Below are 487,587 nucleotides of genomic sequence, written 5' to 3'. Positions count from 1 at the left end.
AAGCATCCCACAGGGAGGTGACAAGTGGAACCCTCCCCTACGAGCTCCAAAGCCCTGACCCCCGCCACAGCCTGGGGAAAGTGCTTCATAAAAGCTTCACAACTGCAGGGGCCCGTAAAGAAAACCCATCTTAACTCGTTCAGTCCCTTGGGACACCGCTGAATCATGCAGCTTCATGGCTTAAAGGATTTGTGCACACAACCAAGAAGAAACCAGACCCGGCCAGGGTGCGGCGTGACTCATGATAGGCCAAAGCAAAGAACAGAAGCAAGGCTGGGAGGTGGAAGGAGCAGGAAAAGCAGAGCCCTTTACAAGGACAAGGAAGCAGCTTTAAGAAGCAAATGGACTAAAGAGACAGGAGGGAGATTTAGACCAAGGAGCCGCACGCACGCACGGCACTCCCAGAGAACTCAGAGCCCTGCTAACAGGAGGGGTTTGGCGCCAGCTCCCAGCACACACATGTCCCCTGGGCCACTGCCAGCACCAGTGTTACAGGCAGAGGCTTCAGTCCAGGCTGCTGGTGAGAACTGTCCTCGGCAGGAATGTCAGGGAGCCCGGGAGGCATTCAGACCAACACTTTCCTCTCCTTCCAGCCCACAGGAAACCCCCCAAGTGGTCCCTTCCTATCCTGCAGCAGCTGGGAGCACCATCGCTCTGGAGGCAGCTGGGTCCCCTGGAAATGACAGGGAGGCACATCCAGAGAAAGCAGAGAGTGTGCTGGGCTTCAAGAGGGATGTGCTCCCAGCCCACAGACAAACGCTGTCCTGTGTTAAAGACAGCCTTCGACGGATTCCCAAAAGGCCCCCCTGGAAGCATCTGGTCCTTCTGTCTGAGCCCATACCCACCCACCCTCCTGCTCCCACCCCGCTCCTGAATCCTAGGAGGCCACACTCACGGGGTTCCTCCCAAGTCAGTAAGTGCGGTGCTCCGGACCCCACGCCCTGTCACCAAGGCCAGGGCTGGACTCCTGTGCTTTGCCCTCCTCTCTCCGGCTCCATCCCTTTCTTCCCCATCAGCACACAAACCTGCGCTTGAAATAAATGTGCTGTGTCTCGCATCTCGGACCTCACTCCAAACACGCCTCACGGCACCAATAGGGTTGCTCACGTCCAGGTCACACATGAGCTCCACGTTGTCACTCATGTGGTCCCTCCTCCCTCCTTATCCCAGCTCTCAGTGAGCCTCACAGTGGACCTCTCCTTCCTGCTGACATGCCGCCTTCCCCTGCCTGCGAGGACCCCACCCTTTCTGAGGTTCCCTCTGGATTTTTGGGGTGCTTGTTCCCAGCTCCCTTTGCTGGCTCTTCCTCTAGGTTTTACCCTAATGACGACATATCCGGGGTCTGCTCTGGGCCCCCTTCCTTTTCTCTCTGCAATTCTTCCCGGGTAATCTCATCCTGTCTCTAGGTCCCAAATGCTATGATTTGACCTCTACAGTCCGTATCTCCTGCTCCCATCTCCTCCCCAAATTCCAGAACCCTAGAGCCAAGTAAGTGTTGATATAGCTTCTTGGACACTGAGATTACCTAAGCCTTCACAGGGCAAACAGAACTTTTTATCTCCCTCCCTTACCCACAGCCTGTACACATCTTCCTGAGTCCCTTCCATCTCTCTAACCCTCACTACCAGCCACCCAGGTTTTTAAGGCAAAGATCTAGGAGTCCTCACAGAGTCCCCTTTCCTCACTCCCCACTTGCAGCCCATTACTGAGTCTGGCATGTCCCTGCTGCCACCTGCACAAGGACACCTTGATCTCCAGAGAGCTTCGGTACCTCCTAGGGGTTCTTCCTGCCTCGACGCCTGGAACCTCTTTGGTCTCCTCTCAGCAGTGCAATTGGCAAAATTATTTAAAACACTAGAAATGTTACTACTCTCAACCTAACACCTGAGGCTTGCCACCACGTTTAGAAGAAGACCCAACCCTTTATCATGGCTGTTCCACTCTCCTTGTTCACGTGTGCCAGCCACGGGGCTGTGTCTATGCCTGAAACACACTGATCATTCTTCATGCTGGGTCTCGGGTCTCCCCAGCCGCTCTCCTTGGGATGCATGGCCCCCTCACCTTGGCACCATTGAGTCTCATCTTAAATGTTCTCTCCCGACGTCTGCCCTCGGTCACCTCCCCCCATTTTAGTTCTCTGCAGAGCCCTTTCGGCCATCTCATTTTCTTGTGTATATGCCTGTTTGTTTATCGTCTGTCTTCCCAGCCTCACTCACCATTGGAGCAGTGGCCAAACACCGTGATCACTGAGAAGCACTGGAGGGAAGTAAGAACGAACAAATGTTTGAACGGACCCATCAGTGGGGGACCGGACTATGAAGTCTTTCAAGAATGGGCATCCCCAAGTCTTCTGAGAACTAAGCTGCCTACGGGACCAATGAGATGACCGTTCTCCTAGCCCCAAAGACCAACGAACAAATGACAGTTAGGCCCAGAAGCCCAACAAAGGACACTTCCTTTCATTCCTCCTCTAAATCAATCTCATCATTGCACTGAGCACATTTTACATTAGAGTCAACCTGAGCTTGAGGATAAATCAGCGACACCACGAATGGCAGCGAATAAATGGGCCCATTTTATAATCCTTAGGCTCAAACGTCAAAGAAATGTTTATTTCCACATTAACCCTTAACTCCTGTGGCTGGCCACTCAGTGCCATGCAATGACTAACAGCTTTACAATCGTGCCATTCATCAACGGCCTACGTTTTCTTTCATTGGGATTTGGATTTTCATCTGTCATTTTTCTATAACTGTATGTCAGGATTATATTTCAGTAAGAAAAACTATTTGAAGCTAAAAGTATAGGTCTTACATTTAGACATTAAAAATGCACCAACACCGGAACGTCTTGTGATCTCTGTCAGAAATCAGGGCGGACCACAGCTATGCAAAGTCAAAACCCTCGTGCTATATTGTTCAAATGGGCAAATTCCATACGTGTAAAGAACGCACGCATGCGGTATAACAAGGAACAAAGGACAGGGACTGTTAAGTGGAAACATGCAGGACTTTTCCCCAAGAGATAGGTTTTGCCCTTTGGTATCGGTTGGTCACACTCTCAGGCCCGGTGTGACCTTTAACTATAAACCTTCTCCATAAAATTTTAGTTTTGAAATCTTAAAGCATTTTATTCTATTTGTTGGCTTTCAAGCCTGACGAAAATAGCATCATTCACGTTATACTAAGTGCTAAGAATCAACTTCTCAATATCACTGTGTCCTAGATACGGGCTCCGTGACTTAAGGATGTGGGTTTAGCGGAGCCACTGCCCCACACGCCCATGCCACATCTTGCTTGAGGACCCGCCACTCCTGAATAATTGGTATGAGATAACTCATTGTGCCAACAACCAGAGATCCACTTAGAAGGATCTCAGCTCTTGTCTTATCTCTTATCCTCTCTCTCATCTGTTCCATCAGCTCCTAGCCTTCTTGCCTGGTCAGGCCTTCAGTTCTTCTCTCCAGGTGAGAATGAGCTTCACTACCCAGACCGCTCACCCTCCAGAGAAAGGCATCTCTCCTCCTGGATCCAGCCTTCCCGCTGCAGCCTCTGCGTCTGCTCTCCAGTACAAATACAATCACGTTGATACTCAGTCCACATGGAAGCGTGCCCACAGGAGAAGGCTCAAATATGACCTACTGAAGCAGCCATGACCTTGACCCTTCCCCCCTCACCTTCACCTTCACCCTTAGCACCTTTCCAGTCTCACTTCATTGCTCCTCACCCTTCCGTCTCACCCCACACTCCAGCTATACTAGACATTTCGTGTCTTCTTAGCTTTACTCACACCCAGTTTTCTCTTATGAAGGGGTTTCCTCTTCTTCCCCAGCTCGCTATACTCACCCCGCCCCCCAAACGTCATGTTACCTCCGCTGACAAGTCTCCCAAGTCCTCAGAATTCGCCCAGGCTTCAGTGTCATATCTGTGCACACTCTGTGCTCTTCCCAGTGAACTGTTTACTGGTCTACCTGCCCCACCTGACCGTCACCTCCTTGAGGTTTGGGACAGGATGCTTCCTGATACATACCAGTCATTCAACAAATGTTCATTGAATGGATGAATGAAGGAGACAGAGCCTGTTACTACAGCCACTGCCAAAAACTTTTTTTAAAATGCCAGTTTCTGTCATCTGGGCCAAGGGGACCTAGTTAAGAGGCCGGTGTCCGAGCCTGGGGCAGAGCAGCAGAGGAGGAGGATGAGCGGGTAGGGACCATCGTGGAGGTGGCACAGGGCTCAAAGGGAGAGACTGTCCTCACAGTGGCAAAGGTGGGAGGCTCTGACTTGGGGTTAGTGGGAAAGACAACTTACTGACGTGTAAACGTTTGCTCCAAAGTGCCATAAATGGAAACGAAAGAAAGAATTGGAAAAGGAAGTTGAGAGCAGAGATGTAAAGAACTCAGGTATTTAAAAATAGTGACTGAATTCAAGGAGAGGCCCTCACGTGTAAGAACCACGCATTCACACCACACAAGACTGATGGGGGGATGTCCACAACGGCCGCTGAGAGGCGGGAGGCACGGGTTTCCCTCTGGAAGAGGGACAACCATCCGTGTCGTCTGCGTGAGTGCTGTACTGGGACCAACAAATAACTGACACCTCAGAGTTCCTGCTGCAGCAGGAAGGATAGGCTAGAAGTGACTGTGCCCGCTGGGCCTCACAGGGCACAAGCTAGCTATGTCCTGGCTGAGCCCCGTGTGCCAGGCACGGACGTCGGCACTGCAGATCTGACACTGAATCTCGAGGTGACCAAACATAGGGACAAATTCACGGGAACGAAGTGTCCAAGAGACGGACATGAGATCAGAGCAGCCATGTGTTCACTGACATCAGGAAAGAAAATGCTCCGCAGTGTGTAAAGCTCACGTCCCCTGGAGGGAGACGTACAAGGGAAGGCACATTGCCACGTGCCACGTCAGACTCGGGAGTGTGACACCCAGCAAAGGCTGTGGGTCGGCGACCCTAAGGTGAAGGCCAGGGGACTCTGCCAGCCAGTCGCCCTGCCGTTACCGTAGGGCGGGCTCTAATTGCTCGCCAGAAACTGGGATTTGAATGGACCAAAGCTTGCCTTCTGCCTGCACCTTTCTAGCACCTGTCCCTTCCTCAGACTGCACATACGTAGGGGATAAGGTTTAAGACTTTTGGAAATAATACTCCAGTTAGTTGGTGCCGTAGTTTGGATGCTCCCCAAAGCAGGTGATATGACAGGTTTGAGTGAAGACAGTCTTTTGGAAGGTGGTCCCAAGCGGCACCAGGGGGGGAGTGAGGAAAGTGAGCCCAGGAAGAGAGAAAAGTCGGTGGAGTCTCATTAATGACCAGGGTGCTCCCTGGTCCCCACGGGGGCCTCTGAGATACCAGGTGGAGCACTTGCCCACGATCCCCTCCCCACTGGTTGGACTTTATCCCTGGAGGCATCTGCTCTCCACTCCTCGTCCAAACTGCACCTACCCACACTTCAAGGCCACAGAAAGCCTTCAAGCTGAGAGGATGCGAGAGAAGCCAGCATTCGGTGGGGGGGGGGGGGACATGGGGGGTGGCCCGGGAATTGTCTGCAGGTGATTCGTGGGGACTCTGGGATTTTACTCCAGCTAGGAATTCTCAGATCCCTGGGGCCACACATTTATAATCAGCTAAATTGCTCCATAGAAGGCTAATTGTTTGACCCTTGATTCTTTTTTATTCCCCTTGAGAAGTAATCTCCCAGTGACCTCTGCTCAAGCCTCAACCTAAATTCTTGGTCCCACAGAATTCAGCCCAAGAATTCAACTCAAGTACAAAAATGATATTCCACGAAAAGATTGTTCTTTTTCCCATAATATTTTCATTCACCATGGACTATAAATGATTCATAACTCGATTTTCCCCATCTGTCACAAAATATGAATTTTCAGTTCATTTTAAAGATTAATTTTTAAACTTAAACCAGCGCCTAAAAAACCAGACTGATATTTAAAATAATCTTTCAGTTCATTTCTATTTTAATACAGAGATTAACAGACCTACTCAAGATTTAAGACTTTGTCCTTGAACTCAATATCTCAGAATTACATATTTATTATTGATATTAATGAAAACTTTAAACATTATTCATTGCCCCTGACAATCACGTCAAAATTTTCCAAATTAAGATGTGATACTAAAACAAACATGTATCATTCCTTTCGGCTCATGATATAATTACGAAGGCAGTCAACCTATTATTTATCTCCAGTATTCATTCATCCACATTATAAAGCATTCATTTTTAGGGCAGGTTCAGTTGCCAATCACTCCTGGCTTATGCTCACATATCTAGAGTGTATTCTTTGTTCCTCCCTTGACTGTAATAGCAAACAGCGACAACATTTGTGGTATCTGCTACCTCCAGCTGGAGAGCAATTATGGAGGGAGTAGACCATACTTAAAAGGCCTCAAAAAGCAAAGGTGTACAGGAATTCTGAGAAGGGCACTTAAAGTCAGGAGGGGTCTACAAGGGGCACCCAGGAAGGTCTCAAGGAGCTGGAGCAGCTCTCAAACCACCCTGCCAGGGATCCTCCCCGAGCAGGGCGCACACAAAGGAGAAGCTTCAGGGAATGGAATTAAAATTCACCTGGACGAGGACAATAAAGACTAAGGTGAGAGAAGACCCAGACCACAGTGGGGTAGGGGAGTCGGTCCAGGAAACTTTGCTCTGAATGCAAGTTGCCATATTTACAAACAATTCAGAAAAACAACAGAGGGAGCTCTGTGGGGGGAGAAAACTTTCCTGAACACTGTCTTCATGGGGACGTCCTGCAGAACTAACTCCACTTAAAAATAAGTGACATTCGAGTATCAAGGTCAAATCCCATACAAAAGGATTGTAAGAAAAAAAGAGTAAGCAGCAGAAAAACTTCCCTACAGACAGACAAAGCATGTCAGAAAGACGTGATCACAGAACAAATTGGAATTAACCTATTATTTCAAAATAAGCCAAAATGATACAACATATGAGTAAGCATTTAGGGAAACTCAGAAATGAGGTAACAGAACTCACAGAATTAGAAGTCAAATAAAAGTTTCTATCACAAATAAAGACCAGATTATTAGGTTGGTGCAAAAGTAATTGCATTTTTTGGCAATTATTTTTAACCTTTTAAACCCCAATTACATTTGCACCAACCTAATAGAAGGAACATATAGTGAATAAACAAAGATAATGGCTAAAAAGAAATACGAGATTTAAAAATTTTTTCACATCAAGAAGAAATGAAAAAAAAAAAAAAGATTTGAGAAAAAGTAACTAATACAGAAGATAGGCAAAGAAGATTAAGCACACAGGTAATAGGAGTCCATTAAGAAGATATTCACAGCAAGGAAAGAAAAGTATTAAAAACATAATTAAAGAAAAAGGTCCTGAAATTAACAAAAACCATGAAACTACATACTGAAAAAGCCACCACGCCCCGGAGACTACTGACACAGAAGAATAACACCAACACAGTCTAGTAACATTACTGAGTCAAAGAAAAAGTAAGAACATAGGACTTGTGAGGGAAACAAAATTAGGTAATCCTCAGCCTTTTTAACTGCAATGTTTTCTGCTAGAAGAAAATGGAGCACATATTTCAGAAAGTCAAGGAAAAGAACTATAAGCCAAAGATTTTATAGCCAGCAAAACCAGCTTTCAAATACAGACAAAAGTGATGAACATGCAAGGAATCACAGAGTAGTGTTTTCCAGGAGCGCGTCCTGAGACATCTAACAGAGAAGAGGCTTCAGATCCCCCAAGGGCAAGTCGTCAGCGTAAGGGCTGGTGGTGAACACTAAATACAACATCAGCTGTGGAACTGAGACTAAAAGAGGGTGACGGCGGGGAGGTCAGAGGAAGCCACGGGATGTGCTGGGACAATGAGGATAGAGACAACTACTCTGTTTCGATGGGGAAGGAGAGGGTGTGGAGAACATTTGTTTAGAACGTATTTAAAATATGTTCATGGTCGTATTGGTATTTTTATTCTGAGGCTGTTGTGTGCTCAATATGAGATAAAAGAAATGCGTGATTCTGGGCTATATTAATGCCATCATCCTCTGTGTCCCTGAGAACGAGGATTCTCGGTATCGAAATAGAAGGTACCTATTTCAGATAAAATAGAAAAGAACTAGAGGAGAGGTTATGTCCAAGCTCTGGAGTCTTAAACTTGACTTGGAAGGTCAATATGAACTCAAGAAAAAAATTTTGTATGTATGATTTTTCATATATATATAGATATTCTCATATATATAGGTGGTCAAAAGGTACAAACTACCAGTTATAAGACAAATAAGAACTAGGAATGGAATATACAGCATGATGCTATATGGTATGTAGGAAAGTTATTAAGAAAGCAAATCTTAAGAATTCTCATTACAAGGAAATTTTTTTTCATTTCTTTTTACTGTACTTACATGAGATGATGGATATTAACTAAACTTATTATGGTAATCAAACATTTATGCTGTATACCATGCAGTGATGTGTGCCAATTATATCTCAATAAAACTGGAAAAATAATTTTAATGAAAAGAAAAAATTAAAATTGTTGCTATGTATATCGGGGGTGCCAAAAAAATATACAGTTTTTAAGCGATGTTATCTATGCTCAAGCAGTAGTTCGCCGTAATCAGAAGTGTCTGGATGCCGATAGTAACCAGTCTGAGCACTTCTTGTCATTGCAGAAGTCAAACGTGACTTGTATTCATCTTTTGTTGTTGGTATATGTTTAATATTACAATGCAGTGTTTTCTTCTTTCTTAAAATTTGTATACATTTTTTTTGGCACCGTGTGTGTGTGTGTGTGTGTGTGTGTGTATAAAGTTACGGAAAAGGCTGAGAAAAAATAATCCAATAGTAGTGAGCATTTCTAGAACTCAGACTGTCATCTAAAATACAGTTTCTTACTGAAAGAAACTAGTGCTTCTTGGGGAAATGACTGATTCCAAGTCAGGGGCAGAAAACATAGCTAAAATATCTTCTAATACCTAATAGCACAGAAGTGATCAAAGACTCCTAGGGACAAGTCAAAAGTCCCCAGGAACCAAGGTAAAATGACTCTTTCAGACGAAAGATGAAACAGTGAGCTTCAATAATGGTAATAATTGCGACGGACTGAAATCTACCCAATATGTTTAAATCCATAACGTCATAAAACTACTACCAAAAAAAAAGGATTCAATTTGAAGATGACAGAGAAAGAATTCATTACCTTGAAAACTAGTCATTGTCGGAGAAGAATCAAGCATTATCCTATCTTTCCTATATAAATTGTCCCACTGAGGAACCAATAGTAGATGAGGGGTAGTGTCTCTTTAAAATTGTATTCCAACTAATAAATGAGAAAAGAAATGATGGAATTCAAATATTACCACTTAACTATCCCTGATAATTTAACAGAATCAGGCATTAAGCATTGAAGTCAACTAGCGTTAGAAAGACAAGACACCTAGTTATTAAGTCTAGCCAAAGGGACCTAACTTAAGTCTGATCTGGTCTCTGGATCCAGCTGCAAATTTTCAGGAAATACAGGGACAAATTAAACCATAGCACAAGTATGCAATCAGTAAAGTTCAGACTGGAAAATTTTACAGGTCAAAGGTCCCTCAACAAATACACACTGCGAGGAAACGAGAGATGGAGGAGGAACCTAGAGATTAAAAGAGACTCGAAAGATAAATTTAAAAAAATAAATGTAAGGCTATAGTTGTGACATGGTAAGAAATAGCTACTAGGGCTCTGCCCCTGGTTCCTAGCACAGAGCTTAGGCCTTTGGAAGCTCCTGAGTGCAGGAGAGTCTGTGGTACAGTGACAGCTGCTGGATGAGGGGTCTCCGGACAGCTTCAGGCTGGGGGCTGGCTGCCAGGGGAACCAGCCATTTGATTAGAGGGCTGAAACCATCAGCCCCCAACCCTCCACTTCCAGGGAGGGCAGGGGGCTAGAGATTGAGTTCATCACCAGTGACCAAAGATTTAATCAATCCTGCCTACATGATAGAACTTCCACAAAACCCCTAAATGATGGGGTTTGTGGGACTCCTGGCTTGGTGAACACATCCACGTGCCAGGAGGATGGTGCACCCCAGACTTCAAGGGGACACAAACTCCTGTGTTTGGGACCCTCCCAGACCTCATCATCTGTGGTTCTTCATCTGGCTGATCATTTGTATCCTTTGTCATATCCTTTATAATAAACAGGTAATAGGAAAAAAAGTATGTCCCTGAGTTCTGCGAGTCCATAAAGCACATTCATCTGAGGAGGCGGTCATGGGAACCCCTGCATTACAGCCGAGTTGGACAGAAGTGTGAGTAACCTGGAAACCCACTACCTGTGATTGGTGTCTGAGGTCAGGAGGCAATCTTGTGGGACTGAGCCCTTAACTTGGGGGGTCTGCGCTAACTCTGGGTAGTTAGTGTCAGAACTGAATTAAATTATAGGACACCCAGGTGGCGTGGGAGAATTGCTTCTTGTGGAAAATTCACACATTTGCTGTCAGACATGTTGTGAGTAGAAAAACACTTTGCCTGTAATAGTGGACAGCGATGCACGTGTGAGTGATAAAAATCCATTTTAAAGGCACAGAAAAGTTATTACTGTAAAAATCAGGGCAATGGTTGCTTATGGGGCCAGAGGAGGGGTCGTGGCTGGAACAGGCACTTGTAATCTGGGAGGGGCTTCCGGGTGGCTGGCCAGGTCCTGTTTCTTATCCTGACAGTGATTGCCCTGAAATAATTCACTAAGCCATGCATTTGATTTGTGGAGTTTTCTGTATTTGTGATTTTACAATAAAAAGATTTTTAAAAGCAAAAGCAAAGGTCTACCCCCGACCCCCAGGACAATTTCCTTTCGGAAAGCTGAAACCTGCTTTGTCTCATGGTCTTGTCTACGCATTATGAAAACTATTTTCATACAACAAAGATGTGTTTAAAACCTCTCTAGGAACTTTTATCTAGTGTCAAAACGAACACAAAATTGTCCCCTTGCTTAGTTTCCCGAGGCTCTGAGTTGCAGAAGAGAAATTCACCCACGACTCCTGTTTTGAGTCACGTTTCTTCACCAGAACCAAACCTACTTTTCCATCATCTGCTTGAGAGGAACAGAGAGAGAGAGTCTGAGATTCTGTCACTTCCTTAGAAAAGGAAAGCCCGGCGTGGTCACTTCAGGTCATCCATGCCAGTTTGACCTTGAGCTGGGCAAGGGCTCCCTGCCTCTACCTAGCGAGTGGCTGTGAGCTCGGGCTGTGCTCCGGAGACGCCCTCCTCAGCCCGGCTTCCTCCCATTCCCCTAGGCTGGCTCCTGGGGAAAGAGTGAAGAAACAAAATGGAGTCAGTATGGTCAAGCGACTAAAACTGAAATCAGAGCGAGCTGAAACGAGCAACTTATTTCTATCTTACGTTAGCCTGAGAACTTAATCCTCTGAACTTCTCAGCTGTGCATCATCAGGCCTGGGTGTACATAAATCCTAGATAACCCTCTGAAGAATCAAGGCAAAACTGTTCCATTGCCCAGACCACCAGACATCTGGGAGATTACCATCTCGGACCAACCCAGAGGCTAAGAATGCAGGGCTGCGAATCTCAGGAATGTGTTTGTTGCTGTAAAGCTCTCTCCGTGTCCTTTCCTTCCCAACACTCTGGGTGTTGCCGGGTGGTGTGTAAAGTACTGCAAGTCGCTGAAGACCCTCGAATAAAACCTTGTCGTTTAATTCTAGTGAAGCCTCCTCAGTCGATAATACTTCCATTAGCACTTTGATTTTGAGCTTCCAGAGGCAAGGCGATCCCAAACACAGCCACCAGGGCCCTGTAGGCATTTGGGGCTTGAACTTTGAACCCCACTACTGAAGTGAAAAGCATCCCCGTTCAGTGCTCCAAGAAAAGGAAGCCAGCCCAACATGAAAGCTTGCCCTTTTGAAGTCCACACCCCTTTCTGCATTTGTACTGAACTACACTCATCGAGGTGGACACTGGTGGTGGCTGCCCAGGTAACCCGACCGGCCAGTGCGGCCTTTCCCCAGCTGCTGTGAGTGTGGGCATGAACTGAAAAAATAACAAGAATATCTAACGTTCTTTCCAGAAAATGGACCTATACCTTTAGGATGTACCTCAAAAAGCCTGGGGTGCTGGGTGCCAGGAGCCCCTGACAGTGGGAACAACCTGCGTTTCCAGCACCCGCAACCCCCAGGCCCCAGAAGAGCCCTCATGAGTGATAACACGTAATAATAAATATACTATATACTATTAGTGTATGTAAGTATGCACTAATACACTCATTTACATAAATGATAAGAATAAATAACTTTAAGGCCTGGCTTCTGCCCTGGGTGTGTGTGTGGGGGGTGCCTGTCGGGTTGCTGTGTCGGTGCTGGGGGTCCCCTTCCCAGTCTGGTGGCCGGCCCTTCTCTACCTGATCTACAAACGCCTTCCCTTCCCCTCCAATCCAGCACAACGGCTTTCTAGCCCAAGTCTTACCACTATGCCATCCCCTGAGAGAACTCTCCACGGCTCTGCCTGCCCATGATGCGAACCCCATGGCTCAGTGTGGCCCCCAAGCTCCTTCTGGGAGCACGCTCCCACCCTGCCCCCACCCCAAATGTTCTTGCTGGGACCTGAATGTCTGTGCTCCCCCAAATCCACAGGTTAAATCCTAATGCCTAATGGGATGCTATTAGGAGGTGGGCCCTCTGGGGCTTAGGGCAGAGTCCTCATGAATGGGAATAGTGCCCTATAAGGGAGACCCCAGAGAGCTCCCTCGACCTCTCTGCCAAGTGAAGACAGATGGTGCTATGAACCAAGAAGTGGGCCCTCACCCTACAAGTCTGCAGGTGCCCAGATCTCGGACCTGCAGCCTCCAGAATGAGGAGAAATGTCTGTTAGAGCGGCAGGCACAGATAGACGAGGCCAGCTCCCCTCTGGGGAATGCCACATTGTGGGTTTTGTAGTGAACACACACACGCACTCATGTGTGTGTGCACACTGGCCCCAGGCTTCCCGCTGCCCACATGCCCTGCTGTGCCCTCTGCTGCTATAGCCCTTTCTAACCCCACCATTCTCACCTCCCTCCCTCACTTGTTACCTCCCTGCCCATTGCTGCTGCAGCCCCGCCACCCGCCAAACGGCAGAACAACGTCCCTGACACCTGCCCTGAGGATTTGCTGTCGAGACCAAACTCCCAGTTGGATACAAGTCTGCGCTCTGACGTTTGCATGACTGGGATCAAACTTGTGCCTTTTACTTTTTAGCTGTGAACTCTGGGCAAGCTACAGAGAATCTTTGGGAGACTGAGTGTCCTCACATGTAAAGTGGAGTGACCACAGCACCTACCTCATGGGTTATCGTGAGGATTAAAGCTGTTAGTGCATTGTGGGCTCATTCTCAGTAAAAATCTGTAAAGCACTTCCCAGAGTCTTCCTCCCTTCCCTCTCCGCTCATTTTCTAGATCCATCTTCCTTTCTTCCAGGTCGGGCTTCCTAGAGCACAGGTGGGACCCTGGGGCCTCAGGGCGTGGCGGTCACAGCCCTCCCCCTCTGGCCCCGCGTCCTGCCCCCACTCTGCACCTTACTCCATAGTCCAGTCTCAGGCACTGAGCACTTTCTGGGTGTGGGGGCACTTCTCACGCTGTTCCTTCTGCCTGGAATGACACGGCACCGTCATGTTTCACGGTCTCCCCCAGACTGTCACGTCTTTGTCTGCTTTCTCTGAATCTTCTTTCTTCCGGAAGGTGTGTGTGTGTGTGTGTGTGTGTGTGTGTGTCTGACGTCCCCAGAGCCTGCCCACAGTGGGCCTTTCGCAGGTCTGCACTCACTCAGACTCCTCCTGGGGCTGAGAAGGAACCTCAGGCGAAGGGATCAGATGTGAACCTCAGAAGAGGAAGTGCTGCCTTTGCAGCTGAAGCTTCAGAGGGCAGCAGCCAGACCCTGGAGCAGGGCCAGCCTCCAGTGCCTAACCCACTTCCTGTCCTTTGCTGGGGTGGCTCTGGGTGAGGCCGCATGCCAGCAGGGAATCTCAACAGCCACTGTGCAGGAGGCTGCATGCGGCCAGGGAGGGGCAATTCATCGCAGTTCTGGAGGCTGGAAGTCTGGGACCAGGGTTCCTCCCTGAGGCCTCCTCTGCGCACCTTCTGGCTGTGTCCTCACACGGCTGTGTCCTTGACGCATCTCTGATGTCTCTGTGTGTCCAAATTTCCTCCTCTTATAAGAGCACCAGTCAGATCAGATCAGGGACGCCCTCACGGCCTCATTTCAACTTAATTACCTCTTTAAAGATCCTATTTCCAAATACAGCCACATTCTGAGGTACTGGGGGTTAGGGCTTCACTGTGAATTTTGGGCGGTCACCATTCAGCATATTAGAGGGGGTCCTCAGAGAAGTGGGGACAGACAAATCCAGCAGATACCCACTATAATTCCCGACCACCTGTTCACACGGCCAAGAAGCCCTAGACCCCACGGCCAAAGCAGTGAGAGCTTCCAGAACTACAGACAAGAAGGGTCTCATCTGAGTAAGTTTAAGAGGAAGAGGCTGTGAGAATTCCAAGAATTGCCCGAATGGAATGAGGTACCTCGGAGATATGACCAAGCCCACACGTGTGTAAGCACGGACTCTGCCTTTATGGTCTGTTACTTTCCTCATATTCTCCGTGTTTTCCTCTACCTTTTTGGGTACCTGGGGCATACTGACAACACAGTTTTTAAGGGCTAATCCCATCATCCCTGTCACTTCTGCAACTGTTTCTACTAATGGCTTTGCCCCCGGGCTATGGGTCATGTTTGCCTGCATCTCTGCATACCTGGTCATTTTTGGCTGGATGACAGACATGCTGAACTTAATATATGATTGGGTGCTTGGGTTTACTGTATTTTTATAAATGGCATCACACTTCATTCCAGCATGCTGTTCAGTTACTTGGGCATGGTTTCATTTTCTTAAGCTTGCTTTACAGCTTTGTCATTTACCAGAGCAGCCTTTTTTGGGGGAGAATACAGCCCCACTTCTGGGGTGTGGTCCGTTGGAGGGCTCTACCTGTGCCACTCTTCTTTATGGCATCTACCACCCTGGCTGGAGGGAACACTAACTACTGTGTCAGCTCTGGGAATTACCGGGGGCCTGCGACTTCCTGGTGTTCTTTTGGTAGCTGGCCCACCGCTGACCCTTCACAGGTTAGCACTCACCTAGTTTCACTCCACACATGCCCAGGCCAGTATTCAGAGACTCAGGGCAGCCCTTCTGCAGATCTCTGATGATCTCTCTCTGTGGGCAGCCCCTCCTCCTGAGTCTTCTCACCTGCAAGTCCTAGCTTGCAGCTGTGGCTTCTCTGACTTCCAATATCTGTCTCCACTCAGTGAGATACCAGGCTCAGCTGAATTCCCCTTCCTGGGTAGCGGCCCAGACACTGCCTCCAGGAAGCCAGCTGGGCAACCCACAGTAGGGCTCATCTCATTCATTTCCCTTCTTTCAAGGATCACAGTCCTGCAGTGCCTGACGTCTGATATCTGGTAACCATTGTTTCATCTGGAGCCCATACCAGTATTAAGCTCCGCTACCATTCTTTCATCAGATCCTCACGACCCCCGTAGAAGTCAGGCTATTTTAACAGTGAGGAAACGTAGGGCTGCCAGGTAACTTTCCCAGAGTCAGACAGCTGCCAACATCTTGGCCATGCATCTGGCTGACTCCATGAACACTACCCTGCACTGTCTGAGGCCCCCGAGGCCCAGGGGGGACCCCGAGTGCATCCAGCCTCCAGGTCAAGGTCTTGACCACCTCAGGACTTGCAACCCAGATCCTGGGCTCCTTCACTTTCAGGAGGCCTGCCTACTCCAGAGCTCATTTCCTTGTGTATTCCCCGTGGGAAGGACTGCTTGGTCTGCACTTACGTTCAGTCACACTTGCCCACAAGGCACACAGGCGCAGCACGCAGCCTCCTCTACTGAACAACACATTTGCTCTATGGAGCTGGTTGAGGTTTAACAAGCAGGGTCTGCCTTAATAATCTCCACGCAGAACGCTGAGCAGTGCCCCTGGGAGGTGAGGCAGAAGCTGAGCTAGGAGAGTGAAGTCAGTCCTGGCTACAGCTTCTCTAGCTGGTTTTTAAATCTCAAGCCCTGCCTTTCCCTCACTTTGACTTTTCAAACATATATAAAGTAGAGCGATGAAGCCCCCATTGCCCATCACCTAGTCTGAACAATTTTGCTTCACCTTTATTTTTTCTATAGTATTTGTAACTAAGTGACAAACACAGTGACAGGTCACTTCTAAACACTTCAGCATGCATCTCTAAGATACAAGGACTTTTTTTTTGACACAACCACTGTAGTACTAACCTAACAACATGAAGCATAATTTAAAAAAATACTTAAAATGCCCTCTTGTCCTTAATATCTTTTAGAGATGGTTTGTTAAAAGGGGTGTCCAATCAAGGACTATGCATTCCATCTGAATGTTCTATTTCTTAAGTCTTTTAAAATCTAGAACAGCTGTTTCCCATCTTCCCATTCTTTTTCAATAATACTGACTTGTTGACGGCCAGTGTCCTGGGGAAGGTCCCACCTTCTAGGTTTATCCGGCTATAGTTCTTGCGGTGTCATTTAACTTATTCCTCAATCCCCTCTATTTCCTGCCAACTAAAAGTTAGGTTGGAAGTCTCGGTTATATACTTTGGTGCTGTGTGACAGTGATACTGTGACCACGTGCCTGGTCATCTAATATGAAGCCAGGATCTGCCACTGGGTCAAAGGGCGGCAACTAGATGGCTCACTGCCAGACAGTGTTCCTCCCCTTTCAGGTGGCAAGCAATCTGGCCACACCCCTTTTCAAAGCGTGCGAAATCCCCATATCCCTGTCCCATTCTCATGTCACCCACTGTAGGAACGTGCCTCCACCACCCACTGCACCTTCTGGTAGCTACACCATCAAGATTTTGCTGAATTTACCTCTTGAGTTTGCATTGTGATTACGGAACATTTTTTTCCAAATTAAAAAATTAAAAATTTTCAAAATTTAAACCTGTAATGTCGATTATACTTTTTTATGTCCCCATCTCAAGATTCTGCCATGTTTTGGGAGGGGTCCCTCGTCTGAACTTTTACTGACGCTTAGGACCGGGCCCCTGGGCGCCCCAGTGTTCTCGGGCAGGTCACACCAGCACGTGTGGCATAGACCCAAGTCCTACACGGAGCCGGGAGGCATGGCTGAGATCTGTGGCCCAGCCACATCAACTCAGGAGTTAAAAAGGCCAACCACCTGCAGAGCTCCTGGAACCGGAGGTGGAGCCAGTCCCCAGCTCATGCCACCATGGGGCAAGGAGCCAGGGCCACAAACTCAATTTAGAGTCGCAAGATGAGACCAGTGCGGGAGTCAGCCAGGAAAGGCTGACGAACCTTCTCAGAGCTGCGGGGACTGTGGCCACATGTAGAGCTTCTCAGCCAAGCTGGGGCCCACATTGTGACAATGGGCCAAAACCTCATTGTGCGAAACACACTCCACGATCTACCTGAAATTTTTTAAGTTCACTTTTAGACATGTATATGACAGTCTTACAAAAGCATACAAATCCCGCACCACACTTATTTATATGTCCATTGGGTAACCTTTATCAGTGGGAAAGTGGCAACTATTCTAGAAAAGGGGAATCATGAGGTTATCAAAGAACCTGGAGGTCGTGTCAGATGAGGACGCCAACCATAGTTACAGTGTCTTACCTGTGCAGCCACATCTTCTGCGGTCCTCAGAAGAGCCTGTGAGGTTGGTATGATGACTCCTCATTTATATACAGGACTCTCAGAACCCCAAGGCCTGGAAACAGCAGAATGGCCAGAAGCCCAAGGAGAATGGCCACGCAGCTGGCAATGGCGATGCCAGGCCTCCCAGTTTTGCGTGACTCTCAAGCCCTTGGTCTTTCACTGCAACATGCCATCTCCCCCACTGCGGAGGTGTAAGCGCAGAACCGGCTCCAGATGGCCCCGTCCTGTTTCTAAGAAGATATTGCGGTGCTTTCCAGGGACAGCAGGCCCAAACCCACAGGTCCGGCAGCTGAAGCATGCGCAAAAGAGAGAACGCTGACCTCCAGCGGTACCCGGAACCAAAGGCTCATTCGCTCCCCTCCCGCCCCACGGAACCACAGAACCGGAACATAACCGGGACTTGGACACCGTAACCCTTTCAAAAGCGAATCATCTGTTGTCAGGGAAGATCCAATCCTGAAGCCTTTTCCGATAAATGGCCACGTTCTGGGTCCTCCAGTGAAAACTTGCCCAGCCTGAGCTTCTGCATGTTTCCCCGAACCCCTGAAACACCTGCCCCAAACCCTGGATCCAAGAGACAGACTTGAGTGGTGCCTCCTGTGAGCTGACTCATCATTAAAAACATCGCACTTTCCCCAAAAGCCCACGTCGTAGTATCAGCTACCACACACCTTGGGCAGGAAACCCTTTTTGGGTAACAGAGCCACACCTGCCGAATTGAAATTGGGCAGAAAAGATGGTAAGTACAATCCAAATTCATTTTCCAGGTTTTCTTTGGAGAGTCTGAGTTCCTAGCAAGGCCTCGAAGGCCCTTCTGCTGCAGACTCGTTTTGTGCCCCTTTCCCGTTGTTTCCTATGCTTCAGCCATATGATTCCTTGAAGGTGTGTGTTTCTCCCACCCCAGGGCCTTTGCATATGCTGTTCCCTCAGCAGTTCAACGCGCTGGTTCCTGCTTCTCCTTAAAGCCGGGGTTGACCTTGTTTCCTCAGGGATGCCCCCTGGCCTAGAGTAGGTCAGGCCACCATGTCCTTTGTCTCGGGGCACTGTACTTCTCCTGCACAGCATATTCACAGTAGCTTCTCCTTCACCGGGTCAGAATCACCAGGCCATGGTTCAGGCCTGAGCCCCTGAGGTTTCTAATTTCCACAGAGGGTTTTAAGTGTGTGTGATCAGAGCCCAGGCCCTTCCCTCCGTGGCACTTAAGTTCCTTATCAGTAAAACAAGGCCTGTAACTTTCTATGAATCTGCGCTTGATTTATCACCGACTGTCAAGTCCCAGGTTATCCAAGCGACGGCATTCCCTTCAGCACAGTGGTGGCCCACTTGGCCTTTCCCAGGCCACACCGACCCCTCCCCAGCTCTGCCACCTAGCAGCAGCCCTATCCCATGGAGCCTTCCATCCTGTTACCTTCCTTCCTCCAATCCTTGAAGGATCCCAGGCCTACTGCCGTTTTCACTGGTTCTCGGGGGCATGAGAGGAAAAAGGACAGTCAGTTAATATTCTATGAAACCAAATTTAATGGGCTGCCTTCATTCTGAGGCTATTTCCTTTAACCTCTCAATTCTTTTCTGAAATTAGGGTAAAAATAAATAGGTATGTATGTTGTTTTAAGTTTTTCCTTAGAGAAATCTGAAGCCCCAATTTTTCCTGGTGTGAAAAACATGAAAGTCTGAGAACTTACCTACACGGGTGAAGACCAAATTCCCAGGAGGCCATGCATGCCCGCCCGAGGCCTGGCCTGAGGCTTCCTTTCCCAGCCAGCATCTCTCCCACTTCCTCTCTTCCCCCACCTCACAGATCTTGAGTCCTACTGAACTAGCAGAAGGTTAACCCAAGGAGGCTGAGGTCTCCTGCTGTAGCTGGGCTTTGCCTGCCTCTCCTTCGGCCTCTTTGGGTAACCACTTATTAAACACTCCAGCCAGGGGCCATGTCCCTGTACAGCACTTCCTGACAAGCACGGAAGCATCTCCTCTCACCCACCTGGGTGTCCTGCCCAAGTACCAAGAGCCAGCCTATCCATCTGTTGTTACCTGACCATCACCTCCCCACCTGCTAACCTGGCTAACTTCGTGATCGTGGCATAGTCTGGCACTAGGTAGGTGCTCAGTTAATGTTTATCAAATGAATGAATGAACCATGTGCTCTGGAAGGCTCCTCCCGGGTTTGCTCCGCTCCAGGACTCTCCACCAATGCGGATCTAGTCGGGGACCTTACATCACCAGGCGCCTGTCTGAGCAAACACCCCAGAGCTGAGCAAACCACACGCTTCCTAAATCCCATAGAATCCCCCCTCCCACCTCCGCCAGGGCGCACCGCTCTCGTGTACGACATCCAGTCTTCAGGAGGACTCACTAAGTCACGGAAACTCCACTGATAATGAAAAGGGGCGGCCCTGCTGGGATGCTCCTCTGGGGGTGTCCGTGAGCCATGAGTGTGGGGGACAGCGTGGGGGTGCGCGATGACAGAGCTGAGTCCCCTGGGAGGGGGAGTGGTACCGAGGTCCCCGGTCAGCAGCGGTCACGGGGACCCCGGCTGGGTCTGAGCGCGGGGGCGGGAGCGCAGCCCGGCCGTCCCGCCTCTCGCCCGTTCCCGGCCTTTCCCATCCGGCCCGCGACGCTCCGCCCGCCCCGTCCCACATGACACCGCCTCCGCCGCAAACTTTTTCCTCCCCATCCTGTCGCGGCTCGAAAGGAATGGAAAATGGCGGACTAGGCGCGGAGTTTCCTGCCCGACCAGCAGCGGCGGCCGTCCCGGCGGCCTGGGGCGCGGGGCCCGTGCGGCGCCATGACGCGCTGGGTGCCCACCAAGCGGGAGGAGAAATACGGCGTGGGTGAGCAGCGCGCCGACCTCGTGCCGGGCCTGCCCGGCCACTCGCTCCAACTTCCCCGGGCGCGGCGCTACCGCGCGGCGGGACTCGGCGGGGCGCGGGCGGCGGGCAGGGGCGCCGGGAGCCTGTGGCTGCGACGCGGGCGGCGCGGGCGGGATGCAGAGTGGCCGCCGCGGCCGGGAACAGGCTCTCCGCCCGGTCCACCCTCTCGCGCCTCCCGGGCCGGAGCGCACCCCCTCGCCAGGCACTCCCCACTGGGATCCCGGGCGCACGCTGTCCCCCTGTCCCCGCGAGAGCACGCGCGAGCCGGGCTGGGGACACGCGGGGACGGGGTCAGGTTGTGTCACTTCCCGGGTGGCCCCTCCAACGTCCAGTTCTCGGGCGGGCACCCAGGTGATGAAGCCTTCCAGCCGCCCGGGTTGCCCCTAAATCGTAGGTCCCGTTCTGCCCCTGACCAAGCCTGCAGTTGTGCTGGGCCCGGCCGGGAAGCCCGGGTCATTGTTTCGCCCGCCTTTCTGCTTTTAGATGAAGTTGTGTTCAGGGTCTCGGGCTCCGGGAGGACAGTTTCAAGTTGCAGTGATCAAAGAGAAGAATTGTGCTCTCCGCCAGTGGGAAGTGGCATGTGCGACCTGGCGGCCTATGGGCTGCCCGCCACTTGGGGGCCCTCCCCTGGACTGTGCGGACCCTGGCAGAGGCACGGCAGAGCGCTCTGGTGTCCCGGGCCCAGGGAGAGCTTGTTGGGGAGGGCGGGACCTGTTTTGGCGGCTCCACTGCTCTTTGTCGTTTCCTGAGGGGAGTAGGGGGTGTCCGGTTGCAAGTTTACATTTCAGACCCCAGTACACATTCCAGAGGCAGACTGTCCTTAGTGGTAGGAGGGACCCCCAGCCCTGCCTGGCCTGCTCTCCTCCTCAGGGCATTTCCGGCATGCCAAGGCCCCTGGGTTCCTGCTTTCTCTATCTTGCCCACCCCATCTCCAGTCTGGCGGTGCCTGCCTTCCCCACCCTGGGTCTTCCCAGTTGGTTTTCAGCCTCGCTTTTCTCGGATTGGGCAACCCCAAGAACTCTGACCACCAGCCTCAGCCCGGCAGACTCTGCTTGACTTGTAAAGCCTTTTGTGACCTTGGCCTCCCCTCCCTGCCAGGCTGTCCTCCTAGGGGTCTTGACCTCCTGACTCTGCAGTGCCCTCCCTGCTCCAGGGGTGTCTTGCCCATGCCCACCGCTGGTCTGCTTCCGTCTTGGCCCTCTGACTTTTAAGAAGTCTTGGGGGTGGCTCCAGCCCCCAGGACTCTCTATGACCTGCAGAGTGTGGTGAGCCTGCAGAGATGTCTATGAGGACAGCTGGGTACAGACACGCCTCCTCCAGAGAGACTGAGGAGGAGATGGACGGGGAGGGGTGCGTGGGGAGGGACTTCTCTTTGTGGTGCCGCGCTATCAGACACCTTGATACCCTTCCTTAGCTCTCAGGGTGGCCTGCGGGATGTCACTGAGGATGCTGCACGTGTGGACAGCTGTAGAATGGCTTGACTGTCATGTCCAGAGAAGACCAAGGGGAAGGTTTGCAGATGGAGAAAGCAGGGTGTCCTCCTGGGGGAGGTGGCTGTGGGCTAGAACACAACTGTGCTCCTCCGTGTTAAGTCACATGCCTTCCAGAAGCTCTGCTAGCACTCATTGCGGTGACTTTAACATCACAGCTTTGGTCTTAAGAAAACTCCATGTTGGCAAGTTTCCAAAGAAAAGTGTCCAGGAAGGTTTTTCCAGGCAATTCTAGGAAGGGTGTGAATGGCTGCCAGGTAGACGAGAGAGCAGGCTGTTGTGCTTAGTTTTTGCAGGTGGGGATGAGACCGCTGAACTGCGTGGAAGTGACGAGACAGCACAACTCCCTCAGCATCCCAAGCAGCTTTAAATACCTAGAACCCCCTGCTAGGAGGGGCCACAGGCCTGGAACTCCGGTTTGGGGCAGAGGATGGCAGGATGCGGGCTTGTTGTGGACTTTGCACTGCGAGGCTTCTGCTGGGTCTCAAGGGTGCTGAATGGGAGGTGTAAGTGTGGGATGCAGGGGTTCAGTCCCATTAGCTGACTGGCCGTTTCAGCCTGAGGGAAAATTACTGGAGATCCCCCTTCCCAACCACTGTTTTTTAAGCGCCTAAGAGCAGAGCTGCATCCACTCTGGCCACTGGCTTGGCCGATGAATGAATCACGAGGGGAAAGAAAATGATAAAACTCCATCTCATTTGGAAACATGAATCACAGCTCATTGTTTGCGAGCACTTGGACGCTGTTAGAAGCATTGTCTGTAAATGACACACTTCAGTTATTTATTTATTTTGTAAAATCGGGAAAGGCGTAAACAGCAAGGGCAGGAAATGCTGGTTCCCCCTACCCCCATTCATTCCCGTGGGGGTTTCCCATTAAATTTGGCAGCCTTTTAATTTACCCCCTTGGACTTGAGTTTGCAGGGTCAGTGTTTACAGATCTGGCTTACTCACGTAAGCATGAACTTGGACCTAGCCATCACACCAAGAGGTTGGGGCGGATGAACTTTTTCCATCAGCACCCCCCCCCGCCCCCCCCCGCCTCCCCAGCTAGGCAGAGTCGCCTGTCCCAACACCAATGACGTTGGTGTTCATATAGATCCTGGCCCTAAGATTAGGTAGAAAGCTGCGTGCAGCGTGTTCTCCAGTCACACCTGAGGCTGGTGTTCCAGGCAGCGTAATGCCCCCCACCCCCACACTCGTCCGTACCCTAGTCCCCAGAACCGTTGAAAATGACATATGACATGGCAGAGGGCCTTTGAGATGTGATTAAGGTCACGAACCTGGGATGGAGAGATGATCCTGCATTATCCACACGGGCCCAGAAAGCAGAGGACTGTCTGGCTGGTCACCGAAGAGGGACTCAGGAGCAGAGTCACAGCGCTGGTGGCCCTGAGGTTTAGGGCCCACTTGCAAGGACCACGGAGAGGCCCCAGGGGCTAAGACAGCCTCCAGTGACCGCCAGCTAGCAATCAGGCGCCTCAGTGGTACAGTCACAGCTGGATTCTGCCAACACCCCGGATGAGCCTGGGAGCCGTTCATCCCAGAGCTTCGGTAGCAGCCCAGCCTGCTGACACCTTGACTTTGAGACCCAGAGCCACTGGCTGTCTGACCCGGAGCACTGTGAGATCGTAAATGTGGGCGGTTTGGAGCTGCTCAGGGTGTGCTAGTCTGTTAGGGCAGCGATGGAGAACTGACCGGCTGTGTGGAGAGCAGCTCGGGGGACAGGAAGTTTCTTTTTCTAGCGCTGAGTGTTGTTAGGACGCTGTCTGAGCCCTAGGGGACCCAAGTGTCGCTGCACTCTGGCCACATCCACGCAGAGCTCTGGAACAGGAGATGGAGTTGGCACCGTAGACCCCTTTCCGTCTCATTCATTAACTGACCCTTGAGCAAATGACTCACGCTTTCTTGGCCTCAGTTTCCTCCTCTGGAACGCGGAGCTAAGCCTGCCCACTGCAGAGGCCAGTGAGGGTTCATTGAGACAGTGCAGGGCAGAGCGCGGGGCGCTGCTGAGAAGCCACGCTCTCGGGGTGTTGCTTTAGCAACTCTATTTACTAAAGCCCAGTTTGCCAAGGTCGCAGCAAGTCATTTCTGCTTGGACTTAACAGTCATGGTTGTGGAAGGAAAGCTTTTCTTCAAAAGCTGATCTTAATGGTGTCTTCTGCCCCTGGACTGGGGGGAAGTGACATTTGCTGGGTGTGGGGAGCATGACTTCTGTGTGCTCAGATTAGCTCTGAGTGATACGTGCTAGGAATAGTGTCATATCCAAATAAATTTGGGAGTGTGGGAGTTGCAGAGAGATCTCTTTTGTTACCCAGAGTAGCAAGCAAGTTGCAACGTCAGGGAAGAAAATTAGATTGGATCGTAAGTAAATAGAAATGCAGACATTTTCCTTCACTGGAGTTGCAGGAAAACCAAATTAGGGCATATTATATTTCTATAAACCTGGTTTTACTTTGGAAATATTATATACATTTTAAATTTATTGTTGTGCCAGTGTTTGCCTAGAATATCAGACATCTTAGCAGGATTGTCTTAGGGTGTGAGAGTAGTTCTTTCTCTTGTTTTCTGTGACCACTGACGATTCAGGGAGTAAAAACCAGGAGAGAGAAAAAGGCCGTCCTTAGTCTTTCGCAGGGTCCATCAGAGAGTCACAGTACCCACGGGCGTGTGCACACTCCTTCCTTCCTTCCTTCCTTCCTTCCTTCCTTCCTTCCTTCCTTCCTTCCTTCCTTCCTCCTTCCCTTCGTCCCTTCCTCCCTCCTTTCCTTCCCTCTTTCCTCCTTCCTTCCCTCTCCTTTCTCTTTTTCATTAAACTTTGTATTTTCAGATAAGTATAGATGCGTGGACTTGTAAGAAATACTAGAGAGAGATTCCATGTGCCCATTACCCGTTTCCCCAAGGTTATGTCTTGCGCAACACAGTATTCTCTCAGAACCGGGGTGTGATATCCATAGTCAGCTGCTGTGAACATCCGTGTACAGGTGTTTGTGTGACTGTGAAGCCTTCATTTGCTGGGATCAGTGCCCATGAGTGGAACTGCTGAGTTGTATGGTCGTTGCCTACAACTTGAGCTTTTTAAGAAACTGCCAAACTTTTCCAGAGTGGCTGTGCCGGTTCACGTTCCCAGCAGCCGTGTATGTGTGATGGGCTTCTCTGCGACCTCGCCAGCATTCGTTGGCATTGCCCTGCTGTCTGTTTCAGCAGCAGTGTGTCATTGTGGGTTGGATGTTCATTTTCCTGATTACAGCCCGTCCTTGAGTTGGGCTGACCCGAGGGAGCGAAGCAGCCTTTGGGTAGCGTTGCCTCCCCTCTCCCTTCTCTTCTCTCTCCTTCTCCCCCTGCGGTGCCTAGTCCTGCCTTCTCCGGTATTGAGCAGGGCTTTTCTTTGATGTAGGGGCGTAATCACATCCCCTAGGGGGATGTGTAAACCTGGAATCCCGCAGGGCCGTTGCCAGGCGCCTTCTAACTGGGACTAAGTTCCTCTTTCTGCTCATTTCTATCTATCTACCTACCTACCTACCTACCTATCACTCACACTGGATGAGGGGAGCCCACCCTCATGACCTCAGTTTACCCTAATCACTTCACTGAGGACCCTTTCTCCAAATACCGTCACATTCTGAGGTACTGGGTTAGAACTTCAGTGTTTGAATTGGGGGAGAGGGGCCCCCAAGTTAGCCCACAACATTATGATTCTCCAGACGTGAGACTTTTCCTCTGAATTTTCACTTTCTTCCATGGCCCCAGCTGGGTGATATTTTTTTTGTGAGGTTGCTCGTCCCCAGTGCTTGGGGACACCTGGGCAGTGAGAGGTGGCCGCTGACAGTGTAAGCCTCCCTCCCTTCACAAGGCTCATGGAATCTGACTTAAGGACTCTCATTGGTTTGTGTGTTGAAACCTGGGCAATCATCGTAATCAGACAGTGACAGGACAACACCAGCAGGTAGCTGGAGACAGGGAAGCTGTGCTGTTTTTTAAGTGTGGTCACTCACCTTGCGCGCTCTCCGGGGGAAGGCCCCTCCCCAGGGGCGGTCTTTTCAGCTGCCCCCCCCCCCCCCCCCCAGTTGGCTCCTGGGAGACTAAGACATCCTGCAAGGGTTGGTTTCCAGTTTCTCTGCGTTTGTGTTTTTGAGTGTGAGTGGAGTGGCCAGGCTCACTCTGGTCCTGGAACCCCAGCCCCCCGGTGATGGCAGGAGGCCTTTGGTGCTGACATTGCACACTCGCTGTCGGCCCAGCACACAACTCCAGGAGTCGCCCTGCACTCTGTAAACCGTGAGGTTGGCACCTCCAACCCGGTGACACCACGCACAGCTCGCAGTGGCCCTGGGCAGTCATGGGAGCGCCATAATTTCAGTAGCTAATGGGGCAGGGGAGGGTGTTGGCTTGTGACAAATGGATGATGGGTCCTTCCTGATCACCGAGAAGCACCCAGTTGGCAGCAGGGTATTCTGCAGTCATCTACTGACGTGCATGCAGGTGGGATGCTGAAGGTCAAAAGGCAGATGGTTTCATCCTGGACAGGTGTCTGTGAGCTTGTTAAATTTTCATCGTGGTGCCTTGGGGAGAAAAGGGTGTTTTCTCTCAGCATGTGCTTTGTGCCAGAAGGTCACAGGTTTGGGCGCCTTTAGGTCCCTCTTCGAATTTCAGCTCCATCTCCTACTAGCCAGGTGACCCTGGGTGACTTGTTTCCCTTAGGCTTCTCCTTTGTAAGACTGGTGGTAACTCACAGTGTTGGGCAGTTCTGGGGAAAAAGGGAGGTCACCCAGCACCCAGCTGGCCCCCGTCTGTGCTTCATAAACGTTGTTCATTTTATTCTTTACTAATTGTAAGAAGACTCGTGCTGCCCCAGACTGACTCTCTAACCCGCAAGCTCTCCCAGCCCCCATCTGACTCCTGGGTTGCAGCAGCCCCCCAGCCCCATTGCTTGGCAGCCCTGCTGCTGTGAGGCTAGGGTTGACGGTGGCAGAGATGTTTAGTGGCTTCCCTGAACTTAATGTCCGTCCCTCTGAGGTCAGCGTCCTGGCAGGGCCAGGTGAAGGCAGATCTCTGAAGCTTCCGTGGACAATCAAGCCTCTCATCAGAAATGTCACTCGGGTCTTTCTTTCTCCTGGTGCCGTTGGTTGGTACAGTTGCCATTTGCTGCTGCTTTTCCTCAGGAGCGTAATCTCAAATGTACATGTGTCCTGAGTGATTTTGTTTAACGTCCTTGGATGCGTTAGGCCCACTTGCATATGCACACCTACGTGTGGTGATTTCCTGTCTGCATCAGGCTTGGCTGGGAGGTGGTGCCCGTCTGCTCACATTCCTTTGCCCGGAGCTCGTTGCCTGGCCGGACCTAATGGCACATGGGGCTCGGAGGGGGTGCCTGGTGTGCGCAGCACAGACCGGAAGGAGGCTGTGCGTCTCCTCCACGTGCTCAGTCATCTCACTTCCCACTGATCAGGAGAGTAACGAGGGACCCTTAGCGCCATAGGCTCTGAGCGCAGGGAGGGACTGCAAGTTCTCACACTTGGTTGTCCCTGAGACTCACTTGGCAGAGCAGGTGTCCAGAGTCCTGCGAAGCCGCGACACGATGTGGCTGAGGACAGACGCGGCTCTTTTTCCTCTCTCCTGCCTTAGCTTGTGCGTATTCTGCTACTTAGGTCCTATGGCTTCACATGTTCTTCTCCGTGTACCTAACCCACAGGGGTGCTCCTGGGGGCAGCGGTGAGTGTAAGGAAACTGCTTTCTAAATGAGTCATCTTTGTGTTCGTCTGGCACTTCTGATTCTGTCATCCTAAAATGTTCATGGCACCTCCAGACCCCTTCCCTGTAACTGTTGAATGCTTTGGGTTGCAGAAGGTTGTGTACTACAGGCTGGCCTGGTGTCCAGGCCCGAGTGTGACACTTACTGCCACCTCTTATGCCCTCCGGGCCTCAGGCCCTTCACCTGGGAGAGGGGACACTGTGCCTGGAGTAGCTGGCGGGATCGTATGCGTGGACCAGCTTGCGGAAGGAGACAGCACTGCCCAACGTGACATCATTAATGTTGACTTAGGTTGTCGATGTTAACTTGTTAGGGAAAAACCATGTCACTTATGGTGATGCTTTGAATCACTTTTGAATTGGAAAGGGACAGCGTGCACTCATGAGCATTACTTTTCCTAAGGTTTTGCAATTTTTATTTTATTTGTCACTAGGCAAGTTGTCTAGTAATTGATTAATGCTGTGAGCGGATGAGAATTCTGCATAAGCAACTGACCTGGGCAGCTGAACCACCAGTAGAGATGAATGGTGACGAAGGTGTGTCCCAGCCTGAGGGACACACGCAACTGTCATAAGCAGCAGAGAAATGAGAGACAACAGAAAACTGCCTTCAGAGAACCCTGCCCTTTCCCCTCCCCCTCCCTTTCTTCCAGTTTGCTCCCAGTTTTTCCTTTAGACACTGGGGATCCAGAGCCACTCTCATGGGGCTTATATTCTGGTACAAGGTCAGCAATCTATTATCTGCAGTTCTTGGGGCTCGTGGTCTTTCAGAATTCAGGTTTGTCACAGTGTGGAGAGAAAGTTGGTAGCTGTGCAGGTGGGTCACGCGCCCAGCGGTGGGCAGCACCCGGCAGTCAGATCGTGGCGCGTCCACAGCGTGAGGGCCATGACTTATAATTAGCCTTATCTCCACGGAGGCTCGTGTTTGCTCTCAGAGTCTGCAGTTTGCAGGGGGTGTGGATCTGTTTGATTGTCTATTTGGTTTTTTTTCATGGCTAAACTGTTAGGTTTTGATCTGAATTCTCAGACGGTGGCTGACGGGATTGGCAACCCTTTACATTGGTCTTCCTGGTCTCAATTCCTGCTCTGCTCCTGTTCGCCTGGCTGGTCCCAGGTCCCGCTCTTTGATTTCCTCCCTCCTGCCTTTGCTTGTTAGGGTTTGTGCCTCCTTCCACCTCCCCTGCATAGCAGGCGTGGGCCTCCTGACCCCTTCTGGAAGAGACTGCCCCTGTTTTGTGAGGCTGGGCTGCGGGGACAAGTGTGTGTAAGGGCTGAGGGCTCAGAAAGAATGGCCCTGAGTCCCCAGGGCCTGGAAGAGGCAGAAGAGGGGACAGGGAGGGGAGAGGAGTAGAGAGAGCAGGGGAGGGGCCAAGCATGGCCCAGGGACAGGAGGGAGTCAGGGTTGAGGAGACCAGGGGCTCCCCAGAACTCAGTGCTGTGGGTCCCCTGCTTCATTTCTTTAACCAGAATGCCCTCAGGCGGACTGGGCTGATGGAGCTGTGTGGCCCAGGGATGCGCTGTTCAGTGGGCATAGAAGGGCCGTGGAGCAGCTGGCCCTGAATGTGGATGAGGGGCCCAGCTCTGCCCAGTGGTAGCTGGCACTGCCCGGGAAGTGACCTGTCTGAGGCCCAGGGCATTGTCCCTGCGAATATTCAGGGACTTCGCTACCAAGAAGTTACTTCTAGTGGAGGCTGCCCGGTCATAGCCAGGACTGTGGTGGCCAGGTTGGCATGGGCGGCAGGGTCTGATCTGCTTCCTATTGACATTCTGGATTGGGTACCTTTCTGTGGTGCAGGGCTGTCCAGTGAATTGTGGGGTGCATAGCAGCAGCCCTGGCCCCTGTGCACTGGATCCCAACAGCAACCCCCTCCCCTCAGTTGCAAACACCCCAAATAGCTCCAGACCGTGCCGCATGTCCCTGGGGGCAAGAGGGCTCCCGTGGGGAACCACTGACCTGAAGTGCTGGGAGAGGCACCAAGGTCGCCCTCGACACCCCCAGCCTTGTACTGGCAGAGCTGCGGCCTTATTACTCGAAGCAGAGTCTTCCTACTAGAAACCTGCAGGACTTGATTTTTGACGGGTGTGTTTGAGCAAGAGGCTTGGGAGGAGGCAGCAAGGAAGCCTGGGGGCGGGGTGGGGTGGGGGGGTTCTGGGTCAGTGTCTTGGCTGCCTGGGGAGGGTCAGGAGCCAGCTGTGTTTCTGGCTGTGCTTCTTCTCCTTTCTGAGACAGATGGCACTTTTGAGGTTAGGTCCTAGGGAGGATGCAGAGGGGACCAGGGGAATTATGGGCCATCCCCACCCGATGTGTTGTCTGAGGAATCCCATTCAGGCTGCTGTGACACCGGCAGAAATCCAGGAAGCCAAGCATTCACTCTCAGAGTTTTATTTGCTGGCACAAAGGCACTTATCAAGCCTGCTTTTTTTTTCCTTTCTAAAATAATAACTTATTTTCTTTAACATAATAGACTTTACCAGGGGCAAATAATGATTTAGCGGGAGGGAAATGTGATGATTTTTCTTCCAAATTGCTGTGCTTCTATTAACTTCACAAGATTTATTTTCAAGTCCTTCTAACATCATGTGTGTTCTGTGCCCATTTTTCAAAGGCAGGAATGCGTCGTGGTCCTCCAGGCACGATGGCCAGGCTGCCAAGTTTCCTCAGATTGGTTTTTTTGGGGGGGTTGGAGAAGCCAAGGGGAGGGCGAGGTGGGGATGGGGCCTCCCACGTGCACGAGGGAAGGGACTCAGTGCAGCTGAGCTCAGTGATGTTGGGTGGCATTTTCATAGCCGGGCTCTGAGGCACTCACCCCCGTGGGTTCTGGAAGGCCTTGGCATATGCTTTTCTGTCTGCCTGGAAATAGCCTTTATTTACCTCCCCCCCATCTAACTTTGCCGGGCTCAGCTCAACTTGTAAACCTTTCTTGACTCACCTAGGCCGAATGAGGGGACCTCCTGCATGCTGCTCTGTGCAAATCCATGACACGCCTGCACGCCAGTCTCGGGGTGCGGGGGCGGGGGGGGGGGTGCACTCCTTACGCACGTCCCCACTGGGCAGAGGGCCCTGAGGACAGGGCTGGGTTGTGTTCTCTTCTCTACTCCCTGGCCTGCCTTGTTGGATGAAGGAGATGGGACGGAGAGATTCCGTCTCAGCAAAGTGTCAGGAGTTCCATTGCTGGGGAGTCACCTCCCTGGATGGGTGACCCTCCCAGGACGTGTGGTGGAGTCAGCTCAGGAATCCAGTGGGTGATTGGGTTCAGCGGCCTTAAAGCTCCCCACCCCTGACTGTAGGAGGCTCCCTAAAAAGGGGCTCTGTCCTGACCTAGCGGCTGCCTGGTCGGTCCCATGCTGCACACGCATTTGGTGACACTGGTGGGCCAGGTGGTTCAGCCACACACCGTCGTTCACGCGGGCCCCAGATCACCTGGCGTCACCAGCATTTCTTTTACTTTACTGTCCCTAGGACCCCTCCCCCCAATTCCCCCTCCTTTTAATACTGATACAAGACTACTTCTCAAGTCCCCTTTTAATGTCATGTTCCAACAACGTGTTTCCTTAGTGCAGTCGTTTGCGTAGTTGACTGCAGAGGCTGGACCAGCAGGAGAGAGAGGAGAACGGGGTTTGAGAAGGGAGTGGGGTGAGTCCTGGCTCCAGCTGTTGGCCGTTGAGGGACCCCAGTGTGGCTCTGAACAGCTGGCAGGGCCGCTGGTCATCTAAAAGGATGGTCTTGCTGCAGTTCATTCCTGCCCCCGAACGTGCTGATGGAAAGTCAGTGAAATCAAAGTCGATCATACTCATATGTGTGGAAGTACTTTGTAAAGCGTTGAACATCTAAAAGGAATAGTAGCACATTTCTGCTTAGTAGAAAGGTCTTGTTTCTGTTGAGGTCCAGTAACAAATACTTTAGGCTTTACAGACCAGGAGGCAAAATTGAGGGTCCTATGTAGGTATGTATATAACCATTAAAAAAATGGAACCATTAAAAAATGTAACAGCTGGAAAACTGGCATTTCCTCAAAAAGTTGATCAGAGAAATACCATGTTACCCAGCAATTCCACTCCTAGGTCTATACCCCAAAGAGCCTGCAAACAGACATTGGTACTTGGATGCTTATTGCGGTACTATTCACAGTACCCAAAAGAGGGACACAGTTTAATAGTGGATGACGGCATGAACACAATGAGACGTGTCCATACAGTGGAATATTATTCCGCCCTGAAAATGAACGAGGCACCGACACACAACAACATGGATGAACCATGAGAACGTTCTGTCAGTGACAGAAGCCAGACCCAGGAGGACATGGACCTTAGGGTTCTTTGTGTGAAGTACCCAGAAGAGGCAAATCCACAGACGCAGAAAACTGCTTAGCGGTTGCCATGGGCTGGGGGAAGGGGTGGGGAGTGACTTCTTAGGGGGTACGGGCTTTCCTTTCGGGGTGACGAAAATAGAACTAGATAGAGTTTATGGTTGTGAATATATGAAATGCAACGGAATCATACACTTTAAAATAATTTTTTGTTCTGTGAGTTTTATCTCAATTTTAAAAAATGAGTGGAAACCTTCCTTAGCTCATGAGCAGTACAAAAACAAGCTGTGTCTGCACTTGCCTGTGGGTCATAGTTTGTGGGCCCCTGGCTTAGAGTCTTAGGACCTTTGAACTTTAGGACCTTTGTTACTTTTGTAATAACGTTATGTGCTAATTATGAAAAGATACAAACAGTATGGAAAGTAGAAAGATGTAAATACTCTCCCAGGCTTTCTCCAAATAAGGGACCATTCAGAAATAACCTGTGCATAGAGCGTAGACAATTGGGGGATTCGTAGGCCCTGAAAGTTTCAGCTCCGGAATCGGGCTCAGGGTGCAGCTGAGCTGGGACCAAGAGGCACTTGAAATGTGGGGGGTGGGGTGGGGCAATGAAAGTTTGGAAAAAAAAGTGATTTAACACAAATCCACTTCTGTGGGATTCCTGCCCCTTCAACCATGTCACCTCCAGTTGAACAGAACCTAAAATCTCCATTTCGCACTTTTCATCTAACCAGCGGGGACCAGGTGCCGTCAAGGGCTCTAAAACATTTGTCTGCACATTTCTCTCTTTGATCTCCTGATTTATGGGAAAGCGCTTAAAGGTGGGATTAACGTGAAGTGGGCCTTCAGAGTGAAGAATCTAAGTCCCTGGAAATGAAGGATTGGATGGAAGTGCTTCGCAAGGACAAAGTGTTGATAATTGTGGCATAAGCAGCATTGCATTAGTACTTCCAGGTTGAAAGGCTGTAGTTTGTGTAACCTGCCAAGGTCTGCTGCTTACGTGCCAATGGGCACAGCAGTTCTGCAGACTCTAAATGTGTCATCCTCCGACAGTGTTTGTACCAGGTGATAAAATTTTCACTGGGCTTCCGCCTTTATCACTGACCTAGTACAGATTCATCTCACGGCTGGGGTGCATCTCTAGCCTGAAGAAACGAAAGTGTGCCGTTGGGTCTTGTTTTCAGTTTTTGTTAACATTTCTTGTTTTATACAGCCTGCCTTACTGGGCAGTAGGCCTGATTTGCCCTCTGCTTGTGTTCGAAAAGACTTTGAATGACGTGTACACACACACACACACACACACACACACACACTGAGAGCTGGGTGGAATCCTGGCACCACCTACTCCAGCGTCTTCTCTTGACCCATCAGATGTCTGATGCCTTTTCTGACCACTCGGGATTCATGGATACGTTTCGAAACACACATTGCTGAGTGTGTGTTGTGAGCCCCCACATAGGCAGTCACTCATTGTGGTGGCCCTAAGACAGGGAACTAGGGTGGGACTGCATTTGAGATACAGGTGAAAAGGTGTTTTGGGGAGCAGACCGTCTGGAAGGAGATGCGTGACCTTTTCGTGCCTCCTTCTGGACCGTTGTTTCTGCACCTGTCCTCTGCCTCCGTTCAGCGAGGAAACGGATGCTTAGAGAGGTCGCGTTCCTCTATATGTTGTGTCATCTTTCTAGAAAAATGTCTGGAGACTGAGGTGGTAACAAATGTGCCAGGTATGTGATAATGTTAGTAGATTTTGGTCTCTTTGGACAACTTTTTTGTTTCAGTTTGGATTTCACGTGGTTTGTTGACCAGAACTTGAGGTGAATAGGAAAATGCTTAATTAACTGCCATCCCTCCAAAGGGGTCAGCTACTGACATGTACGTTGGCGATTCTCCTGGCTCAGTTAATTTGCTAGTTTCCGAGGAGATGATCTCTCTCTTTCCCTCCAGAGATTGTCTCTGAGTTATTTCCTTCCTTCCTTCCTGCATTTGTCAGTTGCCGTTGAGTCAGAGGTGCCTACACGGCAGGCACCCTTCTAGGAGCTGCGGTTCAGTGGAGAAGAACAGGGCTGAGCTAACGTGTGCCCTCAGGTTGCCAACTGTGCAGTGGGAGAGACGGACTTGGGACCAGGCGGCTCTGATGCCCAGAGCGAGTACTCTCTCAGGGAGGGCACCTACTATGGAGGTGCGGGGCGCCTATGCGGCGTTGCCAGTCTGGGAGTGCTGCCCGGAGCAAGTATTGTTTATATAGAGATCCTGGGGCCTCAGGACACCCCCATGTGGGGGAGAGGGGACGAGGGTTCTCGGCAGAGGGAACTGCGCATCAAGGTTTGGAGGGGAGATGAGTGGCTTGTTGGGGAACATGAAAGAATGCACATGAATGCAGCGAAGACAATCCTGGGCTCTGAATCTAAAACCTGAGTGAGGTGGAGGACTCCCCGGTGGAATGCAGGGGCCTGAGAGGGGTGGGAGATCCACGCCATCTCCCTGCCGGCGGCTCTGTGGCCGCCTCCGCCTGGCTTTCCGTGATGAGTTGTGCAGGGCTGTGTCCTGGCTGATGGCTAGGCTCTGCCCCCGGGGCCTCAGCACAGCGCTCAGCCTGACTTGTAAACTTGCTCGGCATGATTAAGTCTCCAACTCCCAATTTACCAGAAAATAAGGAGAAACGGGCTTCCTTTGTTCCATTTGTAAGCATTACTTTGCACAGTTGCCACACAGCCGGGATTGCCCTGAGCCAGAAGGGTTGATCTATTGAGTCTAGACCGGTATTACGGTTAAGTATTTAATCAGGTCACTTTCAGAAGCGTGGCTGTGGGCCTTTCATCTCTTGAGGCATTTTCATATGTCTTGTTCGAGGATGGTGTCTCTGTCGGAAAGATTGCAGGGAAGAAAATGTGCTAAACGTGAAGAAAGCCAAAGTGTTAATTTCCCCCGTTGTCTGGGAGGCGGAGGGACCTGGAGTTTCCAGCGACTATAGATCTCTGACGCAGATGAAAGCCCACGCACGTTTATTTGCATCGGAATTGATTCTTCAACTCCGCTGTCAGGTCCTCTTATGGGCCTGGATCCCAGAGGGTTAAAAGATGGTTGCACTGAGTTGGGGGGAACCCTGGCCATACCCCTTGCAGGTTGCGTGCTGTTGAGAACTAATTTCACCCTCTGTGCTGTGGTTTACTCGTCCGTAACCCAGGGACAATACCAGTTGCCACCCCTTTGTGCTTTTAACGTATTAAAAGTTAACCCCAGGTCATGCAGTTCCGTATTAGACTTGTTCTCAGGAGTCTGGTGGGGAAAAGGACCATCCAGGGTGACCGTGCTCAGGGGTGGGGTGCCACGTGTTTGTTCCTGGTCCGACAAGCTGTCTTGGCTCAGTCGTGGGTAGTGGGCTGTTTGGGAGGCTTCACTGAAGGGCTTCTGAGGGGCCTGGGGGGCGCCGAGGACAGGAGGGAAAGCAGACAGGCCCCTGATGCTGAGGAGTTGTGGTGGCTCTGCCCGGGCTGCAGTGTGGGAGGCCGGGAGGGGACTTTGGCCGGCCTAGGGCTTGCCGGCCAGGGCAGGGACCATCCAGGGTGACAGAGCTTGCCGGCCAGGGCAGGGACCATCCAGGGTGACAGAGCTTGCCGGCCAGGGCAGGGACCATCCAGGGTGACAGAGCTTGCCGGCCAGGGCAGGGACCATCCAGGGTGACAGAGCTTGCCGGCCAGGGCAGGGACCATCCAGGGTGACAGAGCTTGCCGGCCAGGGCAGGGACCAGAAGCCAGGCAGTGGGTGGGGGAGGCGACAGGAGCACTTTCGAGTACATTTGTAAGTATGTGAATCAGTTGCACGATTTACAGAAAAAGTAATGAGATTCACATACATACAGTGAAGCATTATCCAGTGAATGGTTCAGTGGCCTTTCTGCATTCAGTGTTGGGCAACCACCACCTCTGTCTGTTTCCAAAGCATTTCCATCACTCCAAAGTAAGAGTCCCTCAAGCATGGTCTCCCCAGGCCGGCCCTCCTCCCCTGAGGCCCTGGCAACCGCCACTCTGCTGTCTCCAGGGATTTATCTTCTCTGGCTAGTTCATGGAAACGAATCAGACAATATGTGGCCTTTGTTGCCTGGCTTCTCTCCCTGAGCACCGTTTTCTGAGGTTCACCCGCGTGGTAGCATGTGTCAGTGCTTCATCTCTTGTTACGGCCAAATGATGTTTCGTTATGTGCGTGAGGATATCACAGTGGGTTCATCCGTTCATCTACTGATAGGCATTTGGGCCTCCACCTCTGGGTATCGTGAATCTTGCTGCTATGGACGTTCATGGACGAGTATTTGTTTGAACACTTGTTTTCCATTCTTTTGGGTCTAGACACCCACTAGGAGTGGAATTGCGGGGCCATATGGTAGATCTATGTTTGATTTAGTTGTGTGATTCTTGGACATAACAGTGAATGCTTGGTGAGCACTCAAGATGGATCTCCCCTGCGGGGGTGTGATGCCCGCATCACAGAGTCGCGGACAGGGTCCCGAGCTCAGTTTTGGAGTTCGGAGTTCTCCCCACACTCCCCACCCAGTGAGGGCTCTGTGGCTCACTGGAGCCCCAAAGTGTGTGGGGTGGGCCAGGAGCCCTGTTCTCTGCTGTTCTGGGAGCCAGCGGCTCTGACAAGCAGGGGAGGGTGGGGCTGGTGGTGGGTCCTGGTACTTCACGGTGGGGAAATTACTTGGGAGAAGGATGAGGGCAGTACTGGGTCTCAGCTTTCACCCTAATACTTAGAGTGGATGTGTCAATTGATGTTTGTTTGTGCACCTGGTAATAAGAGGTAGGTATCCCCCAGGTGTAACAGGGCCTGGGATGATAGGACTAGCATTGGCAGAGTTTGGAAAAGGGGCTGCTGCCCCGAAGGAAAGGCAGACCTGGGACCATGCCCTGTCTTTACCACGTACTAGCCCCATAACTGTGGGCAACCGACGTGTCACAATTTCTGCACTCCAAGCAGTGTGATTAGCAGCCGACCTCGTCGAGTAATGCTAAGAATGGTGTAGGCTCATGGGAGCCAATGGTGGACAGTGCTGTACAGTAAGAGTGATTGACGAATGAATGACAGCCATCGTCTTAGTTCCCTGTCATAATAAAATGCTGGGAACACCTGGAATGTATTCTCTCACAGTTCTGGAGGCTGTGAGTCTGAAATCAAGGTGTTGGCAGGGTCGGTTCCTTCTGGGGGCGCAGGGGGAGAGTCTGTTCTTTGCCTCTCTCCCAGCTTCCTCTGGCTCTGGCCGTCCTGGGCGTTCTCTGGCTGGTGCAGCATCTCTCCGATCTCTCCCTCCGTCTTTGCATGGTGTTCTCTCTGTGTTGCTTTGCCCTGTGCCCAGATTTCCCTCTTATAAGGACTAGTCATTAGATTAGGGGCTATCCAGATCTTAACTTGATCACATCTACAAAGACCCCTTTTTCAAATAAGGCCACGTGCACAGCTGCCCGGGGTTAGGTAGTTGAATGTAACTTTTGGGAGGGTAATATTTAACCCACAACAGCTACCAATTAGGAGTATTTCACAATAAACAGATCTTATCCAGGGCTGTAGAATGCAGGGAAGACTACAAACACTGGTAAATGCCGATGGCCTGGAGGAACCCTGTTCTGAGTGACAGTGCTTTCCTCATGCACGTTCCGGGAGAGGCCTGGGTGGCACGGTCCTCAAGCTGAGCTTCTCTAACTCCTCACTTGCTGGGCTGACAGTTACAGCTCCTAGAAGTTCGGGGAACCAGCGAGGGGGAAACAACTGTTTGGATCTCACCAGAGCTGCAGTGGGTGTGGCTGGGACCTGGGGCGGTCATCACGGAGGTCGTACCAGCTAAGGAACCAGCAGGGATTTAAGGAAAGGGGTTGCAACAGCTTCAGAGATCACATACAGGCCCTGAAAGGACCAGGGACCCAAGAAGGCAGGAGCCCCTCAGAGACAAGGTCTGAGCCGTCCGTTCCCAGATGACCTTGGGGGTGAGGACGGCAGTGTGTTTTCATTGGAAGCCTCTCCTGGGCTGTGACTTGCAGAGACGTGGATGAAAGTCGAAGGAAGAAGCCCCTGGCCCGGGTGGGTCGCTCTGCCTCCAGGTCCTCATCTGTTGAGTGGGCCGGTCAGGGCTCTCCCCAGGGTTCTCGCCAGCTCTCGGGCCACAAGGCTCCTCTGACCCCAGGAACCACATGTCTTCATCTGTCAGCTCCTGGCAGACGTGGACCCTGCGGACCCTAGTCCATTTTCCAGGGTTGGCTTGGATAGATCCTGAGGGACGGACCCCGCAGGATTTCTGTGGTTGGTAGAGGCTCCTGAGGACCTTGCCTCTGGACAGCTGGAGCAGTGGAAGGTCCAGGGGCCAGTGGCTTTGAAACACGGCACTGATGAGTGGGCTGACCAGCGTGGCGGGCGCTTGTCCACCGATGTCCACTTCCCACAGTGGGGGTGGATTCTGGGGTGGGAAGCGTTGAGATCTGTAGCTCTTACAGGTCTGCTGAGATGGAAGTATGACTTTATTTTGAGGGAGACAGTTGCAGCCGATCAAAATGGTTCGTGTTGGTGCTGCAATGCACTAGATACCCGCACCTGCGGCCTCTCGGGGCTGCAGCCTTACCTGGGGGGTGAGGCTCTTTCTGTAGGGAGCACCACGCCACACTGGGATTTGTCTCCTGCTCGTCAGTGGGGCAGGGAAGAGGGAGGGCCCCAGGTCTACACCAGCTGGGCTCATTGGTGTCGGGGGAATATGGTGCTTCCTGCCCATTTTAAGCTAAAGGTTTCACCTATTGAAGATTAACAGTGATTCGGTGAAGACCTTCCTTCCTGGATTTTGCATGTGGCACTTGCCAAGGGCGGTGTGTCTGGCACTGGCCTGGGGTTGGCATCAAAGTTGTGGAGGAGGCACATGTCACTGCTGGATGCTCAGTGTCGGCGTGGGGGGGCAGGGGACAGAAATGCAGGGAACTGGGGGAGATTTTATTCACCTCGTGGTGGTGACGTCCGTGTTTGTCACGTTTCCCTCTGAGACCTTCCGTGTTTTACACAAGGCAGCAGATGCATGCTTTGGAGCAGTTCAAACCTCTAGGACACAGGTTCTCGTGGAGGGCTCAGATCTGTGAGTTGGAAGTTACTGTATTTACTCTTAACATGACGGCATTCATTACATATGAGCCCAGATGTATATGTAGCATTTCCATGATCTTTTCATCTTAGTAGAATTGAGTTTCTCATTGCCCCAAACCCCAAAACAAAACAGCCCGGCACTTGCCGTTGTCATTGTCGCTATGGGAAAGGAGCACTGTCCAAGGTGGGAGTCAGAGCGATGGCCTTGGACAGTCAGGGCGGACTCTTCACGGGCACCTTGAGCAGGACGGCGCGCTGTAACTCGCTGGCCGCCTCACAGGGGCCTTTGCAGAGCCCCACCTTCTAAGAGGAGCCACGCGCCACTTGGTTTACTTTATCCCAATCATAACACTTGGCGTTTAGGATCAAAGCCTGATAAATTCTGCGAATACCTTATGATGAGTTTTAACTTTATCTTAAAAAGAAATCATTCTTCCCTGACGTGGAGCAATAAATCGGAGCAAGACTGGGCAGCGACTTGAAATCGACACTGCAGGTTTCCGGGGTTTCGTTCCTGCTTACAAGCCGGGCGTCAGCTTTATCTGTTTTCCCACCTGCTAGGAGCGGACTTTGTATGTGGCTCAGTATCGCGGTAGCTGTAGCCTGTTTGGAATTTACAGGCTTTTAGTTTTGATTTCTGCCTTGTCTGCTCGGTGGAGCCCTTATAGGCAAAGGGTGATGGTAAGGATTATGGAAAGTAGGAAATGCTGCCTTTCAGGTGTGGGCTATTGTATCGTAGCCGTGTAAAAAGCCTCCATGGGGATGTTGCTGATTTTCATCTAGGACTTTCTGTGAAGAACTCCATGAAGTTGGAGAGTAGTCGTACTTTTAGTACATTTTGTTGGTTTCTGAATAGCAGCCGTGTAGTTTAGGCTACACATTGCTCACGTGTGCTGGGCTTGTACCGCCCACGGGAGTAGGGCAGGAAACTGGACCCCAGGGGAGTCCTGGCTGCCATTGCAGATGAAGCACCTGCCTAGAAGATGTGGGGTGGAGGCAGCTCTTTAAGGGCCAGCACAGCTCTTCTGGGCCTGGCCTGGTCTCTGTTGCTGCCCCAGGCACACCTCACTGTTGCTCTTTGAAGACCAGCCAGGCTGAACCATATCCTCGCAGCTTTGGGATAGCGAAGGTGTCCTGTTCTGTCAACCTGGAGGGGTGGCACTGCCCGTACCTAACACCTCCTTCCTTCTGCCCTCTCTGCTGTTCTCTTTGTGTAGCTTCTCTCTGACGTTGTTTCCGATTGGAAGCCCCCTTGGACACTTGCCTTCAGCCTGGCTAAGGTGCCCTACTGTGTGCTGCCCACAGCATCCTGTGTATTAGGGTCCAAGGTTTCAGGCTGTGCTCTGGCCACTTGGATACTGGGCCGTCCCCGCTGTCACACTGGAAACTCGGAGCGGGTAGGGATGGCACCTGCCTAGCCCGTCTTTATATCCTGGGTGTCTAGAGCTGTCCTTGGCGCAGGGCTGGTTGTTAAATATTTGTTGAATGAACGAGGCTGAAATGTTAAAATTCCAAAACCTTTTGATGATTTGTGGATGTGTTGTAGAACATTCAAAATTGGGGCTATTCTAGAAGAGTTGGCAAATCTTTTCTGCTGATGGCCAGAAAGTAAATATTTTAGGCTTAGCGTGTGCTGCCACTCCTCATTTCTGCTGTTGTAGCCCCAAAGCAGCCACAGATGGGGCGTCAAGGCGTGAATGTGGCAGTGTTCCAATAAAGCTTTATTTATGGACACCAGAATTGGAATTCTGTATAATTTTTGCAGGTCATGAAAAAATTGACCTTCAACTATTTAAATTTGATTTCCCCCAATTATTTAAAAATGTCGAAAGCATCGTTGAGCTCACAGCCAACTCAGGCAGACCAGGTGTGTCCTAGGGCTATAGTTTGCAGATCTCTGGTCTGTGTGGTTACTACAGATGAAGATTGTGCTTGAATTCTTTCCCAACACAGGCAGAGTTCCCGCTTGAAAAGAATAAATAAAAAGACATGAGTGTAAAAGCGAAGAAAAGTAATACCGTGTTTCCCCGAGAATAAGACCTAGCCGGACAATCAGCTCTAGTGCGTCTTTGGAGCAAAAATTAATGCAAGACCTGGTATGTTATATTATATTATATTATATTATGTTATATTACATTATATAAGACCCGGTCTTACAGTAAAATAAGACCGGGTCTTATATTAATTTTTGCTCCAAAAGACGCATTAGAGCTGATGGTCCGGCTAGGTCTTACTTTTGGGGAGACGCGGTAAGTAATCGCCTTGCTTGGATCTGTTGTCCTCTGAGGGTCGTGTCCGAGGCTGGCCTGAGCAGCAGCCTGGGCGAGCTTTTTTTGCTGTTCCCGGCCCTGAATCGCGGTTGGAATAGATGAGTCCAGGGGAAGATGGATGTGAGGAAAGGCAGGAAAGAGGAGAACGTGGGCACAGTTTGTGCTCCCTCCCAAATGCCTTTCTACTGGAAGTTCTACGTGGATGATATTTTTGCCTCTGATTTGGACATTTCCGTAGAGTCTTAGTAACCTACAAGGAATTGACCCAGTGAGTTACGCGTTTGTAGGAACGGTGGCAGGCCACAGGGCATTTGGGCACTCAGTGACTTGCCTTGCTTCCTAACTTTGGTTCATTTGACGGGAGTTGACTGAGAATGATTTGCAATAAGCCAGTCCTAGGAGGAGGCGATCCGTGCAAACATTCTGCTTATTCTTACAAACCAGGGTGATTTTCCAAATTAGTTAACAGAGGAAATCTGGGGCATTTCCTACTCAACATAATTTTTCAAAGTATCTATTTCAATAAACACGCTCTTCACTCCAAATAATTCAGAGTGTCAACTTTTGTAGTTGGCTAGGGTTTATGTAATGAGTATATCAAGTAACATTTGAATCTTATTGACAGGAACTGGAGTTGCAATAACAAACAGTAATTGCTGGCTCTTTATCTATCAGGGAAATCAAAAGTGTCTATTGAATTATAGTGACTCTATTATGAGGCTCTGTGAACTCACCAAGATAATTCTTTGGAGGGTGATTAAATGTGATCATGAAACCATATATATGAGAAAGCAAACAGATGGATAAACAACCAAAGCAATTATCAGCTGTACATTTACATTTTTCCATCACAATATTTCTGGGGCCTGCTGGTCCAGAGTAATCTGCTGGGCCGTTGTCTGGAAGGGTATTCTGCGTAATATTGCTTGATTGGTTTATCTGCCCTGTGATGGCACCAGAGGGCATGTCAGCAGTTTAACTTTCCAGAAACTCTTTGGAGTGTCAAGATTTTATTGGTGTCTGGTGGACAGAGAGGAAGAGAAAGTTTGAAGGTATGCATTCGGCGATGATGGGAGGAGATGCTATGTCGTATAAAGAAACCCTGCAAAGCAACAGATAGAAGAGTACATGTTGTGGATGGATGGCTTAGCTCTGAATCCTGATGACAGTGTCCACTTCATGGTCCTTGTTTTGATGCTAGTCATTCTTTAAAACACACACACACACACACACACACACACACACACACACAAAACCCACAATAGGAACAGAAAACTGGCAAATTCACAGTGAAACAGAATTTGTGGATTTTACCTGTCTGAAGAATGTGCGATCGCCTTCCCTCGAAAACTTTCTTCCTCAGCCAGCCTTTGCAGGTGGGGTGCTGAGAGCTCAAAATCCCAGCTGAAGATGTAGCCCGTGGTTCTGTGCATGTCTGTTAATGCCCTTTGTTTTGAGTGTTGTGGCTGTGGGTGCGAAAGTCATGTGGGTGGAGCCAAGGGTCAGGAGGCGTGGCGTGTGCTGTCCCTCTGTGATGTTGGCTCATTGTCCCTGTGCTCCCTGAGTCCCCAGTAATGCCCACCAGGAGAGGTGGGCTGAGCCCCTCTCTTAACTTGTTGTCAGTGGCCTGAAGCTCACTTTGCATTTCCGGTTGAAATGGCGTGATAGATTCATCTGGGAGCAGGTTGCCTGCTGTTACAGTGGAAATACATCTTGAAAGACCTACAAGCATTAGAATCAAAGAGTCATGGACGAATCTGCTTCTTACTTCTGATTTGCAGGAAGTTGCCTTAATGGAATGAGTTGGCCTCCAGGGATGAGCCATCTCTGGGAACCTGGGACCTCTGATGAAGAGAGGAATCTCATCCTGCGTGTTTTTCCTGTAAATACACTCAGCATTACAAAGATTCATCGAAAGATAAGCAGATCTGTCCTTTTGGGAAGCTTGTAATGGAAAGTAGGAGGTAGCTGATTATTCTGATTGCAGGGTCTTTATTTACAAGGCATTTCTTCCCAGAAAATACTCAAATAGATTATGTGTTTCACAGCCTCACTGTCGATTTTTGAGTTTTCATGAACGCTTGAGATTTTAATTACTATCCTAAAAATATTGATTTCCTTTCCTTTTTCATCTAGAAATGGCCACTAAAAACAAACAAAGAAAAGGTTGAAGGCTTTCTTTGAACCTGACTGCTTTTTTTGAAGGGCTGATTTTCCTGTGGTCAGGAAACCACAAGACTCTGGAAACAGACTGCCTGGGATCAAATCCCAGCTCTCTCACGTACTACCCGGGTGAGCGTAGGCAAGCCAGCCTCTGCATGCTTCTGTTTCTTTGTCTGTCAAGAGGAGATAGTAACAGTTGTCATGGCTATAGGGCTGAGGTGATGGTTAACTGAGTTAGCATGTGTAAGCACCTACTAAGTTTATTTAAGTTTGTGATCACGAATGGATTTGGACTAAATTTGGCTAAATGCATTCAGCAAATATTCACTAAGTGCCTACAAAAATGCTAGTCATCGGGCTAAACTCTGGGATACAATGTGGTGAATGCTAGGAGGGAGAAAGGACAATCAAGGAAGGCTTCCTGGAAGAGGTGACATTTAGTGGCTGACCTAAAAGAATAGGTATGAATTAATGAGATGAATAAGGGTCGTCAGGAGTAGCATGAATACACCTGAAGGCTCAGAGACACGAGAGAGATTGTGCGGTTGAAATGCAGTCTGGATTATTCTGAGGGTGGAGGATGGAGCAAAGTGCACGATGAGGCAGGCTTGTTCAGCCGGGTCTTCTAAGCCTTTCTGAGGAATCTGACTCTCCTCAGAACAGTGCGTAGTTATTGAAGGATTTAAAGCCAGGGAGCACCAGCATCGGGTTTTGTGGTAGACGACCCCGTGGTTTGTGGAACAGGAAGGAGGAGGGAGAAGAGGGGCAGATTAGGCGGCTGTGACAGCAACCCAGGGGAACATCCGCGCCCTGGATGAGGGGCATGGCCCTCTGAGATGGGAGAGCAGGTGGCTTTGGGAAATATTAGGGGGATGAAGGACGTCGTGCTGTGGGTGGTGGAGAGGGAGGAGGGAGGCATCCAGTCGGGACGGATGTGCTGCTGATGCTGGGAGGGGTACTCGTGGGCAAGGATGGACCCGGGACAGACAGGAGGCCTCTCTGGGCTGCGCGCTGAGCAGTCAGCTCTGTTGGGAAGGGCCAATGGACAGACGCATGGACTGCTGCTGGATGGACGGGAGCACAGTTTGTAGAGTCGGGAGACAGCGCATACGGTAGGTGGTGATGGAAGCCGGTGTGGATGACTTGAGCAGGAGTCTGAAGACTGAGAGGTAGCTAAGGTCACAGAACCCTGAGGACCACCAGCGTGAAGGCGCTGAGAGGGAGGAAACCTGGTCAGAGAGGCTCAGGGGAGACACCACCCCCTGAGGAGGAAGTGGCCCCGACAGGAAAAAGCAGAGGAGTGACCTTCGCCAGGGATGTCTTTGACCCTGTGGGGCAAGTTTGAGTGGCAGGTGGGTTGGCCTGTGGGAGGGCTCGGTGGGGTCAGAGCTTGGGCTGTGAGAGGGAGTGAGAGCTGGAGAGAGGTGTGTGTGTGCAGGGGGAGCTCTGGGAGTGGAGTGAGGTTGGGCTGAACCCCAGCTCTGCATTGGGGATCAAGTGTCGCGGAATACATGGCAGCAAGATGCAGTGGTTGGTTTGAAACATCATGTAGTTTTGTGGGTCAGGAATGTGGGTGTGACTCCGCTGGGCCCTCGAGCTCAGGCTCTCATGGGGCTGCGTTTAGGCTGGAATCATCTCAGGGTTCGCCTGGGTGGGACAGGATCTGCTTCCAGGCTCACACAGTGGTTGTTGCCATGTGGCCTCACCATAGGGTATCTCACAACATGGCAGGTGGCTTTATCAACATGAGCAAACAGAGAGAGAGAGAAAGAGAGAGAGAGAGAGAATTATCAAAGCCAGACCCTCTTATAACCAAATCACGGAGGCAACATCCTGTCACCTGCTGTATTTTATTGGCAAGAAGTGAGTCACCAGGTCCAGTCCACTCCAAAGGAAGGGACCACAGGGGCATGAACACCAGGTTGTGGGGCCGTGGGGCCGTCTTGGAAGTCTGTCCTTCGCAGTCTCTGAGTTTTGTGTCCCCACCTTGGGATGTCCTGGTGACCTCATGCCTCCGCAGGCTGTGGTGGGCGCCCAGCACACACCATGGAGACGGCAGGAAGCAGTAGCTCCCTCTTGGGGACCCTCAGACGAGACAGAGGCAAACGCCGACCTGAATTTCCCAGACACTGTGATTGAAAGGGAGATGCCCCTTTGGAAAAAGGGAAGATTGCTCGTGGAAGTCAGGCTCGTCTGTGAAACAGCATGCTTCGAGTGGGGCTAGCATCCAGGGAGGGGACGGTAAGCCTTGGGGAGACACAGGGCCGGCCATCCTCACTGCAAGGTGGATCGGGTGCCTTTGTCAGGAGCACGTCGCACGTCGCCTGTCCTGTCCATCCCCTGGGGAGGAACGTGTAGGTGTGGTGGGGATGGACGGAGATGCTGCCTGAACTGGATCCGCAGGCTCCTTGTCACCCGAGGTTGCTCCAGGGGCCCCGCAGCTGTGCCGCCTAGGAGTCCTGCAGATTCTCAGAGCCATGGTTTGCGTTGTTTGGGGCAACTCCTCAACTCTCCCGTCATCCTGTGTGTAAATAAAGGCTTATTTGCACCAGCTGGCAGCAGGCTAGGTTGGACTGTGGGCTGTGGTTATGACCCCAGATCTGTGGCAGGAGAAAGTAAAACGCCTCGGGTGCTTTCTCTATGGGTCGCCGGCGCACATTGACCGGTTTATGTTGTGTTTTATTGTCCACGTTACACTTTGCACACTGGGCTGGTGGAGATCAAATGGGACACTTTTGAGAGGTGCTGGGGCGTGGCTGTTAAGGCTCTCCTTTCCTGACAGGGCCTGCGGCTTCTAGGCTGTGGGACCTCAGACAGGTTACTTAACCTCTCTGGGTTTATTTTAAAAATGCAGCTTCCCCTCTCCCTCCCCTTCCCCCTCTCCCTCTCTTCCGTCACTCACTTCTTGGTATGGAGCTGGACTTTTTTTTGCCTTGGGAATCTGTAGAAGTTATATTTTCTTTGGTGAGGTTTATTGAACTTTCCTCTTTGTCAAGACTGTTCCTACTTCTAAGTTGGTACCTAAGTTGGGACTCTGGTCCCATTGATGGGCTGGGGGTGGGGGGCTCCGAGAAACCTGGAGGGAGGTGAGGGAAGCAGCCCGGAAGGGAGGAGACCCTGAGCTTGAGCCACGGGGAGCTCTGCAGTGTGAAGAGCACCTGGGATGTGCCCCCCCTGAGGCCCCGGGCCTGGCCTTCTACCTGCGTTCTTGCATCAGCCTGTCCCAGGCCGGGGGTCATCCTAGGTGGATCCCTCCTGGCAGTGCCTGGCAAGGTGGCTCCCAGTGCAGAAGGCAGCATGGGGGAAGGATGCCTGGCACTGCGGGTACTAGCAGCCCACACGACAGCAGCGGGGACACTTCTCTGTAACCCCTCCCCACAACCCTCCTCTGCCCCCTACATATCCTGCCAAGCCCTCGGACGGAGGCCGTCTGGCCATGTGAGGGTTCTTTGCCCATCACAGGTAGATGAGGCAGAAGCTCAAGGGCCGTAGAAGTCCCTCCTCCCTCGTGCAGAGAGCTCGGCCAACCCCAGGGACTTTCCTTCCAGAATTGGTCAAATAGATGACCAAGAATGAAAAAAAGTCTTTAATCTTGAAGGCGGATTTTTTTTCCCAGTCATATTCTCCGCTAGTGAAATGTAGATCACATTTTAGTGTGATGCCTTGTATGGGTTTTCTAGGAACATGGATGTAGTAAGGGAAACACTCTATCCTTGAAACCTGGGCCTGCTAAGGTGTGTGTTGAGTGTTCTGTGCTTGGTCCCCGCTTCCGGTCCCCAGAGTCACGTGGTCCCCAAATCCTCTTGGATGCCGATCAGTGCTCTGTTGCTGATAGTTTGTTTCCTGTTGGCCGTGGGAGGCAGTTTCTGGGAAGCTTCTGGTGTTTTGCTGAGGTGGGCAGCCCAGTGTCGGTGGCAGTGCACAGAGGTCACCGACCCGTCACTGCCGTGGGCCTCTGATTGCCCAAGTGGTCTTTAAATATAAGGACCTTTGCGGCGACCGCTTGTTGGGAAAGTTTTACGTGAGGGGCTGGGACACCGCTGGGCAGGGCCACCACCTACATACTCTATTTTATTAAAGTAGCTTCAGTGAGGTTTTTATTTTTATTTTTTAATTAACGTTTATTGGGGTGACAATGGTTAGTAAAGTTACATCGCTTTCAGGAGTACAATTCTAAAGCTCCGAGCTTTAGATGCAGAAATGGCGAGGCTCTTAGTACCTCCTCATACAGCTATAGGGAGTGAGACGAGGAAATGCAGGGAGTCTTCAGTGGAGCGTCTGGTCTTAGCTACGTGCAGACTGAAGATGAGCTGTGCTCACCAGCCTTCGGTTCTCCGTCCGTCACCAGCTATTTGATCCCTCTTACCCTCGTCTCCCACTGAGATCATTCATATGCCGTGCAGGTCGCCCGTTTGAAGTATGCAGTTCACTGTAATATTAATGCTACATCATTTATCTTTAAAACCTGGATCTATATTTTTATCTACAAGTTTTGAAAAATATGCATTTTTCACATGGGTTACTTGTAAAGTGGCAACAGCACCTTAGACAAAACATTGACAAGCCTGTGCCACTCTGCTACTGACAGGCACTGCTGGAAAGTACAAACATCCAAAGAAAGATCGCAGACGTTGACGCTGGGTTTCTTACGTTGACGCTGGGTTTCTTACTCTGCCGACAGGGAAGAAGAAACTGCAGCCTGCAACGCTCACGCGGGGTTGGAGTGGAACGTAGTCTGACACAGATGGGCTCCCTTCCTTGGAGTAATTAAAACGCTAATAAAAGATGCGGGATCATAAGCTTGTTTATGGAGGGAAGTGCTGCTCCTTTAACATGATAAGAGGATTTCCAACCTTCCTTAGCTTGACAACTAAAATGTGTTTAGTACATGTTTAGTATATTAGGTACGAAAAACTAAAATATAAATGACATGTAAAATGCTATACATACATACATACACACATGCATATGCAAACACACAAACGTACATACCTATACATACAGCACATGTAGGCACAACCTTTCCTAGCTGCAGTGGGGTGAGGTGTGCCCCACTGAAGGAGGGCCCTCCAGGGTCAGGTGGAGGGGACAGATTTCGGTTCCGGGTCTGAGGGCCAGCACCCTGGACCAGAGGCCCTGTTTTCCTGGAGTCTCAGCGTCCTGAGAAACCCACGCTTTGTGAGTCCAGGCTTTCAGCTACGATGAACCCCAAATTTCCCATCTCTGGTAGCGTGTCTAAATTCCTCTGGTTCGTTGGGCTTGATTTCCCATCCTCTCCTTCAGAAGGGGCCCTTGCCCCCGTCCGCCCTCCTGAGGTGGGCGTGTGTGCCAGCAGGGTTTGCGTCACCTCACCTGGTCTGCAGAGCCAGCCGGGGCAGTGCTGAGGCCGTGTGTTTGCCAGCAAGCTGGGCATCCAGCTTCCCAGACTCTCCCAGGCCTCCCTCCCTGCACATGCCCCCCACCCTCACATCCTTTCCCCGGGGACGCTGGGCCCCTAAGGATCCCGCCCACCCTTGCTGGGTGATGGTGCAGGTCCTGGCAGGATGGAGGTCGTTCCTTGTACAGGGGCCCCACCCTCTGCTCCCTGCCTGGTACCCTGGATTCCCCTCTGCATTTGTTTGCTGACCCATCCCAGCTGATTCCTGAGATGTTTGTTGCGTGTGCACTGTGTGCTGGGCCCTGGGGACATGAGGTTAACAGCCCCCCACTCCTATTCTCATGTAGCTCTGTCAGTGGGCGTGGAGGTGGGAGCTTCAGGATGCCCCTAGGCCAGGCAGTACCTCTGAGAATTACAGAAAGGTGCCCGCTTGGGGCAGACATTCTACTTGGTAAACAGAAGGTGGGCTGGATTTCAGCTCCTACGTACCCTTTGAGCCTGAACCTTTGTGCAGTCAACAACCTACCCAACTGCACATGGTGGTCTTGAATGGGTAGGTGGATGAGGGTTATTCCTATGATGGGATTTGTCCTTGCAAACCCCTTGTTTCCCCAGGGTGTTGGTAGCTCCCTGGTTTTATTTCAGAGGAGCAGGGCAGAGCTGGGACACAGATGGATCTCTCTTTGTGACAAGATCATGGGGTACTGAATGCCTTCTTCATGCGGTTACTATATGTTCATGTAAGACAGGAAAATGTAGGCGTTTGACTGATGCAGGAAGGATCTGGAGGGAAAAGTCTCACTAGAAAATATTTCACCTAAAAAGGACTGGGTGACAAGGTTTGCTTGTGGCAGTCTTGTGTGGTAGTAGATGCTATTTTGTGTGACTTTTGTTTTCACATCGTCCTGCCTGGTTTTGTAAGACTCTTCAGGAAGGGCCAGAGGGAGAGTAGCCGGGCAGAAGATCCGGGTGCAGCTGCCCCGGGTTTGTAGCAACACACACACCAGTCAGACGCTTGGCCAAAACCTGCTGTCCCCTGGCTTCCAGACCCGAGGCTCTGAACAGGCAACTTAACATCTCCAAGCCTCAGTTGTTTTCTTTTTTTTATCTGAGAAATGGGAATGCTAATAGTAATACCTGCCTTACAGGGTTTTGCGATGGTTGTAGTAGATAACCCTTGAGAAGCATGCCACATGCTGCACGGCTATTCCATGGCCAGGGGGTTAGTAGCTCTTTACGGGTGCGTCATTTGGAGACCTGGCTGCCAAGTCGAGTTCTTTTCATCATATCTGTATCAGTTCCAGCTCCAGTGTTGGCCCGAGGGAGGTTGTTTGCGGTTGTGAGCTCTCTTGGCATAGAAATCTTGACTTGTTAGTCTCCACCTGCCCCTCCGTGCTCACCTGGGATCTTGGGGGTACGTGCTCCTCCTTTACTGGACTGGATGGCTGATGGGCTTAGAGGCTCTGGTGAGTATTTCTTGTGGGGTACGCTTAGCCAGATAGGACGTGGAAAGGCAGTTTCTCCTCTAGCCTGGGGTCCGGTTCACGGGATTAATGGAATTGTTATTACATTATGTCTCAAGGGCTTTCTGGAGTGAGGGATATGGGGCCTTTGACACTGTCCACAATTGGCACAGCCCCTTTGAAGCAGAGGGTGCCTGGTTATAGAGGAGGCACTTGGAAGCCCTTGTTTGTGAAGCCACAGCATAGTTGCTCTTTGTTTGTGAGGCACAGAACAGCCAGGGAGGGCTATTCTCCCAGCCAGAGGTCACATGATACCCAGGGCCTTTAGGCAGCACGGACTCCTTTCCCTGTTCATTGCTCAGAGCTTTGGATGCAGATCTGGGAAGGCTCTTAGCACCTACATCATAGGGCTATAGGGGGTGAAATGAGGAAATGCATGAAGGCTTAAGTGGAGTGCCTGGTCTTAGAGAGTGCAGGATGAAAATTAACCGTGGTAATGGTGGTGATGGTGGAGATGGTGGTGGTGATGGTAGTGGTGGTGGTGGTGGAGATGGTGGTGGTGATGGTGGTGGTGGTGGTGATGGTGGTGTTGGTTGTTGTGGTGATGGAGGTGTTGATGATTATGGTGGTGGTAGTGAGGGTGGTGGTGGTGGTGAGCACCCCATCTTTCTCACTGAATGCCTTTGGGGCATAGGCCACATGGGAACAGTGCGAATAGGCTATCCCTCGTTTATAGTTGGGGTTTTTCCTAGGAGATTGTTTTGGTGGAGGAAATCCTTTTCTACATGTGTTGGGGTTGGGGGTGTTGTGGCTTCTCAGTGGTCAGCCATGGTATTATCTAGAGCACCCTGTGGGTACGTCAGCTGAACAACACAGGATTGCAGGGAAACGAGTGTTTTCTGATGTCAAATCTGTTGGAGCTTTAAAAGTTAAAAATGAAACAAACAACTAGTGCAGCCACGGTCAGTGGTCAGTTTTTTGCTCAGTGCATTAAAAAGAAATACCGAGTGGATCCTGTCCGTTGACTATCGTGGTGGACACTTGGGTGTGTGCATTTTCTGGGATGGATTCTCTCCTGCCTTCCTTTCATCCTCTTGTGCTTTGATCCTGGTCAGCAGCAACTCTATAAGCAAGCAAATAGGTGTTTATAGCCTCTTGCTAAGTATTTCTACCGTGGTGCGAAAGCAATTTTATTATGTGATGCTGTATTTTTATAGTCAATTGAAATGACTGTTAAAATCTAGCGTAGCTCGTCAGGCTCACTGTAGCTCTGCTGGAGAAGCACTGCCCTTGCGAGATGCGCACTGTATCCTGGAAAGAGACCTTCTTGAGACCAGAGCCTGAGGCCTGTGCAGTCACTCAGGACCGTGCACTGACTTCTTTTTCTTTCTTTCTTTTTTCAGTTCTGGTTTTACCATTAAAATCGACCACTTTAGCCATTTATTAGGTGGCTAAAGTTCAGTGTCATAAGTACACGGACATTATTGTACAGCTGTCACACCATCCATCTCCAGAACTTTGTCGTCGTGCAAAACTGAAACTGTCTCCGTGAAACACTAAGTCCCCGTCCCCGACTCTCCCGGCCCCTGGTAGCCACCATCCCACTTTCTGTCCCTATGAATTTGCCTGCTCTCGGGACCTCATGTAAGTGGGGTCCTACGAGGTCGGACAATTAAGTGCACGAATTCATCCTAGAAAACGTGCTCCATACCTCATTGCTGAATGTCACTGCAGTTGCCCTCGAAGTCCTCCCCTTGGGACTCTATGAGGACGGTATTTGTCCTTTTGTGACTGGTTATTTGACTTTAGTGCAATGTTCTCAGGGTTCGTCCATGTTGTAGCGTGTGTCAGTATTCATTTTGAAGACCGAACAGTGTTCCATTCCATGTATAGACCCCGTTTGGTTTATCTCTGCATCCGTTGATGGAAACTTCCTTGCTTCCACCTCTTGGCTTTTGTCAGTCGTGCTGCCCTGAGCATGGGTGTGCAATCATCTGTTCAAGTTCCTGCTTTCAGTTCTTTGGGCTATAGACCCAGAAGTGGAATTGCTGGGTCGTATATTAATTACATATTAAGTTATTGAGGAACCACCAAACTGTTTTCCACGCAGCCATACCATTTCACCCTCTACCAGCAGTGCAGAAGGTTTCCGATGTTTCTACATCTGTACCAACACTTGTTATTGTATGCTTTTGGGGGAGGTGGGGAGGATAGGAGCCATCCCAACCATCTTGAAAATGTAAATACATTTTGAATGAGGGACTTTGTTCTTTTATTTCCATTGGGCCTTGAAAAATTGGGCCTTGAAAATGACTCAGCCAGCCCTGCTGGGAACCGATGCTGTCTGGGGCGTGCTGGGTGTTCTGAGGACGTCCGGCCACATTCGAGAGCAGGAAGGTCTGTGCAGGTGTAGGTTTAGTGGTTTAGCGACCTGATGGGGAAGGCAGGCTGGTGCTGTCTGGGCCTCAAGGCAGTTCCTGGGAGGCCCTGGTCTGCCAAGTAGGCCCGGGGGCTGTGAACAGGCAGCAGGGCGAGTATTGCAGCGTCCTCTGGTTTGTTTAGTGCCTCGTCTTGGATCTGTATTCATGCCTGGGTGTCCAGTTTGCATGATGCTTGCGAGCGGATCCCGTGGCCTGCTCTGTGAAGGGCGGTCCACCTGCAAACACCTTTTCAATTAACATACTGCTTCTCCTGTCTGCACAGTGTCCACTGAAGGCAAATTTATCAAACGATTAACTCAGGAAAGGTTTGTCTTGCATCCTCCAGGAACTCCTAGCACACACTCGATGGCTCCGACAGGCGTCCTGGCGGGAGGCCTTGAATCAGCCCCTTCCAGGTGCCTGGTAAACCAGACGGAGTGGCAGGTGGCCCAGGCCTGGCCCAGTCGTGACCTTGGCTCCTCCTTCCAGGCTGTGCTGGGATGGGCCTCTCCTCTTGTTTCCCGGGTTTCCCTTGCAAGCGTGGAAATGTCCCTTCTCCCCACATGGTGTGTCTGGGCCAGGCCCACGCTGCGACTGCCCAGGGTTGCTTCTCCCCTCTGGGAACCTGCGGGCTGTGTCTGGGTGGCCTGATTAGCAGTTAGCTTCCAGAGTGCGCGACACATCTGAGCAGGCTTCCCTTCCAGAGCACGGCCCTCTGTGGGGATTTCTGGAAGGCAGGGACTGCGTGGGGAGAGGGAGCAAGGAATGGTCCTTTCCTTTGGGCTCCGAGAGCGGCTTCCAGACCTGTGCGAGGCCGCGCAGGCGAGGAGCCTGTCCCCTCTGTTTGCTCTTGTGGAACTGACTGTACTTGTATGTACCCTCCTGCTCAGCGAGTGAGAGAGCAGAGGGGCTCCGGAGGGGAGGGCGGGCATGGGGGAGCATGGCCCAGATGCTGGCAGGGAAGATGCCAGGATACTAGTGGTTTAGCTCTGCACATGCGCCGGAGGAAAGCAGATCCTCACTTTGCACTTGAACCCTTTTAAATTTAAGGTGACATTTATTGTGCACAATCTAGGGGCTAGCGCCCGCTGGGTAAACCTTCACATGCATTGCCCCATACATACCTATGGGGTGCTATCTTTGCTGCATCACCCCATTTCACAGAGGGAGAAACGGGGTCTCCCTGAGCTTGTGTTACTTGCCCAGGGGTACAGCCTGGGGTTTGCGGTTGAGTCTGTGTTTCGACTCCAGTCTGAGTGCCCTGCTCAGGGGGAATGGCTGGGCTGGTCTGCAGAGACCGAGAGTGTGACCTGCTGCACTGACAGGCCAGCAGCCTTGCAGTGGGACCGTGCCACGAGTCTGTGGGGACGAGGTGCCCTGGGCTCCTGTGTCAGGTGTTGCTGGGCTCTTGCCCTTCTCGGGCGCATCACACGGGTACGTCTGTCTGGCTACTCCCTCATCTGCGAAATGGGGCAAACGAACGGCCGGCCGTGCTGTCCAGTGTGTGGGAGCTCAGGGCAGGCAGAGTGAAGCGGCCAAGTGCTCTGTGGCCTGACGCCCCTACAAGAGAGGGGAGATGGCTCTTCCGGGAGCACGCATCTGGAAACCCTGGGCTGCAGGGAGGGCCCCCCTTCCTGCACACCCCATGCCCCACGTGTGCTCAGCTTTGCTGGTTTTGTCAGAGGGTTCATTTGTTTCTTAATCTTCAACTTCATTGTTTCTTTCAAAGCTAAATAACACAACGCTCAAGAGGAGGAATTTCAACAAAGTACAAAGACACCAGATGTTTGTGGTGCTGAGTCAGTCTTCCCCGGAACTCCAGGGCTGAGGGGTGCCCGCCGCCCTGCCCGCCACCCCCTGCTTACGCTCTCTGCCCGCCGTCCCCTGCCAACCCCCCTGCCCACCATCCCAGCCTGCCACCACTACCTGCCGCTCCCAGCCCCCTACCTGCCCTCCTGCCCGCTGTCCCTGCCCAATGTCACCTGCTGGCCTCTTGGTAGCTCAGAGGTGCTGGATGCCTTTGCCACCTGCAGCTTCTCAGACAGTGCGGGCACCTGTAATCAAGGCTGAAATTCCCATTGGTTGAAAACATGTTCACAGAAAGATTCGTGAGAGAAGGTTCATTGCAGCCTTATGTATAATACCTCCAAACGGGAAATAAATAACCCAAATGTCCATCAGCAGGAGAACGAATAGGCACATTGTGATACGTTGCTACAGTGGAATACCCTTCTACAGTAAAAGGATAAACTGATAACAGCTGTGGGTGAACCTCAAAATGCTGAGGAAAAGAAGGCAGACATAAAAGTGTACATGGACTTGCATTTGTATCCAAGAATTGACCGAATTCATGTATAATTTTTGGATTTAATAGAATCCAAGAATTCATCTTGGTGATAATATAAATTAGAAGATGGTGTTGTGGGAGGAAATTTGTCTAGAGAAGGGCATGACAGTACTTTCTGGAAATCTTATTTTGCGTTTGCCTCAGGTGGAGAATTATTCCAAACTCGAACTGATCGCCTCGCTTATGTATTCTGTTGTATCCATTAGAATATACACATGCATGTGTCGTGCGGGAGACCCTGCTCCCTGCGCCATGTGTCGTGCGGGGCGGCGTGCGGGATCTCAGCTCCCGCTCCCCACATAGGAACACAGGACATGGTGAGGCCAAACAGGAACACCCACGGAGCCATAGGTAGGGGAGTCATACCACTATATTCTCGCTGGCGGCCTGCCGAGACACACGAAAACTGCAGTGTTTTCCAGTGGATTTAGGATTCAAGTAATAGTTTTGCCGCCTCGAGTTTCTCTATTGATTTGTTAAATGATTGGCTCAAACAACATTTGTGTCCCTGTGGGTGCCAGGCTCCGTTCAGCGAAGATGCAGAGACGGGAAAGGTGCCGGGCAGGTGTGAACGGCCTCAGGGAGCAGAGGTAAAGGGATGCAGCTCCCCCACCAGGTGTGTAGAAGAGCTGTTCGTGGAGTGGGAAGCTGCAGGAGGGACGCCCTTGTTTGCGGCTCCATCTGACAAACACTTATTGGACACCTGTTAAGTGGTGGTGTTGGGTGGTGCGTCCAGCAGTGGGTAGCACACAGGGCAGTGTGTGTCAGGGTGGGCAGAGGGCGGTACTGAGTATGTGAGCACACACTGACCCGCTCCACCCCCCACCGTAGGAAGTGACAGGAAGGCTTTCATCCAGGTGAGGGACGACCTGGGGGACCAAGCCAGGGGAAGAGGGGGAGGAAAGGGCATCAGACAGAAGGAAGCTTTTGGACAAACTGGGGTGGCCACAGACAGGGCTGACTGTGGTTCCCTCCTCTGCTTACATTTACATAATGACAGAAGGTTCCCCCCAGCCTGATGGCTAGCTTTATTGTGAATTTAATTTTTTCTTTGCCATTAAGAAAAATAAATTCACATACTGGAATGTTCCCTTTGTTCTTTCTTAGTCACCATTAACATGAGCGTGAATGATTTGAAAAGAGGAGAGGAGGAGTGACCTCATATTCTACATAACAAATCATGAGAGACTTTTTACCGAAGCCCATAAGGGGCTGGGGGGCCTGACAAAGTCACCTTATTATTTACTATCACAGATAAATGGGTCGGAGTCGGTTTTTCTCCTCTTCTCCTTTTGCCCTTCTGGTGTGTCCCCAGCAATGCAGACCTGGCTCACCTCTTCTCAGGGGTGTGTTTTCACTGTGCCCTTTAGGCAGAACCTGTTTGGCTGGTGGGGGGAAGTGCAAGTTCTGGCCAGGTTTACAGCTGAGAACAGAAAGTAAGGCTTGCGTCACCTCAGACACTGGCTGCTCCTGGCTGCCCACGGTTCTCATCAGGAATGTCACTGGGACCGGCCCCTGCTTGTGGCGTCCACTGGACTCGCATTCCATGGGGCTGACTGGCTTGCATTGCTGATTTGCAGGGAGTCTCCTCCAACTGGCCCTGGTGGTGGGGTTTGTGGGCCCCAGAGGTCACGCAAAGTCCCCATAGCCTGCTGGGGGAGGGGAAATGTCTGGCCAGTTCACTAGCATATATTTTCCTAAATTGCAATAACCTTTCTGCCTTGAAGAAGGACGATTAAAGAGATTAAATCTCCCCTCATCTCTTCTCTACAACTCTTTGCTGCTAAGCAAAATTAAATGCAAAAATAGATAATTTTCAGGTCAGTTAAGTCTTTTCTTATTTGTGGGTGGATTTGCAAAGACTCGGTAATGAGGTCGATGGTTTTCCATCCTGGCACTGACTTTGTGGAAGACGAAAGTCTTGAAAAGTGGAATCTTGTTTTTCCTGTCATGGAAAAGCTATAAGGCCGGAATCCATCCACCACCCGGTGTATTTCCTAAGAAACATGCATGTTTTGGGCACGGTGGCCTTTTGGACTAGATAGAAATATGATAGCTGCTGGCTAGTTGTGGGTAAGGCAGACAGTGATATTCTGAAGAAAGATATGAAAATATCTGTGAATTGTGTGTATCACTTCAATTAGAATTTGTACAAGACTCTTTCATATATTTCTTTTCATACTCTTATCTTCACCATCTCTCCCACCTGTTTCCATGCAAAAGGCAAAAGGAAATACTGAGTAACAAATGATGGCTACTTTATCTTCCGATGCCTTGCTCCAGTTTTTAAATTATTAGATGAGTTCCTTGATTCTAATGTCCAAATGTCACATGGAGTCCTGCCGCAGGGGTTTTGTTGGCAGAGAAACACTCCGCTCCTAAGAAAGAAAGATGGGAACCCAGAAGAAGTAACTTTGTGACTTTGAAAGTAGTATCCTTTTTGGAAATGTGGTTATTCAGTTTCTCTGTCCCCCCTCTCGCCTCCCCCCATTTCTCTCTCTCTCTCTGTCTCTCTCTCTCTCTCTCTCACTCACACACACACACACACACACACACACACACACACACACTCACTTACGGTCCTAGATGTGTCCTTTGGTCCTTTGACCTGAACCCATCACCCCTACTTTCCCCTTGCTTCTCCCTCTGGGGTGAACCAGGTAAGCGAACTGCTACCCACCGTGGCAGTTTGTATGTTGCGCCATTGACTGTTTCACGGCTCACAGTGATTGGAGATACTAGATCCACTAGCAACATTCCTCATGTACGTACGTTACCAGCCTTTCCTTTTATTCACTGTATCTTTTTTATTATTATGGTAAAATAGACATGACGTAAATTTACTGTTTGAACGATTCTTAGGTGTTCAGTTCTGTGCCATTAAGCACATTCACCTTGTGCAGCGATCACCACAGTCGGTCTCCCCAACGCCACCATCTCCCCTCCCCGCCCCCTCACTCCCCTCCCCCCTCACTCCCCTCCCCCCTCACTCCCCTCCCCCCTCACTCCCCCTCCCCTCTCACTTCCCCTTCCCCCCTCACTCCCCCCCCCCATTCTACCTTGTCTCTATGACTTTGACTCCTCTGGTGCCTCGTACACCAGTGGGATCATACAATGTCTGGCCTTTTCACTTAGCCTAATGTCTTCAAGGTAGCATGTGTCAGAATTCCTTCCTTTTTAAGGCTGAATAATACTCCGTTGTATGGGGTAGACCACATTTTGCTTGTACGTTCATCCTTCGCTGGCCACTGGGTTACTTCCACACCACAGCTGCGCTGAGTCATGGCGCTGTGAACACGGGTGGACTGATAGCTGGTTAAGTCTGTGCTTTCTGTTCTTTTGGCTGCGTGCCCAGAAGGGATGTGTATATAACCTGATTCTTTCTACGCCGTATTTCCCGAGTGGGTCCAGCGCGTGAAAAGGCTGTTCCTTAGGGACCAGGCTGTGGGCCACTACTCCCCGGGGTTGTGCTGTGCTCGGCCCATCGCTGCCACCCCAGCACCAGCCCAGCACTGGACCCGAGCAGGAGCCCGACAGAGGCTCGGGAACGGCTGAGTGTGGGGTTCGCATGGACTAGAGAAATGTGTAGAGTTTGTGAAACTCGAGGACAGCGGATGGGCAGCCCTTTAGAATGAAGCCCTGTAGGGGCACAGACAGGGAGGGCTCTTGCCTGGTCCTCATAAACTAACGGTCGGCATTTTCCCCAGCCCCTGAGAAGACATACGCTTCTAAGCAGTTTTTTCCAACTGAAGGCAAGATGGAGTGAGATCAAAAGCAGAGCAATTCATTCTCACAAATTGACTTTTTAAAAGAATTAATTAACTTTTAAATTGCTACTTGAAACCCTGAAGTCGTGTTTCAAGAGAACAATGTGTGGGATAGAGAAACTGAGTTGAGCAGATTTCGAGAAGTGATGTGTGGTCAATCCGTGTTTTGGCCATTTTACAAGGGCTTTGAACCTGAGTGCTGGTGGTAGATTATCTCATTACAGGCAAGAGACCAAGCAGAGCCTGGAAAGCTAATATTGTGTCTCCTTATTGATTGAATAAATCTTGGGCTCCTGGATCTTTCTGTCGAGGGCAAGATCATTTTGAACAGGAAGAAATGATTCAGTTTTTGCTTTCATTCTATTGCTAGCCTCACAAGAAGGAACACTTTATGAGCTGGTTAAATTCAGTGAATTTTTATGGAGTCCCTGCAAGGCATGGTATTAGCTACTGTGTGAAATTCAATGATTAATAAACATTTACTTCCCCCAAGGAGTTTGGTCTGGAGGGAGAGACAGACATAGAGATAAGCAACTCTGCAGGGCTGTGGGGAGTCACAGAGTTGATAGGAAAGGTCAGGAGCAAGCAATTAATTCAGGCTGTTCTTGGTCGGGGCAGAAAGTCAGAATTCAGTGAGGACCTGGAGAAGGATGTGAAGGTAAAGGCAGGCCTTGCGGACAAGTGGGGTCTTCAGAGGTGGTGAGAGGAAGGAGAAGCTTTGACAGGCTCAGGGCGTCCGGGGAGGGGGGTGGGAGGAGGGGCCTGGGGGTGGGTTGAAGTCAGATATCACAGGGCTTAATGATGTGCTGGAGAATTTAGGCACTGTTCAGAAAGTCAACGGAAATGATAAGATTTTAGAGTGAGATTTAAAGAAGATAATTCCGGTGATAGAGGAAAAGAGAGTTTATGCAATTAATGTGAATTTAGCTGGGAGATCAGTCAAAGTATCATTTTTTTCAGCTCGGTGAAAACTTGGGCCGGGCAGAGTGGGGTGGTGGAGACACCACAGGGTCCCCAGGGCTGCAGTCAGTTCAACACACCACCTTGAGCAAGGCACAACTCCTCTATAGGGCTCTGTGTTGTCATCTGTTAAATGGGTTGATGGACTGCCATGGTTTTTTCCCCCTAATGTCAGAGTAGTCAAGTAGGTTTTTTTGTTTTTCCTTGAATACGAGTTACATTTCACCCGGTCCTTTTTCTGTACCAGTGGGATGGTCATATAGTCATGATTATGCTTTACTCTGCTAATGTGGTGACTCACATTGGTTGGTTTTGGATGTTAAACCAACCCTGTGTTTCTGAAATCACCCCAACTTGGCTGCTTCTGTGTAAGGAGACGGAAATCCACTAGCATGATGCTTTAGACGTGGTGGGCTTGAGGAACGCATAGGCCTGTTGGCCCGTCAGGGAACTCCAAGCTGGATGTTGCAATTTGCTGGGGAGCCATCAGGAGTGCAATCTGAGGCTCAGAGATGACTGACTCTGGCCGAGGGTTGAGGATGGGACCGCACAGGGCTTTGTCACTATGTCCCTTGATCCATGCTGGCCTCTGGCTTTGTACAGCCCCTCCACTGGCTGCTCAAACATGGGCACACTCTGAGCTGCTATAAACTCTGACAAGGAAAATGGGAAAATTACGTATCCACCTCAAGGGACTATTGTGAAGGTTAAATTAGTCTGAACATGTGAAACACTTAGCTGACTGACTAGCCCAGAAAATAGGCTCAGTAAATGTCAGTCAGTATCATAGCAACAGCGTTATTGCCGTCACCACCATCATCATCCTTGTCACCGTCACCATCATCATCCTCATCACCGTCCCCACCGCCGTCACCACCGCGGTCCCCACCGCTGTTCCCACCGCCATCACCACTGCCGTCACCACCATCCCCACCACCATCACCACCGCCGTCACCACCACTGTCCCCGTCGTCACCACCGCCATCCCTGCCGCCACCACCATCACCACCATCCCCGCCACCGCCGTCACCACCGCTGTCCCCACCACCACCACCGCGGTCACCACCGTCCCCGCCGCCGTCGTCACCACCGCAGTTCCCACCGCCGTCCCCGTCGTCACCACTGCCGTCATGATATGCCAGTTATACCAGCAGCAGCAGCGGCAGCAGCTTCAGCCGTAGTATCATCACCCTCAGTGTTACTAATATGGGTGCAGTGGAAACCCTCCCTGTGATTTATGAGCCACGGGTCTTTCCTGACACCCCTGGGCAGCTGTTTTTAGGGTGATCAGGAGATTGAGCAGAGCTAATGACTGTCCCTGTTCACATCTCGGAGGCATATGTGCTGTGCGGGCACAGACTGGAGTGTTGACTTGGAGACAGAAAGGTCCAGGTGCCCATGAACCCTAGGCTGATGCCTGCTTTTTCAGAAACAGAAAAAACACCACCCTGGGAAAGAAGCGTCACGCTGCGTTCATCTCTGCATCTGTTCCCATGTCACTTTTCACACGAGCAACAAGTCATGCTTCTGCACTGCACTCTGCAGCTAGGACTGAGAGGGTCACAGGACTGTGCAGGCGGACCCAGTGCCACCCATCGCAGCCAGGCTGGTAAGAAGGTCAGTGGATCTGAGGAAGAGGCATATAGCCCAGCAGCTGGGGGAAGTGACTGCCATACCCTCCGAGATGTGAATGGATACTTGGTGACCATATTCTCTTGTGGAGCTGTTCCCGGATCTTAACTCTGGGAAAATAAAGAAGACAAATTGTCTGACTTGCAGAAAGGCTGCCATCTTTGTGCTTCTGTCAGGCAAAGACCTTTTTAAACCCAGATGCCATCTGTCATCATCCTTCATAAAGGAGAAGACACTTTTGCTCTTTCTGGTCCCTGCTCTCACCCCCCAAAAGGGGGCATCTTTGAAAGGTCAAATAATCAGAATGAAGAATAATCTTTTCAATTGAATTCTTTTGGATTTACTTAACAAAAATGTACTGCATTGTTCTCATTTTTCTGTCACCCAAGAACTGGGGAACCTCAGCCACAGACTTGTCAGATTCAGATGCCAGCAGTTGGGACCCCTGCAGTTGGGTCCCCTGCTCCAGCTGCCTTAAGCATTGAATAAATAAATAAGCCACAAAATACCATGTTCCCATTGTTTTTTCTATACCTCCCTGTATGTGTTTCCTACTGCTGCTGTAACAAATTATCACAGACTTCGAGGCTTAAAACAACACAAAGTGATAATCTTACAGTTTCAGAGATCACAAGTCCTACAGTCAAGGTGTGTTCCCTCTGGGGCTCTGGGTGAGAATCCATGTCCCTCTCGCCTTTTCCAGTTTCGAGAGGTGCCCATAGTCCTTGGCTTGCAGCCCCTTCCTTGCTCACTTGGACCTCTGCTTCCATCATCACATCTCCTCTCTGACTCGGACCCTCTCTTCTCCATCTTATGTGGACCCTTGTGCTTACACTGGGCCCCCACGGATAATCCAGGACCAGCATCCACACCTCACATCCTTACCCTAATTACATCTGCCATGTCAGGTAGCATTTTTACAGCTTCTGGGACTCGGATGTGGGTGACGCTGGGGGCCATTATTCTGTCTACTTCACTTAACCCCTCCCTCCCACTCCCCTGTGCAGTAATCTTATCTAGTTGATTTGCTTTTAATATGGGACTGTTTAGGCAGTAATACTAAATACTAAGAAGAACAAACGGCAGGGGGCTGGGCCGCCACCTGCTGTGTCATCTGGGGCCATATGCCTTAACCCTCTGGAGGCCCTTTTTTCCTTCATCTGCAAAATCAGGGATCTTTAGGGCTCATTGCAGAGTTAAATTGGGAGTTTCTGTATTCGTGTGTGAGATTTTCACAACTGCCTTTGTCTGCCTCCTTCAGAGATGGAGGGGGCAGTTCTTTAAAGGTTTCCGTGTGTGCCTGACCGAGTCACACGGACCTGAATGTCTTTAGAGTGGACGTGCTCGTTTTATTTCATTTTTGTGATTTCTGGTGCGTTTAAGTTTTCCTTGTCCATAATAGAATAGACACGCTGTGCAGTGCTGTTCAGAGCTGTGATAAACGCCAGTGTGTTTCCTCTTGGCTGGGGCACATGGTTACACAGAACTGGAAGGCGAGGGCATGCTCTGAGCTTCCGGGACCTAATGCAGTTCTTTCTCGCTAAAGAGTCACCATGAAATGCTGCATAAACTTCAGTAACTACTAATAAGCATTGATGTTAGTTGAGGACATTACATTTTTATGAATTTTGGTGTTGTCTGCCTATGTGTGGCTTTGGATGTTTTCGGATTTTTGCGAGCAGGTGATAGTAAGCTTGCGCTGGCTTTTCCAAAGGATTCTGGTACCGGCCGGAGTCTTTGGTGCAGGACACAGCAGTCCTCTCAGCCACAATAAGAGCCTTTGCCATGTACTGAGTCTTCACTGTGGTTCCCCATTGCGCTCGATCGCCACATCTGTCAGCGGCGATCTTTTCTGTAAGACACAAAATGCATACGATCCTATGAGGCGTAAGTTTCAATATCTTTATCTGACAGACAGGGAAGCTGAAGATGGCGAGGGTGGGTCATTTGCTGGAGGTCACCCAGGGCCTCAGGGTAGAGGTCTTGCCCTGCATTTTGTCTGGCTCTGGAAACCATGGACATCAAACCAGGGAGGCTGCCGGGGGCCTGAAAGTCTGAGTGCTGTCACAGCCAGAGGTGGCTCAATTCTGGAGCTGACAACAGGGACTCAGAGTGCTGTGGCACCAGATGTTTGGAGAAGGGGGTTGAAAAAGCAAACACACACTTCGACCTGGCTTTCTGGAAGAGATGGCGCCCTATGGGAAGACCCATTTGGCGACGGGAGGATAAGTCTGTACACACAGGTGTGGGACAGGCCAGCTTCTTTCCTTCAGGGCAAAGGAGGGACACCCGTCGTGTGTGGTTGGGAGATGAGTTGTGTACCACGAGGGACCCACCATGCCTGCTGGGGGGGTTTGCGCGTGATATGACCAAGGATAATTTTAGAGAGGGTCACAGTAAGGGTCTCATGTAAGGGCAGACTAGTCTTTGGGGTGTTTAGGATGTACAAGAAATTGATCAGGGGTTTGGAGATGAGTTTTCCACCGAGTATGACATCTTTTTAGGAGAACTCTTGAGAAGGAGGGACATGACTGGATCACTGTATTTTTAATTGGGAGTAGAATAATTGAGTCATTTTTTGGTCTAAACGGTTTCTAACATCCTTTTTTCACTGTAACAGTTGCCGTTATCCCATAATACTTGAGTACACGTGTAGTCAGAATTTTATGGTATAACTTTTAGGGCTTATCTAGAATAGGAACTGCTTTATGTCACGATAAAGATTGGGGATTTCAGAGATTCGTGGAGTATTGCCGGTTTTAAGGATTTCTTCTTAATATTGGGAATATTTTTGCCTATTTGATTATAGCATAGTTTTTTGGCTTAATAGCAACATACCGTGTTTCCCAGAGAATAAGACCTAGCCGGACAATCAGCTCTAATGAGTATTTTGGAGCAAAAATTAATATAAGACCCAGTCTTACAGTAAAGTATTATTGCTCCAAATATTAATTTTTGCTCCAAAATACGCATTAGAGTTGATTGTCCGGCTAGGTCTTATTTTCGGGGAAACGTGTGTGTGTGTGTGTGATTTTTTTTTTTTTCTTCCTTTTCCCAGTATGGTTTCCAAAGAGTATTCAGTCCACATGTAATGGATTCATAGGAAAAAGTCAGCTAATAAAAAAATTAATGGAAACACAAGTAGTATGTGAAGTGATAATTAAAATGTTGTTAACAATACCCTCAGTTTTCTTCATATTGCAAACATTATTCAGCCACTAAAAGAATAAAGTTCTGATACATGGTACAATGTACATGAACCTTGAAACCATGCTGAGTGGAAGAAGCCAGACACAAAAGGACAATACTGTGCGACCACCTCGCTGAGGAAGGTAGAGTAGCTGAAGTCATAGCGACAGAAAGTAGGTTTGGGTTTTCAGGAGCGGGGCGAGGGAGGCATGGCAGGTATTGCTTAATGGGTATGAGTTTTCTGTTTGGGGGGATGAAAAAGTTTTGGAAATTCCTGGTGGTGATGGTAGCACAGCATTGGGAATGGAAGTAATGCCACTGAATTGTACACTTAAAAATGGTTAGAAAGGCAAACTCTGTATCATATAGTATATTTTACCACAATTAAAAAAAAATCACTTATGGTTGTCTGGTATCATGAGTAGTTATGAATTTCTTCTACTTAAATGATGACCCTTTATTTTTGTTTCTTGAAAGCAAAGGCTACTTTTATGGGCATCAGAGGATGATCCAGGGAAAGTCTGAATATGTTTTAATATTAAAAACAAGCAGAAACAACCCAGCATCGTGACTTCTACCTCTACTAATATCTTCTTACCCTTTTTGCTTTCTTCACAGCTTTTTATAACTATGATGCTAGGGGAGTGGATGAACTTTCTTTACAAATAGGAGACACCGTGCACATTTTGGAAACATACGAAGGTGCGTATACATTTTGGTATCTGTTCTCTTGTGTTTTGGGGCAGTTAGCATGCTTTTTCAATGCTCAGCGGGCAAAGCATTGCCCTGGTAAGAAAGCATGTGTACCTCTTCTTTCTCATATGACCCGTATTCTTGCATGATGTGCCATTTCAGGTAAGAGCAGTAACGCGGCTCTCTGCTATTTAAATCATGCTTTCTTAAGATGAGATTAAAACTGAAAATTCCTGGTTTTCACCACTAAAGCTTTCTGTTGAAAAAGTTGTTTTCATTGAAAAAAAACTCATGGATTCTTTTTTTTTTTTGCAAATGTATGTTAATCCTGACTGTTAACAACTGGCCACTTGAAAAAAAAATTTTGAAATACATGTACGATATTTTAGTGTCGAATATTTAGTGTTGAAACAATTCCCATTGTTTTGAGATGTTTGATGGGAATGGTGAGACATTTTATGCTCACAGATTTGTCAACAGCATCCTCAGAGGAACCCAAATTGTCATTTCTTATTTTTCCCCTTTTTTTTTTTTTTTAAATCTGTGACCCCATTTTCCTAGGAGTGAACAGAGATTGTCACAGCTATGTGGGATGTGGTCCAGGGAAACAATTGCTATAAGTATCCAATAAATAACACTGTTGGTGACAGTGGATTTCCGATGTCCTTGGTTTTTCAGGCAATTGTTTTTCATATTTAGCGTTTGCAGACTATTTGAACGGGCCACCTTTCGTTTTGCACTGCGGTTATTATTGCAGAGAAGAGCAGCAAGGACAGGCTTGATTTTTAGAGTCCTTGGATTCTGGAGTTTTCTAAGATTGAGTTTCAGCGTCGGTGGCTTTATGTCCTGATCGAAGGGGTAACCCCCTTATAGCACAGGAATAAAAACAAGCGATTAAAGTCAATAATTTCAACAGAAAAATTGCTTTTAGATCGGGTGTAGCCAAACCCTTCCAAGTAGGAGGTGGGGGTGGGAGAGGAATTGCAGACATCCCATAGGAATCAACAAATTGAACTTCAGACTCAGTCTTTGAAATCCACTTTGCACAAGAACGAAGCAGCAATGAGCTTGTATGCGCTTGGCAAGCTGCAACTTGCTCCAGTAATCTTCGTAGCTTCCTGTGACAGGCACAGCCTCTTAAAATGTCCACGTCCATGTCCCTTATTCCGCCATGTGATGCATGCTGAGTTAGAGTTCTATTTCTTTTGCATCCTTTACCCTGCACAAGTCCTGTTGTGGGAAAAAAAAATGGCTCTGGTGGCGTATGCCTGGAAGCAGATGTAACACTGCACAGACAGAGCTGGTCCTTAAGTGAATGAGGAGTTGTGATGGGCGCCTCCTGCTTGCTTTCAATTTTCACAGCTGACAGTTGTCTGCTCTCAGTATATATTGCCAGTGGCTGAGAGGAAACAGAGAGAAATTAACTGGAGGTTAAGGATCAAGCCTCTCATCTCAGACCCTTTTCTGATCTGAAGGGAAAAATGCTCTTACATCTTTTTTGTTTTTGCCCCCCCGGGTCATTTGAAGCTGAAATCCTGGTTAATAAACACTGGGCAATGACATCATTCCTGAATAGACAAGGGCTTCCTGTGCAGCCTGCGTACGTAGGGACTGCAACTGCTTGTCCTTTGCTTCGTAAGAAGAATGTCCGCGTTAAAGCAGTGGCGTTCTTAGGCCGGTCAGTGGTCCTTGTTATACATTTAACTCCAAAACAAAACACAACAAAACACCAACAGCTGGATAGCAGGCGTTTGACTTCTTTGGCCCGCGTGGGAAAGGACTCTGCAGTGAGCGTTTATTTGCTGGGCTAGTCCATCTTGTAAATTTTGATTAAAATAGTCTAGTCTTTGTAAAGACCCTTTGATATAAAATGGATTTCCTTATTTGGAAACTGCCTTTTGGTTTGAATCAGAACCTGGTCAGAGAAATGCATCCGGGGAAGTAGTTTGGACTTTGGGAAACTTGGTGATTTTATTACCATCGAGTATAAAGGGAATAATTGTTTTTCTACTGTTTCCTCTTGTTCTATTTGAATTTCACGGATTGTATTATTAGAGTTTGGCATTTTCTGCTTCTATTTTCCTCCTCCCCCCTCCCACTTTTCCTGTAAGAAAATTTATTTCTGTTTGTCAAATTTGATTATCTTTTTCTATATGATCCTTTTCAGGATATTACTGCGATTGCTCCAGAGAATGTAATTTCTAAAGGATCACTCTTTATATTAAGGTTCAAAGGACAAATTTACCTTCAAGTTATGGTTAATTTCTCTCAGGTTCCTGAAGGCTTGGAGTGTAGAACAAGCAACAGGAAGTTTACAGGCCACTCTGAAGGTGGAAAGGGCTTTGAGGGGTCATTGAGGGTATGCCCCTGCCTGTATGCCATGTCCAGGGTCAAGCAGATGGGAGGGGTGAATGGAGATCACAGATGTTTATTCAGTGACTGTCGCCAGACTAACCCTGTGCCAAGCCTGCCCAGCTTGCTGCTTGCTCATTTCCATAAGCGCTAGAGGCTGTACCTGAGGGACATTGCAGGCTTTGCACAAAGATTAGGAAATCATTCTTTTGATCAAACCGCAATCTCTGTCCTGCAACTCGGTTTGTGGTTTGCCCCGTGCTTGTATTAGGGAGTCTTGCAGTTTGTGAGCTCTTGGAGGGCAGAAAATTGGGTCCAGTCTGTTTCTAGATTTGCTCTGGCTAGGGCGGTGTCTGGCACATAGTGTGTGGGCTCAGTTCGTTGAAAGAATCATGCATACGGAAAGTCCTGGCGAGGAAACCCATAGGTGTTCCTCTGGGTATGGAAAGCCACTGCCATCTGCTATCATAACGTAAAAGAAAAGATTTCCCCAGAGCTCACCCCTTTCCCCTCCCCCTTCTCACAGAAAACCCTTCTGCTGTGTTTGAAGTGGGTTTTTTGTTTGCTTGTGTTCTTTTACTGGTTGGCGTGCATGTATTTTTCATGTATGTCAATGTGCTTGGTTGTAGGTCTGATTCTGTTTCTGACTTGTGACTCGGTGCTGTGTTCTCAGATGCGTTCTTGTCGTCTGTGTAGATGTAGTCTGAGGCCCTCACGGCTTGCTCCCCACGGTTTACTACCTGCCCTCCCAGCTCCAGGCACTCACATCGGCTCCACTGCCTGCCGCCTAGATCATGCTGCCGTGGCGTGCTGTGTCTGTCCCACCTGGCACGGATGGGCGTGCAGATGTCGTTAGGGTGCTTTCCCAGGAGCGTGGTTGCTGGGCCGGGTGTGGGGATAGACACTGTGGATAGGTAGGGCCGGCTCCTCCCACACTAATTGCCACAGTTTGCACTCCCACCCACAGTCCCCAGGGCGACTGTCCTGCAGTATCACAATCTCTACCACGCTAATAATTGTGCAGTAATACTGTTTTCTAAGTTTTCATTTCTCTGGCTTAAGTTGAGCATCTCTTCATATATGTGTAAGTCTTTTGTGCGCTGTTTGTAGACTTTCTTTACATTTTACTTGGGTTCTGTCTTTTTCTTGTCACTTTGCAGTATTTTCTTGAATGTTCTAGGACATTAATCCCTTGTCAGTTTCAGAAAAGAAAGGGCATGTTAATCTTGAAAATGTAGGGACGACACAATGACAGGAGCGAGGACAGTCCTTTCCATTGAGGACGTGTAGCTTTGGACAACCGGCTGTGTTGTCCTGTCCACTTTCCCCTTGTCACCGTGTGCGAACGCCGTCCTGCACGGGCTCCGATGCTGCGCTGGCACGTGGGAACCGCTGACGTGGATGGTGTGACTCCCAGGAGACAATCCTCCCACTGCAGCTGCAGTCTAGACATTTGTGTCTGCGGGGCCCCCGGCCATCTGTGTGTCCCCCTTCGGGAAAGCGCAGTGGGTACAGTTGGTCCTCTAGGTCTTAGCACACCCCCTGCAAGGTGCCCGGGACTGTGCAGCTCCTGTCCTGATTGCTCACGAAGCATCTGTTTAATAATTGCCTGAGGACTTTGCTCATTTTCTCCCCGTCGCTTTCTGGTTTTCCCCACCTCTGGTTGTGGAAACGACTACTGTTTAAGAGGGGGAGCTGCCATTGCCATGGGATTTGCCCATGCTCAGTTTCTGAGCTGATTCCGCACCCCTGGTTTCTAAGGCCTGACTTGCTGATATTGTATGAAACCTCGTATTTGGTTACTCTTTGGGAATTTTCCCACTTGTACCTTCTACGTGCTCGCGTGGTTCTCTGGCCCGTCCGCTTCCTCCTGTGTGGCAGAGTTAGGATTTCTCTGAGCTTCTGATGTGCTTTCCCCCAGCGAGGTGACCTAAAGCAACTTCAGCGTGTTCGGGACATGGAAACTGACGTCATGCTGGGGTGGACTTGTTGGGCGGCTGGTGCCTAGTCACGTCCTACGGGGTTTTGTGGGGACAGTGTCTGAGTTGGGGTGCCAAGGATGTGGTCAGGTCTGGTCTGTCCGGAAGGGACTCTTCCATTGAGCGTGTCATTCTTGCCAGCAGTCCAACGTGTGTGTCTTCTGCTTTCCCTGTTGTCTTTCTCTCCCTCAGGAGGGATGGGAACTGGAGCCCAGGCCAGAGCCCAGGGGGTAGGAGGGCCCAGTTCTGGGCCACTGCTTCCTGTGGAGGGCTGCGCCTTTGTCACAGAAGGACTTTGTGGGACTGTGGCCGCTCCAGGGCAGAGCCCTCTGTGCGGAAGAGGGAGGGGTCCCAGTTCTCAATAGGATTTCTGTTGTGGAGCAGCTCTCGATGATCTGAGGATGCTGGTATTTGCACTTGGCAATGACCCTGATCCAAGTTGGAGAGAGAGGAAAATGCGTGCTTAGGGAGTCTACTCAGGGGCGAACTGTCAGGAGGATGTTTGTCCTCCCAGAATTGTGCTTCTTAACTCCCACTTGACGCCTTCAAGGCCACGTGCGGCCCCTGGAGCCGAAGGAGCCGTGTCTGTCCACTCAGGCTGTAGCCAGGTCTCCAGGACAGCTCTGAGACGCCCTCTACAAAACCCCATAGTTTATCTCCAAGGCGTTGGCATTATCGAATTCTGGTGACGAACTGACGTCCCATGTCCTGCAATGCAGTTCCACACCGCGTGAGGTGTGGCAAGGATCCTGGGACACTCTGTGTACTAACTGTGTCAACTTTGTGTTTCTTTAGGGTGGTACCGAGGTTACACCTTAAGAAAAAAGTCGAAGAAGGTAAGTCCTTTTTATTAAACCCAGTGCATGCCCCTTCATAAATCACTGTGAGAAGAAATCAATTCTGTCTCATTGGTATCTAAGAGTTTTCCGTCTATATCTCTTTCTCTGAATTTAAACAATATATGGGCTGAACTGTGTACTGCCCTGAATTGTTTTTTTCTGAACAGTATGTGTATGTAGAAATTGCAGCTGCATTTCCGTGACTGAATGGCTGGGCTGTGAGACGGTGTTGACCTGCTGTCATGGAACGTGGAAACTTCTTCTTTCCCCGGTGGAGTTTTTATCTTGTTTAAGCGCAGGATGCATAAGAGAATGACCTGGGGACAGTGACTTTAGAAAACAACAGCACCAAAACACTAGGCGTGATTTTCAGTTTTAGTTATCATTGCTGATAAAGGAACAGGTTTGCCGAGCTCGTGCGTGCTCCTTTCCCTCTCGCTCGTAACTATTTTGATAGCACTTAACGTCAGCTGGCAGAAGAAGAACGTTCTGCTTTCGCAGGGCAGCTGGCATGTGTGGTTGTGTGAATGTCTGAAGCTTAGATGTGCAGTGACACCCCGATCATTGTGTGGGACACTCCTGTACACAGTTCGGCTGTGGCTTTCCGTTCTTAGCTCCACAAAACCAAATTACAGCTCTGCTCTTTCATTTGATGATTTTGAAGTCATGTCCATTCTAAGCTGTGGTTAGGCTGTCCACGTTAAGTTATATGTTTTAATATCTAATTATGCTTGACAGACGGTTCATTTCACTTCTGCTTCTTACCCTCTGCCTCTCATTATCTCCTCATTGGGCTGGGCCGCTCTCCTGGCCCTCAGCCTGTAACTAAGGCTTCAGAAGTCCAGTGGTCAAGCAGCGCCCTCCCACTTCCACCCCTCCCCCACCCTGCCAGGCTCAGGCTCCACCCACCGTGACTGGGGGCTTGAGACCTGAACAACGTAGGCTCCAGCCAGGAGGACGGGATAGATTTCTCCACGGCAAGTTCTGTTCCGCGTGGATTGCCCTTCTGTACTTAAGGGTGCCTTTCCTGTAGGTGCAGCCCTGAGTTTTGTCTGAGAAAGCCACAGCTCAGGACTTATTAATAAAGAGAGGGTGGGATCATGGCCGACCAGGGGCCTTCCTGTCTGTTGCTCAGCTTCTGTCTTTCTGCCTCTCTCTTTCCCTCACTGTGAGAATTCTTTAAATGAAATTCGGCCACTTTCCTAGTAGGCAGGGGAGCATGAATCATTGGTGCCCTGCCTGCCCCAGGCGTGATAAGTAGTGGTTTCTGGGTGGCCTGTGTAAATCCTGTGGGGCCAGATGTCAGGGAGCCCCAATCAGGAGCTCCTGTCCCCACAACAGGCGCCTAGAAGCCCCCGGTCCACTGATTGGATTTCTGCTCACGAAGGACGCCACGACACCTTGGGTGGTGCCGCCCCCGAGCTCAGCCCTGGCGTCCCCGTGATTGCCTGTCAGGTGCTCGTCTGTGCTTCACAGGGAGGTGGTTTGCTTGCACAGGAAGCAGGACCAACACTCTTGCGAAAGCTCCTGGCCCTTGATGGCCTGTGCCCGACACTGCCCTCTTGAGCTGTGTCCCGGGCACTGTTCTGTCAGGCCGTGTGTGCTCTGCCCTGTGCAGAGGCAGAGACTGAACGTAAACTGGCACGCTTCCCCAGTAGTCACGCATATGGAGCAAAACTCGCCCACTTGCTGTATTTGATCAGATAGCCCCTCTGTTTGGAGACTGATGAGAAATTCTCCGTGGGTCAGGTGAGTATTCAGTACATACGTGATGGTCAATGGTAGACATTAACTTTCAATAACAATTTTAGCATTTTGAATGGAGGAACTGTCAGAGACCATCACCAAAAATTGTCTTTAAGCATCAGTTGGCTGTTGATCTGCCTGTTTTCAGGTCGCCAGTGAAAACAAGGTGGGACCTATGGAAAGACACAGAAAGATGCTGTGGAACTTTTTTCCTTGCAAACATTTCGCTTCCGTTTTCTTATAAGACAGCAGCGGCCTCTGAAACACAAGCCGATTGAGCTCCCATCTTTTATGCTTCTTTGTTTTCTGTGATATGTTATATGTGAGGCACAGCATAAAACTTGCATAGTTAATAATAGTGATCCAGTCACCCCAAAACCCCCTCCCTTTTTGGGGACAGTTGTTTGATTGGCAGTCAGTATTCATCTTGATACTAAAAACTGCTGTCTCTTTTTTTCCCCTGAAGGGTATATTTCCTGCTTCGTATATTCATCTTAAAGAAGCCATAGTTGAAGGAAAAGGGTAAGTCTGGTCTTCATGTTTAAATGAAGGGTGCAGTGGTTATATTTAGCCGTCTTGCTCTTTCATATGGCAGGGTAATATTAGGGGGCTGGAAAATGGGGGTGGTTGGCCATGCCAGGAGTTGGGAGAGAAAGGGGATTTCTGGTTTAGAGGTGTGAGCAACGTGGCTCTGAGCCTTTGAAGAGTCTACAAGCCGCGGTGTTTGTCCTTGAGGCTGATGTTGATTTTGGAAAGCCTCCTAGGGCTCTGTGCTTCGTCTGTGCTGCCCTCCCAGCTCTGAACCCATTTTTCTAGAAGACTTTGCAGGCTTCGATACAAGTGGAGTTTAGGACGAAGCAACAGTTGTTAAATTGCGACATGTAAAATTTACCTTTTGTCTAATTGTGGTGTATGTTTCTTAGAGGTGATAAAAGTGATGTATCAGATCATTAACAGGACATTTGCAGAACAGGAACCCATTAGGCAGGAATGGCGGTCGAACAGCCAGGTGTGAACTGGGAAGAAGGAACATTAAAATGTTTTCCTCGTTTGTCTCTGCTACATCTTCACACTCAGTTAAATATGTAAATTATAAAATTACTAATCATATGATTACTGCATAATGACATCTCTTTGGCTGATTACAAAATTGCCTTTCCAAGCACTGTGCTTTTAATGTATGGGAAGGACCTGCTTGGGCTCCGTGGTGCCATGACACATCATTAAAGCGAAGAAAGCAGTTTAGGGGCATAAGCATACGTAAATGCTGATAACCTGGAGCACGGTATTTTTATACAGATAAAATGTTTTGCATGCAATGTTTTAAAGGGAAGAGAAAAAAAAAAACGGGAAAGTTTTGAAACTTTCACCCAATTGTGGAAATGATGGAATAAAATGCATTCAGTGTATTTTCGCCTCTGTCAGAATCAGTGTAGGAGTCAGACTGTATGTGATTGAGTTTTTAAAAAAGCACTTTGATGAATACAAACAAATATATATAAAATATAGTTATGAAGCATAATGGTAAAGTGAACAGGAGATCATTTGATTCTCAGTAAACAGACAGATACCCTGCCAGACAGACAGACAGACACAGACAGAGACGTGGCTATTCCCGTTACTGGCTCTAGTGTAAGAGCCCAGTGTGAGCAAGTGAGTGGAGCCCTGGTGACAGAAGCAGTTTGAAAACCACTTCCCTGCTGATGCTTTGGGGTCCCGGTCATTGTTCTCCAGCTGTTTACTGGCCCTGACTGTCTGCTCGCCGCTGCTCCCGCCCAAGCCCACCTGCCTTATTCCCGCCTCCTTCTGGAGAACCTCCTGCCTTCAGACGTGACAGGTGATCTCACCCCGCCTCCTTTGCTCCGTCCACCTTCCCTGGCTTCTCCTGGTCCTTTCTCCTTTCTAGCGCAGGCCACACTTCCGTCCCACCCTTGTGCCTCCATGTCTCTGGTTGGTCTCTCTTGCAGGACCTCTCTCATCTCTCTGTACACTGGCTTTCCTTCACTCTCAGACATCCCAAATCATTACCAAGGGACTGCTGCCGCCGACTCTGTACCTTGTCCTGCATCACCAAGGCAGTTTCCATTTGTCCCCTCTCCCATATTGACATGGTCACACAATTTTCAGACTTCAAGTGTCTTTTCAGTCCTGCTCTTCTGGAGTGTTCCTGCCGTGTCAGACACGGGGGCCACCCAGCACTTACAGCTCCCTGTTTCCTGTGATGCCTTCTTTCCCTGTTTCTTTTGCCATCTGACCCTGCTGTGCCCCGTGCCCGCGCCCCTTGGGGTGCTCTCCTTGGCGTCTCCTAGTTCCCTCTTGGCCCTGCCTTTCAGATGGCCTCTTGTTCTCGCACCCTCAGCTCTTCCCTATGGGTGATGCTTGGATCCGGACCTCCAGCCCTGACTTGTCCCTGACGTCTAGTTCCGTCACGCAGAGCCAAGTAACTGATGTGAATCACGACCGTTGGCCGAGTGCCAGGCCCACTGCGCCTCCCACACGCCCTCCATGTCGGTCTTCCCCTCGGTCTTACCACCGACCCTGTGCGGCAGGCACTGTCGGGTGTCTGTAGCGCTGACGCCCCGCAGGTAACGGGTTACAAAGATAATGCAACACAGCCATGTTAAATACGTAGACCCATCGGTCCAAGGACAGATCAGACCCGTGCAAAGGCATGTAGTACTACTGAGTCCGGCGCGCACGCTGAGGCCCTTTCCACGTGAGAGTGGACTCTAACTGAGCTCCAGGCTCCTAAGCCAGTGGGAAGAGGCCCCTAAACTCAGCATGAAACTCGGGATCTGTAAGATGAAAACCAGCCCGTCGCTGAGGGATGTGCTCACACTGAGAGGAGAGAGAGTCTCCCTGGAGGCCTTGTGAGGGTGACACTGCAGAGTGTAATGAACCGCATTTTATCAGCATCCTTACTGGGGAACTTGGTGACAGACTTGGCAGGGCTGTGTTAACAATGGCATCTCATAGTAACTGGTGATGTCTCATCAGAGGTTAATTCCTAAAAGCAATTTTAGGAATTGTCTGAGGGAGAGGTGGTCTCGTATGCATCCCTCCCTCCGACATCCGGTCGCTGCTGCTCCAGCAGGAGCGTGTGGCTGACCTCCCACAGAGGCCGACTTTCTCTCAGGGACTCCACTGTTTCTTCCTTTGGGAGCCCCCCTCCCATCAGTAAGTCATTGAAGGCCTGAACCCCAACTGTGAGCTGAAGTCTAGGTCCTGCCCACAGGTCTGGGCCCCGTGCCAATCAAGTTGTGTGGCTGGGACCTGTCTGAGCCTCCCTGTACCTCTCACACTGGTTGGAGTCTCGTCTGTGCAGGATGCCTGTCTGCTCAGGACCTTTGGGTCAGGTGGCCACAAACTCAATCTCGCCACTGTCCCAGATATTAAATCCTGTGTAGCACAATGCCTGACCCAGAGTGTGTGACCGGAAAGCAATGGTTGATTTGATAAAAACAATGCACAAATAGATACAGAGTTCAGAATAAGTGAAGGGTTAACCTGTTGGGGTAGAGAGAAAAGAGAAAGGGTAACTAGGGTTTTGATATCAGACGGAATACCTACGGACGGTGAAAGCTGTAACCTTGTAGGTACTGTAGTTCATCACGGATAACTGCTTCATATATTATTATATAATGAGTTTTATACATGATGGAAATGGAAAAATCAACTTAGACCTGCATTTTGGGGCGGCCAGATGGCTCGGTTGGTTAGAGCGCAAGCTCTGAACAGCAGGGTTGCCGGTTTGATTCCCACATGGGCCAGTGAGCTGGGCCCTCTACTGGATTGAAGACAATGAGCTGCCGCTGAGCTGGTGGTGGGGTGGCCAGATGGCTCAGTTGGTTAGAGCATGAGCTCTCAACAAGGTTGCCGGTTCAATTCCCGCATGGGATGGTGGGCAGCACCCCCTGCAACTAAAGATTGAAAATGGCAACTGGACTTGGAGCTGAGCTGCGCCCTCTACAACTAGATTGAAGGACAAGTCCTTGGAGTTGATGGGCCCTGGAGAAACACACTGTCCCCCAATACTCCCCAGTAATAAAAAAAATTAAATTAATAAAAATAAACCAAAAAACCTGCATTTTAATGCCACACAGATTGGTTGTAATTTATGGCCTGTATAAGAGAGATGGGTACACATATTATAAATGTATTTCCACTTCCCAGACCTTGATGTTCGGAAGACTTTTGACGGGTATTATTTACCTCTTTTATCTTAGTGGGACATCACAGGATAATGGACAAACATTCTCAGGCTTTGTCCAAACGTTACTTGTGACACTTAGAGATGCATGTATTCTTATGTGTGGATACAGTCTGATTTATGTGTTTTTTCTCCCGTTTGCTTAAATACTGGGGTGCCAAAAAAATGTATACAAGTGGACACTATGGTCAGCATTGCTCAAGCAGTAGTTCGCTGTAATCAGAGGTGTCTGGACGCTGATGGAACCACTTTGAGCACCTCTTGTCATTGCAGAAGTCAAATGTGACTTGTATTCATCTTTTGTTATCGGTATATATTGAGTATCACAATTTTAATAGTTTTTTCCTTTCTTAAAATGCATATACATTGTTTTTTGCACCCTTTGTGTTTAACTCTATGGCCTAGGTTTGGAATTTACGAGGAGCAACTCACAGACTTTACCGAAGTCATGAACTGAGCTCTGCTTTCCTTCTTTCCTCGCAGGCAACATGAAACAGTCATTCCGGGGGACCTCCCGCTCATTCAGGAAGTCACCACAACCCTGCGAGAGTGGTCCACCATCTGGAGGCAGCTCTACGTGGTGAGAGAACGGGGCGGTGAAGCGAAGCTTGAAAATAGACAGTGGTCTTTCCTGCCCTTTTCTGTGCCAACGGGATGCTTTTCTTTCCCTGGGAACCTCAACAGCAGACCTTCTGGGACAGGGTGGTACTCAGAAGGCCAAAGAAAGCAACATGGTTCCATATTCTGTTCACCCTGGGGGGCGGTGTGCCCTTTGACCTGCTCTGTGGCAGGGTGCAGCCATGGTCACTGCGGTGAAGGCTGAAGGACCATCACGGCTTCCACCTTCCTTGTGCTGGGGAGGGAATGGGGCTGCTTTAGGGCTTTCAGAGACAAGGTTAGCTGATCTGCATTGATGTACCTACCATCCGAGTTTATATACTGGCCATGAAAATGAACACTTTCTCTTAAACTGTAATAGGGGCTTATTTGTGGATGCAGTAGGAGGTGACTACTTGCTTGTTTTTGCCATCGTCTGCCTGTAGGTATGCCTCTTCTCATTTGTGAAAAACTACATAGCCTGTTAGACTTAAGCATGTGTGTTGCAGAGGTGGTGAAACAGTTTACAGTCTGGTGTTGTACGCAGGTGTCCACTTCCCCCGATCTCACCTGATCACGGGCGAAGTCTTATGCATTTGGAGATGTTGGGGTTGTGACATCTTCCATTTCATATTCCCTCAGGGCATTTCTTTGCACATAAACTCCTAGTTGCAGAAGATTCCCTTTTGTTAGCCTGGACTTCTTTTCAAAGTGTTGATGCTTCATATGCTAATGTTGTCAGTGCAGAAGCTGGGCGACGCAGGAGAGTTAGTACATTGATTTCTCGGGAATGTAGACAACTTCCGAACGTCCCAGCTGCTCTCTGGGCAGGCTTGTTGTTTTTGATTATACAGCGGTTTCCTGTAAATGCACAGTAATAACGAGTTGCAGTAATTGTTCATCAAATGTTCTCAAAAACCTAAGAGCGTAAAGTTAGCTATGAATGTTTTGTGTAAATCTGAGCAATTTTGTAGTCGGTTTTTCATGTTCAACTTAGCAATTTTTAAACAAAAATATGGCAGCAAAACAAACAGTTGATGCTGACTAATACATTAGTGGACCCGGCTGTAGCCATGCAGCTCTGAAGGAGGCATTCCTAACAACCACTGTGGTTTCCTTTGTAAGATTTGCCTTTTACGGACTGACTGTTGGATTTGTGCAGAGCCAAAGAGAAACGCATGCAATATTTTTATGTGGTTGGTTTTTCTCTGTTGTGTGGTTGTAGACGAGTTAGCAAACTATTAAGGATTTTAGAGATTTCATAAAGCCTTAGAAAAATGGACAAGGAGAATTCCTACGAGGGAAACAAGCATAATTTTCCAATAAGCCATTAATTTTGGCCATTTAGTTTTCATTTAAGAAATTAAAATTAGGATAATTTTAGAGTTTGGTAGCATGTAGAATAGTCTGCTAGGGTGTTACGTGACGGGTAGGTGGTGGGGACCTTAGAAATTCTTAGAAAGAAGGTGAAATACTAGAAATGGTAGGGTGCGAGGTTCAGATATGTAGAGGAGATGTTATTTTAAAAAGTAGCCATGACCACATTTAATTTTTTATAGGGATCATGATTTTTAGAAATTCTCAAGTTTAGGTCTCACCCAGATTTCTTTTCACAGAAAGAACCACTGGGTTATTTTTCCTTTGGATGAATTGCACTCTTGCAGTTGCTGCTTTGCATTGTACCATCAATCCGCTTGAAATATGTAGAAGGTGAAGTGTGAAGTTTGCGTCTTATTTGCGGTTTCCTTTTGGCATAAATGCCCCGAAAGCTTGTAGGCTCTGAGGTGGCTTCTTGCAGAAGCTTCTTTGTGTGCCAAGTGTAGCACAGTGCTCCGGAGGGCTGGCGCCCTGTCCTGGGTAGTCAGCGGACAGCCAGGCCGAGGGGCTCAGAACTCTGTGCGCAGGGCATTGTGAAGATTCAGTCGTCAGACGTGTAGGCTCAGACTGGTCCTGAGGGAGTGTCAGTGTTTGCCCATCCGTGGGCCGCCTACTCGTGGGCAGGCTTTGCGGCTCTGGTCAGCCTCCTGATTCAGGGGTACATCGCCTGGAATGTTGGGTGGAATACTGAGGCGTGTGCGTTGCTTTTTGTCCTGTTAACCTTCTCGTGTCTGATGGGAACCAAATTCTATATAAGCGTCTTTCAATTTGACGTACATCATTACATCCTATACCATAAAGCACGTACTGCATGTGTGTTTGAAAATAAAAATACGCTGTTTTACACTAAGCGCTTTACAACTGACTGTTTTATCCCCCTTCATGTAGCAAGATAACAGGGAGATGTTTCGAAGCGTGCGACACATGATCTACGACCTCATCGAATGGCGATCGCAGATTCTTTCTGGAACTCTGCCGCAGGATGAGCTCAAAGAGCTGAAGAAGAAGGTCACTGCCAAGATTGATTATGGAAACAGGTTTGTTTATCTGAATGATGACTTCATGCTTAAATTATCCAATATCATAACATCCACGTAGCCTGGAGGAGGCTAAAATCCTGTTTTATAAAACAATTTCTAGCATCAAAACAGGGCATGGCTTTCACTTTTAAAAGGAAGAGGTATGTTCTATTGCATCTTGAAAATCAGGAGTTTTCTGAGTCATTGTTGAAACGTATTCTTTTCAAGAAGCTGAGGCTGGGGCAGCCTGTCACTTTCATTCTTGTGGAGGGGATCCCACAGTGATCCCCCCAGCCAGGAACTTTTATTTTGCTCACGGTGTTTGACTTTGAGTCGGGACATGGGACTCATGTTACCTGTGCAGTAACAAGCACTTGGTTTCTTTCTGTGGAACCTAAGTTGTGAGAGTTGGAAAGGGCAGCAAAGGTCACCTTAAAAGTTGTCACCAGTGTGGGGCAGACAGATTTGGCAAACAGCAATAGAATGAGCTAAACTTGAGTCTCAGAGAAACAACAAATAATTGTTTTGTGTGAGTATGTCTCAGGCACAGTTCCATCCCCACAAGCCTCCGCCCAGCCCGCTTGAATGTCTTGGGCAGTGCTGTGCTCCCTCCCCCACGGAGCTGCATGACCCAGCCTTAGAAAGTGCGTCTGATCCTGGACGGAAATGGGCTGCTTCATCCCAATTCTGCCAGGGCTGGGACCAGAATGAGGCTCTGCCCTTTCCCACCGGATAACTGCATGCTTGTTCATTTAATGTCAGGGCGGCAAGCAGCCTTGCAAATGATCTGGTCACATGGTTCCCAAATGCTGGCCTCTGTCACAGTCACTGGGAGGGCTCTTAAAACACACACTCCTGGGACCCACTTCTGAAGAGTCTGGTTTCAGTGGTATGGAATGCTGGCTAGAAATCTCAGCTCTTGACTGGAGTTGGACCGTGATGGACCGCAGGTTGCGAAACTTCGGGTTTCGTCTGAGTCCCTCATTTTACACAGTAGGACGGAAGCTCAAGAGACTCGGAGAGGTTTGTCCCCAGCCCTTCAGCTGAAGAGAAGGCTGCGTAAATTAAAGACGCTTTCTGTAAAAAATCAGAATTGTAACATCATTTTGTTTTCTAGTAATTCATACTTTCAAGTGTGAGAAGCTTCCAAAAGCAGCGTTCTTAGTTAGCTGTAGTGTTTGGATTAGAATCGCTACAGGAGGAAGTTTTTGGGTTTTTTCCCCCAGAAAGCCATGGACTTCTGGGTATAGGAGGATATTTGAGATTGTCGCAGTGAAACCCATTTCGAGACTACCTGCCTAAAAAAAGCAAACTTTTGGAGCTTTGATTTTATTTTTAGTAGAAGATTATATTTAGAACTTTTGTTCAGAAACCACCTGCTTAATTTGGCTGCTGGAAGCTACCAAAGCATGTTACGTCATGGGACAGTCCAGTTAAGAAAGGAAGAGTTTCCAAACGTCATTACTACTTTGACAGGAAATGTAATCCTTAGTAAGACAGTTGTTTGCCCGAGGAACTCAAGTATACGCCATCATTTCTCTAAAGCCCAGTGCTCTCTGCACATACCTTTGTAGTTCCTTCTTCAGAAAAAATAATACAACGTAAAATCACAGTGTTCAAAGTTCAGCTTTCAAGTGGTTTCTGGGAGACATTGGAGAATGGGATTAAAATCATGGACCATCTTCCTGAAAAATGCACATGTATAGTTCACACACACAGTTTTGCATGTAATTTCAGGGGTGTTTCCACTCCTTTCCTCAAAGAGCTTTAGGCGCCCGTGGAATTGGTCGCTAATGGCGTTCGATTTTCTTGGTCTGCTAAGATGCACCTTCATAATGGAAAGGCACTCTGGATCCAGGCCCCCTGAGTACGGATTGCTGAGAACAGCACAAAGAATGGTTGGCATGAAGACATTCCGTGACAGGCCACTTCCTCTGATGGTTTGCACGTGGCCTTCTGGAAAGGCATGGGCTCAGAATCTAGGATCTGGCTCTTCTAGATGTGTCTCTGACTTTAGGGTTCCTCCTCTTTAAAATGGGCCTGACCATCTCTCTTGGCAGCACTGAGGTGAGGGGTACCTGGCAGGATGTATGCAGCAGGTTGGCCTGGGACCCCCTTCCTCAGGGACTGTGATTCTGTGAGGCCTGCAAGACCTTCTGGCCAGCCCTCCTCAAGCCAGCCCCACCCACACCCGCATGGGCTCTGCCCACACAGAGCAATCCCCTCCCCTTTCCACCCTCGTTAGCATTGACTCCACCCACACCCACACCAGCTCCTCCCGGGGGCAGGTTCAGGGCTGGGATAAGCAATGATATTTGGGAAACATGTTACAAAGATACCGAATGAGAGCTTAAAAGGGTTTAAAAACAGGTCTTTCTGATCGCCTTGAGGCAGCCCACAATCCATGCAGCTGCCGAGGCTGTTTTCATGCCAGGCGAAAAGCCTCTTTATGCTCACGCTGCTCACAGGCCCAGATGGTCCTGCTTCACCATCAGTGAACTTGGGAAATAGATCTGAAAAGGACGAAAATAAGGTTTTTGTGATTGCCTCCCAAATGGTGCAGTGGTCCAGCGTAACTCACAATGAGACCCGTCTGCCACGTCATCAGGCTAATACCCGCCTTTAAGGTGTGTGACTCTCAGAGACCTCGGAGATTGGTTTCTGGGGATGGAATCTTTGTTGCCAAGTCAACTTTCCTCTTAAACTTGTAACTGTTAAAGACGTTCTCCAATTGAAGTTTATCTTTCTTTAAACAGACTTTCCTTTGTCAGATGCTTAAAAAAATTAAAAATTTCTGCTCGGTAGACTTATGAATAGCAGACAGAAAATCCCAAAGGCATCTGTGGTTAGGGTCCTCATGGCTTATCAAAAACAACACCACAACACACCACCAAAGCACGACTCTTGTTTTCTTTCTGTATTTAATTGCCTTTTTTTTGTTCTTTAAATACAAATTGTGGTAAAAATCACCATATGATTTTGTTGGCTTTGGGGAAACGGAGAGAATGTTGCACAAAAGCATTTCCAAAGATAGATGGACAGCTTGATTGGCCAGAGGCTGCGTGTGTGGGAAGCTGGCTACACATTGCACCACCTGCCAGAAAGGTGCTTAACGTTATTGTGGATGACTTCCGTATGTCTGGTGATGAAACGCAATGGAACATCTTTATTGAAAATCTTCTGATGGGCTAATTTAGGGATTAGAACTGACGCTAGGTAGAAAGAAAGCTGTGTTGGAATCTCCCAGGGCCAGTGGTGAGGAAACAGTGGTGGGTGTGCCTGGGCTCCAGCGTTTCCTCCCTCCCTCCTCTCCCCACCCCAACGATGATGTCACAGCCACCAACTTTATGTATTTGGACATAAGGGTTTGTATGTATGTATATGTATATACATGTGTACGTACACACATTCTATATATATGTATTTAATATATACACAGAAACTGTGTGTGTGTTTCTACACACACGCATATACACACATACTGGGGGTGTGAAAAAAATGTATACAAATGGACACTTCGGTCAACGTTGCTCAAGCAGTCATTTGCCGTAATCAGAAGTGTCTGGACGCTGATGGTAACCACTTTGAGCACCTCTTGTCATTGCAGAAGTCAAACGTGACTTGTATTCATCTTTTGTTATTGGTATATATGGAGTATTACAATCTTAATAGTTCTCTTCCTTTCTTAAAATGTGTGTACATTTTTTGGCACCCTCTGTATATATCGTGCCTCCCACAACATGTATAGCGTGTGTGTGCTTTAAACTACCCGTCTTAGTCACATGGTGATTAATAACGTACACTTATTTTGGGCTTTGTTGATGAGCTGTAAAATTTCTCATTGTAAGACAAAGTCACTATTGCAATGGAAGTAAAAATTGAGTACTTTTTTTTTTTCTGATATCCAGGTGGATTCGTTTTAAGTTAAAGAAAGTGACCTTACAGAATTATGTTCCCTGAATGTTTGTGGTGACCCCGACTTTCTGTGATGTTTTCATCTGCTCAGGTGCTAGGACTGAAATTGTGTTAGAGAATTTAAGGCCCTTAGTTTGTGTCCATGAAGCTCTGAATTCCTGTCATTCTAGAATTCTCGATTTGGACTTGGTGGTGAGAGACGAAGATGGGAACATCTTGGACCCAGAGCTAACCAGCACGATTAGTCTCTTCAGAGCTCATGAAATCGCTTCTAAACAAGTGGAGGAACGGTTACAGGAAGAAAAAGTAAGTTCAGCGCTCTGTAACACGCGTTTACGTCTGGAGTACACTTTCTCAGGAATGATTTTCCACACCAGTAAATCACCAGCGAAGCCCAGAATTTGCACTAAAAAGGACCTGAACAGGCACAGCGACCCAGCACGTTTCATACAGTGATGAATGGAACGGAGCCTCATGTCAAATCATGTTGCTGACGGACCTGAAAGGATTTCACCCCTTGGGGGGTGGGGGGTGTACAGCATCGTCCTCCATCTCAGGGGACAGGATCTTAATGACATTGAATTTCCGTTCTCATTTCATGGGAAACGATACCCGATTCTGTACATCGTCTTTCATTGGGGTGGTGGTGTGGGGGGGTGGGGTTACATTTCGTAAGCTCGATGGGGGCAGGGAACTCATGTCTTACTGATCTTTTTCACCTTCCATGGCCTTTAATGGCATCTTTTATACAGTAGATATTCAGAAATCAGTCACTGATTGAGTCACCCATTCCTTCAGCAAGTATTTACTGAGCATTTGTTGTGTGCCAGGGACTGAGGACATAACGATGAATAAGACAGAGGTGTCCTCGGAGGGTTTAGCCTCATGGGGGAACCCAAACTTAAGCAAGCGACTACACGTGCCATCACCATTCCGATTCATTGCTTGGACATTCCAACATTTCGTATCTCTGAAGAACAGACTCCATACGCACGTGTGACCATTGCACAGGCCGTTATTTTCAGCTGGGTGCCTGCATGTCTTGAGAACTTGAAGTGGGTCAAGGAAGTGCCTGCATGAATGGCTTTGCTGGGTTAGGCCAGCGGGTTCTGTACGGTGTCCTAGTCTGTGGGGAATACAAAAGCAAGGGGTAGCGATGACTGCTGCTAACGCCACCTTTCTCTTTTCCTGCCACTTCAGTCTCAGAAGCAGAACATAGATATTAACAGACAAGCCAAGTTTGCTGCCACCCCTTCCCTGGCCTTGTTTGTCAACCTCAAAAACGTGGTTTGTAAAATAGGAGAAGATGCCGAGGTGCTCATGTCTCTTTACGACCCCGTGGAGTCCAAGTTCATCAGGTCAGTAACACGCCCGGGCTGCTGTCTTCGTCTGGTCAGTGTAAGGAACATGGCCTCACCCGGCACAGGGTCTCACGCCTGTGGAGAGCTCTGGGGGGCATCAGCCGGCCAGGCTTCTCCCACACAGCTGAGCCGGTGCCCTGTGCGGCAGTGTGATGGCCGCTGGCTTGGGCTCGGGGCCAGGGGGTATTTGTAGTATTTTACTCTTATAAAGTTTTAAGGACCTAGCAACTAAGGATTGGAGTGAGTAACGCTCTGTCTCCTTTGTTCATGGGATTTTATATATCCAGAGTCCCCAAATGTCACTGTTCATCTTACCTTTTCCATCTTTTGTTCTCTGTGAATGTCACTCCTGGACCTTTAACCTGTTGTTGTTTCTCCAGTATGATTGGCTGGAATACAGTGTCCAGAACGGTGCCTGCCACCTAAAGGCTATCAGTTAATATTTGTTGAATAAAATACTGTAAATCCCATCTGCCATTCCTGTCATTTCTGGTGTGGTGGTCTCTTTCTTAGTTCTTGCTTTTGTCCCTCAATATAACTTTCTCTTTGTCCAAATGGAAAAATGATGGTTTAAATTATGTGTAAAGTGTGTGCATGCATGTAAAAGTCCAGTATCTTCACTTATATTACTCAAAATTTAAAAGCCTAGTATATGACAGAAAACAGAACAAATGGGTAAATTTTGTTCTCATTTCTGATAAGGACTTTATTTCTTGTGTTTTTAGGTTGTATGTGGTTTGTCATAGACTCTGAAAGAAATGTGCAGTGTTTATACTGTAAATGAATGGATGGTGAATTTTAGGCTGTAGTCTTTCTAAAAGAACAAGAATACTTTAGAAATCGGTAACTGTTGAGATGGCACTTCCACGTACTTCCACGGTAATCACAACCCTAGACATCCGAAACCAAAACCTCCCCAGGACTTGCTGCAGCCAGGCCTGGCATCCTACCTGTGTGGGCCATTGCTTACCTCCTGTAGTGAGGGAAGGGCAGCTCGGTCTGACACTGTTGACATTTCTGACCTCGCACGGCCGTCCGCGTCGTGGACCTCTGTGACAGTAACCATGAGTCAGTGTGGATGTACATTTGGTGTCCTCTTATATTTGGAAAATTAATTCGCGTTTCTTTTTCTTTTCTTTTTCAAGTGAAAACTACCTGGTTCGCTGGTCAAGTTCAGGATTGCCTAAAGACATAGACAGATTACATAATTTGCGAGCGGTTTTTACTGTAAGTGCCTCCAATGACCTTTGGTTGAATCGCTCCCCTTTCAAATGACGATTTTCAGCTACCCCTGCTGACCTCTCACGGGGCACTAGAGCGTGGGTTTTGGGGCCCCCTGTAATACGTGCTAAGGTAGTTACAGCAGCACCCTTCCCAGAAGCCTTCTGGGTTCTAGCTTCCCTTAGAATCCCCAGAACAGAGATTTATTTCAGTACCCTGAATGTTGCTCTTAACCTTGTATCTTAAGTCCACTTAGGGTTAATTGACTATTGTTGTTCAGTTCCTTTTTTGCCATATGAACAGCTTATTAAAATGCTAAAAACTGGTCAGAGAGATGAGTCTCCATCCATTTCTTTACTGCCTGTATCAATTGAACCTGCATTGAGTCTTGGTGCTCCAGAGTAATTTATGGAAATTAATATTTCCAGGACCTCGGAAGCAAAGACCTGAAAAGGGAGAAAATCAGCTTCGTTTGTCAGATCGTCCGCGTGGGCCGCATGGAGCTGCGGGAGAACAACACCAGGAAGCTGACCTCGGGCCTGCGGCGGCCTTTCGGCGTGGCCGGTAACCATCTCACTCCTTCTCATTACGTGTTGGTGCTGTTGCTGCAGGATGCTGGATGCTGGTTTTGTTGGCTTTTCTGTGGGAGGGAAAGAAAATCCATCCGTTCTCATCTGGGTGGTTTGAGGCCCACGTGCCTGCCGCTCAGGATGCAGCCGAATTTCAGACGTAAATCAAGGATTTAGTTTTAAAGTGGGTCACCTCTCCTGGGGAGCCCCTGACCCCCATGTGCAACCTGGAGGGAAGCTGGTCACAGGGGGCTGTCCGGGGTTCTGGACTTAGTGATTGATTGATTGATTGAGGAGTGATTTGCCCGAGTGGCCAGTGAGGAAGACGAAGAAGGCGAGCACAGCAGCTGGATGCAGACACCAGGCTGTCGTCTCCATAGTTGTGTTCTCTTTCAGTTTCGTTGGGTTTGGTGACAGCACCGGAGAAGCGGGCGATTTGTTATCTCTGTTGAGGAACGATGGAAGTGTCCCCAGGAAGCTCTCATTAGTGGGCCTCTTGCAGTGTCACTCATTTTTCACCATTTTGGGAAGGGATTTTCCCCTCACAATTTGATGGCTGTAGTGGCGTTTCACTACACAGCCATCTAGTCTCATCCTGTTTGTGAATCTTGCGATTTATAAGAATATGTATGTGGCGAAAGTTCTTTATTTCTGATATGCAGCTGGGTTTCTTTACTGTGGCTACCAGGAAACTCAGGGCTTAGTTTGCTTTGTTTTTAACTCCTTTTAAATAGACTTTACTTTTAGAACAGTCATAGGTTCATAGCAAAATTGAGCAGAGTGTATCGAGATTTCAGAGCATTTCCACCTGTCCACCCCTCCCCGCCCCCACTCCCACACAGGCACCAAGATGCTTTTTGTTACAACAGATGAACCCCCACTGACGCGTCACCCACAGTCTGTAGTTCACATGAGGGCTCACTCTGGGTATTGGCCATCCTGTGGGTTTTGACGAAATGTTTAATGGCTTGTATCCCCCATCTTAGTATCACACACAGTTTTCACTACCGTAAAAATCCTCTGTCCTCTACCTGGATTTTATTGATAAAACATCAAATCACTTAAATATGTGATTTACTACTATATAAGGATTAAGTAATAAGTGGTATAGGCCTTATGAGAACGAAGCACATTAATGCAATTCACTTCCATTTACCAACAGGGCTACACAATGGGGCATACGCTTGAATTTTCCATTTGTGAGTAAAATTTTGAGGGTGTGGTTGCCTTTATGAGGTCCCCATGAATGTGGGCTCAGGACATACTTTCATGTTTTCTTCCCTGATTACTTGAATACGTACTTTAAAAGTGCACCTGTTTTCCAGAACTTGTAGTATCTTTTACGTGTAATCTGATATTATAGTTGAAATACGTGTAATTTTTCAGGGTTCTTTTTTCTCTTTCCCACCTCGGTGGTAGTTTTAAGGAAATATTGTCATTTCACCTCAGGTGTATTGGGCTTCCCTTACGTGACCAGAGAAATCTTTGACAGTGTATGTAAGTTCGGCCTCTACCCATACTGACGCTGTAAATTCTTTGGTTATTAGGTTACCAGTAAAGTGATAAGTTCCTATGAGTGTACAGATTTCTTAAAACGGTGATGACATCTAGACCTAACAGTTTTGCCCTCCTTTTGAGGGCAAAGTGGGAATCTTCTCAGCTTTCATAGGTTGACTTTTTTGCATGTGTGCTGAAAATGATTTATATCTTGTTGGTGTGGTATTTACATGAATGTATGCACTTTTCAAAATTCATTGAGCTATATTACGTGTGCATTTAAATTTTTTTATAATGGTAGCGACAAAAGTCCATTCAAAGCATCGTTTCCTATAAAAACTTGTCCTGAGCCCCACTTCCAACCCAGGCTGGTTGATACCCCTCCTCTGTACCCCCATAACACCTGGTGAATTCTTCTGTCGTAGGATGTAACTTATCCCACTGTGTGTACGCAACTATTAAATTGATTTGCCCACCTTGCTAGACTAAGCTTTGCAAGGCAGAGACCACGACTAAGCAGCATCCCTTCCCTAGGCCCTGCTGCACCTTTGTGGCATCTTCACTACCCCAGGGCATTCAGGAAAGCACATCTGTTCAGATGATCAGAATGAAGTATGATGGGCAGAAGATGGTGGCGGTGGCTAGAGGGAGACAGGAAAAGATTTCTGAGGTTGTAACATAAATAACATTACGTCACAGGAAAATGTAATCACCCACTACAATTACTATTTTTTTTCTTAGTCAAACTATCCCTGGCATTGCTTTTTAATTTTTTTTTAACATCTTGACCTCCTCTATCCATTTCTATCCAGGGCCCCACTAAACCAACCAGGAGGTTGGATGCTTGTGTTCTGGTCCCACAGACCCCTTCCCGGTTTTTGGAGGGGGGGGTGATAGAAATGGAAATTACACACATTTGCAATATAAGATTATATTCATTAGGGAAGGGATTGTGGAAAAGAAAGTAAATGAGGCATGTTGCTCACTTATCTTTAGTCAAATGTGGAGGCTGAGCAGACACACACAGTGAGCAGTGTCCCCGAGGGCTGCTCTTGGGTTTTCCTGCTGTACAGTTGGTCTGAGCTTGGGCGTGGAGGCCGTCTGGTCCTCTGACTTTGGGAAATGTCATTCATTCGTGTCTTTGAGCCTCAGTCCTCAGCTGCATAGTAGGTGATTGTGAAGGATAGCTGTCAAGTGTGCCAGCATGGGGTGTGTACGTTGTAGCTACTTTATTATTACTTGGTTGTTTGGGGGAGTGAAATAGCCAAAGCAGTACTGTCCGGTATGGTAGCCCCTTGCCACCTCTGGCTGCTTACATGAATGAAATCAAAGTAAAAATTCAGTTCCTCCATCACATTTGCCACATTGTAGGTGCTCGTCGTTAGAGAACATTTCATCATCACCAAAGTTCTCTCAGAAAGTGCAACTCTAGGGTGCCCACTGGATACCAGGCAAAGGAATTTAATAAATGGAACTCTGCCATTTGAGCCCTAACCCCGTTTTAGCCAATGTTTTCAGAGAACTTCCTTTGTCTTTCAAACGGAGATAATTTACTTGAATATAAGAAAATTCTATCATGCAGTTCATGCTGTTGTTTGTCTGAAGGCATTCTGATGTTCCTTTGTTTGTTTGTTTTCTCTGATTATACCACTTGAGCAAAAACAGTCTCTGTTTTTTTCTTGTCCCCAGTGATGGATGTAACAGATATAATAAATGGAAAAGTAGATGATGAAGATAAACAGCATTTCATCCCCTTTCAGCCGTAAGTATGGAGCCATCGAAATACTTAACTGGATAGAATATGGAAAATGTATGTTTGTAATAGTTATCTTCATAATTAGGGATTGATTATTTTAGAATAATGACAAATCTGTTTAGTCACTTCTGTAATATATGGAATTTTTGTAGCCGTAAGAATCCAGGGTTAAAGTTTGTTTATCATCTTGCAAGTAGAAGATTTTACATCTGATCCCGGAATTGCCTTATTGCATGGGGCACGCAGATTTACAATTCTGCTCTGAGCATGGATGTTTCTTTACATAATTGATTTATTCTAGCAGTGATTCACGTTTTCAAAATACAGGGCTTTCAAATTCATCACAGGAGGTTGCTGTTTTTTAAAATAGAAAAACCAAACAAAATAATAATGAATTTTTTTATAAAGCGAGAAATACTACTTTCAAGCGAATACACTGCTGGTCATTCTGTCTTGGTTGTTGCTGAGAGTGGACTGTGTCTGTGCTCGCCATTTTAAGGATTTGCCCAGGATTTGTCTAGTTCTGACATGAAATCTGCAGAGGAATGGGGAGCTTGAAAAACGTTTGGAGGAGATTCTCTAAATTGATTCTCTGATTTGAAGGTGGATCCTGTGGAAAAGGCTGGAAGAATTATTGTTATTTCCCTAGAGATTAAAGCAAGAGGGAACCCAGTGAATGGTCTGAGGCGACTTCCAGGGCACTGTCACACCTCAGCCAGGGGTGGAGAGAGAGAGAGAAAGGAATTAGAATGGTTCAGGTCAGTTGTAAGAGACAGTTTCCTCCTGGGATGTGAAATCGCAGGAGAACAGTAAATGACGAGGCGAATTATCATGCCCTGTCATGGTGCCCTGTGTGCTGCCTTTTCTCCTCATTCCTGTTTTGACTTTAGTGGTGGCAGGCTTGAAATAAGTTTTATTTTAGAAATTTTACATCATGTTCAGGTGTTGGCCAAGGGGTTTGGAGACGGGTGATACACAGTGGGTGGCTGAGGAAGTCCTATCTGCAGGTTGGGGTGCGCAGGAGATAGAGGTCCGCTTCCCTTTGCTTCCCACCTCCTTGCATGAACAGACCACCACACTCAGCCCTGGGATTGGCCATTTATTCAGGATGAGAACAGTGTGATTTGTCAGAGAGCATCCTGAAGCTTGGCTCAGAAGAAAATCCTGCCACCTTTTTGACACGAGAATACCAGAAAAGCCTGCATTATCAGGCTTGCAATTGGGGTTCAGTTATATGTGCGTCCCCACAGCCAACTGGAGGCAAAAGTCATTTGTGGCTTCAGTGCTTCAGATTTACTCTTCTGCCCAAAATGGTAACTGCTAGCCACATGGGGCTATTTCAGTGAATGAAAATTAAATAAAATCAACCATCTAGCTCCTCAGTGGTTCAGTTCCACGTGTGGCTAAGTGGCTATCGTATCGGTCTGCGCAGGTTAGAACATTTCCACCATCTCCTGGATAGAGCCGCTTCAGAGCTGTACCCAGTAAAGTTAGTTGCAAAGGAAGCCAATTCTGCAGAATCTAGAAGCTTCCTCAGTAAAGTGGGGGACCATCATCTTTGAACATGGGCAGATATTGAGGTAATACATAAAATACACCTTTGTCAAATGAAAATACCAAGTTGCTTCTTTTGCCCATGAGAAATAATGCAGCCCAGGGCTGGTTTGAATGCTCTCGTATTAGACCTCCGAGTTTCTTGATGCCCCATGGACCACTGAGCTGAAATTACCCGTTGCCTGCTAGTGTCTTCTGGGAAAAGTCAAGGGAAAAAAAAACAAAAACAAAAACAAAAAAACAGAAAAAAACTTGGGTGATTGTTTGAAAAGTTAGGGGGATTCTTAGTGGTAGATTGACTAATCTAAGTTTCATCAGGACATGTTATGAGCTACTTGAGATGGCGTATTGCCACCATCTTTTTCCATCTTTTAGTGAAATGTCCACTTCAAATAAAATTATTACACGTTCAACTCCTGCTGTAATTTGTAACTCCTTGCTACATTAAAGGAAGACTAATATCCAGATTAATATTTGCAGGGTTGGAAACAAAAGAGCAGCATGCCTTTAATAGCAAAATAAGCAATGAAACCAGTTCTTTGGGAAATGCCATGCTAATGAAACCATTTTTTGCTCCATTAAAACTGATTTATTGTATTACAGGATAAGTTTTAGGGAAGGAAGCAAAGTCTGCATTTGTCTCTCTCTCCCTGTGTCTTTTTTAACTTGGTGAAGTAAATTAAAATAGTCCCCAGCTCTCCTGAGTAACGTGGGCTTAAGTGATGAATAATACTTGTTCTTGGTTCTAGAAATGATTTTAAACATTATGTACATGACGTATATTTCCTTGCTCATTGCATATCGTTCTTTGCTGTGCTACACGGTATTTCTCTTTGCACATGTTGCCTGTTTGTATTTATTCTCTTGGTTTTAGTACAGCTTCTATTAAAACCTCCTGGTCCCTGGGCCCCCCAAATATTGGTGGTTTACATTCATGATTATATCAGGATTTCACTTTTCAGGCATGGTAGTTGTCGTCTCCAAAGACCATGCCATTTTTTTTCACATTTAAGTATTTAAGTATTTTATACTGAGTACACAGTTGGCCGGAGGGGGGTCATCACCCACCCTGGGTGGTCATCACCCCAGCTTCCCGAGACATTAGGTTAGAGGGATCTCGTTTTGGGGTATTGATTTTGCCTTTTTGTTCAAACCACCTGCCTCTTGACCTACCCTATGGTCAGGAGCTATTGAAATTGAAGAAATGGTCATAAACATTCCTTGCGATTAAATGATGTCCAACCACATTCCTTTCAGATAAGTTTCCTTTTGTCTTTATTGCCCAGTAGGAAGTGTGCAGGCCTGGTGCCCATTTGTTTCCTGGGGATAGGGTCACCCTCATTTGCTTTACTTTTCTGATGTGGTTCAGCATTTTCCTGACCGATGCTCTTCCCTGTCTCTCTTGTCACCTATCCTGTCCTTTGTCGTGCGTTGACTCATGATGACTCTCTCCCACTCGGTGACGCTGATCTCTTGTGTTCCCTTGTTACCGTGACCTCTGGGTCTCTGTGCCCCTTTGTCTCCTGTGGTCTTGGTCGTCCCGTGCCCTCCAGGCTCGCGTTGGATGACGCCATTCGACACAAGCCGCTGAACATGTCATCCCGTTTTTCACCCAGGGTGGCAGGGGAGAATGACTTCCTTCAGACTGTTATAAACAAAGTCATTGCTGCCAAAGAAGTCAACCACAAGGGCCAGGGTACGTATTCTAGCGTTTCGTTTCTATACATGTCCACGTATATGAACTTGGGACTGTGCTGTGTGCTTTGCATTTTAGTTTGATGATGATCATGATGGGGGTGATGATAATGATAAAGATGATGAGGAAGGTGATGGTGACGATGATGGTGATAATGATAGTGATGATGATGGTGTTGGTGGTGATGATGGTGATGGTGGTGATGGTGTTGATGAAGATGATGGTGACAGTGATATGAAGATGATGATAATGACTGGTGGTGGTGATGGTGATGGTGATGGTGGTGATGATGATGGTGATCATGGTGATGGTGATGATGATGATGGTGATGGTGATGATGATGGTAGTGATGGTGGTGGTGATGATGGTGATGGTGGTGGTGATGATGGTGATGGTGATGATGGTGATGGTGATGATGGTGGTGATGATGATGGTGATAGTGGTGGTGATGATGGTGATGGTGGTGGTGATGATGGTGATGGTGGTGGTGATGATGGTGATGATGGTGATGGTGGTGGTGATGATGGTGATGGTGATGATGGTGATGATGGTGATGGTGGTGATGGTGGTGATGGTGATGATGATGGTAGTGGTGGTGATGATGATGGTGATGGTGGTGGTGATGATGGTGATGGTGGTGGTGATGATGGTGATGGTGGTGGTGATGATGGTGATGATGGTGATGGTGGTGATGATGATGATGATGATGGTGATGGTGATGGTGGTGGTGATGATGGTGATGATGATGATGGTGGTGATGGTGGTGATGATGATGATGGTGATGGTGGTGATGGTGATGGTGATCATGGTGATGGTGGTGATGATGGTGATGATGATGATGGTGATGGTGATGGTGGTGGTGATGATGGTGGTGATGATGATGGTGCTGGTGGTGCTGGTGATGATGATGGTAGTGGTGGTGGGGTGATGATGGTGATGATTGTGATGATAATACTGCTGCTGCTGCTGATAATGGCGTGTACTTGTCCCTGATGTATATAGCATGTGAGGGTTCTCTTACTGATCACCTTTGTAAGCGTTGCCGAGAGCCAACCTAGATGAGAGGGGAGACTGAGTGGGATACAATTAAATGTTTGGAAACTAGAGTTGATGAGACTGGAAGCAACTCATTTGTTGGCCTTCCTCAGTCTTCTCTAAACATCTCCTCTCAGCCTAATCATTTTTAGAAACACTTGAATGAGTTCACAAGAGAATACAATAGCTGTCTACTGGCTGTTAGGTCACTTTGCTGTTTATATAGAGTTATGGAGACAGTTGAGCCACCTCCCCACACACTCTTCTCTCTGATTCTCCTGGCCCATGTCGCCCTAATCATGGCCACCTTGTTTTCTGGGACTCCCTCTCCTGTCCCCCTGAGAACTTGTTGCACACGCATTCCATGTCATTTTTGTAATTGAAGCCGTTTCTCCCCCCTCACTCCCCATCTTGCACTCATCATTGTTAATATCAGGCTGACAAGTTTCTAAGCAGCTGACCTTCTGTTGGCAGAGGCAATGAATCAGTCACCTCAGGCTGGTGACAGTTGGCACGTGGGCAGGCCAGGAGGGCTGCCAGAAAACAACTGTTTGCTGAGGCCCGACTCCAGCCTGAGGGGAAGTCACCTTCGGAACCCTCCTACCTCGGTTGCTTTTAGCACTGGTGGGAAAATCTACTTCTCTGTCCCTGATTAGATGCAGACTTACCATAAACTTGTCAAGCTTAGGGGAGCAGATCTTGACTCATTTCCCAGTGTTCTAAAGGAGAGTGTGAATTGAGTCTGAAGAGTGTTCTGGGGTCAAATCGCTCTGCAGTTGGAGGGACCTTTGGCTTTCTTTTGGTGTGAACTACCCCCCTACCTGGCAAACAACAGCAAAACAACACCCCTAACCCCAATGTTAATGAAATGTGACCTGTATACACAGAGCCATTTTAAGCTGACCCAGGACTCATCTTCTCATAAAGGAACCCCTCTCCCAATTTGCACTGTAACTGAGAACCACAAGGAGGTCCAATTTAAGCTGTTTCCAGTGGAGCCACTGTCAGGTTGGGGCCCAAGGCCCCTGGCTCCCCTTAGGTCCCTTTGTTCTCGCAGAGTCATCGGAGTTTTGAGAGACTTGCAGAGTCACATTGGAAAAGTGGAGACTGGGGTCAGGCCAGCAGGAAATTTCTTGGAAAGAGGACCCAAAGCCTGCCTGTCAGCCTCGCTGGCTGTGGCCAGAATGGGACACCAGCAGCCAAGGAGCTGATGCCAGGGCCCAGTTCCTTGAACTCCAAGGGCAGGAGGGGTGTCTTCAGGTCACAGTGGGAACAGAGACGAGAACAGCGACTGCTTTTCCGTGGAGACCACAAAGCCTCTGATCCCAAGTGCCCACAGCCACGTCACTCACTCATTTGTGGGGGGGAGGGGGAAGGGCAGGGAGCATTTCAGGGCGCCCTGTGGGGCCGCCCGCTTCAGTGCATTCCAGGCGGGGCCCAGTGAACACCGCACAGAATTGGCTGCTGGCCTGCGGGGTGTGCCCTGAGCTGCTCCGTGTTCCATCAGTAGGAGCCAGGCCTACCCTGTCGTGTGCCCATTGAGGCCCAGTCCAGCGCAGGGCAGGGGGCTGGCGGGAGGAGCCCTCCTGCCCCAGGAGCCAGTGAGGTTCCCACGCTCCTCTGAGCTCCTCTCCAGACTTTGGTCTCTTTGGGGTTTATTTACATCAACATGTTTACATGTCGGAAATGACAACGTCTTTTATATTTAGCCCAAGCTGTTCTGAACCCAGAGCTGCTGGTGTTTCATGTGGACAGTGAATCTTCAAACACCCCGACATCTGCTCCCATTGTTTGAAATATAATGCATGCTAATTCCTTTTGTTTTTACGTACTCTGGTTAAGCAAAAGTCAACTCAAAAATGCACTTTTTCTTAGAAAACTGGTCTTATTTTCTCCCACGAGGAAAGTGTTTTAAGCCCATCTTGATCAGGAAGATTTAATCTCTGTGTTTATATTGTATTGAAACAAATGGAACTGTGTCATTAAGTTACTAGTTTATGAACTGAGATAGTTGAGCAAGCTGGTATTTGTGAGAAAGAAAAGGTGTTTGGAGGACAGGATTTAGATTTTAGGTCATTAAATGTCTTGTCCGCATTTCTTTACCTTAGACCCCTGTAAAACAATTTCCTCATTACATCCGGAAAGGCTTTGGCAAGTGTCTTTAAGTTAGATTTATTCTGCAGACACTCATTCTGTCGGGAGGTTTTGGGACTCGCACTCCTAAGATTTGAGGACCTTTAGCTGCATCCTGGTGTCCCCAATAGGGACCAGCTCCATGTCAATGACAGGCAGTGATAATTCCCCTTGCACATCTGTGAGTGTCCCCTTCACTTGGTTTGCTCTGCTGGAGGACAGATGTCTGGCCACTCAAGGGTCTGTCTGCTCATGTGTCCCCCTGGCCCAGAGCTGCTGCCAGCTTGTGGTGCTTTTGTGTAGATTAGACAAAGGGGACCCATCCTCTGGGTGAGTGGGGAGATGCACTCATGGCCAGAGCACATGGCTTGGTGATCACAGTGTGGGCTGGGTTTAGCTCCCACTTGCCTGTCTTTGCCACGGGCCTTGTGCAGTGTACATCCTCAGCAACGATACAGGTGCCCCTGTTGGGTGCCATCCCCTGACATCTCATTAGGGACCTCCTTTGTTGGTTATGCTTCTCTTCCATTTTCAAACTCTCCCCATCACGATCAGGATTGCTAGGTCTTAAAACTAAAGAAAATGAAAAAAATCTAAAAGGAAAGAAAAGAAAAGGAAAGCACCATAAAAAGAATCCTACCTGGAATCATACATCTGTCTCATTAACTTTCTCCCTCTTTCGCTGCTGTTCGTCTTCTCTGCCTCCTTTGTCCTTCTCTGCCAGCCTTTGCCTGTCCTCTTCCACCAGCAGTGACATCTCCTGCGGAGGTCTCCGTGACACCTGGCTGTGTGTTCCGCAGACTCTCCCCTCTCCGTGGGCTGCATGTTGTGCTGTCGCCGCACTGACACCGCCCCTCCTGATTGTCCCTGTTTTCCCCTGACTCCCGTGTCCCCTGCTGGCTTCTCTTTCCCCGTGTGAGCTCCAAACAATGGCGTTCTCCATGCCGGGGCCCTCCTTGTTTCCCCGCTCTGTGTTCTTGCCCCTCACGACGTCCCCTCTGGGATGCAGGGTTTCCCGGCTCAGGGGAAGGTGCCCTGGGCCTGCTATTGGTCCTGCCCACAACCCTGTCTGTCTCTGACAGCCGCCCCTCCTTCCACCCCCTTCCTCCCTTTCTGGTTTGACCTCCAAGCTCCCCCGACCACAATTGTCATCCTGCCAGTGTCCCACTGGGCTCCAGCAGTGGCCCCTCTCACTTTGCTCTAAACTCCCACCTATCTAGCCCCACACAGCCACCAGACTGCTGTCAAGTCAAACTTGGGGACTCACTCCTCTTCTGGGTCCCCACTGTCCTTCAGATGGACCACACACAGTTCCCGCCTCTCCTGACAGGGCTCCACAGGGTAGGTCCTTGCCAGCTTCCCACCCACATCTCACAGGTCTCCGCCCTGTGTGTCAGAGCTCCAGCCACGCAGGCCAGGCCAGGCCTGCAACTCATCTTCAGATCTCGGCGTGATGCCCCTGTCTCGGGGGAACCTCTGTGATCCCCAGGATGGCAGTCTTGGGGATACAGTCTTCATATGTGCTTGACTTTTCCTTTAAAAACCTCTTTGTATCCAAATTCCATATTTCACTGAGAGCCCATGGTTAGTGTTGGGCTCATGGAATGGAAGCCAAGTCCCTGGTGGGGATAGAATGAGTGTTTGCTATGTGTCTGCGGTGCCCACTGTGTGTTGGACACACAGTAGGTGCTCTTAGATACTGTGGCGTAAATCAGAGGGATTCAGTCGATGGCAAGAGGAAAGGGGTTTGAGCAGTTGGCAAAGCGTAAAGTGCCATCAGTCACAGGCAGTGCAGATGCTTGCAGAGGACAAAGACGGTTCCAGCCCAGCTGCTAGAAGTTGAGGAAGCTAGAGGGTCAGGGTGTGAGGGGCAGGGTTCAATCACGTAGAGCCATACTCGGCAGAAGCAGCCTCAGATGGCATCTTGCATGGACCCTTTAGATGTCTACCTGTTCCACTTAGAATGCAGGTAGTTTGTGGGCAAGGACTGTGGTTTTCCCATCGTCCTCTCCTGAGTGCTGGGTGCTGAGCTAAGCACTGGTGAATGGTCCCTGCTCCCTGCAGGCTTGTATCTAGAGGAGGGCTAGCTGGACAGACAGACAGACACGTCTATTGCAGAGGGAGTGAGGACAGGTGCCTTTATATTCTGATGGGCTCATGGGATCCTGCAGAGCTGAGTGACCAGGGAGCAAGTAGGCCTGGCCCCCGGGCTCGCGGAGCGCACAGTGTGCCCGCTGACAGTGACAACTCCCTTCTGATTTGGGAGAAAGGCAGCATCCTTGAAAATGGCAGAGAGAACCAAGCAACTGCTTTGTCTCCTGCCTTTGATTTTGTTAAACGTGTGTCATCTTGATTCCCTCTCCTCACCCCCTTTGGATTCCTGCCTGAGAGTGTTTTACATTCATACCAAACATGAGTCTCCTCAGCTTTTCTAGGAGGGAGAGCAGGGCACACACTCAGCTCGCAGGCGTTAGTGAGTTCACCCTTTCTCTCCTGGGCATCCTCTGCGTCTTGCTTAGAGGGTGTGAAAGACTTCATTCTCCTCTTGGAGGAAAGAGCCAAGCAGCGGCCAGAGCATTTGTTCTCCTGTACGTGACCTGAGGCTGCCCCGGCTGCAGCTGGCTCCTGGCCTGCTCTGCTGCCCACCTGGAGAGCAGCGGTGCTGCGTAGCAGTTGGCAGCTTCCGAGGGTCCAGCTGTGAGCGTAACCTCCAAGCCCTCCTCCACTGTCATCCTTCTTGGGAGAATGAGAAGTGATGGCCTCTCAGTCCACTCCCAGAAAATGCTACCTTCTGGTTTATCTTCAATGCGTATCACCTCCAAAGCGTCGCCGGTCCTGGGCAGACGTGGTGCACAGCTGCTGTTTTGTGCACACCTATTGTGCACAGCTGCTGTTATGTGCACACCTCCGGTGCCTGATCTGTCTCCCAGCTAATCAGACGCAGGGAGTTCCCCGGGGCCAGTCTTTCTCTTACCCATCTCCCCACGTTTTCTCTGAAGACACTGCATTGGGAATTAAACATTGCTCATTCATTAAAGGTGGCTTTGTGGTATCTTCTTTTAAAAATGTACAAGATAAAATGTGACTCATGCATCTGTTGTTTTTCTAGGTTTGTGGGTAACCCTGAAATTACTCCCTGGCGATATCCATCAGATTAGAAAAGAGTTTCCTCATTTAGTGGACAGGACCACGGCGGTGGCTCGGAAAACGGGGTTTCCGGAGATAATCATGCCCGGTAAGAACCTGTTCCTTCAGTGTTCCTGAGTGTGGTGTGGATGTAGCCGGTGTTTGGGGACTTCCCGTACCTGGTCACAGCAAGCGCCATGTGGACAGTGACCTGTAGCAGCGCTGACAGGCAGAGGGCTGTGAGTGCGGCAGGCGGTTTTAGCTCATTTCTCCAGGCAGGCGCTGCGGCCTCAGTGAGCGCTGACCTCCCAGGTTCAGGCCGAGCGGAAGTGTCTTCTCTCAGTTACAACAGCCTGGGAGGGCTCGTGGGGAGTGAGTCCTGACCATACAGTAAGAGGAACACGAGGGTGACGTGAGCGTCTGCCAGAAGCCCAGCCCCGAGGACGTGAGATGGATTCCTGTCACCAGCTGGGTGACCATCCTCATTATCTAAGGAAACGCTTTGTTCTTGCCCATGCCTGGCCAGAGCAGTGCGTGCATTGGTTGGGTCATGCTTAGTCACGAAACGAAGGCTGTCCAGGAGGGGACCGTTGGGAGAGTTGCACGGAATTCCCTTTCGGCTCCGGCAAATGGATTGGTTATGATGGTTGGTTCACTGCAGGACTAAGGTGACTTCTTTACAATGATGATGTAGGTTCCCGGTGCTGTCCCTGGGCCCCTCGTGTGGTCCTGTAAGAGCATGTGAATCATCCAGAATGTGTTCAGAGTGAGGGGAGCACAGCGTAGGTGAGCATACCCTATTGTCTCCCAGGCTGCGAAAAATGGCCCCCTGCACAGCTTGTGGGTTGTCTCTTCACCAGAGCGAACCACAGCCTCACACCCTACCCTTTGGCCCCAGAAGTGAGCATGCAGGGCCTGGAGTTTGGTGCGTTGCTTAGAGTCTCACGTCTGCTCCTGTTTGGCGCCGTGGGCTGGACACGTTACCTGACCTTTCTTAGCTGTGGTTGCCTCCTCTGAAGAAGGAGAATAATAATAATTCCCCCCTATAGGGCTGGTTGGAGTTAGGACGCGTTAGGGTTATAAGTAACAGAAAACACAAGGCCACACGGCCGGACCCTGAGGAGTCTCATGGGTCAGCTCATTGGACTGAGGAAGATTGCAGAGCAAGCCACCGTGTCAGCCCGGGCCCTGCCTCAGTTTCCCCCCAGCTCGCTCTGCTGAGCTGTGTGCTTCGCATATTGACTTCCTCTTCGGGGGACAGACCCTGTTGCGTCCCATGTTCTCCCCAAATCCCAGTGTCCTGAAAGACATGGCATGCTTCTGACCCCGTGTTTCCAGCCGAGGAGGCTGAGTGTCATCGCCTCAGACCCTGGGTAGCGTCGGCCGGGTGGTGGAGTGTGCTTTGGCCCCTGGACATCTGGGTGGGGTCAGCTCCTCCCAACTGCGAGAGTGCTGTGAAGGAGGCGTGGACACCCTGCAAATCGGGATGAACATCTGAGCAGAAGAGGGAAGGAGCAGAGTGGGGGTGTTTGCACCGGGTGTCTGCTCAGTGTGTATTTGTTACCACACCTGGATTGCTCAGGCCCAGTCACGGATTTTCAGCTTCTGCAACCAATAACGCGAGTCCATGTTAAGATTAATCTCTTCTGTTTATTGTGATACTTTTTTCGTTTGCAAATAACATTCATACTAATAATCAGATTCGATCCTCACGAGATCTTGGAAGCATGTTAATATTTACCCTTTATGTCTATGGTTTGCAGCCGACATTCACCCTGATAGTCGAGCTTGATTTACCTGAGGGTCCCGGAAGGGTATAAATGGTTGTTGGATGAATTCCCATCCAAATTAAGCCACCGCCGAAATTCACACGGCTGATGAGCAGTGGAAACGGGGCCCAACCACCCCACGGTCGACAGCTCCCCGCGGCCCCCTCTTATTGGGCTCTGCTGTGCGCTTGCAGGGAGACGGGAGTGGTGGCCACTCAGCGTGCTGTCACAGTTACTGCTTTATTTTAGGGCAATTGGGGACACGCTCTTCCTACTCCCTCTGCTTTCAGGATTATTGTGGGTCATGGTACACGCTATCTGGTAAATCAATATGAAAGACATCTAAAATTGGTTAAACTGTGCAGGAAGGGAGTGTGACGTTCATTGTGCTACGAAGCTGGAACCTCTGCTGCTTGTGTGGGTCAAGTCTGTACGTGGCAGATTCATTTGGATTTCTTAGTGGCTGTGTTGTTTGCATTTGAATTCGAGATGCAAATCTATCCATTGTGTCTCTCTCGGGTGGCCTTAGGATGCCCTCATGTTCAAAGGGAGACCTGGGAAACCTCTAGTTCACACTGTCGTGTTTAACTTATAACTGATAGATTTAAAAGGAAGTCGCGACCTCTAAAGTCATCTCATGATAGATTCATGGGGAGCCATCCAGCTGACCGTCGTACCGCTGGGTGCCACGTGCCAAGTTGGGAGTGGGGCTTCTTCTAGTGCGGGATTCTAGCCTGCAGGAGTCACCGCCATCTCTGCAGCCCAGCAGTCACTGCCAGGCTGTGGGTGCCACCCTTGGAGGAGAGAAGGCCTGAGGGTGTTCACTCACAATCCCCGCCTGTCGCCTGGGAGAACTTGTGTGTCACCCCGTCCTGTCCCGTGCACCTCTCTGCTCAGTGGGAGAGCCTGTGGTCGCCCTTGCCTCTGCCTGCTTTTCTCCTGTCTCCTGACCACTGGAAGTCTTGGCGTCCTGCGGGGTCCTGGGGCGGGGGGGGGGGGGGGGGGAGCCAGGAAGGTGGCTGGAGGCTTCGATGGGGCAAAGGGAAGGAGGACCGCCCTGAATCCACCCAAGTCTCCTTCCAGTTCTGTCCTCCCCTCGGCGAGAGCCCTGGAGCCAGGAGGCATTTGCCGAGGGCCTCTTGTGAGCACCTGTCTGCGGGGTTTACCCCCTAAACATGGGGTCTTACTTCTGGGAAGGCCCACAGTGTGTATCTGTAGGCCAGCGGGAGAGGGAGACCCCAGGGCTTACCCGCCTCTCCGCCCTAGCGCGTTAGTTCTCTGGCGCATGTGGTCTCTGTGAAGCTGTCGGCACCTTTTGGGTTGTGGCTTTTGTGCTTTGGTGGAATTTTCAGGCTGAGAGATCATCCAGACTCCCCCGACCCATGAAACTGTTTGGCAGCGGATGGTTGAGTGGGTAGGCGGTTAGGTGACTGGTCCAAGGTCCCACAGCTCGTTCCTGGCAGGTCCTGGACGCAGCCTTGCCTCGTGGTGCCGGCCCCCTGCTCCGTCATTCCTAACATCTCACGGTCGGGGTAGCGTGCAGCCCTGCTTCCTTTCCCTGCAGCTACTAGCGTGCAGCGGCCCACGGGGATTATTATTATCATAATGACTTTTAAATGAAAGTTTAATAGTTGGATACATTAAAAGCCAAAATAGAGCAGTAAAAAACTGGAAAAACAAGAAAACAAGGGGATTTCTTTTCTTAAGGGTTCCTTGTTCTGTGCCCAGCGTGGCCCTGTGCTGCTCTGGACAAAAACTGTCCTTGTGTCCCCGGGGCTCAGCAGGTGGGTCAGCCGTGGGAGGTGGCCAAGGGGCAGTGGGGAAGCGTCCTCTAAGTCATGTTGCTAACCAAGCTTGCTAAGTTTTCCCAAACGGACCGTTGCCAGGGGCTTTGGATGTTTCTCAGTGGGAAGCATCTCAGCTCGTTAGTTGCAGGTCTCTTTCTTTTTCCCCCCAATTTAAGGCCCATCCCAATTTCAAATGCACGGGTCTGTACTGCATGTCAACTGAACTGTAATAAAACATAAAATTCACAGCTCTATTTTGGTCTCCTTCTGCTCCGTGGCCCGTTCTGGATCCTGCCAGCTGCCCACCTGGAGGAGAGGCGATCCATGCAGAAACCCCCTCTCTGCACGTATCCCTCATCCCTGATCCCGGGCAACTCAGGACCTGGGCGTTTGGTTCGCATCTTACTCAGCTTTTTGTTCAACTCCTTAGTAAGATGAAGATGCCAACATTGCCAGTTATTCTCACTGTGCCAGCTGATGTGGTGGTGTTTTTTGGCTACTGAGATCCAGATGACCACAGCCAGTGGGCTAAGAAGGGATGGTCACGTGGGTTGCAGTGGGCCATGGGCACTAGAGACGGGGTGGGTCCTGGCAAACTCATCGTCAGCATCTGAGCAGCTCTGGGCTTGGACTGCCCAGCGGTCTCGAGGCTTCTTGACCCAGCGGAAGAACCAAGCAGATAATGAGGGGCCTTGAACATTTTCCTCTTCCTCTCAAGTCTCACAATGATGATGAAAATTGCTTTTGTCATGCCTTTAAACGCTGAGACAATTTTGTAGAAAATATTTCATAATCTAATACAGTATTTATAATAGTCTGCTAGGAGAGGTAGCGAGTTGCACCATTTTGCAAAATTCACGGTTACACGATGAATAATGGATTGGTTTTAAAGGTATAATTTCTTTCCCCCAGGTGATGTTCGAAATGATATCTACGTAACATTAGTTCAAGGAGATTTTGATAAAGGAAGCAAGACGACTGCAAAGAATGTGGAAGTTACAGTTTCTGTTTACGATGAGGACGGAAAACGACTGGAGGTATTTATTGTTGCAAAGTTTAATCTGTGGTGTTACAGTGTTACTTTCCAAGGGTTCACCTCGGCTCGGCTCCAGGATATGAAAGGACCTACTCGTGTTTCTAGGGCACAGCCTTTCCTCTGTCTTCCTTTTCTCCCACTTGTCTAAGGGGCTGCCTGTCCCAGCAGGGCCTGAGAGCCTAGAAGTTCGGCTACCAGTATTAGCGCCATCTGAGATGTGAGGGGACTCAGGCCCAGAGAAATGAATCAGCTGGCTCAGGCTCAGAGAGCTCGTGAGAGGTGGAGCGTGGCAGTGAACCTGGGCATCTGAGCTTGTGCTCTATTGGGCAGAGCTGGTTACCAAGACCTCCTCTGGAGTGGTCACAGCAGCGTTCAGGACTCAGTGTCCTGGGCAGGGCTCGGTGGCTGTGGCCTCCTCCGATGTCCCAAGGCCAAGCCAAAGCAGGTGTCCCTGCTGGCTACCTCTCTGGACCACGGCTGGAGGGTTGGGCTCCCTCTGCCCACGTGGCTGAGCTCAACACCCTGTGCGTGACCTGAGGCTCAGCTGTGCCAGCCAGGAGGTAGGGGCATCCTTTCTCTCAGGGTGGCCCATGTCCACTGGACACTGCTGTCCTTGCCAGTTGGGCTTAACCAGTACTGTTCCCACTAGAGACGCATGGTCAGTGTTTATGGCTGCAGGAATGGAGGGAGTGTTGTTACCTCCTAACTTTTGCCCATAGCCCTTTATTTTAGAGGTACTGAGTGAGTCAGGCAACTTCCTGAAGACCCTAATGTTGAAGTTAGTGCGGGGGAGGGTAAGGAGAGTGGAGGACAGCGCACCCCCATTATCACAAATCCCTCAAGACCTCATATGTCTGAACGCGAGGGTTTTACACGGGCTGTTGGAGTCAGATGGATCTGTTCTTCCATTGCTGGGAGCACTTTGTGCTTGTAGGTTCTTTTGGCCGCTCCTGCTAGCTCGTCTAATGGGGGCGGGAGGTGGGACATGGTGCCGTGTCAAGCTCTGTGAGATCTGATGTGAACTCCGTGTGCTTTCTTTTAAAGCATGTGATTTTCCCCGGAGCTGGTGATGAAGCGATTTCAGAGTACAAGTCCGTAATTTACTACCAAGTGAAACAGCCGCGCTGGTTTGAGACTGTGAAGGTATCATTTACATGGTCATTTTGTCGCGTGGGGTTGGTTATGAAATGCTCACTAGTGTCCTGAGGCAGCCCCCACCGCCCACCCCGCCCAGGGGCCGCTCACTGACAGGCACCCTGAGCAACAGGACCTTTCCACATAGTCACTCAAGGTTGCTAAGGAACCACGCGGGCATTTCTTGGAATACATTTGCTCTCACCTCCTTTGGGACATGAAAATAGGACTTTCATGGAGACAAATGACAGAGTCCTTTAAAGGCAGCTATTGTCTTTCTCTTCCCGGGTCTGTTTTATGTGTGAAATGCTGTCTTTACACCAAATGGAAAAAAATAGAGATGACATTATACGGAGGGTATTGCAGGGCAGACAGGTCCCGTTCCCCTGGTGCTGCCACTGCATTTCATAATGCACGTGCTGACATCCAATGGTGGCCCACCGTAGAGGACACCAGCCGACACACACCAAGGGCCTGAGTATTTGAAAACCAGGCCAGCAGACGGCTGGATGCAGCTGTTAGCTATGCGAATCAGGCACAATCTTTGCTTAAAGGCAGCATGCATTAGGTCTTTCTTCTTTCACCATAAGTCATGGCAGGAAGGCTTTCATTCTGCCGCCGAGGGCAGGTCCCCGAAGCTGTGGAGGGAACACAGACACTCCCGGAAGGGCTCACAACAAAAACGGTGACTTTTACAAATAGAATCTTAGCAGTGAGGATGGAACGTTTGAAGAAACTTGAGCTGCCTCCCAGAGTTGGCTTTGCATCCTTTACAACGTTATCTTGTTTAAATTTTCAGAAGGCAAGTTGCCTTCAGGAAAACCACACAGGGGATTAGGTAGCCAGTGTTTCCAGCACTGCAGTGTAGAAACACGTGCAGCTGTACAGGGTCTCTCCAGCGGAATAGAGCTGGTAAAGCGAGATGATGCTGGTCGAGGTGCATAAACTTCCCTTTTCAATTCTGCAAGGTGGCCATTCCCATCGAGGACGTCAACCGCAGTCACCTTCGGTTCACCTTCCGCCATCGATCCTCGCAGGACTGTGAGTAATCAAACACCTAATCCCACGCTTGTCGAGGGAAAACCCAATAGGCTGCACTTCTATTCTAGATTGTTCTAGAAGTTTCTAGAACTTGGTTGCCATAACACAATGAGGTCTTGACACTTCGGCTCGTGTCCCATGTTACCCTGTTCCTGGGAAATGTTATTGATTCTTTCATCGAGCCAAGATCTCACAGGATATCTTAATGTTCTTGTTGAGTTTTTCCGATGAGGTGCTGCTACTGGCTCTTCTTTTGATTTCCTCTCTTCCATTTTGCTTGTAACACTGTTCCACCATCAGAAAAGTCACTGAGATACAAGTAGATTCCAAACATGGGCTCTTCCTACTCTGCATTGGAATTGAAAACCATTGAAGCCTTTCAGAGGCCCTGGTGTCTAGAACTTGGGCAGAGCTTTTCTCATCAGAGACGCTGATGCGGCTTTGATCATGATGCCAAGACTTTGGGAAGAAAGAACTGGTTTTGAAGCATTCACCTTCCAAAAGAATTGGTTATCGATGACTGAAGTCTGTGTCCTCACATTTGTTGAATTAATTGTCTACTAAGGACATAGCCCTGTGTCAGACACTAAATAATATCACAGAAGGAAGATTTGCCCCCCATCCTCAAGGTCTGTATCCATAGATTTGGGGAAACAAGTGACAGTGAGGTGGCTACAGTTGGGTATGCTGTGCCATCGAGGGAAAGGGTGGTCTGTGTGGCTGTGATGGTCACCAATGACCCCGTGGGGCCAGGGCCACGTGGGGGGATCCTCAGCCCTGGCTATGTGTACCTCTGCAGATGTGTCAGCTTGAGGGTAAGAAGGACGGGATCTCGGTGAGGCGACATGGAGTCTCCCGACCCGTGGCACGATGCTTCGCACGGAACAGAGGCTTGGTGGACACCACAGCTGCTGTGACAGTGGTCCATCCTCTTGACTGTTTCTGGGGGCCTGCCCGTCCTGGGCCCTCCCCGAGTGTGGGGCCTGCACAGGAGGGCTCTCCTCTTACAGAACTGAGGTTGGGTCGAGGATTGTGGTCACTTGTGAGAACCAAGCAGAGCAGGGCAGCGTGGAGGGTCGGGTGCAGTGCAGAGGTGTGAGTGTACATGGGGGACATTTAGGGCAGGTATGTCTGCAGCCGAGGCCGGAGGGAGTGGAATAGCAGTGGGTGGCAGCTGGTCAGACCAGGGCCGAGTGGGCTGCAGGGGAGCAGGAGGCGAGTGGCGCTGGAGGACAGGAACAACATTCTAGAATCCACAGAGGCCTTGATCTCAAAATTTGAGCACGCTCCCCCTTATAACAAGCTCGTTCTTTCTAATTAATAAATCTCACTAGGGCAGAGGGGTATCTTCTGTTGCATTTTAATTTTCAAAATCCTTGTTTTTCGAGTCAGTTTTAAGTACTCATTATAGACAAGATGCTATCACCCGATGTACCATGACACATTTGCATAATTAATGAAGTCTCCGCGGCCACAGCTTGTGGGACTTTGGAGCCGTGTTGAGCTTGGAACGTGTGATGCTGACAAAATCCCAAGCTGTCAGCTGCTGGGATGATGGTGGCCACCAGGGCCTCTCCCATGGCCCCGTCTGCAGACCCTTGGGTCAGAAATGGAGAGAACTGAGACCACATTGTACACCCCCCTCCCGGCAGAATATGAGCTGCTTTTCCCCAAAGGGAGCAAGTGCTGGGGTTTCTCAGGCTGGGATCTATCCTCAGGGTTGGGAAGTTTGGGCGGATGTAACTGTGTAACACTCTCCAGCTACTCGTTAGCAATTCCAGATGCGTCAGCTCATGTTTTACACGAGCGAGAGCAGATGTGTGGCTTCTGGGCCCAGACTGCCAGGGGCTGGTGGGTTCCCTTGTTTGTAGGGGGCCTGGCTGGGTGGGGCAGCCCGGCCTGCTCCTGGCGCACGTGGCCTCCTCCCGTGGCGCCTGACGTTTTGTAAATTTGTCTATCTCATAATGACTGCTAATGATCATTTGACATGGGGTCGGACTCCGTCCCATTGGTGTAAAGATGTATGATAGTAATAAAAGAGGAGCATTTTTATTCTGTGCTACTTGATACTGTGATGGGAGAAGCCCGGGGCTGGCAGGTGTGGTCACGTGTCCTTCTGAATCGTGGCAGCTTTCATAGAGACATTCTTTATTTTTTGTGTCAGCCCAAACTTAGAAGGATCTGTTCTTTTTCACCTGAACATGAAGATATTTTACATTTTCTAGTGCCTTTTTACAAAGGTTTCTCTTTGATTCCTAAGGTACATACTTGTTTTACTTTTAATCCCCCCTTTATTTTTGGTTAGTGGATCGTTTATTCATTCATCTAATTGACTAGCATTTGTCGCGTACCTACCGTGTGCCAGATACTGAAGGACACCAGGATGCAAAGATTAATGAGCTGTGTTATCTCATGCAGTGGCGTCTTCTGGTAAATACTTTATCCCCTGACTCAACGTGGGCAGACATGTGCTCCACCCTCCTTGGACCTCTGTCCTGTGGTCTCTAAAAAGACAACATAGGGTACATAACTTTAAAGCTATTTCCTGCTCTGAGACTCAGTGTTTCCATGCTGTACTCAGATTGCATCTCGAGGGATTCCTGGTGAGTCCATCTCCCTCTCCATCCCTGCCTGATGTGGCCCCTGCCAGCCTTGGATCCCTCACTGCCCATGACTCACTGGCTTTCTGTCTCCCCACCAGCCAGATCCGCTCCCACTTTGGGCCCTTTGCATTTGGCCACCTCTTTTCCTGGAAGGTTAACATCTCGGCTCAGATAGACCTTTTCCGCCACCCCCAACCAGATTGCCCCCATTCCCACCATAACCCTTCAACAAATCACCAAGTTTTTTGACTTTGTTAGCGGAAAGAGTATGCTTTTGGTGTCTCCCCAACTAGAACAAATATTTACTGAGTGCCTGATATACGGTGGGCACTGTTTCATGCACTGGGGAGACAGCAGTGAAAGAATACACACTATCTCCTGAATCCCAAGTCCAGTTGGGTGAAATTAACCATAAACAACGAATACACGCACATGTGCGCACACACACCCACACACATGCTGTCACACCTGGTAATCTGGTAGCGGTAAGGACTGTTGTCTTCGTTCTCTCCGGCAGTCACAACAAAAACTATAGACGAGGGAGCTTAAACAACAAGAATTTATTTTCCTACATTTCTGGAGGCTGGAAGTCTGAGATCTGGGCACCAACATGGTTGCGTTTGGATGAGAGCCCTCTTCCAGGTGCAGACAGCTGTCATCTTGCTGTGTACTCACATGGAGGAGGCGAACCCCAGGTCTCTCCCTTTCCTCTAAAGGCCCCAATTAAGGCCCCAATTGTATAGCATCAGAGCTCCACGCACATGACCTTGTTTAACCTTCAGTACCTCCCTGCCACAGGCTTATCTCCAACAGAGTCACCTGGGGGCTAGAGCTTCAACATAAGAGTTTGCGGGGACACGATTCAGCCCATAGTAACTATGAAGGAAACTAAGTCAGGCGAGGACAAGGGGTTGACCAGGCTACGAACTTGTTGTCTTAATCGGCTGGTGACTTCGGAGTGGGTGACACTCCCACCGAAACTTGAAGGAAATGAGGGCAGGAGCCTCACCTGCAGACACCTCGGGAGGAACTTCTTTGCCAGATAGGGAACGGAAGGTCACATCGAGGTTTTTCGGTCGCTGTGATTTATATTAGTGGATGGTGTGCGGTCGGACTCCATCCGCTTTGTTTCCCCGAGACACTGGTTTTCGCAGTGAACGTGCTGCCCCTTGGCTGTCGTTGGCCATGGCCCTGTGTTTCCAGACCATGACCGATCCCATTGGTCTGCGGATCCTCAGCCTGAACACACTGTCTTCATTAGTATCACTGTACAGTTACTCTTGGCTTCTAGTATTGCAGGCTTTCCTGCAAAGTCATCCTGGTACTTGGCCCTTTACTCTCCAATCAGTTTTCAAATTCATGAGCAAGCGCTTCCGTGAGACTTGAGTTGGAATTGCTTCGAATTTGCGATTCCCTTTATGATTAGTTTTCCTACTGCTGAGCCTTGCTCTTCCCCCACTTACTTGTGTTTCCTCTGACATGCGTCAGTACGGTTTTATAATTGTTTCATAAGGGCCCCCTGCACCACCGTAGGGTGTTCTTTTGTTACGACAGCAGTTGAAGACGTATTGATTTCTATTGCAGCTAAAGACAAATCTGAGAAAATATTTGCACTAGCGTTTGTGAAGCTGATGAGGTACGATGGGACCACTCTGAGAGATGGCGAGCACGATCTGATCGTCTATAAGGTAGGCCTTTTCATGGGTGCCGTCTCGCTGATGTGGCTGCTTCCTGCCTTTCTGGGCTTCCTGGCCCGAGCTGGCCGTGCTCCCCTTTGTGAGACAGCGGCTGGCCAGCAGCACGTAGTCACGCAAATGCACATGTCTGATGACCAGCTTTTGAGCTGCTTCTAATGAGAGGAGATGCTACGTATAGACAGTAACATACCAGGCACTGTAGGATGAAATGCTCTGCTGACATGAATTAATTGACAGGAATTAGGGAAATCATTAGAATAAACTGTTCAGCAAATGATCAAGTGCAAATATTACGATGGTTAAAAGGATCAAGGATAACATGGAGGTCACTGAGGGTGAATTGGGGTCCACGTATTGCATAATTAAACCCACAGGCCGAAGCGAAGAAGCTGGAAGACGCTGGCACGTACTTGAGTCTGCCCGCCACGAAAGCAGAGTTGGAGGAGAAGGGCCACTCAGCGACGGGCAAGAGCATGCAAAGTCTCGGCAGCTGCACCATCAGCAAAGACTCCTTCCAGGTGTCAACTCTCGTGTGCTCCACGAAGCTAACCCAGAATGGTGAGTTCTGGGCACACACACGTCACCCCGGAGTTTTCCTCCCGCAGCCCCATCCGTCTCATGCTTTAGCTGAGGGGAGGAGGCTTCTACAGGTGCCGGAACAAAGTCATTCCTGGCTTTTCTCGGTAATGGCCTGTGTGGATGTCTACGGATTAGGAAAGGGGGTGACAGTCATCGGACTTGAAAATTCACGCTCTGATTTTGATCCAAGAATTAACCTTAAAGAGAGAGAGAAAGCAGTGGGTTTACTTTTTTAAAAGCATTTTGGCCAAAGGCGGGTGACATGGCCTAAGGGGAAATCCACAAGATTTAAAGTTACACCAGAGACCTGGGCCTGAGCCCTTGCCCTGTGCTAACCCTGGGAATGACCTTGAACTAGGTCCTCTGAACCCCATTTTCCTCGTCTGTACACTTGGTGACAGTGCCTGCCCAAAAGGGCCTTGTGGGGGCAGTATAGGGTGGGAGGTCCCCCCCTCCGTGCCTTCCCCTCTCCCGGCTGTTCATGGAGGTCATCACTGGTGTCCTCTAGTTGGAAGACGTTTCTAGTCCCCCACTGGGTAAGGCGCCCTGTGCTGAATGCCGCGCACGGAAGCACAGCCTGAACGCAGCAGCTCCACGCTGCCCGTGTCCCTGTGCTGGCCTGGCTGCCACGTATTGTCACCGCTGCTTCCCACCTCCCCGGTGACATGGCTGTCTGGCCAGGGACACTTCTTATTCAGAGCACGCTGTCTGGGCGAGGCAGAGGCGCCTGTGCACAAATCCTCCATTTAAGAATCGTGTCCCCCAAAAGTGACAGTATCACAGCTGTGCAGTGACTCTGTGCTCTCTTGAAACTCAGCTCCAAAATCCATTTTTCCCTCTTCACTACCTGATGTGGGTTTTGATTATTAATGTCTGTGGCTATCATGAATTGTGTCCCTGGGGGTTGTCCATAAATCTTGCAGTTGTCTCGGATTTGCCCGAGGGACAGTCATTGTTTGGACTTGAATGGGATAAACATAGGACAAAAGTAACCCCATCATCTGAAAGCCACTGCATTGTGGTGGAAAGTGCGTTGGCTGTTAGGGTGGGCAGGTCCTTTCAAACTTTCCAGGCCTCTGGCTCTGTGCTGCTCTCTTGGGCAATAGGAGCTGTGCTTTCTCACCGCTTGTCTGCTGAGTGAACTGTGTGGGGGAGTGTGGGGGATTGTCACTCAAACATGTGGAGGCCATTTGGATTTTGGATACATACTCGTACCACTAATATTACTTTAGGAACATTAGTTCACCCTAAGCTATGAGTTATCCTAGCTTGTGGTCATGTAGTCACCTCCATAAGCAAATGAAAACCCTTAACTGGGACACTGGGTCCCGTGCAGGCATGGGGAGGGGTAGAGAGTGCCCTGGGAGCATGTGGCCCCCAAGGCTGGGGCTTGTGGGACTGGGTTATGGAAGGGATGCCCTATAGATTAAACATTATTCCCTGGATTTGGTCGTCCTCTAAATGTTACGTATATGTTCCCCTCTGATGGTCCTCTAGCCTGATGGCTGCACCCAGGGGTCATTAACTCAGGGCAAAGGCAGCCTGTCCAGTGAGTCTCCACCCCATGTGTGTGGCTGGCACTATAGCTTGTTAGTAGGTGCCGGACAGTGGATTGCTGCTGTGCGTTGCCATTGTCACTGTGTAGGAAACCACCATGTTGTATGTGGGTCATATTCCAAAAGCATGTTTGGAAGTTGGTATTTTGAACTTGAACATATTTCCGTCATCAAAACAATACCCTGAATAGCAGCTAGGTTGTGAGACCCGCCCACAGAATCCTTCCTTCTTAATCCCCAGAGGAAAAGACCGTGAACTAGGAATTCCCCAAGGTATTAAGTCACAGAAATCTCTCGGGGATGCTGTCCACCCTTCCTTTCACCTCTGAGCTCCTTGCATCTCACTGGCCTCAGGGTAATTCCCTCCCTGGAACTGAGGGAGTCAGCACCCTGGGCTCGCAGCAGCCGTTGCTGGGCAACTGGGAAATGCCAGTGTGATTGCTGCTCACTGAGAGGAAAGGGGGTCATTTTTGGCTCCATTTCACCCCAGCCAACGATTCCTCTTTTGGGGATGGTGGCGTGTCAGGTGTGGGAAAGATGGAGCTCCCCCAGCTGGCCCTAAGCATGGATGCCAGATTCTCATTGGAGAGTCATTTTTCTGAAACCGTGATTTGTTACTGCGAAGTTCCATTACTTAGGGAAAAGCAGTAGCTGAATTATTCATCGAGGTTTGTGTTACACATCTCTGTCCTCAGAATTATGCTGGATGCTGTGGGGGATATAAAAAGAATATAAGATGTGATTCCTCTCCTCAATTAGCTTACTATATAATTAGAGAGGGAGAAGTCATGAAACAAAGAATTATTAAGGGTCTGACTGCAGTGGCTCCCCGCGCACGGAGAGGGAATGCCTGGTCTGACCCGGGTAGCGGGGGGCGGGGCAAGCTCTGTTTCCTGCATTCATGCTCCCTCTCCTCCAAGGTGTCCGTTCACTACTAATTTGCCTCGCTGTATCTTTTCTCAGATGTACAGAGCAGAGATAGCCTCAGCCTACCTCCTATCCAATGTCCCACTGACTTTGTATGGCTGGAACCCAGATTACTAGCCATCTCCATTAAGGAAACACTGGTGGCTCTTGTGGAATGAAAACCTCTCTAAACCCCAGGACCAGAGCATGTCTGGGCAGGGTGTCGCCTTCATCATCACTTCAGTTTTGATTAGAAATGAAAACACGTTCACTTTCATGTTGAATGGCTACAGTTTTCAATTTCTGATCATCTCTTTGGTGGACTGCTGCCTTAGTCTCAATGCTGGGTGTCACGCTAAATGTTTTCTTCATGTCATGTCACTTAATTCTTGTACCAACCCTGTGAATCAGATCACATTGTACCCATTGTTCAGATGGTGAAACTGAGGTGAAGTTACTTGCCCAAGGTCATATAGTGGTGGTGTGGCCCAGCTGGTTGTTCAGCTAAGGCTTTACACCTTTCACAGTATTTTAAGATGCTGTCCCTTTCTCATTTTCCCATTTTTAACTCTTCCCTTTGTCAGTTCTACTTGGGGGTAAAATCACATAAATGATGATGTATGTTTCGCTCCTCACATGTGTGCCTTTTGTGTGGCTTTATCCTTAGATTCTAGTTGGTGTCTTATGTTCCCTGAAATGCTGCTTATTGCTGAAATGAATTTGTCTTTTTAGTATTTACTAGTGTTTTTCTTAGGGAGACAACTTCTGTAGCTGTAGTTCGTTCCTGATGAGCATGCATAGTAAATTAGATGGCCTTTGCTAATTGTGTTTTTCACATAATAGGGTATTAAAATAACTCCCAGTGAAAATTGTGGACGCACTCCTTTCTAGAGATGTCTGTATTCTGTCTTCAAGCCTTGACAGACATCTTGCTGCCTAAAAAATCATTTCTGGACATCGTCTCCCATTTAGTCTGTGAAAACCCAGTGCATCCAGCTTGTGATTTTTCTATTAGGAAACAAATAAACACAAACTCAACTGGAAGAGGCAGCCATGGCAGGCCAGGCCCGGGTGAGGCCAGGCCCGCATGCAGCAGGGGCTCCGTGGGCCAGGGCTCCTGGCTCCTTGTCACCTTGCAGTTTCACGACCTGGATTTGCACTCATTATTTTATATGATTTTATCTTAAAAAGGGGGGAAGAAATCGAGCTTCCTGGTCACACTTGGGAAGAGATGCCAGGAAAGCACTTGGTGGGTGACAGCCCCTTCCAGGCCGTCGCTGCTTGGTTGGACCCCGCCTTCCTGCGGGTTGGAAAGGCCCGTCCTTTCTTAGGCTCCCAGATGCATTTTTAAAGCTCTCACATGGAAGTCACTTCATGGTAAGTGCAGTTGGAAACAATGATCAGCCACCCTGCACATCAGGCATGTTTGCTAGAAAGCAGTGAAACACAGAGCTGCTGACGTTTTACAAGCAGGGCTGATTTTTCTGTTCCAAGCAAACTGCACACACAGCCCCACACGGTGCCTACGTAAGGGGCCGCGTTCCTGCTGGAGGAACTGACTTTCGTTTCTGTTCCCAGTGGATCTCCTGGGGCTCCTCAAGTGGCGTTCCAACACCAATCTGCTGCAGCAGAACCTGAGGCAGCTGATGAAGGTGGATGGAGGCGAAGTGGTGAAGGTAACGTGAGCCTGGGGCCCCAGGGCTTTGGCTTGCTTCTGTCGTCCTCGGGCACATCGTCAGATGCTGCCTCCCAAGGTGGTGGCGGCTCGCCTTAGAATCCTTTGACAGCAGTGACCTAGGGCCTGCCGTGACCTCTGCGTGGACGGGATGCTGGGGTGGCATCACGGTGAAGGCAGCGGGACCTGGAGTTAAGCCAGCCTTGGGTGCTGGTTGCTCTTCCCGTGGGTCCTCGCTGCCGGACAGAGAGGTTAACTCGCCTCTTTCAGCCTCGCAATAAGCCGGTCGCCCACTTGCACGGTCTGTACGGCCAGGCCCGGCCCTGCCCCAGTTCTTCACCCCCCAGGAGGTGCTTGCACAGGGACACTGTCTTATCTCTGTAAAAATTAATTATGTAAAGTGGCCTTAGTTAAATAGCAATATGGTTAACGTCGGTGTGAATTAATTTGGTCGCACCACTTTTCTAACTTCATTGTAGAACTGTTCAAACGTATCCTCGCTCATCTTCCAGTTTTCATTATCTTTTCAGGTCCTTGTCAGCCACCACTGGCTGGACAATGTTAATTGCATTTGAAACTTCCCTGGGTTCTGTAAATTCCGCGATTCTGATGGAAGCTGGGAGAATAAGTTAATGTAACTTTAGAAGACACACAGTTAATGAGATTTTGTCCCTTGTCATTTTTAAGTCCCTGTAGCACACCAGGAATTAGTTGTATTTCTGTTGACCTGTTGTCACACTTACCAGGGGAAATCAAGGACCATCTTGTTCTTCGTTCTCCTTGTCTAATCTATTAGCAAATCCCGTTGCTCATCCCTGGACGTTGTCACGTCTCTCCCTCTGCTTCCTGTGCAGCACAGGGAACCACCTGGGGCAGGATGACGTGTGTGACCCTCCCCTCGGTTGACCTCTGCGTGGCCAGTGTGCTTTGTAGGTCTGTAGAGGTGAATGGACTTGTCCAAGGCCACGCAGCTGCTAATGGCAGCCAGGACTGGGGGCCCCCAGCCTCCTCGGGGCTCCTTTCACTCTATTTCAGGGCCTCATAGACTGGGTTTTTTTTCCATTTGTCCAGGGCCTCCCTTCTGTATATTTATAAGTGGTAGTAGAGAAGGGGCGTTGCTAGACAGTTTGAAAAAAGTACTGGCTCTTGTGGTAAGAGGTACAGCCTCCTGTTTCAGTGGAAATGAAAATGGTGATTTGGGTCCTCCAGTGGATGTTCTTAGAGAGGGTGGGTGTCAAACAAGGCTTTTCCTGCCCCGTGTGAGCACCTCCTGCAGGAGACTCGTGTCCCTGCACCTCTGTGGCTCTGCAGCAGGATGACCAAGGCCACAGCCCTCTGCTGTCATGTCCTGGGCTACCGCTCGTGTCACCTGTCTGGGTGGGACGGGTAGGCCTGCTGCAGAAACCCTGGGTGAACTGTGACGAGCCAGGGCTTGGCACCTGGAGAGTGTGTTGACAGTAACATTGGGCGATTGGCAGATGGCATAAAGTTTGGACCTTTGCAAAGATTTTGCAATCTGAAAATGGTGGGAAACGATACAAAAGTACTTGCTATGGGGCTCTGTCACTGGACTGATGGAACCCAGGAAAAGGGTTGGAGAGTTCCCGTGGGAGGGGGCAGTGGGGCCTCCCCTGCTTGACTCAGGTACCCGTGTCTCTGTTCTGAATTCACTTAGCTCATATTTTCGACTTCTGCTTCTAATGACTGGGAGAAATCCCTAGCGTTAATAGCTGCCTAGGTGCCCTTTGAGAAAGGTGGGTATTTGGAGTGGCAGCGACACTAGCTGTTCCAGGGGGGCAGCTGGGTGGCCTCACCCCATCTGCTGGCCTTTGTGTCTCTGCAGTTTCTCCAGGACACCTTGGATGCCCTGTTCAACATCATGATGGAGAACTCTGAGAGCGAGACTTTCGATACCTTGGTGTTCGATGCTCTGGTGAGAGGCCTCCACTGTTTCTCCACTCACGTATTAACATGCGCTTTTATGCTGCAGCCTTTGGAGCTGGGGGAGGGGGTCCGCCGCGGCAGCCTTGAAAGCATGGTCAGGTGGACATCCAGTCAAAGCCGACAAACTGAAAGCTAGAAAGCTTCTGCCCATAACACATAGTTAGGCAAGTGTGGTTTGTAGAGTAAATAGAGGCAAGCTGGCCGACCCACTTCCCCTACTGTTTGGTGGCTCACACTGTACAGATGACTCAGATGAAGATTCCAGAAGAGTTTGCATTATTTGTTAATGAAAATGTTAATTTAACAGGTATTTATCATTGGCCTCATCGCTGACAGAAAATTTCAGCATTTCAATCCTGTTTTGGAAACCTACATTAAGAAACACTTCAGTGCAACGCTAGCTTACACGTAAGTTCTCTCTGGTTGTTTCAAAACCAGTACTTTCTTTTTTCTTCTGTTTGTTAGTAAGAGTCTTTTTTCATATACTTTTGTTTGTGATTGTACTTTCTCCCCCTCAAAACTCTGAATTTCCTGGGATAATATTTTATTATTGTTTCCATCTTAACAGTCCTAAAAATCTTGTCGAAAGAGACATGTGGTAAATTATCATAACATTTTGGAGTAAATTCTTGCTCTCCACACCTTCCATTTGTCTTTGAAATTGTTAGTTTATGTTCAATGAAACGGATAGATGGGTGCGGGGGGTGGGGGTGGGGGGCCTGCCACTCTGTGGCTTCCCAAAGAGCATTTGATGAATGGACAAATGGATGTGTTCTTATTTTGAGATTATTGCTCGTTTAGTGTGAATAAAATTCAGTTCGGTGTCTGCATTATATCTTTTTGCTCTTTAAAGAATGCCTTTCCTTTTGTTCTAGAAGCTTTGGTGGTAAATAACGTGGGTTCTTAGTGCCCACCCAGCTACTCCCAGCCCATCCCACGTCCCCGTGTGTCCCTCTGTGTCCCACTGGGTGTGTGACGCCAGGGCCGCAGAGGCTGCTCACCTCTGTTGAGGGCGCAATGCTGCGGCCCCGCTCCCTGGGCTTACACAGCAGCTCTGTCACTTCCACCTTTAGGTCGCTTAAGCTCTGGATTTCAGTCTGTCATCTGTAAACTGGGCGTGATTGTAGGTGTGGACGATTTTAATGAGTTGTCTGTCGACCGCTTGGCATAATCCCTGGCACTTGGGAAGCACGAGGCAATTGTTAGGGGCTCATTATTCTTGGAATCATTATAGTGAGTTACTCTCTGTCTCTCACAGTGGGGTTTATTGACATTTATACACACTTTCAATTGTGCAAGTTGCAATGAAAAGATTTAAATAATTTTTTTAAAAATTAAAGTATAGTTGACAAGCCATCTTATATTAGTTTCAGGTATATGCCATAGTGATCTGATATAATTTCTTGAAGGCCATCCACATGGAATCATTAGAACCCATTCTCTTCGGGGCCATTAAATTGGATCACAGCTCCCATCTGCGCCTTGTCTCTGCCTTTGTGTAGCCACAAGCTCAAGGTCAGAGGTCTGGCGCCGGCAGCCCTGCTCCCGGATGTTTTCATGTCTGCCCTGGGTACCTGTTCTGTGCTGGGCAGTGGAGCCCCAAGGGGGCAGGGAGCTGCGATGTCCTCAGGCACACAGCGCAAGCTTTGATGAGTCTTATCTTACTTGTGAACAAATGTTTGTTTAAAGCAGTTTGTTACCTCAGTGGAGATGCCCAGTTTGTCCAGACTTCAGACAGTTCCTTGCAGACTGTGGGGGGAGGTCAGATCAAGTGGCACCATCTTGCGATGGCAACCAAAACACAACCCCAGCCGGCGATGGAAATGGCTTGTAGACGGCTCTTAATGCGGCAGGATCCCAGTGTGTGTCACTTTCTCAGTTCTGCTGCTTTATTGAAAGGTGGCCAAACAACTCTTCTCAGACTAGATTTCGTACATTAATTTCAGAAAATCAGAACGATGAATCAGCTTGCCGCACTGCATTCCAGATCCTTCTGTTGGCATTGCCCCTTACGTGCCTTTGGGGAAAGAATAATGTGCTTATTCTCAGAGGTGGCAAAATGAAAATCAGAGCGTTTTTGCAAGTTACTCAATGGGAGAAGCAGAAAGTACCATTTTACCTTTCAGCTGCGATGGGATTGAGCTGAGAATCTGTGTTCTGTCATTCAGTCTCTGTAATCTGCTGAAAAGGAAATTGTCATTCTAGAAAAAACGTATTCTTACCGTGTTTTGATAAATTAACACCGCCAAGTGTTTCCTCAGAAATTTGCATCTGAGTATTTACATCTGGAAAAAAACAAAAGAGATAACAGATTCACACAGTTTTAACCAAATCATGGGAGGTTGTCTGCACTGACAAAGTGCTCATAGTGTTTATTCCCTGAGCCTGGGAGGTTCCGGTGCTAAGTGTAATAGTATCTCAGAGAGCCACCCTCCCCCCGAAGCCTTAGCAGCATGGGCTTGCATTAGACCCTTGTCCTGCTAGTTTCTTTGTCTCTTTCCTTTGATAAATACTGAGCTCTTTAGCCTTTCTTCACCAAGAACTCCAAGAGAAGAAATTAAAGGTGACTCCAGGCAATGAGCATTACTTCTTAGGGCCCCAGCATTCCCAGGTAGCTCCCCTGTGCAGGTAGGACTCCATGGGAGCTGGAGTCCTATCACAGTGACCACAGCTGGCCCGGTGACAAGGGAGGGAGGCATCACCTCTGGGGACCATTCTCTTAGAAAACCAGCAGACTTTCTGTCCCCTGAGCTGTCTTTCCCGGAGCTGGTTCAGGTTCCCTCCCTTTCACTGATGCTCCATTTGGCCTGGATAATGAGATAGAGAAGGTTCCCATCGCTGCAGGATGGTCTGCTGGACCACCACTGTTTTAGGAGCTTTGTGCTTTTATTGTTAGATCTCAGTAATGCAGAAAGTGCGTTTGACAGAATTGAGCATCCATTTATGATACAACTTCTCAGCAAACTAGAAATAGAAAGCCACTTCTTCATCTGACAAAGGACATCTCAGAAAATGTACAGCTAACCTAAGACTTAAGGCTGAAACGTTGAAAGCCTTTCCCCTAAGACTGGGAACAAGGCGAGCATCTCTGTTCTCACCACATGTGTTTATTACTGGAAGTAGTGCAGTAAAGCAGGAAAAAAAAAAATAAAAAGTGTAACAATTGGATAGAAAGAAGTAAAGCGGTCTTTACTTTCACATAATGTGATTCTTTACTTGCAAAACACTAAGGAATCTATTTTTAAAAAGACTCCCTCTCAAAAAAACTGCTAGAACTAGTAAATAAACTTAGGAAAATTTAGATCCGAAGCTTATATAGAGAAATCAAGAGATATATACCATGCTCATGGATCAAAAGATAAAATCCTGCCCAAATGTCCGTTTTCCCCAATTCATCTATAGTTCAACATAATCCCAGTAAAAAACCCAGCATCCTTTTGTGAAAAAAATTAACTAGCCTATTTGAATACTTAAATAGAAACACAACCTGTGTAGAAGAGGCTAATTTTTCAGAAGAAGAAACTGATTTTAAGACCGTCGTACAAAGCTGTACAAGCCAGGACAGTGTCACAGAGATGGACAAAGAGGCAAATGGAAGAGACGTCAGCTACAGAGTGGTCCCCACCACACCTACTGCTCTGAAAACACTGTTTTTCTTTGAAAAACAAAGAAACCTCATAGCTGGCCGTTTTTCCATGGTGGTCATGATGCAACGTCTCTCCCTCTGGTCCTCACATTTTATATTGAAAAGCCGTGCAATGTGCCATTGTAAGGATGTAGCATCGTTCAACCAGTCCTCAAAGGATGGACATGTGCATAGTTTTACAATTGTAGACATTGCTGCAGTAAACAGCCTTTAATATTTATAATTGTTTCAGTAGAATAAATTACAAGTGGAACTGCTGGTGTGTAAAGATTTGAAGATTTTTAATTGTCGTAGAGATTACCAATTTATTGCCCCAAACGTGCTGTGTCAGTTATGACACTAGCAGGGGCCCAACTTCCCCACATCTCATCCGACCACCTTAATTTTCAGTCTTTTCTATTTGTTTGAGTATATATGGGACGTTTATTTTACTTCGTGTTATTTTACTTTGTATGTATTTATTTAGTAATGAAGCTGATTTTTTAATAGGATTCTTTTTCTGTGATACACCTGGATATGGCCTCTTGGAGTCTTTTTTTTTTTTTTTTAAATTAACCTTCTCACATACTCTGAAGCTTTGAGCAAATTTACTACCACTTGAAATTTCTGGTTATTTGAATTACAGAAAAATAGAAAAATCTTAATTCTTTTGCTTTTATTTTAACAAGTATTTCTTTAAACTACCTATGAATTAAGCACTTAATATAATTTATGAAGGTATGAGTTAAAATCAAAGTTCCAGTATATACTTAATTTATACCAATGTTCTATAATTACTTAGGTAATGGTGTGGAAAATTTAAAAATAATTCTGACCAATTTTGGTATATGATAAACTATGTAAATTTCTGTTATGTTTTCTTGTTAGGGAGTTAATTGTTTTTAGATCACAATTTATAAAAAAAATAGACTCTAAGAGAAGTATAGTCATTATGCTTTTATAACTGTTTTTGTGTAATCTTAGAAAATGCAAAAAAAATTGCAAATCTTTTTATGTATTTACCCATGTTATTCTCATATATTGTTCATCATCTTTTATATAAAATTTATTAGAAAACTCATTAAAAACTAAGAATGTTTCCTGAAAATTTGAAAAATTGGTTCTAATTTTTTTTTTTTTTTTTTTTTGAGTGTAAGAACTCTAGTCTTAGAGAAAGAACTGAAATGAATAGAGATGGCTGAGATGGTTTTTGATAGCAAATACTCTTTTATATAATGACTTTTTGTATTTTGGTAAAATACTTACGTAACATAAAATTTAACGTTTAACCATTTTCAGATGTACGGTTCAGTATATACTTGTAGTATCAGAGATTCACGTCTTGTGATCATCTAGTTCCAGACCGTATTCAGTATAATGCTGTTTTGCAAAGATTTTTTATGCTTCTCTTGGGCTGTAGAGAAAGTCCCTTTGACCTTTTTATTTGACATTGGGATGCTGGCCTACCTATCTAAGCCTGGCTGCTTCATCTGTAATTAGGGATAAGACCCATGACTTGCCTTGCAGCGTTATTGTGGGGATTCAAAACAACGCATTGAAATGCTTAGAAAAACCTCAAGAACTTAGTAAATGCTTGTTAAACGCTCAGATCTCGCTCCTCTGAGAGTTATTTTTATGGGTCACTTATAGTTTTTTCAGAATGTGTTTTACCAATGGAGATATGGTGATAAGTGTGGACCAAAATACAGATAACCCACTTGTGTATTTCTGTCCCAGTTAAGGAGCGAGGTGTTGTCATTTTCTGACCTCATTAATTTGTGTTTCCGTTATGAACAGGAAGCTGACAAAAGTGTTGCGGAACTACGTGGACAATGCGGAGAAGCCGGCCGTCAGCGAGCAGCTGTACAAAGCCATGAAAGCGCTGGAGTACATCTTCAAGTTCATCGTGCGCTCCCGGGTCCTGTTCAATCAGTAGGTGTCGCTGGGTGGCCCTCCAAGGTGCTGTTAGGAAATCCGTCCCTTCCTTCCTTTCTCCTCTCCTTTATTTACCCTTCCTCTTTCCCTTTTGCTTTCTCTTCCTGTCTGTTTCTGTCCTTCCCTTGTTTTCTAGCATGACAGGGCAGCAGTAGACAGCAGTAGTGGCGTGGGCCTGCCGCCTCTCACTGTAATGGCCCCCACTTCTCCCCGGTACAGTGGATGCAAGCCCTCAGGGGCCAGCCCTCTTCCTGAGTCAGACACGTGTAGTGGGAGGAAACCATTGTCTGCTGAAAGTATCTGGAGTGCTTCCAATGTGGGGAAGGGTGTATACCAAGGGTTCTGCCGTCCTTTTCAGTATGTCTTTACCTAGAAAAGAGCTCCAAAGGAACAAACATTCAGACAAGCCAGCCACAACCACGCAAAGGGAAACCAGGTGAAACTGCCTCACTTGGGAAGACGGTGGGGCTCCCTGTGACTTTCTCCTTCAACCACAATCATGTTTTGTTTCCAGAGAGCTAGCCCCACATCGGAAGCGGCCATGTCGGATGGGCACTGTGGTTGCAGCTCCGTGATGCACCCTGGGTCAGCTTATGAACTGTTTGTGGACATGTACTAGCACGAAGTACTAGTGTATTGATGGCCTCATTCGATGTCGGCAGATAAAGAGCTGTGCTCAAATAAGTTTCAGTCGTCCCACGATATTTAATTCTGAATGAAGAGATGTGACAAGAAGATAGATTGCGTGTGAGGAGTTGAAGTTGACTCACGCCGCTCGTTTCTGTTGGGCGACGGTGGCTTTGGGTGGCGTGCTGTGAGTTGTGTTGGTTATTGGAGGGTGATGTTCTTGTTGTGAGTTCTAAACACAGAGATAGAGTTCCTGAGCCCGCACCCCTCAGGATTAGAGAGCACATGTCACCTTTTAAAAGCACAGCACTCTGGAAGCATAGTGGTGAAAACCGGGGAACTGAGAATTGGATCCGTGTGGACCCAAATCAGTACCTTCCTGTTTCCTCCTCATGTGGTCTGAAGCAGCGGTCTTCCCCAGAAGGGCCAAGGGGAAAGGGACGGCCTTCATAACCCAGTCTAGAGGGAACCATGGTGCAGGCAGCAGGGAGGGAAAGGTGAAGGGTGGGTAATGGGCTCTGCCAGTGACTCTCCTTACGGAGACCTTTCCCCGTCCCTACAAAGTGACGTGTGCTTTAATCTCACTGGCCAGGAGTACGTCACGTGAGCTCCTTAGATGGAAAGGAAGTTGGAAAGGGCATTTTGATGGGCCTGTTGTTGCTTTCAGCAAATCAGAGCTCTTTTAGTAACGTGGTGAGGGAGAGCTACAGAGAGGATGGGCTGTCAGCATTCTGTTCCTCATACTTGTGACCCAGAGTTTCTGCTTCCTGACGGCTTAGAAAATCGCTAACCTATTCTGGGTCACGAAATCCTCCTTAATTGGCCTCCTCAGAGTCTCTTCCCCGTGAGTTTGGGGGTCAATCTCAGAGACTCCTGGCATCGGTGTCTCTGGCTTCAAATCAGTGGAGCCCTAAGTGACCCACAGGTGTGACTCGGTGCCACCAGGTTGTGCAGGAACTGGGCGAGCTGCCCAGCAGACCCTTGTCCGGGCCTGGGAAGGGCTTTGTGGTTGCCGTGCTTAGGAATGCCTTCGTTCTGCTTCTTGGCACGCACGCGCTGTTGGCATGGCCCGTTTGTCCTCGACTAGCCTTCGTCCTGAAGTGGCTCTAGCAGGAGCCGGGCCTGAGCTCAGGCTGAGGTTCTTGGCTGGATGACTTGTTTGTCAAACGAGCTGCGACTGTCCAGGACACAAAGTGCAGAGAGGTCAGAGCCTAGAAGCAGCAATTGTCAGAAGGCAGCACGGCTTCCTCATTCTTCCGAGGCCCTTGTCTGGGCCTGCCTGCCTCACCTGACCAGATACTGTGGTGATTCTGGGGATTTGGTTGGTCAGAGTCTTCCCTCCCTCCCTGCCTCCCTCCCTGCCTCCCTCCCTCCCTCCTTCCCTGGTTCCTTCCTTCCCCCCCCCCCCACTCCCGCCCCCTTTCTTCTCCAACAAGTACTTTATGAACTTTGGAGCCCTGACTCCATCCCAGAGTTAAGGTTCATTTCTTGACCTTACTTACTTTTTTTATACTGTAAGTGTTTCCTAAATGTGTATCTCGGCTGCCTTCTGCAATTCTTGAGTGCGGGGAAGGACTTATGTTCCTTTCAAACCCGAGAGCACAGCTGTAGCCATGCTGTCCAGCGATGATGATATTCTGAAATTTAAATCTGTAGTCTGAATCGGCCGAGGTGTTTTAGTATCTTAGAGATTCTATGGTCGGAAAAAACCATGACCTTAGAATCGTGGACAATAGTGAGGTCTGCTTCTCCTGCTCAACCCCACTCCCTGCGACCTGCCCCATCTCAGTAGTTCTGCATCTGTGATAGCAAAGATGTTAGTTTTAGACGAAATAATATTCCTAGTTTGCATAGGCTGCTTAAAGAAAAACAGCCCTGTGCCCCACACAGAGGTCTAGGATGTGTGATCCCTACCTCGCCCTAAGCAGGTCTCACCGGGTATTTTTAGGGTGAAGGAGAGAACGCAATAGGCTTCTCCTCATCTTAGCCGTAACACATTTACTCCCTTGGGAGAAAAACAGCTGTGCTCACAGCTAGAATTGACAGGTGTGGTGTTCGTTTTGCAGTTAGAAGAAACTTTTGAGATATTTTTTTCCTTCTTCTTTCAAAATGGTCTGCTGTATTTTCATATAATGTAGTAGCTTTGTGAAATGCCAGGATAATCGAGGGTGATTATTCTTGCAGAGAACAAAGGGGGAAAGCTTTGGAGATGAAGATGTTGCAGCTTACCATTGTGTCGCACTATTTTTCTCACTATGCAAATTCCTACCTTTGGTTTTGTTTAGGAGGCTCGTTTTGTTTTGAAATGAGAAACGCAGGTTTACACCTCTGACCCAAAGACATTTGGGTCCTCGGGAACCCGGAAGGATGCCTGATGATAGTCAGGGGCACTTCTCCGCTGGTTTTCGTTTGCCTGTGTTTTCTGTGTGGGCGTATCACGCTGACTAGAAAGGCAGCCAACAGATCCGTCCTGCACGAGACCTTCTGAATTCAATTGTTAAGCTGCTTATCGCTGTGTTCCTCTTCTGTCTGTCAGGTGCTTTGTGGAGCTTTTGCCTGTCATCTGGGTGTTAGCTTTGTGAATAATTATTGATCAGGAGTAAGCTGTTGCAGACCTGTCATTTTGCTATCATTTCCTGGGTAATGAAAATAGAACGTAGTTTATAGACAAAGATCCCGTCATTCCTTGCTAATGAATATGCATAACATTTAAGTAGAGCAAGGAATGGTGACTAGGTTTTCTTCATCTATTTATCTACTGATATCCCTCTGGCTTCTTCCCTCTCATGCCTTATTCCACCTCCAGGTGGCTCAGGCAAGCTGCTCTTCCTGCTTTATTTGCTAAAACTAAGAGGGGAGACTCTAGAGACCTCCCTTTCATTACCGAAAAATGCTCCAAATCACTTATTTCATCTTTGTTTTTGAAGCCTATTTTCACTTAACATACGTTTCTAGATTGGCAGTTATTTTCCTTCTCCAGATATTATCCTGCTCTCTTTTAGTTTCCATCATTTCTGGTGAGAAATCTGTGCTCAGACTTATTGTTGCATCTTTGAAGGTAATAGTGTTTTTCTTGTTTTCCTAGCTGCTTTTACAATTTCTCGCGCTGTGGTTGTTAGCAGTTTTACTATGGATTGCATAGGGATACTTTCATTTTTGTTTATCATACGTTGGATTTTCAGAGCCTCTTGAATTTTTGGATTCATGTCTTTTATTAATTCTGGAAAATCCATGGCCATTATCCATTCTAATGCTGCATTTGTTCCATTGTATTTCTCCTTTTCTTCTGACAGTTCAATTACATGTATATTAGTTCTCTTCATGTGCCCTTTGTATCTCTAACACTGTGTCCATGTTTTTCATCTTTTTGCTTGTTTATTTTCCTGTTAATTGTCTTCCATTTCAGTAATTCTGTCTTTTTCTGTGTCTAATCTAAATTTAATCCATATAATGAATTCTTCATTGCAGATGCTATATTTGATTTAGTTTTAGAATTTTCATTTGATTCTTTCCTGTGGATTCATTTCTCTACTAAAATTTTTCATCTTAACTTCGGTTTTTGCCCTCTCTCCATTTTTCATGTTTTTATCTATGTCTTCATGTTTTTCTCTTTATTTTAAAAGATAATAATCATATGTATTTTGACATTCTTGTTAGCTAAGTACAGTATCTTGATCACCTTTGAATCTGTTTCTCTTGTCTTCGTTTCTTCTTTGCTTCGGCCATCGGTCTGTTCTTTTACTGTGTTTAGTAGTATGCAGGGCTGTGTGTATGTGAAAGTGGAAAAGTTCCAGGTGACATGACCTTCTTTCAGAGACAATTCATTCTTTCCCCTTCTTGGCAGCCACCGTGGGCAACCGCCTTTCTCTCCAGGGACTGCACTGAGTAAAGGCTGCATGTAGCCTTGGGGAACCTCGGTTTATATTTGTTTGCTCCTGGTTCTCCAGGGTTTTCGACTTAGAGTCTGTTGTGTAAGCTGAGGCCCTCTCCCTGGCCTTTTCCAAGCTCTTTTCATTATCGTGGAGACTGATGAAAACTCTCCTGCTTTATAGAGGTTTTCATTTCTCTTTCTAGTCTCCTGACTCATCTAGTTGTAGGAATTGGCGGTTATCCTGAGGGGGGAGAATGACTGCATGCTTGAAGCCTTTCACGTGTTTGCACCAGTGTCTGCCAAATGTTGTTGCATGTCACCTACAAGCAGAAGTTCATGACTCCATAATGTTATTGTTTGGTACGCCATTTAAGCAAACTCCTATGTGAATACCCTTTACAAAACAGATACGCTAGGTTGCAATTTCCCATTTTAGACAGAATGTGTTGCTTTACAGTGGAACTCAAATGAGTTCCTCTAGGGTAATTAATTATCACTTAGTTTACAAAATTTTCCATTGTACACAAGTTTTCAGGTATAGTATACTTTTAATTAGGCAGAAAGCCAGTCTGTATTAATAAAACATCTGAGTTGCAACATTTTAAAATGCAAATACATTGCTTCTTAGTAACACAGCAACTTGAGGTAACTGCTAATAAATAATTTATAGATGAAACTTATTTATAATTAACAACATATATTTGCATACGTGTAACCAATGCATGACTTTCTTATTATCCATTTATTTAGCATGTTCCCCTTCTTGAAAGTTTTTCTATCAGGACCAATTCTGTGATGAATGAATTTGATTACCACCATTACTCTGAACTGATGTAATTATGAGTTTACTATTATGTCATTTTCAAATGGTTATAAGATTATGTTAAATTTAGGCCATTTAGTGTCTCTGTCAATTATGTGACCTTATGTGTTCCGGCAGGAAAAACACCAAAATATTAATGGTGTAATCTCTGTGGGGTGGAATTGAAGCTGAATTTCTTCAGCCTTCCTTCTTTTCTTCCTGCCTCCCTGTTTCCCTTTCTGTCCATAGTTTTCTGTGTGTGCAATGTATTATGTTACAGCGGAGACAATACACACGACGGTTAAACTTCAGCTTCTTTCATGCGAAGGCATGACCCCAGAGCTGAGTGGTCCCCAGCAACCTGATTTCCAAACCCTTCCCGTGTTTTCGCGGATGCTGGAAACGTCCACTGACATTACAACGCATCAGCCAGACAGTACCTCAAATAGCTGTAGCTGCAGGAGCGGCAAGTGGCGAGGTGCTGTCTGCCGGGCCCACAGTGTCCTGTGTTCCTCCGCAGACTATACGAGAACAAGGGAGAGGCCGACTTCATGGGATCCTTGCTGCAGCTGTTCCAGTCCATCAGCGATATGATGAGCAGCGTGTCGGACCAGACGGTCCGGGTGAAGGTAGGCCCTGGTTTCCCGGCACCAGCCACGGTCAAGGCCGCCTGTGAGATGCAGGACTGCCCTGGGGGCTGAGAGAAGTGGGCTCTCCATCCCGCAAGGCCTGACTTGAGCAGAAGGCTCACGATTGGCTTTTGCAGTGAACGCGCTCGTGCTCCGCATGTAAGCGAGTTGCTGTCTCTGTCCTCTGTAGGTGCTCTGCAATCCTGTCATCGCTATGTCTTCCCTCCTCTGCAAGGAGAGGTTCTGAATTTGCCTGATGTAAATAGGGGGCAGCTGAGGAGAACAATGCTGTGGGTATTTAGTATCTGAGCAGATGTGGGCGGCTGGGGCGTCGCTGCCCCAGGCATCAGCCAGGCCTCAGTCTGTGCCGAGCAAATGGTGTCACATCCTCGTGCATCTTCTGCCTGCAGCAGAGCCAGGGGTCCAGGTTCCTACTCTTTTCACCACCTTGATTACCTGTTCTCACCCTGTTGCCCATCAGAAGAAAGATGCCGTCATCTGCATGGGGTGTGAGTGTTCTTCATACCGTCCTGGTGTGGGGGTGCCGGCGGCCCACAGAGCAGCCCCAGGACCCGCAGGCTCAGGCGTGCCTGTTCTGGTGATTTCTGTGGAGCGGACTTACTGCAGAAGAAGCTGTGCAATTTGCAGTTTGCTACCTCTGCTAATTCCTTCCAGGAGAAGAATCTTCCATATGATTAGCTGGGAGCTTTCACTCAGCTGCTCACTGTAGCCACCTCTGTTCTCACTTCCTCTTTTAATGTTCTTTTAGTGTATAATTTCAGAAAACATCTTTATGGCTATTGTCTTAAAAATGTTGTGAGAACGTGATTTCCCAGCTTTAATGCTTATCTTTTGGTCTGGAATGAAGATGCCTCTCTGCTCAGATGTGTCTCAGGGTTGCTGTGACCAGAGAAGCAGCATAACTAAATATGAATCAAGTCCTCACGTCCCTTTCACCTGCAAGGTGTTGGAGCTGCCTGGCAGAGCTCTTGGGTTCTTTATAGGAATGTGTTGTAAAAACCTGGTGCTCTTTAGGCAGTAGCTATGTGGTAGGCATATTATCGTTTTAGGTGAACTATTTTGGGAACGTGATATTGCCTCGCGCTCCCTTATTGTTCTAAGGTTAAAATTAGCAATGTGCTCTGGACAGTTACTACTAAATCCTGTGACATTTTAGGGAAACGGACGTGGGAAGTGTAAGAATAGCTAAAAATTACAGGAAGTTTGGAGCCCAGAAGTAGCTAGATTCTAAATATGGTCTTACGGTACTAAATTTGATCAGGCCTGGCTTCTGTCTGCCTCCTCCCCCTGATGTCAGATCCCTTAGTGACTGGAGACTTGGGTGGTTTATTATCAGACACGAGTGAATTCAGTGACGTCCGTGCCTCGATGTGAACCTTCCATCTGCAAGACAGGTGACTTCATTTTATTTGCAACATTGCCTCCTTGCTGCTAATTTTGTATTTTGTTTTTTCACAGTAAGTAAGTGTTCTCTCAGCATCTGAGCTTCCGGGATGCCATCATGAGACCCTGGTTCTTGTGTTGCTTTAACTCTTTAAGTTCTGCTCTGTTGAAATGGAACACGATTGTGAATCAGCTTACATGGAGAACGTGTGCAAAGACTGGCATTTCTTAGGGCTTACACGTTGCTTCCCCAAGCGTGGCCCTTGTTAGCTCTTTTGATTTTCGAGATGATCTGTACGCACCATTCATGACTAGGAGGCCAGAAGGCTCTGGTGCCTTCTTGGTGGTGTTGGGGGTGGCATGTAGGGGTGGGGGTGGGGGGTGGAGGTGGCTGCTGTGTCCCAGAGAGCCCTCACCCTACAGTCACCTTCTCAGAACAGATGCCACAACGCACGTCCCCCTTGCAGGGTGGAGGCAGCCACCGTAGTTTACGCCTCAAAGAAGGACGAGGCAAAAGGAGTTTCAGATCATGTTCCAACGAACCGCAGGATAAACCTGGCGCCAAACGAGAGTTTTCAGCACTGTTGCTTTCCATGACTTACAACAACATTCTCAGCAGAGTCATTTCATTTGAGTGAGCAAACACACCAATGGGAGCCTGATTGCTTGGGGAGTTTTTGTTTGTTTTGACGGGGGTGGGGGGCGCTGCAGGGCCTCGTTGGCAGAGCCGTCATTCTCGCCTCTGCCGGGTCCTCAGGTCGCCTCCCTTCTAGGCTCTGGCTCTGGGCATCTGGGCCTTTCTGGAGGCAGACTCCCTAACCTGCTGCTTTCCTGTCCCTGCTTCCTGCTCCCAACCTCAGGGCTGCCACCAAATTCTTAAAAGCATTTTTTTATTATGGTAAATAACATGAAAATGGACTGTCTGAACCATTTTAAGTGCACAGCCCAGTGGCATTAAATACAGTCACATTGGTGTGCGACCGTCCCCACCAGCCACCTCAGAACTTGTCATCCACCCAAGCTGCAAGTCTGTGCCTGTTAAATGCTAATTCTCCACCCCCTTCCTCCTAGCGCCGGGCACCCACCATCTGACTCTGTGTCTATGAAGTCACCCCTTCTGGGGTCGTCATATAAATGGAGTCATGCGGCATTTATACTTTTGCGACTGGCTTAATTCACTTGTGTGACGACTCCAAGGCTCACCATGTAGTAGCCTGTGTCGGGACTTCCTTCCTGTTTCTAACCAAGCAGCCTTCCATCGTGTGCCGTAGCACACATGGGAGCTGGGCTGTTCCCACCTGGCGGCTCGTGTGAATGATGCTGCTGTGAACGTTTGTGTGTAAATAATGTTCGAGTCCTTGCTTTTACTTCCTTTGGGTGGATACCACAAGTGGCATTACCAGCTCACATGGTAAGATTCTGTGTTTCATCTTTTGAGGAATTACTATACTGTTTTCCACAGCAACTGTACCATTTTACTAAAAAAAAATGGTTTTTTAAATTCCTTGTGGAGTTTACCTTAGCAGCTATTTCTGGCAGCTTCTCAAGCTTGAGGCTTATCGCCCACCCCACCCCACTTTTAGCAAATGATACTGGTCTGTCTGCTTTACTGAAAGGATCCTCAGATCTGTCTGATGTTACCTTTTCTTTCTCTCTTCTGTCCGGAGAGAAGTCCATCTTACAGCCTTGAACTTCCCTTGCACCTGCGCTCAGGTCTTACCCTCCCTCCCTCTCGGGTCCCAAGTAATACTTCTTTCCTGTCCGTCTGGGATTCTGGCTTCACATCAGATGGTCCCCCTCACTTTGCCCACAGCCAGGCCCCGACCTTCTCAGCATTTGTGAAATACTTTGGGGATCCTTCTATGCCATTGTGCTGTTCTCTGCCCTTCACACCCCGTAACAAGGCCCTCGTGCCTGTCACCAGTGCCCTTTGGTCCTCGTCTCTGCTGGACCCCATGTGATCACTGCCTGGCCCTCCCCCGAATGACCCAATGGACCCATAGGCGTGGCTTCTCCAGAGCCACACTTGGTCCTTCTCTTCACGGCGTCTCTTCCCTTCATTCACCTGGGCCATGAGGCCCTGGGGTGCACGTCCTCTGCCGCTCCCGCTGAAGTTAACGCAGGCAATCGCACCTCCACTCCCCACACCCTCAGTGGGCGGCCTGCCCTTTCTGCTCTCCTGACTTGATTTCACTGTTTTCGTAAAACTTACATCTGGTGCGGGCCTTCTTTTTCTCAGAAAGCTGTGACGTTCTTCAGGTGCCTGGGCAAATGGATCAGGTTCCGGTTCAGAAATCTTCATTGTGACCCAACCAACTCTCGTCGCCTGTACTTAGAGACACGAGTAGAGTACCTTCCCCAGGGAACACAAACTCCTGGGTGTTGGCAAGCATCCGAAAATCAGTTCCCCAAACCAATGGTTGATAGAAAGAGTGTGAGCTCCAAGGGCGAGAATAGCAAAAACTGATATTTACTAATCGCTTACTGGTTTAACTACTTTATCAACTTATTTTGATCCTTACAATAACCCTATTAAATAGGTCTGTCATTGGTTTCAGAGGAAGACTCCTGGAGATAGTCATTAACTTGCCCAAAGCCACACAGCTGGGATCGGTCAGAGTGATGATTTCAGCCTAGGATGACAGGTTCCGGGACCCCAGTCTTTCCCTTTCAGCTCCCCAGAGAGCTTCTAAACACGAGCCGTCCTGTGGTGATTAGGGGTGGGGCCCATGCTTACCATGCACATTGAGGGACATGATGCTTTGGGCTGCAAGGACGTAAACATCTTTCCTTGGAGAGCTTTCCATCTAAGTGGGTGTATTCCATGTTCACTCGTAAAGCAATTATAACAGAAAACTTGGACGTGTGTCTGAAGCGGGAGTGAAAGGAGATGGTGGGGCTTGTCATGAAGGCTTCCTGGGGGTCAGGATCTTGGGGATGGCCCCACTGTGGGCAGCCGGTGGTTCTGTTTCTTGATCACTCATTATGTACAATTAGTGGTCAAGATTTGGGGCATTTGGGGCTTTGCAATTAGAGTTATCACAGGCAAAACTGTCATTGAGTTCCACGAATATTACTGGCAACTCTGGGATGATCCTGGAAAAGACCGTCCTCTGACGTAAGCATAGTCTGCTCTTCTGTCTGGGGCTGAGAGTGTCAGAGCTCTGTAGGGGGAAACTGACCATGACCCACAGTAAGAGAGAGACTCTTGGTGGGCGTGGGCGTGGGCGTGGGCGTGTTGTGGATGTGACACTAAATCATGTTTCATGAAAACACACTTACCTTTGTTCCATGTGACACACTCTGGCATTTTGTGTTCTGTTCTAGTACCGGTTAGTCTATTCTGAACGAATATATTTCACGAAAAAAGGAAGTGCTGGTTGACAGGCACTAAATTTATTTCCCAAGTGACTAATGTGTCCCCACCCTCATTTGAAAAGCACTGTTCTTCTCACGTGCTTCACATTTCTTTCACAGACTCCCCTATTCAGTTTCGTAGGAACATCGTAGTTTTCTTCCATCGCCTTGTAAAGGAGCAGGTCCCTGATGCTCGGTGAGTTTCCCTACGGGTTTGTGCACCTGACTGAGGGGAAGAGTCGCTGAATTGGAGGCCCCCCGCCCCCAGCTGAGGCTGGCACACAGATGCCTGACACTGTCTTCCTTCCCAGGGCTGTCTCTGGGGTGCAGGCTCCCCTGTCTCCCTGTCTGTTGCAGTTCTCACCATCTTGGGGTGCCATTTCTGTTTCGTCTTCACTGGAAGGAACTGTGTTGGAAATAAGCTATATCAAAATCACCATCAACACTGGTTGCTGGCTGAGTTTTGCCCACTAAGAAGCACAGCTTTCATTTCCTTAAAAATAATATCCTGACTTGAAATGAATTATACTTAGTTGTCTTATGTCTTATCCAAAATTCTCCCTTATCAGTTTTTGTTGCTTTGGGGCTATTTCTAAGCTATCATCTGGGGTCCACATGACCTCGCACAAATTTGTAAGATTAGAATTTCTTTTGTCCTCAGGAAAAAGTGCCTGAATGTGTTAGGGATGATGGAAATAAGGATCAGAAATAATATAATTTCCTGGCAGATGAGGAAATCAGGTTTCCCAGGTAACTTTTGACCTACGCATGGCCTCATTTACTGTAATAGCAGCTCCCAGCTCCCCTCCCGGCCCTGGTATGAAATTCCCACCTCAGGTGCCAAGTTCCCGATTTCTATAAACAAAGCAGGCATTTCTTGTGTGCTTACCCCTCAGTTTTAAATGCAGTAGGAGATCTTGTTAGACAAGTGAAAATACCCAAAAGTGAATTAAGAAAAATAAGCATCACTTATCTCCCTTCCCATCTTCCCATAGGTTACATGGTTAGCATTTTGTCTTTATAGTTGTATGCTTTTTCTCCGTAGGGTCAGCCTATATATCTGTATGACATATAGATGTATGATAACTACGTGCGTATCTATTCACATATATATGTATGTGTATATATATACATATACACTTACATACTTTCCCAACTTCCATTGTGCCACATTTATTTTCCTGCGTCCCTTAGCATTTTTGAAGGACGTATTTTTTAAGGTCACACATTACCTCATCATTGTATCATAACTTGTTTAATCAAAAAAATTTGGTGTTTCAGGACATTTAGATTGTTTCTCGTTTTCATTTCCAGAAACAGTGCTCTAATAAGTCTCCTTGGCTGACCCCCTCTCTCTGGCAGAGACCTTGTTCCATCTGTTTGCCGCGAGGCATCCAGATTTCCACATGTTCCGAAGTCCAGGGAGAGTCGAGAGCAGACCGTTAGGACTTGCCCCCTGGACGAGTGCCCTCTGTGCTTCTTTTTTCTGCGCTGTGGTGTTGAATGGGATCCCCGGCCATGGTTTTCCACGGGGCTCTCGTTGTGTCTGTGGCTCCATGTCATTGCCCACTTTGTGGGACTGAGTGACCGTTCTGTAGGCAGATGGGGAGCTATTGAATCCCTAGAAGCGACCTGCTTACATATCCTGAACTTCTCTTGGCATGGGACTGGTGGCCGCATCAGGTAAGGAGACGAAAGTTCTGCCAAATCCAACTCCATCAGCCTGGAATCATCTGGGCCCTGAAGAAAGCAGCCAGCGAGATGGGGCCGTCATAGACCAGCACGAAGTGTAAAGAACTTGGGAGCATTTGGGCCAGAAAATTATACTAAGAGCAAGCAATCGAATAAAATCTTTTCTTCCTTTCTGTCTTTCTTTTTGAGGTTTTGGGGGGGCTGTTGTCGATTGTGTTAATTGACCCAGGAATGCCATAGACACCAGTCAGACCTTTGCTGTCAAGTCTTCCATCATTCACGTGGACAAGGAGGAGACGTTTTGGATGGCGACCTTCAGGTTATGTTATCCGTGTGGGGGGAAGACTTGTCAAACCAGACTATCTGGCAGCTCAGGAGAAGCCAGCCATGAAGGGAATGTCTGCAGCTGATTGAGAGTCCATCTTCAGGAGGCCACTCCTTCTGGCAAGTTCTGCTGACCCAGGGAGGAGACGGAGGGCCCCGAGTCCAGAAGTGCAGGGACCAAGCCCCTTGGAAGGGGTCTTGTTCTCCTAGGATTGCTGGAACAAAATCCCTCAGGCTTGGTAGCTTCTTAGAGAAGTTTTCTCTTGCACAGTTCCTTCTGGGTGCTTGGCTTACAGTCAGCTCGGGCTGCTATCACAGCGCACTCCAGACTGGGCGGCTTATAAACAACAGAAATTTATTTCTTACGGTTCTGGAACCTGGAAGTTCAAGACCAGGGTGCCAGCGTGCTTGGTTCTGGTGTGGAATCTCTTCTGGTTTGTCGACGGCCACCTTCCCATGTCACCCTCTCTGGCAGGGAACAGACAGAAAGCACGCTCTCATGTTCCCTATAGGGGCACGACTCCTCCTGCGGCGTGAGAGCCCTCGTCTAACCCTGGTCACCTCCCCGAGGCCACACCTCCTGACACCACATTGCGGGGTCGGGCTTCAGCATGCACTTGAGGGGACCATGCTTAGTTCACAACAGTGCTCTAACACACAGCCTGTCGTGTGCGTGAGCCTTCCTCTTAGTCTGCCAGCCGTCCTTGGCTTGTAGACTTCACTGCTGTCTCTGCTTCCATCTTTACCTGGTGTCCCCCTGCGTGTCTGTCTCTCCTCTTCTTATAAGGACACTAGCTGTGCTGCCCCTAGAACCCACTCTACTGCAGTGTGACATCATGTAAACGGATTCCATCTTTAAAGACTCCGTTTCCATATAAGGACGCATCATTCACTGATGCCGGGGGGAGGAATTGAACATATCGTTTTCTGGGACACAATTCAACCTACAGTGAAAGTCAGTGTGGACGTCCACGTGGCTGTCACAGCACCCCGGCCAATGGCTGGAGAAGGGCTAGAGAGAAGGCAGGCCTGAGCCAGCCAAGTGCACAGGCCAGCCGGGTGTGTGGGCTGGCAGCTGCAGGTCTGCGCTTCTCAGACCTCAGTGTGTGTGCAAGGCATTGTGGGACCAGGGGGGTTGGGGAGAGTTTTGGGTTCAAGGAGGATTTAGGGAAAGAAAGCATGAGGTGGGGGAAGTTCCAGGAGTGTATTTGCTGCTTTCAGGAAATGACAGGCTCAATGGTGGTTAACAGAGTGGGCGGTGACACAGTGGGGACTGTAGGGGGTGTCTGGAGAGACAGGTCTGGGCACCGTGGGCAGAACCTGAGGGCTGGTTCAAGGTTGCGGAAGCCCCAGGCGAGGACTCGGTTGATCAGAGTTGGCTTTTCAAAGCATCGTCTCGGCTGCTGTGTCGGGGTGGATGGGGGAGGCTGAGAGAGGAGGCAGTGGCGTGAAAGGCTGTCATATCACCTTGCTGAGCGAGTGACCGTGGGACACGTGGCTTGAGCAGTTCCCCGCCTCCGCGCCAATGTTTAGCAGAATCCCTGCCCTCTACACACCAGACGTCGTCCCTAATGTGACAATCAGAAATGTCCCCAGCTATTGCCACATGTCCCCTCGGGTTGGGGTGGGCAGCAAAATTGCCCCGTTGAGAGCCAGTGGGCTGCGCTATCGGTGGAGTTTTGAGGTGATGGAGACGTGCTGGTATAATTGACCGGCTTTGGTGGGGGCTCTGATGTGGGTGGTGAGGAAGAGGAAAGGAACGGTCCCGATCACCTCCCAAATCTTTAGCTGAAGCAGCTGCAAGATGGACACATCTTAAGAAGTGGGTGGAGAGTGTAGACTGTGTAGACATCCACGGCCGGCGTCTCCCGAGATGCTACATGGGCGTGGTCTCTTCCTGGGACCTGCTATTATTACAGTAACTTCGCCTCACGCCGTCTTAAGAAAACTGACCCTGTGCGGCCGCTCGGTGCTGGTACGTCCCCATTTACTACCTGTCGCGCACTCCGGTCTCCTGTTCCTGTGTTTCTAACTGCATGGACCGGGCTCTCATTTTCTTGTTCTCTGCTCCTTGCCTGGTGTCGCCTTAGTGGTGCTGCTGGCTGACTGGCTGTCGGTGTTGGTGCAGATGTAGCGTGCACCACTATTGGAAGCTTGGTTACATAATGCAGTGGAAATAGCAAACCCAGACTCCCATACGGTTTGGAGAGAACTCATCTGCTGCTTTTGTCCAGATGGATTGTGGAGCACGAAATAATCCTGATCCCTTCTATCTGTGCGGCGCTCTCATTCCTGAAAGCCTTTAGATGCTTGTTATCTCGTGTGATCCTCCCAGTGCCACCACGGTGTCTGTGAAAAGTAATAATGAAAAAGCTTTCCAAAGGGATGGGCAGAGAACATAATCTTGTAAAGGTGATGTGTTTTAGTAGCTGAGTCGTGGGTGGACACTTGTATGCCCCTCGTCCACCGGCTTTTCTCTGGGGTCTTAAAACTGCAGCTGTCCATGAAGCCCCCTCAGAGAGATTTCGCGCTAGGAAAGATGCGGGGGTTTCAAACAGGGTCAAAAACAGTCTGACCAGTCTAAACAGGGTCTTCTCAAGTGAACTGAAGGTGGAGAGTCTGCAAAAGCTTACGTGCATCTCACTCGTGCAATTCACAAATGCATTTGCTGTAGGTTTTCGTAGGTTCGGTTCGTATTTTGAGTTTCTGTGGATTGAAGCCTCTTTTGATTGTAAGTGGCATAAACCTCTAATAAACTCTAAATAAATGGAAAGATATTCCAGTTAATGGAGAAGAAGACTCAATATTGTTAAGATGTCTGTTCTTTCCCACTTGATCTAGAGATTCAATGCCATCTAAATAAAAATCCCAGCAAGTTACTTTGGGGATATTGACAAGTTGATTCTGAAGCTTATTCGAAAAGACAGAAGACCCAGATGAGTCAGCACAATCTGGATGGAGATCAAAGTCCAGGGACCGACGCTGCGTGATGTCAGGTCTTACTATAAAACTACCATGATCTAATTGCATAAAACCAACTCAGATTAGCTTCCAAAAGAAGAAAATAATTGATTCGTGTCATTGGGCAGTCCAAGGCTCTAGATGGGCATGACTGTTTGCAGGGGCTGAAAGGTTTCCTCACTCCGGGCGCACTGTCTTCTGTCCATTTCAAGGAAAATGGCCACCAGTAGTCAGAGGCTTGTAGTTTTCTTACTGTTTGTAATCCCAGAGGACAAAGAGTACTCACTGTCTGTCTCTTCAAGGCCATGACAATCCTCGGAAAGAACCCTCCCTGACCTTCCTGGAAAGGAGGGGGACCATCCCTGAAAGGAAAAGACTCCAGGAAGTTGGAAAGAGAAGTTGAGTCTTCTCTTGAGTGGAGAGAGAGGGCTGGCAGCTGCTAATAGGAGGGCTGACATGACATCTGTGCACGTAGCTGAAGCCGGTGCAACTCTGGGACTTTGTGAAATGAATGTTGCAGCTGTCCCCTGGCCCTGCCTGCTGGGCTGATGGAATGGGTAGTTAAAACCTTCATTTAGGACTGGTTTTCCCGCCCCCGCGCCAAGCAGCCCAAGCTGGGGCCCGAGAGGAGACCAGAACTTAAGTATTTTGTACTGACCCACTTATCGGCGGGTGCTGTAGCATTTAAAACTGTGCAAAAGGGCTATTTCATATGTGAGCATCATATACTTGTATTGAATAAGTACAGAATTTCATTAAAACCATTTTGCAAAATTTTATGATGGAACCAATTATGTTGGGGTACGTATTGATGAGGTCGTGGACTTCGTGTGAAGGCAGACTTCAAAAGCACTCAAGCAGCTAACATTGGGGAATCAGGGAACTGGGGAATGGGAAAGTCACATCCAGAGGTGTTTTTAGGAATTTACCCAGGAACAGAGTAGAGTGGTCCTGTGAGGGAGGCCAGCCCCTGGCTTTCCATTCTTTAGCCCATTGCTTTTCCCATGATGCCCCAAGGCAGATATTCCGTTTATACATTGCACTGGTGTTAGTTGGAGTCTTGTGCCAGGCAATATAATTTTGATGAGAAGCTGAATAGCATTAGTCTCCGTGAACTGTGAATGTGACACTTTTATAATTCAAGTAGAATTATTTTTCCCTTGGGAAATCCTATACATTCAATATGGTGTATTGAATTAGGGGAGAGGTAAAGGACAAAAAAAAAAAAGGCTATAAAAGACGTATCTTATTAAAACCAGGCAGGTTTTATTCTTTCCTGTGTAACCTTTAGCTACAGTGATTGATTCTTAGAGACACTAGTTTTCTTTTAGCATAAATTGTCTCTCTCTAGTTTAATGGTGAAGGAAGAACTACAGTCCTCATTGTCTAATTAGGTAAAACATAATGGAACTATAATTAATTTTCAAAAATAGTATCTTCATAGAATTCCAAGAAATCTACTTTGTGACATTCCACATTTTGTGTGGTCACCACTCAAGATTTAAACGTAAAGGTGCTGTGTCTGAGAAATTAGGTCACTGTCACGTCTATCATTATTTTTCTTTTAAGTGATTCATTTTCTATTAAGATGGGGAAAAACGCTCTTCCTACTGCCATTTGTCAGGCCAGTCATCTTGTGGGAGTTCCTGGGAAGTTCATGACTCTGCTGACGGGTTCCCCTCAAAGCATCCTTCAGAGGAGTCGCTTTGTGCATCCATGACCCCTGCAATCACCTTGCTGGTTTACGTGGTCCAGCAGCTGGCCCCTTCGCCTGTCTGCTGCCTTATTTTTCCAGGTCACTAGAGGGGACATGAGGACAAAGCACTGGCTCAGCAGTGTGTAAGTTAGTTCCAGGTTAGACGATTCCTTGACTGCAGTTTCCCTTTGGGTGTGTCTAGTGAGTGACTACTGGGCACTTACCCTTTCAAGTTCCCCACCTTCCTACTGCAGCCAGAGGTACCGTCAGGCCACAGGGCAGCCATCCCTGGTGGCAGCAGGCTGGGGTGGAAGCTGAGTGTTCTTTGTGATTCATTATTAAAACTTTGTCACAGAATCTTGAGCCAACAAAAACTGTAGGAGGATTATTTTTAAATGAAATTTTCATTTCTTTCTTTGATTGCTTCTCAAAGACAGGCAAACAAGGACCCAGAGAAAGTGGCAAGGGGCCTGCAATCACGGGATAAGGGTTGATGGGAGCTGATAGGACTGGCACTGAGCTTTGAGGGGTGGGTGGGTGTTGAGATGGGGGAACAATTCGGGGAGGGGGCAGAAGGCTGGGGACATGAGGGAGAAGAAAAAAGAGAGGGTGGAGGTGGCACCCGTGGACTGTGTTTTGGGAAAAACAGGAGCCTGGGGGCGGGAGTGGAGAATCCCACTGGGAGCAGGGGCCATGCAGTGGGGGCAGCCTTGGTCCCAGCCGGGGGCCTCAGAGCTGAGAAGAGGCGTGTGGATGTCTTCTGGTAGAGTTTCTGAACTGACTCACTGAGAATTGAAATATGGGTTTAGTTTTTAATCTAAAACCACGTTTTTGGAAAAGGACAAGATCTCCCAGGGAAGGAATACGGGGAAAATGCACTTTCCCCCCGGGTGTCTCTCAGTATGAAAATTACATGAGTTCTTAGAAATTTTATCTCATGAAATTCTTCATTAGTGCTTTTATTTTTGTCATGGGGTAACTTTTTGCATTTACATTTTTAAGTAAAATATGTCTTTCATTGCACAAAAGTTTTCCTGGAATCTGGCAAGTCCCCTGTCAGAGCTCTGTGGCACTCACTGGGAGCCCCTTCTCGGCGGGCACAGCAAGCCCTTCATGCTGACAATTGTCCCAAGGAAGCCACTTGGGAGATTTGTGGGGCTACACCTGTTCTTCACTCAGGGTGTCCTAACCAGCTAGAGAGGTGATGCAGCATCAAAGTGACAGCCTGAGTATGTGACAGGTATTCATAGACAATAAGGATCATTTCCCAAGGGGACCAGTCATCTTCAGTAGAGGATATGACGTGTTCTGAGTCATCGTGGGACATACCGATGGCTCTGTCCCCTGCATCCTGGCTCTCCTTCACTTCGGGGTCCTCAGCTGCTCAGTGAGCTTTCCACCAGCTCCTTCTCGCAAGGATGGGAAGAGCACTGCGTTAGGACATGGGAGACACTGGGCGAGTCCTTTCCTCTCCAGTCTCATGCCCAGACGCGGCTGGCGGTTACTGGGACACGCAGGCCTGGCTTCCTTCCGAGGCCACAGCTGCTCTTTCTGTGGGCCGCTGTGTGCAAGGAGGATCTTTCATCCTTTTATTTCTGACCTTTCTTTGTTCTTACATTTAAGGAGAGCATATGGTAAGCAGCATTTGGTTATTGTTTTCCCTAATCAGACAATTTTGTCTTTTATTTGATGTATTCAATCTATTTACTTTTAGAATTTTCGTTTGAAATCCCTTTATGAAAGAGCTGAATTTTAAATTGAGGTATAATTCATGTACATTGAAATGCACGACAGTAAGGTGCCAGCTCTGACGGATGCTTACATGATGTAACCCACAGCTCCACCAAAGTCAAGGCCGTTTCCCTCCCCTGTCCCTGGGTTCTGGGCGTGTTTCTTCCATTCTCCGGTCTGGAATGTGAGCCTTCGCACCTCTCGGGTTCTTTCAGACTCAGGTTCTTTTCAGAAACTTTTTACTGCACTGAGTTTTCTTGTCTCCATCCGTGAAATAAAGGAGGGGTGTAGACCATTTTCTTGGGTTCCCTCTGCATTTACTCTCTGTGATCCTCTCTCTGGAAGCAAAATGGTCGCCTCTTCAAAATAGACAGAGAACATCAAAGGAAACTGAATCGGCGGAAAAGGACAAAATGCTGTCTGTCGTTTGCTTGCTTTGGGAAGTAATTTCTTTCAAGTGCAGAGACAGATTTTTGAAAGAAATACTAGTGTCATGCAGTAGTCAGTCTTTTATAAATGACGTATCTTTGTATTTTAAACTAATCAGAGCCCCCCAAATTCGTGCGCCTGCAGTGGGGTATTTCAAGTCTGTTCTCCAGCTCATTTTTTTTGACACCATGTGAAGTTCAGCAGAGCACAGTCTCATTTACACCCCACTTATTCATAATTTAGGATAATCACTGTCGTGGCTGGGCTGCCATTCACCTCTTCCAGCTCGGAGGATGAGGCTTTGGCAGACAAATCCATATTGTAAGCAGGAGTAAGTCCACGATGGCGTGCTTATACTTCCTAAGGCGGTAAAATCTTTCATGTGCCACAGCGTAGAGCAGTCCTTCTCAACTCCTTTCCACCACATCTCCTCTTAGGCGTTTGGAAGTGAGAAACTCCAAGAAACCTCCCGCTCAGAAAGTCTGCATTCTCGCCAGTATCACGCTGCGCGGGCTTGTTTGTTTCCTTTGAAAACTTGAAAGTAAGAACATTTCATCTTTTGGAAACTGGTCATTCTTCAGACTTTTCACTAATCTCCCCCCACGCTCCCACCCCCGCAATACAGCCTTTGGTTGCTGTTGGCTTTTATATTCCAATTACTGCTTAATATCCAGCCTTCGGGTTTTTGTTCTTCCTGGGGCTAGATTCCATTGCCCGTGGAAAGTGTCACCTCCTCGAAAGAGGTGGCAGGTTGTGTGGCCATGGGCCTCCTTTGAGGTTTTCCAGGCATCCCCTGGCTCCTGGCATCTCACCGACCTGAAGATGCCCATTCTTCCTGGAAGACGCCCTAAGTGGGGACTTAAATTATGTGTCACAGTTGCCACTGAATCTATCTCTACCAGCCTGTCTTTAATTCTGGGCTACTGAAAATCAGTTTTATTTATTCTGTGTTTGAATTTGGACTTTCCTACTCAGTAATTTAATATTTCTAAAAGGACACCTTTGGTCTTGCATTTGTCATGAACGAGGATGGAGTTCGCCAGCCTGTAATTTGCCTCTCTGCTGCCTTGCCCTCCTGGTGTCTGCTCATTAGCTCCTAATTGTGTCCGTAACCTCTTCAGAGTCTGGCGGGATCTCATTCTCAACCCTTCGTGACCCACCCCCCAAGGTAGTTAAATGAAGTTTTGCTGTCTTTTTGAATTAAAGATGTCATCTCTATCTGAAAGGTCCCTGAACCTGTGGTGCTCTATTTTGGCAAAATAAATACTGTTTTTAGAGAATTATAAAACCTGTCCATTTATATTTGCCTTTTATGAGGAGATATAATGATTTTATGAGGCATGTAACTATGAGCTGCCGTTCTTGTTGGAAGAAGGAAGTGGCTGCTAGCCGTTCTGCGGTCTGTGTGTGTGATGGTTCTTGCATACTGATTGGCACTCATGGGGACCCTAGGTGCAGGGCATTTTTGTTCACTTGAGCCTTCCTGCCTTGATGCTTCCTGCTTCATGTCTCCATGGCCCCCAAGTCTGAGAAAGGCTGGATGCCCTGGATGCCCCCCTGCATCAAACCCAACCCAAGGTTGTCAGGGTGCCTCTTGCTTCTTTCCTGTTGTCACTCTTGTCTGCTTTCATCGCTTTTCTGGGGGTCTCTATATTGCTACGTGGAACTACTAGCTTGGTTGTCACCTTTCGAGTGACAGCAGCTTCCATAGCCATGGATTTCCTGTCCTTAATCCAAGACTGGGGGAGGGGGGGCACCTGTGTCCCAGTGGGGCAGTCTCTGCAGTTCCTCCCCTTTGCTGGGGCCAAACACGCCCCCTCAGGAGCTCTTTGTAAAATCACTTTTACTGAGGGGTAATTTACGTTGCATCAGTGCAGCCCTTCTGCAGGTGGGATGCGGAGGGTTTTCAGAATGCCCTGCTGCCACCGCACACCGCAGTCTGGAGTCGGAACCTTTCTTCACCCTGAGCATCCCTTGGGCCGTGTCCGCGACCCTCAGACTTGTGCTGATTCTTCACAGGAAAGGCGCTGAAGCCAAAGATGATGACCAAGAGCCCCGGCCTCTTCCCTTTGGCTTCTACTCCATCCTTCAACCTACAGGTGCTTGCTGTGTTAGGCGGCCGGCACCTTGGACCAGTGAGGGGGAGCTGTAGTCATGAGGCCGAGGCCTTCCCTCCAGGACCCAGGAGCCCTCCTGGACCACCGTCGTGTTCTCCCTCCTCAGTGTGCAGAGTATTGAGTCCTGCCTGCCCTCCAGGCCCTGGGGCGGATGGGGGGAGGGGGTTCTGCCCGGGGCTCCGGCTGTACAGGCTTAAATGGAGAATCAGCGGCTGACTAGCATGAGAGGAGGAAGCCAGAAGAGCATTGGGCTCTGTCCTCTGCACCCCATGCGTGTCCCCTCCTGACTGGCTCCGAGCACTTGTCAGCCTTACTCGCTCCGTGCTGTCCTGTGCTATCTCGTCTCTGCAGCTGCAGGTCCCCAAAGGGCTTGTCTGCTTGTTTCGGGCCATGCTGTGCTTGTGCCTGTCCCTGAGTCTTTGCATGCAGAGGTTTCTGTCCCTGGAATGCGTGGACCCCTCAACTCTCCCAGGGGACTCGCCAGTCAGCCTCTGAAACCCAGTGCAGAAGCCGCTCGTACCAGTTTGTACTGGCATCCTGTGCTTCCCACCGCTGTCCCCAGAGTCCTCCGAAAGGACTCAAGCAGGTGTGTTGGCGATGACCTTTTGCACATGCCACTTGTCGATCAGAGCCCTTGGCTGTTGAACACTTGGCCTGGCATGTCATGGGCACCAACACCTTAGGAATAAGGCAATCCATGGACTAGAAGTGACTCAGAACATGCACGTGCGCTGGCATCCACGGGAGCCAAGGCACCTGGTGCCGCCACGTTCCCGGACACCTGAAGCTGGCCGAGCGGCTCTGGTTTCTCATGGCGCCTCCTCCCCGCCTGGTGTGAGGGAGGGACAGTGGCCTGCCCGCTGCCTCTTGTGGTTTGGGCTTCTGACCTCACTGCTTTGATCTGAGAAACCCTTTGGCTGTTAAAATAGGCGTCAATCATATGAGAAACTCACAAAGTGAACCTCCTAGGGAGGAAGTATGCTTCCTGTTGATAATAAAACAGAGTGGAATACTTTGAATTCTTTATAATGGATGTGATTATAAATGATTTCCCTCTTTACTCATATAAAAGGCTAAATGGAAGATGATTAGTGAGTTCTGTTTTCTGTTTTTCCTAAGGTGATTTCTTAATCTTCCAAATAGATTCCCGTGATACATAGGAAAAAAAAGAAAAACCCATTAAAAGTTACTTAAAATCTTTAAGTAGGTGTTTAAAGCTTTAGAACTGAGTAATTTTTCTATTGCTTTATTATGTTACGGCACAGGAGAGGAAATATATTACAGGCAAACATTCTGTGCTGTTTACCTGCGGTCAACGTTGTTAAATGCTCTTCTGATCTCGATATTGGATGACTGGCACTTGTCATAAGTAGGGTGATGAGTTTTTAGACTTGACACATATTTATGCTTTTCCCTCCTTAGCTGTATTGCCCCTAAAAATGTAGAATTCTTAATGGCTCGAAATCTTTCTAAATCTAATGACTTAATATTGTCCTGTCATCTGATGACTAAAGAATGCTGCTTCTTCTTTTTTTTTTAACCTCCTTGATCCTTAGATCTTTCACCTAGTAACCTCCTGGCCAGATCGTAGGTATTTCATGATTATTAATTAATTAATTATTCATCGTCAATTGAATGTTACACAATGCAATTCGGAAGGTTCTATATAAAGACATGTTAGCTAAATGTGGATGTTCTCCACCCAAATTGGGTTTGGAGGCATCTGGTTACCTCCTTGTACTTATCTCCTGTTTTATTTTTGTTAGGCAAAGTCTACTGGTTCAAAGCCCTTCTCTCACCAGCATGCCAGCCATGTTGAATCTAGTTGTAATGTAGAAGACCCTCTCGCTAGATGGCCCTCAGAGCATGAAGGGGTTGGGGCTGTTCTCATGGTGTGGCGACTTCTCTGGGAGCCCAGATGCTTCCCAGCACATATGCTGCTGCCCCTGCAGGTGCCATCTTCTGTCCACCCAGGCAGGACCGCCTTCCTGGGATGGCCGGCGGAAGTACGACTTGCTGCTTCCTGTGTCATATGCCAGTGAGACTAAAACACAAGTGAATAGCTCAGCACGGTGCTAGTTTGCCGTGTCCTTCTAATGTGTTTGTATGAGGAATTCCATGTTCAAGGACTGGGGCTCAAACACTGCAGCAAAGTACATTCACCCCAGGGTGCTCCTTGGGCCTCGTCTCGCACCCACCGTGGGGACACAGAATCTTGCAAAGAAGCTTTCTCTTTGAGGCCTTATAACATCTTTCTCATTATTTTATTTAAAAAGCAGTACTAAAACACATTAGCCTGAAACCTTATTGCTAGTTAGCCACGATTTTACAGTTACCTGGCAAAATTGGTTTAAAAGGGAGCAAAGCAAAGAAATTTAATTACATTTGGCAATTTTTCCCCCCAAAATTTTTATTGTGGAATATTGGGGAACAGTGTGTTTCTCCAGGGCCCATCAGCTCCAAGTCATTGTCCTTCAATCTAGTTGTGGAGGGCACAGCTCAGCTCTGAGTCCAGTCGCCGTTTTCAGTCTTACTTGTAGGCGCACAGCCCACCATCCCATGTGGGAGTCGAACCGGCAACCTTGTTGTTGAGAGCTTGTGCTATAACCAACTGAGCCATCCGGAGGCCCCACTGGCAGCTCGTTGTCTTCAATCTAGTTGTGGAGGGCGCAGCTCACTGCCCGGTGTGGGAATCGAACTGGCAACCCTATTGTTCAGAGCTCGCACTCTAACCAACTGAGCCATCCAGCCATCCAACATTTGGCAATTTTGTGCTGGCATGAACGTAAGTGTTGGATGTCATTCTAGTAAGCCTTTTAAAGGTCATTTAAAAAGTGAATAATTGGTTACATTGCAGTGATAATGAAGGATCATGAATATGTACCTAACCTATAAATTTACAAATAAAGCTGCAAATATGCAAATGAGAGGTGACGGCTTGGGAAATAATATACTGTTGTTCATAAACAGTGCCATATTGTAGACATTTTAGATTTATGTGAAGTGATGACCATAACTGGTTGTTGGTGATGATTGAGAGACGGATAACAATGATGCAAGTTAAACGTGAAGCTAAAATAATTTCATGAAATGTGAGAATGGACAAAACTATTTCTGAATTAATATCAATACACTGTGATTGTTTGATAAGAATGCATAGTTAAATTCATGGAGTTTTCCAAGGAGACAGTAGTTATTATCTATATGCATAAAAGTATATACAGTTGAAGTGGCCAAAATATGAAATTCTCTCACTGGGAAAATGAGGGACTGTCTTACATCCACGGTCACCTGACTCATAGGGACAAAAGGTAGTTCCTCACAGCTGAGTGGGTGGGAGTGGATGTGGCAAGACATGTTTGTGATGGGCTCTGGTGTGCTCCAGCGCGCTCTAGAGGTGCAGAAACACGGCCAGGTTTGGGTAGGAAGGATGAACCCTCAGCGGCTTGTGCTTAGAGCACTGTCTGTTATTACGGAGGGACCTTTGCTCGTGCTGCACGGGTACCAGATTCGCATTGGACTTGCCAGAGTGATGCGTTTTCAGACAATGGGCTTGTAATTTTCCAGGCAGTACAGGACGCATCATCTCCAGGGGATGCTGAGCAGTTCTGCAATGTTTACAGCATCCACTAAGATGGGTCATTGCTTTGTAAGATTTAACCGGAGCTTGACCATGTCCCAGAAATTCATGCTGGGCTCAGTCCTTAGTGCTCATGGGGAGGGGGGAAAGAGGAGGGCTGCTCTGTGGACCCATCTTGGGGAGACTATTGAGCGGGGTGTGCTCCTGAGCTGTTAGGATGAATCGTGGTCTGGTGGGGGGCGACCCCTGAGAAATCCTAGATTTTTCTCCCCAAACCCAGTTAAGGGTTAACCCGAGGTGTGAGTTAGGGTCTTCTTGAGTGTGAGGCCATCAAAGGAACTTTAGTCTACAGACTTCAGTTTCCAAAAACGTTGCCTGTGCCCCCCTCTTTCTGAAGTGTTCTGGCTTTGGGATTACAGCCAAACGTTTGCGAGGTTACCCTGATGAAATGTAACTGGCAACATAGAGCTAGAAATTGGCATTGTTTAGGGCCGTCTATTTAAAGTAGAACCAAAATAATTTTGGTGTTACTTGGTCATTAAAGAGATAAATGACTCTTTGGTTACAAATACAAATCTTGGAAATAAATGGGGAATCTCATTCTGAGCTTTCTTCTTCACAGCTTTATTTTTATGCACTACTGTGTTTGTCAAATTCCAGACCTTCCAAGATCCAGAGCTGAGTAATTCTCTCTGATGGTCATGCCATTTCATTTTCCAATAAATGTAATTATTTTCTTGCAGTTTCTTTTGTATGTAATTTCAAAGTTTTCTCCCATTCACTCTAACTCATGCTTTACAAATGCAGAGTCGAAGCCAGCAGGTTTCTGTTTTGATGGTGGCAAATGCATTGGAAGTTTTATTTAACTTGATAACCAGTTAGCCCCCACCGAGTGCCTCAGAGTTTTCTTTTTATAGGTTCAGGCAGACTGTGCCATCCTCGAGTAAGAAGCCTTTTATCAGTTGGAAGCTGGTGTCTTTGTCCCTTTGACTTATGATTGTACTGTTCACTGTCCTTTACGTGACATTTTCTCTGCCCTTCAGTGACTTTTGGAGGTAGTTCCTGTGCTGTTCTGGAGCAAAATACTGTGTTTTCCTGGTTGCACACAGGGCTGCCACTCCTAGGTCTGTGTTGAACCTACCTGTCAGACATTGGTCAAAGCTGTGGGCTTGATTAGCATTTCTATGCACAGTAGGTACGACACTGCTTTGTGATTTTGCCCTGGTTTTGTGTCTTTCTGTGAACTCTTGTTTGGTTGAAATTAATCTGTCGTTTCTCTTATTGTATCTGAAAATAGCAGTCATGGCGCTTTCCACATGACTCGGGATTTGTTTGAACTGAATCTAGGAAAGGTAACATAAGAGGTACGTTTCAGTCCTTTAGTATTACCAGTATTCAGAAATCTGAAGCCAGGTTTTGGGGTAAGTCAACTTAAGTGGATCGACGTTGTGATTCTCAGGTTTAATTACATCACACTCCAGAGGTGTCCGGGTCTGAAAGCGAATGAGACGCCTGTGTCTGCGGAGGGGTCAGGAACCACCAGCCTCCGTAGTCAGAACTGCTGTCAGAGAAAAGAAAAGTCCTGTGTTCGGGAGGCTTCTTCCAGAGGAATGCAGCGACCTTGCTGTTCACTCCTTTTTGGGGTTTTAGCACATCTTTTTGGTTAATCAATACATTTTGGGTTAACGAGTGAGTGAATGAATGAGTGAGTGAATGAAAGAATGGCAAAATCCTGGGGAGCGAGGGCTTCCTGCCTTTGTGAGTTAGCTGAGCATTTATTGGTTTCTGCTTGTCTTAATTCAGCATGGAGTTACTGAGTACCAGTCTGTTCGATTGCCCTGTTCTTTCCTGAGTGTCCTGCCAGGGGCGGGGCAGAGGCTGGAGGGCACTGCAGAGCTGGGTGAGGCCCTTCCCCTCCAGGTATGTGTGGTTCAGGTCGTTGGCGCAGGTAAGCCCCCGCAGTGCTGATGTGCCTGGGAGGTGTATCCGTCAGGCGCCCACTGGAAAACAGAACCAATAGAGTTTGTATTAGGTTGGTGCAAAAATAATTGAGGTTTAAAAGATTAAAAATAATTGCAAAAACAGCAACTCCTTTTGCACCAACCTAATGTTTGTTTATTGAGATGAATGGGTTTACGTGATTGAGGGGCTGCCTAGGTGACTCTGAAACGTGGACGTGCAGTAGACCTGGGGCAGTTGCTGTCAGTGCCGATCTCAGGCTGGACTCTTTCTTCCTCAGGGAAGTTCTGTTCTTAACATCTTTCAAGGGATTGTATCAGGCCCACCCAGCTTATGCAGGACAAGCCACTTTACATAAAGTCACCTGGTTGTTGATGTCAACCACATGTACACGTCACCTTCACAGCGACACCTACACTCAGGAGCTGGTGGCTGTGAAAGGGTGTTTTCCCGGTGGCCTGGGCTTGAGCAGGTCCCTTAGTCATTTGACCTCCGTGGTGCCTCCGCCAGGCTGGTGTTTTCTCTGTGGTCTCCAGGGCCTGTTTTAGTGTCTGTGGACTCCTCTGCCTGCACCTGTTCCCTCTGGTTTGGGAGCCCTTTCCTGGGACCCCTTCTCTTCGTAGCTCCCGCATTCCTGGAGCAGTGTCACCCTGCCCTCCTCCTCCACCTCCGCCCACCGCCATCCTGCCCTGCTGACCCGTCCCAGTCCCTGCCCCCCCCCAGCACCCCTCCATTTCCACTTTCACATCCCGTGGCATCCACCTTGTTTCCTCCCATTGCTCTGTTCTAGCCTCAGCCTCTTCCGAGACATCCTGCCTCCTTCACTGGGCACCTCAGGGTACCTGAGGGTTCTGACCTGCATCTAAGAACCTAGGAAATCAAGCCCACCTGGGAGAGCAGGGCACCAGGCCGGGTCACAGGTGTGTTAGCATGAGGCCCAGGGTGTGCTGAGGGCTGCCCCCGGGAGCTGAGGAGCTGACACTCTGGTCTCCAGGACAGAAGTTGCCCAGTGCTGGTGTCTGGGGACGGTGATAATTAGTGTCCCCAGCTAGCTTGTCCTTGGGAGGAGAAGAGGGTCTGACCTGCAGAAACATTTTTAATTACCTACCCTGAAGCTTTTCATTCGTTTGGCGATGTTTATAAAAATTACCCATTGTGCACCTGAGTACGTTTTTAAAAAGTTACGTATTTGGTTGTTCGTGTTTTAAATCCTCCGACCTCAATAGGAAATGTTTGTTGAGACACAAATTGGAGACACAACTGTAGAAATGTCTGAAAGCATGTGTAGGGGTGGCATTTTGGGAGAGTGCCTGATGTTGGGGGCTATGGGGTGGCGCTCCACCCTGGCCCTGGTGTCCTTGGATTTCCACCTTGGTGGATTGTATCACATCGTGCTTAATTAAGGCGGTGGCATTGACAGTAGCATGCGTCGGGGGAGGTGGCTGCCCCAGTGACCAGGCAGTGACAATGGAATCATTACTACACTCATCTCATGCCCCAGTTTAGACGTGGTTTGAGGCCAGTTGCTGTTTCCAAGGTGTTGGTTTTTCACTGCTGAAAACCATTGTGTGGGTCAGTCACGTGTGTCACAGCCTCAGGGACAGACAGTGACTCTGAGTCAGTAAGTAAAGAGCAGCCCTGTGACTGTGTTAATGAAAAGTACCCTTAACACTTGGGGCAGGACGTTCTTTGCTTTTTTCTAATTAATTGTTTTGTATGTGGTGAAATACACATAAATTCACCATTTTAACTATTTTAGAGTGAATGTGGAGTTCATTAACAATATTGTGCAGTTCTCACCACCATCTAGTTCCAAATCGGTTTCCTCACCCCAGAAGGAAACCCTGTTCCCAGTACCTTCAGCCCCCATCACCCTGCCCCCAGCCACTGCTAATCTGTCTGCTGTCTCTGTGAATTTGCCTATTATGGGCACTCTTTTAAATGACATCGTAAATATGTGGTTTTTTGTACGTAGCATATTTTCGAGTTCATGCAAGTTGTAGGGTGTCAGTGATTCCGTTTTATGGTGGAATCAAAACCCCACCCTGTGGATACACCTCACTTGTGTTTTTCTTCATCAGTTGATGGACACGGGTTGTTTCCACTTTTTGGCTCTTGTGAATAGTGCTGCTGTGAACATTCAGGAACAAGTATTTGTTTGATGTGTTTTCAGTTCCTTTTGGTATAGACTGAGGAGTGAACCTGGTCATCTGCTAACTATTTATTGAAGAATGGACATTTTTCAATAGTTTTATTTCTATGGACTCCTGAGTTACACGTGAAAGGTGGTCTGGAAAGGTTCCCCTCCCCCTCCTTTTTTGGAGTGACCACAGCAGTAATGTTGATGCTCCAGGGAAGAGGATGGGGAGGAGGTGCTGCTGGGGCCTGGTGCTGGTGGGAGGAGGTGCTGGTGGTGATGGGGGCTTGTCAGGATTGGAACCTGGAAGGTGGAATCATAATCCTAGCTCTGTCATCCCTGACCAAGGCACACCCCAACAGGGCACACCCCCATCACACACACCCCACCGGGCACACCCCCGCCGGACACACCCCCACCGGGCACACCCCACTGGGCACACCCCCCGGGCACACCCCCCGGGCACACCCCACTGGGCACACCCCCCGGGCACACCCCACTGGGCACACCCCCCTGGCACACCCCGACCCGGCACACCCCCACCGGGCACCCCCCACCGGGCACACCCCCACTGGGCACACCCCCCGGGCACACCCCACTGGGCACACCCCCCTGGCACACCCCGACCCGGCACACCCCCACCGGGCACACCCCCACCGGGCACACCCCCGCCGGACACACCCCCACCGGGCACACCCCACTGGGCACACCCCCCGGGCACACCCCCCGGGCACACCCCACTGGGCACACCCCCCGGGCACACCCCACTGGGCACACCCCCCTGGCACACCCCGACCCGGCACCCCCCCACCGGGCACCCCCCACCGGGCACCCCCCACCGGGCACACCCCCACTGGGCACACCCCCACTGCCATGGGCTTCCCCAGCTGAGCCTCAGCCGGGGGCCTGGGACATGATGTTCTTTGTGCTGCTCAAAGCAGGTGACCCGGGGTCCTTGCCTGTGCCACAGGTGCTTGTTCTTCCTAGTGACATCGTGACAAGCTCTAGAAACTCATGTAGTAAGTTGACACCACCGTGTCATCCAAGCAACATGTTGGTTTCCTAGGGAATTGCCTTTATTTTACAAACCCATTGGTTGGAAACAGATGGAAAACAAAGCAAACCTTAGTCTTTCCTACAGGTAAGGAGTGGAGCCGTCCTTGCCTTTGGTCCTGGGACGGGTGTGTGTGTGAGTTTCCAGGGCTGCCTTAGGCAGAGGAGCACCATCTGGGTAGCTTAAAACAACAGAAACTCTCTTGTTGCGGAGCTGTCGGCGGGTGGTGCTCTCTGAGAAGATTCTAGAAGAGGACCCTTCCCATCTCTTCCAGCTCACGGTGGCTGCTGACAGTCTTTGACGTCTCTTGGCTTGCTGCTCCAGCACCCACGTGCCTCTGCCTTCCCGGCATTCCTCCCTGCCCTTGCCTCTGGGTCCAGTGCCCTCTCGTTTCTTTATAAAGACAGCGGCACTGGATTGCAGGCCCAGCCGCTTCTAGCATGACCTCATCTTAATTTGATTTCCTTTGCAGAGACCCCATTTCCAGGTCAGTTCACGTTAATGGGTACCAGGGGTTAGGAATATTTGGAGGGGACACCGTCCCACCGCTCTGGGTGGGTTTGTGCCTGCGATGCAGGGCCGCCAGTGCGCACTTGGTGTGGGAGTGGCGGGGCAGGCCCGGGTCCAGGAGGGCTCGGCCCCTCTCTGCTTTCCTGGTTCCCTCTCCTGCCAGGGCTTTTCCTCCCCCTGTTGGGTCGCCTCTGCCTGCTGATGGGGCCACGCCCTTGACCGTCATCCCTAATGGTTTTTCTCAGGGTTGGTGAGGTGGCTGGAGCATGGGGGCCGCAGGAGGTGGCTGGGGCTGGGGAGGGCCTTGCGCCTGACAGACACACAGCCAGTGGGTGTCCTCCCTCCTCTGTGCCTCCGCTGTCCTGCAGGGGCCCCTCTTTCACTCCTTTGCTCCTCAAAGGCTCTGTTTTGTGAGATGACTCAGACCACAAGTAAAACACAAGTGTGACATGTGACATTCTCCAGTCAGTATTTTCAGAACCGCTTCACTGCAGTTCAGGCTCTAACGATGCTTTCGAACTGGACAATTTTCCTGTCTGTTGACTTCTGAATTTCCAGTGTGTTTTAGAAAATCGCCATTACTTAGAAGGCATGCTTTGCCTCCTGGAAGCTGTCTAGAGAGGTAACCAATTTTTGCCAATCTGGGAGCCTGTTCAAAGGATCGCTCCCTTCCTCCCTGAGCCTCATAAGTTACACTGCTGTGCTGGTAAAAAGTAAAAAAAAAGTTCAGTAATTTAATTCAAATGTATTCTTGCCTGGATTACAGTAATACTCCTGTTTCGTATGACTTAATTCCTGGCAAATGGGTTTTAGGAGGTTAAGGACAGCACAATGGCTCCAAAGAAGAGAGCTTCCTTCTGGGCTGTGCTGCGGTTTCTCATGTCCGCCCTTTCTTTCCAGCGCCTTGTACTTGCTGCTACGAGGTCCTGCTACATAGCCCCACGTCCGCAGGCGCCTGGCCTTACTCCCTTAGTCATGGGAGCTACACCTGGACCATGTGTTGTCTTATTGTTTATTCCGTCCTTGAGCTAACTGCCTTCTGGTCTCCGCTCCCCTGGCATTGGAAACGCGGATGAAGCGGGTTCAATAGTGTGTCTTGCCACCAGAGAGGAGGGAACGAGAGCAGAGCAGAGGGCGCCTGAACTGAGTTTTCCCCCAGAGTGGAGTTCAGACTTGGGTGCATAGAAACTGGTTATTGTTCTGAAGTTCAGCTACTTGTGGCTGGAGTGTGCAAGTGGCCCAGGGCTGGCCAGGCTGACCCAAGGGCTGAGGGCTTCTGTGGGTGTACCCAGTTCTGACACAGGACTCTCTTGTCTTATCTGATGCTTCTCAGCCAGGGGCTGTTTGGGAATGTCAGGGGCATGTTTGATTGTGACAATGACTGTGTTTTTTTTTTTTGCGCAGAGGGTTATTCCTGACATTTAATGGGCAGAAGCCAGCAGTACTAAAAGTGGTCCTGCCCCGTGAAAACAGCATTCCCTTCCTGCCCCACCCCCACCTGAGAAACACGGGAGACACTTTCCCCGTTGTTGATATTCTCCAAGGAAGGCATGGCAAATTATTAACTTTTCTACTTATTTCTAATTGTGTTCAAAGCCACATAAGATAACATTTACTCTGTAAATTGCTTTTAAGTGTATGGTTCAGTTGTATTAACTATATGTACAATGTTGTGAAACACATATCTGGAACTTTTTCATGTTGTAAAACCTAAACTCTGTCCCCATTAAACAACACCTTCCTATTCCCACCCCCTCTGTTCCCACCCCGGCAACCACAGTAATACTTTTGGTCTCCGTGAGTTTGACTCCTTTAGATACCATGTTTCCCCGAAAATAAGACCAGTGTTATATTAAGTTTTGCTCCAAAAGATACATTAGGGCTTATGTTCAGGGGATGTCTTCCTGAAAAATCATGCTAGGGCTGATTTTCTGGTTAGGTCTTATTTTCGGGGAAACACGAATCATATAAGTGGAATGAATCATACAGTGCTTGTCATTTTGTGACGGGTTTATTTCACTGAGTGTAATGTCCTCCAGGTTCATCTATGGTGCAGCCCGTGTTGGAATTTCCTTCTTTTTTAAGACTGAATTCCACTCCATTGTAGGTATTTGACACATTCTTTTTCTTAATCTCATCTTTTTTCTTTTTTTTATTATTAGTTTCAGGTGCACAAAACAACATAATGATGAGACATTTACGCCCCTCACAAAGTGATCACCCCAACTAGTCTTCTACTCACCTGAGACCGTGCATGGCTACTGTGTTTCCCCGAAAATAAGACCCAGCCAGACCATCAGCTCTAATGCATCTTTTAGAGCAAAAATTAATATAAGACCCAGTCTTATATAAGACTCAGTATTATATTATATTATATTATATTATATTATATTATATTATATTATATTATATTATATTATATTATACCTGGTATTACATTATATTAAAATAAGACTAGGTCTTATATTAATTTTTGCTCCAAAAGATGCCTTACAGCTAATGGTCCGGCTAGGTCTTATTTTCAGGGAAACACAGTATATTTTTAATTACAGTTGACATTCAAATTTATTTTCTGTTAGTTTCAGGTATACAGCACAGTTAGGAATTTATATAATTGAAGAAGTTATTCCCCTGATAAGGGCTTTTTACAACATAATGGATTATATTCCCAATGTACTTCACATGCCCGGGACTATTTTGTGACTACCAGTGTGTAGTTCCTGTTTCCTTCTTTGCCACAGTTTCTTTATCCATCCATCCATTGGTGGACACTTGAGTTGCTTCCACCTCCTGGCTGTTGTGAACGATGCCACAGTGGATGTGGGTGTGCACATATAGCTTCGAGATCCTGCTTTCAGTTCCTTTGCGTCTATACCCAGAAATGGAGTTGCTAGATCATATGGTAGTTCTATTTGTACGTTTTTGAGGAAACTCCGTACCGTTTTCTGTAGTGGCTGTTCCATTTTACATTCCCATCAGCAGTGTACAAAAGGGTTCTAATTTCCCCATGTGTTTGCCAACACCTGTTATTTTCTTTTTTATTTATTTTTGGTTAGTAGCCACGTTAATGGGTATATCTTGCAATTGCTATCTTGTGATATCTTGCAGTTTTGATTTGCACTAATGATTAGTGATGTTGACCATCTTTTCATATGTTTGTTGGCCATAGTAAATCAGTTTTCAAGTAAAGGAGCTTGTGTTGGGTTCATTGAAGAATCTTAGTAGTAAGTTTGTAGTTTTTTCATTAATTGTTTGGTTTGAACTTTTGTGAATTTGAAACATGAAACTACTCTTAGGAATGATTTCCGCCAACTGCAGTATTGTCATTTGTGATTGAATGAACTGTAGCGTTCACAGTAGAGATGGGAGATGCTATTTTAAAGACCAGACTCAGCTTAGAGGAAGCCTGATTGCAAAGAGAAGAAGTATTTTTAGATTTAAGGTAACAAAGGATGAAGGCAGCCGTTATTTCTGAGGGTGTAAGGAATATAAGCAATCTCTGTTAACATCTTTCTCTTTTTTGTCCTGGATGCCTACAGCACGTACAGCAGGGTGGTTCAGAGTGGTGCATCCTCGAATCTTTCCAGTGTGCTGGGTGTTTCCGGTCTTTAGCTGCCTGAAGCCCTCCTGTCCAGCCCTGTTTCATTCATTCCCCAGGAAAGGCACAAACTCGGGTCCTGGGGCATCTGTTGGCCAAACTGGTCTTGCTACATTTTCCTACAGCAGAATATTCTGGTTCTTCTGAGGCTGTTTGGCTATGTCCCAGATCTTCCAAAGACAGAGCACTTAAGTCTGAAAGGAGAATTTGTGGACCATATACTATATTTTAGCTCAAAACCTCCAACTGGAATCATTTTTAATATGCGTTTTCTTGAGAAATATGTAAATTAATAATTGCTTCATACATTATTCAAGCAAAACTTATTTTGTATTACCCATAGCTCTTGTAATCTTATATAAAGATATGCTAATGGATTTAATTAAAATAATTATACTGAATAATGTAGCCTGAACTTTACCCTAAAATAGTGTCTATTAATCATCATCAGTGGTAATATTTTTAGTCAGAGAGACACACCATTAAACCAATAGTAGATAGAAAGTGCACTTTTGGTTTGGGTTTGCAGTTGGGATTAAGGTGGCGTTCTCATGAGATGCATGACAATTAAATTTGCTTAGAGAAGAGTGTCAAATTTATTTAATTTCTTCAACCTGAACTGTTTCAACAATTAGAACATTTTAGCATTTCCTGCCATTTATTAATCCTTTTTATATGTTTCAGTTTTTTCCCCCTAAAACCTGGGTTTCTGTGTGTTTCTTGTCCTTTTGATTCAGTTCTGACCTACTCTCCTTCCTCAGAATTGTGGTCGTGCGCTGCCATGAGTTCTTAATTGCCTGGGGATTAAATGGGCCCAGTTTTAAGGGGACACTCAGCAACTTGCCTGTCTTTTAATATAAACAGAAATAGCTTTACTACTGGCCAGTGTTCTCTCTACTTTTCTTTCTGGTATCTTTCCTTGGTTTGCAAGCTTTCAATCACTGCTCAGAGGTGGGGAACCCTGTTGTGTTTGGAGGTAATTTCAGTTTTAGCTAAATGCTTTGTGTGCCTGAGTGTGTGGGGGAATGAGGAGTGTGTTTTCAGCTCATCAGGGTGTCACTGCACATGTGTCGGTGGCCCCAAGGCCCCCATGCATTTAGAGTGGGACCCATCCATCATGGGATGAACACATGAAAGCTTTACCAAGTTCCAAGAGAAAAGCAAGCTAGGACTTAAACTGTCATTATGTTAATTAAAATAGATTTAATATCAGATCTGAAGAAATAACTTTCTTAGGAAGCAAACGTTGATTTGATAAGTTAAATTATGACTTAAAAATCAGGAGATGAATAAACAAAGCTAAAAGCAGTGAATTCATCCAAGTTCCTGTATGTACTGTTGTCTGTTCCTGGCGAGGCCCTGTCATAGGGGGGTGTTCTCACAGGTTCTGGAGTTCCCGGCTCGTCACCCTGGAGGGATGGAGGAAGAGGCCTCACTGCTCACTCAGCTCTGTCTCATGGGCACGTGGCACAGGCATCGTCCTCTACCCTCTCACCCCCATCCCACACCCCCAGTGAATCAGTTATGAGCATCCCGCTGTCTGCAGGGAACCGAGCTGAGGCCTGGGCGGCCTCCTGGGGAAGGGCTGCCGACATACTGCCCTTCCAGCCTCTCCCCCACAAGTCAAAAGAGCCTCACACATTCCGAGCAAGATTTTGTTTATTAAATAAAGAACTGATTTACAAAAGATTAATAAAATTGAGACCAAAACATAAAAAAAAGGAAAACCTCTCAGATATCCTCTGTTCCCACTGTGCAGATGGCTTTGTGATTCCGCAAAGGATTCTAGTCTTCGCTTACCTCTTCATACAGGACTTTGTAGGTGAAAGTTTTCGCAGAATGGAGTGGCGAGTTGGAGAGTTCTGCATGTTGCAGCCGTTTTCCGTGTTGCTCTTTGCACACGTCTATGTGCCCTCCTGCCCCACTGTCAGTGGCAGCAGTGCCCAGCGTTTGTTGGGCAGTAGCGTGTGTGGCGAGCGTGCTGAGCTCACCTCCTGTGCGTCAGTCCATTCTCCTAGCAGTCCTGGGGGCAGCCGCTATTAACCACCATGTGTCACCAGTGAGCATCACTGACTGCAAATGCTGCCGTGCTGGGGGCCAGTTTGTGCGCAGCCCACCTGGCCTGGCGCCCTGGTCCTTGTGGGACCGGCTCTGCTTCTAAGGACCCTGCCTGCGGAGGTGCTCTGCCCGTATCCGGGACCTTCCTGTCTGCAGGTGTCTTCCATGGATGAGCTTCTACCTGCACTGTCTGTCCTCCGTGCAGGAGCCCCGCTCTACCTGTCGGGCGCTCTCCACCTGGGGAAGCTCTGGAAGCAGCGGCTCTGTCCGCTGGGAGGAGACCTGCATCGAGCCAAGCCACGCAGCTGCACTGAGGAAGCCAGTGCCTTTGGACCTCAAAAGATTCTCAAAAAATAACCAGTGTTAGATGTGTGCAAAGCTCGATGTGGTCCTCAGTACGAGTGGGTGATGGAGCAGGCTTCCCAAGAAAGGTGGAGAGCCTGTGGTGGGCTGCACGTCGGAGTTCCCTCTGCCTCTCTGAGCTAAGGATGGCGGCTTCTCTGGGTTGAGAGCCAAGAGGTGGTGTGTCTCTTGAGAATGAAAGAGGTGTTTTCTACAAAGCTGTCAGTCTGGGAATCATGGAAGTTCTACTGTGTCCCAGGTTCTCTGGAAGGATGACAGTTTTTTGGTTGTGATTTGGGATCACAGGCCCCTGTCTGTGGGCATCGCCCTGACTTCGTGTGCGGGACGTGGGGAAGCCCTCGCTTGTCCCTGCCCTGCTCTGGCGCTCAGCCTGCCTGGATGACACAGCGCTGGGCCACCTCAGGGCAGCATGTGGAAGGTGGGCTATAAGGGGCTGTCTAGTCTGTCGCTGTCTGCTTTGTCCTTGTGATATGGAGTTGATCCCTTCGCCACAAGCAAATGGTGCCTTGGCGGGTAGAGGATAAAATGCACAAAGCTGGTATGTTCCTCACTGTCGGGGCCGTCACGAACTAAATAAGACACCTACGGGCCTGAGCAGTCAGCTGTGCAGAGGCTCATTATTAAATGTCACCATAAATATTTTTTCGTTTTTCAAAGCAACTTCTAGGTTGTCGAAGCAAGACTTCTGAAACCAGAATGCAATTGTTTCTACTTAATGCTCTTTCCAGAAGTTGAATCTCCAAGCAGGTAGTTGGGATCCCGTGATCTGACCGGCATTGAAAGATGGGGTTAACACCTGCAAGAACAAACCCTGTGATTCCGTAGTGGAGGACGTGGCTTTCCCGTCCCGTATTATCTTGACTGTGAGACCTTGAGATCCATGGTGACGACTGAGTGGGGGTGGTTTCACTGTCACCTGGGCGGTGGACCGACTGGCTCCGAATCCGAGCGGACTGGGACCAGGGACTTCCCTTTATTTGCGCCGCCTCTACTTTCAAATTTGTGAATCATCAGTTTGTAGCTTTTGAGTTTGTCCTGTTTTACTTCTCAGAGTGCGTTTGAGATTCATCCGTGTTGTGTGTAACACGGGCTTTTTAAATTTTTTATTGTTGAGGAGTGTTCCGTCATATGGATTCACCTCTTGAGGGACGTTTCGGTTGTTTCTGGTTTTTGACGATGACAAATAAAACTGCTGTAAACATTCATATATAGGGTTTCCTGTGAACAAAAGTTTTCATTTCACTCAGGAGTGTAATTGCTGGGCCATATGCAGAGGGCATATCTAACTTTGTAAGAAATTGCAAAGCACTTTTGCAAAGTAATGGAATTAGTTTTGTATTCAGACCAGCAGTATCACCAGACAGCACTTTGTATTGTCTGTTTTTTTGTTTTGCTTTAGCAATTCTGATAGATAGTAGTGATATCTCATTGTGGTTTTAATTTGCGTTTCCTGGTGACAAATGGTGGGAGCGTTTTTTTACTGGCTTATTTGCCCCCTTTTTGGAAAAATCTCTTCAAATCTCTGGCCTATGTTGGGGGAGATTGCTTTCTTATTATTGAGTTTTAAGAGTTCTTTGTATATGCTGGATACAGAGCTGTATTTGTGACTTGCAATTATTTTCTTCCAGTGTGTGGCTCATCTTGTTATTTTAGCAGGGGCTCTTAGTTTTCATGAAGTGCAATTTATCAGTTTTTGCTTTTACAGATTATGCTTTTGGTGTCAAAGCTAGGAAGTCTGTTTAGCCCAAAGTCACAGGATCTTCTTTTAGAAGTTTTATAGTTTTACGTTTCAGATGTATGACTCATTTACAGTAAATTTTCACATGGAGTGCGAGGTATGGAATGAATTTCATTAGGTGCTGGAGGGGGAGGAGCCTGTGCCCCTTGGGGGCAAATCAGCTCATTGACTGTCTGTATTGAGGGTGTCATACTTAACCGGGGTTTCTGCCCACTTACTTCTGGAAAGCAGTGGTAACAATTATTTATGTAACAGGTATCATATTCTCCAGTTTTCCCATTATTATCCTCTTCTCTTTCAGTTTGCTTTTGAGCTTTAATGCAACCCCTGGAGGTATTTAGCATGAGTGTTATTTTCATCCATTTCTTTCCGGGAGGGGAAGGCCAACCTGCTGTAAGGAGTCACTTAGGGTCCGAGGTGGGGGTGGGAGCAGTCCTGGTCAGAACACTTAAAATGCAGGACTTTTCCTAATGAGAGATAGACAAGAGGCTGAGGTCCTGGCTTCTCACAGAACTGAATTTTAATTCCAGCTCAGTTCAGTGCTGTGTGATCAAAGGCTAAGTAATTGACATCTCCATGGTCAGCTTCCCTGCCTCCCAACTCAGCTAACCCTGTGGAGTGCTGTTGGAATTCAAGAGAAACTATACCAGGGCCCTAGCATAGCACATAGTATGTGTTGGGATCTCTCAGTATTACCATCACTGTATTTTTTTAGAGCGTTGGTTTTCTAGAAGATACATAATGTCAATATAACAGAGAAAATTACTAAAGAAAAAATGATTCCTAATTAAGGGCTGCACAGATATACAGGGAAACAGTTCTGGAATGGAACCAAGAATCATTTTAATGGTTGACTCTGGTAGAGCTGCAGTCATTGAATGGTAGAGGGCTCTTCAAAGGGCACGGTTGTCATTTGCTGGCGGGTTAAGGAGAAGAGTAACACAGTGCAGGCATTTGGTCAGCAGGCAAAAATGTTGGCTTCTGTTGCTGTTATGCTAGCATTAGGTGTCAAGGTCACCATGTAACAAATGACCATTGTGGATCATGGGTTTTTTCCTTTGCTCCGTTTCCATCATGTTTCCCATCAGCTTCTCACCTAGAAAGTGATCTTTCTCTTGCGATATCAGTGGCTCGTCATAGTCATCATAAATGTATATTAACATTTGCCAAACTTCACTGGCTCAGCGTTCTTCTTTGGTCTTGCTTTGCAGGGGGCAGCGCTGAAATACTTGCCAACGATCATCAACGATGTGAAACTGGTGTTTGACCCCAAAGAGCTCAGGTAAGCAGCAGCCAGGGCCTGATGGCTTTCCGCCTGCCTCGTGGCCTCCTCTTCAGTGCATTTAGTGTGTGGGATGCTTGCAGTTCTGTCATGTGTTGCCAGAGGTCAGGACGCTGGATTTTTGTGGAGCACACACTAGGGGTGGTATCTACGATGCTTGGCTAATTATGACTTTATATGGAAAAGACGTCATCTGTCAACATTCACAATGTTTTCTTTAGACCGTTCTTCATAGCCCACTGGATATGTAATGCAAACTTGGCATTTTGCATTTCTTAGGGTTTGACTTTCAGTATAGCTATTGGGTTTGGGTTTTGTTTTCAGCACTTAAAACAGCTGACAAAGGAGTTTAACATTCGTCCCTTACCTCCTCTTTCTCGTAAATCTCCTACCTGAGGGCTGTGAGCCTCAGGCCCAAGAGTCAGAAGTTGTCATCTAAGATGATAAAAGAAAATGAAACTTCAGGAAGCTGGTCACTAGTTTTCAGACCCAGGAGTTAGGCTGGGGACCAAATCCTCTTTCCTCCCGATTTACCACCCCCGCCATCCAAGCCCAGTCTTCGTGGTTTTGTGGTACAGATGTCACTGCCCCCTCAAAAGAGCTGACGTGAGCAAATGCATCCTCAGGCTTTTGAACCCCTGACATCAACAACTCGGGTTTGTTTTGCTTTTGATATAACATTTGACACAATAAACTACACGCAGGTGATGGCCCCGTTTTTACCAGCCTAAAAAACCCACCTAAATACTAGCAAAGGGCCATCTGTCCCCAGGCCATTAACCTGAATAAAAGACGGTCATCCTACCTGTACTTTATGTTGACCTAGGTCACCGTGTATGGTCGCTGTGCCTTAGACAGGAGGGGAGGGGGCTGTCGGGAGTTGCCCCCCTCCACAAATCCTCCTATTTCTGATGTGCTGTAGGATTTACTGTCCTGCATGGACATATTTATATTCTGGTCCTGGAAACTGACCGCGCTGCTTAGAGCTTAGCAGGCCCCGAATGAGAAAAGGAGAAACACGGGCCCATTGGCAGCGTGCCTGTCCCCGGGTCTCTGGAGTGCCCACCTCTTCAGCGCCCGTCTCTGCAGCACTGCTCTCAGGGGTGCCCACGGCAGCGCCGTGCAACTGGTTAGAAAACGCAGAATCTTGGGTTCCTGCCCAGACCTGTTGAATCCTCTGACACTGCCAGTGAATGTTCCTGTTTGGGAGCTCAGGTCTGGAGAAACAGAGGACACGGGGAAGCTGTGTCCTGTGGGTCACACCATGCACTTGGCCTGTCCTCCTTGTGTACGGGGACCAGCCCCTCGCCCACGGGAGGGATGCTGCCATGTTCGCAATGGGCCATGTGCTTGGAGATCCAAAGACCCCTTCCCCAGCGCCGGCGCTGTCTGCTCTTGGTCCCTTGGCCCTTTATGCATGTGTGTGGCCCTCTTGGACACCTTATCTTACTGATTTAGTCAAAAATTATGTACCATGTTTCCCTGAAAATAAGACCTAGCCAGACCATCATGTCTAATGCATCTTTTGGAACAAAAATTAATACAAGACCCAGTCGTATTATATTATATAAGACCTGGTCTTATAGTAAAATGAGACCAGGTATTATATATATTATATTATATTATATTATTTTATATTATATTATATTTTATATTATATTATATTCCCAGTCTTATAGTAAAATAAGACCGGGTCTTATATTAATTTTTGCTCCAAAAGACACTTTAGAGCTGACTGTCCGGCCAGGGCTTATTTTCAGGGAAACACGGTGTATATTTTTTCCCGTTTAGAAATGGATTCATGTTTTGCAGAAACAGAAGAGCTCACAGAGGAGAGTAACTCAAATTTAACTTCACTGGATTCTTCTAATTCTAGTTATCTTTCGTGCCCACACACATACACACACACCCGTGAAAACATTCAACATTGTATTTATGATTTTGCAGTCAGCTCCCACACTTAAGATGTCGTTTGGCCACATCCCGAATAGTCTTGTCCATCAGATTGTTTAGTAACTTGCATGGTGTTTCCTCATTTGCTGGCCCGTCATTTATTTAAATAACAACAATAGACACTGGCATTGATTATGTGCTTCTCCACAGAAAGCTCTTTCCATGTATTATTCGGTTAGTCTTTGCAGCAGTGGTATGACCTGGGTTCTGTTATTAGCCCACTTGTTTGCTAAGTAAATTGTCAATGATGACGTGATTGGTGAGTGGCAGGCATCACTGCCAACCCAGCCCTTTTGATGACAAAGAACAGGCCACAGTGCTGTGCTAGTGGGTGCTAGATTGGGTCCTCTTTTTATAGTTGTAGAATATGCTAGGATACAATTGTTTTGTAATGTAATTGTAGTATCTGCCCTGACATGTCATTAGTATAAGCAGAGAAGTGCAATTACTAGGTCTTGCACTTTCGTAAAAGAATTTTAATAGTTCCCTCTGGTTGCCATCCAAAAGGTCCAGCCAGCCTTTTGCTGGTGTCTCTTGGTGTGTGTCTGCCCAAACTCTGCCAATACCTGGGATTACGATTCTATAGAACCTTGCCAGTATGGAAGGTGAGAAAGGATCTCACCATTTTAATTTGTCTTTCTTTAGTTACTAATAAAAACTCTTTTTCTAATACTCCTTCATAGTATCATTGGCCATTTGAAAAAGTAAATTTTTAAAAATATCTCCCTTGAGATATAATTTATATACTATGAAGTTCACCAGTTTTAGAATGTTCAGTTAAATAGTCTTCAGTATTTTTATGGAGTTGTGCGACCATCAGAATAATCCAATTTTAGTTTCATCACCCCAGGAAGATCCCTTGTGAGCAATAACACTCATCTCCTGTTCCCACCTCTAGGCAACCACAAATGTACTTTCTGTATCTACAGATTTGCCTTTTCTTTCTGGCATTTCACATAAATAGAATCATACAATATGTGGCCTGTTGCGACTGTCTTCTTTCACTTATTGTAATGTTTTCAAGGTGTAGCTATGTTGTAGCATGTGTCAGAATTTTATTCCTTTCTGGACATGCTGCATTTTGTTTATCCATCCACCAATTGGTGGACATCTGGATTGTTTCCACTTCTTGAGTATTATGAATAATGTTGATACAGTTCATCTAAAAGGTTTTGTGTGGATACATATTTTCATTTCTCTTGGAGTGGAAATGCTGGGTCATATGGTAACTATTTTTAACATTTTGAGGAAATGCCAAACAGTTTTCCAAAGTGGCTACACCGTCTGACATTCCCACCAGCATGGTATGAGGGTTCCAGTTTCTTCACAGCACAGCCAAAGCTTGTTGACGATCTTTTACTTTTCGCCATTTTAGTGGGTGTGAAGTGAAAAAATAACATTTGAAACTAGCATGTTTTGGGTGAGATTTTGTCCTATATTGTATAATGGTTATTGTCCATTGTTCTCGTGGCTTTTCATGACCATTTAATGACCTTGTAGCTTCGCGCTTTCTTGTAACATTTTGGATCATTTTGCTGTGTATCTGTAAACTCTTTCCATTGTGTTTCTCCTCATAGCAAAATGTTTACTGATTTCATCCTGAATGTCCCCATGGGTTTGCTGACCATTCAGAAGCTGTATTGTTTGATCGAAATTGTTCACAGTGACCTCTTCACACAGCACGGTGAGTGGAACCCCCGGATTCATTAAATTGTCACATTACTCATTGTCTGTAGACCTTGCCCCTTCTGAATTCTCTCCTCCTCACTGAAACAAGTGGAGGTTGCAACCAATTAAAACAGCTCTATTACAAGACAGGGAGATTGAGCCCTTACAAGAGAACGGTAATTGACGTATCGCATAGGTAATAGATCATTGACAAGGGAAGGCAGAACCTCCTCGTCTGTGACTTAGGTGTGCACCAAGCCCCAGGGTAATCAGCATATATTGTCGCCTCTACAATATGTGAGTCTTTATCCTGGGGACGCAATCACTCGCTTCTGTGGAGATGATTGCAAAGAAAAATTTCAAGTTTTCTTTAAATTTAGATATAATGGTTCTGTCTCTTCCTAACTTTGCATTCTTTGACAGGGTTTCTTCAAACCCGGCTCAAAAGAAGAAGAATTTTAATGATTTCTCAACTCGTTTGTCCTGAAAAACTCCTTCTGTTTCCCTACATTATCTCCCTACCCTTTTTATTAATCATTTTCTTTCTTTTTGGGCAGACTGAATTAATATTTTACACTTGTCAAGCAGTTTTATTGAAAGCGTAAAACCTTTGCATAATTCCATAACCTTCCTCATTTATTGGAGGCAAATATGAAAACTACTGAGTGACATGCTGAGAATCATAGATTTATTCTAATCCATTTCTGTGCAGACATTGGCTCTTCTGTTCATTTTCTTTCATCCTCACGCACAGCGTTGTATCAGAGCTGGATCAGCCCATGCCTGGATGTCCCGTTGAGTTACTGGCTACACTGAGAACTCAGTGTGTGTCTGGCTTAGTGCTTTGTGCCTTCTGGGCTACTAGACCCTATGAGATTAAAACTAGACCCTCGTTTTAATCTCATTTCTTGATTTAACTTTATAAAATGCACTGGAGTCTACACTCACAGCTGAGGCTCCTGTTAAGAGATTATGTTAAGACTTCATCTGGATGTTCTTCTGGAGAAAAACCCATCCAACCAAGAAGTGGGGAGCTTTCTCCATCCCCTGCGTGCAGACCTCTCTGGGCCAGACGCTCATTTCTCTTTCCTAAGAAGTCAGCACCGTTGCCATTGTTGGGAGCTCAAAGCACATGAATCTTCTTTACGCCATTAATCCTGTATTTCTCAGACTCTCATGGAGGGCTGGATCTTGAGTTGCTCATTCTCCAGGTATCTACTAAAGCTTGAGGGACGCTATGGCTCAAGGAAGGCATGATGACAGAGCTGATGGGTGGGGACTGTTTCATTGTTTCCTTCCATGTGGACTCAACTTTATACCAGAGCAAGTAAAATCCCCTGAATGTTTTATATCTGGGTCGTTCTAGGTAGGTTACTGGTGTTCCTTCTTCTAACCATCCAACCCCAACACACATACAGTAGCACCATCACCACCACCACCACCACCACCACCACCACCACCACCACCACCATCATCAGTACCACCAGTACCTTCAATAAATAACAGTTGTCAGTGGATTGATTGTATTCAACTCTTACTGAGAGTTGATACAGGGAGAACCTTCTTGAGGACACATTTACACATATTTCAAAATGTCTATTGCAAAACCTTGTTCCACATATCATTTAGCTTTCTTTGCATGAGAACCTAAGACATAAAGTTTCAATTAAAAATATTTAAAATAGAAGTTCTTTTAAAGGAAATGTTTCTTTCTACTGAAACTTACTCTAAACTTGCAGGGAAGCTTACCGTTTATGTTGGTAATTGTGTCAGCCTAGCAGTTCCTAGCAGTTTGGCGATTGTGCTTCTGTTCCTCTTCCGGTGTCCCATTTCTGCTTTCAGTCTTGCTCTGTAAGTCTTATCATCGACGGCCTCAAGTCCTGTTTTGCAAGTATGTCACATGCAAATAAACATTTATAGCTTTTATTAAGCATTTATAGCTCTTTATTAAACAGTAGCTTTGCTTAATAAGAAGTTACCAGAATATATAATATTTTGGAATAAGTTGTCTCTTTTTAAGTACAAAGTTGGGATTGAGCCTTAATAGCAAGTTGTACCCAACATAGTAAATGAGATTATATGCAATATATGAATCCCAAGTGATCATGGGCTAAATGTGCCAAAATTAGCCTGAAGCTTCAAGTCTTACAAGCAGCCCCAGAATTACCCAATCAGTTGAAGTTGTCTAAGCCGTAACTGCGAGCCCAGTTTGCTTCCAGACTCGCACTGGCTGCCTGGCAGCCTTTCAGAATTTATTGTCCAATGAGAAAATGGCTCCACTTTGAGGCTTTGAGTTTTATTAATATTTCTGGGTAATATTTCTGGATAATTCTGGGTAAGACATGAAGGATAGCAAAGACAGCCCTGATTTTTCTTCTCTGCAAGCTCCCTGCCTCTTTAAAGCAGCTAACAGCCATCTTACCTCCTTGTCAAGAAAAACTTATCAGGGGAAATCTTCTGCTTGGCTTGTTCTTACAAAGATGTCATTACTTTTGTAAAATACTCTTTGCCACACTCGGTATAAATATTTAAAGCCAAACCATTTTCTGATGAGATATGATGGCTGTGATATTTTTGCTTTGTTCCATTTCTTGTTAATTCGTAAAAAATGTTGTTGTCTATGTCCTATTTCCTGGTCCCAGTGGAACCAATCAAACTAACTCCCCATGTGTCCAGATTTTCACAATTTGATAGAACTAGGTTTAGCTGCACAAGCTCCTGACTGTGCTAGCCCTTGGTAAGCGTTCTTTCGGGTATGTGATCAGAGGGCATCATGTTGCTTTCCAAGGCAGGTCTTTGCTCATCAGCGTGAGCAAAAGAGACTCACAGAAGAGACTCCCTTAGCTTTGCTCTCGCACATTTCTTTCCATCTGCCTTGAATATCAAAGGCATTGCATAGTTTCAGTCTCATTTCAGCAGGACTGAAAAGCTGATCTGTGCTGGGAGGCTGGCAGTGAATTCTGAATCGGGAACTGCTTCTGTGCAGAACAGTCTTTCCTTGCCAGGCCTGGGTCCCTGTGTGCCACCCCTTACGGTGCCCTGACACTCTCATCCTTTCCCTTATTGCTTCTGTCCCTCTAAAGGACACACAACCGCAGCACGCATCCAGCAGTTTGTTGGGTGACAACAGAGGTGCCTTTTGGCAAATAGGGTTTTGTTTGGCCCCAACCTGGGTGGACACCATGGCCACTGTCACTGTCCCCTCTGCTCACACGTGTACCACTTGCGATGCTACGTGTGAATCGGCACCTTGCGACTCATGCTGCCTACACCCTGGTCTGAAGGAAACAGGAGTTCTTCGCAGAGATCTCTCCTCCCACTGCTTCTTTCCTCTTCTGTCTTGAGGAGTCATGCCTCGGCAGAACCTGGGACCCAGGCCTCTGCTGTATTCGCAAGGGTGGCTGTGGATTTGAGTTCTGGGTTATGTCCTGGGGAGACTGAGCTCATCATGTAGAAATCACCCCCAAATGTAAGAAGGCTGCTCAGCGGCTGAAGGGCAGACCTGGCATATCACATGTCTGTCACTGTGGACGGCTGATACAGTGTTTCCCTGAAAATAAGACCTAGCCAAACCATCAGCTCTAATGCGTCTTTTGGAGCAAAAATTAATATAAGATCCGGTCTTATTTTACTATAAGACCGGATCTTATATATTATAAGACTGGGTATAATAAAATATAATATAATATGATATAGTATAATACCGGGTCTTATATTAATGTTTGCTCCAAAAGACGCATTAGAGCTGATTGTCTAGCTAGGTCTTATTTTCGGGGAAACACCACGGTAGATAGGGCCCATGTCCCCAGCCCTCTGAGAGTTCAGGCCACTCGCAGCACACGGTTGTGTGTCAGCCACATGAGCCTTTTCTCCAAGTATGTGCCCCTCTCCCTTTGCTTTGATTTTTATAAAGTGAATGCCTGGCTTGCATCATTTCTCCTACAGATGATTTTCCTTCCTCTTTAATAAAGCACTATTTACTTCTGAGGCCCTTTCAGCGACGAGGGCAGCCAGCACATGAGAGGGTTGAGGGTGGTGTCGCCTTTATGATCAGATGGCCTGGGCTCAGCTCCTGCCTGTCACCTGCTCACTCAGTGCCCTTGCAGAAGCTCTCCTCCCAGCTCCGTGTTCCTCAGCTGCCCTTTTCTCGTTGCCTACATCATATATTTTGAAGATTAATATGTGAATAGGACTGAGATTTGTGCTCAGTATTGAATGCACCAGTGTTAGCCACCTCTTTCATTTATGTTGAGGATTCACTAGAAAATGGCACTTAAGACCCTACCCTCCTCTGAGAGGGTAATTAGCATGTCAAATACCAGCTGAAAGACAGTTGGGACCGAATAATGCAGGGACCTTCAGAGCTTCCTCTGAGAGGCAGGCAGGTGCTCTGAACACCCTGCATGAAATACCCCCGGGCACTCTGCACCATGGCTCCTCTTGACAGTCTCCAAAGGGTGAAATGGTTGTGTTTTTGACAGGGCTTGCTTATTGCCTGTAAGCCCTCTCTGGATTGAGAGCTCCCTGGGGCAGGGCGTTCTTCTCATTGGGTTGGTCATTGCTCTGTCTCTGTCTCACCCCACAATGCACGTTTAGGGAATGAGGAAAAATAGACATGGCTGTTCAAAGCCAGCACCTTTTTGGTTTTCCCGGGAAGCAGAGCAGAGAAGGAAGCCTGACCAGCTGCATATACACATAGTTCACTCGATCCTGGGGAGGAGAGGTGTGTATTCACACAGAAACTGGCTGTGGCTTCTAGTGTTGAATCTGAATGGACTGACCATGGGGGAGGAGGGAGATGGCTTTGGGGGATTAATTTAATGAGAGAAGGAAAAGACTCGTGAGAGACTTGAGATATGAAAGGCCATCTGGGAGCAGTTTCATAAAATTGGAGTGGTCTTTTATTTGCTTCTGATCTAATTCCCAGTTTTGTGGCAATATGAAAGCAGGAGAGGACATTTCAACGCTACCTTTGGAGTCCAGATAGCTTTAGGTTAAAATTGTGGAAAATCTCAAACATACAGAAAGTGGAGGAAGAGTATCAAAGCCCATGAACCCATCCCTGGGCTTTGAAGTTTTCATGTCATGGTCAGTCTTGATTTAAAGCACGGTCAGTCTTGATTTTGAAGCAAATCCCAGCCATGACAGCATTTCACGAGGATGTTTTTGTGTGTTGGTGGTCAAAGAGTGAATGGCATTGTTTCAGAAAAGGGAGGATGTGCAGAGGGGCTGATCCCGATGCTGGTGACTGGAATCCACCTTGCATGTTCCTGTTCCCGCTCCAGTGCCAAGGTGATGAGCCTTTGACTTGTTAGCATGCTGTACACGGGAGCCAATGAATGGGCGGTAATGGCTTCCAAGCGTTGTCTCCTGATGTGACTTGACTGCCTGAAAGCTGGCTAAGTAGATTATGTGCTTCACAGAAAGATGACTCTTGCATATAATCTGTGATGTGGAGTGAGCAGATTTTGAAAGCAAGATAAAAAGAGACAGAAAGGTCAGATCTTCATAATTTGTGCATTTGTAGCTTTGTTCCCATGCGATTATATTGTTGCCCAGATATCTGACAAAAGCTGAAAAAATTAAAGCTTAAATCCTATAATAGAAATGAAACATTTCAATGTAATTAAATTAAAGTAAATACTAGGACACTGAGGTTTAAGATTTATGCCCACAAAATGTTATAAAAACTGGAATAAAAGGGATCAACCTGAGATGGCCATATTGAAAGTGACCAGTGCAATTGGCAGATTTTCTGTGGCGCTTACTACGGTCTGTACTAATCATTTTCTTAGATTTGTTTTGGGAGGGTAGTGTGTATGAGATTCGATGAGTAAAACTGAAGAGTCCGTGGGAGATACGCCTACCTGGTCTTGACAGGAGTTTACTGCTCCTGCTGGATTCCCTTGCTGGAAGCTCAGGATTCATTGGCACCCCCTTTGTTAGTTTTTGTTTCCTTGTTTTGTTTTCCTGGGATGGTTGGAATCTAGCAGTGAGTAGGAATGGGATGTGTGCCCTTCCCACATTCCTAGCCCGTCCCGTGGCTTTTTCCTTCAATGTAGCAATCAGCCTCATAAAACTTCATTTGTGTCCCATTTTTGAATAATACAGAGCTTAAAAATGTCCTCCTAGAAAGCTTAAATTATTTTCCTCATTCTCATTTTCAAGGTGAATGATTCTTCCAGTTAGACGCAGAGTGAAATTCTCCTTTTTAATGGTGGGAACATTTGTTACAGCGGCCCTTTGAAATCAGAGGGTAAAGGCCAAGTTACCTATTGGGACTGGCTATTAGGAAATATCAAAGTCTGATTTCTAGGCTATTTTCATTGTAATTGGATCCAAGATAGAAAATTTGTATCTCTGAAAATTACCCTATTAATCACATTCTTGTGTTTTAAATCTTAGAACAGACCTATAATAAACTAAACCTGAATGCTTTGATTCGTAAACAAATCAAAATAATATCTCTTTAGTTTCTGCACTGTGGAAAATGGAGAGGTATTGCTCTTTATTGAAAAGAATCTTAAACCCAGAGCTACTCTGTGGTAGTTTTGTTAAGTTGATGGATGTTGTACAGAAAGAAAAATTGGGGTTGGGACCATCGTGTGGTATAGTCACTTAAGGTGTCACTGTTACCTCATTCTGGAGCACTTTAGTTAGGTAGTTGTGCTGACGATTTCTAAGCAATGTTACTAGCTGTGAACTGAGACTATTTTGAATAATGGTAGCATGTGTACACCATTTTCTCCTCTTCTGTGTTTTCATGCCATAGGAACATTTTAATCTTTATCTGTAAAGCACTGTACCTTTTGCATGCCTCATTCTATATATCCCTCTGTATCTTTCATTATATGTGTTTTTGAAAAGACCATTTGTTACAACAATGCAGCCGTTTAGAAATGGTTTATTGAATTTAGGAGGGTGAAGTCAATTTCAGTTACTTAATTACATTGATTTCAATTCCATTATAATTTGTTGAGTACCTATCATGTGCTCAGGACTGTTGGTTAGCAAGTTTAATTGTTCTGTGAGGCTTCAGAGCCATCAACTTAAAACAATGTATAATTGGAAAAGAGTAATTGTCTTCATTTACAGATAAGGGCTCAGGGGTTAAGGAACAAATTTGAGTTTGCAAGCGGATCCCAGGCTGGGAGCTGTCCACTCCCTGGGTGCTGATTAAGGCATTGTCTTGTTACAAATCCATCACCCACTCTCAAACTGTTTTGCACCTGCCATATGAGCAGAGCATTCTGAAAACAGAATTCACTTCGAATGCCCCATGGAACAAGCTAAAATACAAATATATGAACAAATAACACATAAATAAAATAAATGTAAATGAAGCACGCAGCGTTGTGTTCGTGTGCCCATTGAGTTTTCATAGCTTTTCGCTTCTTCTGTGTGAGGCTCGTATCTGTACTCATAGTGCAGAGCCAGCAGCCGTCAGGGTGGCGTCGGCCTCACCCTTATTATGGTCTGTTCTGCACCCTCCTCTGGGTGGGCTCCTGTCCCTGGCGGTGGATGCCAGGAGTAGGAAGCGCAGTCTTAGAAGTCTGTGTCACATCTCGTCGGGCTGACACTGGGCACCAGCACAGCAAGCTCCTCAGCCTCCCCAGTTCATGATTCCTCTCAGGCCTTCAGCGCTTAGCTGTGTACCTGCGTGATATGTCGCCTCCAGGTCACTGGCCGGGGACAGTTGGAGCTGTTCCAGGGCAGGCTCTCCTTCAAGGTCCAGTTCTTTTTCTGTTGCATGAACTACTCCCTGAGGGCACAGGCCACCCCCCAGGTGGAGTGTGCCATACTATGTTTCTGACATTGTTTTTATCACATACGTTTCATTGTCGGCACCCTGAGAGCAGTCAGTTGCAGAGCACGTTGAGCAAGACCTATCTTCTTGAAGACCTTCACTTTCCTAGTTAAAGAAAGGCCTGTGTACTCGCTGTTTTTCTCACTTTCCACATGGTCAGATTCTGCTCACGGAGTGACAGACCAGTGGAATTCTTCCAGAGCTCACCAGGCCACCTCCTGGATGTGTCTCAATCTGCCTGGAGAATAGGTCCCTGGCCTCACCAGTACTTCCCACACAGTCTCCCCTGCATTTTACTTGAGTCTTTCTGATTTTTTTATTTCCTGATATGTGGGACTCATTTGCGATTTTTCTCCATTGGTTCTTCTTTCATTTCTTCTGAGAAATTACTTATTCTTACACTACCAATGGGTAGTTTAACTGCTGCTATTATTACACTTCTGCAAATAAAGAATGCAAAATATCTGTTGCCGCACTCCTTTCTTCCGAAAGATGACATGCTTGTTATTAGGCCCAATGGCTTCATCCAGAAGACGTGTCTTTGACCAGCTTCTCGTTCCCATTGTTCTATAGTCCATATCCTGCCCTGTCACTCCTTCCAGTTTCCAAGATACTTTTAATTTCTTTGTAACCCTTTCAGTTAAAGTTCCGGGACACGGGCTACCTCAGGGCTGAAACGCAGATTCCCTGATTTCTGGTCATTTCAGCACTCAGCCGAGTGGTCCCGAGGGCCTGCTGACCGGAGCACTTACACAGGTGCGGCCTTACACAGCACTTACACAGTCACTCGGCTCAGGAACACAGTGCGGGGCAGTTGGATCGCCTTCATTTTACAAAGAAACTTGTTCAGGAAGGAAAAAATGACGAACCAAGGGTTACTCAGTGTGAATTTCTTCTCTTGGTCCTGCTAACGATTATGACTTGTTCCCTTAAGCGATTCTTGGAAAAACTGAATTTGCATTTGACATGTGAAGATACCACAATCATACATGTTTACCCACATGTGCACATACACGGATTGGTTGCCCTAAGGCACCCTGGCCTCAGGACCAGGTGTCACTTCTGACTCCGCTGCTGCTTAGCGGTGCCGTCCCTGTGTCCCTTCACTCTGGCTCTTGTTCCCACATCTGTACGAGGTGGACATAACTAACTGGCCCTGTGATCCCTCCGTTGCGAACTCTGTTTTCTGCTTTTGTGTTGCTTGAAAACTTGGATGGAGGGAGAAAGTCACGTGAACAAATTGAACCATGTGGGCACATAGTTCTTAGGTGGTTGAAAACTAAGATGATTGTCTGTAAAAGATGAATAGTAACCAGCCCCCATTTATATGGGTCTTACTGTTTAATTTTCATTAAGTGTTACTCAGGATCTCAGTTCTATGCAGCAGGCTCAAGGTTCCATTATTAAACGTACGTTATGGATCATTTGTTTAATGTGACCAAACTAAAAATTAAGAAGCCCATCACTCAGTGTTCATAAAATGAATGTTTTACATGAACAGATTCATTCTTGTATTTGCATCTTGCTGTGATGTAGAGCTGGAATGGGGTTATAGATAGATATTCTGCTCGGACATTTGTAAGCGGAGGATGCCTGTTGAATACTTTTTATAAAGATTAATATTTTGTACTCCATGCCATTACCAGAGCATCACTCATCATGGCTTCAGCTCGTGCAGCTGAGGATGAGCAGATGTCGAGTTACTGCCGTCTGTAATCAGTGCGGGTCGTACCGGGAGGGGGCGGAGGGCGGCTGGTGTGCTGCGAGACCGCTGAGCCCCACAGGAGATTCGCATGGAGTCTGGCGTCCCATTCCTAGCCGCCTGGCGGGGCTGACTGCTTTCCTCTCTGTCCCGCTAATTCTGGCTTCCTTGGAGGTCATGCTTATGCCTCGTCTCAGAGCTGACGGGCCCTGGTAAGCCCCTAAGTAACACACACATGACGGGAGGTGTGACAGGAGAGAGCTGTGGCCCCGGATCTGCTCCAGTGATGAGCAGCAGGTCACCCACGTGAGTGCCTGCACGTGCGCTCTGTGACATCTGCTCTCAGCACACGCTCTGACTGCGCTGTCCAACAGAAACAGAACGCGGGCCACATGTGTGGTTAAAAACGTTCTCAAGGCCACATGTTTAAAAAAGTACAAAACAGTTGGTGATATTAATTTTAATGACACGTTATATTTTTGTCACATGGTGGCTCTGAAATCCAGTGTGTTTTTTATACTTACAGCACACCTCTATCTGGATGCTAAATTTTTGTCAAAGCTACTTGGTCTGTATTTAATAAACATTTAATAAAACCCACCATTTCAAAGTGGATTTGCATACCGACGTTGTTCACAACATTTGTTTCCAATAACTATATCAACTGTCATTTTTTATATTTACATGTAAATGACTGAAAATTAAGTGAAATTAACAATTCCGTTGCTCGGTGGCAGGAGCTGCATTTCAGGCACCCAGGGGCTACCACAGTGTGCTGTACGCTCTGTGCCGTACGCTCTCAGGCATCAGTTTGCTTTGTGTACTTTTCGTTGCAAAGGCTGACTTTGTGTAGTAATATTATTCTATTACTGTTATTGCAAGTTCCCGTTTATTGGATGCTCACTGTTTGCCAAATGCACACATTAGGTCATTTAATTCTCACAGTAAATCTCAGAGGTAAACAACAGCCTCCCCCTTTTGCAAATAAGAACCAGAGACTGAGGGAGTTTAAGTACCGTGCCCAAGATCCAAAGCAAAGCAGAGCGGGACGGGCTTCGTGATTTCCTCCTGTGTGTGGGTAACTGAACCACGATGAGATCAGAGGCCGTTCCCCACGTCTCACAGTGACCCAGGCTCCTGGACTGCTGGTCGAGCAGTTGTTGCATCCATTTTCCAAATGGGCATCCGTGGTCAATTTATTTAAAATATAAAGTTGGTTTTGGATTTGTTTTTGATTGTCAGATTCCCAGGCCATCTGTTTTATGCCTAAAGGGACAGTTGACACAAATTATCATGTAGAAATGACATTCTGTTCCTGGGAAAGGAAGGCAAGGACATTCAGGACACTGAGTTGGGACGTCGTATGACAGGATACCGCTCTCGCCTGCTTTCTAGGGACAGCGTCTCATTCATGCTTTAGAATAGTTCACACCGCAGGTGTGTATGTGTGTGCTGTATGTGTGTGAGTATGGTGTATAGTAATGTGTGTGTGTGTGTATGTAGGTTGTGTGTGGTGTGTGTGAGTGTGAGAGAGTATGTGTGTGGTGTTTACGTAGGTTGTGTGTGGTGTGTGAATCTGTGTCTGTATGTTGAGCGTTTTCTGGTGTACCTTCTTCGGAGCCCTAGATTTTTGGTCTGTGACAACATTTGAGAGATGTTACTGTTATTTCAAACTTGTGCCCCAGCACCTCTTGGAAAAAACAGCGTAGCTAGAAATGCAGAGACAGAGATCCTGTTGAAGAACTGAGGGATTCAGAGACTCACATGGGTTTCGCTTCTCGAGAGGGCAGCCACATGGCAGGGGCGCGGAGGCAGACCCGCTTCTAGATGCAGACGCTGTCATTGGACACTGTGCCCCTGTAACTGCTAAGGAAGCCAGAGTGACACTGCGCATTCACACATGCGTGCCCGCGTGCTGTTGCACACTCCCTTCCGGGCCAGCGTGGCCACCATCCGGTGAGACTGGGTCACCGGACAGGCGGCAGAGGTCTTGTAGGGATGCGGTTGTCCCTGTGCTGTCTTCCAAGGGTGGGACAGGCTGCTCTAGACTGCAGGTCCCTCCTCCCCACGTAACAGCAGTGCTGGTTTCCTGATGAACAATGACTGTAGACATGGTAAACGTGCAACAACCACCTGCCTGGGAGGAGAGCGAGTCTTCACAGGGAGTGTGCGTGCACCTGCACATACACGTGTGTACACACATGCACATACACACACGCACACACGTACCACCTTCATCTGGTCTTGGATTACGTGCAGGGGCGACTCCTCTTGATAAGAATAAGATGTCTGCTCTCATGGACATTGCAGCCCCGTTCAGAGAAACAGAATAGAACCGATGGTCGTTCACAGTCGTCCAGGAGGTGGGAAGCTGAGGCCTGTTTGTACCCAGGTCCATCGGTGGGCTGTGCTGGGTCATACAGATCACAGCCGGCTTGTGTGGCCTCCAGCTTTGGTCCGTTCAGCCACTATGAAGTATTCCGGGTGCTGCTTTTCTTCTTTTGGGGTCCTGCGGTGTTTTTTGAGGGTGCTGCTGTCCCGGTGATCGCCTGTCCTTGGAGGCCAGCATGAGAGGCCTGGTGTGGTTTGTGCAACCTTTACGGAAAGTCTGGCGGCCTGGTGCCCTCTCTGGTCATTGGGTCCTATGGTTTGTGTGGTCAGGGCCGGAGCTGTGCCTTTGGGCTGCGAGGTGGCGGTCCTCCACTGGAACGCGGGGCTGCTTTTACAGTCCTGCACGTGTGGTCTCATCCATCCTCTCAGTGAACTTCACTTACCCATTTGCCCACTCTTTCTGGACCAGCCGTCGGTGGGGTGGGTTGGAAAACGTACAAGTTGTGGACACAGGTCTACCTGAAGGATTGTAACACATGGTCTCTATGTTCTCAAGGGGCTAAGAGACTGAAATGTCTTTAAATGTGACAAATGGTGGCAAAGTTTTCATATGTTTCTCAAAAAGAGAGGATGGATAACAAAGCCCTGGGCTTGGGGCAGGCACGTTGGGCATTCCCACAAGGTAGCCAGCGATGGTTGACAGCCGGAGATGAACAGGGCAGCCGACACTTCCTTCACCCTGGAGTAATTCTGACAAATGAGACCAACACACTCAATTACCCCTGAGAACAGTGAAGACCACAGCTGCCTGTCCGGCGTGGCAGATAAATGGGGCAGAAAGGGATGGATTTCGGCCAGGCCATCTGGGTACCAGAACCTAAAGGGCTGTTTGTGCCATCTTTGAGTCTAGAACTGTGCTCCCCTAGTTTTTTGGGACTGTTCATGGACACACCCTCCTGCCCCCAGGGGCCTCTCCCTCTGTGGGTTCCTCCTAAGCTGGTTGGGAACAGCTTCCGCAACCATTTGTTTCCTTTAGTCACGTTGTCGAGGTCTCGTTAACCTGCTCAGATGTTTGTGGCTTTAGCTCCTCCCTCTGAGACGTCTTAAGAATTTGACTTATTCTCCTGAATGGTGGGTGGTTGTGTAGGGCTGATTAAAAGTCATCTGACTGGGGCAGCCGACGATGGTTCATCCCTGTAGAGGCTGCGTGTACCAGGCAGTGTGTTTCAGGCTGAAGGAAAGGGGACCCCCCCCCGGAGACGTCCACCACGAGGAGGGACCCAGGCAGGGCTGGACTCAAGTACGTCCGCCGAGGGACCTGCTCGCCCACCCGCTGGGCTCTAAGAGGTGGCGGGTGGCCCCTACAGTGGGCACTGTGTTGTGTTCAAGGTCCAGCCACAGGTCAGGAGCTACTAAGGGCAGACAGGGTTTGTGAATGTTGAGATTGCATGGGAAGGACACGGCTTTGGGACGTTGCTGGGATGCATGTATCTGCGTCTGCATTTTGGGCAGATGCATTTTCAGTCTGGATTCTCTGCTACGAAGTCATTTTCTTGAGGTGTTTCCTTGGACTGGCTTCATTCTTGGGGGCCTCTATGACACCTGTGTACCCTCCTACACCGACAGCATGTCTGGCTCTTGGGAGCACGTCCGTCATGAGTTCTAGAGGCTGTGGCTTTGGGGGGACGCTGTCCATGGGGCCCAAGTTCATCCAGTGGGATCACAGGAAGTTGTGGGTGAGATGAGAATGGAATCCTGCGAGGGCCCCCTGACATCCAGGGGTGTAGACTTGGGGGGACCGTCCTGGTCCCCACAGGACAGCGCCTTCCCCGTGTGCCGTACTCCGGCCCCTGACCTTCTGCGGACTGAAGACCTCATAACCAGCAAACCTGGTGTGCCTGTGCCCAGGTGCACCGCCCTGCAGCGTCTCAGGCATCACTGCTGCCTTAGCACTGGTTACTGTGCTTAGTCAGCAAGGGAGTTCTTATATGTATAGGACAGAACTCTTTCTGAATCAGTGGCGTTGTTACCAGCCCTTTCCTGAGGAATAAACCAAAATGGGGTTTGTCAGAGTCTGAGCTTCAGCCTCCTCCAGGCTGTCCCCCTGGAAGACACTGAGGCAGAAGGGCTTGTGCTGTTCCTGCCTCCTCAGCTCTCCCCGTCTGCACCCCGCTCTGACGGTCTTCTAATGGGGTCTCTGCATACTTATAGGAGCAGTTCTGATGTGGAATGCTCGGGGTTCCCCCCTCCCCTCCCCCGCATATTGAAAAAGGAAACATTAATGCAAAACATTGCTTTGCCGTCTCGTTCACATTGGAACTCCTACAATGTAAGATCTTAAATACAAGCTGAGTATATTTAACATTTCAGGGCTCCGCTGCCTTCTCTCTCGGGCTCGGCATGTTCTAAGGGCAGTGGCCGGGCACTTGCACAGCACAGAACCGGCGGTAAACATCGGAGCGTTCCTGTGGGAGAGCGAGTGGTGCTGGAGTCGAGTGGGACTTCCCGGCTGGGAGAGACAATTAGTAATTGCATTTCATCTGTAAGCTCGTTTTTTGTCTCTCCTTATTGTTCTTTAACTTTCTGAACAACGTTTTCTCTGCGCCCGTCTAAACGCCACAGGAAGACACCAATGTTCTTTGGCTCCGATCTCACTCCCCAGCGTCCCTGCATTTCACAGCCGGGCTTCCCGGCGTGGTGTCTGCTCCTTTTCCTTTCTGGTCCCTCCTCTGCCCGCCCCAGGAAGCTGCCGGGGGAAGCAGGCTGTGCCTGTAATGGCCACCTGGTGAAGCTGTCCTCGTCCACGCAGGCTTGCTGCCACGTTGAACGCCTCATTCTCCGTGTTTTTGGGTGACTTCGCCCATCTCTGCCTCCTCCCACATCTTCCCTTGGCCCATCTTCATGGCTGTGTGTCTCCTACGTCCTGAGGCCGTTCACAGTTTTTCCTTCTCATTCTGCACACGCCCCGTCACTTGGCTTTCGTTACTGCCCAGAGGCTGACGACTGCACAGTCTGTATTTCTGGGCCAGGAGTCCCCTCCAGCCCTTGGAACCCTCTCTCCATTTGTCTACTCGATGGAGTTACATAGGTGTCCAGCAGGCAGCTCAGACTCAGCTGTCCCAAACCACACCCTCATCATCTTTTCCTCCCTTAAACACACTTCTTTTCAGTTTCCTCTCCTTGGAGGCCCCGTGAGGCTCCTTGGATGACAGACTCATCACCAGGACGCTGGGCTTCGTGTCTGGGTGTCCTTTCTCCCACACCCCCATCTACAGCCAGCCAGCAGTGTGGGCAGCCTGCCTCCGGTTTCTCTTATTCAAGGCCTCTTCTTTAAGAGTCAGCGGGAGCTCAGACCTTCATTATTTCCTGCCTGAATTATTGCGTAGCTAATCGACATGCTCCGGGCCTCCTTCCCCAGGCCTTACGTGTGCAGCACCACTGAGGACCTCTAGCCTTTTGATCTGATCACCTCTCTCCTCTGTCATGTTCTAGTTCCCTGCCCCCTCCCCCCCCCCCCCCCATCATGTTCAGGGTGAAATCCAGCCGCCATCTGCCCTTCTCCCCACCTTTCTGAACAGGGCATGTGCTTCTGTGAATGTATCATCTCCGATCTCACAGACTGTGTCTAGTGGTCCCTTTCCAGGATTGTTTTCTCCGTTGCCTGCTGCCCCACAAGCACGTTCCTGTACTTCATGCCAACAGGTGAAGATATTGCTTCCTGAACTTTCACCTCCAAGGTCAATACTTGCTCCCCACTGCTCCCTCCCTCACACACTCATGCATTAGCTCAGGGGTCTGCGAGGCCAGAGAGAGGCTGGTGACAAGCCAGCCCCTGTGTCTCATCATAAGAGCGAGTCTCCTGTCCTGAGCCTGTAACCTGTGTCAGACCCCCGACCTTGTAGGGGTACACGGTGCCTTGTAGCTGTGAGTAGCTAGTGCCATCGTGCCCATGTTAGAGATGAGGAAACAGGCTCAGAGAGGTGACATGAGCTGCCTGAGATGACCCTGCTAGGAAGCCAGTGGAATTTGATGTCAGACAGCGTCCCTCCAGAGCCTGAGCTCTCAGCTCCCTGCAGGTTGTCCCTTTGCAAGTGTAGACCCAGCAGAACACTTTCCCCAAGTGAGTAAAGACCCAGGGAGGTGTCTGTAGGTTGTGACTGGCAGAGCTCAGAAACCTTTAGGGGGTGGTGGTACATGAGCAGAAGGAAACCATGCTTCGGTCCTTCGAGGAATAATTGAGGATAGCTGCAATTCAATAATTTCTGTTGTAGGAAGTATTTCCTTTAAAGTTGCAAATCACTGAATTTGTAACTACGCAAAATTAGTTAAAACCCCAGTGTGTGATTGTGCTTGTATCTGTGTGCACACGAGGGGATATGTGTGTATGTGTGTTTATACTCGTACGTGTGATAAGGGCTTTTGCTTATCCACAGAGGAGACATGCCGAGACCACCAGGGGTGTCCCAACTGTGGATCGTACTGAACCCTATATATACCATGTTTTTTCAGACACATGCACACCTATGATAAAGTTTAACTTATAAATTAGGCACCGTAAGAGATTAACAACAGTAACTAATACTGAAATAGAACAATTACAACAATATACCGTAACAAAAGTTACGCGAATGTGGTCTCTCTCTCAAGTGTCGTATTGTACTGTATATACAGCGTGGATATGCTGGATGGAGGGGTGACTCATGCCCAAGCTGGATGGAGCAGCACAGTGCCAGATTTCATCACACTGCTCAGAAGAGCACGTGATTTAAAACTGATGAATTGTTTATTTCTGGAATTTTCCATGTAATATTTTTGGACCACAGTTAACTGTGAGGAACTGAAACCTCAGAAAGCGAAACCGCGGATAAGGGGGGACTACTGCCTATTTATGAAGTACTGTATATTTACATGAGATACACACATGTATTCATGGACATGGGAATTTGGTGTGAAAATTATTTACACAGCAATATAAGTGATTTCCGCACAGTCAAGTAATCCGACCCTCTCCAGATGTCAGTTGGCAGATGGAAATGTAATGTGCTTGAGAACAATGTAGCGTGCTAGGAAAACAAGCTTCTAGCAAACACGAGTTGCATCTTGGTGGGTCTCCCGCTAACTGACAGCCCCGTGTCCCCTGCAGATTGCCGAGAGATCCTGCTTCCCATGATGACAGATCAGCTCAAGTACCATCTGGAGAGACAGGAAGACCTGGAGGCCTGCTGCCAGCTGCTGAGCAACGTCCTGGAGGTGCTGTACAGGAAGGATGTGGTGAGTCACGGCCCTGCTTGCTCAGGCCTTCTGGGACCCCCGGGGAGGTGTCCTCACCTGGTTCACGTAAGCCCCAGGCTCGAGGTACAGACGCACGTTTGAATCATTTAAAAAGAAATGGCTTTGACTGTAAAGTTTAGCCTCTCTCTCTCTGCAGAGTTGCACCCTCAAATTATTTTTGTTTCTGTATAAGGTATGCTAATTATATTACAATGTTTATTCTTCCACGTTAAAAATATATATATTTCTTTAAGTTTATTTGCTGTGACTTCTCAGCTAAATGCCTCCCAAGACTTGTATTTTGATCGTTAAGGTCAGACAAAGGCTTTGATGTTAAAAGTTGGAAATAAACAAATGGAGGCTAATTACCTACATGCTTTTTTTTCGATTCTGATTCTTTTAAAGTAATACATGCACATAGTAGTTTGGGGGTATTTGTTTTTGTGGAGAAAGGGCTGGGAGTAAAGGGGTCGGTCGAATGGCCAGACCTCATGCCGGCGGTGGTGCCTGCCCAGGCCGTGGCGGAAGTGCCTGTGGAGCGTATTTCAGCATTTTCAGAGTTCATGAAGAACCTCATCACATGCTGAAAAGAGCAGGTTTTCACCGATAGAAATTCCAAGACCCATGCATTTCAGGCAGTCGCCCAGAGGGCGTGTGAACCTTAATGTTGCACGTGCCAGTTGCCCAGGTGAGCGGGATGGACTTGCAGGGCCCTGTGTGGTTGTCATCTGCCGTCCCCCCATTTATAAACAGCCACGTGTCTTTAGAAAACTAATCGACGGGCTAATCAGGGGACACGAAGATGATATTGTTTAAACAGACTTGCTTTTATTGTGAAGGTTTGCTTAAATTACTATGATTATATGACAAATTGTTGTTAATGGGCTATAATTAATAAAATGGCTTGAGTTTTCTTTGAAGGCTTTCCCCTTTGACAGGGACCGTTTTTCATCTCGTTAAGGGTTAGAATTGATTTACTCTTCACGGGGTAAATGAATTCAGTGGCAGCCGCCGGGGCTCGCGGCTAATGACCGTCCTGGGCATTGCTGCTCATTCACGGTGTCTCCTCCAGGGCCCGACGCAGAGGCACGTCCAGATAATCATGGAGAAGCTGCTACGGACAGTGAACCGAACGGTCATCTCCATGGGGCGGGACTCCGAACTCATCGTAAGTGTTTGGGGCACACGCGTGCGCATGTCACTGTGGCCAAGGGCCTCTTTCCTGGGAATGTCATTTACTTTGTCGCCTGGAAATCCATCTGGGCCTTTTCCTTGCCTTTGAAACTAAGCTTATTTTACTACAACCTAGTGATCAGATGAGGTGTATTTATTCACATTTATTTACAGTCTGGTCTATACAATGTGCTCATTTTCCGTGAGTTTAGAAGCAAGTGTCGAAGTTGGAGGTGACCAAGCCAATATTTTGGAGACAGAAGCCTTTGGTTCTACTTTGCTCATTACTTCTAGCGAAGGATGTGTATTTTCTTCTAAGACCTCATTCTTCTGGAAGTTTCTTTCTACGTATTTCCATTTAAGATACCATTAATACACACAATGTGAGATATACTGTATTACAGAATTGTACACCTGAAAGTGTCACAACAGACCTTAACAAGCAACTGAGGTCCTCTAACTTAGCTGTTTTGTTTCCTGCTCTAACGTGCCGTTTCTCTTGCACAGATTCCTGAGGCGTGGGACAGTATCTTTTTCTTTCAGGATATTTCTAATAATTTAGACAGTCTCACATTTTATATTATGGTGCCTTCTTTCTAGAGTTTATCGTTTTCCTCCTCATCCCCCCTTTATTCTTGCATTGGGTCTCTTAGGCAAAAGGTGCACATATAGGTACCATTTAATTTCTGTCATTTCTCATACATGGTACCATTTAAGTTTGTTTTGACGGCATTTCAAAAAACAGAAAAATAACTTTCTTAATGAAAGAATAGAAACTCCGGTTCGAGTTTCCACTGACTGTCGGGTCTGGCGCATCGGTCTTCCTTGTGTGGTCTCTGTTCCTGCTGCATGTCGTTAGAGTAGGCGAGATGACACACGTTTCTATTGGAGGACAAAGCAGGAACACAGCACTGGGCCTGTGTTGCTTTCTGTGGCTGATGTGACAATAAAGGAGGCAGTTTGGGTGAATACAGACAGGGGCACAGTAGTAAGTAATCACTTCTCAGTGTGTTTCCTCCCAGTAACACACTCCCCGTCTGTGTCTCAGAGTTCAGCACGTTACGTTCAGATTTTCCTTTTTAAGGCACAGCTCATTTAGGTTTGGACGAGAATGTCTGTAAATTAGGAAATAAAGTATTTCTAGTAAATTGGCTTTATTTGCAGGGGGCTTTTCCATTTTCTGTGAATGTCAACATGTCGGCCTCTTCCTGTTCATCATTACTTATTTCCTCATTATCACTTATTTCCATGGGAATAAGTTATTCTATAGTCTTTAAACACCTTTGTCAAAGTTGGGGGAGACTGAGCCCCCTGGAGCGAGACTTGGGGTGACTCCAGGAGCCCTCCCGATGTCGGGTGAGCCTGTCTTCTTGGGCTGTGCCATGGGTGCCCTTCGAGCACTGTAGTTGTGGAAGCGATAGAAGACCTGAGGTAGAATGGAGGAATGACGTGTGGCTTGAAGTTGAGCTAAGTTTTGTGTCACTGTGCTAAGACCCCTGTTGGAATGGGCTGGATCAGCGAGCCTGGGGTGGCATAACGGTGCTCAGGGGTTACAGTGAGTGAGTGATGGGCTCTCACGATGGGCAGGTGGGGGAGGTGGCTGGTGTGGGGGCAAGTGAACTGCAGGGATCCTGTCTCTGGTTAGGAGCTTGACTCCAGGTGGGTGTTCACTCAGGTCTCTGCTCGCTGGCCAGGAGTCACCTGGGGAGAGGAGGGCAGGGAGGATGCCCGTAAAGGTTTCAGTGGGTCCTTGAACTTGGAGAGACTGTAAGACGTGCTCACAGCTCAAGCGCAGGATCTAGCGAAGGGCGGATGGAGCGTGGTGTCTTCTCTCAGACCTTGTGGCCCAGGATGCCCCCGGGAAATTACTCAGGTCTCAGGCCACTAGTCATAATACTAGTGGCAATAATACTAGCTGCTGTTCATCAAGCATCTGTTCATGTGCTGGACACTGTATGACTCATGGCAAGATGCACATTTAATTCTCCCCTTCATCATGCATGTGCAAGTACAGAAAATGCCCCGTGCAGAGACAGGAAATTGTCCGAAATCCCTCACCTAGCATGGCAGCTTTTATTGGGAGCCCAGGTTCAGTGCCAGAGCTGGCTGCCTTCGTCTCTTGTAGGGCTGAGACTCGTGGTGCTGACCTCAGTGGTATGCCAGGAAGTGTCAAAGGGGACTCTGAACCATTCCTAGCTCCCCCTCCTTGTTGGGCACGCAGCTGTCCAGGCCAGAGACACCTTTCCATCGTCCACCTTTCAGTTTTTTCCCTGGGCCAAATGCTATGATCTCCTGGCGGTACAAGAGTCAGACCAAGAGTTGGGTGCCTGTTCCCTGAAGGGCGTGGGGGAACCTGTGTTCTGAGGAACCCTTAGGAGGCCCCGAGAGCAGCCCTTGCACATTCTGAGAAGGGGTGACAACGAGGACCCACACTCACTCTCATCCTGCCGTGGCCTACCTAGATCCTCCTGAGTAGCTGCCGTGGCCCAAGGCCAGCTGCCCACAGCCAGGACCATTTCCCTGCTCCCGGACCTTCTCCAGGAGTCTCCAGAAGCAGGAAGTGGATTTAGGTCCTTAGCTGACTCCTGCCACTTCCACCGTCTTCAATAAGTGTCTATCAAAGGAGTCCAGAAATGCCGTTTGTAAAACTCACTAAGCTGTTGTGGAAGGAATCTCAAAAACAAACAAAAAATTCTGAAGAAGCTGTATTTGTTTCATGAGCAATGATGACAGCATGAAGTTTTCAGGGAGGGGATTGGCCGTGTCAGACTGGTGTTTAGAAGGATCTCTCAGTCACCAAGGAGACACGTGTCCCTTTGTGATGTCCACACAGTGGTACAACCTTGCTCCCCGATGTCCTCAGACGTAGGCTTCTGCGTTGGCTGTTTACTGTCACTGTTGTTTCTCTGTGAATGCAGATTAGAGGAAGGCCTGGGGCAATGTCCCTGACCAGGTAAACATGTCCCTGACCAGGGAAGGCCTGGGGCAATGTCCCTGACCAGGCCCTCTTCAGTGGGCCTTCTGGAGTGGAAGAAGCTGAGAAAATGGTTTATAGGCCTGTTATGGGTAAACGGTAACATCTCATGATTCAGTCCTCAGTGCTTGGTACTCATTTGTGCGTAAATGGGATGGGGGTGGTGTGACTATGAGCCGGCATAAAAATTCTAAGTAATCACTGAAAGTGGACTTAAAAATTAAGGTGATAAGAAAAGTTTTGAATAGATACGCTTCACATAACGATTCACTCCATGATGTTGTCAGCAATAATACTAGAGATGTGACCTCTGTTTCCATGGGAATAAGTTATTGGGAGGCGGTTGCGGTCTGATCAGGTCTCTGTCAATTTATGATGAAATTGAGAACCGGGAACTTCAGACGTTATTGGGTGAGCTGTGATGTATGGTAGAATCCTTTCCTTTTATCTGTGTCTGTGGTATTCTATAAAACACTATGCAGTTTGTTGTATATAATTTGTTTTAGTTCATTTTATACTTTTCAACATTATATTTGACATGGGCTATTGGAATACACCTCATGCATAGGATAAAATATGCCACGATCCTAAGTATTAATATTATACTTTAAAAGAAAAAGTAGAACTCCATCTGACAGGTACAGCTTCGTAGCTCACCTGGGTGCCTAAAACAGGCCCTGGCAGAGAAGCCTTGCGGTAACCCTGCCACACAGTTAAGATGCTGTTTTGTCTTGATTCCAGTGCCCTCTGATGCTACAGAATAATTGAGCGAAGTGCTTACTTTTGTATTGTCTGACTTCAGTTTAGTTTTCTTTTCCTCTTGGGAGAGCTTTCTTGGCCCTCAGCATTAGGCAGCGTTCTTCGTCTTTGGTAAGTTCTGAGCAGGTGGCCATGGTGGGCTAGGTGCTCTTGTCTTGTGGGCAGGTGGCCTGACCAGCCATTAGGTGGGTGACTGGGCACCCCCTGCCCCGTGTCTTTGCTGGAATAACCACTTGTACACAGAGCTGGGTTGTGAGCAGATGAAATGCATACTAATCCATAGGAAGATCCCTTCTGTGATATTAGCTGCTGCTGCTTTCAAATGACCAGCTTTACATTCTGTCAGTGGGTCCTTTACAAATGTAATTGAGTGAGAAGGGCTTCTAAAGATTTCTCTATGGCCTGGATACACACCAGAAGACTGGGAATTACCACTTCACGAAAAGAAAATGTGGGCCTCCTCTAAGGAAAGATCCCCGTGGAAAGTCCACAGAAGCAGGCGTAGGAAAGGGGCACCTCTGCCTGGATTCTCTTCTTGCTCTTGTGACCACGACACCTCCTGGCTCCTTAGATCCACTGGTGGAATTTACTTTGTTGCCACTCTGAACTCCAGCTGCTGAGGACACTCACTGCTGGGGACGCTGATGGGGTGGGGCCTGTTTCATTGTGACGCCAGCACCACTGGTGGGAAAGACGCTGTCAGTGAAAACCCGGTACTGCCATTGACCCTGGGTGATTGATAAGGACCGGCCATGCTTGTCTTCATTTGGAAATAGTGTAATAGAAACGGTCTTTCAGTATATAGGTCCCCTTCACCGAGACTGGTAACCAAGGCTTCACACAGGTGTTATGTCTCCGTGCGTGAATATTCATTTTGCCATGTTTATTCTAATGGAGTTTATGAACGAATATGCATTTTAAAAAACGGCTGTATTAATCTTCATTTTGCAAAGGAAACTAACACGTTACAAAAGCTTCAAGTGGACAGTGCCTGGATTTTGTTTACGAGGGTCATCAAAAGTGTGTCTAATGATATGTTTGGTAATAAATGTGCTTTGAAAACATGTGGCTTTCAGAAAGTCATCCTGACATGCGTGCACGTGTCAGCTGTGATGAGATTATAAAAATCATTTTTACTTGGTATTTGTACAGCAATTTTTTTCCTGCCTTTCTTGGGTTTCTGTGGCCCTTCGTAGTTTTTCAAGGTAGGTCACGGACTGTGGATTTACTGCAAAGGAAATAAAAACCATGTCAGTGCCTGGGTAACACGGGCTTTGCATTTCTTGCATATTCATACCTAACCGCAAAGGTACCTTAACTTAATTACTGAGCTGCTGCCTTCACAGGACCTCATCTGCCCATTACAGTGTATGCTGCCCGTTACAGTGTGATTAGTTAAGACTAATTCACAGGATGGAATGTTATTCCTGAGTCATATAGCTCTTTTCTTCCCATGCCAAATGTGCCAGTGGCAGCATTTTCTAGACAAAATGAGCTATGTCAGTGTGGAAAGCAGCTGCTGTGATCTTCAGGTGACACTCACCAATGACACTGCCTTACCTAGTAGTCACATCAAATTTAACTTGCTGATAAAAGTGCTCCTGAAAAATCAGCCCACCCAGGGTGGGCTTGGGAAACGTGCCGTGCTGCTCCAGACGGGGAGCGATGGACAAGCTCATGGCCGATCCTTGTTTCCTTTGTGTGCTTGTTCTGTCTCTGAAAGGCAAAAGGCAAGCGCTTCACTTTGATGGTGTGGATTTTGTGTAGTGACTGAGGGCGGTGTATCTGTGGTGCCGTGCGGGGATGGTACCCGGGGAGACCGGCCTTGCAAGGCAGGCTCACTGTTACCGTTAGAGACTGGATCCATCGGCCTGATGCTGGTCCATTGACACCACACCTCACATCTCCATGGTGATGGACACCTTGGCAACCTCGTAGGATGCGTGGGAAGCTTCTGCTAACTTCCCAGGCCCTTCCCAAGACAGCACGGGTTTCCCACACCTTGATTCACTCCCCACTAATACTCTTCTGGAACCAGGGGAGAGTGTAAGTTCGAAGCAACAGATGCAGAGGTCCTGGGACCCCTCCCCAGAGGCCCGTGGCACACCCTCAGTGCCTGATGGGCACCTGCGTGACACAGAGTCCTTTGTTGTAGCTAGTGACTTATGAGAGGACCTCTGAGGCAGCAGCAGTAGTGGCTCCCAGATGGTTACAGCAGGCGACTTGGAGTGTCCCCCCAGTTGTCCGGGTAGTGCTTTGGTCTTACCCCCCATTCTGCACATGAGTTATCTTCATCCTCTTCTTTTCCCTGTGGAACTTGTGAGTGCGATGGGAGCCTTTTATGTCAGCCTACAGTGCCCCCCTTCCAATCCTTGCAAGTAGACTCTGTTCTGCAGAGACCCGGAAAGGGGGTGGGGACTTCCTCTCCTGGGCTTTCAGGCGGACCTCTCCCTTGGGGAAGGGGTCAGTAGTGGGCGGTCTCCACGAGAGGTGGGGAGCTCAGCACAACTGGGGTGTTGGTCTTCCTACCAGGGGAGGAAAGACACAAGGAAGGCAGTGGTTGATCACCTGGGGCTGAGATCTGCTTGATGGGTGATGGAGAGAGAAGCAGTCTCCGTGGGCCATGGCAGGATGTGCCATGAAAACACTGATGTGTTTGGTTGTCTATCTGAGGTTCTTTAAAAATTAGGGATCAGTTAGCCGGTCCTGTTGTGAGCCTGTGGGGTGCCCAGTGCCCTTAAAAATTGTCATCCTCTCCTCCTGGCAGCCAAAGCCCATACCAGGGTGCATGGTCTGCTGAGCTGAGGCCCCACTGGGTTTCACTCCCACCCCTTCCTCCGCCAGGCCAGGAAGTGGGCGGTGCCCACGCCTCGTACTGGCCTGGTCTCTGGAAACCTCCATGAAGTTCTTTACAGCCTGAGCGTCCTTCTTTCCTTATTATTTTCTGAGATTTATTCTGTTTTCCCAAATTACTGAGATCATGAAATAAGCTTAAACGACACACAAAACATCACCTTTGATTTTTTTATTTAAAAACTAATAAAGAACTTAGTGACAAGTATAATAATTGAATCTCTATACGTAATGCCATGAGTACATCTACATATGAGGGAACGCTGTACTTTTTACCTTGGTTTTGTATCAAAGTTTTGACTGAAATCTTTCTACGAGAAGGATCATCGTCTGTTAGTGACACACTGCGATTACACTATGAAATGATTTTGGAAATAGTTTTTCCTATTCTGAAGACACAGTTATTTTTATATAGTAATTAGTGTATCTTCAGTCTCCTTTTCGACTCTGAATTTTTTTTTAATTTTTATTTTTTTATTTTTTTTGGTCTAGACTGCTTTCAAACAGTGACATTATTTTGTTTACTAGGATGTCCTCTTGACAGATTTATAGTACTAATTAAAAAGCTGCTAATACCCTTATTTCAATTCACTGAGATATTTGGAATTCTTGAAACACAAGGAGAGATAACTTGTTGCAAACATTTTTATAACGTTAGTTAAAAACAGTATAAAATACATGAAACACAGGTTTTAAATTTTCTGTCTACAGGAAACAATTGCACTTCCTTCTTGGTACAGAACTGACGTGTTCGTCCTTCTTTTGCACAAAAATATTTCTCGGTTCTGTTTACTGACTTTCCAGGATTTGTATCCTCATCTAGTGTTTCCACAAAAGATGTGTATTTTTCTTTGAATTAAAGCATACGTCTGCGGTATAGCTGGAGAAACCCCCAAAGAATGTTCACACGATATGCTCTTTTCATTTATTTCAAGTTCATGTCTGATTGCGGATCACTAGGTCCTTGTCGAATCAAGCCACTTAGAACTAAAGTAGAATTGCTGTTGAGTCAGGAGGAAAATGCACAGCAACAAATAGCTCCAGTCTGAGAACTGCGGGTAGAGATCCTTCCGTTCAGGGGCCACTTTATTTTTGGCGTCTACGCAATGAGGTGTGCATGTCCGCACTAGATTAGATATGAAACTGTTGGACAGAAACTTGAAGACTAGGTTTTCTTGTATATTCACAAACTATTCAAAATTTAAGTTATGCCATAAAAGGCAAAATAAGATCCCTGCTTCCTAGTGTGAAAAGCACAAATGGATACACAAAGTCATCAATAGACGAGGGGCTTTTGATTTCTATAAAAAGATACTTGCAAAGGAATGAGTGAAAAAATAAAGGAACTAAGATTTATATTGCAATGTGTCATCAAAAGAGAACTCTAAGTATCACTGTTTGTTTAAAAAATACCTAAAAACATTTGATTCACAGCTTTCCCCTAGGTATTTCATTTAGTACCACTTACTAACAGGTTAAATGTAGGTGATATTAAGTTTGTCTGATGGTAGCAGCTAAACTAAACACGCTGTTTCTCCTTGAGATGGTCCGGTCTCCCACCGTTGTTACAGGGCACACCGAGCTATATAAGACATCTGCCTGCGCTTCTGGTGATCAGCGGTGTCTCAGAGATTGATCCACAGAAACACTTTCCGGTGGCAGAGTATGCCTGTGATTTATGGTGACTCTGTCATCTATTGTGTATCTCTAAGTGTGTTTTCACATTCCTGCCAGCATTTATCATTTGGCCTTTGGGTACCAAAAGATTACAAATGAGATCTAAGAAAGCTTAGTGTCCAATAGCTTGGACCCTGTCCACCTGCACTGATTAAAGGCATGTCCTGACTTTGGGGGACTCCTGGTTGCTGGCCGGAAAAATGAGCAGTAAACATGTCGCGTGTCTGGAAATGTGGAGAATGCTAAATTTGAGGTGTCAGTGTGACACTGAGATGTGGTCACTTGGCTTAGCGCTACAGCACATGAAGGCAAATATACAGATAGTCACATTTTAGAGATTATTCATGGTCTCTGACCACTTGAAAAAATTGTGCTTTCTCCAGAATTTCATGTGCTGAAAATTGCACTCACCCCCTGCTTATTTGAAAAGTGAAACGTAAAAATGAAGTCCTTTGCAAACATAAGGCTTGCTTTTTCTTCTCATTATTAAAAAAATCCCCAAAACATAAAGGCTTGAAAAGAATTATGAGTTTTAGCTGTGTACAGAGTGACAGCCTGCCATTCTGCAGGTTGATAACATAACACTTGCCGATCTGGGTGGGATAGAGTTTTTACTGGTTGTCTCTGACTACATAAGTTTCATTTCAGATTTTGCATCCCACATCCGCAAACTGCAAAGAATAGCCGGCAAGTTGTGACACTGAATACCTTGCTTCTCCTAATTAGTCGTTAGTACAAAGGCCTTTTTGGTAAGCAGGGTGAGAACTCGGTGACAGCGTCAGCCACACTTCCCTCGACCCTATTCATTTTGGAATAGGATTTACTCAACTGCAGTGGGTTTTAAAGACGGCCTTTAGACTCCAAACACTGTGAGTTTTTAAAGGAACCAGAGTTTCCATCTTCCATGCTTTTTAGATTCGGTTTTGGATTTTTGCTTGGGAGTTGAGGAGTACGTCTCCTGAGAGTAAGGCGAAGGTGCAACCTGAGTTTCCTCAAAAGGATGGAGATTCCTCAGAACTGGCTGGAGTTTGTCTTCTTGCTGCTTAAAATCTAGCTCCACACTAGAAAGAAAAGAAGGACGGATTTAGTGCTTGGTCTTTCACATACACGAAGAGCCCCCTGAATGACAGCAAAATTTGGTGACATTGTACAGCGTGACTGATCACTCGTACTGTGTTTATAATGAATTTTGTGACTCAGTATTAAGCAGTGGGCTGAATAATATGGTTTAGCTCTATGTCACTGTGAACTGCACTTGACCCTTGAACGGCTTAGGGACGCTGCCCTCCATTGCAGTTGAAAATCTGCGTATAACTTTTGACTCTCCAAAAACTTAACTACTACTAGTCAACTGTTGACCAGAAACCTTACCGATAACATAAACAGTTGATTACCACATATTTTCTATGTTATATGTATTATATACTGTATTCTTACAATAAAGTAAGCCAGAGAAAAGAAAACATTATTGAGAAAATCATAAGGAAGAGACAATATATTTATGGTATTTTCTGAAGAAAATCCTGGTAAAGCAGACCACATAGTGCAAACCCGTGTTGTTCAGGGTCAAGATCGGTTTGGTTTCTTGAAAAACTAAGTTATTTGCTTTCATCAGGAACCTCTGAATTGTTAGTGTACACAGTTGGCGCTACAGTCTACACAGCCATGGACCACAAAACGACATTTTGGTGAACAACAGACCGCATATACGGGGTGGTCCATAAGATTATGATGGACTGAATATTCCTGTCCCCTAGGGATGTCATAGGCGTCAGAATGTCACAGCACAGCGCATTCCTCACGTGTATGTGTGATGCTGGTGTGATGAGACCTACTGCATTGCCAGTCATATAAGAGTGTAAGAGGTACAATTATGTATAGCGCGTGATACTTGATAATAAACGACCCTGTTACTGGTTTGTGTATTTACTAAGCTATAACTTTTGACATCACTTTAGAGCGTACTCTTTCTACTTAGAGAAAAAAATGTTTGCTGTAAAACAGTCTGCCGGGTTACACCAGCAGTTGCCTCATACATCTCGTGTTTGTCGCGTCTCTTGTTGCATCATTTTCTCTTGCGCTTGATGGAGTGTCTTGTTCTGTACAGTGACGTGCTGTATAGGCCCAGGAGCCATGGGCTCTACCACACAGCCTCGGTGTGCAGTGGGCTCTACCATCCAGCTTTGTGTTCGCGCCCCCTGTGGTGTTCACACGACGACGACATCGCCTGATGACACACTTCTCACGCATCCCGTCCTGAAGTAGTGCGTGACTGGAATGTGTTTGTTGAAATGAGAAATGTGACATATGAGGAACCCTTTTGCTTGTCCACATATGTGCCTTCCGGACTAAAAGCTAACCAAAAATATGAGTGTTCAGGGGTCATCTTAGTACATGTATGTCCGACATGTGACAGCTCTATTACTGTGCAGCTTTGCTGAAGATCAAGAAATCCATTTATCTCACCTGAAGCAGTTGTGAAATGAAATGACCTTGGCTTACATTCTCCTTGTAAAACCTGATCCGTTGAGAAAACTGATTGGGAGCCAAAGTATCTAACACTGGGGCAAACAGTGTATTTATAAGTCAAGGCCATTGGACATCATTCAGTTGTTATCAAAGACAGTTTTTCAGGCAAAAACCTAGATAGTGTTGAGGGAAAATAACTGCAAATTGTAGTTACATTGCTGAAGCCACAGTGTGCAAACATGTCGCCACGGGGAACGCCGTGTGCCAGCAGTGACGATGCTTGTGTTAGAGTGACGGGATTAAAATGACTTTTTAAGTATATGTTGTTTCTTAGGAAGTTTCTTTCAAGAATGCTGTCACTTGCCTAGAGTCCCCCCTTCTCTTGGCTTTGATAAGGACACTTGTTGACCCCCGAACCTTAACAAACGCTTAACGGGTCCCCTTGGCATTTGGGATAGGAACCCCTCTGGCCTAGTGTCATTTTTCTGTCATGGTCCTGGCATTGAGGAGCCCAGCTCCCTTCTGCGTACCCCACTCCGTACCCCTATTATGTGAACCTGGGCGCTGCGTCATGCCAAGCTTCCTGACAATTCCACTCTGTGCTCTTCTATGTCTGGTGTGGATGCCAGACTAAATGGCGGATGATTTCAGTAAAGTCTTAGTGATGATGATAATACATGAGCTCAGAACAGTGTATATCCAGTAGTACCGTAAACCATTTATAAACACAACATCCGATTGATTTAGGGAACCATTAATCGAAGACAAATATTGACATTTTGGAAAGACAAAACAGCTAAGTGGTATTATCTGGAGTTCTCAAAACAAGTTTAAGACCCATCTAATGGACCATTTTATATTTTAAACACACTGTTCCGTTTTTCTTACTGTCCACGACTATAATATTACGGAAAAAATTAAAAATATTGTCATAGAATTTTATGGCCAGTTGACCCCAGCTCCCAAAGCAAGAGTTACATTCCCCTCATTTCAAAGGGCTGCAGTTTAGAGGCGGTAGAAGAAAACCCCATGAATTTCCTGTCTTGCTAGTCTAGAGGATGTGATAATGGAGGATAGTTCCTCTGAAGGATGGTTGTGGGGGTACAAATCTCAGGACACGCTGCATCTGTGCACACAAGCCCTCAGGTCTGTCACAGGGGGCAGCAGAAAGCACACGGCTCTGTCCTGTCCTGGCCACTGGACGTTGGGGGAAGAGCCAGGGCTCAGAGATGCCCCTCATCCCCGTTACAGCTCAGTTTCCTTCACGTCAAGGGGTGTCGTAGTGCCCTGATTATCTCACTGATTTGGTAAGGATCCCCCCACCTCCCTAAGAAGTCAGTGAAAAGTTTTTTATAAACTATAAGATGCAACTCAGTATTGTTTTATCGTTATTATCTGTTGACCACCAATTTTGTCATGGGAACGAGGGCTAACAGTGATCGAGGCACCTATAAAAGGATTCTTCAACTTGGAAAAGTAACAGGGAAAACAAGAGCCTTGCCAGTGAGTCCGTGAGATAGTGTATCCAATACGGTCTGTGAGGAACGAAAGAGTTTTTTTCAAAGCGCTGGCTGAATACTGAAAGCGTGCCCTGCAGATCAGAACCATTTCAACAGTCCCAGACAGGCCGTGAGTTATTAGATCGGAGGGTGGGTGCCAGCCTTCCCGAGGCTAACGCTGCAGTTCTGGGTACCTGTAATTATTGAATTCCCATTATCAACTACATTGGGAATACTGTCATTCACCAGTTTCTCACACCAGGGAGCCATGTAATCACAGGTAATCTAATCTGCGTCCTCGTTAACAGGGACTCGGCTTTCCCGTGGCGTCGATTCCTGTCTGCACTCCTCCGTTGCTGAGTCTGCAGCCAGGAGGGGTGTCCTCGTGGAGGAGTGGATGGCAGTGAAGGCTGGGTGGGAAATGCACACGGGGCCAGCGAGGCGACCTTGAGTGTTCTGGAACTCGCGAGTGGCTGTGCCCCTGCTTTAGGGTGACGCTTGTGTACCAGCCGGCAAACGGTGCCCTGATGTGGCCTGACTACTGGGCGGGAAGAATGTGCATTGCTCTGTGCGCTGCTTTCCGCTGGGGGATGTTTCTCACTGGGGAAGGAACGCACCACTCACCGGCTTGACTCAGAAGAAGACGGCTCACTGAGAGGGTAGTGTCCGAAGGTTAATAGTCTGGCCAACTCTGGCTGACACAAAGCAAAGGTCCCTTTAGTCTTCATAGTGAAATGGCCAGAAGGAAGCATTACCTGCTGTCCTGGTCAGAGTAGGGGACTTGCACAAAAGACACCGTGCCCAGGTACACGTGACCTCCTCAGTGTCCAGCCACCTTCTAAAATAGCCCCCATCATCCCTCCCTCCCTCCCTCCCTCCCTCCTTCCCTCCCTCCCTCCCTCCCTCCCTTCCCCACAGGCACCATGAGTAATTATTTGTTTCCATATCATTTTGGCACCAACCCTCAAATGCAACCCTCCCTGCATCCAGGGAGAATGTTGTCCTTTCTGTGTTCCTAGCGTCCACAGCCCTTGCCTGTGTAATATTTGCTGAATTAACAAGTGAGCACAAAGCCTTAAAAGACGTATTCCCTCTTGGCCTTTGTCCCAGTGGCCCGACTGCTCCGTGTGTCAGTGCTCTCGTCCTGTGCCCCCTCTCTCCTCCCACACTGAGACCCCTCCTGGCTACAGACAGATAGGGCTTCTCCTGGAGGAGGCAGCATTAATGGACACTCTAGGTGGAATCTGTGGCCCAGCTCCTGTCTCTCAGAACTTAATCAACTGAGATTCTGAAAAGTTCCCTGCAAAACACATACGAGTATCTCTTTGGAGCTTGGCTCTGCACTTCCACTCCCTACTTCCCCTTTTTAGAAGAGTCTTGAGTAAGATCTTGGAAAGGTCGTGTTGGGTCAGCAGGGGTGCAGTGGAGGCCAGCTGCTCCTGTGCTCTGAGCCAGGAAGCTGGGAGTGTCATTTTATTCCTCTGGAGGAAGGCTGAGCTGGAGACCTGGGTATTGTTTTCTGCGGAAGGTTGATTCTGAGCTCTGTCACAGGTAACACACCTCCACCGTGCAATGTGTATCTGCTTCCTCACGGCGGTTCCAGCACAGGCTTAGCCCCCCCATCGGACAGGCAGGGGGTGTGTGTGTACTCCAAGTCTGGGCTGCAGCTGGGGGTTGACAGAGCTCCCTGTCACCTGGGTGTTGAGCCGAGCAGCGCACGCTCAGGAGGCAGGAGGCTGCTGGATTTGCCACCCGTCTCCTGCAGGCGCGACCTGGTGTCTGTAATGCACGGTCCAAGGACACACACATCATGCTGCATGCTATTCCTCCGGGGGACACGCAGGCTGGAAAAAGTCCTGACACCTTGAATCTCAAAGCGCGAGTGTGCAGGGCTGAGCCAGGCCCGCGTTCCCTGTGCAGGGTGTTCTCTCCTGTAATGCCCAAGTGAAAACACAGGCTGCGGACTGTGCTGCGCGAGACGGCCAATCCCAGGACGGCTGGACTGTGGACCAGACACAGATCCAGGGGAGAGCTTCCCATGTGCTCTTATCTCTCCTTGCTCTGCATCCCCCTTCTCCCGCCAGCCAACTGCCACCCAGCCCAACACGGTGTATTGAGACCTCCACATGAACTGAAGCTGGGCCATCAAGTGTGCCCTTGCAGTGCCATGCTGTAGCGCTCTACGTGACTCGATGTGACAAGTGGCTAAAGCGACTGGACATAGCTGGGATTTCTTTGCTAGGCTTTTTCTTGTTAAAAAAAAAAAAAGTGGAAGTTTTAAGTATGAGGACTTTCTGACGAAAGGATTATTCTGTGCATTTCCAAAGAAGTGAAACCTGCCCTAAGTCTCAGGCCGCTCTGTCAGCTGGCAGCCAGGCTGTATTCCTGGAGCCTCTGCGAGGCTTCGTAGTAACACGTCTCCCCACCGTTTCATGCGCTGCTGCCGAGCGAGGAGTGTCGTTCTCGCTTCTGTATTTGATCCTCTGGTGTCTAATGCTCCTGTAAATACTCCAGCCCTGCCACCGTTTCTTCAGCAAGCTGCCGTCAGCTCCTCAAGTTAATTTGAGGGAAACGTATTTAAAACATTTTTCTCCAGTCCCGTGTGTAGCATTTAAAAACAGGTAAATTTGGCTCTCAAGTACGTGGTCGTGGAAGAACAACTGAGATTTCTGGTTTCTTTGCCCGCGACCGTGTCGGCGGGGCTCAGTGGACTACAGAGCAGGGGGCCTCTGTTTTTAATTCTCTTTGAATTACATCTGAGTCCCCTGGCGCTCACTTTGGCTCTGACTGACTCACACTCTGCCACTGAGCATAAATCATCTCACCTTCAGGTGCCTGAGCTTCCTGGGCTGGGAAATCATGGTAGAGGCGCTCCCACCCCACGGCGGGTTCCACAGAGCAGCCCGGCGTGTGGGGAAACATGGCCAAGCCCAGGACAGCCGGCTTGTTGGGGTGTGTGATGGCTATTGCCATGTGCATCTGGAAGGGACAAGTAGTGTTCCCAAAGCACTGGGCTTTACGGCGAGGGCGGCAGCTGGAATAGACGGGGCAGGCTTCATGCTAGCACCATGGACAGCACCAGCGCTGTTCGGAGGCCCTGAAGGGTGGGCTCCAGTTCTCGGCCTGTCTCTCCCTTGGAAGCTAGGGGATTTAGGCAAGTGTCTCCACCTCCGGGCCTGGGTTGACCTGTGTGACCACGGCCACACATGTAGGCTGTGAAAGAACCAAGACTCAAAATAGCCATCATTCTCTCATGAACACATCTATGTGTGACTGTCCGAAGGACGGCCTACATCCAGCATGTCCAAAGTCAGACCTTTCCCCCAAACACGGCCTGTGGCTACCATTCCTCCAGGTGGCCCAGCTTTGCACCTTGGGGTCTGGCTAACCTGTCCTTCCTGCCTGCCCCCACCAGCTGGCTCCATGGGTTCGGCCTCACCATCTCCAGGGCCCTCCCTCTTTGGCCCCTTCCACTGCCGTAAGCCATACCTTCCGCAGTTTTGGTTTGGCCATTCGAACAGTCGAGTCTCATTCCACTCTCTGCATTTCGCTCCCCTCCCTAACCTACTTGTAGTTACCAGAGTCGCCTTCGGAAATCCCAAAACTCCTTGACAAACTTCTGTTCACGCTTCAAACCTAGGTCTCATGCCAGCTCTTTTTTCTGTGGATATTCTAAAATAACCATATCTGCACACACCTCCATGCTGTCCAAACTCCTGCAGAACACATTGCTCCTCGGGCAGGTTTCTCTCCACCTTTTTCCTACAGCACGTCCGTCTCATGTTGGGTTGCAGCTGTTTTTTCTCAGGTCTGTGAACTCACCGAGGGATGGGCAATGTTTAATTCATCTTGTGTTTGTAGTGCATTTAGTACGATGTCAGGCTCAGAACGTGCTTTCTTTGTTTATTGAATTTAAAATAAATAGATGAACCGAACCCAAATCCTTCTAGTCTCCGCAGAATGTTGTTACTCTGTTTTCTGTTTGACATAATTTATTCATCAAAACAAGTCTACGTATACAAATATGCCTGTTACATACCATATGTAGTATATATGGATATGTTATATATCATGTGATATACATATGATATATATATATACACACACCCGTATCTATATGTAGCTATGTAGATGCCATTCCAATAGTTTCCTATATTAACAGTTCATAAGAACTAGCTTTTAACACTTTGAACAGAAAAATAATTCATCCTAACTTTAAATATTTCCCTCACCATTATTTCACATAGTAGGTAGATAATCAAAGTTTAGAGAACTACTATCAGATTTAAAATACCAGAAATAGACGGCTGCTCCATAATATTAATGCCCAAACTATAAGACCTGCGCCCTTTTCCTGGTATGCTACGGGAAGGAAGTGATCACTACAGTTATAAAACAAAACAGAAAATCCTGAGTCTGGTATCGTACCTGTGAAGTGTGTACTGTGAAGTATCCAAAGTTAAAGTTAGACAGTGACCTTTCGACTGCATCTGGCTGCTTCCGACCGTATTGCAGAGGAGTCCTACTCCTTTTGTGCTGGCTAAAGCTCCACTCTCAGCGTCCGTCTTATCTGTGACTTTCTCACACCAGGCCTTATCTAAGTACCGGGTGTGAGGGCCGCTCATAGGCACAGGGGTCAGGAACCACGTACATTGTGAGGTTGAATCAGAAAGACTCGAGCCCTATTTATAACCTCTGCTTGTCGTCATGTCTTACGTAGGAAAGGGGCCAGGTCACTAACGAGTGTTGTATGTGTCTGAAGCATATTTTATGCCACACTCTTCGCAAGCCACAAAGATAACACGTTATAATTAGAAGGGGTCCCTAATCAGTAACTGTAGCCTAGGACTATGCTGCTGTCCTTGCCCTCATTGGAGAGCACACGGCTTCTAATGTTTGGCCAGGAGGTGTGTTGTGAGTGAAGTTAAAAGGAGCAAACACACGAGTGTCCCAATTGGCTGTAGTTGCAGCCCACAGGTGCCAGGGTTTGGGCCACCAGCTCAGGCGACTAGAGTGGGCTTGGCCTGGATGGGCCAGCACCTCGTCTGCCCTTATTTTGAAGATGGACACTCTTGTGCCCAGAGAAGCAGATGACTTCCTGGGGTTCCAGGGCTGGAGCTAATGTGCAAAGCAGCCCACACCCCTTCTGAGCTCCGGCTCAGAACTGTGAGTTCTAGATGCCCTCAAGAGCTCCCCTGTATGTTCTGACGGCAGTGGAGTGAACCACTCCCATTGATACAAAGCAGTGACCAGTCTAAACCCGGCCTCCCACTGTACCTGCAGGGATGTCATTTCTATGAGAAGAGTTCCTTCAAGATGACTGATGGGAGCGAAGAGTCAGCTGAGTGGCCCTAGCATACACTGTCTTCTCTAGTCACCCTGATACCCGTGGGATTTCACAGGGTCTAACTCAGGGCATTGTGGGAAGGACTGGATCCTGTATGTAGCTTGCAGAAAAGTCTCCTTATTCATCTGAAAAATGAACTACACTGATTTCCTCATGCAGTTGACAACGTAACCCCCTCCTGCTGCTTTGGACCTTGGTGAATGCCACCTTCACTTTTACCTGTGGGCATAACCAAAGGTGAGGGTCGTAAAAGGAAAAAGGTTATCAGTATAATTAGCCCTTCTCTGACGAAAGCTTTACAAAGACTAGGTTGACCTGAGTAATCTCTGGTCAGTTTTACAGCTGTAATCAGTTTAATGACATTTAATAGGTGTCAGGGTTACATACTGAAATGAAGGTGTTACCAAAGATTAGTAAAGTTGACTAAAACCTAAATCTTTGCATGGGGGGGGGGGGAAGAAATAATATATTTTTAGAATTCTAATACAATAGAAAAAAAACTTGAATTATTGGCTTTGGGAGTTTTCAAGGAGAATTTTGAGGTCCATTCAATTATTCTTTTTTTTTTTCTAACTTAATTTACTCTATTAAAAAAGAAAAAAACATTTCCTTACACCAGAATCACCTCGCCTAAGGTATTATCCAGGAAACACTTCCTGTCATCTTCCTCCCACCCCAGCACTTACTGTAAATACTTAAAAACAGAGCGCTAAATATTAGACAAAAGGCTAATTTCCTCCACAGCAGCTCATGGTGTTAAGGAACTTAATATGCACAAGTGGTGGTAATTGAAGCAGGACTGGAAAGGGCAGTTCCACTAAGAGATAATCACTACATGACGAACGCTGCAGCGAGTCCGCTCCACGTGGGCTTGGACAGGCTGGACTTGGCACCATCTCCGCATACAAATGCAGAGACCACTCGTAACAGCAGGGCTGCGTCACGTGCGTGGGAGGCTCTCTGTTCTGGCAGCTGTGGGAAGTGTGTGCCACCCTCACCACCAGACTCAGTGAGACTCCCACACACTTTGCTCTGGCATCGTCCAGGCTTTTCTTGTGCTCTTATTGATTATGCGATCAGTTACCAAGGATGATTTGAGAAAATGCAACCCATTAATTCTGCAACTTCCTCGTTTAGTCTCATAATCTTAGGGCATCTTACTCATCTTTTTTGAAATCCTCTCATCATTTTGGAAAGGACCTTGCAGTATTGAGGAACGTCCTACTTGGTAAGCAAAGATGGTCATGCCCTGGAAATTTCCCAGCTGCTGTGAAGATGCTGCACAAGTCCAGCGAGGTATCCCCTTCCATCCTTGGGGATGCGTGGCTGATTGTCCCCCAAGTTCCTGCCAGTTGTCCCTTATTCTCTAGACCTGGAGGGGGTCTCGATAGAACACATCTAAACCGTCCCCAACATATGGCCCTCACCATGTTCCTGTCTCCTCCCAGGAAGCTGTCCCCCAGGTCCAGCCTCCCAGCCCCCTTCTGCTCCTCCTCCTCCGTCTTTGTCATTGAGCCTGTGGCCCACACCTTCAGTACCCGAGGTTGCCTTTTGTCAGAGCACTGCTGAAAGGGTCTTATGGTAGGGGGTGTGTGGGGGGTTTCCTTCAGCCAGATTACAAATTCCTCCCAGTGTTTGATGCCAAGCCTGTGGACTCCTAGGAATCTCATGACAAATGCTTGCTGAAGAAATGCAGATAAGCATCAAATGGAAAGGGGTCGGGTATTTTATCAGAATGGTTGTTGGGAATTCTGCCTATGCTTGACCATCGATGGATCATGTCAAATGATGAAAGTATGGCACAGACAACTGGGCATTCCAGAAGCACATTCTCTCTCTCTCTCTCTCTCTCTCTCTCTCTCTCTCTCTCTCTCACTTGAAATAAAGTGATAGGCAGACCACAGCATTCCCATCCATTCAGGTTCCGAGTCTATTCCCAGACCAACTACATACAGTTGTGTGGTGGCCTTTATGGTACAGAAATGAAGCAGGCCTGGGCAGGGTCCTCCCGGAGGGTACATTTGCTTCGGGTGTTGTAACTAGTGGTAGGAATTCTAACCCTTAACAGGGAAATTTCAAATTCTGGTAAAGATTCTATGTAATTAATCTGAGTCAGCATTATTATTATCTATTAAATCTTGCTTTCATTCCCTTTTGAATTGAAGCTACCACATGCCATTCTCATAAAAATTTACAAATTTGAATTCCAGCCATTTTGTGTGGTATTATTTTACAAATTAACCACGTTAGTAAAGGAGGGAAATGAAGGCTTTGCCAGTGGTGTGCCTCATTGTTCCTTTCTGAAACAAAATCTGAACAAAAGGTGACTCACCAGTAGCATGACTCATCAGATTAATCTGACAAGAGAGTTACCAAGATAGTCTGGGTACAAAAGATTTCAAGGGTTTATGAGCAAAGATTATATTAGCAATTTATCCTTAAAACGTTTTCTGAAATAATGGTAGCATATTTTGACAGGAAATATGGATGATAATCCAGAAAAGTTTTGCTACGGAAAACTAACTTGTCTCCCTTTTAATCTTTCTTCCTGCTGCCATGGTCTTGAATGAGAATGTCACAAATGGTCTGGATCCCAGTCAAAGGGACCCAAACATGTAATTATGTCAACCACCTCAAAATTCCCAGCTCCAGAAACTATCACTTGTGACGCTCAGGGTTTTGGTGACGAGTGAGAGGGCAGTCCGTTCCCTGCCCGAGAATGGTCCTTTGGCTCTGCGTACATCCATTTGCCAGCACAGGAAAGGACGCTCTCCTGTTGAGAAGCGCCTTCCACTGTCCACACCTTTACCTCCATGTTTACTTTCTGATGATGCTCTCACACCCATCCCTTTCATCATTGTAAATCACCGGCCCATGAGGTTTCAGAGTGGGAAGGGACCTCCCTGCTCCCTTTGTGCACCCTGCATGCCTGAGGGTGTTAATGGACGCTCCACCCAGCAGGGATGGAGGCTCAGCCATAACCTCAGAGCACCCAGCGTCTGAGCAGCGGGCGCTGGCTGGCAGGTGTTTTGCGTGTGGTACTGGCGGCAGCCCTTCCCCCTGAAACTGCTTCAAGACTTTTTGTCCTTTTGATGTATTTTTCCCCCTCTCCCAAGCCCTGCATATTTCCAGGAGGGACTTATATATATATTTTTTTTCACAGAGAAATAGGAACCGCCCCCCATGCAGAGGTATACATTTATTACAGGACTGTGTTGATAAGACCTCGGGCAGCTGGGTCTTGAACATGACAGCCTTTGCATCTCCCTACACCAAGTGTTACTGGAAACGTGGTGGATTTTTATGCCACTCGGAGCGGGCAATTGGGTTTTGAGTGCAAAGCAGAGTACAAATGCAAGACAGGCAGGGTCAAATGCGTTGACCTCCAGGGCTTTCTGGGCAGCAGCCAGCAAACAGGTGTGACAAATTGCGACATGTGGACATGGCAGCTCTGACCCCCTTGTGTTCTCTGTCTCTGGGACAACCATAGTCCTTTGGCATTTTAAAATTTCTTTATTTTGAAACTAAACCTAATCAGTGCTGAGGTGCCACAGTCGTCCCATAGGGAAGACCAAGAAGAGTGGCAGAGATGTTGGTGCCAGGACTCATAGGAACATTCCCGACCCTCGGCTGGGAAGGACCCCGACCTTGAGCTCAGCTCACTCTTTCTAAGGGGATCCTCTCTGTATAGAGGTGTGTGCAGGAAGTGAAGGAGCCTTGTGTGCGGGTTTCCTTGATAAGAAGAAACAGACTTCAGTCATAAAGCCTTTGAGATGTGGACACTGTCTGGCTCACTGGGTCTGTCCTTCTGAGATGCCCTGCCTGCCCCCGTGCCCTGCTGCACAGTAGCCTGAACAGGCAACTTCTGTCCAAGGCCTACTGAGTTCTGAATGCTTTTCTACCGAAGAAACCTCTATTCTTCACGAAGCATTTGGCATTTGAAGATTGAGTCACAGGGCCGACAGGAAGCTCAGAAATCACCCGGCTGAATTCCCACTTGCTCGCCTTTCTGTTTGGCCAAAGGGAACCCTGAGGGGAGTTACCTGTCTCAGTGTATGAACCGTTGCCAGCCCTGAGGACACTCATGTAGATGCCAGTTTCCCTTTATCCCCTTACATCAGTCTGGTGTTGGCACAGGATTATGACGGTCTCCTTAACCGACCTGCGGGATGAGCCCCCCGTCCCTGCCGTGACCCAATTGATGCCCACCCACGGTCCCCGGTGAACGGGCTCCTCCTCGGACCCATGTCCCTCTTACTCTCTAGCTGCATGTTCAGTGCTGTGTTTGGACCTATATGAGTTTTGTACTCATCGTTGGGGTGATTGGACTTATCTGAATGTGACATAAGCCAACGCAGTATAACTGAGGCAAGAGAGAGTCGTCTCTGAGTTAGATGTCCGGGGAGGAGCAGAGGCCACACATTACTGAGTGTGAGACACACGGAGACAAGGGAGCAACCAGAAGGATGCTGAAGTCAGGACACGTCACAAGGCCTTGTTCCAGATCAAAGGAAAATGGGTGTGTTCACGGAGGGTGACTTGGAACTCCAGGGCAGGTCCCCTCATTTACAGGAAACAGCTGGGCCTCACCTCAGAACTGGTGTGACTTTAAATCAGCTAAATGGTGAGAGCTCCATGTAGATGAGTCAGATTACAGTAACATGTTTCGGGGTAGGATTCCCCTTTGACTGGTTTTCAGTTAGTTGAGCAGAAGTGAGCTGTCACTCATCTTACCTTCTCAGGAGCTCAGGAAACTCCTGCCCAATGTCAGTAGCCAATGTGAGAGTGACTGTTACTTTTTGGCATTGACATATAACATTGCCGAGTTACTAACTTAATTTTTAGTGATTTCCGACATACTGTGATATGAAAATTGGGACACGGAGTTTGGTGGGCCCTCTGTCTGAGTTAGTACTGTGTTTCCCCTAAAATAAGACCTAGCTGGACAATCAGCTCTAATGCGTCTTTTGGAGCAAATATTAATATAAGACCCGGTCTTACATTAATATAATTTAAAACCATGTGTAATATAATATAACATAATATAATACCGGGTATAATATAGTATTAATACCAGGTCTTGTATTAATTTTGCGCCCAAAGGGCGGGGCGGGTCCCGCTGAAATGTTCCCACTAAGCCCTCCAGAGTCACTTCTGGTTACCGGGGAGTTTGGGGGTTGGGGAACGGTTGCTGTTGTTACTATCACTCTGACGGGAGAGCTCTTAAAATACTTTTCTGTAAGAGAGCTGCAAAATTCCACTTTTGGTCTAGCACCACCTCTGCGAGGACACCTGGCTCCTTTGGACGGCTGACGGTAGGGTCGGCAAGGCCGTACAGGGCCTTGTCTCTGCTCAGTGCCTGACATAAGGCGCCATGTCAATCTCCACCATCACCATGGCTCAACCCCTCCACCTGGTGAATCTCTGCCAACTTTTGGCAAATTCCTGTGCTGCTGGACACTCACAGTTCTTTTGAAAAGCCGGCCAATGGCTGGTGTATGGGATTCATGCAGAAGGCGGGTTGAGCCAGTTCTGAATAGTAACCACTCAAGGTAATTCCTGAAAAAGACAAGTCCCTGCCTTCCTCAGGCTTGTTAAATCACTCAGTATCACTTTTAATGTGAGTGACTTCTGGATCTAGAGCCAAATTTATTTAAATTACTTCAGTCACATTGGAGAGTGTCCTCATGAACTGTTTTCTCCATCACCCACAAAATGTTAAATGGGTTTATGCGCATCAAGGTCGCTCTGAACCCTTTTCCGGAAACCTCTGCTCACTTCTGCTTTGTTGCGTTCGAAGGCTGGATGAGCTTCAGCTCCCAGAACTCCGAAAGCTGAACCGGGAGGGCGTACGGCCGGTGCTCTACACTCTTCCTTTCTTTTCCTAGTGGCCTGCTGTTGGGAAGTGGGTTTTCTGTCAGAGTTACAGCCCTTCACTGGGGATTCAGAATCCGCTTCCGCGATATGAATGTAGTGAAAAAAGTCTCACTAACCAGAGTTCTCTGGTAAGTTGCTCTATCTGAGGAAATAATGTGCAGTTGGTGGGAGGTCTTGACACACAACCCTGGCTGGGTGCTGGCTTGTCCCCGCCTCTTTGTTAACAGAACCATCCGAGGGCCTGGTGCCCTGGGCCAGGGGCTGCCTGGAGCCCTTCGCATTTTGCCTGGACTCTTACTAGACCTTCACCTGGAGATGGGTCCAGCGAGGCAGGCTTTCCCAGCCTTGGCGCTATGGCCATTTTGGACCACGTGCCTCTGTTGTGGGGGCCGTCCTGTGCATTATAGGGTGTTCGCAGCGTCCCGGGCCCCCACCCACTAGATGCCAGTGGCACCTCCCCAGTTGTGACAGCTGAGATGCCTCCCTCCAGACCTTGCCAGATGTCTTCTAGGAGGCAGAATCAGCCTCTGTTGAGACCTTCTGCAGTAAGGAATGTGCGAGTGTGTCTTCTGGTGCTCACATCTGCCCTGTGGTTTTTTCTACCTGCTTCCAGACAAGGTCACCAGGTAACCCAACTGTGCTTTTAAAGAACCCAGGGCCCTGTCTTGGATTTCTTTCTTGGTTAGAGATGTATGATCGGTCCAAGATTGTGTAGATTGAAGCTTTTTGCTCTATTGAAGACATTTGTACCCTCTTCCTGTGTCAACCTTCTTACTGAGAAGATGGTAACTTTGAAGACCTTTTTAGAAGGTGTATTTAGGGGTGGTGGGGATTTCTTTACACATTTTTAGGTATATAACTACGCTGTTAGAATTGTTTTTGATAATTTGGCAAATTAACGAAAATTGTTCTTCCGGCTTACCTTTTAAAAATGAACTAAATTATAACATCCCTTATTGCTTTCCTATTTTGTGTGGGAAAATTATATTTCCAGAAAAAAAAAACAAAAAAAGACAGTGACCTCTGAAGGTTCTGACCATGTTTTCAAATCCTAAATTAGTGCCAAGAGACTAACATGGTTTTGCCTGGTGAAAGTTTTGCTGTGTTACTGTTGATGTCAGGAATCTAAACTAACTTCAGAAGAAAACCCATGAAGACCAGCCGTAGGGGCTCTAGGCAGGGGAATACGCCCCAGGGGACACACAGTCCTTGTGACACCCCAGATAGCAGCCTGGGTTCTTCCATGGTATTCCCAGCACATCCACACGGGTTTCCTTGCCTTTGACCTATACCATCCAAGGGGCTTGTATTTCACAGCTTTTCTGGAACACACTGTACAGTAGCACTCAGGGCTATCAATTCCGAGGGAGCGCGCCATCAAACTCACACCAATTTTTGAAACCACTAAGATCCACTCGCCAGATAAATGAGTTCATGCTCTCCCTCTCCCGTGATCGTACGCCTGGGGTCAGGTATGTAGAAGGAGATTCGAATTGTGGCCAAGTAACGCCCTCTACTTTCTATCTGATATAGTCCTCCCAGCAGGGCCCCCGGCGATTCTGCATTGGTGGGTAAACATCATTTGTCACTCATCATGAAAAAGTGGGAAGAGGAGAACGTTAACGTACCTATAGATAATACATGCACTGTTCCTGCATGTGTCACAATTAGCTGTGTCTTGCCCCGTCCGATATGACAGCCTACAAGATAAGAACAGGAGAGGATTACAAGTGGTGGCTGGGGGTCGCTGGCTTTCCTAGAGCAGACACCTCACATCAGTTGCTTTCCCAACGCCAGTGCTCGTCATAGTAATGGAAATTGATTAATGTGTGTTTCCCATTTTGCTCCTGACTCTGCATTTACACAACCAGTGCAACAGCTACCGCAAGCTAAGATGATATTGAAATTAAATTTAGAATGTGAACATAAGCTACTGGATGAAGTAAATAATCTGATTTCGTTATAAGCAGAGGGAATTTGGGATGTTTCAGTGCAACTTTATATTTATGGTGTTTTAAAGAAACTTTGAGGGAAAATCAACCCCAGATATACTGACTTGACAGCTTGTTTTTGCCCAACAACCTCTTGTCTTCCTAGAGTAGGGGGTCTGCAAACTACGGCCCTCAGGCCAAATCCCACCCTGGGCCTGGTTTGTCCAGTCAGCTAAGGCTGGATTTTACATTTTTAAGTGGTTGAAAAAATAGGATAATTATAGTTGGAACACATGAAAAGTAATGAAATTCAAATTTCAGTGTCCCTATGTAAAGTTTTAAATTTTGATTTAAAAAAATTGTGAAAATTTTAGTACAAATAACTACATGATATCCTTGGTTTTGCCTCTTGGTCTGCAAATTCCAGAATATTTACTCTGGATCTTCACAGGAAAAAATCTGTTGACCCTTGTGGTAGAGTATTATGCTGCCACTGTCATGCCTCCTGATTTGCTTTCTCTGGCTGTGTTCCCTGATGAGATCTGCAGCCCTGGGAGGCCAGGGCTTTGGGGCAGGGGGTTCTGAGAGATGGGGGGCTGGGGGGGGCGGGGCTAAGTCTCCTCTTGCCAGAATCATGGAGTCTTTTTTGGAGTATATTGTGGAAGTTGCTATAAACTTAAAAGTTTGATGATCAGGGTTTTCTTGACCAGGACTTGAATATCTCTCAGCACAGTCACCCCAACAAACTCGTATTGGGGTGCTTCCACACAGGTTCTTCTAATCACTCTGGCTACCCTTTCCTCTCTGATATTTTTTAACATGCAGTTGTATTTTGTTATGAATATTACTTTGTACCCAGGGACAAACGTGATAACCAGAATCTGTTAAATTTGTGGCAGAAGAAAAGCTTCCATCTGACTTGGTTTATACACTCTTAGGGGGCACATTTACATTTGTGGAGTCACTCAACATATTAATAGTGTGAACAAAAGGTTTTCTGTCAACAAAGATCTTCAGTGTTTTGTCACCTTCACTATGCAAACTTCTCTTGTATGCATCATGGGTTTTGAATTGAAAATAACTTTTGTTTTCCTCATTATATTTTGTGTTACATAAACATTTGACAAAGGATTTTCCACTCCGTGCCATGTTGTCTCAGTGAGCTTTGGTAAACTGGGGCTCGACCTTTGAGTTCTGTGCATTTTATCCAGTGAGCACATTGTGCCCCAAAGTTTTCCCTGGCACTGCCTGTGACCCGTTCTAGTTGGGCCAGAATTGGAATCATACGAGTGTGGTTGCATTTGTGTTGACCTTGGTCCACCATTACTTCCCGTATGGGGCACCTTTGGGACCCACACTTGGCCTCTTCCTCTCTCTCCCCTTGGCCTTATCAGGAGAGGAACAATGGGGAGCCTGTGTGTTACACCCTTCCACTTTTTCTTAACCAGATGCAAAGACTTTCCTTCCCAGCCCTCCCTCTTCAGGACAAGCCCCAAGTGTGCTTTCCTCCTGAACCTCTCAAACGCCTTGCTCCGTCCAGCTTGGTCCTAAGCTCTTCTCCGACCAAGGTCATTTCGTACAACACTTGAGCCCATGTCCTAGTGATGACATGTCCTACGTATGCGGAATGTGTTGTCAAACTGTCGGGTTGGGTTGCACACAGGGATTGTGCCACTGCCGTATTGCACCAGTACAGTCACCACCAGTCGTGGGCGGGGGAGGGAATGTATTAGTTGTCTATGTGCTAGTCGCACTGCAAAGCTTAGGCTTTTAAAAACCAATGGGCAAAATCGTGGGGGTGTGTGTGTGTGTGCATTTCTTCACCCTTATCTGGGGGCACAGAGAACTTTCCTGCCCCAGATCTTGGGACAAATCTCTATTAAGCTCATCAGCACCAACACCCCTTCCTTCTGGATGCATTGACTGACTCATTTCCTCCCAGTATCGTGGGTTCCCAAGTGTCTCACTTACACTGGAGCCTTGAGTCCTCATTGAATTATGCCATCCTCATCTTACAGAGGAGGGCACAGGAACACATCGGGTCTGGGATGTCATTATGCTTAGACCCCAGGCTTCTGATGCTGTGCCACGCCCTGCTTGGACCTTGGGACTGGTGTTTTGCACTACATGTAATTGCCAGCCTGGGCCAGTCAGTGAATCCAGCAATGACAGACAAAGGCTTCAGGCACCTGAAAGGCACAAGAGGATCCTCTTCTAGGACCTTGGGGTTCTTCAGTTAGACATTGCTCTTTTAAAGCCCTTTCTGAAATGACTCTATTCTTATCACCTTGTAAAAAGCACACTTTTTCCCCCCATTACAGTCGGTAAGCAAACAGTTATTAAGTGCCTTCTTGGGGTCAGGCATTATTCTGGCTACTGAGGCGACATTTTTGAACAAAACAGAGTCCTTGCCCTCACAAATCTTACTGTAGAGTGGGAGAGGCAGACAAGCTTCATGTAAACACATGGATGGATGGATGGATGGATGGACGGATGCATGGATGGACGGACGGACGGATCATTTTTGATACTACTGTGTGTTAGGAAGGTGTTGTAAGGAGAGGCCTCTGGCTAGCACACTGAGGGCACATCACTTGAAATACAACCTGGATGATAATAAAAAATGAAGTTAGTTGTTTGGATGAGTGTTGCAAGCAGAAGGACCATCACTTGTAAGCTTCCTGCAGTGGGGTTGGCGTTGCCATGTCTGCAGGACAGAAAAAAAGGCCGGTGTGGCTAGAATAGATGGAGCAAATGGGAGTGGGTGGAGTGGAGAGCAGGTACAATACGTAGCTCTTTGGCCATGATTTAAAGTTAAAGGGAAACCACTGTAGACTTTTTCTTACAGGTGGTTGACAGAATGACACGGAAAACACTTCCTCTTGAATTTACTCTCAACCCCTTCCTGCTGTAGTACCACTTTCACCCAGTTTCTTTCTTCTCACTTATTTACAACCCAGCCTACCTTACTCAGTCCTGAGATATACCGTTTCCCTGAAAATAAGACCTAGCCGGACCATCAGCTCAAATGCATCTTTTGGAGCAAAAATTAATATAAGACCTGGTATTTATATTATATTATATTATATTATATTACATTACACTATTCCCTATCTTTAAAATATTGTAGTAAAATAAGACCGGGTCTTATATTAATTTTTGCTCCAAAAGACGCATTAGAGCTGATGGTCTGCCTAGGTCTTATTTTTGGGGAAACATGGTAGCAGGGTTTGCCTGATGTTTGTTGGTAAGAAGCAAATGAGTCTTTATGTCAACTTTATATGGAGATGTATCTGTGGTCACTGTTTCGTTAGCTAATTTAAAAGAAAAAATGTTGGTCGGTCATATTTCTACCAGGTCTGAGAAGTATTTCTAGGATCTCATTGCCATGAACTTCTCTTGGAGTAAACCTTTCAGTCTGTTTCTCAGGTTTTGTTTAGGACCTTTCTTTTGTTTAAAGGATTCACGTGTTTAGAGTCCATAGAGACAGTTTATAGAAATGGAGGACAATGAGAAATTCATCTGTGGTTAAATTTTAAAGTGCTGTCCTTATGTCATGTGGTTAGGTCAAAGGCTGCTTTAGCAGCTAACGTCAATCAAGGTATTCTTGCTGAAATTTTATTGGGCATGAGGGTGTTTTAAAAAGAGGGCTGAAACTTTGTAATACGTTGTGCTTATTGCTTTGATAAACCATCTAATTGTCTTTGGAACTTCCAAGCTGTAGGGTTTGGCTTCGCTGATAATTTTATGGTCACGTTAATAATTGTGTTGCAGCATCTGAATGGATGTGTTCGCCAAATACAGATGCAACAGATAAGTTCTTTCTGCACCATAGGGAACATGCAGTGCTGTTACGGAATTTCCCAGTGTTTTTCCTTCTCCTTTGAAAACAAGTCATAAAACCAGTACTTGGAATGATTATCTTTCTAGATTACCATTTTCACGAAGCTGAGCAAAAACCTTGAACTCGGGAGCAGATATTTCTCCAGTGACAGTGGGGCTAGCGATCTCAGTGATTACAAGTTTGGAGAAGACAGAGCTTGGGTTATTGATGTGAAAACTGCAGTGGAAGAACATCTTTATCAAAACATAAATTTTTTTGTCTTGCAAGTTACTTGCTACACGGCTAAATCCCTTTTCCCTTTTGTTTTGAGGAACTTTTATTACCTTATAGAGGTTTATAATCCTCTGCCTGTCAGAATGCCTTGTAAACCCTGGGTGCTTGGTTAATATTAATTTGGCCAAATATTACAGTCTTTGTGTTTCATGCTGAACATCAGTAGCAGACACATCTAATAAAAAAATTCCAGCCAAGTGCAAAAAGCAAATGAAAAGTATAAATTGTGAAAAGCTCTGGTCCTCACTTTTTTCCCGTTAGGAACCCCCTTGAACCCCAGTAATAAGCATGCTCATTGTAAATATGGATTTTTAATGCATGGATCTTTGTAGCACTCACTATTCATAGTCCTGTTGCGGTTAGTTGCCGTTTGCCAGTATTTTCTGGCTTCAACAATGTCTATAATTTGAAAAACTACCTTTCCACTTTTTCTTCAGCACCAAGGACAGTGCCGGGATTCTAAGATGCTGCCTTTTCAGTGCTTCCTCTTTTTCGTTTCCTGACCTTGTTCCCCTTCCCTCGGATCACAGCTCCAACCCAAGGACCGATTCTGAGACTCTGAACCTTTCCTCACTCGATGCCTTTTGGACACTCATTAGTCTCCCAGGAGATTAGACATGTTATGAAGTGAATAGAGATGGAAAGAGCATGGGCTTTGTGAAAGCACCTGGAGGAGGAGCCGTTAGTCCTGATTTGTTAAAGCAGAAGGTCTTGGACGAGCTAATTTGACTGCAGTTTTGGCGAGTCCAACTGTAGTGTCATGTCCACGTCTGCTTTGCAGTTAACCAGATTGCTTCACAAGACCTTGCTCTACTTCAAAGAAAACAAGGTGAGTGACGTTTATGGAAGACATTGTGGGACTGTGACCAGGGCTCCCCCATTGGAAGGAAGCATTGGGCCTCCTTTCTTTAGTGGCCTGGGATTCTCAAGTCTGACTTCGCAGGCAGGCCACCAGTGCCTCTAGCTCCCTCAGGCTTCTGCAGTAATCTGCTCCAATTCTTCAGCTGTCACTGTCAAAAGTTCCTGAATATAAAACTTCATGTTTGTGTATGTATATAGAAAACCAACACAACACTGGGACGATGTTGAGGAGGCAAGTTTTCAGTTATTCCTCCTGCAGACTGACAGTGAAAGCAGCAGTCAGGAGCAGAGCTTAAAAAAAACACCACCACCAAAACCGCAACAAGGAAAGGAAGGCACACGGCAGAGCTGGCGTAGCAGGTATTACTACAAAGCCATAGGGGCAATAACAGAAGGAGGACACTGCCAGCTTCAGCCTGAGCGAGACCTCGGCTGTGTCCTGCAATGGAGGGACTGCAAAGCCGGGGACAGGAGTGGCAGACAGCGTCGGCCTTTTCATGAAGGCGTCACAGGGAGATCTAAGCTAGCAAGGCCCTAGGTGGTAGGAAAGTGCTGAGAAATGCCATAGAAAGGTCGCACAAAGCTCTTTTCCCGGCCATACGTATCCAAGCTGCTCGCTCAGTGTATCTGAGACCTCGAAGAAGGGGCCTGAGAGGCATGGTGAACAATGACTCTGAGGCCAAAAAATAAAATAAATAAAGTGTTTGAAAAGGTCAGGAATGGAAAAAAATATGTATACGTATGACTTAGTGTGCGTGTTATCAGGAGCAGAGTCCGACAAAGTTATCAGCATCTCAGACAAGAATGGTTGGCAGGTGGAAATTAATTCTATGGTATTTAGTAGTAATTACTAGTATCGGGTTCCTGGATTGACTTTATGAGCTGTTCCTGCTGCCGCAGGCCCAGGACACTGTTTTCTCCGTAAGTCATTGAATTCCCAACTGAAAGTCCCCTCCTCGCATTCCCGGGGGGATTGGTTTTAGAGGTCACAGAAGTACTGTCCTCTCGATCCACATCAGTGGAACACGCAGCCCGCCATGGGCCGTGGGAAGTTCTGCCTGGTCGCAAGGGCCTGGGGTCCCGTTGCTCAGTGGCTGGCCTTTTCCATGGCACGTAATTTTCGGCAAGCTCAGAGTTTCTAGCACATAAGCTAATGACACCTGGGATGATGCTGAAACCACGGCATCTCCTTTCATTATGGTCCTCGAAACACTGGTTACACAGGGTGTGGGGATTGTCGCTTTGAATTAACTCAGAGGTATGTGTTATGCCCACAGCTACAGACGGCGGTTGATGAAAAAAAAAAAACAGCATGCGCTGTGCTCTCAGTCATAATCTTATGTACTTGTTTAATTTATTCTCTCAATTTTGATCTCTGGTTCTTTCGGCGTCCTCACCGGGTGCCAGAAACCGTGTTTTTCTTCAGCAGTTTAGCCCAGGTTTGTACCCCATTCGATCCCTGAGCTATCACTTAGGTCAGCATCTTATAGGGCTTTTTCCTTACAGTCTCAAAGTGACACTAATTAGAGGCCTAAAGCGACACCGCGCCTATTGTTGGGAGAAATTAAGTTTCAGAAACAGTCTAAGTCAGCTGTTTTCAGGGACCCCCTCCTCTGTGGTCAGGCTCCCCGCAGCTGTGGATTTGGCTTGTTCCTAAGTCTGCCTTCTCACTAGGAATTGACCAGCTTTTGCCCTCGAAGTGTAGTTATTTCATGTATCAGCTGTCCAGTAGCTAAAGTGAATTTTGACTTTGCCCATATATCCATGCAGACACAACTGTTTATCTATTTTGTGCACTTGAGCTGTTAAATGGCAGGATTTGGGGAACATCCAAGTGAAGTTTGTTAAGTGAGTATGAGGCCGATTTCCCTAAGAAACTCCAAGATCACCGATTGCTCAATAAGGGTGGTGCTGGCCTTCACTGGCCAGAGTATGACCAGCTTCCCAGCCGCTGGTAGGAGCGTCTTTTAGCCAGTGGCTGGTTTGCTATGTTAGGCTGAGCAATTCTGCGCCCACTAGTGGCCTGGGATCCCCAAGGAGACAGAGCAGAGCAGTTTTAACTGAGGTTGGGTTTTGAGGACATAAAGTAACAGTGACCCCCAAGTCTCTGTGGCACCCGTTTTGCCCTGCTTTAGGGATATCTAAGAGGGTTGATCATTTTGAAGCCTTCTCGGTTGTCTATGGGAATAGTGCTGTTTCCTGCTGTTGAGAAGCCTTGTGGTCAGTAACTTGCCTCGCCCAGAACTCCTGTCATTGGGTATTATCAGCGCGTGCTGCATAGTTTCCTTTGTCGGCACAGCCAACGTCTGATGTGCCAGTCACAGCACAGGTGGCAGTTAAGGTTTATGGATGCATGGGACGACGAATGAAAGAGCAAATGGAAAATAAAAATCACTGGAAAGGTGATGCTGTCTCAGTAGATCTGAGTGTTGGTGTGACCTCTGTTCCAGTGGAATTTAGCAGCTCTTACTTGACATAAAACTTGAAAAAGCCTCGCTTCATGTTTTCTGTTCAGCACTCTGAATATAATAGAGAAGTATCTGCATTCGAGTTGCTATATTATAATCCCTGAATTATTTCTGTTTCGAGAATTACAATCAACAGTCGTTTATTACATGGCCCTGGTTTCTCTCTCCTCTTTCTCTTTCACCTGGAGATGTTAGGTCATGCAGTCAGGCCAATCTCATCATTAACTACTGGCGTCTTCCATTCGTCTAGGACTTCTTTTTTGGAGGAAAGGGCTCTCATTGAAATTGAAATACATCAAACCCTTCTTCATTTCCGCATACACTCGGGATCCCCCTGACTTGGAAAGCACATGCTCCAAACGTCCCTTGTGTAAAATACTTGTCCTACGGGGCTCCATTTAGGGAAACCTACTTTTGGAGGCCCGTGTTCGAAGGAATATCCCTCTATGGACATGACTGTTAGGTTTTATAGTGTCTCTGAGTCTCAGTGCAGCTGGAAAAAAATTGAGGGCTAGCAGGAACCCCAACACCATGTATAATTCTGGCTTCCTGGAAAGTGTCTGAGGCCCAAACCAATTACTTAGGAGTGATGTTTTAGAACACAGCCATTCATAGGTTAAGGTGGGTCATGCTTCCCGTTTATCTTACCCTTACTTAATTTTTTCCACCAGGAGGTAAAGTTCTCAAAATCATACATGCGCCATTCTCTCAGAGCCAGGAAAGCGAGATGTTGACCCTTGAATAACGAGTTTGACCTGCAAACCCCGTGTGATCTTATAAACACGTCAGGACAGTTTTCCGTAATCCTGGTCATTTCTGCTGAGTGTTCTCATAGGACACTCAGTGGCCTAAAGGACTTTGCTCTGCGTTACCCAGAATCACTACCTGGCTTTCACCGTGCTGGCGTGTGCACGGCTCCTCCAGTGCTTCTCTGCACCAGCTCTGTGCACAGCTCCTTGCTGGGCGGCAGTGGTTGGATGAATGAAAACACAGACCTTGCCCTCAAGACACTTGCAGTCTAGAGGACACATGTTTCCAAGAGGAAGGAACTGCTTATACGTTAAGGGAGTGGAATTGTGTGACCCGGAAAAATAGCACGCTCTCCGTGAGACTCGTTCAGTGCGCGTCCAAACCAGCATCCTTGCACTGTCCCCTCATTGGCAGCTCGGCACGTTCTCTGGCAAACACCCAGCACCCTGTCTGTGGCTCTCTTACAGGCCCTTCCGCAGTGGTTCCTGATGCAGTGATTAGGTATCTTTCTCTCGTATGACTGCGTGTGTCTTGGTGGCCATGTATCCATCTCCATCCATCTTCCCAATGCCAGCATTCCCAGTTCCAGGCTTTCTGCAGAGTAGCACTTGTGGCGTGCGTGTGTCACAAATCCAGTTTCGTTCATGATGCACAGAAAGGTAGTGCCCTGCTTCTCTCGCTGCTTCCCGTCACAACACTTAACACCATGGAACATGCCATGGATGTTAGTTATTATTGTGCGTTTAGTCTGTGAGCCCCGCTAGAATGTCAGCACCCTGAGAGCAGAGATTTTTGTCTCTTCCCTGGTGAACGTTCAGTGCCCACATTGGGGCCTGATGTGTAGCGGGTGCTCAGGAAATATTTTTGGAATGATGAATGAGCACTGAAGGAAGGAAGGGAGGAAGGATGGATGGAAGGATGGAAGGATGGATGGATGGATGGATGAATAGGTGGATGAATGAAGAATCTGTATGAGCGTCCTGTTGGGTTAACTGCTACCATCCCCTGAGCTTCTCTTCTGAAAAGGAAAATGGGACGGTCAGTTTTGTGATGTTCCCGGCTGGATCAGCTAGCCGAGAACATCTGGCTAAAAGCATTACCGTGATCCCATCTTAAATTCCCCTGAACAAGTGGGAAAGGTCAGTTATCCTCTGCCTCCCACACCGAGTTATTAAAATAAGTGGCCTAGTCTGCACCTGAAACAGCCCCCTCCTCCTGTCTTTAGCCCGGAAGCAATCCTGGTGAAGGAGTTTTACTGCGAAACACCCTATTAATAATGAACTTGGTGGCTTTCTTTAGGCACTGTTGACAAATTAACTTTTATTGGCCTAGCAGCTCTCCAAATGTGGTGATACTATGCTTCTGGGGAGACTCTGGCTGTGAGGGAAGCTTTTAATGCGTGTTTTCATTACAGAGAATTAAAGGCAGACAATAGGGGTGGTTAGTACAGGGCATGGCCCTTCCTGGAGCGTCCAAGCCTGTGGCCCGGAGCCCCTGAGAGCAGGAGGCTCAGCTGGCCTCCCCTGCTCTTGCCCCGAGCCCTCTGCCGCACCCCTAGCACTGCTTCTGGTTGTCTCTGCTGCTCCCTAAGGCCCTGCCCCTCCCCCTGCATGCATCCCATTATAAGAGCGGTGCATGATGAAGAAAACGGAATCTATCATTATTACTGCACATGCATCATTATTACTGTCAGAGATACATGCAGATTTGGGCCGAGACCGACACAGAGATGGCCCCTATTATTAGGGCCGGACTTTATCTTCAGGGTTGTACAATCGTAATATATGAAAATCGTAATATATAAAAATCGGGGAGTATAGTAATTATTATTTTGTGTGTGTCCTGCCTGGTTGTATTACACACAGGCAAGACTTACATTTTCTTTCATACGTTCCTGAAGTCAAAGAGATTCTTAAGTTGCAAAATGATGGCAATATGACAAACAAGTCGCTCACCCCAGAGGCCCCGGGATTAACTATTATTAATAAGGAAATCAACTTTTTAGGGCTCAGTCCAGGCTGATTTGATTGACCTGTTTTTTTCCTGGAGGAGAGATAAAAGCTGAAGCTATATAATTTATTGGAAATTAATTATAATAAATTTTGGTGGCTACCAAACTAGAATGAAAATAGGAATGTGAGTACACTGCGTGAAAACAAATCCTCCTTCTGGTTTGCCATTTTTCTCCAGCTCTAGTACTGTCTGTCATGGGCGGGCTAACTCACAGAGCTTTTAATTTGGAAGTATTAATGTGCCTTAGCCAGGGGTCTGGTGGTAAATAGCCACACAGGCTTTTCTCTGGGATTTATCGTTTCTTTGGATGTGCTTTTTTACAGCAGTTTAGTTAACAAATTTAAATCAGAACTTACTCTTTGTGAAGCTTTCGTGCTTTGTTTCAAAAGCCTGACTTTTAAGCCTTCAGAGCTCTTGGAGCTGACAGTAACATCTTTAAATTGGGGTGTCATCATTTCTAAAATTCAATGAGGAGACTTTTATCTGGGGAGGTAGCAAATTGCTGTAACCAGTGACACATCCATAGAGAAATTGTTACTCCATTTTTAGTCAAAATACGCCCATTTTTGATTATCTTTACCTAGGAACTCAGTCTTTCAAATTCAGATGTGCTTATTTTATGTCACGTGGAAACCTGTCCTTCTACTTGGTGTTCATGTGGACTTGCACGTACAGTTGGAGGCAGTTAGAGCCAGATGGGCGGGGGTGGTCCCTGCATGGGCTGCTCACGGTGCACAGGGCGCGGGAGGGCCCTGCTCTCCTTGCCCCAGGAAGGTCCCTCGTGGAGAGATTGTCTGCTTGGCACTCAGCTCCCTGTACTTGAAGATCAATGACCTCGATTTTTCTGAAATTACCTCACAGATGGGATTTCTCTGACTGGTTACGCATCCTTGAAAAAAACGCTTTATTTCTGGAATCCCTTCGCATGGTGGTCTCTGCTCTCTCTACTGGGAGGTTGCTCTCTCCGGAACATAAATTCGCATGGACCTTACCAGGTCTGGGGTGCAGGAGCCTCATAGCCCCTTCCAGTAGAAGGAAGGACCCAGATTTGCAGTAGCAACAAAAGTGCCTGCTTTTTAGTTCTGTGCAGACAGACCAGGGTTCCCATTTTCAGAGAAGGAAGAGAATAGCTGTGCGTGCCTGACAGGACAGGACGTGGGTTCTGTCTTTAGCATTTCCCAGCAGCCTTCTGACCTCGGGGAATGTTACTAGCATGACCAAGCTTTAGTTTCCTCCAGGAGATCATTCCTACCTCCCACTGTTATTCTGAGCATTAATTAAGACAATGCCGAATGGCCAGCATATTGGAGATGCTCAAAATAGGTGAGTTCTGTAGGTGCTCAGCCCAGACTCATTTCACTGGAACTCGCCCACAGATCCAGTAAGAGCGGTAACACAGACATTTCTGCAGAGCTTGGCAGAAACTGCATGGGATCTAAGAAAATAGTTGAGAACTAGAACTTGCATTTCATCCTTTAAAAAAAAATTCCAATTCGGGGACACAAATCCATAAATTCCATAAACGTTCATGTCATGCTTTGAGTTGCTCATTTGATCTGCAAATGGGTGTCTGAACAGCCTAGTGGCTCAGTGCTGAGGCCTTATTCACCTACCAACTGAAAAGGCTGGGGAGGTATTTGGAATCTATTTTGGCATTCTGCACAGGAAGAGTATTTAAATTACATTTTCAAGGATGTGTGATACCTACATGAAGCCCAAAGCAAGAATTCGGAATGTGTTTTACACTCTTAGAAATATATTTGCTTCATTTTTCATATTAAAGATGGAAAGGCTATTATTTTTCAAGAACTTAAAAATCGCATTTACGAAGTTATGTAAATATAAGCTATCGAGCAGGCTCCCCACGGCTGTGTGCACGGAATAAGGAAGATGCTAGAGAGAATATGAGGTGTGCTTCCGTTTCAGTCACAAAATACAACAACTTACAGTTGGACTTTAGAAATTGAACATATTACCACAAATACATAAAGGTTATTAGTGACAACAGAGAAAGAAGAAAACAAAAGGACAGCGGCCAGCGCCAGCCTGTTAGGTAGTGGAACGGATGACGTTTCCAGAGGAGAAAATAGAACCTAACAGTGGGATCACGTACGCATTTATGACGGACACCTGTCAAGAGGGCTGTGTCATTTCTCCCCTGTAACCTTTTGGGAGCGTTTTAAGGCAGTGACTGAAATGACCCTGTCCTGGGACATCTCTGAAAATCTGTCTTTAGAGCAGAAAGGAGCCTTGAGGTCCCTCCGCTCATTTGGACCGTTCTCTTTAACACGGGCACATACAGCTCAGAGAGGCTAGGCCAGCGTGAGCTGGGTCGAACCCCAGCTTCCTGGCCCCACATCAACAGCCTTGGCCATGACACTGAATCAACTTTCCCTGTACGTTTCTCTGAAAACGAGTACAAAGCCCGGCCTCTCCATTCTGTAATCCTCAACCCCTCCTATCCTTGGAAGTAAACCAGCCTGCATAATAAAGCAAGAAACAATCTCTGAAGTGATGGAAGCCTGCTCCTGTCCTTAACCAACCTGCACAGTAGCCCTCGGAAGGTTGCTGCTCAGTAACAAAGCGAGTTGGAAGGAAGTAACTTTTACTGAGTGCAAACATCATCGTGACTGAGAGGGCTGTCTCCTGCATCCCATTCACTCCCCAAGAGACAGTTGGGAAGCAGGTGTCCTTAGCTTTTACAGAATGAGAAGCTGAAGTTCGGAGACATGGATAATCCTACCCAGGCATCACTAGGGAGTGAGGGGCAGGGCCAGCTGCCAGCTCAGGACTGGCTGAGCTGAGCCCAGGTCATTCCACCGGCTCCCCTCCTCCATCTCAATCCCGGAAAATGGAAGAGCCAAGTGCCCGGGAGGCAGACCTCAGTGGGCTGGCTGGAATGTTTTCAAACGTTTGGGGGTTACAACAAATGTGCAGAGGGACTGATGAATCCAGAACAGGAGAAAGTGAAGTGCTGCCATTTTCCTTCCCTTCAGATAGGGAGGAGGTCCGCACAGTAGTGCATTGGGCTGGTTAAGGACCTCGGTGCGTCTGATCTCGCTGCCTAGAGCTGTTTCCTGCTTTCCTGTGATGCACAGTGCCAGACGCCTGGGAGGCAGCACGCCGCCTCCCAGAGAAGGTCCATGAGGACCCTTTGCACAGCCACAGAGGCCAGTGAGAGACCAATGGTGCCCGCCCTCCCCCCTCGCACTTTGGCCCTTCCAGCTGACCAGGCGGAGGGCATGGCCCTCAGTTAAGTGGGCAGGCTTGGCAAGAGTGACCCGGTCGTCCTTCCATAGTGAGCCCAGCCATACTGAGGTGGGATCGCCTAAATGCCCAGCTTTCCCCTTGGCTCTCGGAGGGCGGACCTGGGGAGTTCCCAGTTAGAATCGCGTGCCGAGACCTTGGTGATTCCTGGTTATGCCCAGGCTGCCGCAGTGCTGCACAGTTTTCCACGTTGGTTCTTTCTGCTGTATGACTTAAACAAATTGAATTGTCTCCTGATGCTTCCTCCGTAATTGTGATACAGCATTTATTCTATTTGTGCATGGATAATTAGAGAAAATTCGGAGTGGTTTCTTATCCCCTGACAGGTCCTTCTGAAGAGTACCTGATGCTGAGTGATTTGTCACGATAAGGACATGCGGCAAAGCAAGGATTTAACTTCTGTCCATCTAGCATCAGTAAGTGGGTGAAGGCAAGTCACGTGACACAACTTTGTGCTGTGCTGACCTCTTATTATTGCTGGTGGGAGGTTGAGACCTTTTTTATGATTTAGAAAACTGCTGTCATGTCTGTATTATACATTTCAATGGCAGGTGCGTGCTTATCTCTCTGTTACACACGCCCACACACACAGGCACACACACACAGGCGCGCACACACAGGCGCGCACACACAGGCGCGCACACACAGGCGCGCACACACAGGCACGCACACACAGGCACACACACACACAGGCGCGCACACACAGGCGCGCACACACAGGCGCGCACACACGTGGCGCACTCACGTCCCAGGCAGAGTCGCGCAGGCTGCACGAGCTGATGAACAGTTCAGCGTAGCCTGCAATGGTGGCCTGTGAACTCTTCAAAGGTGGGCCTGAGTTCATCTGACTTCTACCCGCTCCTTGCCTGGCACAGTGCCCACCACTTAGGGGACTCTGGGTAGACGCGTTCTGAACGTGTGCATGCACGAGACACCTGTCTGGCCAGCAGTCACACAGCTGGGCTGGTCCTGCACCCCTGTTCTGACTTGGGTTTCAGTTGTGTCGAGGGGGTCCCTGTATTTACAAGACCATGGTACAGGAGTCGGTAGTGTCTCGTCCGTGGCCCACACCTGGCCATCACCTGTTTTTGGAAATGAAGTTTCGTGGGAACACAGCCATGTCATTAGTACGTGTGTTGTCTATGAGTGCTGTCATGACATGGTGACAGCGCTGCATCATTTTTATAGACTGCGTGGCCCTCAAGGCCTGAAGTGTTTGCCATCTGCCCTTTGCAGATGAAATGCGCCGATGTCTGCATAGGGGACCCCGACGTCTTGCTTCCAGCCAGCATCCGCCCCGCGAGCCCGTTTCCTTACCGCTAAATGTGTGTGTCTGTACGTATCCCTCCCTGCTCCCCTATTTTTCGTGAGTAGAAGGAAACCTAAGCGGAGCAACTGTTAATACACGGTCTGCACTGGGTTTTGGTTCACGCATTGCCGTTCCTCAGATAGATTCCTGTCTCCTTGTCAGATCCACCGTGAGTACGGCCCTCAAATGTCCTGATCTCAGGGGATTTGCGTGGCTTTGTTTGCTTTTCTGTCGCTCTGTGCTTGCGTGCGGGAAAACGGCATCAGCCAGAGAGAAACACCCTCATCAGTGCGGTGTGAACAGGACCTGGTGAGCAGGTAGCAGGGACCCACAGAAGACTGGGGGGCACTTCCTGCCAGCCACTGGGCTTCTTGGGTTGGCTGGTTATTTAGGATTTTCTTTTAAGTGACAGGCTCACGTTAGCTCTGAGTCAGTACAGCCACAACCCCTCCCGCCCCCACCCCCCCCTTTTCATGATTTTATCTCTGCCTGTTTGTCACATTTAAGTGCCTGTTTGGTGTGGCCTGGGTTCCGCTGCTCCTCCCTCCGCCCCACACCTGAACCTGCAGGTAGCGCCCAGCAGATGCTGGGAGAGACCGGCAATGAAAGAACCGGCCTCACCCTGGGCCGCACTAGATCCTGCCTTCGTATTTGATAGCTCGACTCTAGCTTCTCATAGTTTCTCCAGGTTTTCTCCGAAAAGCAGGGTACCGTCAGGCTGTCACCACCCAATGCACCCCTCCCCCCACTCATGCATGGGATACAGTCTGAGAAGTACACAGCCGTCCCCCTCCGAGGTGCCACGTCACAGTTGCTGGTGCCCGTGTACCGTGAGCGCAGCAGGCCTGCTCCCGCCCAGCAACCCGTCACCGCTCAGGAATTGCAGCCATTACAAGACTTGGGTGTTTAAACTCAGTGCCCCGTTCGCCTGGTTCGCAGCCTTCAGTGACTGCGTTAGTGCCTTATTTTGGTAGCCTGTGTGACCCTGAACTTCCCGAGGAGAGACAAGAATAATGCCGAGAGCTGTGAACTAAGCAGGGTAACCAGCGGCATTCATGCCTGCACTGCATCAAGGGAGGGATTTTAGTGAATCCCTCGTAGGATATGCCTTTATGCAATGTCCGCCGTGCACTGGTAACTGCCAGGAGCTGTGCGGACGGCACCTGGAAGCTTCTACCATCCCCACCTGACAGAAGAGGAGACTGAAGCTCACTGAGATTAAGGAACTTGCCTGAGCTGGAAACTTGCTCTGCTGAGGCCTTGGGAAATCTACATAAGCAAATGAATTCCTGAGTGTCTCTCACACAAAATAATTTGGAAACTACTAAAAGTGGCTGTGGTTGGTGACACAGAAATTCCCATGCACAGAGTAAGAAGCGCTACACAGAGCTTGCCAGACGAACTCAGTAGTGAAAAGAAGTCCTATTAAAGAGTTATACATTGAAAATGCTTCAAGAAACATAATTTGGCCCACGGCCACTAGCCAAGTTCTGAGAGCCTTGCCTTCCGTCACCCTGTCGTCCTAACTGAGCACAACAGCAATGCCATGGCCCCAGCAGGCCTGGCTAACGCCGGCGGTGCGACAGGCATTGGGGCAGGATTTGTCACTTGGGTTAAAAGTCATGGGCTGCGCGATGCGTGGGCGATGCCTGCCCTCCCTAGGTCTGGTCTTAACCCAGGCAAAATTCTGTACAAAGTGGGCCCCTCTGAGCTAATTGGGGGTAGACGGTGGGGAGAGAAATTGCTTCTACCTCACTTCTGAGCATTCTCTACTCTTAGTATAAACTTCAGAATATTTCCCAAGGGAAACTCCATTGATATTTGAACTTGGTCATGAAATTCTTCATTGTGTTACATAAGGACCGTATAACAATCTACATAAAGGGAACTGTCCTGTTTTCTACCACGACATGCAATGAAAACACTTATTTCTTAGCTCCGATTGAATACATAAATACATCCTGCACGTTCCTCCTTCTATGGTGACGGTCCTGGAACACAACTGCGGGTCCGGTTCTCGGGGGCAGAATGGTCTATATTCAGGGTCTTGGGAGCTGGTTGAAGTTGGCCTCAGTTGCAGTATTTATATCAAGAAAATCAGCAAATGCTACCCCTTCCTCCGCCTAGAGTCAGTTGTGGAAGCAGTGCCCACCCACCCACACCTGTCTCCCACTCCTCGTGACTGCTGGACCCAGACACCTGGGAAAGGCATGAAGAAGGCTCTTGCTTCTTACCTGCCCACCCCTCAGGCTGCTGTCTGCTCCTGTATTCTGACTTAGAAAAGAGTGGTGGACATTGGCATTTTGGCCAAGTTAATGACCCTGGGCATTGAGTAAGAGGGGTCACCTTCAAGTGGCCTTGGAGTTTGAAGCCACTTGCTTCATTGTTATCTGTGTCCTGAGGGCTCAGAGAGGGAGGAGGAAATGACAGTTCTTAGGAACAGATGTGGGGTCAGCAGGATAGGGACGTGCCTTTCTACCGTGAGCTCGTCCTGTGCAGACAACTGAACTAGCGACTGATCTGAAGTCAAGTCAGCCTTAGGCTTGCTCTGCCTTGTTTTGGGGACTCGGGTGAAGAGCTTTTTGTGATGATGGAAATGTTGTGTCCTCTGCAGTAGCCACCCCGAGGCTCCTGAACACTGGAAATGTTGCCAGTGGGACTGAGACACTGAATTTTCGGTTATAATTAGTTTGAATTTACATTTCAACAGCCACATGTGGCTAGAGGCCACTGCACTGGACAGGGCAGCCCAGGACTTTCGGGGATGGCACTGGATGGCGGCCTGTGTGCTAGCAGTGGGGGAGATGCGTCACCACGCTGGACTCAGACAGGGGGCCGCCCTGTGTTCCCCAGACCCCAACACTGCTGACTGGGAAGTCCAGCACTCACACCACCAGCAGACATCCATCCAGCTGCCCCTGGCACTGGGCGAAACACGTTAGGTCATCCCGCCTGTCCCTCCTCCTCCATCTGCACGATGGGCGATTATCTCCAACTAACAAAGAAATGAGGCCCAGAGAGCTGCCCACCCTTGCCCAAGCCCTCAGAGCCAGAATTCCCACCTAGACTTGTCTTTCTCATCTCAGAACCACCTCACAGAACTCGGGGGTCCTGTTTGAAACAAACCCCTGCACTTGTTCTAATCATGGAAGCAGCCTATACACAGCGTATAGCACGGTTCTCCTTTCAGGGGGTTCACAGGCATTCAGCCTTTGCAGGCTTTTATTCTTGCACATACCCCAGTAAGCACGCACACGAGCATATGCATTCATTTCGCTGTATGACATTTGGTGAATTTTATTCCCCACTGGCGATGTCCATCCCTTTCTATTTTGCTGTCTGGTTTGAGTCACTATGTCCAAGTCACTGTCAGGTCCCTGTTTAGCCTCTTAATTTTTCCGTGGGAATGTGGTCTCCTGATCCACAGACAGATGCCTTAGGGACCCACCTTAGTGTGTAGTTCTGGAATATGTACCTACTCAAGTCTAAATGATTGAAATGGGATGAAAATGGAGATGTAAACCCAAGACCAAACCAGGCCTTGGAAAACATTCTGCAATGTTCGGTCACTCTGAATCTACTGTTAGATCACGACTGGCCAGCCACTCTTTTTGCTCACTGCCAGCAACTGCACACCATGCTATGAAAACAGGAGGTGGGGCTTGTTGAGAATTCACTCCTCTTGTAGATGGGCCACCTTCACTAAGCTGGAGAAGCCAGAAGCCAAGGGCAGAGTTTGCATCTGGCACCTTGCCTAGGAGCCAGGACTTAAGCCTTACTTGCTGCCTTGGAATACTGCAACCTCCCCGTTTTGCAATATGCCAACACTGTGTAATGCAAGCACAACAGTGTCTGGAGGACACTGTGCATGTGGTGATTTGCTGCCCTGAGAATGCGTTTCCTGGCTTACCTTCATGCTGCCTGCCAACTCACTTCCCCAGGGCTCGGGGCTGATCACATGAGACAACAGGGTACCGCCTCAGATGCCACCTCCAGAACACAGGCTGGAGGGAATCTAGACAGGTTCCAGGTGGAATGGGAACGAGAAGGTATGGCTGTCTAGGCAAAGGCCGGTAAGCCATAGGCTTTCGGAAGTACAGACCCAAAGCATTGCTGGCTGTTCTGTCAGCACAGCACGCGGCCTGGCCCACACGCACCTTCCTAGCGGAAGGGCTCCTACCTTTTAAGTCGTTTGTTTTTAAACTTGCTGTTACACAATTTCAAGTTCAAAAGATGGGAAATGAAGGTCAGCGATCTGTTATCAATGCTAGACAGTTTGGCTGTTAACTTGGTATTGTTCCCTCTACAGCCCAGCTAGACACATAGGGCAGCTGTGTCAGGGGACACGGCATCTGTCTCGTAATCACACAGATAGGGCTCGTCGAAGGACGGGCATTACTTCAGTGAGTCAGGTAGGGAAAGAAAAACATGCTGTCTGTTGTACAAAACCGTGTACAGTCCTGAATGTCAGCGCTATTCCAATTACTAACTATAAGCGAGTCAGCGTTTACTTTTCAAAATGCCATCTGAATTCTTTCCTTTCCCATAATGTGATTCCTAAGGGGCACGTAGCTTGTTGTGTAGATTAGCTATTTGGACTGGCATACCTGTCATACTTAGTCAGTATCATAAACCCTTGGTCCTCAGACATAACAAGAAAAGCTCCATCAGCCTGTTCAAAATGTACGTATGGTTTGAATGCCAGGCCAGGAGGGTGAGTGCCAGCTAACAAGTAAATCTCGACGGTGAGGCTGCAATGAAGCCTGGCATCATCCAACAATCTGGGACCCCTGTGGGCTTGCTCTGTGCTAGGCCATAGCCTGGTTACAGAAATGCTGGCGCTCGTCTCAGTATGGAGTTGGGCTTGGAGGAGCTCTAGATGGACCCTGGGGTGATGAGCCTACAGAGCATCTTAAGAAACGTGTGTACCTACCCTTCCCGGTGGGCCTCTCCTTTCTCCAACTCCTGAATGACCCCCAGTAGCACTTTGATGGTCTCTTGGCTGGAGCTGATCAAGTTCTCCATCATCTGAAGCTGTGCTTTCAGGTCCAACACTTCCGTGTGAGGCACGATTGTTTGGCATTCTTCACCCAGAGCGACCTCTGTCGGACAGGGCTGGTTCTCCCGCCCCAGCGGGCCTTGAGTCTGCAGGGGCTGGTCACTACATTCGGGGGACAGGCACTGCATGGGGGGTGCCTGGAGCCCGTTGACATGGGCAGCCCTGCTCCGCTCCTCGTCGGCCGCAGGGCACAGCGACCACTCGCTGGCGGCGGCAGAGTTTGACAAGGCGGGTTCGGGGGCCTTCGCCCCGGGGGCAGGTGCATAAACAGCGGCCACCTCCGTTTTAAACACCGTGCCGGGCGCGGAAGGAGCCGCTGCCTCAGCGTCAGGTGTCGCGGCCCTGTCCTGTTTCGCCCTCCCGGGCAGCTGGTGCTCAGACCCCTGCGAGGGAGGGCGGCTGGCGTCGTGGGGAGGCGCGGCCCTGCAGCTGCGCGCGGCCGGGGCTTTGCACGGCTCCGTGCAGTTGACCCCTGCGGGCTGCTCCAGCGCGTTCATGTGCTCGTGGGAGTGGAAAACCAAGGCCGTGGTCTTCAGAACCCGGCCCGCCGCCCACGGCCGGGCCTCCTCCTGGGGCTCTTCCTCCCTCTTCTCTTTGGAATCGACTACAAATCCATTGTTTTGACTTTTAAAGGCGTCTGCAGCTGGGATGCTTTTGAGAGTCCCTTTTTTGCGGTCCAGCGGGAACGTCTGGTAACACTTTTTCAGGTCCGGCGAGGTCTGCACGCCTGTGCTCTTGGTGACGTTGGGGATGGACCTGCGCGCGGGCACTGTCATGTACTTGCGGTAGGCCCTGCAGGACGCCGCCCTGGCCTCCCGCTTCTCGGCCGCGGGGCCCGCGGACAGCTGCGTGTCCCTCTGCTCGTTCTGCGCCTCGCAGATGTCCTTAAACCGCACCTGCAAGGCTTTATTCCGTTTCTTAATCTGCCGGTTGGGATCCAGCGCGTATTTCATCTCCAGGGCCAGGCAGGCGGCGGGGTCCACGTCCCTTTCTGACGACGTGAGTGCGCATCTGCCGGCGTCCTTACTGACCATGATTCCTGCGTTGGGAAACATCAACAGAGCTGTCAGTCCACAGACCTGCACGCGCAAACACGGGCAGCCCCAAATGCACGCGCAAGCACTTGGAGCCCGAACGACTACTGCCTGCCCCCTAAATTTTTGTGAACAGGTCAGGTGGGCCTTTGTGTTAAGCAAAAGCAGACAGGCTGAGAAAGGCTGGCAAACACAGCTTGGAACGCTCCTCGGGTATTAAAGCCCGCTGCCTTTTCCATGTGGGACACACTGGTTTTTCTTGTGATAGTAATGTGTGTTTCCCCATTAGACAAACCTGTTTTACTATATTCGTCAAGAAACCCAACGATGCTGCCTCTTGTGCTTTGCAAATGATCGTTTCACACGCGCATCTCTGCTTCGGTGGGCAGATGGTTTTCCAAATGCGACTTATTTGGTTTGGGTTTTTACTATTTTTTGAGGATGACGTGATCAATCTATTAGTGGAATCCAAGGGAATTGCTGTTTTCTCTTAAAGACTTATTGGCGATTCCAGCTCCTGACCAGATAAATGTGGAGAGCCCTAAGTTGAGGAGCTGAAATAAATGCATGCATGTTAGCCCTCTGGATGCCATGGGATAGTGGGCTACACTACTTTATGGGGAAACCGTAAAGGACAAACCTTGGAGCTGCAGCTCGCTCCCTCTGGGTTAGCACAGCCATAAAAAGAACAGGGTTTCCCCGTGTACAAAGGCACTTAGCACTTCTTTGATTCTATTGAGAGTGGTCTTTGAAAGTACTTTTTCTAAAAGACATTATTCATTCTGGAATCCAGTTTTGTGTTTTGATCACAACCTCTGAAAATGAAAACAATGGTGGTTGCTTCAGTATTTTAATCCTGAAAGGAAATAAAATCACAGGGCTTTATGTTAATTCTGCAGATTCATCTTGGGTTGAGTTCTTAATGCCACTCAAAAGATGCAGGTGGCCAGTGGCTGCTCTCGGGGACACCGGTGGGGTAGAAACCTTTACTACATTGGGCTGATTCACAGCTCTTTATGGCACACGGAAGGACTTTCTTGAGGGTCGAACTTAAAGTGAGAAGTATACTTAGTACGTTGTTTGTGAGTTAGCGTTCACTCCCCCCACCCCCGCCCCGTGTTCCAGAAGAAACGGAGGGGAGGAGTCTGGGGTGTGCAGGGCCCTGGCGTCAGAGCAAGGTGGCCAGAGAAGCAAAGGCACTGACGTGAACCAGCGAGAGAGAACAAGAGCAGCACGGGCCGCGTTGCCCAGCCCAGCTGATGACAGGCCTGTCCCGGAGGAGCCCGAGAACTCGGCACGGACAGAGAGGCAGGACACCCCACACCCTTGGTTCTTACCAACAGGATTGCACGGGCGCAGTGGTGCAGTGAAGGAAGAGAGAGGGAGACGCCCAGAGCCCCTGTCTGGGAGTGTCAGAGACAGAGCTGGCCCTCTGCAGTCTGGGGACTCCAGCTACCCTGACCTCTGCATCTCAGGCCAGCATGGCGCGCGGATGTTCAGGACGTCACTCGTGTTACCGAGTGAAAGGCTTAGAGCAAATCCAAGTACTTCCTCACTTGTGTCCTAACGATGGGCTGCTCCTCCTGTGACAGGACATCAGAATCGTCAGGGCAGAATTGGGATTAGATGAAAGCAGGTTCTCAGCCTGGGCACGCCTGGCATTTTAGGCTGGGTAAGTCTTTGTTGTGGGGCCTCTTGTGGGCAGAGTGGACGATGGCAGTGTCCTGGCTTCTACCCACCAGGTACAAGTAGCCCTCCAACCCTGTGTGACAATGAGAATTGTCTTCAGACACTGCCAAATGACTGGGGGGGGGGGGGCATAGCACCCCCAAGTGAGAATCATTGGCATTAGACCTTTCACCCTTGGATGCTAGAGTGTGACCTGAAAGGTAAGGCTTGGGAGAAAGCAATGTGAAAGACCAGGAACAGGGGTGGTGGCCCACCTCCCAGAGGAACAGTGCGTCTGGAAAGCTCTGAAGCTACAGTCTGGAGAAGCCCAGCTCTGTGCTGAGCCAACAGCGAGGCAAGGCCTCACTGAGGCATCTGCGTGTCTTCTGACCAAAGAAAGAATCAGAAACACTCACTCTCGGGGGCAGTTTGCAGAAGGCAGACTTTGGTCTTTGGTGCTTTCCTAGTTGCTAAGCATATTTGGAGACCTTTGTAATTTGACACTGGAAAACCTGGGCAGTTTGGAGAGAACGGAGAAGGAAAGGCACAGACTGGAGCTGCGTCTGCGTCGATATCCTGGCGCCGTTTGGGGAGGACTAGATCAGGGTAATGGGTGAGGCAGAGTGTGCCTGCTAAGCGCAGATAATATATGTCTTTTAGAGACACTCAGACCCACAGGTCAACAAGATGCACAAAAAAGGACCTGGTGTGGGGGAGAGCATGGGAGACAGTGGGGTATAATAAGAAAATTAAATCTTAACCCTCACTCGTATCTCCTAGTCATCCCTTAACTGCCTTTGTTGCCCAGGTGCACGTATTGCACCATCATTCTGAGAAGACCTTCATACTAGAGGAAATTTGAAAGGGAGAGCATTTTTACAAAAAGCAATTTACTAGTAATTTTTCAGCCTTTTCCCTGCCACTACTGAAAAATGTGTGTCTGAATCAGTTTGTCCTGCCATGCTATTCATCAGCACGACTTGCCAGAAACTGCACCGAAATAATTTTCTTACATCTGTCTGCTGGTTTGGAAAGATATTCTGAGTCTTGGACCCAACCAACAAACTAATAAAACAAATCAGAAAAATTAATTGCTAGTGGCAAAATAATAATAATGAAAAAAGAAAAAAAAAAAAGAAGCAAACCTCCTAAGCTCTTTTCTGTTTTACAGAGAGTTGCTAAGTATATAAAAATCATTTCCTTGTGAGCAAAAATGATGGTAATAAATAGGAATTTTTATCAGTTCGGCTTGTTGTTGCTGAATATTTTTTTGAGTAATAGTAATTGAATTGTCCTAACAACTGCAGTGAAAGGGAACACACCAGGCAGTTTTTGTCGTTGACTTATTTTTGGCTCCAGAGGGGGTTGAGTCCTTGGGATGGCCGGATGGCATTTTTCTTAAAGCTTTAGAATAAAACTTTCCTGGACGTGAAGAATTGCTTTCCTGTTAAGGTGGCCACATCCTTCCCATTAAGAAAATGATGTTGTCATGAAAGAAAAGTGGGCCTTCTGGAGATGAGCGTCCAGAGGACACGTGGAACCTTCTGGCTCACCAGTTCGTGCATCACTTCTTCATGCATTCATTCAGCAAATGAATGTCCACATGTCCCCGTGTGCCGTCAACATTCAATCCCCATGTTCTGTGTCCTCACCGTGGCAATGGCAGCCTTCCCTACATCCCTCGCTTTCATTTTCTCCTTGACCCTGACCATCACCCCATGGGTGAGGCTCTCTTGTTATTCTCATGCTGCAGACAGTTAGTGGCTGAGGCACCGGAGTTTTTTCTTAACTTGCTCAGTCACACAGCTAGGGGGCCTCACCCTTATTGCTTTAAATCCCATGCATTAAACCACTGTCCTGCCCAGGGGATGCTAAGCATCAAACAGCATCAGACAGCTGGACCTCATCTGAGCACCCGGTGCAGGTTATTCAGAGAACCAGGGACACACCTGGCCACGGAGCACAGCCTCGGGGAGGGCCTCCTGGACTTCTGGACACAGCATGGAACCCACATGGTGTTTGCAGTGATGGCTTGCTCTGGCTGTGTCACCCCAGGGAACCAGGGACTCTGGGTCTTGGAGTTAATCCCTTGGCTCCAAAGCAGCGGGAGCTGGTGACGTTTATTTTTCACAAGAAAACTGTGTTTTAGAATTCACTGGACTGTGCCATCTTGAGGTGAAAATGGCTAGTCATACTTGTGCCTCTCTGGCTCTGGGAGCGCGAGATGACAGGAAGCTGTGTGGAATATAAATGTCTTAATTACCCTCAAATTAAATTTCCTAATCAAATGTGAGCTGTAAATACATAAACCCTGTACTTTTAGATTAGCAATGGAGAACCATCTCTGCACGCTGCTTTAAATTAATAGCTTATAGAAACTTGTTCATTCCAGCTTAAAGGTGTGAAAAACAGCAGCAATCGAATGCCTAACAATAGGGAAACGGTTAGTAAAGTATGGGCTACAGTCACTCAGTGTGGCCATTAAAATGATAATTGTGGAGATTATTTAGTATCATAGAGAAACACTTCTGAAACAGTGTTAAGTGAAAGAGAGCCCTCTGCCAAATTGTACCAGAAGACAAAGAACGAAAACAGGCCTCACGGTGGTATTAAGACAGTGATCCTAGGAAGAGTTCTTTCCCTTCTGTTTTCCAGGGCCTTTTCTTTTTTTTTTTTTTGGAGGGGAGGTGGGGAGTGGGGGCTGGCGGGTGCAATGTTGTTACATTGTTACAAAAACACAAGGCAAAGTCAGCCCACACCTCAGGCAGAAGGACAGCACCAGGCCTCTGAAAGTATAAACACTTGGATCAGAATAAGAAAAAAACCCCGAAATGATTAATTTGGGTACAAGCCGTCTCCGGAAGGTCATCTTTTATTGTTTTGAGGAAGCCTTGATTAAAGAAAGAGTGAATTTCAAAGTAGTGATAGCCCCTGTGGGAATGTATATCTCTGTGCACAGGTACACGTTACGCACGTGTGCACGTCTACAGCACGTGGACAGGTTGGGAGGGCAAAGAGAGTATTTAGTTGAAGAAATACCAGTGTGCAAGCAAACTCACTGTTAGGATGGGATTTGCCATCTGTTTTAATTAGAAATAAAATGGATTTGTCCTATGATCTGCACTTATCATCTGAAGAAAACGTTGTGGGGTGTCGGCAGCTGACGAGAGAGGGCTCCTTGCGCTCAGCTCTGTTCTTACCCCGCCTGCACTGGTAGGTTTCCAGTTTGGCCTGCGCTGTGACGTACAAGTCAGGATGCAGCCGACTGACAGTGGGGCTGGTGACTGGGATGGCCTTGCCAACACCGCCCTGTGTCCCATCAGTCAGTGGAGAGAGATAGCACAAGAGCTGCGCAGGCCATCCCATGAGCCTGCAAAGGGACCGTATGATATTATTGGCTTTTCTAGTGGCTCTCCTGCTGTTGAGACACCTTGGAGTCGAAGACACTGGCTGGAATTCAAGATTAATTGGGTCAGCATTTTATTCCATATGCTGAGGGAGTGCCTGAACGTTAGACTACTGAGAGGGGGGAGTGGAGACAATGAATAGGCCGTTCTTTAACACGCAGCTTCCCGGAAGGAAAGGGAGGGAAGGCAGAGCCTCACCCGTGAAACGAGCCCGTCGTGTGGGGAAGCAGTTAACTCTAAGACCGTTTTCTAGGCACCGATTGATCCTCCCCAAATGGACGTCCTCGTTTCCTCAGGGCAAAGCTAACTGCTTATGGATTTTGGACTGTGTCTTAGTTAGATTCATTATCCTATTTAATTTTCTTTAATATGCTGAAATGATATTTTCCCAGACATTTGTTCTCTTCCTCAGAGGTCATTGATTAAGAGGGCTGAAACAAATGCCACTGTCCCTCTGAGGCTGAGATGGAGGGATGGGGCGTGTGGGAGCAAACCCGTGCGGCCAGGTCCCAGGCCCTCCATTTATTTGTGGGCTACTGTCCGGGGGCCTTGTCATTGAGAACTGATGACCATCCAGTCAGAGGCAGGGCAGGGGGTATTCACGGAGTTTCAGTGCAGGTATTGAGGCAGAAGGAAAACCATCCCAGGTGGGGCCCTCGTCATTCATACCTGTGATTTCAGAAAACATTTTAAGCAACAGAAAACCTATAGGCAGTTACTTCAGCCACAGAATGTAAATCACTCTTGCCACACTGGCTCACACTGGCCTGCTTCTAACGAGTGGCAACAGAGGACGTGCACCATCCATTTTATATACTATGCTTGGGGGTTTGGTGTTGAGAGTTTTGAAGGACCAGGAAATGACCAGACTTTGTGTTTCCCTGTTTACTTAGTTCTTTGTTTTTCAGCGTATACTGGTGTTGACCTTTGCTCATTTTCTGTCCAAATGTTGTCTGAATTAGTAGAAATGAATTAGCAAAATTTTATATTGGCAAAAATCAACTGAAAAAAAAGTGCTTCCTCCAAATGAGACGTTACATCAGTGTAAAAAATTAATTTTATGTGCAGCAATTAGCTTTGCTAATAATGTCCAAAAAGAGTCCAGTAAAACAGCTTCCAACAACTCACCAAAATCATATGTAAGATTAATAAAGGAACTAATTTTCCTGCTCCTCTCCCTCCCCTCCCAGACTAGCGTGACAGTTACAGAAAATGTTAGACATAGGGCTCCAGTTTGGAGCATAACTCACGAGGGCGTTCCACATTATAGCAAAAGTCCCACCTGCTCTATTTCCTGGATGGTTCCAGGTAATTAAGCAATAATCAGCTGCTAGTTGGGGCCCACAGAGTTTGGAGGCTGCAGAAGAGGTGGCCTCACTTTCTTGCACTGTATGGGAGTCTCACTCCCGTGAAAACATGCACAGCCTAAAATAGCCTCGCGGAGTGTTTTGCCTTTGGATGCACTATGACGAATCCATATGTTTTTTACTAAATGGCATGTTTTGACTCATGATATATCTGAAGCTAAAATTAGAACATTCATTTTGTCCAAGAAATAAGAGTTTATTTCCCCTGGTCCTTCTCCCAGTGGGATCTCAGAACTCCACATTGGAACACCCAGGACAGGACTTCTGCTGGGAGGGACCCCTCCGTTATAGCTGAAATCAGTTTGCGTGGAAGGTGCAGTCTGCCTTTTTGGCAAGGCCACATGAGTGCCCGTCTATTAACATCAAAACAGAACCCCTTGTGGTTTCATTGTAGTGTGTCTCTTATGTTCTCAGTCTAGCCAAACTGTAGACGTTGCAGGGTCTGGGGTTTACTGCAGAGGTAGCAAGCCAAGAACGAAAGAGAGAAATGAACATTTCTCATCATCAGCTTCTACTTGTAAGTGGACAGCCAACCATAGAGAAACGACTGCCCGTGGCCCAGGTACACAGTCCTATTAAAAGCCCACAGACAGACTCAGCATGCGGGGTCATCACACATACTAGTCAGCCATACACGTGTGCAAAGGCTGTTTGGGCCTCAATTCTCAAGACTTACCTACGATTCTTGGGTGAAAAATGAATAAGGGATCGTTTAGTCCAGTGCCCACGTCTCACCTCTCTATGGATACCCACAAGAGTCCCCGTTTGGTAGCACTTCTAAAAAGCAACCTTTTCTTTTTTAAGGTCTTCTAGAATCTTTCTCACCCTGCTTAGCTCTCTCAATTTCTTACGGTTGTTGAGAAACGCTCTACCTGCTGGAGGCAAGCCAGTTCGCACACTGTCTCTAGCATACGCCACGGTCGGTGCCTGCTTTGTGCCTTCACTTCCGGTGGTTCACATTCCAGGACTGCCCCCTCTTCCTGTGCCGCAGAGAGCTTCATGCTGACGGCTCATGTCTAGCCCTTCTCTGGCTACTCCTGTCCTCACTGCTGCTGTCACTGAGTCAGTGAATAGCCCCTGACGTCTAGGGTAACGCAGGCATCCTGCCAGGAAAACGAGGCACGGTCCTTGGAATGTGTAGCTCAGCATGGGAGAGACATGCACTGATGGGTGACACCAGCCCACTGTGCTCAGGACCACCATGGAGAAAGGAGGAGGGGGAGGAAAGTACTAAGTGCTCCCTGGGGAGTCAGCACGGCCTCCCCATGGAAGAGCAGGCCTAGAGCGTGAGTCACTTTTCTTGGATGTGCGTCGGTTCTCTCTCCTAACACAAAGGTACATGTTTGTAGCCTAGATCCCTCTCAGCACCTCCTCTTTCTGCTGAACTCAGTCAGCCTTCCACACTTGCTAATTAAGAATATAATGATACACGTCACATCATCCTCACAGCTGGGGCCTGACATGTTCAGAGACTTTGCATGAGCGTACAGCATCACTGTGGTTTCCATGGGTTCTTTCTGCACTTCCTGGAGCTGGGGGAACGTGGCTGTATTGTCTGAAATCTGGGCAGGAACTACATGAGGGGACAGAAAGAGAGCGTTTCATTAATTTAAGTAAAACCACGTCCAGAGACTTCTCTCCCGAACCCTAGTGTAAGTATCTTGAGTTTGGTTGGTCTAAAGTATTATTTATATTTTTTTTTGGAGTGCTGATGGCAGAGAAAGAGATGGCCCACACACTCACAAAAATTAGTAAATGGTACAGAAGTGGTATGTATTTAATCAGGAAGGACACTGGAGTCCGTATCATGTATTTGTAGTAAATGTGAATTGGTGGTGAGTACCAGTAGGTCTGTTCTTCTGTTACCCAGGTTTCTTCTTGGGAGTGGGATGTAGTTGTGGCAAAATAAATGAAGACTTTAATTCAGAAATCTCAATAGCTTGCAATAATGTGAACATTTTATAGAGTGTGGAATGTTGGCTATTCTCAGCCTTCCAATCAGACTTGGGTTTTTGCTGTAGAGGAGGCAGTTCTGACCTTCAGGGAAAAACCCAGAGGGCCTGAGCGTGCCGTGGAGTCAGGTTGCTCCAGAGGGGAGTGTGTTTTGGCACAAAGGGTTATAGGAAATAAATAACTTCCATTTTTTTCTTACTTTGAATTGAGAACACAGAATAAAAAATTATATTCAATCAATGAAATTAATACTTAACATAATTCTACACTACTGTGTATTTGTTAAGATGAATATGGAGAGGAAGGAATGGGGATAGAAAGAGAGGGACAGTGGGCCATGAGGGTGAGAACCACACAGACAGACAGACAGACAGGCAGGCAGACACAGGAGAGGAAGGGGCGGGGCTCAGGAAAGTCAGCCCATCCTGCTTGCTGTGGACAGGAGCAGACACACATGACATTTTGATGGATGGAGCCACTACTGTCATCTTTTCCACTGCCCTTTAGGGGGCACTTACAACAACCCTTCTCCTCCAGTCCAGAATGAACCTGACAGTTCATCCTAGGGCAAAACAAAAGGCAAGGTGATACCGGCATCTGAGGTGGGACATCACACAGTTTCATGTTCTGTGAAGCACAAGTGTTGCAGTTAATGAATAATCATATTTTGAGTTTACATTGCTGTGGTCCTGCTTCTATCCTTTCATCTCTCCAGCATCTCCTTGGAACTGCCACCCTCTTACTTCCCATGGATTGTGGGAGAGGGGAAGAAAGAACAGTGGGGGAAGACGCGTACCCGCATGAAGAGAAGTTGGCACCGTAGTGAGTAAGCATGATGAGACAATATTCCATGCACATCAGAATGATAAAAATGTACTAGAAAGGGAAGCACAAGTCTCTCTAGAACCTCAAATGACCCCTCTGTACTCTGGCCGTCTTGAAGCTTTGCAGGAGAGCACAGGTGGTGAAGAAGTGGAACCTTTTACACGGTGTTTTGGCGGTTTTTTCAGAAAGCGTTTTGAGAGGTGTAGGCGATGAGAACCCAGAGGGAGGCTGTGCGCCCACAGGAAGAAGCAAGCATGCATTTTCCTGAAGGGCTCCATCCTCGAGCCTGGCTCTCTAGAGAAAGCACCTTGGCCGCCACCCGAGTCCAGGTCAGTCAGAATTTCTGGGGCATGGAGACAGGGTGGCAGAGATTGTTTTAGTAACGCATCCATGATAAGAGCCATGGTCTACATGTTTCTGTTTGTCTATTTTCTTCCCCACCCCATTCTCTTCTATTGTCTGTGTTTTCCCCAAAGCTTAGAGCAACAGGTGGCATAGAAAAGGTGCCGTATATATTTATTGAATGAAGGGACGAGTGAGCAATGTTCCAGGGCAGCCGGGACTGCCGGCCCCTTTCGTTTTTTCTAGAATGAACCTGGGACGCAGCCAGATGTTGGGGAAATCATCAGCAGAGCCCAGGTCTTGGGGAGCAGGTGTCCTTCCATGGCCTGGGTGGCCTCCCTGGTATTATCAGCCGTGGGGGTAGAGGCCCCTTCCACAGAAGGGACACTTAGAGAGCCATGATGGTCACGGTTTGAATATAGGTCTTTTGCCATGTGGATGGAGGTCAAGGGGCAAATTCCAAGTAAATTGTCGCCTGGCAGTTGCACTGCCAGCATCTGGCACGTTCATACCTTTGTTCTTGTCATGGTTCTGGTTGGGGACACAAAACATCTATGACTCTGTCCCTTCCTAGGATTCCGTGGCTAGCGGCAGCTCTTCTCAACCACCGAGCTGGGGTTTGAGATCTCTTAGTAGTGCCAGCTTTTGCAGTGAATGATGGGCTTTTGGATTTTACACGCAGGATTTTATAAATTGGTGAGGCAGTACTCAAGGTCATCCGCTTAGCACTCTCGTCATCGAGAGTCTTTTCTTCACCTGGTGATTCCTGGCTATGTGGTACCACATGATCCTTAAGAACTGGGATTTAGAGACCAACTGCCTGATTTCAAGCTCCGGCCTGCCTATGATTTTGGTCCGAGTCCTGAGCAAGCTGTAGATAAGCTGGGAGAGCAAAGTAGTATACGAGCTAACGTTTCGGAGTGCTTGCCGCAGCTTGGCTTCTGCACTTTATATATGTTCTCACACTGCAGTCTCCAAACGCCTTCTGAAGGAGAAGTTATCATTTTTATACCGATGGGGAAACTGAGGCACTGACGGGTGAGTCAGTGCCCACGGTCAGACAGACAGGTGCTGGCAGCACAGGGCGTGTGAATGCGGACAGGGTCGCCTGGACACCGCTCTCAGCTCCGATCCATCTGTGATGAGCGTTCAGGGGTGGGCGCCTAGGAAGCACCCAGTGTGTGGGTCTCGTAATGCCATCAGCCATGGAGTGGATCATAGCAAGGACACTTAGGAACGCGTTGTGCATATGGGTGACACTGGATATACTGCTTGAGAACCATGTTTGAGAACCATCTGGAAGGTTTCAACTTTGAATGGCTGATTAAACAGTTGCCGTAGGTTTTTGTTTTACAGTGGGGCACGCCTGTGGTCATTTTCACGGACTCTTTAGGTCTAGAGTTAGAATTGATGCTTCAATAAGAATTTAAATCACCACTAGGAATGAACTGAGAGCCACGAGCCCTGGGTCACTTACGGCCCATTCTCTACGGCTCCAGCAGACCCCACCCACGGAGGAGGGGTGCCTATCCTGAGCTTCCCCTGCCCAGTAAGAATCGGGGATCTTTTCATCGAGCCACTGTTCCGACCATATGCTAAATCCCATCATTCAGCCGAACCCTGTGTGTTTTTGCCACCCTAGCAAATCTGATAGACACCATAAATAAAGTAGACATATACTTAGTGGGGCGTTGATATTATATAAGGAGACATGTACAGAGCAAGAACACGACAAATTAAGAGTGGAAACTACTTCTGTGAAACCATCAAGCTAATGGCTACTATTAAAACAAACACACACACACAGTAATAATTTAGAAAAGCAACTATCATGGGACTCTGCTGTGGCCCGAGAAGTCAAGGGAAAAACAGTGTGTGAAAGCGAGAAACTTGTCTTTTTCAGCATTGTTTTCATTTCAAACCCTCTCCACTTGCATGTAGTATGAACTTTTCTTGGGAACGGTTCCTGCCCACACTTCTCCGAGCTTTGCAAGTCTCAAGTGCATGATCAACAGGAAACTAGTCTTTTGTGCCATGTGGTTTCAACAAGGAAAAAAGCAAAAAAGAAAGCAGGTCTTTCTGTACCACTCCGGCGTTGATTTAAAAAAAAAAAAAAGGCAGTGATACATTGATGGGTCTGGCACAGACATCAGTGGGATTGATGTCGTATTGTCACACTGAGATGTGAGGTGAAGGCTGAGACAGGTGTCTTCTGGGTAACTTGGGCTGACCCAGTGAGCTCTCCAGTATTTTGTAAGGTGCTAGTGAAACTTCCTTTCAACAAAGATGTCAGCATGTAGGGTACAAGAACATTCAGTCCACCTGACTGAGGCAAGATGGAGTTTCTCCTGTCTCCTTGTGTGTCTCTTTTCCTCTAATACGAGGTCAGTAAACTCAAACACATTGTCTTTAAAACTTCACCTTCTACACAAGTGAATTTTGACCAAAGGAAAGTCTGTGGTTGGGTTTGATGGTAGAAAAGCCCAAATCTTTGATAGTCTTTGTCTTTTTCTAAGCAGAGTGGCCCGCTGTAAGGATTGCCCATGTCTAGAAGCAGTCTTTCTTTTCCCAGCCTTCTCATAATACTTCCTTTCAATTTTGACTAGGAAAAAAGTATGGCTTGAAATGAAGGGGAAAACTATCGTTCAATCTTGTTTCCCTAAATCTCTAGCAGAATCACTGACTAGGTTTATTGTGAATTCCCTCATTAAATATTTATCAAGAACCTGTTGTTATTAGATAGTACGATTCTCAGTCCTTTAATAATTTCTTTGTGTTGTGAATCCTTTGGTCCCTTTTTCTCCTCTTTGAAAGTGTTTCTCATGGAAGGCTAAGGAGTTAGAGATGATGAAAAACGTATTTTTAAAAAATAGTATTTCCAGTTAAAAGCTCAAACTCGGGTCTCTAACAGGAATCACATCTTTCCCCGGAAACGCACTGCCTCCCTGATGTCTCTACACCCATGTATGTCACCCTCCACCTCGCTCAGCCTGATGCATCTCTAATTCCTTCTTCGCGTTGCCATGTTACAAAGATTGGCCCCCAGGATGTTTCTCTCACAGTGGCCCCCTTACATCCATGCCAGGACTCACTCTTAGTACCAGTTAGTTCTCACCTGTCACACCCTGTCAACTGGTCTCCAATCCCTCTGCTCTGGTTTATCTCTAGCTATAAGACATAATCTTTTCCATTTGTGTTACTCTTCAAAGCATTCAGTGGTGACCGATTGCCAATGAAAAGAGGCCCTCCCCATCCTGCTGGTTCCTTCTCAAGCTGGCTTCGAACTGCTTCTCCTCTCTCCTTCCCTCTTCCCTAAACCTTTGCCCAACGTCACGTCCCATTCTTTCCATAAAAGTCTTTTGCCCTGAGCCCCTGCCCACTGGGCTGATGCCCTAGGATATGAGTGGCCGGGCCCAGGACTCCCTCTCAACCTTTGTCTCAGCCAGGCCATCAGTCTTTCCTGGAGCCAAAGCAGGCCCCTCGTCCTAACCTGATTCTTCCTCTCACTTCCTCTCACCCTTCTGGACTTGAGCTTCTTAAGGACCTCTCACTCCGTTCTGCATCATCGCACACGTGGCCACGGCCATGGTCAGTGCTGCTACTGCTCAGTACATTTCCACAAACCAGCAGTCCTTTCTGGATAAAATCACCTGCATATCAATCTACCTTCCCTATGTTTGCCCATTTCCGTGTCCCACATTTTGTAGTTCCACCACATTTCCAGCAATGCTAAAATTGCTTTCTACAAAAATAAGCAGTTTTCATGAAGCAAAATGCAGATCATATGAGGTGTTCAGAATTTAACCGCTAAGGACATATAGAAAAGATAAAGAAATGGGCCATTGACAAACACAGGATACTTCCCAGGGCACAACCAGTGTGGAGAGACCCACATCGCCAGTGAAAAGACCTAGGAATACAAAGACTGGTTAGTTTCAGTAAGGTGGGCCAGGAATATGGTGTACCCCCACGCTGGTTCCTCAACGAAGCAGCTGAAATGAGTCCCTCAGACTGTCAGCCTCTCCTTTCTCCCCTCTCTCTCTGGAGTACTGAGGAGAGGGCAACTGTTATTTGCAAGGCTGCTGGTAGTATTTCTGGCCTCCCATAGTCTCCTTCTAATGTCTCTCATATGCTGTAGTTTACTGCATTTCATTTTATGCCCAAGGCTTGATTATTAAGGATTGAATTGGAATTTTCCATAATAACTGCAACAGAAACTTCGGCCAGCATCTTGCCTGCTGTTAAGATTTTTTAAGTCTCTTCACCTGTTATGGCCGTAGTCGTGGAGCTCACGTGAGCCTCCAATGCACACTTGTAGTCTTCGCTCTGGTCCCTTCTTGCCCAGACTCCCTAACAGCAAGATGACATGGAAAAGACAGCGTGTCTGTGGAAGTGCAGGACTTTGAAGAATTAGTTCAATACTCTATAAAAGCACAGTACTCACAAATAATGACTTTGGAGGTCGTTCTTTCCAAATCCCTTTGAAATAAGGTATTAGCCAAAAGGTTTAGAATTTAGAAGCACGATTCCTTCTTGTCCCTAGTATCTGCTTTTCTTTCCTCAAGTTCATTTTCTCTCAGCCCCAATTAGAGCTTGGAATATGCGCTCGGCAGAAAGACACAGAGCTATCAGGTTAGAATGTTTTGTTTTTATTTAGCTCAGCGGTGTGTCACTCGGTAATATCTTTGTATTCCTCCAAGTCCCTCAACTCACTCATTTACGGTACGAATGATGTCTGAAATATGTATGACTCAAACTCATACTGAATATCCTGATGGTTTATGGTCAAAGAGCCTCTGAAAGAGCTTATATCAGGAATTGAATTTGGAACCAGGAGCTGTCTTTGAATTTATGGATTTTTAACCTGAGAGGTAAGAGTCTTTGTTGCTTGGAGACACCTTAACAACTTTGGATGTGAAATAGATATAGTACCATTCCTGGTCCAAAGGTTCGAACCTATACTTTGTATGGCTTACTGTTTAACATGAGCTGACATCTAAACAACTTATTTATATGAATCTTGGCAGGGTCCCCATAACATGGTACCACATCTCTAGTCTCTCCTCACTCTAGAAGAAAAAATATACTTTTAAAATAAACGGTTAAAAGGTATACTGTTCTGCTACATTTATGTTACAGGGTAGCTCAGATATTGGGTAAAGACTTATCCAAATGTTTGTCTGCACATTTCATGGTAATACAAGCGTTGTCATATAATATCAATCATATTAAATTTTGCTTTAAAATACTGAAATAGTCCATAACATTATGAAATATTAAAATCAAATATGTGAGGCAACTAAAAGGGCTCTGCCTCATGAATTATGTCAGCTAATTCTGGGCTGGCGAATGAAGGGCTCCGTGGAGCTAGTGGGGGGGAGGGGGATAGCGCTCCCCATTGCTGGAAGAATTGTTTAAAACAACGATGCCAGTTCGATCTGGGGAGTCGTGATGACCGCACATTCTCCAGATGACTGCGGTTTGCCTCAACTGTACAGGATTTGTGTGGTTACCCAGGCTTTTCAGGTGCCACTGATTGGTCAAGGAGCCTGCACCTGCTCTGCTGTCTGGTGGGCTGGCTCAGAGCTGTAAGAGAAAATAGTCCTGGTGACCCTGTCGCTGCTGTCCTAAATCCGTGCTCGTCCGTGGGGTGCTGCTTGGTGGTGTAGCTACGGTTTGGTTATCATTATCCCCCGAGAAGCAGCCTGTAATCTGCTTCTCATACAAGAGGGTTCAGTAGCTGTTTGTCCAAATGAGACAGCCAAGGGTGAGAGCTTACAGGAGAATACAAATGTCTAGCTAAGTGACCACATCTGTCCAGCCGCTCCGCTCTGACCAACTGTTAGTTCTGAGAATCATTTTTATTTTCTGATTTCCTATTTCCATGTATAGGAGTCTTCCTGGGAGACGGATGCCCTTCATGCACAAGTCTTTATTTACATATTTACTTAATTGATTTTTCCCTACAGAGGGAGAAACAAAAGACAAAAATTCCCTATCCTGCTGTGGGGAAAACAATTGTGGCAGAAGAGAAAAGCCCCCCTCCCCCCCCCCAGTGTATATAGTCAGAGAGCATCCAGCCCTCCATAGGATTTTTCGAAAGCTCTTTGGTGCAAACACGGAGCTACGTATCCAGCTTTTGTCTTATTAGCCAGCCTGTTTCTTAACCAGCTTCTCAATGGGATCACCGGCCTGATTTAAGTGAAAACTCCAAGTCTTAACCACCATAATAAGAAATGGAGCCGTGGCAACTGTAGTAAGTTTACAGGCATACTTTGCTATTCAAGGGCATCCTGTCTTCTTTAAATAGAGGTCTTTTGGAGTAGCTAAGGAAATTAAACTGAATCATTCCATCTTTAAGGAAATTATGAATTTAGTGAAGAAAAGCTCAAACTCTCTGTAGCTAACATAATTTATGCAAAATCATGCAATTAGTGATAACTGTGCTAGATATTTTTTTCTCCAAATGCGCCTCTAATAAAACCACATGAGTAGCAGTGCCATGCAATGTGAGTAGTAAACGTGGATAGTAAATTATTAATATCTGGGAGACATGCAGGACTTGCATTTTTCCTTTGAGCTGTTTGTGCACCTTTGCTAATCATTCTTGCAGAAAAAATGGCAAAGATAAATATGAACTTTTCTTTGAAAAGTCACATTCAACAGGATATGAATGTAATAAATAGCACAATGTGAATAGTAAAACCTTCACTTTCCGCCCCCGCAAAGCGACATGGTGGTTACTTTCTGCTCCATCTGTAGCATTAGCTGAATAAGGTTTAAGCCTGTTCCTGTATGTGCCACACACTGGGAATGGCCCAGGTCAGGTGACTGGGGTGCTATTTTTTAATCAAGTCCTCAGCGCTGTTACCTTGACAGTCCCCCACTGGCAAGTGGAAAGGTAACCCCTCAGCAGATCCTTGCCCAGGGAAAACCTGCAAGCACCCTCACCTCCATCTGTGCCACTCTGTACTGAAGGCCTGTGCCATGATGGAGTGGGTTGCTGGCCAAGGCAGGGCTAGCCCAAAGTTCCTTCCCACTCAGGCCAGTTCACCTCAGGATGCTTCCGCAGAATTTAAGCTCCTTGTCTGCTTAGACAAGGTCAAATTAAACTGCTTCACTTCTGCTTCTGGCTCAGGGGCTGACCTGGCTTCCAGCCCCCAGGCACAGACCTGCAGCAGGAGAGGGGTCAGGGCAGGATCCCTGTTCTGTAGAGAAGCCAAAGGCACCCATTTCTCCCGTTTCCTCCAGAGGCGTCTCTCCTCCCCCACTGCTGGCATCCCCTTATCGCTAGCTCCATCTCCCTGTGGCATGTTTGTGGGTAGCAGAATGCTGAGGTCACAGGGACAGGCTCCTTATCTGAGCAATGGAGGCACCGGCCAGGAACCCTGAGCATGAACCAGCAAGACGCAGACTCTTGCTCCTGACTTTGGGCTCAAGGCACTACCCCGGCCGCTGGTCAGCCCCGTGCTCCCTCCTCCCTGCTGCCCTAGCCCGCCTGCAAGCCCGCTCACGGGCCGCAGCATTGGTCGGTTTCCCACACCTGTTCTGGTCTGACCCGGGATGCCAAGCTCCCGGAAGCACCGCGGACAACGACCCCGGCCCGCAGCCCCGGAAAGGTGCCAACCCGAAGGAGCCCTGGCGCCACGGAAGGAGACAGGCATTTCACGTGGGCATCTGCCTTCTCTCCTGCTGGAGCCTCTCCTTCGCAGCCCGTGCCAGGCAGGGACCCCTGCTCTGCTCGGACTTATCCTCCCGCCCCACCCCCTCCCCGAAGTTAATCAGCCTTACTTGCCAGTTCGCTTTAGTTTGGAAAATACTTAAAACCCTCGAAATGTTCAGGGACCCGGCCGCCCCCGGATCCCTCCAGTTCTGCCTGGCTAGGGCTGTCGGGCGCTCACGAGGCTGTGGCGTTTGTCTAGAACCGACATCGCAGCCATGCAGCCTCGTTCCTCCCTGGCCATCGCCAAAGTTGCCGGACGCCGCTCGGCGACCCTGCTGTGCCAGATGTAGTTGCGTAACCTCGCCCCCCGCCCCTGCTTGCGCCCGCCAGATCCGCTAGCGATTACAACGGCACGTCCTAGCCCCCGGAGCCGCCGAAGCCCATTTGCGAGTGCGAGCGCCCGAGCCGGGGTCGGCGCCCGTCCAGGCAGTGCTCTGCCCACGGCCAAGTGCAGCGGGCGCCGGGACGCGGGAGGAGGGCGCGCGGGGCTCCGCTTACCTTCCGCTGCTTACAGATAAGTCGAGGTCGGTGCAGCGCCTGGCTCGGGCATGTCTCGCCGCGGACCCGGGCAAGCCTGGCGCGGCACGGAGCACTCCGAGCAGGGCATCCGCGGCGAGGCTCGCTGAGCTCGCGCGGAGGAAGGCTCTGTCCACCGCCGCCGGCCCGGCCCGCCTGGCCCGCCGGCCCCCGCGCCGCAGCTCGCGTCCCTCCGGCCCGGCTCAGCGAAGCGCGCGGGGAGGCAGGGGCTCAGCCGGCTCCGGGGACGCCCGCGCGCTCGCTTGCTCGCGGCGCGGCGGAGCCAGCCACAGCCACCCGGCTTCGTGCTCCTCCGATGTCCTCATTTACTGCAATTGTCTTCGGCGAGATCTCGGAGCCGGGCCGGGAGGTGGGGGTGGAGCGGAGGAGGGAGCAGGAGGGAAGTCCTTGCAGCCGCCCCCGGGACACAGCTACTCCATGGAGCCGGGCGGCCAGAGGAGAGGGCACCGGAGCCGCGCGCCCGCCGCCTGTGCGCCCGGCTGGCACCGAGGCGGGCGGAGCCCTGGGCCAGCGGGGGCGGGGTGGGGGCGGCGCGGGGCCGGACCGGGCCGCGTGCGTGGGGTGGGGGATCCGGAGGGAGTGGAGGAGCCCCCGCCCGCCGACACCCGAGCCCGGAGCTGGAGGAGGCGGTGGAAGGAGCCGCCGGCGGCTGCCGCCTGCGCGCGGGGCTACACAGCTGCGCGTCCTCGGGGTCTCTGGGCTGCAGGCGGCGCTGCGCCGCCCGGGAACTTGTTGAGTCCACCCTGGAGCCGCCTCTGGAGCAGCTGGAGAGTGGGGGACCCAGCGTTTTCTCCTGGGAGGGGTCGCTGGGGACCCCTTGAGATGGCTGTCTGCTGTGCCACCTGGCTGAGCCCAATGTGGCTTTGAAATCCAGGAGCTGGGTGCCTGCCCCTCAGCGGCGGGCTGCTCTGGAGGCCAGGGTCAAGGGCAAGTTTACCTGCTGAGTCCAGTCCAGGGCCAGAGCCTGTCAGTCTCCACTGACAGGCCAGCGGTTAGTGGCCTGAGGACCTCGTGGGAGTTTCCCCTGGGTCCGGTGCCCGCTGACGTTCAGGAACCCTCCAGAACAGGCAGCACTGCTCCTCCCAACTAAGACGACCCACCTGCCCCCCAGTACACACCAGCCACCTGCAAATGTCACGGGACTCCTGCTGCATTGGTCTCAGGGCAAAGTTCAGCTCACTTGGGGAGGAAGAGCTCTAGGATGCATGTGGAGCTACGCCCCCTGCGGCCCTCCATCCCCCAAATGCACCAGCGAGTAGGTCTGAGCTCAAAGCAGCTGGCCCAGGATTTCTCTTGTTCCTGGCAGGCCCTGGTACCTGGGCCTGGGACTGAGTAGCCAGCCAGCCGGCCAGAGGTCTCATGGCTTCCTGAATTTTCCCAGCCGTGGGGCTTGAAGTTCATTCTCCTTGGACATACTTGAATGTAACGACATTCCTTAGTCTGAATGAATATTTCCCAGGAAAGGACAGAGACATGGTGGACCCCAGGGCAGTGACAGGCTTTGGGGAAAGAATTGCAAGGACAAGTGGGAAAGTGGTCTCACTCACCCACCTCTTGAGGCAGCGCTGCAGATGCCCACACCTCCAGCAGCACGCCCTCAGCCCTCAGCCCTCAGCCCCCAGCCCCAGCCTTGTGCCCGGGACCCAGCCATTGCTCAGTCCTTGTTTTTGATCTGATCTAAGCCCAACACTGTGCTTTATATTGTGTCTGTTCTTTATAAATGGCATTACATGAAATACTTGATTTATCTATACGGGGGTGCTTGTGGGATGTGTCCAGGTACTCCAGGAAAAAAAAGCATCCTAAGATCTTCTCGTTTCTCGTCTTACCTCTCAGCACGTTTTGGGACACAACTCTACAGGCCTCAGGCAGCCAGAGATGCCCAGGAAGGGCGTCCTCAACCTGTGGGTTCAAACTGTGCTCACCTGTGCTGCTTTTTCTCACCTTCTTAACCCAGATCCCCTGAGTCTGCTTTTCAGCCCATTTCCTGATCTGGCTGCCTGGTGATGCTGGTGGGAAGTGGCTGGAGAGAGATGATTCCATTCATTATCATTTTAGGTGATGCGGGAGCAGCCTGGAAACCTACCACCCGCTCCTCTTCCTGGAAGGGAACTGACGTTGGGATGTGTAGGGCTTGGGGACATTTAATGCTTAGTGGGGAGAGGTCATCACCATGGATCCTTCCAATATAATCTCTGGGGACTTGCTGTTGCTTCTGTGGGCTCCGTAATTCTCCAGTGGTCTGGGGAACGTTCTATAAATCTTGCTTTAATGCTCATCCATAAAATTGAAACCTGCCTTCCATCTCTTAAACGTGTCACTACATAAAGCTGCCAGGAAATAGTGAAATTGTGCTGGTGACGTGGAAGGCTAAATTTTTAGGGGCTATGGGTGAAAACAGATAAACATAAATGCATGCACCGTAGGACAGAACAGAGCCACAGGTGGCAGTGTAATGGAAGCAAATGGCTCCAGGGACAACGTTCTTTGAGGTGCACATGATATATAGTTCTAGGAAGAAAATGAAAAACTGCAGTTGGCAGGTTGGGAAATCCTACTTAGACAGAGAGGGGAGTTTAATTGAACTTCTTATGTCATCAAGACTATTTTTTGTTACTCAATTATCCAGTAGACTCCTAGTTGTTTTTCTGAGTCTATTAAAATCGTTGGTACCACTCCCGCTTTTGAAATAAGACACCATTTGTCTACTGTAAGTCTTCAACTGTACAAACATAAATTTCAATGAAACTTGGTCCACCACACCTTTGGATATGGAGATATATTCCACGTGGGTGAGGCTGATGGGTCTTCATGCGCTAATCTTTAAGGCAAAGGCAAACACTATGCCAGGGGCTGGTCGCCATGTCCCGCTCACAGATCCCCTACCCCATTGCATTATGTTTTAGGGTTTCTAGACCCTAAAAACAAGACCCTGTACTTGTTTTTAGAGTCTAGAATGAATCGTTATGTTCAGTTTTCTCAGAAAAAAGACTTAAAGTTGGTAGAACGTCAAGGCATTTTAGGAATCAGGTGAAAACTGGTTTTTTACATTTTGCTTCAAAGTTTTGCTGAAAAAGATGGACTCACAAACGGAAAAATAGCTGTTTCTAAAGTGGGATTTCCTGAAAGCAGAGGCAAATAAAGAATGAAAACACAAAAAAAGTACAAGACAAATGACTGAGAAAACCTCTGAGTCGCTCTTCTTTTGCTGTCATCTTCTTGGATGTGAGCAGGTGTTGTGCAGAGAATTGCTAGGCTGCCAGGCTTACTGTTTAGTAACTCGTGAGGTCTCCATTTCTACATTAAAAAGGACGAGAATATCTAAGTCAAAGCTGTATAAGAATGTCCATAAGGGTTTTGTCCATCTGAGTTCCAAACTGGAAATCACCCATATGTCTATCAGCCGTGGACGGATTAAAAATGTCTTGCTTTTTTCATACGCATTACACAGCAAACAGGGGACCAACTGCTGATGTGTGGGGCACTGAGTGACGTCCACAAACGTTAGGCAGGAGGAGCCAGGCACAGAGTGGCTGTCACACGATTCTATGTCAGTGGAGTCCCAGAATGTGCAACAGTTGTTGGTAGTAAATGTCAGAATGGGGGGACCCTTTGGGCGTCCTCATTGCACAGGGCCACAGCCCCTTCTGTGGTGCGATTGTTCTGTCCCTTGCACTAGGTGCTTGCAGGGTTGTGTACATATGGACGAATTCATCGAGCTGTTCTCTTGGCTCAGTATGGCTCCTTTCTGTCTGGGCGTTACCACTGCATGTTTGCAGTATGTATGCCGTGCTTCCCAGTAAGTCACCCCGTTAAATGAGCCAGCTTTATTTATCCGTCAGTGACATTCACTTCAATCGCCTGAAGCCACTTTCTCTCCAAAACCCAAACTAAGAGAAAAGAGGGGTGTCTGCACGCTGTCTGCTGCTGTGGATGTGACTTTCTGTTGGAAATCCTTCTCTGGGACGCTGCCGAGGAACGCCTGCCTGACTCTGTAATGCAGCCACCATAGAGTTCACTTCGGAAATGACTTTCCTGCCTCACCCCTTCACGTTCTAAAGTGACTGTCAGGTGAGCCTCTGTCTGTGATGGCAGACTGACATCTTCCAGTTCCGAAGCTGTGGCCCACACCTACAATGGGACAGGTGGCTCGGGCAGACCCCAACCTGCAGGGCAGAGGTCAGACACACCACGACGCTTCTCTTTCCTCCTTCAAGAGCCAAACTCAGTGCTCCAAGGTCTCCCGCAAGGGCATGTCCTTGGCCTAGAGGACAGAGAAGCCCTTCTGAGTCACTCCCTTTTCCACATTCCGCTCAAGCATTTACTGTCCGCTCTCTGGACTGACTCTTCTGAGTGTAAGAGTCTCCCCTGTGTGAAGCCTCTGCCTGTGGTTCTCCATTGTCCTGGCCACAAGCTGTTTCCTCCTGGTGGGATTCGGAGCTGATGCTGAAGTGCTGGTCCGTGCTCCAGGGACTGTCCCACCCCAAGTGTTTTTCCTTCCGCGATGAGGGACCACACATAGTTTATTGGCCCGGATGACAATGTGGTTTGGACAATCGGAACATCACACAGACTAGTTGAAAGCCCCACTTTTCTATCGTGCCTCACTGTAAATCTAATTTATCTGTAGGAAACGGAGTGGTTTCATTTTGAAGGAGAAGAAGGAAGTTGGCTCCACGTTTGTTCACACATCATGCAGCACAGGCAATAATGCAGTGGGAAGGTGAGGCGTAGGCAGGGCTCGGGCTCTGGCCTCCGCCCCTCCCCCTCACTGGCAGGGCTCTGTTCAAACCCTTTCCCTCCCCGAAGGCAGTTACTGCCCTCCTCTCCAGGTGGGCGTGCTGACCTTCACCTGCTCAGTCTCAGTGGTGGGGTCCTAATCCAGGTTAATCTAGTGGGCAACAGGCCTCTTCTGGATGAGGGGACAGTTTAGGGGCTTTCCTTAATCCCTTCCGGGGAGGCCAGCCATCTCGCTGAGCCTGCCGTAGTCAAGGCCGCATAAAACAGGTGACGTGCCCAGGCCAAAGGATGCCACCTTTGACCAGAATTAGGTCAAGAAGTGATAAAAATTGCTTTCAGATTTCTGTGTCTGCTCTGCTAACCCACTGTGGGGACAGAGTCCCCGAGAGCAGTTTCCAGGCTCTTGGCCTCACGTGGAAAGGTGCTGGCTCAGTTCTTAGATGGCTGTCAGCTGTAATCAGATGGCCATCCGCTGTGGCTGGGCGGCCATCAGCTGTTACCGCTTAGCCATTGGCCACTAATATAACTGCTGTGGCTATGTTGGGGTGTTGGTTGGTTGGTTGGTTGGTTGGCAGAGAAGCGGATGGCGGATTGTGGCTCCTGTTTCCTGTGTCTCCAACCCAGCCGCCAGCGAGAATATAGTGGCATGACTCCCCTATCTATGGCTCCGTGGGTGTTCCTGTTTGTCCTCACCATATCCTGTGTTCTTATGTGGGGAGCGGGACCAGAGACCCTGCATGACACCCACTTTGCTGGTGTCATCACTGTTGATGGCACTTCCGTGGGCTGTGCATCCAGGTGAGCACCAGGCCTGAGTGCTGTGGGGCCTCTGGTCCGGTTATTCCCTTGCTTGCCCTCCAGTCTCACCTTAGTTTCCAAAGACAGAGAGCGGTGGGGGAGGGGGAGAAAACGGAACACTCCCTGTGCCACTCCTTTCTCTCCACAAACCCTGTTTGGCAGTCACGATGGCTCCCGTTTGTTGTATGCCTGCAGGATGCCAGGCACTATCTCCCCCTGTCCTCGCAAGACAACCGTGAAGTCAGTACGGCTATATTCTCCCAGATGAACAGAGAGGTTAAGTAATTTCTCCAATGTCACACACCTAGGAAGTGATGGAGCCTACACTCAAATCCAGTTCTGCTGGATGTCAATGCAGTGCCACCCCACTCAGGTTTGTTATGTTAATATGAACTTGAGATTTGTTCAACAACAGACATTGTAGTTTAGTGTCACTTGAAGTTACCATGCACTAGTCCAACATCATGGCCCTATTTGAGGAGTGGCATTAACCAGTGTGATTTTTTCCTGGTACTTACCTGGCCGCAAGCAATACCAGGGACCTGTGTCCAGGGTGTACTGCCCCCCCCCCCCCCCCCGACTCTGGTGGTATCAGCTTGGCTCTCACTTGGGCAGGTTCTGACCAGAATGCTACCTTCTGATGGCAAGTCCTCATAAAGCAGATGGTACCTGCAGGCTGACTGAAGAGTGTCTTCACCCGGGCATCCTTTACCTTTATTAGCTAGGCCTCATCTCATCACTGGGTCAATTATCCTTCGAAGTAAAAACAGTCACTGGAACAGCAATAGACCATAATTGTCACATTCAGATAGCACCTTACGCTTCTCCAATATAATTTCAATGATATTATCGCACATTTTCTTCATTGAATAACAGCTATTAAAATAATCCATCACAATGTATATTCCCCATAAGCCACAGAAGACCGTTTCAGATTCTTCTGGGGCCGGTGTAATGACACTGTGTTACTGTGGTCCTCCAGTTGTCCTAAACAACCCGCTGGTGTTCTCACCACCTGACCTTAGATGTGTTTGCAAAGGAGTGTGGGTACAGCGGCGGCCGTAGCAAGCTCCTGTGCTTTGAGAAGCAGGCGTTTTGTTTTTAGACGCCACGTTCCAATGGGAAGAGGACAGACATTTTAAAAAATCTCTAGTTGTGTTTGATGACCTCTAAGGGCACACACAGATTTTCAGTTCCACGTTTTCATAAACATTTCTTTTTTTCATACTATTGAATCCTTGGAGAATTAACTAGGTCATTACGTTAATGCCGCTGCACTGTGGGGCTGCAGAGCTCCCCGTCTCCAATTTGCCTAATTTGTGTGTTGGCACTGTCTGGAGCTCCGCTGATTGATCTCCAAATGTGCGCGGCCTTAGGAGCTCACTTCTGGGTTTTGCTCTCAATACTCATGCACCTTTAACTAATGTGAAAGGAATAATCCAAAACGTATTTTAACACTTTTCTTACATAGTTTTAATTTCTTCCAGGATTCAAAGAAAAGCAAGACATTCTGTTTTTAAATGTGGCTGAGTATTCTTAATGCCTTTTGAAATATCTTTTTAGAAAATCCGGTTTCCATAACTTAAATTTCATGTGGTTAGAATGCGGTGCTCGTGGCCTCTGGGCCTTGCTCATTCAGAAGAGGGAGGGTTCTCTGTTTCCCTGAGCATGGCTTTCAGTCGAGACAGGGAGGCTAATCAGACGAAGCCTTTTCCCAGTTGTGTTCATTGTTTGGTTATTTCTGTGGATTAAAGGAAGAAAGTTGAAAATCTGTATGTTTACAAAAGAAAAATGGAAGTGTAAATTTGGAAACTGAGGCACCGAAAAGATGAAATAGCTTTATTAGAGAAATCGGGTACTCGGTGTAAAGTTTCAAGGAAATCTTGATGCATTTCACATGTGTTCTTAATATGAACCCAAACGCTAGTTTCACAATTGGTTAAAAATTGAGCATCTCCACCGGGGCTTGGGCAGTGAAGCAGTAAATGAGGGCTCAGGGGGCTGCTTTGGCCACAGTTTGGTGTGGCCTCATTACGCCTGGTTTGTCCCCTCCTGGACCATCGCGTGGTTCAAATCTCTCTGCCCGTTTGAATGTGGCTCCTGTTGTTCCATTTGACCAGCAGGAGCCAGTGGCAAGTGACCTTTTCATTAGACTGTCACGGCTGTGGCCTTACGCCCTGAGGTTCTAGGAGAAGATGAAATCTATCGATGATTCATTTTGTTCACTGAGTCCAAGTATGAAGATGAAATTCCCTTTCATGCTGCCCCCCACCCCCCGCTTCCCAGCAGAGTAAATATTATATCACATGAAACTGCTGATGACACTTCTGAGTCTCTTAAAATAAGACTTGTGACCCTTTCACACCGTGAGGATAGTAGAGGCAACATCTTCACCTGCAGATACGTGTTATTGGCCCTTTGGCCCTTTCCCTTTCGTCCCTGGGTGTGAATGGGTGTGTTCACTTTTGGAGCTTTCTCTGCTCTGCCTCCAGTGTGAAGAAGGAAGGAAGGTCCTGGCTGGTTCAGGCTTTGGTCTCAGCCCGGGAAATGGCATGTTCGGTCCCCACTGTTGTGGGTGGATTGCGTGAATTCAATTTGAAATTGTGGACACCCTCTCGTAAGAATTAGGGTCAGCGGATGACAGCGCGCCCCCTGTGTCGTAAGTAGCCCCTGCAGGTCATGTGGGGACCAAGGCAGGCGGCTTTGCATGGAAAGGTGTTCCTCGCGTACCCAAGGCGTTGTGCAGTTCTTTGTTCAGCTCTTGCTTTCTCCACGGAAGTATGTATGTACTTGGTTAGTGCTTAAAGGACATTTGAAAACAGTGCTGGAGTGAAATCCGTTTAAGGTAGGATGTGCATGACAAGTGTGGAAACGTGGCTGATATGCACCATGAAATTTGAATAAGCTCGACTAAAGCAGGAGTGATATGTACGTGCCATGTAAGGCGCAGAGACCTCCTGTAGACTCCCTGTCCTCTATTTCTTGACAAGCATGCATAATCTCTACATTTGAATACCAGACAGAATCAATATTTTAAAAGAGTGTTTCATCCATGGGTATAACTCACTTTAAGCAAACTCCTAATGGGAAAGTATGACTTAGCAGCAGGTAAGTGGACAAGTTTCACTTTACCAAATGCTCATTTCGATTAAGGCTACCTTCAAATTACTGTCTCTCATGCGTGTAGAAGGATTCAGGCTGTCAAAATTAGTTAATACATGACTTTACAGAGAAATGCATCTTTTGCATTAAGTGTAATCTACCGTCTAGTCTCCTATATGTGTGCATGTATGAATACGTATATACACTGGCAATTGGCAGCATTGTCTGTGATCGATTTCTGCACATGGTCCGAGAGTAAGAGTCTGGACAGGATTTGGGCTGTGAGAGCAGGACATCGGTGCTCTAAGTTGGCTGAAGTCCCCTCTACTACTGGGTCACATGTACTCAGTAGAAAGCAGGGCTGAGAAAATCAAGAGGCGAATGTGTCCGCTAAGGGCCCGGCACTTATTTTCTCTTATTTTCATCCCCTCAGCCACGTTAGAAGGTCCTAGCATACGAAATGTTCATGGGAGGCATTCACCGAAGGATTGGTGCTGTAGCATGGTACACGATCCCTTGCTTTTATCACTTCTCACAACTGGAACCTACTAATGTGCGCTGCTTGGGACGTCTACAGGTCTGGTCCAATTTGACTCAGTTTATTCATGTTTTTACCATAGCCCACACCCTGCTTCCCTGGATGTAAAGAGACTTATTGGCTTGTTAAATATTTTATTAAAAATGTGTGCTAATTTCTTCTGGATAAATGACAAGTCTCGACTTCTCAGGTTTTGGGGACGATCTCTTCTCCACTGAACCGTTTCATGGGGAAATAGAAAAACGTGACTACCCTTATTTCCTGGTCATCACTGAGCTGCCTCGGTTAGGCCGCTCAGCTCCTCTGCGCTGGTGGTCCTGGCTCTAGAGCTGCACAAGAATTAGCGCCTTGATCTTTCTAAAAGCTCGTGAATCTAGGCTCTGTTATCAGCACCGTTTCTCAGATGAGGAAGGAAGCACAGTGGAGTCAACAAATGACTAAGTCAGTCAGGGGTTTTACAGAGACTGCTGCTGAGACGCCGTGGGAGATGAGATATCCACTCCCGAAATAGCACATAGCAGTTCAACTTTCAGTGAGGCGCAATTTAGAGTGTTTTGGCCTTGTTTGTTTTTCATTGTGTCAGCATGAACCAATAACACTTTTTAAAATTTTTTTAATTTATTTTTTAATTTTTATTGGGGAACAGTGTGTTTCTCCAGGACCCATCAGCTCTAAGTCATTGTCCTTCAGTCTAGTTGTGGAGGGCACAGCTCAGCTTCTTCAAGTCCAGTCTCCTTTTTCAATCTTAGTTGCAGGGGGCACAGCCCACCATCCCATGCAGGAGTTGAACTGGCAACCTTGTTAAGAGCTCGCGCTCTAACCAACTGAGCCATCCAGCTGCCCCTCTGGAACTTCAGCAGCAGCTCGTTGTCTTCAATCTAGTTGTGGAGGGCGCAGCTCACTGGCCCCTGTGGGAATCGAACCGGCAACCCTGTTGTTCAGAGCTTGTGATTTAACCAACTGAGCCATCCGGCCGCCCCTACAATAATACTTTTGGAAGACCTGGAAGCTCTGTTCCTTTCCCCCAGGAAAATAACATCATTCATTATTGTACACGTTGAGAACAGGGATGATTATAACATTTTGGGATTGCTTACATAGATGCTAGGCGTTACTTTCTGATTGTTGATGGAAAGAATAGTTTGTAGCAGGGGTTGCAAGCTTTCAAAGAGTTACATAATAAATATTTTTGACATTGCAAGTCAAGCAATCTCTGTCCTGAAAATTCATCTCTGCTGTGGAAGCAGGAAAGCAACCATAGTCAATAGGTAAACAAACGAGCATGGCTGAGTGCCAATAAAACTTTATTTGTAAAACCAGGAGGTGGGCCCAGGTTTCTAACACAGACTGTGTTTTGCTGACCCCTAGTTCCTAGCATAAGTTGTTCTGAAGAATTTTGATGCCATATATGGATCCCGATTTTAAGGATGAATTAATAAAGCATTTGACTCATCTCAAGAAACAGCGTTTTCCACTTTTGCTTCTTACGTACACTGGATTCTAGGTAAACCTGCCTCATCCGAAACTGAGCAGAATTCGGTCAGGATAGCCCATCAAGGATTTCTTCTGGTGAGGGATATGGGAGGGAGCTGTTTGTCTGTTAGTATTCGAGTAACAAACAATAGTTTCATGCCTCGGCATTCACGGTCTTGAAAAACACGAGTGAGTTTGGGAATGGCACCGTTTTGTGGTTGTCTACCAGAGAATTGTGCTTTGCTGGTTATGAGAATGTTCTAGTTATTAGAGCTCAAATGCGGTAATCTCTTCAGAGGGAAAGCCAGTATGTTCAGAGGCTTTACCCTTCCACACGCCCCCTGAGAGAACACTGTATAAGTCAGGAGGAGATAATACTGGACAGTTAATACTGGGTTTTCATCTCTGGCTGATTTATTTAAGTGCTTCATGAATCCAAATGAAATATCTTCTCTGTAGGCTTTTAATACTAGAGCTATTATGGTGACTGATACAATATATTTTTGTGTGTTGATAGTTTCTAAAAAATTGAGATGAATAGTTAAGTGTCTGTAATTGTTCTTTGAACCCATGTGAAAAGTGATTAAGTATTAGCTTAATATGGATTTTTCACTCAAATAAGGATCAATAATCAAGTATCTTTATTCATGTTATATGTTTAATTATTCAGATTTGGATTTTATCAGTGAGCAAAGATTTCATGACGCTGTGTCATTTTGTTTAAATGCTCAAAATGTGACATAGTGATCACTGAATTCAATAAGTGTCATTGTGTGTTGTCACCTACTTTAAAATGTGTCAGTACTATATCTTCTGTTTGTCCTTTGCCATATCCTCTGAAGACAATAGGTAATTTTCTAATTTAAGTTTACATAGCCACATTTTGGTCATTAGGACTTTGGAGCTCCTTTATTAGTTGAAATGAGTCCATTGTGCGTTGTGCTGTAATTTATCAAGTGGTAGGTAATATACTCTCTCTTTGGTGCTGGCCCTGTGTTTACCCTGCAATGAGAAGCTTATCCTACACTGCATTTCCCTCAAGTGTGTTTAACTGAAGGAAGCACCTTTGAGTTTATCTTCTCACGGTACAACTCTTAGAAGCACTGAAATTCCTTTGATGACCCATTGGCGATTGTCTGGTTTTATACTTTGCTTCAGCCCACGTCGAGGGGCAGCCTTGAGAGCCAGTTTTCATCTTTACATGGGGGTTTCATGTGTGAGTCAGAATATTTAAGGCATAGAAATTAGAAGAAATTTGAGCTTACCTTTGGAGTTTAAGAACAAAAGCTCAGTCAGTGTGTGTGTGTGTGTGTGTGTGTGTGTGTGTGTGTGTGTGTGTGTGTTTTAGGGCTTGCTTTGGATTTTTGTAAAAGAAAGCAAAATCTGAGGGCATTCTGTGTGGGGACATCCTGTTGAGGGCTTTCAGAGGGTTGAAGATAAGAGCGAGAGTAAATGGAAGCTTCTAGGAGAGCAGAGCTCGGGCAGGGGTGGACCCCATACACTGCAGGCTCCCTGGTGGTTTCAGGACTTGTAGACGTGGGAAAGGGTGGTGGGCTCTGCCTTCCCCATAGTCAGAACTGAAAGCGCCGTCCGGGCTGTGTCCGCGCGATGCTGGAGGGCGAGCGCAAAGCCAGTCATCACATCCCTCCTTCCTGTCTTCCTTGGGCACAGCTGCCTTGCTTTTTAAAATTGTGGGTTTGGAAACAAGGAAAGTAGTAAAAGTGCAGGAAAGTGATTCACACCTGTAAGTGTTCCGTCAAATAAGTCGTGATAATAAATATGTCCCACAACGGGGGCAATTAAGTGTCACACATAGAGTTTATTGAAAGAACTTAAGAGACCCAGGGATCACAGCTGCAATTATAAATGGATGAGCCTGCCTCCTTCTGTAAGCACGTGCGCCCAAGTATGCAGGCCGCCTGAGCACGTGAATTCAGTGGGGGCCCATTTCCTAAGACTTCTTTAATTTTAGTTCGCCCCCGCAGGGCTGCATGGCTTCAGTGTCCACTGTGCTGTTTTCCAGGGATATGGAGACTTGGCTTCAGGAAATGCAAGCTTGGCTGCTGTGTGGCTGCTACAAGCCATCATCCCTGCTTTATATAGTCACTCGGACGCATTACAATGGTATGCCAGGCTTATTAGTCTTATTATTGTTACTTTGAATCAGGAAACAAAATAGGAGAAGCTTTCTATCTCAGCTTCTTGGTTCCCTAGCAGTGAGAATGAAAATATTCATGAAGTCTTCCATTTGGTGGTTTTTGTCCCATTCCCTATGGAAACTATTGTAAAGACTGTTCTGCCCCATCGGCACGAGCGCTGGCGCCTTTGGTGGCCAGAACATGACCCAGTAAGCTCGGCCCTGCTCGTCCCTGCAAATGGCTCCCACGGAAGCCGGGGAGTGCCAGGGAGGTGACGGGAGGCATTAGGGCCACCGTAAAGGGACCTGTGCCTGGAATTGATTCTGAAGGGTGGAGGACCGCGTGCAGCTGCACGATAATCCAGTCAGAACGGGGCTTTCTGTGACCTGGATAGAACTCTCAGGTTGAGCCCAGGTTCAGAAATGCAGGCCTTCCAGGAACCAAGGCGGCTGTTTCTTTTCCCCTCCTCCTCTGCTTCCGGAGCCCTTGTGTGTCCCCTGTCTGTCCCGCATTGCACCTGGAGACGCTAATGGTACAAGCCATTGAATGGATGGTGCCAGCCAGCTCTCTGCTCTGCCCCTCCCTGCAGGAGCGGAGGCTGGTGCAGGTTGGGAGGCAGCACGATGACCTCTGCTGGTCTTTCTCTTTCCATCTCCTTCCTCAGTACTGGCTCCTCAGTACTGGAGTTTAAAGCCCAGTGCAAATTCTCTCCCTCAGTTGCAGCGGCCTCAGCATGACTGAATTTCTTTAAAAGAGTGAAGTAAAAGTTCAGACTATTCTTATGGCTGCTCCCGGAGTGTGCCAAGGACTTAATGCCTTAATGCACGACGGCCAGCGCCTCCTGGTAGCCTTGTGAAGCTGTAGCTGCACCGTGAGGCCTTGCACTCCCAGCGCAGGGAGGCCTGCAGGGGTGCCACTTGCTGGACAAAGGCGTTTGCAGGTCTCCTCTGCTGGGCAGGACGCTTCCCTTAATTTACTGAGTGGGTTCATGCAGGGTTCCAGGCAGATGGTATCAGGCACCATCTGACGAGAACCGAGACACTCCTCGGGCTGCTCCTGAGACCCATGTACTGACCTTAGCAAAGCCAGCTTCCCTCCGTCCTCCTTCCAGGCTTTAAGATGCATGTGGAGTGACTGTCACCCCATTTGTGGTTGGGGGTCTTGAGATGTGATCTGACTAGCAACTGGCCCCCCTTAGAGGACTGAGTATCGTCATGTTTGCCTCTGACCTTTAACAGCTTTTACTACTGATTTTTTATTTTTAATCCAGACTTTGTTTTTTGGAGCAATTTCGAAGGGGAGGTACAGAGATTTCCTGTGTGCCCTCTGCCCTCACTTGTACACAGCCTCCTGCATTGTGAACATCCCCACCAGAGGGGGACGTTTGTCACAACTGATGAGCCCACCTTGGCTTGCCATCATCATTCAGAGGCCATGGTGTACCTTGCGGTCACCCGTGATGGTGTGCATTCTGTGGGTCTGGACAAGTGGATAGTGACACGAGCCCACCACGACACTGTCACACAGAGTAATTTCACTGCCAGAAAGGATTTTGTGTTTTTTCTTATTGTCGTATGTGCCTCTAACATTTAACAGCTTTTCTTAACAGAATTTTTGATACAAAAATGGATTGTTTTTTCCTACTAGAAATTATAGATGAGACAGTTAGTTTAAAAAGGAAAGATCAGAAACCATAATATTTATAAAAATACATTCAAAAGTAATACATGCAGTTGGTGGGAAATGAAGATGACGTAGCAGGGGGATCCACCCGTGTGTTCCAGCCACCCCTGGGGGGATGGGAGTCCTCCCGGGGGGACACCCTGAGATACCAGCTGCTCCTGGGAACACCTGCCTTCCTGACTGGGGTCCTGCACCTTTTCACCTGGACATCAACTGTGTACATCATTTCCTATCTGTGTGAACAAACCTGCTATGTGTCCCGAAGATGGCAGTGCGCCATAATTCCAAGTTTGAAAATAGTGCCATTTAAAAAAAATGTAAACCTGCAAACAAAAGTAAATTCCCTTTTGAGAATGCGCTGTGTTTTCCTTCTTGAAGAAGTGAATGCTTTGGAGAATAATCATCTATTACAAAAACTGGTTTTTGTTTTGGCGATTTTTTAAAACCAATTGTATCTAATTCAGTGTTTAAGAAATACCTATCAGAAGTGGGTGTGTAATTTTGGTTTATGCGCATTTTTCCAATGACTTGGAGGATGATAGTATCCTGAAGAAAGAAGTATCATTTAACCCCAGGTCACTGGTTTCTCACAGTTGCCCACCTGCTGGCCTCCACTTGTGTGTCTGCTTGGATCAAGTAGGAAATTATTTTAAGAACCATTTTGGTCTTTGCACTCATGTAACAGATGTTTTGAGAAGCAAATGTGCATACCGCGTTTCCCTGAAAATAAGACCGGGTCTTATATTAATTTTCACTCCAAAACACGCATCAGGGCTTATGTTCAGGGGATGATATCCTGAAAAATCATGCCAAGGCTTATTTTCCGGTTAGGTCTTATTTTCGGGGAAACACAGTAGACCACTATGTGACAACACTGGCAGCATTTCCAGGAAAGTGAGACTTCATTTTTATAAGTTATTTTGTACTTATGTATGCCCGAAGGAGTATGTGAGTCTGTGATATAATCCATACAGAATTTCCAAATGTGTTTCCATTAAGAGGTAAAAGGCTTTAATATTATAAGCCTTTGCTTCGTGCAAGTGCTGACTGTCGAGGACGTAGCCTTAAGCTTCCAGATTCCTCACTCCCCATTCACTTGGCCCCTTTGCGCTTTCAAATCACCCAGGTGAGCTAAGCCCTGGCTGGTGGGATTCGTCCATGCCCAGTAATTCAGAACCTCTCATTTGGTTTAGGAGTATTTGGGGTATTTCTGCAGACTCTTCTCTCTGTGAAGGATGAATTTACCAAATCTGTAATAAGCCCTCCCACGATGGAGGTCTCTGTTAAGGACCTTGAGCGCCCTTGGTGTTTAGTTGACTAGTTTTGTCAATGCTTTTTCATCCCTCCCCCCTCTTCAAAGGATGGAGAATCTCACATTTACTTGGAGGCTAATTCCTGCATCTCATGTCCATGACGATGTCCTGCTGCTTAAATTTAACTTTGAGACGTGTTTTCACTTAAGGAAAAAACTTTTTTTCTTTTCTACTTTTAGCAATAATACATGCTTTTTGTGAAACGTGAAATCTAATCACTTCTCTCCCCAATCTCGGGTAACTTTCATTGCACACCTTTCTTCTTGCTCCCAAGCACTGATGCAATTTTTTATGTATATGCATATCTTATTTATATACGTAAACTCAGATTATTATTGGGAAGGGAAGAGAGAGGGGGCTGTTTTCTTTGTTCTTACAAAGTAGAATTAATATAGTCACATCATTCTTCATTGGGTTTTTTATTTTTTTGAGAGTATTTTTTAAAGCAGTATTTGGTTCACAGCAAAATCGAGTGGAAGGTACAGAAATTTCTGATCTACGCTTTGCCCCCCACACATGGGCAGCCTCCTGCACTATCAGCACCCCCACCAGAGTGGGACATTTGTCACAATTGATGGGCCCCTCATTATCTCCCAGAGTCCGTAGTTTTCTCTTGGGTCAGCCTTGGTGTTGTGTATTCCATGGGTGTGGCGAGTGTTTGATGACACGTAGACCCCATTATAATGTCATACAGAGTCCTTTCAGTGCCCTGAAAGTCCTCTGTGCTCTGCCTATTCGTGCCTCCCTGAGATTCAAAACCCTGGCAATCACTCACCTTTTCACCATCTCTATAGTTTTGCTTTTTCCAAAATGTCAGATAGTTGTAATCACGGTAAATGGCCTTTTCAGACTGGCTTCTTTCCCTTAGTCATGTGCATTGAAGGTTGCCACTTGGCTTTTTGTGGCTTGATAGCTCATTTCTTTTTAGCTTGAATAGTATTCCACTGTCTGGATGTGCATTTGCCGACTGAAGGACATCTTCGTAGCTTCCAAGTCTGGGTGATTGTGAGTAAAGCTCCTGTAAACATCTGCGTGCAGGTTTTCGTGTGGACATAAGTTCTTCACTTCTCTGGCGAGCACATTGCTGGGTCTGATAATAAGAGTATGTTCAGTTTTGCCAAATTGCTCGTTTTATAATTTTGTAACATGGACATTCCTACCAGTTCGTAGATACAGATCTAAGTGTTTTCTTTTCTTTTACCAGAATATTCTTTAAACATTCCTCATCTGTTATACATTGAAGGCTATAATTTCTCCCTTAAGTTTTCATAACAAATTTATTAGTAGTAATTATCTTTGCTGCAAATACATCTGTGTTTGTGCTTCATAGTGGAAAAGTGATGTTAAGACACGGCTCGGAAGTTAAGAGTTTTGAGTAGCACTGGAAGCAAGTCATAGGATCCTAGAGAGAGAAAGAACACGGCAGGTCATTTTTCTTTTCATTCAGAGCAACCACTGGTATTTTCTCTGCGTTGGAAGGATTATACATCTGGAATGTCCCCATGCAGCTCTGATGTGTTCGTCACGGAGTACGCTGCTGTACTTCTGCGCTGGGAGAGAACTCACATGACTTGGAACCACACTTTTGGTGTTGTCAAACATTTTTGGGGGATAGTAATCAGTTCTACGTAATGGGTTGGTCACATAAGATTGGATAACACGAAACTGAACGAAATGAAAATGTCTCCTTATGGCAGTGTTTTCAGAAACTTGAGTATGTTAATACATACTATGAATTTGTAGAGGAGCAGGCAGACGCAGGGCTTCACATGACAGCATTTTCCTAACTTTCCTTACCAGGGAGCTCTTTATTGATGTTTGCGAAGCACGCCAACACTCGTGTTCCCGGAAACACACTTTGGGAACTGCTGCTCCCTTGGTGTCTTCACATGTAAGAGACGAGCTTTCCCATTTACGGAGGTTTCTGCCTCATTCCTTGTGACCAGTAGTGCTTATCAGCATCATTTCTTTTTTATTTTAAATCAAAATGCATCATGCATACGTGAGAAGAAAAGCAAAGTATGTGCTGTTTCAAAAATGAGGAACTGTACGTATGTGCCACCTCCAGCTCAAAATTCTTAGAAGCGCCTTCTCCCCTCAACTCGACTCCTCCGCCGTTTTCCGATATAATCTGTAGCGAGAGTGTTGGGTTCATTGGCCCCTTGCTTTTCTTTGCAGTTCAGTCACATATTGATGTGTTCCTTAGCAGTATTTTCTTCTGTTTTGCCTGCTTTAGCCCTTCATGTAAGAGGAGGTATGCACTGCCTATTTTCTGGGACATGCCTTTTGCTTTCAGTGTGATGCTTTTGTCATTCCTCCACGACGCAGCTGTGGTTCTCTCAGTCTCTTCCCTGTGTACTATTGCAGGTGTGGGAATACATCACCCCTGAGGCATCCCTCCATCCAAGGGGATGTGGTGGTGTCCGAGTTTGTTATTAGAACGGAGTCTGCGAGCTCACCTGTCTCACCATCTCCTGGCACACCTGTGCTAGAGTTTTTGGATTGCACACCCTGGAGTGGAATGGCGGGGCACCATCTCCTTACGGCAAATGCGCTTTTAGGCAGGGAGAGCCCCCGTGTTCCCTAGACTCCAAAAGCCTGGTGTAACAGTGACACTTGGTCTTGGCCACTGTGGCTCCACCTCAGGCTCGACCTCATTCTCATTTTCTAATCCAGAATTATAGTCATGATATTGTGCTTTCAAATGTACAGCACACGCGATGGGGACAGATTGGTGGCTTGAATCTGAGCACAGTCCCCACTGCCTCCTAGCCTCCGGCTCCCCTGGAAGCCCAGGGCATCTAAACCAAGATAATTTAAAACAGAGACCTCAGCTAAATTCTGTGCCCTGTTTATCTTGAGCTCCTGCTGGCAGGTACGAATAATGATGGATCGTGAACAGATAGATCTGCCTTGTTGTTTTAGACCCTGAAACAGACAAGACAGATTGGATAAGATGTTTGACTGATGGACACTTTTTGTAACCAAATCCCATTCAGAGGCTTAAAATGTGCTTCTGTAAGGTCAGTCTCAGAATAAATTACACAGAGCTAAAGAAAAGAAGAGGCAGAAAAACCCTACGTAAATGGGATGATTTATGGATATTTTTAAAATAGTCAAAACCCAACATTCTATAGCCAACAAATAACAAATAAACAAACAAAAAACCCGAGCAAACAACAGTTTTCCGAACATCTGTATAACAAGGGCAGACAGCAACATTCCCTTTTCTTGTCCTGTACCTTTAGCCAGAGGGTCCACACCGCTTCTATTCAAAGCCGGTGTGAATATTCATTTCTGTTTGTGCCGCTGACTTATCTGACTGCACCTTTCCATCTGGAATGTAAACTCACAGAGAGGGATGCTTCTCCCCAGTAAATACATCTGAGCTGTGACGGGGGTTTATTTACAAGGATTGGTATAATAGAATCGGTGATACCTGGGTGTTGCGGAGGAGACCAGTTGCAGAATTCATAAATGAAATTGTTTTCTAGAAGGTGTAGAGTCTGCCACATTCTTGGATTGCAGCAAGGGAAACGAAAACAAAAACTACTCTTCGGCGTCACTTGGGAGCTACCAGAACCTATTTGTCAAGATGCCGTTCATTATATCCGCTCTTACGTGGCTTCTGTGAGCTTTCTTCCAAAGTTCTAACGCTTGGTCAAAAAAGAAGAAAAAGTCTTTGGAACCAAGGTGAACGTGCATAGTCCAGATACTCGCTGGACAGAGACGAGCAGAAGAGAGATCAGTACATAGCTTTAGAAGCATTGGCACCTGCTTGGAGACCAGGGCACGGCCCTTGCTCTTAGAGGTTTGCACGTGTCTGTTAGTCTCTCGTTCTGCTTTGCTCGGTGGCACCACAGGGTATACATGTCCGCAGGATAGGACTTCTTTTTCTATTACTGCTCATAGCATCCACCCGTGTCCCCTCCTCGCTGCCTTGCAGATGACCCAGCCGCCCACTTTGAGCTCCTGACGCGTTGGTTCTTTGTAAATATGTTTGCTCCACACCATCAGATGTGAGTGGTGTCCCTCCCGCTCCCTTCGCTCTCAGTCCACTGCCTGTTTGTATGTCCTTCTGTAATTCTCTCCTGGACTGGAGATGCATGTGTCCTTTCCTTTTCAAGGCCAGCTCTGCTTGATCCTTGTTTTCTTTCCCCCAGCTTTTCAGGCCTTGCTGCCTTCACTCTCCCCACATCCTCTAGCGTCTCTGATCTCTCGTATCTCCGCTCCATTCCTGCCCTGAGCTTAGAACTCTCCTAGCCCCAGACACACTGCTGTCCATGCTTTCTTCATCCCAAGTCCATCTATCTAGTCTGTTTGTCCTTGTGCTTTGCTGGAGAATGTATAGCTGTTGCTTCCATTTCCAACCACCCCTCCTGCCTTCTCACTTTTCACTTCTTCCTTCCCAGAGCTGTTCTGTCCTGGGGTCCCTAACAGCCTCTCGATGACCACGTCAGCAGCCCCATGGCTGTCCTCATCCTTCTGCATCTCTCACGGGCATTTGCTTTCCTTTTCCTAGTTGCTGATGGACGGACAGAGAGGATACATGTAACTCTCCTCTAAGCATCCCACACTTTCAAAACAGCCCTCGAGGGTAGAAGGAATCACCTCAAATTTATACATGAATAAGTTGATATTCAGAGATTAAGCAATCTCTCTGTATTACATTATACAGTGGGTGCCAAAAAAGGTATAGAGATTTTAAGAAAGGAAAACAACTGTATTAAAATTGTAATGCTCACTATATACTGATGACAAAAGATGAATACAAGTCACTTCAAATTGACTTCTGCAATTACAAGAAGTGCTCAAAGTGGTTACCATCAGCGTAATTTTAATGCAGTTTTTTTTTTTTTCCTTTCTTAAAATGTGCATACATTTTTTTGGCACCCTCTGTATATGAACGAACTGGAATCCTGTTACCAAAACCTGTGATTTTTAGAAAAATCCACAACACCGTAATCCCTTGCATATAACTTGAAATTCTTTTTCTTTCACCTCTCTGAGCACTTTTTCTCCTTGTCTTTTACGGCGTCTTTTAGTCCAGCTGCTGTTGTCACTCCCCTCACATTTTTTGTTTCTCTTTTCGTATTATGTCCTCCCTGTATAAATCGTGACCTTCTGTGTAAAGGTCTGTGTTCTTCACCTGCGTCTCCCCCATTAGGTCTCCACCTGCGTTTCTCACGCGCGCCCCACATCTGCTATCCCAGGCCAGGCACTTGCTTCCATGTTGTCACTGTCTTTCTCACATCCACTGTAAATTATAAATGTTTCCAGCCAAAAAGGCTTATTTTTCTTAACTATTTTATAACTAAGAAATATTTAGGTAATTCCCAGGGATAAGTAATGCTGCGTGGAACATCTTTCTGCCTAAAACATTTCTTTATTGAGGTTTATTTCCTTAAGGCCTACAGTCCTACAAGCAGTGTTGCTGGGTAAACACATTTTAAAGGAGTTCTTAATATATCAACTGGGGAGATTAGAGGAGCAGCACAGAAAAACGAGTTTAAGTGCGGGCTTACAAGCTACAAATGAAATGCTGTGTGTGAATCAGGAAAAATGCCCATGTATCGTGTCTCCTTGGCTGTCTTGTCTGTAAGCGGCACCTTGCTGGGACTGGAAGCCATTCACGGACGTCAGTAAATGGTCGGGGATTCCATTTCTGTAAGTGTGTTGCAATTCCATCACTTTTCCTCTTGGCGATATTTCATATTCCAGTCTGTCAGCCGTTGCGATGCCCAGACCCCCAGTGGACACCCAGAGTGGGCCTTACACTGCTAATAGGATTCTGGTTCGTTGATTTCCTAAGTGTACGTAAGTAAGGGTTTTGGCCGTCAGAACAATGCATTCACAACTGCAGTCAGGCTGGGCATTTATGGAAGAGCTCCCTTGTCAGACGGAAGAGCTCCTTAAGAAAGCTGGAGTTGGTTTGAGGATTTGAGCCGAATTTTAAGGGAGAAAGGCTTTGTACCCAATGTGAAGAAAAGCCATTCTGCAACAGGGCAGCGGCCTTGCAGTTGATGGCTGGATCCTCCATCTTTCCATCAGGGTGTCTGGATGAGCGGCAGGGTTTGGTGTTCCTGCATCGTTCACCCTACAGCTCTGATCTCGGCAAGTGCAAAGGCGGGTGCACACTGGCCATCTTTGGCCCTTTCCCTCCGGCTGTTGGCTGGCCAGGGCATGGGCGAGGGTGGTGGCTGAGGAGACTCTCCCTGTCTCCTACCTGCAGCATCGGGGCTGCACCCAATACTTGTTTCCTGTCCTCATGGAGGCTGTGTTGTAACCAAGAGGGAGCGGGAAGGAGGAGGGAGAGGGTGTGGGAAGGAAAAGCAAGAAATGGTCCAGAGTCAGGCATCTCAGGACTTTGTACCTAGAACCGTGTCTGCTAATGGGACACCTGCTCACACCTTCTCTGTCTCTGTAACTTGATTCTGTCTGTGATCCTCAGCTTTGAGAAATGGAAACTTGTGTTTTTTTTAATTGGATTCTGCACATTATTTCTGTGAAACTGCATAGTGTAATTGGTTTAAGCAGTTTCTTGCTGGGTTTTATTTTATTACTTATACTGTGTATGGATTATAATTGTCCTAAACTGATAATATGCTAATTTGCTGGAAGCTGAAATGGCGAGAAGCCTACTGTGTGCCCTGGCAGTCTGTTGAGTGTACTGTGCTTTCCAGGCGCTTCTGACATCCTAGGGACTGTCCATCTACTTTAAAAAACGAAAAGCAGTATTTGAAAAATACTTTCAGTTAATTTTAAGTCCACTTAACAGATTCTTATCTCTTTGGAGATCCTCATGGAAATAATGGCAAAGTCAGACTTCACATAATGCCGTCACCCAGGTGATCTGAGCATGCTCACATGTGCTTTTGCGTATTGAAGAATAAAGTTTTCTTGTGTGCTGGTCACATTTATCTGAGGAAAATATGCCACGTGGAAAATTTTTATGTGCTATAAAAATTGTGGACTGTAATTACTCTTATTAACCTAAGAGAATCTTCTTTAAAACATTTGAATGGGGATTTCTTTTACAGAAATGCAAACATAATTTGACTTAATATGCAGTAGCATCTGTGAGACTGCACAATTGAAAATATTCTTGTGTGTAAATAGAATCTGCTCATTTTCTTTCTGTACCACTCATAGTGGGGCCAGATAAATAATTTCGGTTCAGAATGGAATGGAGTCGTAACCTTTTGATCTGGGGGTAGGTAAGTGGGGGAGTCGTCTTTAAAAGTGAGAACTGGTGACTTGAGTAGCTCGCTGGGCAAAGAGCAGGACAGGTGGCTTCTGACTGCTGTCAGGTCCCGTCTCACGTGCGTGCCTGGTACCTGTGACCGTCAAACTCTTCTCACTCTTCCAGCCAAGGATGCTCTCTTGCCAGTGAGCCTACACTTTGCACTGAGACAAAGGGGTGCTTTTTGAAAGTTCACACATCTGTCCCCTCTCCACAGTTGATACCCATTGTCTGTGCCGTATTGAAATTCAAGATCCTTTCCCTGTTTTTCCCTCCTTCTTTCTGTTGATATTTCCCAATCAAAGGAGATGCTCAAAAAGTCTGTCAACCCTCCAGGTCAAATGTCCCTTTCGGTGAGGTATTACTGTGAAGTAGAAGGAGTTGGTGAATTTGGCTTCTGCTGCAAGTAGCAGCTTCCCAAGGGCCGTCTGTTCACCTGTCCATCGTAGGGGAGTGGTGGGCAGTCTAGGAGTCAGAAAGTGTCTCAAAGGATGCTTTCTGGTGTGGAACCTACACATTCTGGCTTATTTTTCCTTGACTGGATTTTCTTCAATTATTTCCTTAATTAATGTAGAGTTTAGTGCTATTTGAATTAAAAAATGATGAAATTCAACATTTGTGAGGACATGCTGCATCTTTTGGTGCCCAGCATTTCTGTTGGGAAAGTGATAAAGGCATCACCCTCCATGGGCGGAGAGTAAAATGACGTGCCATGTGCAGACTGGGTAACGAAGTACTAGTATGGTGAGTGTGCGACAGCGACTAAATTCAGTGAAATGCTACCAGGGAGATGCAGTGCTGATGGCATCATTCATTTTTTGTCATCCTTAGACAAGGGTGTAAGGCGGAAGTTACTGTGTCTGGGCTATCAGGAGCGGTACAGAAAGGGTACACGTGTCAAATTGTATATTAATACGTGCTGGCATCTCCTGCATTTATTTTTAATCAGGATTTGTGCTTACAAATGACCTGCTGAAAAGTAATTGTGTAATTAGCTTACTAAATCACCTTTTCCCCATTAGTCTCCTCGCGTCTCTGAACAATACACCCCATCATAAAAGCCCTCCCCACACCGGTGCAATTTATCTTCTTTCACAATAAGCGTTTAGGAACTGCAGAAGTATTTAGCATACCCACAAATACTGGATTTGTGAAATTTAAAGATCTCTTTCAAACACTAGTTCCTTTGCTGTATCTAAGTTTCACAAAATGCTTAAATCAGAGTGTGTCAAATTGACATCAGGACAGACTTGATTGAGTGGCCGTAGGCTGATGCATGCAAGTTTCTTCTTGTCCTATCTTCCCGATTAGAAATCTTTACATAATGAACAAGTTCCCATGGTAGATGCATTTTATAGTTTCTCTAGATAGAGCCCTCCCCCTTGTTTTGATGTTGCATTTCTATGTGTCAAACAATTAGTTTTATAATTTAGGATAGACTTACAGAAAAGTCACCAAGACCATCCAGCACGTTCCCAGCTAAACCCCTCACTCAGTTTCCCAATGTTAGCATCTTACTTTCCTGTGATACTGCATCTCAGTGAAGTAATCAACCCTGAAAACCACTCTGAGTTTATGAAGGTGTTTGATTATTTAGTTTTTAAAATCTGTAAAAAAAACTCGGAACAACACAAATCAGCATCTTGTGAGGATATTTCGGAAAAAAAAGTTTAGGGATATGTACAAGAGCATATTAACTGTTAAATTTTGTATGTTTAAATACTAAAGTCAATTAGTCCTATCAAAAAGATCTCTTAATAGTTTTAATTTAGTAACATGCTATTATTTAACTCACAATTTTTGAGACTAATAATTCCAGGTTGCTATTATACTTTTCCAGTTCCCACTTATTAGAGTAGAATATTGAGATTCCTCCTCTTCAAGGAACCAGTAGAGAAGCCTGAGCATCAGACACAAGCTACGAATGAGCTCTTAGCTCCTGCGGGACCGATGTCGGTCTCTGTGGAGTGGTGGCATTTTAATGACATTGGTCCATCCTCCTTGACTCCCCCTTGTTAGCTCACTCCTCTCCTTGTATGTACAGGAACCAGGAGCTCTTAACTGACAGTGAGAATCAAGGTGGGGCTGTGTTTCTTGCAGCACCCAGTGGTGAGGATACAGAGAAATGGTGCCAAGCGCTGCTGCTGAGTGAGAGTTCCACTTACTGGGGTTTGTTTCCTGTACTTAGCTTATCAAAACAAGTAAGACTCACAACAAATGTTAAGACATTGCTGTTTTCTTGGGCACGTGTTTATAACCATGCTTTGGGCTTATAGGCTCCTTCTTAAAAATTCATGTATTTATTTTCTGTGCCTGGAAAATCAGTTTCTGCGTGAGCTAGTAATTATTTAATAAGAAACAATATCCTGCTTTAATTATATCCAATATCCAAAGACAACTTTGGAGCCTGTTTTTTAGAATGGAGGTAGACTATTACGAAACACTAATGTTTTAAAGTGCCTATGTATGTATTTTTACCGTGGCTTAACTTACTTGAAATAAATAATTTTGAATTAAAAAAAAAATCAATGAAAATTTGAAGCGCGGGTTTTCTGGAAGGGCAAGGAAGAGTGTACATAATAAAAATCCTTTGAATTCAAAATAGTAGAAAGTTCACGTATGTTTTAAGGAACATGACTATGTTAACTGGGGTGCTGGAATGGAAACAAAAAGTTATATGTAACCATTAAACTAGAAATAGGCATCAGAAAAATCACTCTATATACTTTTGTAATCTATTTTTCAATGTTACTCTACATGTACATATATATAATCTATTTTACGAGGTACATCCTGAAATTCACATTTTCTACCACTTGATCCTCTCTCTGTCAGTAAATATGAATTAGAGAGGTTTGGAAGTCATACATGATTACGTGTCAAAAATATAAAAAGTAATTGATGGGAGGAACAAGAATTGTAATTTGTTAGCAGGCCCCTTGTAATTGAATTTTCTAAGTACGAAACTGACAGTTTTTTTTTTTTTACTTGCATGTTTTATTGGTAATGACAGGAAAGGAATAAATTTGCATCAAACAAAGCGTATTCCCTCTTCCTCCATCCATGCTCCAGGCAGAAGAGGGGTGTCTGCAGAGACTTCCCTGAAGAGAAGCAGGTAGCACATGCCTCTGGTTTGTGAATCTTGACATTTTCTCTGATCGTTGTTCTTTCCTTTTGGACCCCAGAAAAATCATATCACACAGGATGGAACTGAGCCTGTCCTTTGTTTATACATGTCACCATCTCATGTTGCTCCATGTTGCCAGCGAACAAATCAGGGCTTAATCTGATGTGTCTCAAGGTGGAGTTAGCGTTCTGAGTTCTAACTGTTGCACATATAGCTGAGAAGATTACAAATTGCTTCAAAGGTATCTTTTTTCACTTTTCCCTCTGTAATTGCCGGGAAAGGAATTGCATTTGTGTACAAGAGCGTGCAAATAGAAAGCCAATTAAAACCTGTCATCCGTGAGAAGCAGTTAATATAATAACATGCTCATTTCTAAGTGAACACCAAAGTTTGGGGAGTTTTGCAGTTTTCCTAGCATGCGACCTTCTTTCCCCATCATATTGATCGTACTGGATTGTGGGCTGAAGAGGGGTTTAATTTGGAAGTAGAATGGTTCCACCGAAGACACGGGAAACACAAAGGCAAGTAAAATCGAGCAGGGAGTGTGGCCCGCCCCCCAGTTATTTCCTGGCTTCTGATGAAGGGTCAAATATAAGAACGGACTGGCAAACGCTGCCAGCCCATTGGCCCCCCAGAGCCCATTGCCGGGAGCCCAGACTCTGCCTTGGCCGGTTCCTTCCTGCCTCTCTCACCAGCTCCTGTAAAGAGGTCTGTCGGGCCCCCAGCTCTCAGGCGCCTGATGCCCCCACCACTGCGATTCGGCAGACCTCTGCCCGGACTGAATTCCTCCCTTCTCCCATCCCCCCTTCCACCTGCCTGGGTACCCTTGGTGCATTCCCGTACCGTACCCCTGGTCCCCATCCCGACCCTGTCGTGCTGCACACAATGGCTCCTTTCCTCGGCCCTTTCTTACTAGACACGGGCAGGCACCCTGTTGGTTTATTTCCCTGCATAGTCCCAGCCCCCAGCACAGGGCCTGGCCCACGGCCGGGGATCATGCACATGTTTGCTGAAAAGCACGTGGGGGACCTTGAGGACCTAGCTTACGGTGGATGCCCCCTGGCTGCCCTCCTTGACGGCTGCAGCCCACGTGTACTCTCGCTGCTCGTCCATCGTGGGCATCCCGGCCCGGCCTCTTCTGGACCTTCGCTCTCATCTTAGTCTGTGTCTTGTTGCTCCAGAGCGTCTGTCATGGACACCCCCTCCTCGGGCCGGGGCAGCAGGGTTATGCTTGGTGGGTAAAGGCACTTGGCCGAGGCCCGAGGGCAGGGACATTAGACTTGTAGAGCTCTGCCAGCGTGGATGTTTGGCAGCTATTTCTACCCAACACATTTTGCACGTGGCATTCCCACTGCCTCCGCTCTCTGTCCTCCCCATGGCGTCCCCGTGTGGCTGGCAGGAAGCGGACACAAGATGGGTGTGGGTTGGGCTTTCCCATCCAGCACCATCTTCATTCTAAGCCACCTGCTGGCTAGCAGCCCTTTAACTGAGATCAGTGGCCACAGTGGATGTCCAGGCGCTTTGCACAGATCCTGGGCCGCAAGAAAACAACCCTGCTCTTTGTGGAGCCAGCATGTTGCCCTCTGGTTGAAAGAAGCCACTTCGTGCTGAGTCACAAAGGGAAGGCAGAGCATAGGAAGGGACAGAGCCACCGTGATGGGCAAATCGTCTCCATCGCCTCTGGGTGCCAGGCAGCGGGACCCTCCCACGTCATTCCACGCTGGCAGCCTCGGAATGAGGTCCCCTTGGATTCATGACTCCGAGTGGGGCACAGACACTGAGGCCGTCCCTGTGGCTCAGACACAGTCACTGGGGAAGTGACATTATGGCTGGATGGAGAATGGGTTCTCAGCAGCCCTGCCCAGCTCCCTCAGAGTCACATGTGACAAGGGAGGACGCTGAGCCTTCCATAAACTGGGGGGTTTTTCTGAGATCGGGCTGTTTCTTCCTTGTTACTGTCATAACCCTCAGCTTGAATATACTACGTGCCTTATAACTGAGAGCCGATAGTTACCAAGTAGATTTCCCATCTGGTAAAAATCACGAAAGTATTAGCAACTTGAAGATAATTTCAGTATTTCAAACAAGCCCCATTTGCCTAATTTTCTTTATGAAAGGACTGCTGTGGGGTGTCAAGTGAGGGTCATTGAGTCATTTGGCCGCATGACTTCCCTCTTTCCTGACGGAATGTGGAGGAAGGGTGCCTGGTGTGCCCTCCCAAGAGTTGTGTTGTGTCTGAGTCCCAGCAAGACTGCTCAGTCCCCAGGTGGCAGGAAGACACACTCGCATTCTCATTGGCCGGACAGGGACCAACACAGGGCACTGGGCAGCACATTCCCTCAGATGCGCTACAACGTGTTGGCAAAACGAGGTTTGCTGCTTCCTCGTCTTGCTGGAGGACATGCCGGCTGGTGATCGCTGGGTGGGGACCAGTGCACTCTTGTTTGGTCTTCACCTTGGCCCTGTGTTTTGATGGAGGCTTGTCCTGACCCGATAGGCCTGAGCCACCAGCGAAGCTTGTGTGGGGTGGAAGCCATAGGCAGCACTCATGCTACGCCAGTAAATGGACCCGCCGACCCTTACAACACAGCCCTCCGCTTTCGCTCCATGTACAAAACGGCACAAATTCTCCAGCATAGTGGACTGTCGTTATTAAGGCAGTTTCCATTAAACAAGAGGTAGTTTTGCCTTAAGACTTGCCAGGCCATTCCAGGGCAGGGTTTAAATTTGCTTTGAAAGTGATAGTGTGGAGAGTGAGCTCTTCAGAGAAACGGTGGGCTGTGGAGTCACGCTGTTCTCTAACTCCAAGTTCCCTCCACGGGGCGTTTTGAAAATAGGAATTCAGGACTGTTCGGTACAGTAACTTGCCGGTTTTCTCAGTGTCTCAGAACATACACATCAGGTGTATTGTGAAAAAGACTTAGGTGCTTGAATTTCTTTAGAATGGTGCCATTCAGCTATGGGTTTAAGACTCGGAAATAAATCGATAACTTCATCAGAAGTATATTCTCCTATTAGTTGATAGAACCAGTCTCTCCTTATTTTGAGTTACGGCCTGTGCCAGACTGAATAAGTCCCCCTTTGACCTGTTTATGTCAGGCCATCTTCTTTTCTTTGACTTTATATATTCTTTTTAAAAAAATCGACTGAGTTCATGCCCTCCGCCAGCCTTGTCATAGATTTATTGGTCTTTTGGAGGCACAAGCGTTCCATTGGCACCCAACAAAGATCCCTGCCCTTGTGGAGCTTATATTCTAGTGAAGGGACATGATAAACAATGGTTATAGTAAGTAGGTAGAGTGTGTAATGTGTACGAAGGGGACTGGTGCATGCAGAAGGCCAGATAAGGGGATCAGACGTGCTGGGGACAGAGACGGGTTACGGTTTGAAATGGGATGTAGCAGTCTTCGCATTTGGGACAGGAGGCCTTAGAGCCAAGCTCCGAAGGAGGGACAGGTGATCCTGGGGAGAAGCCTTTTTGAGGGGGCACAGGCAGCACAGTCTCTAAAGTGGGCTGGAGGGAGGGGAGCCGGGCCAGTTCTAGGACCCCATGGACAGTGGCTGGAACCATGAGGGAGAAGGTTACCTTATTGCTCAGGCTGCCATAACAAAATACCATAGGGTGGGGGGTGGGGGTGGGGGTGGGGCGGCTTAAACATCAGAAACTCATTTCCTCCCAGTGCTGGAGGCCAGAGTCCAAGGTCAAGGTGTTGGCAGTGTGGGGTTCTGCTGAGGCCTCTTCTTGGCTCGCAGGTGGCTCCTTGTCACTGTGTCCTCACATGGTCCGCCCTCTGTGTGCCTCTGCATGTCTCTTCTTAGGAAGACAGCAGTCAGATTGGATTAGGTCCCACCCCAAAGACCTCACCTTAATGACCCTTTTAAATGATCTGTGTCCAAATGCGTTCTGAGGTTTTGGGGGTAGGACTTCAACACAGGAATTTGGGGACAGAGCAGCGGTGGCATCGGGCGATGTGGGGAAGGTTGGAGCAGCTCAGGGATGTCCCTGTAAACCTGTACATTTGCCCACTTTAGTCCTGAAATGTGGCTTTTTCTTTGTGATAATGGTTTTATCCCAAATAATGTGTTCAGCAGAATTCCCGAAAAGCAGTGTCCAAGGTTCCTGATTCTTTCAAACAAATGCCTCCTACTGATCTTGCTTGTACCTAACTGTTGGCCTAGATTTCTTCTTTTTGCCCCTTCATGACACAACAGTTGACTTAAATTTAAAGCAAGTGGGCTGCATTATCCACTGTGCTTCTTGTTCAGACAGAAACTAGGAGCATTACGATTTACAAACTTCCAACTGCTTAGCCAGATAATTAACTGGTGAAAAACATACTCAATTTTACAAACACATCGTGATTCTGGAATGTAATTAAAATTACTCACTATAGTACCACTTTGTGGATTTGCCTTCCAATGCATGCTGTTAAGATCTCGTCTAAGCGAGATTAATAAATAAATATCTTGACTGAACATCTGTTGCAAAGTGACTTCCAATTTGCATCTTCTCTATGTGACTTGCGATTAGAGGTTTGTTTCAGGTAAAGGTAATCCGATTTGATTTGTGATGCTTCCTTTTTAATTTTATGTGTGAGGAAAATAACTCAAATGTCTATGATTGTCATGAGAAAAAAAATTAATCTTTAAAAATATATGAATTTTGTTCAACGAGATTACTCTCAATAAACCAATATTTTGTATTCCTTAATTAAAAGTATGATGGTTACCTTCATGTTCAGTGCTAAGTAATTTGGAAATGACAAAATGCGGATCTAAATTTTGATATGATAAGTGGAATGGCTTCTTGTGATATTTTCATTGTGTCTCATGTATAGACAGTGAATAATGTTGACACAACTCTGGGTAAATTGCTATATATTTTGATTGATATCCCCTTGAATATTTTTTCTCAACAAGTGGACATCCAAGAGGGTTTGTTGTCTTGTTTTGTTTTTGCAAAATATTACATGAAAACATCACAGGATGCATTTGCCAAGTGTGTGATGTTACCTCCCTCCAGGTGCCGAAGGGTCTCTTTCCTTCCTCCATAATTTACCGCAACTCCACCAAGTGAATGGAATGTTTGCATGGAGCTGCCTATCAATACGCTCCAGCCAATAGAATATGAGCTTTGTGTGGGCGTGGAGAACGGTGCCTGACCACAGTAGCCTCTGGATCGTTTCAGGAATGAATAAATAATGTGGCTCCAGGCCCCTCCTAGGAAATGAGATTTATTTACAGAGTTGCTCTTCGGAGTGTAGTTCTATTATAGCTTGCCCTACATAATTACGTTTGGTGGGGCAAGTCCCAGCCTCACCCTATTAATAAAAATTTAAAGCGTCCCTATGTGCTCGTTTGATGCGTAATTTTCTTGCTGATCCATTTGCTCTTCAAGAATAAAACTCTTCCTTTTGCCATAATGTCCGTAACCGTATTTGTTTAGCTTCACATGTGTTGTCATAGATGATCTCCAGGTTAGGGCATTTCCTTAATATGGTCCATGAGGTCTGTCTTAAACCAGCATCCAGAGACCAGATCTTAAGTATTCACCCCGCAAAAAAGAAATGGCAATTAATTATGTGACTTGATAGGAGTGTCAGCTGATGGGACTGATGGTAATTATATATATAGATATAGATATATCTATATATATATATATATATATATATATATATATATATATATATATATATAAATGTATCATGTCAACAAGTTGTACACCTTAAACTTACACAATGTCAGTTTTGTCTCCATAAGATAAAAAATAAGGGTACAAAATTAGACCCTGAAGACATGCCGCTCTAAGAAAACAATGACATGGCTGTGCTTACAACTTAACAGTGTCTTGGTGGTGCTAGACTGTGTGGTAAAGATAGAAGCAGAAGTAAGACTTGGAGCGATTAGCAAGGGCCGTGCAAAATTATTGGCAGATGTTGGTTTGATGTCTTTAGAATCCCTCCCCCTGCAGGTCACAAAAACTGTAGTAACAGAGTTCTGTAAGTTCAATTACAAAATATACACATCCAATTCAATAGTTTCCCCAAATATATAGATAAAAACATATAGGAACGTTAAATCTTTTTTTAAAAAAGCACTTCTCCCAGTAGGAACAGCATCACAAGAGCTGTTTAAGATCCATCTGATGAAAACCACAGAACACTCCTGAACGGCATAAAAATAGACTTGAACAAATGGCGAGGCCTTGTATGTGTATAAATAAGAAGGCTGATGTCTTATGCCTCCTCAATTAATTTAAAAATCCAATGGAATCTCAATTTAAATTCCAATGGGACTTGTTTCAAACTCAATAATATGCTTCTAAAGTTCACATACAGGAATAAATTGGCATGGATACTCAAGAAAAAAATGTGAAAAACACAAGCAATGATGTAGGACTGTGCGAGTAAATAAAACCATTTGAAAGCTACCATAATTAAAGTGTGATCCCACTTTTATTAAAACGAGTCTGCTTCGATGTGTGTAAGAGCAAGAAGTAATCCACTAAAATATCAATATTAGCTGAATATCACTTATAGGGAATTTTATGGCTTTCAAATTTTCTTTTTGTATATATGTTTAAGGTTCTCCAGTAAAATCTATACTTCTTGGTTCCGAATTTTGACAGATGTGTTCTGTTCTATCACCACCACTGAATGCATGGTTTAGAATATTTCCATTCCCTAAAAAAGTCTGTCGTGCACCTCTGGTATCAGTCCCCTCCCCTTTGTCACTATAATTTATCAGTAGTTTTATTTTGTTGTTCAGCATTATTTCCAATATGGATATACCACAGTTTGTTGACCCATTTACCAGATAGGCGATATGTAGGGTGTGTCCAATGTTTGGCAATTATGAATAAAACTGGCTATAAACACTTGCACAGAGGTCTTTCTGTGGGCATATTTTTTTTTCATTTTTTTTTGGGGGGGGTGAATACCTAGAAGTAGGATGGGTGGGTCATATGGTAAATACATGACTAACTATACAGGAAATTGCATGTTTTCCAAAATGGCTGTATCCTTTTGCCTTTAGACCAACAATATGGGAGAATTTTAGTTGCTCTAAAATTTCCTGCCTTTTTTTTTTTTAACTTTAGCTGTCCTAATATGTGTGTGTAGTGGTAACTAATTGTGGTTTTAATTTACATTTTTCTACTGACAAGTGACAATGAACGAGTTTTCATGTGTGTCTTGCCCATGTGTATGTCTCTTTTTAAAATTTTTTTGTCAAGTATGTATTGAAAATTTTTTGCCAGATTTTTGATGCTTTTGTTTTTATTATTATTGAATGTTTGGAGTTTATTATATATTCTGGATACAAGCTCTTTGTCAGATATACATTTTGCAGCTATTTTCTCTAATGACACAGCCTGCCTTTTCATTTCTTTTCAGTATTTTTCAAAGAGCAAAAGTTTTTAATATTGAAGAAATATGACTTATTTTTTTGTTTGTTTCATGCTTTTTGTATCCTAAAAAATATATGCCTAATCCAGGGTCACAAAGGTTTTCTCCTAGAAATTTTGTTGTTTTACGTTTTGCATTTAGGCCTATGATACACTCTAAGTTGGTTTTTGTATCTGGTATAAGATTTGGGTCCACCTTCCTTCCTGCCTTTTCTTCCTGTCTTTTCAATATGGTGTCTATTTGTACCATTTGAAAAGATCAATTCTTGAAAAGATTTACTTTCTTTCTCATGGAGTTTTCTTGGCACCTTTGTTGAAAATCAATGAACCATATCATATGTGTATGGTCAGTTTTTGTTTTTTTTAATCTACATGTCTGTCTTTTAATGAGTACCACATTGTTTTGATATCTGTATTTTTATAATAACTCTTAAAATTAGGCAGTATGTGTCCTTCCCTTTGTTCAAAGTTTCTTTGGCTGCATCCTGTCACTTGTTTTTCTATGTAAAGTTTCGAATCAGATTGTTAATTTCTATAGTAAACACCTACCAGCATTTTGTGACTGTATGTGGATTGGCATCTTAACTATAAAAATTCTTCAAACCATAAACATGGTATATCTCTCTGTTTTGTCAGCTTTCTTTGTTTCTGTCATGAATGTGTTGTGGTTTTGGTATACAAATTGTGTGACTTTAAACTATTCTTTGTGTGTTTTGTATTTTACAAACCATCATATCCGTTACCATCACCTCCGCCACCATTATAGCTGTCATTCGTTAGCTGTGCTAATATCCTTACATACGTAACCAAACATAACTAATGTAAATCTTTCAGGAATTCCAGATTTTAAAATCACTATCACCATTTTGCAAATGACGAAACTAGGGCTCAGGGAGCTTAAATAGCCTGTTCAACTTTGTACAATATTCTTGATCTGGGTCAAGTGATTATTTCTGTCCGTCGACCTCTGGCAGCCTGTTGACTTCTAAGCTAATTTTCTATCATATATCTGTTTAACTTTTATCATAAAAAGAAAAGTACCTTAAAATAGTGAAAAAAGTGTGAGTGAAATTAAGACCCATATTTGGTGGGAAAACAGGATGCTTTATTCTTCCTTCCCACTTTCACTGTGTTTTGTTAAGGCCAGAACGGTCCAAATAAATGAACCATACCTTCATCTGAGAAGAATGCATATGGTGGAGCTTTATATGCAAAAGCAATGCATCCCTCCCTTTAATTATATTTTAGCTCCTCAGACAGTGAATATTCCTGGATTTGGGTTGCTTAGAGCCATTCACTACCCCACCCCCAAGTGTATTTTAAAATAGGTAAATTATCGCTTGTATTCCTATTATTATATTCAGCAGTCATTCTTATGACTATGGGTAGAAATTGTAGTCCCTCAGCTTTTAATTTTGAATTTTTTTTTTAGCTACAAAAGTAACTGGAAAAGTATTACAGTGAGACCTGTATACTCATCAATACATCCACCACTTACTGACACTTTGCCATATGTATGTCACCCTGCCCTCCCTTCACTGAGTATTTGTATACATTAGAATGTAAATTTGCCAGACCAAAAGTTCATCACATATCATGACATATCATCCCTAGTTGTTTCATGTATCTCCTAAGAATACTTCTTCTATACAGTCACAATATTGAGACCTGCAAAAATTAGCAGTGATTTTTCTAATGTAATGTAATACCTACTCCAAATAAAATTTCCCCATTGACTTTTTAAAGAGATCAGGTCAGTTGTCTTTTCAAATGCCCCATATCCTGGATCTCTCTTCATTTCCTCATGAGTAAACATTTTTGATATAAAATACTACTTAACTGATTGTATGCCCTTAGGAATATGTGAGGTGATATTCTCAGATCCAGTGAATACCTTTTGCCCCTCCCCCCACCACCCCGTGACCTTGACCTAATGGTTTCAATACCCATTGGGGATCCTTGCAGGAATCACCCATTACTTTAGGAGTTGACACTGCTGACTTACTGATTCTCTCATTCATTTACATGTTTTCATCTTCTGTCAGGAATAACTTTACCTTTGCCTCTCATTCCCCACCGTCCTCAGGCTTGTGTATCAGTATGGACTCCTGGATTTTTAATTTTAAATCAGTGTGTTAGAATCCATGACTGTCATTGTTCATTTTGATACTCAGATTGTCCCAGTGGTCCCACACATGTCCAGGGGGGCTCAGGCACCCTCTTGTGTCTTTCTCATTTGGTCCCTTTGGGAAAGAGTTGTGTCCCAAGTTCCCCGGGGCTCATCCTGCTTAGTCACCTTCTGACCCGCCTCCAGGAACTCCACGCTTTCAACACGGTGCCCACTCGTTGAGAATTTGTTGAGTCGTACTTGTTAGTACTCTGCACCGTTTTGAGTCTTCTCATCATTTTGGCCTTAGCCCGTCAGTTTCCCCTGGTGTATTCCACGTGGTCCCATTTGCTCAGAATCTCAGGAACCTTGGCCTTCCTCAGGGCTGTGGCGACAGGGAGATGGGATGTGTTTGGAGCCCCAGTGGGATTGTGCTTCATGCTTGTTACGTTTTCCTTTGCACACCTGCTAGACAGGTACGTGGCTTGGCCGAGTTTCTCTTGGCTACCCCCAGATTGAGTCACACTTCCCCACAGTAGATTTTGAAATAAACATCCACACATTTTGCACCAATGTCAGTTTGGTGCCTTAGGTGGTCTTAAGCAGACCGGCTCTGGGTGACGTGATATATAGTGACGAGCATGTGTATGCACACAGTGTTTGCATAGATTTATGTATAAATAAGTATCTCCTCAGAAATAATACCTTGTAACTGAGATGAACTCTGTGTCCGTTATCCAAGACTCTCATATTTCAAGACATCTTCCTTAGGATTCATTAAGTTAATTCTTTTAACACACGGTATGTGATATAGTTTCCTCCTCACCAACTCAACCACCCAATATAAATAATATTGAGGGTAGTATCCTTTTGTGATTCATATGGGGGAATTTCATTTTATTTGATAAAGAGTTTCAACTTTAATCTGTAACTACGATGGTAATAATGTCCTTTATGGAGAGAAGTCAATTAAAAAAATAGGTGAGCGTATCGATCCTCCCTTCAGTGGTAAGATTATTAAGACCAAATTACTGTTGTTTCTATTACAGTGTATTTAAAGATATTGTATATCATGGGAGAAGACTTTGAAGCTTCTAAACACTCTAAGGCTCTAATATTATCTGATTTATGAAAATAAATATAAAATTTTCTGCTTTACTCCCTGACTTGTGTTAGCAACAAATGAATCCTATTAAGAAGTTGTGTGTAAAGTATATACATTCCTCATTATACCATAAAGTATAATTGTATATATAAAAGTTGATTGTATTTCATTTTTATTCTCATAACAAATGTGATTATGTGTTTAATTTATTACATTGCATAAGTAGCAAATAATTGTTATGGGTTATTTAAGATCCAAATATGCCCTTTTGGTATATTTGGCCTATAAACATCTTGCTACAATTACTGCCACTGTAAAATTGAAATTGATTTTGTCTCTAAAATTAGATTCTTTCTTTATAGTGTCTGCAATGATATAAAATACTAGTACTCTGTGAATTCAACCAAGCACTCAATTTAAATTTTTGGTTTCATTTTGTTGCCAGTAGTTGAGAATAGCTAATAGATTGCACTAGTGTAGTTGAACAACCATACTGTGTTTAATTTCGTCTAGTTTATTTTCACAAACATTTTTCATTCTATGGTCCTTTAAAAAATAAGGAATCACAATATTTTGGAAACTAAATGAGTAAAAATTAACCATACATTGGATAAAGGCATCATGGGACTGAAATTTTCTGTAAAGGAAAAAAGGAACAAAACACAGTCCTTGGTTTTACTACGAGTTGCTTTTCTGGAAAAGGTGTAGTGAGTTCAGATGACGTGAGTGAAAACTCATTTTTCCAAGAACTTCAGCTTTAACAATAGAACCTGATTCAGTCTCTTTTTTATTATATTTTATGCTTAATCAAATATTTAATTAGCCACAAGAAATACCTTTGCAAAGTACAACACTAGAACCCTTAAACATGTCACCATTGGCTTTCTGTCTTGAAAGCAGAAAGCCTGTGCTCTCTAGGGCTTTTGTATTATCTGTACCAAGAACTTACCCACACAGGGATTTATTTCAAGTCACACCTGCTTTTTAAGTGGAGGACCCAACTTTCAGTTAGCATTCCCTTTTCCTGTATTCTAGTTCTCATAATGTCGCGTCACAGCATTGATTCTTTGGCTTGACTGCTCCCCAAAATGAAAGTCATTCAGAATTCACCACATCATACATCTTTCCACCTTTCCTGCAATTTTTGCCCAGTGTCATTTAGCAATATATTGAAAATGTCACTGGAGGATTACTTTTTCTTTACTTTTTAATAATGATTATGAGGTAGGTTTGTTTTCCTCAATATATTTGATGTTTAACCATATAAATGAGAGTTCCTCCTCAGAGTACTCGCGTTGGTGACAACATGATTAAAAGTTTCTAATAAATCCCCACTGGCAGTCATGCAGCACATCCCCCTTTCAATAAGTGGAATTATTTTACTCAAACTGGTGCCTGCCTTGCAGACTCAGGGCTCCGGGGTCACTGTTCACAGCTGCAGCAGCTTCTGGGGGTTGGAGTTGCTCCCATGTCCTTGGCATTGAGCATTTCAAAGAGAGTTAAGATTCTGCCCTGTGTCCCAGAGAGAAGATCTGTGCTCCGAGCAAAGTGTGAAACACTCTTGGGGGTGTTTCACAGGGTCCCGTGAAACAGTCTTGTCTGGTTGATGGATTTACCAAGAGCAATTTCATAGCCCGCCTCAGGTCACGTGGCCTCAGGTCACGTGGCTGGGACTGTCTCCATGATGTAAATGGGCCTCACTGTCATAACTCCTCAGGACTGTGAATTCAGTTCCTTGAGAGTTTTTCTTCCCATTTGTGCCCTCACGCGCATCCGAAGTTCCCATTCTCCAAAAGCTGTCCTTTCTTTAACCTTTGGTCTCTATATCCTGCAGTGACATCTCGTATACACTTGCCTGCCACATTATGTGCCGTGTCGACACCCATTCTCCCTCCTGCCTCTTCCCAGTTCTACCTGTTCAGCATTCTACCTGTGTTCTGTTTTCCCATCCTCAGTTCCACCTGCCCTCCATGCTGCCTGATCTCAGTTCTCCCTGCCTTCTGTTCCACCTGCCCTCCATACTGCATCATCTCCACGCTCCCTGTCTTCTGTTCCACCTGCCCTCCACACTGCATCATCTCCACGCTCTGTCTTCCATTCTGCCTGTCCTCTGTTCTACCTGTCCACCTGCCTAGTGCGCTGGGGGCCCAAACAGCTGTAAAACACTGAGGGTAGTTCTCGGACGGCGCCAGGCTCGAGGAGCCATGCAGAGCAGTAACCAGGTCTACACAGACGGGAGCCCTGTGAATGATATTTTTGAGGATGAGGGAGTAACAAATGAGGGATTCAGAGACAAGGGAGAGCTGGTCCCCGCTGCCAGGTGAGCTCTTTTTGCCTCAGCACTACCTTTTAAAACATCAACATATTTTGTGTTTACAAAGGTAATCTGGGCTCATTCTGCCGCCTCTGATGACTAGTTGGTATTCTTTCTTTTTTTAAATCTTTTTGGTTTTTTTCTTGTGCTATAGTCTTTATAGTGATGAAATGTGTGTGTGTGTGTGTGTGTGTGTGTGTCTGTGTGTGTATATATATATATATATATATATATATATATATATATATATATATATATATGTAATTATCTCCAGTTTTGTTCTTCCAGCATTTTCTCATGTTATTAAAATATTTTATATTTGCATGGTTAATGTTTAGTGTTTTAATGTCTGCATAACATTTCATCAAAGCGCTATAGTATGATTGCCTGATTTAGTAAATAAAAATACAGGACACCCAGTTCAATTTGAACTTCAGATAGACAACACAGAAATTTTTAGTATATGGATGTCCTGTGCAATATCTCCAATTCAGTATTTGGGCATACTTATTTCTTGCTGTTTATCTGAGATTCAAATTGAATTGCTATCCAGTATTTTATCTTGCATTCCTACAAAATATATTACTTAATGCAGTTTCTTGCTGTTGAACATTTAGATGTTTTCAGTGATACAATGGACAGCTTTGGGCAGAATATTTCCTATTTTGAATTACTACCTTAGGTGGATTATTAGAAATAGAATTAGTCTGAGGAGATGAGTATTTTTCCCCAAGATTTTTCAAACGTATTGCTAAATCACTTTTTAAAAAGGTTATAGCAATTTCTGCTCCCACCAGCGGTGTACAAGGGTTCTCATCCCCTGCACATGTGCTAACGTTGTCATCACTTAAATACTTCTTTGCTATTTTGGCAAGCAAATAATGATACATCGTTTTCATCTTTCATTACTAATGAAGTTCACAATTTTTGTTTATCAGGCGTTTTGTCAGGCATTCTGTGTCCTGAATTTTAAATTTTCTGCAACCCTATCCTGCCTTCTCTGTCTCTATTTTGCATTGCTTTGAAGTCATAAGGAACATATCCTATTTTTTATTTATTTACGCATTTTTACTGAGCCACTGGGGCTGGAACCTGGTCCCCAGGCTCAGATTCCAGGAAGAATTCTGCACAACCCCCGTCAGCCCAGCTGCCCACCTACCCATGGTATAAAATAAAAGCTTCACACGACTTCTAAATGCATTTCAGATTAATCATTTAAAAAGCACAGAATAGTAATTTTCCTCTGAGCCTGCAGAATAAGTTACCTTTTCGCAGTTATCCCCATTTCTGTCTCTAGTGTCAAGCTGGTATCAGATACAGCTTCCATACAACCCATGTGAACTGCCCTAGAAAGCTCACCAATCTGCCCTCGGAGTTCCAAGTGCTCACGTAAGCCGTAGGCTTCATGATATCCATGATGCTTCCCCTAAAAATACTGGGTCACCGTGAAGGGGACACCATTCCAAAGGAAACAGGGGTGCAGTTCCGTGAATTTTAACAGCTACATCGCCCCTTTCCTGGCGGGGTCCAAAGCTTCAGCTTAGAAAAGAGCTGGGATTGCAGAATGTGCTTCCTCTAAGAAAGGAATGGCTGAACTGTACCGATTCCTTCTGGAACGTTCCTCAGGGTAAGTGAGGAGCACATAGGCTCTGCCTGGCCTTCTGACCTCTGTCTCATGGTGATGACCAGCGTCTGTCCCTTCCTCCAGGCCTGCTCCAGTTAGCCTCTGGCCTGTTAAATAAGAGGCCTCTGGTAACCTTCTCATCCAAAGGGAAGACGTCCCGATGGGTCATTGGCCTCTTGCTGGGACTGGCTTAATGGAAGTTGCTCCGCTGTCTTTAGTTTTCCCTTTGCTGCATTGTATCAGTTCCGCAGCCTTTGCTTTGCATGAGTTTGCAGCATTCCATGGCATTCTGCTCCCTAAATCGAGTATGTCCGTGTCACCTGCCCGAGTATCTGGCCAGACTCCTGATGCACTGGCTTTCCTCATGAACGGTGCTCTGTGCTCAGGCCGCCGGCATCCTCGAGTCCGCTCTGGGGTCTTGCTTTCCTACTTTGCACTTGACGTTTTAAGTGAAGCACATCGGTATATGGCTTCTGATTAGACATCACTGGCTTTGTGGTTTAGGGGAGTCTTATGTGTGCGTTGCCATTGTTTCACACGTGTGACCTGCAGAAAATTAATGTGAGCCCCTGCGATGTGCCCCTTGGCTGATGCAGGCTTCTTCTTCCTCAAGCAAGGTCCTTGTCTGGTAAGAAGAGGCCCGGCTCACAGACCGCTCCGTCAGGGCAGAAGGTGGGCCATCGTCTGTGGCGGCCTTTACGTTTTCCTCTTCCTCTTCCATCTTTCTGTAAGACTTCAGGGTGCGGGAAAGTGACTCTCTGCCTCACGATGGTCATCAGCAGTGGCCTCAGAATTCTCAGAGAAAGAATCAAAATGTGCATCGGGCTAAGACGGAAATAAATGAGCTTAGCTATTATGCTAAGTGCTGCCTTGCCATCGGCGGTGCTGGGTCCACACCCACTGTTGCCATCTCCTCATTCAGATGGAAACACCTCTCAGCTCAGGTTCACAGCCTGTAAATTGGGACCAGAAGAGAATCTGTGGCACAATTGAATTGGGGCCATGGTTCTATTGGCCTTGGCACAGCTCTTGACACGTTGTAACTGACCAATACGTAATATTATGAAGACCATGACCCAAAAGATTTCATCTCATAGTGTAAAGAAGATGCAGAGGTGGCTTCTCTTGAACTCAGCTGGATGCCAAATAGTTATGAATTTCAAAGGTTCATATTCATAAATAGACATTTTGCTATTTCACACATCATCCCTCCAATGGAAAACAAGCATTATTTAGCTTTTTCCCTGAACACCAACTTGGAATCTAAATCTCAGCAATTATCATTATTCACAAATAATTTACATTTCTAGGCAAATGGAAGATACCATGTTATCATTATTGTATTTGTTCAATTTACATAATGCATCCTTTGAGGACTCATTTGGAAGCATATATGTATACTATAGATATAAAATGAATTGGAACAATATTGGACTTTAACATTTCACTGCAGTGCATGCATTTCAAATTAACACAAAAGACATTTAGGCATTCAAATATATTGCTTGTAAAGGTAGAGTTAGTAAAAGAATGCAATTTGGGAACTCATTTAAGAGGGCAAAATTAGGAACATGTCGAAAGTATGTCTCATTCTATAATTTTATCAGACTTGTACTGATTTAATGGGAGAGGATATATGTCCTGTGTTTTAAAATGTCATTAATTTCGGGGAAAATGTTTACGAGTAAGGGAAGCTTTTAAGATGTCGTTAGCCATGGTTGCCAGAGGCTATACTCTGCGGTCAGGGGCAATGGGACCACTTAGCCACCTGCCCACCCACCACACACACAAACACACACATGCACAGCCCTGCACACACACACTCGTGCACTCCCAGCCACCCACATGCTGGCCGCCTCCATCTGCTATCTGCTTGGGTCCTTTACTTTCTCCGTGTCTTGATTGTGACTATCCGTTTATTTTTTTCTCCCTCTTTCCTTTCCTCCCTGCTCTGTGTGCTCCGAGAAATTCCCGTCTCTCACACCTTACATTCTGATGAGCCTGCGTTTCTCCTCACATCCTTCTTGCGAAGGAGAACTGGACCATAATTCATTGTGGAGTCGGTGCCAATTGTCTCCAAATTGGTCAAGGGGAACATAGGCAGAGTTTTGAGAAATAAAAGGCCTCTCCTTGCCATGGCCCCCGGGGAAAGACTGCACCCACCTTTTGCCTGGTAACAGGGCAGCGAGTTTCCAGTGAGCGCAAGACATATGTGGTGTGATTTCACTCATCTTTAATTTTTGCTTATTTCATGCAAAAAGATTTAAAGCTTGTTTTTCCAGCCTGGACAACCATGTGTCAGGAAGCATTCAGTTTAATGCAATTAGAGAGAAGGAAATATAGGAAAGGGAAAGAAAAAAGAAAAAAAGATTGTGAGGTCGGAAGTGACTGGTTGGTCACCTTATGCTGGCCGGCCAGGGGTGACAGAATTTGGGGCTCCCTCCACCCCACTGCTGCTCCCTGACGTGTTTCCACCCCAGACTCTTAGTTGGTATCAACTTTTCCATGAGTGTTGTTCTTTCCCATCTTAATTGTATCTTTTGATTCATTTGCAGGGCAACTTCGTGGCTTGTATGACGGCTATTTTACGGCAAATGGAAGATTATCATTACGCCCATTTGATCAAGACTTTTGGGAAAATGAGGACCGATGTTGTGGTAAGTTTCCCTTTGACGCTTTTCACATACCTGTGGTTTAGGGCCAGCATTTTAAGCAAAACACTGGAGGGAATATTTTCATGGTAAGTATGGTTTTGCATGGAGACTTGCCTCCAATTGATTTGAAAAGCCTCCTGGGAAGGTCTGACTGAAGCCGTGTGATAAGGCAAGGAGACTGGGAGGGTGACTGTCCGTGTAAACCCAGAGAAATCTCTTTTCCACTCTGGTCACAGTTTCCTCTCCTGTACGCTGGGATCATTGAAAATTTGGAGCTGTTACCCATGGAGAGTCTCCCGTTAACTCCTGTTCATTTACTGATTGACTTCCCATAGCAGAATCCAGAGAGCCTTTCGGCCTTAAATTGTACGCTGTTATTAGTTAGCTCTAATCATGGAAGTTTATCAGCATTTCTCCAGAGAAGTCTCTAGTCGTCCTCTGTAAAACTAGGATCCAGCTTAAATAGGAGACTCCTAATGGGGGGATTTACTGCTTCCGAGCTGCCTCCCTAAGGGCCCGGCATCACATGGACATAGCAAATGTCCTCCGCAAGCTGCAGCCAAACTTGTTGGCCATTTCTGATTCAATGTTGACCCGAAGTCTGTGTCGGTGGCACAGACTCCATTTCTGAGGCCCCTAGATTCCTATAGAATACAGAAGAGGCCACCAGTGTTTCTAGAACAAAGTTGATTGCATTTTCCATCTATCTTATTATTAAGGGAGGGGGAGAAGAGAATGCGTTTTATGATTTTTTTCCAAAGGATTATTTCTAATAAAAATATAGGTCCCACTATATAGGTGTGCATGTATCTATATTTAAATTTCTAAGGAGAACAAAAAGGGGTCTATACCTTAAAATCACAGAAGATTTTCTTAAATATTAATAAGCCATTTCAAGGAGTGGTGCACTCACATATGTAATATATGTCACATTGTGTCCTGTGATATTTTAGCCGTAGCCATTGTGGCATCGTGAAATCACATTTGACATGTGTACCATTTAATGCCACCATTCAATCTTTTTAAATTAATTGTTTCATGTGTACAAAACAACGTAATGATTTGACATTTACACCCCTCACAAAGTGACAACCCCAACAAGTTGACTACCCATGTGACACCATACGTAGCTATTCTGATACCATTCACTGTATTCCCTATGCTGTACTTCACATCCTGTTACTATATTTACATATGCACAAACATCTATATACCTATACACATTTATGCATATACATACACACAGGCATATTATAGTTGACATTGCCACCATTCAGTCTTAACTGGATCCCTCAGCCCTGTTTTGGTCAGTGGAAGGAGAGTTGTAGCTGAACCTCTGTGAACAGTTCCAGGTAACGTTCCAGGCCGAATAATGAGGTTTGCAGAATGAGAAGCGTCACCCATCCTGACACCTTAGGACTCCAATTAATAATGCGCCTCTTATCAGAACAGTCACGTGATGGAAATCCACACGTGTGCAGTGTTGAAATATTTCATCTGAACCCTGAGTGGTGCTGTTGATGGGGAAGCTTTGGGCTGTTGTGCAACGTGATTCCACAGAATGGCGTTTGGGCTGCCTGTCGTCTGCTGGCCTCCACCGTGCACAGAGCAGATGAGCCGGCACTTCTATCGTTTGTGGTCCTGATTTCCAGGGAATGTTTTCCCTTAGACAGCAGTTCAGAAAATCAATTATTTGCAGGCGATTTGGTTTCCGATATAAAATTGGTTTGGATGTCACAAATTCATAGTGCAAGGATTGTAAACCTTTCTTTATTGTTGATAATCAATCAGAACCTTTGTAGAATGGGTTCCTTCCCGTTAACTATACGTAGAGTATTTGACTGTTTTTCTCCTCTGATTGCTTGTCACAAAAATAAAAGGTCATTTTGTGGTAAATAGGTGGAAGTTAGTTAATAATCCAATATGAAAACAGCCTAGACCATGTTTTTCAAGAGCACTTCCTTGTTACAAGTGCAACTTCAAGTTGTGGAATTCAGCCCATTGTCGGTTGGACGAGTCATTCCCATGCAAAGTTGTGGTTATTGTGGACACCGAAGTCACATGCCACAGAGCTGTTACTTTCACAGTCTCTCAAATCACCCCTTGGACTCCAAGACACAGAGAGGATGGAGCACAGCACGAGGCAGAAGGACTGACCCAGAAAAGAACAAGAATGGACAGGTTCGACTCCAAACTCTCTCACCATAGAGACAGTCCTTTCTGGACGGTGAGACATGCAGGAGCTTTCAGTTCTTCTGCAGCGGAGATGCAGGCGTGTGGGATGGGGTGCAGCTCACACGTGTTCCCATCTCAGAGTCAGGAGCAGAAGCAGAGAATGTGCTCAGACCCTCCACAGTGAGATCGGAGGGGATGAGGGCTCTGGACCTTCCAGGGGACAGTGTCGTCTTGCCACTTGTCCCAGAGTCCCCCTAAGCGGCCCTTACGGAATGTCTGTTGAGTGACTGAGTGAATGAATAGTGATGTACACAGGACAATGCAGGTGGAAGTCATTGTTGCTGGTTGAAGGTTGAGTGAATATAGGATAAAGGACAGTGGATGGTTGGCGGACCTTGGGTGCCGCCGTCCCTGTCAGCTCCCATGTGGACTCATGGCGGGCCACATGTTCTGTGCAGCCCCACCTCTCCCTGTGCCCCCCAGTTCTCTCCACTTGTGGGGTGCCTAGGGAAGCGGAGTCAGGCAGGCTTCTGTGCTCTCGGGTCCCTCTATCTGAAATGCCCGCCTGCCTGCGTTCAGCTTCAGTCCACCCCTGCTGAGAACGCTTACCCAACACCTGCCCTGGTCTCACCAGGTGGGCGCACACCCTCTGACCCTTCCTTTTGAACTTAGCCATCCCAGTCACTCCTCAGCCTGTATTGAGCTAGTCCAGAGAGACTTTTCATACCTCAAAAATGATGAGTGAGAAAGTGAGAATGCTTGTGGGAATTGCGAAGGCCAGACTGCTAGCAGGTGACCATCCTTGCCTGGAGACAGGCCGCTATTGGCCGTTCCTGGTCTTGGACAGCCTTGAGCTCCGTGTGAAACAGCCACCAGAGGGTGGTTTGCAAACCCACGTGGAGCGTCCTGAGTGGGAGGAGGAGCTTTGGGCTGAACATCTGTGTCTTTATTCCTGTGACCATTTCCTTGTAAATGAAGCTTTAATGAGGGCTCTCCATGCCGGACGGTGAGTCTGGGCGATGCAGAATCCGCTTACAGTGAGTTCGCTCAGTAGCTGTCTGTCGAACACTGACGTTGTGTTATCACAGGGGAGGAAATGACGGAGAGCAGGCAGAGAGGACCTGCCCAGGAGGCAGGGCCCCACGGTCTCATAGATAACAGCACAGTGATGTAGAAAAGCCTTCCAACTCACTCAGGATATCGTGCTGCAAAGCCAAGTTCCTTATACACAGCCAGACTGGGTGAGTCAGGTGGCCAGGAAGCTTCCTTCCTGGCTAAGGAGAGAATCGGGGAATATTGAGGACTCGGAGGAAGAACAGTGCATGTAGGGGAGCAGCATGTGCTGGGGGGGCAGTGAGTACATCGGGAGTGAGGTGAGCCTGGAGAGGGCTGCGGCGTCACGCCCTGAGGGAGACTGGACTTTGCTTGCTTCTGCTCAACTCTCTACGTCCTTTATTCGGTCTTTTCCCTTAAACGTTTTAAAATTATTCTTAAAGCATTATTTTTTGAGTAAACTATTTTGAGATCAATGTAAGGTCATATGCAGCTGCAAAAATAATACGGAGAGGTCCCTATACCCTCTGCCCCGCGTGTCCCAGTGGTAACATCTTGAAAACTATATTCTGATGAATGGCAACACTTCTGATATCCAAACTGCAGCCTCGGCATGGACACAGTCCACTGGTCTCATCCCAATTCTCTCATTTCTCTTGTACTCTTTCCCCTAACTATTTATCATGCAAAAGTGCCAAACTAGAGAAAAGCTGAAAGAATAGTGCAATGAAAACTATTGTTCCCATCACCTGAACTTGTCGGTTGCAAGCACTTAACTTCACCACGTTTGCATCCTCTGTGTATCTCTCTGTATCCAGACAGCCAAATCCTGCAAGGACGTGAGAAACGCACTTCTTCCCTAAGTGGTTCAACAAACGTCTCTCAAGAATGAAGCCGTTCTCCAGTGGGCACATTGCTCTTCCAGACGTAACAAGCTCCCCCTCGTACCAGATAGATTCAGATTTCCTCGGTTCACCCCCACCTCACCTTCCTTGTCTTTCTTTAGGGGCTCCCTCAATTCCTAATCCAGTCCACATTCACCCACTGCCATTTGCTGTGTGTGTGTTTGTGTCCCTGTGTCGAGCGGGGTGACAGGCGGGGTCTCTGCTCCACTCCCCCCATAAGAACGCAGGACACGGTGAGGCCAAAAAGGAACACCCACGGAGCCATAGATAGGGGAGTCACACCACTATATTCTCGCTGGCGGCTGGGTTGGAGACACAGGAAGCAGGAGCCACACTTCGCAACCGTCACTGCACCGCTTGCAGGCTCAACCCCCATCTTCTTGCTAGGCCCCATGTTCTGCTAGCATAGCCACGGCAGTTATATTAGTGGCCAATGGCTCCCTGGTTACAGCTGACGGCCAACTAGCCACAGCTGATGGCCATCGAGTCACAGCTGATGGCCATTTACTACCTGAGCCAGCACCTGTCTCTGTGAGGCCGAGAGCCTGGAAACGGCACTCCTGGCTCTGTCCCCACACCCTAATCTCTTTTTTTCTAGAACAAGTTCATCACCTAGTTCGTTCTTCCTTTCAAGACATTGCTTTTTGAATTTTTTGAAGACACCACGCCAATCATTTTGCAGACTATCCCCCTGTGGGGGCAGAGCCCCAGAAAGTAGTTTACAGGCTCTCGGCCTCACGTGAAGGGGTGCTGGCTCGGGTAGTAGATGGCCGTCAGCTGTAGCCATTGAACCATTGGCCACTGATATAACTGCTGCGGCTACGAAGGAGAGCCGAGGAGAGTGGAGGAGAGTGAAAGAGAGTCGTCGGTGGGTTGCAGACAAAACGGACAGCAGGTCGCACGTCCAGTGAACCCAGCCTCCAGTGAGACCGTAGTGGTATGACTCCCCTACCTATGGCTCCGTGGGTGTTCCTTTTTGGCCTCACCATGTCCTGCGTTCTTGTATGGGGAGCGGGAGCAGAGACCCCGCAGGCCTCCCTGCATGACACCCCCATTCTTGACTTGCTGAGTACTGCCTTGTAAGGGCTTCCCAGTGTTTCTCCATCCCTCTGTATGCCCTGCAATCTGGAAGCTTTGTCTAAATTCAAGTTCATCCTTTTCCAAGGGCGCTTCAGTTGGTGGGAGCACGCCCGGTATATCCACTGGGCAGCTGAGAATGCTGGTGACGTTGATGATAAGTTTGATCGCTTGGTTCTAAGGGGGTAACTGTCAGATCTCCCCGTTGTGAAGGTGCATGCTGCTTTGCAATTGTCATGTCATGTTTGAGCAATACTTAGGCAGCCACAGAAAGCTGGCCGTTATTCTACCCCTAACAACCCTTCATCTGATGAGTTTAGCATCTTTTGAGGGTCCTTGTCTGACAGGTATTTCTTTGACACAGCAGAGTGGTGATTTCCGACTTCTGAGAGTCAAGGCACTTTGACTTTAATCTAAGAACACTGGGAAACTACTGGGGACGTCGGTTAAGGGGAGACTGGAGAAGTGTGGTTGCCTTGACCAGATCTGCAATTTGAAATGATCACCCTGGCTGATGCCTAGGGACCGAGAGGGACAAGTGGATGTCGGTAGATGAGCTAGGATTCCTTTCTGGCAGTTCAGGTGAGCGAGGATGACCATTTATTCATGTGGGTGGGCATAGGGACAGACAGAAGTCTATGGGTTGATGACAAGGAGACTTTTCCCATGGAATACATTGGCAGCTCTTGGTAGACCTGCCCACTTAGTATATGGGCAGTGCTGTCAATCATCAAAGTAAGCAATGCAGCAGCAATGGCTTGGCATTAGAAGATGAAGTTTTCACAAAATATCCTGTAGTAGCCTCCATCTCCCCTTGTTGACTTGAAAATAGCAGTGTACTGGTCTGTTAAGCTGCATCAGCTGCTCTGGCAAGTGCAGTGGTGGGGACTACCGCCTCGGCTAGTAAGTTATGCAGACCGCCAAGGAAGCCTTGCAAACCTCATTTCCCATAATATGCAGCATTTCGTTTGATCAGCAAAGTACCGAAATTTAACAGCTGAGACATACTAATGAAGTATGGGGCTGTGTTTCCTGGAAAGAAAAAAAAAGGAGTTGGAGAAATATGCTTCTCTTCCAGAATAATAAACACCAGACCCTATATCTCAATTATTAGGCTTTGAGGAGTGATCAGCAAGAAAGCCAGCAATTTCATGCAAATAGAGATGTGACTAAATTACAGCACTCAGCCGCCAACCTGATCATTAAAATGTGAAACTCTTGACAAAGTGGGGAAACTCGAGTAGTGAAATAGGAATTTCAATATGTAAACGAGGGAGAGAAGCCATTCTGTGTGCTGCGGGGGAGGGGGCGGGGGGTGCATCCAGAACTCCCCCGCTCTAAGACCTACTGGCCAGTGCTTGTGTGAGCAGAGTTTGGGGGTCACGGGGCTGGCTTGTGGCTCCTGAGTTTGCCCGGGTCTCTAAGGTCTCCTGGACTGGTGGTCTTTGTTATAGAAAGAGTGATCACAGGATCACAGTTGCTCCCGGAGTTTTCATTCACGGTAGGGGGCCTGGCCTTGCTATTAAGATCACAGAGAAAGTAGCTCATCTTTGAACCTCAGCTTATTGTTGCTGTCAAGTTGAAAGTGTGCCTCTTTGCAAGACGTACTTGTTTAGAACTTTGTGCTGGGAAGTGCTTTCCTGGCTGCTTAAATGCTGTTCCGCACCTCAGTCTTAACAGCCACTGCACCTAATTGTGACTCGGTAGATCCCAGAGATGAGAAACGTACACTCGAACAGCGGCCTCACGTTTCTAAGGGAGTTTTCAGTTGCCTTCTTCCCGACACCCCAGATCTTGAGGGAGTGCAGACGACCAGGGTGTGTGCTTTCCAGGATACCCGCTTGTTTTGTTCAGCTCAGTACAACTGCCAAGCTGTCAATTCTCCTACTTCCAACAGGCACAGGGTGGAGCCCTTCGGAAATGGTTTCCCCTTCCTGATGCCAGGCACAGTCTCATAGGTGTGGAAAGGGGGGGGAGGGGGGGTCAGAGGCCCGGCATCGCCGAGCAGCTTACGGGATGTAGCTGCCGTCCAGAGAGCTGGGCAAGGCAACCACATACTCAAATGGTTTATGGTGAGCTGAGTATGTGCAGATGGTCAAGGGTTCCTCTCTGAGCCTTCTGCGTGTTAAACTACACAAGAAAAAGGAAAGGATAATAAAATCCCATATTCAGCTGAGTGGGCTCTGTTCATAATGAGAAATGGATTTCGAGTAAACATGAGAAATATTAATAATAACCTGCATGTTATGTTTGTAAAGATACATTTTTCTATAAGCCGCAAGAGAATGAATGCGTGTTTGTTATCCTTGGGGACTTAACTCTTCGTGACTGTTAGAAAGACGTGCCCAGGGGCTGTTTCCGAATGTGCGCTTGGAAAAGACATCCCCGAGAGGCGGAGTTCGGGCAGACGGGAAGACAGAAGCAGTGATGCGCAGCTCGTGGGAAATACAGCCCCACGACTTTTCAGAGTGTTTTCTGTCAGCTAAGAGAAAGGAGGTCACTCGTTACCCAGTCACCCAGGGAGAGGGGGTGGGTTCCGCCTTGTTCTGGGTGGGCTGTTTCAATGTTTTGGTTTTTATTTCAGGATTTCCTGATGGAAACATTCATCATGTTTAAGAACCTCATTGGGAAGAACGTCTACCCTTTCGACTGGGTGATAATGAACATGATGCAGAATAAGTGAGTACGGGGACAGAAGCTCTCACCTGGCGGGAGGTGCCTAATTCATGTCCGGGGGGACGGTGGTGTCACCTGACTACCATTGGTCCTCCTTCTGTGCTGCAAATAGTCGCCTGCAGAAAGGGACCTGGAGATTCGGTGATTTCCTTATGCCAACACAGGGCTCTGCCCCCTGGAGAAAAACAAACCTGAACTTGAGCCACCCTTAGCCTCCGTCAAGGGCAGAGAGGTACTGTTTGCCGTCAGTTCACCATCTAATTTTAACCATCTGTGTTTATTAGCCCAAGTAATTCTCAGCTCTATGCTGGGTTTTGAAAGGTGTTTGCATTTCACATTTCAGCTTAAAAAAAAAATGAGCGTGTTCTTCTTACTTATTAAATATTAAACTTGCACCTTGATCATCTCCCTGTGAGAGCTGTTGGTTAATTTTCCAGCCCCTGGGTTTTTTAATTTCTGTAAGCACCCATGGTGGCCATCAGGTTCTCTGTCACATGCGATTTTGAGAAGAAATTTCTGTTTACCTCTTTTTCCCCCTTCTTTCTTATTAGAATTTTTGTGGAGATAATTGTAGATTCCCAGGCAGGGGTTGTAAGAAATAACACAGCAAGAGGTTATGTACATTTTACCCAGGGTCCCTCAATGATCACATTTTGCAGAGCTGTAGCACAAAACCTTAACTAGGGAAACGGCACTGATGTCATAAATCATGGGTATTACTCAGATCTTCCCAGTTTGACTCGTGCTTGCGTGTGGCGTGTGTTCTTGAATCCAAGTGACAGTCAAATCACAACATTGCCAGTCCACAGGGGTCTCTCTTGTGACCCATTTATAGCACATGTTCCCCTCCTCTCCACCTCCACCGTCTCTAATCCCTGGCAACCACTCATTTCCTCTGCGTTTCGAAAATTTTGTCATTTGGAAAATGTTATCGCGTGCACTGTGTAACCTTTTGGGATGTCGGCCTTTTTTCACTCCACTTAATTCCCTGGAGATTCATTTCGGCTTGTCCCCGTTCACTGCCAAATGGTGTTCCAGGCTGTGGCTGAACCACCGAGGTTTTAACCGTTTTCCTCTTGAGAGACATCTGGGCTGTTTCCAGTTTGGGGCTGTTACAAATACAGCTGCCGTGAACATTCATGGACAGCTTTCTGTGTGAATGTGTCTCTGTTTTTCTGGCACAAATGCCCTGGGATGCAAGCTCTGAGGTGTGTGGTAATTGCCCATTAGTTTTATGAGAAACTGCCAAACCACGGCTGTGCCCTTGTACAATTTCACTGACCCTGTAAGAGATCCAGTCTCTCCACATCCTCACCAGCATTTGCTGTTGTCACTGTTTTTGTTTTTGTTTGTTTTTGGCCATTATAATAGATGTATACTATGTCCCATTGTGGCTTTAATTTGCATTTTCCCCTCATGCGTTTGCCTCTTTTTAACGCTTTTGTCCACCGTGTGGACACATCCATAACAGCGAGGGCTTCTCCTTTGCCTTCCCTGGGTAATGCTGCTCCCTAGGATGGCAGGGCTAAACTCGGCCGTGTGTGCCGTGAGCTGCCGCGCTCTGAGCAGGCCTCACGGATAAGCCTCAGTGAACGTTGCCTGTCTTAAATCATATGTCGCTGTGGCTGAAACCTCACCTCCTTCCACACGTCGACAACAGTTGAGAATTCAGAGTGGAGAGGTTCGGGAGATGCAACTCACAGCTATAGATACAGCCATGGCGTGGGGACCAGTGCCGGGTCCTGGCCTCAGCGTCTGCGTGTCACCTGCTGGGTGACTTCCAATTATTCTCTGGGCTCTTGCATCACAGTCCTCATCTAGAAAGTGAGAGCCTTCAAATAAAGCGCCTGTGTCCTCTTCCTTCTTCTCTGTTGGGTTAACTTTCGTGAGTTATTCAGAGCAATTTAAAATGCCTCTGAAGAGCTGCAATGTTCGTGTATTTAATGGCCTATGCTTCACATAGCAAAACAAACAAATACACGACAAACAAAGTACACTGTCCGAGATCTGTCCGTTCTCCTTGCTCGGCCATGTGCTGTAGCCGAAAATGACAGAGCAGTCGCTGCTCTCTACCAGTGAAGTAACTCGTGGCTTCTGCATTTTAACTAGACTTTGAGGATCAATTTTTATGTCAGTAAAGAAACCATAGGTCTCGTTACATTGCTGACCAGAACTAAAGGGCACTCTGCCACGTGAGGCCAGCAGGACAGGCCCCTGGTGCAGCCGGGCTTTGTGACCCCACATGTGGACTGGACCTGCTCTGCATGTCCCCTGCAGTGTGGCCAAGTCCTGGCATCCAGGCTGTGCCTTCCACACCCCTGGGTGCGGGGGCAGGCATCGCTCCTGCAAAGGTTGGATGCAGTCTGCTCCTGGAGGTGTATGACTTGGTACCCCCACTCCCAGGGGACCCAGGTAAACTGTCACCCTGTCAAGGATGGTACAGCCACACTCAGTTTATTTTTATGCTGTTTTTATGATGATTGAGAGTCTGTTTCGGTGTTAGCGTTATGGATGTATTATTCCCTCTTCCTCCTGCTGGATCGGCCTCCTGCCAACCCCGAAGTGTCAGAGCATCGCCCCACGACTGCATGTGGGTGAAAGCCACATGGGTTGTCACTCAAAGCACAGCACACTGTGGTCAGGGTTTCCGTCCCCAGAGACCCAGGGTTTCCTTCTCGCAGGATGGTCTTGTTTCTGGGTAGGAGGTGGCTGTCCCGTGCTCACTGAAATTTCCTGTTCCCTGTACACCAGAGCCAGCCTTGCCCCTGCATCCCTACTCACCAGGGCACCTCTGCAGGGCACAGCCATGTGACAGAGATACGGGTGTGCGGTGGCATCTCGGACCCAAGCCTTTGCATCTGAGCCATAGGAGGGAAAAAACACTTTACAAGGGAGAAGCCATGGTGTCTTCTTAGCAAAACTCCTGGGATGAGCTGTGTAGCTGACAATGGGGTGAGAGTCTGGAGCGGGACGTCCACCCCGTTCTCTTGTTCAGTGTACACACAGACCACGCCCCACAGGACGTCGTGAGAAAGGTGTCCATCTGAACATAAAATCCCTATGGTTTATTTCATGTCATATGTGAACCATCGTGCAGAACTGTCTAATCAAGAAGTCTTGCAGACTGAGGCTAGATCTTCCAGCTGGTAGAGTTTCTTCCTTTGGAGCTTCCTAAGGATGAGTGGTGTGTACGTGCATGTGTACATATGTGGGGTGTGTGTGCGCATGTGTGTCGGGGTGTGTTGGTGCCAAGTAAAGGCACTCTGAGAAGCTCTAACAGTGTTGCTGTCCCAGCAGACGCATTCTGCTGGGACAGGTCCCCAGGTCAGCATGACCAGCAAGAGAGGACAGCACGAGGGAGCACGTGGGCACTGATGGAGCCTGGGCTCCCTCCTCCAACGCCCCCAATGCTCCCCTTCTGCTGGATAACAATACTGGTGTTTGGAAACTGGATGCTGGGTGCGTGAAGGTTATTGCCTCAGTGTACCCAACTGGTTCAAACTTAAAACTAGCTCAGGACGTCTAGTGTTTGACCCTTCTGTTTTCTTGAACACCCTTACATAAATGCCAGATTCAGAACGAGGGCTTTCTCTTTTCACGTCATGCCCTCACTCTCTGAGATGCGTTACACATGCACATCCTAGAGCGAAGCCTGCACTTGATCTGGCCTGCTTTCCCTGTGCCCCGCCCTGCCCTGGGGATGTGACCTGTAATCGTGGCCAGGACACCCTCCGCAGCCCCCAGAGGTTTTTGTTTTAAAACTTTCTTTTTCAATGACTATTGCCACACAGTATTACGTTCGTCTCAGATCTACAAAGCAACATTATGATTAGACATTTCCATTCCTCATGAAGTGATCACCCCAATAAGCCCAGTGCCCACCTGACACTGTACACAGTGACTGCAATAGTATTGACTCTCTTCCCAATGGTGTACTTGATATCCCATGACTGTCTTTTTCTAATTATAGTTGACATTCTGTTTATCCCTGTGTCCTTAAAGCACTTTCCCACAATACTTACTACTTCCCTGAGTGAATTTTAAGTGTAGAGTCAAAACATTTCTGCTTAGCTTTCTTCACCAGTCGAAGTGTAAGTTATTAGAGAGGGTGCCGCTCGTGACTGAGCTGTGTGGAGACCTGCTGTGAACTTCTGGAGGACGAAATCTTATTAATATTGTCATCAAATAATTTCCATTGGAAATCACGTAGATATCATATTGCGTTGTTTCTATGCCATTATCTATTTGCCTTTTTCTGCCTGTCACTTGATCGCTTGATATCTTATAAGTTGCAGCCTCCCCGCCCCCGCTCCCAGCATGCATCAGAGATTTGCTTGCCTCCTTGGGATGAGTGGTGATTCCCAGAAGCCTCTGGAGTCTGTATTTAAGTTTTCATGGCACAGCTGGACAGGCAGTTTTACCACCCACAGCTTAGAAATTGACAAAACCGGCCTCTGTGGTCTCTTAAATATGTGCGTACTTATTCTGATTTGTCTCTGCAAGTGCACCGTTCCTCAGTTCATGGGACTTCTGAATGTAATTAAAGAGAATGCCCAGTAGTTTTGGCACAACAAGTTGTAAATCAAGAATCAAAGTTATAGGGTTTAATAAATATCCCAAAGGGCACTAGTCACTTGGCTGCTCCATTCAAGATAGTAACCAGGTGGCGATGGCCTGACATTATCCTCGGCTGTAGGATGTGATGGTGCCAGATGGCAGGATGACATTTCCGATAAGCACAGCTCAGATATAGAAGTGTGCTTGTGTGTTAGCATCCAGAAGTGCTTCCTAAGCTCCCCAAGGGAGGCAGGTGCTAAGCTTCCACATGAGATCTCAGGGTGTGTTGGAAGCATAGACTTTCACTGTCAGCATATACGGGCTGCGTCCATCCGTAGCTCCTGTTGGCGAAACGCGTCCGATTTGTGCTTCGCGGTGTGTGTGGCCTGGCTATCATATGGTTCTCTTTGGTGGTTAGCAGGAACATGCCCAGGTCTTGAAATGTGTATGTCTTTCTTCTAATCTTAAGGCTTGAACTCATCCCAGGAGGGTGTTTGTACACTAATCATCCCCACCTAGAATTTTAAGGAATAGGAGTGACCTGGTAGGAATGGGTCTGAGGGTTTGACTGAATTCCTTTTTCAGCTTGACGAAGGAATTCATTTCAGCGTTTGTTGTTCACTGCTTTAATTTGACATGAGGAAGGCATTTCTATAGTGTGCAGTGGGTGAAAAGAGGGCCGGTATTGAGTATAATTTTCAGATTTTTAGAATTAGAGTTTCTAATTCATTTTGAGTGCATAATGCTGAACAAAACCTTTCCTGAATTTGTCAACTCTTCAGACTTGCAACAGAATTTTAAAATGTTTAACTACCCTGATTCAATGATCTCTAGGCCTTACTGCTTGTGTCCTCCTCTCTCAGGATGAAAAATAAATGAAACGAATAATTTTACTTCCTCGGAGCTATGATACTTTGCAACCATGGTTATCACTCGTTTTCAAGTATCCTGGTCTCTTAGTGTAGATTTTGTGTCGCCTACTTCTTCTTTCTTAAATGTTAAGCTAGGGCCTGAAGAAGATCATATGTGGAATTTGTGGTTTATATTCTATACACTTTCATACAGGACTTGGTATGTTTTACAAGCAAGGATTCACAGACTGTGAATATAAAATAGAACATGTAAAACCACAGAGGATGCATGAAGCTTTCTAGAAACCAAAAGTCTTGAAGCTGCCTGGAAAACAGCAAAAAGGAAAATATCATAGGGTGCTAAATTTTCACTAAATAAAAAAGAGATCCTTGCAATTTGTCCAGGGAGACTGATGGTTTATGATATAGATCCTTCTACAGGACACATTGAGCCAGAGACTATCATCATTAAAGAATCAGTTGAGAACTCAAAATTCTGCCCACAGGAAATGGAGGAGATTACTATTTCAGCGCTGAAATGCCTAACATGTTATGAGTCAGCGTCTTGGCCATGACGATATGGCCAATATAACAACATGGTTCATCACAGCTGAAACTGTCTGAAAGACTCGCTCATGGAATGGAGTGGATTTTATTGACCCGTTCAGTTGATTGTCGTCTAGTTGTTGACCATTAAATATTGGAGACCACCAATCAAAACCTATTGTCTGGTTCTACTTTAACTGGAATCATGTTAATCTTCCACTTTTCCTTTCAAGCTCTGAAATGTCATCCCAACTCAGATCATGTGCGATCACATTGCTGTTTATTGCATGAGTCTAGGTGTTACTCTTGGTTTCGCTCACGGCCATGTGGAGACAGCCCACCACAGGCCTCGATGACCGTACAGCCTGCATTCCTGGTCTCCCTTAGACTCCAGCCTCGTCTCCTTTCTCTTCTGTTCCCCCTTCTCTCACCTGTGATTCAGACATCTTGCCCAGGAAGTGTTTCCTCTGTCCATGGATGTAGTGCAGTACATTCCCACCGACCACATGTGCATAATACATATTTACACACTCAGAATCTCACGTGGCTCCTTTCATCTGGTGACTTTTCCATGCATATATTTTTTTTTATTTCAGCTGCACAAAACAATGTAATAGTTAGACATTTACCCCCCCTCACAAAGCATGACCCCCCTCCCACAATCTACTACCCCTCTGACATCATATGTAGCTGTTACAATTCCATTAACTCTATTCCCTGTGCTGTACTCCACATCCCGTGACTATACATATATATATTTAATTATAGTTGACATTCAATATCATTCAGCTTCAGCTGTACAGCGCAGTGGTCAGGCATTTACACCGTCCATGAAGTGGTCTCCCTAATCAGACACGTGCCCATCTGAACCCCTATAAAATCTTCACATGCATATTTTTTTTAACTTAGTGATTTCTTTTCAATACAGTGCGTTTCCCATTCATAAGTGGTATCCATTAGAGGTACCAGAGCTCAGGATGGTAACCTCACGGATGTTTCTGCCAATATTTGTTTGACACATAGTCAGGACAGAAAAGGGCCTAAAGCTTTAGAAAGGGACTCTCTATCTTTGAAGTGGCAGGTCTGTCAGAGATAAATCATGGTAATGCTCAGAAAGCAAGTTTGCAGGGCCGGTTGTTTGCAGGCACAGCACCGTTTGGTTTCATTGCTATGGAAGAAGGTCAGTCCTTGCCAGCACGGCACCTCAGGCTTGCATCTGAAAATGTACCATTTGCTTTAGGATGGAAGAGAGGGAGGTAGGGGGGGTCTCTACTTGCTAGGGAACTGGCTCAAGGGCCAGGGCACCAGCCGCAGCCTGACAATGGTCGGGTCTAGGAGGGCTGTGCCATTTCTTCCCAGCCTGGCCTCCTTCTGAGGAGACACGTCTCCCGTGAAAGGGCACGCAGCTGAAATCTTGGTGCAAGTTGAAAGCCTGGGCATAAAGCATTTGTGGCTCCAGAGATTTTCTTTTCAACATCTTTTTTCCTTTCTTTGAAGCCTAGGGTTTTAGTGGAGGCTGTTACTTTTACTTTACTTTTTTTTTTTAATTTGATGGCTTCCTGTCGGGGTTTGCTTAGCCAATGGCTTGAGGATTTTAAGCACACCTCGGAACTCTTCTTCCTTTGAAGCAGGATACAGCAGCTGTTGGTGTAGACACGGTCACAGCACAACTAGCCAAGGACCAAAAGGAAGAAGAAATAAATATTGTTTTTCAGTGAAGAAACAAGAGTTCAAAGTCAGTCTGATGAAAACATTCTGGAATGAAAATTTCCCTGGAGGTCAGCGTGCGCGCATGCTCCTAGCTCACGCACTTAATAATACCGCTCTTTGAGGCCCAGTCCTTCCCCAGGAGACCCACCTGACCGAGCACCTTTGCGCCTCGGACCCCAGTTTGCGGGCACCGAGGCATGGCCTGTCCCCTGGGTTGGGTCGACCCACGCTGCACCAGCACAATTCTGGCCTGTCTCCTGCAGGACATGTCCCTCTGGGGCAGGGTGGGCCATCTGGAAGCACCGGGATTTCAAAGCAGACCGATTTGGATCTAGAATGGTGCTCAGGGTCCCAGTGGGAGTTCTGCTTCTCCTTCGTGGCATTTCTGTAAACGATTGGAATACTCCCCGTGCAGTACTTCCGTGGCATGCGTGCTTCTGGTCGTTGCTTAATAATTCAGCGTGGCCTGAAACTAAAACAAACAATCCCAGATTTTTACCTGTTTCTTTATCAGCAGTTGCTTGCGCAAGCCTCGGCATTTCATGCAGCTGGGTTGTATTCAGATCGCCTCTTTAGTTAATGCAGAGATGAAAAATCTGAGGGCTCTCAAAGGCAGGCAGTGATGAAGAGCTCTCAGCCAGCTCTCTTCCTGGAAGCTTGCTTCACAGGGACGTTTGGAAAAGGGCGAACTGTTTGTAAGAGTCCTCAGAGACAGCGTGCAACTTTCCGGCTGCTCCGGCCGGCGCCGAGGAGCTATCCTGCCGGCACTCGGTGCTGGAGGCGGTACTTCAGGAGGAACGATGCCACGGGCTCTTGCTGTCTTATGCACGAAACGTGTCTTCCATGCAAAACAAAATGGAGGAAATACATTTTATTAAGGTCGTATTATTCTCCAGACCCTTCCATCCTAAATGTTTACCTCTGGTGCTCCTGGGACTTAGAGGATAGCCTGTGCAGGGTAAGACCGTGTGGTGTTAAGCTTCCATTTAAGTCTAGAACGGGAGGAAGGGGGACAGAGTTTTTGGGTTGCCAGCAGTGTCTTAGGTACCTTTTCCGTGGTTTTCAACTAGGGCCGATTTTGCCCCCTAGAGGACATTTGGCAATTTTGTTGTCACAACTAGGGCTACTGTCATCTGGTGGGTAGAATCCAGAGGTGCTGCGAAATAAAAACATCATCCTTCCGTGTATAGCACAGCCCCCATCCCAAAGACGTATTTGGCTCAAAATGTCAACAATATCCCCACTTTATGGATAAAAACAGTGAGTCTCAGTGATGTTAAGTAATTAATAGAAATATATGTGATTCATTTCAATGACCCTCTTCTCTTATTTCTGCATTTCACAGCCACCCTTCCCTGTTGCATGGCCCCAGCACCCCTCAAAATAAGTAGTAGCAGCCACGGCCTGAAGAGGCCACGGCAGAGCTCTCGGGTGTCACGCTGGTGCCTGGGGGTTGCAGCCAGTTTTCCCCAGGACGCCCTGCCAGGGGCTCACGCTTCACGCAGATGGCCCCATGGACATGGCCAGGGTCTCATGGTGGTGGGAGCAAGGTGGGCATTAGAGTGAAACTGGTGTGAATTTAGGTTTTCTCCTACTGTGTTTCCCCGAAAATGAGACCCAGCCGGACCATCAGCTTTAATGCGTCTTTTGGAGCAAAAACTAATATAAGACCCAGTCTTATTTTAATATAAGACTGGGTATAGTATAACGTAATATAAAAATATCATATAATACTGGGTATAATATAATTTAATATAATGCCGGGATTTCTATAATATAAGACTGTGTCTTATATTGATTTTTGCTCCAAAAGATGCATTAGAGCTGATGGTCTGGCTGGGTCTTATTTCCGGGGAAACCCAGTACTAGTCCCTGCATGTCAGGCATTACAGAAGATTTCAGAAGTGTCTCTCATGCAGGAGTTTGTGTTTTTGTTTTCAGATTCTGCGTATATGTGAGATCACACAGCATTTGTCTTTCTCTGACTTCCGTTGCTTGGCATAATGCCCTCAATCTCCGTCCATGTGGTCGCAAACGGCGGGATGTCCTTCTTTCTCGTGGCTGAGAACTTGTCTGTTGTACATAAATGCCCCGTCTCCTTTGTCCATTCATCCTTAAACCTTGTTTTGGGTATGTGTGTTGCAGGTGTCTTGTCCAACTCAGTGACGTTTGTTTGTTTGTTTGTTTGTTTGTTTGTTTTCTCTCTTAATAGTTTTTATGGGTCAACATTAGAATTTTTTATTTGAAAAAGTGTCTTTAAAACAATCTTTGAAAACTCTTGTAGATGGGTACTAGACTTATCGAGGGGAATCACTTCATAAGTTATATAAATGTCCAGTCAGTATGCTGTACACCAGAAATTAGTATATTGTATGTCAACTGTAATTGAAAAATTAAAAGTTGGGGGGCAAAATAAAAGACTGGTACTTTTATTTAAGAAACTGTATGGACTTCCTGCTGGTGAATTGGTCATCACAAGTGTGGTGACCGTCCCAATAGGAGGGGGTAACATTCTTTCTCTGTGGAAGCTCCATGAAATGCAGTTTTTGAAATGCCCTCGTGAAGACTAAACGTGGAATTACACCAGTATTCATCAAGTCTCTGCTGTTTTCTAAAGACAAAATGAGAAATAAAGTTGAATAATAGTTTGTCTCCATCTTCAGGAAAGCCTGACAGTGGGATAATTAAATTTTTAAGAATTCACATATGTAGTACATTTGCAGCTCTATAAAGAAATGATAATAATTAATGTAATTTCTCCTTAGCATCGGAAGGTTAACAGGATCGTGACATCTTCTATCCATTTTTCCTCATCTAAGACACTATGTGTCACTTGCTGTGTTTTCGTGGAATTCTGTAGATTTGTGTGTGGCTCCTGGGTGCCTCACGGGGAAATCACTCATCATCTCCCAGGCTGCTCAGTGGCTAGTGACCTGGCACATAGTAAGTGCACAACAAATCGGCTGAGTAACTGCCTGACTTAAAGACTGCATATCAGTGGGCGGTGGTCTTTATTACAAGTCAACTGATAAAATTCATGACATAGTTTTATAGCAGTTCTTTCCGGGAATAAAGGAGTCACGCTTGTTATATTTGGATCCACAAAGAAATAATTCCAGATGTAGATATATGACGAACAAATAATATCTCTTATTCTCTGGAAGACCTCTTAGCTAGTGGATTTCCTGAACTGAACGTTGTTCTATAGTCAGCACCGAAATGTCTGCGAGAGCCCTGTGTTTGGACCTCGGAGCTGCGTCTGCGTGTGGGTCCGAGCGGCAGGGAGGCTGCTGTCCCCGGGAGCCTTCTGTGGCCACGCTTAACCTTTCCAGTAAGATTTCAGAGGAGGCTTTTTACTTAATACTGTACCTGTCAGATGCCAGAGCTGCAAGTAATCTGAAGATACAAATTATGTTGTAAAGTGAAATATTTTGTGTTATTCTACAGTTTGGTTGATTTAGGAAGAAAATGAACTCTGACAGCTTGGTCTTTGCAGTTCAGTGAATTCTAATGGTTCAAAACAGAAAACGCACCGAAAGGCTCTTCCCGAGTTGCCGTATGGAAGACACTGTGCACCAAGCTCTGTGCTCTCGACGCAGTGTCAGAGTGTCCACTGACTGCATGTCACGACACGCAGCGGCTCAGGAAGGGTGAGATAGTGTGGAATGCTAATATTTGTGGATATAAATGGTAACCGTCCCCAGAGGGAAAGGAGCTATTTAGCTGTCTGGCAATTGGGGCGGCTTTTAAGCACTTGGCACTTTTCTCAGAGAAGATCCTTTTCCCATTTTGCCTGATGTGTTGCCCTTGCATCCCCAACATGGGGCTGTTTGGGGTTCAGAGGTTCCAGAGAGTAGGTTGGGAGCCCCTCTCTCTGTCTCTCCTTTTCTGTGGTTGTATAATACTTGCCAGCCTTTCTGGCTCTCATGATTCATTGTTTTCAGGAGGAAACATGGAGTGGGGTTTCCTGCAAGAGCTAGAAAACCCTAAATTCTCAGATTCAATTTCTCAAGTGTGATGCAGGGGACAGGATGCACGTGTTGAGAAGGTGGGTGAGTGTTTCGTAGGGCTGGGTTTGCTTCCGGGAGCTTTCCACACCTTCGTCCTGCAACCTGTGCTGTGCTTTCTCCTCTGCCTTCCGAGGGCTAGGCAGCCATGGAGGTGTTGACAGGTGGCAGCCTGGGCTCTTTGCCCAGAAGACCCCCACCCCTGCCGTGCGGGAGCTGGCCTCCCTGCTGCTTTCCCCAAGGTCCTGGGCATTAAGGGGTCAGGAATCAGGTTTGGATTTTTTTGAACCGAGCATTATTGCTGCTCTAAAGTAAATGGCTGTCTCATTACCATCTGATGCTGCCACCTGTTGTGTGGAAGGTGTTTTTAATTAGCTGTTAACCTGCAGAGGACTTGGAAATGCAATCTAAGAAGCAAGCTGAATATTGGATAGATTTCTTCACTTTAATGTTCAACCTACAAATTAAGCTGGATTTGAGCGAATGGAGCATTTTTCTTTTATGAGGCATGCTTGGAGGTGAGTGCATGCCATTTACGGGGCCTGGCGTTTCTGAGTAGCGTTGTATCAAATAGCTGTCCTCTCGTGGACTGTACGCGCTCCAGCATGCAGTGCATTGTGAACCGACTTTCTAATACTGAAAAATGGCAGCCAAGGGGCGTGTCCCACTTATCATTGGTGTTCTGCCTGGAAGATGGACTTCGATAGCTTTTCAGTTTAGAGAAATTGTATGTACAGCACGACACCTGAGAGTAAACGTGTAGTGACATCGGCATTGTTGGGGAAAGAAGAGGCTGGAGGGAACCCCACAGGGAACCCGGCATAAGGCAGGTGCCTCATGTTTTCCCCAATGCGCGCTAAGCCCAGACAAATGAGGGACCGTGTGAATGACGTCATTCTTGGTATCTGATCAGAACGGAACTACGATCCAGGGGCCGCCCACTTTTACCCGACACTAATTTTTAAGGAAATTTCTTATTGCTCTTTGTAGAGGCCAGGCCGGAGTTGGTTGTTTCGTTTTACATAATAGAACATCCCTCAATGTCCAATTTCAAGACATGACACGGCACAGGCCTTCTTTGTGTGTTACCCATTATGATCACCTGGGTGAAAAATGTAAATGCTGATTCCGTGGCGACATTTCCAAGGTCGCTAAGGTTGTGTCATGTACGTCTTTTGTAGATGGAGAAGCATGTCTGCTTTAGAGTCGGATAGACTATGGTTCAAACACCCCTGTGAGCCAGGGGCCTTGCGGGGTGGTTGCCCTTCCAGGCCACCTGTGGATTGTCAGTCTGGAAGGGTTCACGATGGTGTGTGCCAAGTGCCTGACAAAGAGGGACCGTCCACAGATGCTGGAGGGAGTGTTCTCCCAGCCCGTGGTCATGACTGGGTGATTCCTACTGAACGCACGGTTGCAGGGCGGAGCTTCGGGAGCCTGGAGAGCAGGCACTAAGGTGGCTCCGGGCCACTTTCTCTCCCTGGTGGGTTGAGCTGGCCTCGCAGGACGGGCAGCACTCGCGTGGGCTGCCTCAAGTGCTCTGCAATGCCACGGGGGGTGACTGGATAGAGAGACATCATGCTGTGGACCGCAAGTGGCAACGTTTTGTGATTCACTATGTTCCTCCCCCGAGAGCCCCGACCCTCCTCCCCACCCCCCCATCCTGATTTGGCTGGAACGACTCTGCGTTTTAAGAGCTGTCACATCCAGTTCCCCTGACCTCAGAGGGTTTCAGCCTTCCCTTTGGCCCTGCCTCTGGTCCTGGTGGAAAGGGGGATAGGAATGAGGTCCAGCCACTACTTTGCGGCCAGCTCTGAGGTTCGAGACCACTGTTCCCTGCACTCCCTGTGGTTCATTCCCTTTGTGGTCTTCCCGGGGTGAATACAGCCCACATCTTCTGCCTGCTTCAACCTCTCTTTGTCTGGCAGTGTTGGTAGCATTGAAGCTGAGTTCTCTGGTACCACAGCAATGGTCATTCGAGGGAATCAAACCCATGTGGACCATGACCCCAAGGGAGAACCAGTGCTGCAGGCCTGGGGTCGCCACTGGGCGGCACCCTCTGTCTTCCACACTGTCTGTACAGCTTTGGGGAAAAAATGCTCACCGTGGCTGGAGCTTATTAATTTACACAGCTGGGGGAGTCACTTTCAGGGAGGAAGAGTGACCCGGTCCCCCGGGGCCGCAGAGTGCTTCTTCACAGAGGAGCGCAGCTGCCACGCCAAGGCGCTGACGTCCACTACCAACCCGCCCGGGGTCGCCCCAGTGAGGCCTCAGGGCTGTGAGCTTTCCAGAGCTCTGGGCATGAGGAAGAAGAAGAAGGATCTGGAAGCTTCTCGTCAGTCTTTCGTCACCTACATGTGGGGCCAACTGTGAGGGATCACCTGGCCGTGACCCCAAATTACCACGTTAGAGGCAGATTTTGAGTGGTTGTCTTGAGACAAGTCAGAATTCTTGAGTTTGGACTTAAGGGGAACTGTTTGTATTTGGTGGGATTTCTGATTTGTTCTGTGAGAGACAAGTCGGGATGATGTCCTCCCAGAGCTAGGGCATGACTGAGGCTGGAGTGAGGTTTGGGAATCAAAGGCAGAGCTTCGCCCCCAAGGTCACATGGCATCTCTGTGATGGAGATGGAGACGTCACACTGCCCTGTAGCTGGGCATTTCAGGGATATGCCTCTTTTTCACTGTTATTTTTTCGATGCTGCTACTCCCACAAAGGGAACATTCATCAATTGAATTATTTAAACTTTTCATTGTGTTAAGATGTTTGGGGACGCTCAAGATGGTGCAGTGAGCCCCACGGGTATTTGGGGGACGAGGCACTGGAGAAAGATGGACAAGAAACAAACTGACAAGGGCATTAATAAACCTAAGTCTAACCATGAGGAAAACATCGCACAAATCCAAAATGGAGGACGTTCTACACACCACCTGAGTGGGGCGCCTCAAAACTATCAAAGTCCCCGAGAATCAAGAAAAGTCGCAGGAACTGATACAGCCAAGAGGGGCCTAATGCGACATGAAGACACCACAGGATGTGATGTCCCCGATGAGATCCCTGAGGACATTAGGAGAAAACTCGTGAAATCTGAATAAACTGGGGGGTTTAATTCATAGTAATGAGACAGTGTTGTTTCCTGAGGGAGACACATGTACCCAAGTGTGAAGCAAGGTCATTAGCGAAGGTGTTTGGGGAATGGTCAAAGGTTATGATATACCTATATGTATATGATGCCCATGTGAGTCTTTTCCTACAGCCCTTCCTCTGCTCATACACTCACGGGGCACAGTCTGCGGTCTCTATAGCTTAAGCCTGCCTCTCACGTAAAGCCCAGGAGACGCCTCACAACCAGACGAGTCTAAAACGATACCTTGCTTCAAATAACTCATGTGAAATCATCCTTCTGTGAACGTTCCTAGATGGATCTTGTCTTTTAAGCTTCAGCAAACCCTATTAGCCATCAAAACCCTCTAGTCTCTCAAAATAGCCCTCTTGCAGCTTCCTCGCAGACGCTTTCATCATGGCTGAGTGGCGTGAGGGGGTGCGGGCCATGTGAGTAGGCACCAGAGCCCACTGGAGAGAACCTGTGTCCAGGGCCCACCTCCAGCCTGCTGCCCGGCCCTCGCGGGCTTCCTTGTGCCAGGGCTCTCAGCCTACGGCATTCCTTTTTGGGGATGGGGCTGCATTCAGCACCTGGCCCGCTCACTGCTGTCCCTTCTCTTGGCTGTGAATTCCATGATGCTTGGGCGACTTCCATACCATCTGCCCAGATGTTTCTCCTCTGCCGCTTCAGTTTAGAAATTTCCAGAAGATTATGGTCCTGTTCCTTTTCTTGCACCCTATACCTCTTCTCTTCCCCTTGCCCCCCCATGTCCTTAATGACAACAGAGCCAGGACCCACGAAACACTCTAGTGTGAGGGATATTTCAGGTCCCAGCGGTGATTTACGCGAGGCAGGCGACTTGTAGTCCTTTTTCTGTTTTGTTTAGAAGTATAAAATAGAGAGCTCTACGCAGAGCTTCTTTGTCAGGTCCAGGAAATCTTGGATGCAGCAAAAGTTCTGAGAACCAAATTCTTCCTGTGTCATCGCCGTTACTACGTGGTCTCCATGAGGCCACTGCTTCCCGACTCCTCTGTTACAGAATGCATGGAGAGGCCTTAGAACTCACATGGCGAGCGTCATGGACCGCTTCCTGCTGCCTATGTCCCTTTCCTAGTTCCTCAGTGACATGAGATGAGTGTCCCCGGTGTCAGCAAGCAGCCGGTCAAGGTGTCCTGGGAAGCTCATGGCCCAGATGCACCTGACTGGTCCTGTTCACATACAAGTGTCTTGTCTGTCTGATCCAGGTGGAGGGAGTCGTGCTGCCTGAGCAGCCATGAGTCTCACTCAGCTGGGAGTCTAGAGGCGGCTCGCTCAGAATATCAGCTCCCCTTTTAGTAAAGAATGTTAATCTTGAAGTATCTTTGGAGCACCTAAAATTCGAATGGCCTTTTGACTGTAAAGCTTTTCCTATTTTCTGTAATACAGAAACATCTCATCCAATGCTTCTGAACAATCATGAACATTATTGGTAAGGTGGTGGATCATTAAAAATATATAATACATATATATAGATATATACCTCGCACACTTTGACTTATAAGATATAAATGAACATTCGCAAGGCACATTTGTCACATTGCTTTGCCTCCTTTGTTTATTTCAGATGGGTCTCCCGGTTAGCATTTCACATTATCGTTCTGACATAAAACACCTCCAATAAGCCAGTTTTCATCCCTTTAAGACTGAAGACCTGAAGACAACCTGTGTAACAATTTGAACTCTCAGGTCTGTGAATCCCAGGTGTCTCACACCCCTCTGATTTGACAGCAGTTTTTAAAGTGAGTTTACAACAGTTTTCAAAGTGAGTTTACAGCAGTTTTCAAAGCTTTTGACTTCATTTTCACATGAAAGTCAAGTCGCTTTTCACAGTCATATTTTATCATTTTATGTAATGCTTAAGTATGTTGTACAGCTATTCTAATGGTTTAATGGGTATAAACCTGTAGGGAACACACACACTGTGTGTCCCTACAATATACGTGTATGTGCTGTGTCCTTAGCTGTACAGGTTACATGACAGCATCACTAGGGGAAGTATGTGTCGTTATTGTACAGGATGAGGAAAATAAAACAGTTCAAGTGAAAACCAGATCCTCTTTGGTCAGTGTTGGCTATAAGAGACTTTCTGGACAGAGGTCCCTTGAATCCCTGTACATAAGAAGAGACCTAAACTGGATTGCGTTGGACCTTCCCAAGCAAAGGGGCTTCAACATATTTAAATTAGCATTAAGTACAATACTAGTAACTGAGCAGCAACTGGTCCTTACTGTTACTAATTACCTCTTTGCTTACCTTTCAAAGAAATTCATTTCCCCCTGAATACCTCTAATCTGTCCAGGGAGAATTACATGAGGGTGAGGGAGTTACAGAAAGTGAAGTTCAGGAGGTTATAAAAGAAAGTCGATTTAACTTTAAAAGTTTATATTCTTCTCAATCCTGAGTGTTGAACCTGATCATGTGGTGAAGCACCATGTGGTCACATGGTAACAGATGAGATCACATGGCACCTGCTCACGTGACAACTGATCACATGGTAAAGCACCACTCAGGTTCTGAGACTGGCAGGGGAGGTGACGAGAGGAGAGGAGGTGTGTTCTTCCTTGTTAAAATCAGAAAGATGTGCTCTTCCTTGTTAAAATGTAATCACTGATGTCGTTAGCACACTACTGAGATGCTCTTAGTATTGTTTGCGAAATACAAAGTTTCCTTCCAACGATGACAAACGAGCTCAGACAGGTGTTTAGATCCACTGCTTATAAGATGAGGGGGGCAGAGATAAGTACCTGACGGACTCTTGAGGTCTGAACCAACAGAAACCCCAGTATGATGCCACCTAGTGGGGCTCCTTTGCCCCCAGAGGATACGCCCAATGCCCTGAACACCTGGGTTCCCAAGAAATATTTGACAAATTGACGAATCTGTTGTTCCCACTTCATATTTAATCAATTTTCAATGCCGTGTCTCCTACAAAGGGGTGTAAATCTTTGCACAAGGCTTTCTCACAATCAAATAGCATTCATGATGCTTTGAAATAGCTCAAAAGCCTCCAATAGAGTTCTACGTGTATTTCAGAGGAATTATTATCAAGGATAATGAAAATCATAATAAAAGCATTGAGTAGTTATTCTGCCTTTACTCCAGGCCGCATACTTTACTTGCATCATTTTATTTAATCCTCAGTAGCCACAGAAGGCAAGTCATCAGATCCTTATTTTGCAGGTGAGGGGGCTGAAGTTGATACTGATTTAGCAGTTCACGGAAAGTCATATGGTTAAAAAGTCAGAAAGTACCAAATTCAAACCCAGGTTTGTCTAACTCCAAAGCTTGTGTTCTAATTTTTTAATCTCTGCTTATTTTTCACCTCCACTGTACTTCCTTTGCCCTTTTGGGGGTGAGTGAGGATGAAGGCGTGAGATTATCCAGTAATGTAATTGCTTGGCCAAAGCTTTCTCGCCCATTGTTTTGATGCAGAACTTCCTGCACCAATCTTAACCTTCTGCCAGCTAAGTAAATGTTTGGGATGTTAAAGAAAAATGATCCGTGATGCTTGTTACAGATAAAAGACAGACTATATTTAGGGACACCGTGATAGGCTTAGCGACCGCTGCAAATGGCAGAGAGCTGGAGCTCAACTCTGAATGCAGTGGGTGGTAAGTGGGGATTTATAGCCAAGGAGCCAGGGTCAAGGTCAGCAAATGGAAAATTGCTGAGCAAACATCAGAGGTAAGGTCAGTTTCTGGTTAAACTGACCTAACAGGACTCTTGCTGAAGGGAGGCCAGGGTGATGAGACATCATCTGGGGGATGCTGGAGGGGGAGGAACCCCATCAGATATTAAGGGGGGGGGGGCATTCTATCTAAACTGACTTAGCAGGATTCCCGCTAAAGCTGGCCAGTGCAGAGAGGAAGATGGAAATCCAAAGTCAGGGCCAAGTTGAGAAGACAATTCAGGGAGGCCCGAGTTTGATCAGGAAAGAATCTTTGACCAGGGATAGAAATATGGCTGGAATTCCTGTAAAGAAATGTGCTAGTGTTCACTGCAGAGCTTGGCCTACCTTTGTGCTTTGGAAACACAGCTCAGAGGGCGGCCCCCTTGGGCAGGCGCGCTTTCCCCTGACTGCAGTGTATGATGAGACTTTCTCATACTTGGGACTTTGCGAAGCTGGAGAGAGCACGGCAGTTTATAAAGAATGACCGCATGCAAAAGAAATATTTATTTATGCATCATTTCTCATTCATCACAGCAGTGGCTTTTCCATAGTATCTCCGTATAATAGAATTGTAGAAAAGTGATGTTAAAATCAGAGCCAAACGTCATACTTTGAGAGCCCACTCATGTTTTTGTTTTTGTTTTGGGAAAAGTTTTGTGCTTTTAAATTTTTATTTCATATATTAAGTTACATTTTTTAAAAAGGGAGAAATATTTGTTCTTTGAGTAAAATGTCCTGATAGTGAACATCTGCGTTCTTTTTTGTTTTTAAAGGATTGTTTTTTAAACTTACCACACATTTCACACAGCATCATCCTCACCCGTTCTCATCACCTTCGTTCAGACAGCGTTCAGACCCTCGGAAAATTGAAAGCCAGAATGAAGGGGGTTTTCTCAGCTTTGGCAATGCTGGGGACCAAGGTGGCAGTTCGTTCTCTGTTCTTGCAGCACTGAGCCTCTTTCGCACACTTGGGCGTCAGAGATGGTAGGACGCACACAGGTCCCTAGCTGCAGAGGCTGACGCCGTGCACTGCTTGAGGGACTCACACAGAATACATTTCCAGCGTCCGCTGAGAGGCTGACTGCTGCTCTCAGTAACCTGTGTTGCTTTTGAATTGAAGATGTCTTCTTGTCCTTTCTTCCTCCCTTTCATGTTTTTATGCCAAGCTGGGGGGAAATCAAGAATATTTCCAGCTTTTCCAGTTGTAAAATAGTTCAGAGGACGTGAAGATCCATTCAGCCCATTGTCCATATTTTATTCCTTAATTTAGTGAATCACCGACACCCATTTCGTTTAGCACGTCACTCTGTTGGAATTTACAGTAAAACCTTACTTAATGTATTTCCATTTAGTGAGTGTGTTTTCAATAACTGCTCTGCTGTCCTGTTTGGTTTGGCTGGAGGTGGTGTCTCTGTGCTTCTAATGGCACTGGAGTGGAGGCCCCAGGGCTTTGTCACACTGATACAGTTTTATTTTTAAATTGAAAAGTGGATTTGTTCAATATCCTTCAAGGAGCAAGTTCATAAATCTGCAGCTTCCCGAAAACTCAGTGCCAAAGTCATAATTGGGAGAAAGTTAGCAAGAAAGAAGGATTAGCTCATTGAGTCATGACATCGCAAATTGTAATGGTGTCAAGTAGTTTTGTGCTCGTTGGAAAAATGATACACTGTTTAGTGCGGGTCAGCACCTGGGCTGTTCACAAAGACCACCTTTGTAGGGAGAATTTCTAATAGGACAGCTCTAGACCCTCCTGGAGGAATAAAAGGATTATCATTCCAGAAGGGATTAGGATCGTCTTTCCTCATTTGTCGGAGACCAGTGCTATCCATGGTAACGGGTAGTGGGTGCTGCAGACGTGTGTGTGACCTCAGACTGGGGTCCTCCTTGTCTCCTGACGGCTGCCTCCCTGGCTTTGCTGAGCAGGGACCCAAGGAGCCTGCAGTAGTGGAAGGCCAGCAGAAGACACCCCAGCTGGCACCATGTTTCTCTCCTCATGCCAGGAGGGGCTGCCTAGTTGAAAAGGACACCATGAGAAGCAATCGAAGCAGGGCTGTCGTTGATTCAGGAGAGCAGAGGCTCTTCGAGAAATGTAAGGGGGAAGGAGTCATCCATCTTCCAAGGGGGAAAGAGCTGTTGCTCACATCGGCATCTCGGTTTCAGAGGAGTTTGAGCTTGTCCCTCTTCAGTCGACCTTTTAATTTAATCACCATGGTTGAGGTACAGTTTACATTCAATAAAATTCACCCATTTTAGGTGTATAGATTCTTTTCCAAACCTACGTGATTCTGAGATCTCATGGGAGGATAGCTTTGAACCTCCATCCTTTTGCAGGGCTCTGTGGGAATGTTTGCAGGTACAGTCATAACCCCAAGATGCATCTTTATTAACTGTGGTTCTTATTCCTCGATCAGCAAAAGCGCACATGGCTGAAAGTACAGCTGTCATTTCATCTTCCAGTGATGTCCTGTTCTTCAGGATTCTAGGCACACAGGGTCAAAGAATCTTCTGGAAAGTTCAAAGTTTCTGGATCTAAAGGGACTTTGTGTTTTGTACAGATGACCTCAGGGCCTTTTCCATGTGCTGTATTTTTCCTTTTTCCAGAAGAGAGTCCAAAGGCACAGACAAATGTGACTTGCACAGAGTTCAGTGGCTCCTCAATGTAGCTGGTGGTCCCCTGTGACCCTCAGAGACCCTGGCTGGGACTTCTGGCAGCCGGTTCCCCTTACTGGACTATACAAGTGTCCAAGCATCAGCTTCCAGCAGACTTGTGCTCAGAAACCTTGAGGCTTTCGCCCCCAGATGGCAACCTGCCCACGAATGAGTCGCTGTCAGACTCTGTTGCAACAATGAAATTTGCAAAGCCAATGTGAGCCCCCAAGGCGATACTCGAGGAAAGCCACTGTATACCTTCACCCTTCCATTGCACACCACACTTTTCCAGTCACTTTTTCTGCTCTTCTCCTGGCCATTTGTTTCTTTCCTTCCTCAGTGGCAACACACATTCTATCAGCTCCATACTCACTTTTCATCTGCTTGTTCCAACATCCCCAGAGTCCTGAGAGCAAGCTCTGTTCTGCTTACATCCAGTTGTCATTTCTTAGTGGCAGGCCTTTTTTTTTTCTTTTCTAAGAAGAAACGAAGAAAAGGCAATTTCTGTACAGTGATTTTGGGAACCTGGCAGAGGGGACCCAGGTAGCTCATGGGTTTACCAACTACTTTTCCATCCTCTTTCCTCTTGCTGCGTAAGAACAGATAAATGTGGGGTGTCCTCCACATCGGGACCATGTGTCCTGTGAGTTTAACACGTGCTGGAAGAGCAGGGCACTTGTGGGACATGTGAGCATGGCCGGGCTCTGTGTTGGGCGTGGTGCCCTTTGCTTAGCTCCAGAAGCTGGCTTTGAACGCCGTTGGAAGTTATGTTTGTGAAGCATACTTATCACTGGGGTTTTGTTCGGCTGTGTTGCGTGCGCCATGTTTTCTTCCCTGGATGGAACTGGCTTGGACTTGTCAGCCACAGGCAGTAATCATTGGGAGTAGCAGGCCAGGCAGGGAGAGGTGTGGATGCTCCAGAGCCATTGAGATCGGAGGAAAGCCCTGAGCTCGGGCTGAGCCCAGTTGTGCGGTCTTGACCTGATTTCTCACCGTGGAGGTTCCAGAAGCCATCAGAGGCTTGCAGCTTGATCCATCCTCACAGGATAGAAGAGAATTGACTGGTGTTTCCTTTCATTACTTTATCTTCATTCGTTATGGAAGGAATAAAACGCCATCCTATACCTGGCCTGAAAGGAATGGAAAAAAGTGTGTATGTGTTATCCTGTACTAGCACAACTTTTCTCCATTCGGTTGATCTTTTTATATGTATATTTTACTTTCTTGTACTCCTAGTATACATGTCATCTGGGTACACCGTTTTTTACTTACCAGTCTATCAAAAACGTGTCTCCATGTTACTACTCAACTGTCGTCACCGACCTTCCTATTGGCTGCAAAAGAATCTCTCCAGTGATTTGCCAGTGCATTCTCTTGTTTTTTGTACCTTTTGGTTTCTCTCAAGTTGTATCTCTTATAGATAACATTGCAGTGAGTATCTTCACACACATGGCTTCCCTGTTTTGGATTATTTCCTAGGATTCATCCCAGAAATGTGATTACTGGGGCTTGATACATATTGTCAAATTGCTTCCCGAAAGGGTTTTACCAGGTTTATTGCACCCTTGCCAGAATTCAGTATTATCTCTTAAAAAGTTTTATTGATTTAACAGTCAAAAAGTTGCTTTATTTTATTTACATTTGCATTTTTTCAATTATTTGAAAGATGAAATCGTTTTCATTTTCTTTCTAACCGTTTCTGTTTTGTGAACTGTTTACATCTTTTGCCTATTTATTAGCTTTTAAAGTTTTTTGGACAAATTTTAGGTATTAGCATTTTTATATAGTGCTCATATTAACCCATTTAATATTTCTACAAATATTTTCCCATGTTGTTTGCCATCTCATTTGGTTATGATTTTTAAAAATTTGCTTTGTTAATATACATTCAGAATTTTAACTTATCCAACCTCTGCGTCTTTTCTCTACCACTTCTCCAGTGTCACGTCCTTCATCCACAAATTTGATATTCAATTCTAGGTTTTATTTTTATTTTATTATTTTATACTTAAACTTTTAGTTTTATCTGTAATTAGACTTTTTGTACTAAATGTATCTGAATTGATTTTTAAACTACAAATAGTTGTTATAATGCCATATATTAAATAATCCTCAAAATTTTTTAAATGATTATTTTACTTAAATTTTTTACATAATGTTATTGGTCATTTCTGGGCAATTTGTTGCTTCAATGATATAATCTTTTATTCCTGGGTCAGGCAGGACAGCATGGTTTTAATTACTACTGCTTTGTGCTATACTTTAATATCTGGCAGCCCCAGTACTCCCTTACTATTGTTTTTCTGAGTTGTATTTAATATCCTAATCTGTCGTTCTACCAAATTAAATTTTAAATATTTTATCAAGTTTTCTATCAAAATAATTATTTTCACATTCTGATTGGATTTGCATTAGAGATGAGTCTAAAATAGGTACCTCTTATGGTGCTAAATTTCATGCTGAATGTATTTTTTTTAGTTTGCAAAGGAAATCCATGTTCATTATGGAAAACATTGGTAGCCCACCTATGACCTTGCTGACAGTTTAATGGCGACTCTTCCAGTTATGTGCATATTTACCCTTCAGTATCTTTGGCAGCTGGAGTTCCCTAGCCCTGCTTCACTTTCAGTGTGGAGGTCAGAGAGGGAATCCATGCTGAAGATTCCAGATGCCATCTGACCCATCTGCAGGAGCCGGACACAGGGACCAAGGAGTATAGTTGCGGTCACTTGGAGAAGGCGCGGTGAGATGGCCAAGGTCATCCTGTCCTCTGGGCACTGGTGGTCTTTACATACTACTCCTCTTGAGGATGCTCTTGAGAACATCAGCAGCCCCACCACGGAGCTCCATCTGTGATGATGGTGGCTTTGTAGCAAGGAATTACCTGCAAGACCTCTATCTCCTCTGGGTTCAGAGGAGCTGTCTAAGCAGATTGCGCAATGCGCTGATATGGTAGAACTGGGCTCCCCGAGCCTAGGGGCCGTGCCTCGCTGTCATGTCATCCTTCAAAAGCAGAGCAGGTGTTGCCCTCAGGCTGGTGCAGGATCTCCCTGCATGCCCTTTCCTGGGGGGCTTCCCAAAGCACTCGGCCTCTAGCATGCTTTCCTAGCCTCAGCTGCCAGCCTGCCTTTCTGCAATTCCACTTTTGCTGCCTTCCCTTCGGGTCACTTCCAGTGTAGGCTTCCATCTTGTTCCCTTCCCACAGAAATTAAATGATGACCCTTCATATAGCTCTTACTTTCCATCTGGGATGATTTATTTTTCTGCCTGAGGAACACCTGGGTCTGCTCGTTTTGAATTCTCTTATTATTTGTCTGAAAATGTCTTTGCTTTGACTTCATTTTTGAAGAATATTTCAGGTAAAGAATTTTAGGCTGGCAGCTACTTTTTTTCAGCAACTTGAAAATAATTACTCTACTGTATTTTGGCTTTCGTTGTTTCTATTGAGTCTTATTGCTCCTCTGAAGGTAATGTGTCTTTTTCTGCAGTGGGGTTTTAATCCCAGGTGTTTTTGTTTTTTAACTTTTTATTATGGGAGCTTTTGTACATATGCAAAAGTAGAACAGTATAATGACTCCCTGTTATCCATGGGTAAGCTTGTTTTATTTATCACCTGAATTCTGTCTATCTCACCATTATTTCGAAGCAAATCCCAGGCATTATGTCAGATCATCCATAAATACTTCAGTTGTAGCTCTTAAAAACAAGAACTTTTTTAAAACACCACCCCACAATATGTTATCACACCTGAAAAACATTGTCCCACATATATTTTTAAACTTTGCTCAAATCAGTATCTAGGCAAGGCACAAATATTATATTTAGTAAGTTTCTTATAATCTTTAGGTTTAACCACCCACTTGATCTTTATCTTACAATTTATTATTTTTATTTGTACTATTATTTTGTTTGCTTTATTTCATTAGTTTCAGGTGTACAAAGCCACGTAATAATTAGACATTTACACCCCTCATAAAGTGATAACCCCCCCGCCCCCAAGCTACTACCCCTCAGACATCTTGAAAATGTTTGTCCTATAGGAATTTTTACATTCTGGATATTGTCATTGGACCCCATGGTGTTATCTCACACATTCCTCTGTCTTGACTGTAAACTCGTAGATATACAGACTGAGTGAAAGTAATTTTTTATTTGTTTGTTTGTTGTTGTTTGGTAAGAATAGTCCCTAGGTGGTCGTGTGTTCTTTCTACTGAGTCCCACTGGGAAGGGAAGCAAAGTAGGTCTGTTTGTCTGTCTTATGATGCTCAGATTGGTTCGCTTTTTCAGGTGTCGTTAGCACTTGTCCGTCTACCCAGTTTCATTCAAAATGCAGTTTTTTCACCTAATGCTTATCAGCCAGTGATGCTCCTTGACTAAAGCCCATTAGTAGCGAGTTTTTTCACAAAATGCTTGGTTAGCCTGAAGAGCAGTTTTGAAAGGAAAGGAGACGTGCCTGTTTGCCTCTTTTATGTACCTATTTTCCGAATAATGAATTGGTTTTCTAGTATCCTCCCAGGATGACCCATGAATGGGTGCTTTAATATTATCATGAGGCATCATGTGTCTCCGTCTTTTGCTATCATTATTGATTTTGCTGCTCAAATTGCCTCATCTCGGGCCAGCGGACTTTCATCCCCTGGACTCCTGGGTCCTTTTCACACAGCCCAGATCGTCCTGGGCAATGGCTTGTCCTTCTGATGTGACATGACGTACATTTCTTGCCCCAGAGCTGGAATTAGCCAACGTAGCATATAATACAGAATAATAGCATATAATATGTAATGTATACTTTCCATATACTTACACATACAAGTATGTAAAATAGATTAGGAATAGGAATTCCAATATCATTACTAATGATATGAAAATAGTTTACTTTTCTTTAAGGTGTGTAGCACAAGAAATGTACAGTCCAAGTATTGTGCTTTGTACACCCTTGGGATGGCTCCTCCTTTGTGGCTAAGTCTCCATTTGATATTCAGGATAATTTCATTTTGTTCTTGATTTTTTTAGTGGTTGCTCTTTTGTTTCATAATGATGTGTTTCAAATATACTAAATGGATATTTATAGAGTGTTTTCATTTCTGACCCTCTCCTCGCTACAGGACACCATCCTTAGTAGTTTCTTGTTTATCTACGTCGTTACTTAATTTCTGATATAAGTAAATACACACATATTTTTATTCCCCTCCCATCATTACTCTTAATTAAATGGTGGCATTATGTACATACTTCCTTTTTTCAACTTACTTTACATTCTGGAGATTAGTGTAGAGCAGCACGTAGGAATATTTCTCGTCATTTTTACCTCTGCATTGTTTGGGTACAGCGCATTCAGCCAGGCCCTTGTTAACTGGCATTTGATTGGTTTAGCCTTTTGGTGTGACAGGTGGTGGTGCTTCAACACACATCTTCTCGTAGTTGTTGTCCAGTGTACCTTTGTGAGGGATTCTCTGCAGTGAGTAGATTGAAAGACAAGTGCTGTGCATTGTTGGGAAATAATACCCAATCCCACCCCCTAGGATCATTCAGCTGCTCATTCCCACCAGAAGTAAATGAGCATTTCCTCAGTCTTCCCACCATATCGTGTTGCCAAGCACATGTGTTTTCCTAACCTGTCAGGTGAGAAACGCCATCTCAGTGTAATTGTGGATATGTAGGTTGTGGGTATCGTGTTCATTTGTTTCTACAGTGCTTGGAGTTCATAACGGTTTGGAGAGTCCTCAGACGGGATCTCTTATTATTGCTTCTCATTCCCTTTCTGTCCTTTTTCTGAAACACAGTTGCTGTTATTAGACCTTTCCATCATACAACCTGTATCTCATAGGCTATTTGTTGATTTGTATTTTCCACCCATTTTTTGTCTGTGTTTTAGCGTAGATCTTACCTGAAACATCTTCTATTTCCATTTTTTTGTTTTGTTTGTTTTTCTGTCATGTAATCTGTGGGTAAACCCAGGTATTGTGTTCTTAATTTGTTATGGAATTTCCATTCAGTGATTTTTGCTAATCAGAATCCCTTAAATACTCTTGATGGGTCTGTTTCTCTTGTCTTCTGTGGGGATAAGGGTGTCTTGGTCTATGATTATATCTTTATTTCCTGTGTCTGGATTTTTCTGAAATGAATGCCAGAGGTCATATGTTAAAAAAAAAAAAAAAAAAAATTGAGTTAATTGAGGATGTGAGTCAGGTCATCTCACTCCAGATAGGGTTTACTTTTTCTTGTCATTTCGTGTGTTTTGATAGTGTGTATATTTATATAGTAAGACCAAGCCCTTTTCTGTGGTAGTCAAAATGAACACGAAGGTAGTTTTGAGTAGGAAATAGATTTTTAATTGCATTTCTTAAACTTGTTATTTTCAGATAATTGTAGATTTTGCTGCAGTTAGAAGAAATCTCATACACCCTTTACCTAATTTCCTCCAATAATATCGTGCATAACTATACTATATCACAACCAAAAAAAATTTGATATTGATACAATCCATGGATTTTATTCAGATTTCCCTAGTTTTATATGCACTCGTTTGTGTGTCCGTGTGTGTATATTTAGTTTTCTTAATTTTATCACAAGTGTAGATTTGTGTGACCAATACTACAATCAAAGTACAGAGAGTTTCATCACAGGGTCCCCTGTGTCACCTTTTATAGTCACAGCCACTTCTCTCGTCCTCACCCTCTCTAACTCCGCGAATCTCTTCTACATCTCTATAATTTTTTTTTAAATTTCAGGAATATTATATAAATGGGATCACACAGTATGTCACCTTTTGAGGGTGGCTGTTTTCACTCCGCGTAATTCCCTTGAGAGCCATCCACGTCATTGTGTGTATTGACAGTTTTGTTTCCTTTTATTGCTGAGTACTCTTCCATGGTATGGATGTAGTACAGTGTTTTCACCACCGAAGGACAGTTGGGTTGTGTCCAGTGTGGGGCTGTTATGAATAAAGCTGCTATAGTCGCTTGTGTACAGGCATTTGTGTGAACATAAGTTTTCATTGCCCTTGGACAAATGCCTCAAGAGTACAATTGCTGAGTCATATGGCAATTGCATGTTTAGTTCTGTACGAATTTAGGAGGCTGGATTTTAAGGTTGCTGGGGTTGCATGTCGGAATGGAGACTTTGCATCCCCTCCTGCTTCAGCTGTGGACACCAGCCTAGAACCTGGGGTCCCCTGGTGTATGTTGACATGGAGAAGACGTGACATGCCTCTCATCTAAACCTTCTGTATTAGTGAAGACTCTTGATTACAGGCGTCAGCACACAGGCTCACAGCAGCTGAGGCACACAGGAATGTACCAGAAGGACTTTGAGGGCCATGAAAGGCAGCAGTTTAGCTGGGCATCTGGGGATAACCAGAATTAGTGTATTAAATGCTGTCGCTCCTCTGCGTCTTTGTGCGTGCAGGCTTCAGTCCTTCCTGCCACTGTCCCTCTTCCTTGTGGCAGGCAGAGGCCACATGCCACACTCAGTCTCAGGTCTCACAGCCCCCATTTTCAGCCAGAGATTTATATCTGACCCTTAGTTTGAGTTCTCGAAGTCCCTAGGTGGAACTCTAAATGTCACAGTGGGTCTAATGCCTCATACACAGCCCTGTGTAATCAGCAAGTGCCAGAGATGAGCGATGGTAACGAGCCAGTAACACCCCTTGTTGGGTCAGTCCACTATGAGAAGCTGACAGCTGAGGGGTACTGGCTCCAGGTCACACAGGGGCTCAGCCCCGAGCCACAATTGCCATGTGTCTGTTGCAGCTCTGTGGCTTTGCTTAATTGCCGTCCTTGTTGGGGAGGCAGAGTCACGCTCCCTGCTCCACCATTGCCGTTGGTGTGTACTGTGGATTATAAGTCTAAATAGAACACAGCAGGACAGTGTTCTCGGTCACAAGCCCAGTAAAATGCAGGCCATGAGTTATCTGTTAAACGGGGCCATTGGCAGTAGGCAGCTGTGTTGAGGAAATAGGAGCAGCCGGGCTCCCTCCGGCCCCCTCTGTGCGTTGTGTGTGCTCGCCGACCCTTGGCTGCGTCAGGCTCAGTGCCGGGCATGACTCTGGAGCAAAAGTCTGGACAGAAGCAGCAGTGGATGCCTGGAAAGCATGCATGTCCTCAGCGCCTCAGGGTGTATTTCATCCACTGGCCTGAGCTGAGTCACAGCTGGCCTCTGACAGCATCTCTAATAGACCCTCTGAGTTTGGACAGTTCATTATGTGCATTTCCAGTATGACCACTCCAGGTCTCTCCACTTTTGTTTTCTTTTTAAATCCTGTCAAGTGTTTGCTGGGGCCTCCATATCTGTGCAAGATGGGATATTTCCAGACACTGTGGGTTCTGTGGACCCTTCCTACCAGCCCCAGGGGAGGAAGCTGAGAGCTGTCCCTGAAGCCCTGGACGTTAGGGATCAGCCACCTTGTCGCTGGTTGGGACATAAACAGCTGCAGGTGGTCCCCTGGCCACCTCTGTCGCAAAGCTTTTTTCTGGCTTCACAGGATGTGGCCGTGTGAGACAGTGCTACTGGCCTGTGTGTGTCTTTATAAGAGAGATGGGCCACCAGCATTTGTCACAGAGCTTCAGGGTAACGTGCCCCAGATAAAGTCGGACAGAAGCCTCAGCACAGTGGGGCTCACACTGTGAAGGACAGGAAGGTGCTAACTGACGAGTCCCAGGTGTGATGTCTCTGAGGGCTGCTTCTCGGCCGCATTGTTGCTCACAGCCTTGTAGCCGCCGGCATCCGATGGGGTGATTAAAGGTGTGGCAGGCCTATTTCCCACTGAGCAGGGGTGCTGCTGACCACCTTTATTTAAGAAGAAATAAGGTCGTTCACGCAGCTGGCCCGCAGCGAGGGCTCGATGGTTTGTGCCGAGGAAACCCTGCTGGTGATCTGAAGTGACACTCGGCCCGCTGAGAGTTGATATTGGCAGACAGATTTCATGGCCTGTCTCCTGGCCACCGTTTGCTGCCTCGAAGTTGTTAGGGATATTAAAAACAGGGACAGGAAGTCCCAACTTGACAGGTTCAATTTGTAACGTGAAAGGCTCTGAGAAAAAACAAAATAAAAAACAAAACAAAATAAGGACCCAGCAGCGCCAGCCAAACCTGCTGACCCAAGAACTCAGCAAGAGCAGGAGAGGAGAGGGGTCTATTAGTGGCACGAGTGTCAAAAAGATCCCTGTGGGGGGCCTGGAGGCGACCTCCACGTGACACTGCGAGGCAGGCTGTGCTATTGGGGTCAGGACGCGTCAGAGACACGGGGCTCCTTTTGCTTTCCATGTGCTACTCCGGGTCTTTGAAGAAGCACAGACCTGGCAGGAGAGGCCTTTTCATGGAGAGACAGGACACTGCCAGCTGGAATCTTAATTTTATCTCCAAGGAGACATGAGTACAGGTGGGAAAAGAAGCAAACGCCTGCCTCTGACAAGAGCACTCTGGTGGCCTGTTGAACCTTGTCCCAGGAGACCCCGTATTTGCACTGTGCTGTATTTTATGTGAATTGCCCTCTCTTTAAATAAGGATGGTATCCACAGAACCATGACAGAGATTTGGGGCCAGGGAGAGGAGCCCTTTTAACACACAGCCTGTAGCTGTGTGCTGATGGGGGTTCAGGGTTCCTGTCTCATGCATAGTTATCCAATCAGGTAGCTATAACATATTAAGGAGCATTCCCACAGTGGGAGGAGGTTGGTGTGTGGAGGGGAACCGGCCCTGTGCAGCTGCATCGTGGGGGCCAAGGTGAGGAAAGGAGCAGTTTGGGAACACGTCCTACAGGCCCTCATTAATTAGCCGTGGGAGGTGGGAGTTGTGTCCGGGCGGGGCTGGAGGTGGGCTCCTCCAAATTTTCCACCAAGAGAAAGACTGTGTCACGCATCCTGCGCTACTTGCTGTGTCCTCAGGTGAGGATGGTTATGGAGACAGGGGGGCCAGGGGAGAGCTGGGACAGCCATTCACAATCATAGGACATCAGGGAGAGTGCAAAGGGTGGAGGGAAGCAAGGGGCGTTTAGGATTTAGAGTCTGTGGAGGGGGAGGAGGGGGCCGGAGAACACGAAGCTGGATGCTATAATCTTACCAAAGCTAAATCCATTGGAGTTGGGACAGCCTTAGTCTGAGATGCCCAGGTCACGGCAGGATGCGCTGACCAGGAAGTGCAGGTATGGAGCTCCGAAGCTCCGAAGTGGCAGCTCAGGCTGGTGAGCAGTACATGGTCTTGACAGTAACGCTTCATGGGGCCATCTCCGTGGGAGGGAGCAGAGAGGAGAGGCGACGTGGGCAGCGCAGACACGGGGGACTAGTCTGGAGCCCTGCGAGCTGCACCAGGGAAGGCCGTGTGAGGCAGGATGTGTGCTCGCCAAGTCCTTGTAATTACGCAACAGAGTAACAATCCTCAGGAACACAAACCCCCTCGCAGTCATGTCGACACCCCTCCCACCATCACAGTAATAACTTTTGGAATGCTCTCTATAGTTATGCTGTAGCATGTTGGAATATTGGAAACATAAACCAGACTCGCCTGGCATTAGCTTGGGGAGCCCTTGCCTTGAAAATCAGTCCAGTGACACAGGAAATGAGGGAAGCATTTGTAGAAGAAAGTGAGGACAGCTGTGAGCATCCTGTGGGAGCGAGAACAGCGAATCCTACCACCCATCACCTGCTAAGGTGCCTTCTTCTCTGCTCCCTAATCTGAGTTATTCATTTCAAGGCTTTGTTTATGTTTCCTTGAGGGGAAACAAGCACTATTTAATTAATCCCAGCAAACATAGTATTGGAAAAGCAATCATTCCCACCATGTGTAATAACCCGTCTGTAAGAAAACACATCCATTAAGTGTGAATCAGTGTGAATGTAAATACTATTATTAAGGTCAGATCGGTGCTCAGTTACGAGCACCATAATTTTAGTGTTTGCTTATGCATTCTTTGTGATTCCATGTTCTGTGACCCTAAAACCTTAATGCCCATATAAATAATGTCTACATGGTGATTAGTGCCCAAAATCACAGGTCAGCCTATCACGTTTCACAGATGAATCCCTTTGTTTGGGGTTAGTTTGAATCTGTGGCTAATTAGATAGTGAAGCCCCTGTTTTGAAATTTGAATGGTGATTATAGCAGAGGGCTCAATTTGTTTTCATTTTCAATAAATCATTAATTGAAATCTTTTCGTGAAATTATCTCTCATGGTCGAGTTAACGGGGAGTTTTCCTTTCTTTTTAAATGTGCTGGAGGATCCTTCAGTTCTCCTTGCATGAACCAAGCAACTGCGTTGACCATTGCCAACCAGGGAGCATTTCCCCCAGCCTCTGTCTTCCTCAATGGGCCCAGAAATTGTCTCGCAACTTAGATTGCTGCCTGTGTCTGGGCAGCATTGGAGGCTGGTGGTCTGCCCAGAGCTGGGCCTGGTTAAACCTCGTGAAGAGTCATAAAACCCGTAATTGGTTGATTTCAAGAGAAACATCTCGCACACTACTCTGGGTTTCTGTCCCAAGGCCCAGGGCCTGCAGTAGCACATGTCACGTTTGAAAATCAATTGGGCACATTTTTCAGAGCTTCCTGCACTTTGCAGAATGGATGTGATGGCCCTGTTCATATGAGAGAGGAGAAAGTCGACCAAAGGTGACAAAAAGGCCTGGTGATTGTTTCATCTATAAAGTAACTTGAACAGTGTATAGTTGTTCAGGGGCATGTGTGCAGCCAGCTAAGACATTGTTGTGGGATGATTTGTGGCCCCAAAAGATACGTTGAGTCCCTAACCCCTTTACCTGTGAATACAACCTTATTTGAAAATAGGGTCTTGGCAGATGTAATCTAGTTGAGATGAGGTCATCCTGAAGGAGGGTGGGCCTTGATCCAATGACTAGTGTCTGCATAAGAAGAGAGCAGGCTCAGACATGCACACAGAGAGGGTACTATGTGACAATGAGGACAGATTGGAGTGAGGTGTCTGCAAGGCTTGCCAAGGATTACCAGTGCTGCCAAAACCAAGAGAAAGCCATGGAACAGTCACCCGTTCAGCCATCAGGGAGAACACAGCCCTGCTGACACCTGATCTAGGATACCTGGCCTCAGAGCTATGAGAGAATACATTTCGATTGTCTTATGTCCCTTGTCACAGCAGCCCTAGCACACCAGTACATCTTCTCTCAGTGAGTCTGGCTGAGTCTTGATGGGACCACCCAGACCCATTCTGGCTGCTTTGGAAGGTCACGATGCTGTGCTCAGGTGGGGGCAGGACTTGGGCCGTGTATCTAAGTTCTTGGACCCAGACTCACCTCAACCAGGAAAAACAAACCTAGCATCCTGTCTCTTTCCTCCTGCCTTCCTGGAGATAGCATTATTAAAAAAGAAAAGTATGTGTGCAGCATTCTTTTCTCAAACTCCGTGTCCTTTCTCGGAGCATCCGTCCTTTGGACACTGTTTCTCCAAAGCTGCTGCCCCACGTTAGTCGTGTTCCGACGGGAGGTGATCCAGGCAGAAAGGCCGGCAGAACCACAGCAGGGAAGGTGACCAGGGCACTCAGTGGGCTCAGCAGGTTCTGGCCTTCCTCTGAGGAATGTCCCATGGGCTGGCAGCAGCCTTGGGTTGGAGCCGATAGCAGACACTGCAGGCTGTGGCACACAGAGCACTTGCCCCACCTGAGCTCTTGGGGAAGCCAAGTAGAGAGCACAAGGAAGGGGGAAGCCGGAGACCAGGCTGGAAGCCCTCGGTCGCACCGTGTGCTCCTCTTGGCAGCTTCTGTCCATCATCCATCCCCATTGTTCTGTGCTTTCCTGATAATTCACATTCTTTTCTGAGCTCCTTGGGAAAAGCCACTGGTAGACTGGCTTTGGGTAAAGACGGCTGGAGCGGTAAAGGTCATTCATTGTGTTCTAGAATGGGGGACCCCAGAGAAGATAGCAGGGACCTAGGAAAATGGGTAGATGGTGGCCCGTTGGGGACCACCCCCCAGGAAGCTGGGTTAGGATGCAAAATAGAGGAGAGCTGCCCCCTCCCCTTCACAACGTGGACTTGGCCAGTCACGCTGGTGCCAGCGGTTATGGTCCAACTTGGTTTTCCTTTTCAGGCCCTGGCACCCCTTATATATGTGTTTTGAATTCTTTCTGATGGTCCCTTGTTTTCGGGCCTTTCTTTGCCCACCAGTCACTCCCCCAATGGCTGCCCCAGGCTTGGCCCCTCCTTAGTCCTCCAGGCTGGCCTGCCTGTCCTGCGGGCACCATCTGACTTTCTTTGCTTTACTCTCTTTGCTTTGTTTCCCTTGAGTTTCTCCATCCCTTCTTCCTGGCCGTGTTGAAGGAGATGGCAGCCATGTGCAGCCCCCCACAGAGCCAGGCCGGCACGGGGCCGGGCACATCCCCTCACTGCCATCTCCAGAAGACGTACCAACTTTTCCTGACTTCCCAAGCTTGGTCAAGTCCTCCAGCTGTTTGAGATATGTCAGAATCATACCTCCCCTGGGGAGAGGAGGCGGTGTTTCCGTCTGAGCAGAGACAACACACATCTGTGAGGTCAAATCGCACAGATTTGAACTGTGAAGCTTTTTTCCAGTTCCGGTGAGAGGCTGGAGTTCATTCCTCAGCGGGCGCGGGGCCTGGGTTTCTGCATCGCTGGGATGCAGGGGCCAGAGTGCCTATTTCGTCCAGATCAGAGGGTTAACAGCTGCGTTTCTCCAAGGCCGCTTTATACACGAGCACGGTTCACCAAGAGCTTTCAAAAGTAAATTTTGCTTCCTTTGAGTTCCTAGCCATGTGTATTGAAAGGACCCAAATATTTGGTTGATTTAACAAACATGAGCTGGTGACGCTGACTGTAATGAGTACTGTACTAACATGTTTTCCCCCGGGGCAAAAGTTAGGTGAATGACAGACGTTTGCAAAACAGCTTCATTTTGTGTGTTCATCAGTGTGGGATGATAATTTCTCAAGGCTGGTGGTCACCTGTGAAGACGTCCATTTGGTTTCAGTATTTGGAAAAAAAGAAATGGACTGTGTTGTGGGCGAGGGTTTATGTCGAATCAGTGCCTTCAGCGCCCATGAGTGTGAGCTGTGCAGCAGGAGCCTGCTGCCACCACATTGCTGCATTCGCGGTTGGTGGTGGTCTCGTGCATGGCCCTGGGGTGAGCATGCAGGGTCCCGATCGGCAGGTCTCACAATCCAGGGTCCCCCGGGCCCAGGTCCCTTTCCGGCCCAGTTCTTCTCCACAGCCTGTGCTTCCTGACCTCAGTCTCCCCTGGAGGAGTCCAGCGGCCTCCACCGCGTGACCACCTGTGAGGGAGGTGTGAGGGGAGCGGTGTGCTCGGCACCCCTGAGCAGACCAGATGGGCCCGAGGAGCAGGGAGGGCACCCAGAGGCCATCCCTGTGGGGCCAGAGCTGCTCGTGGAGGGAACGCCACGGCCGTTCTATAATTCTGTCAGCTCTGCCTGCCTCTGAATGCCAGGGTGGCCGCTTCCTAAAGTCAGTGTGAGGACAGCAGAGCCACGTCCCCCGAATCCATTCTCATCCGGTGATGTGTCGGACGTCCAAGGCGTTGTGTGGAAATTGTGGCTCAGAGAATGGAGAGCTGAAGGGGACAAGTCCAACGATTTTGTTTCCCAAATGTATTACGTCATTCGAAGTCGTTATGGTGAATGTTCACAGTTTGTAGGAACACCACCCCACACACCGGTACCGCCTTTTCTGAACTCTGAACCTGAAGGAGGTGTGTGTGATGCCAGCTCTGTGCAGTGACAGTGCAGGTTGGAGGTCGCTAGGAAAGCTGCATTGTCCTTTACATTTCTCCTTTCACACCAGGCTGATAGGAAGTTTTTTTCACCAGAATGAAACATGATCAAATCTTGTGTTTAAGTTTGCAGTAAAAGTCCAAAACACTATACAGTGTCAAAAAATGATTCTGGCACTTGCGAAAGCGACAAGGAAGGCTGTTCAGGAATAGTGTGTTAGGTGTCAAGGCCGTTGCAGGAGCAGAGAGATCAGGCTCAACTCTGGACACCGCAAGGACAAGTGGGGATTTACAGCTGAGGAGCAGGGTGGGGGGTGGATGAGTCAGTGGATGGAAAATCACTAAGAGGGGCATCGAGAGTCCACCGTAACGGCATTCTTGCTGGTTGTGGGCCAAGGGTTTAGACATCCACGGTGAGCGATGGAGGAATTTGATCAGATAGCTGTTGAGGGCGGGGATTCTTTCCAGACTGACTTGGCAGGATTCTGGCTAACACTGGGCCATGAAGTCCGCTCAGGAGTGGGCACTCAAGTCGAGGCCCCGTGGAGAGCACAGCTCAGAGGAGCCCGATGGAAGTTTAGTCAGTGAGAGAGTTTTTGTCAGCACTTGAGTTAGTCTCATTGTTCAGTGGTTATTGACCATTGATTTGACGATAGGGTTAAAAAACAAATCAGTGGAGGATGAGAGAGAGGGTACATCGAATCGCAGTGCATTGAAAATTGCAACGGTGGGGCCATGTGCAAAACACAGTGTGGACTGCAAATACCAAATTATAATGGTGAGCCCCTGAAATACGTACCATCGTGTACACCAGTTTTACCGCAATAGAGAAAGCAACAAAAACTCTGGTGTGGGTTCATCAGCAGGAAGGAGTCACTCTGGGCCAGCTTGACACGGGCGGAGTCCATCGAAGAATCTACTTTGGGGACTGTTCCTACAAGATTTTTAGCAACTTGCCAGACAGAGAGCATTTGAGAGTGGAAAGTAGATGGGGCTGACGGAACAGTGTGTGCAAAGCCTCAAGGAGCACAAAACCTCCTCACCTGTCCTATTGGGGTGCAGAGTGCCACCTGGGCCCCAGGGGTGTGGGACAGTCAGGAGTGAGACTAAGGAACAGGCCGAGGGAACCTCTGCCAGTAAGAAAACATGCATCAAAACTGTGCTATCCTGGAAAGCATCACCCTGTGAACGGGGTGATCTTAGTGGTCCTTCAGAAACTAAATTCCTCTATTCTCTATTATGAGGAGCAAAATGCTAGTGTATTTTTGCATTTCCACTCACCATATCCAAAAGGAAAATATTAGTTTCCTGAAAATTGTTGTATTCACTTGTGACTTTGAATTAAATTGTACAGCCTTCCAGAGTAGATAGAATCTTCCCCAGTGTGGATAAACCAGAGTTTGGTGATTAACTGAAAAAGTAGAAGCTATTTTTATGATCATCAAACACTTTATTTTTATATAAAACACGTAAATGAAAAATTTTTTTACTTTTCCTTTTTGTTTTTTATGTTGTTGTTTTTTGTTTTGTTTTGTTTTTCTGTTTTATGCAGGGCCAATGCCTGTTTTTGAACGTGGTTCCTCTGATTAAACATCATAATACATAGTCAATCAATTCTAAGATTGTTTAAAGCAGAGTTAAGAGATTTTCACATTTTCTTATTTTCCCCATTGTTTCACCCATTCCCAATTTTGCAGAGTTTTTTAAGCGACTTATCTTTATAATCTTTCTAAAGCATTCAATTTAGTTTTCCAAAAATGGTTCTCCCTTTTTGGTACTCATAATTCATTGTTTCATATCGTATTTAATTACTCAACTGCCCGTGGGATTGTGCGCTCCAGTGAATGCTCTCAGATGCTCAGATGTCTAGAAAGGAGCGTGTGACCTCAGCGGTCAGTGTGCCTCTGACGCTAGCAGCATATTTTATCGAGGCTCTACAGAGCGCTGGCAAACTCAGGAACTTATTTTCCTGGAAATGACTTAAGAGGATTTCCACTGTACCTGAGTCCCCAACACATGCCTCGCCCCATGCGAGGTCTGGAGGGGAACACCTCTGATACATATGACCTGGTCGCACCCTAGGGCACACAGTTTAGAGACACAATGGCAGTCTGTAACAGTGCGAAAAAGGAGATGTGCCCTCAGGGAGATAAGACAAGGGGTAGCAGTGACCATGCTCTAAGCCTCAGAAACCGATCCTCAAGAACAAAATCTTCCGTTAGACTGGCAATCTATTTGCAGTCAGAAAAGAATCAGAGGGACTGCCTTTAAGAGGTAGAACTAAGATGGCCATTTGCTGTGGCATCTCTCTACTGAGGTAGACATTTACTGATTTGTTTTATGTAGTTGATTTCAGAGGTCGTTTTTTTTCAGAGCAGGGTTCCTTTAATCAAGCCATAGATCAGGCCCCTGACCTTTTCTCTACTGGGTTGACCAGATGGCTTAAACCCAGGATTGTGGCCTCTACGTACCCTGTTTCCCTGAAAATAAGGCCTACCTGGACAATCAGCTCTAATGCGCCTTTTGGAGCAAAAATTAATAGAAGACCCAGTATCATATTATATTATATTATATTATATTATATTATATTATATTATATTATATTATATTATATTATATTATATTATATATCATATCATATTATACCCGGTCTTATATTATAGTAAAATAAGTTCGGGTCTTATATTAATTTTTGCTCCAAAAGATGCATTAGAGCTGATGGTCCGGCTAGGTCTTATTTTCGGGGAAACACGGTTTTGAAGCAAGGTGATTGGCGGTTGAATGTTTTATGTGGTTAGCTCAAGTACATTTTAGATATATATTTGATTTTGAGTTGCTGTATGAACTTGAAAAACCTCAAAAGTGGTTGTCAGAAATATTGTACAAGTACTTCTTAGGGACATGTCTCCATGTTCACTTATTTCATCTAAATGCATTCTGGATGTTTTGTGCTGTTTCAGAGCCACTGGCTCACATGTTCAGGACCAGCAAATGTGGGTGTTCATCTTAAAACCTGGTTCATAGTTGCATGTAGAAGCACAACTTTGGTATTTACGGGCTCTTAGGGGATTCAGGAGATGATTGCCTGAAAACATTTGTGTTGATAGGAATGAGATTTTTTTTTTCTTACATGTTGTAGTTTGTCCTAAATTCAAAATTAAGCCTTCTCTCTCTGACTTTGGCATTTTCTGATCTTAGGAATTTATGAGGCAACCATGTTTTGTTTATACTGACTACATTATGGGAAGCTTGGATAACTGTTTAGGGGGCTTTTAAATTTATCTCAATGTGCTCGATTTTCAGCTATTATGAAATTAAACCAAACGCAAAGCGATGGGAGGCATTAAGATTGAGGTTTGTGAATCTGAACATCTTGATTTCTTAAAAGGAATTTCACCACAATCTCTCTCTGGATAAGAATTTTCAAAAAATATTTACATGTATTATGTGCAAAGTGTAACAGTTAAATAAGCCATAATTGAAAAGATGCAATACACCGACAATAATTTGGGAACCGTTTTAGGATTAAAAGTAAGGTCTATTTTTAAGAAAATTTTTCACTATAGTTTTTATAACATTAGCCTGATAACTTCATTTGATAACTTTTCAAAGTATTACTTTGACAGTGGTTGAGAAAACCCACTGGAACTGTGCAAATCAGATTTGTGGTCCTCTTATTTTTCTAGCCTTTCATCACTTTGAATATTTAAGGCTTCTGTGTTGACAGCTTTGTCATTTTATGAAAGATAGATGGAAGTCCTTCCTCCTTTGACACACGTTTGGGCATCAAGATCTCCCTACTGTGCAGTGGCATTCTAACACCAAGTGCGACATCGCCACGTTTTGCTATTTTACCTTTCCAGTATCTGCACTTTCTCTGCGGGACCATCCACTCTTCCCTGTTCACCCTCATCTCCTCTGAGACGATTTCCATCTTAATCTGGTCTCTAAAAGTTGGCACCACATCGTCAGAGGAAATTCTCGTGTCCAGTGCATGTCTGCTATAGCAAACAGTGCCCAACTGGGAAACAAATGTGTTCAGCTGCCAGGTCCTGAGGGGTGGCATGCATGCTGGTGCCCCTTCCACAGGCCTGGCCTGGAAAGTGGAAGCCAGACACCCGTGAGGCCCCTGCTGTAGCAGTCCTGCCCTCGGCGGGCCCGTCTTCTCCTGGGGGGACACCCCACTCTGAGCCTCTCTCAGCAGAGCTCCTAGCAGCCATCCTGCGTCTCACAGGCCTCCGTTTATGCTGCTTTCCCCACCATCACTTGGAGTGTCTCAGCACATCACGGGACAAATGCCACCATCTCTGAGACATCCTGCTGTCCGGGCATCACTCTATGTCGTTTGTTTCTTGCCACTTGTGGTGTTCTCACGGGAGCTCCTCCTCTCACAAGGGTCCCTCATCTTTTCTGCCACTTGTTGCCCTGGAGATGTCACAGCCCAGAAGGTGAAGCTGTTTGGGGAGGCAGGGCAAACAGTCTGGCTGTCTCAGTAAACAGACCCATGTGGCCATGGGACGGCCACCTGGTGGGCGGGTTCCACTTAAGACGGCCATTTCAACCAGGAGGAGATCCCTGGGGAAGCGTGTGGCGTGTCATGTCTACCTTCTTGTGGCCGAGGTGGCTCTGTTTCTAGCAGCCACAGACTGTCTCTTATCCGGTCCTGTTGGCTTCATGGTTTGTAGAAATTCAGGAAGCCCTCTTGATGTTCTCTCCTGGCGTGGCAGCATTGAGCTTACGTTTCCCTTTGTTAATCCTGACATTGTAGACCTGATGGGAAATGGTCTGTGTGCTAGGCAGCCTGCCAGCGCCCCTCCAGTGTGGGGTCCTGCCTCCTTATTGCTCATCCCTGGCCGGTGGAGGTGACCTGGGATGCTGGCCCAGGTCTCAGTCTGGGATTAGCCACATCTTCCTCCTCGTTACACAGCTGCGGCCATGTTTTTCGGACCGTTTCCAGGGCTTGTTGGAGCCAGTCTCATGGAGGACTTTCTTGATTTTCAACATTAATATTTTTTAATCAATAAGATGACTCACAACATTAAAAATTTCCTTCACATCTTATGTTCTAGTTCAAAGGAATACTGTGTTCTGCATGTTCTACTTAGGTCCTGGTGATAATTAAAACTGAGAACTAGACCTTGGAGTTTTCTGTGACCGGGAGCCTGTGGCATGTCGTATCCCTCAGCCACCTGCCTTACCTTCCTAACATGAAGAGGAAGCAACTTCCCTTGGGAAATGAAGGAAATGGGTAGGGAGCTTTCCTTCAGTAGCTGATGGCCAGATTTGCTAGAATGGCCGGCTGGCGAGTCAACAGGTGAACTTTTTTGCTGTGTGGTTATGGATTTGTTGACTGGGAACAGCTTTCCGGTTTATATAATAGAAATCTGATAACATATCTGTATTACTTAAACTATGTATTTTGTAAGTGTTCTCAAAGCAAGGCAGTAATTTGTAACAGAAGCAGAGTATGTAGAAATGGTTCTCATAAAAATGTTCTTGAAATTGCTTTGCTTGCAGCTACTGAGGTTGCCGTAAAGAAAGATTTCTCATGTTGGATTTTCAAAGCCAGAGGAGTGGTCATAGAGAAGGCGAGGGACAGCCTGATGATTTAAGAGCAGTTAATGCCTCAGTTGTCGTGAAATAGAAGGAAATAGACTCCAGTCGGCTGCTAGAACACATTACTACAATCTCTTAAGGCCACAAACTAGGAGACTGATTTATCTCCTGTTCTGTCTTATTAGATGGCAATCAGAAGAGCAGAAAGGATAGCCAAAGCCGGTGGCAGAAGCTTTTACTCCAGGCCAAGCTCGGTGTGAAGCTTCCTTCAGAGGATTGCATTTCTTTAGTGTACAGGGGTTTGGATGTGATGGAACGAGAGCATGAATAGGCCCGGGGGACACATACTCCAAACTCTATTGTGCGGGGGCGTATCCTGGAGCTCTTATTAAAATGCGGATTCGAATCCAGAAGACCTGGACCCCTATTTCCAAGGCAGCTCTTCCATCCACACTTTGAGGAGCAAGATTCTAATCCATCCTTGCTGATTATAAACCAGCTGTCCTTTCCAGAGGGTCCTCTCTGTCCACCCCGATTCTGAGTGACCTCCGCACGCCCTCCCCTACTCAGCACGCCGTCCTAAAGGCTCACCCCTGCCACCACCGAGAAGGGGTTTTCTGTGTCTCTTCAGCGAGGCCCATTCCTTTCTTGTGTCATCCTCAGAGACGAGAAAGAAGGTCCCCTGCCTTTCCTGGGGTGGCTCCAGGATTTACTCCAGCTGCTTGAGTTCTTGTTTCTTTTCCAGCTTTCCTCAGGCTTGAGACATCCTGCCTCCTTCCCTCAGGGTCCCAGGCCTTGAGCAAATCATTCTGTAAGACGCAGTCTTGGGCCTGGCCCCTGATATGCTCTCTGATGTTTTGGGATGGTCTCCGTTTTGGCAGGCTATGATGACCAACCAATTGCATTCAATCTTTGCCAAGCACCCCTTCCCCCCACAGCAGACAAAGCTTTCCCAGTTTTACAGAACAAAAAGAGGTCAGTTAACTCACCTAGAAAAGTAGTCACTGAAGAACAGCAATAATGGACTTTTTGGTGCAGCACCAAAATCTATGTGTTGAAAATAACAAAACAGTGTAGTGAGCCCTTCCTGTGTCATGGACAGGCTGACTGGTTTAATTTAAAACTTTTTTAATTGTGGCAAAATGCCCATAGCACAAAATTTACCATCTAACACGTTTCTAAGTGCACAGTTCACTGGTGCTAAGTATATTCACATGTGTTGTGCCAGAACTTTTTCTACTTGCCAAGCTAAAATTCTATTCCCATTAAACACTGACCCTCCATTTTCTTCTCCCCCCAGCCACTGGCAACCACCATCCTACTTTCTGTTTCCATGAGTTTGACTCCTCTAGGTGCCTCGTAAAAGTGGAATCGTACAATATTTGCCTTTTTGTGACTGGCTTATTTCACTGAGCATAGTGTCCTCAGGGTTCGTTTGTGATGTAGCCTGTGTCAGAATTCCGTTCCTTTTTGAGGCTGAGTAATATTCCATTGTGTGTACACCATTTTTTGTTTATCGTCTCTGGACGATCGCTTGGTTTGCTTCCATCTTTGGGCCATTGTGAATAACGCTGCCATGAACGAGATGTACACATATCTGTTTAAGACCCTGCCTTTCAGTTCTTTTGGATACAGACCCAGAAGTGGGGTTGCTGGATCATGTGACAATTCTATTTTTAGTTTTTTTGAGGGACCACCATATTAAATCCCACAAGATCTGCCCCATTTTACATTCCCACCAATGGTGCACAAAGGTTCCAATTTCTCTACATTTTTACTAACACTTGTTAGTTTTCATGTTTTTTGTTTTTTTTTTTCATTAATAGCCATCCTTGTAGGTATGAACTATGTTTTGTTTTGTTTCTATTAAAATACCCAGGTTTCCTTTATCATCATCACACAAGTCTTCGGTCTATACTCATTTTATGTGTGAAGAGTCGTAGAGACGCTAAGGAACTTGTCCAAGATGCCAGAGGCAGGAGAGGGCAGACGTGGAGCCTGACGTTTCAGGTCTCCTGGCCTTTCTCTTCCCTTGCAGCATCCTGGCTCTCAGGAACCCATCAAGGAGACTTGAAGGGGGAATAAAAGGCAATGGTCTATTGACTGCTCAAGTTTTCTGAAGTTACAAAAATGACTGAGGTTTCCAAAATTACCCTGGGAAATGAAAACAGGTGTAGAGCGCTTCTTTAGTGCCTGAGGCCAAGTTAGTTGGAATGACCGGACGGCTAGGAAATACGTTATCAGAGCCTTTGTTAAATGAAATACTTCCTCCTGGAGTCCACGAGGTCATTCTCACCGTCGTGTGTTCTTGTGAGTTGCCTTGGAACCCAACCACCCCCTTTCAGAGGTTTACTGAAGATGGACGTTTTGGGCACAGTGGAGCCTTGTGGGAAGTTTACTCATTCACGACCCACACCTCATCCTCTGTCTGGTCCATTCTGGCCACCATCCTCTCCCACCTCCCTCACTCACCCCCGCCCACCTGCTCTTCCCCCTCCCCTCTAGTTTCCTTAGGAGCTACACTGCCAAATACCCTTTCTGAGATGGACTTCTGAGAGGGCAAGGACTTAGTCTACAGCTGAAGCCCCAGTTGGTGATTGCTGGGCCCTGGCTCACACGGGCTCCTATCTGGCATGGTTATGAATTAGTGCGCACATTTGAGCTATGTGTGTGTGTGGGTGTGTTAGTTTTCTACAGCAGCTCCCTCTGAGGTATACAATTGATTTGTTCTGTGAAGAGGTCTTGTGTGGAACTGATTTTATGTGGTGCATTTCAGAGCTCTGCACCCTTCAGAGAAAATGGCTTTTCATGCCCACGAATATTGAAACTGGAAATACTTCTCTTGACTCCGAAGCGTCTTGCACGCACCTGTTTTTACACTTTGGCTGATGAGCCTGCTCCTGACATGAAATTCCTCTAGGGAACTAGGTTATTGTAATCATGTCTATTTTTAATGCAAGCTGGAAACAAGAAAGGGCAGGCCCTAGGAAAGCTTTCCATTGGTGTGGAATATTTAGAGTTCGGTGCGGGGGAGTGTGTGTGTGTGTGTGTGTGTGTGTGTGTGTGTGTGATTTGATAGACCCTTTTCTCAACTACAAGCTGAAGAAAGGCGAAAGGAATAACCAAAGGCCAAAGCCACCAGCCACTTGGCCACGAACGATGGGTCCCTGAGGCGCATGCTGGACGAGCCCAGGGTAACCTGTGCCTGCTGGTTTCTGAGACGGGCATCGCAGTGCTATTGGGGAAAGTCCAAAACGTCTTCAGCAACGACCATTATAAATGGGTTTTGTTCAGTTGCAAGTTATTTGAATGCTCTCTGGCCCCAAAGTCGCTGCCTCTCCAAGTAATTTTGAATGTCTGTATATATAGGCAAAGCCACACATATTTTATCTCCAGGTTCCTGTTGAAAACTAGGAGTAACGACATAACAAAAGCCTTTTGCGCTCAAATTGATAGGGGCCAGCTGTGCCATGGAAGCACATCCAAGGGAGGCTGGTTTCCTCTCGGAAAGGACTGTGGGGGCAGGAACCTGGCCTGTCTCCTGTGAAAGTTCGTTGATGTGTGAACCCTGGCCTCACTCAGCCCTCCTAGGACTGGCCCAGGGGCTCGGCACCAGCATTTCTGAATGCGGACACACTCGAGTGGTTTGTTGCGTTCAGTCAGCATGTGTTGTGTCTTCACTTTGTGCACAAGGATTCTGAGATGAAGTCATTGGGCTCTGCGTTCAAGGCACTTTCCATTCAGATGGGCAGGTAGACATAGAACCCACGGAGACAGTGACACAGTGATGGCTGTAGAGCATGAGCAGCGCCAGAGGAGAAGCAAACCTGCGTTCCTGACCAGCTGGTACTTCTCAATCTTAGGGTCGGGCTGGACCAGCTCTTTGTTCCCTGTGCCAGTGGGATTATCCAGTTTTCACAATGGAAAGCTGCCCCCTCCTCCGGGAGAAAGGATTGGGATATGGTGACATGGAGTGTTGACAAGGAAAAATAATGAACACCAAATATACAGATAGGTACATCATGGGAAACGTGTCCTATGGACTGTTAAAAATAAATGGGAAAGATTTCATGGGAATGAGTCTGTAATAGGCTGAATTACGCACCCCACCCCCAAATTCCTGTGTTGAAGTCCTAATTGCCAGCACCTCACAATGTAACTCCATTTGGAGATGAGGGGTTCACAGAGATGGTTAACGTTAAAATGAGATCATTAGCATGAACCCGAATCCTGTACGACTGGTACCCTCTCAGAAAGAGCAGGAGGTTAGGACACAGACACTTAGAGCAGGAGGACCGGGTGAGGACACAGGAAGGTGACCTTCTAGAAGCCAAGGAGAGAGGCCTCCGGAGAAACCAAGCCTGCCCACGCCTTGATCTCAGATTTCTAGGCTCTAGAATTGTGACAACACACGTTTCTGTTGTAGAAGCGCTGGAGTCTCTGGTCCTTTGTTACGGCAGCCCTAGCAAACGACTGAGCCCTGCTATCTTCACCCGTGGTGAGGGCAGCCCCTGAAGTCACATCCGTTGACTCTCAGCACATCAAATGGCCTTCTGGACCAGCTGGGCACAGCAGTGGCGTGCTTACTCTTATTTAGAACTTCAGGGCAAGGATACTGATGGCCTGTATTCATCTAATGGTACCACAATATTAGTTAGCAGAGAGCCGGTGATAGTGATTTTTTTCTCGAAGTCAGAAACCGTGCTGAGAAAACGTTGTCTGTTCTTTTTGGCTCATTTTGGATCTTCACACTCATTTTGAAAAGAACATTAGAAACCAAAGGTTTTACTTCCTCCCTCCTCTCTTTTTCCTGTGAATATGGACACCCTCTGTCAGGGTTTGTTGTGTTCAGATGTGAAAGTGTTGCGTTCGGGTTGTTACGTTTGTGACGCCTTGGGTTTATATTTTTGGACCCTGGATGACTTGGATAAAGACGTCCACGTCAAAAGGGTGGTGTTGACAAGATACCTGAGTGTGGGCCTAGGAAACTGCGTTATCCAGTGGAAAAACTAAAGTGCAAAGATGGGAAAAGCACAAAAATGAGGCCGGAGTCGGCCGTCACCCACGTTGCCCTGGCAGCTCCCCCACTGCTGCCACCCAGACTTGGAAATAACCCCCCCCCCCACCAAGAACAACTCCCCACCCCGACCCCGAGGTCATGGGAAATGTCAGCGTGGAACACAGAAACTCGCCTTAAGTAATCAGATGCTTCACCCTAAACCTGTTCACTGGGCTGTCACTAGCTAAAGTGAGCTGACACTTCTGTGTACACTCTTGTATCCTTTTCCTGTTATTTCCCCACATTTGACAGACCTTAGTAAAGCTATTTTGAGACTTTGCTGACAGTTTTTCTGGGCCCACACTCTGTATTTCAGCCATTTCAATCTTAACTCTGTGACCTCATTAAGTGTGTATTTTTGTACAAGCCTGTGGGTATGGGTGCAGTGCCCGCTCTGTGTTCTTATTTAAAAACCCCAAGTTAAAAACAACCCAGGCTCTTTAGTGTTCTCTCTGCACGTCTGAGTTTGGACCAGGAGAGAAAGGCTTAGTCCACTACAGCCTTTTCCAAAATAAGCATTGAAGCCATGTTTTTTTGTTGTTGTTTTTTTGCCCCCTAAAACTTGATATAATATGAATCCTTTGATTTATTGGAATCGTGCAGATTTTCCTCTCTTCATTTGCTTGCCATGTAGTTACAGGTAATGTCAAATGGCCAACGCAGAGCCAGGTGTCTCGCTCCTCGGCCAGGGCCCTGCTCCTCTGACCACCCGAAATAATTCGTAATTACAGACTCGGCAGTGAGGTGGGGCGGCACATGGCGCGCACAGTGAGGAGCTCTGGTTCTAGTTCGTTTCCGTTCACTGGTAATGGTGGGAGGGAAGTTCTCCAAAGCCGCCCTGCGCTGCCGCTCCTGGATGGCAGTTGACATTAGGACATGTGTTGGCGCCATCTCCATCTCATGGGGCTTGTTTCCTTGAGACAATGAACTCTGCAGGCTTTGAAAATCTTACATGAAATCTTTCAAACTTCTGAACATGCCCACATATTCTGTGCATGAGATTCCGACGTGTTTAAATGACAGCAGCTGCCATGCAGTGGGGTACCCAGCGGTCTCCACCTTGGAGTTTGCCACCATTCGCGTTCCCACGGGCTCTGCTGTAGCTTTGCTGAAGGATGTGGAGGACAGTAGCCTCCGTGTGACACGGAGGTGGGGTCTCCATTGTGTAGCTGGCCACGTGTCTGGGGCACAGTGCCTGCTCGGCCAAGTAACCTTCCCTTTTCCCCCCTTAAAGTACATGTACACATGTGCGTAAGGACTCAGCTGATGGTGATTTGCTAAATTCATCAGGGTTCAAATTTAAAATGATAAATGAGATTCCATGTCATTTTTGAGGTGACATTTGTTCGCTCTTTCTCTACTCAAATGTTTATTATGTGCCTACTAAGGGTCACACAGAGTGCTAGGTGCTGGGATAGATGGCACCTAAAGCAGATGGGGACCCTGCTGTCAGAGCTGAGAGGAGAGTCTGTGGGGGGGCAGGCGCTGGACACAGCTCCAACCACCAAAGCCAATAGTGAATGACACATGTGACCCAAGCACCCTGACAGAAAGGCAGGTTCTACAAGAGCAGGTTATGAGGGACCAGCGGGGCTGGGAAGGCTGGACGCTGACACATTGCAAGGAGTGAAGCAGGTGTGTCCAGGCAGGAAGTGGGAGCCCTTCAGGGACAGGGCACAGCATACGCAAAGGCCCTGCACTTGGGAAGCCCTGAAAGCAGGTCACTGGGGCCCAGCACCATGCTCATCCTACAAGGTCATGTGTCAGGCCCCCAGGCCACCTTAGATAACACGACCCCTTCCCATGCCGTCCTCCAGCAGGAAATCAGCTTGCCCACGTTGGCCTCAGTGTGGGCATTGCCACATTTTTCAGGCATTTTGATGAGGACCCTTTGAGCCAGGTCCTGTTGTAGACCCCAGGACCCTAATGCTGGATGCGACTGACAACGCCTCTGCCTGTGTGGGGTTTGCCTTCTCTTTGGATGGGGGCTCAGACAACAATCCAACAAACATGTAACTCAATCGTGTCATGTCAGCGACTAATAAGTGTCATGGGAAAACGATGGTGAGGGGCTAGCGGGTGCCTGGAACGCTGTGTCAGCCTCGGCGGGTGGGGGGGTGGCGGGTAGCTCCCTTAGGGGGTGGGAAGGGGTGTCCTTGGCCTGAGGCTGGAGTGCTGAAGCAGCCTTGCCCCACCCCTGCCTCCTGTGGGCCACACAACACCATGCCTTCCCCAAGGATGAAGAAGGGGAGAAAAGAAACCTGAGAAATCACAGAGCTAAAACCAGCTGAGATCGCCAGGACCGTGAGCTGCAGACACTGATCACATCAGCAAGAAAATTGTTTCCATCACTGATTTGCTTTTCCTTTAAAGAGGACATTCAGTCATAGCTTCCCCATAAAATTGATTTATTGTGTGGAAATAATTTCCGTAGCAGGGGAACTAATTTGATTGTGTAGCATAAAGAAAATGTATGTGGGACAATGGGGAAGAATAGAGCCAAAATGAATCCAATATATTTTAATCTCCGCAACACAGATTATATTTTCAATTAAGAAGCTTAACTTGCGTGTGTTCGGCTGGCGGGAGCTTCCGGTGCACTTTCCACGTGCGCGTAGGGGGAGTAAGTCACTGGGCACTAAGAAGGAAGGCAGCCCTGTGATCACGCAGTCACCTCTGGTTAATAGCAAAGTCAGTGCACCCTGTCGTCGTGGCCACATTTGGGCATAAACATGGAGAATTACGGGCAATGGAAGTGTTGTATCAGTGAGCGTGACTTTCTCGATAGAACAAGGAAAGCCTGAGTTCCTTCCCCTGCAGCCCGAGCAATGCCTGGTTCCCTATCCCCATGGTCAGGGGAGAAGGTGGCCTTTGCATCACCACCGCCAGGCTCTCCGGAAGCACAGCAGAGTGTGGCCGTGTGTCTGAGCAGCTTAGCTTCATTAATGCGTCTCAGGAACATGGGCTTTGAAGCAGACGGACCTGCCCTTGGTCTTTGCTCCAGGCCCTGCTTCCCGCCTGTCCTCAGGTGGCTCACTGCTTGGGCCTCATGGAGCCCTAGGTCAGGGGAAGTCAGGACGCTCACCTTGGTCCACCTGTGTTGGTTCTCATTTCACCTTCAGTCAACCTGGTAGGTACATCCATAATCATCCATATTTTGCAGGCAATGGAAACTGCCCTTGGGCTTCCTCTGCAGGAATAGATAAGATGGCATCCCACAGCCATGTCCACCGAGGCCACGGTCACAGCTCCTCGTTACGTCCTCTCTCGTTCTTCCTCCCAGTAACAGTCTACTCAGCAGAAGTTTCTGGGGCCTGCCTTTGCCGAGTCTCACGCTGTGACTCACCACCTCCCTCTTTAGCACAGACATACAATTAGGAGACTAGCATGAAAGAAATAAAGGGGTCATTAAAAAAAAAAAAAAAAAAAAAAAAAACAACGGAGAAGGAATCTGGCAGGGAGACCAGAGGCAGATGTGGAGTTAGTTAAAAAAAAAAATCTATTTTGAGCCTTTCCAGAAGGCTGGGGCCGCCGACACGCAGAGGCCGGTGCAGACCGAGAGCAGTTGCGTAAGTAGAACAAAGTGCCTTGGGCTCCCTCCCACTCGGTCACGTGGCTGGGAGCATGTCAGGTTTGATACCATCCAATCAGACACCAGGGACCAGATGAAAGACCCAAAATGAGGTCAGAACCGGGATATGGGGGTGGGGGCTGTAAACCAGAGAACAACCTGAGAAATGGGCCCAAGGCAGCAGGGTGAGTAGCAGGTGTGCAAGCAGGCTGATGAGCCCAAACCCAGGACACGGGAAGAGCAGTGAAGGGCTGAGCAGCCACGGTGATGAGACGGCAGCTCCTGAACTCGGAATGCGTTCTCACACCACTCGTTTGTTCTGGAAGTATTTACTGGGCACTCAGTGTGGCTGGTGTGGAAACGAGAGTCAGCTCCAGGCCTAGCCTCAGTTCCCCTCTCCTTCCCCTCTGCTCCCTTCCCTCCCATCCTCCCCCCTCTCCTTCACAGGTCTGTCTTCCTCTGTCCAGAAGACATGTTACCATTTCTCTAGGCTCTATTCCTGGCCTCCATTTTTTTTGTTCTTTTGTTTTTTAACATCTCTCTTCCGTGGTGTCTTATCCTTTCCCAAGGGTTTGTTTCTACATGGACTCAGCTCCAGTTCCAGATGTATTTCCCACCCTGGACCTTTCACCTGATTTCTGACCTCGCTGACTCTCGGGGTCCCTGACCCTGAACCTTACTCCCCAGAGGAGCCTCTCTGAGCGCATCCACCTGGCTGTAAATATCGCTGTAAATGGCGCCTGCCACCCCATTGCACAAGGCAGAAGCCCTAGCCCTCCTCCACTCCCCCTTTTCTAAATTCAACCCATCACCGTTCCTGACTGATTCTGTTCCTGGCACACAGTAGGTGCTCAATCTCATTAAAAAAGTAGTAGGCGAGAATGACAGGCAATGGACATTGGCACAAATGTGATTTTTTTAAACCCAAGGTTGGCAAACTATAAGTGGTGAACACATAAAGTCAAAAGAAGAATATTTCACGACACACAAAATTTATATGAAATTCAAGTCTCAGTGTTCATAAATGAAGCTTCATGGACACGTAGCCATGCCCACTGCTTTGGGTTTCTCTTTGGCTGTTTTCCTTACAAGCACAGAGTTGAATCACTGTGAAAGAGACTGTATCTCCTGCAAAGCCTATCTCACTATCTGGCCTTTTATAGAAAGAGTTTGCTGACCCCTGCACTAAGCCATCCAGTGCGGAAAGTGCCATGTTAGTAAGGGATACGTTATTGACATGCTGTCATCAGCAATCAGCGATCGAGCATCAGTAACACTGTTAACTAAGAACCTGTTATGTAAGGAGGATGCATGAACTGGCTTCCCCGTGGACTCTGCCTTCCAGGAGGGAAACAGCGTCGTGACCGTGGTTGTGAAGCAGGAAGAAAAGAACCCTTGGGAGGTAGCTCAGGTGGCTGGCGATAGCCGGGAGAGATATACCTGTACTTGTGGGTATTTTGGACCCGTACAGCTGTGCTAGTTGCCAGGTCGTTTGATTATTTTAGTGTGGTGGGCAGAATAAATGGCCCCAGGGATGTCCATGTCCTCAGCCACAGAGCCTGTGACTACTGCAGGGGAATTAAGGGTGCAGAGGGAGTGTGACAAGCTGGGAAAGGCAGGACGACTGCGTCTTCCCCAGCGCCCCTGGCTCTGCTGACACCTCGGTGTTAGTCCATTGAGATCCATGTAGGAATTCTGACCTCCAGAACTTGAAGAGAATGCATTGTGTTGTTTTAAGCACTAAGTTGTGGTTATTTGTTACAGCGGCCCTGAGACATTAATGCACTTGGGAACATCGCTGGGTCCCTTTGGAATTTCCCACTGGAAAAAAAAGCCAGGACTCCTTTTGGTCCCCTCTGTTGATCCCATGTCAGCTCGGCTTTCCCTGTCCTCTGCTTTCCCTCATTCCATCCCGGACCAGACAGGGGCCCGGGTTCCCAGGATGTGTGCCTGTGGCCTTGGGGATAAATCAGCACAAAGCAGGACTACAGCAACCCTGTCTCGATTGCATCTGACATCTGTGGATTCTGTTCTAAATGACAGTTTCATAGAGATTTTCTTTATGTCAGTGCAAAAGACTGATTAGATTCGTTGCAGTTGGAAATGTTTGATGCCGTTTAGCAGGTTGGGCTATGGGACGACTCAGCCTGGAGACCTGAGAATAGTGTTTATTCTCTCACCCACCTCTGCTCTTCAGAAGGCTCTGCCCTCTCCCCACCCCCACCCTGAGCTCCCTTGGACTCTTGTTCCCCTGGCTCCCTGGGGCCGGGGCTTAGAGAGCAGAGAAAACCAGTAGTGGCAGAACTGCTGGTCTGGCCGGCCCCCCATGAATGCTTCCCCCAAGCCCTTCCCAGTCAGTTTCACAAATTCTGGGTCCTCCAGCTGTCATAGAGTCACCCCACATTAGAAGCCCCAAGAATCCTGAAGAACAACCCAGCCCAGCACTTACATGTAGAGATGGGAAGTCCAGTCACTTCCCACAGACAGAAAGTTCCACCCCCGTGACTCTCCAAGCCCATGTCCTCCCGTGCCTTTTCCACTTGTGGATGTAAAGTGGACAGTGAACCCTTTCCCAACAACCTTCTGGAGACCTGGGGCCCACCCCGCCCCGAGCGTGACACACCCACTGCAGGGCTTTGTGGCTGCTGCTGCAGACGGCCTGTGACATACTGTTTCCTGGCAAAGCCCGTGGTGTGACCTTCCGCGTAACCGCTCTGCCAAGCGAGTCTGCTATCGTGGAGTCTGCTCCAGTGTCGGTCCTGCCTCCCAGGGCGTCCTGTCCAGTTGGGCTGTCTCACGCACAGAGCTTCTGGGGCTTGAGCACAGTGTATCGCCTTCTATCCAGGTGTGCAGGCTCTTTGTCCGTAGTGAGATGTGTCTTCCAAAAGCCAAATAGCTCTAACGGGTCCTTCCGTGGTAACATCAGGCAGCTCAGTGAAACCTGTGGGTGCTTCCTGTGTGGGGTGCCTGGGTCCGGGCTGCAGCCTCCACCTTCTCCACCCCATGTGGCCGTGGGGTGGGAAGAAGGATGAACAGTAACTTGGCTTGTTAACTTGCTTTGTGCCTCCTGGCTGGGTAGCTTGGGCAAGTGCGGGCCGGGCGAATCCTTCGTGCCCCACCTGAACGTTGCAGAGAGTGATGAGAAACACGTGAGCACCTCACCCCCACAGAGTTGCTTGATCGATGTCAGCTCTGTTTTCCTCGCATGTGATGAGCAAGAGCCTACCTTTCTCCTCCTGTGTATTTCAGCATCTCAGCTGGTGTCCAGATGGCCTCAAGGTCACCGCATGTTTGAGTCTTGGGCCACTCCTCCGGGTGAGCTCTTGCAGAAGAGGTAGACAGAACCTGTACAGGGGTGCTGCTCACACAAAGTTGGGGCTGGATTCTGGAGAAGCAGGGACGGGTCCTTGGGTTGTCCGCAGCTTAGCTGTGGGTTGTCACGGGATCAAAACCAGCAGGAAAACAAAGGTGTTCTCAAGGCCATGAGGAGCAGTGTGATGTGGGCGCTGGTTCAGATGCGGCCACTGGGGGAAGAGAACCTGCTTCTGGCACCTTCCACCCTGGACCGAAAATGACTGAAAGATAAGCTGAGCGGAAATCAACCATCTCAAATCCAGTTGACAACCTAGCACCAGCCACATCTCCTGGGAAACATGAAGTGGCCTTAACTGCCATCTGCCTGTCTCCTCATGCTTGCCATTACTCAGGCATCCATTAAAGTAGCATATCAATATTAGAATTCAGAGACAACTGGAGAGTTGATTTCCTAAGAGGCACCTTGAGAAGACAGTCTGCTGTTTGGCCTCCACTGAAGTTCCAGGGCAGACTGGGAACTCATGCATGTGTCACCTCATGGGCAGCGTTCTCTCGAAGCCCATTTTGCAGATGTGGCGGCTGAAGTTTAGATCAAGGCCAAGTGACCCTCTGTAAGGGGAGGAGCTGCCCTGTTGGGAATGACCAAGGGCAGGTGTAGGTTCTTTTTCGTAGATACTGTTAGTTGTTCACCCTTAAAACTGGATATAAGTTAGCTTTTCTCTACCACTTGGCCACCAGGTTAAAATGAAAGAATCAGGTCAAAGTCTGCCATCCACAGACATTTATTAGAAACCCTTTCTCACCAACAGGCACAATCAATGCACACAGGCTGTTCTGAGGTTTCATGAAGCCCCACTTCTCTGTCATTTGGGTGCCGAGAAACTCTGCTGCAGGGAGGTTTCATTTAGCTTCTGGTCATCATCAGGCAGCCAGAGTCATGCAAACCAGTGGCACCAGAACTTAGGGTCAAGCTTTGGGCCTTGTCGCTTGGGTACCCCAGATCCATATGCCCTCTTCCCGCAAGAGCAGGGAGAGTCCCTAAACTATTTGAACTCATCCACGTGCCTTGAACAGCGTGGATTTCCATTAGGAGAGCCCATTTCTATTATCCATTATACTCATTAAGAAGGTACAAGTTTCACAATAGAAAAGAATTTCTTTCTAAGAATTATTATTTTCACATTTCTGCTTTTGATCACGATAAGGCTAGCCATAGCGTTTGCCCAAGAAGTCTTGTGGAAAGTAGTTTTCTGATTAAAGGAGGCAACCAACTGACTGCTTAGAGTTGAATTACCTGAGAGTGTTTGAGACCTCCTAACACTTACAGGGTGCAGACTATGTTCCAGCAGCTGTTCTCGGCACTGTAACCATTTCAGCTCATTGAATCTTCACCACTGAGCAGGTCCGTGTACCTTACATACCCATCTCAGAGATGAGCAAACAGGAACCCAGCTCGGGGTTTACACAGCTGGTCAGTGGTGGAGCCTGGACTTCCTCTGCGGCTGGAGCCCCTGCTATAACGAGAGCCCCTGATATAACGAGCAAGCTAACCTGCCTCAACACCAACCAAGGCTTGAAGCCCCGTCTTCCAAATCTCATGCCAGGGCTTTTGTTGAGAATGAAGGTCAGGGCTGCTTGCTGGATGTGCTCAAGGCTATCGAGATGCGGTCTGTTTTGGCCACAAAAGACCAAGTAAAATCAAATGGCCTTAAAAGTACAGGGAACAGATTTTAACTAGAAAGTCAGGAAGGATTAATTAGAGATGGTAATGGATACTGCTCTTAGAGATAGGAGCAGATAGTTGCGTATTTCTTCCTTGAATATCATTTGATAAGATCATAGAGAGGTCCATGTCGCAAACACGGATGGATCTTGAGATTATCATGCTAAGTGAAATAAGTCAGACAGAAAAAGTTGAAAACCATATGACATCCCTCATATGTGGGATATAAACCTGAAAGCAATGAAGGAACATGACAAACAAATAAAGAAAAACTCATAGACACAGACAACAGTTCAGCCCTCCCCAGGCCACCCCTTTGCACCTTGGCAAGGTCAAACCTTCCATGACAGTCTTTGGCACTCTCTGAGCTACTCTCCGTGGACAAAGATGGTCAAAGCAAGTTCCATACACTCAACAGTTGATGATAATCATTCTGAGCCAAAATGAAACAAGAGTTGGAAGCTCTCCATGACACGCTTTCGCTTTTCCTAAGAACTTTCATGGACACGAATCTCCTAATTCGCCTTTGCCCACTACAAGCTGAAGAGATGCTTTGGAGGCCTCTTTTGAAACAAACAGCAAAGAGGAGGACAGAGGCCTTCATGCTTTGTATCTTTATCATCCTCCCAACAGTGGCCGTCAGCTATTGAACAGCTTGTGTGACCCAGGCCCTTTCTCAGCACTGTCTCCTCTAATTCCCCTACCACAGACCTCGGTAAGGAAACCTGGTGTCAGAGGTGTTCATTCGCTTGCCCAAGGCTGCACAACCGGTAGTGACGGGGCGTGATTTAGGCACAGATCTCAAGGCTCCTGCTCCCTCCACTTCTCCGCCTCCTGCGCATGTCCCCCCGTTCCTCTCTGAGGGGTACAGCACGTACACAGACCCACAGACACAGTGAGAGGGAACTAAACGAGTGGTGAGAAGTCGCCAAACAGCAGTGCGCATGGCAAATGTGGAAGACATCCCCACTGCCAGGTAGCCTCTCCCAGAACGTCCTCAAGCACCTCGGTCCCCGAATAGGCAAAGACCCTGTCCCCGTTTTAAGTGTGGGGCCAGGGAGCCAAAAGCAACGGATACCTGTCTGCAAAATGAAGACAGCGCCCTTCAGCGAGTCCTGAAAATGACCAGGATAAATTCCAGGCGTACCTGGGATAACCGAGCCTGAAATCCCTGGGAAGAAGCATTCCCTTTTCTGACTATCCTAGTTTCTCTAAGAAGTGCTGCTTTGAACCCTACAGTTGCCCCCAGGCCTTTGAACACATAAGTGTCCTTGGACTCACTAGGTGGATTCAATGACCCTCTATTTCATTTTCTACAAGATGCCTGCTGGGTGCTGTGGGGACAACATTTCAGCACAGATGGGCCTCAGTGGACTCACAGTAGGTCTGGGCCAAGCCATGTAGGTGACCCCTGTCGTGTCGTGTTCAGTGAGAAGTGACCAGCTAGGGCCATAACAGACTCTGAGTGGATGGTTGTTGTCATTATTAATCCTACTTTTGTTTATGCTTATTTTGTATATGCTTATTTATTAATGCCCCACCCACTCCCAGAACAGGTCTGAACAATCTGGTTCTTTGGGGAGTAAAAGTCAGAGGTTCTTACTGCGTGTGTGTGTGTGTGTGTGTGTGTGTGTGTGTGTATCATGGAGCTAGTCACACTGATGGTGGAGTTATGGACAGAAAAATCGTGACTCCCACCACTGCAGTTTCTGGAAATGTCCGTTTCCCTTTCCTTCTCAAGGTTTTCTTTTTTATTGTGGTAAAATATACACAACTTACAATTTGCCATGTGAACCACCTGGACACATGCAGCTCAGTGGCTTTAGTTACGGGCACAGTGTTGTGCAGCCATCGCCGCTATTTATTTCTCAAAATGTGCCATCGCCAAACAGAAACTCTTAGCTCCTTCCCGGGAGGTCTGTGCCTTGCCCAGGGCTGCGTCACCTCTCCCTCCCTGCTTTCTTGGCTGCCCAGCCCGCGGAGGCAAAGCATCCATGCTTATCCTTGACTCTTGCAGTTTGTAATCACAGGAATAAGGGGAGGATCCTGGGGGCGTGGGGGGGAGCTGGGAAGAGGCCTGCCTGATGGACGCTGGGGTGCTGGTGGGAGGGCCCTGTGGGGGCCAGGACCTTGGCTTATTGTCACGACTGATTATTCGAGAGTCAGGATATGCCCCTCTCGCCACAGAGAATTCTCACGTGCAAATATGTGGTGGGCATTCCATAGGTGTCTGTCTTGGGATTTTTCCCCCTTACCGAACGTACCCCTAAACCCATCAACGCTTACTTTTTGATGTTGAAATAGGTGAACCAGGCAGGGTTAGGGAGGAGAGGAAGGAGAAGGCAGTAACAGAATAGAGGGATACGGTGGTTTTCTTGATGTTTAAAACCTGACCCAGAAACACGACTGTCACTTACGACGTGCTTGGGGCCCTGGAGATGCAGGTGGCAGGAGCCCGCCTTCTCTGGTTTCCAAATCACTCTTATCCCAGCACCCCTAACTCCACTTCAGGACTCACAGTGGGACGTTGTCTAAGCTTTGGAGGGGTTTATATGGTCCTTTTGATCAACAGGTGTTGTTTTCTGATGACCAAGACAGGTGTGAGCCCTTATCCCCCTCCTGAAATAGGTGAAGAACCCCCAAAATCCGCGTGGGGGACAGATCTGGATTGAGTCACAGCTTTGCTGGGATAGCAGATTTTTCTGCAAAGGGCCAGAAAACTGTATGCCCAGCTACTCAGCACTGCTTTTGTAGTGGGAAAGCAGCCACAGAAAATCCCTAAGTGAATGAGTGTGGCTGTGTTGTAATAAAACTTTATTTATACACCTCATACCATTAAGAAGGCCACTATCAAAAAACCAAAAACTAACAGATGTTGCTGAGGACGTGGAGAAATTGGAGATACTATGCATTGTTGATAGAATGTAAAATAGCACAGCTGCAATGGAAGACTGTTTGGTATTCCTCAAAAAGTTAAAAATAGAATTACCATGTGACGTAGCAATTCCACTCCTGGGCATACACCCAAAAGAACTGAAAGCCGGGACTTGAAAAGATATTTATACACCTGTGCTTATACCTGCATTATTGTCAATAGCCAAAAGGTGGAAGCAACCCAAGCATCCACCAGCGGATAAACAAAATGTGACATAGACACACCATGGAATATTTATTCAGTCTTAAAAAGGAAGGAAATTCGGACACAGGCTACAACATGGATAAACAGCACGCTCAGTGACCTACGTCAGTCACAAGAGGACAGGTCTGTATGAGTCCACTCCCGTGAAATACCTAGAGTCATCAAGCTGTAGAAATACAGAGCAAGACGGTGGTTGCCAGGGGTTGGGGGTGGGGAGAATGGAGAGCTGTTTAATGGGTCAGAGTCTCAGTTTTCCAACGTGACAGGAATTCTGTGGCTCGATGGTGGTGATGGGTTGCACAAGGGCCTCTGAATGTCCTTAATTCCACTGAACTGTATAGTTGGAAATGGTGGAGATAGTTGATATGTAAGTTAAGGTGGTGTGGTTGGTGTTCGTAGCCCATTTTACAGCAGTGAAGACTGAGACTGATTGCAGCTCGTCGGTGGCTGAGGTACCCTGAGCCGTACCCAGAACTCTGGGGCAGATGGGCCCCCGACACTCTGAGTGACCCATACATTCTGTGTAAGGCGGGCACTTCCTGCTGCCACGATGCGTTAGAACCAGGTCTCACGAGACAGTGTTTTAAATCTTTGCTGTAAAGCGCCTCAAATGTTAGAGGTCTTAGTCCTGGCCAAAGCGACCTGAGAAACCATAACAATGATACGGGACAAGCCCATCTGACATGGCTGCGTATCGTATGCTTCCAGCCACATGAGGAAAAGGCAGAACCGCAGAGACAGTAAAGAGAGGTGTGGCTGCCAGGCGCTCAGCAGGGGGCGGGATGAACGGAGCAGAGGGGACCTGCAGGGCAGTGAGAGCCCTCCGTGTGATACGTTCATGGTACACTTGTCCTAACCCACGGAGTTTCCAACATCAACAGTGACCCCGAATGTAACCTGTGGGCTTTGGGTGATGGAGTGCCAGCGTGGTTCTTCGTGACCAGTGCAGCCTCTGGTGGGGGTGTGGACGGCAGGGAGACCGTACCCGTGTTAGGTCAGAGGGTGCAGGGGGAATCTCAGTACTTTCACGAAATTTGCTGCACACCTGAAAATAAAGTCTGTTAGTAATAATAATGTGGGAGGGGTACAGGACGGGGAGAGATGAAACCATCCTGGGCAGAAGGTGATAGCTGTTGACGCTGAGTAAAGAGTACGTGGGTCTCGTGCTATCTGCTGTTGTATGTGTTGGTAATTGTGCTAAATACACTGGAAAACCAACACAGTTGTGGGGATTTACTTGTATGGTGCGACCACACTGATTGAGGTTCCCGAGGAAGGCAGCATGACTTGGTGGCCGGGGGTGGCCGTGGTCTGCGTCTGCTCTGTCCTGTGGGAACGTGAGCTTCTACCCCACTGAGGTTCCGTTTCCTGATTTGTAAAATACTAGCTAATTCATGCCCCACAAGACTTGTGAGCAGTAAAAACATGAGTTCTATGCGGTACGAACAGTGCGTGGAACATACAAGATTCCGGAAATGCTCATGAGTGAAGCAGCAGAAGCAAGGGGTGGACCTGGGGGAGAGGAACGGTGAGGACCCCGGTCACGTCCCCACCTCTCTCAGGAGTCCTGGCCTCCACCCGCGTGGCTCAGTGGCCACAGTACTGTTTGGGCAGGAATCTGAGTCCGAGTGACTCTGTTTAGCATGAGTCCCACGAGCAGAGCAGGGCCCGGGGATCTCTGCTCCTGACACCCCTCCCCAGGGAGGACTCGATTGTAGGCCGGAGCAGACACTGCCAGGGGTTCTCTGGGTTCCCGTGGCCCTCACAGACAGAGCTGCTTCTACAGTGCTGCCCAGCGGAAGCGTTCCAGAGCAGTCTGGATTTTAGCTAAGAGTTCGATGGATATCGAAGCCCTATGTCGAAAAGAAAGTGAGGGAATCCTGGGAAAGGGGAACGCCTCTAGTGCCTTAGGGAACAAAGGCCGTTGCAGCTTTCGGCCTTCCTGCCCTTGCCCAGCTCTCCAGCTTCCACGAGCCCCCACGGCCCACCATCCAAGGTGCAGACTCCACACCTGGCCTTTCCAACCTCACAGTCTGGGCCCAGCCGCCCTTCCAGCCTCAATCCCCGAAAGTTCTAGTGACATTGACTTTCCCAGTCTTTCCCAAATCAAAAAGCCCTCCCTGCCCCCCGTCCCCACTTTCTGCGTGTGACCCCACCTTTCCTGTACCAGGGCCTTGCGTAGGAGTCTCGTCTTCGTGCCGCTGTGGTCCTCATTTCCACCCAAGGTCCCACTATAGCAAGTGGCTGGTCCTGTCTGGTCAGCGACTTCACCAAAGAGCCTCTCTGCCAAGTGTGGGATGGGCCGAAGACGGATCGGCTGAAGTCAGGCGTTCATCACCTCTCCTCCCTGTCTAATCAACGTGACATTCTCTGCATCTCTTGTATCACTTCACCTGAGGTTGCTTCTCCTTCCCAGCATCCCAGAATTACGTGGAAATCGTTTTAAGGCACATTTCCAGCTACTGTTCCTTGACTCATTGATCTGCAGGGATAGATTCGGTCGCTTTTAATTTATTTCCCTTTTTCCTCCCACTTTGGGCAAAATATTTTATTAAAAGATGCATTTTTTCCCCCAAAGCGACTCTTGTTTTAATGCCAGAGGTATTTAAATGCCCTCATTGAACTGTACAATCTAATTATGCAACTTAAAGTATGTTTAGGGAAGGGATAATTAAAACAAACAAACCCAAAAACCCAGCGTCACCGTTTGAGAAATGGGGCTTCATATCCCACTGGAAGTTCAATGCCATTCTCAGTATCCTTCCCTTTGTAGTAACGAGGCCCCTTGTCGTCCAGTTCTATTGGCAGCAGACACTGGGTAACAGAGGTGCAAGAAATGCCTGAGCCTCCATCATAATAAAGTCATTTGGTGACTGTAATTGTGCCAGGAGCTGCTAATAGTTAAATTGGTTCCCGATTCTGTTCCACTCCCTAAGTTCCCCCTGGACTCAATTAGCAGATAATTACAGAGGACTGCCACGTTTACTGCTCAGCACACGTTGCTTACAATAGGCAGCTTTGGGGATGGTCTCCCACGTGCCATTCACGGCCCTTTTTGTGCAAAACAGAGCAGGGATGTGGCCAAGAGGCAAGGCTGGTGGGACCTTCTCTGTGAGATGCTTGTAGGGGAAGAGCTGGGTGCCTCCTGTGGGTGGGGGAGCCTCCGGGACCACACCACACGCAGCCTACCACTTAACGATCTGCAGAGTCAATGCATGGGGTGTGCCTTTCCTTTTTACCAAATGCTATGTAACACTTTCTAAAGTGTCAGCAGAGACCATGGTTTTAAAATGACTTTGTATTATGTGGCAATATCTCCTTCGTACCTTTAATCTCAAAGCTAAAAACAAACAAACAAGAAAACACCCCAAACCCTTAGATTCTAAGTTCAAAGGAGCTTAGATGCCCCATAGTTTAGTACTTTGATTTATTGACTGAAAATATGAGACTCTCGAAAACTTAAGCAATGTTCTGAAGGCCATGTGGCTAAATGATTACATAAACATGGAGAGAGAGAGAGAGAGAGAGAGAGGGAGAGAGAGAAATGATAGCTAGATGAGTTACAGAAAGCATTAAATTAAGGCTAATTGTGTGTGTGTCCAACAATTAAACTCGTATTTGACACCAACAGGAAGTACAGCATTTTGTTTCTCGTGGGAAGCTCCTGAGGTTAAACGTCCAGGTAGAAGAGAAAGAAATCAGGAAACATCTGGTTTGGGGTTTGTTTGTTTTTAATTGTATGAACTTTGGGAATGATCTCTCTCTCTCTCTCTCTCTCTCTCTCTCTCTCTCTCTCTCTCTCTCTCTCTCTCGACCCCAATTATTAAAATGGTAGTGTGGCAGGATTGATGAAGATGATGGTCGACAGGAATTGGTTACCAAGAAGAGAGAGGGTAATGAACTTCTTCCCGTGAGGCCATTAAAATCACAAGTTTCCATCACTTGTCTTGAATAGATTGAATGTCTCAGCGGTAGGGCTTTTTGAATAGTTTTAGGATGACGTCATTTGCCTGTGGTTCTCTCTACATTATTTATTTCTGTGTTTGTTTTTATCTTCCAGATTTTTAGATCATAAATAAATCCTTTCGTTGATTAAAAATGATTGAAAAGAACTCATTTAAATATCGACTTACCCTTTTTGACCATTTAGACCATGTGGGACAGCATCCCTGAAAGCATTTGATTCTCACACCATTAGCTCTGGGTTTTGGAAATTGCTTAATTCTCACGGCTGGGAATAAGACGTAACATGATTGGTTCACAGAGTGATTGATCTTTCCCGAGTCCTTCGCTTTTCCAGCAGGACAGCAGTGGCGTGTTCTGCCCCTTCTCCATCACCTGCAAGCATCTCGTTCTCATGTTCTTGGGACGTTATGAGCATCATGTGTGACCTCTGTTCACTGTGTCCTGTAGTTTATGTACAGTGACGCTGAGTGGAGAGAATACAGCAAAACTCGGATCACCAAAGGGTGGTTTCTCCCTTTCCAGTGGAGCAGGCTCAGAGTGTGTGTGTATGTGTTTGTTTTTATTTTGTTTGGCTGGTGGGAGGTTCTGGATACCACTGATTCTGAGACATCTGTTAGTGTGGTTATCAGCTAACAGTTCCCTAGGTCAGAATATTTCAGAATATGCGCAGTGGCAACAGATTTCTTTCTATGCTTTGGGGGATTCTGTTATACAAAGGACAAGGTTCCTGCCATCAAGAAACTCACTTAAGAGGGAAGGAGACTAGTACAGGAGGTAGAGAGGGGTGTGAGGGGAAAATGCCCAGCCACAAATGCCAAATGCCTAATGAGAAATTTGGTTAACAAGAACCTCAAAAGAGCAGAACTTCACCATGGAAAATCTACTCAAAATGCAAGGACTCTAGGGAGAGCCACAGGCTATTAAATAATTTAGCTCTAGCCTCCATAAGCCCTTCGACTGAGTCAAGGTCTGATATTCTGGGCCAGCTCATCCATCCCTCATCTAGCCATACCTTATTCATCCATCTATCCATTCACCTACCCACCCATCCATCTTCATCCATCTAGCGATCCATCATTTTTCATCCATCCATCCATCCATCCATCCATCCACCTTCCCATCTGTCCTCCATCCATTCATCCATCCATCCATCCATCCATCCATCCACCCACCCATCTATCCATCCATCCATCCAATTTCCCATCCGTCATCCATCCATCCATCCATCCATCCATCCATCCATCCACCCACCTTCCATCTGTCCTCCATCCATTCATCCATCCATCCATCCATCCATCCACCCACCCATCTATCCATCCATCCATCCAATTTCCCATCCGTCATCCATCCATCCATCCATCCATCCATCCACCTTCCCATCTGTCCTCCATCCATTCATCCATCCATCCATCTGTCATCCATCCATCCATCCATCCATCCATCCATCCACCTTCCCATCTGTCCTCCATCCATTCATCCATCCATCCATCTGTCATCCATCCATCCATCCATCCATCCATCCACCTTCCCATCTGTCCTCCATCCATCCATCCATCCATCCATCCATCCATCCATCCATCCACTCATTCATTTCTGTGACTAATATCTAGTGAGCATATGTGATGTACCAGATGCTGACTTGGCATTGCAGGCACGTGGGCGAATAAGCAAAGAGGACCATTTGGGAATAGTCTGGAGAGCTTCTCTGTCCTTGAGCCCAACCCCAGTAGTGCACAGCACAGAGTCACCAGGGGGACAGAGGCCAGCCCACTCACATCCCACTCTGCCTCTCATTGCCTCACAACACAGAGAACTTGATCTTGAGCTGCATCAAGCCAAGTCCAAAGCCTTCATTTCAGAATGATAAGGCCTCATGCTAGCCAGTCACTTGGCTTAGCTTGTGATCACTTTCATGTGCCCCTGTGACTGAGAGCATATGTTACACAAAAGCTGCTAAAGTTATTTTCTTGTTTATTTTCCCTAGTTTGACATGTATTCAAGTTAACTTATGAATGACAGTAGATAATAGTCTTGCCTAAAAGTTAGTCTCTGTTTAGGTTTCATGTATCTAGTTAGATAATTGATTTATGTTCAGGTGGACGTGGGGCATTGTTAAGTTGGTTCTTATTTATTTACTTATTAGTTTCAGGCATGCAAAACAATGTAATAGTTAGACATTTGCACCCCTCACAAAGTGATAACCCCCCATCTACTACCCTTCTGACATCGTATGCAGCTGTTACCGTTCCACTGACTCTGTTCCCTATGCTGTACCCCACATCCCGTGACTATATATATATATAAAATTATAGTTGACATTCAGTATTATTCAGCTTCAGAGGGACTAAGATTTTAATCCCATCAGGTGTGAGCGTCGGATGTGACCTATGTGTGTCCCGGATCGTTCCGTGGAAGTGAAGCTGCACTGGACCCACCACGCGTGCACTTCACCCCATCTTTGTTTACTTCCCTGATTACGGTTTTTACTTTATCTTCCCTGTAGATTTCCTTGTACAACCCCCATTCTGTGTTTATTTGGTTTTGTGTCCTGGCTTTTCAAAAACTGTATAGTGAGTGTAAATTATAGACTCTCGCAGGCACTGCTCTTGCTGAGCTGTCGGTTCATTAAAAACTTTGTGCTCGGCCTTCGTGTTATTTCGCATGGTATAGGTTGTTAAAGAGTCATTTTGAGAAATATCTGTATTTAATTGGCTGAAATTGTTCTAGTACTTAATTAGAAGTAGCCTATTGCCACTGTTTGGGTGCTATCTTGAGGCAAAATAATTGCCCTGTAATAATAATGCATGTTTTAGTCCACTTGTCATTGTTATCACAGACGGCTAGAGAGAGGGTCTTCCTTAAAGCTGATAAGGACTCTAGGGGACTCTAGTGAACAGCCAAGTTCGAGAACTTAATGAACAACGATATGTTGGTACCACTATTTTTGTGCTGCATGAGAGCCCGCCCCTGGAATGACGGGAAGTTCTCCCATTCCGCTCACACTTAGGGGATCTCTGATTGCTGGATTTAATGCTACCTGAACACAGTTGCCAGGGATCACGTGGGCAAGGCAGACCATCGTCTCTTTGGCCATGCATCCTGTCCTTGTGAGGACTGGACCTGACAGGGGATGCCCCGTCCAACACTGGCAGGCTGGAGAGGGTTGCCAGGTGGTCTGTGTATACATGAGGCACGTCCTGAATTCAGCGATTTTTCTCCTGATCCTGTATTCATTTGTCAGGATGCCCTAAATGCCCTGTGTTCGTCTTTTCTTTTATTTCCCCCAATGAATTATAAAATTCATCCTGTATTTGCAAAATCTGACCACACACTGTGGTGATGGATGCTGCTGCCCAGCCTGTGCTCTTGGTTAATGAAACTGCCAGGATCCCCATGTCCTCCAATTAATAGTCACTTAAAATACTAATTCTTCCTTTCCGGTTAGATTTAATGTTCCCAGGGAAGAATTCAGACAACGCTGACTGAGCTAGCAAACCCCATCACAGGCCATTCGTCGCACCTGTTTCAGTCCTGGATCCCACTGCTAGGTTTCTTGAGCTGATGTCACAAAGCCCCTTCCTTAGAGCTGTATCCACATGATGAGGGTGAGAGAGGCCGTAGTGACAGCAGGTGTGGGATGGCAGCTCGTGGCAGGGGTGGTGATGCAGCTGTCCTAAAGCCCCAGCTGCAGGCTCCCTTTCTCCCTCCTCCCATGCTGACTGGCCACCGGTAGTGACTGTGGGATGGCCAGGAACACGGAGCTTTTCCGGCCTCCTTAGCTAAGAACATATCAGAGAGGACGGTTCCTAGTAGGTAACCTAGATTTCTCTTACGCTCCCTCGCTGCTTCCTGCTGCTTAAATGGAGAAGTGTAATTAAGTTTATCATCTGTGACCTAATGCTAATTCCTCCTGCATCCTGCCTTTGTGCAAAGAGAGAGGGGTCATTTCAAAAGAAATATCTAGAGAACTAAGCTGTGTTATATAGTCAGTACTCCCAGGGGTAATAAAACAAATGTACTAAATGAGCAAGCTTGTGAAAGGCCTAGAGCTCTGCAGCCATTCATGACCTTTCAAATGGCATGTTTCATACAGAAAAGGGAAAGTCAAGGTACCTCAGTGCTTAAAATCGCACATTGTCAATGAATCAGTGTTCCATCTGAAGTTCTTAGTAAATCACTGTCAGACCTATTAAAGCTTTTAAAGTTTTATTTAAACAAGTAAACAGTGACCAAAATTAGCATTTGGAGTACAGGACAAATGATACTGAAAGAAGTCATATTTCCACGCTGGTGAGTAACAGCGCTTTCAAATGCTTAGCTTTCAAAAGCCAACTAAGCAAAGACCAATTTCATAATATAACATTAAGATTTTGTGACTTGAGGAAAGGATTTCATTTGTACCTTTTTTTAAGTTAGGGTTTTTAATGATACTTTTCATATGTTACTTTCAGACATCGTTATTTTGGTCTGTTTCTTTTATTCTGCATGTGCTAATGTCCTTGATTAATTTGGAGAACATCGGCCTATAATTGTCGGGGTTTTTCATTGGCAAAACCTCGGCCCTTTTCACAGGACTTGGAGAGTTCACGTTCCCGGCAGTCTGGGTTGTACCTAATTGCAGTGCCAAACCTACAGAGGTGCCAGAGCCTAAGTGTGTAATTATGTCATTTTTCTCTTGATCTTTCAGAGTCTTCCTGCGAGCGATTAATCAGTATGCAGATATGCTGAACAAGAAATTTCTGGATCAAGCCAACTTTGAGCTGCAGGTAAGAGACGAGTTAGAATCAGCCTTGGTTGGGAAACATGTTAAAACAAATTGCTCGTCTGAGCCAATACCTTTTATTCCTGGTCCTAGAACTTAATTGGTCTCCCCTCCAAGGGGTGGAAATGGCGTTTACAATATGTACTACTGGAACCTGAGGACTGAAAATTATGCCTTCGAGGTGCTTGCTCAATTTAGCAAGGGAGAGGAGATGGAGCTGTTTCAAAGAGAACGTATTGAATCAGAGTAACAAGAGGGAGTCTGAGCCAGGAGGCCACTGTGTCTGTGTGGCTGCCGAGATTGTCCCAGACCGTCCTAACAGGCGAGGGGAGCATCAGCAAGGAGGCGCCGGGGCGGGGCGTGCATCGCTGGCTTTCAGAACTCAGTATTTCTTCTCTCCTGGCTTTGTGCTGCCTGCACTGGCCTTTGCAAGGCAGAAGACCCCGCCCTGTCCCCCTGGGCTTGGGTCAGCTGGTCCACCAGTTTCAGCCCTTCTCCTTCTTTGCGTGTGTGCACGCGCGTGCCTGCTCGTGTGCGTGTGTGTGTATTAAGGATAGATCTTGCTAGGCATGATTTTTTCCTGTGCATCTGATGTTCGTGGCTTTCAGTTCCATTGTATTCTGGATGTGTTTCTGCTAATAATGATTTTTGTCATTATTATTGCTTAGATTCATTTACTAAAGTTTGCAAATAAAAAAAGCGTCCAGATGCAAATGGCATGTTAGTTTCCTAGAATTGAGCTTTGAGAAGGAACCTAAAGAATTTCTGCACACCCACTGGGAGGCCCGAGTCAAAAATGTGTTGCAGACAACAACAGTTACACACCCATCACTTACCCTTTTGCATCGCGCCCCTGAGAATTTAGAGCTAATATGATACTTAGGTTATTAGATTAAGTCCTAAGGTGCCTATCCTTATTTTTTCTATGCTTTTTGTATTTTAAATTTCTATCTTAACAGCAGTATAGAATGTAAGTATAAAATATACCAAGTACTATATATCTGGAAATGTTATCTTTTTCACGATTTGATTTTTTTTTTCTTACTTTCTCTGCCTAATGCTTGTTTTCACATGTCCTAATACAGAGATATAGTTTCATCAAAATATTCATGCAGTATAAATCAGCACATTGAGTAAAATATGAAAGATCCCTTTTCAGTCTTTTTTCCTCTGCAGGGTCACTTTTACCCAGATGTTGTGTGATCTTCCTGACGCTTCGTTAAGCATTTATATGGGCGTATGCATGCTTTCTTTTGGCTTTTAACACAAATTGGAGCATATGCTGTGTGTTTTTCAACTCTGTCATGTTCACCAACATTTGCGCAGGCATCCCCGCACTGATGACCTATCAGCTATTTCCAGTTCCCCATTAGCAATGCTACCACGAACAGTCATCGGTCTCACACATGCATCTCAGCGCTGCATTGCTGTAGAAAAGCTTCCTGGAAGCATTGCCAGGCTGACTGCTAAGAAATTTTAGTCTGATGGAGATCCTAAAATGCTTTAGCAATTGGCAATCCCACCAACCTTCTTGGAGGTACGCCTTTTTCTAGAATCTTCTCCAATATCGATTTCTTAAATATTGCTGATTCTTATTTTTGTTGGAATTTCTCTGATTGCTAGTTAGGCTGAGACTACTTACTGGCTGTGAGAGTTTCTACTATTATTAACTTATCTACTACTAATAATAACTTTCTGATCATTTCCTGTGCTGGTTTTTCGATAGGCTATTGGCCATATTCTTTCGTAAGTTGAAATTCTTGCGACAGCCTAGTCTTGGGTTAAGTTTTATCATGTAGAAATATTTATTTTTTCCGCAGTCAAATCTATCATTTCTTTTATGGCTCTTGTGGTTTCTAGTTTGCTTGGCAAACCCTTCTCTGCTTTGATGTTGTAAATGTAACTATTTCTTTGTTATGTAGTTATTATTTGCTAATACCTTTATAGGTCTGTTTTTTTTGTTTGTTTGTTTGTTTTTTTAACTTTCCAATCACTAACCTTAGGCAGAGAACAAGCATTAGGCAGAGAAAATAAGAAAAAAAAAAATCAAATCGTGAAAAAGATAACATTTCCAGATATATAATACTTGGTATATTTTATACTTACATTCTATACTGCTGTTAAGATAGAAATTTAAAATTCAAAAAAAAAAAAAAATTCAAAAAAAAGTATAGGAAAAATAAGGATAGGCATCTTAGGACTTAATCTAATAACATAAGTTATTAGATTAATCTTTTTAACTTTCCAATCACTAAAAGTGAAGTTAAACTCTTCACTTTTCTCTACTTCATTTCATGAATAGGTTCTACTTTCCCCGGTGATTTGAAATGCCACTGTTAACATAATTGCAAAGGTGTGTTTATCAACTCTGTTTTCTGTGTTATTACCTGCTGGCTTTACACCCAATCTAGTGGAGTCAGGGCTTCCCTATTAATGAGCTCTTTCAAAATTATCTTGGATCTTTTGTATTTCTTCTTCCATGTGAAATTCAAAGTAAGCTTGTTGACCTTTTTGTTTTAATGCCTCTTGTATTTTAATTGGAATGCCATTGAATTTATAAATAGAGTAGGGGAAATGTTACAGTATTTGGAGGAATACTTTGCAATATTTATTTTCCCATCCTATACCTGACTATTTAGATCTCTGTGTGTGTGTGTGTGTGTGTCCTTCATGACGTTTTCTTCGCTTTGTCCGTATCAGCCTAGCCCGTTCCCTGCTGGGGAGATGTCTGTATGTTTCGAGTATGGCTGCTGTGAGTGTGGACTCCTTTTTCCCAGCATGTCAGGGATTACTGCACTGTTCACTGTCTCATGAGTTTGGTCCCCTGGATGCCCCCCTTCATACCCACACGCAGCAATGTGCCCTTTTGGCCCAACGTAGCTCCTTGAGCTTGGCAGGGGTGAAGTGCGTGTGGATGGTTGTTCATGCCAAAGGGTGCCCACTGCCCACCCCCAGGGGGCGTGCTTAGGTGCCATGTGGCGGAGGCAGCCTTCAGGCAGCTGGTGCTTTGACAAGGCGAATCGTTATGTTCTTACACGCTCAGGTTCACCGCACAGCGCCTCCTCCTGACACTTCCTTCTCTTTTAACTCACCGGCCCTGAGGGCTGCTGCCCCCGCTGCTCCTCAGCCTGCCCCTCATTTCTGACAAGTCAGGACAAAGAGCCGTTTCTTCACCTTCCAGTACTAAGCTAACAATCTGACCCCGATACTGCCGGGCACGTCTCCAAGCAGGGACTCTGTCCTGCGCACCTACGGGGAGACGGCCCAGATCAGGAGATGTACAGTGTCGTCACTGCCACGAGTCCTCAGACCCCGTTCCAGTTCAGGCATCCCCGTCACACCCTTCAAAGCCCTTATCACCCACCGCAGTGGTCATACGCATTGCTTACAGTTGCTTTCACGTTTGTGTTTTATGTGATTTTTGTAAAGACCTAATTTTCTTAGAGCAGTTTAGGTCCAAAGCCAAATTGAGCAGAAGGTACAGCGATTTCCCATATGCCACCTGTCCCCACACAGGCACCGTGTCCCCACCAATACCATCCCCACCAGAACAGTTCATCCGTTAAACTATTGATGAACCTGCCTGACACGCCATAGCCACCCACAGCCCGTAGCTCACGTGAGGGCTCACTCTGGATGTTGGCCATTCTATGGACGTGTATCCGTCATTATGGTGTCCTGTGGATATTTTCACCGCCCTGCAAATCCTCTGTGCTCCTTCTCGGCATCTACGCATTCAGTTTCTGTGTCTCCTCCATCTCCTTCAGGCTAGAACAGCTCCTCACTCTTTCTTGACTCTGACCTTGACTCTTCTGAAGAGCGCGGGCCTGTTATTTGCAGAAGGCCTCTCACTGTGGCTGTCTCAAGCCTTCTCGTGGCGAGACCCAGGCTACCCCCCTTTAGCAGGAATGGCACGGAAGTGATGAGGCCTTGTGCCAGAAGCTCCCGAGCCCTGGGGGTCGGCATCACCCTGCTTGTGCTCTGACAGTGGCCCCTGGATTTCTGGGGCACCGACAGCCAGATGCAGCCTGTCCACCCCTAAGGAAATAAAAATGTCTTCCGGGCCCCTCCTGTCTGGCGTTCCAGGTAGAAGTGCTCTGTCGCCAGGTGCGCGGAGGAGAGGAACCCCCTTCTTCAGGGCACCTGACTACTCAGTTCCCTTCAACCTCTCCTAGGGCAGGTTTCTGAGGAGACATCAGACTCAGCAGACAGGAATGAAGAGAAGGGACATCGAGTTAGTGAAGCTGGAACTTAAGAGGAAGCATCCACATTTTTGCTGATATTGTTTGTGCAGGCAGGGCAGCCAGTGTCTGTTAAAATCCCTCAGTGCATTTGTGGGGCCTGTTCTAGCTGTGCCCAGCTGTGGTTCTCAGGTCACACCTGAACATGGCCGGTTACTCCTGCCAGTGCCGGGGCAGGAGGGCACAGCCAGGAGACGGGAGGCCAGAAGTGGGAGGTGCAACTTGTACTTGAGTGACCCGAGCCCCACTTTTATTGTCAAAGGGGCTAAGAAAGAACGGGGTTTTGTGGGCCGTGAGGGAGTGTGGGTTGTAGGTTCGGGGCGCCTCACTTAGATCTTTCTTCCACGTCCCCTGTGACCTGTGGCTTTGCGATAAGAGGAAGCCATTTCCACTTACTTCACAGGTGACTAAAAATAGAATCAATACTGTTAATGCCTTATTTTTGTGGAACTCTTTGCAACTCTCTCATTTGATATAATAAATATTATCCCTGTTTTGGAACTGAGAAAACCAACACCCACAAATGGCCTTGAAGGTGTGCTGGAGCTTTGAGGTGCAGTGGGAACCCTGATGGCCCAGGCTCTTTCCCACTGGTGCAGGTGGAAGGCCCCCCGAAATGTCGTCTGCTATGAGCATGCTCAGTTCTTCCTCCAGGAAACAGTCCTTTGCTCTGGAGCCAGAGAGTATCTTTAAGAACCACTCTCTGAGCCCCCTACTGCAGTTCCTGGGGGGCCTCCCCACTTGTCTTTCACACCCTCCCCACACCTCCCAGCCACGGTGCCACCCTCTGAGAGAGGGAGCAGATGGAAGCAATCTGGAGGCAGTGTCCCTGGGGTTCTAATGTTGCACCTGAGAACTCCCAGTGGGTTCATCCCTCAATTATTGGTTCTTCTTGCTCGATCACTTTCTCTATGCCAGACATGGGATCCCTCCCCCCCCCCACCCATTGTGGGGCTCAGAGAGGATGATTAAGGCAGGACTCCAGTGCTTGCACGTAAGGGGGAACTGAGTGTTGTTGTAGGGGCACCTGGCGGTGCTGGGAGGGCAAGAAGGCGAACACACCTGCTCCAGGTGTGCTGAGACACCTGCGGGAGGAGAAGGGGGTGGGCCACATGTCTGTAGAGGCCAAGTGCGGGGCCCTGATGGGCAGGCTGGGTGAGTCCTGTGAGTGCAAAGGCTGCGAGCGGGAGGCGGCCGGAGTGAGGCAGTCACTCACCCTCAGGGTCTTTCCTGACCCCAAAGATACGCGAAGCTTGCCGAGGGGCTCAAGCCAGGGCCAGGCAGCCTCAGGTTGGTGTGGGTTCCTCTGGCTGCGCTGTGGACAGTGGGTTTGACAGGGACAAGGTCAGCGGCAGGAAACAGGCCACAGGCTGTGCTGGTTGTTGGGAGGGTCCATGCGGACTGACACACATGGATGGGTTTGGGGGTACTGATAAGGTGAAAACCGATGGACTTACTGATTGATCCGATGGATGCAGGAAGGGACCAAGCCCAGAGTGCCGGCAGCAAGGTGGATGGTGGTGCCGTTTATTGAACTCCAATAAGCAAGCAAAGCATCTGTCTTTGTGATCCGAGAATCCTTCATTCATTTTCATTATGGCCACCTGATTGCAACATTGACATAATGGGGCGGGGGGGTATTGGTTCCACGACTTCAGGAAATCTCCCTGTCACAATGTTTCTTGTTGAAGAACGTGTTTGTCACGGCAAGTGTCTGTTACCACGTCCAGACACACACAGCTCCACAGTGGCCAGCTCTAGGACGACACAGTCATGTCACAGCAAACGGTCTTTTGCGCCACGTGCAGTCTGTGCATCCTCTAAATTCAAAATGCTTGATTTCTTATATCTGTTTTCCTTAATCGTGTAGCATTTATCTACTTTTTTAGTATCAGAAAAGATCATAAATTATAGAAATCTATTGGCTGTAAAGGAGCTCCATAGGCGCTAACATTTATCACGTGCTCCTGGATGCACGGCGCCACCGGAAGTCTCCACATGTATTAATATTTACGCCCCCCGCCCCCCTCCAAGGTAGGTACCGCGGAGATTCCCATTGTTCCGTGCGGAACACCAGGCACGGGAAGGAGGGCTGTCTGCCTCGGTGAGCGGCTCGGCTGGGTCTTGAGCACGTGCCCGGGGAGCCCACACTGAGCCCTGAGCCACGGCCTGGGTGGCTGTGAGCGAGTTGCGTGGAGGAAGTGTGGTTTCCGAGACATTCCAGGAGCGTGCGCTGGCAGGTGGGGCATCCTCGGCCTCGCCAAGGGCCGCCGTGAAGCAGAGATGCCTCAGCCTCTCCCCCTTTTTGGTTTCAGCTGTGGAACAACTACTTTCACCTGGCTGTGGCGTTCCTCACTCAAGAATCCCTGCAACTGGAGAATTTTTCAAGTGCGAAGAGAGCCAAAATCCTTAACAAGTAAGTGTGCACGGTGCCCTGAGGTGCCGGGCAGGAGCCTGTGACTGTCAGCATGATGTCCCTGCAGCCTCTGAGTCTCCGTGGCACACACTGAGCTGTGGTCGTGGTGTGGTGACAGGGTGGCTCCAAATCATGAACCGGGCATTGCCTTTTCCAAGTCGTGAGTCAAGATTCCAAGAAAGGCTGCTAGCATGGCACAGAATGGAGTTTGGGGGGTACTAGCTTTTCCTGTGCACTAGTCTGCTGTCATTCCATGTGTGGCTCACATTACTGCTTAATTCTCCAGCGCTGCTTCAAACAGGGAGCTTCTGGTGAAAGCTCTCGGCTGCGATGGGCTTGTTGGAAGACTCAGAGTGGAGTCAGAGCTGCCGGGGCACCTTCTCTGGGGGTTACCCCTGTCCTCCAGGTGGGAACTCTAAAAGGCTGAACGAGCCTTGGGTTACCTGACAAACCTGTGAGAAGCCCCTAGGAGGCCCAGCCCCCTGCCTGGCCCCTTCAGCTCTGCGTCCTGCGGGACCCCTGGTCCGGGATAAAGAAAAGAACTCTTGTGGGGGCTTCTTACTAACCTTTGGGTGCCCTAAGGGCCTTGCCTCCCCTCTTTCTACCTCAGTTTCACTGGTTTCTCCCTTCTCATAAATACTTGAAACGAGTTTTCAGATGGCTTCCCATTGCCACGTCATCAGGCCCTATCTGTTGTTTCCCAATACCTCTGCAATATCTTGACCGTTCCGAGGCTTTGCCCTCCTCCCCCACCCCCTCCACCCCCGCTCACTGAGGTTAGAGATTCCAGAGGGAGTCCGTAGGGAGAGTCCCAGAGAGCAGTTTCCACTCTCGACCTCGCGTGGAAAGGTGCTGGCTTGGGTAGTAGATGGCCATCAGCTGTAACCAGTTAGCCATTGGCCACTGACATACCTGCCATGGCTGCGCTAGCAGGCGCGGATTGCAGCTAAAAAGTGCGGTTAGCAAGCGGATTACATTGCGGATCGTGTTGATCCCACTTCCTGTGTCTCGCCCGGCCGCCAGCGAGACTGGGGTGCAGGAAGACCCCTTGTTGGGGTACCGGCGGATGTTTGCTTTTGTGTCAACCAGCCGCCATCTAGAATATGGTGGTATGACTCCTCTATGGCTCCGTTGCTGTTCCTTTTTGGCCTCACCATATCCTGTGTCTTCCTGCTGAGAGCGGGGCCAGAGACCCTGCATTACAGAGTCTCAGAAGGGACTGCAGGTCAGCCTTTCTCATCTTCTGTGTGTATGTTACTTTCAAGGCAAATCGAAAGCATGTTATCCCCAGAGAGTAATTATTTCAGCAAATTTGTATTGAGCACATACTATGCACCAGTGTAATACAAAGACTCAGCTCCCGCTCCCCGCACTAGAATGCAGAACATGGTGAGGCCAAAAAGGAACAACAACGGAGCCATAGATAGGGGAGTCACACCACTATATTCTCAATGGCGGCTGGTTGAGACACAAAAGCAAACATCCGCCAGTACCCCAACAAAGGGTCTTCCTGCACCCCAGTCTCGCTGGCGGCCGGGCGAGACACAGGAAGTAGGATCCACACGATCCACAATCCACAATCCGCTTACTAACCTCACTTGCCGGCCGCTATCTGTGCTTGCTAGCTCAGCCACAGCAGTTACATCAGTGGCTAGTGGCTAACTGGTTACAGCTGATGGTCATCTGATCACAGCTAATAGCCATCTACTACCCAAGCCAGCACCTTTCCACGTGAGGTCGAGAGTCTGGAAACTGCTCTCTGGGACTCTGTCCCTACAGCCAGTCACTTCATAAGCGCTCTGTGTGCGTTTTCCACAGATAATCATTCGAATAAAACCCAAAAGTATTCTTAGGGTCTCATATCATCCTTGTTTTCCAGATGAGGAGTGAAGCACAATGGGAACAAGTCAGGTGGCCAATGTCACACACAGTCATTCTAATCTAGGCAGTTCAGAGCCCAAGATTTTTACCGGTGCTGCTTTTAGAATCTTCCATTTTTTCCGTCTGTGCCCATCTAAGTAAAGGTCAGCTGTCACCTGGCATCTTTCCTTCAAGCTTCCTCAGTTAAGTGACTCCATTCTCCTGGCCATTGATGTAGACAGTGTTCATTGTTCAGAAAAGGGAAATGTACCAGAATGGTGTAGGCACAGTGTGTGCCCCCAGTGGGTGCCAGGAAGCCGGGCACCAGCAGATACTTCCAGGTGGCCCCCTCTGGGGACTGGCTCAACAGAAATGCTTCCACCTGGCCAAATGTACATGCCCTCAGGCCTCCTAAAAAGTTAAAGGGGGATGTTTGAGTGTTGTCTTGGTGCAAAGCTGTTTGTAGTAGAATCAGTAATAACCACTCACACTGAAAATACCACAGCACAGCCCATCCAGTCACTCCGGAAACCCAGGCCCCTTTGTCGTCCATCTGCAGAAGGAAAGCTCGTCCACAGCAGGTGGAGTCGCCTGCCTGTGTGCAGGGCTCCCTGTGGGGTGATGCTGGGATCCACACCTACCTCCAGCCAAAGGCGGAACCCATTCTTTGCAGAGCACACAGCACGTCCATCCCGTAGGGATGCCTGTGGGAGAAGCAAGTTAAACTGGAAATCTGCCTTGAAAATGCTGGCATCTCCTTCAGGGGCTTTAGAATAAAACAATTTGATTTGGAGCATTTTCCAGGCTGGGAGGGACAGCTCTGCACTGGGCCCTTTCTCTTGTTGGTGAGAGCATTCACAGTCTAAGCTAAAACAACATCAATAAACGCATTAACCACCCAGGGCCTTGGCCGCCAAAGAAAACCTTTGCTTCCCACCAAGCCGCCTGCACTCAGCCCTCAAAGCCCAGGAACTAAACACAGCCAGTTGGCGTCTCCCCTTCCAGAGCCGGCAGGGCCTCTGAATTGAGCTTTCAGTATTCTCCCGCTCACAACCAATAAGACACTTGAATTTTCCCTTTGAAAATTTCTCATGGATGCCCTGAGGGAAAAATCCCGAGTGTTTCAGAAGTTGTCTTTGCAAGACTCTGGAGAGACTGCCTGAGCCGTTCTACAGCCAGAGAGGAGCCTGAGGGGCCCTCTCGCAGGGTTGTGGGTGCTTGTTTGGCCAGGACAGGCTGCCCGAGAAGGTATCTGCTTCTGAGATAAGTGCTTTTGTCCCAGAGGCTGTGTGGCTGGGATGCATGGCGGGTTCACCCATGTTTGCTGTATTCTTGTGTGTGTGTGTGTGTGTGTGTGTGTGTGTTTTGAAGTATAACTGGCATACAATATTATGTTAGTTTCAGACGCACAGCATAATGATTCCACATTGCAAAATGGTTACCCAGTGAGTCTAGTTGCCATCTGTCCCCAAAGTTACAAAAATTTTTTTTCTTGTATTGAGAACTTTCAAGATTTGCTTTTTAGGGGCCGGCCCGGTGGCTCAGGCGGTTAGAGCTCCATGCTCCTAACTCTGAAGGCTGCTGGTTCGATTCCTACATGGGCCAGTGGGCTCTCAACCACAAGGTTGCCAGTTCAATTCCTCGAGTCCCGCAAGGGATGGTGGGCTCCGCCCCCTGCAACTAAGATTGAACACGGCACCTTGAGCTGAGCTGCCTCCTGGATGGCTCAGTTGTTGGTTGGAGCACGGGCTCTCAACCACAGGGTTGCCAGTTCAATTCCTCGAGTCCCGCAAGGGATGGTGGGCAGCGCCCCCTGCAACTAAAATTGAACATGGCACCTTGAGCTGAGCTGCCACTGAGTTCCCGGGTGGCTCAGTTGGTTGGAGCGCGTCCTCTCAACCACAAGGTTGCCGGTTCGACTCCCACAAGGGATGGTGGGCTGTGCCCCCTGCAACTAGCAACGGCAACTGGCCCTGGAGCTGAGCTGTGCCCTCCACAACTAAGACTGAAAGGACAACTTGAAGCTGAATGGCACCCTCCACAACTAAGATTGAAATGACAACAAATTGACTTGGAATAAAGTCCTGAAAGTAGTCACTGTTCCCAAAAAAAGTCCTGTTCCCCTTCCCCAATAAAATCTTAAAAAACAAAAAGATTTGCTTTTTAGCAACTTTCAAATTTACAATATATTATTACTGTTATCGTCACGATGCTATATATTACATCCCCATGACATATTTATTTTATATCTGAGAGTTTGTACCTCTGGACCCCCTTCACCCCTTCCACCCACCACCCAACGCCCCCTCCCCTCTGGCAACCACCAGTCTGTTCTCTGTATCTCTGGGTTTTGTTTTGTTTGTTCATTTGTTTTGGTTTCTTTTCAGTTCCACATATAAGTGAGATCATGTGGTATTTCTCTTTGACTTATTTCACTCAGCATAATGCCCTCAAGGTCCATCCATGTTGCTGCAAATGGCAAGGTTTCAATCTTTTTATGGCTGAGTAACATTCCGTTGTACATATGAACCACCTCTTCTTTATCCATTCATCTATTGATGGGCACTTAGGTTGTTTCTATATCTTGGCTATTGTAAATAATGCTGTAATGAACATAGGAGCACATGCATCTTTTCAAATTAGTGTTTTTGTTTTCTTCAGATAAATACCAGAAGTGGAATTGCTGGGTCATAATGTAGTTCCAGTTTTAATTTTTTGAGGAATCTCTGTACTGTTTCCCACAGTGGCTGCACCAGTTTGCCATATGCACCTACAGTGCACGAGGTTTCCCTTTTCTCCACGTTCTCTCCAGCACTTGTTTTTTGTTGTCCTTTTGATAATGGCCATTCTAACAGGTGTGAGGTGACATCTCACTGTGGTTTTGATCTACATTTCCCTGATGACTAGTGACATTGAGCATCTTTTCATGTATCTCTTGGCCATCTGTATGTCCTCTTTAGAGAAATTATCTATGCAAATCCTCTGCCCATTTTTCAGATTGGATTATTTGTGTTTTTGTCTGTTATTGAGCTATGTGAGTTCTTTATATATTTTGGATATTAACCCCTTATCAGATATATGATTTGCAAATATTTTCTCCACTTAGTAGGCTGCCTTTTTATTTTGTTGATGGTTTCCTTCACTGTACAGAAGCTTTTTAGTCTGTCGTACTCCCATTTGTTTATTTTCGTTTTTGTTACCGTTGCCTTTTGAGTCAGATCCAAAAAAATACCGTCAAGAGTGAAGTCAGGGAGTTACTGCCTCTGCCTTTTCTTCTAGGAGTTTTATGGTTTATGATTGTTGTGTTTTGCATGATTCTCGCTATACCTGAAACACTTTATAACCAAAGTGCAATTTAATTTCTAAATAACAAAACATGCCTAAGAAATATTTGAAGACCTCTTACCCAGATGGTCAAATTTTCTAAACATACCCCGTGCCTAGAAATGTTTTAATATTTTTAAATTGCGCTAATAAAAAGGGATTGAATAGCTGTCCTCTGTTCATTTAGGTCCTGGTGCTAGGGACCCCGAGATAAGAAGTTCCCAGTCTAGAGGGGGGGATCAATATGCAGAAATAATAATGACTGGAGTGGAGCATAAGTGCTAACTAGATGCCATGTGGCCTAGAGGTGGGTGTGTAGGCTGCACCTGGGAGCCCAAAGGCCTCCTGGCAGCATGGACTTCCAGGCTGGATGTGAAGGAGGCTGACAGATTTACCAGGTTGACTGATAGGAGCCAAGAGTCAGCAATAGCCAGTCCGAAAGGGAACATCGGGCCCCAGAGGCATGGTCTGCTCTACACGCAAAAGGATGGTCTGGGTTGTTGAAGCATAAATGGGTGGCAGCATCTGGAGGGCTTATGGCTGGAGGCAGGGCGGGAGGTCCAGTGATGTGGGAATGACCCCAGGCGTCTGAGCACGTGGCTGGCTGCTAACTTAGAACACACTGGAGCATGATTCATGTGGTGATTTTTTTCTAGAGGGAAAGCCTGTGAGGTCTGAGAGTGGAATAATGCCCCACCCACTGAGTTGCCTCTGGCCTCTCCATGTGGACCCATCTACTGCTCTGGGGTCTGTAAATCCAACCAAATGCACCTGAGTACGGGCTCCACTTGGAGGTTCCTCCCCCCACACAAGAGGGGGTACCCTCTCATCCTCCCTGCCAAGCCCTACAGCTCCTCACGTCTGTCTAGCTCAAAATAATAGAAAATTTCAGTAACAGATCTGCCTGTTCATTCGCTCTTGTTAAGCTGTCCTCCCCATGACCTCAGTTGGGGAGATAATTAGGATGGTCATTCCAAAGACATTCCCCAATGCGCATGGGAGTAACACAAAAGAATGGGCCACCTGACACAGAGAACTGATTATATCAAACCCAAATTGAAGACAAGATTTGCCAATGAACCACAAAATAAATAACCCCAGGAATCAAAGTCCATAATAAGAAAATGCAGCTGACTCCACCGTCACACGTCCTTGGTGCTAGTAACTCCCGACAAAGGACAGAGATGTGACCTGAAGGCTAAACCCGACCAACATGCCTTCCTCCCCGCCCACAAGGCATTAACGTTATTGGGGCTCAGGAAATCTGAGTCGAATATAAAGGAGTTGACTTTTGATTCACAGCCAGCTCGACGACCTTAGTATGCAGGACACGGTAGCCCTGGAATGGGACAATGCGGCACATCAGTGCAGGCGGTTCGCTGTACAGGACCAGGTTCTGAGAGAAAAGGGTTCACGATTTGGGCCCCTTGCATATGTGAGCATAAAATATGCACTTGAAAATTTCAGCCCAAGACGATAACGTTTGATGGCCAAGCCCAGGTCAGTGCGTTTGCACCTGTGTGCAGAGACCGCCCTCCACAAGGACCTGCTCACGCCCCAAGTTGTTACCCATCCTTTTCTTTTTTCTCCTTTTTTCCTTGTTTACCATAAAAGTCTTCTGTCAGCCCACTACACCTTCTAAATCAGGGGTGTCCAAACTTTTTTTCAATGGTTTTCACCAAGGGCCATATGCAGTAAAATACACAAACAGCCGGGCCACTCACTCGAGGTGAAGTACGCATTGCCTCACCTGGTTTATTTAAGTAAACTAAATATGTTTTTGGAATTTGCTGCGGGCCAATTAACAATGGATCGCCGGCCGCAGTTGGCCCACGGGCCGCAGTTTGGACACCCCTGTTCTAAGAGGACAGCTTTCACAGCTGGACCAAAATACCACCTGCACGAGAGATCTCCTTCTTCCCACACTGGGTTCTGAAGCGTCAGTGTGTTAAGTCAAACTGTACACGTTACTTTTTAGGGAAACGGAAATGAGGTAAATACGCTGTGACGAGCCCTGCTCTGCAGCGTGACTTCATCTGGGGCTGCAATTGTATGTTCCAGATTGTAACAGGAAATTTGGTGTTTCACCTGTGTTTGTGCTGCTTTTATTTTCAAGAGACTCGAATGATTCAAAACAAGTTCCCTGTAAACTAAGAATTAGAAGGGGACCCAGGGGGATGGCCTCAACAAGTGGTGACCCTGAGCTGAGTCCTGGGTGGAAGGGTTAGTGTCCCGCACACAAACACTCACTGAACAGGCTCACACTATACGCAGTGTAGGTTGCTGGGCACCTCACATCCCCGCCTCTGAAGAGGTTTATTCTGATTGGCCGCATCAGAATAAACCACCCAGGAATTTATGGCCCTTCCCATTGGAATACAAATGCCTCAGTGCACCCCTCCCTGCCCTCCAGCTGCCTCCCTGTCTGCACCCTCCACCCACTCCTGACTGGTAGAGGCCCCAGTACCCCAGCTCTTTGCTTGTTTCCAGATCTCCTCTCCAGGATTTCCTGCTGTGCTTTGGGCCTCTCGGTCCCCTTGTCAGGTTTCCATGCCTCCAGCCAAGCCTTACAAGGTGTTGCTCCTTGAATCGTGGTCTCGGGCCTTCTCATTCCATTCTCTCTCCTTCAAATAGCATTTTTCAGACTGATTCTCAGCCCCTTATTCAGCCAGGATAGCAACTTAGTGGGCCAGTTACATTTGTTTCCTAGAGCCGTCTGCCATAACCTAACAATTTGCACAAACTCAGTGGCTTGAAACAGCAGGAGTTTATTGTCACGTGGTTCTGGAGGCCTGAACTCCAAATCGAGGTGTCGGCTGGGCCGGTTCCTGCGAGAGGCCCAGGGGGCGCCCTGGTTGGGCCTCTCTCCTGTCCGCTGGTGGTGGCGCGTCCTCGGCTGTGGCCGCATCGCTCAGCCTCAGCCTCTGTCTTCACAGGCCTTTCTTCCCAGTGTGTCTATGTCTCCAGATGTCCCCTCCTTAGAGGAGCACCAGTCCCTGGACTTAGCCCCCAGCCCCAATCCAGGGTGACTTCCTCGTCACATGATCTGCAAAGCCCCTATTTCCAGAAAGGTCACGTTCAAGGTATGGGGGTTAGGACTTCCAATTGTCTTTATGGAGGGCGCACTGCAACCCACAACAGCCATGACCAACAGGCTTTTTTACTTTTTCAGCGAAATAGAATATAAGAGACAGCATTAGAGTTCAGTGCCGTTCGTAAGGTTAGTGTTAGTTCATAAAATTTTTATACACATATATTTATGTGTGCTGGTTAGTAAAGTAAAATGTACTTCTTATTTCAAAAAAGTTTTTGAAATAAAAAAAAATTAAACTCTGCCTTTGCATCCTCTGCTCACACACGCACGCACACACGCACGCACACACACGCCCTTGTGCGAGGCCCTCATCCCCAGCCAGAGTCTTCTTTGGTCGGTATACTCCCCCCGCCACAGGCATTTCCACCCACTGGCCCCTCTTCCTTCTCCTCTTTGTCTGGCTCACACTTCTTCTTCAAATCTTAGAACAAATGTTACTCACACAGAGCACTCTTTCCACAGCCAACCTGAACCCACTGGTAACTTCTCACACTCCTCCCGTTTTTTCAAAGAGCCATGACCACAGCCTTCACAGAACTACTATATATGTGTCTGTGTGTGTGGGGGGGGTATTTGATTGTGTCCATCTCCACCCATCTTAATAGCCCCCTCAGGTCTGTGGTCTGGTGTGTTCTCCACATTATACTAACATTAATTTCCCAATATTCATATTCCCATATTAGCTCTGTGCCTGGCCTCCAGGACGTGCTTAGTAATTAGTGAATCAATAGCACTGTTCCAAAAATGGATCCATCTGAACGGCCATTACAACCACAAGGGGGTTTTTAAAGAAAGAGAACTAGAATGGCCTGAGTGCCTTCAAGGACAGACGGGGCATCATCTCTTTAATTCTCACAAAAGCCTGAGGGATGAGCATCGTGCCCAGTACTGAGAACCCAGTACTACAGACGATGAGACCGAGGGTCAGAGTGGTCAGGTAACTGTCCCAGTGTGCTTAGATTCGGGCTAAAGTCAGCCTTACCCCCATGCCTGTGCTGTCTCTGGTGAACATGAGTTTCCTGCTTCTTAGGGTGAAGATTCAGGAAACTGGATGCTGAGTTAAAGCCTCAGAGACCAGACCCACGCTAAGTTACGTCAGAGTGGCAGGCTGGATGTGGGATCTTGCATCTACCTGGGCTGTGGCAGGGCTGCCTCCTGGGGGCCCCCTTTGCAGTTGAAGGCGCTCATTGTGGGTTGACACAAGTGAGCTGGGCAGTTGGGAGTGCCAGGTGACTCCAGCCCCACGCGGAGTCAGGCTTTGCCAACCAAGCTGGCATGTCAGCCACCACTAAGAATCGGGGCTTCCTCTGTGGGAAAATGGCTGCAGCAGCGCCTTCATCCTCAGCACAGTCTCCCTGTGAGAATCCAGTGAGACCAGCACACCTGGAGGGGTGCAGCACAGCGCCGTGTGTGACGTCATGGGAGTCCGCCCGCGCCGGGCCACGTGGTGCCTGCTGTGGGAGGGTTCTGGAGACTTGGCGTGTCTTCTCCCCATGCCCTGTGCCCTTGGCCAAACCCTCTGCTTCACCCTCGAGGGCTGGTTCAGTTGCCTCAGCTCTGAAGTGTTAGAGATGAACTTGGCTATGAACTCCAAGGGGCCGCCAGCTCTGCAAGTGCTGTTTCCAGGCCGTGAGCAGTAGCTCAGAAGCTCAGAAACTCAGTGGTTGCCCCTTTCTCGTCCTCGGGAAGAATGCACACGTGGTTCTGGGATCCCTCCTGCGTGGTGACAGCTGTAACTCTAATCAGGGATTATGCTGGAACGTGTGTAGACTCACCAGCACCGCCTTCTCATTGAAACCAAAGCAACGATCAGCCTCTCTGCCAGGCAGATTCCTTCTTGCCCTTCACCTTCCAGCCCCTTCGGCTCCTTGCTGCCATTTTTCCGGCCCGGTGCACCTTTGTCTTATTTGACTCTGCAGGCAGCATTGTTTGTACCTTCATGTACATAATAGTCCAGTCTCTAATGGGGGGGGGGGTGTCCTCAGATCTTTGCCAATCCCCCCTTCCCAAGTACTGTGAAGGAATGTCATTTTCCACTTACAGGACAGTAAAACGGAACTGTCTTGTAAGTGTAGACCAGACACATGAGCCCCCATCACACTTTAAGGAGAGGTGCTGTGCAGACAGAGGCGAGGGCCGCAGACTCCCCTCCATAGGCGCCTGCCAGCATCCAGGTGTCAACTCCAGCTCTGGCCAATTGGCAGGTTACTGAAGGTTGAGGCACCAGTCACTCCTGAGTGACCCAAACGCAAACATTAAGTGCGCCGCTGCTGAGGGTCTCCTATACTTGGTCTTCCTGAATTTGGGGATTTCCAGTGAATGGAGAGTTGTTATGAGACCGTGTAGTCGGGCCCCAGAGACACAGGTGATGAGCCCCATCTTAGCTGTTCGTACTTTTTGAGGTATTATCCCGGGATGAGACGGAATTGCTTGGCTGTTGGAAGAGTGTTTAAAGCTTGAGTTAGTCCATCAATGACGGGCCAGCCCCTGTGACTGGCTCTCACCCCCTCTGGGCCGCTGGTCTCCTCTGTGTGTGATCAGAGCACTTGGTGGCAGGCACCAGGGTGCGTTTGTGTTGTCAGGATCCGCCCTGCCTTGCCAGGTGCCCACGTCCCTGAGAACCAACCCATCACGTGGCGTGACAGCCTCACCCTCCTCAGGAGGGACCTTCAGCGCCAGGGCTGGAGCACAGTGTCACTTTCCGTGTCCCCTTCTGGCAGACACCCAAGGACGCCAGTCACCCGGCTCCTGTGCAGCCAGCCGCGTCCTTTCAGGTCCTGGGCTGCAGCAGCTGCTTGGACCCCTTGGCAGTTGTGCAGAAGCAAAATGGGAATGGGGAAAATGGCTCTACGAGCCTCAAAAGGACAACATAATGGTGCTCAGGTCGCAGACTCCTAGGCGACTTGGGGTGCCAGTTACACACTTAAGGGTGTTCTCCTGTCACCCACAAATTCGGATCCAGTAACTTTGCTGCTGGTGGCTTTGCACTAACGGTGGACAGGCCTCTCCTCACAGTGGTGTTGGCGATGGGTTCATTCCTGGCAGAGATACCCCCTCCCTCACTCACCGAATTTATCAACACCAGTGCTCTCCTGGTTGTGGGGCTGGGCTGGACCTCGACCTCGGAGGACCAGCTTGTCCTGCTAGGGAGGGCTTACGCTCCCGTTCAGTTTCTCCATCTGTACAATGGGCCACAGCACCCGTACAACTGTGGTGCCCCCAAGGTTGACTTCTGTGAGCGAGCTGCCTGGTGGGTGTCATCGTCCCTGGTTGAGATGACCATGGCGTCTGTAGCCCTCTCCTGATGTAGGTGACAGATGGGTGTGTCTGACGCTGGAGACGTTTATAATAAAGAGGCACCAGGCTGTGCTTGTTGCTTCACCAACAGGATCTTTTCTGCCTTTAGAGCCACAATTCTGTCATCTGTAACGGCTTTCCTTGTCACATCAGCTGACAGGATAAACAGAGCAGGCTCAGTGACACAGCTGCTAAACTGTAATACTGTATGATAATTTCACAAATTATTATTTTTAATATGATCAGCCTTTTCCTTAGGCAATAAAGGAAAAAGTTAAATTGCTCACAAACCAATAAAGGTTTATCTTCTGAAGCATCAAATTCTGTTTACTCACGAAACACACACCTCTTTGCTGACCCACTGGGAGGAAAATTAGCATTTGTTTTCCCTGATCAACAAAGTGGGGGGAGGGGGCATTTGTTGTTATCTATAGGTGTTAAGCCCTTCCTTACATTGAAAATGATAAAGAAGAATGGGAGTTAGCTGGAAGAGGCCATCCCTGCTCTGACTGTAGACTCCAGGGCTTAATGTTACCATGTGGAAACTGCTAATGGTGAGGGGGTGTGGGGTGTCATTTGGTGTCTGCAGGCCTGATGCTAACAACATGCCTGGAAAACAAACTCCCCCTTAGGCCAAGGAGCCAGGTTCTCTTTGTCTTGGAGATTGAAGAAAGGAAAATGATTGCATTACTCCCCACCACCTCCCCCAGGTTCCCACAGCGGGAGGGTGCTCTGTAATCTGTGCTGATGGGAAAGTGAGAGTCCCAGGCTGGATTCCTCCTCCTTCAGTTCCCTTTGGTGGCAAAGGAAGTTGAAGCTTTGACGCTGTCTGTGTCTCAGTGATGGAAGACTTGAATTGCACTTTTAAATAATCCAATTCCGATTTTCAAAGTCTGTGTAGAGTGACTCAGTGTTTTTCCTCTCCCTGCTCTTTCAGGTATGGAGATATGAGGAGACAGATCGGCTTTGAAATCAGAGACATGTGGTACAACCTTGGTGAGTAACCATGATGTCAGGCCATCGCGGTTAATATCTTGCTATCCATGGGTGATGGCGTTGGACCTGTTTGTCAGTGTTGGGGCATCTCAAAAATCTGAATTGCTTCTGTTCCTTGGAGAGCAATTGCTATTCTTTGCAATAACTGTTTTCAGTAACTAAGAGATGAGAGACAAAGGAAAAGGAAGAAAATCTGACGGGTGGGACAAATAGAAAAGTCAGTAGAACATCCTCTTGAGTCAGATGAACACAGCTCAGCCTTTGAACTCCCTTGCTTCTGGGCCTCACTAACATTCCTTCAGCTTCTCACACATTAAACCATGTCGCTCATCCTGCTGCTGCACATGCCATCCCGTATTTTATTCAGTTCGTATAGTCTACCTTCAAAAGGGTTTATTCACCGACTCAAAACTGGACAGGTGGTGGTAGCACAACATGCTTATGCATTTAAAGCAAAAAGAGATGTGTGCGCTTAAGGTAAGAAATTAATGTAGGCATTTATCACCGTATGCTTCCCTCTTAGTACAGCTTGTGCAGCATCCCATAAGTTTGGGTATGTTGTGTTTTCATTGTCTTTGTCGCAAGGTATTTTCTATTTTCTCTCTTGATTTCTTCTTTGACCCATTGGTTGTTCAAGAGTATGTTTTTAAATTTACACTATGTGTGAATTTTCTAATTTTCTATCTGTTATTTAGTTTTATTCCATTATAGTCAAAAAAGATACTTGGTATGATTTCAGTCTCCTTAAAATTGTTATATAACTTAGCATGTGATCTATCCTGAAAAACATTCCACATGTAGTTGAGAAAAATGTGTATTCTGCTGCTGTTAGGTGGAAGGTTCCATTATATCTTTTAGGTCCCTTTGGTCTGTAGCGTTGGCTTTACCAGTAAAGAAAGATCTCAAATAAACAACTTAAGCTTACACCTCAAGGAACTAGAGAAAGAACAAACTAAGCCTAAAGTGGGCAGACGGAAGGAAATAATAAAGATTAAAACAGAAATAAATGAAATAGAGAATAGAAAAATTCAACAAAACTTAAGAGTTGGTTTTTTGAAAAGATAAACAAAATTGGCAAAACTTTAGCTAGATTAATTAAGAAAAAAAGGAGAAAAGACCTAAATAAATAAAATCAGAAATGAAAAAGGGCACACTACAACTGATGCCACAGAAATGAAAAGGATTATAAGAGACTACTGTGAACAATTATATCCCAACAAATTTGATAACCTAGAAGAAATGGACAAATTCCTAGAAACACACAACTTGTGATGACCGAATCATGAAGAATTAAAAAATCTATATAGACCAATAACAAGTAAGGAGAGTGACTCAGCAATCGAAAAATTACAAATAAAAAGCCAACACCAGTTATCTTTACTGGTGAATTCTAGCCAACATTTCAAGGAGAATTAACTAATGCCAATCCTTCTTAAAGTGTTCCAAAAAATTGAAGAGGTAGAGACACTTCCAAACTCATTTTATGAGGAAAGCATTACCCTGATACCAAAGCCAGACAAGACACTACAATAAAAGAAAGTAATCTGTAGGCCACTACCTCTGATGAACATAGATGCAAAAATCCTCAACAAAAACTACCAAACTGGATCAACAGCACATTAAAAAGATCATACACCAGGATCAAGTGGGATTTACCCCTAGGATGCAAGGATGGTTTGACATATTCAAATCAATAAAAGCAATAATACTACATTAACAGAATAAAGGATAAAAATCATAGGAATATTTCAATAAATGGCGAAAAAGCACTTGACAGTATTCAATACCCTTTCGTGATAGATACTCTTAACAAACTAGGTATAAAAGAATTGTACCTTGACGTAATAAAGGCTGTATATGACAAGCTCACAACTATTAATAATATACTCTGTGGTGAGCAATTAAAACCTTCTCATTTAAGATCAGGAACCAGACAAGGATTCCCACTCTTGTCTTTCCTATTTAACATCGTGCTAGAAGTCTGAGCCAAGCAATTAGGCCAGAAAAAGAAAGAAAGGCATTCAGGTCAGAAAGGAAGAAATACAATCTCTCTATCTGCAGGTGACATGATCTTACATATTCAGACTGATCACTAACATATTAAAATGTGTCCTTCTTGCTTGATTAATAGCTGCTGCCCCAACTCAGCCCTTTCTGGCCCCTTATGCTCCCCCAAGATGCTCCTCTCCTCTCTGGCCCCTCGATTGAAGGGTCACTCCCTGCCATAGAGGGAGCCGCCAAGTCTCAGTGGGAGCCACAGCTGGCCTGACTGATGGGTGCTCCTGTCTTTTCGGTTTTCGTTTTAAGTATTTCCAAGGTCACCTTTGGAGTCCCTGAGACTGATCACCATTTGAAACTGGCTGCATTTCATTTTGTTGATGCTCATGACTCCAACGGAGAAAGATGAGCTAGGCCCAGAGACGGTGAGCTTTTCTGTGATGCCACGTCCAGACCTTCTGCGAATGCACCCTGTGGTGTAAATCAGATCTTTAAAGCCCTTCTGCAGTTGTTGGTCCTCTTGACACCATCTGTCATTATGCTTCAAATAGGCTGAGTCGAGTGACAGAACACTTCTGATTTGGTGCGTACAGGATGCAGTTAAGATGCCTCGTTTCATCCTGTCAGTTGCCAATTTGAATACTGTGATTCATACACAAGATCTGCTTTGTAGCTTTTCAACCAAGTCCGTCGACTCTGGCCTGACAAGCGGCCAAGAGGTCACATGTAAACCATGACCGAAAAGTACTGGCGACCCACAGGATCTGCCCAAAGCAGCCCCTCAGATGGCTAAGAATAGGTCCTTGGGGTCACCTGGCAGCCTGGTTCTTTCCTGCTGCGAATTTCAGTTAGGGAAGCCTACCTGCAAGTGTCACTGCCGAGACTGCCACTCCAGAAATGTACGCGAGCACAACTCCCCGAGGTGTCCACAACCTGTTTTCTACATAGTTTTTGTTTTGTTTTTAAATGGGCTTAATTTTGCAAAGGTATTGGCAGGGTAACATAACCGGCTCTGCCAAGAAAATAAAAGTAGAAGTCAGATGTACTTACCATCTTACAATTATCACCTATCCTTCGATCAGGCCTTGAGCCGAACGCTCCATGAGTCTCCCCAGTAACATGTGGGTTCTTTGAAATGAGCGTGTCAGATCGCAGCTGTGTGCAGCTTCACTGCAAGGGCCCGAGACTGTTGCTCGATTTACTGCAGGTGCAAACGGCCCTGTCCACAGGACAGAGCGCACCTTCTTTATCCTCCCAGACCTGTCATATTTGAGTCTGAGAAAGGAAACCAAAAGCAGCCTGTCTCCTAAAAAAGGCGGGGGCAATGTGCTTACGTACCCAGCCCTTCAGTTAGGTATCAAAGTGTGCTCCGTGAGGCGGCCTGGGGGAGCACCCGCTCTCCCTTTCTCCTTTGCCGCCTGGCTTTACACTCAGTTTACTAGGGATAGCACGTTGGAGCCACCGCGCTGTACCCCACCCTGCCTGAACCCGTGCTCGCAGTGAGATCCTTGGCAGCCGGGTTCAGTCTGGGATATTTTTCAGGCAGGGATTCCCTCCATGTATCTTTCTGGGGACTGGACAAATCGTGTGCTTTTCAGTAAACTCACATACAATGAGGCCTGCTCACTTTCACTGTCTGCCCTGTGTATGTGGAGCTTTCCTGGGATATCAGCCCAGATTTCTGAACAGTCGTAATTGTAAGGAGATCAGCCAAACCCCCAGGGGGCTGGGGGTACGCCTGGCTTCCCAGAGACGGTGCTGTCCATTCCCAGGGGAAACAGCTTTATATTCTATAAGGATATATAGAATAGTTTGTATTCTATAAGTAACTATAAGAAAGACTCTAGTGGGTTGTAAAGAATTTGGGAGTGGTAACTAGGAGACTGGCAGGGTGACAGGAGGTGAAATATTTTCGTTGTGATCTGATAATTAGCTTGTTCCTTTTTCTTGAAAGGAAAAGAAAAGGCAGCCTTTATTTTCTTGAAGTCGACACTATAGGAGTCTCTTTGATCCTCACTGATAATGAGTTTAGCATTAAATTTGAGTAAGATATGCTCCAGGGGAAAGCCATAATGAAAATGTCAAAAAAAAAAAACCACCAAAAATAGGTGAATAGTGGGGATATCTCACCCTGACTGAAGACCATTCCTTCTCAAAGGTTAGGTCCGCAGGGGTGTCACTGTTGACAGAGCTCAGTGCTGGCCCCAGCCTGTGTTTCCTGCATTACTGGGAAGTGTCAGAATCGAAGATTAGGCCAGACTCGCCTTGTAATTTTTCCTTTCCCTCTGTGTACAACCACTTGTTACTGCCTTAGGCGGCTCTCCCATCTTGGAAGAGTAAGAGCAAGCCGTGACAGACAGAGCACTCTTACGACACTCAAGTTGTGGCTGATGAACACCCTGCTGTCACTGTCACGTTTTCTGAAACATCGGCTCTTGACATTTTTTAGTCATAATACAAGGAAAGTGTCACCTGAGAGACGGAATATAATAGCATTTTTAAGAGAATGCTTTGCACGTGGCAGTTACATGCCTTTCAGAAATATGAAGCATTTAGGGAAGTGATGAGACTCACATTATAATGTAGCCTTAGTCAAAACATTGATGATTTATTAAATGTTGGAAATATAAGATTTTAATTATGTTCGGATTCCTTATTAGGTTACATTTTGCATATGTGTCCACCCAATACAAATTTTGGAAATATATTAATTTAGGCTAATTATGAGTATTATGTATTTCATCAAGTGTAGTTATTTATAATAGCCAAATTTCTTTAATGGGTCTCTTTACAGAAACCTGTATTAGCTGAGTTATAATGAAGACTAAATTCTTCAGAGTATCCATTCTATTTCCTGATTGTGTAAAAATATTAGTAAGATTGATTAACTCAGGATAAATCCTGGTGTTAATAACAAAATGTCACAAATAATTCATTCAAGCATTTATTCTTGTGCATTCTCCTATAATATGCTGGAAATAAAATGATGTAGATTATAATGGTGCAAAATGAACATAAATCAAGATTTCTGAAATTAAAAACAAGAGGGTAGGACTTTTAAAAGGCCACTTTCCTGACAGTACCTGCCTCTAAGTTTAATCATGTCACTCTAAATAAAGTCAGCTCCCCCTTTTTAGAAATGAATTTTCCAGCAGCTTCTTTCCAGGCAGTGAGAGAAGGTAGTGGTTTTGCAGCTTCCTCTACCTGCCTCCCCTCAGACCTCTCTTAGTTCCTTTCAAGTTCTCTACAAGCTCACCTGTCACTGCCAGCTCTCAGGGATTCAGAGCCAATAACCCTAAGAGTGTGGGGGCCCTTGCTGGGGGGAGGGGGCACCGTGGCAGCAAAACCCATACTCACAGGAGGCAGGTGCTGAGCGGAGAGTCGCCCCACAGCTCCCGCCTGTCTCTGGACAACAACAGGCTTGTCTGACAAAGATTCTGAGTTAGCAGTATCTGTCTGAGTCAAAGGCAGAGGCCTCCAACGACACAAGACCAAGATTTCCAACCAAAACAAAGTCCGTCAAAGAAAGAGGGATGGTGGCCGTCTCACAAGGTTATCCTGATAATTCAATGAGGCATTTTCACCCGGCTGATATTATAAAATTCATTATTATTCATATTGGTAGTAGTGTTAGTTTAAAAACGACGTTTGGGCAACCTTTCCCTGAATTCCTTAAAAATCGTATCTGGACAAGATAGGTGAGTTGAGATTAATAAAGTAGGTATTCCAATAAGCGTTTTACAATCAAGTAATAGCCAAAGAAGGCAGAGTCATTTCTGTTTCCACTTCATATTCTCAGGGCTGTGCTTTGATTTCTTTGATTGTAGCCATTCAGAATGTCACAGAAATCACTCTGCATTTTTTATAGAGGCGCCGGATAGAAAATTATTTATAAGATGTTGGAGTGAGAGGGGACCCAAGAGACCATCTCCTCTAACTCCCTCGCTTTATGGACTTTCTTGTTCATGGCCCACTTTACGAGTTCCTGAGTGTTCCACCTCCCAGCCCCACTCTGTCCATAGCTGGGTCCCCATTAGCTGCTCATATCCTTGATCTGTGTGATCATTGTCTATTTGTAAAACAGTATTAATCTTTTATATTGTACACATCATGACTGTCATGACTACCGCCCTTATATTGGGCGGAGTTTTTAATAGATCCACTTACAACAATTAGAATATAGTCCACTTCTTAAAGACTGGCCACGCTTGAAATGCCAGCAGGTGACAAATGGGTGCACATTCCCAAGATCCTAGCCTTCACCATCACAGTGTCAGTGTTGTTTTGTGGTGTCCACTGAAGCCCGTTGTAGAATCCTTTTTTTTAATTCCTGAATAATGCATTTCTCTATTCAAGGTCAGCACAAGATAAAGTTCATTCCCGAAATGGTCGGCCCGATATTGGAAATGACACTAATTCCTGAGACAGAGCTGCGCAAAGCGACCATCCCCATCTTCTTCGATATGATGCAGTGTGAGTTCCACTCCACCCGCAGCTTCCAGATGGTAAGGACTTGGGTGTGCAGTGGTGGGAGGGGAAGGGGGGAACAGCAGGCCTGAGAACCTGGAGACAGACTTGTGGATGGTTCTAGAGTTAAAGGTGTGGAACATGGAAAGCAGAAAGATCCTAGCACTTTCCTTATTGAATAAGCCTATCGTCCTTTGCTCTCATTTTTAGGGAGAATCGTTCTGTTTTTAGCTTTCACTTACTTATTTTATCTGGATTTACAAACACATTAAACCCTGGATAAAAGCCTCTTTCCCACCCTCCTTGGTACGTGCACACCTAGAGCATTGAATCAGGTGTTGTTGTATTCTCTGAGACTTGGATGCTTGTTGCTGACTTATGTTATTTGAAAGTCTAACGGCTTGGCTTTTATTCTTTTAAATGTGTGCCTCGGTCTTTTACCTGAGCAATAGAACTAATGGGAATTGCTCAAAGAAAGTGGGTGTAAAGAGCTCAAAACATACTATATCAACAGGAAGGACAAAATCTGAATTATTTGTGCTTGAGAAGTCACAAAACCTCCTTCCTTGGATTCCGTGAAAAGAAGGAAGGTGCTCCCGTGTTCACGGGTGGGTACACACCCACACTGGCTTCCTCCCAGTGGACTCAGGGTTTGGCCATGACGCTTTGCAGGAGGCAAGAGAAGACCCCAAACGATAGGGGGTCCTCAACATTGAAAACAAACTTTGTTCAAATATGTGAATATTTATTTTACATAGATTTTTGAGGAATTTTCAGAAAAAAATCCTGTATTGAAAGGAAACCTAAGCTTCAATCAATCAAGGTAGCATGACTTTAGTGAGATCTAATATTTAAAGAGTAGATTTTTCCTTCCCTACCATTGTACTTTCTAGTTTAAGGGAGTTTTGAATAGTTCATAGAGTTTATTGGTCAGTTTTCATCATTATTGCCCAAAGGTAGTAAGTAGCCATGAAGAATAATTTTGCTATTTCCTAAAACGAAAAACAGATACAAAGCTAAAAGTGAGTAGGAGTTGGGTTTAGACACAGATGTCAGGTGGTCCACCATCCCTGGCTTAGCTTGGTACTACCTGGGTCTTGAGCAAATGACTGAACATCTTTAAATGTCCAACTTAGAGCTGTAAAATGGATATAAAAATAGAATCTGCTCCAAAGTGATGCTGTGAGAAGTGAATAAAATCAAACCCGTAAAGTCCGTCCATCTTTTCTTCCTTCCTTCCTAGCTTCCTTCCTTCCTTCCTTCCTTCCTTCCTTCCTTCCTTCCTTCCTTCCTTCCTTCTTTCCTTCCTTTCTTCCTTCCTCCCATAGGTGAGGAAGATTTCCTTACATTTATTTATTCGTAAAATTAAAGAGACTATTTTAAAAGAACAGCTGTATTTGTTTCTCTGGTTCACTGTCTTCGTACATATGTAATTGTAATGTTGTAAACATTGTCCAAATTTTTTGTTGTTCTTTTTCTTTGACAATTTATTAAAATCATTTTCCTTGATTATAACTTAGTAACCATGATTTTAAATATGGCATAACATTTCATAAAATAACTTGGCTAATCTTCTCTTGTGCATCCCCTTTAGTTGGGCATTTAGGTTGTTGCAGGTTTTCACTGCTCTGAATAAATGTGCAATGAACACATGCATATAGATAGCTTGACTTTCTTTTGATAGTTTTCTCAGTGTACATCCTCGAAAGTGGAATTGCTGATTCAAAACATTTTTGTAACTTTTGACATTATTGCCAGTTTTTTAAATGTTCTTGCCATAAGATTTGACCCATCTCCACTGCTGCTGGCACTAACTAAATCATGGTCCAATCTCACTGTCAACTCACCAGAACTAGGAATTGTAATTTAAAATGCTTTTTCCTGGGCAGAAAATGCATTGGACCTTTTGAATTTTATATGACTAAAGCCCCAAGTAAGGACCTTATGAAAAACATGCCATGGAATTAAAGAATCAGGTAAAGGAGGAAAATGTATTTGTATAGATAAAAGCCACTAGCCCAAGAAACAAAGATCAAAGACCTTGCCATTCTTTGGAGCAGCCTTTGGGTGAAAATGAGGTCAAAGGCAGTTGAACTAAAGATTTCTGAATTTTCCCTCTTCTTCCACCCACTCTTTTTGCCTCTTTCCTGTTTCACCAGGCCTTTCACATATCTTCAGACACCATCTGCAGAAGTGCTTCATCTCCAGTTCACAGGGGCTCTAGTTTCTCAGTAAATGACACAGAGTAATGAGAGTTGCAGCACTTTTGCCTCCATTCTCAACCCTCTCCTCCCATCAGTGGCTTCAGAATCTGGCCAATATCAAGTGACATCTTTCCAGAAAATAGAAGTGTTTGAGAAATACCATGAAGTACTCATGCACATTTACTTCTAATTTACGAACGATTTCACTACCATGAAATAGGCCTCGCTTGGATGTGTGTTGATAGAAGCACACACATGAAGACGCAGGTCCACAAAACCCACTGTCAGGCTAAGCATGGTGAGCTACTTGAATATTTTGGTCCATAATCATTGGCCATTTGTATTGTCATCTGCTGGGACCATCTTTTCGGACAAGTGGTAGGACACACCAAAGGTTTTAAAAATAAAGGCAAAAAACCTAAAACTTATGAACAAAAATCTCCCTACTATGGTAATCCATTTTTGTGAATTGGGAAAAGATCAATTTCCTTTTCTGTTGGGATATCTCAATTTATTTTTCTATTGGCCTGTCTCAGCCAATAGATGTCAGGTAGAATGTCACGTGGGATGTCATGTGGGACTTCATCTTTCCCAGACCTGCTGCATCCCCGTCATCCTATTTCCACCAGGCTCCTCGTCATTTGCTTTATGGGGACGGGTTACACTGGCCATGTCTTTGTTTTCTCTCCTGGCCTCCTTGGTGGCTACAGGTCTTCCCATCTCATCTCCAGCATCCGTCTGCTTCTCCCAGTCCCTAGTTCAGGGCTCTCCGGGACCGTAACACTTGTCTCTCAACTAGCTGGATCTTTTCTAACTCCTTCCTGTTCTCAGTTTAACTCTTATCTTTCATCAGCTGCTCTTCCTGAAGCACAAGTCCTGCCTTCTCTGCCTTGCAAGGGGTGTGAGTGCATGTGTCGTGGGCAGGCACATGGGGAGAACAGCAGTCAGCCCTCCCTGCCTCCATCCTAGGAAGCTTCTAGGACACGGCCGATTGGCTCCTGTTAACTAATCCGCCACCAATCCAATTATCTAACCTTATTCGTCACATCAACAAGGGCTTAAATTGGCTCAACTTCCATAGCAGATGTGCAGACCTAATGGAGTGAGGGGAAGACGTTAAGGGTTTTCATTTTTGCAGAACTTTAGTGCTCTGTAACATGTGGTGCAGCTTACTTGTTTAAAGGTTGCTATGCGTTTCAGAGTTGGGCTATTAATATGCTACTGTTTGTGAAATATGCTTTACCTTCGGGCATATCACACTCAGCGTTGGAGGGGGTGAGGGGACTTGCTAGAGTCAGGAGAAAAACCTGCCGTTTTACTCAAGATGAAGCTGCACCAACCCATTAGTGGAATTTCAAAAGCGCGTATTACAGATGGGCTCATCCAGAGCTCTCCAGAGGTGCTGCCCCTGTGTTCTTTGGCTGCAGGGAGGGCACTTCACTCGAATGTCCTTCCACATGCATTTCCGCCGGAGTCGGCTTCTTCCCAATCTCCACTGTTGCAAGAAGAGCATGAATCTTTGGGCAGAACAGGCGTATCCTTGCCTGGGTCCTGGGTATTAGTGTGGACTCCCCAGGGTCCGTGCCCTGAAGGGGCTCTCCTGGTGGTGGGATGGGGGTGGCACGGTGCTCCCCATCCGTGTGCCGTGTCCTGGGTCTGGGATGCTCTCTCTTGGGCTGAGGCTGTGCTAAGTCAACTTGATACTGTTCGTGCTGGGTGGGTCCTCACAGGTGTCTGCAAAGGCCAGCTGACTAAGATTCTCTAGTGATAACAGAAGGCACGTGTAAGAGGACGTGCCGTGCAGGGACCTGAGGCCATGGGGGAGAGCTGACCTGACCCAGTGTGGGAGGAGCATGCACCAGGCGGAAGCACATGAACCAGAAGGCCCACATGTGTCCAAGTGGCCTTGAGGTCTTCTAGAATTCCTTTGCACCTACAGAGCAAATGCCTCATGTTGGCTGGTGTTCACACCTGAGCGGACCTGTGGTCCAGAGGGAAGCCACTGCGGGAGATGGGGTGCGATATAACTTTTCTGTGATCTGAACTGCTCTGTTCCATCCCCCGGCCCCCTGGGTCTGATTCATCCTCTGTTGGTGGGATGGTGACAGAGGGATGGCACCTTCTTTTCGGGTTGTCTTTCTCTTTAGCACTTGTGTTGTGAATACTCCATCAGCAAGGAGGCAGGAGTACATCCTCAGCTGGGTGTCCACTCTAGCTGTGCCCCCCGTGGGTGACCCCTTCCTGCCCTGTGGCGGCTACTGTTGACCCTACATATTCCAGCCACCCTCCATCATCTGCGCTGTTTATGTGTCCACTGTGATTTCTCTGTCCTGTCCATGTGGCCTTCTCTGCACCCACTCAACAAAAGCCCACTTCCAGTCTTTTCTGCTCTTCCATTCTCTTTGAGGGCCTCCAATGCTCCAGCTCCCATTGGCCATCCTGGTTCTCCTAGCCCTTTCTAAGGGTCTTCTATGGTCTGCATGCCCCTTCTATTCTCCAGCAGTGTCCTCTCCTCTGGCCTCTCTCTTGTCCATTTGTCCCAGAGGACACATCTCTGGTCTATTTCCTTGTAACTCGTCCCCTCCTCAAGTCACCCCAGCAGTTGTGTTCACTGTGCACTGACCCCACCCCCAGGGTAGCATGTTTACACTTAAACTAGGACTTTTGGAAATCTTGATTTTTTTTTTTCCAAAGGGGAGATTGTGTGTGTGAAGATTTCAGGATCTGCTAAGCTAGCAGGGAGAGGTTGGAAGCATGGGCGTCCTCGTGCCCCTTAGACGTTCATGGAGACCTACTGAGCTGTGTTACCTTCACCGGCCTGCAGCCCACGTCACCCCCATCTCGCTGAGTCCCCTAACCCCATATGAGTAACGTTCACGTCGCAGGTTCACTGGATTTTTCTTCATAAAGAAAACATACTTTAGCTTTTCCGCGCTACCTGGCATTGTTCTCGCTTCGCACGTAACTTAAAGGGAATCTTTCACCGTGAGCAGAGCCCATGGTGTCCTGAACATGAAGCAGGAGGGTGTCCTCGAGTTCCTTGCAGCGAGAACCCACTGAGGTGCCTCCCGCCTTGACTGGCAAATGGAGCAGTCCATCTACAATGGAAAAGTGATGGCATCCACTGTCAATCTGGAGAGAACCTGCAAGAAGCTTCTGCTGGCAGCTCGTGCTGTTGCCATTGAAAACCCAGCTGGTATCAGTGTCCTATCATCCAGGAATACCGGCCAGCGAGCTGTGCTGGTTTGCTGCTGCCCCGGGACCCTCTCCTAGAGCCGGCTGCGTCAGTCCTGGGTCCTTCACTAACCAGATCAGGAGCCTTCCGGGAGCTAAGACTTCCGGTGGGTACAGATCCCCTGGCTGAGCACCAGCCTCTCACAGAGGCGCCTTCTCGTGGCCTGCCTGCCATTGTCTGTGTAACACAGACTCTCCTCTGCGCCATGGGGACATTGCCATCCGTGCAACAACAAGGGAGCCCCCTCCGTGGGTCTGATGTGGGGGTGCTGACCCAGGAAGTTCTGCACATGTGTGGTACCATCTCCCTCGAACACCCGTGGGAGGTCACGCCTGATCCCTGCTTCTACAGAGACCCCGGAGAGATTGAAAAGGCCGCTACTAAAGAGTCTGACCGTGGAGGAATTTCAGGGCGGTGGACGGCTCCAGCTCCCGAGTTCACTGCTGCTCAACCTGAGGTCGCAGGTTGCTCTGAAAGCACAGGTGCCCTGGAGCCTGTCCAGCCATTTCCTATGAAAGACTAGCATGCTCTCCTGCCGCCCAGGACTGGTCTGCAGCCCTCCGGGACATTGGGGGGGTAGGAACAGCCGCTGAGTGAGTGGTCCTAAGCGGTTCTACCACAAACTCGGAAGCAAAATGGAAATAAGGTTGACGGAAAATAACCAGTTTCTAAAAGTTAAAAAAGAAAAAAATACTTGCAATTCTCTCCTAGCACCTTTTTTAAGAATTCCATTTGTTATGTCTTTGGAAAATACACAACTCCCAGATGAGAATTGCAGCAAATGACCGTACGGTCTGTATACCATTAATAGAAAGGGAATGAAAAAGGCTCCACAGCAAAATCATGTTTTCAGCCATGGAGCTGTTTTCTGCCCTCTTTGCAAGGTAAGTAAAATGTTCCACGACCCCCGCAATTCCCCTTTAGTTGGGACAGTATTGAAACATGAGGAATCTGTGTGTCTTCGATGTTTCTGAGCCCGTTTGAATGCTCTCTTCCTCCCGCCCATGCTGGTAACTTAAGCAAATAATTGAATAACCCAAGTGGATGTTTGCAGCTTCTGCCACATGATGGGAAAGCCAAGAGATTTTGCACAGTAATATGAATGTGAACAAGTTTGGTAGCAATTTCATCTTGTTTATTCTTCAGTTCTTCGGGATTCTGTTTGTTGATTGGTTGATTTTCACATTCAATTTCAAAGTAGTACTTGATTCCATTGTTTTGGATGCTTAATGGGGAAATATGGCATAAGAATTAGGCTTTTATTTCATTGAACCCCAGACCCAAAAGTGGCCTGAGAGATCACAGAAGCTAACACCCTTGACTCCAGGAGTTGCGATTACATTGAATTCGATTCTTAAAAGCCCTTCAGCAAAGAGATGCCCAAACTCCCACCATCTCCTTTAACCAAATCAAACAGGACTCGCTGTGAGGGCCTGTTCGTGGAGTGTGCTGTCACAGCCCTGAAGTCTCTCCTCCATCTGGCTCCATGCGCAGATGGGGAGCAGCGGCACCTGTCTGAGGTGTTGTCAGGTGAGCAGCCAGGCTCCTCAGGTAGGGGGCCTCGGGGCTTCTAGGCTGCTGAGTATTTCACAAAAGCTTCCAAGGTCAGTGAGCTGCCTGCTCACTGGATGTAGAGGAGGGGGGGATGTTAGAATGTGGAGCACCAGAGATTAAGTGTGTAATTAAGTTTACAGAATGGTGAAGCAAGAGGAATGCAATATGCATGAAAATATGAGTGTGTCTGAGCAGCGGGTGGAAAGGCTGAGTGGTAGATTGTGGGGAATCCATTCCTTGTGTGACGTCAGCATGCAGGCCGGAGCCCCAAGGGCGTCTGAGTGCCAGGCTGCTCTCTGCCACGCCATGCCACTTCCTTCTTGGCCGTGTTTTCCACGCAGATGCAGTTAAGTGGCTTTCTCTGCCCACCCATCCTGTCGGTGCCAAAGAGGAGGGACGTGGTTGGTTCTGCAGTTCCCTGGGACTGGCCTGGTTCCATCTGCAAATGCAGAAGCAGAGGCTGATTTTATTGGTGCCCTCTGCTATAAGGGGTGACCTTAAACCACGGTCCCACATCCAGTATCTTGTTTGTGAAAACCAGGAGAAGGCAGAGGGCTGTAGGGGGAAGTGCGACACTCTCCTCGGGCTCATTTGTTGTGGGGTCAAAGAAGCCCTTTTGCTGACGTTTTCGGTGTAGGATTTTCCTGGATTTCAGCTTCCACCCAGCTCTTGACAACCTCTACGCACTTTGTCATCAGGATTATTCATGCAGACCTTTCCATCCCAGTCCAGCTTCCGACCTTGCTACCACATAACCCCAGATCTCGTCTAAATGCATCCCTGGATGCCTGCAAAATGCAGACCTGGTTTCAGGCATTTATAAATGTATGTATATAGTCAGAATGGCACACCTGACCCAAAACAAAAACAGTGCATTCCAAACCAATAGAATTGGCTGAGACCCTTCACTCTATAATGTCTTATGTCGGAGCCAATAACCCATGGTTGGCTGAGTTGGGGGAGCAGTGCTTCCTTTCTGAGTTAATTGAATTAACAACAATGTCAATACCCCTGCAAGCACAGGCCCTGGCATCACTACGTCCAGCTTAACAGCAACCTTCAGAATAGGTCTCGATTCAGATGCGGCCTCTCATGTTCCTGTTCCGGGTGCTGGTCCCGGAGGCGTGGAGATGCTCTGCTCAGTCCTTTAAGTGGGATGCCCTGGGGATATTTTTGTAGCAATATTGGCGATTCAGAAAGGAGAGGAAAATGTTGTATAATGATTTCGCTTATCACATCAGCGAGCCTCTGCCACATTTTGAGCAACACAGTAAACCCTTGCTAATTTCATCCTAACCGTAGAGAACCCAGTTGCAAATTACCAGACAGCGTGCATTTATGAGTAAGATAATAAACATGCTTTTTATAAAACAAGCTCTGCTCGATCAACAAATGTACTTCCTCCAATTTATTTGGACAGAATCGTTTAATTCTGTTTATGATAACAGTTCACAGCATACTAGCAAATGATTTCTAGTACATTCTGTAAGAATTCGCAAAGACCCTGGAACTAGAGGCTGCAGATCAGTGGTATTACATCCCGCTGATAAACAGAACGGGGTTGCCAGGTGTTTGTGCCAATTACTTAGTTTAGACTAGAGGTTAGTAAAATTAGAATCAGCTGTGTTCTTGTGATTTCCTCATCGTTCATCCACTCTTTTTAGGAACATTCAATTCATCAGTCAGACTTTGATAAGCAGCATACTTAATGAGCTGGAGCTTCCTTATTGCCCTAATTTGTGACAGCGAGGTTTACACGGGAGCAGAGAAAACATGCCATTTCCATTAAGTAGACTCCAAGTTCAAGTGTCTTCTGATTAACAGGTGATGAGCGATTTGAAAAGCCTCGGTTAGGAGAAGGCATGTTTTTCTGCCTTCTCTGTGCCAGGGGCGTCCAAACTGCGGCCCGCGATCCATTTTTAATTGGCCCGCAGCAAATTCCAAAACTATATTTAGTTTATTTAAATAAACCAGGTGAGGCAATACGTACTTCACCTCGAGTGAGTGGCCCGGCTGTTTGTATATTTTACCGCATATGGCCCTTGGTGAAAAACGTTGAAAAAGTTTGGACACCCCTGCTCTATGCCTTCCTCGTTGTATGCTCATTAAATGTGTGGAATTGAATCATGTGTTTTAATTAAATTTAGCCTTATTTTGTACCTCAGCTATTTGCTCTAAGGAAGCAGCCCTCACCAAATGCTTCATCTTTGGCGTTCCCACCAGGGCGCCATCTGGTAGATGGAGCTGTCTTGAAATGCCAGCTTTGGGGCTAGTGGCACACCAGCTCCCTTGTGCTGGGCTCCGAAAAGGACCTCCTTTTGCCGAATTCTTTTCCGTAAAGAGCAGAGTCACAGTGGGTTAGTACCGAAAGACTGTTATTTTACAATAAAAGTCGTGAGCATGAGACTTCAGGTGGGGGAAAAAAAGCAGGTCATCCCTTCTTCTTCAAGAGAACCATCTCTTTTTCTGTGTTCCTGAAATCCCTAACTTCTTAGGCCAAACAGAATCAAAGAGAGGGTGTTTGTTTGGGGAGGAGACGATGGGGAAGATCAAGAAGAGATTTGCAGGGATTCACCTAAGTCTGGGCTGTTGTGATGCTGCTGGGTCCTTGATGTCAAGCAGGAATCGACGTTTCTCTCCAGCCCTGCTTCGTCTGTAGCACGATCGCACTAGGCTCAGGCCGAGTGCTCTGATCAACACCCAGCAGGTGTGGCCTTGCTTTCGGGCTCCTCCCTGGGTCTCCCCAGAGCCCTTGCCTGTTTCACAGGAGCTGCAATCTGCTTCCACTGCAGCAGCCGCGCTGAGTCCCCAGGGCCGTCGATGGTCCCGTGGTCCCGTGACAAGCACTCCGATGAGTGTCCACCGGTTGTGCCTCAGCAACCTGCCCACCCACTGCTTTGCGGCCATATTAAGCCCCGCCCAGCTGCAGTTTCACACTATGTCTCTCCAGCAGTTTCTGTGCACATCGTGCATGCTTCCTATTAGCGTACTGTCAACACCAGGCGCTCTGCCAGGTGCTGGGATACAGCGGTGACCAAGACAGAAGGAAATTCTCTCACGTGGCTTAGACTCTTATGGGATCCTCATAGTAGTGCGGGACCTGGGATTGTTGCCTGGGAAAGCAGTGCCTCAGCATATAATTTAAAGGGACCCCAGCAACATTTGCCTACATGCCGTGGTGTGCTTGCCTTCTAAGCCCTGAACTCAGCTATTGTTTCCTTCAGTCCTTCCTTCACTTGACATCTTCCAGTTCTGTGTGGATGTCTCCATCTCTATGGCAACTAAGTCTCTCCCAGGCCCTTATTTCTACCTGGCCCAAGGCAATGTGTGACCTCAGGTCCCCCTACAACAGGGCAGTCACCTGGCCAGAATACCAGTAGAGGTGGCTTTGAATTTTGTCAGGGATGGGAGACTGGGCAGTGAAGATGGAGACACATATACATCATTATCAAGGTAGTTATTTTCACATCAGCCACTGTCAAAATATTTTGTAGATTTGGACCTCTCAGAATTTGGTGCTTTCCCGAAAGCATGCACCCAAGAGACAGTCACTTCTGACGATTCTTTCCCGATGGGAAGCTCTGGAGTCCAGTAAGAAGTCTTGGGGAGTTCAAAGAAAGCCTGGAGCGGACCTTCCTGAAGAGTCTGTTGCTCTGGCTCTAGAGACTGCCTCTCTTGTTTCATACACTAGTTTTTCAACCAGAGATGTTTCACTGGGATCCATGAAGGAACAGCAGTGAAGTGGCCCCTTGGATGTTTTCAGATTACAGAGAACTGTTTGCTGGGAAGTGAAACATCGTCTGTTCATGTCCAGGACCCAACAAGCTGTCTGAGATGTTACTTGTTCATAGAGATGAAGTTTGAGATTTTTTTTTCATGTTGCTTCTTGATTTTTTTCCCCCTCGGGTTCCCTTGTGGTTCTTACTTACTCCTGCTATCAAAATACACATGTGTAGGCTCCATTAACCACAGAAGGAAATGGAAGATTCCGGGTCATCAGCAGTCCCCAGGGGCCAGGGGACAGCAACTCTTAAGTGCAATCAGGCTTGAAAGCCTCGGGTAGCTGCCTGACGGTGATCTCTCGCCGGTTTGTGTACTGGTGATGCTCCAGCCAGAAAATGCAATGCCTGCCATGCTGATGACTTACGTTTCCTCTGTTTAATTATAGTTCGAAAATGAGATCATCACCAAGCTGGATCATGAAGTGGAAGGAGGCAGAGGAGACGAACAGTACAAAGTGTTATTTGATAAAATGTAAGTGTTGATTAACGGTGGGATTGATGTCAGCATAGAGACAGAGAAACTGTAATTAGACTACAATGAACTTTGTAGCCCAGCAGTAATTAAAATGTGTTAATAATGGGAAATATTTTGAATTGCACCTCCGTCAGGTTTCTGAGTGTGATTAACAAGGTGCGTGTCATTATTTTTCAGCCTCCTGGAACACTGCAGGAAGCACAAATACCTCGCCAAAACGGGAGAAACTTTTGTAAAACTCGTCGTGCGCCTGATGGAAAGACTTCTGGATTATAGGACCATCATGCATGACGAGAACAAAGAAAACCGCATGAGCTGCACTGTCAACGTGCTGGTGAGTGAAAAGTTCATTGCATTTCCAACCTGCCAGTAAGCCGGAAACGGAACCAAGATGTTCAGAAACCTCATGACAGCTGGCCGCAGAGCTGCCCATGGCAGGATAGGCTTCCTTTGCTTGTTTCCTTGTCTGTTGAAGGGAAGGAATAATGAAGAACCAGTTGCAGATCGGCTGTAAATAAGTCTGCAAAATCATCTGTCCTCTGGGTGTTTGCTGTGGGTAAGACGGATGAGCCATCTCATTTTGTAAGCAGGGTAGTGCCCTCGTTGATTACAGGTCTAAAGTGCTTCATTATTCAGAGACTGTAAACATGTCCAGTGGGTTGAATAGTGGCTACATCCTCATCTTCAGAACCTGTGAGGGGACCTGATTTGAAAGAAAGGCATCTTGCAGACGTGATTAAGTTAAGGCTCTCAAGATGAGGTCATCCTGGGTCACCCAGCTGTTCCCTAAGTCCAATGACAAGTGTCTTTACAAGAGGAGAAGGCATAGACACAGAGGAGAAGTCCACAGGAAGATGGAGGCCGAGATTGGGGTGATGTTGCCACAAGCAAAGGGGCACCTGGGATCACTAGAAGCTGGAAGAGACAAAGTGTTCTCTCCAGGAGACTTTGGAGGAAATGTGCCCTCTTGACACCTTGATTTCAGACTATGGCCTCCAGAATTGTGAAAGAATTCATATCTTTTATTCTAAGCCACCAAGTTGGTGACGAATTGTTATGGCAGCCATAAGAAACGAGTGTACGGCCACACGAAGAGCAGATGGCTCGGGTAGACTTGGCTTCTGCCATCCTCGGACCCCCACACACCTGCTGTCACTGACGTGGCCAGCTCTGTGGACACGGTCTTCCCAGCGTAGCTCTGAGTCATCTGCAAGTGCTTTGGGGGAAGCCGAATGAGCAGCTCAGCTGCAGGGAGTGGCCGGCAAACCCCCGGGCCCCCAGGACTCCCACGTCTGGCTTCAGCCTCTCTGCATTTTTCTCTTCCTCCTCCGCTGCTCCCAGAAGGAGCCAGAAGAGCAGACGCCTGGCCCTGGGAGGGGCGTCTTCAACACCCCTGCCTGCCCCAAGGCAGGAAAGCAAGAAAACACCACCCGTAGAGTAAGTTCTGCAGGTACTTATGTCCCTTCTCCGCATTTCCCATGTCACCCCAGTCCTTACACCACACGCAAATCCTGGACTTCTTTGCTCAACTTCACGCACTTGGAGCTCGTGGAAACGGACTTTTGTGCCAGGATGAATATGACATTCATCCATTAGAAAATCACCAGAAATGTTTGGATTGGAAAGATAAAGGGGAATATTTTCACCTTCCGTCCACTTTCGTGTCAATACGGATCTGGCCTCTGCTGTGGGGAACTTGCAGGTGACAGCTCAGGGGCCATCTCCGCCTTGGCCTTCTGTGGCTGGGTGGCCTGTTTTGGCTAATAATAAACATTTTTCTATAGCACGTTTTCTTTTTCTTAAAAATCTAAGTGTGGGGGACTTCCGGTTTCTGGTTCACTGTGTAAAAGGGACTTTAGAAGTTGGTATTCCCATCCTCATGACAAGGAGAAAACTGGCACACTGAAAGTCAACAGCTCTTCTGACAGCCATCTTCTGGGGGCCACAGGGAAAGCTGCTGTCCCCAAAATCAGCAAGACAGGATGGTACAGAGAATCCCAGCTTACCAGAGCAGATGCCCAAAGCAGAACCACTGCTGGAGCCAGTACTGGTGTCTTTTTACCTGGAACATCGTGTCCACTTTCAACGTAAAATTACAAGGCACCTCAAGGCCAAAACGCACAGTTTGAAGAGATTGAGCCAGCAACAGACCCAGATTCAGATGTGGCAGAGGTTTTAGAATTATCAGACTGGAGATTTCAAACAACTGTGATAAATGCGCTGAGGGTGCTAATGGAAGAAGTAGACATTATGCAAGGACAGTAATATAAGCAGAAAGGTGGAAACCTTAGGAAAGATTCAGAAACGAACGCGAGAAATTCAAAACACTCAGAGTGAAGAATGTCTTTGGTCTCATCCATAGACTGGACGTGGCCCCGGAAGTAACCCAGGAAACATTTAAATATGTCTGCACATACATCATACGGGTCTTGGGCAATGGGAGAAATTACTGACTGCTGGCTTCTATCCCTGAGATGGGGCCACTAACTGAGTTTGTCTGTACACTCACCTGTAGACTGGCTGCGTAGCGTAGCGGTGAGCTGTGCTGCAGGTGAGGGCCTTGCTCGTTTCCACAGGAGGGAGCCTGGCCCTTGCATCGTTGCCTTCCCACATTCTTGCCTCTGTCCAAAGTCATCAGCTTCCATGATGCCACTATGGCCAGCATGAAACAGAAATCAGGATTTTTCTGTGGAGAGAAACGGAAACCTTTTCAACAGCATTCCTTGCTACGGACATGCTTCTCTAATGCTCCCTCTGATCTTTCAGGGGATCCGAGAGGCTGATTCGTGTCCAGAAAGAAAAAGTATCGCTCTGTTGATTAGCTTTCCGACTTTGATGACTGAGACTACTGTTTATCTTAGCAAGACCTGCCATGCGCCCCGGGACGCGACACCTCGTGGAGACACGGTGCTGTGCTCTGAACGTGGCCTTGTAGCAGAGCCAGAGGTGGTGTCAGAAACCCAGCTCTGGTAATGACACCTGCCACCACGGTTTCTGACGCTGACGTGTGTTTCTGTCTCACATGGAGCCCCACACGGTGCCTGTGTATTGTTACTGCCATCCGCACTAGCTGGGTCTTGACTACGAAGCACACCCAGGGTCCCTGAGGTTATCCGACACTCTCGTCCTTCAACTCAGGGCATCCCGGATCATCCAATGAGGAGTTGGGGGTGCTGTTCTTAACCGTTTCCTGGGGATGATCAGATGGGTCCTAACCTGTCACGGGTCTTCCATTTAACAAATTAAAAAGGTCTATGAGTTAAAGAGAAACAGGAAAAATGCATTTTTATAGATAGGTGTTCAGTCGTAATATTCACGGCACAGCTCACATTGAGTCATAGAAATAAAAATACAAATACATTTTTAATCTCCTGCTCCACTTTCACCCTTTCCCTTGGTACTTCTTTAGTGAAACAAATAGAGTTTCATAGAGACGACTATGTACATTCATCTCTAGATGAATATAGATGTATAAACGTGTTAGGAATATATAAAATGTGCTCAGTTTATCACTAAGCAGAAATCCCTTTGAAATCCGAATGTTAAGAAATAAAATGAAGAACATAGAATGTATGGATGCCCTTTAAGCCCATTGCTAAATTTCTTTTAGAACCAGTGCTGTTGTTTTTTTTAAAAATGGAGTCACTGGAACATTCTAAGTAGTGTGGTTCATTAATGTCCCACTCTTCCTTGCACTTAAAAAACAAATTGAAATTAAAAAATAAGAGACCTGAGGGGTCACTGTGACCTGCAGCCTAGTCCCCTAAACGTACCCCTGCAAACATGTGGGCACAGACATTGGGGTCATGGTCCCCACCAGACAAAATGCACATTTGTAATTAAGTAGAATTTCATTTGTCACCTGAGAATCATGCAATCTTTAATTCCTGGTCAATAATTTTGTTGTGTGTCACCTAGTTCTTCTATGCAACCATCAACCTATCCATCTCTACAACGGGTAGACTCACTGTTATTTTATAGACAGAAGTTACTCTTTTCATGACCCCTGTACAAGGCTAATTGCAGTGGTTCCAACTAGAATTCTCAAATTCTTAGTGTCTGTTTTAATCATGAAGGAGAACAAAACTGAAAGGTCATGTATGTGTTCTGAAAGATCAGGGCTTCCTGGTGGGTTGGAGCTGGGGACCTGGATCCAGTGGGATTGCTGGAGAGCTGCCAAGCTTTGCACCTGGCACGGATGTCGCCCCTGGGGTGGGGGGGCTTGAGCAAGAGGACTGTGGGGGTTGGGATGCCGCCTGCAGAGCCCAGAAGTGGAGCCCAGAGCACTGTGAACTTCAACGTAGAAACACAGAGGTTTGATATCGAAATTGGGGTTTGAAATGAGTGTCCTCGGTTCTAGAGAGCTTCTGAAGTCCTGTGGAGGGAACAGAACGCAATACAGGCAGGGAATAGAAAACGTTTCTGTATTTCGCAGAGAGGAATGAATTGAAGGGTGCATGATATCCCCGTTGTGAAATTGTAAAGGGAATGATCAAAAGCTTAGGAAAGGATTAAAAATAGAGAGGAAAAGAGGATGGTGTGAAATTGCAGCTTGTAAACACTGGCGAGCAGAGTTGGAAGTGAAGGAAGCAGATTCTTACCTACCTGGAAATATTTTCATTACCCAGCTGCTGCGTATGAACCAGAGGACAGTAAAATCTCAGATGCAGCAAAATGTGAAAATCTTGGTGCATCTTTCTAAACGTTCCCCCTCTGACTTTCTGTAGTTACTTCTTGTTTGTTTTCAGAGAGATCAACTGTAGAAGCAATGTCTTTTCTTTTTTTTTTTTTTTGCTAATGAACTTGAACAGGGTATTTCCTCTTACTGGATAATTGCGTGACTCTGAAATGGTCATAGTCACTAGTTATCTCAGGTACCGCTTCTAGAGTTCTAACATAGCAGTCAGGTGCTAAATTTCACCCTCAAAACAGCTATGGTGTTCCCATGCCTCAGGCTTTGCTAGCTGACTAGTCTGTACCTTTCTGTTTCCTCATGTACAATAAAGATTTTAGAGTAGTTACAGAGGCGTTCACATGAAGAAATATAATTTTGATAGAAATGTTGATGCTCACCCTGAAAATATTCTACAATATGTGGAAATAACCCATTGTTTATACTCTGCTAACTAACCTTTCTCCATCAGTGCTTGTACATAAGGTGGCTTTTTGTGAGTGGCAACCAGTTTTCTTACTGTGTGTTGGAAGGTCGGTGGTTCTAGAACAGCGCTGTCCGATAGAAACGTCTGTGATGATGGAAGTGCCCTTTGCTGTACCTCTCAGTACCACAGCACTCAAAGTGTGGACAAGTGAGGACGTGAATTTGTAACTTTCTTTAGTTTTAATTAAATTTACTCTATAGTTGAATGCATGTGGCTACTGTGTTGAACAGTTCCCAGCTGGAATACCACAGCGCCTCCTTCTGGCTCTTGGTTGGGGCTGAGCCCAGCCTGCTTTCAACCATGTGATGACGCTTATTCCCAAATTTGGGATCTTTCCTTTTTTTACTTTTTCACTTCTAATGAGAATACAGTGGTTAAGAATGGCCAAGATGTCCTATCTCAAGATGTCCTATACTTTGTTTTAACCGTGGGCAGGTGACTTTCAAATGACAGAAGAGGATTTTAGCCATTGCAGTGTTTAAAGTGTAGTCCCTGCCCTCCTCCCCCCCAAAAAAAGTGCAGGACAGTGTAAGATGGTTTTGCATTTTAGGTGAATTTATGGTTCTAATTCAAAGGGTTCTAATGGTTGTAATTCATGGGTTGAAAAACCCATGAATTTTTAATGTGCATGTCACACCTTTAATAGAATAGGTTTCTTAACAGTGTTGTGGTTTGATTTTTCAGAATTTCTACAAAGAAATTGAAAGAGAAGAAATGTATATAAGGTATGTGGGCATCATGCTTGTCGGTACCTTCTACATGTCTATTGTATTTGCTGTTTTTATCAAGTCCACACTAAGAAATGTTTTAGTCACAGGGGTTTATCCTGTAGGAAATTGAATTGAGAAGCCTAGAGGTTGGATTTGATGGAGGGTCCAGGTGTATTCTGAGCCTTTGTGCAGTTTGAACATGCAGATGTGGAGATTTGGGGGCGTAAGGGGGGGTCATGCTTAGCCAGCTCAGACGCAAAGCCATAAATGAGTACTTCATAGGGGTTTTGCATCTTTTCACCAACTTATATGACCCTTTTGAAGAAAGGTACCGCCACAAAATATAATGTTTCACAGGAAGCCACATGATCAAATGAGAAATCTAGTTTGAACTTTATCAGAAATAGGCACTATGAAATTTTTTCAGTCTATTCTTACATTACCTGACCCCATAGTCTCATGGTCTGTGTTGCCTGCTGGAGTTTTGTCCATCACTTCTCCAGAGGGTGGGATGTGATTGAACCCCTCTCCTTGGTCCCTATTAGGGGCCAGTGTCAAATATTTAGCAAGATCACCACTTAGAAGACCAGAACAAGAATATGATCTGTGTGGCATTAGTGTTTAATGATGGGTTTATTACACCAAGCCTGGTTCTCTAACTTTTGATTTCTAAGATTTTTTTTTAACTTTCTCCTTTAAAATATATATGTGTGTGTGTGTATATATATATATATATATATATATATATATCATATGAATATAATAAACTTTGGGGAAAACAATCAAGTATTTTTTATCCAAAAAATGTAGGGTGCTTTACATTGAAAAACAATCTTTATCTCTTTATGGCAGAGAAAGTCTTTGGATCATATTCACTGTGATCATTGGAACTCTTTATTTTAATGAATTTGTATTTTTACAGATTTTTTTGGGGGGGGGAATATTTGGATTCAATAGTAATATAAGAAATCACTATCAAACATTGTGTAATCTCATTTCAAATGTATGAAGAAAATCCTGGAAAAAATGGGAAGGAACGAGAAATCTTGAAGTACAATTCTACCTTCTTGTGACAGCTTCAGCTTTGTTCTGAAAAGAGAGGACTTAAAATAATATATATATATATATATATAATATTACTCTTGTTGGTTTTTCTTCATGCTTTCTGCACCAACAGTCTTCGAGGCGTTATGAATTGTGAACACTATAAAAAGAAAGTATAGATCTGATTTACTGCTGAAACTAGAATTTAGCTCTTGCTATCTGCAACACAAATTATTTGGTGACATTTTAAGAATGTCCCTGTATTTTCTCGTCTCAGGTATTTGTACAAACTGTGTGACCTGCACAAAGAGTGTGATAACTACACCGAGGCCGCTTACACTTTGCTGCTCCATGCGAAGCTTCTGAAGGTAATAAAAATTACCATCCACTTTTATGATCCTGTTGTTATGGATTCTCAGACTATTTAAAATGTTATTTTTATGACAAATTTTAGTAAACCTGTAACATAAGATTTTATGGATGTCGACATTTTAAATGCAGTGACATAAACAAAGATATTTCGGAAGTACTTGGATGATAGATTTGGCCCTATTGAATGTCGATTTAACAAGATGTCGTAGCAAGTTGTCAGTAAGTATGGTAAATACCCATCACTGGGCTGTCAGCTAGCGGTGGTGGAGATTCTGCAATTCCGGATCATGCCAACAAGACTCAGTAATGGTGGGGAACGATATCAGGAAGAAATATCTGGGGTGGAACAGCTAAGAGATAGGATGAGACGTACCGCTAATTATCTAAGCAGAGAATGTAGGGACCAGATCGTGATGTGGGTATAACCACACAACCTCTAGTTTGATACTTTAAAACTTTAGCAAGCATTAGATCATCTTTCTAATTCTAGCCTTATGAAAACTAGAAAAATTATAAACTGGATAAACAAGAACAGCTTTGAAAACTAGAATTTAGTTGTGTGGCCCTACCTAAAGACAACTCATTCGAGGAATCCCGTCTCCCATCTCAGGTCAGCCCCCCAAACACCGAAAGCTGAATGAGAGAAAACTAGATAAGACGATGTGAAAATGGGCCTTAAGGAGGCCACTAGGTGATGACAGGTGGTAAGGAGCACACTGTGTTAGGCAAGAATCTTCTAGCTTTTGGCCCAATCCTGAAATCTCCAGTAGCTTCTGTGACACAACTGTACAGGGGCAACTCTGGAGACATTCGAGTGTGGAGATTTACCTTTTAAAACCAGAGGGTCTGTTGCAAAGAAAACTCCAGGGGCCTCAGGCAGGGCTCTGTCTGGATGTTTCACCAATAATCATCAGAAGGCCGCCTTTGACTTTGCACCATCTAAAGATCTCCCAGGAGGGTCATTTATGAAGCTAGAGATTGGAGTTCATGCGTCTGACACCAGCCATCCCTCTATCAATTCTAATAGCCCTCATGTGTGAGAAATCCGAATTTCAGTAACAAGGCATTTTTGCAAATATGAAGAAATCTCTTTTAATCAGAGAAATTAAAATAAGGTTGACACAGCGCTCGCTCAGTTGCTCTGTCTCTCATAGTACATGAACTTTTATGTGTGAATGGAATATATATATAACGTGTGTAATGATCATTTGTCTAATCATTAGACTTATTGAGCACAGATGGATTCATCCAAACTGCATGAGGGTGTGTTTCACAGCCCAGATCAACGGGCATCATTGCATTGTCTTTCCCATTGGGCTCTGAATTTTCCAGTTAATTGGTGGATCCCACATAGCCTCTCTCCATATCTTTTACGTGATTACGTTTTACAATTTCTCCTAAATAGGTTTTGATACTGCAGTAAATGTGAATTCATGCTGGTTAATCAACACATTAAAGGAACATTATTTGTATTGTTCTGAAAATTCTTCTTCAATATAACAATGACAAATGCATTCTTGGTCTTTAACTAAAGATCCTCAAATGGAATCTTCTTTTTTGGTTAAGGACATTTTGTCAAAAAACAAGGGCAATAACAGCATTAGCCTGTAGCCCAGCAGTCAAGTTCTTTATCTCAGTGTTTCAGTAGAAAGTATAAAGGCTTTTTGCCTCCCTATTCAATTTCTTTAGCGATTTTAAAATCCAGAAAAGTCATTTGACATCTGAATTTTCTTAGTCTTATTTATTCAGTATAGTTACATTTCAGAATCCTCTAAAGTTTTACTTTTATCCCCCAGAAAACTAGCAAGCTAGCCACGTTGTGAAAACTCCATAATTAATGAGTTTATAACTTCCAGTTGTGGTCAGGAAAATCAAGTCTAATTTTAAGGTGAAACAATTTGCAGACCGCATAGAGGTGTCTCATTCTTACCTGACATCCCAGTGTGCAGTTCGCCTCCCACCCTTCAATGTCTGTGACATTTTTTTGCAGTGTTATTATTTATGATTATGCTCTAATTTGCATAGCACTGTCTGTGTGTCAGGCATGTGACTCATCCTTGACCTAGTTCCTTCCACATAGTACGTCCTCACCTAATCACTGAAGTTTATAGAACCGTAATCGCCCTCTTTGCTGTTGATCGATTACAATGCTGAGCAGCACAGGCCCAAGGCCAGCTCCCTGGATGCCCCAGTGACACAGCCACACATCACCGGGTTCGTAGTTCATCCCACGGGTCACATGACATTATCAGCAAGCTGACAGTTCTGTGTTTTGCTGAACCTGCTGGGTTTCTCTTCTGTAGGAATCTAGACCCAGCTTTGCCTCCCTCTCAGGGTCTCTGTACAGAGGTTCCATTTCTAGGCCCAACTGCCTGAGGACAGCAGCCCTAGGTGTTTCCAGAATCAGGGCCACGTGTACACACTAAAAGTAGAGCTCACGGTGCCTTCTGACCCGACAGTTGGCAAATGGTAGCATTACTCATGCTTTGCTTTTGCCTCAGTGGTCGGAGGACGTGTGTGCGGCCCACCTCACCCAGCGGGATGGGTACCAGGCGACAACGCAGGGACAGCTAAAGGAGCAACTCTATCAGGAAATCATCCACTACTTCGACAAAGGCAAGGTAAAAAAAACAAGCAATTGTTCCTCCGTCTTCCTCTTTACATGCACCTTCCTGCAGCGTGATACATGTTCTTTAACATTTGATATCTGTGGAACCATAAATTTGTTACAGGTTGTCTCTTGGAAGGTTTTATGCATGGCCCTTCAGCTGGTACTTCTAAGTAGAAGTCTTAAAATAAAATAAAAAATCGCCCTTTCCTAGGTGCTCTGCTGAAAGTGAGGACTAAAGAACACAAGTATTTGTGTGGTTGCTACAGAGAACTAAGTCTGGAACCCTGATTTGGGGGAGTTTGGGGGTACTTTGAGTTAAAGTATTTCTTTGATGTTGGCATTTTTCTATTGTCACCGAAAAAACTAATTTTATGGTGAGGCCAACATTGTTCCATCTTGGTGGCTTCTAGAAAAATTGGCTCAAACAAAATTATTTATTCCATTGACGTCTATTAGAAGGAAACCTGCCATCATTCCCAGTACTGGATCTCATCACTGGGGGTTGTGCTATCCAGAGAAGCAGAAACTAGTAAAGGAGCTCCTTCAGATTCCAAAGTTTTCAAAATCTGCCAACAGAGTGACTTCCGAGCTCCTTCTGTGCTTCATCAGGATTCATCTCTGTTTCCTGCTTTTTTTCCTTCACTTTGAAGAAAGCAGCCAGAGATTTCCCTGAAGGTCCCTGTATGAGTTCCTGGGGCTGCGGTTACAAAGTAGCACCACCTGGGTGGCTTTCAACAGCAGAAGGGTCCTGGGGGCTGGGCGCCTGGCCTCGCCATGTTGGCAGGGCCATGCTCTCGCCGAGAGAAGGTGGGGCAGGTAGGACCGCATCTTCTCTGTGCCTTTCCCTTCGCGTCCGCTGCCGCTGGCCATCCTTGACATCCCGTCATGGGCAGACGTAGCGCTCCAGTCCTTCCATCCGTCATCACAGGGCACACTCCCTGTGAGGGTGTCTTGTGTCCAGATTCCCCTCTTCTAAGGACACCGGTCGTTGGCCTTAGGGTCCACTCAGCCATTATGGCTCCTCTTAACTTCACCCCATCCAAAGTCCCTATTTGCATAAAGTCACATTCACTGATACCACGGGTGAGGACTTCACCTTTGGGAGGCAAGGAGGCAGGGGCGGTGGTCACAGTTCTACCCAAAACAGCACCAATATCAGGAAAGGATGATGGCTGCCCCATGTGGCTGTTGACATAAACCAACCTCTATCGGAAAGATAATGTGTGTCTTACTCAGTCCCTACTGTCCTTGACACAGGACAGAAATCAAAAGATTTAGAAGAGCATGTGGATTGGCCAGAGGCCACTTGGAAATAGGATCAGAAATGTTCTGTGGATGACACCCAGCCCTGCATTGGAACAGGATGTATTTCTTCGTAAAAAGAAGACGCTTTCATGATTAAGGCCAGTGACTAAGCGTCTGTTAGCGTAGCCAAGGGAATCCTGGTTCTCGGCAATCTGCTAAAGAAATGGAGCTGATTCAGTCATTCCTTCCTCCTATGGCTTCCTGGCTCATTGTGTTCTAGCCAGCAGGCATCAGGCTGTAGAGTGGGCAGAGCGGGAGGTGGGGACCGGGAAGGATCAGGGCCAGAGTTCATCATGGCTGAAGGCATGTGTGGCTTCTCTGACACCATTCTGGGCTCTCCTTGTTGCAATACATTCTCTGACCGTGTGTGACCAGAAAAAAAATGCCTCTAGAGCCAGCTCATCCGGTGGCATCCTTTCCTGGTGAGCGCTCAGTCTCCCTGCTCTCCCACTCCCCTTCCCAGTGGCCCCACACCCATCCCTGCCATCCCTCTGGGTCCTAAAAGTGGTCGTGGGATCTGCTTGAATCACTTCAAGGATGCCTAAACCTCAGGGGACCCCACCTCCTTTGCAGGCAGATCCAGGCTTCTCACCTGGCAGGTGAGGCACTTGGTAGGAGGGTTCTACCCTACGTATCTGTCCCCTCTTCTCCCACGACATCGCGCCTTTTTCTGGGCGTGCTCCTTGATCCTGACCACTCGGACTTCCCATGGCCTTCCCGGGATGTGGTACGACCCTTCTCACCTACATTGTCCACATGTGGCATCCTTCCCACCTGCTCCGCATATTTGCGTGCTCTCTCTACCTGGGAGCCTTTCCTGTCTCTACCCCTTCCGCCCCCTCATCCAGGGAGAGTCCCCCTCTGTGCCCCTGCCTTGGAACTATTTATATGGCTCCTGTATCCCCTCTTACAAGGCCCACTTCAATGAAAAATGAATCAAAATGACAGTGTTGACAGTGGGGGGTGCTGTGCAGGTGGCGCAGGGGAATATGGGACCTCTCCGTTCCTTCCACTCAGTTTTGCTGTGAACCTAAAGTTGCTCTGTAATACAAAGTTTTTTTCAAGAGAATGACTGAGTGCCCAGTCTGTGGACACAGAAGCACCAGGCACTGCCTGCTCTGACCTCAAGTAGGTCCCCCGGGGATCTTGTTAAAATGCAGGTTCTAATTCAGTGCATCTCAGAGAGGGTCTGAGGTTCTGCATTTTTAAGCAGCTCCCAGTAGTGAGAAGGCAGCTGGTCCAGGAACCACCCCTGAGTCACCAGCCCACCTTTGGCTGAAGCTGCTTGAGGTCAGAGCAGGCTGTGTCTGGTGCTTCTGTGTCCCTCTGAGGGAGGCCGATGCCACACACAGACTGGGCACTCAGTCATTCTTTTTTAATAAACTTTGTATTACAGAGCAATTTTAGGTTCATAGCAAACGGAGTGGAAGGCATGGAGAAGTCCCATATTCCCCTGCCCCCCACCCACACAACACCCCTCACTGTCAACACTGTCATTTTGATTCATTTTTCATTGAAGTGGGTACATCCTGGCCAGTGCTTGAGCAAGTACTTGAAAAGGACAATCGTTCAGACGTTCCAACAAGTTCCTCCTATTGGGCCTATTTGTCCCCTTAGTGCGGTCCTGCCTCCTTAGCCATCTCTGAGCCTCTGAGAGGTCCTGGGCCATCACTGCTGCCGGGGAGGTTAGGGGAGTGTGTTATCTGCAGGCTCCCTTCTCCGAGCCTGACTCCGATTATACTTAATGCCACGTGTATCGCAGAGGCTATAGATCAGACAAGCACAAGTTCTTGCAAGAACAGGGCTGGGTTTTCCTGCCTGAACTCCTGTATGTCTGTCAGAAATAACATTAGTCTTCCGTCAGAAGGATTCCTGGAGTCCACGGGGCGAGTGAGCAGGGACAAAAGCAGGGAGGGCCTTCCAGCCTCAGGGACAGTCTCTGACCTAATGTGTTTCCCCGAAAATAAGACCTAGCTGGACAATCAGCTGTAACCCGTCTTTTGGAGCAAAAATTAATATTTAAGACCTGGCGTTATGTTATGTTATGTTATGTTATGTTATGTTATGTTATGTTATGTTATGTTATGTTATGTTATACCTGGTCTTACATATGACCTGGTATTATATTAGATTATACCCAGTATTTTACATTATATTATATTATATTAGACCCAGTATTATATTATACCCGGTATTATATTATATTATATTATATTATACCCAGTATTATATTATATTATATTATATTATATTATATTATATTATATTATATTATATTATAAAGACCCGGTATTATATTATATTATATTATATTATATTATATTATATTATATTATATTACACTGTACTATATTATATTATACTATATTATATTATAAGAATCAGTCTTACAGTAAAACAACACCGGGTCTTCTATTAATTTTTGCTCCTAAAGATGCATTGAAGCTGATTGTCCAGCGAGGTCTTATTTTCGGGGACACACGGTAACTGCCAGCACAGCTTCACCCAGGCCTGTGTTCTCTGTGCTCCTCAGCATGGGTGTATTTACAGCAGACTTTCTGTGGCTTGATTTGATACTTTAGAGGAAAAAACTTGCAGTTCTGAAAACCATATATTCAGGTAAGGAACACGCAACCACAGTTGAACTTGAAGACCTACAATTGCTGGTGACCACAAAATTATAAAGTAGAAATTACGGGAGCAAAAGTATGACTGAGTTACAGCTCCAGTGACACAGGCCGTCACCTCATGTAATTAATTGAGGACATTTTCATTGTATCCTTAATATTGGAGACGTTATGCGTCCTAAAGCTGGTTTTCAGTTTTAAATTTATCCCACTGCCTAGGGGAAATAGGGACCTACAGAATCCAAGGCAGGTCTGTCTTGTGAAAACTTGGAGCGGCCATTAAAGGAGCCGGGGCGTGGCCAGGCCCGCAGGCAGCATCTCAGTGGCTGGGAGACCCAAACATTCGAGCAGGAGACCAGGGTCGGGTTGTATTAAAAGTTTCTCTACCTTTGTGCTTTGAAAGCGGCCATATTGAATGGATTTCCCACTTCTTTATATTGGACACTCTGGCTTTTGAATTAGGTTGTTATCTTTCTGTATTTCTTCTGCACAAAATCATTCTCCTAGTTTTGCTTTTCTACCGTTTTAAAAAGTTTTGAATGTCTTTTAGCCTAGCCCTGGGTCGTTTTTATCTTTTTCTTTTTTTCCGTAAAACGACATTTCCATTCGTTCCCCTTTTTATTCTTTTCCAGCTCTTCCTTCCTTGGCTAATAATTACTGCTTTTCCACTGTGTTTTTACTGCCCCTTTGAGCACCCCTCCCCCGACAAAGCCTGGTCGGGCTTTATCATGGCAGACGAATGAATGTTTTATCCTGAAGATGCGCTGAATTGCCTGTCGTATTGTGTTTGGTTGAGGCCTCTTAATTTTCAACAAAGCCTTCAAGTCCAAGTGCTTCACTGAAAATCACCAGGCTTCTCTGTGGAGGGTGAGTCAAAAATAAACCTGGCAGCAGGAAAATGTCTCCAGAGTGAAGACGCCAGAATTCAACGTGAAACCACCTCTGAAACCAGAAGCCGCCTGCTGGGGTCCGCAGAGGGGACACCTCACTGGCAGCCCACGTCATGGAGAAGTTCTATGACTGTTTTCCACTGCAGCTCTGCTTTCTTTTCCCTTAAAATAACGTCGCCTTGACAAAGTTCTCACTTTACCTTGTGCCCAAGTCAAAAAATGAGGTGTCTTGCAGCATCCTGTGAACTGAAAATGGGGGTTTGGGAGCAAGTTCCTGTTTCTGTTGAAACGGTTGGATTTCTTTTCTAAATATTGGGGGTGAAATTTTCTCATCCTATGAGTTTCCCTTTAAAAACAAGTTGTTATTCAGAGGAACTGCTGGTACAAGCATAGTGACACCCTCTTCTTGGTTTTATTCTCAGCACTTCCCGAAATTTTGAAAATCCTAATATTCACCAGAATCTGTTCAGTCAGAATTTGGCCCAAGTGTTCAAAGAGATGATACGTTAATTATAAATGCTCCTATAAAAAAAAAAAAAGAAATTTGCTATCAAAGCAGGAGAAAATCCATTTTTAGACTCAGTAACATCACTGCTTCCCCGTGCTCTGCAGGACCACGCACACATTTTTTCACTAACAAGCCTACTGTGTGCCAGGTGCCAGCCTGCACCCATAAATTACAGAGAGAAAAGACAGGGCCTGCCAGGGGAACACGAGGGCTGCTGCTGATCAGAGAAACGACAGCCCGTCCTCCAGCCTGTCCCTGGTGGTCCCTGGGCTGCCATCTAGCAGCTGTGGGTGTGATTGCTCTTCTGAGGAGAAAGGGAGGATCCACCTTCAGAGACGGCGACATTTAAACTGCTTCTTGAAGAATGGGATTAAGTTTGCCAGGTGACGGCTGGGAGGGGCAGGGGTTCCAAAGCGTGGGAATAGCACTGGGAAAGACTGGGCTCCTGAAGGCATCGCACTTTTTTGGAGAAGCCAGAAACGTCTTTGTTTGGGGAGGTGGGGGTGAGTGTCCTGGGAGATACAGCCAAGAGGACTCGGAGCCAGTTTGTCCATGGCCTTGTACGTGTCCTAAAGATGGGGCCACTCCACAAGGTATAAGGGGCCCGTGAGATTTTATGGAAATAGGCAATGATGACTTTATCTGCCTTTTTTCAGAGGGTCACTCTGCCTGCATGGTGGCAGAAGACCTGGTGGGGAAGGGCTGAGGGGGCTGGAGGCGCGACAGGAGGCTGGCGTGGGTCCAGGCCTGAGCTGTGGGGGCCCAGGAGAGGCAGAGGCAGCAGGAATGACAGCGGGAAGTAACATCTCCAGAGCCTGGAAGTCAGCTGATTGTCTAGTGGCTCTGACGTGGGCTCAGGGTCAGACGCGTGAGTTCCGGGAGGCACCCGACACGCTCAGATGCCTGGAGCAGAGGGTCAGCTTGCTCACGTGGCTACCACACTGGATGAGAGAAGTGTGGAGAAGCGTCCTGATGAGTCCATTGAGGCTTTGTGTCCTTCAAGGCAGTGAAAGCAGTTCTGAGGGCGTAGGCTCCATTCCTGCCACACGTTACTTCGTTTTAAAAGTAGTTGACTTTCCAACGAGGGGTGACCCAGCGGTGTGACACAGCTTAGGCCTTCACACGCCCTGGCACACCCTCACCACTGGTCCGCATCTGGCCCCTGCAGGCCCCTCCTGTCCTAGGGACGGACTCTCCGTGCTCCTGTCCCCTGTTGCTCCCCCATCTCTGCCCTGATCCCAGGACGTCACGCCAGCCCATCGGCCCCTCCTGTTCGGCATCTGTGCTTCCACTACTGGCTGATTCATAGTCACCAACAACCACGCCGACACCTCTCCCATCTTTCAAGAAGTCCTCTCGTTCTGACCCTCCTTTGTAGCCAGTGCCTTTCCTCCTCTTTTTTTCCACAATACTCCTCAAAGTGCTGCCGTCCTGCCCTGTCCTGCTCGCTGCACCGACTCCCATCACCGGTGCCCATGAATTATCTGCAGGATGAACGAGTGAGTGACAGAGTGTGTCCCTTCTTCTACTCGAACCACCAGCACGAGGCAACTATATAACTTTGCTGCCGCTTCAGGCTCTGGGTGGTCTTCCGGGTCTGCAGGGGGCCTGGCCTCAAGAAATACACAGCATCTCATTTCGAGAAAATGTGTTCCTTCCTCACGTTTTCTTCCAGGGCGTTAAAACGTGAACAAATGGTTTTCCGTTTTGAGTGATCAAGAATTTCTGTAGGGAGAGAGCAGCCACTTGGACGACCAGGAGTTAGACGGGCTGTGACTCCTCGAATACTTGACTGCTCCCGAGAGCAGAATTCGTCTTCTAGTCGCTTTGAGAAACTTTCCATAAAGGCCTCCCACGTCCGGCCCCAGTGCCAGGTCCCACAGGGTCCCTCTGCCCCGCCAGAGGGTGGTCAGCACTGTCTAGCCACTTTTCTCGGGTGGCAGGCCGTGTCTTCTGCACACTCAGGGAGAGGATGGAGCCGTTACTGCAGAGTCAGGCAGCTTTGGTCTCAGACCACAGAGGACGCACCACTGCTGCGGCTGAGGCCTGACGCGCTCAGGAATGTCTTTGGAAAATGTTTTCTTTACTCAGGTCAGTCGAAGCCCGTTGGGAGCAGCAGGAGGATGCAGGGTATGGGTTGGTTCAAGGAGAAAGGGAAAGACCTAGAGAAAGTGGAGGTGCCCACAATGGGGCTCCATTCTGTAAAGAGAGGTTGCAGGTCCCTCTGAGAACAGCGGCCTCCTTCTCAGCTGGGCCACAGCTGCTAAGGTGCCACTGCCCTTCCCATGACATACACCTTCCCCAGGGACTCCAGCCCTCATCCTAGAGGGACGGGGAAGAGGCTGTCCCTCCCAGCACTCCTGCAGACACACTGCGTGGTTGGGCCCGTGCTAGAGCTGGGCCACCATGGTCCCCTCCGGCTCCGAGGGACCTCAGCCAGCACCCCAGCGTCTTCCACGCCGTTCAATTCTTGTCACGTCAGAGACCTGTGTGGACACTGGAAATTCAGAGGGTAATTTCCTAACACCTGCCTGGAGAAACACAGGAATTTTAGAAGAGTAAGTGAAATTCAAACATCCGGTAAAGCACCTTCACTCGTATGTCACTTACAGCTGGTAAGTGAGTTAAAGCAGAGGTGCCTGCGGATATCCCCATGCGTCATCACCAGCCCGAATTATGGTAAGGGACAGCTGTCCGGACCGGCACCTCTTCCTTCATCTGCCACCGCTGCCTTATCCTGTGAAATTGATGTCATCATCCCATCCATCAGGTCCACCATCAACCTTGTAGTTCTTTGCAGGAAATCAATAGTTGGTATGTTCTCTGCAGCCACTTCTGTATTAGAACTAACAAAGGAGTTTCATCAGGGAAAGAAAAAGTTTTCAATTCACGAAATTTGAAGAAATGGAACTTCCTGAAACCACACAGTTGAGAAAGAGAAGATTATCATCAAGAGAAAGCAGCTAAGACCATCTGATGGAAAGAACATTCCGTGTTGCCAGTGAACTAGCAGTGTCAGGAATGCTATAACATGGATTAAGGGTTTCACATTAGAAAATAAAGCTGTGTGTGCAAAGGGTGCTTTATCCCTTCAGACCACGGTGAACCCCATAAGCCTCGGGCACATCTAAGAACCCGGCTAAGGCAGGCCATTCAGTCGCACAAGTTCAAGCGATTCTTTCACCGAGATAATCTAAATCTTGGTTGTACTGAATCTGTTTGCTCTCTGGCACTGAATAGTTTTCAACGTATTCACATTGGAAATATGAGTTCCCCATACTCCTTAGAGCCCAGTCCTATTAAAAGCAGGTGAAAATCTCCTTAACGCAGAATCCTTTAAAACAGTCCCGGAGGGGTGTTGTGCATTTATAGAAAACACAATCGTGTAACCTCAGGGTGAATTGGATAAGATATTTATTCAGGACTTATATATTTTTTAAAAACCATTGCTTTTGATGTAGATCTAAAGCATCTCATCTATCATTCAGGATAAGAACAGATTAAGCAATGAGTTAGAAGCCATGGCATTCTAGGCCGCTGAGAAGGTGTGTGTTAGCTTGCAGAAAACTAAAGAAAAATCCAGTGAAGGAGAGCGACAAGGAAAGGGAACGTTTTCTTTGAAATGGAAATAAACTGGAGAAAGAAGTGATGGCTGGAGCTTAGAAGAAACATTAAAAGTGACAGAAGCTCCCCCTTTCTAGAACTGTGAGCTTGGGCTCCAGCAAAGGACCACAGAAAGTTCTGGATCAGTAGAGTATGATATTCAAAGAATACAAGGGGACTTTGAAAGCTTCAACAGGATGGAGACGAGATGGGGGTGGTTCTGGGAAGGGGCCAGTGTGCAATCTGTAGGAAGGACATCTCAGCTGCTTTCTCTCTTCCCAGGGGTGACTCTGCCCCTGAAATTTGTTTCTACTCTGGGCTTATTTTTGTTTTGTCTTTCAAAGTATTAAAATGCAACTATTATTTCAGAATTGCATTTTTCTCATCAAAAATAGCAGCTGGTTTCTTTAAGTCATAGCTATGTAAATTGTAATGTAAGTCTATTGGGTGACTCAGTAGCAGGTAAGGCCCTTGATGGAGTCATCCTACTAAGAGAAGGCAGAATAGCAGGTGGCTGAGGGCTCAAGACCAAGGGCGTGCCAAGTGTGCACCTCACAGCCTGTGTTCCCACCACCGTCCACAAGTCAGGAGGAAAGCCCTCACCAAGAAAGGAATTTGCCTGCCCCTTGATCGTGGGCTTCCAGGCTTCAGAACTGTGAGAAAGTAATGACTGTGGGTTAAGCCGCCCTGTCTATGGTATTTGTCACAGCGGCTCAAACTGAAACAGTCATCAAACGCCAAAGACTAAGCTGGGCCATGTCCACCCCACCATGTTCCCTTGGGCAAGTAACTTACGAGTCCAGTCCCCAACTTCCTTATCTGCAAAATGGGTGGAACAAAGGTGAGGGACTTACACAAAAGGACGCGGGTGTGGTGTTGCTGGACCCAGAGGAAGCTGGGAGCCACTCGCCCGAGCAGTGAGTGCGCCATCTTGTTGGAATGGTGGCGTTGGAGAAGTGGGCAGCTCAAGTCTGGGAACGCAGTATGCAAGATGTGTGACGCTTTCCTGATTCTAAGCCAACAGCCTTCAAGAAACATTGTTAGCAGGTCCTGGGCTCCGGTACAGAGGTTTGGGTACTGCTGGGTCCCTGCCCTCCGGGACATAGAGTCTCTGAGGACAAATGACAAATGAACATTCCAATTTCGATACATTACCAAAAGATTTGAAGTAGGGGCATCCTGGGCCCTTGTGGGTGCAAAGGAGCAGAGTGGGCAGCACCCTGGAAGGCTTCCTGGAAGAGACTCTTCCTCCATATTTTCCATGTTCTTTTCAAGTGAACCACTTTATTTTATTTTGCCCAAGGAAAATAAGGGAAATCCAAGGCTACTACACGTATCAATTATCCCGTACGTAACAAGTTTATCAGCATTTTGATACATCTGTTAGAGGATGGGGAAAACCGCTTGCAAAATATCACCGCAGAAAGTTCCTCTTTTAAAATGATGGCGTGTGGCTGGTTAGCTCAGTTGGTTAGAGCGCGGTGCTACTAACACCAAGATTGCTGGTTCTATCCCCGCCTGGGCCACTGTGAGTTGCACCCTCCTTAAAAAAATAAATAAGATGACGGCAGGCTTTTCATCCTCCCGGTACTTGCACACATAGAGTGAACTTCTTGTAAGCCTTAATTCAGAGTTGAAATGTATCCTGGCCTTTCCGACTGCTGAAACAGAGACTGTATTAAATGGGAAGATTTGGGAAAGAGCAGCATCAGCCTCCTCGCAGCCTCTCGTCGCCCTGCGTCCCTTTCCCTGGCTCCATAGCTGCTCCACGTGGGCTGCAGGAGCCATAACTGGCAGCAGGAGAGAGAGGATGGGAGCCAGCGAGCACCGTGGGCGGACGCAGCCTGGTGGCTGAGGCAGGAGGTGACCACGTATCATGAGCCAAAGGACACGAGCCTCTCGTAAATATTTGTCTTTTCAGTCACTGCTCTCGTAGTGTTTGCAAATTAAGTAAGCTCATTTCCAAAGTATTTTATCATGAACGGTCGTGTTACTGCTTCACCCTTTGACCGCGTAATTCAGGGTGGCTTTCTCGCTCCCTTTTCTTCCTTGCAGATGTGGGAGGAGGCCATCGCCCTGGGCAAGGAGCTTGCCGAACAGTATGAAAACGAGATGTTTGATTATGAACAACTCAGTGAGTTGCTGGTAGGTCTTCCTTCCTCTCTCTGTACAGAACACGGGCGATCTAAACTTGTTCTTCTGGAATTTCCCTTCCCCTCTTCACGTGGGGATTCTCCTCAGGCTCTCTGTGGCCTTGGCCATCGTCCTGCATTGTCTGGGAGGAGAGTCATGATTTATTTGCTGGTAGGTTCTGGCCCACGAGGGTCCACTCTATTTCCCACTGAGCTTTTGTAACCACACGCTAAGACTTCCGTGGACGATTTCCATGTGCAACCCGCTGACCTCGTGCATGCTGTGGTCATCATGGCTCGAGGGCCTCCCAGAGGCGCCACTGGTATAAAACTGGATAGATGGAGAGTGGCCTGGACCTGTCACCTGCCACGGAAGCTCCGTCAGTTTCTGGTTACTGCCTTCTCGGCTACCACGTCGTTTCTGTATTCAGCAGACCGACTTCATGGTGGTGTAATGTTTATCATTCATTCAGAGCAGAATTCTGCCCTTTTAAATTCTTCTTTAATGTCTCCCCGTATCTGGTCAATACCATTTTTTAAAATACTGAAGACCAGCCATTTAATCAGAAGCAAAACCATTTCTGTGGCATCTGTGCGGTTATTGAAAACCCTATAAATCACAGCTGGTTGCTACATTTGGCTTTTTTGGTCACACTCCCCTTCTGAATACTAGAGGATGAGTGAAAACTACTGTCAGAGCTGGGTGGCGAGGCTAAACTCAGAGGCACACATTCATGCCTCTCCTCCTAAGACCCTCCTGGAGTTGCCAAAGTGCGGAGAGCCCACTGGAAGACTCCAGAAGAACGGACGCTCAAATACTCTATTCAAACCTGAAACGTGTTTTCTTACTTCCTTTCAGAAAAAACAAGCTCAGTTTTACGAAAACATCGTCAAAGTGATAAGACCCAAGCCTGACTATTTTGCTGTTGGCTACTATGGACAAGGATTTCCCACATTCCTCCGGGTAAATTTTGATTCTGTTTAATCTGAGCCGAGATTGTTCCCTGGCCCGTGAGCCTCTGCCCATTCAGGAAAAGTGTGGACTTTGCCCCGTGGCTCAAAGTCTGACTCTGTGTTCTGATAGCTCAGTGTGGAGCTTAGGGTGCCAAAGAGGGGCTGGTAATGCTTCCTTTGATTGTATATAGACTTTCTATTGATTTTTTCTAAACAGAACTCCCCTTCGGCCATTTATGTGTATTTTTAAACCTGTGATAAAAATATACACAGCATAAAATTTACCAACTTAACCATTTGTACGTGCACAGTGCAGCAGCAGCAAGTATATTCAGTGTTGTCCAACCACCCCCACCCTTCCTCCTCAGATCTTTCTCATCTTCCCAAACCGGAACTCTGTCCCCATTACATAATTTCTCTCCCTTCTCCCCTCCTCTCAGCCCCCGGCACCCACCATTCCACTTTGTGTCTCTATGGCTTTGCCTACTCAAGGGACCTCATATAAGTGGGATCACACAGGATTTGCCCTTCTGGCTCATTGCTCTTAGTACAGGTCCTGCAGGCCCATCATGTGGAAGGGTCTCAGAACTTCATTCCTTTTTGTGGCTGAGTAATACTCCATCGATGGGATGTACCACGTTTTGTTTATCCGTTCGTCCTTTCATGGACGTCTGGGTTGTTTGGCTACTGTGAATAACACTGCTATGAACGTGTGTACTTTTAATCACCTGTGAAGCTGGAAATGGATTTCCAGTGCAGGAAGCTCTGACACATAGTCCATCCCTGAGACAGACATGTGCTGTTTGACATAGGATGAAAGAAATACCACAGTGGGCAGCCAAATGCCCATTCCCCAATACTCACGAGGCCAGAGGAGAAACTGGTGAGCCACTGCCACCTGGCCTGCTCGGACAATTGTTCCCAGTTTCCAAAAACTCATTCTTGGATGTCATTGACCAATAAGTCATGGTTTCTTGTCATTTCTTATGGCATTTTTTTAGTGACATGTGCTTTTCTCTTATATGGGGAGACGATGCATGGTTCCTGTGGTTTTGGGGAGCAGAAGCTCTGTGCCTGGAGCAGTTATACCCAGTGAGACATTCCTAGGCCCAGGGCTATGTTCCTTTGGCCTGGAGTTTCTGATTCCACAGGCTTCCCTGATAGTATACAACATCCCAATTTTGGCACCAGTGTGAGGGACGTAGTCGGTGAGGACTTGTCATTGTTTGTGAATGTCAACCAGTGACCTCGTAGGGCTGGCCTGCTCCCGAGGGAGACCTGCTGGTTGACCCACTCACGCAGGGTCCTGGCTGGGTGATTGGGGCATCTGGCCCTGTCGGCACAGCTCAGCCTCTCCTTGACTCCACGGCCTTCGTTGTATAGCCATGGCAGTACACGTCTAAGATAGTGGCTGGTCAGAAACTCCCATTCTGGGGAAAGTCTTCCTTTCCAAAAAGAATACTGTTGTAAGTCCTACATTAGGGAGCATTTGGAAATTAACTTTATTTTAAATAGGAAAACAAGCCAAAGGGTATAACGAGCTTGGAGCTGACGTCACCTAACGTTGCTCACAGCTTTGATTAATGTGCGTGGAATTGAACGTGTGGCTCTGTGTGTGTGTGACTCTAAGAGAAGACCGAGCCTGAATCATGGCCGACCCGTGCTGTGCTGGGTGTTACAGGTGTGGCTGTCTGAGTTCAGTGCTGGATCCAAGGCCACTAACTACGGCTCTGTCCTGGCTTCCTGACGTGCCAGCGGGGTGGGCACTGTGCCTGGGCCAACTGATAGTGCCAGGGCTATGCTGGGAGGACACACTGGGTCACCCCTGTCAAAAAGACAAAATGCAAAGTACGAATAGGGTTTCACGGGCGTGATTACTATTGAACTGACTTTCCCGCCACACCTGAGTAATTTCGTGGGGCTGCAGCACTATATTTATTACGCTTCACAGATCACCTGTCAGGGCTCAATCTGACAATGACATTAGCAGTTATAAAAAGAGTGGGTGGAACGTCTGGCTCCTTAATGCATTTCTGGGAGAACAGCCCCTGAGAACTGACTCGCTGTCCCTTTTGCTGTGTTTTTCTTTAAGAGTTGATCTTTTTTTGCAATCATATTAATAGTTATGGTCCTTACAAGGAATGACTATCTTTGACTATATGTACATTTCCCCCTTGTTTTCATGTTTGAAGGGACCACTTCAGAATGCAAAGTAATTGACGTTTCTAGAAAATGTTATCAGTGTTTTCACCTATAACTCATTAGTGTTTTTCTGTTAAAGCCTTATATACATTTGTTATTATTAAGTCTTTCTTGTCGTGTAAAGCATCATAAGTTCATTTCATTTCCTAGTGCCTGTTATACATTAAATCTTCCTGAATTTCTGAAATGTTTGGCTTTGTATAGCCTTCAAAGATGTCCATGCTGGGTATTTATATTTCCGATTAAGACTACACATTACTTTGCTTTCTGTTTGACATTATTTTTTTAGAGAAAGAGAACATTTTTCTTCCATAATGGGTACTTTAAGACATACCTAAGCACAAAGTGAGTAAAATATTCAATTCTTAAATTGTTCATTCTTCAGTGATTTACAGGAACTCAGAATGAGTTGAGACTAGGCAGGGAGATAAATTGAGTATACCAGAGGATCATTCTTTATCTTTTGAAAATTCATTAATTAGATAAATTTTAATTTGACTGTGAGCTGAGTCTCTAGGAGGTAAATATAAAAGTACGCAGGGGAATGCTGTTCTATCTGTCTGCCTCTCTCCCCGTCCTCTCTGGCATCTGTCGTCGTCATGACAGATAACAGGGCTGCACCTGGTTGTGACCAGCCCACCTGGAGCCTCTTACCCCGTGTCCCTTGGTTAAAACAACAGATCCACCCACACAACCAAGTCCCATGAGGAAAAGCATCAGCCCCCAGCTCCCCGTTTCCCGGGTTCCGAGCTTCTGCTCACAGTTTTTTCCTTGATGTAGGTTTCCTTTAGGTTCAGACAGCCCTAAGATGGGGGCGGGGTGGATGGGGAAGGCAATAGGCTTCAGGGACCAGCGGCGCACCCCACTGTCTACCCATGGCCACCTTTCAGTGACTCAGTTGACACTCAGAACACACTGGTTGAATCTGAAGGTACAGAGACTTGTTATGTCTTGGAATCAGAACTTTCCTAACAGATACATTTACAGAGTGACTGAGTCACACCCAGACAGAAGTGGCCTCAACAAGACAGCCTACGTGGGGAAGAATGCCTACCTAGTTAACACGCACCCCCAAGGTCACCTAGCCCAGCCATCTATCACTACCCCCAGAGGGACTCTCCAACTAGAACTGATGGAGGTGACAAATGGGAGATGGACAGAACGAACCTTTAGAAGGAGAACTGTGTGTTCTGCCTTGGCATTGGTTGATGGATAGTTGTCCATACACATATGTCTCTGAACCTGCCAATGAGGGAAGTTCTACCATCCACCTCCAGTCTCACCACCAGGGGAAACCAAGGGCTTTGCTTTGGTCTGGACCCCTTCGTCTGGTTCTGCTGAAGCCACAATTCTGTAGGAGTCCGCTTGAAATGTCACGCTCAGGTTCTGAGGCCCCACTGTAATCTCATGCTCTCTTAAATTCCTTTTGGCAGGATGAAACGCATTAGGTCCTACCAGAAAAAAATAATAACACACACACACACACACACACACACACACACACACAAATGCACACACACGCACACACCATTACCCATCCATTTGCCGGGTGCCCATCCGGGTGCCTTCACCCTCTCTGCCATTTCATGCACTTGGTTTTTCATAGTTTTGTAAATGGTTTGTTCCCATGAAGACTGTATACATCACCAGAGATCAGTAACTCTGCGTAGTGTGGTCACGGCGTCCTCCAAAGTATTACGTACGTGGCTTGTGTTCCTGTGTTCTTGGCCGATACGACCAGTGAGATGACAGGTTGTTCCTCCAGTGAGCGACTTCCTCCTTCCTAACCAAACACCAGTGCGTTTCTGTGGGAGGTTTTCCCGGCCCTGCCCTGTGGTGTCACTTCATGACTGTCGTTTCCAGGGGAAGGTTTTCATTTACCGGGGCAAAGAGTACGAACGCAGGGAAGACTTCGAGGCCCGGCTCTTAACCCAGTTTCCAAACGCTGAGAAAATGAAGACGACATCCCCACCAGGAGAGGATATTAAGAGCTCCCCGGGCCAGTGTATCCTTTTAAGACCACAACACAGCGAACAGGAAGAGGTCTCACCCCCATTCCTTTGGAGCGGCGGTGTTGGGGAAGAGGGGGACCCGCTCACGATGGATGTTCACGCTGCTTTATGTTCCTTGACCCCTTTCACCTTCAGATATTCAGTGCTTCACAGTGAAGCCCAAACTCGATTTGCCCCCGAAGTTTCACAGGCCTGTGTCAGAGCAGATTGTAAGGTAATCAGCCCATTTTTCTTGTCCAGCATGAGGGTGGGGAGAGGCTGTGTACAGATCCCTTGTTCGTAGTTTCACCTTTGAAATGACGGATCTTAGTCCTCGATTAGCTTTTCAGATGCCCTTTCTGTTTACTTAGAATAAAAAGGGAAGCCAGTCATTTTCAGCATCACAGGGAAGGATGTGGAGTGAAGCAGGTACAGTTGACCCTTGAGCAGCACAGGGGTTCGGGCATTCGACAACTGAGTATAACTTTGGACTCCCCAAAACGTCATTGTCCCCCGGTATCTGGAGGGATGGGTTCCAGGACCTCATTGGATACCCAAATCCGTGAATGCACAAGCCCCTCATATAAAATAGCACAGATCAGTGCACACAGTCAGCCCTGCCCATCCGTGGGCTCCCAACCAGGGCTCAAAAACAGTGCAGGCGTTTATTGAAAAAAATCCGTATCTAAGTGGACCTGTGCTTCACACCCATGTCATTCAAGGGTCAACTGTAGAGGAAGTTATAAAGGAAGTGGCTGGGAGGATGCAAGGGTTATTCCTTTCCCGAGGTCAGGAGACAGGGGAACTCGGGAGGAGGGGACACTCTGGTCGCTTCTGCTCCACCTGGTGAAAGGATCCCTGTAGTTTTCAGTGGTGCACAGGCCCCGCTCCATCTCCAGCAGATCTGAGCCTGGACACCTGGGCTGTGGCCCGGCATTTGCATTCTGTAGGGCAGGAAAAGGGATTCGAACAGGTGCTCTTGGTGGAGAACTGGGTTGGGGTGAGAAGAGCCCTTTCACCCCTAATCACAACAATTCCGTACTATGGCTTTTAAAACTCACAGGTCAGCTGTCTGAATTTGAGTGAGATTTTATGTCTCTCCATTGAATTGCATCTGACTTGGCAATGCTGTAGAAACACCCTGCTTTAGATGTCCCTTTGATGTTAAGAATTTTCTTTTTTTATTTGATCCTTGTTCTAGTAAAAAAAAAGAAAATGAATCTCTTCAATGGTCTAACAATGCTTAAGATCTGCTTATTTTGTATCATGGAGTTTGGTGGGTTGTGGCCTTCCCGAAAATTCACTATCATTTTTTTAACCTTTTATCAGCAATAATGGGAAATAAACCAGGACTCTGTTTATTGACGGATGATGGCTTCCACAAGGCATCCATTTTAAGTTTTGCAACATCTTTTTCTCAGAGGGAGGCATGAATTAAGTAGTGAACAATAGCAGACTCTCAGGTATTTCCCCTCCATGTGGGGAGCCTAGCTGCATTTCAGTGCAGGAGGATGAATAAGGGCCCCCAGCCTGTCTCTGGAGTTTGTCACACATGCCCCCCGCCCCAAGCAAGGAAGGCACACTCTTGGTCCGTGCAAGTCTGCCTTTTGTAGATTCGAAACTGAAGTAGATAAGACCTCTTTAAAAATAATAAAGACGTAAATTTTTTATCTAACAAAATAGCAAATTATTAAATTATTTTAATAAATTAATTGTTGAATTATTAAATTATTAGGTTTTTAAAATAATAAATACCCAAATGGAGAATGGAGGCCTTTTTCCTCTCTCCTTCCCTTCATTGTATCTCTGTTTTTGCCCACTTCACTCTTACTCAGCATCACTTCTCCCTTGAGGGTGTTCAGGGACAGAGAGGGGGCAGAAACTCAAGGTAATTTTTCCACCGGCCAGCATCTGTCTTCCCATGCCGATGGGGAGAAGCTACTGCTATCGATTCGGGTCAAGGTTGGGGATATTTTAAGGAATGCAATGACCTATTGGGAGGCCAGACCTCACATCTAAAAGCAAACTGACTGCTTTTTGGGTTAAATGTCTAACGATTTCTCTGTCTCTTTACAGTTTTTACAGGGTAAACGAGGTCCAGCGATTTGAATATTCTCGGCCAATCCGCAAGGGAGAGAAAAACCCAGACAATGAATTTGCGGTAAAAAAACAACCATCCCCAAAAGCACATTCCACCACCAACAAAACTGCCTTTGGAAAAATATGGCCTCAGAGGCGACCCCAGTGCAGAGTTCAGTGGCTTTGTACTTTATGTACAGAAATCCTAATGTGTTACCCCTTCAAATTTGGTGAAACGATGAATATACCACAAATGGCCTTGCGGAGGTACCTATGATATTGCACTAAGGTGACGTGCTGTGAACGCGCTCCCTTGCCCCTAGCACTCTGGCTTCTCAGAGGGTGGACCTGAATCATTTTCCTCGGGGCCCGTGGGGTACGTGCTGGCCCACCACTCAGACAGGCGCACAGAGGTGCCAAGCACTTCACGGGTCTGCACCGGGCGCTGCCGCGTCTTGGGCCGGGGTCCTTCTGTGCGCTGGGCACTGTCCTTTGTACCGGCCATGGGATGTGGAGGAGCGTCCCTGACCTCGACCCCCGAGATGCCAGTAGCACCTCCCCAACCCATCAAATCAGCATCAAAATCAAAAACAGAGTCAAAATGTTATCACACATTGCCAAACGTCAGTCACCTGTTGAAAACCACGTAGAGTCATGCAAATATTGACACAGATCCTTGTAGCCTTTTAGAAAATATACATATAACTGGTTTAATGGATTCCATTTTGCAAAGGCATGAAATAAAGCACAGGGGTTTTTTTTTAATGTTGATATTTCTCCCTCCTCTTGCCCTGAAAACCTCCCTTGGAAATCCCTCCATAGGCCATGTTTTAAGGAGGCATTAACCTCAGGGACCCCTGAGGACACCAGCACTGCTGGGAATGGTTCCCCCTGACCTGCAGGCTGGAGGTCAAAGGTGAACTGTCACCTGGCAGCTGACCCACAGTGAAGCTGGGGGCGCTTCCGCGGAGCCACCTCCATGCACCTTCCCTGGAAGCCCTAACTTTCCTACAATCTTCCAATCTCAGGGCAAAATGCTTGGGAGTCTCGGGGCACAGCTCCTGACGCCCTTCCTGCCTGAGCCCAGTTGTCTATGTGTCAGCTAGGAGCTCAGGGTCGGTGAATTCTGAAGTCGTCCCCAGTTCCGGCATGGGTTATTTAAAAACTGAGACCCTATTTCTTCGTTCCTGGGGCATCCTAGATCTATTTTGTGACCAGTCAGTGTGGTGTTGTCTGTAGTAGTGAGAGAGGCACGGCCTGACCTGCACTGCAACGCTGGGGGCGGGGCTTTCTCAGCCCTACCTGTCTGTCATGGTCATGGTCATGACAGCATTCCCGCCATTATTTACATGGTTTCTCAACTGCAGATCTGTAGTTCTTGAATTTCCCGCACACCTCTCCCCCTGGCAGCTCTGTGCATTCGTGCACTGCAAAGAGACACAAGGAGGTCAAGTACACCGCCAAGGGGTGCACAGCCAGTCAGGGCAGAGCTGAGAATAACCCAGACCCATGACCCTTGCAGCTGCATAAGCCTCAGAGGCTGTGATTTTTCTAAATGGCCCTGAAATCCCCTAATGGCCCCGCCAGGTCCCCACAGCCACAGGATTTAGTCCTTCACACTCCCGACAAAGCCTCAGGCTTCCAGGTAAGCATGGGGGTTCTTGCAGCAGGGAGCCTGGCCTCAGGGGCCGGTGCTGGGAAAGCCATCTTGCCAGGCCGAGAGCTCAGGGCTAGCCGGGCCGGTCCTAAGCCCTGTGGAACCCAGAGGCCCCCAGGGTGTGTTGGCGTGGGGGAAGGCGCTCCCTGCAGATGTGGTCTGGGCCTGCTCAGACTGCTGTTTCCTAAGGCAAGTGCCAGAGGGAGCTGGACTGAGACATAAGGAGCAGTGGCTGGGGGACAGGAGGTGTGGCCTGTGTCCTGGGGACTCAGCCACGTCCTTCCCCCTCCGGCTCTGGAGTTTAAAAGGTTTGGGATTAGTGCTTTCTGGCATTGTTAACATCCCATTATGCCTTCCTTTTCTGTCAGGATCACTGCTGACAGACTCAGTCTGCTCAGTGAGTACCACTGACAGGGACGCTGATAACGCAGAAGGTGGGAGAAAAGATTTACTATAAAAAGATTTATTGCAATGGAGTCCTGTGCTGGCTTTAAAGAGATGTTGAATTATATTTATTGGCTTGAAACAATTTCCTGCAATATATAATGTACCATTTTACAAAAAAATTACAGGTTATAAGGTGGTACTTTTATTGAAAATACAACTTTTAAATGCTTAGTGAGAAGTTTTAAATAACAGATACTAAGTTAAGTGACCAACTTTGAGTAGTGGGTGATTTTTCTCCCTTCTATTTCCATGTCTTTTTTTCTAATGTCAACACATTACAGTGGTACCTCGATTTTCGAATGTCTCCGTTGACGAACATTTTAGTTTACAAACGCCATAAACTCAGAAGTAAATGCTTCGGCTTTCGAACATGCCTCGGAAGTCGAACATGTCACGTGGCTTCTGCTGAGTGCAAGATCCTGAGGTCTAGCTGTTGGCTGTTTTCAAACGTTTCAGAACTCGAACGGTCTTCCGGAATGCATTACATTCAAAGACCGGGTATCACTGTATTATACAAAGAAAAAAAAAATTCTAAGCTTCAAACACTCATTTTATCACTATTCTTAACTTTTCCTCAGTGCATTTGCACAAGGCGCTCCCTTGAACGCTAAGTAAGGATGATGCAAAACTCATTGGAACCTTTCCAAAAATCTATTTGCTCAGAGGAAACCTCCCTGTTTTGGCAGATATAATTCTCCCCGACTCTCCTATTATATTTTCTTTGCCAAGTGGCAGGGAGTTACGTACTGTTGGCCAAGAAAGCAGGGGACATTGATGTGTCCTGTGACTGACTGGTAAGCAGAGCATGCATGGCCTGGGAGGGGTGACCTGCTTAGAACACAGAAGCTTCCGGCCATGTGGCACCTGTCCCAGGAGGAATCCCGTGCTGGTGGAGGCCTTGCCTCGTGGAGAGTTGTAGCAATCCCCCTCAGGGCCGAAGCGATGGTCAGCCCGCCTAACACGTGCTGTGTGTGTTCCCTTTGCAGAATATGTGGATCGAGAGAGCCGTCTACACCACTGCATATAAGTTACCTGGAATTCTAAGGTGGTTTGAGGTCAAGTCTGTCTTCATGGTAAGGACACTCGGAAAGGGATCGTCTGCGATTCTCCTTTATGCATCTGACACGGCCTTTCACCCACGAGCGTCACGCAGTCCTGTGGCCACACGCACACTGCAGACCCCAGACCAGACAGGTCTTAGCCCGTGATCACCCCACGTGTTCTCAGAGCAGCAGCTCTCCTCAAAAATTGTTGTGGAAATGCTGCGTAATCACAGCCACTCTAGCTTCTAAGAAAACCAGAACTAAGATTTCATTTCTTCTCGCAAAATATTTAAAGCCAGGCTTCGCTGTGCTGTTTTGACAGTGGTTTCTGTTAAGTAAATGAAAAGTTTAAGATGAGTTCCAATTTACATACACTTTTTAAGATCTTTCTTCCTGATGGTTTTATTGCCATTTACATGACAAACAACTTGATTAATAGTACTTGCTCATTTCAAGTAAAAATAGCTTGAGAAGACACCCCTCACTGGCGCTTGTTAACGAAATAATGACTCGTATCTCATTAGCTAAACTGTGCTTTGCCCGCGTGGTGAGCCCTCGGGCAGTTTCATGTCTGGGAACCAGAGCCAGGTAGCAGGTTTTCATTGGATATGCAGCAGTTTCAGGGTGTGGCAGTTGCCAGTATAACAAGACCTGATTGACATATGTACACTTTGTCCTGCTTTGTCGTGCGTGTCCATGCCTTTTGTTTTCACCCGTCAGGGTCTTATCCAGAGGCTGGTGCCTACCTGGTAGTTCACAATAAGCCCCCTAGACGGCAGCTGATTTGGTTCTAGAACGGACCGGAACCTCTCTTCCCAGTCCTGTTTCCCTTCCAGTCCTTCGTCCATGCCAACGTGAGCTCTGGGCCGGTCCCAGAGTGCCCTGCTCACCACATCCCCCGCCCATCCGAGAGGACACACCTCCTGCTCTGAAGCCCTAGGGCTCTGTGCCCCCTTGGGCACTTCCACTTCCTGCTCCAGAAGCTCCCACTCGCTCTGTCCCCATAGCACCCGGGCAGGCAGGTCCTCACCTGTGGGGAGCTCAGGAGACAAGTGGCAGGTGGCAGAAATGCAAGCGTCACTGGTGCCATTGGATCTGGTGACGTTGGTGTGTGAGACGACAGAAGAGGGCCTTCTCATAAACAGGCTCTCATCCTGCTAACAAGCCTCTTCCCATAAGCCCTTTGTACTCAGGGATTCTGTGAGCTGGCCAGGGTGCCCCAGGAAGGAGCTCAACAGCTGGGCGGTGGAGCAGGCTGATCCTGACTTTCTGGAAGGATGTGGTTCCGCCACAGGCTGCGTTTGCCATTTGTAGCAAACGAAGAGGGCTGCGGGCATAATCCCAGAATGGCGCGGCTGAAAGCCTCATCAACACCCCTCGAGCCCCCTCCGCTCGTGTCTGTCCCCTGGAACAGCCCACCTTGGAATGTCTGTGGACACAGTGGCTAATGTTGGTTTGATAAAAACGGAACTATTCTTTCTAGAGGCAAATGGGGCAGACGTGTGAGAGGCCGTGGAAGGGAAGCCAGGAGGAGATGTGGTCATTCCCACAGACCAATGGCAGGGTTGGAGATGAAGCCATGAGGTCCGATAGGAAGTGGTGACATGCCCGCCCCTGTCCTGGGAGGCGCAAGCTCTTCCTTCATAGGAGGGCCCCTGTCTCCTCTCCTGGCCACACAGGTACACAGGGCTTGCAAAGTGCCCAGGCCTGCCTCCGGGACAGTGACACGATGCTTAAAATTCCCAACTCTTCATTCTCCTTAAAACAAGATGATGGTAAATAAGACGCAGTCAGTGGGCGCAGCAGCCAGCCTGACATGCCATGTCCCCTTCCTCGCAGGTGGAGATCAGCCCCCTGGAGAACGCCATCGAGACCATGCAGCTGACGAACGACAAGCTGGACAGCATGGTGCAACAACACCTGGACGACCCCAGCCTCCCCGTCAACCCCCTCTCCATGCTGCTCAATGGCATCGTGGACCCTGCCGTCATGGGCGGCTTTGCAAATTATGAAAAGGCAGGTGACATGCCAGCTCTCTCCTTACAGCCCCATCCTGGGACACACTGTCTCCAAACACCGTCTCCAAGCAATCCTGGTCTCATCAAGCCATCTCAGCAGTGACTGAGCCAAGGCCAGGCCACGAGCCCAGGGCACCCTCTGCAGCTGCAGGTTGCCCACCCCAGACACTCTGGTTGGCTCTGGAGAGTGACCCTCGGGTGACTTTCAAGAGACCTGGGATCATTAAAGGCCAAAGACAGAGTTTGAGCAGGACTGGTCCGGTGGAGAGGGCCAGCTGGTCTCCCCAGGAATCATCCCCATAGGAAAGGGCAGAAGCTGAAGGACACGACTGTGGTCTAGACCAGCGGTCTGCACAACAGTCCGCCGCCTGTTTTTATAACTCAAGTTTGGATCATGGCCAGAGCCATTCATTACCTAGAGTCTGCCTGGTTTTCTGATGCAACAATGGCCCTTGCTAAGAGCCGAAGCCCTTCGTGAACAAGTTTGCTAGTCCCTAGTCTAGACCAAGTAAAAACAGGCAGAAGGGGCACTGGCCGAGAATGGGCACGAACTGTGGTTGACCACCCTGGACAGGGAGGTGCTGCTCTGTGGCAGCTGCCCTTTGGTGTGGGGTCGACATGGGCAGGGCACCAGGTGGGGGTGATAGGCGTGTGAGCCTCTGGGAGCTGCCACCCAGCAGCCTGAGCCATCCAGGTCCACTGTGTCTTCGCTGGGCTCCTCGGCCTGGGGTGCCCACTGAATGCCCGTCCTGGCTGCCTGTTCACTCCATGTATTCGTTTGACCTTAGTGGACGCTTTGCCCTGGGTGCTGGGAGCACCCAACCCGGGAGAGTGAGCTCCATGGCGACAGCAGGGGTGTGGGTCTGTTTTACACCCGGCCCTACCCCAGGGCACAGTGCACAGTAGGTGTGCGTGTTGGTGAGCGGTGTTCTGAGTGGCTCTCCCTGTCTCCACCAGGCCTTCTTTACAGAGCGGTACGTGCAGGAGCACCCAGAGGCCCACGAGCAGATTGAGAAGCTCAAGGACCTGATCGCGTGGCAGGTAAATGTCCACCAGCAGCCTCACAGGGCTGGCGGGGGAGGGGGAGAAAGGTGAGTGCATGCCTGGGCCACCTGGGCAGCTTGAGCACCGGGTCCTGCGGGCATCAGCCAGAGTGCACATAGCCACGCTTGTCCCCACATAAACCTCCACACCTCACCCCCCACTGCCCTGATTCACTCAATTCCTGGGCTGCAGCCATGAATTTGAACACCCAGGAAATTCTCTGGTGCAAATGAGCCTGATCTGTTTCCCTCCTTTGGTCAGTTCACCGGCTGCTGGAAAATCTTTGTCTGGTATTGACAGAGAACATCAGAGGGCAGGTCAGCGCCTTGACGTCTTAGGAGCTCAGCTCCAGCCCATCCCAGGAAAGGTGCAGGCGCACGAATCTGTGGGAGTGTACGTGGAGCCCGCAGAGCGCCCACCCCTTACGTCCTCCCCACCTCCCCGCCCGTGCTGGGTTCAGGCGGGGTCCTCGTTTGTGTTTTCCCAGCTGTAAGACAGGCGTATTATCTTGCTTTCCTATTTGTGCTTCTGAGGCCTTCTGAGTTTTTTCTCAGAGGGCGATGGTCTTGAAAGGGTGGGTGACCCCGAAGGGAGTCTTGTGTTCCCTGGGAAGTTACTTGTTCTTGCATCTGTGCTTCTTGGAGCGTTTGTGAGCCTGGAGGTGGAGGGGCCGTCAGACCCGGTCTCTGGGAGCTCTGCCTACTTGCTCTGTGCTTCAGCCAACTTACTGCTTGAGGCTTCATTTTTGAATGTGGGAGGCGAGGAGCATGCTGTCTGACCCAGTGAAGAGAGCGGAGGGAGCGGAGGCCTGGGTTTCCCTGCACCCAGCGGGCATTGTACCCCAGGCTACCTTGCTTCCTGCACCCTATGCACCTTTCCTCCCGGTGGATCCTTGGAGTGTGGTCTGTGATTGCCCAACCAAGGGCAGCGGGCATTTCAGTAGCATTGTGTTCCACAGATGTGGCCCTCACCTGCTAATCCCAAAGGAACAAGGCAAGGCCGCCTTGCTCTGGGGTGTGTGTGTGTGTATCCATGTGCGCTTGTGTGTTTATGTGTTTGCATGTATACATGTGTGCATGTATGCACGTGTGAATGTATGTGCACATGTGTGTTGTGTATGTGTGTATTGTGTACATGTGTCTATGCACAGGTATACATGTGTTGTGTGTACACTCACATGCATGTGTACATGTGTGTTGTGTGTGCACGTATGTGTTTGCATGTGTGCACATGTGGTCATCCCCAGAAAACATAGTTGGGTCCCTGACATGGTGAGGCTGTTCCTGAGGACACATGTTGCGGACACCTTTATCCTGCCACCCAGAGCCTCAGCTTAGTGGCTTCTCCATCATCAGCATGTGGACGGTTGTGACCTCCTGGGGTGGAGTGGGGCTAAGCTTTGACTTCAAGTCATATTATAAGTACTTATTTTATATTTTATTGTGGTAAAATTTATATAACACAAAATTTACCACTTTAACATTTTTAAGTGTGCAGCTCAGTGGCATTAAGCACATTCACACTTGTGTGACCATCAGCCCCATCCGTCTCCAGAACTTTCCAGCTTGCAAACTGAACCTCTGTGCCCATTAAACACTGACTATCCATTCCTCCTCCTGTATCCGGAAGCCACCATTCTGCTTTCTGTCTCTATGAATGTCGCTAATGTAGGTTCCTCATGTCAGTGGAATCACCCAGTCTCTGTACTTTGTGACTGGCTGACCTCACTGCACACACTGTCCTCAAGGTCCATCCATGTTGAAACATGTCAGAATTCCCTTCCTTTTTAAGGCTGAATGATACTACATTGTGTGTATGTACCACATTTCATTTATCCATTCATCCATCAGTGGACACTTAGGCTGTTTCCACCTTTTGGCTGTTGCAAATAATGCTGCCATGAACATGAGTGTACAGATACCTGTTTGAGTCCCTGCTTTCACTTTTTGGGTATAGACCCAGAAGTAGGATTGCTGGGTCTTGTGGTCATTCGATGTTTAATTGTTTGAGGAACCACCAAAGTGTTTCCCTCAGCAGTTGAGGGAAACCACCAGCCATAGTGCACAATGGTTCCAATTTCTCCACATCCTCGCCAACACTTGTTGATTTCTGGTTTGGTTTTGTTGTTTTTTACAGTCGCCATCCTAATGGGTGTGACTTTGCCACAAATCCATATGCATTTGACATCTATTTGCCTTGGAATTATTCTGTGACGAGAAACATTGAGGGTTGACTCCAAGGGACCTCGATGGCCAGGAATGGGTCTTTGCATGGAATGGAAGGCTGATGTAGGTTGTCTCCTGTTACTGAAAAAGAGGGAGAGAGTTTAGGAGTCTGAAGGATTCCATTTTAGTTGTTGTAGAAACCAAAGGGTACAAAATTCAAAACTCCTCTGAAGGCTATAAAACCATTGCTACACAAAAACTAGTTTGGTCTGCAAAAGTTCTATTGATTTTTTTTTTCCTGTAAGCTTTTACAGCAAATTGGATTTTAAGAGTTTCAAGTCCTACAGAGGAAAATAATTTGTTCCCCAGAGAGAACTTTATGTCAGCACTATGTCATCACCCCTAATAACTGTATTAAAGGATGAATTTTAAAGCGGCTCACAGGAAAGTTAAAAGAAGGAATCTGTTTTCTAACAACTTCATTAAATCAAAAATGATGAAAAATACATATTCAAAACATTACCTGTGATTTTTACTTTCATTTGCAAATGTTTTGAAAACCCATATTTTAGTATCAGTAATTGAGTCACACACTCATCAAAAGTAAGAAATTTGGGGATTCTCAGGATGCTTTTTTCTGTTTTTCCTTGTTAGTTTGTTTGGTTTGCTATTTTTCTGAAGCTCCATCCAGGCTGAGTGAGGTTTTCCTATTGGGAACCCCCAGGACCTGTCGGCAGAATCTCCCTCACTGATGTACAGTAAGCACGTCTTGGTGCCTAAAATCACATGAAGGCTGGTTGTTAAGTTGCAGGCAGCTCCTCATTCGGCTTTCGCCATCGCAGAAATGGGATGGTGCCTACCCGCTCTTCCCAGGTGGGAGCTGGAGTCAGGTGCAGGCTGCATGGGGCCTCTTCTGGTTTACAGCTGTCCCCAGGTCACATGGATTGCCAGCCTTTTCCTCAAAGGCACAGCTCGGCCGTTCCCCAAATGCAGCTGTCTTGTTGAGCTTCCCTGCGGAGAGTCCAAAGAGGAATCCACAGACTCAGATTAACCTGCTGGGATGCTTCCAGATTTCTCTTTGAAACGCACAAAGATGAAAGACCAAGCTCACTCATCATCCCCAGCTGATGACAGGCACGACCGCTGTCGCCGGGTGGTGCTCCTGGAACACTGAGCCATGTTCGCCAATGTTCTGTACGGCTGACAGGCCCAGAATCTGTGTGTAGGGGACACATGTGCAGTCTTCAAATACAGCACTGCCATGTAGAAGGACGTCTTTTGAGAGCAGGCTGCATGCTCAGTTTGAACCCCTGGAGGCATGACTCGCTCCTCTCTGGGCTCTGGGTAACTCTTTAGAAATGCAGATTCCCAGGCCCCATTCTGGAGCAAATCAGGGCCCTGGGGGTGGGGTCCAGCAATCTGCCTGAGAGAGTTTGGTGCTCAGCCAGGTCGGAACCCAGTGAACTAACAGGTCTCCAGAGGCCGTCTCAGGCCTCGATCCGCCTTGTTTGTCACTAGGCGTCTCATCTGTTGGAGCGTACAGGTAACCCCTGTATAACACCGCGCCTCTATGACATGGTTTCGCTCTAACGCGGTTCGAGAATTAGAGAAATCTCTGAACAACACGGAGTGTAATAAGAGCTTTTAAGAGCAAAAAAATATCTCATTCAAATTTAGGGAACTCCCCCAAACAACACGGAGCGTACTAAGAGCTTAGTAGTGATGACAATGAAAACATTATTTAATAAATATTAATATGTTGTACTTTAGGTGAAAATTGCTTTGATAAAGGTATTTCTCTTAATTGTAAAAATATAATAGTATTTTTATTTTTAATTTTTGGAAACTAACCCCCTTTTTGTACTAGTTCTTTGTTCCGTATAACATGGATTCGCATAACATGGCATTTTTTAGGAACCTAACAACCGCGTTACACGGGGGTTACTTGTGTTTTCATAGCTGCAGCTCAGCCCCAAGCGAGCACAGAAGAAGGCTCTGTGTGACCAACGTCAGGGACCTATCAAGGGGGGAAATCTCACACCCCATACATTTCAGCTGCCAAATCAAATCGCCTTTACTCCATTAAGCACCTTTTGGATGTCCAGTCTGCCCAGTTTAGAGTTTTATCAAACCAACAAAAGACACAGAAATGATTAGACTGTATTTTGCACTTTGAGGAAGATCCATTCTCTATCAAAATGCTTTCGGTGTCTAGGGTAGCTGTGCGTTCACCCCTGTCAGTACCCAGACAGACACAACACACGTAGCATCCCACCACAAGTGGTCCCCGGCCTGCCTTTGCTAACCCCCGAGGCGGAACGCAACTCGGGAAACAAAGGGATTACCGGGAGCATTTCCTGGTGTTGAACCTGAGCAAACTGCCATCTGCAGGAGGAATCCACGAGGAATACTAAACCGTCCCAGCCATTTTGAAATCTCACCTGTATGCTGCCCTTTTGGCGATAACGGGCAGGAAGGGGATACCTGGCGTGTACCGGGGTTATAGAACCAACTGTCAGGAAAACAAACTCTGCCAGTGCAGGTGGAGAGCAGGCCGGGTGGCGCTGGAGCCACAGGGGGCGCCGCTTAGTCTGTCCTTTCCTGGAGCCCCGCAAGAGACAGCAGCTGCGTGCTATAAATGGCAACCAAATGCCACGCAGGCGTTGGTTCATCTTGATAAGATTTCTCGAATTTGTTCACGTGAAACTCAATTGTGTACTTATTATCCTTCTAACTAATAAATCTGCTCGTTGAGATTGGTGTTCTGTCATATTAGGAAAATCTGTTTTTAATCAGTATTTTGATTTCATTATAAATTATTAAGAGGAAGCCTCTTGGCTTGATTATATTGAGGAGTGTCTAACTCCCTGTCTGAGCGGGAGGGGTGGGGGGGGTTAGAAGCAGAAGCCAGGGAAAGAAAGGAGCCTTTCCTACCCCACCCAGCAGCAGGGACGCTGGAGGGTCTCTGGGGCTGGGCATGAAATGTCTGCCGGTGACGCTTTTAAAGGTCAGCTACATCTCCACTCTCAGAAATGAAGTGTTGGCATGGATATTTTGTGACAGCAGTGTTGGCAGAGAAGTGATTATTTTTAGTTTTAAGGAAGAATAAATTTGGTCTTCCTTTCCAAATAAGACTCTCCTTCAAGACCACAAATCACATATAATTAGATCTTTCCTTTTTGGAATAGGGTCTCAGTTGCCTACAAAGACAATATTGTCAGCTGAAAAACATCTTTTCACTGTGACATGACCCCCTGCTAATAGATCAAGTCACATCTAAACAAATTCAAAATGCAGCTATTCCCGAACTCAAGTGAAAACACAGATAAGTCTCTTCTGGATTAATACACAAATGCAAGTCCGGGAAGTAATCAAGAGGCTGTCGTGTGCCCAGCGCCCGCACGAGACGTGCCCAATTTGAAACACAAATGATTTTAACTTAAACAGTTTGGTCTTCGGGGGCAATGTGCCTGCTGATGAATTCAACCAGCCATTTGGATTTGGACGCAAAAGCAGATACATGCTGCACGATGCCACTTCCCGCCTGGTGTGCGTTCTGTCCCTAGACCATTGACCAAGAGATAAGGAGGGTCAACCTCTTTGTTTTTCAGATCCCGTTTTTGGCCGAAGGGATCAGGATCCATGGAGAGAAAGTCACAGAAGCACTGAGACCATTTCATGAGAGAATGGAAGCCTGTTTCAAACAGCTAAAGGAAAAAGTGGAAAAGCAGTATGGCGTCCGGACCATGGTAAGTGGGTCCCATTGCAGAAGTGGGGGTTCTGTGTGTCACATCGTTCAACAGTGACAGGCTCACTGGGCAAGGTAACCACGATGTCTACATCATGCCTGCTGAGGAAGCGGGCGTGTCAGGGACCTCAGCCCCCTTTGTCAGCCCATCTGCCAGGAAACCAGTAACCGCCTTTTCAATAACTGGAGAGGTCAGGGTGAGTGACCATTCGTGAATTTGCTTGGTCACCAAATACCCAGCCCCCATGCTGCGAACACGATCGACCCTTTGTGTGTGTGACAGAGTGACAGGGACGTCTCAGAGCCCCGTCAGAGAGACCACTCCTGCAGTCATACAACACACACAAAGGGCTAAAGAACACAGTCCAACAACACTCACAATGTCCCAAAGCAAAGGTGGAGCCTGTGCCCAGCCCCAGGTCCAAGTCACTGACGGGACGAGTGATGGCTTACTGAGGTCTGAAATTGTCAGTGAAGACTCACCTAGCAGAGGAGGTCATCACTGATCGACGCCAGGAAGGGTGCGATGGAGATGGCCAGGGGAGGAGATGGGAGGACACTGCCTGGGGAAAGGGCGGGAGGCAGGAGTGTGCATGGCAGGCCACAGGCCAGAGCAGACACAGCCATTCATTGGACACAAAGGAGTCGGAGGGAGGAGGTAGAGAGGTGCCCGACCAACCTCCAAAGCCTGGAGTGCCGGTCTGGGCCGAAGGCTCTGCTCTGGGATGAAGGGCAGAGCTGGGCTTTAGCTGGGAGTTCGTGGAAGGTTTCTGAGCCAGGGCTGGGATCAGGAGCGTGACAGAAGAGCCTCTTGTGACTTTTAATGATGCAAACTGCCTTACAGTTTAAGCCTAAGGCAGGCTTGAGACGTCTTCCTGAGCCGTGTCGTAGCAGCTGTGGGGGCAAGGCCCGACCACTCATCAGAGCGTCATGATGGCGTGCGGTTCAGAACAGCACTTCCATCCTTACCCGTGGTCTCTGGGAGCCTGGGTGAGGTCTGACCTTGACTGCCCGTGGAATCTGGAGACATCTGGCATCGCAGATGGCTCGAGACCCCCATTCCCCATTGTTCAGAGATGAATGGCAGTGTGGCGCAAGGAGGCAGGGAGACCCGGCTGGTGTACGAGACTCGCATGCCAGCTGGCGTGGAGGGCTGTGTGCAGGTTCCCCTGGGCCTGCAGAAGGGACGCATGCTGTGGGAAGTCACTGTGCTTCCCGTAAACATGGCACTTTTCTCTGCTTCCTAAAGACCCAGGTGTGCAACGTCATGTGCCATTTTGGTTCCTTTTTTGTCCCAGCTCCACCTGTCCACTGTTCTCTGAAGTTCTCTGTTGAACTCATTTTTTTTCATACATGCATCGTATTTAGCAAACACCAATTTAGTGCTTACCATATGCCAGGGACCTTTCCAAGTGTTTTGCAAATAAAAATTTGCTGAATCCATGCGACGCTGTGTGGGGGTTGGGGGGGGCACTGTGGTCATCCCCATTTTGCAGCTGGGGAAGTGGGGACTTAGGAAGGTTAACTGGCGCAAGGTCGCAAGACAGCAAGGGGCGGACCCAGAGTTTGAAGCCTGTCAGTCTGCCTCCAGTCTGTGCTTTTAATCACAACTATGATTTACGCGGCCGCTTTTTCCTCTCTTGCCCATGGGGTTGGAGACAGAAGAGATTGGGCTTCTCCCTGAGCGGGGCTCTCTTGGCTCTGACTGCACCCCATGCTCTCCCATCTGCTCCACCCCTGCCGGCCGTGGTGAGCCCTGGGCCCAGCCCGGAATGAGCCTGACAAAGCCAGGAGTCACACGACTGCTGGGCTCTGGTCTGAACACGTAGCAGCAGGAGCCTGGGCCAGCCATCACAGCGGCGGCGGCGGCAGGGGAACCGGCTTGGGAGCCCAGGTGCTCTCCTGCTGGGCCACCTGGGAGCACCTTTCCTGCGAGTCAGAGCCCTGAGCAGCGCTGATGGCTTCGGCGCCTGTAATCATCACAATCGGAGTCGAGTGGCAAGAAGGGTTTCGGGACGCGTCACCATGCATCTCTCCCCAGGCTTGACGCCACTTTGAATTCTTTCTAAGAAATCAACACTTGTGAAATCTCGACGTCTTCTGACTAAGTGAAAAGCTTCCTCTTCTGTCGATCATTTAATGTATATTTTGAAATGACAGAAACCTGTCCTGCTCACCAGCCATCCTTCATGTCCCTTCCTCCACTGCTGTTCAGTATTTCTGTGTGTGCTTCTGCCAGGCTCAGGAATGAAGGGCAGGAAGGCGGGGTGTTGTGTGGGGGGCAGGGGGTCTCCCCACATAAGGACAGGTTTGTCCTGTTCCCAGGCAGCTGTCCTTGGCTGGTGAGTCACAATGTCTACCACACTCTGAGGAGCCACCATCCCTACCATGGTCCACCTTCTCTATGGGGGCAGCCAGGGCCCCCTCCCAGCTAGTGGTGGGACAGGCTTACGGTGAAGTGATCCAGGAACAGAACAGAGAGTGCATTTCCCACCTGTGGGTGCTTGTCTCCTAAAACTGCCCTCCTGAGCTCTCCTCCATCCTGGGACCCGAGCAGCAGACCGTGTAGCCAGGCTCCCGTGAGCAGGCAAAGGACAGGCAGATGCTCTGTCCTCAGAGAAATGCGACAATAAGGAGCAGTCTGAGAGAGCCTTTCCCGTCTTACCTACTTGGAAAACTTGCAAACATCTCAGAATACTTTGAAAAGCAATATAGTATCATCCTGTTTTTAAAAAGATGGATTTGAGAATAAAAACCCCATCGAAAGGACATAAACCATTTTGTGCATTTTTCTGAGCCAGCCTAAGCTATAGAAGGCGAGGACTCAGACACGCTCTGACTTCTCAAACCACGGCAGCCCCTCGGGCCCTCGGCTCCAGCTCGCCCTTCATCCTGCCAGTCCTGGTGCTGTGAGGAGCCCCCACTCCCCAGAGGAAAGCGCAGGAGCCCAGCTTCTCCTGCTACTTAGGGATGAGGAGTGCGACCCCACAATCCGCCGAGAAGAGGCCCCAAGTGCGTCCATCACCAGCCCCTCTGCCTTCGCTGGCCCCTCGGCACCCAGGAGGTATTTGTTTGTCTTCAGGCTTGTGAAGAAGATTTCCGTATCTCCCATCCTGTTCTTCATCCCCCTGTTCCTTCAAGTCTGGTGAGGAGCAGGGAGGGGAACCTGGAGAGTTCTTCCCTCTGTCCGCCCTCGTCACTGTACCTGCCACCTGATCCAGGTGCTCAGCTCAAGCTTCTCTCATAAGTTCCAGACCCATCTCTTAGACTGCCTCCCAGCAAACTTCAGGGTGCCCTTCCTGCCGGTCAGCCCAACGTGCACACAGTGGAGTACGCCATCTTCCTTCTCTACCTTACCTGGCCGGCACCTGCCTTACCTGGCAGCACCTGCCTTACCTGGCCGGCACCTGCCTTACCTGGCAGCACCTGCCTTACCTGGCCGGCACCTGCCTTACCGGGCCGGCACCTGCCTTAACCTGGCCGGCACCTGCCTTACCTGGCCGGCACCTGCCTTACCTGGCCGGCACCTACCCTAACCTGGCCGGCACCTGCCTTACCTGGCCGGCACCTGCCTTACCTGGCCGGCACCTGCCTTACCTGGCCGGCACCTGCCTTACCTGGCCGGCACCTACCCTAACCTGGCCGGCACCTGCCTTACCTGGCCGGCACCTGCCTTACCTGGCCGGCACCTGCCTTACCTGGCCGGCACCTGCCTTACCGGGCCGGCACCTACCTTAACCGGGCCGGCACCTGCCTTACCTGGCCGGCACCTGCCTTACCTGGCCGGCCCCTGCCTTACCGGGCCGGCACCTGCCTTAACCTGGCCGGCACCTGCCTTACCTGGCCGGCACCTGCCTTACCTGGCCGGCACCTACCTTAACCTGGCCGGCACCTGCCTTACCTGGCCGGCACCTGCCTTACCTGGCCGGCACCTGCCTTACCTGGCCGGCACCTGCCTTACCTGGCCGGCACCTGCCTTACCGGGCCGGCACCTGCCTTAACCTGGCCGGCACCTGCCTTACCTGGCCGGCACCTGCCTTACCTGGCCGGCACCTACCTTAACCGGGCCGGCACCTGCCTTACCTGGCCGGCCCCTGCCTTACCTGGCAGCACCCTACCCACGGGTCACCAGGCGAAAGCCCGGGAGTCCCCTCCATCCCTCATGCCAGATTCCGCCATGGTCTCCCTGGGGATGCTGCGTGTCACCTGTCCCCTTTTGCCACCTCAGGAGGCTCCAGCCTCCCGGTGTGCTCCTCTCTGGGCCTCCCTCAGCAGTGGCCAGTGAGAGGGATCCATTCCAGTAGTTTTCTGACTGGGATCCGTGGCACTCGGGTTCCTCACAGGCTGCTGGGAGGGGCGCTGACTGGCAGGCGAGCTGACAGCCCCTCCCTTGGTGAGAAGTTCCCCTCCTCCTGTTCTACATGCTCAAGTTCAACAGCATGTTTCACCAGGGAGAAGAGTTGGCGTACAAGGCCTGAGAGCAGGTGTGGGGCCAGAGCTCCATGAGAGATGCAGACCTGACTGATCACCGGTCCTTTAGGTCCCCTCATGTCCACCCCCTATGGCCTCTGAGACGTGGGCTGGGTCCCTAACATCCCAGCTGGCCCTCACCTCTCTCACTCACCCGCGCCAGACCTACCTCCTCACAGCCCCCTCCTGGGGGCCAGCATGTCACCTCCTGTGGGTTTGCCATCCACAGTGGACATAGTGCAGTATCTGGAAAGGAACATGTCCAGGAAACTAGGGAACGTACCTGCTTCTCACCCTCCCCATAAAACACGGGTCGCTGTGGCTAAACGCACCTTCACCACCCCACGCATGACTCCATGAGCAGTAAGCACCTGGCGTGGGTCAAGGTGGAGGCACGGCGGCTTAGCCTGGAGACCAGAGAGCCACGGGCGGGGCGGCCGCTCCTGTGAGAACTGAGTGGGCTGTGCCTCCGGCCACAGGAATGACACCGCAGGGACAACGAAAGCTGCCATCAGAGTGTGCCAAGCCCTAAGGGCTTCACCTGCGTCATTTCATTTCATCCTCACGCCGACCGAATGACTATTCCCTATGTTCGGAAGGACGCCGAGGCTCCGAGTGGTTCCTTATTCTGTAGAGCGAGGTCACGTATTCGCTAGAGCCAGAATTTTAGCCTCGTTCCAACTGCCCCACACCCTGTGGGCCCTGCTGCTGGGAGAAGGGGACAGTGGTTCATTCACAGGGACCCGGCCTTGGAGCTACACCTGTCAGGACGAGGCGAGACTAACTGCTTCAGATGGAAAAAGAAAAGTCCTAATTCCTCAATGTCTAAAGGAGCGGCCCAGTCAGGAAGGAACTGTGAGGCGAGTGGCCCAGCAGAGCCCACAGCCACACCCAAGCGGTGCCCTTCCGGACCGGGGCCCCAGATTCACTTCTGTCCCTCCTCGTCCCCCTTCCTGTTCTTCCCAATCCGTATGTGCACATCCTGACCAAGATTCAAGGTTGCCTTTCAAAGGACATCGCCAGCTGTTTGTGGTCAGTAGCAGGAAGTTCAAGGGCTGCGTTCTGGGCCTCCCGGGAGCTGGAGTGGGCTCACTGGCCATCTCCACCTCCCGGTGCCTGACTGAGTCCTGTGTGCCACTCACTCTCTGCTCACGTCCCCATGGCTGCTGTGAAGATCATTTCATCAGAGAAATGGAAACCATTACGCTGGTTGCTCGTAGGAATAAGGCTCATAGCACCCAAACGTTGGACGGGGCAGGTTTCTTCTCCACTGTGCGCTCAGCTGCATTTTCCTGCACTCTGCGTCTCCACGTGCCCAGTAGGTGACAGAGTGTGGAGGCAGCATTTCCGAGCCACAGTGTCACCTGAGCAGGGGGTGCTGGCTCCCTTCCATTCTGCCCCTCACCTGGATCCAGAATGGATGGGGTTGGAGTCAAGCCCAGGCAGTTGCAGGGGTGAGGCGGGCAGGCTGGCTGAGAAGACTGTTCAGAAAGACAGACACCTGGTGTGTGCTGCCTCCCCACCTGTGAGCTGTCCTCAGAAGCTGCTGCTGTGGACAAAATAGCAAGGGGTAGCATGGATTTGGAAAGAGCCTGCCAGCAGATCTCATTCGAAGCATAAAGAGGATCCAAGACCCACAGAGACGCCAGAGAAAAGAGGAATGGCTGTGTTGGGCAGGTGATGCCCAGGGTGATGGATGAGGTGGCCGGGGCGGGCCCAGGGGAGCATGCAGGACCCTCCCTTGGGAGTGTCAGGAACACCAGGTCACAAAACAGGCTGCTAGGGCCCAGCCGAGAGGCTGGATAAGAGGACACTTCAGAGAGCAGGCCTTGGATTGCCCTTGAAACTGTTTCAGAAAGGCTGAGAAGAGGAAATCTAGGCTTTGAGTCCCTAGATTGTGTTAGGAGCATTTTCACACTTTGGACTAGTCTGTGAGGAACCGTTTCCTTTTCAGTTTTCTCATAAAGGCTAATTAATGACAGTGGGCATCTCCAGGGGTGTATGCAATAGCGCCGTGATCGGTGCTGACCCCAAGACTCAGCAGACCTGCCCCACACTGGTGATCTAGTGCTTTGAACCAGTGGATGCAAACTATGGCCCCCCACTTGTTTTTGTAAATAAAGTTTTGTTGGCAAGCAGCCATGATCACTTATTTCTCTATTGTCTGTAACTGTTTTCATGCTACAGCAGTGGAATTGAGCCGTGAGGACAGAGACCTTACGGCCTGCAAGCCTAAAATACTGATTCTCTAGCTCTTCACAAAAAAAGCTTACCAACTCCTGCTTTATACTGTTCTTTCACAGTCTTGAAGCTTTTCTTATTCAAGATCAAATTCTAGTTCATGTGCAAAAACCACATTTACGAAACAGGCCACTTTCCAGACGTGGAAGTGCTGTTATATAGTCTGTAATCAATCACCTTGGTCCCACGCAGGTCTCCTGTAGGTGACTGGCTGACTGAGACGCCAGCGTTGGTGGTGTGGGGCCGAGGGGTGGGGCGGCTGACGGCACTCAGAGAGGAACGCCCAGTAGGTATTTGGTTTCCTCTTCCTCAGGTAAAAGCAAGGAGCTTCTGCCACAGCTATAGTCCCAGATGTGCCGACATCTGGCTCAGGGGAACATACACCAGCATTATGTAACTAATTACAGATTGACATGTGGTATATTTCAGGGACACTTGTTTTGGAGATATACATAATATGTCAGAGAGGATGGCAGACTCCATCCAGAGACCGTTTTCCTCAAGAATGCATCACCGGCCCTCTGCCTGGCAGGAGGTGACCCTCACCCACTGTTCCGGTCTCTAGACCATTGTGGTCTGGACAGGCTCAGGCGTCACGTCCATCACCTGGGTGATCGGCCCCGGCTGTCAGCATGCAGAGATACACGGAGCTCATCTAAAGATCTTGCAGATTTTTTCATCACATCCTAGGTGTTTCTCCATACGTTACATTTTCTGGTCAATATACTCGATGACTTTGGAACAACAGGTTGATGCACTGTGGTTGGTAAAGAAAATTATATTTAAAAATTGTTTTAAAGCCAAGGACGTTCTTTCTGGGATTTTTCACAATATCGGGGGAGGTTTCAAAAAACCCCCAAACCATCATTGTTTTCGTCTTCGACTCTGAACAGGAGGAACATGTCATGTTCATAAAAGTGTGGGCAGTTTTGGTCTAGATTCCAGGCTGCTGAGACCACTTAGTTCCCTAAGAGCCTGGCATGCCAGGTGGAAGCCTTTTGGGGCAGACATCAGACAAGCCTCTCTCTCTGTCTCCCCTCCCCCTCCCCCTCCCCCTCCCCCCTCCCCCTCCCCCTCCCCCTCCCTTCCCCCCATCTCCCCCTTCCCCTCCCCCTCCCTTCCCCTCCCCCTCCCCTCCCCCTCCCTTCCCCCCATCCCCCTTCCCCTCCCCCTCCTTGTCCCTCGCTCAGCCCTCAAGCCTGGACGACAGAAGAGGCAGCCGTCCTCGGTCCATGGTGCGTTCCTTCACGATGCCATCTTCATCACGGCCTCTGTCGGTGGCCTCCGTGTCCTCCTTGTCGTCGGACAGCACCCCTTCCAGGCCAGGCTCTGATGGGTGAGTCAGCCTCGGCATCAGGGGAAGGGCTGGGAGGGGGCTCACAGGGGGCCCTGGATTTCTTTTATCACAACTGAGAGGATTTTTTTCTTTTTTAATCAAAACTGTCTGTAAACTGAGACCCTCCAAGACTTTACGAATGTCGTACCCAGTAAGACTTTCAGGGTCTTGTGAGTTTTTGAGAAAGAAGTTCTCTCTGTGGGTAGCACTTTCCCTAAGGTTTCCCATCAAATCTTAAAACCTCCAGGGACTGTACGGTCCTGTTCAAGGTATCCTGGGAGAAGCATGCTGTGTGCTTGCTGGCCAGGTACCTGCACTTTCCATCTCTGGCTCCCTTCCGTGGTGTGGCACCAGGGCAGGGCTGTCACACACAGTCAGGCTCACATGAAGGCTGGCACAGCCACCTTTCTTGGGAGGCCCACTTTTGCTCTCGAGCACCGGAAAGCACACGGCAACTAAGACGAGAACGGCGACCTAATAGACTGGGGAACGTGGGACGAGCTCTCGCACTGGCTCAGTGTTCAAAGAGAACCTCCATGCTGACATTCGTTGTACTTTTGTGTAGCAAACATGTAAAGTTTGTTCTTATGATAAAAAAACGGAAACTGTGGCATGCAATTTAATCATCAGAGAAGAACTTCTAATGGTTTTATTGTCGCGTTTGCACAGCTGAGTGCTTGCCTGGCCCCATTTGGAGGACAATCCATCACCCTGTCAGTCCCCCAGGCCCTGGCTCCTGCAGCATGCAGGCACAAACTTCCCGAGCACCCAAGGGACATTCAACTCTGTGCGCCCCTTTTTTTGGCAACAGCCGATGTGCCCGATGGAGAATTGGAAACTACACCCACATTTTTTCTGAACAGTAATTTTTATCAGTGTCTGCTACTTACAAGGCCAAGTCTCCATGGAAGTTCTCAATTTAGAGGTATTTAAATCATGTGTGCTTGTCACTTCGAACAAGGGTGCTAAAGAAATTTAATTGAGCTTCTCCCCACGAAAGCCCCAGGCTAGTTACGAAAAGGTTTTGTATTTCCAAGCACAAGGGGTGAGGGTGCAAATGGGTGTGCAGGTGGTGGACAGGAGAGTGGTGTCCTGCACTTGTGAATACAGGAGTGTGGACACTTCTCCCCGGGAGGAATTCGTTTAATCCTGACCTAGAAGGCGTCTTTGGTGGAGTCCAGATTTCCGTTCATTCTCGTGGTTACCTACCCGAGCTGTGTGACTAATATGGAGAAAATGAGGCTTTGGTCTCAACTGGCACAGGTACCTGCCAAATAAAGCACCTCCTGTCGGCAGTTGCTTCTCATAAGGTGAAAAATTTAAAACTCAACCCATGTTGTGGTTCTTTGTACACTTGTCTGTAGTTCACAGCGCAGGTCTCCCCCCGAGTCGAATGACATCCACTAGTCCCTTCTTCCTACATTGTCTCAAGTTCTGCAAAACCTAGAATAAAATCATGAAGATTTTTTATTATTGCTTCTAATATAACAGATACACTCTCTAGCACCTAGTGGGTGTTGATTTATTGGTTGTGTGTATTCAGGTGGAAAGGTCCAGGTTGATCAAAGTTGACACTGGTATATTTCATCCATCATTTGCGAGTTTTTGTTATGCAAAGTTTTCAGGCATAGACAAAGTGGACAGAATATTGTTGTGAGGCCTGTACCCACTCTTATCAACTCCTAGCCAATCTCATTTTGGTCTGTATCCCACTCTCTCCTTCCCCCCTCTTATTTTGAAGCAAGTCTCAAACATCCCATCATTTCATTCATAAATATTTCAGTGTGAATTTTCTAAAAGGTAAGAACTTAAAAGAAAAAACGATATTTATCACACGTAAAAAGTAACAGTAATTCCATATTATCATAAGCTATTGGAGTTCATTTCCAATTGTGTCATAAATGTCATATTTTTAAAGTTTATTGGTTTGAAATTGATTCAAATAAGATTCTCACCTTGCAGTTGATTGATATGTCTCTTTAATTCTCTTTGAATCAATAGATTTCTTTCCACTTTTTTTCTTTTTCTTGTAATTTATTCCTTGGGAAAAATCTAGGCCGCCTACCCTGTAGTCTGGAGTTTGCTGATTGCGTCCCTCCCGTGTCGTTTGATGTGTGTCTCTGTCCTCCATATTCCCAGCAGATAGGTAGTTGCTTCTAGAGCCTTGATCAGATTCAGGTGTGATTTGGAGCCAGGATGATTTCACCTCCATTTGGAGGGGCATCATGTCTGCCTGTCTCTGCTTCAGTCATGTTAGCAGCTCCTGATAATCAAGACCTGCATTCAGTACCATTGCTGTTTACATGGTATGTTCCTTAACAACAACGAATCCTGCTGCCTGTCAGTGTTACTGGCAGAGACAAACAGTAGGAGAGGAGAATACTTGCTCTCGGCCTGTAGCCCCAGTGGATTTATTTGCAGGGTCGTCTTGTGAACAATCCATCTAAATGTTGATTTCCGTGTTAACCTCTCCCACGCTGGGAGTTAGGTGGCTGCAATGGCCTTAATCAGAGCAGTGGTTTTGTTCCAAATGTTTCTCTCACAAATAAGTTGAAAAGAAACCAGTTACGATGAACATGTGAGTGGCTCTCTAGTTTCCTTCTCTTGCAGTCAGCCTCTCCTTGAAGAGGCCAAGGTATTGCCCAGGTGGTCCAGCAAGTCAGTCCCAAGGGCATTGTGGGGACCCCAAGGGTAGGCTGGGGCAGGGCTCCTGTCCCAGCTGTCCCCCTGGTGAGGGTTGGGGTTTGCCCTGCCACCAGGCTTGGGGACTGCTGCTCACTGGGCAGCTAGAGGGCAAGGAGCATGTGCGAATGCTCTGGGTTTCCTGTTCTGCTTCTCTTGACCATATGGAAATGATGTGTAGCCCGCAGTTCAAAAGACATTTGTCAGAAATCACAATATAGGCTATTTCTCATCTATGACTGTCTGACTGTAACTCCTTTGAAGCGACCATACCTCTTTTGGAATAGATTGCCGTTTCACATGCTGTACTTTGAAAATGTAAGATCCTCCTAATAACAATACTTTACATATGAGTGAATGCTGTCAGGTTTTAAAGCCATTTTTGCACCTTTCTCCATGTGGGCTCTCTCTCCTCCCTCTGTCCTGATACAGAGGATGACATTGCAGTCTTAGAATTGGACCCGTTTCTTCCCTCTCCTCGTATGACTTAGTAGGACAGAAGCAGAATGCCCCCCTCCCCAGTCTTGGATTAAAATAGTGAATCGCAATTGAATGCAGATGTTTGTGCCTACTCGGCTGTGACACGTGCCTTAGAAACTAGTCCACGATCCATTTACTCAGTAGACTGACCATGTGCCTGTTTTTGTGCCCACTTGTTGGTGTCAGTAGGCAAAAGGGTGGTGGTGTCCTGGTTTCATCTTGTGACGGGGACAGCCCACCCACAGTGCTTAGAGAATGTCGCGACTCACCAGTAGGTGGCAGAGCTAGGACCCAGGTCCTCAGTGCGTAGCTCAGTTCTTGGCTGGAAACCTGAGGGCATCTCGGTACAGTACGTACCTGTGAGCTGGAGTCAGCTGACTTCTAACCGGGCCATCCAAAGGGCTTTCATATTAAAGCAACCCACACGTCTGTGATCAGAAACTAGCCGCGGAAACCTGGTCCAAATCAAGAAACCAGAAATTTCTTTCCATCAGTGCCTGACTACTTCTCCCCGTCGCATCTGTGAATATTTCAGTAGGCGTCCCTGAAAAGTGAGCACTCCCCTGTGAAATATACCCCAAATCCCAGGCCCCCATCACAGACCAGCAGGAGCCCCTGCATGTCATTGTCCTGCCCACCCCGCCGCCCCTTTCCTCCGCCGTCCTGGAAATGTGGGGGTTTTTTCAGTTTGTGGTTAGTGAGGCACAAACACAGCCCACGCACTGCTGTTGGCTGGTACGTATCGCGAGTCTCCCCGGCCTCTCTTTGAAAGTCATTCCTTTCCCTGTAAAATTCATCAGTTCCCAGTCAGCACTTCGATTCTCTGGGAGTGACATTACACGTGTCTCCGGGTGACAAGCAGTCGTTCTCTTCTGAAGATGTCAGTGCTTTAAACAACTGTTTCCTTTAGGTTTGCCCTGGAGCCCCTCCTGCCAAAGAAAATGCACTCCAGGTCCCAGGACAAACTGGACAAGGACGACCCGGAGAAGGAGAAGAAGGAGAAGAAGAAGGAGAAGAGGAACAGCAAGCATCAGGAGACATTCGACAAGGAGCTGAAAGCGGCCGACAACCCCCTGCAGCAGTCAGAGGCTGTGATCCTGTCAGAGACGGTAATTTCCCAGCAACACCCCCCTCCCAGCGCTGTGGTAGCTGCTGGGACCCTCCTTTGCTCCGCAGGCAGCCAGTGGGGCTGTGGATAGAGTTCACTGCCTTTGCCATAAAATAGTCACTGGACAATCTGGGGTCCCCCTCAGCCCTCCCCTGACATAACCCGATGCTGATGGGCATGGGAAGGCACGGAGTGAAGCTTTTCCCGCAAGATGCTTGGCTGGCACCATCCTCCATTCCGAAGGGGCAGGGGCAGGAGTGGGGGCCCTGGGGAGTGGGGGGTTCCTCCCCATGATCCCCACGTTCGTAGTCCCTGCAGCGAGGCTGGACCTGCTGCCAGTACACGTCCTGACGTGTCCAGAGATGAGCAGGAATGCTTTGTTGTCAGAAAACTGTCCTCAGTGCCAGCAGACACCCTTCCCCCACCCTTCCCACTGGGCTCTGCCAAGCAGCACCATCCCCTGTGGCCCTGCAGGCTGCATCCGCTGCTCACTTAGATCTCGCAGCCATCGTTCAGAAGGACTTTCGGGGACTTAACGTGACACGTGCTGCTTAGTTGACATTAAAGACGGATCCCAGGGAAACTGGTTCTCGCTCTGTGCGCTCTGTCCCACGGCGGGGATCGGGGCACTGCTTCTCCCTGAAGCACACGGCAGCCTTTGCAATCTGAGGGCAAGAATGCAGCACCGAGAGCCTCTGGGGTAAAGTTTACTCAGAAAGTGCCACTTGTAGACTGGGAGCAAGACGAAGAGGAGGCTGTCACAGGCTGTCGGCTTCAGAGCCACCGCCCCTAGAAACAGATGGGCGTGTGTCTGTGGTGGCCAGGGGCCCGTGACCTGTCCTGGCTGTGACTGAAGGGTTGCTTGATCACAGCGCTCCGGTGCGACCACCTTTGAACAGGACACACCCCGCAGCTTGTTTGTATCTTGAACAGCAGAGGCTGTGTTTCATCCAGACTGTGCCCCTCGCACCAGCGCTCACATGTTCTCGGCTGTCCAGAGGCAAAAGGCAGACCTGAGAGCCACCGCTGCCCTTTTGAGGCCGCTGGACGCAGCTCTGCCTGCGGCTGGCCGTGGTGTTTCACTGCAGTGTGATGCTGGCCAGGAGTGCCAGGGCTCAGGGGAGGACGGCCGGCGGCTGGCGTGAATGCCGTGCAATGAGGAGTGTCTGTGAACCCCCCACATTCTCTGTTCACGATGCTGGAAAGCTGGAGTGCCAGTGACCTTGCTAGGACTGGCCGAGGTCCCCTGCTCTCGAGCCCAGGATACACCCCTCATGTCTCAAGGCATCGTAACTGGGTGAGGGTGTTAACAGAAAGGTGTTTTGATATTTACTAAGTGCCAGACACTGCAAGTCTCAGTATGTTTGGACTTAAGCTGTTGAAACAGAGGGTCTCGGACATTGAGCCAAGTGGCAGAGCTCATCACAACTAAGGTCTGTGAAAAGCAGTCAGAGGGCGCCCCAGGCACTTGGCCATTGCAATGCCAGTTCTGTCCCTCCCCGCTGTGGCCCAGTTGGCCTGCGAGGATACTAGCAAATATGGGCTGAGCTCAGCACAAAGTGGGCCTCCCACAGCTGGCCCAGGTACCCTCAGCAAATCTGGAGGATCGCACCAGGGTCAGTGCACAGAGCTGTGACCTCCCGTGGCCTTGGAGGAGTCTCAGAATGACCACAGCTGCGGCCCCAGGAGCCAGCACCCCCGACCTCTTGCTGGGGGCATGCCTACTGTTCTTGCTCCAGCCCAGCTGCCTGTCTGTCCACAGAGGGGCCTTCTCCTGCGGTGATAGGTCCTGCAAGGTCTGTGGGTAGTTAGGCACCTGCAGTTCCTACACAGGCCCCTGTGAGCCATGGGAGGGCCCAGCAGGTGGGGGCCCCCTGCAGGGGGGTTTACTGGAGCAGAGGCAGCAGCCCTCTTCGCTGAGGCGAGGCCAGTGCCTGTAGTGCCCCGGGGGCCTCTGGGGCGGCCACTGCTCTTTGCCTCCCTGCAGCCTCCCTGAGCCCCTGCAGAGGTTTTCTTTGGTCACTTTATGGGGCTGGCTTAGCTTCCTACATGATTTGCATCCTCAACAATTTCATGGCATTTAGCTGAGCCTCTCGGAGCCTGCGGTGCCCTCCAGGTGCACTGAGCATCTCAGGGTCACACATCCTGTGCTCTCAGAGTCCTCACAAAGGGCCCTTATGGGGTGGGACTGGAAGGATGGGAAGGACAGGAGCAGCGCCTGAACAACCCCTGAAGCTCTGTGGCCATTCGCACTCACGTTCTCCCACAGAGAGCCCAGAGCGTGGCCACGCCTCCCCAGAGCCCCACAGCAGTTAGGGAAGCCCTGACTCCTGCTCTCCGGGGCTGCTCCATCAGCATGGCAGAAGTCTGGCGGCCAGCCTGTGTCCCCTCACGCACCCCGTCACTGAAGGGCTTAAACCTTCCTCCTTCCCTTTCAGCCTCAGCAGTGTCCACGTGAGCGCTGCCCTTGCAGGCCACTCAGAGGGCACACGTCTCAGCCCCCCTGCTCTGCCGTTGGCCCAGCCAGCAGGACCCACCCCACAGGCCAGCAATCAGGCCATAGGGACCCAGCCCCGAGCCCCTTCCCCACCTAGGGGGGTCGATATCTGGATCCCTCCTTTTCCACTGGTGAATAGCATTTGTAATTGCTCCTACCTCAGAGTAGTTTGGAATTTCTTGTGATCCCCAAGGCCTAATGATCTGAGACCAAGTTGTAAGAAATATGTGAATAAAATTTCCTGATGGAACAAACCGGCCGGGCTGCTGCAACAGGGTACGACTAACTGGTGCCGCAAAGAGCAGGACTGCAGTGTCTCACAGGAAGTCCGAGGTCAAGGCTGCAGCAGGGTTGGCTCCTTCTGCGGTCTGGGAGGGAGACTCTGTGCCAGGCCTCTCCCCCAGCTTCTGGGGGTTCGCTGGCCGTCTTTGGGGTCCCCTGGCCTCTGGAAGCATCACCTGATCTCTGCCTTCATGTTCAGGTGTCGTTCCTTCTGTGCACATGTGTCTGTGCCCAGATTTCCCTTTTCATAAAGATACCAGTCACATGGGTTAGGGTCACCCTACTGACCTCATCTTAACTTCATCTGCTAAGGCCCTGTTTCCAAAATAAAGGCATGCTCACTGGTCCTGGGGGTTAGAAGTGCAACCTATGGACTTTGAGGTGACACAACTTGGCCCATGACAGATACTAACTCCGCTCTTTCTGTCCTTCCAATATAGATAAGTCCCCTGAGGCCCCAGAGGCCCAAGAGCCAGGTCATCAACGTCATCGGAAGTGAGAGGCGCTTCTCAGTGTCCCCGACGTCACCGTCCTCCCAGCAAACACCCCCTCCAGTCACGCCACGGGCCAAGCTGAGTTTCAGTTTGCAGTCCAGTAAGTGACACATTCTCCACATTTGAATTCAGGCCACTGTCCCGCATGTAACTCCCCACTTGCTTGAAGCCTATAAATTAGACCCACTTCCTCCCGTTGCAGCAGATGGAGCGTTTCCAGGAGCCCCCTGGGGACTTCCGCACATCAGGCCAGACCTCAGTCCTGGGCTCCCGAGCTCCCTAAACGAAAAGCGTGGGGCCCACCCAGGCTCTCAAAACCGCCTGCGCACGTCGGGGCAAGAGGAGGGGGTGAGAGGAGGAGCATTGACTTATGGGTAGAGGCTTTGTGTTTGGGGCGATCAAAAAGGGAAATAGATAGTGGTGACAGTCGCTCATTATGAATATAATAAATGCCACTGGTGTGTACACTTAAAATGGTTGAGTGGCAAATGTGGGGTTATATACATTTTACCACAATAAAAATAACCAGCCAACCAAGCGTGAGGGCAGTCATTCAGTCACAGGCCTTCTCCTCGCTCCCCTGGATTCCACGGCAAGACTTCCTTGTAAATTGACACAACTCTTCCCAGGAAGCCTTTTCCTAATGAAGGGTTTTTTCATCGTGTGGATCATCGGGAAAACTCTAAAAGGGGCCTGTCAGCAAAAATGTCAGTTTTCTTCCCTTTAACATAAAAGGAAAACAAATTATTTATAAGAGTCTCAACAAGGGCTGAGAAAATATGCTATGTTAATGACTGTTCCCCGTTTGCAAAGGGCCACTTTTTCAGTTTACTTTAAAAATCAATTGTACGTCCCTTGGCCTATTTAAAGCAACAGCCACCGTGCCCGCTGCTGCTAATAGCGTCATTGCCTGCAGGCCTGGGCCTTCCTGTGAGGGAGCTTTGAAAGGCGGGTGGCGGGTTGTGCGCTGCGTGAGTAGCCGGAGCTCCCCAGGTGTAGTGAAGCTCCAGGTGATGACTGCGGGAGGCTGGGGACAGTCCTGGTGGGGCTTCCGAAACAGCAGGCAGACCTGTCCTGGTGAGGTGCCAGGGAGGGAGGGACAGAAGGGACCCAGGGTGACATGGCTATTGTTACAGTGGATTGGCACCTCCTTCACGCTCTGGTTTTAGCTGCCTTATGGTCCTTGAGGTTCTCTTTCTAGGTCATGCCTTGTCCTAGGAGGGGAGCCCCTGCCCTCTACCTTCTCTGCCCCGCTGACAAGCATTTCTGCCTCCTTTCCGTTCCCCGCTTCCAGAGAGAACATGAAGCGGCCACATATGTGTTCACACCCAGTGGGGACGTGGGTATGATTTTAAATCCATCCCGGTTTTCCAGGTTTGGAGCTGAATGGCATGACAGCGATGGATGCGGCTGAGGTCCCACCCCCTCTGCCTCTGAAAGGCAGCACGGCAGATTATGGGAACCTGATGGAAAAGCAGGACGCGATGGCTTCTGCGACGCCCCCACCCCCTCCTCCTCACCAGAGGGTAAGTCAGGGCTTTCCCTCCGCAGAATCCAAAGCCCTCCTTCCGGATGTTAACGCATCTCCTTTGGGCTAGCCTAGCTTTGATTTTGAGAAAAGGGGTCACAGCAATCACAGCTCTGCGCTGTCTGTGCTTCTGTCGTTATCACTGCATAGAGATCCACGTCCAGAGGTGGCCTCGGGAAGGGGGAGCGCAGTTCCTGATGCTGGATTGGAGGGCGACCCCATGACCTTGGGGGTCATTCCAGTTGAGGTGCAATTCTTGTGAAAGTTGATTTTGAAATGTACCTTTTCTATGAAGAGGTTTGTCTGACTTTTTAAAGCAGCTGGCCGATGTCACGCTGCATGGAGGCCCGCCTCAATCAGATACCCAGCTGGCCCCTGAGAAGCCCTTGTCCCAGCAGTTCCTCCAGATGGCAGTACCCTCACACTGGCCACTTCCCAGTGAGGACAGGCACTCACCGCACGGAGAATCTGCAAAGGAGAAGCACGAGTTGGCTCCAATCAGGGCAAACCCCAGTTTCCCAAGGCCACACGCCCCCAGCTGTGCCTCCCTGAAACCACCCCATTTAGATTTGGGGTGTTGGCTGCCACAAGCATGAGCAGCCAGCTCGAACCCTCGTCAGCACTGGGTCCCCGAGGCTGGTACCCCTTGGACACTTGTTTTAGTCGTTAATCTTGTGTGATGTGCTCATTGCTCAGTGGCCTCTGCCTGCTACTGCAAACATTAGCTAAGTCTTAAAATGCATGAAACCAGGATCTCTGTTACCCATTGACAGTTCCAGAAACATTGTTTTGAGATCCACGGTGGTTCTCTCCTGGATCTCCAGGCTGCTGCCAGACAGGTTCTAGTTGTTCACTGGCCCAGCTGTGTGCAGAGGTCAGCCTCTGCGTGGAGGGGCGGGCATCCGGGAAATCACCAAGGAGGGTTGGGAGGGCCGACTCCAGGTGCATCTGTATAAACTTCAATCAGCCCAGTGTGAAAACTGAAATATCCTCCTTCACATCTGTGCGGCGAGAAGCCTCAGAAAAGCGATTACATGGCAAGAGAACTGTGGGACGTCGAACACGTGAGCTTGTCACAGGGCTGTGATTTTTTTTTCTTAACTGCAAAGCGTGCTTTCTCCCATTAAAAAACAATATAAATCCTACACACCTTTTCTTCTTCTTTTTAGGGAGATATTTTCACTGAGTGTTCTGTAAGTTTATGATCTCTTTTCTTGTGAAAGGAGTGGAAGAGAGAGGGGATTTATTTATGGTCCTATATATTTGATTTATTCCTCTCATATAAGAAAACCAAGCAAGCAGGGGACTTCGTCTTTGATGCTGAAGGGACAGGTGTCCTTGAGGCTGCAGTGCCTTTTAGATCGGCCCTCTGTCCCTAAAGATGCCGTGATGGGGAAGTAGCCCTGGAGAAGGGACAAGTCACCTAATGATGGCTTCTCAGGGAGCTGGAATTATTGTTGCAACTACAGAAACTCAAGACTAACTACAAGTTCAAACAAAAGGAGAACATCGATTGGATGGGGTGTTGTTTTCCTAGCAGCTTAGTTGACCAGCCACATCTTTATTTTCATGTCTTTATTTTATTGGAAAAGCACAACTATCCCGCAGGTCTCCCTACAGCTGTGAACTGAGAATTCTGATGGTGGAAGTAGGAACAAGTCTGTTTTTGTTACAAATCAACTCATGGGCAACATGTGTCAACTCAGTTTCTTTGGTAAATCATTCTGTTATTGATACCAGTGCTGTTGGGACCAGTACGTATAAACTCTGGCTCCATTTACAAAGGGGTTGTGATTTGATTAGATTAATTTCCCAAGTCTCTTTGCTATTTGTTTCTTATTTGATTTACCTTCAGCATGAGCGCGCGTTCAGGTGACACGGCCGTGGTTAGTACATCTTAATTAGTTGGAAGTAGTTGCGTGTGTGGGGGGGGCCTCCCTCTGCGCAGACCCTGAGAGCTGCTGTAGGGTAACGATCGTTCCTCTGCCGTGGGAGGTCATTGATTCTGCCTTCATGCCCATTGATCAGCCGTGGGCTTGTATCTCTAGCTGTTGCCACTGTAAGCTGTCATTTCTTTCAAAATGCTTTGCCCACCAGTAATGTGGGCTAGCATGTTGCTTATTAGCGATAAACCTGCCATGCTCATATTTAGCATAAAGAGTGTCTGTATCCAACTGCATGGCCTGGCCCTCAGTTGCTCACCTTTGACCTGTCTCTGGCTTTCACACGTGTTCTGTGTGGGTGTCAGCCTGTCAAACACCAGGTGGTTGGACCAACCCTAGTGGTTCTTACGATGGCAAGACACCATTCAGCAGTAACCATCAGGAAATGGAAAATAAAATAAAGGTTTGTTACTCACAGAACCTGGACATCACCCAGCACAACCACACAGGAAGGCCGCGGGTCGAGAGTGCACAATGCAGGAGCCTGGGTTCTGCTTTTCCGAGGGTCCAGGCTGGGACCTAGGGTTGCAGTGGGCTCACTCCTCATTGGTGACTTTGAAACATAAGAGTGAGAAGAGGAAAAGACAAGTGGCCCAAATGGTCAGTTACTGAAATCCACCAAGAGCTCTAAAACAAAGGGGCCTCCGTGGGAGGAGGTGGCCTGGCTCTTCATCTAGTGGGTGTGTTTATTCACTAAGCCATCTTGGAAGTGCGTGCCTGGGCAATCAAAGCTTAAGTCTGCTGCCTGCATGATGAAAAAGGAAAATAAAAAGCACTGTCAGGGTTTGCACCACATGTAAGCAAATAACCATCTTATCTGACCTCCAGGTAGGTGTTTCTTTTAACCCTTCTTACTGATTTAAAGTCTACTTGTTTACTTCCCTTTTTATAATCTCTAAATATCATTATATCAGTTCTGTTTTTCCACATGTATTCTCTTCTCTCTGTTAAGCACTGGGTCATTTTCGTATTCACTTGTCTGCACATGGGGAGGAAGTGTGCGTGATGAGTGAGAGACTGCTGCCTGGATGTTCTGACCTTGAAACTTTTCTCACATTGAGCTAATGTCACCCTCCCCTGAGAGGCTTTTAAAAATGATGATGCTCTGATTTCATTCCGGTTTGTTCTCCCTATGGCGTGCGTCCACTTACCCTGCTCTGTCCATTTGTTCATCTGTCCATTTACTCATTGTTCACTTCTTCCTTCATTCACCTGTTCATTCATTCATTCATTCATTCATTCATTCATTCATCCGTTCACTCGCTGGCTCACTCATTTACCTACCTGGTTAGGTAAACAGCAGTTACATCTCCTGCATGTCAGGTGTCTGTGATGGTGCCAGGTGCCGAAAGAAGAGGGCAACAGCCATCCTCAGCCCTTCACACCTGGCAGGTCCATTAAACAGGGCTTTGTTCTATCACCCTTACAGTTGTAAATTCATTCTTGGGAATCTAAGGCAGACTCTGGCCCACGGGCCAAATGCAGCCTGCCACCTGTTCTTACAAATAAATTTTTATTGAGACACAGCTGCACCATTCTTTACATATGGGGTTTCCCTCGTGATGAGTTTAAACAACCCCCTCACCTTGTTTATCTGCCTCTGTTTGCAGTTTCAGAAGCAACTGGATAAAAAACTGCCTGTAAATTGGTCACTTGCCGGGTGGCTGCAGCTGCCCCCGCATGGCCTAGCTCATGTGGCCTTTCCAGTTCCAAGAGCAAGGGGGTCCTCTCGCCCCCCCTGAGGAACCTCTCTAAGGACTGGTTTGTCCCTGAACAATTTAGGGGCGTTTTCAGGGACACAAGGAGGAACCCACGGGTCCTCACTGAGGAAGGCTCACTGGGGCCCCGCCAGGCTGTCTGGGTGGCCTGGGTCCTGCTTTGCCCATATTCACTTGCTCTTGACCATTTAAACTGCCTAGTTCTGAAAACAGTCAATCTCCAGAGGCCCCTAAAACAGTGGCACCTGGATTTGAAAGTGCCACACCAGTGGTTACACTTCTCAGCGCTGTGCAGACCTCTGAAGTGCTTTGTGAAAAGCACTTCATCAGAGATGCAGCAGCCCAGTCATGAGCAGACCCCAGGTCACGTGGAGAGGGCCGCCCCCCCCCAGGGTTGCACGTTAACACGTGAACTCCCCCTGCGCCCCGCCATCTTGACAGGACAGACTCCACCCGGAGACCATTTCCTTCCTGTCAGAGCATCAGTAATGTGACGTCTCCCTCATATTCGTGTCTTCTAGCACCTGCCACCTCCACTGCCCAGCAAAACCCCGCCTCCTCCCCCTCCAAAGACGACGCGCAAGCAGACATCTGTGGACTCCGGGATCGTGCAGTGAGCGCGGCAGGACGGGCTGGAAGGAGCAAGCTGCCGTCCTTCCTCTCCCTCCGTGTGCCTTTCTGTGTCTGTCGTTTACCTCATTGGGGCTGTGATGTCTGACATTTAGTGCAATTGCCTTTCCTTAAAAGGAGCTGGTTTTCAGCCTTGGAGCGCATGGCCCTTAGTATCAGGGAGCAAGGTGGATATGGGGCTGGCACGTACCGTTGTGTTGATCAAAAGTGTGTCCTCCTTGTGAGAGCCTGAGTCTTGCCCAAAAGCCCTTTCTTTTTGTGCCAAATGACACGTTAGCACAGAGCAGCTGAGCCGCGTTGAGCATCGTAGAAGAGGTTAGGCCATCCAACCCCCTTGAGAACTGCATGGCCACCAAGCTTCCGAACGCTCCCCTTCTCAGAGCCCGTCCCCAGCTTACACGCGCAGAACGTTTTACCAGACCCTCCCCACTGTGGCTGATGGTGTGACTTTTTGTTGGTTGAATGTCTCTTCAACCTGCATCGGGCAATTAAGGTCAACGCTTTCAGGGAGGTTCCTGATTTCCTCTGGTATAATTTAAAGTAGGACATTTCTCAGCTACTGAACAGTTACTAATTTATGCAGTGGAAACACGATTAAAAATACTGGATCAAGTGGAAAAATAACTATGAGTAAAGGAAGATCACTTTTCTTTCCTTTTTAAAAAAGAATACATAGACCACAAGAGATGGTTTTAATTGGGTAAATTCTTGTTCTCTTTTTGTACAGAAGTGTGTATATGTGATTGTCTTTAGAACTCATTTTCGTCTTTGTGGTCCTTCCATTTATTGTGATAGGTGTCTGCAAATGACTGCCAATATATGTTCTTAATTTTTAACTGCTGGAAATGTAAAAAAAAAATGCAAATTAAGTTTTGATCTTTTTCTTTCAAAGCTCTAAAATACTGAAAATGTTGGTGGACAATGATTTTTAAAAACTAACTTCGTATAACCTGTTTGTATTCTATCATCTATATTTTTTTATTCAGTATAATCATGATACTCTTCTAATAGGCTCAAAGTTAATCATTGACAATAAAAAATAAAATGTTATTTAAAAAGACTCCCAGTGTCTGAGATACTGTGTTTCCGTCCTTTGGTGTAAAATACAAATGCAGCTCTTTCTTTCTGCTTTCTCAAGGAGCTTTGCGGTCCCCATTTAGATGTGTGCACGTCTTCTTCCAACACCATTCTTGGTCATCTCGCTTTAAATTGTCTCTGATTTGGGCCCCAGATGGACACCACCCATGTCCCTCTGCGTGTCCCTCTGCGTGTCCACAGAGCAGGCAGAGCCTCCCTTCCTGGGACCCTCCCCTCAATCCGACCGCGGCTCCTGCCTGCACTTCTTTCTGCCTCCTTGTAGCCTTTTCAGGAGCTAATCTGAGAGAGCGCTTTGTTTCCTGGGATCTGTTATATAACTGGAGACGCGTCAGACTTCAGAGCTTTCGCTGGACCTTCAGTAGCAAGAAACCACGAAGGGGTCCTGTGTTTCAGGTAAAGCACGTTTGCTCTCCTGTGTTTCTTCCAAGCGTGTCCCTGTTGAAACTGCAAGGATGGGCGTCTCTGCCTCCTCTAACTGGGCCTCGCGGAGGCTGCTGCAGAACCCGAGGCCCGCAGGACCCTTCTCTCCTTCAGTCGCTGTCCCCCGTTTATTCGTCCTCGTAAGTATCCATTCCATCCCCAGGACATTTTAGACACGTGTGGATATAGAATATTTTTTCTCTGTGAATCCTTGCTCTTTGACCAAGATAAATATTCACTCCCTGTCAATCAAGTACGTGAGAAATTGGTTATTGTCCACAAGCCTAAAACAATTGCATCAGCATGCCAACCTGGAAGAGCATGTGAGAAGCCACCCCCTGGCAGTGGATAATTTTTGGATAGTCAGCATTTCACGTTGCATGAGCTGTCACCAAAAATTGTAAAATAGTTCCTGGCCCTGTGGAAAAATGGTAGTGTTTATCCTGGAATGGCATCTGGGTTCTAGTTCTCCCCTACACCCCAGCCTCCTCCAGAAAGTCCCCCTGGATAATCTCCACACCCCACACTCTGGTGGGGTTCCCCCCCTCCCCCAACAAGTTCCAGGAACCCCAGCCTGGTGTCTAGAGCTGGAATGTACGCGGAAAACACAATGGTTAGGCAGGAAAAACTTGACACACTTTACATATTACAGAGATTTCCTAGTATAAGTTATAAATATGCAAATATATCCACAAATGAGTGAACTTCAAACTATACAGACACAAAATTTCTTCACCTTTTAAATCAAGGTTTTACTGCAAAATGAATCAGGAGAAACTGACCTTTGTGTTATCAAGTGTCTTCTGGAGACATTCCTTCTGGAATGATGACCCGGGGACACAGCTTATCTCTCTGGATGCAGATATATTCCATTTAATCAGAAACAGTGTTTCTCAACCTTTTTTCACTATTGCCTCCCAAGGAGTCTCTTTAGGCATTTTTTTCTAATCATTTCTCATCATGAAATTTTAATAGTATAGACATACTGTGTAGCTATATGTACGTTACATATATCTGTGCTTCTTACGTTAACAAACTAAGATTTTTTTGTCCCCAGGAAGTAGTTTTCATTCCCTTGGGGATAAAATGGCCTTGTTGAGAACGCATGCAGTAAAACAGGAATGATGCGGGGCTTATGCTCTGTTTTTGCTTTTGTTGCCAGAAAGCTCAAAGCCAAATTGATCTCTCACACAAATTTTGGTTTTATTCTTCTGCCTTCCAAAATGCTTTCTGATCTATTACAAATTCATCTTTATTTTAACTACCCAATTTAATATGTGCTTTCCTCAAATCTTTATGAAAGAAGATAGTATATAACCTAGATTTAATAAGTAGGAAAATCTTTTTCTTATTTAAAAACCACCCTTAGTGCTTGAAGATTGCTTCCTCGTATTTGAAGAAATTATTTTTTAATCGATGTTAAGATTGTTCTTTTATGTAAAGATTTGATCTTTTTCATTATCTTTGGCTCTGGATTCTAGTGTCGGGCTTTATCTTTCATATTCACTGAAGTCTTTCTTGGTGGAATGGATTTTAACTTTTTCTTTTTAGTTTTATCTCTAATTACTTTTTAGTAATTTACTTACTTTTAAAGTCTGTTTGTGGTCATTTACTTTTTTTTTTTTGCCAATTTGTCCTTTCTGAGTTATTTAAATATGTGTTTGGTTGTTGATGGCTCAGAGAAACTTAACTGGAAACCTGCTGGGCAAATAACTGTTGGCTCCTAAATAAGCTAAAATCGGTGTCCCAGTTTGTCTCACCATCACAAAGAAGCAGCTGCTTCAGCCAGGTCCTCCAGTGGTCGAAATGCAGTGGCCCAGGAATAAAAGGGAAGGCGGGGACTGACGGGACTGTAGCCCCCAGCAAAGCTCAGTCCTGCCGTCTGCTGCCCCTAGGAAGGAATCGCCGTCCGCTTTCCAGGTTCTGAGCATCGTGTCCTCATGTCCTGGTCTGCTTTAGCTTTGCTCATCTATTGCCACCTGTTTAACTGTTGCTGCCAATTAATGTTTATGTTCAATATTAGAAAGTGCTGAATTTCATCTGTTCTTTATCCTTTCTCTTAACTAGGTGTGCCGTTTTATAAGACATCGAGAAGGTGTCGACAGCTACCTGCCAAGTGCTTTGCCAGGCACCTGGGGAAAGAGACACAGATACAGGCCTGTCTTCTTGGAGCTCAGCGTCTAGTGAGGGATGGACAAGCCGACAGCCGAGTAGGGTTCGGTTTGTTGCAGGCCACGTGTGGTGAGCACCAGCGTGGACGAGAGGGGCCTTTAGCACAGACTTCTGGGGATGCCTGGAGAATGAGTAGAATTGGGCAGATAGGGGAGGGTAGTCAGGGAATGGAGAGCGTTCCGGTAGCAGACACAGCACACACAACCCCCCGACAGAAGAGGGAGCCCCTTTGAAGGGACTTTGAAGGAAGACCTGCGGGAGAGGCCAGGGTAGAGGAGCATGCTGCAGGAGGCCGGGGAGCTGGGCAGCCTCCACAGGGGGACTGCCTATGCTTCTAGCCCATTGGGAACACCCTGGGCTCTGTCCTGTGTCCCTGGCCAGTGTTAAGGGCCAGAGGACCCACCAGCCGCCATGTAAAGTTTGCCTTTGAATGGAGTCCCTGGGATCTTGATGAAGCATGAGGGAGCATGGCTGAGAAGGATGGAGCATCAGGGAGCATGGTGGGAAATGGTAGAGCATGGCTGAGAATGATGGCGTGTGCTGAAGCATGGAGTATGGTGGAGCGTGAAGAAGCATGAAGAAGCATGGCTGACAAGCCAGTGTGGATGCTGTGAGGTCAGGGCTGCAGTGTATCCAAGTGAACTTGACAGACACTCCAGAGCACATCCTGGATTGCGATTGCCAGGGCATGTCAGGGACTGTAAGTGCTCAAGGGCACATGGATTCTCTGTTGCTGGGGGCCCTGCCTGAGAAGGCACCATCAGCCAGACTTCCCCTCACCCGTGATGCCCTGATGACCTTTGGCTGCACTTACAGGAAAGGACCTTTGGCAAAGCTTCGCTTGTCGGCGTGGTAAGCCTTTGAGTGGAGTACAGCCCTAAAGAAGCCAGAGGGAAAGAACCTGGGGCGCCCCGCAATATCTCACCAAGTAGACTTGCTCCTCATCACAGCTATTCGGGTGGCATTTGATTCCTTCTTAGACCTTCACGTAGATTTCTTTGGTAGGGGGGGGGATGAATTGCTGGCAAGGACTCAAGGTCCTCTCCTTTATTAGCAGGATCTGGGTTTTCCAAGATGGAGGCAGAATTCTAAGCTCAGCTCCTCTTTCTCTTCCTCCCCCTTCTCATCCTTCCTGGACAGCTTAGTCCTTTATCGGGGACAAAGCCAGGTAGGTGCCCACACTGGGAACAAGCCAACAGAGGCACCATGGGTATCAGAGCCAAATGCAATAGGAGGGAGAAAGGACCAGTTTCCCACAGGTGAGGGCAGGTGGGTGCACTTGCTCTGCAAAAGACTGGAGGGAAATGGAAGGTACGGCTGCAGGGTTTCCGAAAATTGAGCGTCTTCCACAGAGCCACCGACCACACCCAGAAGTAGCCCTGGGCTTTGAGTTTGTGACTTCATCATCAGAGTCCATGATATTCTTGTTGGGGGTGGGCAGGGAGAGAGAGGTGCCCCCAGGAGGGGCCAGGAGGCCTGGGGAGCCCCAGCCCCTCCATCCCCACGAAACCTCTTGAGTCAGAGCAGATGGATTTCTCCCGTTGCTGCCACCCTGGCCACTCATCACCAGTCAACGCCAGTGGCGTCTTCATCCTCCCACAGTCACAACAGATCATGTCCGTGGCTTATGGTACACGAGCTGGGCAAATGCCTCCGTGGGGGCCACCCGTGAAAACAACCAGGAACACGAAGCCACTCAGAAAGATGCTTGATCACAGAGCCCTGACTCCACCGCCACTCATGAAAAATGCAGCCACTTGGAAGGTAAAAATAATCAGTTTGGAAACGAGAATGTTTCTGAATTAGCATAAATTATACTATTTAAAAATCCTTGTTAACAGGTAATTTAGCACTACGAACACTTGCGTTGGAGAGGAGGGCACTTAATATCGAACAAGGAGCTCCTTGCAAAAGGCAGGGTTATTTTTACGCTCCTCACATTTTTGGCTTCTCTGCAGGGAGCACAGACAACACCCAAGGGCTTTCGCTGCCTTGTGAAAGCTTTTTCACAGGAAAAGTAACCTTGGAAGGCAAAGCAATGATCATAGAAAAGCACCATCGGAGCCAGGCCTCGGTTCTTCAGAAACCCTAGTGAAGTGAGGGTTTATGGATGAAAAGAAAACCATATTATTGTGGCCTTGGAAGAAAGAGCCTGCCGCTTCCTCCAGTCTGCAGGGGAGCAGACCTCCCGCCTGCAGGGGAGGCCCAGTGGGCAGCAGGGCCTGCAGCTGCCACTTTCCTTCCTTTGAACATCCGGTGGGGAAGGCCACTCCCGGGAGGAATGCCGGAAATGAAATGCAAAGGCCAGAACTGCCACTGCACCATCCCCAGCCACTTGGGTGCTCCTGGCTGAGAAATGAGGTCTGCACAGAATGAAAGAGGGTGTCCAATGGTTTGGGAAAGCTCACAGCGTCCTGTTCCATACGAGTCAATTTGCTTGTCCGTGCGTTTCTACTCGGCATTCTCCCCCTTTGGAAGGCCTCCTTCTGCAGGTCTCAGGTCTTTGTTCTCAGGGTCCTGTCAGCCTCCCCAAAGCCCACAAAGGCAGTCTGGCCATCGCAGACTCTTCCCAGTTGGGGTTGGGGGACCCTGGAAGGTCTGTGTATTCATCACTGTGGTTCCTGCTATGTGACTGACACATATGGGGGCAGAGAGGAAGGGATGATGCCTCTGAGAAAGGACATGGGTGTCTGCTCTTCCTTTCTCTTCCCTCCTGCCAGCCACTGCCCCTTCTTGCCATGGGCATCCCTTCCCTCCTCTCGGGGCAGCACCCACGGGAGCCTCTGCAGGGCGTGGAGGGTGGCGGCTTCCCGCTCCCACTGTGTGCTTTGCCCCTTGTGCCGTATCCTCAAACCCATCTGCTCCTTCCCAGGGGCAGGGCCCACTGGACGCAGGGACGGTCCAGCTACGTGCTCTGGCACTTTGTGCAGAGTGAAGAATAGGGGTTCAGCAGCCCCCGAGAATAAGGACAGGCTTCCAGGAGGCAGGAAAGACCACACACCAGGGACCAGAGCCGCTGGCAACTGAGGGAGGCCAGGAGGTCAGCAGACGACAGGAAGGTCAGGGGTCCCAGACACTGCAGCCTGCTCTGCTGAATTCCAGAAGGATGGGGAGAAATGGTCAGGAGGCGGCAAGGCCTGTGCACACCTGCCGGCCCCGAGATGTCTGTGCTGTGAGAGGAAGCAGTTTCCACCAAAAAAAGGGTCAGCGTCCACAGGGCACAGCCAGAAATGCAGCCCAGGTTCAAGCTAAGGAAGGTGTGGGGGCAGACGGGGGCTCTTGGAGCAGCTTCCGTGCAGGTACGTGTGTGATGAGGGCACTGGGCCCCCCAAGTCAGAGCAGCCATAGTGGGGAGCTGTTAACTTGGAAAGCTCTTGTCGCCACAAACCAGGCCATCGAGGGAGAAATGGGTTGACAGAAATTTGAGAGGAGAGAGGAAGCTAGGCAGGAAGGGAGAGAGGCAGGGAGGGAGGGAGAGGGAGAGGGAGAGAGGGAGAAGGGGAGAGGGAGAAAGGACGGAAGAGGAGAGGAGAAATAGAAACGAGGTCTTGCCCAGCTGCACACCTGTAGCTCTGCCTAATTTACACACACTGGGAGCCTGTCATCAATTTCAGACTCAGAATGAGCAGCCAAAGAAAGAAAAAAACAGCAAATGCCAGTCAATGCCCCCCAGATGCCCAGGCTTGCCTCCCTCTGACAAGGCAAATTCTCACCCTTTCCCATCACCTGTTCCCTCTCTGATGGATTTCAGTGGCCGGATGGGAAGTGTCATCTTGAGACTGGGGAAATGGAAAGTAGAAGAATCTTAAGCAGACTTTAATCACTGCTGTCAGCTTCCTAGAGACACTTGGTAGTGGGCCAATACAATTATAATGTTGAATTATGATTGTGCGTAAGCTATAATAATCATTTATTTTTGTTATTAATCTCTTTAGGTTCCAAAATGCTTCCACGTTTATTATCTCATCGGATCTTCAAAATTGCCTTTGAAGGACGTAAGAGGAGTAACTGTTTCCCTTCCCGTTTTGTAGAAGAGGCACTGAGTCCTGAAAAGTTTGAGTGACATGTGGCTGTGGTCAAAGCCAGCCAGGCATGTGATGGAACCGCCAGCGTGTGAGGTCTCCTTCAGTCCTCTCAGCAGCCCGTCCGAGAGGACAGAGCTCGGCTTACTCATCTGCTGGATCCATGTCTCTTCTTCTAGGTGCGAGGGATCAAGCCGTGAGCAGGGAGACGGAAGTGTTTCTTCCTCTCGGGCTGACCTCTGGTAAGGAGCTGGTCTCCCCGATTTGACAGCCTCGTTTGAAATCCAGCTCCACCTCTACCAGGTGTATAAGTCATTGACCTTGAACAAGTTGATACCTCCTCATCACCATCATCCATCATCACGATATTAGTAATCTGGGTAAGAATATAAATCTAGGTCAGGGGATTGGGGTCCGTACCCAGCAGATTATTTCCCAGCCAATCAGCATAGACATCGTCCTGGCAGCTTCTATGGATCCACAAGTGGACATGACCCACTCAGACCAAAGGGAGAAACTTAGTTTTCATGCCTGGGGAAGGGGCTGTCGCTCCTAATGGACATGAGAACAAAGGCCTTTGTGGCTGGGCCCCATTGCCTGGCTCTCTTGTGATCGTGACGACCAGCCTTAGCAGGATGCTGGCACTGGGGACAGTGTGTCAGTCACCTGCATCAGTGACCCTGAAACTGAAGTGGCTCAAAACAACGCATGCTCACATCAGTCGTTCTCATGATGCTCCATGCCCACCTGGAGCAGAAGGACACCGCTCCTCCTGGCCACCCAGTGGCCCAGGCAGAGGCGCCATTTCAACATAGGCTTCCACAGTCGTCACGCCAGAAGAAAAGAACACAATGCAAGCACGCACCCTGGCTCCCTGAAGTGACGCATGCCATTCTCGTCACATTTAACGGACCACAGCAAGGCACAAGAGTGGTGACGTAATCCACCGGGTGCTGGCAAGGCAGAGGGTAGGGGTATTAGGTGGGTACAGAGCTTTGGCTTACTCTTTGAGCTGTGTGTGTGTTTCTGCAAGCTTGGTGCAGCAATGAATGTCCCTCTTCCCGATTTTAGCATTTCCGTCTTCTCTCTTTTATTCTTGGTCCACCTTGTCCATTTTATAGAACTTTGCAAAGAAACACCTTTGGTTTCTCTGGTGTTCTCCTCTGTATTTCATTCATTTTTGCTCCCATCTTCACTACTTCCTTCCTTCTCCTGCTTTGAGTTCTCTTGCGTGCTGTTACTTACAGTGGCAAGCGTTCTCCCTGATCCCCTCCCCCAGGTAGCAGGTGAGAAGACTAAGTAACACTGTGCACAGAGCAGTCTGTGCTGGCACGGGGCTGACGGCTGCCCTGTGGTCCTCTGATGTTGGAGACCTGCAGTGAGGCAGGCAGGCACCACAACTGTCCCCGTTTTACAGTGGAAGCAGCTGTGCCTGAGACCGTTGTTTGTCAAGGTCCCAGTGCTCATTGGGGGAGAGCTGGGATTGCAGCCTGGGTCGAATTCCTGAGGTAGGCTGTAGAGACGAGTCCCCATGCCTCACTTTGTCAGGAGTGTCCCCGAGTTGGATGACAGCTTCCGCAGCCCATAGGCACTGATGGGAGGCCGATGGGAGGGCGGCACCCCCCTCCCGCCCCGGGGCAATGCCCACTGCGGCTGAGCTAGCATAGTGCTTGCTAACCCATCATTTACGTGTCTTCCCCAGAGTGGTTGCTTGTTCCTCGGGTCACAGTTGCACTAAAGAAACAATTTTCCTCTAGATCTGCCTTCCCTCCACTGCTCTTACTTCAGCCTGACAAAGAGCATTAAGTGATGGGGCAGCATGATTGAAAGTGACTAGTCACCAAGCTGTCACATGCGGGTGGCAATTCTTTCTTGAGGAAAATGCTTGGACACAGGGAACCCTCCTAGCTTTGCAGGATGTTGGAAGGTTGACCGTGGGTCTCTGTTTTTGAGATGGGACAAGGCTCTTTCAGGGCCACTGTCCCTGTGCTGGACCCAGGCTGATAAACAAAGGCCTTGTCTGGGCTCTGACCAGGCCCAGCTCACTCACCCTAAAAGCACTGAGTCTCATATTGATGAATTTCCCAAATTCTCCTGATAATTCCAGCATCGTATCACTGGTGTTGGCACAATGAAATCGTGGGGACCCCTGGGGGCTCTCCTGACTTTCACTTAAGTACTTGTTCACTTAGGATGTGGCAAGGTTTTCCCATAGAGGCCAGGCCCTCGTTTACACACCAACATGCCAGGTAGTGTTCGCCTCAGGACACAGCCCTTTGCAGGAGGCCTCAAAAGATCGAAGCAATTTGGCCCAGGTTAATATGTCTAAACTCCAGAGGGACCCTCCTCCCAGGATCCCTTTGCCCTGGGGAGTGGCCAGTGGGGCTGTGCCCCCTGCACAGAATGAGGACAGTGGTTCTGGAAGGTTCTACCCTCTCCACTCCTCTCTTTGTAAATGAAGATGACAGAGGAGAGGCAGGTGCTTTGGGCAACGACCGAAATTACAGGACACTCCCTGCTTAGCTCCTGGGAAGGCTGCATGCAGCAGCTCATCTACTGTGACCTTTTGGGTATTTGAGTGTAAGTGTGTGTTTATGTGTGTGAGAGTGTGTGTGTGCATGTGTGTGCATGTGTGAGTGTGTGAGTGCGTGTGTGAGTGACGTGTGTGAGTGTGAGTGCACACGTGTGCAGGGTGCTTTAGAATTCGCTGTTAACAAATAGCTGTTGAAATGGAAAGGCCATTGTTGAGTGCCCGCCTCATGTCTCTCGATGCGCTAGACACTTTCTCTGCCTTATTAGACAAGAGTATCTCCACTTGACAGGAGAGTAAGCTGGGCAGAGGCCCCGCACTCCATCCCACTCCAATGCTCCCAGCAGGTGGTACACACACGTGCTAAAACCAAGTGGGACCCACTGGGGATTTCAGGCTCCCTCCTCCCAGGGCCTGGCTGAAACACAGGGTCACAAAAGGAGGCCTTTAATTGAGCAGCTCAAAGTGTAGAGAAGAGGGCGCCCGGGAACCGCTCTAAGAGGTTACCAGTCTCAGCAGCGGGCACGGTCTGACAGCCTTCCAGGTGCCAGCCCTTTAGGCTGGGCAGGTGAGGGCTGGCTCCATCACCTATGTGTGCAAGTTCACTTCCCCAAATAAATGACGTGTTTCAGGCTCTGCTTTGGGAGGGACTTAGGCTAAAACAGAGGCTGTGGGCCCAATGTGGACGGAGTCACGGGGAGGGCTCCCTGACCCACCAGGAGAAGCAAGGCCAGCCAAGCCGGTTTAGGGGCAGGTGGAGTGAGTGACCAGGACAGAGCAAGAGCCATCTGGCAACCTAAAGCGAACACGTCAGAGCTTCTCCACCTGTGTGCTGCACCAGCTCCCAGTGAGACCCTGAGTTTTTACAGAGGAAGGTCCCAGCCAGCTGCCTTCTGAAACTAGCGAGGAGTTACACAACCTGATAAGCCTGCAGTGCACACCGTGTGCCAGCAGAGGGCGATGGAGGTCCCAGCTGCCGTGTTCCGGTGGGAGGACGGAATCCGGGCTCTGGCTCAGGGGCTCAGGCATGACCTTCCTTCCGCCTTCTGCGTGTCCACACAAGCCTACTTCCCCAGCTTGGCTCCTGTTGTCCCTCAGTGTCTTGTGTTCATCACTCCCTGGCCGTCACTTCCTTTCAAACTCAGTTCAAACCCAGCCTGGCCCGTGGTCCAACCTACCCCTGCATGGACGTCTCACCCCAACTCCCCTCCTGTGTAAAGTTTGCTGGAATCTCCTTGGGCTTGGCCTTCAGTTACTTTCACTTTCTCAGGCTCCCATCAGCTCCTCATTCCCAGCTCTTTCTGCATTAAGCACACAACTAACAATTGCTGAATGCGTTAAAGCACGGCGCTAAGTTCTGAGAATAAAAAGCCGTGAGCAGAAACTTGCGTCAGAAGCAATAACGAGTGAAAAAGCCCTAAAACACATCATCTTTACTACACGGCTCTCTCCAGAGCATACCAGCTGTGGAAACCTCCAATGCCTCCTTGCTGCACTTCTTGTAATAAAATGTTAAGCTCCTCAGTGTTGAATTCCAGAATCTAAAATACATCTGTATTAAGACCTGCCCAGCCGTGACAGCTAATGTGAGCCTTACCAAGGGATATACATTGGACAGACTCTTCTCTTCCGTTTCAGCTCTTGGACAAGTCATGGTCAACACCATGAGTCCAGGGACATGCTTTGGACTTCATGTCCCGAGCCTTTCACCTGCCAACCTACATCCAGCCTCCAGTTCTTTCCCTCTGTCCATCCTAAAATGAGCTTGCTGGAGGGGGTCCTCAAGGCCTGAGCAGACAGCTGACAGCTGGGCATACAGGGCAGAGCTGTGTGTGGAGTGCAATCTGGCTTTAGGGTGGCAGCTGTCTGGGCCATGCCAGCCAGGGCCCATGCACATCACCACTGAGCTGTGGTTCTGACCTCTGCTTTCCCTTTCACGGTCTTCTGCAGAGCCTCTGGCAGGCCCATCTCTTTCTGGTTGTATGCCAGGCCTTCAGGGGGCATGGCCCTTCAGTCAGGAGGCTCCTCAGGGGTGGTTTAGAATCTTGCACGAAAGCCACCCCCAGTGGGTTCAGCACAGAGAAAGACCTCACCCCCAGCCTGGATATGCTGGCACCCATCCACCAGCAGGGCCACACAACTGTCAAGGGGGGTTCCCCGGCACCTCCTGGCCTCTGACCTCAAACCCAGCTCCTCTCTCCCAGTGACTGAGACTTGCCTGCTGGTGAAGCACACTGTCTCCCCAGCACGGAAGCCGGATCTCAGGAAACCGGCAGTTTGCCTCCTCAGGCAGTGTTAAACCGTAGTTCTAACGTCCGGGGAGCTGTCCATGGTACCATGGCCTGGATAGCATTTGTTGGGGCCAGAGGATTTGGAGACACCAGAGTTGTATGGCTCTAATTCTTAGAGGACAGTGCGCACAAAGTAGCCTGATTGTATCCTGTGCTGGAGTCCACCTCTCAGGGCCTGCCAGGGCCTGTGTACCGCTATAACCCCTCAGCACCGCCCATAGTGGGTGCTTAGTTGAAATGATGGAAGAATGGATGGATGGATGGATGGACGGGTAGATGGTTTTGAACAGCATCGTCCAAAGTGGAATATGTTGGAGAGGAGGAATTCTTCCCTGGGAAATTGAAATCAGGAGCAGAGCAGAAATACAGGCTTGATGCAGGGACTACATAGGAAGACATTTCTAGGCTCTTCTCTGTTCTGGGAATTAATCCAACCTGGACTCCAGCTCGTCCTCCTGAGTCCCCAGCAGCCAATGACCCAGAATTCCTTGCTTCAGGGACCCACTCCTGGGCCCAGGCACCTGTGGAGCACAGGTCATGCTCCTTTCCAGGCCCCACCTGCCCTGACACACCCTGGAAGAGATCCTCAAGGCCCAGGTTTGCTTTGGGGACAGTGAGTCCTCGTTGAATTGGCCCTAAATAGAGGCACCTTCGGCTGCCAGTGTGTTCCTGCAAAGTCACATGTAAAGCAAATCTGATGAATCAAAGCACATCTTGTAAGAAATAATGATAAATGCAGGGTTATGAGGGCATCCCGCACACGACCACACAATTGCGTATGCTTTCCTAGTTTGTTTCAATATGATTTATTTTTTGCAAAATAAAGAGTTAAAATCTAAAAAAGAAGACTGTAGACTAATTTCTACAAAGTAAGAAATGAAAATGCACATATACAATGTCACTTATTTGTCCAAGTCTGTGGGGCAGGATCAACAAGTCTGTGAAGGAAGCTACAGGAGAGAGAAGGCTGGGAGTGAGGTGGACAGAGGTGGGGGGAAGGGACGCGGGGGTGCCAGAGAAGGAGAGGGAGAGGGCGGGGGAAGGAGGGGAGAGAGAGACAGAGAGGGGGGGATGGAGTAACGACATAAGTGGGGCACGCCATTATTCATGGTAGATGGTGATGGAATTAAATATGATGGCGAGGGTTGCTTCATAGCGTCAGAACTTAAGGGCTTCAAAGATTCTTCCTTAGATTCTGGAAAGCATCAAACACCATGCTGCTTCTCTGTGTTGATTTCAGAATAATGGTTCACAGTGCAGTTTCAGTCTTGCCCAAGGCATGCCCGGCAGCTACTCGGGCAGTCTTTTCACAGATTTTACAATGCAAGTCCCTCTCATTACTTTCAGCCTCTTTTCTTGGTGATTATAACTAACGTAGTCTTCCAAATGTATTTTCACTCATTTATTTTTCAAAATCAATTTTGAGATAATTTGGTCAATTTGTTGAAGAAGAAAAGGGGGTTTGTTAATTTTCTAACACGAAATCATCATTTCTGCAAACACCTTACTTGGTCATGGAGCAGCACCTGTACCATTTAATAAATGTACAGACTCCATTTGCTGATAGTAGAGTTAAAATTTTTCCCTTAGGAGAAGCTCAAGATGGAAAAGGATTTATCTCAAAGACATTTGGGACTGTGGCTTTTGTCTAATTGAATCTCTAATAAAATTGTGTTGATACCCACAGACTTGTGAAAAGGAGTATATTGGCATGAATCACAGCATCTTGGACCGAAGGGCCAAAAGAACAAAATGAAAAGAGACCACTGAACCGTCAAAGTTATGTTGGCAGGAAGCAAGCTGAGAGAAGGTTGCCACTGCAAACATGCTGCTCTTTTACAGAAAAAGAAAGGCTGACTCAGAAAGCAGAACCAAGAGTCCAGAGAAAGAGTCAAGAGCCCAAACAGGGCTAAGACTAAGTTCTAACAAGAAAACTCACAGCATTTTCCTGACTGGGTCTCAGAATTGGTGTGGCGAGTTCTCTGGGCCTTTATTTCCCTCTGTGAACAAGAGTGGCCACAGCACGGATCCGTGTCCATCCCGTCATTGTATGTGGGGTGTATGGGGGCCAGATAAGTGTTCTGTATAGTTCAAGGTCCTCAGCAAGAGAAAGTGTACTTGAAGAGCTGTATGGAAGGAGCTCCATCTGAGGAGCCTTAAATCTGGGCCTCGTTTAGATGAGAAGTCCCGGATTTAGAGCTAAGGCTAGAAAGAAATGGACATTTGGGAGCAATCCAGGGACGGCATAAGTGTATCTTGCGTGGGGGAGAAATGTACATAATCTATGGCCGGGGGCAAACTGTTGGTTTTTCTATATGCCCACAAATTCTTTGATATGCCTTCCTTCAAGATTTGGTACTTAATTCTCCTCCGCTTAAGCCTGGGCTGGACCTAGTAGTTCCTGTTTAATAAATAGAACAAAGCAGAAATAACTTCTGAACCTACATCATAAATATCATTACAACTTTCCTCTTATTCTTCTCAGATTACTCATTCCAGAAGAAGTCAGCAGCCATGGCCTGAGGCTACCCAAGCAGCCCTGTGGAAGGCCTGACACGTGAAGAGCCAAGGTCACCAGCCAAGAGCCAGAAAAGAATCGAGGCGTCTGCCCACAGTCCTGAGCGTGAAGCATCTTGGAAACGGGTCCTCCGGCCCCAGTCAAGACTTCAGATGACTCCAGCCCCAGCTGACAGCTTGACTGCAACCTCATGAGAGACTGTGAGCATCACCCTCCTAATCTGCTTTTGAATTCCTTCCTGACTCACTGAAACGGGAAGACAGTAAATGTTTGTTGTTTAAACCAGTAAGTCTTGCGGGTAACTAATGTAGCTCCATTATACTGAAGCAATAAATTGGGACATTTTCCCTATTTTCCTGTGCTCTGGGATGGTTAAAAGCACAGAGAAATTATCTGTCTCTTGGGAATTTGTTAGAACTCACTCACAAATCCATTTTTGTTTGTGTTTTGTTTGTTAAATTTTGGAAGTAGATACTTCATAATTTAAAGTGTTCTCTTTGGCTTGTTTGAGGTTTTGACTTCTTGAGCGCTCCTTGATCGAGTGAAAAACTATTTTTACATATTTGTTTTCAACTTCTTTTAAAAGTGATTTTGGTTTTCTTATAAACAAGAGAAAACTCATGCGTTCCATCAAAACTTTAAAAGGTCTTCTCATAGAGTTGCTTATTGGAGATTATTTTGTCTCTGCTCATATTCCTCTCACTGGTGATGATGTGTTTTTTTGTCAATCATTTTTCCTGATTAGATTTTCCAGAGGTTTGTCTGTTTTATTGTTTTTTATAGAAACATTGCTTGGACCTGTCGGTGTTTTTAGCTTTTTTTTTTTTTTAAATACATTCCAGTTTCATTATTTTCTCTTTTTATCTGGATTCAATTTCTCTATCGTGTTTTCCTCGGTTTTTCTCTTTCATTTCTTTAATTGAATGATAAGCATTAACAGTTTTTTGACTTACGGATAAAAAGCATATGCAAGTATGACTAAGGTTTTTACCTCTAGAGTTCCCATTGTCCTTATTATACAAACATTCTGTAGTTGCAATTCTGATTTCCTTTTGTCTCAAGTGCTAGCTAGAGGACTGAAATGTTTTATTTCCAAATGGTTCAGTATTTTTTAATCACACATTTGTAATTTTACTATACTGTGGTCTGTGAAGGTGACCTAAACATTCTTTGCTTTTTAGAATATCTTTAATTTTTGTACATGGCCCAGAGATATTTTGAAATAATGTATATTATCTAGAGAGTATAAAGTTCTATATATTTATATATTCTTTTATATATTTAGATACACATATATGTGTATAAATATATATATATTTATTTATAAATACATATGTAACATATATGTATATAAATAAACACATATATATATATATATATATATATATATATATATATATATATATATCACTCTGTCCCTTCTGCCTCCCACTCGACCTGTCATACTCTGTCTTCCTTCAGAGACAAAAATCAAATGTCATCTCCACCACAGAACTTGCCCTGGCCCTCAGGCAGAGGAGAGAATTTTCCCAAATCCCCTCTGGGTCGTCCAGCACTTATTTATATGGCTCTGATGGGAGTGACCCCATCTAGTTTGAGTCACAATCTGTCTTCCTCCCCAAGGTCAGGCTTGCTGTCCTTTGTCTTTCAGTCCCCAGGGCTGAGCACTCTGTTTGGCACAGAGTGGTTTGTTAAATAGTATATTATTCAAATATATCCATACGCAAATGTTTACTGAATGATGTACCTCAAAGCAAATGACTCTAGCATCAGTTGGGCACACATTTCCTCTGTGAAGTGTGGTGTTTTATAGGAGAACACCCAGATTGGCTAACTTTTCAATCACAGCACAATATTTATTACTTTTGCGTTAAAATTCAGCTCTTGTTGCAGATCCATCGTTATGAACTCTTTTACGATGTTAGTCTTGTCAAGCTTCATTATTCCCAATCCAGTCTGACAGTTGGAGGTTAAAAAGACATCAGCTGCCTTGCTCAAATTACCCGGTTCCTGCAGGTAGCAGCCTAGGTGAATCGCTCCTGGCTGTGGCAGCCTAATGCACACAGTGGATGTAAAATCCTCAGAAAGTTTACTTTGTAACTCTTTACCCAACGCACACCTAGTAGCATAAACTGCTGTTCCACATGAAACATGCAAAATGCCACGTGGTGTATGCAAGGTATTCTCTAAAAGAGAGTGTTGACCATTTTCTTAAATGTGATATGAGGACAATTCTTTTTATATTGTTATCTTTTATTTTATTAGCAGGAGCTTAGGTTATAACCTATTCTTTATGCTACTCATTTTCAAGGATTTTTAAAATGCAGAATTTCCTTTTGAGATCATTTTAATTTGCAAAAGGATCACTGGATCAACTGTGTCATGAATTGAAAAGCATACTTAGAGACACCGTACACAGAAAGTGTCTAATCATTGCTTGAAAACTTGAGAGCTTTCATTCTGCACAAGAGAAAAAGCAACTCTTTGGCTAAATGATCATATTCTGATTTACATCCTCTAAGCGCATCTGTGAGATGATGATATTTGTACATGAGACAAGATGTTGCAGTTTACCTCATTGGGCAATAAAAAGCCATAGTGCGGTATATAACCCTCTCCCCTCGCGTTACAGCTCTTTGACAAAGAGTACAATGTAGGCATGTTTTTGGACAGTCATATTTTTTCTTCGGACAGTTTATAATGAATGTAGCTATGCCCTCTACTGAACGTCACAGGTGGGTATTGGTTAAGAAAAGTAGACTGACCAATAATCCTCTTGGGGAGTTTTGTCCAGTGATGGAATGGAAAGTGTTTTTAAAAATGTTTCCATAAAGGGAACTTGATTTCCTCTCCTTTTTTTTTTTTTCATGTGGTCATATCATTTCTTTCACTTACATAGGTCATTCGGCATGAGTAATCGCATGGTGTTTCATTTTATTTATTGTATTATGAAGATTACTTCTAAATGCCCTAAGTATTACGCTCCCACTGACAGACATGAGTGATTGTTCTTGTGAAGCCGTGGGGAGTGTGTCTCACTCTCCCAGGAACGCTCCAGGAGAGTGGGAGAACTGCCACGTACGGGTCTGCTGCTTTGGACAATTTCTTGGATTTCTGTCACCAGAAAATTTTCCTCATGCAACAGAAAGAAGTTAAAATGGTTCATAAATTTGTAACAAATCTGTCGACAATAAAATAATTTCTGTCGAACAAAGACAGTTAAGAGATGCTGAAAAAACAAAAACCCAGCATGTCCTCTTCACGCCCTCTTCAATTTTTTGCCAGTAGCTAAACATTTCTTTAGCAGGCTTGGTTTAATTTTTAACTCTGATAATTGAGGTAACTAGAGCTCGAGCTAATTAAAAACAACGTTAAATAAGGATTGAACTACCTGACAGAAAGGCTGATTCTGTTTTCACTTTAAGTATCAGGCAAAATGCTCTGTGATAAAGCATTTTTCTTGTGTTGCTGTGTCATTAAAGATTTCCACTGTCAGGTGACTGCAGATTAAAACGTCCCTCCAAAAGAGACACGTGGGGGTATTATTATCTTAGAAGGGTGAACTATCTCCTCCTTTGAGTCCCCTATCATGCGCGAGATATTTCCTTTGAGTTTATAGGTTTTAAGTCTTCTTTGTGGATGGAAGAGGTGTGAATAATATGCCCAGAAACACACAGGAGTTGAGAGAAGTGATGACCATGTATTTTGCTCCTACAATGTGCCAGTCCCTTCTTGACATTTGGCATCCCACTTAATTGTCACCATAACACTATGGAGGGGGAGTATTATGACGTTCAGTTAGTGAATGAAGCCAGGGTGGGCCAGGGGGTTGGGGAGTTTTCTCAAGGTTCTATTACTTATAAGTAGCTAGCATCACTTCCTTTGCAACCCAGCCCGGAAAATCTGTGTGTTTACATAGTCGGGGTGCTCCTGTTTTCTACAAGGCTGTGTCCCCCACCTCCCCTCACTTCCACTCCCTTTGTGGCCCAGGAAGGGTGCTCCCTTGTTACCCCCAGCTGCCTCTGGCAAGGAAAAAAAAGAATTAGAGAGATGAGATGTTCACTGTCCTTTATGTAAGATCCCAGTGGTTTATTTGGATCCAAGCCCACACAAGCCGTGGAGTTGGCTGGGCCAGGGAAGAAGGGGCGTCTGTTAGGGCTTCCCGTCTGCTTTGCTTAGCTCTCCAGAGAACAGGGGCACCTCATTCCTAACTCCTTACTCACCACCTCAGTCTCGGGCATTGGAGACACCCTCCCCTCATCACTCCTGGCTGCCGTTTCCCCCTTTACAGCCAAACCACACCTGCCATCTCTCACTGCAGCTGAGTGCAGATGTGATTTTCCCTTTCCTGCTCAGTAAACGTCCTGGCGCAGGTCCCCACAATGGCTCTGCTATTATGTCGGTGGGTCATAGTCAGTCCTTCTGGACTTCACCTCTCCCCAGCGTTCCACACAGCAGGCCTTTCCCTTTGAGGGGTATCCCCTCCTCGGTCTGGGGGAAGCCACACCGTCTGGCTTTTCTTCCCACCTCCCTGATCCCTTCTCCTGTGGGCCTTCCTCTGCCGGTCCCAGACCCAGGCCCGTGGCTCCTCTCACTCTGTGCCTTTAGCGCAGACCATCTCCTGAGCTTCAGCCACCCAAACCCGCTCCCCTAGGAGGCCCCCCACTGCCCTTCAGATTCACCGTACTTGTGCTGGTTCTCCCTCTGCTCTCCTCCACCCTGCAATGTGCCCAGGAGGCTGGCCAGGGTGGACCGTGCCAGCTGGCTCCCTCAGCCTGTGCTTCTGCAGGAGACTGATGGGTCCTGGGAGGGAGAGGCTGGGCATTCTCTCCCGTTCCCTCCCTATGAGGCTGGACACTGACTTCGTGTCCCTGTGTGCATAGGTCCCCTCTCTGACTCAGGTAACGGATGCTCCCCTTCACCTTCTGCCTTTGGGGTGGTGCTGGCCTCGTCCCCTCTATTCTCTGGCAGCTTCCCCATCCCCTGTGGCCCCGTGGGTCCTGCCCATAGCTCTGTCGTCAGTGCCTTCACTGCCATCCCCTTGGTTATCCTGATGGGTGTGTCTCCTGTTACCTGCTCGCCAATATGGTGTCCCCGCTGGTCTTTGCCTTTCCTTGCCTGCCTTGTCCTTGTCCACCAACCTGCTCTCCCCGTGCCCTAGTTCAGTGAGTGGCACGTCCCCGCCCAGGCGCCTGGCTGGGACCCTCAGCCTCATCTCACACCCACTGCATTCAAGCTCCTCTCGACCCTCTGTCCTTGGGCTCCAGCCCCACTGCCAAGACCTCGTCGAGACCACACCCCACCCCACCCCCGATAGCCTGCTGCCTGGTCTCCTAACCTTCACACTTGCCCCTTTAATGCATTCGCCACATTGCAGGCAGGACAACTGCTTCTAAAACACAAGCCAGATTATGTCAACCCCAGTAAACTCTCACTGAATCCCCACGGGCCTCAGGGTAAACCCCGTGTGAGTCTTGGCTCTTCCAGCCCTGGAGGGCCCTTCTAGTGTCACCTCATGCCCACCAGCCCATCCACGCTGAATTAATTTCAAGTGCACCATGCGTTTTCTCGCTTCTGACTTTTCCCTGTGCTCCCAGCGCCTGGGCCTGTAACGTGCCTGGTCGTACCACTTATCTCTCTGGTATCATCGTAGTATCACTTCCCTGGCATCCCCTACAGCCACTATCTCCAAGCTGCTGGAGCACCCTAACAACCCCTTCGTCCACCTCATCGAGAGCTAGGGTTTTTATGACACTTCCTATGTGACAAGAGTTGCGCCAAGCACTTGACATGAAGCGTTTCCTTCAATACAGAATCTCTGAGAGGTGGTCTGGCCCGTACACTGTATTGTTCCCGCCCGCGTACATCTAGAGCATGACTCTGCAATTCTTCCTCAATGTAAGTAGGGCCACAGTCTCCACTGCAACTGCTCAGCTCTTCCACGAGCCCGAAAACAGCCAAGCCCATGTGTGAAGGAGTGAGTGTGGCTGTGTGCCAATAAAACTGTTTATGAAGACAGGTGGCTGGCTGGAGGGGACCCAAGGGCTGTTTGCTGAGCCCTGCTCTGGACTAGACTACAGGACTTGTGAAGACAGGGCCTGTCTGCTGGTAATCGCTGTGTCCCCAGCGTTGGGACCAGCACACAATCCTGCCTCCAGGGAGAGACTCGGGGCGGGACAGACAATGAGGTTAGAACCAAGGCGTTTGCGGTGGCTGAGCAGACTGTGTGCTCAGTGTGCCATCACCTACCTGGAAAGTCGCCCTCCCCTGAGCCCAAGCCCGCATGGTCCTCCCTTTACTCTTAAGGGCTACAAACACCTGTGAACCCCCCTCCCCCCGGAAACACTCCTCTGGGGTTCCGACTCCAGCAGTCCCTTCTCCGGGTTAAAGATCTTTCCTCCCCTTCAGCCCCCAGCTCCATGGTGGCCTCTCTTCTTCACCCTCCTGCCCCCCTCCTCAGGCTCCTCACTTGGCAATGCCCCCTGCAATGGCTCTCTCTCTTCTGGAAATAGAACCTTCTGGACTCAGGGGGCCTGCCCCCCCCAGCAGTGAGGGGTCCTTTCTTGGGCTCAGATGGAGTCAGTGTCTGCAATCCCAGCCCTCTTAGGAGAGTTGCTTCCAAAGCAGGCTTCCTCCACATTTTACGGAGAATGTCTTAGTTTCATCGATGTAAAAAAAGGAAAGGAAAAAAATTCTAAATGTACAGTCACAGAAGGATTTGGGTCTGGGGGTGACATGATAAAAACACTGTTTTAGGAAAATTCATTCTGTCAGCCTGGCATTCAGCATGGATTGTTTACGGGGCAAAGGGAGGCAGAGGGGCTAAGTGCAAGGTCACACTTGCTTAGGGAGTGGTGCTAACGCGTTCATGCTCGAAAGTGGGACAGTCATCTTATATATCAGAGTCTCATTGCAATATCCCCCTTCGCTAAAGTCACCGTCGTCGGTGAAGGCCTTAACTGAAATGCCGCGGTATCCATGAGGCCCGTCATCGCC

General features: G+C 47.6%; 2 protein-coding genes across 5 annotated transcripts; one reads left to right on the top strand and one right to left on the bottom strand.

Moving 5' to 3' along the window:
- The first annotated feature begins 20,372 nt into the window (after positions 1 to 20,372).
- DOCK1 (dedicator of cytokinesis 1) lies at positions 20,373 to 466,600 on the top strand. 2 transcript variants are annotated; one of them, XM_019728239.3, is made up of 52 exons: positions 20,373 to 20,559; positions 65,456 to 65,539; positions 70,657 to 70,697; positions 72,913 to 72,968; positions 77,140 to 77,236; positions 79,519 to 79,667; positions 83,735 to 83,870; positions 84,765 to 84,922; positions 86,071 to 86,152; positions 86,575 to 86,710; positions 89,902 to 89,974; positions 93,139 to 93,218; positions 99,496 to 99,621; positions 103,981 to 104,105; positions 105,149 to 105,247; positions 106,207 to 106,279; positions 110,467 to 110,570; positions 110,954 to 111,137; positions 115,199 to 115,296; positions 117,139 to 117,228; positions 117,547 to 117,647; positions 122,662 to 122,796; positions 128,620 to 128,728; positions 162,648 to 162,718; positions 166,249 to 166,355; positions 183,323 to 183,450; positions 184,523 to 184,618; positions 291,975 to 292,076; positions 299,868 to 299,962; positions 366,805 to 366,883; positions 373,436 to 373,536; positions 386,049 to 386,107; positions 392,462 to 392,610; positions 403,734 to 403,819; positions 404,000 to 404,156; positions 409,666 to 409,706; positions 411,013 to 411,103; positions 413,609 to 413,728; positions 424,707 to 424,796; positions 425,643 to 425,747; positions 429,803 to 429,944; positions 430,087 to 430,165; positions 432,007 to 432,091; positions 435,100 to 435,186; positions 436,996 to 437,172; positions 438,132 to 438,215; positions 443,995 to 444,132; positions 452,033 to 452,178; positions 456,251 to 456,449; positions 459,668 to 459,821; positions 461,096 to 461,247; positions 465,432 to 466,600. In XM_019728239.3, the coding sequence occupies exons 1-52, from the start codon at positions 20,514 to 20,516 to the stop codon at positions 465,525 to 465,527; spliced, it is 5,598 nt and encodes a 1,865-aa protein (XP_019583798.2). In that variant the 5' UTR covers positions 20,373 to 20,513; the 3' UTR covers positions 465,528 to 466,600. The 2 variants fall into 2 exon arrangements, with proteins under 2 accessions (XP_019583798.2, XP_019583797.2); XM_019728238.3 differs by having other exon boundaries at positions 93,076 to 93,218.
- On the bottom strand, positions 193,624 to 248,809 carry INSYN2A (inhibitory synaptic factor 2A). 3 transcript variants are annotated; one of them, XM_019728240.3, is made up of 4 exons: positions 248,671 to 248,809; positions 229,728 to 230,892; positions 209,707 to 209,778; positions 193,624 to 193,947 (listed from the first exon to the last, which is right to left on the bottom strand). In XM_019728240.3, the coding sequence occupies exons 2-4, from the start codon at positions 230,885 to 230,887 to the stop codon at positions 193,764 to 193,766; spliced, it is 1,416 nt and encodes a 471-aa protein (XP_019583799.3). In that variant the 5' UTR covers positions 230,888 to 230,892; positions 248,671 to 248,809; the 3' UTR covers positions 193,624 to 193,763. The 3 variants fall into 3 exon arrangements, with proteins under 3 accessions (XP_019583799.3, XP_019583800.3, XP_074194914.2); XM_019728241.3 differs by lacking the exon at positions 209,707 to 209,778; XM_074338813.2 differs by lacking the exons at positions 193,624 to 193,947; positions 209,707 to 209,778 and adding an exon at positions 218,830 to 219,223.
- Positions 466,601 to 487,587: the final 20,987 nt, after the last annotated feature.

This window comes from Rhinolophus sinicus, chromosome 15, assembly GCF_057876585.1.
Source record: "Rhinolophus sinicus isolate RSI-liver-muscle chromosome 15, RSI-T2T, whole genome shotgun sequence".
Classification (NCBI taxonomy): Eukaryota; Metazoa; Chordata; class Mammalia; order Chiroptera; family Rhinolophidae; genus Rhinolophus; species Rhinolophus sinicus.
This window is presented reverse-complemented; position numbering and strand designations above follow the sequence as displayed.

Coding starts and splice junctions, on each gene's coding strand:
- DOCK1 (XM_019728238.3), top strand. CDS start 20,514: ATGACGCGCTGGGTGCCCACCAAGCGGGAGGAGAAATACGGCGTGG. Junction 20,560..65,455: donor GGAGGAGAAATACGGCGTGG/GTGAGCAGCGCG, acceptor CTTTCTTCACAG/CTTTTTATAACTATGATGCT. Junction 111,138..115,198: donor CACGAAGCTAACCCAGAATG/GTGAGTTCTGGG, acceptor TTCTGTTCCCAG/TGGATCTCCTGGGGCTCCTC.
- INSYN2A (XM_019728240.3), bottom strand. CDS start 230,887: ATGGTCAGTAAGGACGCCGGCAGATGCGCACTCACGTCGTCAGAAAGG. Junction 209,779..229,727: donor GGAGAGGCCCACCGGGAAGG/GTAGGTACACAC, acceptor CTTATCTTGTAG/GCTGTCATATCGGACGGGGC. Junction 193,948..209,706: donor AGTGCATGTATTATCTATAG/GTACGTTAACGT, acceptor TTTTCTTTCTAG/TGTGGAGCTAGATTTTAAGC.